Source organism: Hippoglossus hippoglossus, chromosome 6 (assembly GCF_009819705.1).
Source record: "Hippoglossus hippoglossus isolate fHipHip1 chromosome 6, fHipHip1.pri, whole genome shotgun sequence".
Taxonomy (NCBI): Eukaryota; Metazoa; Chordata; class Actinopteri; order Pleuronectiformes; family Pleuronectidae; genus Hippoglossus; species Hippoglossus hippoglossus.
The window spans coordinates 7,169,753-7,742,508 of NC_047156.1; the positions used below are offsets into that span (position 1 = coordinate 7,169,753).

The 572,756-nt window shown below is 43.0% G+C and overlaps 29 protein-coding genes across 59 annotated transcripts; 16 read left to right on the forward strand and 13 right to left on the reverse strand.

The window, feature by feature from the left end:
- Window positions 1–5,577: 5,577 nt before the first annotated feature.
- On the forward strand, window positions 5,578–15,732 carry si:ch73-62b13.1 (uncharacterized protein LOC100002270 homolog). Of its 2 annotated transcripts, none has more exons than XM_034588815.1 (3): window positions 5,578–5,806; window positions 12,469–12,640; window positions 14,244–15,732. In XM_034588815.1, the coding sequence occupies exons 2-3, from the start codon at window positions 12,502–12,504 to the stop codon at window positions 15,368–15,370; spliced, it is 1,266 nt and encodes a 421-aa protein (XP_034444706.1). In that variant the 5' UTR covers window positions 5,578–5,806; window positions 12,469–12,501; the 3' UTR covers window positions 15,371–15,732. The 2 variants fall into 2 exon arrangements, with proteins under 2 accessions (XP_034444706.1, XP_034444705.1); XM_034588814.1 differs by lacking the exon at window positions 5,578–5,806 and adding an exon at window positions 7,359–7,511.
- Window positions 15,733–40,293: 24,561 nt separating this feature from the next.
- Window positions 40,294–43,812, forward strand: etfbkmt (electron transfer flavoprotein subunit beta lysine methyltransferase). The gene is made up of 3 exons (XM_034588906.1): window positions 40,294–40,728; window positions 42,099–42,229; window positions 43,212–43,812. Exons 1-3 carry the CDS (start codon window positions 40,433–40,435, stop codon window positions 43,559–43,561), a joined length of 777 nt encoding a protein of 258 aa, XP_034444797.1. The 5' UTR covers window positions 40,294–40,432; the 3' UTR covers window positions 43,562–43,812.
- A 3,300-nt stretch (window positions 43,813–47,112) lies between these two features.
- Window positions 47,113–60,057, reverse strand: si:ch211-106e7.2. Of its 3 annotated transcripts, none has more exons than XM_034588617.1 (4): window positions 59,835–60,057; window positions 49,929–54,193; window positions 47,633–47,689; window positions 47,113–47,522 (listed from the first exon to the last, which is right to left on the reverse strand). In XM_034588617.1, the coding sequence occupies exons 2-4, from the start codon at window positions 54,145–54,147 to the stop codon at window positions 47,512–47,514; spliced, it is 4,287 nt and encodes a 1,428-aa protein (XP_034444508.1). In that variant the 5' UTR covers window positions 54,148–54,193; window positions 59,835–60,057; the 3' UTR covers window positions 47,113–47,511. The 3 variants fall into 3 exon arrangements, with proteins under 3 accessions (XP_034444508.1, XP_034444507.1, XP_034444506.1); XM_034588616.1 differs by having other exon boundaries at window positions 47,113–47,472; window positions 47,657–47,689; window positions 59,838–60,054; XM_034588615.1 differs by having other exon boundaries at window positions 47,113–47,472; window positions 47,657–47,689; window positions 59,835–60,054.
- A 5,346-nt stretch (window positions 60,058–65,403) lies between these two features.
- On the reverse strand, window positions 65,404–76,994 carry slc41a2a (solute carrier family 41 member 2a). Its single transcript, XM_034588618.1, has 11 exons — window positions 76,967–76,994; window positions 75,492–75,937; window positions 75,146–75,253; window positions 73,857–73,928; window positions 73,569–73,713; window positions 72,875–73,021; window positions 70,399–70,546; window positions 67,986–68,065; window positions 67,258–67,389; window positions 66,418–66,566; window positions 65,404–66,344 (listed from the first exon to the last, which is right to left on the reverse strand). The coding sequence occupies exons 2-11, from the start codon at window positions 75,852–75,854 to the stop codon at window positions 66,120–66,122; spliced, it is 1,569 nt and encodes a 522-aa protein (XP_034444509.1). The 5' UTR covers window positions 75,855–75,937; window positions 76,967–76,994; the 3' UTR covers window positions 65,404–66,119.
- Window positions 76,995–78,234: 1,240 nt separating this feature from the next.
- Window positions 78,235–91,121, forward strand: washc4 (WASH complex subunit 4). 2 transcript variants are annotated; one of them, XM_034588009.1, is made up of 33 exons: window positions 78,235–78,402; window positions 79,579–79,718; window positions 79,826–79,879; window positions 79,978–80,043; window positions 80,762–80,807; window positions 80,923–80,990; window positions 81,074–81,156; window positions 81,352–81,394; window positions 81,484–81,587; window positions 81,889–82,009; window positions 82,591–82,714; window positions 82,808–82,935; window positions 83,112–83,272; window positions 83,652–83,778; window positions 83,985–84,110; window positions 84,197–84,304; window positions 84,415–84,561; window positions 84,670–84,749; window positions 85,185–85,290; window positions 85,423–85,539; window positions 85,761–85,929; window positions 86,162–86,316; window positions 87,267–87,341; window positions 87,429–87,533; window positions 87,632–87,766; window positions 88,081–88,189; window positions 88,300–88,366; window positions 88,544–88,630; window positions 88,871–89,018; window positions 89,369–89,465; window positions 89,550–89,746; window positions 89,912–90,008; window positions 90,168–91,121. In XM_034588009.1, the coding sequence occupies exons 1-33, from the start codon at window positions 78,243–78,245 to the stop codon at window positions 90,230–90,232; spliced, it is 3,615 nt and encodes a 1,204-aa protein (XP_034443900.1). In that variant the 5' UTR covers window positions 78,235–78,242; the 3' UTR covers window positions 90,233–91,121. The 2 variants fall into 2 exon arrangements, with proteins under 2 accessions (XP_034443900.1, XP_034443901.1); XM_034588010.1 differs by having other exon boundaries at window positions 78,260–78,402; window positions 90,171–91,121.
- A 208-nt stretch (window positions 91,122–91,329) lies between these two features.
- Window positions 91,330–98,582, reverse strand: cnot2 (CCR4-NOT transcription complex, subunit 2). Of its 4 annotated transcripts, none has more exons than XM_034588011.1 (15): window positions 98,458–98,582; window positions 96,817–96,945; window positions 96,572–96,704; window positions 96,275–96,422; window positions 95,443–95,625; window positions 95,257–95,336; window positions 94,877–95,002; window positions 94,526–94,650; window positions 94,291–94,408; window positions 93,773–93,929; window positions 93,503–93,564; window positions 93,361–93,410; window positions 93,171–93,271; window positions 92,900–93,044; window positions 91,330–92,798 (listed from the first exon to the last, which is right to left on the reverse strand). In XM_034588011.1, the coding sequence occupies exons 2-15, from the start codon at window positions 96,931–96,933 to the stop codon at window positions 92,712–92,714; spliced, it is 1,632 nt and encodes a 543-aa protein (XP_034443902.1). In that variant the 5' UTR covers window positions 96,934–96,945; window positions 98,458–98,582; the 3' UTR covers window positions 91,330–92,711. The 4 variants fall into 4 exon arrangements, with proteins under 4 accessions (XP_034443902.1, XP_034443905.1, XP_034443903.1 ...); XM_034588014.1 differs by having other exon boundaries at window positions 96,632–96,704; window positions 98,458–98,465; XM_034588012.1 differs by lacking the exon at window positions 98,458–98,582 and adding an exon at window positions 98,145–98,451.
- Window positions 98,583–100,482: 1,900 nt separating this feature from the next.
- Window positions 100,483–102,117, forward strand: lrrc10 (leucine rich repeat containing 10). The gene is made up of 2 exons (XM_034587968.1): window positions 100,483–100,906; window positions 101,136–102,117. Exon 2 carries the CDS (start codon window positions 101,278–101,280, stop codon window positions 102,100–102,102), a length of 825 nt encoding a protein of 274 aa, XP_034443859.1. The 5' UTR covers window positions 100,483–100,906; window positions 101,136–101,277; the 3' UTR covers window positions 102,103–102,117.
- A 2,171-nt stretch (window positions 102,118–104,288) lies between these two features.
- Window positions 104,289–107,139, reverse strand: LOC117762941 (seipin-like). Its single transcript, XM_034587704.1, has one exon. It carries the CDS (start codon window positions 106,822–106,824, stop codon window positions 105,553–105,555), a length of 1,272 nt encoding a protein of 423 aa, XP_034443595.1. The 5' UTR covers window positions 106,825–107,139; the 3' UTR covers window positions 104,289–105,552.
- Window positions 107,113–115,137, forward strand: fnbp4 (formin binding protein 4). Of its 3 annotated transcripts, none has more exons than XM_034587702.1 (17): window positions 107,113–107,237; window positions 107,855–107,932; window positions 108,861–108,994; window positions 109,728–109,899; window positions 110,149–110,296; window positions 110,415–110,511; window positions 110,603–110,959; window positions 111,109–111,301; window positions 111,442–111,635; window positions 111,720–111,824; window positions 112,148–112,281; window positions 113,358–113,527; window positions 113,717–114,009; window positions 114,100–114,214; window positions 114,433–114,632; window positions 114,739–114,896; window positions 115,019–115,137. In XM_034587702.1, the coding sequence occupies exons 1-17, from the start codon at window positions 107,225–107,227 to the stop codon at window positions 115,104–115,106; spliced, it is 2,649 nt and encodes an 882-aa protein (XP_034443593.1). In that variant the 5' UTR covers window positions 107,113–107,224; the 3' UTR covers window positions 115,107–115,137. The 3 variants fall into 3 exon arrangements, with proteins under 3 accessions (XP_034443593.1, XP_034443591.1, XP_034443592.1); XM_034587700.1 differs by having other exon boundaries at window positions 107,141–107,357; XM_034587701.1 differs by having other exon boundaries at window positions 107,141–107,357; window positions 113,358–113,485.
- A 568-nt stretch (window positions 115,138–115,705) lies between these two features.
- On the forward strand, window positions 115,706–125,869 carry agbl2 (ATP/GTP binding protein-like 2). 2 transcript variants are annotated; one of them, XM_034588878.1, is made up of 24 exons: window positions 115,706–115,829; window positions 117,839–117,891; window positions 118,037–118,154; window positions 118,479–118,652; window positions 118,846–118,953; window positions 119,498–119,648; window positions 119,753–120,008; window positions 120,460–120,855; window positions 121,012–121,154; window positions 121,493–121,652; window positions 121,908–122,034; window positions 122,129–122,229; window positions 122,398–122,510; window positions 122,610–122,688; window positions 122,777–122,908; window positions 123,011–123,100; window positions 123,196–123,288; window positions 123,438–123,504; window positions 123,783–123,932; window positions 124,047–124,077; window positions 124,171–124,391; window positions 124,519–124,654; window positions 125,129–125,329; window positions 125,430–125,869. In XM_034588878.1, the coding sequence occupies exons 2-24, from the start codon at window positions 117,856–117,858 to the stop codon at window positions 125,506–125,508; spliced, it is 3,162 nt and encodes a 1,053-aa protein (XP_034444769.1). In that variant the 5' UTR covers window positions 115,706–115,829; window positions 117,839–117,855; the 3' UTR covers window positions 125,509–125,869. The 2 variants fall into 2 exon arrangements, with proteins under 2 accessions (XP_034444769.1, XP_034444767.1); XM_034588876.1 differs by having other exon boundaries at window positions 115,718–115,829; window positions 117,842–117,891; window positions 124,507–124,654.
- tmem17 (transmembrane protein 17) lies at window positions 125,714–128,055 on the reverse strand. Its single transcript, XM_034588879.1, has 5 exons — window positions 127,649–128,055; window positions 127,391–127,494; window positions 126,378–126,491; window positions 126,150–126,293; window positions 125,714–126,048 (listed from the first exon to the last, which is right to left on the reverse strand). The coding sequence occupies exons 1-5, from the start codon at window positions 127,761–127,763 to the stop codon at window positions 125,971–125,973; spliced, it is 555 nt and encodes a 184-aa protein (XP_034444770.1). The 5' UTR covers window positions 127,764–128,055; the 3' UTR covers window positions 125,714–125,970.
- Window positions 128,056–129,095: 1,040 nt separating this feature from the next.
- LOC117762956 (E3 ubiquitin/ISG15 ligase TRIM25-like) lies at window positions 129,096–132,490 on the forward strand. The gene is made up of 6 exons (XM_034587731.1): window positions 129,096–129,800; window positions 130,722–130,817; window positions 130,900–131,133; window positions 131,222–131,378; window positions 131,470–131,508; window positions 131,600–132,490. Exons 1-6 carry the CDS (start codon window positions 129,204–129,206, stop codon window positions 132,118–132,120), a joined length of 1,644 nt encoding a protein of 547 aa, XP_034443622.1. The 5' UTR covers window positions 129,096–129,203; the 3' UTR covers window positions 132,121–132,490.
- Window positions 132,491–133,081: 591 nt separating this feature from the next.
- On the reverse strand, window positions 133,082–137,930 carry slc15a5 (solute carrier family 15 member 5). The gene is made up of 9 exons (XM_034587737.1): window positions 137,579–137,930; window positions 136,640–136,862; window positions 136,085–136,254; window positions 135,765–135,985; window positions 135,503–135,689; window positions 134,093–134,281; window positions 133,818–133,949; window positions 133,595–133,703; window positions 133,082–133,327 (listed from the first exon to the last, which is right to left on the reverse strand). Exons 1-9 carry the CDS (start codon window positions 137,928–137,930, stop codon window positions 133,186–133,188), a joined length of 1,725 nt encoding a protein of 574 aa, XP_034443628.1. The 3' UTR covers window positions 133,082–133,185.
- A 2,083-nt stretch (window positions 137,931–140,013) lies between these two features.
- Window positions 140,014–142,877, forward strand: LOC117762959 (coiled-coil domain-containing protein 34-like). 2 transcript variants are annotated; one of them, XM_034587734.1, is made up of 6 exons: window positions 140,014–140,325; window positions 141,127–141,277; window positions 141,413–141,520; window positions 141,641–141,799; window positions 141,889–142,018; window positions 142,255–142,877. In XM_034587734.1, exons 1-6 carry the CDS (start codon window positions 140,048–140,050, stop codon window positions 142,455–142,457), a joined length of 1,029 nt encoding a protein of 342 aa, XP_034443625.1. In that variant the 5' UTR covers window positions 140,014–140,047; the 3' UTR covers window positions 142,458–142,877. The 2 variants fall into 2 exon arrangements, with proteins under 2 accessions (XP_034443625.1, XP_034443626.1); XM_034587735.1 differs by having other exon boundaries at window positions 140,016–140,325; window positions 141,133–141,277.
- A 178-nt stretch (window positions 142,878–143,055) lies between these two features.
- LOC117762960 (ras-related protein Rab-19) lies at window positions 143,056–146,585 on the forward strand. Its single transcript, XM_034587736.1, has 5 exons — window positions 143,056–143,173; window positions 143,666–143,766; window positions 144,271–144,459; window positions 144,945–145,128; window positions 145,991–146,585. The coding sequence occupies exons 2-5, from the start codon at window positions 143,716–143,718 to the stop codon at window positions 146,263–146,265; spliced, it is 699 nt and encodes a 232-aa protein (XP_034443627.1). The 5' UTR covers window positions 143,056–143,173; window positions 143,666–143,715; the 3' UTR covers window positions 146,266–146,585.
- Window positions 146,586–147,456: 871 nt separating this feature from the next.
- hdhd5 (haloacid dehalogenase like hydrolase domain containing 5) lies at window positions 147,457–150,854 on the reverse strand. The gene is made up of 8 exons (XM_034587733.1): window positions 150,591–150,854; window positions 149,760–149,975; window positions 149,559–149,671; window positions 148,856–148,949; window positions 148,749–148,782; window positions 148,484–148,658; window positions 148,171–148,359; window positions 147,457–148,070 (listed from the first exon to the last, which is right to left on the reverse strand). The coding sequence occupies exons 1-8, from the start codon at window positions 150,699–150,701 to the stop codon at window positions 147,647–147,649; spliced, it is 1,356 nt and encodes a 451-aa protein (XP_034443624.1). The 5' UTR covers window positions 150,702–150,854; the 3' UTR covers window positions 147,457–147,646.
- A 700-nt stretch (window positions 150,855–151,554) lies between these two features.
- ccdc77 (coiled-coil domain containing 77) lies at window positions 151,555–155,978 on the reverse strand. Its single transcript, XM_034587732.1, has 12 exons — window positions 155,884–155,978; window positions 154,923–154,971; window positions 154,339–154,525; window positions 154,109–154,251; window positions 153,834–153,930; window positions 153,634–153,724; window positions 153,324–153,412; window positions 153,063–153,211; window positions 152,674–152,935; window positions 152,382–152,507; window positions 152,137–152,289; window positions 151,555–151,861 (listed from the first exon to the last, which is right to left on the reverse strand). Exons 2-12 carry the CDS (start codon window positions 154,955–154,957, stop codon window positions 151,715–151,717), a joined length of 1,479 nt encoding a protein of 492 aa, XP_034443623.1. The 5' UTR covers window positions 154,958–154,971; window positions 155,884–155,978; the 3' UTR covers window positions 151,555–151,714.
- Window positions 155,979–156,494: 516 nt separating this feature from the next.
- ush1c (Usher syndrome 1C) lies at window positions 156,495–176,343 on the forward strand. 2 transcript variants are annotated; one of them, XM_034589175.1, is made up of 20 exons: window positions 156,495–156,630; window positions 159,197–159,264; window positions 160,506–160,649; window positions 160,779–160,917; window positions 161,983–162,091; window positions 162,191–162,215; window positions 162,318–162,375; window positions 162,721–162,909; window positions 162,999–163,058; window positions 163,330–163,386; window positions 164,492–164,634; window positions 165,109–165,174; window positions 165,265–165,398; window positions 165,541–165,599; window positions 171,783–171,824; window positions 172,297–172,350; window positions 172,435–172,534; window positions 173,321–173,430; window positions 174,338–174,393; window positions 175,614–176,343. In XM_034589175.1, exons 1-20 carry the CDS (start codon window positions 156,595–156,597, stop codon window positions 175,624–175,626), a joined length of 1,662 nt encoding a protein of 553 aa, XP_034445066.1. In that variant the 5' UTR covers window positions 156,495–156,594; the 3' UTR covers window positions 175,627–176,343. The 2 variants fall into 2 exon arrangements, with proteins under 2 accessions (XP_034445066.1, XP_034445065.1); XM_034589174.1 differs by lacking the exon at window positions 156,495–156,630 and adding an exon at window positions 158,711–159,027.
- A 453-nt stretch (window positions 176,344–176,796) lies between these two features.
- abcc8 (ATP-binding cassette, sub-family C (CFTR/MRP), member 8) lies at window positions 176,797–225,510 on the forward strand. Of its 3 annotated transcripts, none has more exons than XM_034589171.1 (40): window positions 176,797–177,167; window positions 180,811–180,973; window positions 183,505–183,646; window positions 184,830–184,951; window positions 187,650–187,816; window positions 189,205–189,447; window positions 192,598–192,786; window positions 193,586–193,750; window positions 193,852–194,007; window positions 196,339–196,473; window positions 197,131–197,293; window positions 198,056–198,096; window positions 198,590–198,735; window positions 200,945–201,059; window positions 201,266–201,442; window positions 202,009–202,081; window positions 202,205–202,310; window positions 207,318–207,350; window positions 207,919–207,957; window positions 208,297–208,395; window positions 210,537–210,621; window positions 210,938–211,018; window positions 211,713–211,850; window positions 212,305–212,430; window positions 212,563–212,659; window positions 213,229–213,285; window positions 214,475–214,719; window positions 217,112–217,278; window positions 217,838–218,065; window positions 218,727–218,819; window positions 219,586–219,688; window positions 219,961–220,065; window positions 220,381–220,501; window positions 221,224–221,354; window positions 221,449–221,527; window positions 221,653–221,761; window positions 222,344–222,447; window positions 223,431–223,564; window positions 224,568–224,630; window positions 225,373–225,510. In XM_034589171.1, exons 1-40 carry the CDS (start codon window positions 177,147–177,149, stop codon window positions 225,508–225,510), a joined length of 4,899 nt encoding a protein of 1,632 aa, XP_034445062.1. In that variant the 5' UTR covers window positions 176,797–177,146. The 3 variants fall into 3 exon arrangements, with proteins under 3 accessions (XP_034445062.1, XP_034445064.1, XP_034445063.1); XM_034589173.1 differs by having other exon boundaries at window positions 176,798–177,167; window positions 201,323–201,442; XM_034589172.1 differs by having other exon boundaries at window positions 177,151–177,167; window positions 180,621–180,973.
- A 723-nt stretch (window positions 225,511–226,233) lies between these two features.
- Window positions 226,234–242,218, forward strand: kcnj11 (potassium inwardly rectifying channel subfamily J member 11). Of its 2 annotated transcripts, XM_034589176.1 has the most exons (3): window positions 226,234–226,347; window positions 226,584–226,763; window positions 227,148–228,975. In XM_034589176.1, exon 3 carries the CDS (start codon window positions 227,564–227,566, stop codon window positions 228,716–228,718), a length of 1,155 nt encoding a protein of 384 aa, XP_034445067.1. In that variant the 5' UTR covers window positions 226,234–226,347; window positions 226,584–226,763; window positions 227,148–227,563; the 3' UTR covers window positions 228,719–228,975. The 2 variants fall into 2 exon arrangements, 1 of the variants encoding a protein (XP_034445067.1); XR_004614214.1 differs by lacking the exons at window positions 226,234–226,347; window positions 226,584–226,763 and adding an exon at window positions 242,206–242,218 and having other exon boundaries at window positions 227,037–228,890.
- On the reverse strand, window positions 230,837–291,015 carry mob2a (MOB kinase activator 2a). 4 transcript variants are annotated; one of them, XM_034589181.1, is made up of 5 exons: window positions 290,457–291,015; window positions 237,848–238,008; window positions 236,043–236,136; window positions 232,455–232,579; window positions 230,837–231,681 (listed from the first exon to the last, which is right to left on the reverse strand). In XM_034589181.1, exons 1-5 carry the CDS (start codon window positions 290,471–290,473, stop codon window positions 231,362–231,364), a joined length of 717 nt encoding a protein of 238 aa, XP_034445072.1. In that variant the 5' UTR covers window positions 290,474–291,015; the 3' UTR covers window positions 230,837–231,361. The 4 variants fall into 4 exon arrangements, with proteins under 4 accessions (XP_034445072.1, XP_034445071.1, XP_034445069.1 ...); XM_034589180.1 differs by lacking the exon at window positions 290,457–291,015 and adding an exon at window positions 265,513–266,277; XM_034589178.1 differs by lacking the exon at window positions 290,457–291,015 and adding an exon at window positions 262,272–262,704.
- Window positions 291,016–302,693: 11,678 nt separating this feature from the next.
- dusp8a (dual specificity phosphatase 8a) lies at window positions 302,694–346,838 on the reverse strand. 6 transcript variants are annotated; one of them, XM_034587074.1, is made up of 7 exons: window positions 346,680–346,838; window positions 339,935–340,331; window positions 329,769–329,907; window positions 307,591–307,757; window positions 307,322–307,481; window positions 306,842–306,965; window positions 302,694–306,472 (listed from the first exon to the last, which is right to left on the reverse strand). In XM_034587074.1, the coding sequence occupies exons 2-7, from the start codon at window positions 340,169–340,171 to the stop codon at window positions 305,239–305,241; spliced, it is 2,061 nt and encodes a 686-aa protein (XP_034442965.1). In that variant the 5' UTR covers window positions 340,172–340,331; window positions 346,680–346,838; the 3' UTR covers window positions 302,694–305,238. The 6 variants fall into 6 exon arrangements, with proteins under 6 accessions (XP_034442965.1, XP_034442968.1, XP_034442967.1 ...); XM_034587077.1 differs by having other exon boundaries at window positions 346,672–346,727; XM_034587076.1 differs by lacking the exon at window positions 346,680–346,838 and adding an exon at window positions 346,354–346,498.
- A 1,998-nt stretch (window positions 346,839–348,836) lies between these two features.
- Window positions 348,837–363,439, reverse strand: ptpn5 (protein tyrosine phosphatase non-receptor type 5). 3 transcript variants are annotated; one of them, XM_034587081.1, is made up of 15 exons: window positions 363,069–363,439; window positions 362,884–362,933; window positions 359,450–359,559; window positions 358,206–358,481; window positions 357,127–357,249; window positions 356,900–356,995; window positions 356,519–356,775; window positions 356,234–356,426; window positions 355,806–355,890; window positions 355,424–355,503; window positions 355,123–355,260; window positions 354,858–354,968; window positions 353,342–353,502; window positions 352,885–352,998; window positions 348,837–351,319 (listed from the first exon to the last, which is right to left on the reverse strand). In XM_034587081.1, exons 4-15 carry the CDS (start codon window positions 358,473–358,475, stop codon window positions 351,226–351,228), a joined length of 1,722 nt encoding a protein of 573 aa, XP_034442972.1. In that variant the 5' UTR covers window positions 358,476–358,481; window positions 359,450–359,559; window positions 362,884–362,933; window positions 363,069–363,439; the 3' UTR covers window positions 348,837–351,225. The 3 variants fall into 3 exon arrangements, with proteins under 3 accessions (XP_034442972.1, XP_034442970.1, XP_034442971.1); XM_034587079.1 differs by lacking the exon at window positions 362,884–362,933; XM_034587080.1 differs by lacking the exon at window positions 363,069–363,439 and having other exon boundaries at window positions 362,884–363,050.
- A 10,053-nt stretch (window positions 363,440–373,492) lies between these two features.
- Window positions 373,493–423,474, forward strand: ptprjb.1 (protein tyrosine phosphatase receptor type Jb, tandem duplicate 1). The gene is made up of 45 exons (XM_034588008.1): window positions 373,493–373,825; window positions 386,116–386,137; window positions 386,626–386,820; window positions 387,098–387,208; window positions 388,565–388,714; window positions 389,857–390,117; window positions 391,258–391,518; window positions 392,705–392,965; window positions 394,114–394,374; window positions 395,508–395,768; window positions 396,912–397,172; window positions 398,313–398,573; window positions 405,266–405,526; window positions 405,703–405,951; window positions 406,790–407,059; window positions 407,197–407,460; window positions 407,891–408,154; window positions 408,401–408,661; window positions 408,753–409,013; window positions 409,341–409,616; window positions 409,851–410,111; window positions 410,203–410,466; window positions 410,926–411,201; window positions 411,436–411,696; window positions 411,788–412,051; window positions 412,511–412,786; window positions 413,021–413,281; window positions 413,373–413,636; window positions 414,096–414,371; window positions 415,905–416,165; window positions 416,447–416,713; window positions 417,649–417,798; window positions 417,987–418,191; window positions 419,119–419,234; window positions 419,343–419,430; window positions 419,529–419,573; window positions 419,674–419,682; window positions 419,819–419,906; window positions 420,201–420,291; window positions 420,505–420,581; window positions 420,759–420,893; window positions 421,207–421,323; window positions 421,435–421,595; window positions 421,758–421,893; window positions 422,010–423,474. Exons 1-45 carry the CDS (start codon window positions 373,757–373,759, stop codon window positions 422,166–422,168), a joined length of 8,988 nt encoding a protein of 2,995 aa, XP_034443899.1. The 5' UTR covers window positions 373,493–373,756; the 3' UTR covers window positions 422,169–423,474.
- Window positions 423,475–426,221: 2,747 nt separating this feature from the next.
- Window positions 426,222–465,260, forward strand: osbpl5 (oxysterol binding protein-like 5). Of its 3 annotated transcripts, XM_034588297.1 has the most exons (23): window positions 426,222–426,473; window positions 436,763–436,824; window positions 450,884–451,039; window positions 451,282–451,355; window positions 452,588–452,668; window positions 453,000–453,101; window positions 453,366–453,569; window positions 454,225–454,309; window positions 454,405–454,567; window positions 457,121–457,334; window positions 457,517–457,701; window positions 457,816–457,897; window positions 458,704–458,802; window positions 458,915–459,011; window positions 459,132–459,230; window positions 459,670–459,767; window positions 459,899–459,988; window positions 460,160–460,296; window positions 460,702–460,881; window positions 461,023–461,152; window positions 461,455–461,569; window positions 463,130–463,232; window positions 463,521–465,260. In XM_034588297.1, exons 3-23 carry the CDS (start codon window positions 450,904–450,906, stop codon window positions 463,654–463,656), a joined length of 2,610 nt encoding a protein of 869 aa, XP_034444188.1. In that variant the 5' UTR covers window positions 426,222–426,473; window positions 436,763–436,824; window positions 450,884–450,903; the 3' UTR covers window positions 463,657–465,260. The 3 variants fall into 3 exon arrangements, with proteins under 3 accessions (XP_034444188.1, XP_034444189.1, XP_034444190.1); XM_034588298.1 differs by lacking the exons at window positions 426,222–426,473; window positions 436,763–436,824 and adding an exon at window positions 440,087–440,104; XM_034588299.1 differs by lacking the exons at window positions 426,222–426,473; window positions 436,763–436,824; window positions 451,282–451,355 and having other exon boundaries at window positions 450,900–451,039.
- Window positions 465,261–484,308: 19,048 nt separating this feature from the next.
- On the reverse strand, window positions 484,309–485,364 carry phlda2 (pleckstrin homology-like domain, family A, member 2). Its single transcript, XM_034588835.1, has 2 exons — window positions 484,792–485,364; window positions 484,309–484,673 (listed from the first exon to the last, which is right to left on the reverse strand). Exon 1 carries the CDS (start codon window positions 485,247–485,249, stop codon window positions 484,833–484,835), a length of 417 nt encoding a protein of 138 aa, XP_034444726.1. The 5' UTR covers window positions 485,250–485,364; the 3' UTR covers window positions 484,309–484,673; window positions 484,792–484,832.
- Window positions 485,365–496,976: 11,612 nt separating this feature from the next.
- On the reverse strand, window positions 496,977–507,508 carry nap1l4a (nucleosome assembly protein 1-like 4a). 3 transcript variants are annotated; one of them, XM_034588078.1, is made up of 15 exons: window positions 507,376–507,508; window positions 506,416–506,453; window positions 505,972–506,044; window positions 505,016–505,160; window positions 504,385–504,471; window positions 503,922–504,056; window positions 503,751–503,822; window positions 503,516–503,655; window positions 503,179–503,324; window positions 500,933–500,952; window positions 500,719–500,838; window positions 500,539–500,574; window positions 500,306–500,359; window positions 499,084–499,118; window positions 496,977–498,706 (listed from the first exon to the last, which is right to left on the reverse strand). In XM_034588078.1, the coding sequence occupies exons 2-14, from the start codon at window positions 506,429–506,431 to the stop codon at window positions 499,113–499,115; spliced, it is 1,050 nt and encodes a 349-aa protein (XP_034443969.1). In that variant the 5' UTR covers window positions 506,432–506,453; window positions 507,376–507,508; the 3' UTR covers window positions 496,977–498,706; window positions 499,084–499,112. The 3 variants fall into 3 exon arrangements, with proteins under 3 accessions (XP_034443969.1, XP_034443967.1, XP_034443966.1); XM_034588076.1 differs by lacking the exon at window positions 499,084–499,118 and having other exon boundaries at window positions 503,922–504,053; XM_034588075.1 differs by lacking the exon at window positions 499,084–499,118.
- Window positions 507,509–521,215: 13,707 nt separating this feature from the next.
- On the forward strand, window positions 521,216–528,720 carry th (tyrosine hydroxylase). Its single transcript, XM_034588887.1, has 13 exons — window positions 521,216–521,400; window positions 521,833–522,036; window positions 522,743–522,917; window positions 523,025–523,113; window positions 523,226–523,293; window positions 523,397–523,447; window positions 524,247–524,392; window positions 524,600–524,735; window positions 525,912–525,981; window positions 526,066–526,122; window positions 526,605–526,700; window positions 526,816–526,949; window positions 527,903–528,720. The coding sequence occupies exons 1-13, from the start codon at window positions 521,317–521,319 to the stop codon at window positions 528,060–528,062; spliced, it is 1,470 nt and encodes a 489-aa protein (XP_034444778.1). The 5' UTR covers window positions 521,216–521,316; the 3' UTR covers window positions 528,063–528,720.
- A 2,222-nt stretch (window positions 528,721–530,942) lies between these two features.
- On the forward strand, window positions 530,943–539,608 carry igf2b (insulin-like growth factor 2b). Of its 2 annotated transcripts, none has more exons than XM_034588028.1 (4): window positions 530,943–531,277; window positions 532,329–532,479; window positions 534,266–534,447; window positions 535,937–539,608. In XM_034588028.1, the coding sequence occupies exons 1-4, from the start codon at window positions 531,203–531,205 to the stop codon at window positions 536,174–536,176; spliced, it is 648 nt and encodes a 215-aa protein (XP_034443919.1). In that variant the 5' UTR covers window positions 530,943–531,202; the 3' UTR covers window positions 536,177–539,608. The 2 variants fall into 2 exon arrangements, with proteins under 2 accessions (XP_034443919.1, XP_034443920.1); XM_034588029.1 differs by lacking the exon at window positions 530,943–531,277 and adding an exon at window positions 531,892–532,048.
- The last annotated feature ends 33,148 nt before the right edge of the window (window positions 539,609–572,756 follow it).

Below are 572,756 nucleotides of genomic sequence, written 5' to 3' on the forward strand. Positions count from 1 at the left end.
TCATAAGGTGTTTCAAATATGTATCCAGCCTTTAGAGTGAGTCACTTGATTCCTATGCTGGTTTGTAAAGGAATAGTGCATTTGGGGAAATGTGCTATTTTGCTTGATTACTCATAGTTAAAAGTAAAAACTTATAATACTCTCATGTCCGTACAGCAAGTATGAAGCTTTGCAGGGAGATTGGAAACAGGAGGGAAAGGATAACCTGGCTCTGTGGAACAAAATTCTAATAACATCTTATGTCGCTTTTGTTTGATCCAGAAAATAATCCAAATGTTAAAAGTATTTTTGGGGGGGTTCCGAGTTAGTGTTGGATGTAGACTGCTAGATGTAGACGTACAATACAACAGTATACATTATACAATACCTTACTGAAAATAAATAACATAACATAAACTCATTTGTGGCATGAGAGTGAATAAATGTCCCAATAGAGACTTTGCCGCTGCCTCCACCATCTTGAATCAACAACACGGCTTCTAATGGTGTTTCTATGGCGCCGCATTACTTCTGACGTGCCAGGTCACAGTCTGCATTCCTGCACATCTTCCACAGAGGCAGCAACAAGCTGCAATATTCATGAGAGGATTGGATTCACTTCTAATGCATATTTACTAAATACAGATTTTTCGGTGCCTTCCGATTTTTGTCCGATCAGTGTCACTGCTTTAAAAAGACGTGTTTACATTTATCATTTTTATTTCCATGGTTGTCGTTGCTCAACATTTTCACACTATGAGCTAAGAAAAAAAAGCAGAAAATACATCTTTAGTGATGTTTGATTCATGCGAGGGCCATTAGGTAGCACCGTGGATTTATGAAGCTATTCCATCATGTAAAACAATCCGGAGATGTTGTGCTTCAGCAGTATTTTCAGCTGCCAGATTCTATTACTCCCACACACTTAACCTTTTGGAGCCCTGATAAATATTTATGTACAGTGCCAGTGCATCCTAAGAGGAAATATGGCTTCCGTTAGGAAATATTTGCTCAGCTGCTACATATAAAACATTAAATCATACTCCATCTTTGTTTTTAAATTGATGCCGAGCCAATATCTGATATGGAAGCTGCTTCCAACGGATGAACCGGAAGACAGAAGATAAAATTCTAAATTGATTGTTTCTCTTTAGCTGATGTTATTGTCATTTTTCTTTTATTTCTTTAAAGCTGATATATAAAAACAAATTGATAATGTAGATGTCCTTTACAAATCATGTCTTTTCCTGATTTCCCCTCTTTGTGTGTTGTCTCCTTTCACAACCCTGAGATGAAGCACTTTTATTAAAAAGGCATTCAAAGTGTTAAAAATCGACCAATTGTATGAATAGCATTACATTTGTGGAGAAGAGATTTGAATTAAATATGAATTTGAGAAAGAATTTCGGTTTTCTGCCCACGATTCATTGGGGCCATAAATACTCTAAGGACGAGGTAACCAATGTGGGGTTAGAATTTTCAATACTAAATCAGGGATATTAACAAATATTTGTTTCTACATGTGAAGCACGCATGAATCAGATGAGTACAAAAGAAGAAAGGGAGGAGGAAGCAAAGAAGGTTTTCCATATTTTCCATTTAGCTCCAAACAGCCTGCTCCTCTTCATTGGTTTGATTGATGGAGACACAGATGTGGAAGAGGAGCAGCTGTTACTCTCAGGTGTAATTAAGAAAGGGCTCGGTCACACCCCGAGTGGCCCCGGGAGGGCCGACACGGCGCCGAACAATCAGAGCGCCTCGGAGAACACCGAGATCCAGCAGCAGGCTTCTTTCGGCTTATTACGGCGAGAGACTTTAAATGGATCTGCTTAATTGTCGAGGCATCTCTCAGACCATCTGTGTTGTGTGGGAGGGCGTGTTTGAGCTGCAAGTGCATGTCTGTGTCGGCCCGAGCTGCATGCGGGTTCAAGTTTAAGCAAACTGAGACGAAGAAAAAGTTACGGAAATAATCAATGAAATCAGGCAGGAAATTGTGTTTCAGACAAGTTGTTCCTCGGAGTCTCCTGTGTTCACTTGGGCTCGCACAACTTCTGCAGAACACACGTGTGACCAGACTTCCAATTTGAAGATTATCTGAAGTTTTCTCTCTCTCTCTCTCTCTCACGCTGACACACGCACACACACAAAGGTCCACTTCTCGCGCCCATGCTACAATCAAAATCCCAGAGAGTGGATGTCAGCACACTCCGTCTTTCTGTGCGATCAGGAGGCCGCGCTCTGTGGAATCAGCTCGTCTGCTGCATGCTCCCTGGCGGCTGCGGGGCTGAGCCTGCCGAGGCCCAATCTGCTGTAATTTGCCAGGCCTATTACTCCCACAAATGTGATGGCTGTGCGCCCTGTGAGTGTGAAGCAGTTGGTGGGGATAAAGAGCTAGAAGGACTGAAAGAGGGAGAGAGAGAGAGAGAGAGAGAGAGAGAGAGAGAGAGAGAGAGAGAGAGAGACTCACTATTGCTGCCGTCTAGCCACAGTGTCTGAGAGCGTGTGATGTGTTCTGCTAATGGCACCAATTATGCACCAGAGAGCACCGCTGATGGTTTTACAGTGAAGGTGCAGGGGGATGAAACAGTAGCAGCAGGAGGCCTCTGGGTAAAAAACAACAGCAACAAACAAAATGTTAGAGACAAGCCACTTGGGGCTTCTTCTTCCCTAATAGCGGTCTGCTCGCTCTATACCCTGACATGTGGAGGTGTCTGGTTGGATCGCAGCCATGCAGGAATTTATGTCTGTTATTTTCAGAGGGCCACTCCAAGCGAGACTGGGACCAATCAAATGCTCCCAATAAAAAAAACGGCTTCCCTCCGGACTTCCCGTCCAGCAGATTTGATTTGAAGTCTACAACGTAGAATCCAGAGGGCGTGAGGCTGAGACGCTGTGATACTCGATAAAACTTCGGCTCCCCTGTGTGATGAAACCGTCGGAGAACAGAAGGAGCATCGCAAATACTCGGTCTGGTTTTTAATCCCCTGCTCATTTTGTGACGTTTACAAGCAGAATTTAGTTTATCCGCCTTTTTATTAGTCGGTGTGATGTATCATAAGGGAAACATTTTGTGAACAGGAGCAACCGGTTGGACCAGAAAATGCATCATTATGTAATTGGTTCTTCTGGTATGTAAGAAGCAGAAAAGGAGTCCTCTGTGGAAGTCCTGATGGAAGCCAGGAGGAAAGTTAAAAACCAGGAAAAAGTTTTAATTTCATTGAAGAGAGACCTGCATGTTTATAGCAGATAATTACAAGTCTTTTTTGTTTTTCTGTAGACGGCACGGATCCCCGACGCAAGCAGAGACGACTTGTTCACTCATGTGCAGAGTCTGATGGATAAAAGCTGAAATAAAAAATCTCAGCCGACAGGAGGATGAAAATGAGACCATCTATATTCAAGAGATCTCTCGTTCAAAAACAATCACGCAGACGTGCGTCGTGAGGCGGCACAGCCACACCCATGTCGCACAGATGGAGTGTGTAAACTTTCTCGCTCCCCCCTCCTCCCCCACACGCTTCCTTCCCCTCATCATCCCACGTGTCACTCAGCGGATCTCTCCCATCCTGCCAGCAGTGAAGCACCTCACTACCAGTCCCGTCCAAATTTAATAAATGGAGCCCTGCGAAATTGGCAAGCCGGGTGGGAACGAGGCGGCAGAGTAAATGTTAGCTGAGAGCTTTGGATTGTGAAAATGGTCGGCTGGAGTTTTCATCGAGAGCCGACTGTGACGGGTGAGACACCAGGCAGCAGAGAGGGTCAGGAGTTCTGTGAGCTTCAGGATAACAAGCAATCAAACCCACTTAGACACTGAGTCTAATTGGGGTCGGAACCACCGAATTCAATGATGACCCCCCCATTAAGAGTCAGAAAATATTAAGGGGACAAAAACATTGGGGAAAGAAGCCTGGTCATTCAGCTAAGCTAACACCATTAGCTCATGTTTCGTTAAATTGTTTTATATTCGATCTGGTTAGCTTTGGTTTCACATTGTAATTCATGGAGCGAACTACAGAAGTTAGTTTGACATACATACGTCCGGTCGTCATCACCTACATGGGCTGCGTCTGCCTATACATGACATTGATTGGTTTGTAGACGAGGCGTGTGTCTGACCTTAGCGTGTTGTCAATTTGTGTGGTGGTTTGACAGGAGAAAATTAATGAACTGTGCTCCAAGCATCTCCAACTTCAGGTGCAGAACTAGTTCGAATGCACCAAATTAACGTCCTTGTCATTCAAGAAGTTATATCATAACAGCTTCTATTTCTTCTTCTATTGTTTAATGCTGTCTCAACTTCCTGCAATTGGTCAGAGATTGAAACAAATAAAAAAGCTTTCAGGCTGCGAACAAACTGAATCATGGTCCAATTTGATCTGGACTGAGAACACCTCTATTGGTCGAACTACGAGGCACCGTTAATGTTATTTTTGTTCAGACAAGATATAAAAGTCCGAAGGTTCTGGACCAAACAACGTAGGTGTGATATTCGGGATCTATGCCCCAATTTGCACCTTGCTTAATTGTCTGTTTAACTCTAAATGCGGCCATCTTGCTTTATCGAAGAAGACTTGAAAATAGAGACTGAGACCATAAACCTTGTATAATAATATAAAGAAGTAGGTCACGTTCTAATAGACTTCTATAGAAACTTAGGTCTTTTTGTAGCCAGTTGAGTCATTTGAGGAATTACAGGTTTCAGGCACTTCCTCGTTGGCTTCACTTTCTGGACCCACAGTCGAAATCTTCCTGGTTTTTGTCACCTTTGGACAGAGCAAGGCTGTTCCCCCTGTTTTCAGTGTTTTTCCTCAGCTAAACGCCTCCTTCCTCTAGCTTCGTATTAAACTGTACGTGAGCGACGTATCAATTTTCTCACCAAACTCTCAACGAGAAAGGAAATGAGTGTATTTTCCAAACTGTCAAACTCTTGCTTTAGATTAAATAACTGCTATTACTGAATGAGCAACAATAACTGCGGAGAAGTTCTCAGAAGTTGCCTGTGCAATACCACTGAGCGATAGACCAAGTGTGTTGGTGTGGTTGTTTGGTGAATTAAATTTAGCTGTCTCTGCTGGCATAGCAGTGGGTGAAATGAGATTTCTTTTCACCTGCTTATTGCACTTATAGCGAGGGAGGGCTGAAAAAAGCCTCTTGCCTTTCTTCCCTCTCACTCCCTCAAATGAGATGTAGTGTATAGAAACAGTGGCTTTCCTCCAAAGGCAAAAATCCCTCCCTTAGATAACTTTTGCGAGACGTGCTTTCCCTCGTGACAAGCTGACTGAAGGATTGCGTCTTTACATGAGAAGTGGAAGGTGTAGAAGTTGCCAAACGAGCCCAGCTACAAAAAAAAGAAAAGCGAGGTATACAGAGACAAGGTTATTCAAAAACAGAAGTGAACGTTTCCATCCGCGTTGTGATAAAAGACTGCTGTCATGTTACGGATCAGATATGGGGAAGAAAGCGTGCGGAATGACGATGCATTTGTTAAGAGCCTGATGGTTCTGGGAAAACAATAAAGGGAGGCACTGAATCCCTCACACGTTTGATTCTGTGCTCTTTGCATTTGTGCGTGGTGGAGGAACAAGTGTGGGTATAGCTAAACAGGGAGGCCCTTGGAGGACTCGGTTTCCGCTCTCTGAAAATTCAACTTTTTCTTATTGCCTGTTTCCAATCTCACCAAGAAGGTGCGGGGGCGTTTGGCTCCCCAGAGCCGGGGAATCGATGCTGTGGGCGGGCGGAGCGAGGGCTCGGCGCAGGGAGGCGTGGAGCACAGGACGCTCTTGTATCACTCACCGGGAGTTCTTGGCACCTTATTGTCGTTTGTGGGGTAAAGCCTTTTGCTGGTATTGTCCCTCGGTGCCTCTGGTGAGACAATTTTTGTCTGCTTTTGAATTTGTGTATTCTGCTGTAGCCAACACTGCCCGAGTTTAAACACAAGTTAAGCCATTCTGTTCAAAAACAATGCTTACGCCCCCTAACTTCTGGCTTTTGTCTTCGCGCAAATTTCTTCTTCATCTTCATTATTTTATCAGTCTAGATGTTGACGCTGCACTTTTTCTCGAAGACGATATTCCACACGTTGAACGTTGAACTACATCTTGGAAAACAAATGCAATTTTTGTTTTGTATCATGCAAGATGCAACATTCACGAGACAGAAGGTGAGAGAGCTTCTCTACCTCTTACACCCAAAATTAGAGAGTATACACAGGTTATTTAAACGTAGGTAAAACTGCTTTAAAAAGGTAAATTAACTGAATTTTCACTGCAGCAGTTTACCTTTCTGTCTTTTTGCCCCAGGTGGATTATGTTCGACATCACGAACGCACCAACATCTGAGGCGCTCTCTCGACCTCGCTATCAAGATGAGCAAGTTCACCTGGGTATCACGTTTCCATCACTGCTCCTTTAAAACCCCCTGTCTGCTGCAGAGTCGCCAATCAAGTCCATTCACATTGCAGACAAAAGCCAGATGTTAGTGGGTGTTCGTGGGGTCAACTGCCTTTTTTAGCGGGTTTACTCCTGAAGGAAAAATCTTGCGTATACCCGCTAATTTTGGTGTGAAAGAGGTTTTAGCTAGCTGGGACGACCAATGCCACACTGGAGCTTTACGGCAGCATCTCAGGTCTCATTTCCGCTGTTGGATGAGCTGCTGCCGCCACATTATTTCACCAATCTCTCATGTGAATCTCAGTGAGGACACACTTTTAGCCGGCGTCACTCTGCCTCAGTGGGTGGGTGGGTGGCTGGGGGGGGGGGGGTAAATTCCGTTCCCATTCCCAGGAGTAATGCAGCTGTCAGTGGGTAAAACTGACCCCACGGTAACCCCCGAGGGGGCAATGATATGGCACACATCCCTCCTCACTGGGGGAGTCATCTGCAAGGAAGGGGTGACAGCAGCCATCCTCGGTGGAATGAGCAGAGGTAGAGGTCAGTGTGTGTGTGTTGCTGTAATCTCAGGGGACAGGTGTGTGGTTGTGTTGTGTTGTGTGTGCGGATCCCCATTTGAAGGTATATGGAGAGACTCCCTGCAGGGACAGTGACAGAGGAGGAGGCTGGTGGCTCGTGGTGGGATGCTGAGATGATTGTTGATGCCTGGATGGAGCTGGTGACACCCGCCCGCATGAATCACGGGGCATCGCTCGGCTCCTCTCCCGCGTCTGCAAGCAAATCAAATAAGTGACGGCAACAGAAATGTAGGTCCTGGTTTTATTTACTGCCCGTGCAGATCACATGCATTACCAAGACGTAAAAAAACACGTACCCCCTGCGGCACGAACGCGTAACGCACGGCGAGCCAATCTCGCATCCAATCTGGAGTGTGGGCTCCAGTAGCCTGTGTGGTCTCAGGAGGGCTGATGCCTCCTCCTCACTCAGCCTCTCGCCTCGCTCCATCCATGGCGCATCTCCAGCCCTGAGAGCACGGATCCCTCCGCCTCGCCGACGCACACACACGCTCGCAAACTTTTACACATGCAGGCTGGAGGAGCGGAGCCGCCGGAGCAACCCTGCAGCTGATGGACAGCGTTGATGGTGAGGCAGGATTTCCCTTTATTATTATTATTATTATTGATTTACGTTTTTTACGCGCAGCGAGTCGCAGCTGAACTGAAGTGAGATCTAACGAAGAGGCGTCTGTCAATATACCAGTTATTTCTCTTTATAGCGACTTATAGAGTCTCTAAACCTGCACGTACTACATGGACTCAGTTTTCTATTAGAGTTTATTTCATCCTTATAACGCATGAATTAAAACCACACAGCAGGTGTTCATTCAATTAGAATCTCATAGAAAAGGGTTGTTTTTATATTAGTATCCAATCATTGCTGCGTTATTATCAATGGTTTTAGTTACACATGTTTTCTCTGTATAACCGTGACCTGCTCAAAAGTTGCAGCTCCCTCACTCATACACCGTCCACAGCCCATATGAACATATTATACCTGAATTTCATCATCACTTCACTTTGCATCATTTTTTCCAATTCATTAATCTTTCATTTTAGACTTAAACAACTGTGTGTCTCTCTCTGTGTGTGTGTGTGTGTGTGTGGTCCAGGTGTTACTCATGTTGTGTGGATCTAAATCTGTTTACATTGTCACATTATGGAGACAAAAAGCAAGTCCCCATAATGTAAATCATTACAGTTTAAGGTGAAGACATGTTTTAAGGTTATGTGTAGGTTTAGATTAGGTTTAGACTTGGTTTAGGTTAAGGGCAAGGGTAGGGGTTAGGGCTGGGGACGGTGATTAAGGCTGTCTCCAGGAAATCAATGTAATGTCCTGATGTCATGGAGACACAACTGTTCGTGTGAGTGTGTGTGTGAGTGTGTGTGTGCTCCGTGTTACTTAACTAAACAGTTAGAACAAAACTCACAGTCGCAATCCTGTAAAAATTAATATATTCTCCAATGGACAAGATCAGATCAGTTAGGGTGAAGCATTGACCCGTCTCTTCATTTTTCCTTCCTCTGCTCTCAGGGCTGTGTGTGTGTGTGTGTGAGTGTGTGTTTGTTTGTGTGTGTTTGTGTGTGTTTGTGTGTGCTGGAGGAATCATGTAGGACAAGATTCATCTTCTCCGCTATCATAGGAGCTCCTCGTGTAGCCCGGGGTCAGATGCAGCTCCTCTGCACGCTGCAGCACTCTGCTGCTCTGCTCTCAGCCTGTGGCACTGTGTGTGTTTGTGTGTGTGTGTGTGTGTGTGTGTGTGTGTGTGTGTGTGTGTGTGTATGTGTGTGTGTGTGTGTGTGTGTCTGTGTGTGTTGGTTTAGAGAGAGAAAGAGAAGCGAGGACAGAAGACTCCTCCCGTTGCTACTGTTGCTCAACTCTTTGTGTTTTTGCAGGATTGATCATCAGACTTTGCCAACAAACAGCTTCCCTCCGAGGATCAGCGAACACGCCGAGGTGTCTTAATAGAAAAATCTTTGGCTCTGTCACATCCCTCAGTCACTTCCATCCCAAATCCCTCAGTCCCTCTCTCATCACTAACTTCTAACTTCATTTGTTGCCTTTCTTTTCCACTGAGGCAATTGCCTTTCCTGCACCCTGCACAAATGTCATTACCTCCAATACTTTTGCTGCTAGCTGTCTTATCTCAGCAGCAGCGATTCCTGTGCTCGCTGAATTTACAACTCAAACCTTCCAGAGGAGCATGCACCGCACAGCGTAATCTTCTCTTGATCCTGTCCCCGAGGCTTTTATCCCCTCTAAGCGCTGTTATTGTTTGAGGGATCCAAAAGCTGAGGCCATCTGAAGCCCGCAGTCCCCTTCCAGCTGTTGACATAGTGTGTTTCACTCCTGCTGTGAGTCCCGGTGCGGGGACGACTTATGAGCCAGAGACAAAGGAGGACTTGCAAATCAAATTGGTTTAATCCATTGAAGCATCTGTTTCCATTCTCCAGAGGGCGGCAGTGTGCACAGCAGAGCTTTCTGATCACGACTGGAAAGGAAAACAAAACCTGTGGCTGAGGAATCATATGATGTGTCTTGGTCAGCCAGCTGTGCGGAGCTACATCAGGCTACATCCTCTGTGATTTTGTTTGGAAACACATCAACACTTCCATGGATTTACGCCTGACGTCTTCACTTCTTGGAAACAGTGCTGGCCCCGTTTTAGTTTGAAAAGGTTCAGGGCTGTATTTTAGTGGACGGGCAGAAACTGAGATATTTTGAGACGAAGACACTTTCATCTGTCTTTTCCGTCACGACATAGCCTTCGCTGATTCATCAGGTTCCCTTTCACATGACCCTCTTCCCGGGAAAAAACACCGGCATCAACCTCGGCTGATCCAACAGAGACAATCAATAACAAGCGACGATGACTCAGGATTTTACTTTACGTCATTGCTGCTTCTTGTTTTTTTTTAGCCCTTTAGCTTTTTCTGCAACTGGCAACCAAATGTCACCTGTGCTCACCGGCAGGCGCATGCCCAGTGTTTGTGAGTGGTCACGTGATATGTATGTATGTATGTCTGCCAATATCAAAAACCGGAATCGTGTGAATGCAACCTCAAGTCGACATAATCCTTTTCACCAGATAATAATTTATGGATCTTGATGAAATAAATCAGGCACATGTAGGGAACTGATATCTATAAGTGTGTGAAAGTGTTGCTGCAGCTTGAGTGAATTGAAGGCGACTGTTGGGCTTTGGCCGGGTTATGTGCTCGACTGAGTGACAGTCTAGTTCTCTGTCGTGATAAGAAGCTCGGTCAGAGTTTATTATTCTCTGCTGTCAGTCACGCTAACATTTCTCTGCCTTTTCCTTTTGTCTCTTGTGTCCTTCAACAGCCGCACATGCAGATCAAGCAGCTTTTAAAGAGTCTCCGAATCGAAACACAAACAGTTCACCGTCCTCGTTTTTGTCATCCTGCCTGAAACCACCAATCTTAACACACAAAGTTTGTGTCCACCACCCCGATGAGTTCATTATGTGATCGGTGTTTCAGCCACACTCAAACAGAATGGCTCATGATGTCAGCCCAACTCCCTCTCCCCTCTCACCCGCGGAGTAAACGTCTTTGGTGTTGTACCGTTAGTGATTAATGGAACATCAAAAGCTGATCTGAGCTCAGTGTGATGCATTCCTGAGGATATGAGTCTGCCAGGGACACATAGACATCATTAATGAACAAGACGCCGACTGGAGCGAGGCAGAGTGACAGAAAGAGGGTGAGGAAGCAAACGGGAAGGCGATATTTATTTTTGTCAGTAACGTGATATATATTTACCTGTGGTTTTGATGGTGATTGCCTCTGTGCAGCCACTTTGAGTGATGGACAGACAGTCTGCGCCCGGGGATCTCATGTGATTACCGTCCATCAGTTTGGCGAATAGGGACAAATGCGTGGCAGCACCTATTTTTTCCCCCTCTAAATCCATTATTACTAGAATCACATTTCCCTCTCATGCCCAGTGGCAAAGAACTCCGAAGTGAACAGAGGAAACTTTGGCGCTCATCTATGTGAAGACATCTATATTTATCTGGGTATGCAGCTCTCTGCTAGAGGCTAATTACCCAGAAGAAAGGAAAGCAAAAATGAAATGCAATTATGCAACTGTGTGCGAGCGGGGTGTCCTGACTAGTGGAGCTACTGTAGATGGGGACATTACTTCTGCCATTCTCTGCCTAAGGTCAGAGCATTGAGTCGTGTTTTACTGCTGGATTCTTTAGGGACAAACATCCCGAACCTTCAAACTCTTTATTCAGAGAATTTAAGCTCCTCATGTTAGGAATATCAAACGGTGTCGTCTGTTTACTCTCCTTGCAAAAAGAGCAACCTTTCCTGGAGTCTGTATTTTGTTATGAAAGAGTGTATATGTTTAAGGAAGAGTCTGACATGTTGCTGTGCTAAATACTAATCCACGTCGCTTATTTTAGCACAAACAGGACAGAACAGATCGCCAATAAATCAATCAATCAACCTTTAAAACTTATATAAAACCTTATTTATATAGCACCTTTCATGTAGGTTATGTAGTTCAAAGTGCTTCAGATATGATTGGTGATATGATAGTAAGATAAAATAAGACTTATTTTTATTTATCCAGAAGGAAATTATTGTGCCTGCTTGCTCCAAGATTACAGTAAAGAACAATATGAAGTAAAATACAAGTGAACATAAAGATAAAAGTAAAAGTACAAGTGTAATGTTAATTTAATGAAATTAAGTGTATACAGAGTAATGCAGAACCAGTGCCTATTCGTAGAAATCAATAGAAATAAGAATAAGATACTAACTAGAGTGGCAGTAAATAGAGATGAAATGATAAAGGAGTAAAGTATTATTGGATATTGCACATGATATTGAATTAATGCGATGATGAACAAAAACTGTAATGTTACACAAATTGCATGTGAAAGGTGCTTTTTGAGTTGTAATATTGCACTATACACTGAGTGCCCTGTAGAAGGCATGGATAATGTGTGATTGACAGGTAGTACCGTCCAATGGGTGCAGGTCGCAGGTGTAGGTGGGCGTGCAGTGTCCTTGAGCTCTCAGTCAGGCTCCTCCCCCGCTCCTCCAAATATGGTTACTTCAGTTTAAAAAAAAAACAAGATGGCGCTGGAAACATGTAGAACTCAAGACTTAAAACAGCAGCTCACCAACCAGTGGGTGACGTCATGTTGAGTTGCCACTTGGATGAGAGTGGCATCATTCTTTTCATCTAACTCTCGGCGATAAAGCAAATTATGAACTATTTCCTTTGTTCTCTCAAATTACTATTTGACTTCACAAGAAAATGCTGCCACACAAATTGAAGGACAAAGTTGTTGAATGTCGATGGAAGAAGTCAACGACAAGTACTTCACTTTCAGCTGTTGACGCAGCCAAGAGCAAAAAATCCTAACGGCTCCAGTAGGAGCCTCTCATTGGATTTCAGTATCGGGCTGCAGGCGTTAGACGATTGGAAGCTGCACTTGTATGAATCTGGGAAAAAAAAGCATTCAAATGAAATCTCATAGTGTGTCTCTGTGCCTTCCTGGCAGCGTGAAGGATGTAGAGCCAGAGGGGGGCGCAGGATGGAGTGTTCCTGGAAGACGGTGCTGCTGCTGGTGTGCGCCTCTCTGGGGGTCCAGTACACGGCCATCCGCACGCTGAGGGACTCGCTGTCTGGACCCTGCCAGGGAGCTTACCGCTGTCAGACCAGACATCTCAGAGGTACACTCCGAACACCGGATTATCCCACACGCTGTACTGCCACAAGAGAGCATGTAGTGCTGCAGCTATGGATATATGGGCACTCATGTTTAATGCAAAGATGATATAAATAATGAAAAATCCACTTGTTTTGTTACAGAATTTAGTTCTTCATGGATTTTCTTAACCTATCTTTATTCAAGAGTGTGCCCCCTCAGTAGTCAGAGCAGGACTTATTGATCTCACCTCAGGATTTGGTAATGCTCTCACTCAAAACCCTGCCCTTGCACTCAAATAACCCCCTGCTTGTGCTCAGCTGCAGCTCTGCTCCTCGTGCTTACTCTGATTCCGTGTGCATTTGAAATGTCTGCACTTGCATTTATCCTCTGCCTTCTGATGTTTCCTTCTGCTGTTGGATGATGAATGAACTTGCCCCGCCCTTGTTTTGGCTACTTTCACCGTTGACGCACTGCAAATTGAGAAAACACATGCAATTTCACATGCTGTTTCATAAGATATAGAGGGAAAGAAACAGGGCAGCATTTATCTTGTTTGTTCCTGTAGCGTAAACAAAATTGAGATCCTTAAGTTTTCCACTCATCGTTTACCAGGGATCTACTGGATTCCTGCTCCATGAAGGTGTCGTCTGTTTTCTTTTCTTCAAGCACATCAAAGGGAAGCCTGTGTTATAATAAAGCTAATAAAGCTGCATGAACCGGCTTAAAGTAACCACACGTACAGGAGTGGACGTTCCAAGTGTGAACAGAAGCAGCGTGAGCGCGAGGACAAGAGCTGAAGGCAGGACATCTAAGCACAAGCAGGGGCTATTTGAGTGCAAGCACAGGGTTTTGAGTGAAAGCATTACCCAATCTGAGGATGAAGTCAATAAGTCCTGCTCTCAAACTGAAAATAACAATTCTCTTTTATAAAAATAGGACAACAAACTATAGCTCTTCAGCCCCGGCAGAGGTCGCACACAGACACACTCAACACTTGATTGGTAATATTAGCTAAGAAAAATCATTACAGACAGAAACACAGTCAAGAATCGAGCGGCGGCACCACGCTGTGGCTGAACAGGGAGAAAAAAGTAAAGCGGAGCATTAAATGAGGGAATTCCCAAGAAGTGGCGAGGACAGAGAAATGAAATATGTGTGATCCGTTTTACAATTACCCTCCAATTTATCTCCATTAATCCCCTCTCATAGCACAGCTGCAGCTTCGCCGGCGCCGGGCTCCCGTGTACAAAAGCAACATCCCCTTTGCAATCAACTCCTCATCAGCAGTAATTACACGTTAGCTATTTGCACTATATTTAGAGATCCTCCATTTCATAAACCCCCCCGATAACCACCAGCAGACAAGCAACTTACTCATGCGTGTTTACCCTCTGAATTATTCAAACCTTATTGGCTTGATTCAGGAGTTTACTTTCTCCTGAAGTCATGACAGAAAACAGGACTTTCTTTCACTTGTATCATATGGAATAACTCGACTTTTAACAGAACTTAAAACTGGAAAACAGGTAAAATGTGTTTTAAAAAGCTGGCTGTGCATGTGCCTTTTGCTTATTGTGAAAAAACTGTTTGAGTCCAACATGTAAACTTTCTTTTCCTTCTTCCAGACTCCAGATGGAGAGCGCTGTGTGACGACAGTTGGATTCCCGTGGCGTTGCCTCGGAAACACATCCTTCTGTTTGCCACCACGCGCAGCGGCTCCTCCTTCACCGGCCAGCTCCTCAACCAGCACCCGGGGGTTTTCTACGTGTTCGAGCCTCTCTACCACGTCCAGCAGGCCTTCACTAATTCCAGCAGCAGGCTGCGTCGCACCCTGGACCGCCGGTCCCTGCTGGGAGCGTACAGGGACCTCCTCCTCAATCTCTACACCTGCGACCTTCACTTCATGGAGAATTACATCCGCCCAGAGCCCCAGGACCACGTCACAAGCCTCTTCTTCCGCCGAAGCTCCAGCCACGCCCTCTGTTCCCCTCCCGTGTGCCTGGAAGCAGGAGATGCGGGGGCCCCTGAGCCGCCTGATGAAACCTGGTGTCCCAAGAAGTGTGGGGCCTTAAACCTCACTTTAGCTTCAATGTCGTGTCTGTCAAGAGGACACGTAGCCATAAAGACTGTGCGGGTCCCTGAGGTGGGGGATCTGCGGACCCTGACTGAAGATCCGCGCCTGGACCTGAAGATAATCCACCTGGTGCGTGACCCCAGAGCCATCCTCGCCTCCCGCATGATGGCGTTTTCAGATCAGTTCCGTGCTTGGAAAATATGGAACGCGACCGGACGGCAACCTCGATACGTGGACCTGTCGCAGATCACCAGCACCTGCAAGGACATGGTTGCCTCTGCAGAAACAGGCCTGCAGAAACCGGCGTGGCTGCGGGGACGCTACTTACTGGTGCGGTACGAGGACCTGGCGTTCAGACCAAAGGACAAGGCCACAGAGATCTACAGGTTCGCGGGGCTGGAGATGGAGGACAGGGTGAACATGTGGATTGCAAGGAACACCAACAGCAACGTGTCCTCCCCGTCCGACTGGAGCTACAGGTACTCCACCGCCAGAGACTCCAGAGCCACAGCGGAGAGCTGGAGGCTGCGGCTCGGCTTCGACATCGTGAGGACCGTGCAGAATCTGTGCAACGACACCCTGGCCCTGCTGGGATACAGGCGGGTTCACTCCTTAGCAGAGCTCAGAAACTTGTCCCACAGTTTAGTGGAGCACAGGACTTTTCACCCAGTCACATGATGGATGTGGTTAAAGGTTTACAAAAATGTTATACGCTCATTTATTTAATTATCATTCCATTTATGTGTTTATTCCTTTATTCTATTTATTTATTTATGTATTTATTTGATTTATTCATTTGACTTATTTATAATTTTTTCTTCTGCACTTTGCCGATAGAATGAAAGTTTTTTCGCTTATTATGGTTTTGCTGAAGATATTAAAAGTGCCAAATTTAAATTGTGTGTGGTGCTGATTCAGAATAAAGTCAACAGTATACTGCTGTATGTTTTGATTGAAAACATTATTAGGATCTCGTTTATATAGTGTGGTTTTTCACACACACACACACACACACACACACACACACACACACACACACACACACACACACACACACACACACACACACACACACACACACACACACACACGAGTCTCTGTACTATTTCAGAGCAAATCTGACCTTTATCCAGACAAAGCGTAATGTTCCTGAAGGTGAGACACACAGGAAGCAAAGGGGGGATTTATTTGTTAATAAAAGAAGAAGAAAGTATAGGGCTCGGCTTCCGAGTGTCTCTAATGCATTCTGGTAGAGGATTCAAATGTCACATGTCGTAGGTAGAATATGTTTCCTGGTGCAATCTCCCTCAGAGCAGCTGTGTTTTCTATGTGAGGATGTTGAAAATATGAGAAAATATCTGTATGAGTTTTTTTTTTTATCCTTTACTGTAAATATTTAAATACTGTAAATACTGTGTAACTGTCAGAATGCAAATGTGCACATGTCAGGTGCTGGATATATTTGGGCATTTTTGTCAGTGTACGGTTCATATTTCTTAGACTTTTTAAAAAATAAATAATTTATAAGTAATATATATCCATCGCGCTGCTGAAGTCGTGTTGCAACCAGTTTTGTTTGATGTGTTCTTTCATTTCTTTAATCCTCAGAGGAAAGTGGATAAGTGAATGAGCTTTAGTGCTGAAAACAGAGGCTCACGGTACAAAATCATTGTCTCTTATGCTTTAAACCGTGCGTGCTCGGTTCAGTCGTTGCTTTTTAAAGCCAGATTTCAGTGGTGCTGATGTTCCTGCAGTAACAGATATGTTTCTGACTCAGGAGAACACGCGCTGCACATGCTGCGTTTCATTCTCCGTTGATTGTGCACCTTCAAAAACACCAGGATCATTCGGCGGCACCAGCTGCGGTGAAGTATAGTCGCAGATTAGACAGCTGCACGTTTTCTGCTATTTCCACCATTTGAAATTGCTCTTTGTGTCTAAACAGAGAAAGGAAGCGTGCCATCTCCAGACACCAGCCCATTTACTTCCACGCGGAGCTGTTCTCTTGAGATAAATGCTGAAAGTAGTTTCTGAGGAAGAGCTCCTCGCATGAATCGCAGCCAAACCTCTGATTGACTGTGATTTTCTTGCTTTTCAACTGCGAGTGTTGCTTCTTCCTATGGAGGCTTCAGCTGGAGTCCACTGGGAGCTGTGAGCTTTCATTCTCACCCCTGCAAAGAAAGCCGGTCCACAGTGAGGGAGAGTGGAACGGTCATGCTGCTCTGGAAGCACTGTTTAATATGAGGGGAAATTGTCCCTATAAAATGTATTTTTAGACACACACAGACACACACACACTCCACCACCACAAAACAACCTTCTTGTAGCTGCCCTATAGCTGCTGACACCAGGGATATCTCAGCACAGCCCAAAGAATTGATCTACACATCCAGCGGAGGAGAAACAGGATTTAAGATGCATGGAGAAAAGAGTGGCCGTCTTTCTTTGAACTTAATCTGCGCGGCTACACAAACTGGCCATAAAGCAAAGCTTTATGACACCCGAGGAGATGTGCTTCATCGGTTTTTCCATCCCCACCCTGACACCCAAAGCTGCGAGTGGCCTGAGTCAGCTGTCGGCTAATTACCCATTTCTCCAGACTCAATACCAGCAACTCCTTTCTGTCTCCTTAACTGTGCTGACAAATTTACAGTAGGTCCTATAAATACTCGTAACAAATATGGGGCGCATGCTGATATTGGAAAATGCAAAATAGAACCGTTAATCTACACCAATGGTTCCCAACCTGCTTTTGTTCAATGTGTTCAACACTCCAGGCAGATGAACTCAAGTACCCCTCCACTGACACCACACATAACTCATTCACTTTTATTTTATTTCAATTTTTTAATATTCAAGCATTCAGCCAGCTCTTTCAACAATTCAACCACTGTGCTTGGTTACATTTGGACTCAGCTTGTTAACCAGCGTTCACATCGTCTGAAGACACTCAGTGAAACCGATGATTCAATATGTGCGTATTTTGATTGTTTATTAGCAGGATGACACCGTGACTAATCCGCCCAGTCACTGTGTCATCCACAGAAACCTGGTGGCCGGGTGCTGCATGGGTCAGGGAGGAACCCTTTACATTTTGGTGAGGATCGGGATCAGGGGGCAGATACAGGAATATTGTTTCACTTTCTTTCACGTTGCAAATTGAGAACGCGTTTTTCAGTATTTTCACTAAGAGAATAATTCATGGATCAAACATTTTGAGGAAGCCGATATTTATGAGTGTGTGAAAATTTGTTGCAGATCCAAATAAAAGTCCAGCTTTAGTGAATTTAAATGTGGTTTCATAAGGGGACTGTTGGGCCTTGGTGGTGGTATATAATCTATTCATGATTTTTATTCCATGAAGACCCATATAACTGCAGATGTACTCCTGGTTTTCCATACTGTTCTGTCCTGACATTCAAATCAGACGGGATGAGAAGAGGAGAGTGAGAGTATCACACACACATGAATGAAACGTCCTCAGCCCGACATGTTAAAAGGTGAAAATAAGCCTTTTTATTCTGCAAATGGTTTGCGGTCATGTGGAGAGTGGACACGCAGACATCTGTCACACTGACAGCTCCTGGGACGTGGCACTGTGACTTTCTCCTTCCTGCTGTGTCTGTGAAAGTGATGACTCCCACTGTATTTCTATGTATTTTTGTCCTGGATTTATATGGATGGATGAATGGATGCAGGGATGATGGATGGTTGAATGGATGCATATCATTTTTATCAATTTATCTGAGTTTAATTATCTTTATATCACCATAAGTGCTTTACAGTACAAATCACATTCACTCATTTACATAAACATTCATACAACACTATTATACACCACTAGGACACTTCAAGCTCAGTGTGTTGCCCAAGGACACTTCGGCAACACTTTCAATTTGAGTGGTGTTGACTGCAACTGTAACCCAAAGATAATACTACTCAGATAAGATGATACAAATAATCCATCCATCCATCCATCTCTGCATCTATCCATCTCTGCATCTATTCATTCATCCCTGAATGTCTGAATCCATCCATCCATCCGTTCATACATCCTGCATCCATCCATCCCTGCATTCATCTATCCCTGAATCTCTGTATCCATCCATTCAATAGCTGAAGAACAAAAATCCACACCTGTTTCCTTTCACCCATGTCACAGACTGTAATTACCTGTTACAGTTTCAGATGCATGTCACAGCTTCGCCGTCACAAACATCAAGCAGCACAGATGTGTCTGAACCAGCTTCCAACAGTATTTTGATAATCACCCTCTTGACCTTCCAATCGTCGGTGTCACTTGAATCAGCTCGGTCACGTCGTGAGCCCTCCCCTCTTCAGCTCGGGCCCCCCGCCGCTCGTCTGTAATCACCAGCTCCAACCAGTCGTTGGTCATAATGAGATGTGGGAGCGAAGGAGGCCGTGAGACGTCCTTGGAGATGCTCCTCCAGCTGCAGGTGTGTCATCCAGGTTCATTATCCCACTGTCGATTCTTTATGGTCCTACTCTGGGCGAGCGGCCAGAAAGTCCGCAAATTATGAGCCTCCTCCGTGTCGTGCTCACACGTAACCACGCGCTTTGAGCAAACTCAATCTCCACCGGTGTACATGTATGCATATATAAGCAAACGTGTGCTTGTATGTTCAGGGTATAATGTACATATGGCTGTTAGAGGCGGGACAAAGGTGACACCCAGCAGCAGAGAAGCAATTTCAGCTCTTGTGTGAGCTCCGCAAAATACCTTCTTTATAGGAAGGCATTGGTTTAAGAAAGGTTAGAGCATGATACACCGACAACTGACCACGTACAATATGTCCGGCCACTGGGGGTCTCTCAATCAAAACAGTAGGATGGATTTCAGGATGCATTGTGGGAAACAATGAGCCGTTATAGAGGGTTTCAAAACTTTCACTAAACATTGAGACAGCACTACAAAATGGCAAACTCACTATTTAGAGGACTACATATGTATAGTGATTAGTGAGTGTTTTTTAATGAATAATTGATATATATTGTATCTTAAATAGTACTTGTTTTTACATAAGTTTATATACATATATATAAAATTTAATTCATTATCTTTTAAAATTGCCTTTTACTTGCTATTTCCTTTATTTGAATTTCACCCATGGAACATTTGATCCTTGTAGCCAGATTATACTTTATATAACTTATTTAAATATATGCTTTCATGTTCCAAAATTCTATGCCTTCCAAGGTTTAATGGATTCATGATTTTATTTGTTCTATTCTTTCTTTGTGCTTAAACTCATATAATCACAGCTCTGACCCTAAAGATAAATATCATGATTTGCTGGTTCTTAGCTTCACGGACAATTTCAATAACGACTTGCTGAAAAGTGCCGTTGATGTCTGAAGACGTTCCTATTTCTATTTGATCAGAATTACAGCAGAGTTTAAAAACAGTTTCTCACATCACACAACATTCATCATTTCTCTCAGCCTCTTGAGTGCAGCGAGGTACAGAGGGCTGTAATTTCCACAAACCCACCACATGCAGTTCACTATATCTTTTATAGAAATGTGTTCAGAATGATGAGAAAATACATCAGACTCTGCCTGACGTAAAAAAGCTCAGCTCATTTTTCTCTATTGACACAACCATTAAAATCCCAGTGGCACTGGCACACACAGGTTTCATTCTTCACTCTCCTTACTGGGAGCCACACGTATCATTTATGCTGAGATGAAGGAGCGTTTAAGACAGAATGAAACCACTTTGAGCCACAGTATCTTTATTATTGGAGCCACTCTGGCCCTGAGCAGACATCAGCCTCTGTCACACTCATCATTCAAATACTGTTATTTCCCTGCGCACACAGAAGACCTCTACGTGCACCCAGGCTCTTCATCGGTCACCTTTTCCTCCTCGTCTTTCTCTGTTCACAGAATCCGAACATTTTTGCCTGTATTCCTTTTTTCTTTTTCAGCTCCTTCGGCATTGGCTGAGATATCTTTTGTAGTGAAAGTTTGCATTTTTATGACAACTCTCCCCAGCGTTTGTTCCAGCGCAAGTTCACTCACAGATTATTTATTGTGTTTTCCACTGATCCTAATAAGGGGCTTTCATGGCGAACATCAAAAGGCCAGCTGGCGGAGCTGCAACTGGGGTACGGCTCCTCGAGGTAAATGCAAGCAGGCCCCCTATCAGACTTAGCATCGTCAGCAGTATCACACACACTCTCTCACACACACACACACACACACACACACACACACACACACACACACACACACACACACACACACACACACACACACACACACACACACTGCAGTTTAAAAGGACACCAGTGAGTCTCAATAATAAGAATATATCAGTGAATAAGCTTCTACTGCAGTGATCCATTTAAAGCACCGTGCAGGGGCGCTGCAATAGGTTGGCATTAACCTGGGGCTCAGAGCTGAGGGGGCCCCCCCTCGGGATTGGCTGATTGTGTTAGTCCACAGTGAAAACCCCCTTAAATTCTTAGATTGTCTATGTACAGGACACTGCAGCGACACCATGATTGGAAACCCCCTAAAAACTATTTATTTATACTATATTTATTTGTGTCATATCATATCTAAATTGCTGATTATTTCTGGGTTTGAACATTGTTGGAAACATTTTAGATAATGTAAGTAAACAAGTGAACAAAATATTCCACAAAGGTCTAGTTTTAAAGAGGAATTGTTCGATATTTTCATCTTCAAATTGCCAGATGCATCAGTACATAAACAGCCTTTTCCTGTTTATATGTTCCGTTACCATTTAGAGTCTGGCTGCTCAAGGTTGGTTTTAATGACATGACGGGATCATTCTGAATGTCGCGATGACACATGATTACCTCCGATATGAAGGTTGTGTTTTTATTGTTGCTGGTCTGTCTGCAACCAGGATTACACAAAAACCACTGATTAGATTTTATTGATTTATTCGGTGGAAAGATAACTGGAGGGTTTTCAACAATTTTGTGAACTTCTCGAGAAATATATTCAGAGATCTTAATGAAAAAAAGCAAGCATGTTTAGAGGACTAATATTTATGAGAGTGTGAAATTTGTTCCAGCTTGATTGAACTTATGTGTGTGGGGGGGGGGGGGGGGGCAGAGGTATGTTCTCTACTGGGGCGGCTGTGGCTCAGGGGAAAGAGCGGTTGTCCTTTAACCAGACAGAAACCCCAAAGTGCCCCAACTCTTAGAGAAAGTGCTGCACATAGATGCACTGTATGACTGTGTGGGTGAATGGCTGAAATTAAAGCTGTACTGTAAAAAGCTCTGAGTGGTCATCAGGACTAGAAAAAGCTCTACTGAGTCACACTAATTAGATGCTGCTACACAATAAGTGGACTATTCATTAATATCTGGTTTTTCAATTGAAACTGTGAAGATAAGAGAGGAAATCACAAGTAGCCAAAGCAAATTCATCACAGTTTCAGTCCAGTAAATGAAGAGGAGCAGAAAGTACAGACCATGTCAACTGTAGGGCAGTATACAATTTAGCAAAAACCCAATTTAGCAAAAACCTCTCACACAAGTATATTAATGTAAAACACACAACCACAACGGAAGTGAGTGACAACAGATATTGACAATGAAATGAGTCGAGTTGGGTCAAGTGAGCTGTCACTTGTGAAAACCCAGTCAAACCAGTTGCAGCTTAACATTTGATTCTTGCTTATTTGAAGTAACGGTACAGGTGCATGGAGCCTGTGTGAAACGTCTCAGCCACCTTGGTTAAAGGTTGAGTGAGTAGAATTTAGTGACATCTAGTGGTGAAGTTGCATGTTGCAGCTGAGGACCCCTCACCTCACCCTCCCCTTCCCAACATGAGAGAGAACCCTGTGGTAGCTTCAGTTGTTATAAAAACTCAAAAGGTGTTAAGTTTGTCCAGTCTGAGCTACTGTAAAAAAACATGGCAGCCTCTGTAGAGGGGACCCCGGTGTAAATATAAAGTGTTTAAATATAAATGGCCCATTCTAGTGTAAAAAAACCAACCATTTGTACAATTTAGATGAAACACACAAGAGAAAAACATCACTAGGATTTATTTTCTACCAATAGATCCATCTCACCTAAATCTTACACACTGAACCTTTAAGCCTAAAATCATACATAAGAACAAGACTTAAGCAAATGCACTTTATTACTTTACCCCACTGATGTGACACAAAGCCTCATGACTTTATTAGATAGATAAATGATGTTTAAAGAAGATAACAGTGAGAGTGAAATCACTGCTTGTGCTGTAGCTTTTGTTTGAGAAGAGCAGTGTGTTCACCCCCCCCCCCCCCCCCCCCCCCCCCCCCCCCCCCCCCCCACCAGCCTGTGAGCTCCTCTGAAGGAACTCACCCCGAGGAGACTCTTTCCTATGGAAGCTTTTTTTTTTTTTCTAAAACCCCAAATCCTCTTTCTTCAAGTGAGCAACACTCAGATGTTTTAGATATGGCTATTGGTCCTCCACCCACTCTCTCCCTCCCACCCCAAAAAAGTCTCCCTCCTCCTCCCCCGTTTGGCTTCTCTTCCCTTCTTTCATTTCCAGCTCCACTTTCAGAAAACAGTAGGCGTGAAAAATGTCTGTGAGACTTTTATTATTTCATTTTTATTTAGTCTTTCAGAGCGGGCGGACTGCAGCGCAGTGTGAGGCGTGGGCCGCAGTATCACACAGGCAGTAGGAACAAGGTGCGATCGCAACCCTGCAGGCTCGTTCTTTTCAGTCCTGCTCTGTGAGCTCGGTTTGGCCGCCGTCGTTCCAGCCCACTCGTCTTAGCTCGCAGCAGCCGAGGGTTCGGTGCAAGTTTGAAGCACAAAGACAAACGCCTTCCCTTTGTTCGGCTTTTACCTAACACACTTTGCATTGAACCACCGTCCCACCTGAACACCCACACACACACACACACACAGACAGTTACAGACACACACACACAACTCTGTCTAGATTAAGGTATACCAACACTGTCAGCAGTTCCTCAGTGAATTCCCAACTGGCTTTAATTTTCAGACTCATCCATAATTCACCAACAGAGGGCACCGAACAGAGCGGCATCCAGCTGGATTAAAGGCCCGAGCACTGTATCTTTTCCTTTTGGTTTAATTTGAATAGATTTCATATTCATTGAAACGGCATATGAGACGTCCAATTTCAATATGTTGAAAAGGAGAAGGAAACCGACGGGGATGGAGAGGAGACGGTGGGGGGGATGGACTCGGACTATAAACACGTCAGCTCCTTCCAAGTGTCATGAGGCTGCTGCAAATATTGTCTGTTTCCCGTCACCATTTTATTTTAGGTATAACTACTTGCAAAATAATTCATCTCAGCGTGAAGTGAATCAGTTGTACTTTGAAAAGTCGGGAGAATTGCAAGAGAGAGACTGTCAAAATCAGGAGTGTGTCAGACGCCAAGATATCCTGACAAGATATTGATATTGAAAAGCGACTCCTTTATCCCTGGCTGTGTTTGGGAGACCCCCGGTGGCATCGTCAATTGCCACAAATTTAACTTAGTAAGATGAAGGTTCCCAGTTCAGAGTAACGTGTTTATTTCAACTTAATTTCAATTTATTCTAAACTCATCTGGATTCCAGCTTTGAGTTTAACACACAGAGATGACATTGCGAAGTCAATGTTAAACCGGGGTCTTCGGATCGACGGTACGTCAGCCTGCGATCACCATTTCTCCTCTTGCCCTCCCTCTCTCTCTCTCTCTCTCTCTCCCTCCCTTCTTTTGTTTCCAGTCACACAGTCGTGCTCCCATCAGTACCTCAGGGCTGACATGTCGGCCTGATGCTAACAAATGACGAGCGTCCCCACTGACAGCAAGTCCATCTGTCTGTGTCAGAGTAATTGAATTTCATAAATATAATCAGAGGGGTCTGTTATGAAGGGACCCGTAGTCTGGTCTCCTCTGCATCATGGCTGCGTAATATTCCACACACAACACACACGGGCTGCAGCCACATCGTCGAGAGGGAGAGAGAGAGAGAGAGAGAGAGAGAGAGAGAGAGAGAGAGAGAGAGAGAGAGAGAGAGAGAGAGAGAGCAAGCATGGCTGCCGCAGAACCCAGATAGACGTTTGGCGCGGTTACCGACGGTTTAATGAACAGAGAATCTGCTGCACCATTTGTCTTGAAATCTAATAGGAAGAGGAAGTTGCCAGTGGTGTGCTGGCTTGATTGATCGGGTAATGGGGGGACAATTGATGCTCGACTCCAGCGTCACCGTGATTTGCTCTGGCTTTAAAAAGAATTGAGCTCAAAAAAACGCACAAGACCATTTGACATCACTCAATTGGACGAATATGCTGCAGGCGATCTGCCGTTATTGATCAAAACTAAAATGAAACAGAAATTACTAAAGTGACTGAAGGCAAAAAAAATACTTGGGGGCCACGGATCGTACTCATTGTCAGCCTAGGCAGGCATGCAGTGTTCCCACTGACCAGCGTGTGCAGATTCAGCGTTAACTGCATGTTGTGCTGAAACAGATGCTTTACAAGAACCATATGCTGAATAGAAAGCATCTAATTAGCTGTTAAATGAGCCGAGCTTTGACCTGAGAAGCTCCCTCTGAGGGGCAGTTAATCCCTGTTGATGCAGTTTGAGGAATCATCGATCCAAAGACCCATCAAGCTTTGCTCCACCAGCGGCGCCTTCGACCGCAGCACCCGGAGAGTTCTATCCCCTCCAACTACAAACTTACTACAGAGATTTAAAAAAAGAAGAAGAGAAAAATAGAGGCTTGGCAGCAAGTAGATGATCACAACAAAGAACAAACTGACGGGGCCTTCAGGGGTTCTCAAAGACAGCGAACTAATTAGTGGCAATAAAGACCTCACAAACTCTTTGATGACAGCGCTCTCGACAGACATTATCTGGCTCCCGAGCCGAGGATATGACTGCAGCAGAGATCAGGACTCTCTTGATGCCACTGAAAGTAGCTTTGGTGAGACACATTGTGCGCAATTACTCCATTCATAAATCAAATTAAAAGAATAAAGAACTTGTACTGATCCGTCAGAAGTTACCTTTGATGCATCTTAAGCCGTCGATTACCACCTTCAACTAAAAACAATCCCCCCCCCTAAACCATTATTTACTGTTTATATTTATTCTGAATGATATTGCAATGCAAATATCAAAGCAACAAATAACAGGACAGACCACATGTCTCCGTTTGGCGAGTGTTCAGATAGAGGAGCGTCTGCCAAGCTGTGAAAACCTATCTGGAAGAGGACGGAGGCAGCGATTGGGTGATTCACTCGCTCTCTCATGTTCAAGTCCTGATAGATTTCATTTCTGACACAACTGATAGTTAGTTGCATCTGCTGTGCCGTGGGAGTCGCGATGTGAGGAGAGCGCCAACATATGGCGGATTTAATTAACGTGAAACATCTCGTCTTCTGCCTCCCTGTGGACCGTTTAGGCCCCGGCTACACCCAGCGGACCTCGTGTGTCGCTGGGATTCGCCGGCGTTTTTTCAGACCAGTTCACTCCGTTGGGTTCACTTCACTGGATTAATTGGTGTGATCTGCGAACCACCTGAGCCGGGGCTGTCATGTGGTCCCAACTCGAAGCTGCCAACCTGGGCTCAACTCTTCAGTTTTGAGGTTTAAACTCGTGTGATGTAACTTCGCCGATTTACAGAAAACAAGTCGAAATTTGATTTGTCTTTTCCAAGTTTCAATCACTGACCTTCAGCTGAGATGCAGAGGCTTATTTCTCAGATCCTTCAAATCAATGAGCGTCTTTCGAGGCTCCGCTCGTACTCAGTCATTTTTTATTTTCCGTCTGTTCTGCTGAGGAGAGTGCTCCTTTAATGGATTTGAACACTAAACTGATGAAGGAGCATTTATTGGCTTATCGGGACAAATTACATTTTTCAGGAGGCTCTCAGAATCAGAGCTCCTGTCTGTAATGGGATAAACAAGATGGCCTCATCTCAAATGGGAGCGTGTGTAAACCCACCGCTGCCAATAGAAAATACATAGTTTAAAAGAGATAGCAAGAAGCGTCGGCATCGTGCACATGGGTTTGTGAAAATTTGATTAGGATGATTGAGCCCTGTGCCTGGTGGGATTACAGATCACTGCATGTTAACCCTTTATTTACACTGTGCTCTGTACACACACACACACACACACACACACACACACACACACACACACACACACACACACACACACACACACACACACACACACACACACACACACACACACAAACACTAGCAGCACACACACATTTGTGACAGAAAATTGGAAGCATCTCACCTCCAGACTTTCCTGATAAGCAAGTCCACGGTCATCTCGAGCAGTTTGAATCGTGCGGCCTTTCCAGATTCCCACTAATGAGCGGTCATTGGGGGCGGGGGGGCTGCGCACCTTTGTTTAGAGGGTTTTAACCTTTTCAAATACACATGAATGTCATGATGTAGAGATGTAAGCATTGGCCCAAGATGGTTTAAAACACTGAGAGGCTAATAAATGTGACATTCAAATGTTTTTTTCTGTTGTGTTTTGTGCGAATTACTTTCTTTTCTTTTCTCTTTTGTCCCCACTGACACATATAAAGCGTCCTTGGGTCTGTTGAAAGGCGCTTTATAAATTCAAGCTATTGTTATTATTGATAGTATTAAAACTAGTATCAATGCTTTTCATTGAAGAACAGTCATATTACTTGATAAATAAACTGAATAAACCACAAAACAAAAAGTGTAGTGAGCTAAAGAAGTTTAAACAAATACCATCACTCATCGTCTGACAACTTGACGACTGTATTTAACGGCACAATTTGATATGCAACATCTTCGAGTTTTTAAATCAGATCGCCCCGAGGAAGTGTGAGAAAAACAGTATCGATCCGGGGGCCGACACGGCGCTCCGTCATTATCGACTGACCCCGCTGTCAGGAAACGACCTGACGAGCTACTCACTGTGGAAACACAAAGAACAAAAGCGGATAATCCAGCCATCAAAGAGGTTTGAGATCATTCACTGGTGATTTATGAAAAGATTACACATATAAAGTTGATGTGCATTCACCTTATATATTCAGATTTAAAGACAGTTCCATCCTGCATAACAGAAACATGAGTGAATGATACAATATGTGTTTCTTTTATCTTTCTTTCATAATGACGTTTATTCTCTTTTTTCATTAAGGACGGTCAAGCAGCCTGTGACCATTTCCATAGAGCAGTATATAATAACGAAAAAAGGTTTTGAGGAAAGATGGAAAGAACCTTAAAAAAGAAATCTATTGTTCCTTGGAGCCGAAAGATGAATTCCCACCGTCTCAGCCATGCAGCACATGAAAGACTTTCCATTATTGCGAAAAACACCACGAACACACCAGAAATTGCCTGAACGGGAGGCTGGTGTGGACTGGAGGAAGTGGGACACAACCATGGTGTGAAATCTCATATAGAATATCACCTTTCTCATGAATAGATGTAGCCTGGTTATAAAGAAGGCATGAAAACTGTGGGAAATGAAGTGATGCAGAAATAATGTGATTGTAATAACAGTGAGAAAAGATCCAGAGGCAGAACAGCACAGACACACATGTATGTCCAAAGAGAAAATACCTTTTTACTTGAATCCATCTTAAATTATAATACTGCAGGCGTCTATTGAAAAGCTGAATTAACTACAACACTGATGTTAGCACCTTTTAACACAAAGAAGGAAATGTGAACAATTTCAATCACATTCTGGGGCTATTGAACAACATTAGTTTCCATTTGGAGAAATAAATGTTAGGAAAAATATTTGATTTATTATATTTTAAGTGTTGGAGTGGAACATTTATTAGTTCTTCACTTTCCCTTTCCTTCTGTTTTGGTCTCCACCCATAGGCTGTATAAAGATGGACAGTGGGTGGAAAGTTTGGCTTCGACAAAACCGAAGCCAAACTTTCGTATACGGGCGTCGCCAATTTGCACCATTGACGTACTTTGGAGCCAGAGTCAGTGCAATAGTTGGACCCATGGTATCGCGGTCCGACCGATACATACTCTCAACCAATCTGTTGTCAATCAAATCATTTAATCCTGTTTGAATAGCATCAAACATCTAATTAATACCATACTTAATGGAAAAATTTACAATTGAACACTGATCGGTGTGATAAGAATGTGTGAAACCATCTTCGGGACAATTTTATTCAGTTTTTTGTTCATGACCTGTACTGCAGCAAGCCACCAGAGGGCTATCAAGGTAGTCTGGCTTCACTTTTCGGGAGCTTTCATGGCATCCATCTTTATTTACAGTCTGGTCTCCACCGACTCTTGAGAGATGTTTAGCTGCCTAATGTTGTGAGACAGATTCATTCATCTGTTTTCGGACATGACCTACGGATAAAGTTTGTCTTTCACACATGTTCTCTGCAAAGGCTCATTCAACACTGCAACAAATCCTGTGTCACCGCTTTTCACCAGGAGATATATGTTTTCTTTTCTTTTTTTCCATTTTTGCATCTATCGCCTGTGAGAAGCGTCTCAGTCTCAGTGTCACATCCAAACACTCGCTGTCTGAGCAGCTTTTCTTCACAGTCGTAGAATAAATAAGTCTAAAACTCCAAATATTCCATTTTCCATCTCTATATTGATCTGTTGCTATGCTACCACGCCGCACTGAGCCTTTTTATCTGGGATCTGAGATCTCTTCACATTCGTGGTTTGCAGGGTCTGATGACATGGCTAATGGGATCCCAACAATCGGCTCACTCAAGAGCTGGACTCCTGTTTACTACCTGGAGGCATTAGTGATGTTCCTAACATTAGACGAGCAGAGGCTTTTTCAGGAAAGACACATAATGCAAGACATGTCGTTGTTTTTGTTTCTGAGGCCTTGTAGGGTTTGAATTTGAGGACAACAGGGATGAACTTTGGAAAAAGGACCAAATGTTCCCTAAAATAAGTAAAATTACAAAAGAAATACTGTGAAATTTATCTGTAAATGACATGTGTTTCCTTGTTTTTTCAGTGTGACATTCAGGATAGTCTGACCATACTAAACCCGAGTTAGTATGAACAGCAACAATGTTTAAAATGTCTGATTTCGATCCACGCCAAAATAATATGGCATTTATGGGTTTCATCGAAATCCATTAAGTACTTTTGGTGTCATCCTGTTAACTAACAGACAGATAAACGCAGACGGAAACATAACCTCCTACCTGTATGTAATACAAATTGTACCAAAACATTACAAAAAGAAAACATATTTCTCGTGCAGTGGAACTGAATTAAACTCCGCCCTTTTTTAAACATTTGATTTATGATCCGATGTTCTTCAACTCAAACGATCAATTGCTTCAGTTCTCGTTGCAGCTTCTACATCCATCACAGTAATGACACCTACTTTAACCTGGTGTGCGTTCGTGTGTGTGTGTGTGTGTGTGTGTGTGTGTGTGTGTGTGTGTGTGTGTGTGTGTGACATTGTGTGTGTCCTAAATAATTTCTGATATAATAGAAAGTCTTTTTTTGACCCAAACAACTGAAGCTGTGATTTAGCTCATGAATGCAGTCAAGGAGACTGAGGGAAAAAATGTGAACTCTCTGAAATCATTGTTCAGAATGAATTTAAGAGGAGTTCTCACAAAACTATCGTTGCTGTGGACTTATGTATTTAACTCTATTTGGGCCCCCCCCCCCCCCCTCCCCCCACTCAACTCGGGGCCCCAGACAATTCTCTGCTTTGCCTACCCTGTTGTAACGCCCCTGCACTTATGGAGTCCACAACCTCTACACATGTTCAAGAGCAACATGTGCGGTTTGCTCAATTCCGACGAGTTTTTCCACATTTCAGACCTGGGGATCTGGATCCTTCCCCTTTTATTTTCTCCCCAACTCTTTCAACATCGACCTCGTTCTGCATATTTGTAATTCCCATCATAATTTAACATAAATTAAATACCTGTGTTTTGCTTCCTAAAGAGAAAACAAATTCAGTCTCTCTACCCTTGGTGATTAAAGGGGCTCCCAGAGTGACTGACACCAGTACCTGAAAAGGAAACCAGGCGGCACTGTCGCCTCACAGCAAGAAGGTTCAGGGTCAGACCTGTGGTGCTTAGGTGGTACCCCGCCTCTCCCCCATTGCAGCCCCTCCACGACCCTCTAAGGATAAGCAGTGTATGCAATGGATGAACTTCTTTATAAATCCCTGCACTGTGTTGTGTGTCTTAAATCAATGAAATGTGTATAAATGACGTCAATCAGAAAACAATGCAGCACCAGATGTCTGAAGGAATTAAACACTATTAACAAACACAAGGAAGAGCGAGTAATGACAGAGATGAGGAGATGAATGATACCGGATTTAGTTTTAATCTGTGGTTGATGAATGAACATTGATGATAATAAGCACTAATCAAACCCACACACGTGCAGGATTCATGTGTTGAAAGACTCAGCGAGCAAATAAATACCTGAGAGCTCAAACAAAACCGAGGGGCTGTGACTCTTAGCGGCTCTATCACCATTTACGACGTTTACACAGAGCTGCCATAAAGCAAATATGTGCAGTGTTACGTACTTGAATGAGATTAGAGGATGATGACGTATGAAAGACGTCCAGAGAATAATTTGTGCAGTGGTAAATATATATGAGTAGTGGAGGCAGGTCCTGAGGAAGGAGATGACACGAGATACATTCTTTAATGATCCATTTTTTTAATTTATTCCTTTGCTGTGTGGACTTTTTCTAATTTACAGAATTTGTTAACATCTCACATATATTTTTGATTTAATATACTTATTTATTATACTAACTAATTGCCTTAATAATTAGATTTAACATTTTCTGAATTAAACTTAAATAAAAAAGGAAAAAGAATAACTGAGTCATACTTCAGTATGAGTGTAAGTCAGGGTTTGGTCTTGACCTGTGCCACAGATCTGTTAAGTGTTTGCTGTGTAGTGGAAAAATAATTAAGTGTGGTTGAAACCTATGTTGTAGTTGAAAAGTAAGTTTTATGACCTATATCTACATACATATACAACCTGTCCAAATACTTTATGATCTGAACTGTTTTATGGTCTGAACTGTGTCTGACCTGAAAACTGTCAGACCCTTTTTATCACTTATTTACTCTCCAAAGAACTGAATGTATGTCTGCTTATCTCCAAAGGAAATATATGTAAATCAGTTGTCTGTGTTTACATTCCTCTCTCAACCTGCGCCTACTGAACCAGTCTGAACTGGCTCAGACAAACAGCCTTAGTCCTCCTATATAAGATGCTTGCATTTGACTGTCCTGCATCTTCACTCTGAGATCCCTGTGACTCTCTGTGTTGATCCTTTCTGCAGAAAGCCCCTATTAAAATACACAAAGACAAATTTGGTGTTCCAGCCTCTTGTATTTCCAGATTTCCATCACAGCTGATAAGTGTCTTATCTCATCTGTTTGTTAAGTGCGATGATAACATTTATTTTGAACTTTGCAGGGGAGAAAAGGTTCTGCTGCGTTGAACAGGTCACAACCCAGTCAGCATGTTGTTTCTGACATACTGTGATTATATATACACCATTCAGCTACGGCTTTAAGGCTGGTAACTGGTTTTAATCATGTGGCACGAGGGTGTGCCTGTCAGAGTATATATACTTTGTTCTGTGGGTACATGCAGTTTGTCCTCTTCCTGAGACGTACAACCAGACTGCCCCCTAAAGGTCATACAGGTGACTTCATGGCCGCTCTTCATTATGTTCAGTGCAGTGGTGTCTGTTCACTCCTGAATCTGACACTTTTATTGAGAGGTGAGAAGTTCACCAGGGGGTTTCTGAAAGGTTTTGCTGTGGGAGGTGAGGCCTTGGCTGGATATATGTCCCGGGACCAGTCACAACAGAAGGATAGTTGTGCTCAGTACACGGCTTAAAGAAGATGGAGAGAATAAAATATACTGGCTGCAGAGGAGGGGAGCAGACTACGACATCGTCTTTCCTCTGTTACATCTACACGTTGCTTTATCGTCTCCTAGGGAGAGAAAACGTACTTTCAGCTCGTGTAAATAAAGGGCCTGTGTGTGTTATTGAGATTAATGGTGTATTTAAGTGTATCATTGGAAAGTGTCGGCTCCCTGTGACAGTAGAAAAAAAGGCTTATTAAAATCACAGAGCAAAACCACTGGAAGGAATTTCCCATGAGAGTGTAATTACGGTGTCAACCCTCGTCAGCTCTTGTCACAACACAACAGAATCCTCTCTGCAGCCGCTCATCTCCGCATGTCGCCTGGGTTCTGCTTTGACCTTGAACTACCTGAGAATGCTCCCCGCCGTGCTCCATCTATCTCCTCGCCCAGAACAAACAAAATCCTCTCATATCAAGCCGAGCGCCGAGCATTGACCCGTTCTCCACATGCTCCCAGGGGGCCTACAACATGGCCGCCCGCTGCTGTTTCAAACTGGTTGACGCGGGGAGTGTTTAGAGAGATGAAATCTGCAGCCAGCGTGTGCACACTTTCTTCTGCTCCAACGCCAAATCCCCTCCCCCTGATCTTCAGTAAGCGGTATCCACCGGGGAGCCCCGCTGCCTCCTCCGGCTTCACATCTCACAGCTGCCTTTGAAACCGTCTTTTCAGGGGAAAACGGCCCATTTTGTTCTGTTTGGTGGTGACATTCTGACGACGGAGCAGCTCTCAGGGGTATTGTGCCAAAATAACTTTCTAATAGAGGTGGGGTTTTCATGTCACAGATGAGAACTAAAGACACACTCTCTCTCTGTCTCTCCATGACTTAAATCACCCTCTTTTCTCTCCCGCCGTCAATCTCTCCTCTGACCGAGACTGTTTATAGTCTCATTTTCTCTCCATCTCCCAGTGAGCTCTCACACACACACACACACACACACACACACACACACACACACACACACACACACACACACACACACACACACACACGCACACACACACACAGTCATGTCTCCGTGACTTCAGAGGACATTACATTGACTTACAGTAAAATTTCCTGGAGACTTACTCTAACCTTAACCATAGTTACCAGTTAAAGTCACTGTAGTTATAGTAACTAACCCTAAACCTTGTCCTTACACTAACCTTAACCTAACCTAATCTAATCTAAATCTAAACCTAAACCTTAACCTGACCTCAACCTAACCCTGAGATAAAACTTCACCTAAACCCAAACCTAACCCTAAAGCTAATCTTAACCTTAACCTAATCTTAAAACACACACACATAAACATGTTTTAGGATTTTCATTCATTGTGTGAAGCCTAATCAAAACCTTATCTCTAACCTTAACCATTATATGACTATATGACACTATATGTTATGTTATATTATAAAGTGTATATTACATTACATCTGTACACCATTAGGAGAAGAGTGCCTGTCTAATTCCACAGATATTCCCTTCTCTCTCCAAGCGGTACCCAAGGACAGGTTATAGATAAAGGACCAACCAACAGCACATTGTAGCGTCTATGCTCAGGGACTTTCATATCGAACTCAGATGCTCCAGACAAAGAGGCTCCAACTTCAACTCTCACCAACTCGATGCATCAAGTCTACATTAAAATATTCAGCTGCTGCCTGAGTTCTCCTTTCACCAGCTTCCAGAAAACTTCCATAACAATGTCCAACTCTATCCTTCACCGAACCACTACCCCCATCTCACCGCTAACCTTAACCAGGACCTTTTGTCGAATTGGAACTGTGCTCAGGTCCTTTGAGGTCAATTGGTGCTGTTTATGCTGGAAAAAAAGGTCATAAAGAGGTGACACAAATGAGAACATTAAACATTAAACTGATATGTGTTTTATCAGTGAAACTTTCCTCTTCTCACTGGGCTTGGTATATTTTTACAGACGAGGACATGGACGAAATGTTGAAGACTCTGCTCCTGTTAGGAAGCAGCTCACCTGTCCTCTCAGCGCTGCTGTCACCTGGTTCAATGATGTTTACATCCCATAATAGCACTCAATGCTGTGATCTGCCCTTCACTTAGTCTGGTAAATCCGTATGCAGCGGCACAAACAAACACGCACTTCACACGCAGCTAAACGTGTGTAAGAATATTGATCATCTTGTGTTGATCCCATGAAAAGAAAAATAATGTGAAGTGTTGACACTTGACATTGACTTCATTTGTTTCTTGGCCTGACTGGTTTTACTATGAAGACTAGAAAGGCACTCAGTGGAGCACATACATCCATCGAGGCCCAACAGTCACCTTGAATCCAATCAAGTTGCATCAAATTTCACACACTTATAGATTCTTTTAATCAAGATCCATGAATCAATAACTGGGAAATGGGTGAAAATATCAAATAAATACCATATCTCACGTGTTAAAGAGAAGGAGATGAGCCGGATATGCACCAAAATGTAATGGATTCGTCCTTGTCGCATATCGCATCCTTCCACCAAGTTTAATGAAAATCCTTTTTGTGAAGAAGTACGTCTGAATTGCAGAAAATGTAGATGTTTTGCTGTTTGACGTGCTTAGTTCACCATATGTCCCTCAGCTTACACTTAGCAACAACATGCATGTAAATGATCTATATACACTTCACAGATGGACAACATCATTTCCCCCGAGGCATCCTCTGCTCGCAAGATGTAATTTCCCGACAACAAAACGTAGCACTTCTCTCTGACTCCACTCGTTGAATTTACAACCAACAGGTGATGCCTGCTTCTTTCCCACCGACTCTGACAGAGTTCACATTTACTGTTTGGATCCCGTACATCAAAACGATTTTAACGTGTTTCTGTGACTCACATTAGGCCTGAAATCACCTATTTATATCAGTGGTTGACCTGAAGTGATGAGATCCTCTGTAGATTGATGAAGCCTGTGTAAGGAAGGTACCGGCCTGTCTGTGTGTTTTAGATAAAGCAAACCTTGAGAGTCTGTGGGGGGGATCGAGGCGACGCAGACTAATATCTTTCTTCCTTCCAGAGGGTATTCTCTGAGCGTTTCGGTCTGATTGTCTGCATGCACGTCTGTTAACAGATCCATATTAAACTCAAATACGCTCATCGAGTACTTCCTTTATTTAGCCACGATCAACATCATCATCATCAGACAACTGTGCAGAGGACATTTCTTCATCACAATGGTACAAGTCATCGTGGCACAAGAAACAAAATAGGGAACGAACGCAGAAAAATAAAAATCTGAGCAAACTGTTCCTTGTTACTGTGAATCTTTGTCAACAAATTCATGAGAGAGAAAACCTCCCCCCTCCCCCCCCCCCCCTCCTTGTTCTTCACTGCCTCATATGACAACCGAAGCACCACTCGTTCCTCAGATGATATTACCGAGCTCACTCTTGCACAAAGCTTTATTCCTCAGAAGCATATTAATGGGTGTATTTGCATAGCTGCAGAAATGATAGCTAGCCATTGTGTTCTCGGCTCTATCAGCGTCTTTTGAACAGTGAAGCGTCGTGCTCTTGTTAACATGATCAGCCCTTTGTCAATGTGAATTAAAGCTGGAGCAAATATTGGATTATTTGACTCCTCCCTCAGTCACACACAGTGGTTATTTAAAAAAGGGGGGAAATTAATTCATGCACAGCTCATTGTTTTTATCTGTAGTGACCAAAGTGTCTGTACGATCTCCGAATAAATCACGCTTTTTAATGGTGTGTATTTCTGCCGGCGGAGACCAACTGAAACCAAGTAGGAAAAACATGTTGTGTGGGTTTAAAACGACCTCATAATTCATCTGTGACATCATTCTAGACAAAAGGTTGTTATTACGACTGTGGATTGCCTGGTGTAAAAAAGCAGCAAATGGCGGGTGCAATAAGTTACTGTCACTTTGTTACAGGGTTTGCCACTTTATAATTTTACCTCTATTTTGAATCCCTTGTATATAGATATTTATATATTTTTTTATATATTTTATCCTGTTTTTACAGTGTCACGACTTAAATGTGTCTGTTGCTCCACACAAAATGTAATTTCATTGTGACAATAAGGGAGGATGCTCATATCTGACCTTTAACCCCCTGCTCTCCTATCATCAGCCTGTTGTCACACACATTGATCTGGTTTGAACGAAACACCAGAGAACTATTTTTCCATTTGTTTAAAATAAGCTGGGTTTTGAGCACCAGGGGGAGCCACAGCATTGGTTTAACATTTATGAGACTGTGCTGGCGCATGTTTCCTCTTGAACTGTGAGGCATCAATAACATGTGTGATTTGTGAGGATCCCTGTAGAGTTCCTGAAGAAATGTGACTGATAATTTTACAACAATCTACTCTATTATTTACATTATTATTTACTCAAAATATGTTTCCTGGCTCTGAGGTTAAAATGTCTTCATTCAGGTGTTTTGTCTCTGTTTTGGGAAGTGGCAGAGGAGGCAGGAGAGAACAAATGTATCCTGGTAACAGGGGGATGTGGTGGGTTGATTTACACCTTTTGACCGGGGGAGCAAATAAATGAGGCGGGGGTCCAGTTGCAGCAGAGCAGAGTTGAGAAGGGGGGGATGTAATGTATGGACGCATGTTGGGTAATATATATGCGGGGAATGTGGCTGAAAAAAACCTTCCCCCAACTTATCCAGCATCAACTCAGCCTTAACAAAAACCTGCTGAGAGAACCTCTGTATACTCACTGTGGAGAAGAGACTAATTCTACCGAATCAGAGTTGTGGGGAAGTTTTCCTCCACTTTGTAAACATCTGTTGTACATTTAAGCAGCAGTGATGTTGAAGATGATGATGAAGGAATCTCCGCGGACACCGTTCTTGCTTGTATAATAAGGTTAAAATGATGTCACACATAGGGGGCCTCTAATTAAAGACATGCTTCGTACATAAAAATGGAAACCCCTCCATCGAACAGGTCAAAGAGCATTCTCCGAGGGAGAGAACTAACGAACTAACATATGGAATAATAATTAGGAAATCTGAGAGTCCAGAAACGAGGGCCCTCTCGCTTTAAACCTGTCATTATGTTTTACACCCATGTCAAAACAATCTACGTTAGCTGAATATACCACACATCCTAACAACTTTACAGAAATGTTCTATTAAGAAAAACGTTACTGTTTGGTTGCAGAATCCCAGAGCTGAGAGACACAGCGCTTTCAGACAACAAATATATAAGGAAATGCAACATGCAAAATAGATATTCTTTGGTATTAAGCTTCTATTGGCTTTATTTATTGACAGCTAAGCATTAAATGGGGAGAGAGAGCGGGGAAGGCATGCAGCTGTGGAAGGACTCGAGCATCTGTACCTGAGCTACTGGGCGGCACAACATGCAAACTTTTAACGTTTTATCATTGACACATAAACTCCTCCAATATGTGTGTGAGAGAAACCTTGCTGGGTGAAGGACGGAAGTTTTTTGGGGACGGACGATGTGTTAAGCAAAATTACATCATGGTGACTAATGAGAAGAGCCATACTAAGGTGTCTAGAAAGGTCATTTGTGTATTTCACAGTATGAGCAGATGTGTGTAAGCAGTTGACCAGATTGCTCATCCAAAAGGTTTAGGTTTACGACTATTGCTAAGAGACTTTAACTTTATGGCCTCATTTTATATGGTAGGGATCTCACAACAGGAGAAGAGAAGGAGGGTAATAAACACCTTTACATACCAAATGGGAGAGGGTCGGGGGAGTTTACTGTGAGTCCATCTGCAGAAGCTGAATTAAACCTACAGAACGTCTTTCAAGTGTTCGACTTTGTGCTTGATTCGATAATAATGGACTTTATTTCTATAGCACTTTTCAAAACCAGACTTACAAGGTTCTCCACATAATAAAATATAAGTGCAAAGAGAGCAAATGGCAGAAAAGCCAGATCATACCTGTGGTTCTTGGTGAGAGAAATTAAATAATAATTCTCAGATCGAACTGTCTTTTGTGAATTTATTGAAGCAGGAAATACAACAGAGAATATAAGAAAAATAAGAAAAGAGTTTATCTAAGAATGTAAACGAGAATCTATCTGAATGTATCAGAGTCTTTATTCAGCTGAATAGGACAGAGTTCTCAACATCACAGCGTGATGCAGAAGTCTGACAAATGTCCCTAAAGACGAGCTGGCTTTTATACACAAGGTTTGAAACACACGTCTGTCCTCAGTCACGTCGCTATCGATCTGTGATCTCGTGTCCTTCAACATTGACCTCTCTTACCTCGGTGTACAGACACTGCATATTTGAGCAAACAGTTTCAATCAAACCAAACCAGCTCATAGAACACAAACAATACGACGTATTACACTTACGCAAAAATTCCCAGTAGAGCATAATGCTGATTCAGGCTATTTTAACTGAACTCACTGAGCATGTTCAGGTCAAACAGTTGGATCTAAAAAAAATCCTTTAAAATACTCAGCAAAACAAATAAAGGAACAACATGAAAAAACTGAAATAAACACATAAAAAAATAATTTCTCTATTGGACAAATATATCTAAACCTTGGCTCGTGTCATCACTCCCTTGCAATGTCTTTTGACTCCAGAAATATGCACGTGAAGATATGTTGTATCTCCTCTGTTTGTTTTCTGCATGGATTCCTAACTCGGCCTTGACTCACTTAGATACTGCAGAAGAGAACAAGCAGTTCTGGACTACAACACAAATATGTGGGAGACAGTGATGTTTTTTTCTTCTGACTACTCTACACTGTGTCATCCTGGGTAAGAGAGGCCTAACTTTAACTGTTTCAACCTTTTAATATCACAGACATAACGGTGGGAAATGAGTGGAAATTGGATAAGAAGTGAAATAAATGAGCAGATTAAACAAATTAGTCTTTTGTATTTTATTAAAGAAAAATAAAGGGTTGTAGTGAAAATCCTGTGCCAGCTGGAGAAGGACAGATTTCTCTCACCAAGAGTGTATCAGCAGGTCTGACCCTGAGCAAACAAAGTTATCATAACATACAGTAATCTGTGCTCTGACACTTACAAGCTTTGTCCCAGTCTCAGAGGGAGGGAACGGACTCTCTTATCTGTTTTCTACAGTTTCTCAGGCTGGTGAAAGACAAAGAACATTCACAGTCGTCCTCTGTTATGCAGCTGGGTGATTCTAGCTTGGGAAGAGGGTGAAATGTGAAATCCCAGGAGACAGGAAACAGGCTGACACATCCTCAGACAGGTGACCATTGCTCATGTTACTCTGTTAAGGTTGATGTCGTTCATCGTCTAGATTCCTTGACGTTAATCAAACATTCAATAAACTCGATCTGCTGCCTCCTGAGTTCTCCTCTCACCAGCAAACGGCCATCATACTTATGCACAAAACTTTTCCACATATTTACTTAATATTTACATAGCTACATAACGTTTTTACGCATTTTCTAAATATTTCTACAGCTACAAAACCTTCATACACATGTTCTAAATATTTCTACAGCAAAAAATGTTTTTTACATATTTACTAAATATTTCTACAGTTACAAAACCTTCATACACATGTTCTAAATATTTCTACAGCTATGAAAACTTTGTCACATATTTATTATTTACATTTCTACAGCTACAAAAATTGAGCGAGCCCAATTAAATCTGTCACATAAAATATTCATAATTTACATCAATTATCTGTATTGCACTCATGTACGGACCAATACAATATTTATCATTTCATAATATAAGAAAATATCATCATCGATTAAAACTCCTCACATTATCCGTAGGAACAATTTTAAGCGGAAACAAGTTGTTGCTTGTTTCTGGAGGTCGATGGACCCTGTTGTCCGACACTTATTATGCGTCCGTGCGGAAACATGCGACGATCATGCTGGGTCTGTTAACGCTAAACTCTAAACGTTCCCGCTACGTTAAAACATTATTGCGCGCGTTGAATCAGACTGATGGAATCCGGAGTCTCTCAAACATCCGCCAGTCCGACCAACACATCCGGGGTTTCATACGAGAGAACACGGAAACATCTGGAGAGCAGAGTCTGACGCCGGAGATCCGACTGAGGCTCTTCACCCCGAGCTGCAGGTTCTGGAGGGAGAGACCCGAGCTGTGGCCCTTCGAGGAGCCGTACTGGGCCATCTACTGGCCCGGGGGCCAGGCAGTCACCCGGTGAGAGGAGCTGGTGGGGCGGTGCGACACAGAGAAGAAACTCACCCTGATACCTGTGGATTTGAACGAGTTGATGCCAACAAACTAAACAGAATAACTGGAATATTAATAGAGAAGCTGCAGATATCAGTTCAAACGTCATGTCAGGTTGCACACACACAGGTTCTCACGGTATTACAGAGTGTGAGGTGTATAATCAGGGCGGAGCACAGTCAGGTGATGTAGATATGGGGTGGGAGTGGCAAGGGAACTTATGATTCACAATACATGGCCCACGATAACGATATCATCACGATATATTGTATATTTTTATCCCACCCCCAATGCAGATAGCACGAGGTAAAACAATGCGAGAGTCACAAAGATAATTGCAGAGAGATAAGTGCTTTCATTTTTTCTATACAACCCATCTGTAAATCCTGTTCATCACATTCTATTATTCAAAGTTCAAAATGGGTATTAAGCTATAAAACACATATTCACATCAGACACAGTGGTGTTGCCTGTAATCGAGGAGACTAATGTGATGCCTGGTCACGCTCTAAACTGTGATTATTCAGTGAGAAACTTTGAAATTTAATTGAATACAAACTTTTACTACTACCAAGAATATAAAGTTTAGGGTGTGGACACGTTTTGACTCTTTGATCCAGATACAAGCAGCTGCAGACGTATATGAACTGTGTAATACAGATATGAGTTTGTGGCAGATGTAGTGTAAATTCATAGTGAATGTATGTCAGCTTGACCGTTCTCACTCTATTCTGTCATGAACGTGACACATCCTGATTGCTCCGGCTGACGTAACCACACCAGGCTGCGACTTCTTATTAACTGAGAACTCACAGCCTTGATTTTCTCCCCCATAGAGATGGAATGTACTTTGATGTTGACTCAGATCCGCACCGTGTTTTTATTAATATCAGCACCACGGCTCAGTCACTCTTTACAACATTATTTTCTCAGAGTGGACACTTTGCAAAAGCTTTAATAAAACTCTCAAAAGACAAACTAGAGCTCATGACCTTTTATTTTTTTAGGTTTCCACCACACAGACGATCACTTTTTCAAGCAGACTGAACCAGTCAAAGGACCCATACTGGTTCATACATGTGAGACATGTGAGCTGGCACAAGCCCATGACGTGCTTTAAAAATAATGTAATCAAATATTGAAACCAATACAGAAACTGACAGCTAGGTCGGTTTTTCTGGTCCTGGTCAGTACTGCAGAGCTCTGAATTCAGCTGTAGCTATTTTTCTTTTTTTGGGGGGGGGGGGGGGGGGGTAGGAAAAATAAAAGCATGCATGAGTATTTCTGTGCCTCAGAGAGAGAAAGGGTCACACTCGTGTTTTGCCTCGTCCCTGCAGGTATCTCTTGGACAACCCTGGAGTGTGTCTGGGTAAGAAGGTCCTGGATGTGGGGAGCGGCTGTGGAGCCTCTTCCATCGCCGCAAAACTCTGTGGTGCTGCTCATGTTGTTGCTAATGACATTGACCCCGGTATGCATCACTATTTATTCAGATTTTGAGACACTTGTTGTTTTTCCAGTCAAGGCCTTTTATTTCTTTTTGTAATGAAGACAAATGAATCATGGCCTGTTTAATAGTTCGGGGAGACAAAGTGTTGCCGTTGGTTCTCTTATTGAATATGATTTATGAACATGATTCATAAATATGCCTCATGTGAGCACAGTGTGAACAGAGTTCAGGTGAACCTCAGGAACAACTTCTGCAATACATGAATAAACAGTGGGTGCACATGCTATATGCATAACGTTTATGTTGAGCTGTACCCTAGATGGAAATATCTGCTATAATCATAAACTAAGTAGTTATTAAATAAAATAAGTAGTTATTAAGTAAATTTCAATTACACTTGTCCCTGATTTTCAAAAAAATGGACAACCTCCCTGGCAGAGATTTAAAAGAAGTTTATAATACAGCCTTATAAAGACAGAAGTAAAGTCAACAGATCCAAAAACAATTGCCATCATTCTTCTGAATATTATTTCTATCTCACAGATTTCTTTTCTTATATTGTTGGAGATAAAAGTTCCAGCACTGGGCCAGATACTAAGTCTAGACTTCTTTTCCAACACGTATACTTTACTATTACTGGAGTCTCAATAGTTGGTCAAAAGAATTCACTGGAGATGATCACACAGTATCAGATGCTTTCAAAGGGTTTTTCTACAACAACTAGTATCTGAGATTTTGGATCATTAAAAATCAAAAAAAGATTGTTGATGTTTATAAAACAAAGCAGATGCAGAGTCCCATGAATTGTGGATGTGATAGTTATAAAAACATTGTTATTTCAAAACATTTCCACATACTATGTTTAAAGAAGAATAAGCTGCACTACATATCCTAAATGTGTAGATTTCAGTTTGTGCAGCCACTTATTCTGTTAATGTGATAATACTTAATACTTGACAAACTGATGTAAATGAACAACTAAATATGTCGGTTTGTGTGACAGTTGCAGCCGTTGCGTTCCACATGAACTGCGAGCTGAACGGCTTGGACCCGCCCATTTGTGCGACAGACAACATGATTGGTTCAGAACCAGAGGGCTTTGACCTGATCCTCCTGGGTGACATGTTCTACGACGAGGCCCTGGCCACCAGCCTTCACAGCTGGTTGAACCGTTGCATCAAAGCCAACGGCACCCAGGTCCTGATCGGAGATCCCGGCAGAGCCCAGTTTGAGGGACACAGCATCCGGCGGCTCCTGCGTCAACTGGCTCAGTTTGAGCTGCCGGAGTCTGTCAGAGAAGAAAACTATGGTCTGACCTGCAGCAGTGTTTGGTGCTACAGTCCTGACGTCTGAGGTCAACAGAGGATCTCCTGCACTCTCTTACATGAATGTAATTAATACTTCAGATATAAGCATCTGCAAAGCACTGTGGACACTTTGTGGTTCTAGTTTTTTAATATCCAGAATACTGTGTTGTATTCATATACACAACATGACTGAGGATAATCTTTATATGTGGATGTTAAAGGTATAATGATAAAAAAAAATAAAAAAAAACTTGTTTAAGTTGTTTATTTGATTTGCACTTTTCCAAATGTAATAAATACTTTTCGGTACTGTTTCTATAAAGGTTTCTTTAGAGGTTATGTTGTGGATTTTTTTTCTGATGAAACAGTTGAGGAATTTAAGAGTGTGTTGGCAGTTTCTGTGAATCAAGCTCTAGCGAGATCGGGACCCTTGGAACGGTTACCAGCCTAGCTATTTTGTAACGGCCTATTTCCGCCTAGCACTTCCAAGGTCCTTAGCGTCCGTAGCCCTATCGTTGATTGCAGAGTGTACAAAGTCAAAGTATTTAGCCCGTTTGCTCAGAGGAGGATTCACGGTTGGAGATGCTTTACAGGCGACAACCAAGAGAGTGATCAATTCTCAGGGTTGTCTAGGCAGAATTCGGTTAGCCTTAGGTTATGACTCTACACCGACAGATAAGCTATCACTCTTAAGGAACGTGGGTTTTACAGGCTTACGGTAGCTGGAGTTGTTATACTGGGCCAGTCCTTGCACAGTCCTAGGCTTGTAAGCGTCTTACTTCCCAGTGTTTCACAATGTTCAATCCGCACCTCGTGGCAGAAGACTCCTAGTGAGTCCTTCCCATACCTCAAAAAGCACAGTTAAGGTGACCACCTACCAGTGGATACTCACCCTTGAGACAGACGTCTCTGGCGTAGACAAGTGTGGGTCCCAAGGAGGCAACTGGCTAGAAAGTTTTGTGACTGTTACTCAATGGGTAACAGCAAATTTATTCAGAAATTTACAAGATACCGATTGTCCTATGCTAACGAACTCTTAAGTCGAGTTCTATTGCTTCCGTCCTCATTGGAGCTCTTCGTAAAGTTATTTCAAGATAAAAATAAAGTCAGTTCCTCGGTGAGGTTCTGATTGTGAGTTCTCTAAGTCTCATAAGATACGAAAGCATATGAGAGGCACCGAGTGTGTGTGCTGAAAATATCACAGTGGTTATATTCTGTCTGTTGCCAGACGTCACGACCTAATATGGTCTAATGACTTTTTCAATGCTTATACAACGTATGCAGGATGGAATGCAGGATGTAAGATAGAGTGCAGAACAAAAGGTAAAATGCTATACTCTAATTCACACAGGATGTAAGATAGCGAGCAAAGCAAGAGGCCAGGACATATTTTGTGGTTAAAGGTACTTTCCAATATGCATCACACAGCTGCTTGTGGTTTTAAGAACACACGTAAATGGAACATAGTTCACACCCAGCTCAGCCGTTTATGCAACACTTCCAAGGTCCTTAGCGTCCGTAGCCCTATCGTTGATTGCAGAGTGTACAAAGTCAAAGTATTTAGCCCGTTTGCTCAGAGGAGGATTCACGGTTGGAGATGCTTTACAGGCGACAACCAAGAGAGTGATCAATTCTCAGGGTTGTCTAGGCAGAATCCGGTTAGCCTTAGGTTATGACTCTACACCGACAGATAAGCTATCACTCTTAAGGAACGCAGGGTTTTACAGGCTTACGGTAGGTGGAATTGTTATACTGCGCCAGTCCTTGCACAGTCCTAGGCTTGTAAGCGTCTTACTTCCCAGTGTTTCACAATGTTCAATCCGCACCTCGTGGCCGAAGACTGCTAGTGAGTCCTTCCCATACCTCAAAAAGCACAGTTAAGGTGACCACCTACCAGTGGATACTCACCCTTGAGACAGACGTCTCTGGCGTAGACAAGTGTGGGTCCCAAGGAGGCAACTGGCTAGAAAGTTTTGTGACTGTTACACAATGGGTAACAGCAAATTTATTCAGAAATTTACAAAATACCAATTGTCCTATGCTAACGAACTCTTAAGTCGAGTTCTATCGCTTCCGTCCTCATTGGGGCACTTTGTAAAGGGATTTCAAGATGAAGTAACGTCAGTTCCTCTGTGAGGTTCTGATTGTGAGTTCTCCAAGTCTCGTAAGATATGAAAGCATATGAGAGGCACCGAGTGCGTGCTGTGTCCTAAATAACACAGGGCTATATACTGTCTGCTGCCGGATGTCATGACCTAATGTGGTCTTGTGACTTCCTCAATGCTATACAATGGTTTTACAGGATGTAAGATAGCGTGCAAAGCAAAAGGCCAGGACACATCCTGTGGTTACATGGTTTTACAGGATGTAAGATGCGTGCAAAGCAAAAGGTCAGGTGAATGGAGCGGCGCTGGCGAGCTAGTTCAGGCAGCCAACTCGAGCTGCGCTGCGCCAATCATGTGACATATATCATGTGACATACCTCACTCTCCACAACCATCTATAATACACACCCACCTTATCAGGTGGTCTATTTAAGCAGAGAGAGATTTTCCATCATCCCCTTTGCTTGCACTGCTGCTGCAGTATTGCTACCAGTTGCTTCAGCCCCTCCACCACCCCAGCATCCACCTGTAGGCTCCAACGGGGGGTTACAAGTATTTACTCATCACTCCCATCATTCCTGTGTGTATATCATATGGGGGAGTGATTACGTTGGTGCCTAGACGCCAAACACTAAACCTGTTCTACTGCTGCAATAAATGTTTGCATGCGAGTTGTCTGACTGAACTTCCTTAATGCTATACAAGGGTGTTACATGTTGTAAGATAGCGTGCAAAGCAAAAGGTCAGGACACATCCTGTGGTTACATGTTTTTGCCAATATGCGTCACACAGCTGCTTGTGATTTTAAGAACGCACATAATGGAACATAGTTTCACACCTAGCTTAGCCGCTTATGCAATGCTCTGTACACAGACACAGTATAAGTACATAAGCATGCAAAGAATAAATGTATACAAAGGGCGTATACGATTAAATGTCTTTATGCTGCATGGTTCTGTCTTGTGAAAGCGTATAGTTGCAATCAGAAATCGATTTTGCCTGGGCTTGACCTGTGCTGTCGGTCTTTGTCATCCCTTAGAAACTCATTACATTTTCCTTCCAATGGAGACTCTCCCTGTGTCGGTTGTTAATTAGACATTCAATGTAAGCATGTCGAGAGGACGCATGTTCAACTGGGGTCTACACAATTCTGGTAGAAAGAATAAAAGCAGGGCTGCACTGGGAGACCTGGCGCTGTCAGTGAGGAACTTCTTGAACTGGGAAGTGTCACAGACCTGCAGATTGGGGTTAGGTTCATTGGAGACTCTAAATTAAACTGCAGGTGTGAATGTGAATTGTTGTTTGTCTCCGTTTGTTGGTCCTGTGATTGGTCCTTCTCCTCTGCACTGATTATAAAACTGCTGATCAGATAGTTTATAACACCACAGAAACACAAAAACTGTCGACAAATGGATTTATTTACACAAATAATACAAACAACTGCAAAACAGAATAAAAAATAATGTTTGTTTAGATAAGATGTACAAAAAAATGATGTAAAAAAATATAAATAACGTAAATGAAATACAGATTTTACAGATACTCAAGTTACGTTTGCATTCATTATTTTTGTAAGGCATTAAAAATTCTACCTCAAATGAAAGACACTTATAATATAAACTATGACTTTTATGTGTGGCATGTGCAGTCGTAACTTGCTTGGTACTGTAAAGCAAATATACGCGTACACAAAATGAAACATTTCTCAAAAAAATTATTTCCCAGAGAAGATATTGAATCTGTCTCTGTAGTACACATAACTATTGCTTGCATATTATTTTTCCTTGGATGCGGCTCCTTCTTCATGTTTTGCTATTGAAACTCCTGGAAGAGGCTGGAGGTCTTGGGAACGTGAGGCGAGCTGAGGACAATACTTCTTCCCAGGACGTTGTCACCGTGTTCCTATTGTGCAATGAAGTCATAATAATTAGGAAAAACTGAAGTTGCTGCCCACATAATATTAAAGAAATAAAAAAGGAAATATTTATGTGTGTTTTGGCTGCATTTGTTACCTCTTGCCCCTGTGATAGCTTTACCAGGGCTGTCTCCTCCAGCGGCATCTGAGTTACCTGGAAGAAAAGAAAAGTCAGAATTAGGTTAACAAAAGGACGCTGGAACATCTTTTATAGAAACAAAAGCATGAGAGGATATATTAATCACACAAATTACATAACAGTGATGGTAAATATTAAGATTTCCTTTCTGGGACGAACAAGCAAGGTGGAACTGTCACTGGCAGAAACATTACACAATGTTTTACACTCATCGCTGGCAGTTGAGTCGTGACTGATAAGAACCAGTCGGTCCTTCTGGGTTATTGAATCGTACGTAACCCTCTACAGCGCAGCCCCAGAGATTTCAACCTAAAATGGGGTTGTCAACAGTTTCCAGACTTGGGAGCTCTGGAGTGGGGTGGGCCGCAGGGGTAAACGTAGCAACAGTGATGCATTTTGAAACTGACAGGGAACAGTGTGAGTAAAGCCTAAGCGACGTGTTCTGTCACTCCTGTTGAGATATCTATGTTTTACCTGTATCCTACGAATAATGTCAGCTGTATGGTCCATATAATCAATAATGCATAATCATTGTAACCTGTGTAATTGAATAACATGTATATGATAGTTGGTTCCTCAAAAATAGGAACTTATAAGCTTATGCAACAACTGTTTGTTTTTTAGACTGAAGTCTAGACTGATGACTCGGACACAGGGTCAGGCACAGGGCACAACCACAGAAAGAGCGGCAAAACAGGAACTAGGCATAGCAACTGCCTAGTAACACAAGCACACGAACATGTGTCAATCTGATAGTAAAATACAGTTTGAGGTAAGTAATCTGCCCAGCTGCAAATTGAGGAAGCAGCATACGTTAGACCAATAACTGAGTCTCCTAAAGATAAAGAAGGACCTCCTCTGTGCCGCACCCTGGGTCTTATTATATATACTGTGGACTTCGGAAGAAACGGGGCTTCTTCTCGACATGATCCAGAGAACCTGGTGACGTGTCCGGCAGAACCCCAGAGACTCTCTGTAAATATTGTTCTTATACAATAAACTTGATACTGTGAAACTTTTGAACATGGATCTTGTCTAAATCATTGCCTTTCCCACTTGAACCTCGAATCTACGAACACGACGCTGTCCGGTCCGGACAGGACCGGGCTCGACACTCCACGTCACAAATGCCCACAGACTTGGCAGCTCTGGTGATTACAGGAATGATATGCAAAAAAATATTTAAAACACCAAAGGCATTCAACCACAGTGCGTCTATTGTGTGTAACTTGAGCTCTAACTGACCAGTGTTCTACGACCAGTTATATAACTTGTGTTGATCCAACTTGGCTGTACTACTGGAAATACCAATCCTCAGTTGTAACCTTATATGCACAAAACACACACAAACAAACAGGGGCGCACACACAGTTGGCACGACAATGAGAAAGTCCCTCACATACACACTGATGAGCAGTTACTGGAAATGTGGCTTGCACATGTCAGTACTGGCAGCAATATTGTTTATCAAAGAGTATAAAAGATGTAAATTCTTCATGAGAATCCTCTTCAACATGTCTCCTGCAGTATGGGACAAATTGTTTGTGTGTTCGTTGTATTTGCATTGGGTGTTTTTGTTGGATAAACATCTGCTTATATCGCCCACACTCATGTCCTATTTGCCTTTCCTCCAAATCATGAGATGGGTTTCTCCACCTCCTTTTTAGTTCAAACTGTTCACCTCATCCTAAAAATAATGGTGCCATACCTTCCCAAATCTGGAGTCTGTCTGTCTCCCACTACTATTCCTTATGAGCCAATTTGAATGGTGTCAGAAGCAGCCATGTTTGGTCTTGCCTCAGACACCATGCGTTCTTGGGGTTCCAGTGTCTATTTTGACTCCATTATGTTATACACACATAATACATGTATACATTTGTAATACGGGGTATATTGTATCTTTAACACAGACTATATTTAGTGAGCGTATACCACGCAGAGTGAATGTTTAACATCAATAAGGGCTTTCCAAACACAGAAAGAAAAGTTTGACTTGGGGTTTTCTACAACACTTTAAAATGTCCTAGAATACTAATAATGATCATAATAACTTTATTTAATTAGCACTTTTCAATACACCTAAAGTACAAAAACCACCAATATGTTGAAATATTCACAATAATAAAGATACAGATAATAAAAGCAATAGACATCACATGATAAAAGCTTATTTATAAAGATGTGTCTTAAGAAGTGATATCTTAACAAATTGCCAACATTGGAGAAACTCAATAGTGTTGATATTATTATTTACCTGACACGTTAGCAGTTGTTTGCTTTCTCCCATTGGGTCCATCTGCAAAGCTGAAAGTGTTGGGTAACACACTGAACTTCAGGACGTATTTCTCTCCAACACGTGTGTGGGTATGACTTCCGTCGTCACTTCTCTCCTTATCAGACGGTTTCAGGGGACCCACATCCATCCTTCTACTCTCCTCTCCAAGTTTGGGTCTGTTAGACAGGAGTCGCCTCTTCTTTCGATTCACGCAGTAGTTGGTATTTCCTTTTCTCTTCATTTCATTGCAAACTGGCAGCTCTTCGGTTTTGGAGGGGCAAGCTGTTTCAGCTTTCTTGAGACTTGTCCGAGGTAAAGTACCCGGAAGTGTTTTCAGTTTTTTTCTGTGACTAATTGTAGTTGGTAGATAACTTGTCCTCCATTTTTCGTGAATCCATCCTTTGACAGAATAATCCGGGGTGGGAACACTTGACTTTCTCTTCGAAGGATTGAGATTCACAGAGACAACGTTTGGAGGCCTGTGTGCTGCATGAGATCCTGTAAATTCACCATCATGACGTTTTGAGCCAAATAGGACCAGTTCTACTGTTTTATCTTTTGAGGCTAAAGGTTTAGTCTCAGCAGCATTAACAGAAACTTTCTTATTTACACGTTTCTTTAAATTCTTCAATAATTGACACATTTTTTCATCATTGTGCAGTGTCTTCCTCTTTCTTTCAACTGTTTCAAGTTTATCACATTGACTGGAGGTGGTCTGGAGGCCAGCCGCTGGTCCGGTTTGAGTTGGTTCTTCCACTTCCAAGGAGGACTCTGCTACATCTGTGGATGTCAGCTGAGCTTGTGGACAGCCAACCTCAGTGTTGATATGGCTCTCAAGATCAATGCTTACGACCTTTATGAATTCTCCCTTGCTGTCGTCTGAAGGGCTTGACTGACCACTTCCTACTGACTTCAGCTGTTCTTGTACACATTTCTCCTCAGAGTCTGACATCCAAATACCATTATCACGGATTTGGTTTGGAATTTCACTTCCACTGCAAGAGACATCTTCAACTTCACTGTCACTTAAGACTAAAGGGCTTAACTGGCTATCATCTATGATTGATAGGGACATGTTCTTTGTTTCCTTAGCAGAATGTGAGCGAAGTCTCTTCTCATCTTCGGCTAAGTCTATAGTTTGACTGATATCATTGCATAGATCAGTCGAACTACATGGTACAACTTGACTGTCAATGTTCTCCTCGGCACTCATTTGATGGTCTGTTTCTATGGCAGAGTGGACATTGTCCAACCTGATCGCAGGTTGATTGTTATTTTGTACTGTCGTCTCCTTATCAAGTGTCTTTTCTGTACAGTCTTTGTGATCTTGTTTTTCCTTGCACGCACATTTCAAAGAAGTGTCTTTCCCAAAAAACTTTTCTATCCACCCTGCAAGGCAGCAAAATTCATCTATTAAAGAGATTTTCTTCTTGCTCTCCAGTTTTGAGTCCTTCAATGTGTCTCCAACGTCAGGGAGCTCATTCTCCACAGAGCTTTTCGTGACACTCTGTCCAAAGTCAGGCAGCTCATCCTCAACAGAGCTTTTCGTGACATTCTCTGGTTGACTCTGAGTGTCCATACTTTGTGGTAGCTTACTTTGCATTTGCCCAAAGATAACTTTAGCTTCTTCTGGGGACAAAACTTGTATCTCAAAAGAGTAATGTTGGTCATTGGAATGAGCACTGTCTGGGTCTGTCTCATTGGGTGAGGAAATTCGACTTGATGTAATTTCAACAGTGGGGGCTTGTTTTCCTTCACCTGGGTCAACAGATCTGAGCTCTGTTTGAGAGAAGGCTTTGTTGGACACATCACTTAAATTGTGTGCAGAAATGCTGCTTGTTTCTCCAAATTCATCTGGTTGGCTGTCACTCCCAAGTGTGCTAACATGAGGCCTTAAAGTCCGGGAGAAGCCAAACTCTTTGTCAATGTCATCTACCTGCTCATTGACATTCAACCATGATGATTGGTAGGGCGGCTCTGAATATTTTTCATTATGTTTGAGGAAATGGTGCTTTTTGAGTTGCCTCGAATAGCTTCCTTTTACTTGTGATAGAATGACAGAGTCGTTAGTCACATGTTCCCTGCAGAATGTCTTAACATCATCCATTAAAGTCCTGTACCAGCCGGACTTGATCTTATTCCTGAAAATGTCAATCTTGTCCCTCCAAAACATTCTCATCACGTCTTGCACAGAATCCAACCCTTTGAAGTCTTGTGACTGGGCTTTGTCAGAATCCATTGTAAAATTAATTAAGTTGACAGTAGTCCACTGAGTTGTTGGGATCGAGGACAGGTCGAAATCACAGGTATTTTGATCAAGTGGCACCTCGGCTTTGTTCATATCACGATGTTGGCCTTCTAGCCCCTCAGAGGTAACAGACTGTTGAACAGCTGGTGCTACACTCCGGTCGCTAGATAGTTCAGATCCTTGTTCATGTGCATATGACTGGTTTTGTGTCTTGTATTGAGGTCCATCTTGTAGGTGTTTCTTCAATCCTTCGCTTAAATTTATAACTTGACTCTTTTTTGCTACAGCTGGAGAAGTACATATTTTTTCAGGGTTGCGTAAAGAGGCATATTTTGCAGTGCACTCTTCTAATTGTTTAATTGTGTTTGAAGAGTTTTGCTTTTTGACAACATTGTAGTTTTTTTGTAACAGTGGTTGCACAACAGCAACAGCTCTCGTGCCTGTGCGACTGGGAGACGATTGGATGGAGTTGTCCTTTTTTCCAACGGAACAGAGCATTTCATGATTGTTTTTTACGGACAATTGGGTCTCGGTTCTCTGTAGCAAAATGGCCTCAGGCAGCTGCATAAACTGAGATACAGCACTTGAAGATTCAACTACATTTCCCGTGGAGATGCTGTTATTTTTTGGAAAAAATGCATTCCTCTCCTTATTTCCATCTGTAATTCCATCTTCTGTTGTGACACAGTAGATATCTGGTGCAGACCTTTGCTGAGGTGATGTAACAATGTGTGGTGGTCTTGACAAAACTCTCTGAGGCAAACATTGTCTAGAAATGAGCTGTAGGCGCTGGGTGGCATTTGAGTTAGATCTGTCAGCAGCTGATGTCCCAAGTTGCATTGTTTGATGACACTCCATCGTTCCGACCTCGCAGACCTGACTTGACGGTCTGATTAGCTGCCATGTGGATGTTGAATTAGTATTCACTGGATGACGACCAACTGCTTCAGCTTGGTACGATTTACGAAGACCCTCAGCAATTCGTGAGATTATCATAGTTTCCTCATTGTGATTGGTCATTTGTTGTTGAGCATCAGCAGTAGCTTTTAGGGGCAGCTCATTACTTTTTATGGAACTGCAAGTTGGCCTGCAAGTGGCCTCTCTTGCATTGTTAGGTGTTGAGTTGAGTTGAGCAGTGTATTGTTGAGTTGTCTGACTCATGCTGGAATAACCCCAAATCTGTCCCCTTGGTGGTGGATTTGTTGTAATGCTGTTGTGTGTGAGAGACTCAGAGATAGCTTCACTGTACTTTGGGAGGATGCTAGTGGGAAATCTATGCCGAGAGACATTTTGTTGGGAATTCTGGTTGTTAGCAGTTGGTCTTGTTACCTGTATTGTGCTGGTACAAACTGTCTGTTTACATGGAACCAAGGTAGCTGCTGTAATGTACGTAAGGCAAGGATTAGTCACCTTGCCATTTACCACTTGATAATTTTTCTGGACCCCATGATTTTGTACATCTTGTGTCCTTATTGATTGGTTACCATGAAATGTAACTGGTTGGATCAAATATGCAGTCGTGTTTTGCTGGGAGTGTGTAGTCTTCATTTTAGGTGGAGTCTGCATCTTTGAATTCTGAGCAGGGTTCTGATAAGGTGTAGAAGGGACTTCACCTAGTATACCTGTCAAGTTGGGGTATTTTTTATATAAAACATAATTTGTATCATTCATCCCAGCTGTTGACTGGGAGGAACTTGCCTGATGAGGAGCTGCTGAGGTTTGCCAATTTGACATCTGTCTGTTAGGCTGAGTTCCATCTCGAAAGGGTACATGGCCATTTTGTGGTGTCTGTATTCTGGGGTCCACTGCCCAGAACGAACAAGAGTTATTTGCTGTCCCAGGTTGCTGATTTCTCATTGTGTCGTAAGTAGGTGGAGTAGCAGCATGTACAGTTTGGGAGGGTTGTCCAACTGGTTGGTATGGTCCATTCATCTGTGTAGAATAATACATTTTTGTCCTCTGCTATGCCTTGTAGTAGGTCCACATGGCAACTTTCCTAAAAGAGGAAGATAAATTAACAGTTGTAAAACATAAATTTGAACAGTTACAAGGCTAGTTACACACTTTTGAAAACAGAAAAAAAAAGAAGAAATTTATTGTCAGCTCATGTCAGCTGTTGGAAGGAACGTTACCGAATAAGGGCATACACACCGTTTGTGGTCGCATGTAATCTGGTAGACAGACAAACATCTGCTGTTGCTACAAATAGAGGAATCGAGTTCAGAAGTCAGGGTCAACACGAGGAGCATTGCCAAATAAGGGCATGAACTTTGAGGTTACATCCTGTCAGGCAGACAGCATCAATCATGACAGTAGTAAGACATTGATCAGTGAAATTTTCCATTGCAACAACATTGCAGACACTTGGATGACACACAATCAGTATGGAGGCCTGTCTGTGGTTTTGTTACGTCAGAAGAAGAGGTCACCTTGGCTGAAAACGCTGTTTACCTCTGCAACTCCTGAGTGTTTCATGGACTCAAACACTTCCTCCCCCCTTCCATCGGCATTGTGGTGAGTAGATCATTTTGATGAATTTTGAATGACAAAACTTAAAGAAGGAGAACCCCATTGAAGCAAGATATGCTTAAACATGTATAAGTAACATTAACGAACCCAGTTAAAATAAAGTTGAAGCCAAATGCGAATCTTCCACGACGTGCTCAATAACATTTAAAGCCTGAAGCAGAGCAAGGCATAAGCAAAACAATCGAAAGGTTGATAAAGGCAGGGGTGCTAATTGAGAACCAAAGTCACTGTAACACTCCCCTGTTGCCCGTGTTAAAAGCAGATAAGTCAAAGTATCGGCTGGTACATGACTTACGCGTCGTGAATGAAGTACTACAGGATTGGCCAGAGGATGTCCCAGACCCTCATACGCTTCTCACTAATGTACCACCTGAAGCTAAGTTTTTTACGGTGATTGACTTGTGTTCTGCCTTCTTTAGCATTTCATTAGCTGAAGGCAGTTGTTTGCATTCACATACAAAAGGTAAACAATACACATACACGAGAATCCCACAGGGGTTCAGACATAGTCCTCACTTGTTTAACCAGGTTTTGAAGCAAGATCTCGACTGATTACCTCTCAACAGCACTCTGATCCAATATTTTGATGATGGTCATCGAGATTCCATTAAATTGCTGCAGAAACTGGCAGAGGGAGGACACAAAGGCCCAATTCCAGTCACCCCTTGGCCCTTCCCCTTCGTTTTGCAAGTTCACGAGTAGGGGTAGGCTGTCCCAATACCTGTTGCGACGGAGGGGTAGGGTTAAGGTGTAGGGCTCTATACCCCTCCAAACGGAGATTTTTCAGACCCACACTTTAAACCTAGGGGTACTCAGAATGCCTTGCGAATCACCAGCCAGCTGGGAGAGAGACCAAAAAGTAGTATTTTCTCCATTAATAAGGATTTTTAAATTACGATAATGATTGTAATATCTTAGTTTAATATCATTTCAATGTATTATGGTCACTTTTTTCACAACAACCTTAAAACAAAAAATTGCGACTGCGCTTGCACTCTTTTCATTTTGCTTGATAGTCACGTATTTTCCCATGATGTCATGTCGCGCCCATGACACCCCCGGCAAAACTGTCTCGTCTGTTTACATCGACGACTACCGACGACGTGTCAGGTTTTCGCGACGACTACTGTTGATGCAATGGCTTCTTGAAGGAGAAAATTTCAACCACTACCCCTTGTGACTCCGTTTCATGATAACCCTCAAAACAAGGGGGGGGTAGGGCCAAGGGGTGAAATAGGATTTGGCCAAAGCCTCCCGGACTAAATTACAGTACTGCCAACCACAAGTTGAGTATCTGGGAAGAGATATCTCTCAAGGTAAAATATCAGTGGTACCTTCACAACTGGAAGGAGTGAGTAGAGCTCCCAAGCCACAGACTGTGGGACAGATGATGACATTTTTAGGGACGACAGGGTTTGATTGAGACTGGATAGAGGACTAGGGAGTGAAAAACGCTCCACTCAGGGAAATCCTGAAAGAAACAGGGACTAAAAATCACGCCACTATCAACCCGTGATCACGCGTCCTGTAACCTGCTGCATGGTAAAGAGGTGGACTTTGATCTCTCTTAACCATTCAGATTATATAGGTGTGCAGATTCTTATCTTATCAAACAGTTAATCAATTCATCCGCTCTCTGTACACAGACATTTCCTCAGTATTACCCTTACACAAGCATTGCTGTAACTGTACCCCCTGAGCATATTCAGGTCGAACAGTTAGATAATGGAAATTTCCATGACAATATTCACTAAGCTGAGACCAGATGTGGAGTCTGCTCCGTTGATAAATGTGGATGTAATCTATTTTGTGGATGGTTCCTGTTTTAAGGCCAGAGTGGGAGCAATTTGGATTGCTATAAGACTACAATTATTTTCCAACACGTGTACTTTGCCATTACTCTCAATAGTTGGTCAAAATAATTTCCTGGAGATGGTCAATATTCAATGCAATTGAGTTTATTCTTTCACAAGATGTAAACCTGAGCTGGTTCCGGAACCCAATTGTCATGGCAATTTTCTGTAAACCAAACACAAAGTCATACAGTTGTCTTTCGGTAGGTTTAATTCTACATCTGTAGATGGACCCACCATACACATCACCTGGTGTGACATGTACAATGAGCAACGAACACAGTAGAATTGGAATACTTATAGCTCATAGTCTCCTCCCACAAGGTAAGAGAGGTTTACTCATTATCTTCTTAGATGTTTTATTAGGGTGCAAGACATCCTGCCTTCATTTCTTGCTTAGACCCCTGGAGTGACCCCTGGAGTGAAATCCCAACACCAGATGTCCGAGACACCATAAGGTTTCAGGTTTCCCGAGGCCATAAAAGTAAAGTCCCTGGAGTGACAATCGTTAACCTAACATTAACTCACAGCTGACTTTTTAGATAAACACATCTGTTTATCCCATCCTCTACATGCATGTCTGTTCATCCATTAATCATTACACAAGAGCAGAATTTCCAGTACACAACTGAAGACTGAGCTTCAAACCTTCTGCTTAACCTTCTGCCGCTATGTAAGCTCTGTTTTGATGCCTTAAATGCGAGTAGCCATCTACCCTCCTATGGTATAAGTAGCCTATTTACCAATGTCTTCGATCTGAGGGCTTCCTTTTCCAAAGGTTTATTGGACTTACTAGCCAATGATTTATCGGAAGGTGTAGCCGCTGAGTCGAAGTTTGATCGGTAAAGCTGTTGAGTGATCAGCATCCACCGCTAGTCGCTTTGAGGTATGCAGAAACCCACGAGCATGTTATTTTTGTAAGACCTCACCTCTAATGCCGGAGCTAAGACTTTGGCATCTCTATTTCGAGAGTCTGTGGCAGACTGCCGCACCCTTCTGAGACAGCTGTATTAATACCGTGCGGAACATCCTTTGTTAAAACTGCAGGTTTTTCCTCTGAGAGGCGCGACCACAGGGTAACGTTAGGGGAGCTCCAGTTAGAGAACTGTTTGGATCTGGCTCAGTATGACAGTAAAATGACAGTATGACAGTAAAAGTGATTTGATAAAATGATAAATGAGATTGTGAAAAATATTAAAAATAAAACATGATAAATGATTAAGCGATTAATCATAAATGGATACTTGTTTTTTATAATAAGGTGGCGTGAAATTAAAAGGAAAAATTATATATGAAAGCTCAATAGAAGTAGTTGATTGCAAATTAATGCATTTCATCATTCCTTGGTCCGACAGTTTCTTGTCGGTGCTGCTTTGGAGAATTTCCTCCTTTAGTTTTAGGTCTAAGGTTTAAGTTACAAATCAAATTAAATAGTTGCATTGAATCCCATTCTTCCAACAATGACCCAAATCAGGTCAAACATTATACTAGCTAATGTACGCTGGCCCAAAAGGAGGCGTTTACAGCAAGAAGAGAAATTCTTGTTCACTTTCGGTTTCCGACCAGCTCTGAAGCAAGGGCTCTCTCTCTCTCTCTCTCTCTCTCTCTCTCTCTCTCTCTCTCTCTCTCTCTCTCTCATTATAAATAGCCAAACGTTACAGACTAAAATCCACAAGACGTAGATATAACCAGGTTAATAATAATTATGTTCTTTAATATGATACTTCCACAAACACATAATATTTATATATCATCTAACTGCAAAACTAAAGGCAGTTTTTTTTTTCGTCTGGCAGGAGAAGAGGTAGTGAAACCGTTCAGAAGACTCAAAGTGCAAAGCCACAACCAAACAACATTTTCAAAATGGTAGAGGAAGATATTTGTTCTCCTTTATCTTTCTGCACTTCAGTTTGAGATCTGTATGGTTTATGTTTTTGTTAATTTATCTAAAGACTGTTGGGTAAAGCTCACAGACAATCCACATATTTAGTACAATGACTTTTTGAATTATCTAAATATAGATTGGGGAAGCCACAGATTTGTTGTTTATATATTTCTCAAATCTGCACTTGTGTGATTTGTAATAGTTTGTGCTTTGTTATGTTGTCATGGTAATTATTGCATGCTTACAAGGCTGGAAGTGAAGCAAATCAGTCAATATACTACTGTGATTGAAGTAGTTAATTAAAAATATGTCATTCAGGTCAATTCATGCATCATCTAATTTAATCATAACATATAAGAGATCTGTTTAACCCATCTAATATTATGTTGGTCATACTATAGAATGTGTTATTGCTTGTGTTTGTTAAAGGAAAGTATAAGGAACTTTGAAAAAAATTTCAGTTACATTATTTTCCCAAATCCTTCAGCCCTAATTAAAAACATGGCCAATTCTATCTATAAGTCAGTGATCGTTCTCTGTGACAGCATCAACAATGGAATCTGTTGCCAATGCAGATAAGAAGTTAATTATATGTTCTTTTACTGCTCAGCTGAAGAAATGCTCAGCTGAAGAAATGGGGGGAAATCAAGGGAACTGTTTATTAGGAGATGTACTAGTCCTGTTGATAGTTTTAAGAAACAAATCAAGACCAATTTCTATGATCTTGCTTTTAATTCTTCCATTCCATTCTTCCAATCTTCCATTTTTTAACCCCGTTGTTTTTATTCTATTTGTTTTGTACTTCTTTTTATTCCTTTTGCTACTTCTATGTTTTTTTACTCCTAAGTCTTTGTTTTATTGCTAACGAGTTCTGGTTGGTGTCTTTGATTTTATTGTAAAGTCCTTTGAGCTCAATTTCATGCATGAAAGCTGCTGTATAAATACAATAATTAAAATGTGTTATTATTCATATTAATTGTCAGACATTCGGCCTCCCGGTGTTTTCTAGTTGAACTACCGGCTCTGCAGACTCGTACTAAAACAGGGCAGAAGCTGGTTGTGTCGTCATGTGAAAAATGTGAAATAACTTATTAACAAACACACGCACGCGCACGCACAGACACACGCACAGACACACACACAGACACACACACACCGTTAACGTTGTCACACTGCACCTTTAAATGTATATAGATTTAGTTTTGTGTTGCATTGGACTTTTGTCTGCCTTGCTTTTATTTTAATTGAATTATTGATCTGCTGCCTCTCGCCCCGCACCTTCCGTTAACACCGGGTTAACACCAGGTTCACTCGTGACAAATCAAACGTGAAAACACATCGCTGTTCTTCGGTTGCTCAAGCTGGCGAACTTACTTTTCTCTCGACGAGCTCCTCCTTCATCCGGAGTCCGCGAACAGTGCCTCTCTGCGTGTTAACGACCCTTCCTCCATGTTTACATCCGCTGTGATTCAGGAGTACCGAGCGGCGGACGAGACGAGAGCCCACTTTCTACATGCTGTTCTGACAAGACGCGGACAAAGAGTAGGTCCCGTTCCACTGTGCAGTCATCGGTCCTCTGTCCTCCTCTCCACTGTGCTCCTCTCCCCTCCTCTTCCCAGTGCTCTTCTCCTTAATCCTTCTCTCCTCTGTCCTCCTCTCGTCAGTGCTCCTCTCCACAGTGCTCCACTCCTTGATCCTTCTCTCCTCTGTCCTCCTCTCCTCAGTCCTCTTCTCCTCTGTCCTCCTCTCCTCAGCCCTCCTCTATTCTGCTCTCTATTCTGCTCTGCTGTCCATCCCGCCACGTGTAATGTGTGACGTCACCTGCAGGAGGAGAATCTGCACGTGAGCGTCCCGCCCACAGGGTCTCACCCAGTCTATGGTCTCACCACATGCTGCTCACCAGGGATCGTGGTGACACTCCCGTTTGATCCTTGAGCAAAGATTCAACCTCTGGTCTCCCTGTGAGTTCAATTCCGCAGCTGCATTACCATGCAACACAGGAGACTGAGTGTCCCACATCAGGTGAGAGTGGTAAACTACAGAGCACACTCGGAAGTGAACTACACAGCATAGGGCTTGTCGTACATTACAGGGATCCACAGGCCTCTCCGTGAACTTCTATCTAAAATTATCATTATGGATATATGCAACGTCATTTTCACTGGTCGTGATTGCGTTGTGTAAGAATTGTTATTCAGGACAAAGTGCTGTGCGTGTTGTCAACGTGCCTGTGCAGCGTGTGGGGCAGCGATTGTAAAGCTGCACTTTTAGATTTACATTTGAATTGAACGTTTAGATTTCACATTGAAATTTAAAGTGTAAAAATTAACATTTCCAATTCCCATTTTATTTCAAATTTAGATTCCACATTTAGATTTACCGTTGACATTTAACATTTAGATTTGGATTAAAGATTTTACATTTAGATTTTAGATTTAGATTTAACATCTAACATTAAATATTTAGTTTGAAATTTGATGTTTAGATTTCACATTGACGTTATCTATAATATATATTTTTTTGTGTGCTGAGCATTTTATATACAGTCCATGGTGCAAAGGGAAGTTACAAAACTTTGCATTCATCCTACTTGGTTTGTCTGCAAGGAGTATTTTAGTCAATGACTTTAATAACATGAAACTGAATTTGCTTTACTACTATTCTTATGTGTGTGGTTTATCTACTAGTTTGAATGATTTACTGAACTGGAGTTTTTCATACATCGCATGTTGGTTATTTTAAGGAAGTGATACCAATTCTTTTTTTTCTAAAACTCGTCACACATCCTTAATGACAATTGCAGATATCTGTAATTCTGTTTTTAACGATTATAAATAATAGCTTACGTCAATATGAGTTGTAATTCGAGGCTTCCCATTGTACTGCCAAAGCACTATTCAGAGGGTTAGATTGCTTCCTGGCATTGATATTTAAATTAACTTTTAAATTGACTTCAAAGGGTTTGGAATTTAACACAACCCTGCCGCCCACACCTCTGTACACCAGTGCAAACCTTTATGACATGGGTTAAGAACTCTGGAATGGGGGGGGGGGGGGGGGGGGGGGTTGTAAGAGAAATGTAACCTTTGACTCATGTACAATACTAATCATGTTCATTTTCCCTATGTATTGATCATGTTGAATCCTGTTCAATGTAACCTTTGTTGACTGAATGAATCTTGGCCTGATGGCTTTAACTAAGGCATTGTTCATCATCAGAAGATCCTGACCTTCGGCTTAAGAAACAACCTCAGGGGGGGAGGAGCGAGCCAACAGCTTCCCATTGGGGTGAATATTACAAACCAGTTTCAGGGGTAAACTTTGTTGCAGCAGAATCCAATACAATTGCAGTCAATGGTGTGTCCTTCTTCAGACGTAATTAAACAACAGAAAAAAAAAAACATGCCTCCATATTGCTCCTGTGGTGTCATCCAAGTGTCCGCAAGCCCCAACATTCAAATTCGTCTCGAAACGACATCATTTACACCACGTTTTTAGCCTAAATGTCCGCTGATATCTTCCTACGAGGTGCGTTCACGGACCCTCGGACACACCATCGTGTGGCTATGGCCGCTAGCTTAGCCACTTCCTGTGGACTTTAGGCATAAAAGTGTTTTGGGAACACTTCACCAACCCCTCCATCGGCATTGTGGTGTGTTGATAATGAGTGAATTATAATTTTTCGGGGGAACTATCCCTTTAAATATCATTTCATATTTCATCCATCTATTTACTGCGATTTTCTGCAAAACATGTTCACTGTGACATTGCTGGACCATAGTTGCTAGTTGCTGGTGATTAAAGATCTTTTCTATACACACAAATCGTTTACTAGCTCTGCTCTGCATCCTGTCGCTGATTCTAGTTCCTCATTTAGAACTGTTTCTCTTTTTCAGAAGAGGGGACTTCCACATCCACCGATTTAGCAGTGTTCGGAAATAATGTTCCAGGACACACATTGTTGACCCAGCCGTGTGTACGGGCTTGTATGTGTGTGTTTTGTGCATATAAGGTTACAACTGAGGCTTGGTATTTCCCCATACTACAGCAAAGTTTGATCAACACAAGTTATATAACTAGTCATAGAACACTGGTCATGTAGAGGTCAAGCCACACACAATAACAATGACCAAAAAACAAGACAACAATACTTTGAACTCAATTGACCTCATCCGTTTAACCTCATTAAAGGGACAGTTCACAGAAAAATGAAAATTCCCTCATTAATTACTCACCACTATGCCGATCGAGGGGTGGGTGAAGTGTTTGAGTCGACAAAACACTTTAGGAGTTTCAGTGGTAAACAGCGTTTAGCCCAGACGACTTCCACTTCAGACGTATTTAAACATCACAAAAAACATAACATGCCTCCATACTGCTCGTGTGGTCTCATCCAAGGGTCGGCAAGCTACGACATTCATAATCGACTCGAAAACAAGGTAATTTACACTGTGATTTAAGCCTAAATGTCGGCTCCTCGAGGTTTCAGAGCTAGCGTACGCAGCCACGCGATGCAATATTTTTTATTGTCTTTGAGTTTGAATAGTAAGCTCTTGAGAGGGTTACACACTCAGAGTGGAATCTCGATCGTTAAAGAAGAAGGTTTTTATACATTGTGGTAAACAGGAAACATAACAGAAAGCAGACAGGAAACGTCTGGCTTTGTTGCTACAGAAAGAGGAACCAACCCCAGCACCCAGTTGCACAGATAAGGGTCAACAGGATGGCATAAAATCTGAGGTTGCATCAGCCACAGTCAGCAACAGTCATAAGACAGTAGTAAGACATTGATCAGTGGAGTTTTCCATTACACCTGAACAAGAGCGATGAAATACAAAGTATTAAGGCACATTGCCGGTGAAAGCTGGATTTGATTAGCAGGGAAAAACTACCAAGTGCAGGCTACAGTGCAACCGATACATCCCACATGTTCCCATCAGCCCTTTTGTCAAAGCTACGTCCCCCAAAAATATGAATGCACACTGACAACGTGTTAGAAGCCGACTTTTAATATGGGCTTTCTGCAGAAAGGATCAACACAGAGAGTCACAGGGATCTCAGAGTGAAGATGGAGGGATCTTATATAGGAGAATCAAGGCTCTTTGTCTGAGCCAGTTCAGACTGGTTGAACAGATTTAGATATAACAGTGAACAGATTTAGATATGGTTCCTTTGGAGATAGTAATAAAACCATCATAAAGGTTTCAGGTCATAAAAGTTCAGATCATAAACAGTTCAGGTCATAAACGTATTTAGACAGGTCTGCAAAAACTTACTTTTCAACTACAAAATAGGTTTCAACCACACTTAGTTATTTTTCCACTACAGGCTCTTATAATGGAAGATCTTTTGTATTCTTCTAAACCCTATCTGGGACACATTCCTTTGACAGTGTGAATGCAAATGTTGCCCAGGAGACATTTGCATTCACACTGTCAAAGGAAAAGCCCTCTCAATCTCAACCCAGACCTCCAGTGATCTGAGAGATGAAAGCGAACAATATCGACTCTCTCTGTTCTTGTTTTACCACCACATGATATCTTGCGTTGTATTTGTTCTTCCTCAGACATCGTCTTGCTTTGAGCTCATACACTGCCTGGGTCACTAATGCACCACAGCATGAGGAAGGTGTGATGGAAATCTAAAAATACAAGAGGCTGGATTACCAAATTGTCATTGTGTATTTTATTAAGAGCTTTCTGCAGAAAGGATCAACACAGAGTCACAAGGATCTCAGAATGTCGATAAAGAACAGTCAAATGCAAACATCCTGTATAAGAGAACTAAGGCTGTTGCCTGAGCCAGTTCAGACTGGTTCTGCATAGGCGCAGTCTTAAAACAGGGTCTGAAAATTAGACGGTTAATAAGTCATCTAAAGGTAAGTCATCTAAAGAGGTTCAGACCACAGAGTTAAAAATTTACTTTTCCACTACAAAATGTACTTTCTTCCACAAAGGCAAGAGCGAGAAGTGAGGTTCCAGCAAGCTGTTAGTGCCTTTCTCCATATGCAAGGACGGAACAGGATGAGATGGCCTGAACGGCTCAAGAACATGTGTAACTTGCGATCCAGGTTATATGTGACTCACCAGCAAATAGAAAACACAGTCATTTGTGCATCTCATGTGTTTGACTGTGCTGTGAGTCCATCTGCAGATGCTCAGCTACACTTACAGAAAGACATGTATGCCCACTATAAAGTAACCTGAGATAAAAAACTGTTTTATATTAACCAAATGGACTGTTTAGGTTCTTGGCATATATTGTGCTTTCAGCTTCCTCTGTTGTATATCTAATATCAATCAATCAATCAATTAAATCTGTATTCACTAATCACAATTTGTCTCATAGGTCTCAAAGATACTCGTGTGGTTGTATGAATATGTTCATGTATACTTATTTCTTAAGGTCACAGTGAATTTGTTTACACAAGCGGTCCTCACTCCATGTGCAGCGACAGGATGAATAGATGTTCCAGGAATGTTTTAGGAATGTGCAATTGGTCCCCAAGAGAAGATCCATTGGCAGGAGGAGAGAGGAGAAGTGTCAGGTTCAAGTTGAGCCAGAATTGAAGAGAACGTTTGGTTATTGTCCAAGGTTGAGGATGATTTCGAGGTCCTCTGACTTCTTGAAAAAGGGAAAACATTTGGTCCATCCAATCCTGAGAGGCCGACAGGAATTTCATCCTCGGATCAAAGAGCTGCAAAATGATCCTGATTGCTTCCAAGTCCATCTCAGGATGTCAGATCCAGTTCGATACGCTACCAGCACTGATACTGAACATTAAAAAGAAGAAGAAAACAAATCTCTCGGAGCCTTTGACAAATGCGGAAAACGCAGCAAATCAAACCTTCTCCAAAATCTTAAAAGACAAAAGTTTCTATGTCAGTGTGTAAACATGCTTGATGCAACATGAGGTCGTATTTACTCTTAAACGTGCAACAATTTTTGGATGAAAAATACAGAGTTAGTGTGCAAAGACTTCAAGTGTGCATGTAACAGTTTGAGCCTTGAGTTGTGTAGTTGTGCGCATCTGTGTTTCTAGCCCCCTTGTGAATTTTCTGTTTGTACTCAGTAGAGCACACACCTCCGACCAGGCCCAACAGTCCCTTTAAATTCAATCAAGTTGCACCAAAATGCACACACTCATAGATATCAGTCCTCCAAGAAAGACTGACATTCTACATCAAGATCTCTACATTTAGTTCTTGAGAGATTCAAAAAAATTTTGCAATGTTAAAAATAGCAAATCCTGATCCGTCCCCTAAATTGAAACTGCTCCAAAAGTTCATGGGTTCTTTCTTGGGAAGTACCTCATCATGTATTTTTTTGTGAAATACTGCTAACATGGTGTTTGGGTTAAAGTTTTCAGCATTTAGGTCTTTGCGTTCGCTTTCGCTTTCGCTTGCTACAGCTGTGACAGAATCAGACATGTGCGTTTTGATTAACTTCCCAAAATCCCAGGAAGGTTTACTGTTATCGTGCAAAGATAAAAGCAGCGGGTGTGTCTTCCATAGTGTCAGGAGGTGAAATTATAGAAACCGAGAAAGAGCAAAAATATTATTAGGACAAACATGATGAGCCAAAGAAATGAAGAAATGGATGATCGTCTTTCATCAATCAATATTTGCTTTCTCTGTCCTTTTTTAAAAAACATTTCACCACCCTGTGTGATTTTTCGTTGTATTTGTTGTTCCTCTTGCTTTGAGCTCACTGCCTGAGTCATCAATGCACCACAGCATGAGGAAGGCAAGAGCGAGGAGCGAGGTCCCGAGAAGGTCTCCCAGGGCTGTGAGGTAGGGTATCGAGTAACTGTCGGGGTCTTTACGCCTCTGCCACAACCAGTGGACCATACAGTCGGCTGTACACAGCAGAGAGAAGACCTACGAGACAAGGAGTATGAGATGTATTGTAGAACAGTCGGCGGAGGGAAACTGAACCCTGCAACTGACTCACCTGAATCAGGGAAGCAGACAAGAAGGCGACAGTCAGGACAGCACCGGGTAACCTGGGGTCTCCTTTCATTAGGTTGATGGTGTATAAGAAGATGAACTGACCAGGGATGACCAAGAGAAGCAGGATCCGGGCAGAGCGATGGTTTGCTCCTGCCACGACAAAGCTGAACATCAGAATTCACAATGCTAAAATGAAAACTCAAAATTTGAAAGGCAACTTACTTCTTGACTCATTTCGCCCTTTTATTAGTCTCATGCTCTTGTGTTTGATTGTTTTGTGTGCTACTGGATGCCTAAATCTCTCTCTGGTCTGGATCAATAAAGTATCCATCTATCTATCTATCTATCTATCTATCTATATGTCTTTTGTGTTGGCTATTTCAGTGAATCAAGCACAAAGTCCAACACTGTTCTTATAACCCATAGCTCCCTCCCATTGGGTATGTGAAAGTATGTATTACCCTCCTGATGTCTGAGGTCCATGAAATTTTAAAAAATTTAAAAGTTATAACTAAAAAATGTAGTAGCACTTAAATGGCACTTACTTATAGCACTTTGTAGTTTGGCTTTTTTGAAGAAAATTGTACTTTCTTGATTCTTGTTGTTCTGGGTTTGTACTTAATGCACTTATTGTAAGTCGCTTTGGATAAAAGCGTCAGCTAAATGAAATGTTATGTAATGTCTTATCAGGGTGGGAGCTATCCTGCCTTCATGTCTCTGTGGAAGACCCCCAGAGTGAGACCCCAGATAGCCAAGAAGTTTTTTTTTCTTTCATTTTTACAGTATGTGTGTATAGTGAAGGAGCAATTCAACAGCTTTAAAGAAATTGACCATTTATCACCTGATCCAAAGAAGGTGCGAAATGGGTTGTAGCAGCCCCTTCGCTCCTCTGGAAGATCTCCAGCTGGGAAGTTCAAATGCAGATAAGTAGACAACCGACTCGACTGTATGGAGACGAGGTTCCCTCCAATACCTGAGAAGAAAAGAAATGTCGGGGGCAGGGGTCACCAGCGATAGGACGTGATATAACCTACTGTTTGACAACAAAGAAGGCCGCATTCTTAAGATCGTAAAATATTTAAATGTGACGACCTCCTTTGAAATCAGACGCGTTGTATGCAAGGCTCAATCTCACCTCTGGTCTAACCCACACAGAAAGACAAACCCTGTGGAGGAACTCAACAACTGCACCGTTCACACATGATGAATGCAGTTGTTCAGAGATTCTCTTCTCATGCAGACGCCTTCGCAAACAGCAGACCTCACAGCTGTAAGGACTGACATCAAATGCTACAATGACCCTGGTGAGGAATCACAAAACACAACATGTACCATCCATCCATCCATCCATCCATCCATCCATCCACCACTGATCCTTTGAGAGGATGACATCACATAGTGTAAATTCAGAGGCGGATTATCATGATCAAATGATTTTAAACCTGTATCATTACACACACACACACACACACACACACACACACACACACACACACACACACACACACACACACACACACACACACACAAAGCAGCCCATTTAATACACATTTTCAGAAGACAACTCACCATTTATGACTGGAGCATAAATTATAAGTCCTGCCATGTTTTGATTTGACATTGACATGTCCAGAATAAGTCCTCCAATACTAAAAGACAAAAACAGAAAGTTTTCAGAAGCTCTTTATGATCAGTACATTATTGGCACTTTAAAAACATCAACACCACGATATTCAGGTTTTTGTCTCTGTTTATAAACACTGATAACTGTTTCATGACAGAACCTCAATCTTTTCAATCAATCAATCAATCATCAAAAGAGAGTGTTGTGATGATTTTAAGTTCATTTAAGTTATAGTTAAAGGTTGCACACACACAAGACAGATTAAAGCTGCAGGGGTTATTAAAGGAAGACGGTGATATTGTGTAGTAATTGGATAATCTGCGCGTGATAAAAAATAGCAAAGTAATAAAATAACAATAATGATTAAAACTTTAAATTTATCAATTTCAAATTAATAAATAGACCAAGCTACGGATATTTTAATAAATAATTAGATATAACAACTGTTGGTAATCAGGATGATTAAAGCCAGAGCACCAATAGCTGGCAACATGTCCATTAAGACTGAGGTTTAAACCTCTTAACAAGCGGAAATGTGGACATGACAACAGAAACAAGGATAAACACTGGGTGTTGTCTTCAGGATGGACAACTACTGAGAAGAGTCTCCCACTGACGCTGAAGTCTGCAGTTTTTAGGAAAGTTTTTAGGAATGTGCAAATGGTTCCCAAGAGAAGGTTCATTGGCAGGAGAGGATATGAAGCTTTTAACTTGCAGGTCAAAGTTGAGTGGTTGGCATGCACAGTGCAAGTCCTATGTGCAGAGCACGGCCTGTGATTGTCCAAGGTTGAGTTGTGATGTTTTGTTTTGTTTTTGTTTTTGGAAGAATAGAATTATATGCAACTATTTAATTTGCTTTGTCATCTTACTTTCATATAGTGGGTTTGTCTCAGGACCTTACGTATTTATCGTATGACAGACGGTTACGTCTTTGCTCATTTGAATAGAAAACAAAGCTAGAAAACTAAAGGAGGAAAATCTCCAAAGCAACACAGACAAGAAATTGTCTGACCAAAGAAGGATGAAATGCATTCATTTGCAATCAACTTCGTATATTGAGCTTTCTTATATCATTATCATATATATCATATAAGTATCCGAAAGTGTGTTTTCATTTATTCTTATTCTTGTGTTAAGATAATATTAGAATGTGTTTTGTTTGAGAATCCTGGAATTGATGAAGGTTTCCATCCTTAAGTGAAGACACCAGTGGTATTATGCTCATAACAAGTATGTGTTAAAATGACAGAACTAAACACAACCAATCATTTCATTCAGATTACCAGGGTGAATGGGATGTATTCTCCTCTGCTGGCTATGGGAGAGGAGTCAGTTGCGTTTTTTAGGGGGGTATAAAACAGGTAAAACCGACCGGGAGAAATGCAGCAGAGATGCAACAGAAATATGTGGAAGAGCGATGGTGCACAATGTAATGGAAATCTGCATTATCTAACAGCTCGACCGGAATATGCTGCGTGGGTACAATTACAGGAAAGCTTGTGTAAGGGTAATACGGAGGAAATGCCAATGAACTGTTTGATAAGATAAGAATCGGCCCACATTTATAATCTGTACACTTAAATATTTACCATGTAGCAGGTTACAGGACGGCACTTTCAGCACTTTTTATGTATAAAAGCTTGTCAGAAGAGACAGTTCAGATCAGATTCTTGATGCCTGCAGTGGCTTTGAGAACTCTGTCTCTATTTGGCCAAATAGTAACACTGTGACTTGGTTTGTGTTCAATATACTCTTTGTAATTTTGCGTCGATCAGCATCAAATGCCTTGAAACTCGCTTGAGCTATGTTTCAATAATTCATTGTAATAGTTTAATTCCTCACCAAGGAATTAGAAAAGAAATTCCCACCACACACAACTTTTCCTGCTGCTGTAGGAAGATTTCCGGCTAGATCAGCAAATATCACCATATAAAAGAGACCTTTCTTCAGACTTGGTCCAGACCACCTCTGGTTTATATGTTATTTGTTTTTTTTCTCTGTTGTACCTTTTTAATAAAACCAAAATCAACATTGTTTTTAAAAGTCTGCCATTGGACTTTTTCTTGTTTTCTTTTAAAGTCATATTTTTACTTTTTTAATCAATTCAGCCTTTTTTTTCAAGCCTTAACTTAGACCCTGATGTCAGTTTAAATGTCAGTTTACTATACACATGTGTAGTGTAGCCCTGTATGTGGATATGTGGATGACAGTGATTGGAGGGATATGATGTTTGTTATCATAAACCTTAAGGCTAACCCTAACTCACAATTTAATGTATTTCTAAACATATTCCTTATAAATAATGTGAATAAATGTCCAAGCTGGGGAAAGAGTCAGGTAGAAGGCTGAGGCAAGTACCTGCTGATGACCATTGCAGTAATGATCGGTTCCCAGCCTGTGCGCAGCAGGATGTGACTGGCTGGGTGTTTGGAGGAGATCACCACCCACAGAGGGATCAGGCACAAAATCAACAGATCCACCAGGTACAGCACGTAGGGCTGCAGCTCTGTCCAGAGAAAGAGTCTTTATTTAGACTTTCATTTTCACACTAATCCATGATGGCTCTGTGATGTTTGTGAAACAAGTGCAACAGGTGTCATCTGCTGGCCAAAAGTGGAAACTGCTTGGGATCATGCTCAGAGAAAGACCAAGTGTTTAAAAATGTTTTCTGATCCCGAGTGTGTGTTACGGAATCAAACTGTCCTTGCTGATCCTCTTCGTTTTCATACTTTACTCAGGTTTTCAATTAGTTTAACTATTTAACAATAATTAGTTTCTGTGCAATCTCAATGTCTTATATGTGCAGTACTGTTACACGTTATACATTCTTTCTTTTATATTCCCTTGTGTTTATATTGTATCTTTACTTATTACCTTAAACAAGGAGGTTATGTTTTCACCCCTGTCTGTCTATTTGTTGGTTTGTCTGTTTGTAAACCAGAGGATGTAAAACTACTGGACGGACCACGTTACTTAGTGAAGGATGCGGTATGGCTCAGAGAAGAAAATGATTTCATTTTGGTATGGATCAGGATCAGGATGAGGATCAGGGGTGGAGCCACAAGTATTTTTTTCAGTCAATTTGAATGGTGTATAGAGTAGTGATTGCCAATTTCTCACACCATTATAAATCTTTTGGAGCATTTAGAGGGCCTCTGTTTCAGTCCTTATTCAGTTTCAAAGGCTCTGTTTCCGGACTCCATTAGAATATACATTTCTTTATGCTGAATTTACGATGCTGTCTTGTGAAAGTGTGGTATATTTAGCTAACGTAAATCATTTTGACATGTGTGTAAAACATAATGACCCTCGTTTCCGGACTCTCAGATTATGTAATTATTCTTCCCGATGTTACTCGTTAGTTCTCTCCCTCGGGGAATGCTCTTTGACCTGTTCAATGGTTAGGGGGCCCTCGTTTCCATCTTTATGTACGAAGCATGTCTTGAATTAGAGGCCCCTATGTATGACGTCATTTTATCTCAAGTCTGGGGCACACACACAGACTCCATCAGGAAGATGGCCAGACAGCAGCTCTTCTTCCTCCGCAGGCTGCGGAGGCTCAACATGGATGCCAGGATTCTCTGCAATTTCTACAGGTGCACCATAGAGAGCATCCTGACTGGCTGCATCACCACCTGGTACCGCAGCTGCACCACCCTGAACCGTAAGGCTTTGCAGAGGGTGGTGAAGTCTGCCCAGCACATCACCAGGACGGAGCTACCATCCATGGAGGACCTCTACACCCAGCGGTGTAGGAAGAAGGCCAACAGGATCATTAAAGATCCCTATCACCCCAGCCATAAACTGTTCTGCCTGCTGCCGTCTGGCCGACGGTACCGCAGCATCCGGGCCCGCACCACCAGGCTCAGAGACAGTTTCATCCCCCAGGCCATAAGACTTTTAAACTCCTCCAATCTGTCATAACTCTGCACCTTAGCATATTTGCACTATTGCATATTTGCACTATTGCACACACTTGCACTATTGTTTTTCTTTTTTTCTTTAGGTGTATATATATATTTTAGATATGTATATTTTATTTTAAATTTTAAATTTTGATTGAGCATTGTTATAAGAGAGCCTGAGACCCAAGCATTTCATTGCAAGCGACTGCTTAATGTTATCGTTGTGCATATGACAATAAACTCTTGAATCTTGAATCTTGAACCACTTCCCTATGAAGGCTTGTCCGACACCGGCGAGACAGACTTCTGCATTGGCTGAGAACATCTCCGGGTATATCTAGTTACCTGTCCTGACCTGTAACTTCTGTGTAATAAACCTTATTATACAAGCAAGAATGGTGTCCGCGGAGATTCCTTCATCATCATCTTCAACATCACTGCTGCTTAAATATACAACAAAAGCATAGAGTTGCAAAAAGAAATCTATATTGCCTGGTCTCGCCCTGTATGGTGGGCCTCTGTCACCCCTTATGCATCCCCCGGTATAAGATATAATCAGTGTTTAACATGCAAGGCAACTAACTACATTTTCCTTTCAAAGGACATTCGTATGTGTCTGTTGTTAATGAGGCAATCGCCTCAGGCTGCTCGGGCTGCACTCGGAGCCTGAAGCCTCTTTGTGCTCTTTGTTAGGCAGCTGCCCCGGGCTGCACATGCTCCTCATGTACAGAGGCCCAGTTCAAAGGTTAACTGCCTGATGCTCCTCACACACTGATGCCCAGGGTAGGCACACAAAGAGTGGCATTCTAGTTTTTTATTTATTATGTATCATTATTTTCATATGAGAAAAGCCCCTTTGTGAATTATATATATATATATATGTCTTATCTTATCTTATCTTATCTTATCTTATCGTCATCCTCCTTTACCTGAGATAGAGTAGAACCACCGACTGCTGAAGGCCAGAAGGGCCAGAGTGATGAGATCCCCGAAGCTGGCGGCCATGGGTGTCGCCACGTTGTCAGGGTTGATCCCCAGTCGCATGGAGCCGAGGATCACTGCCACCATGATGATGCCTGGGCAGGGTTAAAGACAGGGGGAGGTTCTCCATGTATGACGTGACTCTGAAGTCAAAACACGGATAAACTTTACTTTTATCATTTACATCAATTTCAACAATGGAAATAAGACTGTGTCTCATGTCTTTATTCAAGTGTAACTCTAAAGTTTTACTTGTAAACAGAAAACAATGTGATTTGGAGACACAAACTGTTTAAACTCTCCTTTCCAGAATAACTTCTGACACAAGAGGATTCTTAATGTCGTAGAGGGAAAGAAAACTTGGACATTCAAAATGAGGATTTTACATCCACCAAGGCACAGACCATGCCTGACGCCTGCTACTTTACTGACTTTACAAACTTTTTATTTCAAACTCTTACCCATATTTTGCATTTCTATTCATTACAATTGTCTTGGTCTGTATAGTTTTCTTTTCTCTACTGCAGTGAGTGTAACAAAACCTAATTTCCACCCAAGAAATCAATAACATATTTCTGATTCTGCTTCTGATTTTCACACTGACAGAAAGGTCAAGGACAGTTGAACAGTTTGTGTTGTTACCTTGCAGCATTGAAGCCATGAAGGCAGTGGAAACACTGGTTGAACACAAAAGCACAACGTGATTGAAGGTCATCTCCCCTTCAGCCATCCAGCCCAGTAGAGTCGCCATCACAGAGGCCAGCAGACCCAGCACTGTGGCCTGCAGCTGTGAAGTAAGAAAATAGGAAAACGATTTACTGGAGTGGAATTCAATTTTGCAGATAAATAGACAAGGATTCAAAGATGGTTGATTTGAATTAAGATATGTTACAAATAATGATATAAGACAAATGAAAAATAATAATGTACCTGCTTGAGTGCCAGGTTGCCAATGATAATCATCCACTTTTCTCTGGCAGATTCCATTTTCCCTGCATTTACCTGAAAACATCAGATTAAAATACAGTAGAGTATAAATACATCACACTATGTGTGTGTAGATCATCGATTGAGCTGTAAATTGGATTATGAGCTCAGTGTTGTGTCAAATGATGTTCCCAAGGGCAAAAATCGAATTGAACATCAATTGATAACTGATCATAATCATTTGTTTTATTAATGTATATTTTGTTTTAATATATTTTTTATCTTTGCAGATAAACTGTTATTCTATTTTTTTTTTTTATGAAAACTGATCTCGGAATTTCCAAGATAATTATCTCAGAAAAACAGTGAATGCAATACGTTTCCGTACAAAACGAAAATTAAACTGGATTAAACTAAGCAGACGGGACAGTGTTGCTTCCACGAACACCAAAGATCCAACAAATGAGAGCGTCATTCAGAATAACAGTAAAAAATAAAAAGAATTCCATGAAAACGAGTTTCTTATTTTATTTTTTTTTTAAACGAAAACTTATCTCGTAATTTCCCGATTTCTCGATATTATCTCAGAAAAACTGAACTTTTTTTTCAAATTAATGCAATACGCCTCCGTAGAAAGGTGGTGACTATTTTCACTGACTCAAAACAAACCACAGTGTCAATGTTTCCTAGAACTACGGAAGCGTATCGCATTCACTAGAAAAATAAATTAAAAAAGTCTCCGAAATGCCGAGTACGCTACGCCTCCGTGGAAACAGAAGCAAAAGGTGGTGACTATTTTCAGCTGCGGATGATTACACCCTTTAGCCCAACGCTGACTCAAAACAAACCACAGTGTTGATGTTTAACCAGAAAAGAGCTTTAGTAGTTTTTATACAGTGGCGATCTGAAGCACAGAGGAAAAATCGATCTTTGGATAGTTTATGAAGGCTCTTTATGAAAATATTACATGGTTATATTATTTGCTTTTCCAGGAAAACATCATGCCAGGCTATCCGACTTGTGGGACTATTATTAGTAAATTGATTTGCTGCCATGGACTTCACAGGCCTGTGAGGAGTTTCACACCCATGATGCAAAAGAGCAAAATCTAATCCTGAGAGTTGGTGTTTCTTTGTCATTCAGATTTAGTTTTCTTCAACTTTGTCCTTGTTTATATTTTACATTTTTACTGCATAGGGAATTTTATTATGTTATCTGTTCTCTTACACTGAATGCAATATACTGCTTATGTGCTCATGTGCTCATGTGTGAGTGTGTGTGTGCTCACTCACAGCAGTGGAGAGTCTCGAGGCCAGAGTCATTTCTAGGTTCCCCTTCATGCCTAAGACAGCAGTGACCAAGATGAAGATTTCTTTGACGTCCTGGAACACGTCCCAGTCCTGCCAACACAACAGTTCAGAGATAAATGAGCTTCAGTTTACACCAACACCACAAACACACAATACCCACGCAGAAAAACTACACAGATTTCCTTCTTCTCTGTGTTTCTTCTGTACCTGTTTCCTCTCTAAGGAGAATGTTTTTGGTCATGTAGTTTCCTTGATTCAGCAACCAGGCACTGTAAACTAAATGATGACCTCACCGTTGACCTCGTCTTAATGATTTCTGTGTCCTCACCTTAACATAGTCCAGCAGCATCCCGGCCGCGACTGTCCCGAACCCGGCCAAAAGAAACGGCACCAGGATCTGCAGCAACAAGGAACGCGCCGACTCCGCAGGTGCACTCGTAACGACTGCATCCTTTTCTGTCGTGGATTCGCTGACCCTTGAACTTCCGTAGAGTCTAACGGGGAGCAGGTAGTCCATCTCAGTTAACTCCCGAGGCTTGTATTGCAGACTGGTGTCGACCGGTGGAATGTTCTCATTGGAGCTGTATGGTTGTGGACTTCCAGAGTGTTGGGATGAGGAGGGATTTGATCTGGACTGCTGACCGGGGCTTCTTATGGGTTGTTGATCGTCCTGGGACTCCGAGACAACCATGATGTGAAGTGAGGGTTTTGGCAGGATGTTAATCCCGCTGCTCCGGCTCCTGAGAAATCCTTTCACTGGTCAGACACAGTTTGCTAAAACAGGAGATACGTTTTATGTTAAGGGCAAAGATAGAATAAACTAGAATGGCACGAAGTAGAGTTCAGACCTTCACAACAGTCCCCTTATGAAACAGCAATTCAATTCAGTTGATCCATATTTTAATTGGATAAATCCCCTAAAAATGCTTGATTTCTTTCATAAAGATCCATGAATTATTCTCAAAAAAGTATCTTGCAAAGTTAAAGAAATTGAAAAAGAGACCTGGATCCCCCTGATCTGTATCAGTGCCAAAATGTAATGGGTCAGTGCATGGTTTCAGTGTCATCTGATGGTGGAAATTGCCATGATTATCATTCTTCATGCCTGCCTCAGCAACACTAAGGCCATGTTGTCTGACAGAGACAATGCACTTCATTCGGAAAAAATTCCTAAGAGATGATCAGGTACGAAAAAAGCTAAGGTCATCAGGTTTTGAGAGAGGAATTGTACAAAATGTAAAAAAAATTCTAACATAATCGGCAAAAACACTGGAACAAAATGTATTAAAGAAGCCTCATATGTTTAAAAAGCTTTAACTAGAGATGGAACTATAACTTTAATGGAAATAAGCATTTTTGCATAATGTTAAATATTGAGTCTGATGATGATCCAAGCAACAGCTGGATTATCATCAGACTCTGTGTGAGGCAACGACATACGAGGTAATTCAAGGTGTTTACTGTTGTCTGTGTGGAGTCCTGCAGTGATGTCTTTGAGTAAGTCGGCGCTGTTAGATGCTCAAAAAGTACGTCAAAGAAAATCTGGGAACATCAAACTGACGTCAAGTAGACACAGTCGAATGAGAGGATTTCCACCATCAGGCACAAACCTGAGATAGTGTTAATTCGCGTATCAAATTAATTTGCAACACCCTCTGAGAGTGTCTCTCTCTTCCCAGCAACTTTGCAAACACAGATAAAGCACAGTAAAGTAAAGTTTAAAACAAATTTCCATTTAATTTGATAGCAACACTTGGTCTTTGCTTAAGAGTTGAGAAAGTGAAGAGTGAACAAGTGCCTTACCCTTAATGTGAGACCATGGGAGGAGAAGAGGCATCTGCTCTTCTCACAGTCCACTGCTGATGACACGGACTCTTCCTTGTGGCCACTGTCGTCGTCTGATTGGTGTGCTGAGTCTTCACAGTGGAATTACCCAAACCTCCTTCACACACACACACACAACCACAACCACACACACACACACACACACACACACACACACACACACACACACACACACACACACACACACACACACACACACACACACACACACACACATACACATAACTCACACTCTCACCTCATGTATCACATCCTGTGTATAACCTGTATATGACAGACAGCACTAAACACAAAGTTTAGTACTGGCTTCTGACTTTATCATTGTGTGACTGTTTATTTGTTTATAGGAACAAGCACTTATGGCAGCACTGCCAAGCACAACAATTAAATGGCGTAAAACTACATGAATTTACAATATATATCCCTAAATAGGGATGTAACAAGCTCTCTGGTTTGCAATCAGCTGGCACGTCAGATGCAGACACAAACCAAAGATGTGGGATGTAGGATACAAGTAGGGCTTGGTACCAAAGTGTCTCCTTGGACATTAGGCCTCAAGGATGAACTGGTTAGATTTTGATGGTCAAAGGTCGAGTTCGCTGTGACCTCACAATTTTTTTGTTATATCTCAGGAACATCTCCAAGGATTAATTTCCAATGGGGTACAAATTTTCACTTGGACTCAAAGATGATCTCATTAGAATATAGTGCTCAAAGGTCAAGGTCACTGTAGTAACCGTGCAAAACACATGTTCGCTCTTGTGAATGCGACATCTCAGGAACACCTTCAGGGAATTTCTTTAAAGTTGGTACAAACATACACTTGGATTTTATTTTGGTAGTCTAAAGTCGATGTCACTGATCTCGGAAAACATGTTTTTGCCTTTTGACAACAAATAATGAGACAAATAAATAAAATAAATGATGTACTTATTGACAATTTACTTGTTTGTTTATTTTGAAGCACTTTGTAACTACTGTTTTGCAATAGAAATAAAGTTTTCATTGTTGTTATTATTATTATTGTAGTTATTATGTTATTTTTTAATACTAGTCGTAGTAGAAGTAGTAGTAGAATCTATTTATCTATTTATCTATTTATCTATGTATCTATTTATCTATTTGTCTATCTATCTATTTATCTATCTATCTATTTATCTATTTGTCTATTTGTCTATTTATCTATTTATCTATCTATCTATCTATCTATCTCCCTCCGCGGACTCCACTTCCCATGAACCCTAGCGACCATTCACAGAATCATGGGACCCATCATGGGACCGTGCCTCTCCTCAGTGTAGCAGCGGGCTCTCGGGTCTCCTCTCCGGGCAGAATGGCGGTGGAAACCATCGCACCTGACTGGGAGTTTGACCGTTTTGACGACGGCTCACAGAGTAAGTGACGAGCCCTGACATGTAGACACAAACAAGAAAAAACATGGCGACACGCTGCAGTTAGCCACATTAGCCTCCTGTGCTAGCTTGCGCTGCTGGCTAGATGCTTTGCCGCCGGGCTCCGTCTGTTTACTGGATTAATAAAGATATTTCCACTTATCTCACTTGATATTTACTGACAGTGACTTCATCAGCACGGACAGTTTCGCTCACGTTTAAGGTGTAAACTCGTGTAACAACAGGCAGGGACGTGTTAGCTGTCAGTACTAGCCGGCTACCTGTCAAATAAGGCTAATCACAGTGTATGACAGTACACAAACATTTACTTCACTTACGATTAAATCACCTCACGTTACTTCCATTCACATAAACAAAACACAGGGTTAAAGTGCAACAGTTTAAAGTTCAAAGATGAACGTTGGCGTTTGAGGGTTTTCTGTGTTTGTGCTGGTTCCTCTTTCTGACTCGTATGCAAATACAAAGCTGGGTAGTTGTGCAGGAATGAATCCTCACCCAGTTGTTAACCATGACCCTTTACCCTCATTCAAACATATGTAAATACACATGTATGTCAGAGCTGGTAGCAAAGGCTCAGTGTCAGCTTCATGCATCTGCTGTGGATGAAGAAAACATCTGCAAACTTATTTGGGCTCCGCAATAATATATGTATCCCTGTATAATCTTCATCAGTAGCAGTATAACAAAGGTCAAATATACATCAATTAAAGGGTAATGCAGTGATGAGGTATATAACACGTAATTGATCTTCCTCCGATTTGTCGTCCTCTGTCCATAGGGTTAGGGTTGACCTTCACTTTAAATCAGTCTTTAAACGTATAATACATAATGGGACATTTATCGTGGGGATTATTGACATCATCTAATATGATCGTTTTTATCTCAATGTAATTTTTGGCGATGTGGTCCAACTCTAATGTTGAAGGATGCAGTGTTTTTTCTATGTCTTTAACACTGCAAAATACACTATGGTGCAGCTGGGTGGGATTTAAGGGGACTGCTGGGCCTTGGTAGAGTTATGTGCTCTACTGAGTTCCATTAACTTAAGAGAGTAGAAGAAGAAAATAGCCACAGGGTGAAGTAAAGTACAACAACATGAAAATCATGAGTACATCCCCCCTGACAATGTCCTTCATCTAACTCTCTCCCATCATACAGAAATACACACCGAGGTCCAGCTGAAGAACTACAATAAGTTCCTGGAGGAGTACACCTCTCAGCTGAGGGGCATCGAGGAGGCGCTGGATGACTCCATCGGAGACGTGTGGGACTTCACTCTGGACCCCATCGCCCTGAAGGTAAAACCCCGTTGGCCGAACATCAACCTGAGCGTTTACACAGTTGAGTTCACACAGTTGGAACTTGCACAACTTCCTTCCCAATACGTTGTGTTACTCTCTTTCAGCTCATCCCATATGAGCAGTCATCTTTACTGGAGTTAATTAAAACAGACAACAAGGTAAGTCAAGACCAAGAGTCTGGAACAGTTGAAGTCTCATATCCACAAAGTTGTTGTTTTTCTTTTCAATGATCAGTCTTGTTTTCTGTGGTGTTCAGGTTCTAAATAAAGTCATCACAGTTTATGCTGCACTCTGTAGTGAAGTGAAGAAACTCAAGTATGAGGTAAGTACTTTCAAAACAGTGCACTCTTCACTTGTTGGAGATACAAAGTTTAACACTGGGCCAGATTCTATTCTCTCCTCACCTTCTTTCTAGTTCAAAACTTCTGACTCGTCTAATGGTGTCGTATTTCCTTTAGTGAGTTTTGGCATTAGATCACTGGTTTTTAATGGTTTCATTAAATCACTGGTTATCAGTCCAGTTCTGAAACCATTATCAATCTTAGTCATCGAGGCCTTTGAACTGAGCCTCTAGTCGGTATGACTTCTTTCACCATTAGACTTAACTAAGGTCGATTCTTAGTTACATGTCCCATGCTAAATATATGTTTTTCAAAGCAACCATTCCTCACATGTTTACATAAGGCCTTTATCATGATTATATTACTTTTATGCTTGATATACTGTATAGTGCTGTCACCTGAGAGTGTACAACTGCAATTATAACTGCAGCCTCATGCTGAGCTAGTGCCTTTCTTATATCCTCAGTATATCACAGACATTTATAGCCTCATTAGCCTGCCGCTACAACCGTTTGACTTGGATCGCCTGCAGTTCTGAAGCTCCCTGTACACAGACACCTAGTATAAGTACATAAGCTTGCAAAGAATAAATATATACAGAATTTTCTGCCACCACACTCTGTTATTGTTGTGCTTATGAAATGCAAAATCAGATTTTGTGTCCTGACTGACCTGCTTGATATTTATGTTCACCTACAGGCGGAAACCAAGTTCTACAATGGCTTGTTGTATTACGGAGAAGGAGGTAATCAGTCAGCCAGCAGTGCTTCCTCATTTCCCCCTAGGTTTTTCTTACTTTCAACATTCTGCTTTTTAAAGGATTGATGCAAATACGTTGTTTATGTACTTTTGCGTTACAGTGTCTGACACCGGTGTGGTTGAAGGAGAGTCACAGATTCAGATGGGTAGATTCATCTCATTCCTGCAAGTGAGTAATTAGTCTTTTTTTTTATTGATAAGATCATTTACTGGAGAAAATGCTGAGAGCTTCTCTCTTTGCTCTTTGTACAGGAACTGTCGTGCTTTGTGTCCAGATGTTATGAAGTGGTGGTCAACATTGTCCATCAGCTGGCTGCCCTCTACAACAGCAACAAGTGAGACGCATGAACAGAAGCCAGTCAGTGTTGCACAGTGGATATACTGTTTATGGTTGGATTGGTTTAAATACCCTCGTTGTGAAGAGTCTTTACCCACTTAATATGGAGGCAGAAGCAGAATGCGCACACTGCAGTTCTGGTTTAAATAGCCACATAATGCTCTGTTACAACATTTCTCTTTCCGTATCTTAGGGGTGCAACGAAGATCATTGAGTCATCAGGCGTCCATTTCCAGGTTGGTTTATGATGTAATGATTTATTTTTTTTGTGTGTGTCTGTGTCTTGAGTATTAAATATTGTCTATTTTGTGTTTTCCTGCTGCAGACTGTGTACGAACACCTCGGAGAGTTGTTAGTGGTGCTGCTCACACTGGATGAGATTTTGGAGAATCATGGCACACTAAAAGATCACTGGAAGATGTATAAAAGGTGAACACACACACACACACACACACACACACACACACACACACACACACACACACACACACACACACACACACACACACACACACACTCTCTCTTACCCTCTGTCTTCTCCTCTCTCCCTCCCACAGACATACATACACACACACACACCAGTTTGCAACCAGTGAGATAAAATAAAGACAGAAGTGCTGTTTTTGTATTATGTATTATGTTATGTATTCACCTTTTACCCTTAAATTAAATGCATTTTTATGATCATTCATTGTTTGTTGTTGTCTATAACTGCATCATTCTATCACAGGTTATTGAAATCAGTGCACCATAACCCTGGGAAATTTTCCATCCCTGAAGAGAAGCTGAAACCGTTCGAGAAGCTCCTGCTGAAGCTGGAGGGACAGCTGCTGGATGGCATGATACTGCAGGTAACTTCAAAGATGTGTTTTTAGTTTAGTTTCAAGTCTTTTAATCAATATAAGCAGGTTCCACAGGATGATTTTAGTCTTTGAACAGTAAGGAATTTAATCAAATTAACTAAAAGCAATAATAAAAAACAATATTAAACAAACTACAGAAACATTATTCTCACTTTGCTTCAGACCTTCAATAAAATGAGCTGGTTTTCAGTTCAGAATGGAATGTGGTTTTATTGCCTCTGTCTGATCTCACCTGATAGGAAGCAACCCCCCTCTGAGAAGGGAGAGAGAGGAAGCACTTTCTCATGGGGGTTGCTCATGGGTTCTTGGCATCATTATTTGTTGACCTCCTTCAGCCTGTTACATCTGACTAATCCATAGTGTTAGTCATTGCTAATTATCAGGTTAAAAGCAGTTTGTTTGGAAGAACAGCATCCTTTCTTTTTGTTTCCTGCCTGAAATGGAGGTTTTATGATATGAAGGTTCGGTGGAGTTCAACCTCCAGGTCACAGTGATGACTGAGGCCAGGAATGTCCACTACAACCAAATACTTGATCACTGATCTCCTAATGTTTACGCTTGTGTGACAGGCCTGCGTGGAACAGAGATTTGACGACCATGGGGAAGGAGTAGCTGTTGCCAAAAACAGCGTCTTTGCTGAGGAGTTTGCCTTCAACCTTCGCACCATATTCACCAACGTTGAGTCAAAGATTGGTCAGTTTCTTCTCTCAGGAAAACTTAGTTTGCCAGGTGGTATCCTTCGCTTGCAACTTTGAAATATCTTCTTTGTGTTCATGTGGTTTTCAGGTGAACCTTCCGAAATTGACCAGAGAGATAAATATGCTGGCGTCTGTGGTCTCTTTGTGCTTCACTTTCACATCTTCAGGAGTGTCGACAAAAAGCTGTACAAGGCCCTGCTCGATGTCTGTAAAAAGGTAGTTTTGTCTTTCTATCTTTAGTTGTGACACCGTTTCCTGATCCTGGTTTCAAACTGGATCTAGTGAATTTAAATGTGGTTTCATAAGGAAACTCTTCGGACTTGGTGGAGGTGCATACTTCCTGAGAGCCGTTCTAGTTTTCATGTGTGTTTGTGTCTGCCCCCTTCCTCCAGGTTCCCGCTGTCACTTTGATTGCAAACATCATCTGGTTTCCTGACACGTTCCTCATTGCTAAAGTCCCAGCTGCAGCTAAACTGATGGATAAGAAGAGTCTGCATGGCATCAGAGGGCAGAGAGACACCTACCTGCAGCAGAGAGCTCAGACGCTAACAAAGTCAGTAGTGTCCAAACTCAGTCACACTAGTTCTGTTGAAACCAGATTGTTATTCCTCCGCGCCGGCGAGAGCCAGTGGCCGGAGGCATTATGTTTTCAGGTTGTCCGTCCATCCGTCAGTACGGTGTCCTCACAAAGGCTGTTTATGTTTTTCTTGAACATGATATCTGAAGATCAGCTTGTGGGAATGTCTTCAAATTTGGTACAAACGTTCACTTGGACTCAAAGATTAACTGATTAGATTATGAATCTGGAGAAAAAGGTGTGTTTAGATATGTAAACAGAAACTGCACTTGTTGGCAGAGGCGAACAACCGCAAAGCACTAATTCTAGTTAGATTCAAAACAATCTAACAGTTTCTGTTGTCGTTTCTCTTCAGGGATGTTCAGTCCTACTACGTGTTTGTAACCTCATGGATGATGAAGATGGAGTCCATCTTGTCCAAGGACCATAAAGGGGACAAGTTGGCAGACGACCTTAACAGCAGGTGTAATGTGTTTGTACAGGTAAAGACGGCACAATATAAACTACAGTGATGCATACAAACATTTCACGTTTCACATTTTTTCGCTTTTACGTTTTTTAGTCTCCATGAACAGAGAAATACATGTATTATGCTCATTTATTTATTTGTTAACTGACACGCTTTCTGTAAGTGTCCTTTCTTAAAAGAACACTCTGAAAATCCCCTCTTCTTTCCCGTTCCTCACAGGGAATCCTGTATGCGTACGGCATCGGCACTATTATCAAGACCACCATGAACATGTACATGTCAATGCAGCGGCCCATGACCAAGACCTCGGTCAAAGCGCTCTGTCGACTGGTTGAATTGCTCAAGGTGTGTGGGTGTGTGCACGAGAGACTATTTCCATGCTTTATACCTGTACCTTTATTAACATGAGGTTTAATCCTGTTTCCCTTCAGGCTGTGGAGCACACGTTTCACAGGCGTTCTATGGTTGTAGCCGACTCTGTGTCTCACATCACTCAGCAGCTGCAGTCACAGGCCCTGAATGCCATCGGCACAGCCAAGGTAAACACAAGCCCAAAAATATTCATTCAAATGCTAAGTATTTACAGAAGGAGTTCATATAGTTTCTATGTTCATGTCATTTGACACTTAATGTGTTTACCTCCCTGAAGAAAAGGGTGATCTCTGACAAGAAGTACAGTGAGCAGCGACTGGATGTGCTGTCCTCTCTGGTGCTGGCAGAAAATGCCCTCAGTGGACCCAGCACAAAAGAGCGCCGCCTTGTGGTGTCTCTGGCTCTGTGCGTCGGCACTCAGCTGGTACGTCGGGGGAAAACAAATGGTTAATGGGATACAGACACTTCTGTTTCCTTCTTATTTCACTTGACTCTTAGCTTGACACTGAAATCAATCTGTCGCTCCTTCCAGAAAACTTTCAAAGACGAGGATCTGCTCCCGCTGCAGCTTGTGCTGAAGAAGCTGGATCTGATCAGTGAGCTGCGTGAGAGGTGTGGTTTCTTTCTTCTTCTTTTGATTAGCAAGAAAGTTTCCAGTGCTAGATTTATAATTGGTGCATGACGAAATCTGTGTCAGGAAAGAAAACTTGGAGAAGTTTAGATGCTACTTGGTGTGGGGGCAATGTCACGGGCAACTTCGACATCTTTCTGAAGTAGGATCAAAGAGTTTTGTTCTGAACTCACTGGCTCACAGTCAGACGGCTAAAACCAACCACAAAACATCTACATCCAGACATGTCAAATGTCCATTTATCACTTTGACAGCTGACAAACCATTATCTGTCAAACCTAAACTGACATCTGGTCCTTTATGAAGGTTAATGTCTGAGCTTATAAGAAATGTGTTTTCATGATGCCTTTTTTTTTTACACATACTGTAAGAGTCATACCTATGGAATTAAGGAATTTTTATTTTTTGTTCCTCAGGGTCAAGATACAGTGCGACTGTAGTTTCCTTTACTGGCACCGAGCTGTGTTTCCCATCTACTTAGATGATGTGTATGACAATGCGGTGGACGCAGCAAGAATACACGTAGGCTGACGGGCAAAATTATGTTGAAAAATTAAAACATTGTATATGCAAATTCAAGAAAACAGTTTTATCTTTGTTTTAATCGTCACCTCTTCTTCTGTCCCCTTGATGACGTCTGATTGGCCGGAGCAGTACATGTTTAGCGGGCTGAGGGACAGTGTGCCGTCCATGTTACATGCCAAACACATGGAGTCATGTGACCAGCTACTGGAGAGCTATGACAAGGAGATCATGGATGTTTTCAACGAGGTGAGAGCAGATGAAAATGTTGCAGCCAGAATAAGGAGCAGAAAGAGGAAATGTACAGGAATCAAATCATCACAACACAGTGTTGATTTAGAAGATCGTGTTTCAACATGGAGGTTGAGGATGTGATTGTACATATGTGGACTTTGTTGTGTCGTAGCCAAAGTTATGAGGTTTTTGGGTTGTAGTTTTACTGTGGATTTTGTTTTATTTTTCTCGCGCAGCACCTACTGGACAAGCTCTGTAAGGAGATAGAGAAGGACCTGCGTCTCTCCGTTCACACTCACCTGAAGCTGGACGACAGGAACCCTTTCAAAGTTGGCATGAAGGATCTGGCTCACTTCTTCTCCCTTAAACCCGTCCGCTTCTTCAACCGCTTCATTCATATCAAAGGTCCCGGGAAACTCTGTTTATACATGTACACAGATTGTTTGTTCTTGTTAATGGGATATTGAAACAATTTTGCTGTTGATTCAGAAACTTTCTAAAAGATCTCTTCTCATCCATACATCTATAGAGTTGATGTTTTATTAAAAACTGAATCATGTCAGTGAAATAGAGTGGAGTGTGTGTGTTGAGTAATGCTGACCCCTGCTGGTAAACTAACTCGGTGTTGCCATTGCAGCCTACGTGACTCACTACCTGGACAAAACCTTCTACAACCTGACCACCGTGGCTCTGCATGACTGGGCCACCTACAGCGAGATGAGGAACCTCGCCACACAGCGTTACGGACTCACGATGACAGAGGCTCACCTGCCCAGCCAGACACTGGAACAGGTCTGTGTGATGGCACCTTACACATCATTGAAGAGATACTTTACATTTACATGTGGTTTTTGAGATGTAAACTAAATGATGTGACTGTACTGTGATGAAACACATTAATGTCACATTACATGATGCTTATAGTGCCACCGACTGTTTCCAACTGGTGCTGACATAGGCCCTGGTATTAACATCCATCCTGATCCGATCACAAGTGGCCAGAGTTTGTGTGTTCACACCTGACATTAAAATACATCCTGAATGTGTCTCCTGTGACCAGTTGTGATCGGATCTCACTTCCCTGCTCTACATGCAAATTAACATGTGTGTAATTTGTTTTGGTTAAAACCAAATGATGTTGTTTTGACCAGTCGTGTGTGTGTGTGTGTGTGTGTGTGTGTGTGAGTGTGTGAGTGTGTGAGTGTGTGAGTGAGTGAGTGAGTCTTTTTGCAGCTGCAGTGAAGAAAGATTTCACCAATTTAAGAAAAGTGTCATGATGTTGTGGTCAGTGCTGGTATTTTGGCGATGGACACATACAAATCAGCATATGGGCACAGTTGAGAGTTAAAAATAAAGGTTCAGTTCCCAGTGAAACTGTAGCAGGTCAGAGGACATCAGCTGAGTAGGCATTCCTTCATATGTGGCCCTGGACGCATTTGCCATCTCACAGCTAAAGGAATGTAGACATGTTGCCCAGACAGATCGCTATCACACCTCTACGTAGAGCTGTCCATCTAATGCTCGGATCACAAAAACCACATGTTAATACCAGGTGTGTATGGGGCCATAGAGTCAGTCATTCGGCACGTCCCTATGTCAGGAAACTTAAATCTCCAATGTGGGCTGGTTACTTATCAGACTGGGGAAATTGTGAATTTACTCTGTAATAGAAGTGGATGTTTTAATATAGAAGTGTAGCAGATAAATGGATGATTAACTGTTTCCTCTGTGTTCTCCCTCAGGGTTTGGACGTCCTGGAGATAATGAGGAACATTCATGTTTTTGTCTCACGTTACCTTTACAACCTCAACAACCAGGTGAGACTCTGAGCCTCCGTGTTCACCTTCTGTACGTTGAACCAAGTGGATATCAAGTCTTACATTTAATCCATCGCTCTCCAATAGATCTTCATAGAGAAGGCAAGTAACAACAAGCACTTGAACACCATCAACATCCGCCACATTGCCAACTCCATCCGAACCCACGGCACCGGCATCATGAACACCACGGTGAGTTCCCAGGAGACGCAGAGGAGTTTTAGAATTTTTCCACTCAAGTATTTTTTTTTTTCCTCACCTGTTGCACTTCTCCCCCCCGCTTTCATCAGGTGAATTTCACCTACCAGTTCCTGCGTAAGAAGTTTTACATCTTCAGCCAGTTTATGTACGACGAACACATCAAGTCCAGACTCATCAAGGACATCCGCTTCTTCAGAGAGACAAAGGACCAGTCTGATCAGAAGGTGAGAGACGACTCGCTGTCTCCACAAAGCTCATCACTTTATTACACCAGTTACACTAACAAAGCAAAGTGTTTTACTCCAGGCAGAAAGTCGTAACACCAGTTAATGATCATGCATGAGAGCTGCAGACAGAACCAACACTGTGATCAGTGATTAAGACGAAACTAATCAACCATAGAGGAGGTTAATGTGTCAAATCAGTAAATCAATTCTCTGGAACAAGATCTAGATTTTCTGTTCTTGGAACCAGTTGGATTCCAGTAATAACATGATTTCTCTCCCAGCTGCTGTTTAACTGTTTGTTTTTGTCTCAGTATCCGTTTGAGCGAGCAGAGAAGTTCAACCGTGGCATCAGGAAGCTGGGAATCAGTCCTGATGGACAGAGCTACCTGGACCAGTTCCGACAGCTCATCAGCCAGATCGGTGAGAAAATACCATTCAACAGATGAAGGTTAAACCTAAGAAATCATTGGACATGGATCCCGTCTGAGCCAATGTCAGCCAACACCGATTTGACCCTGTTTTTCTCTCAGGTAACGCCATGGGCTACGTTCGCATGATCCGCTCTGGTGGCCTCCACTGTTGCAGCAGTGCTATCAGGTGAGTTGTTGTAGCTGTGTAGTAAACAATGCTCCCTTTGATTGAATATGAAGGAATGAAAAAGTCTTCAAAACCTTGACTATGCTCAAAAACCTGTATGCATTTACAAGAGTTCTCCCTTTTATTCTGACATTTCTCTCTTTGATGTTTAATGTTTTCTGTCTGTGTCGTTTGCAGGTTTGTTCCAGACCTGGAGGACATTGTGAACTTTGAGGAGCTGGTGAAGGAGGAGGGACTTTCAGAGGAGACTCTGAAAGCTGCTAGGTGGGCACAACTTCAAAATATCTTTAAATGTTGTCTGTAGATTATTGTGATTATTGCAGCTCCAGTGGATGTAGACACGATGTACAATCTTCTGAACAGACGGTTTATTATATGATATCTGCGCTGCATTTCAATTTTTAAACCTCAAGGTGGCACCACATTTACAAAAATGTGAATGAAATGTCACCTGCTATTTTGACATCTGTTTATCTGAAACTCTCTCTGTGTTTTTATTCCCAGTGTCTTAGATTCCGTGTTGGGGGATCTGACCAGCAACTCTGCCGAGGGGACGGAATACTTCAAGATGCTGGTGGCGGTGTTTGCAGCTGAGTTTCGCAGTGCCAAGAATATGCACCTGAGGAACTTCTACATGATTGTACCCCCACTGGTCAGTACTGAGTCTTTTTTCATTTGTGTGTCAGCTTTGTTCTTATGCCTCCGCTCCAACAACAGCCAGTGGCCGGTGGCATTATGTTTTCGGGTTGTTCTTCCACCTGTCCCATTTTTGTAAAACAAAATATCTCAACAACCCCCCTGGGCAACTTCTTGTTCACTTGGACTCACGGATGAATTGATTACAATTTGGTGGGACAGGAAGGACACTGTGACCTTTATAAAACATGTCTTTGTCCTCTTGAACATGTCAAGTCTGCCTTTTGGGAATTTCTTCATATTTTGTTTAGTTTTCAGACATGCAGCACTTTTAATAATTGACGCACGAACAAATCTCTCTTGTAGACCGTGAATTTCGTGGAGCACTCGATCAGCTGCAAAGAGAAACTCAACAAGAAAAACAAAAGTGGAGCAGCTTTCACAGACGACGGCTTTGCTATGGGTAATAAATCACATTTCACTGGAACAGCTTCCTGCTTAACTGCCTCTGTCCAGGGTCATGACTGTCTCTGACTCGCTCTCTCAGGTGTGGCGTACATCCTGAAGCTGCTGGACCAGTATCTGGAGTTCGACTCGCTGCACTGGTTCCAGGCCGTCAGAGATAAGTACAAGAAAGAGATGAACGCGGTGGTGAAGGAGCAGAACGTCCAGTCGTCCAGTCAGGATGAAAAACTGCTGCAAACTATGAACCTCACCCAGAAGAGGCTGGACATCTACCTGCAGGTACATTCTTACGTTTTCTGCCTTTTCAGTGTCTCTTCGTTGATTCTGCCGTCTGTCTTTGAAATGCAGAGTTATAAAGCAACAAGGAAATCCGCGAAGTGTTGTGATCATGTGGTCAGGATGTTTCACACTGAACTCTTTGTCTTCCTCTCTCTCTCTCTGCAGGAGTTTGAACTGCTCCACTTCTCCTTGAGCAGCGCCAGGATCTTCTTCAGAGCGGACAAGACCGCGGCCGAAGAGACTCAGGAGAAGAAGGACAGAGGTTGGCTGGTGTTGTGATGATTAATGAAGCCTTAAATTATGCACATCCAACCCTGTTACATGGGCTTTTTGTAGATGATGTTTCCTGATTAATGAATGAGGAGGTCTGTGCCTTCATCCTTTAGACTTCACTAGTAACTTGTAACATTTTCTCCACCAGAAGCAGCTTCCAAAGCAGGAGGCGCTTCAGACGACTCCAACACGACTGAACCAGCCTCAAAGTGAAGCCAGCGGACGATGTCGTGTTGGATTGTAAAGTCTGAGAGGACTGTAAAATAAGCAGAGCGTGCACCTGTCGAGCAGAAGAGTGGAGAGAAGATCTCAGAGATAAGAGACTTGAAACAACAGGCGATGTTTGTCAGACTCTTTGTGTCCCATGACGAAGGGATTATCTTCATCAGAGAATGAATGTTTTTCTTCAAGTGCTACGGCAGCAAGTGTCTGTTTCTTTGTTTCCATTTTACAGAAACAACAGAGTGTCGCCCCCAAATCTGTCGGCTTCTAATCGATTCACTTTGAAATCGTAGCATTTAAACAAGCAAGTGCAGTTTGAAATGCGCGGCGGTGAGACAAGCGTGAGGTGGAGGTGAATCAGTTCCAGTGCTACGCAGCCTTTTGCTACTTTTACATTTCAAGAACTGGATTGTTTTTTTACTACAGTAGAAGCCTCAGCTGCTCTGCGCCCTCCGCTGACCAGAGTTCAATCATCGACTAGTTTGCATGCGATTTCATTTCAGTGCTGTTGTGATTGTTTGTGGCCTTTCATGGCAGCTCTGTGCGCTGCAGCACACGAGCGAGGACTCTTTAGAATGTTTTTCCATTTAAACCCTTTATTGTTAGTGTGCCATATTTCTCAACTACTTCTTTTTGTTAAATTTATACATCGTATCAACTAAGGTGTGTAAGCGCCTTTCTAAACTGTGGATAATCCTAATTAATTACGCCAAACACATCAGGTTCTTGATCTGAGTGTTAATTTCTCTGCAGCGCATTTATATTTTATATGTCAACATGTGGAAATGAGGCCTGTTTGGTCAAAGACTACATTCCATGAATTAACCTGCTTGAAGAGAAAAGTCTCTTAAGACTAATAAAACTTGCACTTTCAATAGACTTCACTGTGTCAGTCTTGACTTTGTACTGAAGGTCTCGCTGCACAGGAAACAAGCTGAATGTCTCCATGTGAACATTTAACCTGTCGTACTAGGTAGAGAAAATAATTCTACATGTGAATGTCTTTCTTACAAAACAAATAAAACAGACCCCAGGAGAATTCATGAGGGATTATTGAGCTGAAAAAACAACACACACAGTGGTTCAAGAAAGCCTTTTCTGCTTTAATACAAAGAAAAGAAGCTTTTCACTTCAGAAAATACAAGATTGGTCTGATTTTTTTTTTTTATCTCCTTAAATTGACGTTTTTTTCCCCCGTTTCTTATGAAATGCTGCTGTTCACCGCTGCTCAAACAGCTTTAATCCAAATACATCCCTTCTTTTTTTTTTGCTTTGGACTTGATCAATGTTTACTTTTCTTGTTTGTTTTTTTTGGTAAGAATCAGGCCTTTCCTTGAATGACATTTAAATTTTGTATCTTTTTTTGTTGTAAGTGCCCACGGTGCCATGTGACACCCTGTCCAGCAGATCCAGAAATGTCCTGTTGCGTCCACATATTGCATCCATGCTCACCTCATAAAAACGAGGTACAAGGCAGGGCAAAATTTCTTCCAAAATAGATGTCATATATATATATATACATACATATATATATATATAGCAATCATATATACACATTCGTACATACATATACTAATTTATGTGATGCAAAGAAACAAAAAATGTACACATTTCTTACAAAATTGTAACAAAGACTGGAAAGTGTTTTGTTTGCTCCGGAGCAACGACGTGTCGCCATTTAGCTTCTGCGAGGTTTCGTCCACGTTTCGCAGACGCCAAAGTCTTCTCCCAGATTTGTGTCCAAGTTCAACTGGCACAGAACTCACAGAGAGAGCGAGAGACGGACAGAGTGTGAGACGGAAACAAATTGGAGTTGCAGAAACGGAGGTTAAAGAAATCAGAGTTAATGGAAGGAAGAAAAAGAGAAACGGTGAAATGAAAAGTGATGCATGTGGAAAAGTTGCATGACCCACCCCACCCCCCCTTGAGCCAAAACAAAGAAATGTAGAAAGGAAAAAAGAGGGAGTGTTCACATAAAAAAGCACAAACAAATTTTGTGTTCTTTTATTACTAAATATAGTGCAACAATAAACATTGCATTTCTTTCACCCTTTCACTTGAGTCTGACGAAGTTAACTTTGCTTTCCCCGCTCTTTTCTCTGTTCTTAACACTTGCTGTAAATATGAGGCGTTAACCCTTGTTCTGTCACTGTCCTGTGCCACAAGGTCAGTCCTCCTCTCCGGGAGAAAAACAGGCTTCAGATTCAGAGACGTAAACATAACACAGACCCTGCTCGAAACAAGACAAAAAAAACAACAGGATGAACATAAAGAATAAAAACAGAACAAGTGTTGGTGTTTTGGGCAGCATGTAAATTTTGGAAAGGCAGGGCAGTTTTGATGGTGGCGATGACCCCCGCAGTCATTTAGCCAAATCCTCGAGGAATAAAAACCAAGCTGTGAGAACCACAGCGCCCCCCCCTGCATCGTTGTGCGCGGGAGCAGCTGCGGCCTTTGGACTGGTCGGGCCTTAGAAGGCCTGCTGGGCTGGGTTGTAGTTGAACGTTGTTGGCACGTGAGGCCTCTCTTCCAGCTTCTCGTACTCCAGATGAAACTCCTTGGAGATGCAGACACAGTTTCAACGATGGGAAATGTTCTCCTCCACAATTAAAGCCAGTAAAAACGTTCTCCAGATGAATTGAGCGGACAGATTCTTACCTTGGCTACTTTTCTCCAGTTAAGACAATCAAAAAAGTAGTAGGTGCCCCTCTCATAGTTGTTGGTCTTCAGTGTAGGCTCCATGCCGGGCGCCCTCGTTATCCAAACCCGCTCTTCTTTGTGGTACCTCCAGTCCCGGTTGAAGCTGGAGAGTGAGGTTGTGAAAGAGGAATAAGAAAAGTGGAGAAAACCTGTGAGCTTCTCTCTAAACAGACAGACACATGGAGACAATATTTCTGCACCAATCCCCACAAAGGGTGAAAATACTCACAGCTCTACTGCTGCCAAAAGCTGTAGCAGGTCTCCACCGTTCATGTAGTACAGGTAGAACAACAGGTCTTCGCCATATCGAGCCAGTTTGATCGCAGCCAACTACAAGCAGAGAACGAGGAGTTAGTTTTCCACTCGTACTGTAGATACATCTTTTAAAAATGAGGCCAATTAATGTGGCTCTGCTTTACCTTGTCCCTTATGTGGATATTGGTTAAATACTCAGAGGGAACATGGAAGTCTGAGAAGCCAAGAACAGACATAAGTGAGCAGATCTCAGAAGAGTCATTGTGACACATGTAGCCTCATATTAACTGAATGTCAATGTCTTACCGATGTCTTGAGGTCGACAAGGTGCTGAGGCCCACGGAGAGGCGAACTTGGGGTATAGGTTTCTGTCAGAGAATAAAGTTGCCGTAAGTTTTTCGTCTCTTATACAAACAGAAAATGCCAACGTAACCATGGTTATCATATCCGTCTGCAGTATTTCCTATAACTATTTAAATAAGCTGGTGATTTTGATTACTGAAGCAGTGATTTACTAATCCTATTTTAATTTTTGTTTCACCATTAAATGTTAATATAATAGGACAGCCCTCTTACTCTGGTGAGTTTAAGTTGAGTCCCAGTGTCGTGAGGTCGCTCCCCAGTGCCAGATGGACCATCCCAGGATCAGTCTCTGCCGCCCGGATAAACGTCAACAGGCCGATCATGCCGAATTGGTCTGTCACCATTCCTGAGGGAATGTTCGTCACCCGACCTGCAGCGGCACGACACACTCAGAGCTCAGCAAAGACACTGAAACTGGGAACTACAGTTAATACTTAGAGTCAATACATTACCTCCATATTTCTAAACCACACTTTGTGCACGCATTGGAGAGCAAACCAAGCCAATTATTTATTTTAATACGTTATGGTCACAGACAAGTGCACGTAAAGATTTAATGATGGTCTGTATCATAGTAAACATAATGTTTTGGTTTCCTCTATGTCCCTTATCCAATAATTATCTAAACCCAAAATACAGGGTAGAGAGCCCAACTGCCTCACCCAAGTTGTGCGATTAAGAAGGGATGTCTCAGTGGAATTGGAGCGATACGATTGGCTGAGAGGTCTCACCATCGGGCAACACCTGGATTCCTTTCTTCTGGTTGTTGTTCTGTGCTGAGGTCGTCTTGTCTCCGGGGAACTTGGGCCCATCTGCATTGGATGTGCTCTTGCTTGTGGAGTTCAAGTTCTAAAACAACAAAAAGCAGTTTTAAAAGGATGTAAATGTGTGATCATATTTTTTCTCTTTGATGTGCAACCTTGATGAAAAACAGCCAGAGTAAAGTCATCAGTCGCTCACACTCACAGTTTTGCTGTCGTCATTGTTCAACGTGGGGTCCTTGTAGTTCGGGCCAGGCAGTGCAGGGAAGTCCTCGTTGTGGATGGAGAAATCCTGTGTCTGTTCTGTCGATGGCTTTGTCACCATGCCAACTTGATGATGACGATCACAGTGAAGTACAGATTACACAGGTTCTAATGTAAGTAACACACTTTCAACGATATCCCGACAATTCTTTCTACGATCTCACACGGTCACTGAAACAAACCTTCGACTATGAAGCCAAGAAGCTAAAGCCACTTCCTCTCCTCTGCGAACCTACTGCCTTTGGCTTAATGTGTGTAAAAATAAGACACTTTACTCCGTCTAATGGCCTACCATAGGGAGCCCTCCCAGCCAGAGGGTTGAGCACCGGTGTTGGGTTTCCAGTCCCTTCTCTTCGACTCCTGTCTGCTAACGCAGGGAAGTCTGACAGATCCAGTCCTGTTAGATTTTCACTCCCATCTGCACCAAGGTTAGGAACAATGTCACATTCGATGAAATGTATTAATATTATTTACTGTCATATATTCATTCATTTAATTCAAGATTTAAAAATTTAAGTATTTATGAAATGCACATCTCACTGTATTTAAATTTTTTTTAATCAGATTGCTTTCTTAATATTCTATATATATACAGATGTGTTTCAGGAGTGTTTCTATAAAACCCACTAATACTGATCACTAGGTTGACCCACCCAGGTTACGGATTCTAACCTGTGCCATTGAAGATGTTGCTTGATAACGAGTTGTTCATCCCAAAACCCTGGTTGCGGTTCATACCGAATCCTGACATGCTGCAGAGAGAGAGAGAAACCAAAACAAAAAGATGACATCAGCTTCAAAACATTCACTTCTAATAAAAATACGTAAAATGAATAACAAGTGTTCAGCTCTGTCTACCTGTTTATGGTGAAGGGCTGACGTGCTGGCTGCTGTTTGGGCATACAGATGATGCTGGGTGAGCTGCGGTTGGGGCTGCCCAGCCCCGAGCTGCCCATGCTGTTGGTCCTGCCGCTCATCCCAATGCTTTGACTGACCTGAGAGTGGTTCAGCATGTTCCTCGTGTTCATTGGCAACGTCCCCCTGTAAACACAAGATCAGATCTGATCAGTTTTTGCTCCTTTCAGGGCAAACTTGTGCAATATGACTAAAATATATACATATACTTCCATCTTCATGACTTTGGCCATATGTCTTGCTGAAGGCAAAAGCCTTTTGCAACAGCTAAGTTTGGAGTTTGTTTTGAGATCAATACTGTTTGACATGATTATTGCGAAGGAAGTTTAAGGGGTTAGAGGTGTTTGAGCCCGTTTCATTCAGACTTAACATCCACAAACCACAACTATGAAGCAGAAGTAGCTTCTCTTTTAGGTCCAGGCTCCTCGTTTTGTCTTGGCTGGCTGGAGTCCATCTTTTCCTCAGAATGACTCTGTTCTGTATCAAATTCACTCTCCTCAGTGTTTGTTTGTGTTGCCTTGATGCACATTTCCTGTCTGCATCAGTGCCATGAGTTACGAAAGGCAAAGTGCCGTCCAAATGACTGTTAATAGTCGTAAAGATTGATTTGCGACACAGTGAAATAAACAATAGTGCATTATTATGAAACAATAGACATTTTTCACCATCACATTATGTAAATGATCACATCCCACAGCCCTTTTAGTCACTGTTATAAACCGGTGTCTGTTCAACCTTTGTCTTCAAACGCACAAATGAGCCCCTTCACACTGACCTGCTTGGTGACGGAGGGGTGTGGAGGGACATGGTGGAGACTCCTGTTGTGGGAGTGATATGACTTGGTAGCTGCGTGCCTTGTGTGAGATTTCGGTTTAACTGAGGTGTGCTGTTCCCCATGCCCCTGACTGAAAAGCCCAGTGCACCTGCAGTAAGACAGAAAGACAAACAGACACTGTCAGGCAACCAAAAATATCTGTCCAACTGTTAGTAACTCTTGTCCTACTTGTTAAAATGCCTCTAAAAATTTTGAAAAATACAAGCATCACGTTTCAACAAGCATAGAATATCTTACCACTCCAGGTTTGTGACATGGGAAAACTGTGGTGATTGTCTGTATTTGAAACAAACTCACTTTGTGGACCATACAGACTTGCACCGAGCTGCGACAGCTGACCCGACGACGATGGTGAGGGGGAGGAGAGCATCTGAAGGAAAAACATTTGAGGAGAGGACCGAGTAAGACGACGGGAAAACAGCTCCTCTGGTGATAACTCAAGAAATTACTAAATAAGTGCAGAGCTGAAGGCAAAAACTCACATCTTTGTCCGATCGATGTGGGAACATCGACGGCTGATTGTAGTACATGCTTTCATCAGAGAAGTCGTTATCGACCACCTCGACGAACTCTACAAATTTCTTTCTAGCACCAAACATGCCTTTTGTCACCTGGAGAGAGAGAGAGAGAGAGAAAAGAGTGGTGATATTAAAGATGCCCTGAAGAAAAAAGTCAGGGAAGTCATTCACTAAACTAATACATATAAGATTTCTAATCTAAATACACTAGACTAGAGATGTCCTGACATCAGCATCGCATGTGCCACAGATACTGTCACAAGTGCCGGGACGGGCATCAGCGAGCAGACAATTCCCTGTACTGATCTGATACCATGTCTTTAAAGTATATTAGTTTCACCCAGATAACACTGCAGTTTCCTTTTCCTGGAAATCACTTCTTCTTCATCGTTTTTAGAGCGGGGAAGAAGTGGTGATTTCCTGTGATGCAGCACGAGCCAGATCTACCTAAAATGTCAGCAATGTTGCACATCCACAAGTAAAAGGGTGATGTGTACTGTATGTATGATAGCGATCATCACTTACATACAGTGCTAGAGACGTGCATCTGTTGAAATACATATATATATATATTGTAATTTTCTAAATGCACTAATATCTGATTTCCTGTATCGTCCAATACACAAAGTCCTGATATCGGAATTATGTCAGGAAGGGAAAAATGATATTGAACATCTCCAACACTGATTTCTTTGAACCTGAATGTTCCCTATACAAACTTTGAAATAGGCAAGTTTCACCATAATAGGTTATATGATTAAAAATCCTCTAATGTTGAACCTCTGTTTTCATTTGACAGATTAATGTGGATCCTTTTGTTTTAGCTCTTCACTGACAACACAAAGACCTAATGTGAAATGTACTTTCCCTGTGTATAACAGGACAGTATTCTCTGTGAGTGCAAGAAAATCCCAGATGCATTTGTTATTCTCGTTTCTGTGTCAATGCACAGCGACATATTTTGGCATCAAATCGCTGCTGAGATAAAGTTTTGAACTGTGTGTGTGTGTGTGTGTGTGTGTGTCTGGTTTCAATGGGAACAAGATGATGAACTTCCATTACAAAGTAAACTGTTGTTTTTTTTACAGCCCAGCTCACAGGCAAGTAGCTTCTTGTAGCTCTTTAATGACTTTTATATTTAATTGATGCACATTTAGCTAATTTGACACAGTTGAGAAAAAGGAGCAGCAGCAATGCTAACAGGCTAGTTAGCCAACAGTAGAGCAGCTAGCGTTAGCATGCTAACTGTAATCACTCTGTGTTAGCATAGCCAGCTAAGCGGCTACCCTCACCGGAGCTAACACACCGACACCTTTCTACAGCAAATCCCCCAGACTTGGTTGCAGAGCCGCGGTCGGAATCGGACGGTGACACGGGCCCTCTCTGGCTCTATGTACCCGGACAGCTGTTCCGTTTTCTCGCTTTACTTTACGCTCCGTCCGCAGCAGCAGCAGCAGCAGCTTCAGCTCTGCTGGAGCTTCAAGCTAACGAGCTGCTTCCGTGTGGAAACTGGAGGAAACCTCGAGGGGACTGGCTCGGGCTGGCCGGTTGAATTTGGTCAAGAGCCTCTTTAATGCGGCGAAAAAAGAAGTAAAGAAGCCTCACCGCATCAATTTCCCTTCGCTTCGTTAGATCCAAGATGGCTGTGTGTATTCTAAATCGAAACAGGGATAGCCTTTACCCTCTGACCTTACAACCGGCTGACCACTTCCGTACACAAAACCGCTCTGCTCTTTTTTTTTATTAAGTTATTTAACCGAGCACAGATATTACGAAGAAGAACACACGTGGCATTTTCCTCACATCTGTAAGGAAAATAATTATAATAATAATCACAATAATGATTGTTGTTGTTGGTATTGTTGTTGTTGTTCTCATTATTGTTGTTATTATCATCGTCAATCACAGAATTCAATCAGGATTTATGTGTATAGTCGATATTCACAAATCACAGTTTGTCTCAGGGCTAAACAAGGTGCAACATCCTCTGTCTTTAAAGGTTCAGTGTGTAGGATTTAGTGACATCTAGTGGTGAAGTTGCATGTGGCAGCTGAAGACCCCTCACCTGATTCTCCCCTTCAATACACGAAGGAGAACCTGTGGTAGCCTTCAGTTGTCATAAAAACTCAAAAGATGTTTAGTTTGTCCAGTCTGGGCTACTGTAAAGAAAAAAACATGGCGGCCTCCGTAAGAGAGGACCCGCTCCAGATGTAAATATAAAGTATTTAAATATAAAGGGCTCATTCTAGGGTAAAGAAAACAAGAATTCATACAATTTAGATGATTACACACTAATGAAAACATCACTAGGATTATTTTATATAAAATTTCTGCTAATAGATTCCTTCCACCTAAATCTCACACACTGAATCTCTAAACCTTCATCAAGAGTAAGAAAACACTACCAAAAAAACCCAATTAACAGGGGAAACAAACATAGAAACCTCAGAGAGCCACATGTGAGGGATCCCTCTCCCAGGACGGAGAGAAGTGCAATAGATGCCGTGAGTATCAGAGCACATCAATAGAATAACAATATTTACAACATTGATGAGAAAATAAGTGTTTTAAGTATTTGTAGAACAGAAATTGTTCGACAGTGATGAAGGGAGCAATCTAGTTAGAAGTACGGTGGAGTTCGTTAGGCTCTAATAAAGTGCTATTTTACCTCATCTGCACACATGCATACAGTTTGCAGCACTAACGATGAAAATCATCATCATCGCATAAATCATCCCTAATGATGTGACCCAGATATTTTACTTTGTTCTCTACATTTAGGACCTGGTCCAACTTAAAAATGAGAGAAAATGTGGCTTTTGATCCTCCCTGGTTTTAACAATCATGACAAAGCTGTTTTAGTGATCAGATTTAGATCTGGTGCTGCATAGACCTTTTTCACCGCAGATGTTTTATTGTTATAGCAGGAAAAGCGCAGCGTATTTAAAAGCCTATGACAGTTCATAGTCCATTAATACATAATGGGACAATCAATTACACTTTAGCTTTTTTGCTATGACATATAACAATCTCTGCGATGAACAGGGTATATTATGCAGTCACGTCTTTCTGTGTGTTCCGTCTGTTGGCTCTTTGAGGCCCCCCAATGCAGTGAGTGGATAAGAAGAGGCACAAGTGCTAAAAACAGTCTGTCAGTGAGTGAAAACAGACAGGGGGGGGCGACCATTGCCCCTTGTGATAAGGAAAATGAAATTCCTCCCCAGTTTTATCTTGTTGGAAAATAGCACTAATGAAGGTATGTAGACAACATGGGCAAATCACACCTCTGGCTGGCATGGATGACCTGTGACTTCCCACAGTTCAGGAGCAAAACTGAACTAAAACTTCAGCTTGAACTTGGATTTGGAGGATTAGAATGTTTATGGCACTGAGGTATCGACGCCACAATGACCCCACATGTCCAAGCAATTCAAAAAGACATGTACAATGTGGCACTGACAAAACACAGACCTAGAGAGCCGCACTCCCTTGATCACACTTCAATAGGCCTCTCGTAGTTTTTGCCCTGTGACTTAATTTCTCTTCCCTGCAGAAACATTTAAAAAATAATGCAATGATTCACTACAACCTAAGTGGGAGTAAAACCTACACGCTCCTTTGACATTATCCCTCTGTGGGGGCCCACTTGTCTGGCCCGGTGGCACAGATCCAGGACAGCATCCGGGCCGATTAAAACAGAATGTAAATGACCTTTGCTGCTCTTTTATCACAGAGCACTTCTCGAGCTTATCCCTGGCACCCTGCTCCTCCCTGTCTCTCTCTCGCTCCACCACCTCTGTCATCTTGGAGAAGAAGAAGGGTGGGTGGGGGGGGAGTCATTAGGCACAAATGGGGAGGAGAGCGCAGCCAGTGGTTGCTATCGCCATGAAAGTCAGGGCAAAGCTCAGAGCCACGAGGAGATAGCGAGAGGAGTGCGCTGGGGAATAACTGTCCAGGGGATACAATAGGTTTTCAGCCCATTAAGTTGCATAAACAAATGGCTTTCTGTTGGAGATGCTGAGAGTCGTGGAAATCAGCAGGACAACACTGGAAAGTAAGTGTTTTTTGTCAAACTTGTAATGATCACCTACATGCTCATTATGTTATCTGTTTTCTTTTTAATGACTAATGATGATATTGTCTTAAATTGTTCACCGTTGTGGCTTTTATCACATGAAAGATTGCAATTCGGCATCATAATCATGTAATTGCTGCTGCATACAGCTTCATTTTCACAAAGATGTATAAAATTGTTATTAACTTTGGTTTTTCATGTTTTCAAGATCAATAACTCCAGAGTGGAGGAGCATTATTTGGACGCCATGCAATTCTCTAAAAGATGCCAACAGCCTGCGTAAGTGCAACCCTTGCCTGGCACTATTGTGGTGTGAAGGACCAGGGGTGTGTCAGAGACCATTTAGGAAGATGGGTAATGTCATGCGAGGTGTCATCGCCTTGATTCCGTCAGAGCGCTGTCAACGCTTCTTAGTGGGGGACCTGAAAGAGATGCCTCTCGATCGGACCCTGGACCTGAGCAGCCGGCAGCTGCGTCGGCTGCCTCTTGCTGTGTGTGTCTTTGATGAGCTGGTGAAGCTCTACCTGAGTGACAACAACCTCAGCACTTTACCTGCTGATCTGCAGGGGCTGAGGAAGCTGCAGCTGCTGGCCCTCGACTTTAACTGCTTCGAAGAGCTGCCAGCAGCTGTCTGCAAACTGCCTCAGCTCAGCATCCTTTACCTAGGTAACAACAGGCTTTACTATCTCCCCAGTGAACTGAGAGTGCTCAAGGAACTCAATACTCTGTGGCTGGAGACTAACTGTTTCACTGTTTTTCCTGAGGTGGTTTGTGAGCTTTCCAATCTCAAGACCCTGCACCTCGGGTATAACCAGATAAAGAGTTTACCACAAGAACTTGGACAGCTGGAAGAGCTAAGAAGCATCTGGCTTGCTGGAAACCAGCTGACAGAGTTCCCGTCAGTGTTGCTGGAAATGCACTTTCTAGCTGTCATTGATGTGGATCGGAACAAAATACGCCGCTTCCCAGCCCTGTCTCACATGCAGGGGTTGAAACTTGTCATTTACGACCACAACCCCTGTTGTAATGCCCCAGTGGTTGGCGAGGAAGTGAGGAGGGTGGGGCGCTGGGCGGATTGTGCAAATGAAGAGCAGGACGAAGAAGGGCCAAAAGCAGCCAGTGAGACCACAGCCGAGGTTGTGGAGCTACAACCGGAAGAGGAGCACAACATTTAGGGTCAAGGAACAAAATGACCTTCAGCCTTGGTGGCGGCTGCCAGCACAGGATGAGATTCAAGTGGAGCACTTAGAGCAGAGAGGTGTGTTGTACATCAGGCTGATGGTCTTTGGTCCATATACGGCAAAGTCAGGCATATGTGTTTTAATGTGAGACACTGATTGATAAGTTGTCTAAAAACGTGGCCTGTGTGAACAGCGACACTTGAACCTTGAAATAAAAACATATCAATATGTTTGCTTACTGATATATATGAAATGTCTCTTATTGGAATTTATACATCTGTAAATACCTTCAAATGATTGGTGTAAACAGCAGTGAAATTGTAATTTGAAAGCAGGCTAGATCATCTAGATCCATGAATTGTTTCCTGGGAAAACTGTGTCTATCGTGCATTGTTAAAAAAATTCCTGGATCCGCCCTCAGTGCTAAATCTACACCAAAACCTAATGAGCTCTTCTGTGACCTACTTCATCCGTCCACCAGGTTTCATGGAAATCCATCCAGTTGGTTTTGCATAAACTTGCTTACAAGCAAACATATAAACTAACCAACAAACAAAAAACATACAGGGATGAAAGCGTAAAATCCTTGGTGGGAGAAACAACATTAGATTGTTTTGTTTGTCACAAAGGTTCTTACCATTTTATCTTATGGTACAAAACACCTAAACTTGGCAATTTAAATATAGTAAAGAGTGTCTTTGTGGGACTGTAATTCCGGCATTCATAGTTTTCCATTAATTTGAATACGCAGTTACTTGTTGCTGAGGCTGCAGATCATCTATGGGTTGCTTAGTTTCAGATATCCCTGATGCATGTACACAATTTAATCTTTAAACAGTGAGATTACACCAAACTCAATGTTTATTTGTAAGTTCGTACTTTATACTGCAGAGACGGAGAAAAAGCTTTTCTTGTTCCAGAGGAGTCTGAGATAATATCTGTACCTGCTGAGGCTTAATGTGAGGTTTTTAATACACGTGATTGATGGTTTGAGTCAATTAGAGCACTTCTTATCCAGACCAATGCATAATTCATCTGACAGATTGGGGCTGTGGCTTTGAATAAAGGCTGCTCCTGGGCCCTAATATCATTGCCATACGGTTCTGGTTAGAGACAGATCATAAAGGCAGCTTTCTAATGCCGCAATGTACCGGGAAAATGTTCTGTAAACAAGATTAAATGTCAATGCACAATTTATCATTTGGAATCCTTTTCAACAAAACGGGGGAAAAAGATGGAATTAAATTGGCTGCATACCAACTAATTTACTGGAAATGTGATTATTTCAAATTGGTTGCACAAACTGAACTATTGTATTCTCAGCTAACACTTAGGCTCATACACGCTTAAGGACAATTTCACTCTTTGTTGGAGTTATTTCACAGGTTCAGTGTATAAAGATGTATTCCTGTTACATTCTCTATGTCAAAGATAAACTACTTGATGTTGTTATAGCACTTCACTTTAGATATTGAAATATCGGTGTCAAAAAACCAAGTTGAAGGAGCTGGTGCAGATCTCAGAGACAGTGGCCTCTGTCATTCTTAAATGGAAATAGTGTGGAATATAAAGATATATTTTCATTTATATACAGTACACGTATCGTATATTATCACCTAGCTTCATTTAACAACCTCCACCCCCTTTATCCCATTCATACACAGATGTAACATGGGTGAACGACAGGTCATGAGTGACAGCAATCACAGGAGCTCCATGAGGACGCCAGGATTCACACAGGGACTGGGTAGGACAAGGGCCGCCAGCTATCCAAGGTGTTCTGACCAAAGGATGCCTTGGTAGAGGTCTCACCTCCAGTCCCTACACATGAAGCAGCTCCAGCGAAACAAGCTGTGGTACCACTGGTCTTACAGATACTGTCACGCTACAACTGATCTGTGACCAGAAATAGCAGCATGCAAACAATAGAGTAACCTGAACAGCAACCTGAGGGATTGACTGATAATCAAGCGATGAAGACGAGTGGGTTTGTGGTGGCAGAGAGTGGATGTGGATGCAGAGTGGTTTTTAAGAAGATAGAATCAGGTGGACTGAGTGTGGCATGCTGACTGATCATATATAATATTGTTATAATAAAGAAATTAAAAGATTTGACACAAACATCACTTAAGAGAGTTATGTCCCAGAAGGAAATCGTAAAGAAAGACAAGACAGAAAAAGATGTGCAGCGCTGCATGTTTATTTGTTTAATTTAGTATCAGTGCATAAATAACATAGACTCATGTAATATCAGAGGCATTGAGCAGAATATTCTGAAGAACATAAAACCAAGATGAACAAGTGATAAGTGGTTCCTATTAATATCTTTGCTACTAACTCCTTAATCGACACAACTTCGAACAACAGTCGCTTCACTTATCCTTCTCACACTGTATGTTCATCAATGATCAATCAACAGACCCATTAACAAACTTCTCTTTCTTAGAAGACCCATTTAAAATTGTTGGTTCTTTGACATAATGAAAACACAATAAATACGATGTTCTTACAACATATAACTGCAGAGTACAGACTCCACTGTAACAGTGTAGCACTGTGTAACCCTGACCCCAGCAGAACACATCAGATCAGATGGAATGAAAAGCAACTCTGTAAAAGCGTTTAAGCGTTAACTTCATCTGTCACGGCAGAGAAAACAGAGACAGAACATCTCTATTAGTATGATGAAAAATATGAACACATACAAACACATTCCTTGTATCCGTCAGGCGGGAACATTTGCACATGTTCCTAGAAGGTTTTTTTTTTAAACAAAGGAACTTTTTTGGGGCAAATTTTCCAAATCGAATTGGTCTGAAAGAGTCTCTGAGAAAGAAAACATCACGAGGCATGTTTATGGGTTTCCTCTAAAAGGGTGTGAAGTTCTGGATGGTCAAATCGCCGCTGCAAGTACACAGCGGCGACATGGAATCAGTAACTGAGAGAGAAACTTTCCAACATCTTCATGGGAGGATTGTCAGAATCTGTACGTCACATATTTTTGGCTAAGCAAAAAAATAAAAAACATAAGCAGGTTCAACAGACTTACAATGAACCAAAGAATTCCTGCTGACAACACTGTTGGACAAGACTGAGTTGGTATGTAGCACCTCATGCTACGGACACACCCAAAACACAAACATACGACTGTTGTATAATGCTGTCTAGGACAGTCTGTCCACTCAGAAGACAATAAGCAGAAATACATTAGCAGAGGTCTAAGTTACAATGAGGTAAACTTTTTTTAAGACAAGGCAATAAACTGTAGTTTGTTAGCTTAAATGACACAGGTAATATATTCTCATGCATCTGTACTTGTGCCAACTGTACCAGGAGGTCTATCAGTAGCATCTGCCAAATAACTTCCCATCTTCTGAAGAGTGATGGGACATTATTTGGCATAAGAACATACTATAGGTACTGTCGCTTTGTGCAATGCATGATTCACAGGCTCATCCAGGGTCCAGGTCTCTGACGGAGTGTTGTCTCAATCTGTGGCTCAGGCAGCAGGCATCCACCCGGCGCGTCCGAGTCTTCTTTCTCCTCGGGCCCCTCAGAGTCATGAGACCCTTCTTCCTTGGTATCAGGCGCATCAGCCTCACAGGCATCTGGGATAGCTGAGGTCTTCTTTGACGGCTCCTTCGCCGCTGTGTCAGTTCCCTGGAAATCAGACGGGTCAGTCACAGAACCGATCACTTTAGGAACATCAAGTTCCTTATTCGAGTTTTCTCGATCCATGCGCTTTCGGGCCTCCTCTCTCCTCTGCTGGATGCGGGTGTTGTCTCCAATCATCACCCGGACCCTCACTTGGTCTGGAGGCCAGAGCCCCCCCCATATGAACTGCAAATAGCTGAAGAGCACGATGACACTGAGGAAGGCAAAGTTGGAGGCCACGCCGACGACTGCGGATGTCAGGGGGAAGTTGTAGAGAAGGTAACGTATGCCAGTGAAGTAGGCATGGATCCGGAGCTGAGAGGAGTAGATCTGCACTTGTTTGGAGTGGACCTCGAGGACGGCACCCACAGTGGGTTGATTGGCATTGGTTATGTAGTCAGAGTAGAGCTCCACTTCTATGAGCTGCTTCTGTTCAGCCATCCCGGTCAGGAGTATGGGCGAGAAGAGGAGGGTGCTCAGGGTCTGCAGCAGGCTGGAGCGGTAATGCAGCATCGTAGATCTCCCCACCGAAGAGACCGTCTTCCCACTCTTGGCATAGGCAGACATCCGGACCATGAACATCCCCAGATGCTCATTCACTGGAGACTCTGGCATCTCCAGCTCCAAAGACACCCTGTAAGGCTGGCCGAACGCCATCACCTGGTCCCTGTTGTTCTTCATGAAGGAGATGTTGGCCATGGGGAACGAGCAGAGCCCTGGCCCCGAGGGGTCACAATCCGAGGAGTAGCTGAAGTGCACCGGGGTGGAGAAGCTCACGGTGGGCATGTAGGAGTAGTAGAAGCTTCCGTAGAGGAAGATGGACACCCAGAGCAGCAGACCCAGGACGCAGAACAGGATGGCCGCCTGAAACAGAGTCCTCCGGGCCTTGAGGAGAGTCACTACCCCCACATCGTGCAGCCAGTGCAGCGCGGGTCCCATCGCCGCCCCCATCGAGTCTGATATGGAAGACACAGGCCTGCTTCTGTTCCCGGTCTGTCCGCTTGTTCCTCCGCCGACTCCCGCTGACTGCTGCCTCTGAGGTGGGTCTTTATGTTCAGACATCAGTGGGTTGTCCCAGTGAGCGTGTGGCGAATTGCTTCTGCTCACTCCTCCATGTCATGTTTGTTCACACTGCACACTAACAGTGTTAGCTTTCACCCACAAGCTCGCTAAACATTAAAAACACAATCTTCCCCGGGTTGTTGAAGGTTTAGTGTCAGCTCCTCTTGTGCGGACGGAGGGTTTTTAAGCTCGTTAACAACTTAACGCTGCTGTCACCATTGAGCCGCTGAAACACAAACAAAACATCGTGTTCTTCCTCTTCCTCCTCCTCCTGCTTCTTCTTCTTCCTCCTCCCCGGTAAACACCGTGACCCGGAAGTCGATGCCTTCTTCTTTTTTTGTGGCAGCTGCGAAAAACCACCGCTACTCCGACGCCAGCGAAGCGCAGGGTGCAGGCCTTCATGCCAGGGATGGGTAAGAAAACTCGCCTCACGGGTGGAACAGTCGGTCGGAGAACGATCCTTCAGCTTTCACCCCCCGGGCTACGCAGTGGGAATGTCGGGGAGAGGGAGGAAGCAGCCTCGGGATCTGATGGTAAAACATCTCGGAGCTTTGTTAGCTTCAGGATAGCTAGCGGCTAAATGCTATAGGTTTTATGGACGATTAATGCTAGCTGTCGGGTTAGTTAATATATTTGATATATATAATATACATATATTTATAACTAAAATGTGTATTAGCGCATTAAACCAAGTAAGAACCGCGTAATTTCTGTTCCATTCAGTGGTAGCAGCTAACAGCTAGTTGGCTAAGCTAGCGGGTAGCAAGCTAGCAGGTTTTGACGGCTTGCCAAAAACAAGCTTATGACAAACGAGTGGGTGAGTTAACTCAAACCTAATTAAACTACGTGACGATTAAACACCGAAGAGTTGTATTGTCTGCATGAAGGAGTGTGAGGACCGTGCGGGCGGTTAACTGCAGCTGTTAGCAGTTAGCCAGGATGTGGGTGCGTGTAGCGGAGCGACCAGTCAGCTCTGTGCAGTTTTAATGTGGAAGATCCGCGTGAACTTCGTGGCTCTTGTGCTTTGCAGATGAGCAGGAGGGCGACGGACACAGATTCACGAGAGAGAACCGCACAATCATGAAGCTGCCCGCAGCGAAGGCCACAGGTAAAGTGTGTGTGTGTGTGTTAATTTTATTGTGTGTATTTGCATGTTTTCCAGTATAAACACTGACATTGTCTCACGGGGTCCAAATTTGGAAAGCTTAATCTCTGGGTTCCTTGTTAAGGTTTTGGGGTAAAATGTGAATTGTGGTTAAAGGGATAGTTCACCCAAAAATGAAAGGTCACTCATCTCCTCACCACTATGCAGATGGAGGTGGTGGGTGAAGTGTTTGAGTCCAAAAAACACTTTTGGAGTTTCAGGGGTAAACAGAGTTGCAGCCAAATCCTCAATGTGGTGTCCTCCAAGTGTACGTAAACCCCCGACAAGATCAATTTGACTTAAACGTTGTCATTTACACCATGTTTTTTGCCTAAATGACTGTTGTTATCCTCCTCCTAACATAACAGCAGACATTTGGGCTGAAAACATGGTGTTAATGATGCCGTTTTGAGTCAAATTTGAACTATCCCTTTAAGCTTGGATAGGTTAAGGTTTGGGATATGGATTTAATAAGGCTGTAAAGTTAGGATAGCTGGGCAATCCTCTATGTTTGTGGACTCGTTTTTCTTACCTTAGCATAAACACTGACCTTGTAATGACCAAAGCCCAGTTCTAATGATGCAAAATTATTATTGGGCTAAGTCTAGGTTTAGGCATTTATTGATTATGGATAAGGTTTTGGTCAGACTGTTGGACCACAAAGAGTGGATGTCAATGCTTAGTCCTAATAGGGTGGGTGGGTGTGTGTGTGTGTGTGTGTGTGTGTGTGTGTGTGTGTGTGTGTGTGTGTGTGTGTGTGTGTGTGTGTGTGTGTGTGTGTGTGTGTGTGTGTGTGTGTGTGTGTGTGTGTGTGTGTGTGTGTGAGAGGCAGTGGTAACAAGAAAAAGACATGCTGTTTGATTGAGCAGAGTTGTTTTGTGTCCACCTGTAGAGGGCTTGTCCCTGCTCGGAACCTACGAGGACAGTGATGATGAGGACGATGCTGGAGACTCTCTACGCTCGAATGCAAATTCTCAACACAACCAGTCAGCTGACATCGACAGTACACTGGCCAATTTCATGGCTGTGAGTATATACTGTTATATATCTTATTCCCTTGGTTTGAAACAGTGTTTATGTTGATCTCATGTTATCGTTTATAAAAAAATACTCGCATTATAGTTAGGGCAGTGTTCAAAACAATTATAGAATAGTTAATTGTATAGCTTAGGCTGTAAGCTACTACATTTGTTTGTATGGTTCACTGTAGGAACAAACATGGCTCTAACCCAGTTCTTATGTGCAGTTGAGGTTCATAATGAACCAACTAATATTTACCTTTATCTGGATTCAGTTTTACGTGATTGATATTAAATAATAGCAGTCAAAGTAGTTCAGTCTAAAAATCACTAAGAGAAAAAAAAGGAGAATTAATTGACTTTCTTTGTCCATCATATCATCGGTTTGAGGGCAACATTTTATGCCAATAAGACTATTCTATAAAGTGTTGTGGAGATTTGAAGGATTCAAGATGAGAAACTGGACAAAATGAGCTCAAACAGCAGCAGAGAGTGTCGTCATGATTTGAAGAAGTAGTTATTAGATCTGTGTTTTTTATTAATTTTGAATCATATGTGAGTAGCAGTTTTTAGTACAACGTAGATGCAGGCTTTGGCTTTTCTGACTTATAATTGATTTTCTCTTGGTATCTAACTCATGAATAAATCACAATATTTATGTAAAGACTAATGATTAGGAAAGTGTTTTTCATTCTTGGAACTCAAAACATTCCTTTTTGTGGGGGTTTTTTTCACCACAGGAAATTGATGCAATCACCACTCAGCCAAGTTCAGAGGAGGCAGCATCTCATCCTTCAGTCCCGACTAACATCCCTCCCAAACCCGAGGCTGATACTCAGCAGCCCTCTGCCGGTGACGGACAGAATCAAAGCACAGCTTTTGAGTACAATACTCAGTATTCACTAGCTGGAGGTAAATGTCTCCGTTCGTTTTAAAATCAAATGTGCAAATGTGTGTTGTCAAGTGTCCTGTGTTAAAATACATAAACAAAGCAATTGTATAGTAATTACTGTTGTCTTCATAACACAAGGAAATACTTTTTTGCCAGCTTTTTAGTATATTGCAGAATTCTGATGACATTTTGGCTCCACTTTCCAAATTGTTCAGGGTATAGAGATATTGTGCAAAATATATATTTATCTCATATATTCTTTTTTGCAGTGGATGTGGAGATGGGAGACTGGCAGGAGGTGTGGGAGGAGAACCCTGGTTGCCATTACTACTGGAACACTGTGACCAACGAGGTGTCCTGGGAGCTACCACACTATCTCGCTGATCAGGTGCAAAGCCTGGGGCAGCATGCCAACAGGTAGGATTCACTAATGACTGATACCTACATTATCTGAAGCACAGTTTTATTTATTTTGTCCCCCATACAGAAATTAAATTGTGTGTTATGTGTTTTGTATATTTCTTTGTAGCTCTAGTGTTAATGGCAACGGTCCAGCCCATGGAGCTTATTATACAGAGAAAGAGAAATCTGCATCTGCTGCAGTTCCGACAGCAGCGAAAGAGAAAGTGAAGGCAAGTTTCATTCATGTCAACACAAATATGAATCGCCTTGATTTTGTGGTGTTTAAGGGTTGTAATTTTGATTTTAATATTTCACTCATGTGTTGTGTCAAAGGAGGTAATCGAGAGTGTTGTAGGACTCACAAGTGAAGAGGAGGAGCGTCATGGAGTAGCTGCGTCTCTGCTTGGTCCACTGATCCCCTCTGAAGTAAAAGAAGCAGAAGAGAAATGGAGAAAAAGACTGATTAAAGGTTTAGATGACACAGAGAACAGTGTGGATTCTGATGGCGAGGGTGTACGTCCAGCAGGATCCCCAGCTATCCCCCCGTGCGAATCAGACTCTGTTCCCACTCCCCATAAAGACACTTGTGCCAAGAAGCAGTCGAGAGACAACTCTGATGCTGAGGAGGAGACAGAGGAAGACACAATGGATCTGGAACTGGCTCTGGAGAGGAAAAAGGTTGGGAATTAATGCTTTTTCAGTGAGAATCTTTGATAACTTGCTTGTAAGTCCTCTTTTAGTGCACAGCAGTGAGATTCCAAAATTCGTGGCAAATGTTAACGTCAATATGGACTAGTTTTGAACTGACTCGAACCTCTTACTTCCAGGCTGAGCTGCGGGCACTGGAGGAGGGTGATGGGAGCACCGGGGCTTCCAGTCCCTGTTCTGAGACGAGCCAAGAAGCCTCTGGAGCTCGTGGTATTCCACTGAAGAAAAACCGGTGGAAGACTGCCTTCCCCTCTGCTTCCAGCCCTGACTCTAACAGCAGAGGCTCAGACCAGCAGGACAACACAGAGACCAGTGAGTTCAAATATTTACACATGTGCTAGTAAAGGGTGCCATTCACGACAAGGGTGTGTAAACAACATAGGCAATCTTACCTGTTAATGTGCTCATCCCAAAATTCGTTCTGATTTGTTTTCCTCTGTTGTGACCTATAGCACTTCCTAAAGTCCTGGAGAATGTTGCAGAAGAAGAGGAAGAAGAAGAGGAGGAGGAGGAAGAAGAAGAAGAGGGAGAAGAAGAAGAAGAAAAAAAGGAAACCGACGATTCTGAAGACAAAGCGGTTTCAAAACCTCTGGTAAAAGAAGAATCAGAAACCCCTGAGCTCAAAGTGGAAACGCCTGAGCTCAAGGTAACAACAATCTTGTTATTATCACTAAACATAAAAATTGTTACAATCTCTTTTAATACATTATTTTTATGCTGAAATATATAGTTTCAGATTGGAGAGCTGGCAAACACCTTAACCAGCAAGATGGAGTTCCTGGGGATAAACAAAAAAGCAATCTCTAACTTCCAGTTGCTTCTTCTACAAACAGAGGTGAGCGCACAGTTGATTATCAAAGCAGTATTACCCTAGTTTTCAGTTTTAGCTGTACCAGTGCGACGTGTAAAATATTTATTGCATAATTCTATTTCATGTAATTTTTGCACAAAGCCACGTGGTGGCATTTAATATTCCCATAATAATCCATCACAATCTGTCATTCTGGAAACTTACTGTAATTACTTTTCTGTGTTTCTCATCTATCTTCTTGCTCCTCTGTCTCTTTCTATCTCTTTATCCCTTTACCTCTGCTCTCTTGATTTTTATCTCACTTTTTATCTCACTCCTGTCTCTTTGCCTTGTCCTTTTTCTTCCAGACACGAATTGCTGACTGGAGGGAGGGCGCTCTGAATGGTGTCTATCTTCGCCGCAGGCTGCAGGAAGCTGCTGAACACATAAAATTTTACGAACTTAACGCCGCCCCTAAAGGCTGGTCCTGCCACTGGGACAGGTACGCGCTCCTTACCTTTCACATCTCTAAACTCCTTCGTCTCCCAAAAATCTTACCGTGTGACTACACCTCCTTCACTGCTGAGGTTACAGACTTTGTAACATGACTTGGGGAGAAGCTTAACCAGTTCGAGTGGATTAAGATACTTACCAGAAACAGACTCTTCAGGTTTCTGTGATGCAGTCCTGGCACTCTGCCTTGCACGCACTGATAAGGGAGCATCCACTCTGGGCCAGCCTGCTTCCTGTAAAATATACCAACCACAGACAGGACTCCCCGTCCCATAACAGACTGATAAGCCCTGTGTTGTCAGGGCAGATGTAGACTGATTATCGGACGAGTCAGTGGAAAATTTAGGGGTGGGATGGCGGGTACGGTAGGAAGGTTGGTTTGCGTGGGAGAGCTTTGAACTTTACAGGACTACAACACCCAGAATGCAATGCAGACAGAGTGATGCCCAGGAAGCGCCGAGTGTCACGCATCAATTAAAAGGTGAAGATGGAGCAATGACGGGAATCCAGCAGGTCAGACCAACTCTATTTCATGTCTTACTGTTTTTTAATTTTCTGCTTTCTGATGTGAAATGCATTGATTGTGTGCTTGTTATTTTCTGAAATATGGTGGTTGATGACGATGATGATGTTGATGTTGATGATGTTGATGATGAAGTTGATGATGAAGTTGATGATGATTATGATGATAAGGATGATGCTTTCTCCCTGGCGTCTACCTGTGTCTGGGTGGGAATGGTTGTCAAAAAAAAAAAAAGAAACTGTTGTGACAACCATGGTGTAAGCTGCTGAATGCTACTTTCGGGACCCTAGAGATGATTTGTTTTGCTTTATTTATCTTTGAGAGCAAGGTGGGTTCCCTGTCCACATCCATAACCACACTCTAATTGGGCCCCTTCCTCTGGACAGCTTAAAGATGCTGTTCTTGCCAACACCCCTGCCCGTCACTGTGGCAATAATGTCCATTCCCTTGCCCCACTCTGCCAGGGTATCATGCCAATCAAGCCAGTTGCTAGACCAGTTGTTGAGACTATTGCCTTCTATCTCTGTTGTCCCACTCTTTAGAGAACACAGGCGGTATTTCTATGTGAAGGACCGGACCGGTGCCTCCCAGTGGGATTTCCCTTCAGAGGAGGACAAGGAAGAGGACCTGAAAGGCAGCGAAGGAGCGGAGACACAGACTTCCAGCCAAGGAGATACAAAAACAGTGTCTGCACCTACTGGTGGGATCACAGGTCAGTCTCCTACGACTTTTGTTTCTGTCTTTAGTGACTTTTGAAATAAAAATGTCATTAATATTCATGTTTCTCCTATTAATCCTGTTCATAGATAATATTCATTAATTTGATTTACTAAAGGAAAACTAATTCAACAATTTACTGTCCCTCACTGACACCCCATGCTTTGTTTTTTTGTTTTTACAGGATCTACTTTTGCTGTTGCCCCACCAGCCCCCCCTCAGCCCAGTGCATTCTGGTCCCCATCCCAACCTCCTCCTCCCGACAGCCCCCCGCCTCCACCTTCCAACTACCCCCCGCCTCCGCCTCTCCCCCCAGGCTCGCCTCCTCCACCGCCTCCTCCTCCTGACAGTGATGGGGAGATCATGGAGGTGGAGATGGAGATGGATGATGACAATGACGGGGAGCCTCCAGCCCCTGGAACTGAGGAGGACGGCAGTGGGAGGCCTCCTTTACCTCCAGGCGCTTCTAGCATGAAGGTGTATATAATATAGTTTACTGTACATGACAATTTTAAATGTGTTAATTCAGAGAGGGCAGCAGTGTTAAACCTTTATTGCATTTTACAGATCGTGGAGTCACCGGGCCCCTTGGTGAAGGGTCAGAAACGTAAGGCTGGTCAGCTGAATAAAGCCATTATTGGCAGCAGTCCCATTCTCTACACTCAGCCTGCTGCCACTGCAGGTAAACACACATCACTACATATCTGCAGTTTGTTACGACCTTTGTTCCTAATTTGATTGTCTGCTGAACCTTCCACTGTTAAATAAGGAACAGATGTGTATACTGGGTAAATGACAGCAGTGTACCAGCTCACTAAGGCAGTGCTTAACGAAGGAGTGCAAATTCAAACAAGCAATAAATCAAATGAAATAAAACCGTAGCTTTACTTTTGTCTGCAGCTCCTCTTATCTCAGCAACGGCCTACTGGGGCATGTCGGCTGTCGCAGTCGCTGCCCCCTTGGCTCCTTGTGAACCTCCGCTCCCACCAGTCCCAGCCTTACCTCCTCTACCGCCTCTGCCACCATCGCAGCCACCTTTGGAGCCTCCTGCCGCCAAAGATCTGCCCTCAGACAAGACCAAGAAAGTCAAAAAGGATAAGGTTCGTACTGGAGTTAGTATTTTACACAAGATGTTTAAAAGTGGGTGAAATCAAGGCATCCATGTAATCCTTTTTTTTCTTTCCTTTTAATACACTCGCTCTATAGTCGAAGAAGAGTAAGACCAAAATGCCTTCTCTGGTGAAGAAATGGCAGAGCATCCAAAAAGAGTTGGACGAGGAAGAGAAAAGCAGCTCCAGTGACGAGGATAGAGACCAGATGAACAAAAAGAACATAGAGGACTGGAGGCAGGCGCAGCTCCAGACGTATGCTACCATTTGATATCCAATCACCTCCTTTGAATGGTTCAGAAGAACTGTTTAACCTCTAGTGTCTTCTGCCTTTCTCTGTCTTAACACTAACTGTTGTATTGTTTTCATCTCTTCAGAGGAAAAGCGTCAAAGAACGCCAACTTCGAGGCCCTTCCTGACGACTGGCGGCAGCGACTGAAGAAACGGAAGTTGAATAGCACGTAACATCTGGCCTCGGTTATACACCACCCATCTATAAATTTTATTTTCCAAATCCACTCCTACTGGCCCCACAAGGTCGTCCTCCCCTGGTTAACGTTTTGCTCAGTGGTCTGTGGACTTTTTTCTACCACTGTTCTTGTTCACATGGAGACTGTACATCTTTGTACATGGAGACATTTAAAGGCTCTAACACAGCCATGTTGTTTTTTGGTTGTTTTTGTAGCTACGTTTGTGCCAAATGTCTTGAGTTCATTACTTTATTGAAGACTTCACCACCAACTAGATGACCACCACAGTTTAAAATGGAGGGATTGTGTATTTTATTGAGCATTTTTACAACTGTGTACATAAGCTGTATTATGGGTCAAGCTGTGTTTTTTTTTTTTTTGAAGAAAAGTGAATGTCACTGAACTTGTATATTTTGTAAAAAGTTATTAAACGTTTTTTTTCCAAAGTCTCGCCTTGATTTGTTTACATCGTAATCAATCTAAAAGTAACATAGTAAGTATATCCGTGCTCCTCATGATTTTATTAAGCACTTCCTGGTTTGGGGGGGCCACGTCAATAGGACGGCATCACCATGGCAACCGCGGTGTTGGCGTCGCCGCCTGTTGCTTGGTGACCTCGTGCACTTCGACAGAGATTGTTGCTCTTGCGGTGGAAGTTGTTTTTAATCGTGATTAGTGTTTTTGTCATGTAAAGCGGTGAAATTAAAACGTGATGGAGGTAAGTGGCTCTCAGACATTACTTATGACTCGTCGTTGTAGGAGTCGCGGACATTGCGTTGGTAGATGATAATGAAGCTAATGACGTTAGCAGCGGGAAAAGGCTTCTTACACCAGTTGTCAGTATGTTGGTGACCGACTTCTCTCAAAACGGTTATTTAAACAGACTGTGTCAGCTTAAACTAACGGAAGAAAAACAGCAGGAAGTTCGTGCTGAAGGTTGAACGTTGTGTTGATGTGGGAACTGTTCAGCTAGCTTAAGTACAGGAGTATATGGGACACCATTAGTGCCAAGAGAAATAAATTAAGATGTTTACACTAAAGTTCAAACCAGAGGATATATTTACATCCTCACATTTAAAGTGTTTTATTTTGTATGTTATTAATTGTTATTAAAAAAAAAACTTTAAATATAATTAAATAAAAAGTGTAAACAATTGTAATTTTGCCTGTTACTTCAGTTTGCAGAATGTGTTGCTTTGATTTCTCCGTCTTCAGTGTTCAGCACAATCTCCTAATAAAACTGTTCATGCACCAAAAGAAATAATTCCCTTGTAGCTCAAACAGATCTGATCGCACCAACTTATCCGCACAAGACGTTTTTTGTAAAGGCAGTCGTGTGTGCTAATGTTAGTAGCTTGTGTAGGAGCTGTTCTATTAGTTTGATATGTTGTGATTATTATTTGCTATTTTTGCATTTATATTTTTAGACACCAGGGGGCCCTAAGCACCAGGCCAGGTAGGATTCACAGTGAAGGAAGCAGGGGTGTTAATAAGGAGAAGCACCACGAAGGGAAATGTTTATTTACTAGAGCACGAGGAGAATTGCATGAATATCTTTGTTTTTGAACGGGAAAATCAATCTACCCAACCATGAAGTCAGCGTGGACACTGGACTTCTTCAATTGCCTGAGTACAACCCAACTAGACTGGGGCCTCAGTGGCTTTTTAATGTCAAGTTTATTTTGACAAACATCTTTTGGACAAATAGCCACATAAAGTACATAAAGTACATACAAAATTCCTTTGAAACATAAAAGTTAAAGAAACTTCCTTTGGAACATTAAAGTAAAAAAAAACACCCTTTGAACAAAGAACTTTGGAACAAGAAAACTGGAAAAGGGAACATTTGTTGGATTCTGTGGATTTCATGTGGATGTGCATTCTTCATATCTACGTTATAAAAGCCAATGTGTCACCGACACGACAAACACTGGAGCAGGACAGCCAAGCCAGAGCAGGAGCGCGCCGCACCAAGCGGAGGGCGCTGAGACATGGTACGTGTAATAGACACAGTGACTGTAAAGCTGTGTTTGGGGAAACGACACAACGATTGGAGTTGACGGTCAACTGTTTCATTTGCTGAGCTTTGTGGCGTTGATTGTGTTGATTGTGTCGGCCCGGTTTGTCGGGTTTGCACTGAGTTGCTGCTGAAAACTGCTAAAGCTGCAAGAAAATCAAAACGCAAGCAAGCAAACATCTGAAAAGGCTTCACGAGCTTATGGACTCCAAGGAAATCATTACTGACGTACAGTGTGAATTGTCCAATTTCATCAAGTGCTATGAGGAAGCAAGAAATGAGAGTGAATCTTATCCTAAACTTACCCACACCCAAGGATGAAGTTGAAAAACAAGAAGCAGTGGTTTCACACCTAAATAACACTGTACTGTGACAACCTAATATTAAGAGTCCTGAACATGTTGATGTCCTAAGTTTGACAGACTCAGTGGAAGCTGGACCTGGGGATAGTGTCTCCAATGTCTCATGCTCGAGATCAAGCCAAGTACAACCCAACTAGACTGGTGCCTTGGTGGCTTTTATTTTGACAGAGACATCTTTTGGACAAATAGCCACTACAGCTTGATATATTCTTAAAAAGTTCAATTTTTTTCTTAATATACAAAATATATATATTTAGACTACATTATTAGTTTTTACGGTTTCTTATACTCTCCTGCAATAACACTATACGAAATGGCAAATAAAATTCTTTGGCATTTCCCTTTTAGCAGAAATACAGCTGAAGATGCCTGAGAGAGACTCCTCCCTTAACATCTCACTTGTGAGTTTAAACCTAACTTGTTTTTTTGTTGTTGTTCCTCTGTCACTCAAAACAATATTTCAGGCTCTCTTTGTTAACAGGGATCAAGCCATTACAACTTGTTGTATTTAATACAACACTGATGAACTATATTTTTTCCAATCAGGCCACCATGGCCGTCTCTGCCATCAGGAACTGGTGGAACACCTTCCAGTTGGACAAGTCGGACACCAACAACTCCAGCACCGAGGAGGATGAGGGGGAGTTGGCAGAGATGAGGCAGTGTAAGATGTTTTCACTCAGGCGGCATTTACTAACATATGCATATCTCACTGTTTCTAAAATGGGAGCGTAACAATGTTTACGTATCAACTGTGTTTAGCCATGATAATGAGTTCCTGTGTTGGAGAGGAGATCTCGTCCTTAATTCCACATCATTATTTATTAAACAAGAGCTCTTTTGTGAATGAAACAATTAGAGCAATCGGGTGCAGCATATACTCTATTAGTTGGTGAGGCAGACCCGATGAAAAATGCATTTATCCAGATTGCTAGAAAAAGAGCTTGAAAGAACAAGTAGTGAATGTGTGGCTCATGTTCTCACCCAGTGTCCACAAACCTAAAAAAGACTCTGCGGACGAGGCAGCTGGAAATAGATTTCAATGGTGGCAGACCAGTTCTGAGTCTAAGGGCACCGCAGGACCTGGTGAGCTTTCCATCAATCTCCCGCCCCCGGTGGCCCATAGAGTGTGAGGTCATCAGCGACATTATCCATCACATAGGTAAGTTTGGATATTATTTAAACCTTTAAAATCACCAGGTATGAATGTTAATCAACGGTGTTTATCGGCCCAAGCAAAGGTAATGAGTTCAATTTGTGAGGTGACGCTTTTCTCTGAAAATATCGATTCTTTTGTTGTACAAAAAAATAATGGATGTTAACGTGTAATGATACAGTGAGAGTGTATTTTGCAGAGTGGGATCCGCCAGAGCCGGAGACTTTTTATCAGCCCACAGGACATGAGAGGACACCGATGCCTGTTGGAGAAGAGAGAGGGAAAGTGGTGTACTGCGTTGACCAAGGTAACATTTAACAAAAGGGCATCTTACTCCATAAATGTATCTATTAATGCACAAAGAAAACAACCATAACTTAAGGTTTGAGCAGGGTTGTATTGGGATATAGGATCCATGATAAACTGAGGAGTGAGACCATCAAGTGCCTTGTAAGCAATTAAAAGAAATCAATTCTAAAATGTACTGGAACCTGAAACCAGGGCAGTGTGGTCCAACCTGTTTACTCTGACACCATCCAGGCACGTGAAATATTGATTAGTAATAATAAATATGTAAACATGTAATATAAATACAAGAAAATGTAAAAGAAATATAAACATTATATTCAACAGACTAAATACATGTCATGAAGATATTGATATAAGAAGATTTTAAAAAGTGAATTCACATCTGAGTGAGTTAGAGAGATTTATGAGATTTCATATTAATGTCACCACCCTCACATGTTCTGTAAGTCCTGCTTTTTGATGAATATGCATCATCAATATTTTAAAACTGCTCCAAGAAACCGTCCTTACAATACAGACTTTTTCCTTCTCCCTCCTTTAAGCCACTAAACGTCCCTTTTTCACCTGCTCTCGTGTGGGAGGGAGCAGGGGGCCCATCAAGGGCGCCACCTCCTGTGACATCGATCAGGCAGACTTCACCCTGGAGTTTGAGTCACGCTTTGAGAGTGGGAACCTCCAGAAAGCTGTGCAAGTGTGAGTCCCTACAGGAAGAATCCACTGATCAGTTGTTACTGCATCTCGGGCATTGTAATTTTTCCCATCACCTTTAAGTTAAGTGACTCTCCCTCTGTTTCCAGGGGGGACTACGAGTATGAGCTCACCCTGTGCACAGACACGTACACGAAGAAGCACACGCAGTGGTTCTACTTCAGGGTCAGGAACATGGAGGCTGGAGTCACCTACCGCTTCACTATAATCAACCTGATGAAAAGGAGCTGCCTGTACTCTGTGGGTTTGAGACCCCTCTTCTACTCTGAGAGGGCGGCCAAGGAGGAAGGTGTTGGATGGCAACGCACCGGCTCCAACATCAGATACTATCGCAACTGCAGTCAGGTCAGTGAACCGTCTGACTCCGGACTGTCTTTAGTCAGTACACTCTGATTTAGGAGCAGCAGCAGCGACCATTCACATTTCTCTACTTTTTATTTATGCTCTGTAGTCGACTACAAGCTTTCAGTAAACTAGTGCAGAGACTGATGTGTTTGTGAAAAGCTCATATTTCTCTGGGAGCCACTTGTCATCACATTTTGCATAAACTTGCGTTCATAAGTTAAAAGTGCAAGTTGATGTTTGTACTTGAGCTCCACAAACTGAACCTTGGTAAAAGGCTGTCAGTAAATCTGAGTCTGAGTTGTAAGTTGATTAAAACGTGCACAAACCTCTGTCGTCTGTCGTGTTGCCAGAATTACAGAAGCACACCACAACAGGATGACTTTATGAAATAGAATTTACAGTCATAGAAGCAGCAACTCTCTTGAAAACCAGTGTCTGTGTCTCTCTGTAGGATTCAAATGAAAACGACACCATCGCCCTGTACTCACTTACCTGGACTCTCCGGTTCCCTCATGACTCAGACACCTGCTACCTGGCCCACTGCTACCCCTACACCTACTCACACCTGCAGCGCTACCTTCAGCGGGTGTCCTCCAACCCAGCAGTGGCGTCATACTGTAAATTGCGGGTGCTGTGCCACAGCCTCGCTGGGAACGCCGTGTACGTGATGAACATAACATCCCAGGGGGATGGAAATGTGAAGGGCAGGACCAAGAAGGCTGTGGTGGTGACGGCCCGAGTGCACCCAGGGGAAACCAACAGCTCCTGGATGATGGAGGGGTTGCTGGACTTTCTGCTCGGGGACTCGTCGGACGCTCAGCTGCTCAGGGACACTTTTGTTTTTAAGGTGAGGGACGTCAAACTTGTTGTGTCACATCTGAATGATTTTCACAATTATTTCTCCAATACATTATCAATTTTTTATGTCTGAAGAGCAATTTAGAGATAGAACGTCATCTGTGTTGCAATGCTATCACACACAGTTTTGCATGATGTGCTGCAGGTGGTGCCGATGCTGAACCCTGATGGTGTGGTGGTGGGGAATTACCGCTGCTCTCTGGCCGGCAGGGACCTCAACAGAAACTACAAGACACTGCTCAGGGACTCTTTTCCCTGTGTGTGGCACATCCGCAACATGGTGGAGAGGTAAAGACACGACGACAATAACAATATGAAATGACAATATTCATATCAAATAACTTGCATTTTAGGCTCATATGCAATGAAACTATGAGAGAAAAAGACCAAACTTAACCAACATGATATAAAGTTAACCCTCGCTGCACGTCTTCTTACAATAAATGCAGACTGTGCAACATTTTTTCCAGAGTTTGCAGGAGCTTCACAAACATGGAACATACTTTATTTGCCTGCTCTGTATTACCCTCCTACATTCTGTCAATTTGGTGAGCTCATAAACAAACCTCAATCTACTCTGCACAAAATCCTTCATTCTGCTCCTTGTTGTGCTGTATCTTCTCCAGGTTAATGGCAGAGACAGATGTCGCTCTTTACTGTGACTTTCATGGCCACAACCGCAAAAATAATGTCTTCATGTACGGCTGCAACAACCGAGGTGAAGGTTCTCCGAAGCTTCACGAAAGAGTTTTTCCCCTAATGATGAGCAAGAACGCCAATAACAAGGTAGAGTCACTTAAAAGCCTTTAATATATTTAAACTGTGAATCAAACAAATACTTTTTTGGAGTTATGGTCCCATTTTATTTATCGTACAAAGTCCTCGTCATCAGGACATAATGCTTTTTCTAAACAGTTACAACCCATCACCACTCTTACACTCTACGGTTTATGTTTCAGAGGCAGTGTCTTTTCTTTGGTATTCATTTGTGTATTGTCAGCATTCAGCTACAAGCTCTAAACTACACTGGCTTCCTCTCAGTTCTCCTTCAAGAGCTGTAAATTCAAGGTGCAGAAGAGCAAAGAGGGAACAGGACGAATCGCCATGTGGAGACTTGGCATCAGAAACAGCTACACGATGGAGGCCACGTTCGGAGGCTCCACTCTGGGTGAGCTCAGGTTTCCTGAATGTGAGCGTTAATGTTCAGTGATGTAAGCTGGTACGCCTGATGTATGAGCAGCTGTCGTCTGTTTGATTGTTAGGTGACAGGGGGGGGACACATTTTACGACTCGAGACCTAAAGTCAATGGGCTATAATTTTTGTGACACCCTGCTGGACTTCTGTGACCCCGATCCAACGAAGGTGAGAGTCTTTTATTTTTATATGAAGAAATGTAGACTCTTTCCATTGTTGAAGCATGGAAATATACCTGGATCCCGATTTTTAAAGCTTGGATTTTGTGACTTTAGTATTTAAATTGAACATTTTGTGTGTGCAACTGGTTTTTATATTTCACATTTATTATTTCAGACAACTTACTGTCTGACGGAGCTGGCGACATTGTTGAGAAAGGAGGCCGGAGAGAGGCTGGGCAAAGATTTAGGCCCTGATTGTAACATCTCTGAGTCTGACCTAGAAACCAGGTGATATAATAATTTATATTATACCTGGGTGATGTGGGATATGTGTAAAATGTGTCCTCGTTCAGCGTGGATGTGAATATTTTCTGTTTCCTTTCACAGCACCAGTGGATCAAACAGTTCAGATTCAGATGGACTCCCGGCTCATTTACTGAACCAGCCTGAAACTGTCCATCTAGAGGTATAAAGACGTCACAGAAATCTGTGTTTACACACTTGTGCCTTTTTTCTAAAGTTCCTATTACATCTGGATCCTTGTGCTTCCTCAGTTTCCCACAAACTGTTGCACTCTTCCAAAGCAAAATCCTGTGAAGAAGAAGAAGAAGAAGAAACGTTTAAAGAGTCGTAAAGAGAGGAACAAGCAAAGGCCGGAGGGAGCGAAGAACGATACACAGCCACAGGTCCTGCAAAGCAGCATCAAGAGTACTGTAAGAGACTAAAAGGTCCATTCATGAAATCACCCCGTCTGATTAACGTATTCGTATTTATTGATTGGTGAACAGACTTTGCAGGAGTCCTGTCTGCCTCATGAGACCACAGTTAAAGAGAGCGTCACAGAGAGGCCTGTCGGGCGACACCGGACTAAATGGCTGGTATGAAGCACAGACAGTGGATGGTTTATGAGACAGAGCAACAATGAAGTGAGATTTCCTGAGAGGTTTCTGTTTATATCTCTTTCTTTGTGAAGGTCAACAGTGTGATGAAAAAAGCAGTGATGCCTCCACCCAACACTGGAGATGTCAGTCAGGTGACTCTGTGGCAGGGCTGCGAACCTGTCAAGGTTAATATGACCCTGATCATTGTCACATTATCGATCAGCCGTGAACATACACAATTTAACAAATGTTTTAATTGATACAAGGTGAAACTTTAGGAAACTGAACTCACTGTAGTTTTGACTCTTATTTGTGGGTCTTTTCTGTGCTTCAGGACGATGGTCTGGAAAACACGAGGGCTGCACACTCACCTCAGAGGGCAAAGGCATCACCTCACACAGGTAGCTTTTATTTTTAGATGTTCAGCCTCTCTAAAAGATTCTCCTGGATCTATTGATCAATACACTGTCAGCCAGCGGATTTACATCGGCGTTTCAATGTAGTTTTAGTCCTGTCCACAGAAACGTCAGCCCTGCACTGAAAACGTTATAAAAAGAGCAGGGATTAAACTAAGATATTCTGCTGGATTAAAATAAGATTTCATGGTTATTTTGCAAGATATCATTGCATCCTTTGAAATGGTATTGTGCAGCACATGTAGTTAGTTTTGTTTTCCCAGGTGACCTGGGGTTGGATACAGGACAGTGGCGATGTTCCTCTCAGCTGCTGCACCTCAGTGCTCTCATACCTGCAGCTAAACTCCTGCATCCCCACCGGCGACAGCATCACTACCCTGGACAATCCCCTGTGTCCTACAAACTCTACGGAGGTTTGTCTACACGTGCACCTCAGCTCCAGATGAAGACTAAGTTTCTTCATCAGTTGATACACGTCTGCTTCCGATTTGAAATCTCCTTGATTAAAACCTATCTCCACTTTTCAGGGCTGCTGCCTCCCATAAAAATAGCACACAGGTAAACCTCAATGTGTAGAATCTTATCAGGCAGACAAGCGATAACTCCTTGCTGAGTAGTGATCAGATTCAACAAGTGTTACGTCTGTTGCAGGTCTCCCTCATCAACGTGTGTCAATATGGTTCCAGATATGATTCAAACAAAGCGCCTGCTGTCAAGTTTCACCAGTGACAACAGACGGTTTATTTTCGGAGCCAGAGGTTCTTTGCGTGTTTCAGCAAGTTACTCTGTGCTGGAGGACGCCTTCCCCTCTCACACAGATGCAACGACCATCAAACGGCAGAACGGGGAACAGGAAGATGACCCCACAGAAGGTTGTCCTTTGATATGAACAGATATTACACTGATACAGTTTATACAGATTTTTGTTTGTGAGGATACCGTTACATAAATGTATCACAAACTTCCCTCTGACCTCTTCTCTACCTGTCATTCATTCAGTGGGGTTGTCTCTGTGGGGATGTAAACCACTTGAGGAGCAGAAGCAGAGAGATATGAGGTCTGACGGCCCGCTGAGAGAAACTGAACCACGCAGCACTTTATCTGGGTTGAGAGCCACAAACCTGAGTGGGAAAAGGTAAATTAGTTTTGATCCTCTCGAGTACTCCCTCTTCCCTTCTTCTGCCATCTTTTCTTGTCTCTAAAATATTTAGGTTAAACCTTTCATTTTAAAGTTTGTGACTTACATGTTAGATGATGTTAGACACTGTCTTTTCTCTCTTTTCTCAGGAATGTTATAAATAGTTAATTTGTTAAATCTATTTCAATTCTGTCCTTCCTGGGAGAGGGAGTGACTTTCCCTCACTAGGGACTTTCTCTGAGGTTTCTGTTCTTTCCCTGTTAAATGTTAAATGTTAAATTAAACTCTCTAAGTGAGTAGTTAAAGTCAGAGGATGTGGCACCTTTAACATATTGTTCAGCCCAATGAGGCAAATTGTAATTAGTGAAAATGGGCTATACGAATAAAAATTGATAACCAGACAATATTTGTGCAGTGACAATAAGACAAACATTGACAAACATTCCTATCCCTTTTTTTCAATTTCCTCAGACTGTGTAAAGATGCTCAGGAGACCAAAAGGCAGTTGGATGTTTCTCGCCCTGTGTCAAAGCCTCCAGACTTTATGAAGGTGAAACATCCGCAGAGGGACACACTCAGTCGGCTTCAGGCTCAGGGCATCACTGGAAGAAAAAGCACGGCTCCACAAGCGGAGATGGTCGCCATCAGAAAACCATCACAGTCCACACCACTGTAGGATACTCGATTCTAAAAATCTGAGAACTACAGATTTTATTAACTTCACAAAAGATGTTGTTTTAATCTGCATTCGTTTGTTTGTTTTTATTTATAGGATTACGCCAAAACGACAGCAATTTCCACAAAAAACTGTGGAAGGGTGTCTAATTCAGGGAAGAACTCATTACATTTAGGTCCAGATCAGGGAGCTGTTCCAGGATTGTTTTTTTTCACTTTCTTCAACATTGTGAGAACAACATTCTGTCCCCTCAACTCAAACTAATCACATTTGGATAGGAGAGAAGTGACACCCCCAAGTAACAGTTACTATCCAACGTCAATCTTTGTTTGATATTTAACTATACCTGCATTGCTAATAAATGATGTACAGGCGACATGTTATATGGATTTTATTTATTGCAACCCTACAAAAAATAACAACATCACAATCCAATGAAATATAATGTGAGTTCAATATAAAAATAAATATGGTACAAAAGTCTTTCTCTTCAGCAAACAGCTGTGCTCAGCAAGTGTCCTATGTAAAATGTCATTTAAAAAAAAGTGACGCATCATTTTTGTTAGACCTTGAGTATCAAAGTCGATGTCATGTCCAGGTGTGTCCAGATGTGGCGGAGACATCGGAGCTTCAGAAATCAGTCAAACTGTCGGAGGTGAAATTGGCTTTCTGTGTGTTTAACCATGTCCCGCAGCGCCACAAAACCAGAGAGGGCCTGGATCATTCAGGAAGAAACAAATGAAGATTAAATAACAGCCTGTATATACATTGCTTAAAAAGTAAAATTGGCACTTTTTGGGGGAAATGTAATCATACCTGTGAGAGTACAAATATAGCAAGAACTATGTGAACTCCTCTCTCCAGGGGCTGTATGAGAATGGCTTCGTTAAAGAGCTGAAACAGGATGAGAGGAGACTGCAGCAGGAGGCTCAGCAGCCAAAATCCAGCCAACTCTGGGACCTTCCGCAAACACAAGCATGACATCAGTTACACTCCTTGTATACGTCAACTGCAGAATTTCTTTATGTTTGCTTGATGCACTACCTTTTCTTGCAGGTTCCCGACATAACCCAGATAAAGTCTAATGGCCTCGATCAGAGTCATCAGGATGAGAACGGTCACGAGGATGAACTTGTAGTAGTCTGGCAAGGCAGGATACTGGAAGGGAGGACAACCACAGCAGTGCAGTTTTAATTAAGTGAGTAGTAAAAATGAACCCCCGTGTAGTAGGAGTCAGGTGTCGTCTGTGTTATTGTTGGTGTCAGTGGCTGAAGCATAATGTTTGTCACCTGTTCACTGTTTAGTTGTGAATGAATGGAGAGGATGTGATGGGGGAAGCCTTATTTTTTGCTGTTAAGAGTGAAATGAAATTTATTAGATAATGGGAGCCACCAGTTTTACAGACTAGTTTTAGGACTTTACACACATTGGATTTCCTTTTGTGATTTATTAACCAGAGCAGGTTAGTCTCCGCTACTCAGCCTCTCGTCGATTAAACGTTTGTTGCAGATAGTCGCCAGTTACCTGATTCAGCCAATCAGGGGGTCAGGTTGAGCCATTTAGATTTGAATACTAAGGATTTAAATTACGTTTCTGGTGACATACAGCAAAGTTTAACTGTTCAACTTCAAATATATTACAATAAAGGCACGTCATAAACAAAATGATACATAAAACAAAACACAAAAAGAAAAACAAACAAGAAAAACCATATAAAGAAAAAGGATAAACACACAATTGGTCAATATGGAATTAAAGTGCATATTTACTCCTTAAGAAATTGTGCTTTTTCAACTTTGCATTTGCTTTTCACATATTTTTTGTATAGTGTTGTATCAAATATGCAGGAAAATACTTTATTAACTTCATTTTCCCCAAACTCTTCTTTGTTGTCCTCCTTTTGAATTCAGTGATCTGACTTAGATTTATTTTCACATCAGTATTTACTCCCTGTTTACAAACAGGATCAGAACCCTGATGTTCATACTATCGCAGTGTTGTAATTATTGATTTTTTTAATATTCACATTCTTTCACATCACTTTCCCTGTTTCTCACCTTGAGTTGCAGCATCACAATTTCACTGATCCACCACCAGGGGAAGAACCACATGTTAAAGTACAGAGACATCTGGAGCTGGAGACTGGACAGAACCCGCTTGTCTGCAAGAGAAATAATAAAAATATATCAATGAACAGATCAGCTTCAGTGGCAGCGGCTGTAAAAAAACACACCTGACACGAACGGGTGCTCCTGTCGCTAGTTAGCCACGTTAGCATGTTAGCAATAGCAGCGGGTTTTCGTGTTGGGACTCACCGGGAAACAAAAACCCGTCGTTCCGCTTCGAGGGCGTCTCCGTTCGACTCCGGTCGAATAAAACGTTCCGGGAGAAATCCTCTAAATGTCTGCGGATCGTCTCCGGCAGCTCCATCGTTCTCTGCGCAACACAAACATCAGCGGAGGAAGTGAAAACCTCTTCCGCTGTCCGAACGCTGTCCTCGTCTCCTTGGCAACCGAAGACATCAGTTCAGGAAGTAGAATTCAACTGCAGCTGTTCACGGTGCGAATGGAGAGAACTGTGTCTTTAAGGTGGTATTTCCTGATCCGGTTTTCTTTCATGGAAAGGTGTAAACTGATGTTATATAAGATATCCAGAAGATTTTTTAATAATTATATTAGTGTGTGAGTTGTGAGTGTCACATTGAAAAAGTAGCCAACTTTGCCTTTGATGTTGCCTTTGATTGACAAATTCTACAGTCAAAATCTTCTGAAACTTGAAGTTCTGACAGTGGGAGTCACCATGGACAAGAGTGAGGGGAAATATATGGGTCACCTCTCTAAGATGTATTTATATTATATTTAATATGAGCAAGTTATGAGCCACAATCAAGGTAGCCAACTTTGCCTTTCATTTTTTTCCACAAATTCTACAGTAAAGTCACTTAAAACTTGGCATATAGACAGTGGGAGTCACCATGAACAAGAGACAGTTGAAATATCTGTGTTACCTCTCAACGATTTAAAAAAAACAAGTTATGAGTGTCAAGGGTTATTTTTAAATTATATTGATAAAATTTTGAATTTGAAGAAGAAGCGATAAACCAGCTGTTTTATGGAAGAGCGTAGATGATTTTGACACACAAACCAACCACTCAACTTAACTGGAAGCTATAGACGTTTTTATATGTTATGCAAATAAAAACTAGAAAACTCATCAAATAACTAAATTCTTGATTTTAATTATATTCCACACACACAAAGCCAAGTCCTCAAAGTATTTCCCAACTTTTGAGTCTTTTAGAATTGATTTTATGAATCATTTTGATTATAAACAATCATGTGACTAGTGTGATAAAATGGTTTTATATAAATGTAATTCATTGCCTACCTCTTTGAAGTTATTTATTATTATTTATTATGTTTCAAGACACTTTCTCATAATGTAGCTGTACTCCTGTATTTTCTTTACGTCATTACTGCTTGTTGTGATCCCCCAAATGATATATGTCTGTAAGCTCTTTATTGTTGAATAAAGTATTTAGTAATAATAATTTATTCGAGTTGTGCCGGTGTCGTTTACGTGAATTTTCCCACTCGTAAAATGAATATTTCCCGATAATTCTGAGACCACGTGAACGCACCAAAGTGAATTCCTTTGGTAAATTCCCCTTTTTCCTTTTAAATTTTTTTAAAAATGTGACACCACATCAAACTAATGAGCTTTAAACAGCGACACATTTGTAAAATACTTCCTGTAATCAGCCCTGTCAGGTTCATTAATGATCTACAGCACAATACAACAACAAATCACTCCCACCTTACAGACAGTTTCACTTTGAGAGAAAACGAAAGTTAGACGGAGCAGCAGAAGATGGCAGAAAGCTGCGAGTCAAACATTTTCCAGTGCTCGATCTGTTTGGATGGACTGATCAACCCTGTGACCCTTCACTGCGGACACAGCTACTGTCAGGAGTGTGTGAACGCCTTCTGGGACCAGGGCGACCAGAGTGGAGTTTACACATGTCCCCAGTGTGTCCACTCCTTCAACCCAAGACCCGTCCTGAGCAAGAGCATAGTGCTGGCGAATGCGATGGGGGAAATGTCCGGGGAAGAAAAAGAAGAAGCCAAAGCTGCTGCTGCTGCTGCTGTGGAGGACGAAGTTGTCCCCGGGGACGTGGAGTGTGATTTCTGCACCGGGAGGAGGCTGAAGGCCGTGAAGACCTGCCTGGTGTGTCTGGCCTCGTACTGCTCCACCCACCTGCAGCCTCACTACCTGTCTGCAGCTTTCAAGAGGCACAAGCTGGTGGAGGTGTCCGCCTCCATGCAGGACAAGATCTGCCCCAAACACAACAAGCTGCTGGAGGTCTTCTGCCGCACCGACGGCCACTGCATCTGTCTGCTGTGTGTGATGGACGAGCACAGAAGTCATGACACCGTCTCGGCTGCAGCGGAGAGGGAAGACAGACAGGTCAGACTGTTTAATGTCGGCCAGCCCTTTAACAAAGGATTAGAGAGAATATCACTTTGACACTTTTACACTTTATCAACAGACTAAATATCAACGGTTCATGTGCAATTCATTCCCTGTACAAATTCTCACACTTTCCTGTCTTTACACTGCATTTATTTGTTTAAATACATTCATATTTTACTATATTACTTTATTTTTTTATAGTCCTTACACTTAACAAGTATTGCATGTTACTTATTTGATGCCTATTTTGACTGTTGCAGCTGTAATACTGCAAATCTCCCTTATTTTATCTTAGTTCTTAATAGTGTTATAAAACTAAAGATTTAAGAGGAGACAGAAATACAGTTTTTACTGCAAGTGTGCAAATATACAAATCTGTCCTAGTAAAGTTTATTTATATCCCCATTAGCCACTTCCGGAGCCCCTGAAGTCCCAAATTGTGCTATTTTTTTGTGGGCATAAGATATTTACACAGTGTGTCAGATGTGCACAGCCACCAGATGCAGATTTTTACCATAGCAGAGAAATCAAGTGTTATTTTCACCTGTAAATGGCCTATAATGAAACTTTTGTTGCTCCTGCACAGAGACACAGGAACGTCAGGAATCAATTGTATCGCATACTGAAGGAAAACAGGCTCAGCAGACGGAAGGACTATATTTCAATCATAAAGTGTTATGTTTTGTGGATCCGAGACAATATTTAATATCTTCTTTTTCGGCCCATGTCCACCAAGTGTCGTATAAATCCGCTCAATAGTTTTCGTGTAATCCTGATGACAAACGAACAAACGGATATTGGTGAAAACATAACATTCTTGGCGTTGTCGTTATTCTATTCTATTCTAATAAAGTGTAAATCTATGTTACTGATCAACAACGAACAAAGGTGTTAACAATATGGTTTTATTTTCAGAAACAATTTGGAAAGAACAAACAAAGGTATCAGCGGGGAATTCACGAGAAAGAGAAGAAGCTGCAGCAACTGAGACAGAAGATTGATTCACTAAAGGTGAATGTTCTTGTTCTTTTAACCTGCAACCATTTCCTGTACAGGAACTGACATTATTCCCAATGTCTTTGCACTATATCAGGGCTCTGGAGATACAGCGGTGCAAGAGGCAGACAGGGTCTACACTGAAATTGTCCGGACGGCGGATATGAGGCTGCGCGCTGTGAAGCAGGGGATCAGAGCCGAGGAGAAGGCTGGGGTGAGCCGAGCCGGGGCCCTGGTGGATCGGCTGGAGAGGGAGATCTCTGAGCTGAGGAAGGGAGAGGACGCACTGAAGCAGCTGTCGCTCACTGAGGATCACATTTATTTCCTGCAGGTACAGCGACACAAAGCAGCTAGGATCCAATTATTTGGTGTTTAGGACTGCAACTTATAACGTGTGTCTGTTTTTTTCACGTGTGTAGAGCCCCCAGTCCATTTTCAACTGTCCAGAACCGGATGAGTCTCCAGATTTCAACATCCACCTGCACACATCGTTTGACTTTATGACAAAGGCCATCTGTACTTTGAGAGATCAAATGGAAAACATCACACAGGGTATTGCAGAAATAACTGAGACAAGTAAGAAAACAAGTTTATTTTTTGGAAGCATATGAGATTGTATAAATATTCTGTTTTCTAAGGATGCTGAGATTATTTGTGTTTGTTTTAGTTCAAGCTGATCCGATGAAAAGAGAAGAGTTCCTCCTGTGTGAGTTGTTCACTGTATCCTGGCAAAAACACATTTGGATTAAGCCCGTCACTTCACACTGAATAATCATTTCTAACATTCTGCATTTCAGATCCCTGCAGCCTCAGTTTGGATCCCAACACAGCATTTAAAAACCTAATGCTTTCTGATGGAAACAGTAAGGTAACCTGGATTAAAAGGGCTCAGCACCGCCCCCACCATCCAGAGAGATTCACTGAATATGATCAAGTGTTGTGCACTGAAGGTTTATCTGGCGTGTGCTACTGGGAGGTCGAGTGGAAGGGGCCCAGGGTTGAGGTCGCTATGTGCTACAAAGGGTCAGAGCTGCAAGAGAGTTGCTTTGGATACACAGACCAGTCCTGGAGCCTTTCCCTCTCAACCTCTAGTTGCACCTTCTGGCACAATGAAGTCAAAACTAGGATATCTGGGCCCTGCTCCGTCACTGTAGGAGTGTATCTGAACCACCAGGTCGGGAGCCTGTCCTTCTACAGCGTCTCTGATTCTGGTCAAATGATACTCCTTCACAGAGTTCAGACCACATTCTCCAAGCCTCTGTACCCTGGGTTCATGGTCTCCAGAGGTTCCTCTGTTAAAATACGCGCACCAAAGTAAAGGGTTGCTTGAGGGAATTATCTTTGAGAGTATTTTCGTTTTGCTTCGTGCATTTTTTTGGTGTCAGAATTGACTGTTCTCATTTTCATTTGCACCTTATTCCTACTTTAAATGTTTCCTCACTGAATATGTGGTTTTAACGGATCTACAGTTCAGCATTACTCTTGAACTTGCTGGACCTGAGTTGATAGTATTTCTTCTACATGCAAGGAAAAGATGATAGAAACGTAACATGTTTATTTTCAAGTTCTTTTGTTAATCATACACATTTCTCTTCAAGTATAACACCTTCATTTCAAATGTAAACCCAATAATAATAGTGGTCAAACGTTACATAGGAACATGTTTACGAATAAAAATAAAATGTGAAAAAGTTCAGTGTTGTTTCTGGACCTCTCCTGCCGCGCCCATCGACGGCTCATATGCCTGATGATGTGTGTGGTGAACACCAAGGTGACGACATGGTGGAAGCTGCAGCAGAGATGTGTGACATGCAGGTAACTCAGTTCAACCTTATGGTGACTGGGTTGTGATGCTCGTGTATGAAAATGTTGTGGTCTAATTTTGATTTGAAAAATTATACCCAACATATGGCCCTCTTCCATGGGCCAACACTAAAATAACAGTCCAAGAAAGGCCCTCAGTTGTCAAGGCAACAGTCAGTCAAGCGGCACCAAACTGCACACACTCATAAATATCAATATTTTTCTACATCAAGATCCATGAATTATACTCGGAGAAATCAGTGAAAATGTCAATGTTTTAAAAAGCGGACTAAAATGTTGTCCTTAAACCAAGTTGTGTGGTAAACAAACAAAACCAACGAACCAACAAACCACCAGGGGTGAACTTCCTTGGCAGAGGGAACACTAAGGATCAGTATACGTTTGATCACATGCAGAAATTCTGCCATCGCTGTATTAAAATATTCGGAAAGCAACAAAAAATGTACATTCCACATATTTAATTCCTTCAGTTCAAGCTACATTTTCCAAAGTGACACATTTTGACACACAGTAGTAACAGCGCCAGCGCCGCTAAGAGTTGAGGTTGTGACAAAGACGGTCATAGAACAGAGTCGATGGAGCTGTTTGTGTAGGAGCGATCCACGGTGTCGTAGAAACGCAGGCAGGCCTTGTAACGCAGCAGCTTCTCGGTCAGAGGGCTGATGGTCAGTGCTTTGCCCTGCACACTCAGGTCTATGTACCTGGGCCGGACAACAGGAAGATGCACAACGTTTTAAAGCAACAAAGAGGAAACAGAAAAATATATTTGACCATTATTTTAACCATAGTCTTATATTCAACTAATTACTAGCTGTTCAAAAGCACCTAAAATGAACTGTAATGGACCTGAACCAGGGTAACTCACAGAAATCAACGCATGACAGTGTTTATTGTGTATAATTAATAAAATACTTGTAACCTTATAGGCAACCACCATATAGACAAGATTGTTGGAAATAATACTGTACCTGTAAGATACTCTCCAAAAGACAAGGGTATTAATAGCCATCAGTGAGGCCAGGAGGAAGAAGTACCTCTCCAGATTCCCATCATGCAGTATGTTTGGGTAGAAGTTACCTGTCGTCAAATATAATCGTGACCGTATCAGCATCAGCTTTCTAATCAAATCAAATCACTGTGCCCATGTCATTTGTTATAGGAAGGATACAAAACATTTCACTTTTTTTTTACCTCCAGAGAGAAAGTACGCTAGCTGGACGATAAAGGCTCCAAGAAAACAGCCCCCTCCGTAGGACAGAGTGAGGAAGTGCAGGGAGATGCCTCTGATATGGCTCGGGGTCAGTTGGAAAGATATGAGGGAACCTGCCAGGGAGGAAGTGACAGCAGAAGCTTCTATTTGTGACATGTCAGCACCGCCCCTGCACCCTCCTTCATGTGTAAATCGGAGTAATCTGATCAGTTCACAAAAGCTTCCAATCCCGGGTGAACTCTAGTCTTTCACTCACATGCAGGGGTGACGAGAGCCTCTGCCAGACCAAGCAGGATGTACTGGGGAGCCAGCTGGAAATACGGCATGGACGACACCTGCAGGACCTTCCCGGACAGCGTCTGCTCCACCAGCGGATGAGTCTTCCTCTGCAGCTCAGTCAAACCTGCCACCAGGACTGACAGAGTGGCACATGCATGGCCCAGAGCTGGAGGGGGGAGGATAGACAGGGTGGGATGATAAGAGAGGGGGCTGCGGAATGGAGGGGGAGCGGGTTGGGGGTTGTGATTACAGGAGAGAAGATGGAGGATGACACAGAGATAGAAGAGCGAGAAAGTCATTCCGATGATTAGGTGAAGACATAAAAAGTGTGAAGTAATGACAGAAGGAAATCTAGAGGGGAGCTCAGAATCTTCAATCTGAAGGGGAAGCAAAAGAGACACACAACCCAACAAGTGTAACGCCACCCAACCACGAAGGCCCTGGCAGGGGGTAGTTGAACCCAAATATACACAGATATCAGTCAACTCACATGATACAGGTCCAAATTATTTATTCTTTATCCATCCACATCTCCCATGTGTGACGATTCTATTGGTTTCCTCATCCTAAACTAATGGTAATGGATATTACTGGTCACTGAAGGCCTTACCATCTCTCTGAGTGTCTGTGCTTGACCTTGGTTGCCATGACAGCTACTAGTGGGAACTGTGAAGATGCAGCCTCACAGCTATGCTTAAGATAAACGATAAACTATGTTCTATTAGTGACGTGAGTGACCTGTTAGGAAACACTGTCTAAATGGGAACTACAACTTCTAGAAGTCCCCTAAAGGCAAACTGGAGATATCATGTTTAAAAGGTCAAAAACATGATTTCTGAGAACACTGTGACCTTTGACCTTCGACCACGCAAACCTGATCAGTTAATACGTGAGTCCTACTTAACATTTTTACCAAATTTAAAGAAATTCGCTTAAGGCATTCTTGAGATTTCATGTTCATAAGGCAAAAATAATTGATTTGCGGGGTCACAATGACCTTGATCTTTGACCTTGAATACCTGAATCTAATCAATTAATCCATGAGTCAAAGTGAACATTGGAACCAAATTTCCTCCTCTAAGGATCCTCTAGAGATGTTCTTAAATGAACACGTTCACAAGGCAAAGAGGGGAACTGTGAGGTCCCAGAAATCTTGGCATTTGAACTTTAACCACCCAAATCTACTCAGTTAATCTATGAGTCCAACTGAACCTTTTTACTGAATCTGATTAAATTCCCTCTGGCTGTTCTTGAGTGATCATGTTCATGTAGAGTAGGACGGATGGACGGACAACCCAAACACATAATAAAATAAAAAACTGACTCAATGAAAGAAAATAGACAGTGAAAACAAATAGTGGAGGAGTATATATTCAGATATACTCACTGATGACTTTCGCAGGGGCCATAGGAGCCTTTTCCATGGAGAGGTAGCAGGTAGAGACGCACTCGATCAGCGGGGCTAAGAGCAGCAGAGGCAGGATGCTGATCACATTCATGGCTCCAATAGGCAACAGCAGGTCGTTCAGGTGAAGGTTGGAGTTCATCGTCTGTATGTAGTAACCTGAGGGAATCTGTGGGAAACACATTCTTTAACATTATGGAAACGATCCCGATGATTTACTAAAGGAATCGTTGCGTTGACCTGCCTGTGTGATGCAGGCTCTGTACAGCAGCTGGAGGCCATAAAGAGGGAAGAGCTTTGCCAGGACTTTAACGTTCTCCACGTGCGTCTCACTGTAGCGACCACCGTTGTTCTCCTTGGCCCGGTCCAACCAAGACACCACATCTCCACTCAGGTGCCGATAGTGGAGGCAGCACATCTTGAGAGAGTTCAGGAAGACGCCCAGTGTGGTCAGCAAGGATCCACCTGTGAAGGAAACACGGAGGAAAAGTGTGAGGTTGTACACGTCATAGACTAGAAGTAGGTGTACTGTGAGCCAGACTAACTCTTTTCTATGTACGTTACCTTTCTTGGGTTTGTAGGTGAGTTTGTTGCGCATCATGTGTATGGCGATGAGCGCCAGCAGCACTGAGGTGAAGGGGATGAGGAAGCCCAGATTTTTGGCCACAGACTGCTGGATGTACGCAATACCCAGAAACACAACAGTGGAATTCAGGTTCACCAACCAGTAGAACCTAAACACAAGGAAATCAATTCTAAATGAAAGTCCTTAATTTCTTTAAACATGAAGTTTTACATGGGTACATAGCGTAGAGTACATTAGCTTTGTGAAACAATTTGATTTGTTGTATCCCCTAAGAATGTTGGCATTGTTTGATTGGTTTGACAAGAAAGTAAGTATATTCAAAGTTTTTCAACAACGGTTTGCATTATTTTCTTTTTGATAAACCTATTGCATCGTTTTTATTTCTCTTTATCTAATACCAGGATCAGACTCTTAAAAGTTTTTTTTATTTATATCTCTCAAATGATCCTAAAACTGATCACAGTAATAACAGCAGTGGATTGTGGAGGATTTGCTAAACTAGTAAATGACGGCTCTCAGATTGCGACACCCACCAGTTGAAGAAGGACAGGAGCTGGTGCTGGTTGTAGCCCTGCAGGCTGTAGGCACCCATGGGGCAGAGGATGGCCCGGATGCCGCCGATGCCCAGAGCGGCAGCCAGCAGGCCGGTGTAGAACAAGATCTGCTGCTCCCGGGGCTCCAGCCGGTGGGTCATGTGATGAGTGTCGATGTAGAAATCCTCAAAGGGAAAAGCCACCACGGGCAGCATGGCTGTACCTAGAATTTTACAAAGACATGTGAAGTCCTCGTCATCAGCTCCATTTCAAACAGGATTTCACAGGAGTGGAACCATGACCAAGCACCTTTACAGAATTAGACTATTGAAATTTGCCCACACTAACAATCTGGTAGATTTATGTACATCAATAATACAGTTCAATAAGAATGAAGGGTGGGATGGTGGTGCAGTGGTTAGCACTGTCGTTTCAAGGAGAGATAGGTTTGAATCCTGGTTTGGCCAGAAGCCCCTCTGTGTGGAGTTGGCATGTTCTGCCTGTATTTAAAGGGTTTTTCTGCATGTACCGTAGTTTCCTGGCACAGTCCAAAGACATGAAGATCTAGGTCAGTTTAATTGGAGAATCTAAATCGACGTGTGAATTGCTGTTTGTCTCTGTATGTCGGCCTCCGAGACACTGTCCAGGTTGTACCCTGCCTCTCAGCCAATGTCAGCTGGGATGAGCTCCCCCCGCTACCCTCAAAGGATAAGAGGTATTGATAATGGATAATGAATGATGGATGGATGGATGGATGAACAGAGGTATAAGAGGAACAATTGAAACTTTTTTCCAGGCTTTGAAAAATATCTAGATATTGTATCATCAAGGAAAAGTGAGAAAAGACTCATCACAGCTTATCTTACATTATTACAGAAACATACTTTCCAATTTCTCACATCAGACAACAGGTATCAAACTGAAATCATTGTGTCTCACCAAAGAAATGAAGAACAGCACACACGTAGAGCACTTTGGCCCTTCCTAAGAAGGTTTCTGCGAACCACCCCACCAGAACCGGGGTCAGGGTGCTGGCTCCTATGAAGCACAGGTTGACTGTCGCAGCTGAGTAGTTGTCATAGCCGAGCTTCACAGTGCAGAAGAGAATCATGTTGCACACAATCCCAAAGAAAGCAAATCTTTCACACAGCTCCACCAGCAGCACGCAGATGATGACTTGGAGCTTCTTGCGGGACTTCTTCGGCCGCCCCGGGTCTGGACGAGGCGTCCGGGAGACTCGTCGCAGTTGGCTCCTGCCCTCTGGCAGTCTCTGAAAGTCTCCTGCCACCATAACACCTGGCCTGTGAGCTGGCTGCCGGGCTGCTCGGTTGAATGGGAACTCTTGCCCGTTCGAGGATGGGACCAGCTGTGGATTGAGCTGGAATCCGTCACGCTGGTGCGACTGTGGAACTGGACCTGAGACACGTAGGATGAGACACACCTTGCATTCTGCACGTGCTAGTGACTGATTTTTCCTCCTGTGTCATGATCTTACTCAGAACTGTGGACGTCTTACGAGGATGTGACACAGATCTGGAGATCGCACCCGTCAGGAGTAATGGACGGAATCTATTTAGAGAGCATCCCAGAAATATTTCTATAATTACCAGTAAGTCATAAACATGATGTTTGTTGTTTTAATTCCCACAATCGTTATTTGGACACTGTTGGCTCTGGATTTTTAAATCTAATTATGTCATTGAAATTCTGCTAAATTGCAATGAATATAGTCTTAGATGAAATGACAACTCAAGAAAGCATGATGTTGCCTAAGCTGTAGGCTTTAGCGTTAAATAACATAAAAGAAAACATAAGAAAATAATTTAGTGCTGCAGGTTATAACAAACACTTACAAAATGTCACATATCCTTGTGAAAGCAGTCTTTCAGTGTACGAGCTCATTTTGGCTCGCCTGCTGATAATTAGACTGTTGATGTTAAGTGAGAGTCATCGGCAGTTTAAAGTCAACTGAGCCCGTGCATTTAGAAAACAACTGCCTGTTGATAGAGGAGACAGTTAGCTGACTTCCCAAAGCACAGCCCAGGCCACGTCCGCCGTGAAGTGAGGTTAACTACAGCTGATTCAGCAGTTTACAAGCTACTTTGAATGGAGGGATCAACAGTTTTGCTAATGATTTGGAACAAGATTGTTTTCTGGAGGCCTCAGTATTCTTTTCTGATGTTTAAAACGTGCATATTTGAATAGAAAGTCCAATTTTTTATACACCTCCTTTTATACACCAGGCTTTTGCCATTGCCACTCGAGGCTCTGCAATTGCTTAAAACATATTTTTATAGGAAAGCCTTAACTGGTTACAACAGATGTTGTTTGTTTTGTAATACGTTCTTTCATGTTATATTTCTTATTATCCCTCTGTTTTATTCTTTTTTGTTTTATCCCCCTGTATTTTAGAAAGCACTTTGTATCCTTCTTTGGATAAATGCTACAGAAAATAAAGTTTTATTATTATTGTTTTATAACAACGTTTTTTTCCAGGCATCTTGGGGCATGTCAGGTATTTGCAGTATAATTAATAGATGGATGGATGGATGGATGGTACTATACATGATACAAGGTCTGTACTTTATTAAATAGAATGTAATAAACATAAAATGTACTAAAAACTGTACATACTCCCTAAGTAAATGATACACAATAAAGTACTAGAATACACAGTATAAGGTAATAAACATAATAGAACAACGATAGATGTGAAAATGTGAGCTGTTTATAGATGTCACAGTCAATATATAAAAGTCTATAATATTTGGAGAGGAGAGTATTTTTGTGAGCTTCCATGTCACTAAACAAGAAAACAATATAACAATAAAATATTTGTACTCAACATGTTCATGCATATATATCTATATGTAGCTTATATATTTATACACAGTCAAATGTCTTGTGACTGAAAACATGATGAAGAGTTTGGCATTTGAGAAGTAGGAGATCTCCATGGTTACGGAGGCAGAGTCCAGTTGAGCGTGGGGGCGTGGCGTATCATGGGAAGCGGAGTTGTTTACAAAGCACTTGGAAGAAAGAAAGAGACGAGAACTACAGCCAAGCTTTTCTTCACACACACACACACAGGTAAACTACTTGTTGTTGTCTGTTGTTTCACACTGAGCCACAGACACTGCGGAGTTAGCCAGCACTTAGCATCAGTCGTTTGGCTGTTTTAGCTAAGTTAGCTCACTAATGCTAACGTTAGCCCCGCTCTGCTAACCGCCGAAACAAGCTGTAAACACGACTGTTTAACGTCAGCGGGTGAGTTGTGTTTGCGTGTTGTTACACGTTGAAAGCTGCGTGTGTTTATTTCACTTCACTTCATAGACAGAAGTTACTCACAACTACATGAAAACCTTCGTTGTGTGTCGACATGTGCTTCTCAGCAGACATCGGCTAGTGATGTCTGGAGCTGGAGGGAAGATGTCGAACTGTCCCTCCTCTGCCTCGCTGGTCTTCAGCTCGACCCCTCTGAAGAGCAGCGGCCGGGGGAAAGATGTCCACGCACCCGGGGGCCTGGAGGACGGAGTCCTGTCCGACGACGAGGACACGTTCTCCCTGCTCTCCCCCATCTACCATGACAGTTTTGAGAGTGAGGAGGAGGATCTGGAGCTCAGTCCGGGTGAGGAGGACTCACCCCGGCAGAGCCTCCAGTCCGGACTCAGCGTCTCTCCAGTCAGGTACAGATCCGTTATTAAAGCTGTTCACACTTTCTGAACCGACTCAAACACCATCAGGATCAAGGCTGGTAACATATCTGTGTATAATAGAATATGTTTTAAAGTTAATGTGTTTGGAGAGTATTTCAAAATCTTATATGTGCAGTGGAAAATGATCTTGTTCCTTCTTATCTTGGCCCTTTAAAGGTTCAGTGTGTAAGATTTAGGTGAAAGGGATCTATTGGCAGAAATAAAATATATAATAATACTAGTGATGTGATAGAATGGGTCTTTTATATGTAGATATTTAATATTTAAATACTTAATATTTAAATACTTATATTTACATCAGGAGCAGGTCCTCTCTACGGAGGCCCCCATTATTTTTTTCAGTAGCCCAGACTGACAAACTAAACACCTTTTGAGTTTTTAGGACAACTGAAGGTTTCCATAGGTTCTCCTTCATGTTTGGAAGGGGAGCGTGAGGTGAGGGGTATTCAACTGCAACAGGCAACTTCACCACTAGATGTCACTAAATCCTACACACTGAACCTTTAAGTGCAAATCACAATCAACTATTCTCAAAACACAACAACAAATAACAAAATACACACAGCATTTCCTTATGTGTCTATGAGTGTGTTCATCCAATCAGTGAAGAGCCTTGTCCATATTTCATTACCTACCTTCACTATTAGAATTTAATGACATTGATTTGGTGATTTGTTGTTGTGGTTTTCCGTGTGTTTTCTTATATTTTTCTCTTTTTTGTCATAGTTTTTTTGCACTTCAGGGCCACCATACTCATCTTGTTTGGTTTAGTTATAGGTGTGAGCTTCCAAAAAGACCCGTTGAGCAGATGTTCAGTTCGGCGGTGCAGCCTTCGGCCTCACCTACCCTGAGTGCATGGGAGATGTGGCTGGTGAACAAAGCCAAAGAGGATCGACTCAAACTGGAAAAGAAAGCAGAGGAGGTCAGCCACTGGTTCACATCATTTCTGTCACTGTAATGGAACAGCAGCGTTTTACTCTTTTTGTTTTAGTTTTTACCATCTTTATTCCTTCACACTATCTGAATGTTTTGAAACCTTTTGTACACTATTAATTAGGAGGGCTTACTCAAAGAAAAACAACAACAAGAAGAAAGGGAGCGTGAACAGAAAAAGATGGTCATTGAAGAGAAGATCCAAGAATGGCTTAAGATCAAAAGTGAACAGGTACAGAGCTGCTTTTTTAAACTCAACAGAATCACAGTTTTTTTTAAAGCTGCTCAACAGTATTGCCACAGTTATCTACGTTTGTCGTTTCTCTAATCTGTTCTCTTCTTACAACTCCAGGAGAAACATGAGCAGCTTGTGAAACAGGGGAAGGAGGAGGAGGAGATGCAGAGGCGGTTGGAAAAACAGAGGGAGATTGAACAGAAAGCTCAGCTGAAGTACAGAGACTGGCTGCAGAAGAAGAACCGAGAAAAAGTAGAAAAAGAAAAGAAGGAGAAAGTAATGCTGAAGCTTTGTAGTCATTTTACTATTTATAAAAGAAAATCTGATGATGTGAGAGATGACTGGATGTTTTTGTCTTTTTACAGGAGGAAGCTGCCCTGAAAGAGGAGCAGGAAAAAGAGCGCCGCAAGAGGGCAGAGGAGAAGTTTAAGGAATGGGTGACGACGACCAATGAAAAAAGCAGAACAGTTCCCAAATCACCTTGCTGCCCAACAAGTAAGATCATTTCAGTCATCAGGGAATACCTAACTGTGATTAATCATTTAAAAATGCTTTGAAACCCTACAACTGATAAAAATCTATCTTTGGGTTTTTCATGCAGTTTATCATCAGCGGCAAAATACATTTTCTATTTTGGTTTCAGACTGTAATTGTGATCCTAGCTTGTCAGTTTCTTTTCCCTTGTGGATCCTTGGTATTTATGAATATGTTATCGGTTTGATTCCCTCCAGGTCCCTATGACAAATCCTACCCATCACCCAGCTACGTCAATCCCATCCCATGGAAGCCGATTCCCACACCACCTCCAGAGACATCGCTGAATGAGACCTCTGGGAATAAACCTCAGAAACAAAGAAAAAACCAGCAAAGCTCCAGGACGACTTGTAGACTTAGAAATGTGGTGAGTGCTGCACAGATGCTGCCGGGGAGATGACACAGCAGAGTCTGTGACTGTGACACTGCAGCTTTGTTTAGGTTCAACCACAGCTCCTGATCTGACACCATGGTGAGTCACAGCAGGATTTCTGTTCTCTAATATGGTAAACGAGACATGGTCCCTCATGTCCTGTTGAAGTTTTCATTATTGTCTTTGATTTATACACCGGAGCAATTTGTTGAACCAATTTAATGTAAACTTTAAGTAATTATATTAATAAATATTCAGGTTTTAGTATGTTTACATGATTTAAACATGATCTAACCTAAAAGATGTAAATAAGTTGTTCTGATACTTTAATCAGCTTTCATATTCTAAGATGGCTACACCCACATCATCCTGTTTTTTTCTTTCTTATTCTCGCACTGTGTAAATTAACTCAGCTTGTTATTGCAATAAATAGTCTATAAACATCTCCCCCGGGCTCGTGTCCTCTTCTTCTTTTGTTCCGTCACTGGGTGGTCAGCAGAACCACATGTCAACCACACCACACAAAGACGCTGGCTCTCGGTCACAGCCACAGATAGATAAACCCGGCGTGGTCAAGAGCCCCTCACACTCACACATTGTTCTGTTGTGCCTTGCTCTTCAGTGGGCTGAGATGACGACAGAAACAAGTGAGGGGGTGGAGGGAGAGAGAAGCAGAGGAGAGAGATTCAGATTCAAAGCAGTACGCTCGCTCTGTGTTTAAGCATCTCACGCTGAAGCCGGAGGTAAAATGATCACCTTATTCCTTAATGACTGTCTTTAACTGCTTCCCTTGTGTTTCCTTTTTGTCTTTTGTGTGATGGACGTTCCTCTGGGTCTCTTGTCTGCTGCTGTGGAATGTGTTGACAGGAGTCAGTGAGTGGGCTCATAATGAGGACGCTGATTATGTTGGACACTTTTTAAATGCACGAAGAAACATTGCGGGGTGCAAAGGACACATTCTAATACAAAGACGTCAGGTGTTTACGTTCTGCCGGCAGTACTTTGACTGTGGGAGTGGTTTAAGATGTTTGCTCAGGAGAGTTTGCACATTGAGTCTTGTGAGCAGAACTGTGCATAAAGAGTTAAGCTTCTGTTCCAACAACGCCTCCAGCATTTTGGCTCTCTGTGTACAATCTAACCAGCTAAACATAACAACAAGTGCAGCTCAATCTTGTCTCCATGTATCTGCCACTCCATGCTTTCAATAAATGATATCTTGTTTCCACCTCTTCCAGGTATTGTGTCCCTTTCCGCAGCCTGAAGAGACAAAAATCCATATCCCAAGATGCAGTGGTGCAGGTGGGCCGGCAGCTGGAGATCACACCTACCAGGACAGGTAGGAGGCGTGGCTTAAACAGTCGCAGAATGAAAGTGAGCGGGGCAGAGTGACAGTCTAAAGGGCAGAAATAGAGATTACACTTGTTAGGACTTGAAGAAGGTGGTGGATAGTGTAACGTAGACATGGAAACGAAGATGCTGGTTCTTACTTGTTTTTTGAATTTGAATCCTCTGTAATGAGATAAGTATGTTCATTTGTTGCTGATTAGAACTGACTTCAGCTGTAGCAGTTTAATTATTCATGATATAGTTTTTTTTTTTATGTCTGACCTGGATACCTTTCACCTGAGAATCACTCATTCAAACCACATGGACTGTTCTGCTCCAGCTGCTTCTTTTTCTAACAAGGATGTGACTGCTGTCTCTGTAAATAGTCTCATTTGTTATTGACACAACTTGGAAGGAACCCGTTCTGTTGCATACAGGCATAGAGGTCCTGGATCCAGAGTTTCAGCCTCAGTTTTGTGTGTGTGTGTGTATATTCCTCCCTTCAACCATGCAGTCTGCAGGACCGGAGATTGAGGATTCCTTTGACTTTCTTTTTAAAATCATCCTCATTGGGGACTCGGATGTGGGGAAGACGTGCGTGGTTCAGAGATTCAAGTCTGGCATTTTCATCGAAAAGCAGCAAAACACCATCGGGGTCGACTTTACTGTTCGTACCTTGGACATCGATGGCAAGAAAATCAAGGTAAGTGGATATGTGTGTCAGTACATATGTTTGCTAACCTGAGTCCAGTTTGCATCAGACATATGCTACTGCACAATCATTTTCACAGGTATAAGGTCATTAAAATGTGCATTTTTTAATATATATATTAACGAAAACATGCATGTGTGATGTACCTGTACTTACTTTAGACTTTAAGTAAATAGTGCGTCTGCTTGTTTCAGTTAATCAGTGTTTTTCCTACGTTAGTAAGAGGAGTGGCTGCTCCTTTAAATGACACCATTTCTGTGTTAGCTTTCTGGGTGTGTTAACTTGTTAACTGCTTGTCATGCTAATGAGGGGTTCTGTTGACATGAGCACTGTTCAAAAAAATGGAATAACTCTACATTTCCTCTAATATAATTATATAATAACTGTATATTAACTATATTTTGTTGCTATTAGACCCACAGTTTGTAGCCACTGTAGTTACACTGGATTGTTGTTTTATTTGTGTGTTATCACAGATGCAGGTGTGGGACACAGCCGGACAGGAGCGTTTCCGCACCATAACTCAGAGCTACTACCGCAGTGCACATGGGGCGATGGTGGCCTACGACATCAGCCGCCGCACCACGTTTGAATCCGTCCCCCACTGGATCAGGGAGGTGGAGCAGTACGGAGCTTCCAGCGTGGTCCTGATACTCATAGGTGAGAAGAAATAAAACTTGTCAGTCAGAGGTTCCCGGAGTTTTTTTCCTCCTCAGCCCTGTCAGGTGAGCTCTAGTGACCCACCCATCATGCTCTATGTGCTCCTTCACTACACAACACACAGGGATCTCAGAACGGACAGTGCCTCGGCTGGGTCTCGTTTGGAAGTTTGCATTTGTACCGAGTGTGCACGTTTAAAGCTTAGCGTCTCATTCACTAACTCACTACTTTTCACTAATGCACCCTGCGCTCCAGCAGGTGGCGGTGTTCAGGTGTTACAGCTGTGGTTGGAAGTTTACAGGCTGTGGTTGCAGTAAATATACAAAAGATCAGACTCTTGTGATGCTAGCGGTTTGTTCATCGTTCTCCCAAACACAACACATTGAGTTGTAGCTATTTTAATAATTGTTTGATTGTTTAGACAAATCTTTCGTACTCTTCTAGGTACACGTGTCCATTGTTGGAATTCCCTGCAATACACCAACAACACATCAATTACACGCATCACTAATATTTTGGAACTTCAGTGTTTTATTTGAAAGTTTTGGTTTGACCTGTGGAGATGTGGTTATATCAGCTGTTGCTCTCCACGATACAGTATCATTTTTCAAGTCAAAATTCTGAACACTGTTTGGTGCCAGTTTCTCAAATGTGAGAATTTGATGCTTTTCTTTGTATATGATAATAAAGTGAACTATAAATTCAATGTTTTGGGGGTTTTGTAAAATTTAATCAGCAGATTCTCTAAAACGTTTTTCTGAAGCTGGGCTTTTTTTTTTAAAAACAGCAATCTCCTACTTGTAACCACAAACTTCTATATCCACTGTGTTTTCAACCTTTCCTGCTCTGTTCACCTCTGCAGGTAACAAGTCCGACCTCCTCGATCAGCGGCAGGTGTTGTTCGAGGACGCCTGCACTCTGGCAGAAAAAAACGGTGTCCTCGCTGCTCTAGAAACCTCAGCCAAGGAGGCCCAGAATGTGGAGACGGCGTTCAACCTCATGGCCCGGGAGCTACTGTCACGCAACGGCATGACGATGGTAGACGAGGCCTCTCAAGACCACCCTGAGTTCATGCTTAGTAACAGCTCTCACCCTGTCTATGGTACCGTGTCTTCAGATAAAAAGTGTGGGTGCTGAGTGGAATGAAGCAGGAATGTGTAGATTAAGACTTGTCTGAAAAAATAGTGACTGCAGCCTGAAAACTAAACGTATGTTTAAAACAAAAAGAGCAGGGAGGTTATTTACATGATTTTTTTAAAGAAATGCATCTGTTGTATTGTGTGTGAATCAATGTAGGTTTTGTTATTATTATTTATATAGCTAAAAAACCTCCATCGCAGGTTTTAAATGGGAAATGTATTTGTAATATTCTCCTGAGGATAACTGCTGCTGAATGTGTTGACTTTACAAACCACACCTCTGCCAGAGGACTCTGTAAACACACTGTTTTCACTTGATGTGCAGTTTTTTGTGCCTTTTTAATTGTCCTCTCACACAGTATGGCTATTACAGTACATTCCCAGTGTTTACCGGTTTCAACCTGTAATTGAAGTCAAATACAAATAAAACATTTTAAACCTGTCACTTACAAATATGACAAACAGCACTATGACATTTTGTACTAGTGCTGGTGATGTAATTAAATATTTTATCCACAAAAAATACAGAAATTCACATAAATCATTCATTCAATTTTCACAACTAAAACTACTTGACAGAAAAATAGCACCTTTTTCATTGCTGTGAACACTCTGGTAATTGCAGATCCTCTATAAAATAAAATAAAACATCAAAATTAAAATACTCCTGATTAAGGCTAAAAATCTAATCTGGTGAGGTACTAAACTGAAACCTGGCAACTTAATCTCATCAGCATTAGTGGTTACATGTTCATCCTAGTTTAAAAACAAATCCAGCTGAAATGTGAGAGCAGTGCAAACAAGCAGCAGGACGGCGCTACATGAGACCTGCTGGGGTCTGTGTATCTGGGAAGGCAAGATGACCTAGTTTGGCAGACTGTTGAGAAAATAACAAAATCTATCTTTATCTGCGACACTGTCGACAGATCTTTCTGGATCAGTCTAGACTTAAGAGATTTCTCAGCTCTGGTCATTGAACATACAGATATTTCACAAGTCTGAGTTTTTGCAAAAAAAAAGAATGTAACTCAGCGCCTACACTATCTGTAAAGGACATCTGATATTATTGTGTACAAAGGCAAGAAAGGGCAGACGTCAGACTATACAGTGCAGTTTGGGCGATTAGAAACAGTGAGGCGTGTATTGTTTGTGAAAAATATATTAATTTAAAAAACATATGACGGATTAAAACGTCTATAGCCTTTATATATTTGGTGTTAAAACTTGTTTTTTGCAGCAGATTCTATGGCACTTGATGAAAATCTTGAAGAATTAGCTACAGTAACAGCTACATCTACCCTGTGGATAAGCTTATATTAAAACGGAACACACACCCTCGAGCTTCTGCTACAATTGGTAAGGAGGTGTTAGAGCTGGTCCTACTCCAGGGGCCAGCCCTCCTGCTGGAACACCAGCTCCACCGCCTCCTTTACATCCTGCACCACGAAGGACGGCTGTGTGAGGCTGGGGTCGAAGCGGAAGTCCCGGTGGCCGTGGAAGATGTGTTGCTCTGTGACGGTCTGCGTTGTGTCCGAGGGCAGCTCCTGCTGGTCTCTGCTGTACACGCCAGTGCACACCAGGATGGAGCTGCACTTGTCCGGAAGATCTTCCTCTGCCCCGTATACACTGGATGCCCCGCCGAGCTCGGCTGATGTCATCTTAGGGCCATGGTCCACAGTTTCTGCCGAGGGCTCGAGACCACCTCCCCCACTCTTAGCCTGCTTCTGGGCCTTGGAAGACCGAGAAGCCTGGAGGTAGCTGTTGTAGAGGTTGGCGCCGTATATGTCTGCCATGGGATTGTCGCTGTAGATGGAGACAATAAAAGGAAAAGTCAAAGTTTTTCTGTGTAAAAGTAAAAGGGAAAAACTAAATGATTCAAAGTCAGGAGATAACAATCTCTCACCCTATAGCATACAGCCTCTTCACCGGTGTGGTCCAGCCGAGTCTCTCCGCCTGCTGTCTGACCAGCAGCTCGGCGTAGTTGTACGTGACAACGCTGGGTTTACCGATCAGAGCCTCGTACTTCAGATCATGGCCTGTGATCTTCTTGTACAGGCTTTCCAAGCACACCAGAAACATACCGTGACCAAACCTGTAACACACGGATAATAACACATTTACTATAATAACTCTGTGGTCCTGCAGATCCTCTAATAGTGTCTTTGAGTTTGATGTACATAATATTGTGTGTATCTTTAAACGCACATGCACCGTACCTGGGATCCTTGGCCTCAGCCATCCACAGCAGGTCCATGTTACAGGCCAGGACCGGGATGTGAGGGTACTGTATGGAACTCCAGGCGTTGTCTGGGTTCCCGTTTGTCAGGAGCACATCAACAATAAGCTGCAGGTTTGTCTCCCATCTGATTGGCTCGCCGAATAAAATCACAGCTGTACAAACAAACGGGTGAGGAGAGAAGTTTTATAAAATACAGTCATAAATGTTAAGAGCTACAGCGGTCACCGTCAGTGGAAACATACCGTCTATCGGCCGTATGCCTTTGGTGGGTGGAATCTGTAAGACATTGGCAACTGGTGAGATACTCATCCACGTCTGAACATATACTGGCTTTAGTGGGAATGCTTACACTGCCTTTGGGCCTTCGGTCTTGATCGACGATATCGAGAAGAGGATATGCGTCTCTGAGCATATCAATGGTAACAACATCCTGAAAGCCCAGACTGAAGTTTGCTGAGTTAAAGTCAAACACAAACATGTGGAGGTAAGAGCCACAAGGCACATGTTAAAAACCCTGATATTACCGTGATTGTTCCTTGGATAATTTGTTCTTCAAGTATAATTTACTTTAAAGCAACACAATGTCGCTTTTACTGAGCAACAGCGCCCTCTGCAGCCACAAGTAGTGATTTATTCTGTTGGGATCCGTGTTTTTAACTGATTTACATTTCAGCTTATTCTTGAACTCACTGGAGTCTGATTCTGGCAGTTTAAGTTCCACACTTCTCACAGGAGATCGTACGCACTGATTTACTCTCAAACTTGATTAGATTAAAAGTAAAACCTTCACACTATGAATCAACTAATAAATAAGAGCTTATTCCAAATGAGAAAAAGAAACAAACCGCCCATCAATTCTCCATTAAGAATAAAATGAGTAAAAGAAATCAGTGACGACTCTCCGGTGCGACAGTCAGGAAGCAAAGGGAACAAAGGGCACAAAGAATAAACACTGATAACAAAGTAGGACATAAGTGCACTGAATAAACAGAACATGTTTTAAAGTCAACATCCAGAGTGACTGCAGGAGCCGCAGAGTTAAGACAGGATACTTGTGAGCGACCTCCTCCACCGGACCCTGCCCAGACACCAGCACGCACATTTTGTGGAACTGGGTGAACATTCGCAAAGGACTGTGGGACAGCATCACCTGGTCGGGAGACACCTGAGATGAACAGAGGAAAAAAAAATGTGAAAAACAGTAAACAAATAAAACTGAGGAAGCTTCAAAAGAAAATCTGACTGTGTTTTACCTCCACCTCCAGCAGATGTGACAGATGTTCGGCTTTCGTCTGCCTCATGCAGTTCCCAGCATTGGTGACAAACACCACGGGCACTTTGTATTTCCCATCGCGGTCCACCAGGTTCTTGAAGCACTCCTTGGCGGCAGGGATGAGCGTCCTGCCCCGCACCAGCACCCCATCGATGTCGAAGAGGAGCCCGAAGGAGCCGGGGCCCTGAGGATGGACCTGTTAAAAGGTCATTGATTGACTGTGATAACACACGCGGAGCATGGCATCTTGATTGCATCAGTTCAGAGAGAGGGAGCCGGGTGGGATTTACTCTCAGGGTGTAAGAATCACACAGCAGAGATTTAATGGAGGGGACAAATCACTGATGAGTGAAGTGGGTGAATGAGATCGTAATAACTGCTGTTGTGAGTGTGTGATGTAATCAACTCTTTGTGTGTGTGTGTACTTGTACAGATAGATGTCTCTGTGAGGACCTCTTGGACCCTAGAACCTATAGAGTGAGGACATTTTGGAAAAGTGGGGACATTTTGGCCAGTGCTCACTTTCTGACTCACTTTCAATGGGCTGGTTTGGAACTTAAGACTTAGGTTAGGGTTAGAATTAGGTCAGGGTGATGGTTGAGGTTAGGGTAAGGGGCTAGGCAATGCCAATGAAGTACAAGGAGTACTCAGAAGTACAAGGTTGGGGGTGTATGTGCTCCCTACATTTCTTATATCTCACACTATTGTGCACAGCAGCCATTAGTGTTGTGTTAAAGGACTAAAAGATCGTGTCATTTGCTTCACCTCGTCTTCTTCATGTGTGTAAAGTCTGAGTGAAGCCTCCACTTACATGGCTGTAGGGTCTTGAGGCGGAGGACGAGCCGGGGACATGTCCGGCTGCTCCCTCGCAGCTGAACTTCAGCAGCTTCAGGACTCTGCTCACTGAGCCGAGTCTCTGCATCGCTCCAGGCAGCGGTGAGTTTAACAACGAGACACGAGGCTCCGCTAAAGCTAAAGCTAACGGTGACCGTCAGTGAACGTGTCTCATGATCCCTCAGACAGAGTCGGTGCTGAACTCTTCTTCTTCACGGTGTCAGTGGAGCTGTCTCCACTCACAACAGCGCTGCTCAATGGAGGCGCATGCGCAGAGGAGCGGGGATCTGCCTACTTCCTAGTCTACTACGTCACGAAATATCCCCCCGGAAGTTTCATCTTTCTTCTTTCTCTTATTTGTGTATTGTTATTCTTGTAATCTCTGTTTTGAATAATCAAGAAAAAAATAATACATCGTTTTTCTTTTTTTTTGTATGCTTATATTCCTTTTTATACTTATGCTTATTCTTTTTCTAAGAATTATATATGTATTATATATATACACCTTTTTTGTAAATGCTTCTAAATATACAAAACTTATATATCGCAGCATAATACAATAACCATGTTGTGCACCTTCTCCTCTGACTGCAGGTTGAGTTGGAGATGCCAAATAGAGGCTTCATTTCTTACCACCCTGCATGTATCATGATTTTATGTAGTTTTTGATTGATTGATTTACTGAAAAAGATTCACGAATTCACTATTAAAAGTGATGCCAGTGTGATATATTAATAGTAGAAAGACAGATAAAAGTATTAGCAGTTAGTACCACGATAAACCGCTGTATCTATCAGGTATTTATATTACCATATAGAGAATTATAAAAAAGACATAGGTGTAAATACTATAATGGCTTATTTCCATCAAGCCATTACATTACAGGGTCCTTGTATTGTGGAAATTGGCTCTCTGTCATGTCTCAGAACTCAAACTCTCAATAACCATGGATGTCCATTTATTTCAAATCATTTTAAAAACATCTTTATTGGTCCAAAACACAGTATAGGAAAATCTATCGTAACAAACACAGTGGCACAAACACACATGACTGGTATAAACCACACAGAGATTCAGGCACTAGACATTACAGTAAATTCTTCAGCTGAATCTCAGCTCATTTTCCAGCCCATAGATTTTAGCTTTCAGCGTCATCAGCTCACCCTGAACCTTTTTTGTTCTGGCATTGGTCTGACGTACTTCATGGAGAATAGCTAGATCCTGGTTGGGCCCAATGTTTAGAGTAACCTTCAAACACAAATAAAGATCTTAGTAGAGAATATATACGTTATACACACATATTTAAGCAGTTTAAATGTTATTTTTTTAAACTCTCAGCAGTATGGAAAGCAGAGGGGAGAAGTCTGCTCAAAGTTTTGCTATTACAACTAAATAATGTATTTGTGATCTCAACAAATCAAGCTCGTTGTCCTCAATCATTTTCTTGTGAAACTTTTGATTAAAAGATTAGATCAAATTAAAAGCAACAATATGATTTCTGCAAAACCCCACAAACTATTTACCTTGAGAAGCTGTTTTTCAACATCTTTGAATTTCTGTCTGAGGTGCTTCAGGTCAGTCTTGAAGCCCTCCACCTCCATGACCCTCCTCTTCTCCAGTGCCTCATAGCGCTGAGTCATCAGCTGAAGTCGCTTGGCCATTTTTTCTGAACGCTCCTGCACACATGAAACCAGTAATTAAGAAAATTAAGAACAATCAATCAGAGGTGTGCATTAATTTTCACCGATTATCATTCCAACTTTAGCACCTTAAATATTTCCCTGCCAACATCTCCCTCCTCTCGGATTTGGGACAGTTCTGTCTCCAGAGTAATACACTGCTCCCTGTACATCTCTGCCAGACGGTGGGCTTGTTTCAGATCCTCCCGCATTGCCTGATAAAAAGCACAAAGTAAAGAACAACAAACCTTCAAAACCAAAGCTACTGACTTTCTTCATCAAGGACAAAAGGTAACAAAATTTATTCTACTATGAAAAAGACAGATAGGCTACTGGGAACTTCTTAAATCTCAGTCAATGTGTACTGATAATTAATGTCACCTTGAGCCCCTCTTTGTTTGTCTGCTGTGACTCGGGCTGAGGCCGTGGGAGGAGCAGAGCCGTGCTGCTGCTGGGCTGCCACGTCCGGCCCGGCTCAGTGCCAGCGAACCCGGCTTTCCTCAGTCGGTTGTGGCAGGAGTCCAAGTCCCTCAACAGCCGGTCCTTCTCCACCATCCAGCTCTTCTCGTGAGACCGTGTGTCAAACTTTAGCTGCAAGAAATCTTTGGTGCTCTCATACAATAGGTTCTGCGTTCGCTGGAGCCTAAGGTGTCAAATTAAAGTCAGTAGGAAAGATTTATTATCATCCAGAGTCAAGAAGACAAATCCCAGGGCCATCTGGACAATTTAGCAGAAAGGTGTTGATAATTCCAGAAATATAAAAGACCCACTTGTCAGTCAGAGCTGTGATTCGCTCCTGGTCTCTCTGCTGTTGTGCATATGCCTCCTCCGTTTTGATCCGTCTATCCTCCATCAGAGACTCTACCTGTTCTTTGGCCAGACGAGTCTGTTCCGCCATCTGAGCCTGCAGTGCCTCCACCTGGAAATGTAAGACACAAAATGACTGCATTAAAAGCAGGTTTCTGTGGCGTGTTTGCATGAGAAAACGTCGCCTACATCCCATTTCATGCATCCATAAAGTGGGCCTGTACCTGCAGTAACAAAGTCTGGTTGTCGTTCTTGTATTGTTCCAGGCTCTCTCCATTCGCCCCGTCAGCGTTTTTTGTTCTCCTGCCACTCTCTAATTGAATAGTGACATAGTCAGGAGGATAAGCAGAAACAGTGATCTGATTTTCTTACTTGAGAAATGAAACATAAAACATTAACCAGATCTTTACTATTATTATTCATCATAACACACACAAATATTGTTATTGACTTGATCAAAGAATGCAAACAAACAATTATATTACATTTTTTAAATTATTAGAAACACTTGAAATAACATTATATGTATCAAACCTTTCCTGTTCACAGAAGGTCTGAACATTGTTGTTCTGAGACTGAGATTTTCCTCCAATCTGGATTCAGGGTTTCTCTGAGTGATAGTCACCTGAAATATATCACACATACAGTTTTGTGTGTCAACCAAGCTGATTCTTTCCCTTCCTTTTTTCCCTAAGTACAACAACTCAAAACCTTTGCTGTGAGGAGGTGTGCACCTTGTGAGGAGGTTCTCGATGGAAATATGTGATCTCTCCTGCGTCAGGACCAACCAGGGCGAGAAGGTGTTGGATTTTCTTCCTGTCCTCTAGCTCTCTGTACAGAAAGTGAACAGGTGATTAGATGTATAAGTAACATTGAAGAATAATGGCAATTCAGTAATAAAGGCAAATATTCAATACCCATGCTCACACTGAACAGTTGCTCTCGCGTACAAGTCAAAACACATGTGTAGATGTACCATGGGTGTGTAGATACTAATGGTTTCCCCCACCTGATCTTTAGTCGATCATTTTCTGCGTAAAGCCGGAGAGACTGCTCCCTCTCTTGAAAAAGATAGACCTGCATGTCACTCAGAGCGTTTTGCAGCTCAGCGATCTCTCCCTCCCGCTGTCGTACCTCCCGCTGTAGCTTATGCTACCAAGACAGAGAGTAGATCAGTTAATACAGGCATAAACTAAATAAAGCAAAAGCACATAAGGTGACTCCCTAGTTCTGTCTCACCTGGTCCTCTGTGATGCCTCTGTACTTCTCCATCATCTGCAGCAGGTCCTCGTGTTCTGTGTCAAACTGGGCGATCTTCTGTCGGTAGAACTCCAGTAGCTCCCTGGATGGTCGCAGGTACGCCAAGCGCTCATGGATGGGGGGTAGTGGGGAGTCAGGTTCCCGACCAGGGGTTTTAATGTTGGTTCTGTGGGAAGAAAATAGACCAGTAGGACAATATGGAAGGGGACGGTTGTGTATACCAGTCCAGTAGCATGTCACATGTCACATGAACACTATCTGCTGACCCTGTGTTTGCTCTAGACCTGCAGTATCAGTTTTACCCTGTACATGTCTGCAGAAAAACAACAAGCAAGGAAAATCAATGATTACCCTGCAGGTTTAAACCTACTTAAAGAGTAACACTAATCTCATCCAGGATTAAGGTTTGTAACAGCGGGAGACCAGACTGACAAAATAAATCCAAGTATCATTTGGGGAGATTTCAGTTAAAAGTATTACGTCCTTCTCACACTGGACTCTGTCAGGGCAACAGCAACATTTCTTCAAAAATGTCTCTCCTCCCATGTGTTAAATAACCTTACCTGTGTGGTGTTGCATCTTTAGTTGGAGATCCCATTCCTGCACAAAACACTGAAAACAAGAGTTAAAGAAATTAGGTTTGTCTCTAAACGTTGATATCGGAAATGAAAACACGAATAGAACCAAATAAATAGAACTACAATTAAGAATATGACATGTTTTCTTTACATAAAATGCACATCTTTTCAGCGTTGTTCCTTCTATAAAAATAGAAGCTTTCATTTCGCTGCATACCGACATAAACCAACGCTGATACCAGTATGTCTGTGAACAGCTCATGTTGATATACTCACACATCCAGACTCTTTAAGTCCCTTTAGAGAACTAATATTAATATAAAGAAGTCTGTTTGAGACTGTTGCCATAATCCAACAAGCAGTAAAAACTTTATGGTTGTTATAAGCACTTATTATAGAATTTCTTTGTCTTACAGAAAAAGCAAATTTAATTAATTAGAATATCAACATTTAAATGATGAATATAATATCAAATCTTTACACGAAATAATAGAAGCAAGTCATTAGAGCTATTGACCCTTAAAATAACGATGACACGTGCTGCTTTGTTTGTAGATCTAATAAAACCAAGTGCATCAAAGAACCAAACAGGAAAGATGAATGAAGATGATTAAAATGTAAACAGTTGGATCAGTACAGTGAGTTACTCTGAATTACGTGGACTGGACGCCAGGGGGAGGGGGACGACTGCAAATAGAAAACTGTGATCATTTAGAAACATTCATGTTTGATCAGTTTCATCTGGACAATGTGGATTAATGTGTGAGAATAACAGAGAGAAACGAGTCTCTCCTGTTTTCCTCTAACGGAAAGAATCAGCATAATCTGTCAGGAATTACACATTGTGAAACTATAGAAGGGGCTACAGTATATATACGTATATAAAAGTAGTATATTCAAGCATCCTTAGCATTTAAACAAACATTTATAAGCATTATTTACTCACCTGACACAGTTTAGAAAACTCGCAGACACACTGGTGTTGTTCGTTGCTACCAAGCTTTTGAAATCCGGAAGTCCACGCCTCTTCGTCTTCTTCGTGGGATTAAGTAACGGAAGCTGTGTTATGTCGCCAACTACCGAGCGTGGTGAAGTATGACGAGTTTTATTAAATAACGTTTCAGATGAATTTGATACATTTTCCTCATTTTATTTAAGTTGTTACATATTTTTTTAAATCATTATTTTAGTTTCCATGTTTGTAAGCTAATCGATGTTGAATGAAGTATTTAAATACAAATCTGAAACAATGGACAAAGATGAAGACCAGTATGATGAAATAACTTTTAGAGAAATTTAATTCAATGTCTAGATCTCTGTTAAGTTATTAAAATTATAATTATAAAATAATTAAGGGCAAAAAAAAGTTTCATTAAGTTATCAAATTAAATAAAATGAAAACTTTGTGTTTTCAGAATGAAGGGTGGAATTTGTCGTGACGGAATAACATGAATATTTGCCCTATGCTTTCTTAAAGGTTCACACGTCAAATGAATCACCAAAACAACTGCTCTTACTTTGTAGTTCTTCCTTTACTATGGAGATCCAAAGCGGAAGCTCTGATTGAACTCGGTCTATCTTGACACGGAGCCTCAGATCCTGTCCAACTCTCTGACTCTGGATCTGTCGTCCTCCTGTTTGTCCCTGTCTCTTCACCATGGAGCGGAAAGTTGCTCGGGAATTTCGACACAAGGTGAGAAAACGACATTTGTCTCTTCGGCCGATGATTATACCTCTAAATGTAAAGAGCTGCTTGTTTACCTGCGGGACAATGAACCGGCTCAGGTGTCTTCACCTGCTGACAGCGGGATGTTCAACAGGCCTCAAGAAACAAGACAACACAGAGAGAGTAGCAGCTCAAAGAATTAGTTTTAAAATTATGATGATGATACTTAAAAAAATATTTCTACTACTACAACTACTACTACTAATAATAATGATAATAACTTTATTTATATAGCACCATTCAAAACAGCCATAATAGTGTATCACTTACTATTACGTCCATGGGAAACATACAGAACCATTAGAGTTGGTAATATAGTGTAATTGTTTTTCAACTTATAAATTAACCTGAATTACTTAACTGCTTTTCTCAATGAACCTTTCCATAAGATGGCACAGAACAACTCTTTTGAGACATATGAGCATTATTTAAGTTACAATTAATCTTCATAGTCTATTTTTTGATATTAAACATATGTCTTTAAGTATTTATATTCTAGGACGTCAATTCTGTATATGTCTGAGGTCACCCACTGATCCATGAAATCCATGAATTTAGATTGAAATGCAGAATGTTTTATTGGTTGGTAAAACATTTCAAGCCCCGAAAAGGTAACTGTGAGTGAACGATATCAGAGGGAACATGATATGTTCAGGGTGTTTTTCAGCCCCGCAGCAGGTACAGGGATCACCACCGACACAGCCATCTGTGATGCAGGCAGGCATGGCGCCATATTGTGGACTCTTCACAAAGGGCATCCTCACATTAGGTAATGTGGGCCGTGCCAGAGATGAGCAGCTGAGCGGAAGAGATGGGACAGTTTACAGGTTTTAATTAGAGGCAGAGGGGAGTTCACGGCACAATCAGGCTTTGTTTCTCTGTGGGGACATGGTAATAGTCATCTCTGGTTGTTTGGCTGAGTGTGTGTCAAAGCAACTGTCCGGATTCAAACTGAAGAACTGAATTATCATGTGTGTCTGCTTTGTTAAATTGCCATTTAAAGGTGGATGTGCTCTCAGTAGGTTTAAGTCTACACTGCAGTCTTAGAACATCATAGTGAAGCGAACTTACACAGGATCTTACTGTGTGAAAACAGTCACACTCTCTAAAAACACATTGTGCTTTTCAAAATCAATATGTGATGAGCTCTTGTTTTATTGGACTATGGTGCCAAAGTCTGCATGTAGTGCAGGGTGACTGTGTGTTACTGCCCTGAGCAGGGGAAATTTACGAGAGTCGTAAACACCATGTCACACACTCCCTCACAATGACCTCACAGCAGGGCCCTCAGAGTGTGAAGTTAACATTTATTAAACCAATGTGCAGCCCAGTTGATCTGCATATGCTTTAATCCCAACATACAATGATACAGATGTGTGTGTTGTCGTGTGTGTTTTGCTCTCTATAAGACTTTTTTAAAGTTTGGAGTTCAGACAGTAAGGCAAAGTGTGTGTGTGTGTGTGTGTGGGTGTGGGTGTGTGGGTGGTCAAGGTATTGGTCATGTTGTGGGGACCTAAGTCTGTCTACACTGTCCCATTATGGAGACTTGTCTTCCTTGTGAGGAAAAAAAGAAAGTCCCCATAATGTAAATCCTTAAACTTTAAGGTGAAGACCTGTTTTAAGGTTAGGATATAGATGTATGAGATGGATAGATATTATTTTCAGAAGTCCGGGTAGCTCATTCACACACAACGCAGCAAAGAAAAAATCCTATTAATATATTATTATTCCTATGAAATGTTTTATAAATACAAATATTACTAAAAGACACGTACATCATATACATTGCAAGACATCACATATATATACAGAATTATTCAATAGAAGTCAATGTAATGTCCTGTGAAATGATGAAGTCGTGTGTGTGTGTGTGTGTGTGTGTGTGTGTGTGTGTGTGTGTGTGTGTGTGTGTGTGTGTGTGTGTGTGTGTGTGTGTGTGTGTGTGTGTGTGTGTGTGTGTGTGTGTGTGTGTGTGTGTGTGTGTGTGTGCTCGCGTGTGCTCGCGTGTGTGTGAACATTGGGTGTGAATGTGGACCTCTGTTTGTGTCTGCTGTAAGAGGACACTGCTGACCTTCCCGCTGCAGCCTCTCCTCAGCTGTTATGCCATTATACCATTATTCCCTCCCTGGGGTTTGATAGTCGGGCAAGGGCAACTCATTAGACCTGCTTAAACTGCAAGGAGCCTCAGCATCTGAAAGCCTGCAGCTTTAACTGAACTTAAAGAAATAAGAAAACCAACTGCTCAGGGTCAGGGGTGAAGCTGAGTTTGGGACAGATTCGATGAGAAAGACAGAAATGTGTTACATCAGTGATTGGCCGAAGCGTTTCCTCAAAACGATCCTGCTGCATCTGAGCCGCCATCAGGTTTGTACGACTCCTACACACACACACACACACACACAGATGCACACACAAGGCTTACCCCCTGTAGCGTTGACGGGACCACAGGAGAGCGGTACAGTGTGTGTCTGACGTTTCCTCTGAATCAGCAGTGAGTCGAACGATGGCGCCTGATGTGCGTCTCTTCTTGCAGGTGGAGTTGCTGATTGAAAATGAAGCGGAGAAGGATTACCTGTACGACGTCCTCCGCATGTATCACCAGTGAGTGCCACTCGTCTCATACACATCTGTATATTCACACCTGTATTTTTCTATTTAAATCACCTGTTGATGGTCATTGAATAAACTGGGCGGGTAAATAATTGCCACTTTGAACCAGTGTTGTAATGTTTCTGTCTATGCAAATATAAAATGTCAGTAAAATCGAGGGTAAAAGCTTCATTTATTCCCATTTGCCTCACATGCAGCTAGAATGTCTTCTTGTCGTACGTTAGCTGCAGGTGAAATGATGCTAAAATGCCTTTTTTCAACTTCTATTGACTCCTCTGCATCTTATTAATGTAAAATCACCAAAATCTCTCAATCCCGCCTCAGTCCGTTCTGATGCACACACGCCTGCAGTTCAAACTGTCTTTATCCATCCTGGTTTCTGGTAACAGCCTGGTCTCAGTGGGCCGGTGGGGGCTACAGGTCCAATTCATTTTTGTACGGAGGCAGAGGCCTGAGACTCCGCTGGTTAAGCCTCTGATCAGTTTCCACTGTGCCCTGACAAGCCTGGCCAGTTATTCACAAAAGCTCTTTTTATGTTCATCCTCCAAACAGAGCTGAGTTTCACCTATTAATAATTCAAGGAGGAGGCCAGGTGGACAAATTTTATACAGTAGCTTTTACTTTGCTGCTTTAATGGATGTTCGAGTTACCTTGTGTCTTTCTTTGAATAGCAACTGACTGAAGACTGGACTCTGCAGGGCATCACAGTTTTGATAATATAGTCATTTGCTGTACGTTTAGATTAGAAATGGAACATTAGGAAGCTCTTTTGGCTGATGAGATCCTCTGCAGGCAGTTATGAGATCTTTGAGCTATTGTAGTCATTTCATATTCAGAAAAAGCATGATTAGATACTTTAAAACAGATAAAATAAAATTGCATATCAGGAAGGGAAAAATCCTATAAAATCATCTCTAATAGTTTACAATGTCTTTGTTTCATATTTTATTGTCTTGTCCCGGCCCAATAAAGTTTCAGTTCTGGAGCTGATGTCAGGAATGTACATCATATTAACATTTGATACTTGAAATATTTTCATTTCCTTATTCTTGTTTTAGTGCAGCTTCAGTACACATTACTATAGTTTATGTTTCTTGTACCGAAGTCCACTAAATACATTCTTGCCTCTCGGTCTTTACCCGAAGAGTCTTCATTATTTTAAATTCTCTCAGAAGGTAGAAATCGTGGTACATTGATGTAAATCTCCAGTTACCCTCCTCTTGCTCTCTCAGGTCGATGGATCTACCGGTGCTGGTTGGGGACCTGAAGCTGGTGATCAACGAGCCAAAGCGTTTGCCCCTGTTCGACGCCATCCGACCTCTCATCCCACTCAAACACCAGGTGGAGTACGACCTCCTCACACCCAAGAGGTCACGGTGAGTACTGCATGACCTTGTGCTAGTTTGTTTTCGTATTGAAACCGTCCTCCTTATCCCTTGCTCACTTTTATGTGGCTCACACATCCTGGTTCTTATCTCTGGTTTATGTCTCTCCTGACTGAGCAGGAAGCTCAAAGAGGTGCGTTTGGACCGGACTCATCGTGACGGACTTGGTCTGAGTGTCCGAGGAGGGCTGGAGTTTGGCAGCGGCCTCTACATATCACAGATCGTCAAAGACGGTCAGGCCGGGAACGTCGGCCTTCAGGTGCTGTATGTACCTACGTATGAGCGCACTGTGATATTTGTATTTATCTTTAATGCCACTAAATGTTAAAACAGTAGATTCTAACTTTTGTTAAAGTACCACCAGAGGTATATGTATGTAAAAAAATAAGTGTTATCATTATCGTAGTGTCATCATTAATATAGTTAGGATACCAACCCTTTTTGCAATCAGTTGCATAGTTTACATGTGTAAATAAAGTAAAATTAGAAATATATTTTAACTCTTGACTTTTTGTGGCCGTTAGTTCTTGTCATAATTGCAGGATCCACTAGGTGGTGTAAAGAAACATGTTTGTTACACTCTAAAGAGCCTGAATGTATGTCACTGATGGTTTACATTCACTCAGATGTCAGTATCTATCTGTGACAGATTTACAACACGCTTTATAACCGCGAGCATGGTCTCTTGTCTAATATCTAGATTTATAAAGCATCAAAGGTAGTAGTACAGTAGGACAGTAGTTTGGTCAGTACCTGTTGGGAAACTGTCATCATCTAAAAAAGTCCCTCCTTTTTCTATGCTTTTAATCTGTTTCTTCTATAGTTCAAGTAATATTGTCAGAATACTATGTGTTTAAACTGCTTTAAAATTTAAGGTTTATTTAAATTTAAAAATGATTTTCCATTGTCTATTAATTATATTGAATCAACTGTTTGGAGATACACAAAAACGGTTTAGGATTCAGTGTATTGCTGGGATCGAACCCTCTGCTTAGTGGACGACCCACTCTGCCTCCTGATTCACAGCTGCCCCTATTATCCTGTATATTGCACAAGCAAACTAAGGTCAGGGAGATTGAGGTGTATAAGCTTACTCAGCGGTTTTCACTCTTTAATTGTAAGTCACTTCCACAGAGTGCATCACGTAGATGGAATCAATTTAAAGAATGTAGATAAATTATGCAGATCAATAGATTATATACTGTCTGGTTTAATTGGCTGGCAGAGTTACATTATAAAATAATCAATGGCTTCGTCTGTGATCTGACGTGATGGATTGACAGAGCGTGTCCATCCTTATATCCCGTCCTGTGTTGGTTTATAGCTCGGTGACGAGATCGTGCGTATAAATGGATACTCCATTTCCTCCTGTATCCACGAGGAGGTCATCAGTCTCATCAAGACCAAGAAGATCGTGTCGCTCAAAGTTCGACGTACGTCAAACACAAACTCATTTTACAACATCAGGAGCGTGATTGATGATAATCAGTGGAATCTTTCATTTTGATATATTTTTTTCCTCATGTTTACAGATGTGGGGATGATCCCAGTGAAAAGGTGAGAGGCAGTATTTTGTGATAACATTATTCATTTGTTTATTTATCACTATCTAAGATTCTGCTCTCCTCTGTTCTCATTTGTTTTTCTCATCTTCTCCAGTTCATCAGATGAGCCGCTGAAGTGGCAGTTCGTTGACCAGTTTGTGTCTGAGTCAGGGGTAAGAACCTGAGTTTATTTTTATGGCTCCACTCCAGCGACAGACAGTTTGTCTTTCCCATCCTTGTCAACACGATATCTCAAAACTGCCTTAATAGAATTTCTGTAAATTTGGTACAAATGTTCACTTTGGCTCAAAGATGAACGGATTAGATTTCAGTGGTCAAAGGTCCCAGTGATCTCAAATGAGCCTGGCAAAAAGAAAATCCATGTTGACAGAAAGTGCACTGGATTGTTGTGACATAAAACTGCAGGACTGTAATTCTACTTATCTCATGACCTTTGTCTTTTTTACACCAGATCTATACAGAATAGCTTTGTTTCTTTTATTCTCTCTTCCTTCCAGGAGAAAAAAAACAGCATTGCCGGCTTGGCATCGATCGGAGGGAAGGAGATCAAGGAGAAGAAGGTTTTCCTCAGTCTTGTGGGCACAAAGGGAATGGGCATCAGCATCTCCAGCGGCCCCACACAGAAACCTGGTATCTACATCAGTAACGTCAAACCTGGCTCTCTCTCTGCAGAAGTTGGACTTCAGGTGACTTCTCAGAAACAACTCCATGAAATACTGACATGTTATTTTCCTGCCTGCTGTGAACTGTATCTATGTCTCATGTCAAAATGTAGATTGGAGACCAGATTGTGGAGGTGAATGGGGTCGATTTTACCATCACGGACCACAAAGAGGTGGGTTTTAACAGACACCCTTCATCCCAAGCAAAGTTTGATCTGTGTGATCAGGACAGTTGCTTATTTGCCAAAGCAGCTGAGGGAAAAGCTCTTGAAGATGTAATTTGTTTGGAGCCGGCGACGATTTCACACTCTGATGAAGCATGTACTTCACACAAGACAAGGAGCAGTGTTAATAGATTTCCCATAATCGTATTCATTAAAGACACTTCTTAAAATGAATGGTTATTTGAAGTGTTATTCAAATTTTCTGTTTTTCTCTTCCCAGGCTGTGAGAGTCTTGAAGAGCAGCAGGAGTCTGACTATTACTGTTCTGACGGGAGCTGTAAGTACACTAACAACTTTAATGTACATATAGTATTCAACACCATAGAAACATTTTCCAGAGTTTTACTTTCACATGTGAAGAATGCAGCAGGAGAATGTCCAGTTCAGACACATGGAGGAAAATGTCTGGAGGTCAGAGCACGTCTGAAACCAGGGCATGTTATTTATTGCAGCTCACCTCATATGTGTTTTTTCGCCCAGTAATCTATTGTGAGCACTTTTGAATAGACTTGACAACACAGCATGTGAGTTGAAGATACACGTGACTGCGTCTGCTCATGAGACCTTTAAAATGAATTCTCCTGGATAACAGTGATTTTGTGATTTTCTATTACATGTTGAGTGTTTCCCAGAGATCCTCAAGCATTAGTTTAATTAGTTTAATCTATTAAATGTGATAACTCACAGAAATTACATCGAACAGATCTTCATGACTTGTAAACTTAAAATCATTTCACAGTTTTAGAGGCAAAACAAAATGGTGTTTATCAAATGTCTAGAATTATTGTTTGTATTGTGATTGATATCATAGGATGATGTGCAGATAATTAAAAACCTGGGAAATGTATTAAATAGCACTTTATTGACTTTTAAATTACTTTAGAAATGTACTAAAGGTAAAAACAGTGCAGCGATCATCTTGTCTGGACGTGCGAACAGACATTTCTGCCTCTTTGCATTCCAGCAGCGCACAGATTGATGTGGCATTTTGTTTGGGAGACGTCTCATTACAAGCCTGTGCCTCAGCCCGGCCGTCTGCAAGGGGAATATGGATCATCAGTCAAGTCACTCGGCAGATTGTTTACCTCAGTACTTATTGACGATGACTGTGTTTTCCTTGCGGCCTGTCTGAGGCACTTATTTACGTTAGTGTGTGTGTTTCATTTTGAATATACATGAAATCCACTATTATAGCTGAGAGGTATTTTTTTCTTCTTCTGTGAGATCGAAGCAGAATTGGTCCTTTTGGACGTTTTGGTCCTCCTGTTCCTCCCATGCAGTTATTTTTTGAAAATGAATTAAACATAAATGAATAACTGTAATCAAAGCTTCAAAGTTTTGACTTGACAAAAACAGACGTCTTTCCCTCATTATCGTCTCAGGGCAGCGAGCTGTTCATGACAGACGAGGAGCGGCTGGCCGTGGAGTCTCGCCGGGAGCTGGATAGGCAGGAGCTGATGCACCAGAAGAGGGTGGCACTGGAGACCAACAAAATCCTTAAAGATCAGCAGGAGAAGGAGAAGCAGTGAGTGAACGGCGGAAAAACTTAGACTCTGCTTTTCTTAGAAATCAAAACTCTTCCGTCATCCTGAATTCTAACACCTGTAATGCCATTCAGGCCATTGCATTGTGTGGCCTGTTTACCGCTGCAGCAGTACAGGCAATACACAGAGTTTTCCACAATTTTGAACAGAGGAATAAATCATTTCAACATATGCTGCTCATTCACACGTCTTCATAAATCCGGTAGATGCAGCAAAGTAAACACGAGCTGCAATGGTTTTCTGTCTAAACCCGGAGCTTTACTTAATTGTTCTGCAGCACCATCGCCAGATAGATTCAGGCTCACTTGCACGTTTGTCTGTGGCGTTTATAAACCGCTTGTTATATCTGAGTACCATGTGCTGGAGGGTTTTCAACAGCAGTCTATTGATTAAATGCAATATATTCTAACCTTTTATAGTCCTGCATTGTAGCATAATGTGTTTATGTTTACCAGGAGGAAGATGGAAATTTCTCAGAAAGCGGCAGAAGAAGAGGAGCGCTATCAGCAGGAGATGGAGAAGTACGTGACTCATTTTCCATAAAGAGCCAAATCAATATTGTTATAATAATAAATCATCATATTCCTTATTTGTTATGTTGTCCTGTGCAGGATTGATGCCGCGGAGAAGAAGCACAGCAGAGAGTGGGAGGAGGACTGGGGCAACAAAAACAGGCCGAAGAGCCCGAAGAGCCCGTCACCTGCCCCACCTGAATTAAAAACCACCGAGAAGACGAAGAGCTCTCGTAAGGCCGCCTGATTGGATCTCCTCCTTTTAAAATGCATGAATCTTCTAGTCACTCTCACCTTATTCCCTCTCTCTGTCTGCACGCTCTCTTTCTGTCACTGTCGTGTGCCGTGCTGCTTTTTATGGCCTCTCCTTCTAAGCTGATGAAGGCAGAGAGGAAGACGAGGAGGATGAGGAGGAGGAGAAGGAGGGCAGACAAGTAAGTCCCGAGCCTCAGCTGTGCATTGTCACGGCTGCTTTCAGAGGATGTTTGTACAAACACGCTGAGACTAGTGCGAGATCTCCTTTGGCAACCAGAATGTAACTATTGGTGATAAGTTTTTTTTTTGCCTCTGAGTCGGTGGCAGCCAGCGGCCGGAGACATCATGTTTTCAGGTCGTCCGTCCATCTGTGTCATTCTTGTGAACACGATATCTCAAGAACGCCTTCAAGGAATTTCTTCAAATTTGGTTCGAACGTTCAGTTTGACTCAAGGATGAAGTGATTTGAATGTGGAGGTCAAAGGTCAAATGTCAAGGTCACAGTGTCCTCTCAAAACATGTTTTTGGCCTCTTGAGCAAATCATCTTGGAGAAAGAGAATTCTTTCAAATTTGACCAGTTGTCACTTAGATTCGATTTCAGTGGTCGAAGATCAATAGAACTGCGGGGCGGTAACTGTAGCTTATATCATTTATTTATTGCTAAATTCACAATGAAAGCCAAAATCAAGCCCAACCTGAAAATTCATCATTTGATTTTACAGAAGAGTTTCCTGAAGAACAGGCCCAAACACAATTTCTCCTTGAATGCTGTGTTGTGGCTCTTCAACGTCTTGTTTTTCAAATGGATACCCTGCTTGGTGTTTGCTGAGATTTAGTTCAAAGTTTGGTTTTGATTTAACGTAACTGTGAGAATGACCTGTGCTCATGTCCATCCTTAGCTTTCGGCTGGTTTTATCGATATGAGGGGAAACTGCCGTCACTCCGCAAGGTACCGTCCGCTGTGTGAGCTCAGTGTGGTGTTCAGGATAACTGTAACTCTCTGTCTTCCTGACAAGGTGCTGGTCACATAACTCAGCTTGTTTCTAAAACTTTAAGTTTGCCTCCTGTGGCTCATTCAAAGTGTTTTTTAGTCAGTAGCTATTTGTCGTGTGGTTTGGAGTGGAACATTTTGTCTGTCACCTGCTGTTTATGCTAACTGATGGCATCTCAGAAGGGAGAAAAGAAGAAGAAAAAGAAGAAGGTGTCCAACACAGACACGCTCCAGGAGCAGAGGAAAAACAAGAAGGAGATGGAGTTTGAGCTGAAACTCGCCAAGGAGAAAGAAGGGATGCACGAACGAGAGAAGCAGCTGAAGATCAATAGGCTGGTGCAGGAGGTATGAAAGTAATGGGGGAGTTTACCCGAGTTAATTGGACTTTTATGATATAATATTTATGATGCACATTCTGGCAAAGTCACCTTCGCTTGTTTTGGCTTTAACTCAAATGCCACCGAGTTGTACATCCTGGTCCTTTGAGACCTGAGCAGGTGTGTTTGCATGTGCGTGAGGGTTTGATGCCTGTTGTCTGATGCTGCCCGGTCGATGCCTCTGCACCAGGTTTCAGAGACGGAGAGAGAAGACCTGGAGGAGTCTGAGAAAGTGCAGCACTGGGTTGAGCGTCTTTGTCAAACTCGGTTGGAGCAGATCTCCTGTGTGGAGAACGAATCCCCAGAGGTACAGAGTGAGACCTCTGTCCAACCCTCTCTTTGTTTAATGATGTTTTGTCTGTACATGTAACTTTATATTTACTGTTACATAGAGATGAGTAAAGCTCTGATACTTTGGCATCGGTAGACATTTCACAAATCAAAAAATCAATAAGAGGCAACTGTTCCCCAGCACGTTTAGCAAATGACTTGCCTCAATTGAATGTTTATCTCAGCCATATCATTTTCCATAGATGGGAAGGGACAGGGGGAACAGGAATGTAAAAATGGGAATTGTTATTTAGGATAAAAGGAGAATCGACATGAGCTGAAATGTTTTCCATGTCACTGTGACTTTAAGCTCTCCCCGCCACGCTCTCCTGCCTCCGAGCCCAAGGTGAGGCGTTTCCCTGGTGGCCTCCATCTGGCCACCACCGACCTGGACGACATCAACCTGGATGAGGTTGATCAGAGCCTGAGGGGCCCACTGAGGAGACTGGCCCCCACGCAGCCCAGCACCAGCCAGCCTCCCCCTCCCTTACCTCTCCCTCCCCCTTCACCCAAACTGAACCCCACCATCCCCAACTACTCTCCTCCTCCCTCTCGAGCACCGGCTCAGCGCAGACCTCCGTCTCCACCTCTTGCCAGGAAACCTCCCATCGGCCCCTCTACCTTGACCAACAAGGGGCGCAGGCCTCACCCCCAGTCCCACCCTCAGTCCCACCCTCAGCCTCACCCTCACCCACAGTCTCACCCTCAGCCTCACCCTCACCCACAGTCTCACCCTCAGCCTCACCCTCACCCACAGTCTCACCCTCAGCCTCACCCTCACCCACAGTCTCACCCTCAGCCTCACCCTCAGCCTCACCCTCCGCAAACCCATCTCGCTAGCCACCCCTCCTCCCACTACCCTCCCCAGTTTCAGTCGTCGTGGCCTCCATCCTCGCCTCAGCCTACTCCCCGGCCTCCTCCTCCTCCGCCGCCACCCCCTCCTCCTCCGCCACCTCCGCCTCCCCCTCCACCACCACCTCCGCAGCACTCTGAAGACAGGATGGGCTCCCTTGGTTTGTACCGCCAGCATCCTCACCATCCTCACCATCACCTCCAACACCCTCCCAGTCCGCCAGAGCACAGGAGTGAGTGGGAGACGGGCGGCTATCTCCCGAGAGGAGGGTTATACTCGTCTAACACCAGTGAAATGTCCTACCCCTCTAGTCCAAAGGTTAGAGATTCTCATTTGAGAGGGGTGGTGTGGCCGAACGGCTTTACCTTGTTGTTGGAGTGTTGGATTTATAGATGGAAAGGATTGTTTTTCCATTTTAATCTATAAAGAAAATTTGAGTCAGCAGTTTCATAGAAATATCTCTATATATTTCTCAGAGTTGATGCATTTTCACTGCTGCAGGATTAAATTTCCTTTTAATGCACAGGTCTGTGCATTAAAGTGTTTTTGTGTATTGGAATGTTTTATGCATGAAGAGAGTGATACACCGTATTAGCACGACTGACTTGGAGAGTCATTAGTTTACAATTTTCTTTAATCCTAAGAAACTACATCCAGAGAAGCCTTTGATATTGATGTTTTCTCGAAGCTGTGTGATTTGTTCGGGTTTCACCTGCTGTGTGGTGTGTACTTGTGATGAAACCATCATAATATAAAGCTCATGAGAGGAACTGATTCAAAGATTAATTCAATGCTTTTGAAACTTTGCCCAGGGTTTGGTGTGTGAGTGGGTGTTTGTTGGCACCAGTGTTCCTGTGGTGTGCTGCATGTGCCAGAGGGCTGAAACATTACTTTTATTTCACTGTGGCTCAGGTAATGAGAAATACATCGCATGCCAGTCACGTTTCCTCCTCCAGCGGTCCCTTGGTGAGTCTCTGAAGGAAGCATGTCATGTTTTGCAAACATCCCCTGCTTTTTGAGTCATGAGCTTGAAAAACTATCAAATGAACCTGTGCTCAGCTGTGGCTTGTAGAAATACGATTTCTTCCCCCAATAGCAACTCGCTCCTAGCCCCCCCAACCAGAGGCGTCAGATGGTCCCTGTCATGTCTAAGCCCGTCATGCTGCCTCAGTCGCAGACGCACCGACCAGATCCACACAAAGCTGCAGTCCGATTGGATGCTCTGGTATGAAACGCACCACATTACAGTAATCTACTTCCCTGTATTAAAACTTTGCTTCATCTTAATAGGGCCATAAAGCATTCAGGCGTCTGACACACTGTGTCATCATCGAGCTGAAGTATTAATCTCTGCCTCTTTCTCAACTCCTGGGGAGTCGGTCCAGACGCCCCCGCTGTTTCACAGAATCCCAGTGTGTGGTTATGAGATCACACCAGGAAGACATTTATCCTTCCTGTCAAATTAGCTCTAATGGAAACGGGTAGATTATTGAAACTGCATTTTCCGTGGACCAGTGAGCCGAGCAACTGTCTTTTCCACAAACTCTCTTCCCCCATTGATAGAGTCACACGTTCACACCTGAGAGTAGAAGAGCACCACTTCTACCAGCAGCCTCTGGAGGAGGCATGCTCTGGTGAAGGGCACCTTGACTGTGGAAGCTCGAGTGGGGGGCACTATAAATCATATTCTACCCCAGATGTCTGAAAGTATGTGCTGGCAAACTGCTGCTGCACACATCTTTATTCTGTTGATGTTTTGAGATACAGTTTTCTGGGTTTTATTTCATGAAATTGAAAATATTAATTTAAAAGAAAATTGCTCCTGAGTACAGTTGTGTTTACTGTCACCTCTTGTTCAGTCCCCAAAGACTGTGGTTGTGTAGTGTTTAAGTCGGATCTTGTTTGTAACTGTGTCTCATCTGCTGTGAGAAATAGGCCAAAGAAAAACGGTATGACTGGAAATTTTGCCATAGACTAAAACTATAGATATACAAATGGAACTGACTCCTAGTCCAGAGAATGAAACCAATGTGGAAGTGCCTTAATCCTGTATTCTTTAGTATGACCAAAATGTTGTTTCTATAGAAATCTATGAGAAAATGACCCTATACTCACTTGATTTATAACGTCAGTAAACATTTACGTACACAGTTTATTATCTCAATCACTAGTTTCACGTCTTCAGTACAGCTTGATGCTCATTTTGTGAATTACGGTCCCATTTAGAGTCAAATAGACGATAAAGCACGATGTGTATTGGAGGCGATGGCTCAACAAAATAAAACATGATGTCGCTGGAGAAAATCACAAACTCATGGGTGATGTCATGCTGGGTGTTATTTTGTGTTTCAGCCTCAAGAAATGCTGAAACGGATGGTGCCTTTCAACTCGTCTTTTAAATCAAAGAACAAACGACAAGTAATCCATATATAACCACCTCTCTCACTCTTTTATCCCTTGAGTGCTGTTGTTCTGTTCTTTGTTCTGTCTCCACGCTCACACATCCGGTTTCCTCACGGTTCACTGGAGACCTAGTGGTGGCTCCTCCTTTTATTTTTTTCATTATGTCCGCTCTCAGTTGGCTGCTTCTCTGCCTTTTAGGTCCAGTTGTGGAGCATCTGCATGACCGCACTTTCATCGATTTGATGGTCGCTGTAGTGCAGCGCTGTGAAAGTGCAGAGTGTGAATGCACATCACAATGATTTTCGTCTTGCTGCAGTGATTAGATTTGATCTTTACCGGCATCAGATGGATTATTTATTAAGGGCCATCCTATAAAGGCTCATAGGAAGTTGTTATCTGTGTACAGCACCTTCACTTTGCACGACAAAGAACACTTTGAGATGAGAGTAGATTCAACTAAGTTAAAGCACAGAGAACTGTTTCTTGAATAACACCACTTGGTGCGACTTGACATCATTGATGAACCGAGGGTTGTAGGGTGTTTCAGGTCTATTCTCTACTGACACCCTCCCCTGGGCGACCCAGCTGGGGGGAGATCATTTAAAGGTTTGTGTCTAAGTTGCGTGCGACCCAGCTTTGGTGACGTTTGTGGTGGCTTTTGTCTCTTGCAGCCCTCTAATGGCAAAGAGACTGAGATCTCGTTGTGAAGACTGTCCCGCTGAGCCCCTGCAGCCGCCTCCATGGGCTCGCAGCGGGCCTTCTATATTCTGCCACCAGCTCTAGATATTTATTTCTTGCGTCTGTGGACCTCCTCTGTCTGGTCTCCACGGGGATGCAGTTTAGCCAGAAGTGTATAAAGTAAAGGTCAGAGGTTGTACCAGGTTGGAGGAAGCACTCAAACGTGCCACATTAACTTTTCCAACCGGGCAAAAGTTACTTAGTACTTGCTTTCAAATATAATGAATGTATTAAAATTTAAAGTTGCATCCCACCACTGCAGGTTAGAGTCGACCTCACGAAGCCAAGGGAGTGACTGTTACCTGATAGTCTCATTAGATTCATCCATTATACCAAATGAGTCATTACAGATAAATGAGCCTTTTCTTTTTAAAGTTTCCTCCGCCCTCCATGAAATTAAATAGCTGTCGTCTTTGTGAGGAATGATTAGAGATGATTTTCCATGTATGTGTGTTGTAAGTAAAGTCTCCGTCTCGCTGTTTCCATTTATTCAGTGTGGAACTTAAACTTAAACACAGAGCTGGTTGCCAAAGGAAATCTGACGTGCACTTGATGCATCGACTTGTTACACAGCTCACATTCACAGAGATTTAATCTGTGGCCTGTCTCTTTGCTTGTTATCGATGCGTTGATCCGTTTTTAATGAGCTGCGTGTTGATTCTCTTTCAGGGATTTCAGAAATACGAGGACGGTTTTGATCCCTACTCAATGGTATCGTATCCCTGATCTTCTGACCACCACAACAAAGCAGAACATTTCATAAATATGCAGCTTTACATTTACAGATCTCTGCTCCTGCTTTTACAGAGACAGAATGTCTCCTTGACTTATTGGGTTATTAAAATCACAGGAACAAAAGACGTACACAAATTTGTTGCTTTGTTTGTAAGAAACGTCTGTTGTTTTTCCTATATACAATATTAATGGCACACGGGTTAGCTTCACTTGGGAGATAGAAGGGAAGTTGGATTGACAACTTAATAAACATACTTTTCGTTACTTCCCCTTGAAACTCTGTAATAACTGAAACCAGCATATCGACTTCAGATTAATGTTTAGTGTATTAAATTCAGATGAATCATTCTTCATGTTCTCTCCTCTGTTTATCATTTTACTACTTTCTATATAACTGCTGTGTCCCTTTCCCTCCACTTTTTTAAATCCTTATCCCGTTTGTCAATAGTTTTCCTCGGAGCAGATAGCCGGACGAGAAGTGAGGCTGCTGAGAATCAAAAAGGTAGCGACTGCATTCACGTAGAAATAACTGAGGTAAGAGTTTCTAAAACGTGACTGATGGTTTTTTTTGGCTGCTGCTCTGAAGACCGGACAGCTGGACCTGGCTCTGGAGGGTGGAGCAGACTCTCCTCTGGGAAAGCTGGCGGTGTGCTCTGTGTATGAAGGTGGAGCTGCAGATAGGCACGGTCAGTTCGGGTTTTTTTAACGTTCATGCTTTAACTTCATGTCAATTTATAATACGTCTAAAAACACTTGGCAGGTTCCAGACACAGACGAGGGTACAGCTCCAATATTTTCTGTTGACCGGAACGTTTTCATGGACAACAGTTGCTACACCGTGTACAGAAGCATTGCTTGGATGTGTGTGTGAATTAGTGAATGTGACTGAAGCGCTATGTAAACACAGTCCATTTGCTGTTTAACACCTCTTTAAAAACACAATCCAGAAACTGAACACTATAACATTGATCCTGGGATTTATGATGGGGCAGTTTTATTAGACTGTATTAATATACTAAAGTAAACACAGGCTGTTAAATGCATCAATAAACTGGGAACTGAGTGTAGATCTCATCAGACAATGTCCCAGTTCAGGCTCTGAAGCAAAATCTCATATTTGAACTGCAAACACATTTAACACTGAACACAAAAGTCCTTTGTGTAAACCAAACCTCGGAGAACAGAACCGTTTTGTATTGTGTGAACACACTGGGCTTATATTCGTACATTATCATCACACTGTCATCACTGTTTCCATGGTGAACTGTAGCGAGGGGCGTGGCACAGCATCAGGAAAATGACACCTGCTCTGTTTCCCACAGGGTTAACACGAGTCAGTTGAGAGAGCCAAGTGCTGGAGAGCCTTTTCATGCTGACTGTATTTATGTCTGCTGCTGGAGCTGGCACGTACTCTGTGTTTGTGTGTCTGTAAATATGTTTGGCAGTTAAATGTCGGATGTCTCTATTCGCAGGGGGCATTGTACCAGGGGATGAGCTCATGGCCGTGAACGGGAAAATCCTGATCGATGCCACATTGACCGAGGGACAAAACTCTCTGGCTCGAGCCTGGAGTAGTGGAGGGGTATGACTCAGACTAGATTCCAATGAAATGCCATGAACCATTAATAAAAATATACGTTACCACAGCAGGGAGTGCTAGTGATTCTAGTTAAACCACATGAACCCACATTGATTGTTTGTACTTTGTGTTGACAGACTCTTTACTTACAGATTCCTTTTTTATTTATATATATAAAAATATATACAGTATATGTTTAATTTTCCTGTGTTTATTCAACAGTGTGGTCTTTCAGGGCAGGACCTATTGATTTTTTCGTTCACCCGGCACTCACACTCAAAAAGCCCCTACCTGTGCTCTGCTTGTGCTCAAGCTGTGCGCTTGCTGTCAGATATTTTGTTGCTTGGACCAAACATCTGCTCTCAGACATCCCCAAAATTCCCCAACCAAAAGAATTGTGGTGTAGAGTTGATAAATGAAAGAATATTCCTTTTGTTGTGGGTGCATTAGCTTTACTTCTTGGAGTGTCCTATAAGGGCGGTTATTTTCACTGGGTTCATGCTCTCCCGCCCTCCATGGCTTTATTATTACATAGTAAGTAAAGCTAATGCACCCAGAACAAGGAGCGAGACGGTTTAATTTGTCAACACTAGACCTGGAATTCTGTTGGTTGGAGAATTTTTGACAGACAGAAAAATCCAAGAGCAGAGCAGAAATCCGAGAGCAGACGTTTCACACGTACGCAGGAGGAGTGTGACTGCGAGGAGAAGAGGTGACGGCGGAGCGCAAGAAATCGGTCCAAGCAACAAATTATCTGAGTGTGAGCAGAGCAAATTTAAGCCCAAGCAGTGGGTGAGTGAAAGCTTCATAAAATCTGAACATGAAATCAATAAGTCTTGCTCTCAAACTGAAAGACCACACTCTTTAATAAGGACAGAAAGAAAGTAATATTTACTGTTGCCTTTCTCAGGACTGGATCGATGTTGTTATCGCTGTTTCTCCTCCAAAAGACTATGAAGACGAAGTGTAAGAGTTCCTTTTGAGTCTTTATCATCTTTTTAGTCTACACATGTATAACCACGATCATCTTTGTTTCTATTTAATTGCAATTATGTGTGTGCACGTGTATGCAGCCCTAAATCAGCATCAGTCAGTCCCACTGTGAACAGAAAGGTGTTTGAAGGCAGTGCAACACTGTACAGACACGGCTACCTGCTTCAGCACTAGCTCAGCCTCGTCCTGGTAATCCTCGTAGTCTTCACACCTCCTCTTCTTCACTGCACGTCTCCGAGAGGATGCTTGGTGTGGCCTTTGTTTTTGTTTGCCCCCGTTTTTTTTTTATGTTCGTGAGCACATGTGACAGTCTCCCTGTCAATCAGAAGAAAGCGGACGCGCAGAGTATTTTGGTATTTGTTTCCCGTCGCTGTTGTCAAACTGTCAGATTTATGTATCTCCTTTAAAGTTCTCATGAAAAGCTAGCGTGAGAGTGAATGTACACACAGTGTGCAGGTTTTCTTCCCTGTTCGAAAACCGCCTCAGGGCGTTGTTTCTTTATTGCTGTAGCATGTGGTGGACAGTGACACAGCCAGGCTATTTAAGTGAAGACATTCATAGCTAATGCGATCAGTGACCCATCCCACCATATATCTGCCAATTCCTGACCCAGTGAGCCGGATATAAACACATTCATACATGTACGGCTCGTGTGGTATTGTCCAGTGTCGTCAGGTCACGGACGCTCATAAAAAGCAGCCTAGGACTCCTGCCAGCCTTCAGCAGTTGTTCTGATTGATGTTGTTCCACGGGACTGTGACATGTTCAGACATACACAGACATAAAGTGACACTGCTCTGGTAGAGTAAGAACGAACATGTTGACAGACTTTTCCTCAAGCAAAAAACAATATTAAGGAAAAACATTTGCACACTCAAATCTGTGCAAATAACTTTGCTAATTCATTTGCATAGATTTGAGCAGGCAGCTGCTCTGTTTCCTCTTTCAGTTTAATTCCTCAGTCAAAAAACGAAAGTTCAGTTTAGCCCTGATTATCTTTTATTTCTTTGTTTGTCACCCGCATGTGTGTTGCTCTGTTGTGCTTAATGTGCAGTGACTAAAGCAAACGGTAAACAGAAGAAACATCCAATGCATACATCACCTAGAGGTCCAGTTAATAAATGACATTACTCAACTCCTCTTATTCACCAGATTAACTCATTATTGATTCTTTCCTGTCTCTTCTCCTGCAGGACGTTCTTCTAGTCTTTAACGACCTGCCAAGAAAACCAGACTGATTGAGAAGAAGATGTTTTTTTTTTTTTTTACTATTGATGATTCCTTCAAGATGCACAGTCTGATTTATCTCAATAAAAATAACTGTTTCTGCTTCATCTTCACACACATCTGTACAAGTCTTATTGTTCTTAACATTACTCAAATCTCTTTGAGAATCAGCCTTGTGTCATATTTTGAGATGTTGACAACAGTCGATGTACATTGTCACTGTCTAGATGTGTCGTCCAACACAAGCTTGATCTCATTAAGAGACAAATGACCATCCGTTTATCTTTCAGGAGGCAAACTGTGATCAATAGCACCTCTGTAATCTGCCTTTTTCCAAAGCCCAATAAAGGACTGCAGCTCCTATAACCAGAAAGAGTTTCTGTATCTGTATTCTCTGCTTTGTGGCTGTGGCTCAGGTGGTAGAGCGGATCGAAGGCTGATGGTTTGATCCCTGTCTCCCCCATTCCTCATGTCGAAGTCTCCTTGAACAAGATACTGAGCCCCAAATTGCATTTTGTATGTCGTTTTAAAACGCAGGACTTTATATTTACCTTTCACACGTTATGGGAACTGTTGGATTTCTCTATAATATTGTACGGTCTCGACTTCACTATGTAAATTGCCTTGAGCTAATGAATGTTGTGATTTGGCGGTATGCAAATAAAAATTGAATTCAATATAAAATTTCTTGAAAAACTTAAATGTCCCCGTTTTGATTATTTTAAATATTAATAAACATCATTCTACATATTTTAAATGAGATTTTATTTAAAGAAAGAAGTTTCTCTCCTGCTGCACACCCTGACCTGTGGGTTTTATTCTGCTGTTCTGCATCGATTTCCTCTAACCATGCACCGGCAGCTGTACCGATTGGTAATTAAACGTTAAACGTCCACAGGGGGCAACAGTGCTCCTTCTTGAATACCAAGCTGCTATGTGAACGAGGGATTCCTCCCTGTGTGAATAATTCTGCCTTTAAATAAACCTACATATTACAATCAGATGACCTATATATGAGACTTCAACTGAGAGTTAATCGTGGTAAATGGAAATTTGAGGTAAAAGAGAACACAGATGTGCATCATGCGATGTTCTTGCTTCGAGCATCATCCCACTTTACTGTTATATAACCGCTGGGTCAGCCTGTCTCGGTTGATCGCATGTACGTGACTACTGTCCGCTGCTGAAACCCGCCGCTCCACGGTTCACGTGGGAAACCAGAGGAGGCCTCGTTAGAACATCAACATCCTTATTCCTCCTTCTCTTTTGTCCACCACCTCCTCCCTTCCTCCTCCTCCTCCTCCTCCTCCTCCTCTGTACCCGGGTTCAGCACCGTGGACAGCTCCTCGCGCTCTGATGGTCAGACTGAAGTTGGGCACAGACGAGTCGGCTGCGACCCGAGCGCACGAGGGACGACGGGTTCCAGTGGTTTCATCAGCCAAGCGACGGATGTGACATTACTGAGTCTCAGAATCTGTCGAGTCCGAGACTGAAACGCGATGATCTCACGGTATAAACCGGTAAGTGCTGCTGCTGCTGCTGCTGCTGCTGCTGCGGCTGCTGCTGCTGCTGCTGCTCGTCTCACCTGTTCCCTCACCTCGATCCATACTTTCACTTTGAATCGTTAGGGCTGCGCTGCTCACTTGCACCAGTGCATATACACAGAGCATTCACTGGCTGCAGATTCAGTCTGTGTAAAGCTGTTGTAAGTCACATTAGGTTATATTTGCTCAATGAGTCCCTGTGTAATGGCCTCATGCATCATTCTCAGATTCATTCTCATTTCTAGAGGCGAGTTATGGAGTGTGAATTATTGGATGTGCTGGTGTCACTGTGGGGAGGGAGGGCTGTTCCATTATGTGTTCACAGCTTTTTGTAAAAGAAGCTTCTTCTTTTTTTTTACATAAGATGTAAGATGAACAAACCACTAGTGAGACGGAGGCCTGCAGAATAGATTCACATAGATGCTAAAATAAAATAATATATCATTCATCATCATCATTCACCTCTTACCCTCAGTTTGATCCCACTGACAAAAAAACATCACTGCTTCTCACACACACACACACACACACACACACACACACACACACACACACGCACACACTTCTAGCCTAGTGAGGAGAGGACCCTCACTGGCAAGTCTCCCTCTAAATGGTCCTCAAAGATATAAATACACACAGAGTCGTGTCTCCATGGCTTCAGACGACATTTCATTGACTTCCATTGTCTTCCTGGAGACTTACTCTAACCTTAACTGTATGGTAACTTAAACCCAAACCCAAACCTAACCTTAAACCAGAATTTACCCCATGGGGACTTCCTGTGTGTTCACATAGGAAAGACAAGGCCCCATAATGTGACTGTAACAGATTTAGGCTCCCACGATATGATTAATAACCTGGAACACACATTCGTACAAACATCTATCCTTATCAGGACTCTGCATTGACTTCCATCCAATTTGGACAGTCTATCCAAACCTCATCCTTAACCTTAACCCAACAACCATTCACATCTCACAACTAACATTAACCAAGACCTCGGAAATTAGTTTTAGCCTCATTCAGACCAGGCTTAGGTCCTGTCAGAGTCAGCATTTGTAATGGATAATGACCTTAAGAGGTAGCAAAAACAAGTAGACACACACACTCACACATCTGTCTGTATTTGTGGTAATCTGACAAAGTAGTGATGGTTTGCACCACAGGACTATAACCCAGACAGTTATCCCCATGCAGCTGGTGGAAAGAATAACAACACAGTCAGTGCGTAGTGCAAGTGTGGTTTCTGTGGTTTGTGAACCTCTCGCCTGACATAACTCCTGGTTAGTCTGTGTTCTGCTGAGACATTTTTAAAAGAATTCAGTTGCTTGTTGAAATATCAGTTCAGCTTCCAACTATCAATCAATTTCCACTCTCCCCATGAGATGGTTGATGTGTGACAGGAAGTGAGAGGGCTGCATGTGCTGTGACCTCTGCATCTCGGTTGTTAAATGATAGACAGCAGGAATATCTTCACTTTGAGCTGCACCCAGTCTGCATGGTGTCCCTTTCCCGTACAGTTCATTGCTTCCCCAAATGCCATTTGACCTTCTGAACATCCCTACGAGCCAAATCTTGTCACAGTTATGTTTTTTGCAGAGAAAAGCCACTGGTGTCTGTTCTGCTGCAGGTCTGCTCGCTCCTTTGTTTATTTGTGTCTGTGAGTCTGCAGGATTTTGTTGAAACTCTTGGATGGATTACTACCAAACTTGTTGGTCAGGATGTGGTGTGGGTCAGGAAAGAACCCAATAAACATTGGTGCAATTATGGATCAGGGAAGCGGATCCAAGGAATTTTTTTCTTTCTGTAAGATTGTGAGATAATCAGGTATGTAAATATATGTGAGTGTATGCAATTTGGTGCAGATCCAAACAGAATTCTGTATCTAGTCATTTAATTGTGGTTTCATAAAGAGACTGTGGTGCCTTGGGTTTGTAATGATTTTTCTTCCAGTTTATAACTGTGACATTTTTATGTTTTCATTTTAACCTTCACTACCAGGTCTAGAGTACAAGAGAATCCCCACAGTAATTGTAAGGAGTAGAAATTGTACGAGACAGAACTCTGACAGCTTGGTAGTTTTTTCCTCTCTCTTGTTGAGGCTTAAGAACAGAGGTCGTCTTGGTTGCTTTATGAGACAAAGTGTAATTTGGGAATATGGGCTGTACCAATAAAATTTGATGTGTCAACACTCATGTAAACTGCTCATTTAAACTCATCTCCTGGCTCTTATGACGTGAAGGTCAGCATGGCATGGATTACACTTACCATAAATCATATTAAAGACTAAGAAAAGGCTAAAAATCCGACCTGGTTGATACACGGATTATCAAAATCTGCTCCCGTGTGGGTCTTTGCTGATCCCTGAGCACGAGACAGCTTCCTGTGGCTGCAGCCTGATCCCTCCCTGCACAATTCATCCGTCCCAGGAATGCATTAATATTTCATAACATTATTTTTCATGTGTGCAGCCTGGTTATTCACGTTCCATGCATTCGCTCCTTCTTGCTTTATTAATTAGTATAGTTATAATACAAACTATGATAGAATAAGTGACAAAGGGATATTTCAGGGAGTTATGCAATTCCTGAAAGAGAAATTCTCTCTCTCTCTCTCTCTCTCTCTCTCTCTCTCTCCTTCGTCTCCCTCTCCCTCACTCTCTCCCTCCCTCTCCCTCACTCTTCTTCCTCTCTCTCTCTCTCTCTCTCTCTCTCTCTCTCTCTCTCTCTCTCTCTCTCTCTCCCTCTCTCTCTCTCTTCATCAGTCACTCTTCCCTCCCGACCTCTCCCTCTCTCCCCCCTCCCTCTCTCTCTCTCTCTCTCTCTCTCTCTCTCTCTCTCTCTCTCTCTCTCTCTCTCTCTCTCACTCTCTCTTTCTTCCTCTCTCTCTCTCTCTCTCTCTCTCTCTCTCTCTCTCTCTCTCTCTCTCTCTCTCTCTTCATCAGTCACTCTTCACTCCCGACCTCTCCCTCCTACCTTCAGAGGCTCTGCCGCTCAGTCCTCCAGCCTGCCTGCACACTGTGCCCCCCTCTGCTCTCGTCTTTCAAGGTCGACTTCGAGCTCTCATTTGCAAAGAGACAGGAATAGCAGGTGCACCGCAGAATGCCGCCGCTGCTCTGAGTGTAGAGCCGGTTTGAGTGTGTGTGTGTATGTGGGAGATGTGTGTTTGATTGCATTCCAGTGAAGCTGTGCAGAGCTGTGTGCAGGTGAAGCTTCAGTTTTAAAGGATGTCTGAGGACTGTGGGCAGAAGGGATGCAGATGTCTCTCACCAGCATGGCTGAGAAAGCTGCTTAGACAGCCAGAGAGGGGAGGAAGCTGCTGCGCTGGACTGTGACTGCCTCTGACCCTCTTTTCCCTCCCCCTCCCTCCCTCCCTCTTCTTCTCTCTTCTGCCGGATCCGATATTTGGAAGCTGGATTTGTGAGGGCAGCAGGAAGGAGGTCACTTTGGGAATTACCAGGATCTACTGAAGACGCCGTCAGTCTTCCCTTTGAAAAGACGAAATGCTCTGAGAGCCTCTGGTTTAAATCTCTCTGTCTCTCCTCTCTCTCTGGTCCCCCTCCTCCTTCCCTCCTCCTCCTCCTCTTCTTCCTCCTCTTGCTCCGGCCGGTTCCCTGCAGAGTCCCGGTTCCACCATGTCCTTGGCATTTTGTGGGAACGAGAATAACTCGGTGGCCTACAACGTGGATGGGGGGGTCCTGAACAACGGCTGTTTCCTGGACGCGCTCAACGTGGTGCCACATGTATTCCTCCTCTTCATCACCTTTCCCATCCTCTTCATCGGTGAGTGTCACTTGGGGGGTGAGATCCCTAACCTCTTCACAACTCACACACAAACAGACACACATCAGATAAGGTGTCAAAACAAGGATCTAAGACTTTGAAAGTTCCATTCTCGGCTTCTTTTTTTACTTCTGCATGTGATGAATGAACTATTACACAATATTTTATGTCAAATAATAAATATTAATTAAAAAAAAAAATTTGCACGTCATTCCCTGAGTGAGGTAGGGCATTTGGAGACATTTATTTTGAGCTGCAAGCATTTTTGCAGCCCAATGTGACTCTTGTGATGAATTGTTACTGTACAGAGGCAAACAGATGCCATCGTGCCAGGATTAGGTTACACCTCCTCTGCTCCCCTTCCTGGCTGCTGGCCATTCCATTAGTGTCATCATCAGCGTGTAACAGACGAGTCGCTGTGCACCTGCCGCTGCCATGGTCACACACATGCTCTGGCTTCATCATGCGCTCTGTCATGTCAGTGTGGTGTGTCTGTTTTGTGCACCATGTGTATGTATCTGTCTGAAAGCACTTCGTCCCTCCATGTGCTGCCTCTGCGTTCCTGTTGTCTCAAGAATATTCAAACTCTCTACATCAAGCGCACACGTTTCTCCTTTTCTTAGTTTCACATTGAACTTTTGTCCTTTGACTTAATTCATCACTATTTCTTTGTGTTTATATTTGGAGGCTTCTGTAAAAAGACAGTCTGATCATTTTCAGCGTCCACAGTTATTTCTGTCACTGTATTACATCATTAGCTTTCAACATTGCGGCGCCTGAGAACAGTCGTTTAGAGCCTGATCGTGGCTGTGATCTGTAAATCTAGTTTTGTCTTAGATTCTTCTCAAAACAATGTTGGCATCCATAAATGTATTTTAATGTAATTATTAACACTTAAAAATCAAATTCCGCTAATGTATGCTAATGAACAAGGGGAAAGAGGGACGACAAAACACAAAAAAGTGGGTAATGATTTTTAAAATATACAGTTTGGTTCAGACCTCAATTTTTGAGCCACACCTCAGTTTTTTATTTGGTTCCAACTTTGATGACTTGAATGAGTGAATAGAATCTCCTATTATCCATCTTGAGCTAATTGAACCAGCCCTCACATCCTAACTTTTACCGTTGGTGTTTTCACGCGATCATTATTGGGCCAAATTATTGGGCCAAACATGCAGTTGAAAGAAAACTTGTGTAATGTGTGATATATACAAAATATAAAACAATTTTAAAGAGCTCTTTGCTCGACCAAGGAATCAATCAAGCTGCACCAATGGACTATGGACGGTCTCAGAATCAGAAGTCACATCCCTAAATGTCACGAGCGTCCATTGTTAGAGGATAACTCATGAACTGCAGTGATTCCTCTCACTCAGCTGCTTTTCTTCCACTAACAACTTTGTCACCAAAGAAAAACCTCAGGGGTGTGAAAGACACATCCTGTTAAGTGAGCTTCCTATTTATGCATCTAACACTGCAGGCCTGCAGATATGTGATTCTTTGGCTGTTTGGAGTCCAGACTTGTGAGTGCACCTTGTCACATCGGGGCAGTGAGAGGACTGTGGATACATGCACCACACCCTTATGAAACAGTCTTCAGTAAACCAGCGATCAGAGATTTCATAAAAATCATAAATTCATCCTTCTGCTGATTCAGCCTTCTGCTGAAATTCAGCCTTCTGCTAAATCATAAATTCAGCCTTCTGCTGAATTTATGATTTGTCTGATCGTGTTTATGATTATCTGCATCTGCAGCCAAAGAAATAAATCTATATACATAGTAATGATTTTAAAAAACGGTTACTATAGGTTTTGTTTTACACATTTTAACAGATGGTTTTAGTCTTATAGTACTTGAGCAGATGATGACTTTGTGTGTTTGCATATGTGAAAACGAGAAGGAGGAAGAATCCATGCAGTGGGTCTGTGATTTGCTGGCTTTCGCCAACACCCCTGAGAAATGAACTATCCGGCGGCTACGGTGCCAACAGCAGAGGAGTCATCATCACAGTTTGATACGCAGAGATGTGTTTTCACGACAGCAGCGTCTCACATTAATGATAAAAATTGCACTTAGAGGACCAGATTATTGTAATTTCCTTGTCTGACCTGAGACGGGGAAAAGCTGTGGCCCCTGTAAAGAGCTTTAATAATTGATTGAAAGGTCTCAGGCCAGCAGCCTTGGATCCACTCTCATAGCTTTGTCTGCCAAACATGAGGCAACGCAGCAGGCACAAAGCCCTTTTACCCAGCAGGTTCGTGTTCTTAGTTTTCCTGCTGCTATCATCCAGCCTTGCTCTGAGGATGAGACTACTTGTCATGTATTGTAGCTCAGGATGTTCAAGGCTGCACGGGGAATAGAAAGCAGCGCATCAAGTCAAGGTTGTGCACGGTTTAATTTTTCATGCGACTCACGTAGAAATTCTTGTGTGGTTCCAGCCTCTGTTTGGCTCGTCTGCATATCTGCAGGAGATTTCATCTGTTTCTGGTCGTTAGTCTAAATTAGAATTTCTTGTCTCCTGTTCCAGGCTGGGGCAGCCAGAGCTCGAAGGTCCACATCCACCACAGCACCTGGCTTCACTTTCCTGGTCACAACCTGCGCTGGCTCCTCACCTTCGTCCTGCTCTTCGTCCTCGTCTGTGAGATCGCAGAGGGCATCGTCTCCGATGGGTATGTCAGATTAACTCGTATAACTTTTTATCCTCATCTCAATTTCAGGTCAGGTGCATGTGGGACTTTTTTTATGTCCTGAACTTCTGAAAATGCTGACAATTCTATCAATTAAAGTTCTCTTTATAACATTTACCATATTGTGTGTGTATTTATAATGAACTCACAATAAACCGACAGTGAGATAATTGTGTTTTGTACTGTGCACCCCACGGTTCATTGTTGTGGTCGCCCCTCGCTGGTTCACACTGTTCATTTGGATTAATTAATTTAATTGAGGTACGCCTTCAAATTGCTGTGTCTAACCTTGCTGTGTCTAGGATGTGTCTAACCTTCAAGTTAGCATTTGTTTGTTATGTAGAGCGCAGTTGAGTAAGTGTTTATGTGACATATCAATTTTTCGTATCAGAAATGTAGCAACACGTCATTTTCTGTTTCTGTGGTTTCGAAAGTCACTGACACCGATGTTAATTATAGGTTCTTAGCATCTGTGTCAGCTGCAGCTTCATTTTGACACGAAAAGCGTCCACAGCCACACAAGCGCTAACCATTTAGCACGCGCTCCAATTAAACTCTGACGTAAGCACAAGTAAACAAACAAACAAAGCTGTGCCAGGTTTTCCATCCTGTGTTTGTGAAAATATGTTGCATTTATTTCTAACGTGCTAATGGGTTTCTTATTTTAGTTTTTGCACCGAGTCAGATAGAATCCAACTCTGCCCTCTCCGTCTCTAAATCTTCTTGTTATCTGTTTCTCTCTGCCGTGGCCTCCATGCATGCATCCCCTCAGGATTACTGTTTATCAGCATTACTGCAGACTGTAGGCGGGTAACCACATTTGTGTGATTGCCACTGAAGTGAATGGAGGAGCTCTCCATCTGCTCCCCCACTTCTCTGATCTCTTTACACTGAATTCAGCGCGGTGCTGAAAATCCCTGGATGGTTGTTTACAACTGTCAAATTTACGTTAACGTGTGTGTGTGTGCACCTGAGAAAATATGGCAAAAGTGATGAGTTGCATCACACGTTCTCCAACCGAATATTCTGGATTATCGAGGGGCAGCTACGTTGGTTTGTGAGTTTAACATTTCCCACCCTGATGTCCCTGGTTGCCTCCTGGATATATATGTGTGTCATTTTGTGCTCTAATCCCTTTTCTCCTCTATCTGACATTCATTTGCAGATTCAGCCAATCTCTCCACCTCCACCTGTACATGCCTGCAGGGCTGGCCTTCATGGCCGGCATCACCTCGATTGTCTACTATCACAACATCGAGACCTCCAACTTTCCCAAACTACTATTAGGTACCGTAGTTTTTAACTGAGCAGAATCTCGTCCCTTCAGTGTTGTTGTTTGTGCAGCTCTGCTGTAAACACCCACAGTTTGATGAGGTCAAATGAAAACATCACTGAATAATGACCAGGGCTTGCAAATCCAGGATTAACCAAACAGTCTAACTGATAACTGACCTTTGTCAACAGCCACGGATTCAAATTGAACGAGCATTTTGGGATGATGTAATTATAATTCACAGCGCCAGGGCCAGTGCAACCATTTGCAGATGAACGGTTCATTACCTTCGGGTTGCAAAAGGACTGAGTGCAATGTCATTTGTGTAACTGTACGGCACTGGGTTAATATTAATTGTCACTTTTCATTAACAAAATTAGATTTACACGATTCTTGGCGTTAATGGTTCGGAATAGTTCTTGCTCGCAATTATATTCATTACATTTCGTTCTGGCCTGGGAGAGTTTATACAATATAACAAAATATCCCAGTGGCAATGATGCAAGATAGGTTTTCTTTAAAGGGGACATATCATGAAAATTCCACTTTGTTAGTGCTTCTACACGTTAATGTGGGTATCTGGCTCATGTCTACCAACCCAAAAACTCTGGGAAAAAAACACTTGCGCGTTTTGTTATGGTTCCTCTAAGTCAGAAACGTCATGCTTGAGTGACTGGAATGAGCTTCCTGTGTACTGTGTCGTCACAATACACTGGAAGTCTCCCTACATGGCCTTGGCCCACCCCCCACCTCATCCCCCCCCGCCCCCCCACACTCGTTACGCCGGGTTTACACCGGACGCGGAAGCGCCGCGCCGCGCAGCGCCGTTCTCAAGCACGCAGCCGCCTGGCTGTTCACACGGGACGCGCATTTCTCCGCGCTGGTCAGCCCCATAGACTGTATATATAAGGTCAGCCCGCGATTCTGCTTTCTCCGCTTGTTGTTGTACCCGTTGAATGTCGGGGTTCGGGGATAAATGATGGTCTTCATAGCCCCCCCCCCCCACCCCTCTCTTTCTCTCTCTGTCTGTCTGCTTGTGTGCTTGTAGTGGATGGGCAGAGGGTGACATTTAATTATGTGATTGGGAAAATTAAAACTCCAGGACAACAGAAGGGGAATACAAAGTATGGGATGCATATTTGATAATTTATATCATATAAAATATGTAATTTATATCGTTTAAAATCATGGGGGGAGAGGGGGAGGGGGAGCTGGCTCACTAGCATTTAAAGGGACAGGCACTCAAAACAGGTCACTCTGTGGAGGGCTGTTTTAGACAATATCAACTTGTGGTAAAATGGGCATACAATGTCCCCTTTAATAAATACAGGAGAACAAACACTGTGGAATCCTCATCTCATCCTTTTATGGGGAAATGCATGAATGTTCACACTATTCTCCTTCGTGCATCTATCACATGACACACATGTCTGCTCTTGTAATGAAAACCCTGTTGCTGCTCTGTGAAGGTTCATACAGTTTTACTCTCTTCACACATCATTGCCTCTTCTGTGTTCGGCTCTGAACGCTTTACTCGCCGCTGGCATCACACTTCTCGGCTTTAGGTCTCCATGTCAGAGGCGGCCTCCTGAGGAGAAGTGACTGAGCGATGCTGGGCTCATCGTTGCATGGAATTATTCGTCTAAATGAAAAAAGCCATTTTGTCTGCTGATATCATTGTCACTTTTATAAATATTCATCATTACGAACAAGTAAACGCTTTAAATGAGTCTGCAGCAGAATGTGAGATAATGACCTTGTTTCCCTGCAGGGTAATTATTCCCCAACAACACTCATCTTTTATCATTATTCACTCCAGTCAACCTGCAGGAAGGACATAATGTGAATCTTTGTGGAGGGAAGACAATTGATTTATCTGCTGTTCACTGGTTAAAGGTTTTGACCTGGACAGCTGATGTTGATGATGATGTCACACATGTTGTTGACATCTGAAGAGAGGAACAGGGTGAAAAGGAGAAAGTGAAAGAGGAAGGATCTGATACAGCTCGTATCTAATATGTCTGTAACGATTCACTTCACTCTCACACAAGAGAAGGTTTAACTGAAGGTGATGCAGATACTAGAAGATTCACCTCTGACCGATGGCTGTGGTGACGAAATATGATTGGATATTGCACTAAGCTTGATTCAGACAAACATACGTACAGTATATTGTTATATCGCCACTCATGTTCATTCATATGAAAGAATGATAAGATGATATCAGTGCACATTCATTTGTACAAAATAATGAAATACGTAATCGAATTAAATGAAAAATGTGCATAAACCAAATAAAAGAGACATAATATAAATCTCTATCTTAGAATGTGACCAGAACATTAATTTCTCATTTGTATTTTCTCCTTTCGTCTTCAGTATCCTGGGATTCGCACTTGTTAACTTATCAGAAAAAATCAGTGTGCGAGGCATGACATGAAAGTTTGCAAATCATATAAAGTTGTGGGAGTTTGCCGCTTATGACGTATCTTATCTGGTTCGATCATGTAGCAGCATTTTGGAGATAGGAACCTTCATTTCCCTCATGACATAGAAAGTAATTATTTTTTGCCTTGTTGAGGCAGTAAGAGAGGAATAGTTGTTGGACTTTGGTGACACCCATGAAATTTAAAATTCAGCTCTAATATAATTCACTTAGGCTTGTCCGGTGAATTGCTATACATCTCTCTGATCCCTTACTTACCCCCCCAGCCCTGCTGATCTACTGGGTGCTGGCCTTCATCATGAAGACCATCAAGTTTGCCAAATACACTGAGCATGGCATCGGCCCCAGGCAGCTGCGCTACTGCATCACCAGTCTGCTGATGCTGCTTTATGGACTACTACTATCTGTGGAGATCAATGTCATCCTGGGCAGGGTGAGTGTGTCTATGTGTGTGTGTGTGTGTGTGTGTGTGTGTGTGTGTGTGTGTGTGTGTGTGTGTGTGTGTGTGTGTGTGTGTGTGTGTGTGTGTTACATTTGTGAAGGCTTTAGTTTTCCCTATGTCCCATCCGCTAACATGGAGGAGGCAGGATTTATGACCTATGCAGCAGCCAGCGATGTTAGAGCGCTAACATGTTTAGTATCTTGGTATATTGTGTTAGCATGCTAACTCCTGCAGATTAGCACTTAACATAAGGCACAGATAAAGCTCTTGGGAATTCTTATCTTTATTATATTTAATTATTTTTTTGCAGGAATTTTCTTATGAACCAAAGTGAAATGTTGATCTGATGATGCTGTAAGATAAGAAGTTACGAATGGCACATGACCGTCTGCACGAAATTTCATAGTAATCCATTCAAACCAATGTCAGAAGTAAAAATAGCAGATTATTACATGAAGGTGAAGGGCAGGTCCTTTCAGCTTTATGACAAATTAAAAGCCTCTGGCTGCCGTCTGGCTTATAGGTGGTTCTAAGGTGTCGCACAAAACACAGACTGAAATGTGGCAAATGACAACTTTATAGAAATTGGGTCTGAAAGTAGAAAAAAAACTTGTTCTTTGTTCCTCTCTTAACGTGTTTCAGTTGTGTTTCACTTGCGAAAAAATTATCATCGTCATTTCATAGTCAAACAGTCTTTTCATCTTTTTCCATTGAACAGCTCAGAGTGGCTTTGTCTCAGTTTACCTCTGAGCTGAGCACACATCTGTTAGTGGATCTGAGTGAACAGCAAAGCAAAGGGATTCTTATGTAACAGTACATTTTATTATAGGAACTATCATAGAAAATTATAGGATCTCATCTGTTCTTGTATTGCCCTGTAGATATTTTCTTTATACAAATCATTATTTTATCTCTTATTCAACTAATCACTCCAATTGTTCAGTCCTATAAAACTAATTAACTAGCAATAAAACACACATTTGAAAGATAATTTTTTTATTTTAATTGTAAAAGCTCCACTTCGATGGTTTTAAAAGAACGAAGAGAGATTCCGAATTGTTAAGCTTTGCCAAGACTCAGCGTTTTCTATTGTGATATCAGACAACCTGGAATTACTGTGAATTAAACAGACAGTTTAGCTTTGAACAGTTTTAATTAAACCCACAAATTAAAGTGTGTTCAGCTTTCGTATCCATTATGTTGCTGCTCTCGCATACAGCACAAAGAAAATCTATAACTCCATCATGTAGTGACGGATGAGTAAATGTCTCAGCCGCAAGCTTTTATATTCACTCTTGGTTTTCAGGTCACTGCAGAAGACACAGTGGGTTTATTGGAAAATCAAACCTGTCCTCCTCTACTTTTCTTTCCCATCACAGCGCTACATGTGTTTTGCCGACCCCACAGAGGTGAAGCCCCCCGAGGACCTTCAGGACTTGGGCGTTCGATTCCTCCAGCCCTTCGTTAACCTGCTGTCCAAAGCCACCTACTGGTGGATGAACACTTTCATCACCTCCGCCCATAGACGACCCATTGACCTCAAGGTCATCGGCAAACTCCCCATCGCCATGAGAGCGCTCACAAACTACATAAAGCTACGCACGGCCTTCGAAGACCAGAAGGTTAGTGCACTGCCTGACCGGGTAATAGTAAATATGCGATCGCTGTCTAGTGCTAGAAAAATGCATAAAGAAAAATCACAGCTCACATGAAACATTAATTGAAGCAACGTGAGGTGTTATGAGTAAATATTACATGAAGTTGCTGTGCTACTTTCCACCACGTGCACTGGCAAAGAAGCTTGTTGGCTCCTGCATGTAATAACAGAAATGTGTGGATTTCTTCCAGATCATGTGGGAAAGCCTCAAGTGTAAATTCTCATTTCACTGCAATTCCATGGGAAAAAAGTCAGCAGCGTCACTTTCTGCTTTGCGTCACTGAATAAATAATCGTGAATGTTTCGGGCGCTGGTGAACATAGCAATGCAAAGTAACAGAGGAAATCTGCAAAAAATGGAGCAATGATAACCAGATGTTTTTTCCATTGAGTCTCAGTCAGAAGCAAAATATTGAAGCGTTTTGTCCACAAACACCAGACAACATGCACGTTGAGGGTCTTTATGTTATTTATAACAAACTACTGTCTTTTTCTGAATGTAATGATTATCATCAATGGATCAACTTCAAACTTATCACAGACACAAGTAAGGTTTAAAGTTTTTAAGTCAGAGCTCAGTGTGCATCTTGCTTTTTTTTATACAGCTGTTGACCTCTGTCCTGTGAAGACTCGGCTCTGGCTGGACTGGGACCGTTAAACTGTATCAGACGTCACAGAGATGATGAGCCAAAATACAGTGTAAACACTGAAATGTCACACTGCTCGTAATAATATAAACATGTAAACAAGCTCAGGCTCTCTCGTAGTACATACAGAAATAGAATTGCATTCAGTAAGAGTGTAATATTCCACCAAGACAGTTTCCTTTTGAAACCATTTCAATTCAATAGATCCGAGTTCTTTTTGCACACACTCATGAAGATCAGTCCCCTAAACATGTCTGATTATTGTTCTTAATCAAGATCCAGAAATTATTGTCATATTTCATTGATCTGCCCCCAGATCCAGATTCACAATGGAAATGTATCAGGTTCTCTCCTGAATGACACAACATCCTTCCACCAATGTTAGTGGTAAACCTGTCTGTATAGTTTTTTGCGTAATCTTGCTAACAGACAAACAGCCGGAGGTAACTAGAAAGGCACATAACTCTGATAAGAGGCAAGATACTGAATTCTGAATGGCCGCTCAAAAGTGCCGCCCATGGATTCACTGTGTGAATGTGTGTGTGAATGTGTGTGTGAATGGGTGTATGGCAAAACTGTACTGTAAAGTTCTTTGAGTGGTCATCAACACTAGAGAATCTTCTATATAAATACAGAACATTTACCATTTTTGCATAATCCAGCCGACAATTTAACAAACACAACCTCTGTGACGGATCACAATAATGAACATGGTTCAGAGACTGAAGTTGCTCAGACTTCTGTTTCGCTGGTGATGTGTTGGACGTGTTTCCAGATAACGTTTTTCTTTTGTAAAGACCAGATTTCATTACAGATAATTCAAACCATGTCCCTGGAAAGTTGAAAGTGTAAAATGAAATAGAAATGTTCCATTTATCAAGATAATGTCATCTGTGTGGTAAAGAATTGAATTGGCTGATGAAATCGAGTTTTGGTCCTTTATGCTTTAAGATCACTGCTGTCACCCTGAGGTCTTCGTCAAAGCTGAGGATATTTCCTCGTTATGCTTCCTCTTCCTCTCTCGTGAGCACATGTCAGGGGTCCGAGGTGAAGGGCCTCCTCTGCAGGGTCGCCGTTTTCCAGTGTTTGGAAGGTCACGCAGATTCGTCATTGGTGCGTGTGCGTCCAGTGTGAACGCAAACTCCACTTCCTTCCGGCAGGAGCGAAGGGATGAGAGAGATTGAGAGATCCCAGTGGAGAGGTGGGGGTGGGGCACTTAGAAGAGGGCCCGGAGGCGCCGGGTCAATCCCATTCTACTGTGAACGAGGCGACATCCCGACCCCTGCGGGGGAGAAAGCACTGCACATCATGGGAAGCTAGTTTCACTCCGTGTGTGTGAGAATGAAACATGAAACATCTCCCTTCCCTGTTGTTTGAACCAACTGTTAGGTAGAAAGAGAGGACACGTCTTTCTGTATATTTATTTATATATGTGTGATGTGCACAGTTTGAATTTGGAGGCTGAGGTTCTTCACAAACTCCAATAGACAGGGATACATGATAATGGTCACGTCTGTTCTCACAGTTCTGAGATTGACTCAGTTGTGTTCACAGATAGACACACACACACACACACACACACACACACACACACACACACACACACACACACACACACACACACACACACACACACACACACACACACACACACACACACACACACACACACACACACACACACACGATGCAGTGTTCTGGGAGTGTTTACTACACAGATGTTTTCCTCTGCTCATTGCTGATGGACTCACTGAACCGAGCTGTTGTGCAGTTTGGGAAGTTGTTGTATTTTATCAATGAATATAAATCACCATGAGCGGCTCCTTTGGTCTGTCCTGGAAATCTATTTAACTCTCAAAGTGATTTTTAACGTCCTTACATCCTCCGACACCTCTAAGGGTCCTTCTTAGCTTCCCTCTCACTGTCGTGGCTCTGTCGTGGCTCTCCAGCATCATTAGTTACAGAGCGGTTACACATGACTGACTGTAGCTTCCCTGTGAAACTCATCATTACTCACCACATCCAACGATGCAGCAGCAGCAGCAGCGGAGAGGGTGGAAAGAGCTTGACCTCATTTTGCTGGTTTCTGTTGCAGTGGTGGACAGAGTCTGAAGTAAATGGTGTCGATTCAGCTTTTATGTTCAACCAATTACCTCCTCTTTTTCTAACCCAGCTTCTTCCTTTTCCTTTGTTGTGCTGCCAGATCCGTTCCGCAGAGAAATAACTGCAGCTCTCAGTGTTATGAGTCATCTTCACGTAGAAGGAACCATCCAATTTACTTTTATCCTCCACAGGAGCTATCTTCATTTCACTTATGGGACGGTGTGAATTTTGTAATTTTATATTTTAAATTAGACAACATTGTTCTTCAGTCTCTGCGGATTAGCTGAATTCAGTAAATGACTGAAGCTGCTCACCTCTGCTCAACGTATTCACTCTGCTGATATTTCTTTCTTATTTTTCCCCCAGCGGACTCAGAGCACAGCCCCCCAGGGACCAAAGTGGATCTGGCGGGCCTTGAGAAGAGCGTTCGGCAGACCTCTCATCCTCAGCATCACATTCCGTTTCATGGCCGACCTGCTGGGCTTCGCCGGTCCGCTGTGCATCTCCGGCATCGTCCACCACATCAGCAAGGACAACCGCACCATTCAACAGCCGGTGAGGGGGTCGACCGCTCTGCCACAGTTACAGCAGAACACAGAAGGACAAGGCTGATTCATGTGTTCAATATATATTTTTTCCTCAGCTGCTGTTTTTTGCTCAATGAAACAGAATAAAACAGCCTCAGCGGACAACTTTTGTCACATGGCTTCGTCCTGACTCTCAACTGTCGCACCTGATCAGTTTATGAAGCCCTTTCTCTCCTGTATGTCTGCCCTGAGGGTGAACTAATTTAAGCCTGGTCAAATATTCATGAGACTTATTGAAGAGCTGTCTCAGTTTCTTAGATTCCTCACAGGACACAGTCCCACATCAGACACTCAGGCATCTCTTCTGTGAGAATAACTGTCAGACTTGTTTGTTTGAAAGTCAAAGAGCCTCTACAGTCCCTTAAAATGATTGTTCTCGACAATGTTTCAGTTTGGAGTGAATACTGAAAATAGGCCTTTTTGTAAAATAGCAGTAAACAAGTCTGTGACAGGATCTGCGTTCACAGAGAGTCAGATATATAAAGTTGGATTAGGATGACGTGAGGTAACTGCTGCAGAATGAATTAATCTCTGAAGGCTCCTCTTCACTCACACTATTGAAGCCTCTGGTATCATGTAGATTAAACATTAAAAAATTGATGCAGTAGCCAATTTCAGCTGAGAATTATTCATTGACAGAAGTCGATTGCAGTCATGCCGAGCTCAGTCCATGTGAGTGACCCTGCCGAGGCTCGTCGCTGACTAACTGTGATAAACCGGTCGATATCTCCCTCTGTGTCTCTCTCCCTACCTGTGTGTGCTTCCAGATGAAGTTGCTCGGTATCTATTTCATTTCGTCCAAGGAGTTTCTGGAGAATGCGTACGTGCTGGCTGTGCTGCTCTTCTTCGCTCTGCTCCTGCAGAGGACCTTCCTCCAGGCCTCCTACTACGTGGCCATTGAAACAGGCATCAACCTGCGTGGGGCCATACAGGTGCGATTCTAGACCAATTCTCCACTTTTAGCCACGAGTTTATACGTTTATTATGGTTCTTTGTGTTCACATGGATCCCGATGTGGTTGTTCTCTCCCCAGACAAAAATCTACAACAAGATCATGCGTCTGTGTACGTCCAACATGTCTATAGGCGAGCTAACCGCTGCTCAGATCTGCAACCTGGTTGCCATAGATACCAACCAGCTCATGTGGTTCTTCTTCCTCTGTCCTAACCTGTGGGCCATGCCAGTACAGGTAGGAAACACGTGTGAGACAATAAGTCAGAGATATAGTGAGTTAACACAGAGGTTCATTTGAATTGTCCTGATACCTACATCTGTGTTTGGATCTATGCGTTGGTTTAGAACTGCAACTCTATCAAATATTCCTCCGCCAAGGCCCGACAATCCCCTTAAATTCAATCCAGCTGCATGACATCACACACAATCATATACATCAGTCTTCTAAATTGGCCTTTTTTTCATCAAGATCCATAAATGATTCCCTCGGAAATTTGTGAAAATGTTACAAAATCCTAAATTAACGACAGTGATAAACAAAATCTTGGAGCCGCCCCCTGATCTGGATCCACGCCAAAATTTATTGAGTTCTTCTTTGGGCCATGTCCCATCGAATCCTTCCACCAAATTACGTGGAAATCGGTTCAGTAGTTTTTGCGTAATCCCGCTGACAAATAAACAGACTGGGGTGAAAACGTAACCACTGGTTTAATCACCAGTATGTCTGTTTAAACCAAATCAAACTGTGACCCCGGAATAAAGGATCGGTACGGTTGTCTCATTGGAGGACTTGTTGATTGTCTCTGTAATGGTTATAGCTCCGATTCACAGTTTACATTCTGCTACAGTTCATAATGTTGTATTACTTTGTGTTATGAACAGGGTTCTCCCTTTGCCATTTGGCCGCTCCTCTGTTATTGGATTGCTTTTTTATTGCATTGTATCTTGTCGCAGTGTTTTCTTGTCATTGAGGTTGTGTTTGTCTTTTCCCATTAGACTCATAGTCAAGAGGGCAAAGCTTTCCTCATTCTAAAGTGGGACATAAATAATCGTATACAGAGATGTACAGGCAGAAAACAGTGTCAGATGTTACAGCCCCTGTGGGATTTAGATTAGATTTACTGCAAATGTGTGCAGTCGATTGTCAGCATGTGACCTTTGTGTGTTGAAGTGTCCTTTAAATGGATCATTTAATTCATGAGATCCACAACAATTAGTTTCCCATGGATATTTAGTATGATGGGAAATCTGCTGGTATAAACGTTTCGGTGTGTGACTCAACATACGATGAAACACAAGCATGATGAAATACAACCTACATGATGTTTTTAACACAAAGTTACAAATACATTACATATGCATGCAGATTTGAATTTGGGTTTTTTTTGTTGACATTTCAGTTCTCCTGAAGTATTATCTTCATGCTAATCTTTGCTCTGTTGTATTTTAAGTGGTATAATTTCTGCAGACCGTTTTAAGGCATAAACACCTCAGGCAGTGCTTCAGCATTTCGATGATACAACACAACGTTGTGTCAGGCTACAGGAAAAACCATCGTCAAACAGTATTTGAAAAAGCCAATAAATAGGGATAGTTTTGAAACAAAGTCTCAGCAAATGACTCTGTTATTTATGGATCAAGAGAACAGAGCAGGTCAGATACCGGCTGCGTTAGATCATTCAGGCTGTAATAGCCTGCTGGCTTGATAGGTCTGAGCCGTATTAGTATTCTCTGTCTGTCTGACAGAGTGACAGAAACTGTGTGGGATCTGGTGGCGCCGCAACTTGAGTCCCACCTCGGGAGACAGCTGTGCTGTTAAAAGGTGCCACTTTTAATATAGATATTACAAAGGCAAGTAGCTCGTATCCTGCTGTTGCTTTACCCGTCACCCACCTCGTCCGCAGTGGCACTTATTATCCGGTGAGGGATGAAGGAGAAGGTGGGAAATGTCACATCCATCTCCATCTGCTTCTGAGTGTCCTGTGGATTTCTGAAGCCGGCATGTGTTCAGTGTGTTGCCAAAGATGGTCGGTGGCTGGAAATGGGCCAAGGAGGGCTGTAAACATGACTCATGCCTGTAGTGAACTAGTGCAGAGAGAGATACTTACAGTATGTGCAGGATGCTGAATGACCCGAGCATTGTGAAGAGAGCTTCATTTTCATAAATATTTCAGCTTGATCATTCTTAATTTATGATGAAATTACAGAGCGATGTTGGATTAAAGAGTTGTGTCTCTGAAAGCCAGAAGCGTGTAGAAATATGCTGCTTTGTTTGTAAGCATGTGCCTATGAATGTCAGTGTAAATGTCTTTTGAAATAATAATGTCATTCATAGTAGGTTTCAGAGTGTTTTGAGCTGTGTGTTACATAATTAACATTTCCTGGCGTTTATGCTGACGTCCTTATGAAGCTCAAGGTCACTGCTTCTCACTAAATGATGTACTGTGTTAATACGTTTTCGTATTCTGTTTTTCTCTTCACAATATATGAATATGAGTATATATGATATAATATAAGAGTATGAATAACGTTTCTTTCTTTCCATCTGTCTATCCTCCGCCCTCAGATTATTGTGGGAGTGATCCTGCTCTACTACCTCTTGGGAATCAGTGCCTTGATTGGAGCGACCGTCATCGCTGTGTTAGCTCCTGTACAATACTTTGTGGCCACAAAGCTGTCCCAGACGCAAAAGAGCACCCTGGTGTGTATTGAGACTCACAATGTTGTTTACACAAGTATCTGAATAACATATGTATAGATTGACAATAACCTTTTTTAAAGACATTCATGGTCCCAAGAAGATAAAGCCTTAATCATCCCTTAACTTTTACTCTTGGGATGGAAAACTGCAATCTTTGTAAGATAAACACACCAACGTCTCTAATATAACGGCTGGAACTGCTTCTCTTTAGTGAGGTGTCTGATGTCACATGGTAGTGATGGTGATGCTATGTCCAGCAGGTTTAAGCCAAAATAACTCATCATGGGCCGGAGAAAAAAACTGATATTGGTATTGAAATAAAATTAGCCCTCAAAACAATAGAAAGACAAGTACACACACACTCACACACACACACACATCACACAGGTGAAAGTCAAATGTCAATCACTCAAAATGAGCTCCTCAAGCCTTTTGTTCAGTTGCTTCAAAGCTGCTATTCAATCAATGTTGTTTTCCCCCTGATGGTGTGAAGGAGGATATTATATTAGAGAAAACATGTTTGCTTTGTTGTCTGAAATGTTTCTGCTGACACTAATACAAGTCAATACGCTTGTGTTGCCCCTCGGCCGTAACCTTTTATAGTCCTCCATGTCCGCAGTGTGTCAAATTATCAACGTCTCCCCTCTCTGCTTTCAGGAATACTCCAGCGAGCGACTGAAGAAAACCAACGAGCTGCTGCGGGGCATCAAGCTGCTGAAGCTGTACGCCTGGGAACACATCTTCAGCGACAGTGTGGAGGAGACCAGGGGCAAGGAGCTCACCAGCCTGAAGGAATTCGCTCTTTACACATCCATATCCAGTGAGGCCCTTTGTTTCCTCTGCACACACTTTCAACTCTGACACTGATGATATTTGAAATAAATGGAATGGGGGGGACAATATTTCTCCCTTAGGCAAACACAGGTACAAGAATTAGGCTTTAAAATTCACCGCTGTGACCACAACTTATGTTTCTATTATAATTCTTATTTGCATTCAAGTGAACATTTTTATTTTAACATATAAGAAACTGGGTGTAAAGATAACTGATGTTTGACCAGCAGGGATTATTATGCTTCCATTCACTTCCCATTTACAAAAGACTATAGGAGTGTTTGCTCTCCTCTTTATCTTCTTCTGCTCACTGGCTGCAGTCCACATGGCTCCGGTCCTGTAATAGATCCTTGACAGTTTTACAAGGAGCTGAACAGAAACTAAGATGTGCTTACCCTCAACACAGTGCCAACACTACTCCACTGCATTAACCACTTTGTGTTTTATCGTGACAAACGTGCATGGTTTGGATAATACAAGCAAATGTCCACACAATACTCAAGCACCTAAAGGGTGTTGTAATTACCTTGGATGCATTTGCAGACCGTAAGACTGTGAAAGGCTCATCTGGAGTTTTTCAGTCGACCAATCCATGAATAAGTCAGGCTCTAAAAACTGGTTTTCTTCCTGCAAACAAACACCACGTAGAAATAGTTTCTCTCTACATTACAGTTTTTATTTTACACTGGGTGAAGTTTTACAGCCTGTCAGTGATTCATATCCTCCTGTCTTTCTTTTCTGCTTTCAGTTTTCATGAATGCAGCTATTCCCATCGCAGCCGTGTTGACGGTGAGTTCCACTTCCTGTATTGTCATTAATTCCAAATTTCCCAATGTTGTGTCTCGTTAGAGCAACAGTTTCACATCGGTGTGAAGGACAGAGCGAGGACACTGCCACAGTGTTGCCAGTAAGATGTCCGGTGACATTTCACACTGTCACACTGGAAGATCTCTGACAGCACCACACTCAATCCCGTCTGTATTTATAGAAGCCCTTCTTTGTTGTTGGTCTGAGTGGTGACACGTTAGAAAAGTCAGACAGATACTAGAGGAGAGGGACGACTCCGGAGGACAAATGTAGACAAGCATTTCCTCTTAGGATCTGATTTGATCTGAGAGCTCCAGTTCGACTGTTCTGTTCGTCTGTAACTGTTGTTTTTACCTTGAACCGGCCATGGCTGACTGTCAGCTCATCAAAACCCCAAAAGCTCCGGGGCTTAAGGGTCTAACGCCAGGCTGTTGAGACTAACCTCTGCTGTTCTGTTCTCCGTCTCATCCCTCAGACTTTTGTGGTTCACGTTCACCTCTCGGAGGACGCGGATCTGTCTCCAGCTGTGGCCTTTGCCTCCTTGTCCCTCTTCCACATCCTGGTCACCCCCCTCTTCCTGCTCTCCAGCGTGGTGCGCTCCACCGTCAAGGCTCTTGTTAGGTGAGAATATAAAAAATACATGGATAACCCAATGTCAAATCTGATCGTCTTCAGATAATCTTCACACAGACGTTATCAATATTTATTTGAAATGTCTGAAAAAAGTTTTTTCAAAGGAGATTTGAGCTGAAACAGCAGAACCACCACTGAGAACGAGCAGAGGAGGAGAAAAGCAAAATGTGATTAAATGAAGCCATTGACCTTTTTCTGCAGTAGATGGATCAGCTGCTTCCCTGGATCAACCTTTGTTCATGTAACAAAGTGCTTAATGTCCCAGTTGCTTTAGTTCTGTGCTCTCCGACACTGATTGCATCTATTTATCTCAGCAATTAGCCTCACAAATTCGTCAGTGGAGAAATCAGGCGCCTGCAGCCACAGATTTCTCTCCCTCAGCTACTAATTCTGCACAACCGTAGAATTATCTGCTCTAGTCATCCTCTCTCCGGTTCTACTGCCTTGTTATTTTCATAGATCTATGCAAATAGGCTGAAAATTATCAACCCATTTTTTCCTTGCACACTCGGATCTCTGATGTCTTGATTTTAGGTGTTAAAAGCCTCACATTGCAAAATAGCAGTTCCACAAGGGAATGATGGATATACAGGGGAGAGTAGATTTACTTAAAGGTTGGCTGTGCAGGAAAACTCACATGAATAATTCTCCCTCCGGTAAGCAAAACAATGAATGGCTCAGCTGAGACGGTATAAATTTAAAAAGTCAATTTGTTCATGTATAATTAACCATTAGGAAAATTATAATGATTAGTCTCTTCTGCAAATGACAAAATCACTTTTATCAGATGTCGTTGATCATCATTATCCCCCGTGTGAATTAATTTACGGATTGATTGACATTAATTCATAGATCTCCTTCCAGGAATGTCAAATGAAGCAAAGAGAGCATGGCAGTTTAAACCCCATCATCTGTGTTTGAACATTTTGGAGATGAGGTGTTTTGTAATGGGTTTGGGGGGGGGGGGCAGCGTTTCTCTCGTGTTTGAACGTCGAAGCTGCCCCCGATCCTTTGAGACTGAGTCTATTTCGGGACCAAGTCGATCTGACACAGTTTGTCAGACGCCAGCAAAAACTGTGGCTTCAGCACCTCAGCTAGTCTTCACTCTTCAACGTGAGAAGATGTTTAGTTGAAGAGGAAAGAATAATCAAACAATATTGTAAATACAACGTCATTGTGCAGCTTTAACTATATTTCATTAGATTTAACTCATTAGAGGCGACATTCGCTTTATAATCATCTGTTTTTCTTCCTGTTGACTGAAATGTTGAGTCATTCTCATTTCATATTGAAACTAGCAGCTCTCACTTATATTAACATGACTACTGCAACTTAGTTTCTTCACCACACAGGGTTCACTGTAGCATGTTACCTGTGTGTGTTTTGATTCATAAAACATATAGATTAAATGGCACAAGATATAATAATGTAAAAAGAAGGAAATCAATCCCAGTTAAGACGATTTCAACCTGTCATGTCTGTTATGAAGCACAAACTGAAGCTGTTTTCAGACGGAACATTCAGGTGACGGTAGAGAACTCAGGAGGCAGAACATTCCGGCGTCGACCTTCATCCCCTAAAGCTCGGGACTGTAATTGGCTTTCCAGGTTGAAGTCTTCGTTGGCATTTTCCTGATGTATTCTCACATGGGCTCATTTTCTGGATTTTTTTATACAAGAGGGTTACAGGAAGAAATCCATAAAAATGTCCAGGACAACCGACTTGGAGATTTACATTCTCACATACAGCCCCACTAGAATTTCTGAAAGCAGCCATGATATAACAGAGGGAAGCATTTGCACTTAGAAATGAAATGTAGGAGATAAATTATTCAATTAAGGTATGTGTGTGTGTGTGTGTGTGTGTGTGTGTGTGTGTGTGTGTGTGTGTGTGTGTGTGTGTGTGTGTGTGTGTGTGTGTGTGTGTGTGTGTGTGTGAGAGAGATAAGATGAAGTTAATTTCTACTGAACCATGTTCCATTGATTTCCAATCTGTTTACTGAATGAAGGATGTGACAGTGAATTAAAGTGATGCTGTTATCTTAGCACGAATGAGAAATTACCTCATTTCAAGTCCATGTTGCTTGTGTAGTTCACTGCAGGAATTTCTGCTGTCGTAGTAAAACACAGAGGATCTGTCATTATTTACTGTGTTTTTATAACTTGGTTGATTTCACATGTTTCTCTCTGCACTGTAGCGTTCAGAAGCTTAGCGAGTTTTTCTCAAGTGACGAGATTGGAGAAGAACAAGAGCCCAAAGAGGTGTTAACCTCCGGCTCCAGTAATCACAACCGAAATAGGTACCAGGCTGTGGTAAGTACAATAAGATACATGTGTCAGAAATACATTAATCTGTTGAGTTTATTTTAACGCAGACATGGTTGTTTCTCACTGACTTGGCTTTGCTGCATCCAGGCTGTCTCACATTGTTGTCTTCCTCCCCCCTTAATGTCTTCCTGTTAAAATCTCCACTTCCCCTTTGAATCCTTTGTGCCGGAAATTATCTTATCCTCCTCTAGTCGTCCTCAAAATCTCTCTCCTCATCGTCCTCCTCCTCTTTGTCCCGGCACCTCCAGCCCCTGAAGGTGGTGAACCGGAAGCACTCTCCGAGGGACGACTGGCACAACTACAGCTCGCAGGGGGACCATGTGGGCGACGGACCGACCCAGGACATGGACCAAGACCTTTGTATCAAGGTGAGAAGAGAGGAGACAAGTAGAGAGAGAGACTGAGAAGTGCAGAAGACGTCTTCAGGCTGCATGTTGGCCCAGTCAGACACATTGCTCCTCATTGTTTGATCTAAATTATAACAACGTTTTTAACATTTTACCTTTGATAAAGGTCAGTCAGAGAGAACTACACTGACCCTCCAGGTCTAGTCTCAATAATCATATTATGACCTTTAGAGAATTCTCCGTTTTATGTCTTGCTGTGAAATAAAAATGAGCTAAAATTGTATCCTCATCAATATTCTGTAACTTTACTTGCAGCTAATTCTTTTCAAATTGATGCTCCAGAAGAAGAGACACAGTTTTCTCATTCAGAGAATTATCAGTTTTGCCAACCGAAATTTTAAAAGTTAAACCAACTGACCTGAGGTTTCATCATGACAAGATGTCAGACACAATATTTTGGACACCACTGATCACATTTCGGCTTAAACTGGCAATGATGATCTGTCTAAATTCTATTATCTGCATCATTTCTGGTTGAAGACATCGTCGCTGTTTACTTTTTAAAGGGTGAATGAATCTCTTTGCAGATAAGCAGCGGTTACTTCACCTGGACCGATGGACCGCCAACACTCACCAACGTGGACATCAATGTTCCTTTTGGTGAGCGTCAGGCAACGTGATGCACATGTCTACCTTCTCATTTCCGCTTCTTTATTCCTCCATCCAGTTTCTGTTCTTTACTCACTGTGCAGTTCTCTCTCTCTTCTTCATGAAATCAATCAGGTAAGCTCACTATGATTGTGGGCCAGGTGGGCTGTGGGAAATCGTCTCTGCTGCTGGCAGCGCTGGGGGAGGTGCAGCGAGTGTCGGGAACAGTCACTTGGAACAGGTCAGTTTCAGCTTCACTCGTTATTTAGTTTTTCCCTGAATCCGTCTGCGCTAATCAATTCTGAACAGTGATGTTCTTCAGAATCACTGCAACGCTGGGAAGTACCACTGAGCTCATAATGACATAATTAGACAAAGAAAACAAGGTCCCAATTGAAAAACAATTGTGATTCTACTCTAAAAATCAAGTTGCAAATAGGTGCAGAATGATTTCTACTGTGACTAATCGTGTGCGTCTAATGAAAAGAAGCTCTCTGTGCTTGGAGCTGCTGGTCTCATTGACATTATATAACAGTATATAAAGGAAAGTCGCAGCAGTATATCAACCATTTCAATTAGAAATGCCCTCAGGGAAACCTGTGTACTTTATGTGGTGTAGTTCATTCTTAAAATGAGATTCAATCCCGAGGTGAAAGATGAATTTGAAGTGAATTGCTTCCCCACAGGGACGCGATCTATATCGAGTTTTACTTCCTCGCCCGCTGCCCAACCTCTCTGGTAATTGGCCTGTTGGGGAGATTGTGTGCTTTTATTTATGTGTGTGTGTGTTGAAATATGTTCTACGTCTCTGACAGGACAATATGACTAATAACCTAATCAACTTCAAGCAACCTGCAAGCTCCCTCTTACTGTGACACGGCAATAAAACTAATTTACAGGTCGGAGGGAGAGTGCTGATATGTCAGTTTGTCTTTTTTATGGCTGAGAGATGGAGTGTGGAGGAAGAGAGGATCCTCTCATGCACCACTGACCCAAAATGAGTTAAATGCAGATGGGGAAACATCCCAACAGACTCGCTGCAGCTTAAGGCTTGGAGCTTACCTTTTCAAATTAGATGTGCATGCTCATTCAGGCTTCTGCTGCTGTGTCATTCCCTTTAGAAACACTCCCACAACATCTAACTCATATTTCTATGGAGGTTGAATGAATTTGCTGATGGTCGCTTTTGACAAATCAATGATATCAGACTTTTTTGGGCCAGAGAGCTTTGAAAGCAAAGCAATGTTTGCTTGCATACATTGAATAAGGTTGTAAATATGTGAGCTGTGAGCTTTCAATGGGGTTTAACCGTATTCCTCTGCAAACTGAATGTGTTGAGTTGTTTACCCATGTATAGAGTCCTATGTGATCACTGAAGAAAAGAGTGGGACAATACTAAAAGCTCTGGAAAGGGTAGTTAGTGGAAAAAGTTTAAAGTTAGCAAAAAGGGTAGCTGGAGCCAATCCTACCTGCCGTTTGGCAAGAGGTGGGGTACATCCTGGACACGTAACATACAGAGACAAACAATTACTTCTAACAATCACACCTAGAGTCTATTTAGAGTCTCCAAAAAAGACAATCCCAATGTTGGACTGTGGGAGGAAGCCAGAGGACTCAACAGAAAACAGGGAGGAGATGTGAATTCCACACAGAAAGGCCCTGGTTGGTACCAGGATTCAAACCTAGAACCTTCTTGCTGTGTGGCAACAGTTCTAACCACTTGTTCTGCAACCTGTTTGGTGGTCCTGACCCCAGATTGGAAACCACCGTCTTCTACGGATGTAACGTGATATCCCTGTTTTTGTTGTAAATAAGATCATTGCTATATTAGCTTTATATTTAGCTTGTGATCTAGTTGTCACGTCCATGAGTCAGACAACACAAGTAGCACAAGAGCATCTGTTTTCATGTCGTGAAGTCCTTAATCCTGCTGCTGAATTAAATGACAAGTTTCAGCAAAAGTCATCCCAGCGGATCTGAAAATCACAGCGCATGTGAAATACAGCTGAATCTGAAACCTAGTGTCGCGACAGATGTATTCTGGAAGCCGTTAGCTCTTATCCCCGTATCTGATCGTCTCATCACCCACCCAGGATAGCACCGCTATCACTTTCTATATGTCAACAAAGTTTAACTCCCCAGATTGTCACAGTTTTTCCTGGCAAACAGTCGTGCTGGCGCTCCCTCTTACTTATTAGGTTGGATTGTGCACCATGCCGGGGGCCAAATCCCAGTACTTATCATGTGTCACAGGGAGAGTGTTGAGTTTGCCCTCCCTGTGTACTGACTGAGACATATTCACACTGACCACACTGAACACGTGAGTCCACCATGTTTGATGCTGTTATTGTTGTGCTGCGTTTCAGTCGGTGGACATTTATAGCTACACATGGGACCAGTGGTGTCTGGGAGGGGTGTCTGGGAGGGGAAGGGTCTGCTTTTTAGGAAAAGCCATAAATGAATCCTGTTCAAACTCAACACAGAAGAGAGGCAGACGAGGATAACTGTGATGTGTTTGGTGAGTCAGCTGTTACTGAACAGCTGATGGTGACTTTACTGTTTGACTTGAGCTCAACGTGCTCCATGTGTTTAAGTAATCAAGTAATAATAACTCTTACTACTTGTAGTCGAGGGACAAGATTCTGGTTTCTGTTTCTAGTTTAACCAATCACGCATGGGCGGACTTTGTTTGCCTGCAGGTGAACAGTCCAAGTGGAGAGTGATATACGGCGAACGAATGCCGGCCTCTTGACATAGATATCTGCTGTCTACACTGGACGCCACAACATATTGGCCATTGCCGCAGAGGCCAATTTGTCATCAGACAACAGATTGCTTGTCAAAACGGATTGCTTGTCAAAACATTCTCACCATAGGAGTCGTACTGTAGCTGCTCCGGATCTTTTCGATCACTTGTCACGATCTTCCTCGGCAGAATGAGTTCCCCAGTTATCAAGGAAGTTTAGAAATGTTTTAATCAGCACTTCAAGTTTTTTTGGACCCTTGGGAATTTAACTGAAAAGTCGACCTTTGGAAACAGCAGCTGAGCAAAACTGTTTCACCACAAAGTCCCTTATTTTGTCAGAGAACTAGAATTGATTTTATTTTTCTTCTGAGCTTTAGGGCAATGCAAGCCAGGAAACAGAAATATCAATCAATATCATTTTTTTAGACTTTTTGGTGGGCATTTCAGACAACGATGGAAGCGATAAAGATTTGTGGTTGAAGGTTTTATGCTGTTAATATCTCTAATCTCTCCTTCAGTTGCTCTGCTTTAAATTGACTCTGGTTAGACTTTGATTTAATAAAATGTTCTAGAGGGTTGAATTACAGGCATCGGAAGGTTTCCTACATGATCGTACTTTCCAAACATCTGTCGTTTCCACTGGTGGGATCTCTCTCCCACCTGCTCCTCCCTGGCTCCTGTTGTCCTCTTCCTTACATTTTCCAGATCCAAATATGGCACCGAGCAAGGTCTGTCTAGGATTTCTCTGCCGTTGAGGCGGAGGACTATTTGTATCCTGATGTCAGCGTCCAGTCAAACTGGTGCTGGTTGGATATCTTATACGTGAGGAAAGCTCCAGAGTCTGGGCTTCGTAGCCAGCTGGAGAGGTTTCAGGTCATAACACTAAAACATACCTGCTGAAGCAATCAACTGCAACACATCCAGGAGTTAGAACCATGTCCCATATTACAGGATTAAAAGAGCCCTTGACTGTAGAGGATCAGTGAAGTGGATAGTTTGTCGCCTGGTTACAGTTATTGACAAAGAAATGTACAAAAGCAAGAGCACATTGTGTGAGAGAATGACTGTTTGCTGACAAATGAGGACGTATTATCAGTCGTTATCAGGCGTGGTCATCACAGTGAACATGCACCATTACTCCCAGTCATCATTACGGTGCTTTTAAGTTTTAACGACGGGTGTTTAGGTTTATTAAAGACAATTAGAAACAGTGGGAGGGTCCTCAGTTGACTTGATGATTACTAAGGTTTGCAAGGTTCTACGTTGCTGATAGAAGCTGTTCTGTCCGACTCCCTTACACGTTCTCCTCCAACACGACCTCGAGTCCTTAGAGGTGCTGAAGGGGAAAATGGTGGCTGGTGGTTCAGCCAGAGATGAAAGCTGAAAGTTGTCACCTACTGAATCATTAGGTGATGAGGTTTGATGAGGTTATCTCCTGAAAGGGAAATCAACCCTGTGACATTATCACCATATTTGTTCAGTGAGGTAAAAGAAAACCAAACACAACCTGAATTCCCTTTCATATGGTGCCCAGATACAGAACAAGGATGATTGGCCACTTCAGCAGCATATTGCATTGACATCCGGTCCCACATCAGATATACAAATGTTTTCTGAAATGTACGAAAATGTCAAAAAATGCCCCATAACATTGTAGCAACAACGATCGGGGGAAAAAAATCTAAAATCTGCCCATTTATATGCATCTGCTCCAAAACCTAATTGGTTCTCACTCAGGTTTTGCTGGTTGGGTAGTTTTTTAATCCTGCTACTAACGGCAATGGAAACAAAACGTCCATGGCAGAGGTTTGAATGACTTGTTTAAAGGGGAAAAAACACAGTACAGTCAGTTTCTAAATCTGTATTTATTGACAAAAATAAAAACACACTTTGATAAATAAGTTGATGTTTGGCTATATCTTAATCTTTTTGCACAAACTCTACATTTCTGACATTCATGGTCTTAGTTTCAACTCCTCCTGAATAGAGCTGCTGACCTTGTTTGCTTCTGTTGCTTTTTCCTGATGTCACGCAGTCAGTGACGGGCGTGTTTACGTGTGTGCGTGCCGTGTGTCACAGCTTCTTAAATGTCAGGCACCGGTTCACTTCCTGACAGCTGTGGTGGACTGTGGTAAGCATTTTCAAGCCGCTGCAGTAAACTGGTGTAAATCAGCTCTTGCTCATCTTCTCAGGACGAGTGACGCAGGTGTCAACTTTTCAAAGCTAAAAATACACGGTAGCCTCAACTGAGCGCGTTCACATGCTACAACCAGCCAATCACATCTTAATTCATTTTAAGGGTGGGAGTCAGCGTGGTTAAAGTTTATGTACTTGTGTGTGCCAAGGCTTTTTTTACAATTATAATAAATAACTGCCAAATGTTGTCCGGGCCCTTGAGAGTTTGAACTTTTACAACTTTCAGTGAGGAGCAGTTATTAGAAGAGTTCTTAAGAATGTCTCGACCTAAAGTTTGTGTTTTCTTTTTTGATCTTTTTTCTGCAGCCTGCCGAACCCGGAGATTGAGAAAGATGAAATGTGAGTAAAGAGGGAAATGGCCTTAAAACGCATAAACCTTAGTTATAAGACCTTGTTTAAACTGAAAATCTCGGACAAACACCTGAGTAGAAGTCAACTATTTGCAGCCTGGATTACAGAGTAGTGCAGTGAACTATCTGTGATGACAGTGTAAAGACATTTGATTCAGCTGTTGCACAGGAAAAATAGTGGTCACTATAAATACATTCATAAAGCTGTGGAAAGTGTACTGTAAATATATCATGTTGTTGATGTACTCACGGGTTGAGGCTGATTTCCATATCAGCAAATTACAGGAAGAAAAACCTGGGAGGGGCCGGGGTGGCAGGGGCATTATTTTTAGGAAGGATAAGATCACAGCTAATGAGAGACGAGGTCATGTAAGGCAGTGATTGGCCTGTTTGGGTTTAGGCCGCCACACAGTTGTCATAGGGATGGAAGGGTATATGGATCTTGTTTGTGTGTGGGCGTCTGTTTTTTCGTTTACCATTACAGGTGAAGGTGAAGTGAGCGATAGTTTTGCTCATCTAATGTTTTTCTGTGTTTGTGTTTGACCTTTTCTCTGCAGTCCCACAGAAAGAGATGCAGCAAGCGATGGAGACATCAGGTGAGCTCAGACAACAGGTCGTCTCCATGGAGATGCATCACCGTTATCAACAGAACAGTAATTCATCCACTGATGGAAACAGAGGACTAGATATTCCCTCCGCTCGCCTATCTGAGCCTCAGTAACATATTGACTTCACAAATACACAACGGTCTCTAATGATCCCTGGAACAGGTTTTTATACACAGGAGTAATTTTAATGCATCATCAGCTTTTGAGGCTGAGGAGTCCCTTTGGTCCAGGGGTTAAACGGTTTCTTCATCTTAACCCATGTGTGAAGCAATAAGAGATGAAATAAGAGATTGAATCTGTTTGTCTGTAATTTAAAACCTCTGGTAGGAAGAGAAGTGCTGTGGCCTATGCTTCCCAGAAGCCCTGGCTGCTGAACGCCACACTGTTGGAGAACATCACCTTTGAGATGCCCATGATAAAACCGAGGTAAGAGCTCAGGTCAGTGGCTGTTTGCTTTGTTAGTGTCCAGAATCACAGACCATTGAATCAACACCTCTCCAAAGCAGTTTAGGAGCGATGCATGTCCTAGTTACATCTACATATCTAACTTTGTGTTTTGCACTAGCTGTGTGCAGTGCTCTACTCCCTGCTGCTGCTGTCACTCACTCTCCAGGAGAAATCCTGCCAGCGTCATTGGCAAGTTAAAACATCCATAAATCTTTTACTGTCCTTGGCAGGCAGGCAGGATTCAGCATAAATTCAGAAGATATTTATTTTACTGTGCACGTACACACGACTTGCATACTGGTCTCAGCAGGAATTACATCAGCTTAACTCTGACCCTCCTCTGTAAGAGTATGAGTATGAGTATCATCTCCGTCTACCCCCTCCAAGACCAATCAGCTCCAAACTTTTATCATCTGGAGACATCCTCCCGGGTAATATTCCCACCAAGTTTGGTGCGATATTGAGTTTCGTACAAACAAGAGCAAGTTGGTAGACTGTACATTTGCATTAGTGACCACTGTGTAGAAGCTTACTTATTAATTATTAAACCTAGTGATTCCCATCATCCCAATGAAGCTCACTGTTTATAGACATTCTCCTTTTAAATGACCCAGAGAGCTGTTAATTAAAACAGACTAATTATCAAGTTGTTAGGCCGAGTCGTTAAGCCAAAATAGAGCCAATAATCGTGCTGCTCCCTGAGGCCACTGTGGTGAATTGGAAGTGTTTATTGCCCGATGAAGTCAACTGTTAAAAAAAGGAAAAAGAATCCAGTTGGTGACTTTCCAAACAAACAGTTTGGATGGAAGCTGTGCAGTTCTGTTTCTCTTATGTCTCTGTGGAGCGTCTACATGTTCACTTACTCCTGCAGTAACAACATTTGTATATGTGTGTGGGCATCATCAAAACATGCATGCTTTCTCGCTCTCACACACACATCCTCACAGCAAAGTGTCCTCCTGAAAGGTCAGTTTAATTTGTACGTCTAATGGACCATTGTGGTTTGTTGCCCTGGTGATGCTCTAAAAAACGGATGTTTGTCCTTGTTGTGCCTCCATCCTCACTGTCTCATCAGTCCTCATCTTTATTCATCTACCTCTATCCTTCCATCCTGTTCCCGCTCATTCAATGAATTAAGTTACTGTCGAGCTGCAGCGACTGAGCTTCACAAAAAATTATGCTTGACTAAGGCCATTATGACCTGATTACTTTGTCCCTCATTTGCTTTTGTGAGCACCATGTCCCCGGTTGCACACAGGTTCAAGTGCACACTACTCTCAGTCTCCTTCTGCCATGATGAATGATGAATGTAGTTTATGAACAAAAACCTGCAAAAAACAACTTTATCCATGCTTAACATAGAGCACGTATGCATAGCACTTTACTTTTTTAAGTTCCCCAGTGCTAAACTTTCAACATTGCACTTAACTTTTAGGACTCATGGGCTATTTTGGCCATTTTGGGTGAGGGTTTAGGGTTAGACTTTTGGTTTTGACTTTATATACCTTTTTGAAAATGTTTGTAATAGTATATCAATAGTATATCAAATTCCTCAACAATCAGAGTCTGATGAAAAGTCTAGAAAAAGACTTATTTAAAGCAGCGTAGTTTGATGTTTTCTGGGCCATGGCCTTGTATTTTGTGGGGTCACGAGGCCCCTGCGGTGACAGAGCTGGTGAAACTGTCATGTGAAACTGAGTGTGTGGAACTTTGGTTTCAGGACTGTGGGGGTTGCCCTAAATTGATGCTATAGAGATGATGATGAGGATTAATGAAGCATGTGCTCACCATTTAGATCTGAACATGAATGAGGGGCTGAATTTGTTCCCTGTGTGTTTCTGGATCTGCCTCCAATCCCTCTATTCTGTCTGCTATTGAAGTGAGTCAGCGCGACGTCTCGGGGGAAAAGTCTTTCAAGTGAAACCACAGAGGCTGTTGAGATGCTTCTGTTAGAGAGGGGTCTGTTTAGAGACTTTCATGTGTAACAGTAGAAATCTATCATTTACATGAATTTAATATCTATATTAGCCAACAGGGTAAGAGCCATGGTTTCCTCCTGGCTACAATCAGCAGCTGCTCTCTGTCCTCATCTGTATTCTGTCTCTGTTTGTGCCTCCCAGGTACAAAGCCGTCATCGACGCCTGCTCTCTGCAGCCTGACATTGACATCCTTCCACAGGGGGACCAGACGGAGATCGGAGAGCGGGTTGGTATCACAATAATAATTAAAAAAATTCCTCTGTGGTCTTAGACCTGACCACAGCCCCTACTGGGTATAACATGATCGTTTGTCATCGTTAATGTGCAGCGAGCTTTTGATGTTTGTGCGTCGGGGAGCTAGTCTGATGTTGTTCAGCCAGAGGGCTGTCATTTTGGATTTCTTCATGCACCAGTAATGCAGGAAGTAAACCACCATCTCCTTTGTTGCTCTGGGGGCAGACTTAATCATGTTGTTGGTTCCTCTTCGTGGGGAAACCCTTCAGTAATGTCTTCCTCACATGCTGCCCTTTCCTCCGGTGCAGGGCGTCATCCTCTCTGGTGGACAGAAGCAGCGGATCAGTGTGGCCAGAGCCTTGTACCAGCAGACCAACGTGGTCTTTCTGGTAAGTCGGGAGTCGGGACACAAACATTTGGAGTCCAGTTGTCGGACTGCACCTTTAATTGACCCCATCAGCAGACAGACGGCATATCAGCATTCACCGTGTGAAGCTTTTCCCTTTAGACTCTGATGTGATTCTATTCCTGACGTGACTAAAATAGCAACATTCTCTTGATCCCAGCTGCTGAAAATGCAACTTTCAAACTCAGCTTGAAAACATGAGCCTCTGATGCATTCGACTGCCTCTCAGTTTATAAACATCACTTTAAATCATGTGTTTGTATTTAGGGCTGAAACTAACAAGAATTTTCATTATTGATTAATCTGCACTTTATTATACAATTCATTGCTTTATTGTTTTGCTTGTATGTTAAAAATAATGAAAAAAAGACACAGTATAATGATTTTAGTTTGCTATTTTATTTTAAAATTTTTATTTACACTGTCTGAGTCTAAAACTTTTACGGATTTTATTTATTAATATAGTAAAGAAATTTTTTTTAAGGACAAATAAGATGTGGTGACTTCAATTAATCATGTTTTAGAGTTATTACCTTGGCTGTATTATAGTAGTTGATGTGGACAATGCAGATTATAATACAAAGTTATATGGGATATTGTCATAGCTCACGTTTTCAAAGCCTTTAAACTTTCTCATTGATTCTTGCATTGAGTCTGTCTACATATTGTTTTTGTAGGACGACCCGTTCTCCGCCTTAGACATCCACCTGAGTGACCACCTGATGCAGGACGGCATCCTGAAGATGCTGAGGGAGGAGAAGAGGACCGTGGTGTTGGTGACACACAAACTTCCGTATCTACTACGTGCAGACTGGGTAAGGGGGGGGGGGGACATTTTAAGCATAGACCCAGAGTGGAAAGTGAGGACTACTTCTTCAAAGGGCTGCTTGAGGGTTAAGACTTGGCTTTAGGGTTATGGTTATGGTTAGGGTTAGGCATTTAGTTTGGATGGTTAGGGTAAGGGGCTAGGGAATGTATTTTGCCAATGAGTGTCCTCACTAAAATAGAATTTCACATGCGTGTGTGTGTGCATGTGTTCAAAAGAGAGATTTACTGTTTTTATCTTTGCCAGCTGGACAGACTGTAAATACACATTTAACTCTTCAGCAGTCACTGATAAGGCCGTCCATTTGCGATGCTGTTATATTATTCATGAAGCAAACACTTTATTGTCTCACGTGTGATGCAGTTTATCTCTGAAAGATCCCAGCACACATTAACATTCATTTTTATTTGCTAATACTGAAGACTGTGTGTGCTTATTTTCAGATTATTGCCATGAAGGACGGCACCATCCAGACTGAGGGAACTCTGAAGGACATCCAGAACACTGAGCCTGAACTCTTTGAGCAGTGGAAGACCCTGATGCACAGGCAGGACCAGGAGTTTGAGACGGTGATTAATGACTGCAGGGCCAATGACGTTTCAAGTCGCACACACTCTAGCACCGCCTGGAATGAACATTTGAATACTTGCGTGTTTCACATACTGATGAGAATCGAATGCTTTTCTCTGCTTCTCATCCAGGAGACGGTGGCAGCGAGTATGACCGACCTGGAGAGGAAAAACCTGCGGCGGGCCATGTACTCCAGAGAGGCCGCCAGGACTGAAGACGACGAGGAAGGTGAGAGGTCACGGGTCTCAGCCAATGCTATGGCAACAGTAAATATCTGCCTGATTACATGGTGATTGCAGTCAGTGCCTTAACAATTTAAGCCTGATTATAATGTGTATGTGTGTGAACTGACTATAATGATATAGACAGGTTGTCATTTCCCGGATTCTGTTTATTAGCAGAGCAGTGGCACTTGCTACATTAAAGCTTAAGCTCTTCAGCTTATATTAATGCTCACACCTTCTTTATTTTCCAATATATTTCATGTTCATCGTTTGTTCTATTCCGTCTGATCAGTGCTAACATTGCATTAAAAACTCTGGACCTTCTCATTCTCTCTGGTTCTGGTGTTTGGTGTCTCGGCTTCTCTTCTGACTTTCTCAGCCACCGGATACGACCCGATCTTCCCTCCAGCCGTGGCTAGACCCTGAATCTGATGCTTTATATGCCTGTCTCTGTGTGTGTGTGTGTTTGTCTTGGCCGTTGAACATGCGACTGTATTGGAAGGGGCTAAGGTGCAGTGGCTGTACTCTTTATCTGTGCTCTGTGTTGTCTCCTGTGTGCTGATGGCTACCCAGGGTGGACTTGTGCGATGGCTCCAGCACCAGGTGTTGCCCTCTTTCTCGATCAAGCAGGTGTGACCAGAAAGCATGCGGTTTGAAAACAACAGCAACAAAATCCCAAACGCCTGAGCTTCTCCCACCATCTCAGAGTCTCATCATCCATTTATAGTCTTTTATTTTGTCTCACTTTATCCCCAAACATTTCTCTCTCCTGCTCCTGAAAAGCTACGTAGCGTCAGCATGACTGTAGATGATGCTCGCAGTAGTCTGTTTAGCTCCTGCCAGTTATTTTGTCCCCCTCCTCTTCTCTCCTGCTTCCCCTCTGGTTTGTCTGAGCCCACCAGTCACCCACATGCAGCCTCATGCTTCAAAGCTTGCCGCACGATGTGATGCAACATATTTACTTCAGGGGTGTGGAGGAGGAGGCGGGAGGTCGTTAACAGTAACTCCTCACCCCCCCAATGAGTGTCTCATGGCTGCTCTGTCGTCCCTGAAAAAAAGAGAAAACCCCATTCGTGGGAATGAGCATCTGCTTGGCATCGTAGAACATAGACACTGTCATTCACTTCTCTCACTGTGGGTTCTCCTCTCTTGTGACCCTTGTCCTCCATTAGATTCTTCTCTTCTCTCCTGTCCTGTGTCAGCAGCGGTTCCTCAGACAGACACGTGGAGAGAAAAAGATGCGCAAATGTGTCCAGAAATGAAAAGAGAAAGAGTTAGAAATTGAAGATAATGAGATTTCTGGTAAGGAGAGTAAGAGGAGAAACATCAGAAATGTCAAGAGAGTGTATGAGCGCCGAGTCACAGCAGAGGAGAACACAGTTAGATATAAGAAATTAAGCAGTTTTCACGAGGCAGTGTTGAAGGGTCACAGTATTTATTTTCCAAAGGATGATTATGTTGTAATTTCTTCCTAAAATAAATGAATTATTCCACCTAAACAAATCCTGTTTAAAAAGATGGACAACACATCTCCACTTCCTGCTGTTGGTTAATAATGAAGCCACATGTTCCTGGATACAGGGGCCACCATCTTGCTTTAACATTTTTTTTTTACACTTAAACAAACATCAGTACGAAGAACATCCTAAAATGACAGAAACCGTCTTTTTGGTTTGGCCCTTGTCCCATCCACTAACATGGAGTTAGATGAATTGGCTTCACTTTATGGGAGCTGCCATGTCGTCCATCTTTATATACAGTCTGTAATCAAATCTCCCAAATCGAGACTTTTCACCTTCGTCTCTCTTTATCCCAGAAGAATCCCTGGAGAGCGACGATGACGATGACATGTCGCAGTCGATGCGTCAGCGAGCCACCATCCCCTGGCGCTCCTGTGGCACCTACCTGTCCTCTGCCGGGCTCCTCCTGCTCACCCTGCTCCTCCTGTCCCAGCTCCTCAAACACTCCCTCATGGTCGCCATAGACTACTGGCTGGCCCACTGGACGTCGCAGGTCATCGCAGCCAAGATAAACGCCACGGCTCGAAACTGTACCATCATTCAGGTGGGACACTGAATGGTTTTTCGTTTTTAATCATTGCTGTAGAGCCCAAAATATCTTTGTTTCTTAATTGATCTGCACTTTTCAGAGTCTTTGGTTTGGTTTCTAAGTCTTATATTGATTCATGGCCGTCATGACTCTGTCAAAGGATAAATTTGAGTTTTAAAACTTTAGTTTCACCTTATTGGTGTGGCGCCCCCTGTATGGAGGCTGGAGTCCGCAGGTTCAGTTCCAGCCCAGTTCTTTGCCGTCATCCCTGCTCGCTCTCCTCCCTTCACATTTAATTCTATCCAACGATTGAAGGCTAAATACCCCAAAATATCGTACATTTTTTCATTAATCTGTATAAAATCAGTTGGAGCCCTTACAGTTACTCTTTAAAAACAACATATTGAAAGGTCGAAAACAATAAAATCATATCTAAATCTCTTTGAGGAACAGACCAAAGAGAAATTACATAACACATTTTTCTCTCTATTGTAGTGAATCTCAACGAAGCAGCGCTGACTGAAAAAACACAAACACAGACGCTGCCGGCTCCAGACGGAGCGCTCACTAACGCTCCCTGAAGCAACTGCAGCTCGGCCTCATCTGCATATTAGAGCAGCACTAATGCATCTGAGAAGCATTAAGTAAAAAGAGGTTTAATCAGGAACACGTTTGACGACATGTCAGTGTTTACAAGATGGTGGAGGGAGTTTCATTTTAACACGTCACAACCGGTTTGACCTGAAGTGAACCTTCATCCCAACGGTAACAGAAGTATGTGCGTAAATGAAAGACAATTTGTCACCTACATATATTGCTTTAACTTTAGTTTAGGTTTAAGCTCTCTATTCCCACGCCACCGTGCCCAATATAGTCTGTAACTGCCGTTTACTAAGAAACACACTGAAAACACACTCACACGCAAGCTCAAAATAATCAATAACCTGCAAATAGCAGCAAAGGTTAAGCTGCATCGTTCACATGTTGAGGCCTCACCAGCTGTTGGCAGGTTATCATGTTCCAGGACCAAAAAAGCAGCTCCATTATCATTGGTTATATTTGTGTGTGTGTGTGTGTGTGTGTGTGTGTGTGTGTGGGTGTGTCTTCTTGAGTTCTGCTTGCGTGAGTGTGCGTGAGTGTGTGTGCGTGCGTGCGTGCGTGCGTGCGTGCGTGTGCGTGCGTGCGTGTGCGTGTGTGTGTGTGTGTGTGTGTCCATCCAGTGAACCAAACATGCCAGGTCACGTTTCACACATTGACGTGGAGACTGAAGACCAAGTCAGCCAAGGATGCGGGAGTCGTTTTAAAGTGCACCTTGTCCTCCTGACTGCCGCGGGCGTCTCTTCCTCAGTTCCCTTCAGACACGTTCACTGATTCCCTGAATGTGCGGTTAAGAGTAGACAGATTGTCGCCTGGATGCCGAGGACATCTTGGCCGGCTGAGCCTCAAAGTGTGTCTCTGCCAGGTTTATCTAATCTTTGCTGTACTCTGCACTAATCCACTCGTGGACGGGGAAGTCCTGATCTGCTGTCCAACGCTGTCTCTGGTACATTAATGCCACTTTATGTGACTGCAGGCAGCTCTCTGGAGTATGTTTTAAAACTGAATATTCACTTCACTGTAAATACACTTAGTGATTCTGTTCATCTATACGCTGGAAGGGAAAGGAAAATTGAGAGGATTACACGAGGAAATTATATCTCTAGTAAGGATTTGTCTGTGTTGAAAGGTGTCTTTTATAATTTAACACTAATGAAATTCCATTGAGAGTCGAGTGCATGCAGACGCAGCTCCACATCCGGATCCGTACTGTGCAGACGTGCAAAAGTGATAGTTCCCATATCTATTTGTACAAGAAAAAGAAGTGGAGACATTATACTTTACATTTAATATGAATTTATTTACATGACTAAAGATTTTCAACTGTGTTTATCAACCAAATAGAGTTCACACTTTTAGCTTATGTGATTTCATGTCCTGATTTTTATTTGACTGTCTGGCAGCATAAAGTGATATTTAATGGGTGAAAAAACGATTTTGTGAAAAACAAAAGCTTGAGATTGAATCAGTCAAACTGTGAAATGAAGTAAAAGATAAACTGAGAAGAACCTGAAGCTCAGGGCAGAAAAGAGCAGCGTCTCTTTCTGAGGCTCCTGTTTGGTGTTGACAGATCCGCTTTGAAAGCTTCACTGCTTTTTGTCTCTGAACGGCTAATTTTTAACCAGCCAGAGTTTAATTATGCTTATAATCACAGAGCAAGCAAACTGAGTGACAGCGACGGCCCTGCTCTCTCTCACTCTCTCTGCACACAGTCACGTCCTTAGTAACCCTCTCCTTCTCTTTCTGTGTGTGTGTGTGTGTGTGTGTGTGTGTGTGTGTGTGTGTGTGTGTGTGTGTGTGTGTGTTGCAGCACTGTGGTTTCAGTCACTCGTGGTATCTGTCGGTGTTCAGCGTGTTGTGCTGCCTCGGCATCATCCTGTGTATGGCCACATCTGTCGCGGTGGAGTGGACCGGACTCAAAGTGGCCAAGGCGCTCCACCACAACCTGCTCAACAAGATCATACTGGCCCCCATGAGGTACAGTGCTCAGTGACTGGTGTGTGTGCTGCAGCTCTACCTCAGGGCGAATGAGAGAGATGTGTACAATGTGTGTGTGTGTCCTCATCTGTGTGTGTGTGTGTGTGTTTGTGTTAAAACAGATCATTTGAAAGAGGAAACGCCGTTAAAAGCACCTTTTTTTCACCCCATTACTCAGCAGAACATCTGCTTTCTTTACACAACACCCAGGAGACATTACTTACATTAGGATGCTCACATGCACATGACACAGCTGCACATACTGTAAATATACACTCACTTAAGACGTCTGAATAATTACATGCAAATCAGATGGAAGAATTTACACTGAACCAGCTGCACAGCATAATATTTCTCAGTATTTAAATCAAAACAATAATAAACATAATAAAATATAATTAAGTGCTTGACGTATTTTGCAGATTAAAAGCACAACCTGTCCCTTTCAATTTAATCAAGCTGTTCCAGATTTCACACATTCATAGATATCAGACCTGGATTTTGTAAGAATCCTCACGAGTTGTTCAGAAACACTTCAGCTCTGTTTTGGCTCCTCCAGGCTGTTTGAGACGACTCCGCTCGGCAGTATCCTCAACAGGTTTTCCACCGACACAAACACCATCGACCAGCACATCCCCACCACCCTGGAATGCCTCTCCCGCTCCACCCTGCTGTGTGTGTCCGCCCTCGGTGTCATCTCCTACGTGACCCCCGTCTTCCTCTTCGCCCTCCTGCCACTCGCCGTCACCTGCTACTTCATCCAAAAATACTTCCGCGTGGCGTCCAGGTGAGTCAGACAGGACAGACCAATGGATCTCAGCCACATGTCTCTAACGTACATTCTCCTCATTTAGATGTTAGAATGTTAAATCTAACATTTTGATAAAGTTTGAGGTATTTACTGTATGTATTTCTCTTTACATTCAACAAAAATATGACTTAACAGATTGAGAAAGATAAAAGTGAAGCAGTTTTCCATCAGTGACAGAAGTTTGAACTTTTTGGTGAACAATCGTCTTGTCTCTGTTTACATCAGGGTTTTCTTACCTGCTTGTAGCTGTTTTTATTTGTTTTAATTTAAATTATTTGTTGCCAATATATTATCCTTCATTTTAAGACGTAAAGTTACAATTGAGAAATAATTTAAGATGCATTTTGGACATGCTTTTATTCTGAAGTGCAACCTAAGTTACCTGGGAGTCTTGTTAGACAGATTTCACATTTGTAGCAAGTGAAGTTATTGTGAATATTAATTTATAAGCTGTTCCACATTTTCAAGTTTCTCTTAAAAGAAAAAAACACGAAAGATGTCGACTTTTGGTTTTGAGTACAGAAATAACACACACACACACACACACACACACACACACACACACACACACACACACACACACTCTTGCTTCAGTTGACAGTTCTCTCTCTCTGCTGTGTTTGTAACATCTGGTCAGGGACCTGCATCAGCTGGAGGACAGCACCCAACTCCCTCTGCTGTCCCACTTCACTGAGACAGTGGAAGGTCTCACCACCATCAGGGCCCTCAGGTCATTACTAACGTACACTATCTCCCACTGTAGCTACTTTACGTCCTGGAGTCCAGTGGCTGAAACAGCCAAGTTGAATGATGTTGATATTGTTGCCTCAGAGTGATACAAACGTATCTGATACTTTTGCTTTACTTTCCACTTGTTATGAAACTTGCTGTTGAAATTTAGCTACTCTGGAGGAGCCAAATCTTACTGAGGGTTTTTGGATCACTAGGGACTAAAAGTTTGAAAAGTTTTCTTAAAAATCTTATCTACAAAGCCTTGAAATTTTACGGAAGCATGATGTTGAATTGCTTGAACACTTATTTCGGCCTCATGCTGTTGGTGCCACTTTTCAATTAACCTAAAGGTGCAAATTCTAAGGAAACTAAAGTCTGCAACAGAGACGCTCAGTCGCTTGTTTGATTTTTCAGAATTAAAAAGCCTCATCTTACAAAGGTATGTGGCTTTCTGACACCCATTTAGTTTCATAATTACACAGGAAAATGATTATACATTTACACAATTCCTTGTAACCTCGTCTCCCGTCATGGTTTTAAATCAAGAGAGGTGGAATAATGGATTTCAATTACAGTCAGTGAAATAATTATTTATTTATATTTAAAGAACAGGTCCTGAACCTAAATTAATTCAATAATTCATCTTTCTCCCTCCCCAATAATCGGCTTTCTGTTTAATTGGTGGATGTAGACACAGAACCAGACAGGATGGAGAACGGTTAATGTGTCTGTAACGTAATGAAATGATTTCTTCCGTCTCACAGGTACGAGCCCAGGTTCAGACAGAGGTTGCTGCAATACACAGACGCCAACAACATCGCCTCGCTGTTCCTCACAGCCGCCAACCGGTGGCTGGAGGTCCGCATGGTAACCACCTCAGATCTTTGGAACATGGATCAGTGCTGGCGACTGTTTTACTGTTTGTCACACAGCCGCTGGTTCACATTGAATATAAAGTTCATGTGATATGTTCAGCTTGAGTGTTTCCCAACTTAAGAGCTTTAAGATATTTACACATTCATGTGCACAGATTGACATGCACAGGGCTTCTTGTTGACAGGTTCTTAATTGACACTAAATTTATGTGTTTTTTTTATTATTTAGTGATGCTCTCTCTCTCTCTCTCTCTCTCTCTGCAGGAGTATATTGGCGCGTGTGTGGTGCTGGTGGCAGCCGTGGCCTCCATCACTAACAACCAGCAGTCCACTGGTCTGGTGGGGCTGGGACTGACGTACGCACTCATGGTGAGAATATGTGTGTATGTGGTGTGTGTTTACTTGGTTTTATATATTGGTCTATTTAAAAAATAATGCATTCTCTGTGTTTATTATCACTATATATATATATATATATATAAAATGAAGTGCCTGCTTAATTATCTGCCTGTTTTAATGTGCTGTGTATTGAAGTGATCCTGTAAACACAGCCGGTTCAGCAACGACAGAGTCTTTAGCCTGAGAGGACTGTGTGTGTGTGTGTGTGTGTGTGTGTGTGTGTGTGTGTGTGTGTGTGCGCGCGTGCGGGGGACATTTACCCACCTCCTCCCCTCCGTGTATCAGGTGTCCAACTACATGAACTGGATGGTTCGAAACCTGGCAGACATGGAGGTGCAGCTTGGCTCAGTCAAGAGAATCAACGGTCTGCTCCACACTGAACCAGAGAATTTCGAGGGACTGCTCAGTGAGTGCAGCAACACACTTTCACTTCTTCTTAAATTAAACTTTCACTAATTCAGCCGCAATAACTCACACCTGTTCTCTGCAGGGGGTTCGAATCTTGATGATTTCTTCGTCTCTCAGGATGAAGTTTAAATTTAGCACGGTCAACTCGAGTAGGGAAACATAATGCCAAGGGGATTAGGACTGGTTTATTATTGATTTATCCTCCTTCAGCTAAAGCAATTACATCCCTTAATAATCTGTCAACCATCCACGTTGCCTCTAAGCCAACAATTATTTTACAAATAGTCCTGACGTCTTTCCTGAATTTCAAAGTGTAAGAAAAACATGACGTCATCTGGAGCCAGAGTCAAAACACGATCGGGGGATGGAGCCACGGTATCGAGTTCCTGCCAATACACACGCTTCAGCTGTCAATCATGACGTTTCACTGTGTTTGTATAACATCAAATAACTTATCAACAAACAACATAGTGCGATAAGAACTAGCTAAAGTGACCTAAAACAATCTTCAAGAAAAATGTACTCGACATGTGCTTGTATTTCTTAGTTTGGTCCCATCTGCTAACATGGAGGAGTCAGGGTTTACGACCACCGCCACCAGGGGGTGATTGCGATAATTTGGCTTCACTTTTGAGGAGCTGTCATGTCGACCATCTTTAATTACAGTCTATGGAAAATTTTGAGATCTTCCCTCCACTGACGTGTCTGTGTCCGTCTCAGCTGTGTCTCAGGTTCCTGACGGCTGGCCCCGGCAGGGAGAGATCAAGATCCAGAACCTGAGCGTCCGATACGACGCCACGCTGAAGCCGGTGCTCAAAAATGTCAACGCAAACATCAGCCCCGGACAGAAGGTAAACAAACAACTGAGCGAACAAAAACAAAGGAAACAGTCTGTAAATTTACGATGTTTATTAGCTGATTGGTTGATTATTGGCTTTTTTTCAGGTGGGGATCTGTGGCAGGACAGGCAGCGGCAAATCCTCCTTCTCCCTGGCCTTCTTCCGCATGGTCGACATGTTTGAGGGTAAAACATTTAAAAGGTTTCTCAATGCAACACAAGCCAGAAACAGCTTTGTACCTAATGTCTTAAATACTGAGAAACCCGATTGATGTGTCTGAGCGTGATGGTTGTTTTTCCTCCTTTCACAGGGAGGATCGTGATCGATGACATCGACATCGCCAAGCTGCCGCTGCAGACCCTCAGGTCTCGCTTGTCCATCATCCTCCAGGACCCCATCCTGTTCAGCGGCACCATCCGGTACAGTGCACCTTCACGTCACCTTCAGTTCCACCAACAGGAAAGACTCCTCACAGCAGTTTAGATGTGGTCACACAGACGGTCTGACTGAGATGGATTCAGGAGGCAGAGGGGAAACAGTTACAGGAGCTGTTGTGCTGAATGTGCTCCACTTCAGGGACACTTATTAGAAGCACAAGTGGAGCAGAGAGGGGGTTTGAGATAAGAGGACATTCCTCTGAAAACGCTTCTGTGAGACAAGTTTATTTTTAGACTCCAGCAGCAGTGACTATAAAAGCTTAGTCATGTCGGAGAAGAGGAGATGAGCAGAGATCTCATGGACCAGTGTGAAAAGTATATTTACAGACAAGTAAAGGTTTACATGTTTGATGATCACGATGAATTTTGATCTTTACTTTAACTTTACTTTAACTTTTATCCTGTCCTCTTATTAAACTGAATATCTTTGAGGTTTGGACTGACCACCATGGGCAGTGGGTTTCACAGTTTTATGATGTTTTATAGATCAAACTGGGAAAACGTTATAAAAAGATTCACTGATCAAAGTGTGTGTGTGTTGTGTGTTGTGTGTTGTGTGTGTAGGTTCAACCTGGATCCAGAGATGAAGGCTACAGATGAGATGCTGTGGGAAGCTCTGGAGATTGCTCAGCTGAAGCCCATCGTTAAATTCCTTCCTGGAGGCCTGGGTGAGGAAATCTGTCTTTGTTCACAAGATCCAGATTCGTTCGTTTGTATCTGCACTGAATTTCAACTTACTCATAAATATATGTAAATCTATGCTGATTGTGTTTTGCTGATGTGTTCGAGGGAAACTATTATTCCTTCTTCTAGTCTATCATCACATCCGTCATCTGCTCGCGTGTCTCCACACAAAGATCCAGCATCTGTATCAGAATACAGGAGCATTAATGTTTTAGCTGAGCTGTATCATGTGTGCTGCTGCTCCGTCCTGCACAGACCCGACAGCTGCACACTGCAGCAGACTCAGGATCAGATCCGATAGAAGCCGAGTGGCCACGTGCCTCATCGACTTGACCTATACTGTACATGATGAATGTTGGGCACGCTGATGCACTTGGCCTCTGGGTTGGTCGTTTGTCATGTGGTCGTCTGCTGCTGCTGCTCAACTCACCTGATGTGTTTCTGCCTCAGGAGACACGGAGCTGCTTTCCCTTGTCCTGTGTGACAGTGACAAATGTCTGTGTTATTGTAGGTGTGTGACATGTTGACACTGAGCTACTCACTGCTTTAATTTATGTTCAGGGGAGCTGCGTGTTTCATAAGATATATTGTTCTGTAATCCAGGAGTTAATGATTCATTAGTTTAGTAACAGCGCTGCGACAACATAGTGTTCTCTGTTGCTGGGAGGCGCCTCGTTGATGCGGCCATGATGAGACAGTTGAAATTAATGATTGTATTTTCAAGGTTTTATTATGTAACAGGAAGAAAATATGAAAAATCCAGTTAAGGATGATTATGTTGTTAGGCCTGATTGATGTTTTCCAAAAAATATGTTGTCATCAAACCCATGACAAAGAAATGTAATTGAGGCTTAATGCTTTACAGTTTACGGTCTAAATATATAGAACTTAGAAGATTAATATTGGCTGTGTTGTGTATTATATTCGATTTAAAGTATTAAAGATACGTCTGTTGTTTGTCTTTCAGATGCCACGGTGACGGAGGGAGGGGAGAACTTCAGTCAGGGTCAGAGGCAGCTGTTCTGTTTGGCCAGAGCCTTCGTCAGGAAGAGCAGCATCCTCATCATGGACGAAGCCACGGCGTCCATCGACATGGCAACGGTCAGTGTGTGCTTTAAGAGAGCTGCATCCCTGAGTCAGGAGAGGTGATGATGGAGGGAGGAGATGAAGAGGGAGGAGGTGGAGGAGATGAAGGAGACACAGTTTAGCAGCTGATTTTCATCTGTAGACATGAAAACAAAAGAAAAGCAGAAATAAAAGAATTTATAGATGGAACTATACTTGTTTAAGGCCCAGTCTTGACCTTTATGACCTTATAAACTCTAAAAGTACATATATTCATTTGTAAAAGTTAAAATTTCTGGGTGAAAAATCTGCACTCTTGTGTTTCTCTATGGAACTTAAATGAAAATATAAGATGTAAATAGAAACAGGAAAAGCAAAACTTTGATATTGTTGTCTCATATCCATCTGTTGGTGATGATCACATGTTCTGATCGGGGGTTAGTATAGTTAAGTTTGTTTATTTCAGTGTAATCCAACAACAATTTATCAAAACAAAACAATACACGTATACTTACACATTCCCACGTATGAAAAAGGAGCAGGGAGAAGAGGAAGGTTTGGATCATGGATTTTACTTTTACCTGATTGTTTTTTTACATAAGAAAAAGGGAAGAGAGAATGATACATTAGAGGAGGATAAAAATGAAAGTCAGAGTGGAGGAGGAGGAGGAAGAGGAAGAGGAGGAGGAGGAGGAGGAGGAGGAGGAAGTGTGTGCGTGAGGCAGAAAGAAAGAGAGACTGAAATGGAGGGAGAATACTGAGTGCAGTGCAGAGCCTGAGGGGAAACTGTGTCCATGAATGATGGCTTCTTACTTAAGACCCGCTGCTGAATGATGGGCCACAATGAGCCGATGTTTCTAGTTTTACATTAACGCAGCCGCTCTGCCCTCGAGGAAACAGTTTGATAAATAAGCTTTAGGAGAATGAGCGACTGTTTAAAACGACTATTTATATTTGACATGTTCTTTTATTCTCAGTTAACGTGAAAGTAAGTGTGATTGTGTCGCCCTCCTCTCTCTCTCCCTCTCTCTCTTCACAGGAGAGCATCCTGCAGAAAGTGGTGATGACTGCATTCGCTGACCGCACAGTGGTAACTATAGCAGTGAGTATCTCCCCCACACTGACGATGCTATTCTTCTAAACTGGTGCAGCGTACACAGAACAGGATGAAGGTGAAAATTTAAAAAAGATTAGACACAAAAGGAGGAAAGGTGAAATCAGAGGAGATGCTGGACTTCCTGGAGGACGTGTGTAAACTGTAACCGTCCATGTTAAAAGACCAAAAGTAATGATTTTCTGTTATTTAAAGCAACATTACGCAACTTTTTTACCTTAGCGGCTTCAAAATGAGTTTGATGGTTTACTGACTTGAAATAAGAAGAATGTTTCCTCTTTCATTCCCACTCCTCACCCTGAACCTTGCATCTTGCTCTATGTAACTTTAGTGAGCAGGTACCATCTTCTGACTGATGGGTGCAGCTTCAACTGTCAGAATCAGATCCAGTAGATCATTTAAAAATGATTAGAAGTCATTAAAAAACAGTGTTCTAAACAGGGTTTGGTGGATTTGTTACAGCAGCAGCTCTTCTGGTTCAGGAAGCCGGGGATCATGGGTAATATCCAATGTTCAGTTGTGTTTCAGTTCAGTGAATTCGCTTAGTTTTTTCCGCTACATGAAAACCAAGCCATCGCTCGGACACATGTGGCAGCAGAGGGCGCTGTCGCTCAGCGAAAGTGACACAGTGTTGCTTTAAAATCTCTTTCAGGACGTTTCACTGTAGATTAGCGCCCGCCGCTCTCTCTGATGTAGTAATTGTTCTCTCCTCCCGCTCTCCACCCTGCAGCATCGTGTCCACACCATCCTGAATGCCGACCTGGTGATTGTGATGAAGAGGGGCATCATCCTGGAGTACGACAAACCCCAGGCCCTGCTGGACGCGCAGGACAGCGTCTTCGCCTCCTTTGTGCGCGCAGACAAATAGCACAAAAAAAAAAGAGACAGGAAGCAGTGAAGGAAGACATTCAAAGTGCAATTGTCCCATGGAATATATTCCTTTTATTTTTAAATCACGTTGTATTATATTTGTACATTAAAAAATATGAAATCTTTGTTAATAAAACATAAATTATCATTCACTTTAGTGTTTTCTCTTGGTTATGATCACAATAGTGAGTGTTTTTTGTGCTTGTGTGTGTGTGTGTGTGTGTGATGTGTAGAGCTGGGCAATATGGCCAAAAACTATATCACGATAAAAGATAATTAGTTTTGGATATCGACAATTATCCAGATAAAAAAATTAACAAAAAAAGACAGATAAATATATTGTCACAACCGTATTAACAGGCCAAACAACCTAATTAGGCAACAAAGGAAAACTAAATAAATTTAAACAATAATTTAAATAAATAGATAAATAAATTGTTTATCTTTTTGGGGATTAAATAAAAGTTTTATTCCAGTTCTCTGCTTTAAAAAAAGTTTGAAGTGCATCATTTCTTTTTGCAACACAAGTTAGGTTACGTTTATCAAAGATTCTAAATTGATAAACATTGAGAGAATCCACGTCCTTCTTTTTCCCAACAAAATGATCAAATTAAAAATGTTACATAATAAAATCTGGTTTGAGACATAATTTCATTGCTTTCCTCAAACCTCCCTCCAAATAGTGACAGTACCAGAAAAGATCCACTGATGAAACAAAAACGTCTTTAATCCGACTCAGGTTTTAAGACTTGATGCTTTTTTGCTTCAGAGTGAAGGTTCTAGTTTCAAACGTCTCTTCAGAGAACGAAAAACACTTGATAAGCAACAAAACATTGTATAAATCTGAAGTCCATCAATTATGTCTCATATCTACTCACTGTCTTTACAAAATAGGAAAATGTATTGATTTATGTAGAACTTTTGTTATATTGCTATTGATAATTATTGCTATTATAATTATTGATATTAGTTTATCGCCTGGCCCTAAATTACCTGTTACCCTGTTGTAATCAAATGAGTCATCAAGGTATAATATAGTTATAAAAATTGAAGCCAAACAATTGGAACCAGTTAAAAAACAGAAACAGATACAAAAAAAAACAGGAAACGTAGGATTAAAATGAAGCTTCCTGGAAACTGCAGCTCACAGATCAGTGATGGTGTCAGTGGGATGAGAGTGTGCAGCTGCTGGAGTCAGGACTGACACGTGACATAGAAAGTTATGTGGATGCCAGAGAAGCCCAATGGTCTGTAAAATAAAATCTGTCATGAGAGGAACAAGGGAGTGAAACCCAGGACTTAAATCTGTCTCATGTGAGTGAACTGCCTGCTTTTCTATTCAGGCTTAAAGCTGCTGGAGATAAAACCAAACAGCCTGAGGGTGAGTTACAGAAAGTGCCCTTTATTTCTTATGTATATTCAGAGTGTGAGCTGCCTGAGGCATTTTACAGCTGCACCACTGAACTGCTTCTAACGCGTAACGGTCCCTCACTGAAGATCACAGGAAGGGTATCAGGAGGGAGGGTCTCTCCACCAGCTCAGGTTACCAGGCTGAAGTCAGCGCTGAGCCAAGTGCGCCACATGAACCTGTCTCCTCATCCAAAGGTGATAAACCCTCCGCTCAGCAGCTCACAGGGCTTCGACATCAACTTTTCACATCTCGCCGAGTTTACTTTGCGCACAGGCTCCGGTGCGTCGGTGCGCAATGGGACGGGGCGGCACGGCGCGGCGCAGCAGCAACGTCCGGACGGTCGATCCGTGCGCTGAGTGACGGCGGCAGCTGCGGAGCTGGAAGAAGAATCTTCTCATGGGACGTCGCCGCGGCTGTGAAGCGCCTGATCTGGAGGCAACGTGAGGAGCGCACATACCTCCAGTGAACGGGCCAAACGGAGACTCTGCCTCCTGCGCACGACAGCGACCGAGGAGCTGACACCGGTGAGAAAAGGCCCGAGAGAGAGAGAGGGGCGAAGAATCCTCTTTTCCAGCCTCCAGCCGGGCAGAGAGAGTTCCCTCAGAGCCACACGGCGGAGGCACCGTAGTATGGGAACGCTATGTTGTCCAGGAAAGGACTCATTCCTGAGGATTACCTGCTGACGCGTCTGGCCGAGGGAGTCGTGCAGCCCAAGTTCAAGGCGAAACCAGGGAAAGCTCGGTTCGTCGCCAAGAATGGCACCTGCAATGTTGCGCACACCAACATCCGAGAGCAGGGCCGCTTCCTGCAGGACGTCTTCACCACTCTAGTTGATTTAAAATGGCTCCACACGCTCGTCATCTTCACCATGTCCTTCCTGTGCAGCTGGCTCCTCTTCGGGATGATCTGGTGGCTCGTCGCCTTTGCGCACGGCGACTTAGACCAAAGGGGAAACGAGTTTGTCCCGTGCGTAACGGGCATCCACTCCTTCTCCTCCGCGTTCCTCTTCTCCATAGAGGTGCAGGTGACCATCGGCTTCGGCGCCCGGATGATCACGGAGGAGTGCGTCTCCGCCATCATCATCCTGATCGTGCAGAACATCGTCGGCCTGGTCATCAACGCCATCATGCTCGGCTGCATCTTCATGAAGACGGCGCAGGCCAACCGGCGCGCGGAGACGCTCATCTTCAGCAAGCACGCTGTCATCTCCGTGCGCAACAACAAACTGTGCTTCATGGTCCGCATCGGCGACCTGAGGAAGAGCATGATCATCAGCGCCAGCGTGCGGATGCAGGTGGTCCGGAGAACCACGACGGAGGAGGGCGAGGTGGTGCCGCTGGACCAGATCGACATCCACATGGACAACCCGGTGGGCACCAACGGCATCTTCCTGGTGTCCCCCCTCATCATCTGCCACGTGATCGACAAGGACAGTCCCCTGTACGAGATGTGCGCCTCCGACCTGCAGCACGACGACCTCGAGGTGGTGGTGGTGCTGGAGGGGGTGGTGGAGACCACCGGCATCACCACGCAGGCCCGGACCTCGTACGTGGCGGATGAGATCCTGTGGGGCCAGCGCTTCGTGCCCACGGTGTCCGCGGAGGACGGCATGTACGCGGTGGACTACTCCAAGTTCGGCAACACGGTGAAGGCCCCGACCCCGTGCTGCAGCGCCAAGAAGCTGGACGCGGCGGGGGGCATAGCCCAGTTCAAGCTGAGCGAGGGCGTCACCTTGCGGCCGTCCGTGAGAAGGCGCCAGGCCTCTTCGATGCGCAGGTCCCGGATGGACGTTTGACAAACTGATGACTCGTGTAAACCAGCATTTTGTGTGAGAACCAATCAAGTATGAAGTTGTTGTTTTTTTCGTCAAATATACGCACATGATTTTATACTCAGGGTCTGTGATGAAGCACAAAGTCGGACTTCGCCGAGATGTGACACCTGTGCATGAAGAGGATGAAGAGGAGGTCCAGTTTGAACGTGTTTGATCTTTTTGTATGATTCAGAGTTGCCTGCATGTATCTATGAGAAATAAAGGAGAAGTGAGATGTGGATACATGTGATTTAAGGGTTTTTGTATTTCCATAGAGTTTAGGACCATTTTTCGAACTCCATGTTGATATTTGAGAGGTTACAAAAATCTATTTAAATGTGGTTGTAAAGTAATAATAATAAAAACAATTATAATAATAAACATCATTAATGCTACCAGTTTAACATCCGATCTAACAAATGATTAGGGATTATGACATTGTCGCCTATAACACAATCAAGTTAAAATAATGTTTTAGTGATTATTCTACTATAAACAAAAATGATGCAATAAATAAACAAAACAAAGTCAGTTGATTTCTAATTCAGCAGAAGGTTGTTTCAACTTTGCTTTATCAAGTCAGAAAGATGATGGAACTATGTGAGATATATTTCCTTCATTTGGGAAATGCAGTGTATGTAGGTGTGATAATCACCTCAATCTACCAATACATTAGAATGATGATGAAACTGGTGGTATTAATGTGTTTTTTATCAGTAAAATCACGTATTTAGTTTATCATTATTTTTTGGTAAACTTTTCCAAAATGTTGAAATCCGAATATCATCAGCTGACTTATCATTGACTTTTCCTTTCAGATTTAATGACCCCAGTTTAATGCAGTCTTATTTTTCCTTTGTTATTAATCTGTTCTCTCCACACTAAAGGTGAGATAAGCCCGATGACATCACTCAGACACCATGTGTTGTTTCCTCAGACATGACACATCGCCTCCAGAGTCACACGAATCAAAACTGCTGAGTGGTAAAATCTGTTCAGTTTCTTTCCTCTCGATTCATTCACACAAACACATTCTTACAAAAAGACACTGAGACACGGCGGCATTTCTCTCTTTTATTAGATTATAATCCGCAGAGCTTAAAATATTAAATTGCTTTTAACTTAGTTAATAATTAAAATACATAAAAACGAGAGCCAGAACTGAAGAACCCTGCAAAAAAAGAATTAAAATAAATAAAAAAGGAGAATTATAAACCCATCCTCCTCCATACAGAGGCTATGTCTGACAGAACCCGCTTGCGATTCTTTGTACAGTAAAGTCCAAGCAGACTGTGCATTTTTCTATACATGTGTAATGACGTCTTTATTGTTATTATTTCTGACCTAATTCTCCTCTGATAATCTTAACAGCAAATTTAAAGGGACAGGTAAAAAAAAGATTTTATTTTTTAAAGTTTTACACCGTGAGCACTGGTGTCTGTTAAACAGCAGAGCAGCTCCACCCCCATCACTCTCACCCCTCTCCCCCTCTGTGGGCCTGCAGACATTACCTCATGTCTTTGTCCTCCTGTGCTGCTGCAGTGTGTGGTAGCAGTGGCGTTTTTAAAGCGGCGGCTGCTGAGCGAAATGCCAGGAAACGGCTCTGACTCAGCTGCAGACGGGCACCAGTCTGTCTCACAAAGCTTTCGCCCCCTGATCAGATTAGAAATCTATCATACAATTTTAAAATTTTCTTCTCCGTTTCCCTGTTTCTGTGGTTTTCTCTATGAGTTTGCTGCCCTCTACAGGTAGGCTCAGGGACACGTTTGTTAGGGGGGGGGGGGGGGGGTGATTGTAAACCAGGTGCTATTATGTGACTGTGGTTAAACATGATTTGTCGTACAGAGGAGTCTGGAGAACGAGGGACAGAGAATGAAAACAAAAAACAACGAAAAAGAGAAAGAGAGCAACTTCTCTCTGGCAGCAGTGACGTATTCTCTCAGGTCCTGAGTAGGAAGCGCTTTAATCATCCCCGGCACAAACAACCCAAACAGTGATTGGCTAGTATCGCCCCATCAGGCAGTAACATGGCTCCCTACCGGCCAGCGCAGTGGCCATGGGCCCGCGGGCCGGCAGCGGCGGAGCGGCCGAGCCCACGGGTGAGCAGAGACACCTCTTCTCCACACATCAGCACTGTACAATAGTAGGTCAAAGCAAAGCAGAGCCCCCTTCCTGTACTGTATGTCAGGCAGAGGACAGAGGGACGTGAAGGGCCAACGGACGCACCTCCCCCTCCACCCTCCCCCACAACACAAAATAAAACTCGATAAAACAAAAAAATAAAATTAAAATGAAATAAAAACCAAAAAAATAAAACATACACATACTTTTTTGTTCCTAGTTTAAATTGCAGAGAAGATGGGAGGGGTTTGCCCCTGGGAGGAACGCTCACGCCAATTCCTGCTGGCGTGACAAACCCCTCCCCGCCACCTCAAACTCCCCCCTCCCCGGAAACCCTCCCCCCCTTCCTTGCGGCTGGTTGGTTGATGTCATAGCGAAATATAAGGGTAGTGGAAGGTCTCTTAAGTCCTGCTGGCACCGAGGAAGGGGGCCAGACTGTCTTTCCTTGTCTCCTCTATCTTCTATCACCCCAGGGCTGTCGTCTCACCGCCACGCCCTCCCTGCTCATCTCTCCGTCACGTGGTTTTGTGAGGAAGGGGAGGGCGTTGAGGTTGGGCTGGAGGGGGCTGGGGCCGGCGCAGGCGGCGGGGCCGGCGCACAGAGGATTTCGGACAGGTCGTCCATGATACAGGTCTCCTTGGGGTCGACCAGGTTGAATTCCCTTACGAAAACGATGAAATGTGCATACAGAGTGTTCAAGTGGCCCTGCAGGTCCAGAGCCACCGTCTCTTTAAAGTGCGCCCAGTAGAGGTGAGCCAGCACGTGGTACAAGTACCGGCAGATCTTCTTCACCAAGGACTCAAAGGAGTTGGGGAACTCTTTGCCTGAAAAGAGAAAAGGAAACAAAACCAGACAGGAGTTGGGATTAAAAACAGGATTCACATTGAGGAAGAAATACTTTATGATTTAAAAGTCAAGGCTGGTGTTGCTCTTTATTATCGAAAAGACTAAAACCAACAACAGTGCAGTGTGACCCCATTTTGACTGAATACCTTTCAGTGTCCTACACTTTCTATAGCTACAGATAATGTAAATATTTGAAAACAAGTGACAAATATAGTTATAATATATAATATCTATTTTGTGCTGCAGGTTCTTAAACAGCTGTTGCACCTGTGAGTATTAAAAGCTGCTGCGTGATGTATTAAAACAAATTTTAAATAAAGTACAGGGTGTGATCCTCGTAATGAAAGAACACAGTGAAACTAGTATGTGGTTCAATCAGTGAACAAACACTCGATCAATTCATTATTGGTTTTTACATGCGAGTTGTTGACAGAAACAAAAACTCAGAATATTAACACCAGATCTAAATGTATTAATCAAATGTCTGGAGATTCATTTCAAATAATTTTGATCTGGATAAATCATTTCAGTCACTTTTCAAGCAACAAAAACTATAAATGACTGATTTTACATTTTTAAGCTGTAAATATTTGCCGGTTTTATTAGTTTTCTATGACATTCTGAGAAATTACAATGAGCACTTGGAGACTTAATTGTTGGACCATCAGTTATTTACAGTATTCTAAATATGCAGCAGGGGGCAGCAGCACCTCACGTGTCACCCAACAGGCCTGTAAACAGAGACACTCACCATATTTCGTAGGAAAGATTTCCTCGTCTGTGACCAGTTTCTGACAAAGACTCATTACGAAGTCAACATATTGTGGAGCAGTGCACTTCGTCTTCTTCCCCCTCTCGTCATACCAGTAGTATATTCTAGAACAGACACAGAGAAAGAAAACACGTCAGTGCCTGTTGTCACTGAGTCATTACAAAATAACAAAAGACAAATTACTGGGGAGTAGGAAGTCATTACATAACTCAAGTGTTTTTTAATGAATCATAACAAATCAAAATAAGTATTTTTAAATGATTAATTGTAGCTAAGGCAGCAGCAGCTCAGACATGAGCAGGAGTATTTCCTGGAATAAAACAGAAAAGGGAAAGCAGATGACGTATGAGACATCACCTGCTTTATTTCCTCATGCAGCAGGAATAAAACCTGTTAAGACCCATTATGGCTCAGTGACACTCCATAGCATCTCAGTTATTATGTTGTCATTTCAGTGAACCTGCTGAACCCTTGTGCCCAGATGCTACAATTTCCTGATTGGGCCAAATTCCCTGCAGTCAAGGGAGTTAACAGGACACCAACCGCCCCCTCAGTCCTCAAGCTTGAACCACCGCTGGTCAAATATTTCCGGAGGCAGATAGATAGCTGACGCAGATAGCTGGAGTGCAGGCACAAGGCAATGGTTAACAAAAAGTCAAACGGCCGATCAGCAGACGATCAAGCAGCGGGCGGGGGGGATGAGACAGGACCGGTGAGGAGGCCACAGACAAAAGAAAGATCTCAGTGACCTGGAGATGAATATAAACGCGGGGTTTTATTAGCGTGGGCGAGCGAGTCAGTGGAGCAGACGTTACGAATCCTGAGGAATGTAAAGCGTCCACAGAAGTGACCCTGCAGGAGGAGACCTACTGACCACAGCACCGGCTGCAGACTCTTACTCACACAGGATTAGCCTTTGTGTTTATGTGTGGGAGAGACACTGGCTGAACTACAAACATGTCTCCTTCACTCCTACACACAGACGAGAGTTATCTACGGACATACATATTATTATATAGTACAAATACTGCTACACAAGGTGGTGTCAGGTTTTTGATTCGCTGGAGGCCTGTCCTGAGTGTGCCCCGCCTCTCGCCCAGTGACAGATGGACATTCATCCCCTGTGATCGTACACAAATCAAAGGGAACGCAGCAAAGGGAACCAAACCTGCGGCCTCTCCAGTATAATTTTGGTAAATATGAGTCTTCACAAATTCCTTGTGACATTAGTGCAGTTCTGCCTTAGTTTGAAGAAACTTTTGAATTTAATTTCCCTTGAGGTTTCAATTGGGTTAATGGCTGACTTAAGCGACAAGTGTTTTGTCTTCTTTTAATCTTATGTTTAAATGTATTTATCATCTAATTTCTCCTGAATATTTTTAGTAGAGAGCCTGAGAGTGCTTTTTACACGATAACACATGTAACAAATGTCTATATATTATCTAATCATTCATTTTACCTCCTTTATTATTTATTCATCTTTATCTTGATGTTCTTCATCAACCTCTGTTTGTTTGTGGACCTGTGCTTTTTGACACGTATAACATTGGATGTTGTTTGTGTGATCGTGAATAGTCCTCTTTGGGATCAATAAAACTGCCTGAATCTGAAGCTTAATGTGCTTGTTTATTTTACCAAGAAATCCAGCTAATAAACAGTGAAAGTGTTTTACCAACTCTGCCTCTCTCTCACTCTCTCACACACACACACACACGCACACACACACATCCACCCACCCATATAAAATGGGTCTAAATAGCTACCAAATGGTTCCGTTCCCTCATAGCTCATGGAAACATTTTCTTCCAAAAATAGTGCTGAGCTCTGCCTTCGGGCCGGGGCACTGTCGCGGCTGTGGCTCAGTCAAGTTTTCACCACAGAGGAGGTGGGGGTGCCAGGTCCTGCCCGGGCAGGAAAGGGTGGGGTTCTGGGTAGTGGGCAGCGGAGTAAGCTACAATCGTAAATGGTGGGCCTTGTCTTAGAAACACAGCTTTGACAGTGAGTTTTAATCAATCTAAAATGAATTAAACATTTTAGTCAAATCTGAGGAGAAGCCTGAGAAAAACTAGTCTAACTCTGTTTTTCCCCTTCATTACCACATTAAGTGTGTTTTCCACAGATCAACAGACAGCGCAAACAAAAAACGTGTTAATCTGCTCTGCTGCCTCCTCTCTTCACATACCGCAGGCAAAGCACCTTTGCTTCTTCCATTTTTCAGGGTGTGGGTTAGTGGCAGTAGCTTAAGGTAACAGCAGTGGAAACATCTTCTGTTGACTAAGAGGTTAATGCGTGACAAGTTTCTTTCTCTCAGCAGATATGTCACATGTCATTTCTCAACGGTTGTGTTGTTTGGCGTGGATGTCACTGACACATTTCTTTCCACGGTGAGCATGTGGGCAAGTGTGGTTGCTTGTTGTATGTGTTAAGAGCTGTGTAGTGAGTGTTGTGGGTAATCAAGTTTTTCCAGCCTCGAGTACACACAGGGGCAATGAAGGGCTCACGTATATAGATGGCACCACACCCCGGGCAAACTAGTTAGATAAACACTTACAGTTAGTCACCTCCCCTCTGTTAACGTGAACTGGCTTCCGTGTCATGATTGTCTTCAAACTATTGCAGAGGTATTATTGCTCAGAGTAGCGTTTAAACACCTTTGGAGAAAAACGCAGCTACAACTTGCTTCTAAAAACATCAGAGACACTTTAATAATAATTTGTCTCATGAGTTCTCTGCTGCAGAGCCAGTTTCAGCCGTGGAACAAAGTCCAAACTTTAAACGTGAACTCTTTTGGTGACATAGGTAGGAACAAGGTAATGACCGATTTATCAGCTGGTAAAGTATATCGGCAGATATTTCACAGCAATATCGTTGTCTGCGTTTTTGTTTGCCGATATGAAAACTTATATTTTACAAAATAAAACAATGCAGATGCTAATATTTTAATTTGTTCAAGCTCTATATATTATATTGTATTGTATTGTGTTTTCTTTTCTTTTCATTTATAGTTAATAATAAAGTTTATGATTAAACTATAAAATATCAAGCTTCAATTACCTGTCTCTGTCATAAGGTTTGGATCTTAGGAATCATTTTTAATATATATATATTGGTAGTCTCACATTAGCTACAGCTGAGCTTTAAACCACCAACTGTGGATTTTGTCCTGCATCACATCCACTGGAATTGCATTTAAACCAGATCACTTTCTAAAACTAAAAGTCAGGAAACTGACAAAGACGTGAACCATCCTTTAACATACAGTAGTAGACGTTGCAAGAATGCAGATGCAGATATGCAGTGTTCGCTGTCCTGCACCTCTTATGTAAATATACAGGTTGCTGCAGTGCATTAAAGCTGCATAATGCACATTCCTAGATGGACTGTGCAGATTGTACAAAGACCTAAATTAATGCAAGTGCACTCTGCGGGTTGTGTGTCGCCCGTCGCTGACCGGGGAAGACGTCCCCTGATTAATTAACCAATGGGACACTGGATTTCTGATGAATAAACCAATGGGGCTGAGCAGGTGAGTGATGAATAAACCAAAATGTGGCAGAGGTAACTTACGTGTTGCAGGCCGTCATGGCTTGACAGGTGTCCCCAGTGCAGAACTCTGAGATGGTGCTGTACTGCAGGTTGATAAGGTTGAAGAAAGTTGTCGCTGTAGAGGAAATGAGAGAGAGAGAGAGAGATCACAGCGTTATTCAGTGTATGTTGTCTGCTGCTCACGTGAATACGTATGTGAGAATGAGGTTAATGAATGACTAAAACCCTGTGAGAATATATCAGTGAACTATTTGTGTCAGGTCACGTTCTATGGATGTCGAGGAAACGCCTACAGTAATGCTTGCTGCCTTCGTGTATTCGTCGCAGTGATCCATGGAACAGTCACAGTCACATGCAATACTCCGTGAAGTCACTACATCCTTCAACGGTGTGTCTGTGTATGTGAACTTCAGAAAAAATACAAATCAGAAAAGTAGGAGGAGGCCAGAGCTTTGGCAAGTTTAAGTTGTTGCTCCAGTCACTTAAGACTTGTACAGGTATTTGTGCCGTGGGGGAAACTCCCTTGCAGCTCGTTTTACTGCAAACAAAGCATTAGGCATTAGCTCTGTTAGATGTATGCCGATATGTGGGAACTTTCTGGTATGGTCGCATTCTGTAAAATGTATGTGTTCGGCAGAAAATGTTAATTTACTTAAAGCTTGCAGCAGCATGTCTGGGGAAACTCCTCTATTGCACCATCCTTTTTATTATATAAATACTTTCTTACGTTGATTAGCTGCTACACCTACAGAACGTTGGGAGGTCTGAACACTGCAGGCAAAACCCTTTAAAAACATTGAACACAATATTGTTTAGGCTTCTGTGCTGAGCATCTCTGAGCAGCAGCTCTGCTGGTCTGGCTCCAATTTGTGAGAACAGGCCTGTGATTTTCTTGACGTCATGTTGAGGAAATAATCATATATCATATTGAAATGGTTGCGGTGCATTCAATGACTTTGATTCCTCCCCACACCAAAGTCTTAGTTTTCCTTAATGGAACAAATCCATCCACAGGACTCATCTGGTCTTTTCCGGCTAGAAAAAATAGGCACGAGAGGAAAAGCCTTCAGTGAAAGTACTGCTGGTTTATACTTATCGCCAGAATTAAATTAAATGACTTCAGTCATAACTGATTTGATTAAAAAATGATTAAATCAAAACATTTTCAGCCCTAGTGGTTGTGTTCCAGTGAGAGGTTGACAGAAACCAGCTTATGTAACTTTACATTTTTGAAAAATGTCCCATCTGTTTTATAACACCATTTCCCAAGCCTGAAATAAAAAAGGAAAGTAGAAAGTTTGTTGTGTTCCTTTTCCCTTAGGAGAACCTGGATGGTTTGGACACGAAATCCAAACAGAGTCAGGGAGACAAAATAAAGACCCTAGTGAGAAGGGACACAGTTAGTTTACCAAACTCCAGAATGGGTCCTCAGAATGACAAATATAAGAGCTGAACCACTGCACCCGGACAAATCTGTCAGTAATCGATGATGTTTAAAGAAGCTGTGTGTGTGTGTGTGTGTGGTGTTATTGGAACAGGCTCAGCGTTGTGCCATGCCTGGATTTTGTTAACGGCTTGGCTCTGCAGCACCACTGGAACATCTCGTTGTCTCCAGATGACATGTGCATACCAACTTGGAAAAACAATTCCTAACTCCTGAGGACAAGTCTAACAGTAACATTAAGGAGTTTTTATGTCTCAAGTATGATGATAAATCCTTCGATTATTCCAAAAAAGGATAAGTTACAAGAACCTTTTCAGGTTAAGTAAAAGCAGAAGTGCCTTGTGTTCATCATCCTCAACTACCACCACTGTCAGTCACTCACTGTTGCTAGCTAGCCATTCGTTGAGGTCTATCTCTCTGGGCAGCACCACCAGCTCCTTGAGGTCAAAGTCCACCACACGGATTTTCGTGAACTCTGGCTCCAAGTACTGCTTCTTCTCCTCTGTCGGAGGCTTCTTTCCATTTGGCTTCGCCTTCGACTTCCTGCAACACAGAAGAAAAGAGGAAAGGTTAAGGAGATGCAAAGGACTCGACAAGGGTAATTATAAAAAGAAAAAGGGAAAAGAGAGGTTTTTAAAAAGCCCCCATGGGCGACGTAAATGCCAGATTTGACCAGTTAATTGGATCCTGTAAAGAATGAAAGACGAGCATAAGAATTTTTCCAGACAGGCTTACATGATGCCACTGTGAAAACATCTTGTATCCAACCAGATACTGACGGAGTGACAAGAAAATGCTGAGCCAACACTGGCCGTGGAGTACGAATGAGCAAAAGTTGGTTGTGCAATAAAATACTTGATGAACAAGAAAGTTAATGCACTGTCAATAGAAAAAGCTTTTTGCAGACAGAATGTTATAAATGTATTTTGGCCTGAGCTCTCAACCCAGATATATCTGTACACCATAGAAAACAGAATCGGCGCAACGAAACACAGATCAAAGCAAACAAAGACTCCTCTGTTGCTGTACCTGACCCCTGAATCTGACCTCTGACCTAACGCTAGGTCTATAGCTTCCACACAGACAGCCGTCCCCAGCGCCTTGTACTTCCACTGCTAGTTTTAGCATAGGGATGTCATATCACACTCCTCCTGCACTTCCAGGGGCTGTAACCTCCCCCCCCCCCCAGCCCCCTGCTCCAAGTCTGTATCAGTGGAGGCAGTGCAATCTGTGGTCAAAAGTCGAAAGGCTTGATACAAGAGGCAAATAAACACCAGACGATTGAGAGTGAGTCGGGAACAAAATATATACTAATGTGATCAGGAGCTTAGACAAGTTAGAGCTATAAAGAGTCAAAGTATTTTGTCAGTCCTCATCCTCATCTTGTAAAGACTCTGTTCCTCTTCACAGCTTGTCCACTACATCTTAATTTAGCTCCTTCTTTCCTCTGCTACTGTTGTTTAAGTTTGCTTAAGGACAGGGGAGTTTCAGTTTTCTCCCTGAATTTATCGTAGCTCTGCTGACCCTAGTTTCCGCTTGTCTCGCACTCACCACCCCCCCCACCCCATCTCCTGTCCTCATGTCTAAACACCAGCTCCAGCTCCTGGACCGAACGAAGCTGTTCTAACAGCAGCAGCCAAGAACCTTCTCATTTTCACTTGGACTTTGCAGCAAGTAACTGACGAATTCCCAGAAAATAGGTTGTTTTTCTGCAGGATGACATGGAGCCAGAGATATTAGAAAGACTAGAGAACAGAGGGGTGAGTGGGGACAGAGGGGGGAGAAAGGAATGAGGAGAGGAGGTAGATTGACACAGGCCCAGCTGATATCCATGGGAACTAATAAACACTTACAAAACATGACAGGACTGTGGAGCACAAGGCCTCTTGGCCAGAACAGTGTTCAAAAGCCCTCTGCAGTTTAATTCCCCTCTCCAGGAAGCGTCGCCCTGCTTTCCTCCTCGGCAAACAAGGGAAGGAGAGTCAACAGGCGGATGCACACAGAGCACACAGCCCTATACTTTGTAAATGTTTAAAACTGCCCCCCCCTCTTTTACATGTCGGCTGTTGTCCTAATTTATCCATCAGGAGAAATGCTGCCTTTGAGCCGCTTATAGAAGTGAAACAATCTGAATAAGACACTCGCAGAATCACACTCACAGACGCACTCGACACGGCTCAGGTTCTCATTTGTTGGGTAATGACTCATCGAGGTATTTGACTCTTCCTATCTTGTTTAGGCCTCATTTAAAAAAAACAAGGACACTGCAGATTGCACTGCTGTCGAATTATTAATGGCCACTTTCTGTTTCACCTCCTGTTGCTCTGCCTTCTTTCTGTCCCTTGCTCAGACATTTCCTTTCCTTCTTTCCTCCTCATGGCAGCTGGCTCACCTGTCCAAACACTATTGTTCAGGGTCAAAACCTCAGGCCTCTCAGTCTCATACTCACCCTCTTCTTTATCTTTCTGCCCTTAACTGTCCCCCTGCCCCCTTAGCTCCTTATTCAACTCCCTCCATGAACTCTACTCACTTATTAATTAGTTTCTTTCATTTCTCCTTATCGGTGTCCGCTTCCTCTCCCCCTCCAAAAAACAAACCCTTCTTCCTGCTCATAAGGGCACAGACAGATTCATGAGGTCTGTGTAGTTTAGCGCTGTGAGCTACATGTTCCATCATGTGAAAGAGCTTTACCCGAGGAAAGCGCCTCATCCACAGACACCATCAGCTCTCACAACTTTTCAAAGGCTTCGCTAAGCACTTCAGAAAACTGTTCCGTTCCCGTGAAAGGTTCAAGTCAGTTCTTTCTCGCCCCCCGCCCACCCCTTCCTTTTGAAAACATTCTGTTGCACTGAGCCATTTCCTGCGACTCTCCCTCCCTCTGTAATTTCATAATTTTCCATAGAAATGCCTTCTCTGCTTCTTGCGAACATTTGTGTGGTAAGGGGAGGTGAAATTCTGGAGCCATTCGTTTATTTTAGGATAAAGAAAACTTCCTCTATGCCAACACTCCTCCCCTCATACGTACATAGTCTGCCTTCACTACAACACACACACACACACACACACACACACACACACACACACACACACACACACACACACACACACACACACACACACACACACACACACACACACACACACACACACACACACACACACACACACACACACACACACACACACACACACGTCTGTTCTTGGTAAAGTTCTCCCAGGCAAGTCTTTGCCATAAAAGGCAACAGATGCTTCTTTCTCCTCACCAGATCAGGGGCAGATCATGGCAGGCCAGAAGGCAGGAGTGTAGGGGAAGTGAGGCCAGGGCCAGGCACATGTCTCTGGGCTGGGGCAGGGGGAGGGGGGGGCTGCTGCCACAGCCTGTCTGGCACCAACAGGAACCAGTCCATGTGATACAGGCTCACAATCCAGAAAACCCTGGTCAGGCTTGGTGGAATAAAACATCACATGTGCAAAACTGATGCCATTTGAACCTCTGAAGCTCACGTGGAGGCTGGGGAGCAGGAAGACACACAGCCTGATGTTTATCTGCAATAAACATAATAAGGAAATGGGGCTGTATAGTTGGGTGACATGGAGGTCAGCGGCGCTGAGTTGAGGAGTGACTTACCTGACAGCTGTTCAACCCTGTCTGTTAGCCACTCTATTACCCCTTTCACTTTTCCCGGCAACACTACCCCCACCACCCCACTGTCAGGCCTTCTTCACTCACTACCACTCCTCTTGTACAATGCCACCAGTATCCCACTTACACACTCTGTCACACACATATACACCTAAACACACATAGCCCCCTCTCCCTTTTCATGGCCAACCCAGCTGGTCCAACAACAGCTGCGTCACGAGCCTGATCCCACCAGAGACCTCGAGAAAATCCAGAAGAAGCGAGTCCTGTCTGGTCAGAGAGAATGTGTGTTTGTGCGAGCACGTGACTTCACCGAGATTTGATTTGAGTGTGTGAAAAACACATCGATTTGGCTTCAAACTGCAGAATACTGAAAGAACACTTGGTTCTAAAATACACGTGTAAAGAGGAGCAGGGCCTCTGGCAGGTACACCACAATACCATCTCATTACCAGAACCTGTTTCCAATTAATCCTGGAATCACTCGGGGCCACATTACAGAGCTCTGCTGGAGAAGAATCTCTAAAATACAATCACTTGCTACTACAGAGCTACCTCTCTCTCTCTCTTGTGCAAACACACACCAATGCTTCTGCAGAGGAAATGATCAAACCACACTGAGTGATTTTTTCCCATAGTTATCACCTAAACACCAAATCATGGACGGATTCCATCAATGTGGGCCTGGACTTTTTTATTGGGTCTTTCTGAGATTTGAACAAAACTCAACAGTGAAACCTTTTCAAATAAAAAACCCATGTAATGACTTTCCCCTTTAGGCTGCAGCTCCTGCCAAGTCACATATTGCACAAGTGGTGCCTTCTGGATCATAAAGGAATCTAACTATTGGCATATGGATGGAGTTAATACGATCTGCAAGGGTGCAAATGAAACCATCCAGCTGCTACTCATGTACAGTCTGCTCTCAGTAAAGTATCTGTACAAAATGAACCATTTAGCTGGTGCTAAATGATCCCAGATCTAAACTCAAACGAGGCAAATACGATCAAGCTACAGACAGAAAGGAGCCTAATTTTCAAGGAATACTGAAAACATCTCTACACTACAGGACATTTTCTCAATCACTCAGGAACAAGAAGAGGAAGTCCAAAGTGCAAAAATATACTCTTCTAGTCCCAACCTGTTTCCAATACAGTGCCAGCGTCTTTGATAAGGATACGAGAGATAAGAAGCACCACAGACAATCAGAGGTCGTCTACTCAGGAACCGCAGAGAAATCAAACACCTTATCCTCAACTGACTTTCAAACAAATAGCTGATAAGTTAGAAAAATAATCAATCGAATGTCAGGAAGTTGCTCGCTCCACTCTAGCATTCATAAAACATCAATAGCAAGAGGATATCTCACCATTCATTAGCCAAAGGATTAGAACTGAGTGACTGAGGCTTCAGCTTCAGTCAGGAGGATCAGTTTTCTCCAAGGCCTGGCCTCCTGATCTATTTCAGGACTCAAATTAAATAGACGCAATGGCTCTTTCCCCCCCAAAAAAACCACAGACGGAGGAGCGCAGGCAGTCTACGCACACCAAAGCTGAACCACAGCAGCCATTACAGGGCTAAAAAGAGACAGAGTTAAGGATGGACTAAACCAGAGGTTCGGCTTTGCAATGCTTTAGTGCACAAAGTAAGTGCTCTGTTGAAGTTGCTCCCTATTTTTATATTTAAAGCACTAAAACACAAATACTCGTCACTTTTAGATCGGGAGAGATAAGAGGGAAAGAAAAACAAAGAACGTCCAGCTGCCACCAGTTAATCAGGAGCATCACCGGGGGCTGCAGCGGAACTGTAAATCAGTAAATGAGAGTCAGGGCACGCACACAAACACACACACCTTAACTACTGACCCTATCCTAGCAGTTCTGGCTACCTCATCTCCTTCTCCCCTTGTCATCCTGTGCTAAACCCCATTGAGTGGCTCTCAGGCCTGCAGAGTACGCAAGGACCCCCTGCCAGCATCATAATGGAGCCTCATCAACATCACAACGCACATGTGACAAGGACAGGAAAAAAAGGAGGAGTGGGGGGATAAGGCCGAGCTACTGGTTTAACACTTGGCAAACGTAACCTTGTTGGAAGTGGGTTGGCTCCTACATTGATTTTGGTTCAAAAGGAAGCGATTGATGTGGATCATATGACTGAGGAGCTGAATGAGATTTCTCCTGAATGGTTACTGGATCAAATAGTAAGCGAGGCGATGTGTGTGTGTGTGTGTGTGTGTGTGTGTGTGTGTGTGTGTGTGTGTGTGTGTGTGTGTGTGTGTGTGTGTGTGTGTGTGTGTGTGTGTGTGTTGGGGGGGGCTTGATCCATAATAGTCAAGCAGCCAATGTGAGCAAAAAGCAGCTTTGGCTAAAAAAAGGATTTAAGATTATATACCCACTCTCAGGGGACTAGGCTGCCGATAGCTATTTCAGCTATCTTTATTTACAGTATAGTCTGTCGTATTAATATCTGCTTCCAAGCTTAAGGAATTCAACCCTTCACTGAAGGAAGAAACAGTTTTAAAGTCGAGCTATAAACAGGTCTCCATCGCCCCCCACGCCCCCATAAAACCCAGAACTATGCATCCTTGTTAACTTTGATGAAGTGATTTTTGTTCAGTGTTTCCTCAGGATGTAAGATTTGTGAAAATCCCCTTTTGTCCCCCCCGCCAGACAAATTAAAAGGTGTATTTCCTTATAACCAGACGATTTCTTAAGTAAGAAAAAAAAAATCAAGGAGCAGCAGGACTTGTCTTTACCTGTCACAGCTCTTGCAACAGACATAACAACATACAATAACACTCTCCTCTTCACATCCTGCTTACAGTCTGTTAAGAGATCCTAAGATGGTGGACATTCTCCCCCACTATCACCCCCCACATCTTCACACACACCACAACAGGTTTTGAAGCATGTGCCCTATAAGCTGCTGCCGCTTGAAAACACACCTGTCCCCAGACTTGAAAGGTAAGAGGAAACTCTGAGCAGAGCATTAACAAGACGCTCTGTCCCCTGGAGGAACACACTCTAAAGCCCTTTTCACACAGGATCTCCGGGTAAAATCCGGAGAATTTGCTAAAGTTTTCCCAGACTTTGCCTTTCACACATGCACAACGCAGCGGGAGGTTTTCTGCACAGACGTGTTCACAACAGCATTGAATCCACTGCGTTATTCAGGCGAGAGGTGGAGCAGCCGGGTGCAGCAGGTAGAGACAGGAAGTGACGTATCAACTCTGCTGCGGAGATCATGTGATCATGTCCATGTCAGCTCCTATCACCACAAACTCTCTTTGTTTGTGTCTTCTATGTGTATGGCAGCGCTTTTTCACCGGGAGATATTTGTCGTCTTTAATTTCATGTTTGCGTCCGACTTGGTCATGGTGAATCCCCTGCTGTGTTTTCACTTCGACTTCACTTCGACTTCTCCAGGATTTCTATGGACTTTATACTAGGAGGCCAGAAGAAACTGCAGAGCGTCTCACTCGGTCTTCGCAGTCCAGTGCATGTCTGAAGGCAGCTATAGTAACTGCACGTCATTTTCACGTGACACAGTTAATACACTATTGCGAAATGCAGATGTATTTTGACTTGCATCACTTCTCCACGCAGGTTAATCACGACTGTTTTTTTTTGTTTGTGACCAATTGTATGACACAAACACACTTAACACTCCTCTTTGGGTCATACATTCTTCAAGTCTGACGTCTGCTCGGTCATAGCAAGGCCTTTGGATAACCGCTTAAATGGTCATTGATCAAATGCCCGCTGATTACTATGCAAAGTGCCTTGAGATAAAGTATGTTAAATTTGATTGAATTAAAAAAAAAAGAGCAAATAGAGAATCACACACATTTTGACTTCGAGTCCTAATGTTGAAATATAGCCTCTGTGTAAAGGGTTTAACCCTGAAAACAACATGCTCTTATTTTAAACTTAAATTATCTTTACTTGGTTATTTATCATATCCCCTTCCATATATTTTCCAACTTTTCTTCTGTTTCTACTAAAACAGCCCAAGTTCTTGTGTACATGTAAATCCCTGTGATTTGTAATAATGCCCTTACAGGCGTCCTGCATGATTTATTAGACTGAGGATGAGAAGTCAGTGTCACATTTCTCTTCCTCTTGTTGAGTCTTGTTACCGAAGAGCTGCAGGAAGGGAGAATGAGGAATTCGGGCGACACGTCCCCATCACCACCGGCTGCTAAATTGCTGTGACCCCGGAACCTGCGGGTCCTCAAGTGGACTCGTGTAATTACCACGACCGAGGAGGAGACAATGACTTAACCCTCGTGTGGCTGCGGAGGTGTGGAACCGCAGGTTTGAACATAAACCAGAGGGTTCAGAAAACAGACGGGACGTGAACGCAGCAACTTATAATTTAAGTGAGCAGACGTTTGTAAAAACTTTAAAATATGGGTCGAGGATCAAATATGACGTCGGGACATCATACAAATACACAGAAGACGAACTTTTAAGTCTATGACATCTTCATAACAGTAAAACACCATTGACTCGGACTGTAGAGTTAGTAATAAAGTTGTTATTGGCTATTTTTTAGTCGCATTTGCAGTACAGGCGAAGTTTTAAGCTGATTTGAGTTATCACTAAGTTAGAAGAACTTTTACCTGAGCACCTTCCCGACCGCCTGAAGAACCATTTTGCAACTTAGTCCGTTTTTGGAGTTTCTCTGAGAGTGCATGTCCGTCTTATCTCCAGAGAAGGAGCAGTAATCTCCCACCATAGTTTAAAACACGAAGACACGACGCCACGTCCGGACGCAGCAGAGGTTCAGAGTCTCTGAGCTCCGCGAGAAGAAAAAAAAGAGACAAACTTAGTGGAGACTTTACCCACAGGCCCGCCCCCATCTGGCCGTTTGGGCCAATCGGAGGAGGGGATGGGGTTGAGTGGGCGGGGCGTGCCGGCGTCACAGCCTGCCCATGTGGACGTGGTTTGTGCTTTTTCACCTCATGTGTTGTTACAATGCAGCAACAGGTGGTCGAGCTCGTGACTGTGCACGACGGTGCATTTGAAAAGGGTTTTACACTTCAGCTGAACCAGAAAAACCTCTCTCACTCACACACACACACACACACACACACACACACACACACACACACACACACACACACACACACACACACACACACACACACACACACACACACACACACACACACACACACACACACACACACGAGCAGAGGAGACAACACCAATAATCTATCAGCCCTCAAAATGGATCAATGTCAATGTTGTAGCAATTTAAGTTTAACCCGAAGTGAGTTTTATATGTCACACTCACACAAGTGTATTAAAATAAAGCAAAATAACCCATAATTTTCATCTATACTCACAATGAATATATACAGTAATTATCAAACTGAGTAAACTTCATCTGGTAAATAAAACAAAGTGAAGAAATTAGTGATAATTATGCCAATATATGCCCCCCCAAAAAACCTGGCAATGATTCCTACCATGTTATTATCAAGCTCTTATGAAAAAGTAATATAATAACTGCTTCATATCTTACAGTTTGACCATAAACTTAAAGAACTATAAATAAAAAGAACGTAACAAACTAAATATGTTAACTTGAATTAAGTACATAAACATGCACATCATGACTGCATATCTTTTCTGCATTGTTAAAACGGATTTAAAAGATTTTATGTTGCTAACTCCAAACATAAAGGCAGCATACGTCTGTGAAAAGCTCATATTGGCAAGTTTTATCATCCAACCAATAAATCTGTGCAAATCTTTATTTTCAATTGTAGATGTAGTTGAACTAGGCATTAAAGCAAATAATTAAAATCAAGAGGGTGAAGGCAAAACCTATATAAAATCGTTCTTATTGTACTATAAGGTCTTGTAAGTCAGCCTCAAAAGCTGGCCTGTGTGTTTCAGCAGGTTTACTACTTCACCACACCTTACACACGACCTGCAGTAAAAAAAAGTTTGCGTAGTGTTGTTTCTTTCAGTTGTGACGGTGCCAGGTGATGGGACCGTGGGGCGACATTCCTGCTGCTGATTCTAAACTTCACCTGCAGTCCAACTATGACAGGCTGGCAGCAGTCAGGCATGTTCAAACACGAGTGTCAGAGCCGGAGAGACGGAGAAAGAATCAAACAAAGCCTGTTTCAGAGTCACTGACAGATTCATTAGAATATCTGGAGATTTCTTTAACGACTCTGTGGGGCAAGGCTTCACCCGGGGAAATTCTTTGAAACAAATCAATTTGTCAAGTTTCATATCGTGGACTTGATTTAAAGCTCCACAATGTTGTAAATTCGAATAAAGTTGTCAACAGAAAGCTGAGCCAGCAACACTTTATACAGAGTGAACAAGAGGAAATGAACAGTGGCTGGTGGGAGTCGTGCAACTCATGAGAAGATTACAGCTGCTGTTAAAAGAGCTCATTCCCTCGCACGTCTGCCCTCTAATTATTGCCTCTTATTCTCTTCTTCACAGGTTTCTCCTGCCTTTCTTGTTTTGTTTTGTTTACTCGTCTCCTCCTCTTGAACAGGTCTGATCTTCCTCTCTGCCTCCTCAGACAAAAACTGGTGGGGCCCAGGCGATGTTGGGAAACACAGGACCACCAGGCTGCTGCAGCGTGGACGCACTGATCTAAGGGGACCCGCGGAGCTACAGTATGTGCACTCTGTGTATATGGGTGGGGGGGAAGCAATCAGGAGACAGAGATAAAAGAGATTGTGAGGGTGTGTGAAGACTGTGTATGGTAGTGTGTAATTTGCGTGTGCAGAGGTATGTGTGTGGAGTCTGCACGCATGTCAGTGGAGCATGTTTACTGTGGGACCTTCTGAGGCGCCGCTTGTTTATGTTTAAAAGCCCCTGTGTGATCTGAGGAAACCATCAAAAAGAATCACAGGGAGAGAGGGTCCGACAGGCGCCTCTCTGCACCCTCACCCAGCGTGACCGACCGCCCCTCTGCCCACCACATGCACTGGGACTGCACACTGGACTCTGGCTAGGTGGAGTCGGGCAATGCAGAGGCCCCTGTGAGTGGCTCCTGCTGTGGTGGCGGTGGTGAGGCGCAGAGGAGAGGGGAGAGACACCAGAACAGAGCACTGACTTTTCCCCCCTCGCGCTAAATATAGCATCAGCCTGCCATAAAGAATAGAGAGTGCAACGGGAGGGGGCATTAGGGGGAACGTGCAGTGTGTGTGTGTGTGTGTGTGTGTGTGTGTGTGTGTGTGTGTGTGTGTGTGTGTGTGGACATGCATAGTTGGCAATGAGTTGGCGACTTAATCAGAGACTGTCTAAGCGGGTGAGAGAATGCTGGGGGGGAGATGAAAGGACCTGTGACCAAATAGAAATGTGCGTGTCATTTTAGTGAGGCATCTAAAAAGCTTATTTTGGTGTTTGGTATTAAATACTCTCATACGGACATTGAATTTTTATGACACTGAAGAAAGCCTGCTTGTATATACTACTGTGCATCATATACACTGTATATAAGCTGATATGTGATATACTACAGTGTAACATTGCCGTAATAGCTGATACATGTTCTCTGCCCGTGCTGCTTGTGACCACTCAAAAGTTGCTGTAATGGAAAACCTGTGCTCAGGGAACTTTCCATTAATTTGTGTCTAACTATTGGATCCGTGCGGTCACCGAAAATAGAAGACATCCATTCAAGATCACTGGGGCTTGGCCTGGACCCGGGCCTCTGCGCTCCCTGCTGTGTTACTGTGGACAAAGTGCTTTAATGAATCGGGCGTGAAAGTTAAAGAGCAGGTGGCGTTCACCATAAAGTGGCCTTCTCCTTGGTCGAACAGGTCATATGCCGGCACGCCTCTAGATTTACGAGCTTCACCCTAACAGAGCAGGTGGAGACAGAGACGATGCCATCCAGCCGCACAAGTTAGACCCCTCTTACGCAACGTCTGACGTGGATGGAAACCAACGGTCGCATTCCATCGTCTGGCGGACAGAGGTTTACTCTTTCTCTTCCCTGCGGACGTCACAGTCACCTTCCCTAACACTGTGCAGACAAGACATCACTCAACCGCCACCTGCTCTCACCAAACCAGATGTTGTTGCAGGGCACAGATTACTGGCAGAACATATACCCGGCGTTTCACAGGGAGCCCAACAAAGACAGGATGTGCGCTGTGTTAAAACAGAGTGAGGCATACTTTGGGTTACAGTAAGGTTTACGTAAAAAATATGGTTTATGTAAAAACACAAACCACAAGTTTTTATCAGGACTGATTCAAGTATGCAAACCTCATCAAAAAACAACCACCCCGGAGATACAACCAGTAAAAGCCCAGATTTAATTCGAAAACACATCACAAGGAGGGAGCAGAAGAACTACAGGCAGTTTATGGAAACTGTGACGTCACAGACCTTGTGACAGATGCGTTACGTCTTAATCAGATAAGTGAAGAAATAAAGAAAGCACAATAACTAAAGCAAACCGACCAGAGAGACAGATAAGACGGCGTTGGGTAAAAATTCATGCTATTCAAACTATTAGCGCGTTGACGTCATAAACGCAAAAGGTAGGAGGCGTTCGATAAAGAAATGTGTTGTATTAATGTGTTAAAACTCAGGAACGAGATACACTGGATTGTTAAACTACAACCGAATTGACATGAAAACATTCAAACTGAGTGGGACATTTTGGCGTGTTCGCCTGCAGAGCTTTCCTCACTGCTCAGAGAGATACATCGCTGGCCCAACAGGTTGGGTCTGAAAGTCCGTCGACATTCCACCTATTTGAGACAAAGAAAACACTGATCCCAGGCCAGCAGTAAATGACTCACAACCACAGCAGATGTGCCTTGGGGCTTGGCAACAGCTCATGCCAGAGTGAAATCTCCAGCCAATCACAGTCGAGATGAAAATGACAGACAGGCCCGGCGTCCAAATGCGTTAAAACCCAAAATGACAGCACGGACATTAAGTTGCTGTGTAAGTCCCTCGGGTTGGGTGTTGCGTTCTGGGTGTGTGGGAGTGTGTAGTGTGTTTAGGTAAGGTCTTAGCCAGTGAAAACAGAGCACACGGTAGGACTTTGGAGCCAGGGGTTTTTCTACTGGCCCGGATAAAGGTCAGCAGGGACAGGAGACACTCGACACACTGAACCCAGCGACCTGCAATACCAACCTCTTCAGACGGACAAAAGAGTCCTGTGTGCTGACACAGCGAGAAAAAAAGTAAATACAACAAAAAATGCATCATCGGTCTAACACGTTCTGCGTTAAACTAACTCCACCCCTCTACCTTCCATTTCTACAACACTGCACAGCATGAAACACTGAGTGTGTAGGGCCTGTGTGAGAGTGTAGAGTGTGTGTCTGTGCATGTGCAGACAAAGTTAGATAGGCAGCATCTAACCTGGCAAAGTAGCAGGACTCTACCTCTGTGTTTACTGACTTTTCAAAAGACCGAGTTTGGTAACATTGTGAAGTAATGTGGGATCATGGGAGGTGATGTCTTCACCACCATCACTGCAGTCAGCTTGTACCCAGTTAGGATTCCTTTAGTGTACATCGTTCAGGAGGTTTTTACAGTGAGCCGAATTAATCACAGAACCTCCTCCTCTCCAAAACAAATGGACCAGTTGTTTAAATCCAGTAAAAACACTGAATGAAGCAGTTTCTATTTAAAAATCAGCATTTTTTCTGATGCTGTTCAGTGGACAAAGTAAGTTTTCAAGGGTCTGTGATCCAACCTGTTTCGCTAAACTGTTCTCATCTTATTTCTCAAATGACGTCCAATGACAAAAATCCTTAATTTGCTTAAATTATAACAATGAAGAACTAAAAAGTGTATTATCAGGCCTAAAACTGGATGAAAAGTAAATTTAGCCTCCGGCACATGCGCCATACGCAGGCGACCAAATGAAACAGATTGTTGCCAAGATCGAAATTTTGGATTTATGCAAGTTTGAACATTTGTGGAAATATTTGCGATAATAATCATAGTTTTCTTAAAAGGCAATATATGACATTTAATATGTCACATTAAAATATCAAGCCTAACTACTTCTTTCCCATCAGTTTATTCTTTCCTTTCCACCTTTAAGGCCTTGAAGTCCTCTTTCTCTCTTTGCGTGCGCTCTCTGTTTCTCCCTGGCTTCATATCTTCTTTGCATTCCTGTAGGGGAAGGGCTGCATGCAAAGACATGCCACTGCTCTCTGTACACACAGCCTGGCTAAACAAAGACGAGAGGAGGAAAGCTGAGGAGGAAGAACAGTAACATGCACAGTGAAACAAAGGAGGTCAAGAGCAGCAGATCTTAGAAGTATCATTTTCAGCTTGGAATGAAGTTGCTTTTCTTGTTTTGCGAGGCAGCGGCGTGAACCTGACGAGCAAACATATTAGGGTTCGTCTACATGCTGCATTTAACAGCAGCAATGGCACAAAGGGAAAATACAGGCCTGCTTGATTTGTCACATCAGTGTTAATCCAATTAGAAGTCAAGTTAGTCTGGATTTGTTTAAAAAACCTTTCAGGCAATGGTTCGCGTGTAGGAAGTTTGGAAGGAAGGAATTATGTTTGCCGTGTTCTGACTAGTCGATGACCGAGGGACGAGAGGGCTTGAGCAAGATGGATGACAGGAGATGAGAACTACCAGACCCGCATCCAGACACTTATAAATCACCATCTCCATGGATACGGCTTAGATTAACCACGTATCGTATTAGAGGGAATAGGCCAGAATGAAAATATGAAGAGAGATAAAATGGGAGAAGATACGGGAAGGGAGGAAGGAAGGAAGTGAGTGCATGGGAGATGAGATTAGTTAATGGAGATGGGTGTGCGGCGGAGGGCAGGGACATGAAAAACAGAGCAGATAAAAAGAAGCAATCGTAATAACAGAACTTTTGGATGAGAAGAGAGAGGAGTGAAAGAGTTTGGCTCGATGTGGGAGGCTGTCTCAGCATGCCCCGGCCGACTGCTACACTCCTCCTCCCAACATTCCTTCACAGAGGAGTCTCCATCCATCCCAACCTGGCCAGCTAAACACCTGTCTCACACACTCACAGATGATAAGAAAGGTATAAGCCCGGGCTCAGGTGCAAGGTCAAGGTTTGATATAGTGCTCAACGAACTAATAAGGCAACAACGTTATGAATTGGTGATCAGGGGGGAGGAGGAGACAGGTGAGCCCGCTGACCTTGGGAATAACCGTTGACATGTTGCTGCATCACAGGTGTTCACACAGCTTGTCCCGGGGCCTGCAGCTAACAGGGGAATGGTAATGAGGTCGGACGACCTCTTAATAACTGCAGCTGAGCGGCAGAGTCACTCCGTCATCAGTGTCACGAGATTAATCACACGACAAAAGCAGTGAGGCACCGACTCAGTGCGAGAGAGTGGATGTTCTGGTCTGTTACAACCAGTGACGGAGGAGCGAGAGATCCCATCACTGAAGGGACAAGAATGCGAGTACAGCGCGTAGCTAACTGCGGTGTTCACGCTTATAGCTCTCATAATAAAAAAGGAGCTGCACTTGCACAGTAAAGGTGTGTGGATGTGTCATGTCTTATGCTACGCTGAAAGATTCCCTGAGGCTACACGTCTTCCCAGAACTCTAATAAACCTCAACTAAAGGAAAAGAATGTGTCTTTTTCTTGGAAGACTGTGATAACCTTGGCACTGAGGCAAGGACGCACACCCACAGACACACACACTTACACAACCTGTTGATCTCCCAACTGCAGATAAAATTCAGAACATTTCTGAACCAAAAACCAAAATTATTACCTAGATTACAGCTCTAGTGGAACAACATTGCGTAGCGTGGTCTGGCTCTAGTTCTTCTGGACATGAGAGAGGAACATTCCTTGTTTTTCACACACTGGGGTAGAAGGTAGGTGTGAATCCAACACTGCCACCTGCTGGCAGAGAAAATGAAGGTGCGCACAGCTTTCACATCAGGTAGGTGAAGTCCCCACAAGATGTTGTTACTGGGGAAAACTTACTTTCTCACTTTACCTACAAATTGATCTACAAAGTTGGGACTCTTATTTACATATACAGCCCCATTTTATGCACTTTACTAATTAATATTCCATTTGCTGTTAGGTTTTTCTGTTTGCTTGTCTTTTTATCTCTTCTCTCACTGTCTGTAAAAAAGTTACCTGGGCTCTGAGCCAAATAATTGGTTTTAACTTAGATACCATAACTTGTTATGATGACAACTGTTATTTAGTTAAAGGGTCGAAGAGTCACCTAATGTGTTTTGTAATCGGAGATAACGCCAAAAAAGGAAAACATTTCCATAATTTCCATAACTGGAGGGCAGCAATGTGACTCCGGAGAGAACGTCAGATACAATTACAGCATTTTTTTGTAATGTCATCAGAGTAAGAAGAAATCGGAGACTGGGCGACATTATGACACAGTCCACACCCTTAGGACACATCTCTGACTGCAGCCATTGTCTGAAACTTACACAAATGTACAGCTGGACAGAGTTTTTCCATCCTACTTCTCCTTTTCAGGTTTTATAGGAAGGGTGTGGATGCTGTGTGGCTGTGTGTGTGTGTGTGACTTGAAAGCGAGCTAGGACTGTGCCAACACTGTAAAAAATAACAGGTTTCTTTCCACTACTTCTGGTGCTGCAGAGTAATATAAAGAACAGAAACTAATATTAAGTGTGAAAAATAAAAAAAGGTTTGGAGGGAAGAAAGGGTGGGGGGGGTTTGTGACGTAAAGACGAGGTGCAAGGAGAAAAGGGGGAGAGCTGTGGTCCAATATATGCTACTGTTTGCTCTGGAGCACAAGAAGCAGCCTGTGTGTTTGTGCGTGTGAGCATGAGTGGTATATAAGGTGGAGGGGGCTGGACAGAGGAGAAAGAGCGTCATGGAATATAGGTAAAGATGGAGGAGACGAAGATGAGGTGGCGGGAAAAGGCTTGGGTTTGTGCCCCGTGTTTACACAGGAGATATATATATATATATATATATATATATATATATATATATATATATATATATATATATATATATATATATATATATATATATATATATATGGGGCAGAGCATGATGGGAGAAGCCCTGGGGCTTCACCGTGAACAGAGATCTCTTTTCATGGTTGGAAGAAAAATAAGTAAATAGAATAAAACAAGACAGCACCGGCAGCATGGACTTTCAGGTCTGCATGATGGAAAGAAGAAGCCCTCAGTTAAAGCAGCAGAGTCAAACTCGGACTGTACACCAGCTCTGACTGGACAGTGAAGCAGGCGCAACCACAAAATGGGCACCAGCACAGTTGAGCCGGGAAGTCTACTGGCAGGCTCTCTGGGAGGTGGGACTGAAGGACGGCTCAAAGGGGATGGTTCAGTCTTAAAAGCAAATGATGCAGAGATAAATAAAGGGTGTGGGGTTCACATACAGAGTTTGGGTGGTTCTCTTTCCTGCTCTGAGTCTGTACATACCTGCTCCAGCTCATTAACTCCTAACTGAGGGCATTTAGTCACCGATTTTCTACCGAGGGGAATGTGGCTGCATATAATGTATATCGCTTTCCCACAACACACACACACACACACACACACACACACAGGCAGACTTAAATGTACAGACTGTTCCTTTAACATGGAAATATAGGCTGGAGTAATTGGTGCCGACGGCCTGACGAACCACTCTGCTGTACGGCAACGAGGAATGAGTGACTGATCAGTGTCGAGCAGCCGCTTCATCACTGCTTGAGTGACTGTGTCAACATATCGTACATATCACCGACTCAAGCAGACCGTGAGAAAAATGTGTAAAGTATGTACGACATAAAGACAGGAATGCATAGAGTCGCGTCAGCAGAAATGATAATGAGGTAAAACCCAGCTGATAAGATCTACAGGGGGGGCACCCCTTTCCCAGGGGAACATGTCTCCATTTCCTGCATCAGCAGTAACCGAGCACAGCTCCACCAGACTGTCTGGCATGTGAGCGAATGGCAACACTGGAGTTTGATTTGTTATTTCGCTCCGGCTGATGCCCCGTTTGCTCTTTAACCCTGAGAACATGGACTTAACTGACAAGGTCTAAACTCGCTGAGCTCAAAGATCTTAGGCTGCGATGTTCTCACTGGAGATTTGAAGAAAAATCTAGCAAATGTACCTATTTTTCATATTAAATCCATTAAAAGGTGTCTTTTTGAAGGTTCATTTAACTTTTGCACATTAGTACCATCCATTTTGAAAATTATTTTTGAATAATGTTTGGGTAGTTTTTATTTATTTTAATATTTAAGTAAAGCTTTGCTCAGTTTTTTTAATTAATTGTTCTGGTTGTATTTACAAAGTTGAAAAGTTATGACATAAAAACAACAAATAGTTATTTTCATACAAAGTCAGTATTCTTTTGTGAACTTTTGCTGCAAGAAAATGGATTTAACTTCTTCTTTCCTTGCCCCTTTGTTAGATTTCCCTTTAATCCTCAGCTCCATTGATGACGTGGGCAGTGACTTTCTGTTTCTTCCGCTGTCCTCCACAGATGTGACAGTACAGGAACATTATGCAGCCATCAGCTCCAGTTTGTTTTGTACAGTAGCCGTTATCTCGGGAGAGAATTGCCAGAGTCGTCACAGCAGGAGCAGCAGCAGAAGGTCTCTGAGAATCTGGCTGGCTTTCAAACAGCCGACTCACATCTGCTCTTCCGCTTATCACAACAACCGCACAGTCAGACACAGCGGACAAGGACATTTTCAAAGAAGAGTACAGCCAGTGCGCCCCCCTCCCACCACACACCACACAAAGACACACAAACCCCAAGTGGTGCATTTTAAAAATACAAAAGTGCTGTTTACATATTCAGTCCAAGTACACAGTTCACAAGGTGCTTCAATGAAAAACTAGCGTTGTCCAAAGAAACAGGATTTACAGAGATCTAACCAGTGCATTGACTTTTGCACCTGACCAATGCATCTCTCTTATTTCCCAAACAGAAACAAAAAGGAGAAACAAAATTCACCCTCCATTGAGCAGATGACAGATCTCGACCATGTGAGAGCAGAGGAAACTCTGGTCCATTGTGTGAGTTTGATTAACAATGGGAGTGGATGAAGGCGGAGGAAGTGGTAACACCCAGGATTGGGCAAAGAGGTGATGAGAGGCATGTGACTGAGGGAGGCCGACAGATTAACAAACCAAAAAGCAAGTCGGTGGAAAATGTGAGCAAATGAGAGCTCCCTGTAGGAAGATCTGGTAAGTGCACCTCGACGCGCTTTTTAACTTCTAATCGGCTTAGAGGTGTCTGTGTGAGAGAGAGAGAGAGAGAGAGAGAGAGAGAGAGAGAGAGAGAGAGAGAGAGAGAGGCAAGAAGCAACAGCTCTCCTGCCCAGGGAGGAAGTCGGATCTCTCCCAGGAAGATACTTGAAAAAGAGGCAGACATGATCTAACCTGAACATCCACCCGTAACAACAACAGCCGCTCAACAACAAGACGGAGTGATGGTTAGCCCACAGCGAGTCCCATAACCCAGAGCTGTGACAGCTGAACTCATATTTTAGACAGAAGACATGTTCCACCCATTGACTTGTTTTCCGGTAATTAGCTACGACAGCAGATCTTGTCGGGATGTCAGCAGATATCAGTCTCTAGGGCCTAATCAGGAGGAAAAACATCCCGTGTGTAGCCTACATGTTTGGTACAGGCCAAAAGCTGTGCAGTGTTGTTAGGCAAGACACAGTAATGTCATGTGTTTCTGTGTTATGGCCACAAACAGAGGAGAGGAAGAGGCAGACTGGGGAGGGGGGGAGCTTGGAGACAAAGAGAAAAGGAAGCAAATGTTATGGAAATTCCTGGAAAAAACCACGGCGTGTTTTGCTTCTTGGGGGAATTGCTAGGATGTCAGTGAACCCACAGCAAAGCCCTGCCCTTTGTCAGCGACTGGCATGGAGGAAATATCACAGCGTGTCTGTGTCAGTCCGCTGAGAGAAACACAGGAGTCACAAAAACACTTAACGCGGGGGAAACAATTACTATTATGTCTACATTTTCCCCCGTTTGGTAACATCCTCACCGACACACATGTGCTACTTAATAAAAAGCGTGCCTGCCGTCTACAGATGGTGCGTCAATGAGTGAGGGAAGGAAGTGGGCGGAGGCAGCTGCTGCCAGAGTCAGAAAATAAAGGAGCGCTGGATAGAAAGGAGACACAAAAGGGGTCAAATCAATAGATGTCCTTGGAGCAGCGAGAGCATGAACGTGCACGCTCCCTCCTCTGCTGCTGTCGCAAAGCGTCACACTTTCCTCCGCCCTCCCCAGATAACATCCTATAGGTAAAGGATGAGCTGTGGTGAAGACACTATAACCTGATCCTTTTATGAGCAGATGAGATCAACGGCGGTTCATACATGTGTCGCCCGGGGATTCAGGTGCAAACAAGTCCGGGATTGGCTGCGGGTAGAGGAGTAACTGGAAGATGAGCTTATGCGGTGACATCATCGCTCCTGGAGGGGGATGGGAGGGTTGCTAATGCAGAGTGCACATCTGTCTGCCACTGCAAAAAACTTAAAAACAAAACAATACTGCTGCTAAAGTACCAGGCTGGCAGAAGGCAGAAGAACGCCCATGATACCAGAGGACATTTAAGGTTAGTTCTGGTTTGGCCCTCAGCCTCTGAGCTCCGGCAGTTTGCGTAATAAATGTTACCGACGTCACTTTAGAACAAACTGGAGTCAGCACTCTGCAGCATCCCACTCACTCCGCTGCAGCCTCTCCTCCACAGCTCCTCACCGATTAAATATAGGTTGCTCAGTGAGCGTGTGCGACTCTGAACATGATGCATGTGCAGTTAGGTCATTTTAAGGTGTGCGAAATCTGTACATATACAATTTTTAAAAAGCTATTTAAAACTTTCCTCGTCTGTTCTTCCCCCGTCTTCCTCTCCACCATGCATGTCAGATGGTAGATAATTGAAACAAATGAGGGGGCACAGCTGCCAAAGGCACTGCAGCACAGAGGCAATTACACAGCTATGCAGGCAAGTGTGTGTGTGTTTCAGCTTGAGATGGAGAGCAAATAAGGAAGTCTAACCTACCACGACCATCTCTGTTCAATTAGACTGCACCAGACCTTCCCTCTCTCACTCTCGCCCGGGACAAACTCGATAAACAGGAAGTGAGGCACCCAAGCACTTCCTGTCTCCCTCCCAAATGGGCTTCTTGTTCCCACAGGCAGCGCAGAGCTTCTGCAACAACTGCTATAACCAATTTGCCACCTTCACAAAGCCTCCAGGGCCGTTTGCTTTTGGTACTGAATTCTGTCTAACCCTTTTCCTGCCACCTGACCACCCTTCAAACTGAGCCAAACACAATGAAGCCATTATCTACTTGCCAATTGGGCCACCAAGCAGCTGTAATGAGTTTTTCCATGCCTACAGGGCACCTGCTGTCACACACTGACAGCTGACACGCTGCAGAGAATATTGGTCTGATCAGCTCAGATTAATGTATTTCCAGCAAGAAGCGTGTTAAAGATCTGGGTTCCTTCTTTACCTTCTTGTAGTTTTACACTTTAAGATCTTAGATTTAAGTTATTTCAGGTGGGGTTGTTTTTCCTTTTAATTAGGCGTGTGCATGACTGTGCACGCGCAAGTGCTGACTGTGTGGATCTAAATGCAGAGGTGAGGTTAGTGCAAGGCCATCTCTTTCTCCTTCTCCTGAGCCAGCAGGACTCATTTGCTCCTGAACACAAAACACACACACACACAGACCCGTGTGTGAGGTCTGCCCTCTGCATTGATTGGAGGGCAGGTGAAAGTTGAGAAGGACAGTCGGTCAAGACTGACAGACTTGTTACTCCCTCAAGGAGGTTATGTTTTAATCTTTTGTCTGTCAACAGGATTACACAACAACTACGGGACAGATTAGCTCAGAACTTGATGGAAGGGGAACATCCAGTACATTTTGGTACAGATCTCGAGATCTTAGATAAAAAATTAAAAAACACGCAAATCCCGGGAACTATCTACGAGTGTGTGAAATTTGTAAACAGCCTAATCGAATTTTAAGGGACTTTGGGACTGGACGTATCCGCTCTACTGAGTGCCATTCTGGTTAGATCGGCACTGAACAGCCAGTGTCACTCCTATCTGAGTGTAACATAACACATGTCCTGCTTAGATTAAGTTAACTCAAGCACCTCTGTATATTTAGCAAATATTGCTACTATCCGCAAGCTCCTTCCTAGAAACACATTTTCGGTCTCGCGGTTTAGTTAGACGTCTGGTATTTTTTCTCCAACCAGAATGACAAAGCAGCTCTATTGTACAGTGCAAGAGCCGCAGGAAATAATCCCATCCAACTCCTCCAAGCAGAACGTTGAATATATAATGATTTCTATGCACTAATTGTAACTTAATCCCACTTTTTCTTAAACTAAACTTTCCGCTAAGACTGATTCAATTCAGCCCCATCTGAGTGACAGGCGGCGGCCGTGCTAGGAGGGAGTCTGGCGGGCTGAGGCGGGGGAAAGAGCGCGGTGGGGTTTGTTGGTGGAGAACGGCGCCCTTGTTGAGCTGCACGTCTCAGCTCTGTGGAAGCAGCCAGGCCTGCCAAAGATGGCGTAATGAGAGACACATGGCAAACAGTATGGCCCGCGCTGCTGATACAACACACCCACACTACGATGATACAATCAAAGCTATTGTTCCACAGCATACATTATAAAAGTTACCACATGATCCACTGGCAACAAACACACACGTGCTTTTGTCATGTGACGGAGACTCCGGGTCTGTGTGTGTCTGCTTTCCTGCAGCACATCAGCAACGATGATCCATCACAGGAGTAGAGGAACAGTTAACCTCATAACAGAGAGGAGAATTGGATTTCATTCATGCTGCAATTGTGTATGATGAAATGATGACCACAACTTAAACCTCTGATGTTATTGTGTGTGTGTGTGTGTGTGTGTGTGTGTGTGTGTGTGTGTTGGGGGAAAGAAAAGACACAAAATTGACTAAAAGCTGAATGAGAACTTGACCTAGGATTCAACTCAAACAACAGTCCTCAGGCACCTACCACAGTTAGAGGAGGCCTTGGAAAACTGATCCTGTGTGTGTGTGTGTGTGTGTGTGTGTGTGTGTGTGTGTGTGTGTGTGTGTGTGTGAGAAAGATGGAGAGAACGCATTCACATGACGATGTACATACGGCACATAGCGATCACAGTTAGGACAAAATTCAATGACGACCAAAAGGTAAAACTTCAAAGCTTCTCTTCTTATTGAGTGTAAAATGGATCAGAATAGCTCTGACTAAAAATAATTACTACTTCCTGCTCTCTTGGTTACAGATTAGTACGGAGAGCTTCTACAAGATTTCCATAATCATGAAACATTTAGTATATTCAAACCACTGAACCTTAAATCCCAACCAGACTGGTTTGAGTGTCAACACAAACAATATTATCCCTACGTCTCTTCTCAAGGTCAAAAGTGGGGTCATGAACTTTGACTATTTAACAGCTGCAATGATCTTCATCATTTCCAGTCTAAAAGGTATATGTATGGTTAAAAATGTTATAATAATCTTGATTCTCAGATGTACTTGGCTTTAGTAGAAGCAGTAGAAGCAACTGAAGTTCACCCGAGTATAAAAAAATCTGGTCTTTGCTTCAGACTGTAGAAAAACTCAAGGTCGATTCCAATCTATTTTACTTTGTGTCATTTGATGAATGACTGTTCAATGGCTCCACTCTACACATTAAACATGGAGTCTGTTTTGGAGCGTGCTGGCAGGCAGTTTCTGCTCCACACAATGCTACTGTTGAAAGCCGAAACACCGGAGCCCAGGGTTAGGAGGGCTAGCCGGGGCTGAGGTCAACGAGGACCTGTTCGGATGGGTGTGCCTCCAAAAACACACATCAATCAAGCCATATAACATCATCACTGAGCCACCTGACTGGCTGATGGCGACGCAGAGGGAGAAGAAACTGCTAAAAATAGACGTGACGGCCCATTTTGGCTTAATGAGCCCATGAGACATCACTGCGTAGGTCCCACCCCTGCCTTGATCATGAAGGCAAGTACCTCTGGCACAAGCCCTGTCTTCATAAGGCTTCTGTGTGTATTTGGCCAGCAGTATATAACATGTGGTGCCTCACAAATACATGAAACACACACAAACGGAAGGCTGTTATTCATACTAAGAGCAGCAGTGAAGTGCAAACAAAGTCCTGAATCGCATCGAGGCCTAATCTAATCCAGCTGTGCGAGTCTGTGTTAAAGCTACAATTTTACCCTCACCATCAAAATGCTCCTTAGAGAACTAGGAAGTTATATTTAGACTTTATACAGCAGTTAGGACAGGCTCTGGCTTGCCAACCCCACAACCACAAGAGAGGGGGACCAGAGCCTTTCTGCTCCAACTGCCAGAGCAAGAGACTTCCCTAAATCAACTTCACCTTCCTCTCAAGCACAACAACCACATGCATGAGGGCCAGCGAGTCATCGGGTCTTATAACTAGCTACACTCCAACAGCTGCTGTACCGCGTCCATCTGAAGGGAACTAAACTAAAAAGTGAATTCAGAAAAAAGTGCAAAGTCTATGAAGTGCAATGCTCTGCAAATAACAGAGCCACACAAAAGGAAAAACACACACCCTTGACCTCTTCGGAGGGAACTGTGTGTCCGAACAAACAGTGCTGCAGAGCCAAAGAGGCAAACGGGAGGATGGGAGCAGAGGCTGCAGGGCAAGCCTGACTGATCATCTGCCTTCTGGCTACACGCCATTTCATTCCAACTAGTCTTGACCTGCCATCCCAGCAAACCCTGTTACCAGGAACATCCAACTCGTCACCATCGCTCAGCTACAGGAGACTGGCTGTATGCCAATGCTGTCCGTCTGTCCTCGGCTCCCTCCCCTCCTCCCACCTCCTCTTCCCCTCCCACAAGTCAAGACAACCCATGCGTTTGACTACAGCACAATCTCTTCCCTGCTACAGCAGCACTGTCCTCAAATGTCTCAGCAAAACCGCAGCAATACAACAGAGAGGTGAATGGGCAGGACAGGGAGAGGGGAGGAGGGAGGGATCAGATGGAGAAGTTAGTGAAAGTCTAAAAAAATACACAGAAGTGCTGAATAGCCAAGTACGATGATGTCAACAGCAGTAAAGAGGAAGGGAGGAAGGGTCATGAGAGGAAATAAGGGTATCGGTGACTCGGTTAACTACCTATAGAAGAAGCAGTCGCAGCACACCAGAACCCCCATCCAGTCGTCGGTGAAGCAGAGCCGGGCTGACGAGGTTCCGAACCACAGCACCCTCTTCCTCCCTTTCACCTCCCCGTCTCTGCTCGGCTATGGGTGCACCAGGACGGCAGTTCCCAGCTCCAGCATAGCACCTTGCGTAATAATATGGCTGCTCAAACGGCCTTTGGCTGTAACGCAGGTGGTGCAGGACGGACGGATGCACACACATGAAGACCTTTTGACGATTCAGCCAAACAAACTAGCACTTTCAAAACAACTTTGTTTTTAAATGATTCACGATGCCAGACTCACTTCTCTGAGCATGTTTCTCTTTCTCGCTCTTGCTTCCAACTACTGCAACTGCCTCACTTTCACACTCTTGTCCTCTCTCTCTCTCTCTCTCCCTCCCCTCTGTCTCTCCCTCTCCCTCCCTCTCTGTCTCTCCCTCCCTCTCTCTCTCCCTCCCTCTCACTTTTTCTAGCTGGCTCCCACTTGAAAGGCGGGAAGATTAGCTTGGCAAACAGAGTCCCATAAACAAACTGCTGACGGCTGGGCAGCATAGGGTGGACTGCAGGGGAGAGGGATGGACGGAGAGATGGCAAGACGTAGAGGGAGACAGAGAGATAGGAAACGATCCCTGGGAGGCACCAATCTCAGCCATCTGTATACATCCTAAACAAGGTCTAAACATCCCATCTCCACCCGTCGCTCAGAGAGACCAGACACACTCGGTTTGTTAAATCCCCCAAATTCCCATCACACCTCTGTGGAAAGTTAATGATTGCAGCAGGTTGACAGCTTTACCACCGTCAGTTATATGTAACCGAGCCATAACAGCAGATTGCTAACTGTCAACTCTTATGTCAACACAGAGGAGGGATCAAATTGTGAATAGGCAGGGGGACGTACATATGCCATTTCGTACACAATGACGTGGACTCTTCATTCACACAAATGATGCAAAGGTACGGGGCGGGAGGGGCTAGCGCAGAGACAAGCCCCCAGGAGGCAAGCCAATCACTGCAGAGCACTGTGGCGATGGTGTGGGGCAAATAAGGCGAAGGACACAAAGTGAAATATGGACCTCGTTACGTCTCTCTCTCTCGATATCTCCCCTTCATCACTCAATACAAGCAATCACTTTGTCTTGCCCTTTGCCTCGTTACAGATCAAAACACAGAGACGGAGACACGAACACACACACACACACACACACACACACACACACACACACACACACACACACACACACACACACACACACACACACACACACACACACACACACACACACACACACACACACACACACACACACACGGGAGGACTGCGGTAGGCAGGTGAAAGTGTGTGTGTGAGAAGCTGTAACTAAAGCCTGCAGGACTCGACAGACACGGACACAGGTATTAACGGACCAGGAAAAAGGCAGCAACTGAATACCCAGGCTTGACGTCAAGCAGGCCAGCTCTGCAGTTCAGAGAGAACAAAACACTGCAGTCGGCCAAGAAAGACAAGAGACAGCCGAGCCAGTCACCTTCAGAGGACAACAGTTACGCAACAACTGCAGGGGGGGGGGGACGCTTCTGCTTGTTCTGTCGCCGACTCATCAAAATGAGTCCCGAACATGGACATGGGTTTAACGATAACAAGTTGATATTTTCACCTATAACACAGCTGCACTGAACGTCCTACACGACAAAACTCAACTCCCTCTCTACTTCGTCTCTTCTTTCTGAAAATAAAGAGATGACAAAGGAGAACTGCAGCAGCGCCGGCGAAGCAGTTTCCTATCCACTGACGTCATCCCTCCTTCTCCACCGCCAATACCAGCTCCTCCTGCGGCTCCCTGGAGACCTGTCACCAGGAGCTGCAGCCAACAGTCCTCCGCTTTAACTGTTTAATTACCTCATCCTGCTTACCTGCACACGCACACACGCACATGTGGGTGGATGCTTTCAACAGAGCAGAGGGGATAGCAACACAAACACATGCTTCCTAAGCTAAATCATAAAGAAGTGGAGAATGGGTAGATGGCAATAGACGTTTCTCACACTTTCAGCTGTGTGGTGAGGTGGGCGTACGGTGCTCATTACCTCCCTTTGTGTTTTCAGTTCCCAAGAGTCAGGATGTGGGTTTTGTGTGTGTCAGTTACAGCAGAACACTGTGTGCCCCTTAACAAGGCAAATGGGAAAAGGAGCAGCAGAGGGAAAATGGAAGAAACGAAACTGGCTCTAAATCATCTGTCACTTTCAACAATATGAGTGTGTGTGTGTGTGTGTGTGTACTTCCTCAGACTTTACGGTCTTATCATGAAATCCAGACAAACAACAAAAGCAAGACATCCGGTGAAACAGGGACACAGGATGAATATGAGAAACACTATTGGTGGAAGACATTTTTTTCAGATACTTTTTTTTCAAACTAACTTGTGACTTGGAGAGATTGCACAACGAGGAGAGAGAGAGACCGAGAGAGAGAGAAAGAGGGAAAGAGACAGATGGAAACCACTGGGCAGGGGACAGACCCAACTCGTGACCGGGTTTAGAAACGCCTGGTTATGAATAGAGGCCGTTGCAATCACGTCAAGCGAAAAGTGGGTTCAGGGGAGAGAGGCAGACGCACTTCATGCACATACAAAGTTGCTAGGTGATGGGACTCAATGATGGGGTATTTCAGTGGAGGGGGGGGTAGAGATCGTTTTTCTTAATGGGAGCGGGAGGACAAAAGAGAGAAAGCCCACCCCCTCCACCCACCTCAAAGCAAGACAGACAGGTTTCTCCTCATGGAGCTGAACAGACTGAAATCCACGTGGGTGAAATCTGAAACGACCACTGCCTAAAAACACACGCCGTCATCAAAACGGAGAAATATATACGGCAATGTGAGTATATATGTGAAGCCTCGACAGACTTTAATATCCATCACAATGAGGAACAAGCCTTCAGGGGTCCAGTTGCAGCTGAATGAGCCTGATGCTGCTACTGTTGCAATAAAAAAAAGTCACTTTAGCAATATTAAGGGTCATTGTGGGAAATTAAAAGAAATGCAATAAAGTGCAATAGAGTGAACTCCACGTGGAAAACACCAGAGAAAGTGATTTATAAGCTGAGGGTGTATTAAAACATGCTCCCTCCTCTTCCTCATCATCTTCATCCTCCTCCTCCATAAGGCTAACACATCAATAACTTCTGCTTTACATCACATAACACCAGTCTCTTTCTTACCTATTCAACGTGTAGGATCCGTTCCGTTTAAACCTCATCCTGGACGAAAGGAAGCGGATAAAGAAATCCAGATTTGACGATCTTTCTTTTTTCTTGTCGCACCTCGAAAGAACCGAACCCCACCGAGAGTGTGTGTGAGGGAGAGAGAGAGTGTGTCTGTGTGTGAGGGAGAGAGCGACAAAGAGAGAGGGAGTGTGTGTTTTAAGAAAAAAACAAACGTGGAACAATAAGGAGTTGCTCCTTGCAGTCCTCCCTCACTCTTCCTACACCCTCTTCCTCTCTGTCTCTCGCTTCCTCCTCCTCCTCGCGTGTTGTAGTTTCCGTGGGGCAGGGTTAACGAGTCTTCACACACACACACTGCAGCCGTTTCGATTAAACCCAAAACACACCTCGTATCGGTGCACATGCACGTGTGTGCGCGCGCGCGGCGTGGTTAAAGTTAAAATGTGTAGAAACGATCATGGAGTCTGGTGGAGGCTGCAGCTCCGCTTTGTTTTCCACAGACTCGCTGACGCAAACCAGCGGTTTTTTCCTCCCAGTCCTCCCTCAGAAAAAAAAAAACCACACACCCGGATGAAACTTGAACCTCTCTCTTTTCAACTTGTCCTCGTTGTCCTTATCTTCCTCTTGCTGTAAAACCCGAGAAATGCGCCACGTTTAAAAACACAAAGAACCGCAAAAAAAGAGAGGAAACGTGCGCGGTCCCTTTATGGAAACGGTGATCGATGCGAGGCAGCGCATCCACGCTCCTGTGGAGACTCTCGTGTTTCAGCCTTTTCCTATCTGAGCCGCTATATATACACACACACACACATACATACACACATTTCTACTCGTCCATAGGCGGAACACAAACCAGACTCCAGCAGCAGAACTCGGCTCCTGTCACCGCCTGAAGGGTGAGACAGATTTAAGGCTAAGAATAGGGCTGAGGATCCATTAATGCCGTTTAAATCCAAGTGTGTCTTTTCTGATGGGGACACACATGCACACGTTAGATTTCATTACACAGGAAGCTGGCCAACATGATGCAAGTGCAGGGGCAGATTCAAGGCTTTTATATTGATCAATTATCAGCATGCATCCCAGGATTTGCAGCTTAATAAAAGAGAAAAGTGATTATCTTTTGTGGCAACTACTCTATAATTATGATAAAACTGAGTATTTGTGTCTTTCTGGTGGACACACACACTCACTTTATATTTCATTACACAGGAAGCGGAAAAAATGATGCAAGTGCACAGGCACATTTAAAGCTTTTATATTGATCAAATATCGGCATGCTTCCCTGAATTTGCAGCTTAATAAAGAAAAAAACAATACGGTTTCATTCCAATTACTTTAGAATGATGATAAAACTGAATATTTGTGTCTTTCTGGTGGACACACACACTCATACTCACTTTATATTTCACTACACCGGAAGCTGAAAACACACTGAAACTGCAGGAGCAAATTCAAAGCTTTTAGATTGATGCATCCCTGGATCTGCAGCTTAATAAAGAGAAAAAATAGATTAGCACTCAGTAGAGCGCATACATCTGCCAAGGCCCAACAGTCCCCTTAAATTCAATCAGGCTGCACCTAATTGCACACACTCATAGATATCAGGCTCTTAAATGTGCCTGATTTTTCATTAAGCCATGAATTGCTCCCTGGGAAATGCCCTACCTCCCAATGTTTAAGAAAAAAAATCCTGACTCCACACCAAAATTAAAAAGCCTTCTTCCTTGACCCCTACCACATCCTTTAACCATGTTTTGTAGAAATCCGTACAGTAGTTTTTGCATAATCTTGCTTATAATCAAACCAACCAACAAACAAAGGTATGAAGAAAACACTGGGTTCAACTCCAGCTCATCGGCTGGTGAATGATATCTATGCTATGCAGATGTTTCAGCATCATCTCTGACAACCACTGCCAGAAGTGACGGTGAGGGGGAAGTTCCAGGAATGTTTAAATGTAGAGCAATGACAGTCTGAGTCGCTCACGGTGACTTTGAACAGACTAAGAGGTGACACTGGAATGACGTCGTCTGATCTTTATCGTTGCACCAGCAGCAGCCGCCTCCCTCCAGCAAGTCTCAAGTGTGTAGGCAAGGAAGGACTGTCCCTAATGGTTGTGTGTGTGTGAGTGAGAGTGTGTGTCAACACCAACTAAAGCTGCAAAGCTGTTGTTTTGTCAACTTTGGATTTAAAGAAACATGGTTCGTATAGTTGGAGACTAAACAAGATGGATGGAGAGAGAGAGAGAGAGAGGAGGAATGTTTTGAGAGGAAGTTTTGACCACAACAAAGTCCTGAAAAATACAAAAGAGCAGAGGTGCTCTTCTCACTGCCAGTTGAGGAAGCTTTGGGAGGTGAAGATGAGAAACGAATAGGGGTCCTATATATTAATCCACTATATTAGACGTGTTTACATGGACACCAATATTCTCATATTAGAGACAAATAGAGACAAATAACGTACTCTGAATACGCAAAAATCGAATTAAGTCGTGATGTATTCTGACCTTAGTTGCATCATGTAGAAGCTATGACTTAATCACAATTACATCCTACACAACAATTTGCAACATTGACATACTTCAGTTACTAACTGCTTGACAAGTAAAAGGATGTAATGTTGAGTCATAATCAGACTCTGCTCTGTCACATGTAAACAGGAATATGAATGATATATTCTATTAGCAACTCAGGTAAACCTTATAATCCAAATAGTGTCTTCAGAATAGGGTCAGCTCATCAAGTCCAGCTCATCTTAGAGCAAACATCCAGTTCAGAGAAGCCCAAGCATCATGCCCCCCCAAACATCTTTAATAGCAAAATGAAATGCCTCATTAACTCAGGTGTTGAGGGACTAAAGCAAGGATAGGCACAAAATGATGAATCCAGGAAAGTCATATCGTTTAAGAGCACTCAGGATTAGTCAGCATCACATCGCGGAAGTGTGGTGCAGTGGATGTGTGAGCGTGAGCATGTGCACGATTCCCCTGCTCCCGCGAAAGGCACTCTGGGTCGGTCTCGACGGCTCTGAGCTCGTTTATTACAACGAGAGCAGCCTGGCAACAGAACTGCTGATCAATTGCACAGCCACTGCCACCGCTGCTGCTGCTGAAGCTCAGGCCGTCACTGCAGCGTTACAACAGCCACAGATATGAGGAGGAAGAAAATGGGAGGAGGAGGGTTAAAAGAAGATGAGAAGACAAGGATATAGGAGGCTTGGAGTAAAAAAAACGAGATGGAGAGGATGGGGGAAAGGAAAGGAGACCACTGCGGACCACAGAGGCACAATTAGTCCGAGCTTTATTGACGAACTTAAAAAACAACCCCCCCCCACTCTCACCCTCCTCCTTTTCAGACTGAATCCATTCCTCCTTCCTGCACTCATTCATCGCCTACACCTTCACCGCCCCTGATTTTATTGCTCCCTTTGCAGCCCCTTCATTAAGCTAATTTGTGCTTCTTTCGCAATCCTTATTTCTATTGAAGCCTCTTTTTTTCCACTCACACACACATTTCCCTCGCATCATGGACGCCCCCTTATTACCCTTTCGACATTCCTCTTCCTGGTGCATGTTGTGTAAGAACAACGTGAACTCAAAGCGTGTGTCAGTGCATACTAATGGTGTCAGTGTGTGATGCCTTCAGAAGAAAGCTGCAGATTTTCTCAGAAGGTGTTGTTGATATTAAAAAGGACAAAATAAAAATAAATGTAAGAACAATAAACTTCTCTTTTCTCTCCTTCGTTCCCAGTGACGTGGGACGCTTCTAGAACACAGTCGCTGCTGGCTGCCGCTGTGGAATCGCCCTGGACCCTGCACTCCTACACAGGCTTTCCAGGAACACATTGCACACACACCACTGTGGCTCCAGCAACTTGAGTGCATGTATGAGAGGAGACGCCAACTAGAAAGACTGTGTCACTACATGTGCCAAGTCACTCACTCACTCACTCACTCACTCACACTCACACACACACACACACACACACACACACACACACACACACCTGCCAACAACAACAAAAAAATTAATCTCATGAAACTGCTCACGTGTATTATGCAATTTAATTCACGAGGTTTTTGCTGCAAAGATCCAAGCACAAACAAGGTTTTCACCCTGAATACTTTTCAGCACACACAAACACACTGAGCACAGTGAGGAGTATATGTGAGCTGGGGCCCAGCCAAAGAGTGCAGTATGAAAGGGCCTATATATACAGGCAGGGCGACGCGAGGAGCCGGTCAGTCTGCCACATACAGTCTGGTGTATAGTGAGAGGACACTACTGTAACTCACACTTTACAGTCTGTCCTATAGGCTCCTGCTACCCGTCTCTATGTCTGACTGTTAGCACCAAGCTGAGGGCCTTTCAGTTTGGGCTGGACGATGGGGGACAAACATTTTATCAAGATATCAGATTTTTGTTTGATTGTTATTGGTGGAAATTATATGATAATTACTGAAAATGTTTTATTGGCTTGCTATCATGTGATAGATAATTGGAGTAAAAATGACAGTGATGTTGGAATTTATCAAATTTAACCTGAATGCCCCGCAAAAGCCAAATGTTATGTCTGAATACTTCTGGACTTCTGCACTCAATCTGTTAGCTTTCTAATTTTGGAGGGCTTCGGTTTCAGTTCAAATTCTACCCGATGGGAGGAAATGAGACGCAGCCTTAACTGTGCGACGATCAAAGCTCAGGCATTTAGAGAACGTGAAGCTCGGACTCAACAATGAAAAACCACATTTTTCAAATTTCTATTAATTATTATGCAGCTGTGAGAAGTCGCGGAACACATTTTTTCGGGCAGGGAACTATTCTGAAAACTGATAATTAAATTAAGTTAACTTCAAGCATAAATTTACTCAATTCAGCATAGAGCAAAAAAGTATAAAAAAAAAAAAGAATAATATCTGATGATGAAAGTAATCATTATCTTTTTTCTACAGATATACATTTTTCTAAGTTTACATGCTGCCGACCTGTCCGGGGGGGGGGGGGGGGGGGGGGAGCACGTCTCTTGCCCAATGTCTGCTGGAATTGACTTCAATCACCAAGCAACCCTCAAATGATAAGCAGTATAGATAATAGATGGATGGGTCGATGGATGAATAAAAAAATAACACATAGCTGAACTAGAGTATTTTCAAACCAAGGTCAGCTAAATAAATAAAGGAATGTTTGATTCCCTGGCAGTGAGGAGAAGCCTTTAAACACTATTCAGACTTTCATGTGTAAAAATAACATTTGTCCAGAATTTGGTTTTCTTTGCCTCCTTGCAAAAGAAAATAATCACATCTAATGATCTGAACAGAGAAAACCATTCACTAGTTAGACTGAGAGTTGCTTCATTTTAATGACTGAAGCGCTGATATGTGGGAGCTGCTGCTGATTGTGGTACTATGATGCCACCTACTGTCGCACACAGAGACAAGCACCTTCACTTGCTCATCCTTTCTCCGAGGCTGCTGTGCTAATAAATGAGCTGTGCTGGGGCTGAGGAGCAGTGATGAGAGAGCGGTGGCAGGCAGGGCAGAGGACCTGCAGCCAGGGCAGAGGACCTGCAGCCAGAGGTGGAGCCAGGCACTGATGACTGGTATGCAGTCAGGCATTACTGGAATGTGAATAAAAGGGGCTCTACACCAGTGATAGGAGGGAGGAGGTGAGGACAGATGATTAAAAAATAAGAAGAAACAGACAAAAGGAAGAAGGAGGGGAGGGCAGCAGCTGATTCCTCAGTGACGTCTGGTATTGCTGGTATGTGGCAAAAACTAAATCTGGCACATTTAGATGACTGGTAGTTATGAGTGTTTGCAATTTGGTGCTGATCAACTTAAAAATCCAGATCGTGTGAATTTAAATAAGGTTTCATAAGGGGACTGCGGGGCCTTGGTGGAGGTTTGCGCTCTCTTAAGTGCCATTTGAGTTGAAAATGTATTAAAATATGTTCCTTGCACATGTAATATATATATATATAAAAAAAAGAAATATTGATATGTTTTACATTTTAAACTTACATAAGACAAAATACATATTTAATGTATAGAATACTAATTAAATATAAGTGCCAGAGTTGGTGATAATTACTCATTGGTCATGTGACAGGACCGGGGAACTCTAGGGGCCAATCACATGTAAACCGCACCTGACCTGGATCCACCCATGCAAAAAATATTTTATCGCTCCTCAGCTTTTTCCTTCGGTGGAGAAACATAAATGCTGACGACAGGTTTCCCACATTGACAAAATCCTTTAACTAAAATGAAACCGTGGGGATGAAGACATAAACCACCAGTGTTTCCCTAACACTGAAAGACTGCAGTGTGCAACCACAAATAAATCACCATTTGGACATCTAAATATTACGACCTGGGTTTTTAAAAAGAAAACTTCCTCTTGGAAATATTTGCTGCATACAAAGAACGGGCCTCAGCTCAGAGAAGAACAGAACTATTGATCTCTGCGTCTGCCTCTGGCTGGTGGCGGACCATCAGCGCTGGTTCAATGCTGCAGCTCCGCTAGATAACGTCATGTGATAGTGGGCTGGAAAGAGCCAACAGAACCCGACACACACTGGGAAGACCTGCGAGCCACGATTATGCAACAAGATATGATTTCATGCTCAATGGACAGATCTCTCCCTCTTTCTCTTCTCCTCTTTCTACTCTCATAGTCTGTCTGCTTTTGTCCTTATGTCACCAGTGTCGTCAACATCTTGTGTCCTTTTGAATTGCTTCCTCTGTCTCAACCCTCACAATACACACACACACACACACACACACACACACACACACACACACACACACACACACACACACACACACACACACACACACACACACACACACACACACACACACACACACACACACACACACACACAACTAATATGACTTGCTTAAATTAATATGTGTGAGCAAACACAAGTCACCTAACTGCTGACAGGTGCTTCTTTTTCACACAGGAGCAACTTCCTACACACTAAACAATCAATTGGACTGGACACGTGCTGCCACCTTGTGGTTTGAAGAGAAACAACAGCCACATTCTGCCTTCAGAGACCAATGAATTGTTCCCTGAAATCAAGCTGGTAATGCTGGTGGAGTTTTGAGTTTTAACCCAGTGATTTGTGTGGGTTTTACACAATGAAGACAGAGTTACTGTGTTGTGGATTCTCTTTTATTGAGGTGATAACGTAAGCAGCTGCAGAGACAAGGAAAGAAAGAGTGAAAGATGGATCAGGCTAAACCCTATAGAGACGGGAAAGATGGGAGAATGATTCCCTCTTTCAATGTCATTACACTATAATTCAAAACAAATAAGGATTTTGAGTTTAAGGACTTTAATGTCATAGTTAAATCTTCTGTCCTTGAGGCTGCATAGAAGTGAGAAAGTGTTTTTTAGTGCTTATTATAGCAAAATTCCACAGTGGTATTATACAAGCTTTTCTTTATGGAGCTAAGCCAAAGACAAAGTCATGAATCACAACAAACTGTGGTGTCAAAACTACAACAGCAGTTTCTAAATCACTGTGACCACAGCCCCACTCTGAATGCTAGATGTAGAATGATATACGGTCTATGAGAATAAACAAACAAGACATCTGCTTGATGAATTATTTCTCTTTTGTTTGCACAGCAGTGTTAACGTGATCCAAATCCAAAGAAAGATACCACCTTCAAAACATTTGCAGTGAAATTCGTCATAATGTATTCAAATCTTTAAATCTCCAGATTCTGGGTTTTGTGTGAACATGCAACAGGAAGTAGTGTCGTGAGTAAATGCAGCTCTGAGCTGAGGATAGAAAAGGCCTTGCCCAGGTATCTAATCTATCTGCACACAGTAAACAGCTCCTTACAAACACAAACACACACACACACACACAAACAGGAGTTAGTACACTCACTGCTTCAGTTTGTACTCCACAGCCGCCAGTGGTTATGTAACAGCTGGTATGAGCAGTGGTGTGTGTGTATGTGTAAACTTGTGTATTATCTCTACGCAGTCTTTTAAGAGACGAGTGACCTCCAACCACTTTGACCACAGATGCTCATCCTCCAGCTAATATGGAGTTTCTTTACTGACTTTATTACCTCTGCCCCTGTCCGTTTGTTTACTGTATTTATTTGTCGCAGGATTATACAGATTTTCACGAAACTTGATGGAGGAAAGAAACCGTTAAATTGTAGTGCAGATCTGGACATCGGGACAGATGCAGGATTTTGTTTCAAGACCTAGTTTGATCATAGTCTTCATCACCATTGACGATGAAAATCTACCTGACTCGACTCAGGCGCAAATCAGGTTCACGGATTGAAATGAAATGTCACGTTACCTTGAATAAAATGGAGGATTTCCCTGGGTTTGAACATTGTTGGAAGCATTTTGGATAATGTAAGATCACAAGTCAACAAAAGGATATAACATAGCGGTTTTCAGACATTTTAATGAAGAATTGTGACATATTTTATCTTTAAGTGGTTGCGTTAAAGTGCGTTTGTGGAGGTATGCACTCTACTAGTGCCATTTTAGGTCTCAAATAGACCCTGCTTTAAACACAGATGTGCTCTGCTCCAGCTCAAACTGTCAGAACTCAGATACAGTCGCTGCACAACTGTCCCGTGTTTCAGTTCGAGTCCTTCCCCTCGCACTCAGGTTGCTTCTGTGCACTCCTAAAACAAGTGCTCACAGTTTTTATGCTAGTAATTTAATTTTGGTGAAATTATCCTCTCAAAATTCCCCCAACCAAGAAGAAGACTCAAACTGAAGCAGACGCACAGTTAGAGCAGGAGCAGAGCAAATCTGCATGCCGGTGCTATTTGAGAGCGAGGGCAGGGTTTTTAGGGAGAGGATTACAAAATCTGAACGTGAAATGAAGCAGTAATGCTCTCAGAATGAAACCCCACGCTCTTGAATAAAGACGGGGAAGAAAATCCATATGAGAGATGCTATCCAGATAGATATCTCTAATATAGTAGCTTCGGTGGAGGTTTCACTGTAATATACGACGAAAGGAAGTAATATAGCGAGGTAAGCTGCTCCGAGCAAGACAGCGAGGAGGCACGATGAATAATTTGTGTCTTAATAACGTTTCTAGGATATAGACGCATACTGACCCACTGAGACGTTTCAATAAAAGTATTAAAGGAGAATTCCACCTTAATCATATTGAATTTTTGTTATTCCTGTTAATAACCACCCAACCTATGAGAGCACATGGCACGACATCACATCTTCTTCCCAGAGTCCACTTCACTACACTGTCAAGTTAATAAATATGACAAAGGCTAATTATGAGCATTCAGAGACATGCAGTGCAGCTGCAGAGAGCGGTTATCGCTGACAGTGGAGGGGACACGTAGACCGAAAGACGAAGAGAGACATTTGCGGTTAGAGACGAAGCTTATGCTGCTGCTTTTTGATAAAAACGAGCACGGTGACATGAAGCCCAGCCGCAGCCAATGAGAGGAAAGCGGCAACTTCCTGTGTTTGTGCATCTCACTGTTTGCTCTCCCTTCAGCGCTACAGTGGCAAAGACTTCCTGTGAGCTTCTGCTCCAGACTCCCTGGCCTGTCGGAGGAGTTGAACAATGAGGCGCAGGGTGCGGCAGGGAAGGAGGTGTAAAGGAGCAATATGCATGGAAACACACAAATTGAGCCAAGCACGCAGCCGTAAGCAAACATGCGGATGCACACCCAGGCTGAACAAGCACACATACTCAGAGATAACAGATAATGTCAAGTACGACATGAAATCAGGGAAAAGAGAAACTGAAAAGAAAAGACAGACACAGGTGGAGAAAAATGTGAAAAAAGTACCCTAGAGAAGCACAAAACAACTTCACTCAGATACACCAAACCTCACTTAAAAATTACGAAAACAACCAGGTGTAACACTTTTTTTCATGAAATAGAAATGGTCCATCTGTGTGTGCACTATCTTTCGTTACCTCCCTCTCTTTATCCCTGAGCTAGCAGAGCGGAACAAACCCCCGGCCCACTGCTCCTCTTTGAGAGGAAACGGATGTGGAGATGAGTGATTCTCACATACACATGAAACAAACGTGCAAACTGACACATCACCCACAGAAATGTCTGACAGAGCAGATATTCAGCACACCACAGCTTGGACGCATATAGCCTCGTCCGGGGCCATAGATTGACCTTTACTATTCGTCTCTCCTGTCAAATGGTTACGTGTGAAGTAGATACCATAATGATAATCAAGGCAGTGGCAATGAAATTAACAAAATGAAAAGGTTCAATCAAACAGAAAGACGGATTTTCAGGTTTGAAATAAGGGTTGTTTGTCGCATTGTGATGGTAAAGGAAAGATCTCTTTAGGCAATTAGACACTTAATCATTTTGTCAAATGAATAAAATGTTTTTTTACGGATTTAATAAATGTTTAAAATGTCCCACAGCTCAAGGTCATGCATTCAAACAGCTTGTTGTATTTGAGGCAAAATTCAATGATATTCAGTTTGTTGCAAAAAAGAGCAGCAAGTCCTCACATTTAAGAAGCTACAGTAAACGATTCATCAAGCAACTGATCGTAGAAGCTCCGTAAAAAATAACCAGAAGAAACACGAGATACTTGTGGGGAAGATACAAAGATAAACGAAAGGCGAGAAGCAGAAGCGCAGGGGAGGGGAGGGATGAGAGTGAGATAAAAAAAGAAAGAGGAAGGAAAAGACAGGAGGTCAGGAGTCTCCTTTTGCTTCACAGATATTCTCGCTCCATCACTCTTTATGTAGGCTAATCTCTTCCATCTCACCTCCCTGAGCTGACCAGCTCACTTAGCCTCATTTAACCAGCTAACGGCCGGTAATAAATCAGCAACACACTCCTCTCCCATCTAATCTGTAGCAGTCTCCGCACACTCCCGCTGATATATGACTTGGTCCACTCCGGTTTCCACAGCGAGGCTGATATTAGATCCTGTAGAAAACCTGTGATGGGAGGATGAGCTAGACATCAACCAAAAAACAAAGCCAGGCAGATTCAATTTAAGGATGACAGTGGAAAGGCAGAACAGACTTAGAACCATTTCCTTGGTCTCCTTAGAAACATATTTTGTAATTACAGAAACCGATTAGAGATAATTATGGCTGAGTAGGAAGTTTCGATATCTGCAAGAATACTGTAGCTACGTCCCAGTAATAATATAAAAATACATCATACTTTATGGACCATACATCTTTGTTAAATAAAGAACTTTCCCTAAGTAAATATTACCTTAACTTGGAAACAACTTTCCCAGTTCAAACAATGAAATCCCAAGTATTATCATTAGTAAATATTAAAATAAACAGACAAAAACATTCATGCCAACTCATGACTTCTACTAGTGAGCTGCTGGCCTCGCTCCCACGCCCGGACTCCTCAAAATACATGCGTGTTAACAGCCAGTCTTTAGCACAGCTAGCTCGCAACCTGGCCCCTAATAACACCAAGCTATTGGCTCAGTGTTCACATTTACCATGAGCCGTCCGGCCCCAGGACCACCAGTGATTAAAAAGGCTTTTAGAAAAGGTCACGTTTAGCAGGTCTACCGCTGGAAGCACACAACAGAGAGGAAAAGGCCAGTGTTGTGACATCATGCCAGACAGCTGTGTGTGCGTGACCTTGACTGTGGTGCAGTGTGTGTGTGTGTGTGTGTGTGTGTGTGTGTGTGTGTGTGTGTGTGTGTGTATAGAGGACAGCACACAGCCAGAGCATGCTCCCCTACGTGCCCCTCTGTAAACCCTCAGTCAGTTGGACTTATCAGTGTTCACACACACACACACACACACACACACACACACACACACACTTCCTCGAGGGGATATCAGAGGCCTTACAGGGGTCAAATACTCAGTTGGGTGTCTTGTGTCCAGCCTCGAGCTCTTTTGCCCAAATCCTGGGAGGCCCAGTCTGCAGCTCCCAAACAGTGACCCTTACCCGGCAGCGTAAACCAGACAACCCAGAGCACCAGCTCCCTCTCTGTTCTCTCCTTTTGCTTTCATTCCAAATTCAAAAAAACATGTCCCTCCTCCTCCACAACCCTTTTTTTTTTTAGAAGTGAAGCACCTTGTTGAGCTGGACTGTAGCACTCTAAAACTCACAGGCTCATGTTTAGCAGACTTGATCATCCTCGAGGGAGCCGGTGTTTGATCTGCAGATGTAGACATGAGAGACAAGAAAACGCTGCTGCAATTTGAACACCTTCTAACACCTCCACCAAGCTCAACAGTCCCTATTCAATTCAATCAAGACGCACCAAATGGCACAAAACCGCAGATATCAATCCAGTAAACATAAAAACATAAAACACAGAAAATTGTGTAATTTCATGTCTAAAGTCTGAAACACTTGCAGTTATTTCCCTTGCTGAGAGGTAGAGTCGTCTTGAAACCTCCTTGCATCAGTTACACCGTTAGTCCATGTCAAAGCTGTACCTCCCCTCCGCTCCCTCCATGTCCCCATGCTGTCGGCTCTGTACCTTCACTGTCACGAAGCTGAGGTACAGGCCATATGGGCAGATCAGAGCCATGATGTGACTGTCAGAGGACACATATGAAACATATGGCCACCACCGCCGCCGGCCTGTCAGCTATTAAGCGACCTCCATCACTGTCTCCCTCTAATCTTTACTGACTGCCTCCCTGCTTTTTAACTTGTCCCACCAACCGCAGCCACATGCACTCCATGAGTGTTAATGCACATGTGCATGTACTAAAACACATCCAAGACAACTCAAGGCTGAACCAGTGAGAGGAAAATGCTGGTTCTCTTGTTTCTCTTCCTGCTCGCTGCTGAACTTTGGTCCCCTCACTTCCTTCATGCCTCATCTTAAGCAACATCAGTCTCTTGCTTAAACCTGTCGCACACACTTCACCACCTCCTGCTCGAGTGTTTCAGAGATCAGTAACACCTGACATCCTTTAGTAAATAATGTCTTCCTTGGCAGAGAAATTAAGGCCATTTGTCACTGTAGCTTTTGTTTTTATTTCATTTCCTGTTTACTGGCAATGTCAACGACATGGGAATTGAGCTTCCCCCTGCTCTTTCACTTACAAAGAGAGTATCAGTTGAATCACACACGAGTGAAAGAGACAAACAAGAAAAAGCCACACGCTGTATCCAGTTCACATTGGAGTTGAAACAAATTAGCAGAACTCATCACAAGCTTTATTCCAGTTCTTGGTAAAGTGAAGGAAGCTTTTCACCAGTTAAGTCTTTGCACACCAATATGCAAGCACATCACCCATTACATCACCATCTTCTTCTTGTCTGAAGCTGCTAAACAGGAAGCTCACAATTGAAAAGGAGGTCAAGAGCAGCTCTCTCACTCCGAGCACATCAAATTCACATTCATCATGTTGAGTATGAGGGCTCACATCATTAACTGCACGTTTTTCCTGCTCTCTTTCTCCAGGGTGTTGTCAGCACGGCCTCCGCTGCAACTCCTGTAATCCCATTTAAAGAGGGTACCATGGTACAGGGCTGATCCAGAAACATGCACATGTGTTCACACACCTACACATACACAACCAAGCTGAGAGGGAAAGGAGGCCGGTCCCTGATTAAATGGGGGATATAGAAAATAGCAGAATGCTGAGGAGTGGAGAAAGTACAGGAATTGAGGCGGCAGGAGGAAGAGAGCCTTACGCGCCGTGGTGAACTTGGTTCTCGAAAGTGTGTGTGCGTATACTTGGCTTCAATTGCCTGATGCAGAGATCTCTAATCCAATTACAGTTCAGACCGGCCAAGTGGCCCAGCCTCAGCCACCAAGGACAAACCTAGCTAGCTTATAGCGATGCCAGCAGCCCACTGGCTCTGCACAGATTTACCAGCTCACTGGAAGCCTTGCCCAGCAGTGCCAGCCACATATAAATAAAATCACCAAGAATTGAAGGTGTCCTCCTCCAAAACAAATTAAGGCCTCTTATCTCAGTGGTTAAATGAGGAGCTAATGATGTGCTGGGCATACAGTCAAATCTTGGTTTAAAGGCTTTGGGAATCAAAACAATGGACGCAGGATCTCAAGAAGGGAATTCCAAGTGTTTTTATTTCTCTATCCTTCAGTTGAATTTTTCTTTTCTGACCAGCACACAGCTCCAAACTCAATCTCCCTCTCTGCCACCAGCGGCCCAGGCCCCTGCTGTTAAACCTCCCTCTCTGTCCTCCGTTGCAGACCTCTGCCGTTTCTAATCTAGCTCTCTGACCCACGCTGCTGCTTCCCATTTATCTCCATATCTCATCCGTCGCCTCTGTGCCACCATCATTTCCCTCCGTCCCTTTATCCTCACCCGCACTTTCTACATTCTCCCGTTGCTCCTCCTCTGTCCCCCTCTTTCTTCTTCTCTGGTGTTTTCAATTTACACTGCTCCAGTTCCTCATCTTCCCATTTATTTTTCTTCTGTACAAGTGAACTGTTCCACCTTTTGCCAAAGTCAGAGACGATTTGGGGTTAGTCACTTATTGTCTGAAGTTAGTTGGGATAATTAAAAAACGTTTAAACAAATTTCAGTGGAGAAAATCAGATGTAATGTGTTGTTTGTGCAACAAATGCTGCCATAGGCCGGCTATGGTCATGGGGGTGACCAGCCTTGCCTGAAATAAAGACAGAGAATAAAGAGAGCCTCTGCTGAAGTCAGGAGGAATTCTTTTTAATTTCTTAAATATATAGATTCAGGAAAAACAAGCTATTAAAATAAAAGTGTTTCACATATTTAAAAACCTGTTTTGGGGGATGTCAGAAGAAATAGATGCATAGCCCATCAGAAGCCAGATAAACATTGTATTAAATTGACATTAGTTCAGGTTTGGATATTGAACAGCTGTACTCCTATCAATAGTTATTAGGTTTGTTTACTCGTGAGAATTATTTGTGTGGTTATCAAAATGTCACATTATTGGATATTAAAGCCACATTTACACTGAAACATTAAGAATGTGCCCCTTTCATGATGAAATAAAATGTCATAAAAATCATAAAATAATAATAAAATACATGAGGAACATAGAAATCTAATGAAAGCAACCATGTAAACCAACAGATTAAACATTCTTTTGTTTTTAAAGCCGAGTGGTACCATTACATGTAATTTGCAGCTTAAACTGAATCTGAAAAAAAAAAAGAATGCAGCCAACTGTTCTGCAGGGCATCCTGTGTGGGTGGATGGCAACAACAACCCTAAATCCCTCTGCAGGGGGTTCCAACTTATTTTAGCTGATCTTAAGACAGCTCTAGCCCACAGCGCTGCATGACTGTGATACTCTCTGACAGAAAAGTACCTGCTCCCGGGCCTGTGGCAGCCAGTCCTGCCACTGGAGAACACAGTGGAGTCCAGGATCAGTGTGGCAACGTTGGGTTGAAATTAAATAACATGTTTTGGGATCAAATATTCTGTTTTGACCCATAACAAGAGACGAGAATTTGAGAGCGGGATAGAGAAAGAGACAGAGAGAAAGAGCAGCTGATTAGTCATGACTGTTCCTGCTCTCTGTCAGTCTTTTCTCTAACCCCCCTCCCCCCCTCATCCTGCTCTCTCCATCCGATGGCAGTGACAGTTGTTTGCAGTGGGCAGGGCTGCCCGGAGCGTTACGAAACAGTAAACACAGTCACAGCATGGTGCCGCTCTCCTGCCATGTGAGAGAGGAAACACACACACACTGACAACCTGGGCCATGCCAGCAGTAACACGACAGTGTGGCCCGGATGAGCAGAACATCTTGTGAAAGGGAGAGCAACAAAATAAATGTGAAGATCAATATATTTTCAACTAGAATGGCCCTAAGTAGAGCAAATAGCTCCACGAAGCCCAACAACCCCATTGAATTCTATAAAGACACTGAATTGTACAAAGTAATAGATATCAGTCACCTAAATATGCCTGATTTGTTTTATTAAGATTCATGCATTGTTTCTTGTTCAATTGGGGAAAATGTCAAAAAAAAAAGTCCTCTACAGAAATTGGAAAGACTTTTCTGAATCTGTACCAAACTAACACATCCCATCCTTCCACCGAGTTTTATGGAAATCAGTTAAGTAGTTTTTGCATAATCCTGCTGACAAACCGAACAACGATCAAACCAACTGAGGCTGAATCATAACCTCCTCGGCAGATAATATTATATGGTCACATAGTATAAAAGGAGATCAACTGCATCTCAGTGATTTCAACATCATGTGTATTCAAAGGCTGTGGGTTAAATGTCAGCAATCTGTGCTGTTGACACACAGCGCAGGCTCTTCAAGCTTTTTGAATGGGTCAAGACCCATTTGAGTGGGCGAGGAAGCTTCATAAGCACAGCCAGCTCCAGGTATTAAGTTTGGTTGCATTTGCAGCCTCTTGATCCACCACAGCATTAGGTTGCACCACACTCAGACAGCATGCACTGTCCGGTGGCGTTTGAAGCCTCATCCTCACTTAAACATGCTGGTTAAAAAGGCACAAAAAAACCCACCACACCTAGCATAAGCTCTCATCTCCAGTGCTGAGGAAAAGTGCTTAATACAGCCACGCGTGCATTTAGGTTTTCCAATTATCCACTTATGCATATTCAGTGAAAGGCAAAATGCTGAGTCACTCTGGTATCACGTTCATTTCTGGGCCTCTCCCTGTCCCTGCCTCGGAGAATGAGACAGGGAAGTAGAGCGGCGTCTCGGGAGACAAACCCGAGAGAACAGCAGTATTTACTCAGGAGTTTGTCTGTGTATGTTCTTGTACCCAGGCTATTTGCCTCCCAAAAAGGTTCTCAATAGAGCCTTTATATCTCCCTGAATGATGCACACTGATGTCCTTGAAACCCTCCATGATACAGTATTGTGACTTCAAGCCCGAGAAAAGCTTTCAAAGCTTTTCTTTAGATGCCAGCAATTTCAAAAGAGGAGTATTGCTGTATGATCTTTCTGTGTCGACTTCTTCGTGCCCTGACAGGGCTGCTGGTCCTGGCTGTTACCAGACCAACTACTCGCTGAAGGTGTCCCCTTCATGTGAAACCCAAACTCATTGATACCTCTGAACTATGACAGCTGAGCTTTCACAGTGTGGCTGTGGCCCTGTCGCTCACTTTCTGCTCTCTTTTGCTTCTGAGGGAGCAGAGGAATCTGCTACTGTTGCTCCACAATGACGACACAGGGGCAGAGGTCAAAGAGGGGAGCTAAGGACATGTTTGTTTAGTCTCAGCTCTGCTTTCCATGGTCCCTAACCCAAAGACATGAGGCCAGTACACAAAAATTGCATGCTTGTGCAATGTTAAGCTACTTTCAGACATTCCGTATTTTCTCTGGAGGTGCATGTGTGGACTTTCTCTGCCTAGCCTCCCAGTATAAAGTCCGTAGAAATCCAGGAGAAGTCGAGGGGGGAACACTGCAGGGGAACCCACGCTGGATTTACTGCGAGATAGTGGGGGGGGTTGATGACGCTTCTAATGCGCAACAGATGCAACACTGACGAAGATGCCAAGAGAGTTTGTGGTGATAAGAGCCGACACCGGTGTCTATGTGTTGTCAAGAAAATCACGTGATCTCCGCAGTTAATACATCACTCCCTGCCTCTGTCTGTTGAACCCGGTTGCTCCACCTCTCACCTGAAAAATGCGGAGGGTTTCATGCTGATGTGAACGCGTTTGTGCAGAGAACCTCCTGCTGCGTTGTACATTACATGTGTAAAAGGCAAACTGTGGGTAAACTCTGTAGCCAATTCTCCGTATTTTACCCGTAGGTCACGTCTGAAAAACCGGCTTTACTCAGCGTAAAGCCGACCCTCCTACATACACAGCTCCTAATATGCAGCTACCACCCGGCTAGAGCCTCTGTTGTTAAACATCTCTCTGAGAGGGCTGAGGCTCAACGGTCCAACTCAGGCAGCAGCCAAGCACGCGAACGTCTCTGCACATCAGCTTCCCATAGGGGGAGAGAGAGAGAGAGAGAGAGAGAGGATGTTTGTGTGTGTGTGTGTGTGTGTGTGTGTGTGTGTGTGTGTGTGTGTGTGTGTGTGTGTGTAGGAGGGGGGCGACACAAACTGAGGAGTCAGGAGGGTGGAAAGTGACTAAAATGCCCTTTTCTGGGGAGTAAACAAACCAACTAGCCTCCTTGTCATCCAGCCAATCCCTCAGCACGGCAGCACATCACGGTAGAATGGCCTGAAGCCTGCCGCTGAAACCCCAGGCCACGGTCCAGCTCCATCAAAGCAGGGCAGAGTTTATCTCAGCTCCAACTGGAAACTGAGGCGTGTAAACCAGTGAGGAGAAATATATGTATATTAATCCCTGTAGAGTTAGAAGTGATGCATTAGAAATGTCCTGCAGCACATGAAGATGTGAACTTTTTATGTTCACATATGAAAACAAAAATCCCAAAAGCTGAGACACTGAAAATATTGTCAGGTTCTCAATGTCAGCAGGTACAGGGCAACCACACTGGTTTACATTCGTCCAGTGCTGGAGTTCATTAAATCATAAATATCTGCCATAAATTGGCAGAAATTTGGGAAAAATACCCTTTACAGTTCCGGGAAACATCTTCCAATTTCTACTTTTAAACAGATCGAACAAATCCTCACCTTTAAGAAGCTAGAGGCAGACATTTTGGGGCATTTTTACATGAAATGATTCTTGTTGCTTCATCGATTATAAAGCAATAAAGGTCTTATCAGCTTTCTGTGTTTTATTAACAGATTAAATCAACTAACACAGCTCTATAGGCTCTACTGAGGACCAAAGCTCAGGCTCACAGAAAGTTGGATTCCAGCTTAATAACGACTTCAGCTCCAGCGCCGACACAGACGTCCTTTTCTGACCAACTGACTGAAAACTTAAACTGTTTATGAATGAGTTATGTACCGAACACCGTCAGTCAAAGGACGTCACTTTTGCAAAACGACTGATGTGAACCATCGAGTCATTTTCCCCGGGGTTGGGTGCCATGTGTGTGTGATGTGTGTCGAGATGCTGGGCTTTCTGCCACTCACAACACGGGGTGAATTTGTGAAAACACGCCACGTTACAGCCCATTGAAGGTTCGGCTCGATTAAATGGCTTTAAAAATCTTGGCCTGTGCTGCATTGAGTGTTTAGTCATAAAGCAACTTTAGTGCCTGATAATAAATTGATCGTTAATAGAGAGGAGATTCTCACCGTCGGCTCTGAAACACAGGAAGCCAACAGAGGCTCTTCTTGCCATCACAGTAATGAGGTAGTTAATGGTTGTTTCCATGCTGATCAGACGGCTGCCCGGCCCTCAGGTCAGGCCCAAAAAACAAACACTGTAGCAGAGACACACTGTGAGGGATTACAAAGCTGATAGCGGCCCCCTCCTAGTCTAGATCTGGTAAACACACTGACAGCGCTGGTTAGTTTCTACTCTGCAGCAGGTGACTGCTTTGAGATGAGGTCTGCTCATGTGTCACAGTCTATTATCAGCCCTGCTTCTGTGGAACGGGCAAAGGAGGCAACCATCTGGGCTGAGACTAAGTGCAGGAGATGGAAATAAGGCACAGGGGTTGTGTGAGGACACGGTTGCAGTGTGCAAAATCCCAATTGGGAATATGTACAAACAAACTACAGCTGCTTTCAGACATGCACTGAACTCCGCAGTTCCTCTGACTTTTCTCCAGAGATACTCTGCAGTTTCTGCAGACTTTCTCCGCCTGACCCTCCTGGTATAATGTCCGTAGAAATCCAGGAGAAGTCAAAGTGTGAAAGTACCAGGGGATCCCCCGCTGGATTCACCACGAGCGAGTGGGGGGGTTGATGACCCTTTTAAGACGCAACAGACCCAAAAGATGAAAGAGCAAAAAGAAAACAAATTTTCCTGTGTGAAAAAGCGGTGACACACACGTAAATGACAGGCGTCATAGACGATGTCAAGAGGGTTTGTGGTGATAAGAGCCAACGTCGGTGTCCGGGTGGTGTAAACATGATCACATGACGGAGTTAATACATCACTTCCTGCCTCTGCACTTGGCTTCACCACCTCTCGCCTGAATAATGTGGAGGATTGGATGCTGTTGTGAACGCGCCTGTGCAGAGAACCTCCTGCTGCATTATGCATGTGTGAAAGGTTAAACTGTCTCTTCAACCATCATCACCTGAGTTTCCCATGTTTGGGTTCAGGCGGCACTTTGTCATCAGTTCATATCTAAAAAGGGTAATAGGACATTTCTAAGAATGACATACTGAAATGTTTGGATATATTTTTAGAGCAGAGTGTTTGAAAGACATCATTATTGGTTGACAGCATTTTTCTTTGGTAGAGGTGTGGTGTTCTTTGTGACAAATAAGAAGAAGCAAAAATATTTTATCCCACAGTAAACTCAAGTGTGAACAGTCCTGACGGATTTATCACAACGTGAGAACACTCACACCTGTAAGACACCAGAACACACTTCTGTTTTAGATATGAGCCCCGGTGGTAACACTGCAAATAGACGTTTCCCACCGAGGAGGAAGTTCAGCCTAGATGCGATTCTTGTGAATTCCCCTTCTCTATCCACCATCAAACCAGTCACCTGACACTGCGGAGAGAGATGAGGGAGAAAAATATATCAGATGTCAACTTTATACTTTGTTTGCAAGCAAGCGGCTCTGACACCACCGACAGCTGAGATATCTGGCACTCCACTTTTTATGGGGACGTCTTCACAAGTTTCGAAGTTACTTCAGACGCGAGGATAGCAAAGTGTCATGTCTGCTTTCTACCAGACCTGAAGCCACATGGTTTAATGTCATCAGACCACAGAATCTTGTTTCTCACGATCTGGGTGCTTAACCTTGACTTCTTCCGTTACCCTCGCCCTTCTGCCCCGGTGGCTCAGATTTGGTCATGCAGGCGGTCAGCTCCATAAAGAGTCCTGGTTGTGCCACACCTCTTAGATTTATGAATTATAGAGGCTACTGTGCTCCTGGGCAGTTTCAATGCGGCACACATATTTGTGTAGCTTTCCCCAGATCTGATCTTACATATGATCATGAGCTGTGCAGGCAGTTCCTTCGACCTCGTGGTTTGGGCTGTATCCTAATGTCCGGACAGCACTAGCAGACTGGTGGACTTCACGGGTGTGTTCCCTTTAAGTCTGCGAATGCCGACAGCTGTCCAAAACCATAAAACAAAACAAGAATCTTCTAATGAAATATAAGAAACTGAAAACCACTCTAATGATCATCCCCAAAAATCAGTTCTCCACGAAATGAGACCACAGAGGGCCCTTCATTACTGGAATCTTCCATACTATTACTAGCATTACTCCAAAGATGCAGGATAATGATACTCTGCCTATATACCATTAAGTCTCAGGTGATGCAGTGCGAGATAAGTGTACATTAGATCTCAGGTTGGGTCGGGCAGACGAAAACAACACTCCACTTAGCTGCTGCAGTTTCCATTCTGTCTCCCTCTCTCGCTTCGTTCAGCATTACCAATCCATCACTCAAAAGCAAAAGGGGATTAAACATCTGTCAAAGCCTGCTCATTTCACCCAGCAGGAAGAAACGCATTTAGGCGTCGCACATCTCCCCAGTGATTTAGCATCCTGTCTGATTCTGAGTCCGGACAGATGAGGTCACTGAGCTCTGAAATAATGCGCTCCATCCAAAATAAACACGCAGGCCGGGCTGTGTGTGGTGCACTAACACATTCTGACTTGCATTGTTTCAGGCAAGCACACAGGTTATACACACAAATGCCGAGAAGTGTTCTTCTGTAGCCTCCTGCAGAAAAGAGATTTCTGTTAAACGCAAACATAAGCTTCCATATCGCTGTCTGCACATCTTCTCTCTCCATTCACCATTAGCAGGTCGTCATGGGCTTCTCATCTGCTATAGACCTCGGGCAACATCCACACTACTACAGTTTTAAAGGTGCTAAAACAGAGAAGTTTCTATAAACTACACCACAATCTTTCCCCCAACCTGTTAATTTCCTCTATTTTCATCTAAAACCAACCATTCCATCAGGAGCATTTATATCTCCTTCCTCTTACCCCTCTTTTCCATCTATTGGTCAAAATCATGTCCCATTCCTCCATCCAATAAGATCGAGATAACCATGCCTCATCTCTCCTCTTTCATTCACCTTCCTCCATCCCATCTCTCACTCTCTCTTTACATCTGCACACTTCTCCCCAAATCAGCTGGTCTCACCACGCCATCTCTCCTTCTTCCATCATCATCATCATCATCAGGCCCTCTCTCTCTCTCTCTCTCACTCTCTCACTCTCTCTTTTCCTCCCTCCATACGTCCCGGCAGCGGCCGTCCTTCAGCGTGGGTCTGTATTCAGTTATTACACGGTTGGTTAACTCATTCATGGCCTCCGCTTTGTCAGTGTGCTCCCAACGCATTTACTTCACATACAAACCACACCCGATACACGGTAAACAACGTGCTCCTTTACGATGCAGGTAAACACAAACTCTCCACACGCACAAGCGCCATCAATGGGTGACAGTTAGATGGACGGACCTGACAGTTGTAATACGCCATACCTTACTGTCCTTGTCATGAGTGAGCACGTTTCCTGTGGGAGCTTTTAGGAAATGACACTGATTTACTTAGAGGGTTTTAGTCCATAAAAAACTGATTTCCTATGGTGGAGATTTGTGACTTAATACCGACTTCATTCACTAACATTAATGGTTATCCTGGCTGTTGTCAAACTCATACTAGGGCCTCCTCTTTTTACTCAGACGTGGTTCCTCACTCTCCTCGGCTCCTTTAATGCCGAGAAGTAACTGGGTGTTGCTCTTGAATTCCAAACAGATCACTGAGCAAACCAGTTTAGATCTGACGCCGCAAACTGTTGGGGCAAAGACATTATTATTTTATGTGGGTGACTCAGTGAAAATGGCAGAGGAGGTGTAGACATACTAATCCCATTTACAACGGAGAGAACAGATGCAACTTGAGACAAGTCAATGCAAGAAGCAGTTACCAAAACCAGGAAAACAAGTGTCAGCATTAGGGGGGAATTAAAAGTAAGGAAGAACAAGGAAGAACTCATAGTGTGACACAAAAAGCTGCAGAAAAATAGGACATGCATAGAAATACCAAAAAGGTTTCATCTTAATATCGTATACAGAGATATAATATTTAGGGTTAAAGGCCATTTTGTAAATATGGTGAAAAATCGGTGTGAGCAAAAACACTGGATAACTCTTATACTTTGCAGATATAGTTAAGAGTTTTCTAATCAAAGTTCTACTTTAGGTTTGTAGAGTAGTTTCTCAGATATCCTGCGAATCAACAGACCAGCCGATGGGGCCAATAACGGCACCTCCTTGGCAGTGGTAACATTTAAGAAACAGTGGTGGCAGCTGGCTCGTAGTCTGGTTGGGGCCCGCTTGGTTATCTCTCAGCCAAAATGTCACGATGTGAAGCAACACCCCCGACGGCAGGCCTCCACCCTTCCTAAACCCTGAGCTGCTTTTAAAAGTGCGACCTGATAAGGAGCCAGGAAAAATAACATAATAATGTCACAGAGACCCACCTGTCTGTGCAAGTCCAAGTCTGTGTCTGAGAATGAAGCATCACAGGGTGTATTAAAGCTTAAAGGGATAGTTCACCCAAAAATGAAAAGTCACTCATTATCTCCTCACATCTATGCCGATGGAGGGGTGGGTGAAGTGTTTGAATCCACGAAACACTGTAGGAGTTTGACATTCAAATTCGACTCGAAACGGCGTCATTTACCCGCTGTTGTCTTCCTCCTAGTTACTGATGTGAATTTGAATGTCTGTGCTTGCAGACACTTGGATGACACCACAGGAGCAGTATGGAGGCATTTTGTGTTTACGCCTGAAACTCCTTAAGTGTTTTGTGGACTCAAACACTTCACCCACCCCCTCCATCAGCATAGTGGTGAGTAGATAGAGTGAATTTTCATTTTTGGGTGAACTATCCCTTTAAAGCACTGATGTGCAAGAAAAAACACTGTGATTCCTTTCATGCAAACTCGAGTTTCGTTCTGACAAGACCATCCAGTGGCTTTAATGTTTGCATAGCAAATGCTTAGATAACTCATGTGAGGTCTACGATTCCAGACTAAGCTGTTGGGAGGTTACTGATGTCACGGCTGCACCCAAAGGCCTCGAACTTTGGCTTCACAGCAGGTGTCATTCTGAGACATGGTCCCCCTCATCCACTGGTGATGGCCACCACACTCCTGACATGGACCACAACAGAATAAAGTGAGGAAACAGCATCATCAGCTTGTGTCACCTGCAACATCAAGGCCAGAATATCACAAAGATTAACCTCTAACCACAGTGCACCCAGAGACTGTGTGTGTGTGTGTGTGTGTGTGTGTGTGTGTGTGTGTGTGTGTGTGTGTGTGGGGGGGGGGGGTCACATAACATCTGTGTAACCTGTGTTCATCCTTCAGGGATGACAGACATGTTCTCCATCAGTGATCTCTCTATGACACAGGAGCCTCTGTCGTCTCCCCAAATGTGGCTCATTGGGAGGTTAGCATGTCGGCTAACGCTAGTTCCAGGACCCCGGCGCACCTTGCACAGGAAATAAACTCAAACCGGGCAGAGCCGCGTTAGCCACAGTGACAGGCGGCTGCCGTCAGCCCATCTGCTGTGTTACCATTCCTATAAATAAGACCCTCAATACATCAATGTTCTCAGGCTGGACAGTTACCCGCGGGCCACACAGGTGCCCCAAAAAGCCGCCTGCTCCGGGGGTAACGTTGGGTCGCTCTGCCGCTGCCCAGCTTCGCTCCCATGCTAGCATCGCATATGCTAAAGCTACGCTAGGCAACACGCTACCCGCTTAAGAGGCGGATTAACGCGTCAAAGTGGGAATCGAACAGTGTCCAACGCGATGGTGCACCCGTCTCACGCTGACCCCGGCGCTGTCAGTCCCGGCGCGGTGGATTGGCGGACTGCGCACTTGGACCTGTCAGACGAGAGCACGCTAGCTCAGCAAGTTAGCCGTGTGTACTCACCCCATCAGCCAGTCCATGGTGCTGTGTGCAGCTAGCTGAGCTAACGTTAGCCGGCAGGGGATAAATCCACCAGGAGCTGGAGGCGAGCCCCGAGTCTATCCAGCCACCACACTCGCTGCCCTGGCCGCCTGGACCCCCCCCGAGTCCCGTCGCTGTCCCCCGGGGCCCGTGTCTCTCTCCCAGATGCTGGATCCCGGGTCGGTCGAATGCGAAACGCCGCTTAAACTTTGAGCGATCGTCCTTGTTTTGATCCGCGGCTAGCGGGGATCACGGAGCGGCAGGAGCACGGTCCGGTCGGCGTGTTAGCTGGCAGCGGGAGCGCAGCATCGGGTGACTTTGAGGCGCGGAAGGGAGCGGAGGGGCGAGCGGTGCGGGTCCGCCCGGAGTCGCGGTGTCCGGTCTGCAGAGGCGCCGAGCGAGGCTGGTCTGTCGGGGGGGAGCCGCCGGTCAACCCTGTAACCTCTGTCATGCAGCCTTGTATGGCTACCGTGCTAGCTGACAGCCTGAACCACCACTGGGGCTGCTGCTCTCTGAGCGGAGTCTAAATCCGAGTCCGGAAGTAAACACAGACCCGACCCACTCGGTCTCTCCCGTGCGTAAAATGCGTGTCACGCAGGGGGGGGGGGGGGGGCAAAAATGTAGTGAGACAAAATCCGAGGAGAGGAGATGAGATCCGGGCTCATGCTTCAAGCAGACATCCACAAGTGAGCACGTTCATGGAGCAGGTTACATCTGCACTTTACATCACATGGAGTTTGGATGTAGATCTCTAATCACATGTCGTGTTCTTCCACTGCAACTGAAGGATCCCACCAAGAAAGATCAGCTGATCATTTAGGGGGAAAAGACAACAAATATGTTTTTTTGTCGTTTTTTCTTGTGAAATCCCACAAACCTTCACCTTCAAATGAGACAAATCCATTAAGGGAAAGAAAAAAGCCCATAGTGAGTTTAGCTGTCACAAATAAATGCTTTATTTGAAGGGAATACAAGAACATTTGTAAACAGTCATAGGAAAATCCTTCTAAAAACCATTTTCATAACTTAATAACAAGGCTTAATAGCTTTTCTGTCATTAACTATTTTTTTCACCTGAACCTTGGAGTTTATATGACTGGACAAACTCCTTCAGTGCAAATATCAACCTCCAGGCACCAAATGACCCGGTTTTACTCTATTTTTAGCAGCTTTCTCTAAATTCAATGATTGCAAATGTTGCAGGGATTCATGCAACAGCGGCTAAACTAGGTCCTACATTGACTTGTAGAGTGCTATGTGCAAAAAAATCTAATTTCAAGAGCTTTATTATTTAAGCTCAACAACTAACTGACACAGAGAAACCTTCGGGCCCTGGTGGAATCATCCGGGCACACGAGTCATTTGATTTCACAGTCTTTGGATGCCATGTGCAGTCTGCTGCAGGCCATTGTACTTAATGGAAACTTAAGAGATGACATACGCAGCGTGCACAATTCACAAAGAGCGGTATAGGTTGGTGGTGGTGGTGATGGGGTCGATGGGGCCAGGGTCCCCCAGTTAATTCAGCCTCCTGTAATTTTCACCACCAGAAGACACGGACCATAAATAAGCCCTCAAACGAAACCCAGAGGGAGACGTCATCGGAGGCCATAGATCTCAACAGGAAAGGCGTTCATGTGCACTGACCCCTCTCTGCGAGGCTGTGCAGGCCCGGCAGTTACAGTAATGAACAATATATCACTGGTGGAATTACAAGACAGTGTCGGCCATTGTTCTACTTCTTAGAAACCCACTGTCCTCAGACAGAAGAAACTGCACTTTACGTTTGGTTATTTGTTTCATTGCATCCGCTCTCAGGTTCACTGATGACCTGACTTCTACTCCACTCCTCCTTCAGTGAGAGAAGACGGCGTTCGATCAGTTAAGGTGATGATTGATTGATTTTTTATTATTGTGTCGTGCACAACACGCTTACGAGACGTCATTATTTAGAAAAAAAACTAGCAGAGCCAATAAGAATTCTAAACAAATTAACCATCCTGATGTTTTTCCACAAGATTTGGATACAAAGTGAGATCACATTTTTATAATCCAGTTGATTGATTAGGAGAAAGTTAATCATCAAGTATTTTGATTTAGATAGATGGATGGAATGATGGATGGATAGATAGATAGATAGATAGACAGACAGACAGACAGACAGACAGACAGACAGACAGACAGACAGACAGATATATACTTTATCAATCCTGAGGGGATTTCAAAATGTTCTGTCTTTTGTATAGACAGAAAAGATATATAAAGATATAGATATTAGTCTAAAAATAGATGATGGGATAACGTATCATGAAAGTAGGTGATAGTCGCAGCCCTAAAGAGAAACGTGTCAAAATATTTCAAAAATAACTGCAAGTAAAAAAAATGCAATGTGTGTTTTTGTGACACGAGTCTGTATCATTTGCCTTCTTTCTAATCTGTGAGTTTTATCTTGGTACAGGACTACACTGAATCATGTAATTCCTGGTGTGTCCTCCTGCTGTCCATTCCCTCTGTACACAGGGACTTTAAATAGCTCTGTCCCTCCTCTCTCTTCAGCCTGTTATAGAAGAGCATCAATCAGGCAGATGCAGTTGGAAAGATGAGATCAATATGAAAAGTGTCCTGAGAAAATGACTGCTCTCCTCTCCTCTCTCTCTCTCTCTCTCTCTCTCTCTCTCTCTCAGCTCCTATCATCCTCCCTCTTCTCTTTCTGTCTCTCTTTAACTCCCCCCTCTCTCTGCTCCCTCCTCCTTGCCCCCCCCCCAGGCTTCTATAAATAGCTGCACCACACAGGGCACGCGGAAGAGGAGCCCTGTTAACAGGAGGCAGAGCCACGCGATTGGCTCGTTGACAACCCTGCCTCCAATCAGCTCACGGAGAGGCGGAGTCACGGTGATGAGTGACAGGAGGCTGGTGGGATCGATTGGAATTGGTCAAAAGTGATGTAATGCCTCTGTCAGCCACCCGGGGGCGGTGTGGGATGCTTGTTGACAGCAGGCCTGTGCAGACACTGCACTGAATGTACTGTGGGCTCAGTTTTACACTCACTACTAATGTTTATGATACTTCTTCATACTTCTGATACTTTATATGTTCCACTTGGTCTTTTCTCATGGATGTTGTTAATATTTTGTACAGATTGTTAAAGAGATAGTTCACCGAAAATGAAAATTCACTCATTATCTACCCGACTCGAAACAGCGTAATTTAAACCATGTTTTAAGCCTAAATGTCCACTGGTATCTGTCTCCGGAGCTGCGTTTGTGTGTGGATCACAGTGTTTAGGCCCAAAACATGGAGCAAATGTTCTCGTTTCGACTCCTGCTGATTCTGAGAGGGATCCCAAGAGCCCACTCTGATTTCGGCCTCCATCCCAAAACCATGAAAGTGAATGAAGTTTTGTTCGTGGTGCTCTTAATATTCAAAAAAGGAAAGAAACCCAAGAATATTCCTGTTACAAACATGATTCCATTCATCTCCATTTGATTGGGGCCTTTTAAAAGACATCTGGATAAGACCACAGCTGAGTCAGTAAATATATGTTTGGGTAGTTGTGTTGATATGTGGATAAGTGGATTGAGAATAAGCTTTTTTCAGTGAAGACAAGTTGGAAACAGCTCCAGAGCAAATATAACAATTAAATGACGACTTAGGTCCATTTATGTGTTTCACTTTCAGGGTCCTTGTACATTGACTCTCCATCTAAAAAACAAAGGGACACTCGAGTTGAACTGTGTCATCGATAACTTCATTAGTGGCACCAGAGCTCTGCCTACAGAGTCAATGTGTGCTGTCAAAAACTCCCCCCCACAGCTAAGGACACACTCCCATTACCAACTTCATGACTGCATTTTAGGGATGACGACAGCGACTTATGATCAGACTGCAGCGACCACAGTTCGGATACAAAGCTGTTGTGTGTTGTCAGAGCTGGTGCCAGAGATGAGCTGTGTGGGAAAACGAGCCGGCCTCAGGTCATGTGCTCGCCTGAGTTAGCCAAGGTCACTTCCTGAAATCCACCCAGTCGTCAATACTGAGCCATCCAGGGGTCGATATGTTCCCATTCCACTTCAGCCCAGCCAGTGCAGTGCACGAGAGAGAGAGAGAGGGAGGGGGGGCAGAGAGAGATCTGCATGACGTCAGTGGCTGAAATAAAAACACAGACAAAAATCCGACTGCCATCTATTAAATACCATCAAAGGCAATAATATAAGGTTTGAATTTAGATGAGACTGCAAAGACGTTTATTAAACTGGACAGTGTTTGATGTGTTGTTATGAATTGCATATTGGAAGCTATATTTCCTAATGGTGAAAACATTATAATATGTGTATTAAAATATCTTTTCTTAGCACACACAGCAGATAATGTCAGAATATCTGCCGTCTCAACAGTGTGTTACTTATTATGTGAACATGCATGATTTGCTGTACACACAAACACACACACTGTGTATGTGTAGTATCGTCACACTTATGATCATCTATCAAGATCTATGTGCACTCCAGTGTTTGATGTTGTTAAGGGTGACTTATAACCTGCTGTGAGACACACAAACACACACACACACACTTTCATACACTTTACATGTGTTGTGTTATCAAGATAAGAACAACAACAAAACAGACCTCAGGCTTTTTTTTATTCTTTAAACCCTTTTAAGTTTCTTTGTGAATTAGAAAGAGATTATAATGTGTAAACGTACACACACACACACACACACACACACACACACACACACACCACATACCTATAGATCAGCTCAGTGCTGCCAGGGTGAGTGAGGTATTGGCTGCAGCATGACTGATATGATTTATTCATAGCTGGCAGCGGTAACTCAAAAAGCCATTAGTAGGCATTAAAATGGAGACACCTCACATTACTCTTGCATAAATAATAAATGCTTAATAAACGCAGTGAGGAGACTACGTTTGTGAATGTCTGTCTGTGTGTGTGTTTTTTTTACATAAACCACACAATAAATACTAATTAAGTGTAGATTATGATTATAAACTTACACTTGAAGATCATTCAAGTTGTTTTTCTGTAGATTTCAGCCGAATTGAAGATTATTCAAAAATAAAACACAACATAATTCAGTTGTTAATGTTCTGCAAAATATAAAAAAGAGAAAACTATGAGTTGTCAACATGCACTTTGTTGCATATTTTAATGTAAAAACCCAACAGGCTCCAGACACAGGCAGATATGTGTGTGTGGGTGTGTGTGTGTGTTGTGTCACAGACCTGTTTACTGTTAACAGTCTGATCTCATCACTGCTGGCTTCATTTTAAGTTTCTCAATAATGATCACACAATATAAGGTGATGATAATGGAAAATTGCATGACTGGGTTTCATATTGTTGGCACCAACAAGTCTGCCTGTGTGTCGATGCAGTATATAACGTGTGTGTATGTGTGTGTGTTTGTTCTTGTGCTTGTGTCATTTCTGGCTCCACACTGACGGCTGATGTCTCGCTGTATGAGTCAGTCTGAGCCACATTACTCATGTCTGCAGACCTACCTGTCTCCAGTGACTCCAGTCATGGGGAGAAGGAGGAGGAGGAGGGAAAATGAATCTGAAACTACAGAGAACGAGTGCACTGTTGTTGTTTATTGGGGTGAAGGAGAGAGAGAGAGAAAGAGATGGGGGGGGGCTGAGGGGAGATGAAACTGATAAAAACAAGACAGGGAAGTGAAACCAGAATGATTGGCTGATCTAAGACCCGGAGAACCATTTGGGATTTCCCCAAAAAACAAAAGGGGAAGTTGGAGACGAGCTGCAGCACAGTCCTGCCCCAGGTGCATCAAACCCCTAAATGGGCCAGTGAGCAGTCAAAGCATGTTGTGTCAATGCAGTGCATGTTCCCTGAATACAAGTGATACAGAGCGCCCTCCCCCCACCCGACTGTTTCAAACAAAATCAGACATGAAGTCATTTTCAGCCAGAAGCAACTGAACAGAAATAGCTTGCATGTGGCTCTGAGGTCATAGACACAGGGAGGAGAAAAGATAACCGAAGAGAGAAGACACTGTGTGTGTGTGTGTGTGTGTGTGTGTGTGTGTGTGTGTGTGTGTGTGTGTGTGTGTGAGTGAGTGTGTGTGAGCGTTAATCTGCTGTGTGACAGATATTTGTCTCTCTTATTTTAAACATAAATCATCATCAAAATGAATGGTTTGATGAGAGGCACCACATTGGCATGGTGTATTACAGATGTGACTTCTGGGGCCCAGCTTAAAAACTGTCTATAATTAAAAATAAAAATAAAGCAAAAAATGAAAAAATGTCATCTATATTAATCAATAATAATAATGTATAATAATTAATCAACAAATATCAGCATTTTAACTTAACCTATCAAATTTTAATAGGTAAAGATAACAAGTTAAAGTCATACCAACCTATCTATCTATCTATCTATCTATCTATCTATCTATCTATCTATCTATCTATATATCTATACTTGCATCCATCTACCTAGCTACCTATATATACTGAGTATTGATATATAAAGACATACATACATACAGTACATAAACTGTATATATATGGCCTTATCTATATATACGTATATACAGATATATTTAGGCTTTATTAAGACAAGCTCAAATAAAATAAATCCCCCAATCCAGACAACAATTGGTCTGCTGCTCTTTAAAGTGTTGATTCAGTCAGGAACACATATCTCACACCTGATAATGTCATCTTATCACTTTAATTTGAAGGCAGCGGGAAAAAAAGGGGAATATTAAACCAGATCAAATATAAAAGTCCGGGCATTGAAATACTGCGAAGCGGCAGCTGTGGTTCTTAATCAAATTTGTCTTTCGATGTTGGTTCAAAAACTCCTGCAGCCTCTGCAACCTGAGGGGAAACTCTTAACACATACGTGTGTGTCACCACCACAGACCAACGATTACGGTCGTCTACCTCTTCCCTCACTCGCCTCCATCATTCAGAGGGATGAGGCAGTGTCTGACCTTGAGTTAGCGGAGCCACATCCACCTGAAGCACTGTCTTCTTCTGTGCTGGTCCGGGATGTGGTTTTTTAGAGGTGCAGACGCTGGGATATGGGATATGTGCTGCTGTGTGTTGCTGACTGTAGCTGCAGGGACAGTGTGTGTGTGTGTGTGTGTGTGTGTGTGTGTGTGTGTGTGTGTGTTGATGCATTGATGGGGTTTTGGACCTGAGCAGAGAGTGCTGATGGGGCTGACGCTGAGAGAGAGGCAGTTTGTTCCACCATTAGAAAGACAGAGACAGATGTCAGCACCAACAGCTGCTTTTGTCAGCACTTTGTGTGAGTACACACACACACACACACACAAACACACTAACACGCACACAGTGACTGACAGTAAAGAGGGTGTGCCTCACTCATACACAGAGAAAAAAGAAGTTAGAACCCCCCCCCCTCTCTCAGTTTTTCTTTTTGTCCATTCATTTAGTTTGATTCCTGAAATGAAACCTGACGACGGACAGACTGATGTGCGTTCACTCTGCTGCCGGCCTGTCTGCTGAATCTAAAGTATCGATCGCCTCTCACCTTCCTGTCGGAGGACAAACCCGAGCTGCTGAGTTTGACTGGGAGCCAGCAGTAGGTGGCAGCAGTCAGTTATGCAGTGAGTTCTCAGGATGACAGCATCTGTTTCCTGGTGCAAACCTCTGTGTGGGGGCTTCATCACCTTCATCCTCGGAAGATATAATAAATCAGCCTTTGTGGTTTTATAGAAATCAACTGGGTGGATCTGTAATTGTTACTATGACCCATTTCTGTGAGCTCTGTTGTTGTTGTTCATGTAAGAGGCCCCAGACCGCACGGTTTGCCTCTCGCAGACTTTCTTTGTTTTCCACTGATTTGCCCGTCTAGACACCCCCTCTTGTCTTGCTGTAACGCTGCAGTGTGTAACACACAGGTGGCCATGACAACGCTAACTGCATTAAGCTGGATTACCTGAGGCCTGGTGAGCCCCAGAGTCAGGCAGGGATTCCTCTTCACCACACGCACACACTCTACAGCCTGTTGCTGCACAGAATGCACTAATTATCTCCCTGCGTTCGTTTCAACATGAGTTACAACTCAGTCGGACTTATGAATGCACTGATGAGTGCACGAGGGCAGCAGGAGGAGGAGAATATTGGACCCATGTGTTTGTACCAAGGCTCCTCTTGGCCTTACCGTGGAGGAGAGAGGAGCTACCACAGGCCCTCAGCCCGCAGAGCTCGACTTTTCGACCGCTTGCGTGAGAGATGGATAGGGATGCGAGAAAGGGAGACAGACAGAGACAAATACTAGAACGAGCAGGCTGCCAGACAACAGGGTTATATAAGGACAAGCGTTTTCCATGGAAAAAAAAGGGCAAGAAATGCTGTTTGGAGTCAGCCATCCTTGGTGACGCGTGGAAAAGAGTGGAATGCTGCGCTGACGCAACTTTCGAGCAGCGTTGGTGTGTAATGAGTGTGCGTTTGAGATGAAAGTGTGTGAAAAAACGGGGGCAACACAGAGAGAAGAAAGAGAGAAAGAGAAAACGGGCATGTTCTGTGAAAAATATGTGCATGTAGCGTGTGTGAGTGCACTTTAGATGTGTTTGTGTGTGAGTGGAAAAGTGGAGAGAGAGAGAGTGCCGCAGCCTGCTGACGTAACGGCTCCTAACTGTTTCCATATAGAAGGCCTGGGAGCAGGCGCCAGGCAGCCCCTCAGCATGTGTCTGGTACCCATCAGCCACCAGGAGGAGGAGGAGGATACACAGTCGTGCATTTACACACATGCAACCGACATTCATGCAACACACTGCATGTGTGTATGCATGAGCTCGGTTCCACGTAGGAACAGAAACATACACTTACATAAATGCCACATGCATGCACGAATGCAGATGCCAAGCATTCATGCAAACATGCACATAGAGTTCATACAGACAGGAGATATATCAAAGGAAAAATCTGAATAAATGAGTCGAGAAACAAAACAAATGCAGACATTCAGCTCTCCACCACCATCATCAAAATCATCTATAAGTTATGTAAATTACATTTACATGTGCACTAATGTCCCATGTGGTTTGAGAAGGTATGTTCATGTTCTCATTATGTCCAATAAAATCATTGGAACTTAGTGTGCGGTCATCATGTCTTCAAAATACTTCACTGCAATAAGCAGCATTTAAGTTTTTCTGTGTATTTTCCAGACAACTCATGCTGACTTGAGCAGTCTGTGCCAAGCCATACATAAAACATTCATTCATATACACACACGCACATACACTAACATCATAAACATGTGCAAGTAAATATATGATGTCAGTGAAATGCACACATCCGATATCTGCACACACAAACACACACACACAAACACACACACACACACACACACACACACACACACACACACACACACACACACACACTTTTTTGTATCCAAAAGCAAACATTTACTTTCTTGCAGGCTGACTGTTTGACCTTGACTCTCCCATATATTTGTTTTAATGAAAAAAACACGCCAAGCAAAGTAGCATTCAGGAACTTCATTCAAAAAGAACCGGAGGAAATTTATGAAATATTGCATCGGAAAGGTATTTGAGGAGGGAGAACAGAACAATGGCAACAGGAAACCTGCAGAGAAGTGCAGACTTCAGCACAGCGGAGGGGAGACTGCAGACGGACAGGTTACCCGAGATACAGATCCGTATAATACAAGCTGAGGGCACCTTGAAACACACACACACACACACAGACACACACACATATATATATAGTGTATACACTGAGGGAGCATATTGTGATGGGATTATCCGTTATGATCCAGGTGATAAATACACACAACATGCCGAGCAGGCCGGTCATTACAGGGACAATGAAAGTGAGAAGGTGGGATTTGCTATGTATTCCATTACCGTGGTGGTCTTGTCAGGGAGAATTCCCTTGATGACCATAAAATAAACACACACACACTCACACACATGTATGCATGCACATGAAAAGCAGGGGGACTCAGCTGGAGATGCTGGTAATGCCATTACCTCCGCCGGTGTCCTATTGGATTCAGTGAAACGCTCATTAAGACAGTATTGTGCTCACTGAAAAAGGCCAAGGGCCATCTGGTTTTGCATGTGTATATGTGAGTGTGTGTATATGTGAGTGTGTGTGTGTATGTGTGTGCATGTGTCTGTTGAAAGGATTTGCTCCATCCTCCTCCTTACCTCACTCGTCAGACCCAGAACAACACACTGGTTCTCCTGGCTACATTGAACCAAATAGAGGGGCTTTGGGAGTGATGCTTTGTTTGTGGAGTTGTGGATGTACTTTGATTGCACGAGGTGAAATTCCACCATGACATCATGAAACCAAAACTGCCTTTGTTGTCAAGCCCCCATTGAGAGGAGTCGATGAATTGGCCCCCCGCTGGATTTGGACGCTGTTTTTTTGTAACATCGGTGTACACTGTGTTCTCTGGGGGGGCAAATACCTCTCTTTGTCTTTCTCCTTCTCACACACACACACACACACACACACACACACACACACAACGTCATCTCATTCTCTCATACCCTGGAGGTAAGCACTGTTCAAACACATCACATCATCGGCAAACACCACACCCTCACCAACCGCCCTCCTACGCCTGTGCCCACAGACACAGTCGGATAAGGAAGAGGTGGAGCGGGTGAGACGGAGGGTAAAGACCAGAAAACCCGTGGTGTGTGTGTGTGTGTGTGTTGGCACAGAGAAGAGGAAGCAGACGGATAATGTGTCAGTCTGACAGAAGACAGGGAACAACTGCCTGACGCTCCTTTGAGGCGTGGTTGTACACGTCCTTTTCCTATTGTCACACATACACACACACACACAGTCATATTCTTCCATAACCAAGGCTGAAAGCAACAATTTTGTGAGAAACCACGTAAATTCTACGATTGGCCTTGACACCATGTTTGGAAACCCCCTACCAAGGCCCCATGCCGCTAGCTGTCAGCCAAAAGCTTAGTAATTTTAGAGGTTGAGTTGAAGACTAGCACGTCCACATGTGCCTGAGACGACTGTGGGGGTTCTCTATGCACTTTGTGTGGAATTTTGTTGAAAATTAGTTTGAAGCCTGGAATGATGTGGTTTGGAGTCAGTGCAGTTTGATGTAGGCCCTCCCCCCCCCAGGTTCCTCTTGCCTTAGGCCCTTTAAAGTCCTTTGGAACGCTCCTGTCCATCATGTCTCGCAGGTCCTCCTCTTTGTCCTTCATGGTGCTTTACAACCACCCACCTCTCCTCACCATTTTTCTCCGCTCACTCCAACCGGTCGAGGCAGATGGTCGACCACACGGACTCTTGTTCCGCTGGAGGTTTCTTCCAGTTCAGACAAAGTGCTGCTCATTGTGGGAACTGTTGGGTTTCGCCATCATTTTTTTAAGGTCTTAACCTTACTATGTAAAGTGCCTTAAGATAAGGTTTGTTATGATTTGATGCTATATAACAAAAATTTTATTGAATTGATGGAGGCACAGAAAATTCACGAACCCATGTGTGTACTGGCATATCTTCAGCAGTAGCTAGCATGCTAACAATGTCAGAAGCCTTTGTACTACTCGTTTGAAGTTGTTGCTAAGCTGACCCTCTAACCAATGCAAAAAGGTAATAATTATACCAATTAAATGTTGTGTATTTATATAGTACTGTAAGCATTATACACTTGTTTCATTTCAGTTTCTGCTACACGTTCATATACTCCACAGCTTCCCACAAACTTACTGTATTTTAGTTACTATTTAGATTTTACTATAATGTATCTATGCTACATATGAAGCTACAGCTAGCAATATTTAAATTGCTACCTTTAATTCCTATCTTTTTTTCCCCCCACTGTTAATATTTACGTTGATTTGTCGTCATCATTTGCAATATTTTGTTGTTGATTTCATAACAAGGTGGGCGTGTGTTTCTAGGAAGTTTTTGAATGCATCTTCTCTGCTAAATAATTCACCAACCATCAGCGTAGGGAAGCATGTGGCATTGCCAGTGTCTGGAAGAGAAAAATCAATAAAGCTGTGTTGTGTGGTCAGAGTGGACTTTGTTTAACACAAAATCAATAGCAAGACTCCAGGACTCGGGGATGTTGTAATGTTGTTGTTCATCTGTTGGGTGGATTTCCCTTCCCGGGCCCTGTTCACCCCGCATGCATGCACACAAGAAGAAGAAGATGAAGAAGAAGAAGACGAAGAAGAAGAAGCAGAGAGGAGTTTGTATTTTGTCATGTCTGTATTTTTGTCTCATTTTCACAAAACATGTACAGGGGAAGGAAAAGCCTTTCAATAGAACCTGAGGTATTTTTGCGTCAAGCAGCCTAAGGTATCAGGATTTTCTTTTAAAAACTCATCTAAATTCATCAGTGTTCTTAGATGCGTTGCTATTTACACTTAATAATAATAATAATAATAATAATAATAATAATTCAATAACAGCAATTTTAGCAAATGGGACAGCCTGCATCATCTTTGTTACATGTCATAAATAATTCTAACAACATTTCTTAAAAATATAGGGACGAGGGGTGAGGAGCGGAGAGGTTGCTCGAGCCTCATGGGAACACAGGAATCTATCCGAACTTACTGTAGCTGCAGCAGCACAAGGTCAAAGGTCAAAGATCGCCAGAGAGAACGGGGTCAAAGGAAAAACTAAACACATTTTACATTATAAATAAATAACCATCTCTCACCAGAAGCGCAAAGTTTTCATTTCTTCCCCCTCAGGATGTGAACATCCTCTTTTTTTCCCCCCCTTTTCTATTTGTTACGCTGTTGTTGTTTTTTTAATCAAAGCTTTGGAAAATAGGAAATAAGAATAAAAAAGAAAAAGAAAGAGAAAGCGAGGGAGCTTTACGGACATGCATTGTGCTGATGTACCAGCAGCTATGTGCCCTGTGTCGGGCTTGGCTCACTGAAAGATCCCCTGAGAATGAAAAAAGGGCGTGTGTGTAGGGCCTATGCTTTATATGTGTGAATATAAGTGCATACTGTATGTGTGTGTGTGTGTGTGTGGGTGTTGGTTTCAGCTTTGGTGGGACACACTGCGATGATGACTGATGAACTGGTGCTTGCTGGGAGAGGTGCGAGTGTTTAAATCGTATACCTGTGAAAGAGCATGTGTCTGTTTGCATATAGTTGTTGTAATGCCAGACTTCCTGGAAGTGGCAGAAAAGGATTGGCTGTGTAAGAGCGATCGTTGCGTGTTTGGCTACTCTGTCGTTCTCTGCACGATCAAAAAAAGGTGTTTTTAATCAACGCCTGAGCCCTCCATCGTGACAAATGGATGAATTCCCACTGCAGACGAGCCAAAAACAGAAACGCCCGCTCTTACAGATCAGATCTCACCAGAAGGACGTCTGCACCATCCTCCATCAAAATAGGATCGTGCACTGTCGAACACTTGGCTTTCTGAGTATCTTGTTGCTTGGGTGTCAATGAAAATCAAAGTTGTTCATCAGAAACCAGAAAAGTGCATTTCAAAGGTCATACATCACTCTCCCCAAAGAAGGAACAAAACATATTGCTTTCTTGAATTTGTTGAATGTGTGTATTTGTATGAGTGTGTGTTCATAAATACCATACAGCAAATAATAATAATAATAATAATAATAATAATTCAACAAAAGAAAAAAAAAGGAAATAAATCCACAAAACATTATATTATTTCTCATTACCAGAATGAACCAGTACAATAAATTAAAACGATAACAACAAAAAAAGTCCATTAGAAGTCCATTAAAATTGCTATATATATATATCCGTATTGTATATATAGTATTTTGTCTGTCAGCCTTTCTGGTGCATGCTCAGTGGTGACCAAAGGGGGCGGGGTGGGGTCTGAAGAGGAGCTGAAGGGCCTTTAAACTGAACCCTTGTCACCGTCCCGAAAAATCTCAGTCCCAACACACCGTTAACACTGGAAACAAGGGAGCCAAAGTCAGGAAAGACACACTGTGCTTTGTAGGGTGGGGGGGGAGACATGACACCGCCTGTCACTACTTAAAAGTCTTTTCTTTAATAAAAAAGTTGAGGATCCTTCATTGTTTGGATGCAGTACCGCCTGTCCATCAAGTCCCTGGGATCTCTCTCTGCCTTGTGCTGTGAGCGATGTGATGAGACGGTGCCGTTAAGGAGTCTGTTATCATCGTAATGCAGAGGCTGCAGCGGGCAGAGCCACTGGGGAGGAGGGGGGTGTGGATGCTGCCGTGCGAAGGTTTCGAGGCGTTACGACATTGGGGTGAAGCTTTTGGGAGGAAACACGGGGCTTGGTTTCAAATCACAAGCTATACACCCACTGAAGCACACAACATTTGACCACAGGCAAGCAGTTTGTGTGTGAACTCTGTCAAAACAGGGGTTTTCTATATAATAAGGATGCAAATGTCACTTTCCCCAGAGTCTGGGACAGAGCTCAGAAACGTTAAGATTTTCAGTACCTAGAGTATAGTCAGCCCCCCCTTTACCCGAGCTTTCTTCAGATCTGTACGAGAGTTCAGGATGGTTATGGTCAGCTAAGCACCACATCTTAGGCTCTGTCTGTCCAGGTGCAAATGCTAGTTAGCTTGCTAACCTTTTCACATTAACTCTCTGCTTGTGTATCTACTTGTCCTTCTCTCAGTTGGAGTCTTTAACACTGTCTGAGAGGGGAGCACAAAAACATCTCTTCTGCTCCTCCTCATTTGTCCTCTTCTTGAACTCCTTCTAACCAGGTCCATTTTTGTCCCCAGGGGACAGCTCTGCTCATGCCCATTATCTGTCAGGATACCTCGATGATCTCCATGCTTCCAGAGAAGCTTGACTGCTTCCCAATCTTCCCCAGCTCTTCTCTGGACCGTGTCTCAGAGATGCCCTCCTCGAACTCCATCTGACAGCTGCGTCGCTTGAACTGCTTCTCTGACGCAGCTCCGCTGTTGTTCGAGCTGTTGGACATGGACACCGTGGACGACGACGTGGACTCCCGGTGGTCTCTCTGTGTCTGTGGCGGTGAGGGCTTCTCCCTCTGGGATTTGTCTCGTAATCGCACACCTTCGCTACACCCAAACGCCACATACGCCGAGCTGCTCCCAAACCTCACCGACGAATCCTCTCCTCCTCCATCTCCGCCACCTCCCAGCTCCATCTCTCGCTCACCGCCCACCTCTACCCCAAAATGCCAGGGAGCATCTGTGGTGGGGGTGACAGGCGTGACAGGAGTGGTGGCCTGGACAGTGTCTCTGTGTTTGGTCCACATGGCCCCAGACCCCACGGTGGGCAGGGATGGTAGTGAGAGGAGCAGGGAGCCCTTTAGGTTCTCGTCCAGGGTGGAGTTCTTGTGGTCCAGCGACAAGCTGAGGGACTGAGGAGGTTGGTGTGGTTGGGAGTGGACTGGTGAACTGCTGGAGCTGTGCTTAGCTTTTCTTCTGGGTCTGGATGAGGAAGAACTCGACCGATGGACTTCACTTCCTCCGAACCCCAAACCTCCGATGCTGCCCCCGCAGCCTGGTGAGGGGAATGGTGAATCAGAGGAGCTGGGGCTGTCTAGGACGGGCGACTGGGAGCAGACACCGTTGGAAGTGCCTGTTCCTGGGCTGTCAAGCTTACACAGCTTAGGGACGTCTTCAGAGTGTGTGGGGGCCAGGCTAGGGCAGCGGGGACTGTTGGGGGAGTAGACAGATTTAATGTCCAGGGAGAAGGAGCGTTTGAGCCGGTTAGTGTCCATGATCCTCTCTGCAGAGAGGTGCAGGCCGTTGAAGCCTTGCTGGAGGGAGGTGGGTGACGGTAGCTTGGGCTCTGCTGGGATGTGTGGCTCTGCCACCGATGAATCATATTTGCTGTGGTGACCGTTCATTTCAAAACCTGTATCAACTCCATTAACCTCTGAGTTTCCAGAGATTTGGTCGTCAGGGGTGGAAGTTAAAGCTTGGAGTATTTGCAGGCCCTTCTCAAACTCCAGCAGCTGACCAAGGAAGTTGAAGTTGGGGGATATTGACGGCCTCCGGTCCTTTACAAACCTGTTAGGAGGAAAAAAGTTGAAAAATATTAGTGACAACAAACGATTTTTAAGGCAACTGTTGTGTGATAAGTGCACTATGTCTAATGAACTGTATGAATTCATGACTGTTTGAACTGTTTCAAGGGGAGAATTACCTTCGATGCATTAGACATAGTGTGTGAACAGTTTTACTGATGCACAATACCTAATCCTGTGCTAGTGTTGTTCAGACAAGGCAACTCAAAGCCTTTTGTACACTCTCTGTTCCCTAGCAGCCATCTAACAATTTCATTTCTCACGACTGGAGGGGTGGGGGTGGAGAAAATTGTCTTTTTACTGAGGCTGACACCTTAGCTCAGCTGGTGGTGGATGGGAGGAGCGAGCGTACCTGTAGGCGTCGTCTGATGACAAGCCCATTGTCTTCATGATGTATGCGATGGCGATGGTTGCTGAACGCGAGATTCCAGCCAGGCAGTGCACAATGACTCTGCAGTTTGACACCTTAGCTTTGTCTGTTGAGGGGAGGAGAAACGAAAAAGATATGAATACACACAATCGTACACAAATGTGCACAACACTGCATATCCCTGACAGGTCTCATCTTTAGCACAAAGTCTCTATTGAAAGCAAACTGACATTTCCTGGAAGAGCACAGGGGGTCATCGGATGTGTTATACCTGACGCTATTGTTGCTTAAGCTGCACGTGAGCGTTTTGTAACCGTGACAATGAGCGGATGTGTCGTGTTGAGTATCGTGCATTCTTTTACACATAACTTGAGCTGAATTTACTTTGTTGAAAAGATAGTCGTCTTAGAGGCTATTGTGCTAAACTTCACCAACACATTATGTTATTTTCTATCCTCTTACCTATGAATTCATTAGTTTTGTCCAGCCAGGGAAGCAGTTTCTCACAGTAGTTGTCATTGACCGGGATTCGCATGAAGTGGCTCTCACTGATGAAGTCCGGCTTGGGGCAGGTGTTGCTGGCATTCAGCACATAGGTGATACCATTCTGAGCCATCAGATCCTGCAGAAGAAGATACAAGGGTTTATATATATATATATATATATTTTTTTTTTATGTCAGTTATGTTTCCTTGATGGCAATAAAACTAATAAATAAATCGTAAACCTACCTTGTTGAGGACGTCCTTCTGTGAGCCCAGGTAGAGGTGTGGCAGGATTTGAGTGGGCCCTACATTAGCCACAGGCAAGCAGGGCTGGGACAAGCTCATAGGCAGAGCGGTGGCAGGCTTCACTTCACACAGGCCGGGGAAACAGGAGGAGAAAGCAGCAAAACCTCCTGCAGAGAGAGAGAGAGCGAGTAGAGAGGGGTTTAGGTCCACTAATGGTTTTCCACACAGCAGTTACAAAACAAACTGGGAACTCTGCAAACACTCCCATGAGCTCACCAAGAGCACTGAAAAAAAAACATTGCACCACCATTAGCAGAGCATACAGACGCTCTTTTGACTTTCAGAGGTGAATCTGGGCTACAGCGTCTGGGTCCTGCTTAGTGCAACAGGAACAAAAAAAGAGGCTCTCTGGGCTTCTGTGTGCGAGTTAGGTTAAATGTTGGGCGGCTAGGAATGCGTGTCTGGCCCTTTAAGAGGCGGGCGGCTCCACTTTTGGCATATGTGTACATGAGTGTGTGTGTGTGTGTGTGTGTGTGTGTGTGTGTGTGTGTGTGTGTGTGTGTGTGTGTGTGTGTGTGTGTGTGTGTGTGTATGGGGCTCTGTTTCCTGCATGAGCTCATGTCCTGTAGCAGAGCATTGCGTCAGGCTGAGGGAATGAAAGAGGCCACAGGTGCAGGGCCAGGACAGAGGCCCAGTAACATCCCCCCGTCAACAGCATAGTGCACGCACGCGCACGCGCACACGCACACACACACTAACAAGATGATACACTCCAAAAAGACTCAATCTGATGACATGATCACATAATCTTGCAGTCAACATAAGCTCAATATTCACTCTCACTAACTATAACTCTCATGCACATTGACACACCATATGAGCACGGCACTGCTCGTGCACACACATACACACACACAAATAGCCAAACTCATCATTACATCTGTAGTACAGCGGTTGTATAACTAGAGTGGGGGCCGATGAGGGGAGGTGGGGGTGAGTGTGTGTGTGTTGAGGAGGGTAATGACCTCGCTCAGGAGCAGCGAGGAAGGAGGGAAGTGCTTCAAGGAAACACTGAGCCCCAGAAAGGAGATTAGAACCTAATCTACGTTCAGCCCTGCCTGACCCAACATGGGACGTAGTGCACGCACACGCACACGCGCACACGCACACACGCGCACACACACTGGGCGATCACAGAGTGAGAGTAAGTGAGACATGACATCACTGTTCCAAAGTAGCACACACAGCACAGTGCAGGACATTGCCTTCCGTTGTAACACACACCCAGCTGCACTGATCATGTAGCAACGGCTGGCCAACACACACACACACAGACACACACAAAATGTCAGCAGAATATACTGCAGTGTGTCTTCTACAGATAAGAGATCTGGGACAAATAATGAGAAGCTGCAAAATAAAAGATATGCAAGTAGTCAGAGGAGAGCAGCTCTGGCGTTGGGAGCTATTTGTGAACAACGCAGCTTCTGAAGCTGGATGCATCCTCATGACCCAGTGCTATTCTGGGTGCACTGCCCCTTTAAGAGCAAAGCGAAGAAGGCCCGTCTGTTTCCAGCTATTAATGGCTACCAGCGGAGCGATGACATCAGCGCTCCACATGGGGGGTGGAGTGGAGGGAAGGATAGATGGATAGATGCAGGGAGAGCGATCAGATAACTTACAAGGTACAAGAGGGAAAGCTTAACGCAAAGAGCGAGACGTTGAGGGATCGCTGCTGTGCGAGCGTGACTCTGTGATCTAACCTTTTAGGCCTCTAATAGAGTAGACTAAACACACATTTGCAGTTTTGGCTTTAGACGGCACTGGCACTGTAAATCTCCACCAGAGCCTCTTTCTAGTGATCCTCTGGGCGGTGCTACAGTGTCACTGATTGATAAAACAGAGGGAGGCAGGGTAGTTCTTGAAGGTTTTCTTCCTGGTTCCCAAGCTGCTGGTATGGAGCCTGCACGCACCACACACACACACACACACACATGCAGAGAAAATAAATGGTGCTACATATATACTGTATCTCTGCGAGGAGGAAGCTGTTAAATCAACAGGAAAAGCCTCACGTCACACTTCAACCATTTCCCTGTCGATGCAAGGACATTGTTAGAGAGATGTTAGAAGGGCCGAAGACAGGATGTTCCACTGTAGAGTCGCTGTTTGTGTATTTAACGCTGAGGAGAAAGTGCGTTTGTGTGTACGAGGGGGAAGTGAACACATGAATGAAAATAATCTCCTAAAGATATTCTCGCCCTTTTAATCTTGTGTGCGTCTGTATTAATAATTATAGACGTGATTACTGTAGCTTATCTTGTGTTAAATAAATAGTGAAATGGCAGGAAGGCTGTGGAGCCAGTGTGCGACTGGGAGGGAGTAAGGGGTTACTGGCATAAATGGAGACTGGAGTCAGAGATAAGAGTGTGTGTCTGCCTGCCTGTTTTTTAAGGGCCATTTACATTACAGTCACATTACGTCAATGCAATTACAAACACCTACTGTGAAGTCAGAGGTTTGCACAGCAACCGCTAATGGACGTCAGTCACAGAGGAGATAGCATGTTATTGTCACCTTGTCAACTGACCCCGCTCTACTTAGGGTTGTCACGATGACGAGGAAAGGCAGTGATGTTGATGACAGTTGGCTCATCGCGTCCCCGAGTGATGTCAAGAGTGAATAAAACACAAATACTGAGCGTCCAAAGGGCAGATGAACACACAGACATACAGTGAGCACTAAATAACCCATAGCCTCACATTCTCAAAAGGAAAAACGATGACACATCTGTCCATTCCAATCTAGGCGCACAAAGAGCACACATAAACTAACACAGTGTGTACATTCACACTGAGGTCACTGAAAATACCCTGTGACACACACGCCAGCCCAGCTGTCCGCAAAGATGACATCAGAGAGTCAACTGGGAGAGATGAGTTCACCTTCAGCGCGGCGTGATAATCAGCGGAGACTTAACACGCCGCTACATTAAACTAAAGATATAAACAGAACCACTTGGAAAAAGTGGCTACGAAGCTGAAGCCTCCACTGCGGTGTGATTCGAAAATGAACTTGTGCAGAAATAAGAGCTCCTGTGGGGAAAAACCGTCGCGCCGAAGTCATGAGTTTGCGCCGCATAACTTTAACTTCTGGGCAACTGCATCCCCTCTCTTGCACTTCGCGACGTCATGTATCTCCAACTTCTGGAAAATGTACTTGGACAGGATGTGACTAACCCAATTTTGAACACATGCTCTTGAAAAAAAAAAAAAAAAAAAGTACCTCGGGTTGAAAGAAAACACACAACCGGGAAGGAGGGCACTGTGTCGCCAGCAGCAAAATGCTCGCCAGCGGTGACTTCCTTTTTCCGTTTTCCTCTGCCCACTTCATCACTTATACAACTGCTTATTTTCCTCTCTCGCCCCATCACAGCCGAGCACTCAGGCCTCCTTTGTTTGCTGCTACAGCGAGCCGGTGGTCTCTCTCTCTCTCTCCTCATCAATCATTTCCTTCCACTAATCTAATATTCACGTTTCAGTGTAGGACGTTTTGCAGGTTATTATTCTAACACACATGAAACACAGGCGCGTGTTTAGCAGAAGACGTTTGAATCAAATTCTGCTCTTTTCTTGGAGCCGTGCCCGCCAAGCAGATCGATGTGGGGAGCTGGAAGATGAATGGAAGTGGGATCCCGGAGATATTGACCAGATGGACGGAGACACACAACACCTGCCTGGCTGTTGTGGTTAATGGGAGCTGTGCTGTTACATCACTGCTGTTGCTACAATTGACTGCCTCATCAATACGAGCTCACCCCCCCATCCATCCCACCTCTGTGTGGCTTTCAGTTGGCCTCTTTAACTCGTCTGTTAATGGCGAGGACTCACACACACACACACGCACACACACACACACAAAGACACACACACATAAAGGCAGGCAGGCAGGCATGTACAACCGTCCACAGCCTGGGGGCATTGATCTGCTTGAATAACTACCCCGCACCCCTCAATCGCTCCCTCTCTGTGGTTCATATCAGGGGAGACATGACGCCATCCTCTCTGCCCCTCCAGCTGTCCCCCTATACTATGAGGGGGACATTAGCATTTCAATGTGAACCCCCCACCCCCACCGCCCACCACCTCCCAACATGACATCATTGCACACATGTCCCCACTCAGCCTCACAAAGGCCGCGCTGCAGCCTGGAGAGACGATAGGAGAGGGTCTGTTTTAGGGCAGCGTCTGTCAGGAACACGCAGATTGACAGGCTAGTGGGATGAGGTCATTGCTTTTCAATGGCCGTGAACAACTGTAATGTGTCATCCTGGCTGATGGTTAAACCGTTTATTGTTCCCCCTATCTCGCAGAGGCAGATAGCAGGAATATGTCACTTTGATCAGATGCTGTTTCAGCAGTGTCACGTTACTGCAACATGGGACTATAAACCCTCCTGTAATTTAGCCTGCGTTCACACATCTATTTCAAAATAACATGTGACAGACGCTGTTCTATTTTCATCTGCTGAAGGCAAATGTGTGATTTTTCGTTCTTTTGGTTGTTGCTAGCTTTCTCTTCACTTCAAGCAGCAAAACCTGGCTGTGTGGAAAGGAACTGCACACACACACACGTGCGCGCGCACACACGCACACACGCACACACACACACACACACACACACACACACACACACCTAACAGTGTGAAGGGTGGCAGGTGTGGAGATCTGCTCTGCTAACTGCTTTGAAGAGGCTCTGATGTGCCTGGTGTGTGCATATAGCATCTTAAATTACATGCAAACTTCACTCTCACATCCTTACACATTTATGACCCCCGAGGATTCAACTATAAAACCAGATAATTAAAATTTGAATGAATGAATGCATGAGTAGATATTTTGTGCAGGTATGTGCGCTGGTGCATTTTGCTTCGCATTGCCTCATCGCTCTGTGTGAAGAGGTGTTGCGCTCAACACCTGCAGTGCACGCTGCACACATATTGATAACAGAGTCTCCACAAGACGCCATTCTGCAGAGAGAAAGTGTGCAGGGGCGAGAGAGAAAAGCCAAGAGCAGAGGAAGAGAAAGAGAGAGAGAGAAAGCGCCTTTGTGATGGTTTTACATCTCAATGACCACAGGCTGAGAGAGCATGAACACTATGTCATACGGCTCTCATGCCCCCCCCCCTCATCCCGAGCTCTTTCTCTTTCCTCTTCATCGCTTCTTGTCTTCATGATGTCATCCTCTTAATCCCCCTTCTTGCTATTCTGCGTCTCTAAACACATCAATTGCACAAAACAAAAAGGTGGGAGAACAATTAATGGCTCTGGCCCTGTGATGTTTTCTTCTATAGTGCGCTGTGGTCGTAAATAATATTGATCCAGTGCACGTCCTTAAAATTCACTTCACATCTATCCCTCATCTGCAGCGTGCCTGGACTGGAATACCTCAATACCTGTGTGGCCGCTGAGCCTTTGTACTCATCTGCAGTGCACAAACCGTTATCAGGGGCTTCCCCACCTTCTCATCTTCTACACCTGCATTTAACAACGGTGCATTTTACAGTTTAATCCCCTGCAAGCACACTTTCATGTTTTTACACCCCGACAATTTCATAATGAATCATCTTTTCCCTCCTCACTATGTATGATAGCTCTCTAGCCCCAATCCACCAAGGCCTACATCCTCAACATGTTACTCTCCAGAAAGGAATGTTCTCATGAACTTGCCCGCACGCACGCACACATGCACACGCACACGCACACACACACACCACTTCTTCTCCTTTGTGTCCAGGTGGATACACACCTCGTAGTTCTCTTCCCTCTTTCATTCGGCGGACCCTGATCTTCAGCCTCATGTCTGTGTCCTGGAGGTCCGGCCAAAAGCAGTCCTCTGCTTGGGCAATCACCACATCCAGCGGCATCCCCCAGAACACACGCTCGTCTCACCCAAATGCACACAGATGGAAATGCTCTGGTGCTCTTTTTCTTCAGGGATGGAGCTATCAAAGCCCCCTCCCCTCACTTGGCTGCACAAAAAATGTCAGAGCAAACAAACAGAAGTTCTCCTCAAAGGGCTGACGGAGGTGAACCCACAGTTGACAAAACTCCCACTGGCGCCCAAGTGCACGTCAGCTGTTCCAATGTCCAGGCGGTGACCCTCAGAGAATTCACCCAAGCACAACAAAAACTAGTCCAAATATGTCTCTGGACACGCTCCTCAAGTCCAACTGAGGCCAAAATCCCATGCAATCACCACAAAAATCCGCAAAATGCTCCCGCGACAATATTTAGCAATTCTGTGGTTTTTGCAGAAGAATGGCTGCCGCAGAGCGAGCCAGCAGAAAAAACAAAAGTGAGTATCCTGTGTCGCTTGTATGCCACCGCCAGCTGTAATCTGCCTGCAGCTGGTTTACGGAGCGTCTGTGTGTCTCTCTGAGCCCTCTATCTGTCTCTGAGTGCACAGCCAGAAGAGCAGCCCACTATTGTTGTGCTGCTTCTCTCTCCTCGTCTCTCATTCGCTCAGTTGCTGGTTTACACTCCTCCCTCTCCCTCCCTCCCTCCCACCCTCTCTCTCTCTCTCTCTCTCTCTCTCTCTCTCTGTGTGTGCAAAGAGGATGACGGAGCTGCACTCTCTCTCCTCAAGCTCTGGGGGTGAATGAGCTCACTTGCCGTGAGCTCAGACTCAGCCCTCCCTCCCTCCTGCTCCTCTGCTTCCACCCTTGCACCCTCCCTCTCTTGCGGAGCCAGCACTCCGTCATAGCTAATGTCTAAGGCATGTAACCACATTCCTTACTCACCCAACAAATATGCGGCCACCTCAGGGGCCTAGCTGCAAAGCAGGGATCTATCAGCAGCTATCGTTATACATAACACTGCTGCAGGACGGATTAGTCTCCGTTTTCTGTTTCTTACAGAGAAGTAAAATGCTTAGCTTGATAAACAGAGACTAGTGTTGACATTATGCTCCTCAGCATGAACGAGGGTTTGCATGTTTGGGAACTGGATTTCTCGAAGCAACACGAGACACAGAATCTTGTTTTTCAGATAGGTATCAGTGAGCAGATCCATGGGTGGATTGCCGTTGCTGTGAAGCACATCATATTTCCGGTTGGATTAAGACTGTGCCAGTGTGTTGAAAGCTTACTTGTCTCTTAAGATGAAGGAACGTGAGCGACCTCAACACGCTTCCTGCACTGGTTCATGTCTAACGCGCCTGTGTTTGGACACTGTGTTCTCATTGTTGAGGATGAAAAGGTCGCGAGGAGAGGAGAGGAGAAGAGGAGCTAAAGAAAGTGAAGCTGTGGAAGAGGGAGGAGATGGGGAAAGAAACAAAAAGCAGACAAAGGGAAGACTAGAGATGATGAGAAGACCAAACAAGCTTGTGGTTGGCAGCCATCATCCATTTGACAGGCCACAGACTCCTGGTACTTTACTATGGAATGACAAACATGTCGGCCACAAGTCCGGCTATGGGAACAAAGCAGCACTCAACTTAACATAACCGCTGGGGGAGACTCAATGGTAACTGAATGTTAACTAGTTTTAATGCAAATGCAGAGGCTATAAAAAGAGTTTAAAGACGCAAATGCAATAATAACCTTGAAAACAAAAGAGAAATTCATTTAATTTGATCAACTTTTTATGCATTAAGCACAAAAAGGCCGAAACATATCCATAAGACTCGTATAATTTATGTAGTGAAGAAAAGATTGAATTGAATTTATTGTGTCTATTTTATTATAATTAGTCCATGAATGCTTTAGTTACAGCCAAAGTTTTGTGAGGTCACAGTGACCTTGACCTTTGTCCACCCCCGAGTCCAAGAGAACATTTGCTCCAAATTTAAAGAACTTTCCTCAAAGATTTCCTGAAATATCACAAGGTCCGTGACAGGGGGGCAAACATATAATGTCCCTGTTCACGGCTGTCACTGGACTAGAAAGTGAAAAGGTACCGTTAGTAGGTCAAACGTCCCGTCTGACCGTCTGCTCAGTCTAAGGTTGAGAGATCACAGTACGCTGATTACATTCAAACCAGGTCAGATGAGCTGCGAGTAAATCAAGTCATCGTGCAGCCGGCCCCTGCATGCTCCAAAAAAGGCAAATAAGCTTACACAAGATGTCTAGTTAGGGGGCCAGCTGCATGCTGACAGACTGACCTCATCTCATCGCCACAGACCCCTGGATGATCACACACGGGTGAGAACAGCCTTACGTCACCCTTCTGTTTGACTACGGGTCACTGAGAGCGGCAGCGAGAGGAAATAAGATGGGCTTTGTAGAAAAAAAAAATACAAATCCAGACTTTGGTTTTGGGAGCGAGTCATGACTGTGAGCAAACACACACACGCACACGCACACACACACAGACACAAACATACACATTGTTCCTCCTCTGCAGCTGGTTGCAGCAGGTGTGGCACTCCATAGTGGTCAACTTGGGTTATTGCGCTTCAAAAACACAAATAGTCGCCCTGGTTTGTGTCCACACTTTGTTTGCTCTATGTGTGTGTCAGTGTGTGTGTGTGTGTGTGTGTGTGTGTGTGTGTGTGTGTGTGTGTGTGTGTGTGTGTGTGTGTGTGTGTGTGTGTGTGTGTGCGGCCCTGAAGCAGGTTTGAAACGCAGGACTTCCTCACACCTGCCAACAGCAACAGAACAAAGTAGCTGTTGGTTGATGTTTTAATGGTCAAACTCCAAAAGTAAATACCCCGCCCCCCCAGTCTCTTTCTACCCCTCTCCTCCTCCTCTAATCCTCAGCAGGGTAACAAGGCTCAGAATAGTAGGTGTGTTAATTAGAGGATTACAGCCAAGACGCTATAAATGACAGCCAGGCCTTCTTTATTGACGGCACATGTGTGCCCCGCTGTGACAGAAATAGGTGGGACAGTCACTCTGGACACCCCCCACTTCTGACATCTCTTAGATTTAGAGCGTGCTTTTATGGTAGAGGGCTTGTTACTGGGACGACGGGGAGTTTACACACACACACATACACATGGTGACCAGCCAAAACAGACAGGGAGATGAGCATGAGATAGAGGAGCAAGATAGAAAGGGAAAAGATGCCTGAGGGGCCTTAGAGACCAGAAAAACATGGAGCAGTGCTCCGAACAAGGTGTGTTTTAAATGGTGCAAACAGGGTCTGGACGTGGCTCGTGCACAAGGCAATGAAAGTTAAAGCTTTTAGATGTTAGAAAGTCCGTCTCTCTTTCAAAGTCAGTGTTAATCTCTGCACCAGACAACTGCTGGGTTCAAAGAGCATCTACTTATGTGTGGTTATTAAATCATGGTGCAAGTATCATGAATGTAAATCTTCTATATACTGAAATAGCAGGTGAGTTATGGAAACTGTATGATTTATTTCTCTGTATACACCTTATAAGTATCTGTATGTACTTACAGGTATTTAATATTATGTTTTGTACATTAGTAACACAATAATAACCCTATTTTATTTAATTTGATGTTTATATTATTACTCTGCAATGGCAAAAAATACAATTATTGACTTATTCAAGTTTTTTTTCCAATGTTATTTTCCAAGAATTGAAGTTATACAGCAAATGTGATGAATAAATATCTTAAACACCTTCTCAATAGTAGAGTGAGAAGAGCGACTCCAATCATTGTAAAGAGCCATCTGTGTTTGACAGTGGACTTTACTGTATCTAATCTAACACGGAAATCACATGTTATTGTATTGAGGACTATAATTAAATGAATATCTTTACTATAGATTAATCTGCTGAGTATATATGCATATAACATCTACTCTCTACGCCAACACTAGTGACACACTATTAGTTCTGATTTAATGTTCCAGATCAAATGAAGCTAATCCGACCAATGCAAATAATTATTACTAACAAAAACCCTGTACAGATATTTATTAGAAGTCAAATGTGCCAGGTTTGTTTGCACTAGTGTCATAAAATAATTCAAACATTTTAATCAGGGCAGTTCCCCACTTCCTTCCCGAGTGAGACAGGCAGCGACAGGAGCGCCATCCTACACCACAGATCATCTGTCAGGATACCATGGGAAAGAGAGACGTCATTCTCCGGATAGGTCAGGTCAGAGTGATGAAGACTGAGTTAATGTGTGTGTGGGTTCATCTTGTGTGTGTGTTGCAACCATGTGTGAGGAGGATGATCCCTACAAGGTGAGATGAAGACACAGAGGACATTGCTGCAGGGGTTAGGGACCTGGCAGACCGTTATCTGCACTAATATACATAAACACAAGCATATGTGCCCGCGCACAAGTGTGTGTCTGTCTCTGTAGGTACATGCATATTGGTGGTCTGTGTGTTGATAATGCTGGTTGTCAGGGGATCAGTAACAAGGCTGCTCTTGCAGTGATGTAATGCCCACAGGCGAACACAGCTGCCATGCCTGGGGGGTGAGGTAGTCACCAGGGGAGAGAGAGTAGAGGATGGATGGAGGGGATGGAGCAAATCAGTGTGGGGGAGGCACAGAGGAGGGTGAGATGGTGGGTGATGGGTGCTGGAGGGGAGAGGGGGTTGATTGAATCCATGGGGAAACTGTAGCTGAAATGATGTGGGTCATTTCTCAAGGGGACATTAGTCGGGAAGTGGCACGTGCACATACACTACATACAAGATCAATAGTTAATTTATTGTTGGATTTGATATTTATTGATCTAAAACAGAAAACCTTTGCAACACAAAGGTTATAAAATGCACCAAAATGAAGTATTGCACTGACATCTAACTGACGGAGGCAAGTGTTAATATTTTGTCCGACTTCCCTCTCCCCCCTACAGAGCAACCTTACTCCCCTTTCACCACATTTTCAGACACATAACAGGAGCTCTGATTGAGAGATAAGGTCAAAGAGAAAGGTCAAGGAGGTGTAGACAAGGAAGAAATCTGAGGAAAGAGCTTTTTAGATCTAAAGATTATACCGGAGGGAGGTTTAATGCGATTTAAGGCAGCAACTACTTGGTGATGTGGATGTGTGTGTGTGTGTGTGTGTGTGTGTGTGTGTGTGTGTGTGTGTGTGTGTGTGTGTGTGCTCATGCAGGAGATAGTTTCATCTCTCTCTGTGCAGCCTGGAGGGAGGCTTGCTTGCATCAGTAATGCAGTAGACCCCCTGCCCTCCACGCAACTTAACCCCCCGGAGGAGCTCAGCACTCGGGGCTACTGCACCAGTAAATCTGCCTCACTGGCAAGAAATTGGTTTACACTCACAAAAATATATACACTCAGTCGAGCAGACCCACACACACACACACTGAGAGGAAAGAAGAGGGTGAGCTATCAAACACACCAAGGGGGGTTTTCAGGACCAGACGGGCCTTCATAAACCAGATGAACTACTTAAAAATCCCAGTTGGATATGTTCAGTAGTGTGTGTGTGTGTGTGTGTGTGTGTGTGTGTGTGTGTGTGTGTGTGTGTACTGTAGGGGCACTGTAAAGACAAATATGAAATGCTGCTGGTTACCTCAGGCATGTATATAAGGCCTTTTCATTGCCGATGAGCATATGGAGTGAATGTTCATTATCACCCACAACAGAGGTTGTGTATACTCTGTATATATATACACTGATATTGTAATACATTGTGTTTCTGTATTGCGATGTGCAGGAACCATGTGTATTAGCGTGCAGAAATGATCACTCTGCTCTCGTCTGATTTCCCCAGAGGAGAGTTTGTCTGCACAGGTTCACTTGAGCAGAATGGATGAACGGTTGTTTCAATCTGAATGCTAATCGCTCAAATTGGCTTGCACAGGGTTTCCTTGCAGCACTCGAATGCAGTGACACACTAGAAACACATCGAGCATCTCTCATTGTTTCTCGCATGTTGGAAACTCTGACACACACACACACACACACACACACACACACACACACAGTAGCTGTGCGACAACCATGATGCTCTGAGAGAGAGGAGCTGACTGCAGATCAGTTTGTGTTTAATGAGCTTGTGCCGCTGCGACACACGGAACAACAGGCAGGTCTCAGATCAGTACAGTGTTAATTAGCTCCTATCAGCGCAGCAGGCAGGCTGACAGACACGCTGCCCGCGCAACAGTGCTGGAGGCCGAGCCATCTGGTCCGCTGTTAGTTACACACACACAAACACACTCCTCAGTGTCTACCAGCGTCCTGTCTACCTGTCTCACAATTAGCTCAGCCTGTCTCAGACAGTACCAGGGTGTTTCTCTGTCCTCTGTAGGGCGGCTGTCTGTGGCTGTGGCTGAGCATTACCATGAGTTTCCCCAAATATTCTTTTACACAACACGTATTATCGCATCGGGAGAAGGAAATATGACTCAGAAGTGACGGACTCAGTTTTTCCACTTCCCTCTACTGGATATTAATACTATTATTTTATTTTTATTTTTTCCTTGAAAACGGAAGATTAATTATAAGATTTGTGCTCATTTTCCAGCAAGATCAAATTTAAAATTTATACAAAAAGATTTTGGTGAAAAACACAATTAAAAAAATCTATTTAAAGAATTTTACAACATTATAACAACACATTACTGAACTCGTAGTCATTCAGCAGCGTCCTCTCACACAATCTGCAGATGAAAGGCGTTACACCCGGAGGGCCAGCATTTAGGCATACAAGACATGGTGACAGCGGCTATCGCTACACTGGATCAGCTTTCCTGCCATTACAGGCCCTTGGGACCGAGTATGTGTGTGTGTGTATGTGTGCATGTTTGTGTGTGTGTGAATGTGTCACATCCACAACCCGACAGTGACATCACTCCGACAGCTACAGAAGAACAATAGAGAAGGAATTACGTGATGCCATGAGAGGAACTGGACAAGCTGCTGCTGTGTGCGCCTTGCCAACTCCTTCGTGATGATTTAATATGATTTTTAAAGCCTTTTGAAATATAAAGAAACAAACACATGCTTGTACACATGCTGAAATCCCTGGGCATCTGCTCCGTTCAACCCAGGGAGCCCTGATGTCACTTTTATCAGAAACAGGAAATGATTGCACAACACGAGGGGAAGTGGCCTGTCTCTGCGCTGCCTTCATCTGTGTATCTGTTTGTGTTTGAGAGACTCTTCAGTGTGTGTTAATGTGTGTGCAGAGGGGGAGGACATCAGAAATTACCGGGAACGATCACAAACTGTTACGATCCTTAATTTGGGTCCTTGGGCCTGCCTGGAATGCCAAAATTAGCCTGTTGCCATGGCGATGGAAAGATCTCCCGCCTTTATCAGGAAGTGGCAGCAGCCCCTGAGGTTCAGTCCAAAAGTCTGTGTGTGGTCAGCACGTATTTACGGTAATAGGGCCTCGGTTACAAGTCTGTGTACATACCAGGAAAAGTGTTAAAACTGGCGAAGATTAGAACTTTTCGCTCTGCTACAGGAAACTAGTCCACCCCTCTACCAGCGAGCCTGGAAAAGAAAATCCCCTCCTTTTTTTGGGGAAAATAATTAGTAAACTGCACATTTAAATAGATTTTCTCAGACTGTAACACACTTCAAATGGCTGCCAAGACACACAACTTCATCCACATGGCGGTGGTGGAGTCTATATCAGATGAAAAAGAAGAAAAAAACATGGCAACCAAGGAGGTAACTAAGGAAGCAGCGCTGCGGCATACCAGAGATAAAGTGCATCAAAGACGACACAGCGATAAACAGGAATCCACCATTGTTCCCGGGAATGACGGTATGACAGGAGTGGCAGTGGGCAGTCCGAGCATTAATGGAATCTGGTGGATGCGGGCCAGCTCCGAGTAGGATAAACGAGCATAATTGTGAGCTGCTCCTATTCCCCTTTCTTCTGCCTTTGGAAATTTCCACTCCACATGTGTGTCAGAGACATCAGGAGAAAATGCCTCCGTTGTAAACTGTCGGCACTGCAACCAAACTACCGTGCCCTTGGCCCAAATTCATGGTGAGGTTCGAGTTATGAGGTGCTGATGGGGGTGTAGCACAGAGAGGGGTGGGGGTGGGGGGGAAACGGCCTGGGTTAGCACGCTGTTCAGCTTCAGCTCCTGTTGACCCGATGTGTTGACACTGCCTAGGTAACAGTTTAAACAAACTATTTTTATTCCATCCTGCATGAATGCATGACAGGGGTGGGTTGGGATCTTCAAAAGGTCTCTAGATAGATTTCGAATGCAGCAGGAGCCCGGAGGTATGCACTGTGAATGCACTGTATACACAAAGCAGCTTAAACAACTGTGGATTTAGGGCAGTGTGGAACAAGCACCGTCCCACAGGATTTTTCAACCACATTCACTCTCGATAAAACTGGATCTCGAATGAAAGGAGATGAAAGGTTGTTGTGCATGTTCTGGATTAAAGCCTAAGGTCTATATTTAATGTTTCTCCCAATGCACCATGTATGTTTGTATCCAACAACAAACAAATACTTCACATTTTATGGATTATTTTATGAGCCTGAGCCTCATAGTTATATATATATATCAACCAAATTTGTAAATGCTATATAAAAAGTGTCACTTGACAGCTTTTTCCGGGAACTACACCCTCTTACTGAAATTGTATTTTCTTCACCAGAGACTTAATTTCACTTTCATTATGTTGCAAGTTTACATTTGACGTGTTTGATGGCATAAATGTGCATGTTCTTTATTCTGTCTGCATTCAATACGTTTAAAAATGAAAAATATGGTGCGCACTTTGCCTTTAAGTACATCTAAGCTTAAATTTCAAGTGTGTTTGTCTGTGCTGACGTCTCGAGCCCTCGTCTCCGTCCGCACTACTTACTTGTGCACATATCACATATGCATGGTCCTGGGAGAACATTTTATCCTGCTTATAAATACTATGTTTCACTGTGTGTGTGTGTGTGTGTGTGTGTGTGTGTGTGTGTGTGTGTGTGTGTGTGTGTGTGTGTGTGTGTGCATGTGTCTGTCTGTGTGTGTATATTACCCATGTTGTTGGGACCTTAAGGTGTTTGGTTTACACTGTCACATTATGGGGACAAAAAGCAAGTCCACATCATTAAAAATCATACAATTTTAAGCTGAAGCATGTATTAAGGTTAGGTTAAGGATAGTTTTAGATTTACATTTAGTTTAAGGTTAGAGTGTGTGTGTGTGTGTGTGTGTGTGTGTGTGTGTGTGTGTGTGTGTGTGTGTGTGTGTGTGTGTGGGCCCTCATATTCAGCAAGGGATCCTTAGTGATGGAGGAGAAGGGAAAGAGGAGCAGGAGCAGTGAGATCACATCATGCTGGAAACATTTGGCAACGGCTCACATAAACACACACGCACGCACAAGCATGCACGCACACAGATGCACGCATGCACATACACACGCACACACACAATCGCTGGCCTGTTTTTGTTCTCCGGTTTTGAGGGAAAGAAGGGGAAAATGACATCAAGCTCATCATGTGAGGCCAGTGAGACAGACGGAGGGGGTGAGAACACTGGCAAAAACAGAACATTGTTACATAAAAAATCATCTGCGTCTGGGCCCCGTTACTTTATTTCGTGTGTGTGTATGTGTGACTGAGTGAGTCTGTCCGTATGGGCATGCATTTCCTCGCTTGCTGGACTGTGCGTGTGCAAGTTAAGCATTTACACACCACCTCATCAAGGTGTGCGGAGAAAATCAGAGCTCGTTAAATACTTGCAGAGTGACTGTTTGCAGAAAACAGAGCATTAAGTCACCGTGCGTCTCCGTGGCTTCTTAAAGTCTGCAGCACTTTTCAGAGCACGGAGGTGATGTCATAGATATTTTTGTGGGGCCATTTTCTTTGACCTTTGTCCTCCCTCAGTGCTGGCTGGGGTGGGGTGGGGTGGGGTGGGCCTGGTGTGAGTGTGTATGTGTGTGTGTTTGTGTATCTACAAGTCAGGGTGAGAGCACCGAGGCCACTGGCGCCAGATGTGACGACCGCAGGAGTCTGGGCCTAAAAATAGAGCTCTGTTCTCAGCACCGTGAAACAGAAGAGGAGAGAGGAGAGAGGGAGGAGGAGGAGGAAAGAAGGGGAAATGGAGGAATAAGGAGGGTGGGGGTTAAAAGAGGCTGAAGGAGAAGTGGAAGGAGGGATGGACAGGAAGGCGAGGTCATTGAGAATAATGTGTCAGATCTCCCCTGGGAAGGTGAGCTCACCTCCTAATGGCACCACTGGCTCCTTCTCAATGAAATCATTGATCTGCTGGACCTCCCCACAGCATAATGGAGAGAGGTCAGATGGAAGGTAACAGGGGAGGAGGGAGGGAGGGGGGGCAAGGAGGTGCAGAAAGGGCAGGCTGGGAGGTTAACAGACGCAGGAGGAAAGAGGAAAGGCAACGAATGGAGGAGGGGCTGTGCGTGGACCTCAGGCACGCACGTCCATTATTATTGTGCAACCTCTCTGACCTGCACTGAGGCTAAACACAACACACCTGGAGGAAGTAATATGCTAAATAATCACTCGCAAATTATTTACAGCTCAATTGATAACTTCAAACCTGATCACAAGGCAGAGACTCAAGATGCAGATGCACAGGCAGCACATCTGGGCGTCGAGTCAATGCAGGAGACTGAAAAATTCAGGAAAAGCAACAAAATCATACTTTCTACAAGTACGGCAGCTATAACAGTGATGTGTGTATGTGTGTTGTGTGGACCAATATGCAGGTGTGTGTGTTTGTCATGGTAGAGTTGTGTCTCTCCTGTCGGACTGGTTCAGAGGATGTGGAGACGTTCAGCTCCGATGAGGCTGACAAACACTGCACAGGTCAGCATGACCGTCTGTCTCACTGAAAAACCTGCCTCAGTCAAGAAAAACCTCTTCGACCACACACAACTCCGACTGACACACACACAAGTGGACGTGAATATGCAGCCAACTGAACGCCTCCATACAAACACAAGTGAGTGTGTTACCTCATCTCAAAAGCTCTCCTCCGGCTATTTTGTCTTCGTTTGTTTCCTCCTCCATGCACTTTAAAACTTTGCCTCATGCACGCGCTACTTCATATGCACATATTCATGCAGACATGCGCATGCACACAAAAACATGAATACACACAAACGCACACTGACACAAAAAGACCTCCTCATGCAGCACATTGGAATGTGTCTGTGAACGGCTGCATTGTGAGATTCGGTCTCCCACCATTACCTCACCTCCTCAGCTTCTCTCTGATGCACGCGCACGCACACACGCACACGCACGCACACACACAGTCTCCCTGTTGTATAACGGCACAGAAAAATGACACATAACTAAATTGACCTTTGTACCTCTGTCTGTGCAGTCACACCCTAACCTGATCTCATCAAAGCCCCAGGGTACACAGCAGCTCCTGTGTGTTTTGAGTGTGAGTATGTGTGTGTGTAGGTGAGAGAGAACTAGAGGCACCTTTCATCTCCTAATATCTCTCATCAGTGTGTCATCGCCATGTCTCGTCCTGTGTTCTTATGATTGAGCTGGCGGCCTGACAGCTTGAGAGTGAACATGCTGAGGCGTAAAATAACAAAACAGTGTCCCGGTTACGTTCAGCATACAAACACTGCAGTAAATACGATTTACTGCTCCTCATAATGTACTTGGACAAGAAATGATACAACTATTAAACTGAATCTTCTCCCTCTTCATCACCCTTGTCCATAAAGTCTGTCCAGATGTTTGCATCTGGAAAAACATTACATCAACACCATGAATCTAATATGCACAATGACCTATACTTATTTTTGCCACTCTTTAGCATGAAGCACACCTGTATTTAAATCCGATTAGTCGTCGGCACTATGTAGTATGGAATGTGGAACTGCTCAATTCTCACTGAACCTGTTTAAGTTATGCATGACAGGTGGAGGTCAGAAGTCACAACTACGCACCTATCTGTCTATCTGGATTACACATTGTGGACATATAGTTTGGTTGATTGCTAACTAGTTTTACTGTTAATTATTCTAATGGTTTATTGTGATAATTGATTCATCATATGGTCTTTAAATGTCAGGAAAGAGTGAAGGAAGTTCTGCATACTTCCTTGTTTTTTTTCAACAATAAATCATTTCAAAATAAATCTGTGGATCAAATGCTCGTTTCAGCTCTAATAATTAAAGATAATGCTGGAGCGTATGTGAAGTCACATGAGTTCATGCTGCCTTCCAACTCTGCCAAGCGGAGACTCATCCGGCTCGTGCCTTCATCACTGCATCCCTCATCTCTATCTCATTTCCTTGTGTGTCGCCTTTTTTCCCCACTCGCTGCGTCTCTGTGACCCACTGCTGTGACACTTTGGTGGTAATCCTGCGAAAAGCACTGGCAGATGGTGCTAGAGAAGATTGGGTGCAGTGTTGCACATCTGCAAACACACACACACACACACACACACACACACACACACACGCACACACAAACACACAAACACACAAGAACCTTTTATACTTGTTTTTCATTAGTTTTTTTTTAATTCTCGGCTGTCAGCTTACAGCACTTTGACAAAAATATGTGCGCTATGAATAAAATGGTATTTTTATCACCACCTCCCGTCCTCTTGAAACTATTATCCAACTTTCTCTTCATCTGAAGTCACAACATTTTCCACTCTTTCTCCTTCTCTCTTTTCTCTGATTATTATACTTTCTTTTTGGTCACCGCAGCTTCCTCTGCTACACGAGTTTCGGATGCCAGCATCAAAAAGTTTCGTCTTGGAAGGAACGCATCAGAGCTGATGTGACGCATTGCAAAGCTAGACAGTTGGCACCAGCTAACATACCACCTAGCTACAGACGAGCACACAGTGTCGTCTTTTTTTGTGGGACTGTGTGCTGCAGATTGGTGGGAAACACGCAAACTTTAGAGCCACTGGGGAGGCAGCTGGCTCCAACCAAGAGATGATGTTCTCCTCCTCTACAACACACACACACACACACACACACACACACACACACACACACACACACACACACACACACACACACACACACACACACACACACACACACACACACACACACACAAAGTCAGAGCTCTGAAAAAGGCAAGACACATCAGCCTGAGCTCCAACTGGGTGAGATCATTGCTGTGGTAAAAAATAAAAACCTCCTTCATGTCCTTAGAGAACCATGTTTCTCACAAACACTTTCACACAGTTCATGAAGAAGTAACACAAACACATGCAAACACGCATGATCCCAGCGTGCACGTGATTTCATGTGCACATAAATTATTTCCAACAGCCCTCACTGCCACATCCGGTGTGAATATATATATATATATATTTTTAAACTAAACACAGAGGGAGAGTCATTGGTCACACACATTACTTGAGTCATTCACAAAACAACAATGGCTCTATTGGGACACAGCTCCATGACATCATCTACATGTCGGAGGTGGCGTGCTCTCAGAGCCTGACTTATTGATTATCTGTGAATGGAGAGAAATCTTAGAGGAGCCAGTGATTGTTTTTTGGATCAATACATTCCCAGTACATGCACTTAGGTTGTGTAACATGCTACTCAAGCAGCTTATCTGCCAATCTCCACTTGATTAACTGTCCCAGTTTACACTGGTTGAATTCATTAAAAATTGCTGTAAAACAGATGAAAAACAAAAATCCACATTAGAAATGTTTTTCTCTGCGAAACTCAACTCTCTTTGGAAATCCTCTTCCCCTCAGACAGCAAACTTAGTAATAATTGTTTTATTCACCCTATCCGTCCCATTTATGGATTCTTTTCTTTTCTCCACTCTATCTGACCCGCTCCCCTTCCCCGTCCCCACTGTGTTATCCCTTGCATGATTTGCAGTGTGAGTGTACTGTGTGTCTGAGTGTGTGTGTGGTCTGCATGTGTGAGGCTGAAAATAAGTCGTCAGTCAGATATGAAGTCATCACAGGAATTATTAGCATCATAAATCAGAGGCTCGGTAGAGGGGGGGAGAGGGGGGTGGAAAAGAGGGCGGTAGGGGAAGAGGGGGAAGAGGGAGGGTAAAGAAAAGAGAGATATTTTATGGTACCTTGAAACTTTAACAACGTGAGAGGAGGAATAAAAACCAAATTAAGCCAGGGATGAAGAGAAAGAGACAAAAAGGAAGGATGGAAAAAAGGAGAGCCTCAATAAGTGATGTTTTTTAATCAGTTAATCTATCTGTTTTTTTGTTGCCAATTAAATGTCATAAAATAGTGAAATATGACCATTAAAAATTCTTGTTTATAAAAATATTCTCCCTGCATGTTTGAGCGTTGAGGTCGGAACACAACCCCGGACCTCAACGCTTGCTCGTTTCAGGAACCTGACATGTGTGGACTTTTACACTGAACCATCAGGGAACTGTTACCCTGAACCATCAGGGAACGCTTCATTGGAAACTGATTGGAAAAGTGCTTTCAATAAATATCTGGTAGGTGACTGGATGGAGTGCCATCGTCTACCACAGTTGCTGAAAGCAGTCGGGGGGGAAGAGCGAGAAGCGTTCACCTGTCGTCACATAGGACCTGCCCGTGGCTGCCAGTATTTCTCTCACATAGGACGCAAATTGGTCCGAGTCACTGTGTGCCTGCTCCCTTGCAAAACAAATTCTTGGTTGCAAGAAATCCAGACTGGGCAAAGAACTTAAAGTCATGTCATGTTAAATAGTGTATCTCAAGCATTTTCTAATAAGGATCACGAGGCAACTGTTCAAAATCCCTCATAAATAATTTGCCCTTTCCATAACTTACATCATCCCGTGAAAACTCTGCATTGCCTTTGACACACAAGCAGATCCTGCAGCACTCATCCACATGACGTCATGATGCACAAACGCATGCATGCAAGCAAGCAAGCGTGCAGACGTGTACACGCAACGCCCTCCATCTGCCCACCCGCACACACGCATACACAAATAAAGTATCACGTCTGCACAGACACTGGCTGCTAGCTCCACTGACCCCAATATTACAACAACCCAAACAACAGCCAACGCCATTGGCTGAGTCCTCTAAGGGAATATTCTCTGCCACTGTTGTCGTGGAAACAGCAGAAAAGCGGGGACAGAAATGGAAGGAAAAAAAAATCTCTTTTTTTCCCTGACAAGAAAAATGTAGCATGAGTGAGCGGAGGAGACTGATGAAGAGGAGGAGGAGGTAATCGCTGACAAGGGGTCTTTCATTAAGAAGGGAATGATATCCGATAAAAAAAAAATCCAGGATTTCAGAGACAATCAGAGTAGTTGTGTGTGTGCGTGTGTGTGACACTGAACATGGTTGTGTGTGTGCATACAGTATGTGTGGGTGTGCCCCAGCCAAAGCATGTGCTTAGTACATCTCTGTGACTGCGACTAATTGTGGAGCCTGGGTGCTTTGAGGCAATCCTCCTCAGCATCTATGAATGACTCATGAAAAACGCGCTAATCTCCCAGCAGAGGGAGAGGGCTGAGAGGAGCGGCAGAAGAATGGGGATGTGGGGGATGCGGAGAAGAGAGCAGAGATTTGCCCGAGCGGCATTACCCCTGCGTCTTATTTCCAATCTTGACTGAGGCAGATTACGCTCTTTCTGCGCTGACACATTTGCGGTGGATTCATAAGCCTCCGCTGGTGACTGTGTGTGTAATGTCATCCCTCAAAAAGCTGCAGCCACCGAAATCGAGATGTTATTAACTCAACGAGGCTATTAACAAGTCTTGCTGGGGCTCAATTATAAGTCTTAGAGTGCTTAGTGGACGTTATGACAGGATAATATCTGTGGTAAATAAGTCCAGAGGATTGAAGTTAAGCTTCAGCTTCATTTCAGTGACGCTGTGTAAGAGAAAGACTCCGGGGAAGCTTAAACATCAAAGAGTCATCAGAGAGGCTTTGTATCCATGCAGCGTGATTTCATACTTGCTCCTCTTCCTCCTGTCTCAACATATACCTGTAAACCTGTGAAAGTCTGACGTCTGCCGATTAAAGAAACGAGAAACAACAATAATGTGACTGAGGAGAGGAATGCTTTGTCGTGCTCATCAGTGACATCTGCTGACCAAACTATGCCACGACAAACAACTCCATTCAAACCAGCACAGGGATGAAGGGGACACACACACACACACACACACACACACACACACACACACACACACACACACACACACACACACACACACACACACACACACACACACACACACACACACACACACACACACACACACACACACACACACACACACACACACACACACACACACACAACTTCTGCTCACACCACCATCATCATCCACACACACACACTCTCGTACCAGTGAGCAGGGAGACTTTGTGGAAGGTGCCCTCCAGCTTCCCCATGAGAATGTGCACAAAGCCGTCTTTGGACAGATGCCCCGCCTCTTTGGAACTCTGGTCATAAACCACCACTTCCTGCTTCCTGCCCAGCTCCACCTGCACAAAAGGATAAACAACAAGGAAGAGAATCACGTTGATTATTCATAAGTGGAAAACATGTCATGCATCCTGCACCAACAGGGATCTAACATCTATGTGGCATTTATGTTATTGTAGTGCATCATAGGAACTGGAAATGTCTTGTCTTGGCTGAGTGAGGCAGTGAAATTGTTACAAGACGTTCTGGCAATAAACACAATTGAGCTGCTGCGGGGATCACACCTACAGTTTTCTAACCCTGGGAAAGTTTCTCTTAACATGTGACCAGTTTGCTGCATTAGTACACGGATGCAGCAACAAGGAAAAGAAAATGAACTTATAAACACACCTATGGGAGTTTTGAGAAAAAACACCGGCTCTGTTGATGTTGGTGATTACAACCGTCAGCATGAGGAAGTAGAGGTGTTTTTTTGAGTCAGATAGATTCATGAATAATCCATGAGCGCTGTGTATTGCACCATGCTGCTGTGACTCTAATGTTTAAGGTGGCGATACTGCAAAGAGAATTGTTTGTTGTAACAGTAAAATCATAAAAAGTGGCTTCACTGTACATTTGTCCATCGCTGCATCAGTGTGATGCTGTTTGTATCAGCTTCTGAGAGAAATGAGAGGATAAGAGCATGCGCCGTTGTGATGAATGTGTGTGTGTGTTTGCAAGAAACAGTGCGTGCATGTGCTAGTGCACATAAGCCAGCCATCCAGGCTTGTGTGTGTGCTTGTGTGTGTGTGTGTGTGTGTGTGTGTGTGTGTGTGTGTGTTGTTCCCCCATGTTGTCAGGCAGGCTTTGGTCACATGACCATGAGGCAGCGCCTACTGCAGCTATGAATCACTGCATCATTGAACCGCCACTGGACAGGAGAGGAGAGGGGAGGGCGAGCAGGAGGGTGGGAGGGATGGATCGAGAGGGTGGGGGGGTAGTGGAGTAGTGGGGCAGGGGAAGATGGAGATGAGATGGAGAAAGAGACAAGAGGGAATTGAAGAAAAGGATAAAGAAAAACCTGAGGTGGGGAAAAGGGGCAGGTGGAGGAGGGGAGACATGATGAGACAGGACGACCCACTGTCTTTGTTTACCTCAACAACCACCCTCCACTAAAAAACAGCCATTAGCTTAGAGGCAAAAATCGAAACACTTCCCAGCCCGTTCCTCACCCTCTGTGTGATGAAAGACACATCGGGGATGAGAGCTCTTGGTATACACGGCGACGCGGTATGCATGGAGTGCGACTGATTACGTTTTCTGCTTATAGAGCAGCAGTAGCAGAGCGCCTTGGCAGACAGCCATGCAGGTAATTCAGACATTCAGCCTCTAAAGTCTGAATGGAAGCAACTCAGGTCCAACTTAACCCGACTTATCTGCCCGTGTCAAACACCAAATCTGACAAGAGAACATCAAAAGCAGAGGTGGAAACTCTGGTCTGCAGCATCAGGCACCATGTACGTACAAGATATGGATATATAGGTGTGTATTTATCAGTGAAAGGTATCAATGCTGAGTTAATTTAAAATACAAAAAGTTTACCCTTTGTTTTCTTATTTTAAATCTCTATAGCACTCATTTATTTGTTATTAAATATTCATCTTGGTGTCTTTGTTTTAAGTCCCATCCATCTTTACTAACCCTGGATAATTTTGGCTAATAATCCTAATGGGATCAGAACTACTTTGGGAGCTTGATCTCAAAGTGTGAGGATAACAGGCTGCACATGCAAATGCACACACCACATACTCATGTAAAAATAGAAAAGTGAATCACTCTGTTACTCACTGTCAAACAAGTGATGGGTGACGTGTTCAGGTTCAACAGTGAGTCTTTCTTTCCTGCTTTACATTTTCAAAACGTATGTTAAGTATATGTTATGTATCACTTCTCCTTTGTCTCTCCTCAACAGCAGTTGCGCTGTACTGCGACCAGCGAGTAGAAATGGGAAGAAGTGATTTCCGGCAGTGTGGCATTAGACAGATCTCGTCAAAATGTCAGCAATTTAGCAATATTTCATGCTGGAAAGTCCCACAAGTGAAACATTGAAGTTTACCATGTGGAAGGCTTCAGTTTCAAAAGGAGAGATCTACATCTAATTCTCTGCAAAGGGTTTAACCTGAGCCAGGCCTCACAACAATGATAGCAATCGTCACTTTTGAAATACATATCTTTACTTTTGTTTTTTTTTTAAATACACCAGTATTGGATCAGTGCTTGGTATCGGCCGATAACGGAAAGTCTAGGTATCGAAATTGTTATATGGAAGGGGTAGTATTTTTTCTCGTTATGTACTTACTAACTAGCATTGTATTTAGGTTTATGATGATAATAATAATATTAAAAATCAGCCCTAAGAGGTTAAAATAATGTATATTTAAAACTCCTTTGCGAACCTTGGAAGATTATTTCTGGCAGAATTAAATTACAACTTCTCTCATCCTCTTTGAATACAAAAGAATAGCAGCCTATAAATAGCAGTCTATATTTAAATGTGTGTATGAATACAGATAGTAGAAGATGAGCTACACATAAGATTTTGTGTGAATGCTGCTGGGCTAAAGCTAAGACTATGATGCAGTGTTAGAGGTCAATGACCCAGGGGAGCATGGGACTGGCTGTCAGACTGCAGCAGCGCCTCCCTGCAGTGCTGCAGCATCACCACTGTTACTACTGCACTGGCCCGACCGCTCTGATGCATGCACATTGCAGGTAAAACAAGGAATGCCCCATGGCAAAGAGAGAGAGGGAGAGGCGATGGAGAGAAACAGAGGTGAACAAATGGGGGAGAAGGGGATCATGGAGGAAGGTTGAGGATCAGCTCTGGAGGGAGGGGTAACGAGGAGGAGGAGGAGGGTGCAGAGAGGGACAGAAGGTGGCACTGCAAGACCAACTGCGACAATCCCACTGCAGCCAAGATTTACTTTTAACAATGTGAAGGCTGGCATCTCAGCGGGTCATTAACAAGGAGCGGTCAGTGGAGGGAGAGGTTATTTTTCTCCTGTCATTTGCAAAGGGAGTCAACAAGAAACTGCAAGGAACGCAGGAGACAGAGCAGATGAGATACTGGAGGAAAAGTGCCTTTCGGTTTTGTGTTGATTATGTGAAATTAGAAGAAGAGAAAATATGAAAAAATGGACGTGTTGCACAAGAAACAGTGAGAAGTCCCTGCAGCTTTCTCACTGACCCCGTGTCATAAAATATAAAAGTCAAGGCTCTTCTGTAGGGACACACATACACACTCCATGACAGGCACACTGAAGGATGACTGAACAAAGAACACATACTTCTGGTCTTGATAGTAAATGATGGTTAGCCTGGCAACAAAAGCTATCTGTGGAATTGTGGTAAGCCCGCAGCTTCCGCATACAGTAAGTGCTTGTGTAAGAGGGAGAAACATGGTTTCCCCTGACCCCAGCAATGCTACTGACCAGTGACAAGGTCATGTGCTGAGCAGGACAGTGTGTGTGTGTGTTTGTGATCTGTGACACAATATCAGCACAAACAATCTAAAAATGGCCCAGCACATTCATTAAGTGCAGCCTGGGACCTCTCAGTGCGTCCTCTCCGGGAAGTCCCGCTGAAAACGAGTCGAGTGCAGTTTGAACTCTCGTTGACCAACGGCGTTTCCAGCTCAAACTATGCATATAAAACTGTGCGGAGCCGGATAATAAACACGAGAGGAAAATACCGTGCATTTTGTTGTCACAATCGTTTTTTAACAGGGTCACAAGGTGCCACACCTCCCGCTACATACAGTACATTGCATACTGATAGAGGACCTGCTGCAACAGGCAGTGACCTCTCCGAGCAGTTCATGTTTCGGTTTAAGACGGAGTGCGACATATACGACTCGCCACTGTAAAGATACCACCTCGGGGCCAGATGATGTCATTGACTGGCACTGGCAGCTGCCACTTCCATGCATGCTTCAGTAGGTGTGATGTGTGTCATGGAGCTCCTGTACTCCTACCCTTATGAGGACCAACTACAAAATGAGAGTTAGGTTACAGGTTTAGCAGCAAGTTGAGGATTTGGATGAACGGGTAAAGGAATGAAGGCCATCGGTGGGAAGTACAGTATTACAATCGTGAGTGTGTGTATGTGTGGGGGGGTTTCAGACAAGGATGTGAAGATGTGGCAGGGTGGTGAAAGTCCCCGATGTGTGTGCAGTGTGAGGTCACCACGGATCATTTAGGAGACGTGGTCACCTGATCTGGTCACACCCTCTCACCGCTGAATGTCAGAGGACCTTTAACACACACATGTACACACCAGGTCCCACACAGGTTACACACTCAGACGCAAGTAACGCCTCCATACATTTACATAGAAGTATTAAATATCTCGGTGATTCTCAGTCGTTCTGTCCCGGGCTCACACACACAGTCTGAAGTAAAAGGGCACATGCATGCTGCAGATCCGGTTCTACCGCGCTAATCCTCCTCGTTTTGAATGTAATCAAAACCACATTTTATATCTGCAAATCATCTGTGACTCTTTTTCTGTTTTTCCTCAACATCCTAAAATGTTTTTATATACATGTCAGTCCCGCTTCACGGTGCCGTACGTTATGTCTGAAACTATACACACTGCATGAGCATGTGTCTATATCAAACAGGCGGATCTTTAAAACAAACAATGATTCATGTCATGACCTCATCAGAGCAAACACATGACATATCCGGCTCTGGAGAAAAATCACCAGCAGCTACAGTGTTTTTGTTTGAACTTGGCAAAAGGAAAAAATGTGAATGAAACACACACACAAAAAAAAAGGACAAAAAAAATTTCCCTTGAGTTTGCCCTCCGGGTAATCTGGCAAACAATCCACGCAGTGAGTCATCAAGTTCCCAGTTCTGCAGCTACTGTCAAGGCCAATGACACATGAAACACTTGTGTGCTGTCCTTTATTTTGAAATACTGTACTGCAATTACTGGAAACTTCTGTATTCAGAACAATACTATTGTGGAAACTGCTTCGTGTTTTCCCAAACACATGACCAGTGTCTATACCGTGTCTGACAGACATTTCATCATTGTTTCCTTCAACATAGTCGCAGCAGGAACACTCACACTCGATTCTTCAAAGCCATCTGTGAATTTCCCAACGTGAAACTTATCATTACAGAAAGTCTGATGGAGGATAAACACAACACATGGTGCATCATCATTGCATAAATGCTCCAGTTGGTCAAATGGAGTTTCCTCCTGTGCTCGTTCAATCCTGACAGTTAATATCACAGTCGACATCACACGCCCGTCTTCTGGCTCTCTTTATTTATAAGTGGCCATTAAACCAGACAATGGCTGCACTTTATTATCATGACAATTAAGTTGTATCACAACACTTGAAGACAAAGTACAGTGTAATTACGAGTGCGAGACTTTAAGACTTGAAAAGCACAAAAATTAAATGTGCAAGTATATATAATATATTATAGTTTCAATATAAATCTAGAATGGCACTCAAAGCACGTATATCCACCAAGAAACACACAGATATCAGTCCCCTAAATATACCAGATTTTTTTCAATCTAGATCCATAAAATATTTTCTGAGTGAAAATGTCAATAAATTAATAAATAAAATTAAATGGGTTTCACTCAGACTGCATCCTTACACCAAGTTTCATGCTAATCTGTCCTGTAGCTTGTGTGAAATCATATCTTCCTCGGTGGAGGTAAAAACAGCAGAAAAATGTGAAAACAGCTGTTTTTTTCCATGTTACCAGATTGATTTTTGTCTTTTTTTTAAACTGCTCTCGATCCATTTCCCTGTCAGTCAGATTATTGATTTGTTGAGTACTGTTCTCTGCTAAATAAGTGGAATTGATTCAGGACTTTTAATTCATGTTTTTTGTCAATTACCACAAAAACAAAATAAACCGATTAAACTTCTTCTTTCTTGATGATGATTTCAGCATCAGACTGATTCCAGATCAGAACACATGTTCTTTTTTCCCCAAATTTAATGGTAAATAAACAGTGTTGCGTCACATCTGGATGATACCCAGTCCATTTAATTAGGTCAGTATGCTCATCAAGTGCGTTTTTGAGTTTAGGGCCAAACAATTTGTGTCCTCTAAGTAGGTTGATGTATTCTCTCTACTCTTCTGGGTCATCATTCATCACACGCTTGCCTCCATGTCTTCATACAGGAGGAAGGGGGCTTCCCCGGGCTGACTGCTTGTAGTAAAAACCTCTGGTCCATCTGTCAGGGCCTGCCTGGCCCACTGTCCCCGTCACAGCAGCAGGGATTAGCCGGGCTTAAGCCAAGAAACCAGCCACCTGCCCTGCAGCCTGTCAGAAGAGGCATAAGGAAGCCCGGCTAAGCCTGCTCCATCCCACTCCCATCAGAGATCCACTACCACCTCACCTACTGTATCCAGCTGCCTCTGACCTACATGAATACACAGCATTAATAAAGACATTATGAAGGGGATGGGAATGAAAGGGGAGAAGAAAGACGCCACCAATTTGATCGCCGCTGTGCTGGTCATGGATGTTCATTCAGCTCGGTTAACTGAAGCGTTGGGAGCTTCTATGAAAGGGTGAGTGCAGCGCCTTGGGGGATGCAGGCTATTAGTGCTCAATGGGAAGTGAGGCGGGAGGCAGCAGGGGAGGAGGGAGGCAGCAGCCCATCCATGAATACCCTCAGTGCTGCTCTCCCGCTTCCTGCATTCACTTCCCCAACAAAGAGCCACAATGGTGTCCTTTGCTGTCTTGGCTGGCTGAAGCTTCTCCTGGCGATGCTTAGAGCCATGTGGGGGGTAAAGTGTGTGTGGTGTGTGTGTGTGTGTGTGTGTGCGCGCGCGCGAGGGGTTAGCTGGGAGTCGGCTTTAACACCACGCAGCCTGTCTGCACGTGCCCAGCCCGCAGCCTGCCAGTGGCCGCACAAAAGGGATGATGTCATGCTTAGCCAATAACAAAAGAGTCTGGCTCCGCTGGGCCCTCCTCTTTCACCCAGCTAGTTCCAGCTTTATCCAGCCTAGCATTAATCGCACGCCTTATCCTCTTTACTGGGGGTGGGAAATGGATAATAACAAACCAGCCATGGGGCAACAGAGAGGAAGAGGAGAGGAATAAATGATGGAGAAGGGGCCAGTGCAGGAAGGCTTTAGGCTATGCATGTGGGAGATAGACAGACACGCAGACAGAGCTGTCATGAGACTGAAAGCGAGATAAGTCAGAAGGAAGCAGGGCTCTACAGGGTGCCGCAGTGTGAGATCTGCCAACCACAGGGCCCCCACATTGAGATTTACCCAATAGACACAGTATAGAAACACACTGGAGCTTGCTGCACTGACAGAAGTAATGAAACGCTCACACTTCACAGCTCCCCCAGCTCCAACTTCTTCAGCTTCTCCAGCTTTTCTTTTGTTGTTGTTTTGTTGCTGTCTAATTCTGCAGACGGCGAGAGGAGGTCACGCACCATCACAAGCCAACATGAAACCATTATCTGAGCTGAGCTGCATCGTTTGGTCGGGGTCAATCACACAGTCGCTACAGGACGTCCCGTGTGGCCTTCAGGCTCAGCAGCTTCTTTTGTATCCAGGTACATGCAGCAATACAAGAGGCTTTTACACAAGATCCTTGTCCAGCGAACAGTGGTAAACTTTAGGTGAGAAGAAAGGCATGTGGGGACGACTGCCAGAAGTCCTCGCAGTAAAGCAGAATTAAAACTAATTGGAATAACAGAGTCTGTGAGAAACAGCAGGCGCATTGGAACTCTCAGCCAACGTAGCAATTATACAGACGCTATTAGCCGAGCTGAAGGTCGTTTGACTTGAGAAAGTAACAATAATCCACAGTTCTCATCCATTTTACCATCTGACCATGTGGAAAGTGTCCGTCACCTACAAGCGTTAACTGTAATCCAACAGGAGTGGCAAAGCAATAATCTGCAGCAATAATGTATAATTATTTGCCATTTGATGGGCAGGGCGTGTTTTTGGGTTGATTAAAGTTCTCTCGCCGCGCAACCAGATGGAAACACAGACTCAGTTTGTCAGCTACTCAACTCCAGAGCTGATATTTCAGTATATAAATACACGCAGCAGCTCATAATTCAGTCTCATAAGTAGGTTTAACAGAATAAGATGCGAGGCATGTCAGACTCTCCGACCTGCTCCTGGCAACAAGGAAGTGAAACAACAAAAACAAAAGCAATGGTTTTTATAGACGATGCTATTCAAACCCAGTGTGTCACACCTCAGGGAAGAATTTCAGTCAACTTTTATGTGTCATCGGCTTCTGGGGGGGGTCCGTGTTTTACTGCATTGGGTGTGTCGTGGTTAAAAGTAAGAGGTTAAACAAATACCTAAATATAACATCTGGAGAAAGAGTGCAGACAGGAAGAGGAATCTCATCTGCAACAGCTGCAGTTTGTCTGCTGTTGTGTTTCTGTGCATTCACGAGCTGCTCGGAAAGTCTCTGTGAAGTCGTCGTTCCGACTTTGGTGCGCTCAGTGTGTTTTGATGTCGGAATGTGGAAAAACACGGACGCTGTCAACAAAATGTGTTGCATTCATGTGTTTAAACGTTTAAACAACAACTTGACACCTCTTTCCAATATTTGCACAATATCAAAGAGCAAAGAAAAAGGACAGACATGATAATAAAACATGTGCATGTTAATCATGAAAACGTCTGTATTTGCTATAAAGTTTGGTGTTGCTTGTGAGAGCTTGATATACAGTGACATTTGACAAGTTCACATTAAAAGCTACAATTTAGAGCTGATTGTAAAATCATGTTACAACTTCGCAACGATTCTCCGGAGATATTGTTCCTGAACTTTTCCAGTGGGGAACTTTCCGATTATTCCGACACCACATAAAACGCACAATTTGTCCAGTCATGTAAATCTGTTGCGTGATGAGGGCCCAGAACACATCGCATACATAGTCCCATACACCCCCACACACACCGCCCTCCGCTTAGGTTTCCCCTCCCCGAGTTCCTTCAGTTTCACACAGCGACTAAAAATACAGGAGTCAGCATGCCACAGGTGGACGGGCCATGGAAAAAATGGCTGTCATATTCAGAGGAGAAGTCATGGAAAACGGGAGGATCCGATTTCAGGGCCACTGATAAACAACAAACCTACAGTAAGCCGCTCCGTCTGCCAAATATAGCGCCCGCTAATGTTGTGCAGGCATGGGCTATAGCGCAAAAAGAGATCGATCCAGGACCACATCAGTGCACGGATCCGACTGTGGGAAAGAGATGGAGATGTTGGGGAGATGCAGGGTGAGAACACCTGCTGACGTGGGAACTGGAATCTGAGACGTCTGGTGCAAGGAAAATCTTACTGTGACAAATTGCTGCATCTGCTGAAAAATACTGAACATGCATGATATAGAAAGCATTGCTATACTCCAGTGGTACCTATTGAATTTTTAAAAAAGTGGCTCCATGTCCTTTTAAAGAAAGAATTAGTCAACAAGATATTTTGTCACAGCGGTTTTTCTGCAGTCATTTTTTTTTGTGCTCCAGCGCTGATTCTGCTGAAACAAGCACGATTATGCTCACTTGTCCTAACGCACTGCACTGTAAATGCACCAGTTTTAATTTCCCACCCTCATCTGCAAAAGGACTCACTCTAGTTTCTCTTCATATGTCAAATTTTACTTGGCACAAATGTACATTTTAAGTCAAACAATCAGCTTTTTAACTTATGTTTTGTTGGTCTGTGGAATCAGGGAACAGAATGAACGGGATCAAATTTTGATGATGAAAGTGGATTAAAAAGATCAATATTATATATATATATATATATATATATCAATATGAAGATCAATATTCCCTTGATCCCTTAATGGATGTTGATAATTCATCTATCCCTCTCACAAGACGGAGAGAGATACAAAACTAGCTCTGAAGCTCCAGCCGCTGTTTTGCTTTTATCAGCGAGGTGGACGTTTACTACACACACGCTCTGAATCCAGTCATGCACTTAGATAAAGAGGCTCTTTAATCACTTGCCTCACATCTTATCGCCCTGAAGAGCGTCACCCCTCAGGTACTCTGAGCTTTAACTCACCTTCACCTTGCCGTTGAGTTGCAGCAGCTCGGTAACAGACACCTTGTCCTGCTGCAGCCGCCTCTTCACCAGCTTGGAGCAGCAAACATTGACCGCCCCTTGCACGTGTGACGCGTTGTACTCAGAGAAGGTTCGGCTGTCGATCACCAGCAGGCGGCCCGTCCCTCTCTGGATGAGGCTCGCCAGGCGCTTGATGTCCATGGCGCTGCGCTTTGTCGGCCCTTTCTCTCCCGCCATGATGATGTAGGAGAGGCGGAGTGGTAACCCTGGGTCACAGACGTGGGGGTGTTAAGGGTTGGGTTGAGGACGACGAGGGGTAGATGAAAGAGGCGGAGGAGGAGGCGAGGTCAGCGGAGGAGGGATACCACCGGAGCAGGCGCTGAGAGATCCATGGTGCCTGCAAAGAGGAGGAGGAGGAAGAAAACGAGTTAAAACACTGTCACGTTGCAACTACAGTCTTCTTCATGGCATTTGTTGGATTATTGGAATGACATTACAGCTGCGATATTCATAACTAGCACTGTCAGTTGCTGATCATGAGACATCGAGGGCATGATCACCTCTCGTCCTCTGCTTCAGTCCAATCATTCCACAACTTTCCAGCAACTAAAACAATTCAAACCCCACTGCTAAGCGACAGTGATGGAGTAGGTGCATAAATTTCCAAACCGAGGCTGCGTGCGCGGTGTATTTTGGGACATTTGTATTATCTTTTATTGACAGACCTTGGATATTAAAATAGCTACGATGCTAAACATGAAAAGAAAAGTTATTTAAAGACTGAAAAGCCAACTGGGATTCATCAGTACAAAGATCTGACGGAATATCACACGTCCAAATACAAAGCCAAAGACTTAACTTAGACATGCGTGACTATTAAACAGTGGTGTGTGTGTGTGTGTGTGTGTGTGTGTGTGTGTGTGTGTGTGTGTGTGTGTGTGTGTGTGTGTGTGTGTGTCTGTAGAAGTGTGTGTGCGAAGGTTGGTTGTTGTTGATCGAGGGGGTCTCTTGCGCGGCAGCTCTTGAAACAGGAAACTGAGGGCGTGAGATAAATTAAGCCGGGGGAATTCAGAGAGCAGGTCTGGACAGAGGCGACCGGCCTGTGTGATATCCTGTGTATGTGTGTGTGAATGTATGAATGTGTGTGTTGCGGAGAGCTGTCCATAAACTTGATGAACTGCCTCCTCCCATCTATCACCAGTAATCACTCTGATCTTCCTGGTGCTCATGTTCTCCAAAGCACTTGTACATTTAACATGAGACACACACAATTGTTTATCAGGTTTAGAGGATCAATGACAGCATGTGTGTGTGTGTGTGGGAGACACAGCACCGGTTGTTTGTGAGAATGTGAAAAAAACAAACACATGTAGGTTGACGAGCACTTTCTTAGTCAACCAGGTGTCAAGCGACAAGTGAGAAGGTCAGAATGTGAACGCAGTCATGTTGTTTTATTCATCTCCAGGCACATGGTGTCATGAAAAATGAATGGGCCTCTTCTCATTTACCCCGAAGCCTAAACGGAGGTTTAAACCTCGGTTGAAAAGGGAGAGTACAAGATGGATGGATAGTGGAGAGGGGTTTAAGTTTAAAAATCACAAAAACTTTGAATGTCTAATGTGTCATAATAAGAAGTTATGAAGGCAGAGAAATGTCTATATGCAGCTGAACAAGAAAAACATTTTGCACACCAGAAAAGTGGTGAGCAGGTGGGGAAGAAACCCGAGACAGAAAGGGAGAGGTGGAGAGACTGGTGTCTTCTGATCTGATCGTGTCGTCCAGGTAGCCCTGCACCTCTGCTTTTCTCCTCTGTTCTGACACAGGAGAGAGGAGAGAAGATGGAGCAGGGGGGGGGGAGGCGATGGATGTTATTCAACCAGGATCTCTCCAGCCTAGCAACTCAGCCAGTTCAAGGCAAGGGAGGGCACAGTTGTGAAGATGGAGCAGGGAGGACAAGAGATGAAGAGAACATCACTGTTTGCAAGAATGAGGGAGGAGTGGAGTGGCCGAGGAAAAAGGGAATGATAAAATCGCTTTAAGTCCTCATATAAAATTGGCTGATCACAAAAACTTGCAGACAAAAGCATCACTTTTGAGACACAGATGCGGAGTCGATGATGTGGAATGAAATGTGACAAACAGCGTCATTCCGCCACAGATTCTCAAAATAGTCATGTTCTGTCACATACACTGAGTCCTCCAGGCTGCTGGCCAAACCTGAACATACACGTACACATGCTCCTGCTGCCTGGCAACGTGCCTGATGCAAGGGAAGCAGCACAGAAACATGGAGGGAAGTCTGGATGGAGAGGAGCAACTAACTAGCAAATGTAAACATAGCCACACTGCTGCTGCATCAGAAAAACACAGGTGTGTGCAAGACACGAGTAAGCAGACAAAAAAAAACAAATTCTTGTTTACATAAATACAGAATTATATAAAAAATCAATGATAACTGAAGGACTTGTGTATGTCTCTTAAATTCCATCTTAAAAAAGATACACAGACAAATAAATTTAAAAAAAACACATCACACTAACTTGGTGACATTCCTTCACTTTTCCCATCATGCACACCCCAGCAGCCATTCTGCACAAGTACTAAGCCTTGCTGCAATGTCAGCGCTCCCCCAACACAAACAGCGGCTGCCACATTACGACCTGCCCCATCACCTGTTATACCATACCTTATATGGTGCCGAGCCCTTTAGCCGAGTGGCTAACAACACAGCTTCCAGGGGTCTGAATCTTTCTCTCCCTCTTATATTTTGCCCCTTTCCTTGGTGCCGAGCACAACATCTGACACTGCAAATGTCTAATGGCGACTGCTCCGCCACTCGCCCTGCCTCTCGCACGTTTTCTCTCTGAATCCTTCCCCTCTCTATCACTCTCTTTCTTTGCAGTGAGCAGGGATGGGAAGGGGAGGAGTGTGCAGGTTTACATGTGTGGCGGTGGTGGTGGTAGTGAGAAGGGGGGTGGGTGCTGGTGCTCTGCATCGTTCTGTGCCGCCAGACAATAATAATCCTACGGTAACCTCGCTCGGTGGAACCTGTTTGTGCGCAGAAGAGGGGGATATGGAAGAGCGGCGACAGGGGGAGAGCGGCATGATGGATAGGAGACACAGGCAGCAGCAGCCACAGAGAGTTTACTCAGCACAAACCGTCCCCTTACACAAAACCATCCGTCTTCCTCCATCTTGCATCCAGGCAGGAACAATAAGGAGCAAAAACAAACAACTAGAACAGGCAGCAGCCAGGAGCTCGCTGTGAGGCTCCGGCTGCACGGAGGAAAAACAAGGCGAGAAGGAGAGAAAGCAGAGAGACAGAGACAGCGTGAACAGGCCCGGAGCAGATTCTGTTGTTACCATAGAAACAGCACTGTTGGGGCGATCAGGGGGCACGGGGAGGGTGATGAGATGCTACTGGTGCTGATGCTGGATGGAGGATGAAAGAGTGGCGAGAGCTAAAACTGACAATGGTGCAGACACATGAACAATAGATTGTGACAACTTGAGCTGAGTGACTGGGCTGAAGTTATCATGTTCCCCTCAGGAGATTCCTTTGTTTAAGTTATGTAAAAGATAAAATACTGATTTGTTCTGCTGTCTCAGTTTGGCCCATTTTTCTCTCTCGTCTGAGACAGAAAATTGAGCATCACTTTTTCCGTCTATGTCCTGAGATGGTTGGAAAACTACATCCTTCTGATCTCCATTCCAAAAATACAGTGCTAACATACAGGTTCAAAGATGTAGCCAAACAAGGTTGGGCGCCTCTTTCAAGTCGAAAAAAATGCAGTTACACCTTGACTCCTGGAAGAAGGCAGAAGAACCAGATTGACTGGTCAATTTTAAAGGATATTTTTATCATCTCGTTTGGGAAAGCTACTGCAAAATTAATTTGTGTGTCATTAAAACCATAAGAACCATGTATGCAAAGGCACCTGGTGAATAAACCCCCATTTATACAGATTGTAAAAGCAGATGAAATCAAAGAAAAAGTATAAATTATGTGTTTTATTATTTCATGTCTACTCTGCCCATAACTACAAAAAAAGCAGGTTTAAACACTAGCTGATTAGATGATTGTTATCTTATTATACGATGAGCAAAATGATTCCACAGATAAATTAATAATCAACATGAATACCATTAATGTAGGGATATAGAGGCGCGTTGAAACATGACCTCAGCACTGGGCTTCCTAGGAAAGAGGAAATCCCAGAGCTACGTAAATTTACCCCTGCAGGGAGTGTCGAGTAAAATACAGACACCTTAATCATCTACAGACTTTACTCTCTTTTCAGCTGATAACAAACATTCTAATAATAAAAAGACTTCTTTGTACTGCATCACTAATATAAATCTGAAGAAGTAACTACTTTGTTATCCATAGAACAGATAATCCACACAGACACGTTCATGAGCCCATTCATATAAAACCAGGAGCAAAGCATGATGGGCCAGCTCAATAACGCCATATCAGGCAAACACAAAGGGAGCAACTGGAGGGCGACCAACGCTGATGTAATACCATACAGGTTATTCATTAACTCTGTGCATAACGTCACCTGTGGCCACAGCCTCGACTGGGCCGACACAAAAAAACGGCTCTTAGTTCCATACAATGAGAGGCAGGGGAGGTTTTGTTTAGACCACAAACAATGACATCATCGGAGCGTCTCACAGCCGCTCGTCTGTCCCACAAGCTCCGTCACAAGCGGTTATCATCTGCTCCGTCGGCCTCTTCAGAGAGTTCATGTGTCATTTACACTTTAAGACACAACAGAAAGGTTCAGCGCTGGGGGAGGACAGCGTCGCTGATTCCTGAATATTAGATAACAAGTCGGATTCAATTATGTCTAACCCACTTCCCTCACACTTCCCTTCATTTCAAGACAAATTATGTCACTAGTTGTAACTAGGTCTGGGCAATAAAATTATATAAATAATAATCATTATATTGTAAGTATGTCAACATACATCGCTAATGCATTGTACAACCAAAGCGGTTAGATATAGAACATAATTGATATTTTGCTGCACATAAAGAGTTTTAAACCACAACTGTCACCAAGGAGCAAGAATCAGTCTTTAAATAAATAAAATAATAATATGCTAATTTTTTTCATTGACTGATATGAATTTTTTGGCCTCATCTTCCAGACCTATTTACTAATAATAATTTTAATTTGCAGATTATGTTCTATTGTCTATCTATACGTCTTTTTCATGACTATGTTATTTGAATTGTTGCTTCCTATTAATTCCTATTAATTGGTTATTGCCATTGGTCTCCACTTAGTTTTGTACACATATACATAAATTCTATAGTCTGTTAAAAGAAAAACTCAATAAGCATAATGCTTAATATTTTTAAGCATAAAGATATTAACTTAAAGCTTTGAAAAGCAAGTTGGAAGCTGGAACAAGAAAATTCTTTCCAATTTGTGTTTAAAAAAAAGTTAAATAAACAACATCGAGAGTGGCCCAACCCAACAGATCTGCTCACATGTCTCATCACTTACTGGTATCATTACAGTTTAGGTCTCCAGATAATAACACCTTCACCCAGTGTTTACCGGACTCAAGCTCATGCATTACCCTTAAAAACAACTGTTTATGGATTCTAGTGAATATGTGAATGTGTCACCCAATGTGTGTATAAATGTGTTTGTACTTTGTAGACAAGCCTGGTGTTTCTTGCAAAACTGGCAGACAGTGAACCCCAGTGTGCATACGAAAATAAACAGTGCAACGTGAGTGGTGATGGCGTAATTTTGAAAATAAAATCAATTCCTGATTGGCCCTGGTGGAGCAGAAGCATAATCACACTGTAAATAACATTACCAGGTATAAAGCCTTGTGTTGTCCTCTGCATGATCAATACTCTGCTGCACACTCTGGGGTCATATAACAACACGGGACTACCCCATAACAACAATGACTGACACCAACAATACAAATACTTGCATACTTAACACAATAATAATAATAAAATATAAATGTGTATTAAGTGAACACAAATCGTTCCTCAGGAGCTGAACATGGCCGGTGAAGCGATGCTGCACACAAAGAGATAGACGTGACACCGCGGCCTGTTTGATAACGTTAATAACAATGATGGAGGCTGAGCGGCCGCAGCGCACTAGAACAAACCGACCTGGATTAGAAATAAGAACAGAACGCGCTGAACACGAGATCAGCATCGAGCAACGTTAAAGCACAAAGTCACCGGGGCTGGAGGGGGGATAGGGGGGTCGCGTTGTTTTAGTGGGAAACCTGCCCCCGTGTTGTTGTGACGCGTGGATGTGACCGCATGCGAAAATGAAAACTCTCCATTGATCGCGATGGTTATTATAAAAAAAGAAAAAAGAGCGCAGCGACGCAAAGGGACGAAGAGGAACGCGTTTTTCTGTACGTACCTTTAAAATGGCTGGACGGACACAGGAGGGGTGTTTGCACAGAAATCAAATAAAAAAAAGAAATAAAAAAAAAAAGGATGGATGAGTTCAGCTCGGACGGGTTTAATTCCCATAAGACGAGCGCGCACCACGGAGAGAGGGGGAGGGGGGGGGGGGGGTGCGCGCCTGACAAGTCTCTCTGCCGCAGCGGGGCACGAGGAGGGGGGGGGGGGGGGCGCTAAAGTGAGCTAGCTCCGTGGATAGCAACGCACTTGATTAAAAGGCAAATCTACGAATCGATACGTACACACACTCACACACACACACACGCACACCCACCCACTCACCTACGGCTCCACGCGGCTGCTGCGTGTTATTCAGCGGGCCTCCATGAGTGTGTGGAGAGGGGGGGGCGGGGGGGTCTTCATGAGCCCGGTGTTTACCTGGGGTCCAGGAGGAGGAGGAGGGGGGCGGTGCAGCTGACGGACGGTGACAGCGCGAGGGGAACCGAACACACACACACACGACACATGAACGCGCGGCAACAAACACACACACACCGGCTCCTCTTTGGTTTGGCTCGTGCAGGGTTGAGTTAGCTCGTGCTAAGTTAAAGTTAAAGTTAAACCGGGGTAGTTTGTCTGAAGGAAGAGGAGCGGGGGGGGGGGCTACAGAAGGTGCACTTTGATGAACTGAAGCGATGAGGTCATAGCGAGAGAGAGAGAGAGGGCGAGAGAGAGAGAGCGAGGGGTTGACGTCACCTCCAGCCAATCAGCGCACACGGCTCAGGGGCTGGGTGACGTCAGCGCTCTGATCCTGCAGATTAAAGGGACAGTTTTTTTTTTTTCTTTTTTTAAAGGAGACGCACTTGGAATTGAAAATGGCCCAGATAACTCTTCTGATAATAATATGATATATTATTATTATACAACCTATCTATCTATCTATCTATCTATCTATCTATCTATCTATCTATCTATCCCTCTATTTGTTGTCATGATCACTTAGTAGAACAATGCTTTGGATTTTTACCCGTTTCACAAAGATTGCTTTAAAGACATCAGAAATCAGATTTTCTCACCAATATCGCAACAAAGCCTTTGCAGTCCAGCAACTTGGTGATTGAAATAAAATTAAAGGTTCAGTGTGTAAGATTTAGTGACATCTAGTGGTGATATTGCATGTTGCAGCTGAATACCCCTCACTTCAGTCCATTCTAGAGTAAAGAAAATAATATCTTACAATTTAGATGATCACAAACTAGTGAAAACATATAGGATTATTTTATATTTTATCTCTGCCAATAGATCCCTTTCGCCTTAATCTTACACAATGAACCTTTAGGTTAAGCTTCTTTTATTTGAATGACATGCATTTATTATTTAAATTTTGAGTATGTTGTATATGAAAATCTATGATGTTTTCTACCCCAAATCACCATATGGCTAAAATAGCCACATGACAAACATAAACCATAAAAATGATATTTTTCAAAAGTAGTAAGATTCTATATTGCGATTGCAGCTGCTGCACAGTTTAAATACAAAAGGTAAGAAAGAAATAATAAATAAAAACAACAATATCAAAACGAGACCCACTGCTTGTTTCAGACTGAATTTGCAAGCTGGGGCAGACATGCTGACAATGATTGATATTTTTGATAATTATTATTATGAATTAAAGGCTCTGCACGCCCACACAGTATTTTCAGTTAGCCTGGCTAATTAGGTATAAATTGGGGAAAGCCGTCACCGAAGAAGAAAGACAAATACATATAATTTCAAACAACAGGGCCAACAGGGGGGCAAGAAAGATGCCAGTCAAGCCTCGTCTGTGCAGCTCACACAGTCCTGAGAGCAAAACATAAGTGAAAACACAGTGTGAGGCTGGACTATAGAGGTTTCAAAAGAAATAGATGTTTCAAGACATACAGTGGAAAACATTGATTCATCACTATCCCATTCTTACCATCCACTGAATAATAAAAGCTGTAGTAAGTAGGTGTTTGACTTCAGCATCATCAGTTGTCTTTTGTTTGATTGAAAGCCTTTGTTCTGCTGCTGTGCATCAGTGCGATAGTGTGTGTGGGCAGATGAATGCAGGGTGATGGAGCTGTGTGTGATAAGGTCGTATATACTGACACCTAGTGGTACAGATGTTGAACTGCACTCTGTGCTGCAAAATGATAATTTTTTTTACAGCAGGGTGATTATGGGGTAGATGTCATTCATACTAATCATGTGTGTGTGTTCATAGATGGTTAACGGCTGTATTTGGACACTTTTCCAGTAATATCCATCACTCAAAGTGCTTTACTGTACAAGTCGTATTCATCCATTCACACTCCCATTGCTTCTGTACGCAGCACTTGTTCTACTCCACACCATTCACTCCGCAGGCAATTTGGGGTTCAGTATCTTGCCCAAAGGCAGGGAATCGAACCACTGACCCTCTGGATAGCGGGAGAACAGCCGCCCGAGAATAAGTTGAGACAACAACACAGATTCATGAAAATCTACCTTTATTTGGATGCAAAAACTCACAACGTAAAGCAATACTGTAGCAGAGGAGAGGAATACTGATTGCTGGTTGGTTGTATGTCTGCCTGTTTGTCGTGTGTCGTCGCCCCCAGTTCGAGTGTCAGAGGAGGACCAGGTAAGCGCTGAAAACAAGCACTCAAAGTAAAAGCTTCACAGTCAAAGTACACTGGACATTATCAGAGGATTACGTCAAATATCTGACAATAGTCTGCAGCTTTTCGTCTTGATCTCAGTCCTGGAAAAGGTTATTTTGGCAGTTTAATTTGCTAGTTGATTTGATGTTTGTAAATTGGTCCGAGCCCACACAATTAATTCCATCCTCTGATAATGTCCACAACTGTTGTATCTGATGCATTTTAAAGTCTAAGACAGAAGTTGTTCGATTTGTGTTACATAGAAAACTGTTTTCACTGTTTTAGCTGCCTTACACATAGCAATTATTTCTTGTGTCGTCAACTGAGAGTGGCCTACAGTCACAGGTGGACTCGAGTGGGGACTGCGTAGAAACTCAGTCTGAGGTAAAATTCTCCAAGAAAAACGATAAAAACATACACAGAAAGCAAAGCATATTAAAGCAAAGCCTGACGGCGAAAAATAAATAATACTGAGGACTGAACGTAACCTACTTATTCTCCGTACTGTAAGGTAACTTAGGTAGTCGTCACATTTTGTTCTGTCAAATGTTGCAATAGAAACCAATGGTTTGATCCACAGTATGAGCTACATTCCATCATGGTGTAAACGGAAATATACACAAGGCATCTACTCGAAAGGATTGTATCAAAATGTTCTAAAAATATCTCTGGTTGGTTTCACAAAAGCAAACTGTATCAAAAGCATTGGCCGAGAGCAAGCAATAATAATAATATTAGGCAATTAAACCCTTTTACACAACGAAAAGCAGGACAACCAATCACGTCGCTTTGATTGTGGACCTATGGAGTCCCATACAGCACATGCAATCCATTAAAACCCAACACAACCGAAAACACGACACAGATAAAAAGAACTTTTACAGCTGAACATCAGAGAGACAACCTTAGTTGGTCTATTGTGCTTCATACAGAGGAGGCCTGGCCTGTCTATACAACAATCATGGGCTTCGTACGTCACGGATGTGTTCAAGCTACTGTTGGAAGCAGAGGTGTCACAGAGCGTGGTTACTTAGAGGATGGGAAGCGTCTTGATAGTCATGGAAAATGTACAAGAAAGTTAAATTGTATATGAAAATCCATTTGTTGTGCCTATTTTTAATGCACCGTTTTGCTTTATTCTCCTGTTTGTGTGTGTGTGTGTGTGTGTGTGAGAGAGTCTCCAGAGGTCTGCATTGATTTTTCTGATGGCCTGATTCTATTCCTGGCCTCCCCCCCCCCCCCTTGGTGTCGCCGGCTCTGTGACGCCTCTGGATGTACATCTATGTGGCCGTAATGCAGGAGTTGTTGACTGTAAACATCATGGGCCGTGAGGACTGCACAGGCAGAATGGAAAAAACTGTAATATCTTAGATTGCACAGATATCCTGATTAGTTAATCAATAACCTAATTGTTATACATTCCTATGTTCCATAACATTGCACATGCCTTTAATGAACACTTAGCACCATGCAACCTTAAGATGAGGCGGCTCCTGAATGCATCAAAAGTGGAAACGGGCCTTGTGTGATGATTTTTTACATTAAAATTCAATGAGTCGTGAAGTCGAGTCCGTGAAGAGAAAGCCAGATGTCACATAACCTATATCTAAAATGAATTTTTTGAATCTATATAGAGATAAATATAGGGCTGGCATTTGATAATTTCCCTATATCTCGTTTATGCTGGCACTTGTACAGTGAAGGGCCCTTTTTACTGACTTCGGGGACTGAAACTTGAATTTACGCCACTGCAGGTGATCTTCAGCTCCAGTTGAACCGTGATGATATCTGTACATACAGTGTGTGAGGGGCTAAGTCACACAAATAACTAAACAAGGCCTTGATGTCTGAGTGATATGATTAATACATTTTAAAAAACCTTAGCAGTGCAGATGAAATGATGTCATGAGCACAGGCTTTGATTATGGGCCTGACTGCTGTGACTCTCCAGGACTGTGTGGATCAATAACACTGAAGTGTGTGATTAGAATTTTTGGAGGACTGTCTGAAATCCCACCTTCCTAATGTCTGTCCTGCTCAAAGACACACAACACGATTTCCTGTCAGCCTTTCAGTCCTGTGTGGGGTGAAGAGATTACCATGGTTTGGACTTGTTAAAGGGTGAGATTGAGATGACGCTATAGGTACAGTGGTGCATACCACCAGAGGCGGTACAGTGTACAGTGGTGTGTCTCGGTCTGGCTGTAGCGCTCACTCTACTACTCCTCAGCAGTGTGAGACAGCTGCTTCTCGTACAGGCTGAGGACATGATGCACGAACTGGTACTGCTCACCCGTCTGGATCATCCCGCCCCTGTTACGGAAAGACAAATACAATCATTCAGATAGAAAGAGAGTCCACCAATTTAGTCCAGGCTGAAATATCTTATCAACTAATGAATGCAATACCAGTAAATTTTGCACAGACATTCATGTCCCCCCCAAGAATGAATTAACCTTCATGATCCTCTGACTTTTCCTTTAATGTGATCCTGGGGTTGATTTTCACGGTTTCGATTAAATGTGTAAACATTTGGCTGGATTTCAAATTAAAGGTCAATTAAGGTCGCAGATCCTGGATTTATTTTTTATTTTTCACCTTTACACAACAGTTGAATGTGCTGAACCATTCTGATTGTAACTAGCTGCTTATCTTAATTGTAGTCAAATCTACACCTATGCATCATGCACTGAATTTGCTCTTAAAATATTTTGTACCTATATAGAAATAAAACTGGGTCACCAGCCGCAGGGAAGAATAAAGTGTTCATCACGTGTTCTCAAACAGGTCATGCAACACAATAGACGTTGTGACTCAGCAAACACGCATGTTACTAACATTAGTAATGGCTGCTCTCCACGTAGATGTGCACGTGTCAGGGGAAAGCTACTGTGCATGATGGCCCACTGGAGTAATATCCTCACATTATGCTATTGAGGTGAACCTCTGCTTTTCCAACTATGACAAATCAAATAGTAATATGAATGATGGTGAGTTTAGGGTTCTACAGCCTAAATATGAAATATTTGCATCATTAACACTCTTGTGAAAACTGTTCTTAATATACAGAGAACATGAACTTTGTCACTCTAAATCTATTAACATTTTCAACAGAAATATTAAGACCATTCTGACATGTTTTTATCCAATGGTTGTCTTTGTCTTCTGCTGCTGTCTTAAATCTGTTTTATTTATTTGATATGCTGCTTTTTCCTGAAGTGTTTTACCTGGTATCTGTTTTATCCTGATTGATTTTGTCTTAACCAACTGTTTATATTCGATTTCATTTTATCTCTATTGTTTTATCATAAATGCTTTTAACTGCTGTTCTGTGAAGCACTTTGCAACAGGTGGTTATTTTTTCATCTATGATTTATCTGGTTGTTTGTTTGTTGTTTAGCAGGATTACGCAATTAACATGGACAGATTACCATGAAAATTGGTGACAGGGTGCGGTGTGGGTCAGAGAAGAACCCATTACATTTTGGTGTGGATCTGAAACTGATATTTATGAGTGTGTGGTGTAGTGCAGATCCAAATAGAAATCCAGATATAGCTCATGTAAATGTCGTTTCATAAGGTGAGTGTTGGTGGTGACATTGAATGTCATTCTAGTTCATGAATTGAACCTTACAAATAAAGTTATAAAAGTATTAGTTTATTGTTATCACACCAGCTGTTATTAGATTCCACCTTGACTTGTTACGGATGTTGACAGTTGTTCATATATATTAATTTTCACTAACTTTTAATTTTGTGGTAAAGCCCACAGAGAACTATCTTGTAATTTGGAAGAAAATAATCTCAAACAACGTCACTTGGGCTTTTACGCCAAGAGCTATAGACGTGAGAATGGAAACAGTCTATCATTATCTCACCTGTCCAGACGGAGCTGGCAGGTGGTTCTCAGGATGTCGACCACACCCTCGGTCCTCAGCTGCTTGCACAGGATGGAGGTGGCGATGAAGCAGCCGGTTCGACCAATTCCAGCACTGTTGGGGGGGGGAACGTTGGAGGGGTGACGGGATGGAGGAGGGTGGAGTAAAGAAGAAGAAAATAGATGGATCAATGTATTGATTAGCACTGATACCACCAATCAGATTGGTGCCAAATCCTCCCTGAGGAAATCAGACAGCGGAGGATTGGAAGTGGGCAAATGCTTTGCTTGCAGACAGACTGCCAAGTGGTTTCTATCGTGAAAACAGCAGCAATTTCCCCTTATGTACTCATATTATCAACAAGGGTTTATTAGAGGCCTTTTGATTCGAGCCACATATCGAATGTATTTAACATGAACTATTGCACCTTATATCACATTATGAGCCACTTTCATACCTGCAGTGGACAATTATAGGGCCACTGGAGGGCGGGGCTTCCTCTCTGGCTCTTTCCACCTCTTGTACCAGTTCCAGCAGCGGTGGAGCCTTGTCCGGGGTCTTCTGATCAGGCCACGACGTGTACCAGTACTGCCGCAGGCTGCGCTCCTCCCCGCCACACTGGTGCAAACACACAGACAGGCATGAAACGTAGACGCCATCATGTTGTGCACACATGACACAAACAGGCCGAGGGTGCGTTTTGATCATCAGCCCGTTGCTCTGCGTTTACATCTAAATCGTTACCTTGGTGTTTGTTGCTACGACAACTATGAATGCAGAGCAAGACAAAAGAGAGAGTGTTTAAAGAAAAAGCTGATGTCTCTTTTTCACTTGTCTATACTGGACATAACCGAATCCATCATCTGCCTCCGTTCCCCGAGAGTCCGTCTGACAATAATCATTAATGCTACCGATAAACAACATAAACCAGTGGAGTTGAATAAACAACAAGCTTTTAACTCACAGCACAGTAATGTAATGATCCCCTGGTGCTTAGTAATCAGTCGCAGGCTGCATTTACTGAATTATCATGTTTGGCTCGCTGAGTGCCAATGTCACCATGAACCCAAATTAAATATGAAGCAGCCATCATGAACACATGAATGGAACTGGAAAGTGGAGCCGGATCCGAACATTGAGTCAACATCACGGTGAGACTGTCAATGTGCCTCGACAGTCTGATGAAAAAGTCTCGTCAAAACATTTACTTTGGCAATAAAAACCCAGTTGTGTTTACTTTGTATCTTGAGAACCTAAGATCACAATCTTGTGTGATGGCAGACAAATCTTCCCGTCATGTTTTTGTTATGTGGTTTCATATTTGTGTTGAGCTCAGTTGTGTGGACAGTGTCTTGACACAGGCTCAGGCCGACGTTGTGAACAGATAAACTGCAGATGACAGCAGCTGATCCAATGTGTGTTAAAGGTTTGGTTCACACACGTTCTTGAGAGGTGTGAAGTGCTTTCACATACTTCAACCAAATACAATGGAAGTTAATGGAATAAAAAAAATTAAAGACATATTTATATAGGCCTATTGTATAAACTACATTTATATATAAAATGACTGTTAATCTCATGTCTTTCTCTCCATCACCAACTGTAGGTTCATGTTTGTGGTTTTGAGAAAAATGTCTGAACAATTATTGGATGGATTCACATGAACTTTGGTGACACATACCAGTTCCTGTCAGAACTTTTCTTCTAGCGCCATCACCAGGTCACATTTAAATATTTATTTGTGCAGTACTTTGATTTATGACCAAAACTACTGACAGTGTTTTGAACAAATGTACTTTATGTTTAGGGCAGTATGATAAAACACAAGTGGAAATGTCAACAAGGTAAATATTACACCTGCTAAATATCAGTATATTGCCATATGTTAACATGTTGATTTTGTCTTTAACTTATTGATTTGAGCAATAAATAAACATTCATTGTGTGACACACTAACTGATTTCATGTTTTACCTTCAGCGTGAACACCCTCAGACTGTAGTCATCCTCCTGGGTTACCGTGACGACAGTGATCTCGATGCCCTCATGGCTCACAGTCTCCTCGGGCCAGTACTCTGCACATTTCTGCAGGACAATGGACCCACAGGTGGATGCTTTTACTAATTACCATTATCTTTATTAGCATATCTGTACATTTATTCAATAATGCATCATCATCATCATCATCATCATCATCATCATCATCATCATCATCATCATTGCTTTTCAACACACTGACCTCATTCTTCTCCTCCAGGTTGGTGATCATCACTATGATCGGGGTTCTCTCTTGCCACACCATCCGCCAGAAATCCCCCACTGTGTTCACGGTGGGACCCTGGGTGGCGATGTATGCACGCTCCTCACCCCCATATCCCTGCACACACACACACACACATGAGCTTATGATATACAGTTATGCTTTATGTCTCCAGTGTGTGTGAACAGGAGAAACGGAGCACATGAGGTCAGAGCCATTGAGAACAAATAGAGTGATAGCGGCTGCAGAGCTGGGGCAAGATACACATGGTTTCACTTACGTTGAGATAATTAGCATTTATGTAGGTTGTGAGGAAATCCTCTTCATCCATTGAATTCAGTTTCACTCTGCTGTGTGTATCTGCAGATGGAGAGTACGAGATTACCATGAGAAATGGAGATGGATTGTAATTTTATAAGGAGAATGGAATAATTATGCCTACATATTGTATTACAGCTTTGTTTTATAACAATGTATTTTTGTGTGAATGTCAAATATCTGGTGCACATACACCGACCATTCCCAAACACATCTGGGATAAATAGAAGATGAGTGTGTGAAATTATTAAAGAGTAGCAGCATAAAAAAAGCTTCTTACAAAATTCATAGCGTCATGATCTCTTTTTAGTGATTGGTGGTGGTGCTGCTGCAGCTTTACTCACTGGGTAAGATGGTTTTGTAGCGATTCTTTCTCACCAGCCCTGGGTAGTTGTACTCCTTTGGGTCCACAAAGTTCATGGGAGTTTCCTGCCGATGGACACAGAACAATGGGTGCAACAACAATCAGTCCTTGCAGAAATGGAGGGGAACTCCTCGCCAAGGCAACGGAACATTATGAAATTATATCCAAAGACATGAAGTCACCGCTGCCCTTCACTCTAAACAGCAGACACTGGTATTCTCTGTAGGTTTATGTATGCAAATATGACTGCACCTTCCCTTCCTTCGCCCACTGACATGCAGGCTTAAAGGATTGTGCAGAGTTCTACTGGGTGTTTGTGTGCCTGTGCATTTGTGGCCGTGTCTATGTGTGTCAGAGTTTATCTTCTCTGGTGAGTAGGCGTGATATAACTTTTGTTGCTGCGCTCACATAAAACTCAGCCTGCAGGTTCTGGTCATCCATGGCCCGTGTGTGGAGCATGGCGGGGGTCAGGGTGTGCGTTCCCTGTCGCAGATACTCCTGGGCCGACTGGTCTCTCGGGGACAGCTGGGCTCCGTAGCCGTAGGGCTCGGTGCAGCCTGGCGTACACATGTCCAAGGTCAGGGAGACGTTGGAGCCCCTCCTGTATGATACATGCAGAATCAGACAAGATGAATAGGGATACCTGGAGATACAGAATTAAAATGTGAATGTTAACATGTTCTCTTTACTTACCTCTCTTGAAGCCCCACAGGCGTGACAGTGAGGGTGGTGGCGTCCCCCTCCATCCTGGTGTCAGTGCCGATGTCAAAGACCGGCGTCTGGGGGATAAGGTCGAGGTCCAGCAGATCCTCCTGAGCGTCCGTCCACTCAGACAGGGTGAAGGAGGGCTGGCGGCTCACCGACTGACGCCGATCACCAATGTCCCTCGATACCGTACCCGATGACCACAAGCTGGTGCCATAACGCCACTTACACACCATGTGGATGACCTGAGGATATGAACAGACATCAAATCAAGTAAATAAACAAGCAAGTAGCCAATCTGCAAGTTAAGATTTGAATGATCCAGACTGAGAGCCTTCAATCCAACTTTAACATAAAAAGGAGTTTTACCATGATAACACAGATGGCCACACCGACGCCGGCAGTGCCCTGGATGATCCAGTTGTGCTGTTGGGCGTTCACCACCTCACTCACCAGCACCATGGACTGGCCACAGAGAGACACAGAGAGGAAAAGGTAAATAGACGGAGACAACACCAGATGCATCACATCTTCGGGATTATTTTCTTTGGGGTCATCCTTTGAAAACAAACTGAAAGTCAAGTAGTGACACTTACATCCATCCCAAAGATCGGGTGACAGGGCAAGATGAAGCCAAGGTAGAAGTCAATGACCTGCAGGGCTTTGTAGATGGAGGAGAGTGGCCCGTTTCCCTCCAGCACAAAAAAAACCCAGTACCCCTGGGAGGAGAGTGGAAGGCAGATTGTCACAGACGGTCACCCAGTCACTTCTGCAATGGTAATCAGGCAGCGCTGCAGCTGCTCTCAGGTGAAAAGCAAACAGAAGACGAAGAAAAAAAAAGATGGCCTACTGCGCTCGCATAGAAAGATATGTAAATTGGCCAAACGCAGTCTGTTGTCATAATCATGGCTGCATTTATGGCGCTGTATTATTTTTTACATATGGTAATACTGCACCTGTTCTTTTTCTCTAGAATGAATCATACATGAAGTCAACAGAGACAGTGAAGAAAAGAGCTTGGGAATTCTAACGATGTGTCCAACTTAGCCCCAAAACAATGTAATGACGCACATTTAAAAAGACTATCTATGTAAGAATAAGGGAGATGGTGGCCTAAAAGTCTAAAACTGTCATTTGAATGGCTAATTTTGCACTGTGGATTTTTAGTTATAGTCATCAAGCTGAGCTGGAAACCAAAGCAGGTGCAAGGCAAAAAAAACAAAACACACATAGTCGAATTTAAAGGTTCAGTGTGTAGAATTTAGTGACATCTAGTGGTGAAGTTGCATGTTGCAGTTGAACACCCCTCACCTCACCCTCCCCTTCCAAACATGAAAGTGAACCTGTGGTAGCTTCAGTTGTCATAAAAACTCAAAAGGTGTTTAGTTTGTCCAGTTTGGGCTACTGTAAAAAAAACACGGCGGCCTCCGCAGAGAGGACCCGCTCCTGATGTAAATATAAAGTATTTAAATATAAAGGTCCCATTCTAGGGTAAAGAAAACAACTGTTCGTACAATTTAAATGAAACACACTAGTGAAAACATCACTAGGAATATTTTATATTCAATTTCTGCCAATAGACCTCTTTCGCCTAAATCTTACACACTGAACCTTTAAAGCAGATTTCCACAAATGAGTTTTTACTTCACACCTTAGTTTACGTCCATTCACATACCGTGACTTGGGAGACCACAAACAGTGCAGCCCAGCAGTGGATCTCAATCAGGAGTGCGTACACCTTGTGCATGAACACTTCCTGTCCCTGTGGGCTTTGGCCCCCCGCAGGTCCATCTCTGCGCCCTGGGAGTCTCTCTCTTTTTGGAGCTCTGTCGCCTATTTTCTCAGTCTTGGTGGGCTCATCCAGCCATACCGGGTCCTCGTCGGGCCTCAGGAAGATGGAGTCCTCGGTGTGGGAACGGGTGGAGCTGCTCAGCCGGCGGGTCATGATCCCCTGTTAAACAAGACTCCTTTTTAACAAAGGTAATTCACATGTCGTCTCTTTGTCATCACAAGGTTTTCACAGCTATTTCTGATTCTGCTTTTTGTTATTTTTTAAATAATTGTACATTTGCCATTAGGGATAGTTTGAGGTGGTCTTGCTCAAGGAAACTTCACCATGTGGAATGGAGGAGCCGGGATAGAACCACCAACCTTCTGGGTTAGTGGACGAACCGCTCTGTCTTCTGAGCCACAGCTGCCCTCGTGACCATATTGATCGGCAGTTCATGATGTGCTACTTGTGTTTGACAGAGAGTTATGTTTATTCCACAGGTCTATTCAGATGTATGGCTAAGCGGCTTGAAGTGGCTCTCATCTCCGGATACTCTTGTCTCTCTCAGATTGGAGTCTGTTGTGTGAATGCATGTGTGTGTGTGTGTGTGCGCGTGTGTGTTTGACAGAGTGCAAGAGAGAGAGAGAGAGAGAGAGAGAGAGAGCGAGAGCCTCTATTGTAGGGAGATGAGTCAGGGGTAGCTTGTTTACAGCCCTGTCCGTCGCCTTGGCAACAGAGTGGCTCTCATCCCTCTCATCCGTCCTGAGCATTATCATCTAACAACACACACACACACACACACACACACACACTCCCTCTCTGTATCAGTCAGCAGTGTATTCAAAGCCCTTTTCCTCCCCGCTCTTTTGTCCTTCAACCATTAATAAAGGTGTTTTGTACATTGGCTGATTACGGCCACATGGTTTGTGCGGATGTGTGAATGCGGGGTCTTATGTGAGTGGTGCTGTGCTGCTTACTCACATATCTCTTTTTGTCTGAATGTGATGCCGATTGCTAAAATTGTGGCAGCTGACTTTGGCTTGAGTTTTCATCAATGACTTCCAACCAACACGGCACAAGAGAGTGATTTCCCAGTTGGCTTACTGGTATGTCAAAAAGAACTATATACGTTGGATCACATGACTCACCTATGATAGATGGCAGGGAACTGGGGGAAACAGTCAGATCACATGATCAAGTTAAATCCAACATCGTGAGGCAACCAGCCGTTTTCAGCCATTGTGCCGCAGAGTCGAATCTGAAGGACAAGAAACAAACACATCTCATGTGTTTAGGAGTAAAACCAGGAGCTACAGGTAATTCAAACACCAAGTCTGTCCCCAAATGCTCCATCAGTGACACTTTGTGACCAAAATTCAACTGGTCACGCTAAGACAATGTTAGTAAACCAGCGTCATCTAATGATGGATCAGAGTAGCACCCTAGCCAGCTCCCAGCTGTGCTCTCATGAGAGGAGGATGGAGATTTGAGGTGACACAGTAAACTGTCAATATTTTCTCCCCCTCTCTCTCCCTCCCTCGGAGGCAGAGCATGATTTGAGCCAGACTAAGCAGACACCCTCAGAAACACATTCAGATTGCCTCAGTCGAATCAGTATGCATGAAGTCAAGCGTTAGATGCTCTCTTCTCCCTCGCGTCTCCTCTCGTCTCCTCTCCTCCTCTTCCACTGGACCCTGTTGAACGAGTGGGGTGAGCTCAGAGGAATATGAGACCACACCAGTAGCCTCTGTGTGTGTGTGTGTGTGTGTGTGTGTGTGTGTGTGTGTGTGTGTGTGTGTGTGTGTGGGTGTGTGTGTGTGTGTGTGTGTGTGTGTGTGTGTGTGTGTGTGTGTGTGTGTGTGTGTGTGTGTGTGTGCGCGTGTGTGTGCGCGTGTGTGTGTGTGTGAGTGCAGGTGTTGAACAGAGGGGAGCTGCTTTGACTCCTTTTCTATCTCTCTTTGCTCGCTGCGAAGGTGGTTTTGAAGTGATGACGCCAGTTAGCCTGGCCCATAGCCATGGCAACGTGCATACATACAATGTACACACACACACACACACACACACACACACACACACACACACACACTGTTGTATAAGACAAAACAGTAAAAAGTTCAACGTACTTCCTCTTTTTCAATGTTTGATGGACATGCAGGTAGATGAGTGGATGGAGGGATGAATGGGAGGAAAAGCAGCTCTTTTTTGTGTGAAGGTTGTCTGAAGCAATGACGCAGTGAGGTCGGCGTTTTGGTTGCTGTGGCAACGAACATACTGTAGTGTGCGCAGGCACACACACACACACACACACACACATACACACACAGCATGAAAAAGGAAATACACAAACATACATCTGCACTGGGAGAGCAGTGACAATATTCACCTTTGTCTAAAAAAAATCTGCCTCTCTTTGCTTTTCTTCTTTGAAGCAAATAAGTTTGTTTGTCAGTCACTTCCCTCTGCAGCTTAGTGCTTGTTGGCGAACTCTCTTACATGTACCCAGGGCTAAAGCTCAGGTTTTAAAAAATACTAAGGTCATGTGTCCTGACAGAGTCAGGAAATACTGACCAGACACAAGAAATACATATTTTTCCAAATGTATATTTGATTTATTAATAAAATGTTCAGGCCTAAAGGTTGCACAGGTTATAAATAAGGGATAAAAGATAACACTGGAATCCGAATATAAAATACAACATACCCATTGACATTCAACATAGCCAGAAAAATATTGAGGACATGACCTTAGTGTCCTTAGTTGTGACGGCAGTTTTCCCCTTTGAGCACTGAGATTGTTAACATTTTATTATGTAACACCTTCACTGTGTTACAGATTCATATTTATTCAGCCTGAGCTCCTCATTCAAGCTTTATGATGTTAACGTTGTCAAAATTAAACCAACACTTTCCTTTTCGTGGACATGCAGTTCCATTTAATTGAATATCTTTGTTTGTTTGGCACATTATTATAAAAAAATCACTCACAGTTTAGCTTCATATGACAAACTTGGCATCTCTGGATACTCGAGGATCTCCCATAACATTTGGCTGAAAGCTGAATGCTAATGGTTGGAATGATGGAATACATAGTAAGTGGTGAAAAGCTGCCCATTCACAATTAGAATGATTGACAAGAACAGAAGAAAATCAAGGATCAATAGCGGTTTCGATTTGAACACGGTGTTTTCAGAAGCACAACCAGGCCTGATGGTAAATAAGTCAAACCTGACAGCTGATTCAGCCACATTTCACACTGAAGGTCTATTCTACTGTCTTTGGTTCTTTACAAGCACCGCCCCCTCAGTCTTCAAATGGAGTACGTGTGTATCGTTTACATTGATCTGCGTCCATTCAAAGCATCCGACGTCCAGCTGAGTTTAAACAGACGACAAACCTGTGGCCTCTGTCCCAGGACCACGAATGGCTGTTATCACTGGCAGTTGTGGAAAAGCTCTCAGTTATAGGGACAAGGGGGAATTAACGTGTTTTGTTCTTTTTGGCAACAGCTGGCTGCCAAGTTAATGGGTATTCCTAATGCCTCCAGTGTCCAGTCTGGAGAGATAATGTGTCCAAATCTGCTCTTCCATACTCTGACTCTATATTCTCAGCATTTGTTTTGCATTTCCTGTTTCCAGGTGAACAGAAGTGCACGAGGAGTGAGGTATCGAGCGTGCTGCTGCTGCAAGAGCTCATGTGGCAGGGAGACGAGGGAAGAGGAAGCTCTTACTGAAAGTGATGATGGGACGGTAACGTGAGATAAAGTCACGGGGGCCGAGACCTGCCTCATCAGCCGTCCTCTCCAACACACACACACATATGAGATAAAACCTTGACATTAATACACACATAGGCTCAAAATGACCTTAAAATGAAACACCCAGCGAGCCTGCAGCCTCCTCCAGTATATCACACAGACAGATAATCAATCAGCTCCATTGTTTACATACACTCATACAATCTCTAGCAGCACCTCCAGGGCCATTTCAGAGAGAAATCTCATTAACACACGTATAAACCTACAATTCAGCCTAAGTTGTGCTGTGTAAATAATTGAAATATGCTGCAGAGCGAATTGATTTACAGGCTGCTGGAGATAAATCTGGATTCCCTGTGACAAAGGCTTGTGTTACACGATTGCACTGCATCAAAAACACCAGTGCAGGAATGGCACTCTCTGGCAGTCATTCATGCTATAAGACAAAATACCATTCATATCACGTACATGGCTACGGTGAGCTAGAGGGACCACACAGTGCAGAGCTGGACGGATTAGTAATGAATCACCCAGGGAGGTGGACTGTTGCATCTCTCTCTGGTAACTCCCACACTGTCACACAGGCATGATACAACGCTGAGGAAATCAAGCTTGGAATAATAATAGATGAAAGTGTTATTACCAGCATCAAAGGACCAACCTGTTGGAAAATGATCTGTTTTCATATTCTGAGGAAAAACCACACACACACACACACACACACACACACACACACACACACACACACACACACACACACACACACACACACACACACACACACACACACACACACACACATACAGAGCCTACATCACACATCCCTACCTTTTTACAGCCAGAGAAGCGCAGCAGCCATATGAACCGTGGGTGCTTTGCTGAGGAATTGGTATTCACCTCATGTCGCACAGCCGCGGAGGGGGGAGACGAGGGAGAGACATGAGGGAGGAGAGGGAGGCTGGAACAGTCACTCGCCCATGAGCCTTAAGTCTGGTTAGGATAAGTCCTCTTACCTGGCTGAGCCCGTCTTCACACCGCCATCTGCTGCTCTGCACCCTCGGAGCCAAAAACCCAGGAGCCAAGCGCCAAGCACCACGCCAATCCCTTTACTGCTCCTCTGTCTGGGAGCGTGTTTGCATGGGCGAAGGAGGCAGACTGACAGTGAGGGACAACGACGAGCAAAAGGATGGTGCGAGGTTTGGAAAGGCAGGATCTAAATGTGTGTGTTTAAAATGTGTGTGTGGAAGAGAGGTAAAGGTATAAAAGTCTGATGTTTTTTTTTTTCTTTTGTTAGTATCCTGGAGGAGAGAGACCGAGATCCACAGGCGGCAGCTTCGTCTATATATGCAGCAAGAGGCTGTACGGTAGCCTTGGCAACAGAGCCAGGATGAGGGAGAGCGAGCAAGGGACCTGGAGAGAGAGAGAGAGAGAGAGAGAGAGAGAGAGAGAGAGAGAGAGAGAGACTCTGCGTGTGTATTAATCACATTGTGGGGATATAAATCTATTCTTACAGCCACATTGGGGACTCAGCTCCAAAAGATGCTTTTCACAATGTAAACCATTATGTTTTAGGGATTTAAGGTTAAGGATGGTGATATTCTATTTTGTAATAATTGTCAACAAACCCTGAAAATGCAAAAATCAGCGACAAATGTATCACTGAACAATTACTTTGTCGCCAATAGGTTAATATAGCAAATTCAACGATGTGCCCAAAAGCTAATAAAAACACCAATGAATCACATTTTCCCGTATCACAATCAACACAGGCACTTTAGTTTGTTTTCAGTCAATCTCTCATATAGGCTCCTGTCCTGCAGCCATGAATACTCATCAATGTGTATTCAGCCATACATACAACCACACAATTTACACCTGTGTGTGAAACATTTGCTTGAAAGTCTTTTTTCAAAATCAAAACAATGTATTCTAGTTTTTAAAGATTGATTTCTGCACCATAAACCAATGTGTGTTGGCCCAAGGTCTCGGTAAAGATGTGGAAAAGTACGTCTGTTGTCTGTATTATGAAAAAATACAGAATAGAACATTCCCAACTTTGTGAGTCTCCAAGTAAGAAATACAAGTCAAAGCAGTGTCCTCCTAAGTGACACAAATATATTTGTGTGTGTTTGTGGAGTCGGATCATAACACATCACTGAGCAGTGAACACCCCCCCCCCCCCCCCCCCCCCCCCCCCCCCCCCCGCGCTGTCACCTCCTCTGCCTCTCACCCTCATTCTCACTCATCTCAGTCACCCCCCCTTCGCCCGCCTCACCCACCCTTGTAACTCATCATCACCCAGGTCTACACTCCTGTTTCCGTTCAGGATTGTTTTTGTCATCCCCATGTTCTCACTGCTCCTGATTATTCTCTCGCGTTCTCCCTCTCACGTCCTACGTTCTCTTCCCTCCCACTCTCTCTCTCGTTCTCTCTCTCTCTCTCTCTTACAACCGCCTCATTTCTTGTCTCTCTCCCCTTTAGTGTGTCCCGTTCTCTCTCTCTCTCCCTCCTTCCTGTCTTGCCATATGGTAGCCTTTCCCTGTCAGCTCTCTGAACTGACCAGCAGAAAACAGCCCAATCTGATCAACACAAATACTGGGAGGCGGGTTGGGGGGGGGGCACAAACACTATGTCACATTCATATGTTCATGGTCATGCAGCATTGCCGAAGCAGATTGCGTAAGCTTCATAATGTAGTTTAAGTATAATAATTCTGATGGTAAAAAAAAGGGGGAATGAATGGAATGCACAGTACTACACTATACAACACACTTTCTTAGCCACTTGGGGGCAGCAGAAACAACCTGCAAACACCACAAACACACGTCATCACTTTTTAAGTTAAGCTTAGTTTTTTAGCAGCAATTTACTTATTTACACCTCCCGCAGACACAAAGCAACGTGATCAATCATCTGGAGGTAGGTTTTTGTGTCCACCTGAAGAGAGTAAGCCACATATTCTGCCTCCTTTTACCTCTGGGTTTGGCCCCCACCAACTCCTGATGGAAATATCTGACTCAGCTGCTGAACGTTAGAGGTCCTGGTAGGGGGATTTCGTTTACTTTGAAAACAAGATGTTTCTATCATCCAGTCTTCATGCTGAATTATGCTTGAGTCTAATGGTGCTAGCTTCCTATTTAACACCGATTTTAAAGAGATCACACCAGTCGATGCCACGTGTGAATGCTCACATCCGTGAGTACTCACTAGTCATCACTATATTATTAGCACTCAGAAATCATTATTACATGAGTACTCAGTAGTCTAGCTATTATTAGCACCCAGTAGTCATTTTTACATAAGTACTTAGTAGTCATCGTTACATAAGTAATCAGTAGTCATTACTTTATTATTATGATCAATAGTCATTATTGCATAAGTACTCAGTAGACGTTATTACATAATTACTCAGTAGTCATTACTTCATTATTACATGAGTACTCAGTAGTCATTACTACATTATTACATGACTACTTTGTAGTTATCGGTTTACACATCCATCTTTTAATCTCCACTACAACTGTAACCTGTTATGACTTCATCATGCACAGTTGATGCCATCATGGTGATAAAGTTTGTCCAGACACACAGAAACATAAGCTCCTGTACACCTACATGTAAAACCGCACATGCGCACACCTATCTGAATATAACTGGAAAAAAAATACTGACACAGATGTAACAAGAGCACGTTGCTGTGTGAGTATATTTCCATAAAAGCCAAGGGACAAATTACATCTCCTCTAACTGTACACTCGTTTTCTCTCTCCCTCTCTCCCCCATCTTTCTTCACTATTTATGACCCACTTCAGGGTCCAATCCTCTCTGCTTATATATCTCTCCCACACATCCTCGCCTTCCCCACCGCACTCCAATCAACTAAATGAACTCCTCTGTACTTCCTTATCTTCTCCTCCTCGTCCCTTTTAAAAGATGATCTCACCTCTGCACACACACACACACACACACACACACACACACACACACACACACACACACACACACACACACACACACACACACACACACACACACACACACACACACACATACACACACAAGGTCATTATCACTCAGTATGAACGGTGAGAGTGAAAGCATCATGTAACCCAATTAATGATACAAGCCAGTGGCCTTGAGCTGTCTGTTTCACTGACAGCTACACTGGGAACGTTAAACTGTTACATCACTTCCTCATATTCTGCGAGACTCACTCACAGCGCATTTTTCTAAAAACATTTTGCTCTGATGTGATATTGGAATTTGAACATTCATTAAGTATGGGACTGTAAATGAATAGAAGTGTAATAGCATTTCTTTTCTTTTTAGTTAGAGTGACTAAGATACAGTAAAAATCACCAACACTGTAAATTGAGAATTTATACACAGGAGCAACATTCCCCTGGTAACAAATGGAGGCCTCTAGTGGTACTGATGGCTCACTGCGGGCAACTTTGTGAATGACTAGTGGCCGGTTGAGTCTGTCTCATTGATACACGCTTATGGATACACACCTCTGAAGTGATATTTAGTGCAGAGACTTCTAACTTGAAGCCTTCCTGTCTGTTACCGAACCGATGCCGATCTCAGATTTGACTGTGACTCATCTCGCCACATCCAGATGCCGACGGCAGCTCCGTTCCAAGCCCGGCTATCAGGATCCATGACACACAGTCTAACACAGATAGGCAGCTGATCCTGCTGAGCACCGGGGGGGGGGGGGGGGGGGGGGGGGGGGGCTGTAAAGTGTAAAGTGCTCATCTGATGTCCGCTGGCTGCAGCAGTCAGCTGGTTTCCATGTGATGTTACATATAGCATTAGGTCTGAAGAGAGGGACACTATCTCCTGGAATGATAAATGAAACAAGTGTTCAGGTGTCAGGAATCACAATGAAAAGGAAAATGATAACTTGGCACTGATACCATGGTAACCAGTTATGTGCACAAAAGAAACAAATTAGGCACTAGTTAAAGAGGAACTCTACAACTGATTTACACATAACACACAGAGGGAACTTGTGGTCGTGGAAAAACATGTATTTCTATCAGGGAGCGAGCGCCGAGGGAAGGTCTGGATTTTTTAAAGCTTGATCCACGCTATAGGGACTAATCCAATCTTGGTATTTAATGTGTAGTTTAAATCTATCTTGTGTGACCCCCTCTGACCTCATGTTGGCGATATGCTGAATTGCTGGAGGAGGCTTCTCTTAATGAATAGCTGACAAGCACTTCCTGAATAAGTAATGATTCGTCTCATTCCCAGTAGTGGCTGCTGCTCAGTTTGGTTGAATGACCTCCACTTTACTTGAGCGGGCCGAAAATATCAAGTAATATGTGATATGATCCTGATTATTATTAATTGATTATAAGCCGTGTTAAAGTGACAGTTTCATTCGTACAGTATCAAGACATCAGCTGTTAAACTCATCACTATCTAATAGTCGACTCTATGCAGGTATTGATTCAGTTATTTAGTAACTCTGGTGCTTGTTGGGTATTCATTACCTTCTGATTAACTGTCTCTAACCACTCAGACTTCTGTGTCCCTGATGTTAAAATGTTATCAATAAAACCAGATTAGATGTCGCATGTGGACCAGATATGTGACTGTGGTGGGAAACAGTCATTTATTAACCTGGTGTAATATGTTATTTGTGGGAGTGAAAGTAAGCTGCTCTCTTTACTGTAACCAAGTTGTTTTTGTGTAGCCTACTTGTATGGCCTACTTGTATGGTACTTCAAAAAAAGAAGAAAAAATGGTATAAGTGTTTTTTCTTTGCTATGTTTATAGTTGAAATCTATACAGAGTAAAAGCAAAAGTCACACATTGAAGTAAAATCGCAACAAATGAAAAGAGGAAAATGTTCAGCTGCAGCAGGGAAGATGCTACCGGACTGCTTTTATTTTATAATGAACGAGCAGAGACTTGAGTATTTTTGCATATTTTAACTAAATGACATTAACTAGAGGGTCTGTGTAGAAAGATGGACGACTGACAGCTCCCCTAAAGTGAATCCAAAATTTCTTGATTGCCCCCTGGTGGCTGCCGTGTAGTATAGGTCATAAGCCATGCCTTTCCATGTTAGTGGATGGGACACGAGCCAAAACAAAAAGTCAAAACATGTGAAATTAATTTTTCTCAAATATGGTTTCTGTCATTTGGGGTTAGGTTTGTTCAAGTTTCTATAAGTTTGGTTAAAATGATTTCTTCATCCATAAAAAAAGCTATTGGTCAAGTGTGTGTATCAGCAGGACCTCAATACCACGACTCCATCCTCTGATCGTTACTGCGCAGAAACTGGCTCCAGATTGCTCCATCTTCGGCACAAAATGGCAGCATTAGTATCCAGGATATTTTGTCTCCATTTCTGCACAGTGGGAGGAAGTGGAGACATATCATCCATCTTTATATTCAGACTATGGTTATAACTGTTGTATAAATGTATGCTTGTGTGAGATTGCTAGGCCAGACAAAGGACACTACGTGGGCCAGATTTAGACTCTACCACAATTTAATCTGGGAAGCATAAAATACTGAGGAATCTGATGTTTTTAAAAGAGTTTGTAAAGGAGTGTGTAAAGATAAAGTCTTTCCATTGCATTTCCGCCCTTCGCTGCAGGGCTCTGTCACAGCGACCTCGCCACGCCAGCGCTGTTACCAACCTCTTTTCAGCATTGTACGACCCCCGCGAGAGACTTCGGACTGGACAGTTTCAAATGCTAGATTAGAAATCCCTGTTTACTCCAGTGTCCAACTCTAAACAACAAGCTCTGACAGTGAAGATGTATCAACATGTTCATGGGTCACAGCGGCGATTATGGTCATTTACCCAGAATAAACAACGAAATGAGAGTCATGAAGATGAAGAGATGAGAGCAGAGTTACAGAGGGAGGATCCTGATCTGATAAGTGGCTGTGACCATCATTTGTTGTTTTTTTGGCTTATACATCATCAGAAACTTTCTGTTCAGACCAAAAGTACACAGACATGTAAAGGGGGACATCTCAGTTCACACAGACAAACAGAGAGTGTGGTTCGTGCTCCTGTGATGTGTAAAGGCTCTGCATGTTCTCTAGAGTTAATAGTTAGAGTGAGCGTGTTTCGCTTGTGGAAGCAGCGAGAAGAAGAGAGAATTAAAGCGAGAGAGCGGATGGTGGTGGAGGGGGAAGTGCAAAAGTAGGCCTACAGCTGTAAGAGGCGTTGGGTCACTGGTGGGGCAGGAGCAATATGGAAGTTACCGTTCTGTACATCAGCTGTTACCAACCTTTTATTTTTTAAAGAGCAATATAATGTTTATATTCAAGCCCCTACGAAGAGTTTTTACCTGGTTTTGAAACAGTCTCATTTTAATATCGCTGCCTCATTATGACCTACAGCAGCAGGTCAGAGCAACTATTTACTGCAGTCTTCTTCTCCTTCGTCTTGTCTGACGGCGGTTGGCATCCTGCCTAAGGTGCATTAGCGCCACCTACTGCACCAGAATGTACGACAGTCAGGCCGTAAACGTCTGTGTTTTTGACCATTTTTTCTTCCTAGGAAATTCATATAAAAATAGCCTTTTTGGAAGGATTCCCCACAAGCTAAGGCTCAGGTAGCGCTTGAAAAGCTGCATGACATCAACAAACAGGGGTATTTAATCATGCAGATCTCAAATGGTGGAAACATGCTTTTGTCCACAGAGGTGCTAAAATCAACCAAAATGAAAAGTTCCTTGTAGGAGCTTTAAATTGACCTGCTCAGATGACATGATTAATTGTGTTAATATCTGTGCTGTAGCGTCTCAGTGTTGTAAAACAGGTCTTTCCTGCACAAAGGGAATAACACTAAGCTTTTTATTTGGAGCATTCTGCACCCAGCGACTGAATCTCCATGGAAGCTCCATCACAACTCTCCATAAACTCCCAGCGTGAATCCCGTCAGACTGTCGCTCATGATTCGTGATCAATTTACAATCAGAGTGACGCTCCCTCCTCCCACTCTGGCTGCTACTTAGAGCCAGTCAGAGCTGAAATATGGTTGAATATACGCGTATATGTCATGGTCAACCACAGCCTAGAGCAGAAGAAAAACAATACAATGCATTAGACATACAAAACGTAACTTTGGCCAATAGGGGCCTCTCAATCAAAACAACAGCAAAACACTTAGTTTGATCATGAAAAGCAGTGTGGAATCATTGGGAGCCGTTGTCTTCACCATCATTGAGCATCATGCAAATCTACCTGACGTGACTCATGCTCATGGATGAGGTATTGTGTTGAAGTTTTACTCCCATTGTGCAGCACTGAATAATTGTTATCCATTACGAGTGACTGATACAAACTGTGGTAGAAAATTAACCATATGCAGTTTGCCCCCGAGGTTAAAGCTGAGACGGTTAAAACGAATATGACGCAAATTAAAAGTTCATCAAAATGAAACATCCTCCATTTAGGTTTAATAAATTAATTCTTTGACACTTTCATCAACTGAAATCTCAGACAAACACCTACAGTTTGTGGCTGCTGGCCAATATGTATATATTTTATCCTGATTATAGGAAACTTCTCCATTGTCTTCATGATTTGGTCTGGAACTTTGGTTTTCCTGCTTCTAACTTCTTTCAGGCAGAACAAACACCGAGAGGAACACCTTTTCAGATTGATGTTTGAACTTGAACCAGGTCTATTTGTGTCTGCTTGCTCTCGTCTTTGAAGCCGGGTCCAGCTACACAGAGAAGATATGTAATCACATAACACAGTCAATCATCACAGGGACAGGACACAGTTTTATTTTCCTTTTCTCTTTCCATTCCCTCTGTTTGTTCTTCAAATATTACAGGTTCTAATGTGGCAAATCTTCAGATGAAAAAAAAAGACACTGTTCACTATAATGTGACTGGCTGTGACTTTATGTCTCCTGCACTTTACGAATACACCGGGTACTAGAATCTCTGTAGAAATGTAATGACTCTGTGACTGATTTCTATCATAACTTGCTTGACACGTGAAAAAGTTTGCACTCAGGCCTTCATCGAGACTCAGGCACGTCTAATACAGGAAACAATTAAATCAGTCGTTTGCATTTGATTTGCATTGCATGTGAGTAAACAACATTCCTTTTATGTTGGTGTTAGCACTTCTACTTTTAGGGCTGTAGGTAAATGAAATACATCCCCTATATCCATGACACAAGCTTTTAAATAGTCCAAATAAAACCTTTATATCTTTACGATGAACAATAAAATTACACTTCAGCATGGAAGGAAAAGTATACTTATTTTCTTGTTTAGGTGAAGGGGAGCTAGGCTAGCAGCTACATCTGTTTTTTGGCCAAAATGCCACAGTTCACAGGTTGGTTTGCGGCACTTTATAGAACAATATAATACAAACCAGCTGCGTGTGAGTGGCACATGTATCACAGCACCTTTAACTTGACTTTAGTCAGGCTTCGAAGTTTAGGTCTCATGTTTAAATCTGTGTAGATGTTTATGACTTCATACAGATAAGATAAAATCCCCTCTGCCTGCACAGTATCAGCATCATCTCTATTCACTCTTGAGCCGGACTGCATCCGACAAACATTAGCAGTAGATATACTTGTCTAAATAAATATAAACTGTGTACAGCAACAAAAGCCCTAATGTACAGAGCAGGCCTGGGGAAAAAAAGGGAAAAAAGCGACAAACACGCTGCAACATTCCTCAGAGGATTACATAACATTTCCTTGGGAATGGTTAGTCATAGTGACCAGTTCAAATCATCTCTATCTCCATTAGCCATCATCAGCAGGCCTCTGTTAACAGCCATTATGAAACTGTCCGTCACAAAGCCGTGGCAGCTTCGGCGTCCTGTGCTCTATTTGAAGGTCGAGGAATCAGCCGCTTAACACAGCACATCTTCAGCAAAGCAACACGAGTATTCAGAGGTGTTAATGCTGCGTGAGCACACCAGCACCATTCTCAGCCAGATAATAATCCATGCTGTACTGAAGAACTGGTTTGTGAAAAACCAAAAAACATGGGTGGAATTCTTCCTTTGAGACCAGAAAGGCAATTGTTAACAACCTGTTACCATATATGGATTTGGGCTGATTGTTTTAAGACAGGATTGACAAATTGTGAACTTTAAGATCTATATCTATCATGCAGAGACAAAGACTGTATATAAAGATGGATGACTGCTCCCCCAAAATGAAACATTGGGGGCTCAATCACCCCCTGGTGGCTGGCTGCAATGTAGGTCATAGACCCTGCCTCCTCCATATTAGTGGATGGGACATAGGCCTAACTAAAAAGTCAAAATAATTGTTTCTAAAAGATGGTTTATCTCATTTTAGGTTGTTCTTATCACACGGATGTAAGTGGTGATGTGGACACATTTAAAGCTTTAACATGGACTCATACAGTGTATTAAATGAATAAACAAACAAACAAAAAACCTGAAGGTATCAGGGCAAACAGGAATCAAACATGGGAGATAAAGGGAAGGAGACAAATCAGGATAATGGTGCCTCAGTCCAATTTATTTAGAAATATCTGCACATATTTATTATTATTTTAAGACATTGTACCACGATTCCTAAACAGCGCTCTGTGACAAAGCTGATAAAAAATGTTCTATAAATACATTTTACATGGCTAGCCTTTTTCATGCACACTCACATATTGTAGTTGTTTTCCTGATTCAACCATTTAACTACACTGAAATGTCCTTTGATATGTTTTGTGGACTCGACCATTAGTCCCTCTTGACTTGTAACTCAAACATGTTTGTCAACAGACTCTACTGTATCCTTGACGTACCTTTATTTGGATTTGCATACCACAAACATGTGTCTTTTTATATCATATGTGTTATTTGAATATGTTTGCCTGGGGGGGTCGGAAAACATGTGACGACCATTTTGCCATTGAAACAACTAGTGGAGTGCTCGTTCTAATCCTGCCTGTTTGGAATGGGCAGTTTGTTTGTCCTGTGGTGATGCGGACAGACAGACAGATAGAAATACAGATGGACTGAAGGACACACAGACAGACAGACACACAGACACGGACGAACAGACGGTCGGACAGACATACAAATGGACAGACAGATAGACAGACACATTTCTGGAATAGAGATAAACCTATAAATTGAAAAAGTGATTATGAATCACTCAATGATGACAATAATCATCAGCCAAACTCAGCCACTGAACTTCACGGAAGTTTCCTAAAAAAACATTACAACTTATTAGCTGCTCGTCTTTGCGTGGAGTTGCTACACAGACAGATGAATTCCTTCACCCTGATTGGCCAAGTTATGTCAAGAATGTGGGATGACTCCTTTCTCTTTTTTAATTTCTGCTTGACCGGACAGCCCTCTCCTCCTCCTCCTCCTCCTCCTCATAGTCCCCCCCTGATCGGGCTGGGTCCCTCGGGCTGAAGCTGGGACTCTTCGGGTGCTGATAACTGAGACAGAGCTGCTGGGCTGAAGAGGAGGAGGAGGAGTGGCACACTTCACCAAAACTTCCCCGAACTTGCCGCCGCTCCTCCCCGTTAACCGCGCGTAAAGCTCATCGTTCTCAACTTTCTCCCCACTGAGTTCTCGTGAAGTAGCGACAGTTTACCACAGAAGTGAGACTTTTGCATTTTGTTTGAAGCAGGAACTAAGTTTGGACAATGACAGGACTCAGCGGATAGAACACAACGCGCTTCAGTCGTCTCCCGGACCGCGCGTCATGATGCAGCCACTGCGGCGCTTCGGCGTCTCTCTGTGGACTCTGCTGCTCCTCTGCGCGCTCCCCGAGGTGAGAAAAACCTCCATTCACATGCACTGTGATCAGAATTTAAACCAAGTGTTGCTGAGGCTTCTTTCGGGCGAACAGGCCGCTTCGCTTGGATGGTGATGGTCAGTGTGGGACTGCACCTGTTGCGCAGGTTGCTGCTGCTGAAGCAAAGTGAACAACCTCTGTGAAGACTGGGAGATAGAGTTGGTCTTTGCTTATTATATAATTAATACAATTGAATGTATGTCAGCAAGAACTTAAAACAACAATTTCCTGTTGCTTTACAATCGTGGCCTATTTAGAGGAAGATGTGGGAATTAAAATGTACTTTTTTTTGCACATTTTCCTACCTAAAGAAAATAGTCAGTGGAGATTCTTAACATTTCAAATTGGTTTATTGGTTATTTATTATATCTGGATTGCACCGCTCATCGTCCAGTGTGTGAAAAGTGTGTGCTGCTCATCCATCAGAGCAACAGGTCACATACAGTCACAGACACTCTGAACCACCTGTCCTTGTCCCACTGGTCTTTCTCGTCTGTCTTGAGAGAGAGAGAGAGAGAGAGAGAGAGAGAGAGAGAGAGAGAGAGAGAGAGAGAGAGAGAGAGAGAGAGAGAGAGAGAGTGGCTGAGGGAGGTTGAGAATGGCATGTGAGGATGTGTGTGGCCAACACAAAGGGGTCAGGAATGGAATGAGGTGCAGCCCAGTGTCCCTGTCCGTCCTGCAGCCACAAGGGACGACCTCAAACACAGTGACTTAGTTGTACCTTAGAGGGTTAGTTTGTCATGTGCAGGTTCTTTAGTCCAGATAGATTGACTGGCGGTAGGAACATTCAGGACAGAACCCTCACCTCTAAACAGACACTAAACAGACCCATTGAATTTGACGGGCAAATTCAATGGGTCTGTTTAGTGTCTGTGTGACGTTTTTGTACCTTGAAGTCTGTAAATGTCTCGGTGGATATTTACGGTTCAGAATGTGAAATGTGCAATTTTGACACCAAACAGTATTTAGTAAATAAAATGAGGACACATTCATTCTACATTAGGTAAATGGTCGAATATCTTTCTTAATGATTTATGTACAGGCGGCTCACTTCTAACCTGGTACCCACAACCTTTCAGATATCAGATTATAATTCACTTAAAACGCCATAAAGTAGTTATAACTCAAATAAAATCATCTGCATCGCTAATACCTCACATCATATCTGATATTGAAAACATTTTGTGGATGGGAGAGGATTTTAATTTACTTGAACTGAAGAGCAAAAACTTCCAAAAATTGCTACAGATTTTCAAAAGCACGTTCTTGACGGATGATCCTATGTTGGTTTGTTCTGTCGAAATCAAACGGTAAAAGCTGTGAACTGTGATGACCTTATTTATCAAGTAGGGAAGTTCATTCTTGACCTTTAAGAATAGGATATACAATGGAGTGCTCCATGAAGTGAGCTAAGAGTCGGCCCCTGGTTTTAATACTGTGGCGGACGGCAGGTTCACAGACTGATGAGAACTCACATCACAAGCTGTCTATTATTGAACGATTAGGTCTTGAAGATTAAAATTGTGTTGAACACATTTTTAAGGCAAAAATGAAAGAATCTCATGTTGTTTTCCTTTAAATTTGAGATAATTTGATTTAGACTTTTGATTCGAAGAGAAGTCAGACGAGACAGTCAGATACCGATCTCAGGACTTTCTTGTTCCAAACCTGCTGCACTTCAAGCATCTTGTGATGGAGTGAAAGATTAGACGTCTGATTGCTGACCCCTGTTTTAGGGAACTTTTTTTAATGAACTGGTAGAAAACAAGCGCATGCATTCACACCTTTGAAACTGTTTATTTTCACACTTCTGTGAGCTGGCACAGGGCAACAGAAAACACCCGAAATAAGAGGAACAAAACATAGCTGGGATTTTTTTTTATTTCTTCTTTCTTTCTTCTCCTCCTTGTTTTCTTTTCCTGTCCTTTCGAGCAGCGTCATTGAAGTTGTTTTAGGCCACATCAAATACTGCTAGTTTTCATTTGAAACTAAAATGATCTCTGTCCATACTAACACACCTGAAAACATATATCATGTGACCACACACATACACTGGACATGCACTTGCTGGTGTACATAGAATTTGCCCCCAAAAATAGCTTGTCTCACTCATGTTTTTCACTGGTAGCCGAAGCTACCGCCGGTTGTTTTCTTCTGGAAAGGGGTGATAGGAGACTGAGGAACCAGCGAAGGCCCAAAAAAGACCCAATCAGCAAGCAGTTGTGCCTGCATCATCGTAAACAACCATCCCTGTCTCTGCTAGTCCAGACTGAAACACGAACCCTGAACTAAAGTAGAAGCGTTTTCAACCTTAAACTCCGGAGAAGTGTGGACGCCATGTGTATCCGAAGGAGAGTTGATGTGTTTTGAAAATGAAACGTAGTAGTACGGATGTAGCGTTACCCATTGAAACATTTCTCTGTCTCATCACTCTCCCTTTTCCTCACAGCTGTCATTTTAACATACATCACTGAGTCTGGGTGTCTCTCGCGCACTGACAGGAAGCTGATGAGGCTCAGGTGTCACACCATTGTTCTCCTCTTTACTGATGGAAACAAGTCAGAGAGTTGTATATTAAAAATATCTAGAATAAATGACAGAAATTTTGGATCTTTCTTTTCCTTCAGGACCAGCACTTAGATCAGGGTTGTCATATAGATTTGAGTCTTCAGGGTACATCAGATGTAAAATGTTTACATCCAACGTTGAGATTTTCAAAGAAAAAACATGGTTCGACTAAAATCACAAAGGAAGTTAAAGTAGAAGAAGAGGAAATACTTCACTTCCCTGAAATGAAACTTTTTTACATGTTGACAAGTACTATTTCTAGTGTTTTCCCTTAATTACACATCAGAGTCAGGGTGTTAACTACTGGTCTATAGTGCTTATATCAAGTAAAGGCGCTCTGTTTTCATCAGTTCAAATTTCAGTTCCTCTTTAAAAGGGCTGTGGCTGATCAGGCCGACTGAACAATAGAGAACAAGGAGAAAGAGAACAGCTTACACAACCACACTGATGTTTTCCACACGTTCAGGATCAACCCACCTCTGATCAGGTTGTAATCGAGTGGATCTGTGAGGGAATAACGGGACGTCATCAAACCCCATAAACCACCAGGATCTCTGAAAAGGTCTCGGACAAAATATTTCACCAGTAAGTCATAAAGTAATTTTGATGTGGTCTGCAGCACATCAGAGAACCACAGTTATTAATTAGATTGAATTGATTTGCTGGTTCAGTTAAATTGTCTGGAACCAGTTTGGTTACATAGAAAATATTGTTCCGTATAATTTTTATGTGACTACCTGTTGGGACCATTAAAGTTTTTTTTTTGTCTTAATAAATATATAACACAAATTAAACATAGATGTCTTAACTATAGATCCATTCAGTTGTTCTAATTTGATTGATAGTTGATATAATGTGTATTGTGTTACAAAACGTTGCACATCACTTTGACATGGGATTGAAACAAGTTGCCAGTTCAGAAGGAGTGCATGCAAAGTTACGGCAGAACTGTCCCATATTAATGAACAAGGAAAAGTACAACACTTTGCATGTGTTTATCATTGTATGCAGCCCTTCTCTCTCTCCATTCATCCGTACATTTCTCTTTCTGTCCGTGGCGGCCTCACAGAAAGGAGAGCATGGTGACGTGGCTATCAGTCGGAAACATCACGGAACAAGGAAATGTGACGTTTTAAAATAAATGGCCCGTCTGTGGCTGCGGACAGTAACTTTTCGACTAGCTGCCGTTTTTAATGCCTGGCGCTAGTATAAAATGTGGATGACGTGCGATACTCGTCAGAACACAAGTGCCTCTCTCCAAAATGTATTTGTCTCACACTGTTTTCACATTTGAAAGCGTAAGACTCCTTGTTTTGCATCCCATTATTGGTGCAAAAGCCGCAAATCAAGTCCTCCTCTGTGGAAGAATGCACCTTCCACCCACTCGCAATCCCCCCCACCCCCCCACCCCCATTCAACCATATCAAGACCATTCAAATTAACATCCCCAAACACGCTGCCCTCAGCCAGGGCTGCAGCTGGAAGTTCAGCGTGCACAAGCTGAATCACAAAGAGTCACAGTTCCCCAGTCCATGTAAATGAGACACAGGCTCCTCTCTCAGCCTCAAAGGCCTTATTGTCAGCAGACAGCTATCGTTTTATCAGTGGGATCTGAGCAAATCATGGCCAGGCAAGGCTTTAGCGGGGATGCGAGTTATTAATTTTTCTCTTACTTGTCTCTCTATCGCCCGCTCTTACAGCCTTTCCTAATGGAGTGCTGCTGGAATTCTTCTTTTAAATGGCCCATTGGTACAAAATGACCATAATATACAGACGGGTATTAGTGGCAGTTTCACAGGGTTGTTGTTGGTCAGTGAGCTGCTGACAACCAGGTGCTGAGGTATCTGGTTTGAAAAAACTCACCGGCCCAGATGTACTCGGTTTTTAGCCACTCAACCATAGACTGTATATAAAGATGGATGAGGCGTCTCTGAAAATTCCTCAGATCCGGTCCTGTCATCTTTTATTTAATGTCATTTGGAGCCAGAGTTTACACAGTTGTGATCATGGAGTGGAGATGTGGTATCAAGGTCACTTTGATACACGCACTTGACCAATCACGAGTCAATGTCAGCTGTCAATCATGACTAAAACCAAATTTATCCGAAATCTAAATCCTTAGACATACAAACAGAGTGATGATAACTAAATATAATGACAGAAACCTTTGAGAAAAATATTTTTAAATGGTACTTTGACTTCTTAGTTTGACCCATGTCCCATAACATGGATGTGAGGTGCATGACCTATACTGCAGTCAACCACCAGGTAATTTGGCTTCACTTTTAGGAGCAGTCATGTTGATTTACAGTCTATGGACACAACACGTAATGCTGGCCCAGGCTGAAATAATAATTCAATGTGATATTGAGACCTAACGTCTTTAATGACGTAATTACTAATAAATAGGTTTCATGTTTGCTGTTGTTGATAGTGATTAATAAAGTGAAGGATTTAATGTCTAGTTAAGGACAAAATCTATGCCGTCAATACATCAGTGTATATGTTTGCATTGTAAATATGAGAGAGGCACAGACTATGAACTGCTGCAGCGAGGAGACTCAAATAGAACCTTATAAATAAAAGGTGGGGATTGTTAAAAGGCCTAAAATATAGTTTGCAGACGGCCACACGTCACACCCCACGCTCCACTTCAACACACACATCAAGAGGAAGCTCTAATGGCAAGTGTGATGTGTATCAGCAGCTCGGCGCTCTGAACAGCGCCGGAGACAGTGAGTACAGCGTCACTCATTTCCATAGCCTCAGATGTGGCCCACGATAGCAGCAGCAGGACTGTGGTGTGGGAGGCTGATACCTGGAGACAAACCACTGAAGCTGTCATGCGCAGCTTTTGGAGCCGGTGGATATTTTTAGATGTGGCTTTTGGCATTGATTCATGATTCATGTTCCATATAGCATTCAACAGAAGGACTCTCGTGGAGAGTTGTGCCATTTGTATTCCCACATACTATGACATCCAAATGCTGTATAGCTTCTATATGGAATACAAATATATAAAGGGATCATTGACATGTAGAACAAAATGATTTTTCTTTTTAGACTATAGCTTTGTCAAACAGTTGGAGTTCCTTCAGTGGTAATTAGGGATTTGAATAACACTAATATATAGTGTATTAATTGACTTGAAATGATGTACTGCAGAGTAAGTAAATCAAATCTTAAATCTATAGTTATATATTGAGTAGTAATCACTGAGTAGAGTAATATAAAAACTCAAGTGTAGGTTCATTATAAGGTATTATTTAATATAGCAGCAAAATAAATAATGTCACAATAATGTCTCACTCTAAAAATCTGGGCAAAGAGAAGTATTTTATTTTAGTACTTCATTTTTTCAACTAATGTGAACTGACCCTTTAGGATAAATCCTGCATACACTGCAGGCTCTCTTAAAGGGATAGTTCACCCAAAAATAAAACATCACTCATGACCTACTCACCACTATGCGGATGGGAGGTTGGGTGTAAGTGTTTGAGTCCACAAAAAGTTCAGTGCATGTCTGAAAGCAGCTTTATATTGCACCTCCTGGAAAAGAGATGTGAGTGTTGCTTGGCAGAATCACTCCGTCACAGTTAGAAACAAACTTCAATACATCACCAGTTGTAGTTTGGTTTAGTGAAGTTCACATCACATATGCACGGGTCCAAATATCAACAAGAAAAGATAGAGGAAGAGAAGAACCTGGTGGCTTTAGGTAGAGTAACGTCCATATACGTTAGAAGAGGACTGCTTTGTGTGTTTAATGGCTATTAGCTGCTAGCTGCTGAGCTAGTGCTACCTCGCTGGTTTGGAAGTCAAGCACGATCATGTATTTCTGTCCATGTAGCTGTTGCGTGTGGATTGACAAGGAACTGCATTCACACTGGTGTTAAATGTGGTCACAATGCCTCCCCCGACATCGGTCCCTGACCAGCTCCAGAGGTGGTTCGGCCTGTTACATCACAATCCAAAGTACAGGTGTAAATACATCATCTACACCTGTAGGTTTATGTGGTCAAATGGCATCCAATAACAATCTGATCCCCTGAAAGACTAAGGTTCAAATGGGGAACAAGTTAACCTGAGCCTGGCCCTGTCGTGTGGCTCTTGTCTTCCTGAGTGAAGTGCAACAAATGAACCGCAGTGAGTGAACTTAAAAGTCCTTTATGTTTTTTTCTGATGTGTTATCAGGGGTCTGTGGGTGGGCTCAGCAAGAGCCAGGAAGTTATGTTAGAGCAGGAACAATGAGCAGGTCGCCCATGAGAAACCCCGGAGGTAATGACCTTTAAATAAAGAACAAGCCGTTGATTTATCAGAGGCTTAGAGGAGAGTCAGTGAGAGTTACAACCCTGACAAATCTCATCACACAGAACATCCATGTTAGTAATGTTCTTTTGTGAAAATAGTTTGATCTATTATACACCAAGAGAAATTAAATATGATTGATCAAACACGATTGTCACACACACACATACACACACACAGACACTGAATTGACTGTGTATTTTAAGGTATTATCACATTGATCAGTATTAAGACCTTGTTATGTCATTTGTTTTCATACACGAACAAATGCACACATTTTAAATGTTTAGTTTTTATTAAGAAGGGTTTTCTCAGCCACTGTACGGTAACTAAATGGCCTACAAACCTGTAACCACCAGCGATAAGATAATAAGATTATTAAAATCATATTAAAATGAACATACCAAATGTGGCATAAATATCACTGTCACTAATATCAATGTCATATTCTAGCTCACTGATATTTGCAGCAACAGACTGGCACAAAAACATGTTTTTCACGCCGTTAGGACCAGGAGATGTTAACACACAAATGATAACAAGTAGGAAAAAGTAAATACATGAGGAATAAAGAGAAGAGTCATCAGCACTGAAAAACTTGATGACTGGAATAAAGCTGCAAAAAAAGAAGTGCAGGAAAAATCAATAAAGGAAAGGTGACGACTGCCAACAGTATGCATTCTCAAATTCTTCCACACACACACACACACACACACACACACACACACACACACACACACACACACACACACACACAAACACACACACACACACACACACACACACACACACACACACACACACACACACACACACACACACACACACACACACACTGGTTTGAGTCAGATAACTCAGTTTTTGCAGACTTTACAGCTGCAGAGGAATCCACTTTCTCCACTCAGCAAAGTCGACGCGGTCACCAGCACAAGCCCCTCAACCCTTGTGCAACTTTGCGTAATTCAAGGAGCAGAAATTCTGTATTGTGCAACTTTCTTCCTCCGGTTTTTGTTCCAAGTTTATCAGATTTTCAGACGCTGTGAGGTTAAGTAGACTGATCTGTGAGCTAACGGCTTTTAAGGTGATTTTTTATTTTTTTTTGATTGTCTTTGGGTTTGAGTGTTATTATTGAGGAAGGAACTGGGTGCGTTATCAGGTGATGAGGGAATGAGGTGGAATCATGGAGTGGCAGGCGGCCGGCCTTTAGAGTTGATGTAATGTTTATGTAGCGGTCAGTACACCCATTTCCTCCTCCTCCTCCTGCAGACAGGCTCAGTCAAAGGGCACAGATACAGTACACAGGGCATGAAGGTCATTGGCTGAATCACAGCTCCAAGTATATTTAAAAAAACTTAACTAGTGCTGCTCCTCCTGAAAGTCTAATGGCTGTATTTTCAGACTTTGAGCTGAAAACAGCAAAAACATTGTTTCTCTTTTTCTTTCAGTGGCTTATTATAATAATATATAATGTCCCTGTTGAGATGAATCAAACCCCAACTCAAAAGCAGATCTAAGACAAGAGATCCTAAAGGCCTTGGAGGGCAGAGTTTTGGAGAGTAGAGCCAGTGGAGCAGCCGGTGGAGCAGGGCAGCTAGAGAGAGTTGGGATATCGGCTCAGAACGAGGCAACGAGACTGGAATACAGCCGGGATTGACAAACCTGTGGCTCTGTGGCTCAGGGGTTAGAGTGGTCGTCCTCTAACCAGAATGTCGGCAGCTCGATCCCTGTCTTCCCTAGGCAGCATGCCGAAGTGTCCTCACGCAGGCAGCCACCAGGGGGCGATCAAGACACTTTGGCAAGACACATGTCGTCCATCTTTATGTGTGAAGTTAACAGTTTGGCAAAGAAACATATGGAGCTGGGGTCAATATACTGTAGGTGCAGCAGAAGGGAACTGCATTACCAGGTCCCGACAAACTCCAACAAATCATGTCATTTACACGAAAACAACATATATGCATCAAATTCCAGGTAAAAAAAGAAGATGAATAGGAGGCGTAATGAGCTGGAGTAGGAATTCAGGGATAAAAAGCAGGGAGGGAGGACGTTAAGATGGATGGAGCAGATTAATCAGTGTATTTCTGGGGCAGTATTTCCCAGATGGGACTTTGGGACTTTGGGTTGTTGCTGCTTTCTGAGGCCGTGCCAAAGCATAATGGCTCGAGATGTTGTTTTGTTTATTTAGTCAAGAAGAAATAAGTGATTCTTAGGACGAGGGCCAACGGAAATAAAACATTTGGGAGTCATGGCTCAGAGAAGTCGTATCCCCAGAGGTCAGTTCAACATTTTTGTAAATTTGTATGAAAACACGAGGTTTGTCATAGTCAAGAGGCAGCTTTCACATACTGGTATTTGACCTTTAGCATATTTTTTTCTTTGAGCCGGAAAATATTGATTGATTATGATTCTGTCCGGACACAAGCAGTTTAGTTTTATGAAAGATTCTAAATTAAGAACATCTTCTTTTGAGGTTCAAAGGTCATTGTTGTGCTTTGGGACACCAGTTAAGAAACAGTCTCACCACAGGGTCCATTTAGTATCCGACATGATCTTCATCAGCATCATGCATCTTTTCAGAATTTTTTTAGGTGTCGTGACCAAAAGAAAAACTTCTCTGATCCAGCAACATAATGTCTCATAATGTTTTAACTAAATCCAATTAAACTCACCCACTGAATCAATATTTCAGGACACCCTCATGCAAACCATTCACTTTAATGAATAGTGAAAAATAGTAAAATGTTTAGAATACTACAAAAAACAATGAAAAAGTGTCTTTTTAACATTGCACATTGACAAAGCATGACTTTAAACACCCACAAAAATAAATCCACTTCCCTAACTTAAAAATTACTTTCAACAAGTGACAGATATACATTTATTTTCTGGAGCTAATTCTTAATAAAGCTTTTGATTCTGATCGATTTGTTGTACTAGGATCTTGACTAGTAATAATCTATTAAAGTGAGCCCCTGATAGCGTAGACCGTTACCACTGCTCTGTCATCGCCTAAAAAACATTTACTATTTGGGGAAAAGTGTGTGAATAAATTTGAGATATAGTGAGAAAGTCTCAAGCAGCAATTCACACTTGCTCTAACAGGGTGTTAGTGTGAAGCTGAGCTTTGCCAACGTGTTGCACAACCGGCAGAAGAATAGTCATCCAGATGTACACTTCCTCATACAAGCTGTTCCTCCTGTTAATGTGGAGAGGAGGGTTGTTTCTACCAGTGACAATTCATAAGAGATAATGTACGAGCCTTTAAAAAATGTAAAAGATACATATATTCAACTATTTTTCACAATATGACTCTTAAAAATGCTTCTTAAAGGAGACATATGATGCTTTATCAGTTTTCACCTTTCCTCCAGAGTGTATTTTTTGTGTAAGTAACACTGACAGGCGATATTACTCCTCCTCAAAAGTGAAGCCAAAGCCTCTCGATCACCCCCTGGTGGCTGTCTGCGGTGTAGGTCACAAACCCTACCTCCTCCTGTTAGTGGACGGGGCATGGACTAATAAATGAAAATACACATCTAATACTCAAAGAGGGTTTCAGTCATTTTAGGTATAGCTCTTATCACACTGATGTTTGTTTGTGTGTTGTTTTTTTCTGGTAAATTTGGTTTTAATTCGATACTTGATAATATAAAAACACGGTGAAAGCTGAGACTGACTCAAAATATACGGGACCTCGGTGCTGTGGCTCACAGCATTTGACCAATCACAACAGAGTGGGCTAGCTGGCCAATCAGAGCACAGTGGGCTTAGCTGAAGGAGGACCTTAAAGAGACAGTTGCTAAAACCAAGTGTTTCAGACAGAGGCTGAGAAGAGGAGCTGCAGCAATGGACAGTCTGAGGGAAGTGACCTGTTTTCTGAAAATAAGAGCATGTAAACCTTTTCAAGTTATAACACAAAGTAAAATTATGAACCAGAACATGAGCAGAAATGTCTCATTTAACACACAGTATATACTGTACTGACATTTTCAAACACTATGTAAACATTTTTCAAAGAAGACTGTGTGTCACCTTTGTGCCTCAGAAACAAGAAAGGACCCTCAGAGGATTTGGAGGAAGGGCAGGGTCACTGCTCTGAATAGAAAAGATAAAATTAAGATGAGGAATCCCGTCTCCAGGGGATAAGTGGGTGTGTGGGGCAGCGTAAAATACAGAATGGACGAACCCTGGTCTCATGATTTCTGAGTTGTGAGGTCCGTGTCTTTTCTGCTCTATTTCATATTAAATTACAAACTAAAACAATATTACAATTGACACAAATAAGTACAGTTTTGCAAAAGCATGTTGGACAATCCCTAACATTTTAAGAATTAGAGCCGAATATCTATTGCACAATAATCAATGAATGTGAAGTCTGGTTTGTCATTGTTGGGAGTTAATGGCTGATCGTGTGTGTGATCTTTGTGTGAGGGGGACAATTTTGCAGGTTTAAGCAATGATGTCATGTATTTAATGTTTAGCTTGTGTGGTAAACAGAGTGAAAACCGACATGCCAGCGAGGGGCTCTGGGCTGTTTAAGTTTGGGCTAATAAGTAATGTGGAGCTGTGTGTTTAGTCCCGAAACCAGAACACAAGTAAACCTCAGGAGTACGTTGATTTAGTTTGAGTCATATGGACGTGAGGTTGTGTGTTAAGTGCATGCGTGTGTGATATTGTTGTTTTGCTTTAATCAGAATTTTTTGAGAGGTGAGATATTCAGGATGCAGTTATATTCCCAACATCCCAGTTTAGGTCACACAATGATTACCCACATGAGGAAATTACCAGTTTCTGCTTCCTACTCTGTAACTGTCACACAAACATGATCTTTTCTTCAGGTGAATTAGGATTTTTATTGAGCTTTTGTATTTATATTTGCACAATTGACAAAGATTTGTTTTAATGAAAGAACAAAACATTTTCTCAGAAAAGTTTTCCTCTCTGAAGTTGTGGATTTTCGAAACCTGGTGTGTTTTTTTCTATTAGAAGTGTTTAACAGACTTTAAAATCCTGTAGGTTAAGATGCTTCAAATTCGACAATGGACCAATAAAAAAGGTCTGGATATCTGTGCCTATAAGTACTGACAAAATATACTAAACTATTTAATACATTGATGTTAAACTAAATGTAATCAAGGATTTTACACTGAGTATACAATAGGTTTGTTTAGTTAATATTTGAACAGTGACAGAATAAATGAATAACTTGTGACCAAAGTCTTTTTCAAATCTAGCTTAATGATCCTGCATTATCACAACAGATCCAAAGACATTGACGTCCAGTGACACTGAACCTGTGTCAGATACTTTAATGCTGTTCACAACTCACTGCTGACCTCTGCTGGTGCAAAAATGATTTATTTTGCTTTTCTCTGTCTTCATCTCCTCAGAACTCGAGTACAGCATGTGTTGGTGAGTACGGACTTACTGTGTCTTTAATGTTCTCACATAATCCTGTGTTTAATATAAACCGTTGTTATTGTTTGTCTTTTAAACAGACAAGGTAATTGCATTAACGTTCATACAAATGCAAATGTGCCAAGTTAGCTAAAAGGCTAAAGTTCATGGGTGTTAATGTTGTTAGGCATCCAGTAATGATAACAGTAATGCAATGTGTACTATAGCCAAAACACACTGTTGTGATAAAACTATGTAATGCAGTGTACCACTGCAATGTAATGCAATGTACCACTGTTGACATTGTTGTGACTCAATACAAATAAAGTTGCTTGTTAATTATCACAATTGTCTATTAAAATATTTATTCTGAATAGTAACACAATTAAAATAATAAATCTGTTTTCTTCACATAAATTTAGATTTTTTGAATCTATGTGAGCTTATGTTTGTTCTTGTTTTTCTTCTTGTTATTATTTTTTTCTTGTTGTTCTGTGTCTTAGGCCGGCCATGTGACGACAATGGAACAGAAACCTTTACAATAACGACAACAACAGTCAGCCTTGTATCAAGACCAAACTGTACTTTATCCACTGGGGATAATATCCATGGAAACGGTTCACTGACTGGTCTGACGTCTGGAGCTGTCTATCAAATCGTCATGAATTGTTTCAACTGCTGTAAAGAGATCACAACAAGTAAGTCTGTTTACTTGGTTGAATCTGAATTTTTACTTTTATTCTGCACGTGAACGGAACATCTACAGCAATGACTTTAGACGGCATAACACCTTCAGCTTTGCTAGAGATCCAGCATGTCTGACGGTTGTTTTTATGGCTGTGGATAAAGTGTGCTTTGTATTAATACACCGCAGATACAGTATCTAACACAGAGACACACTGTATTATACTGATGACGAGTAACGAGAGTCTGAATCCTGAATTCTTCCCCCCAACGCTGCTCACTCACTAACAGAGCCTGAAGTAGTCAGAAACCTCAGAGTCATGAACGTCACCACGTCCACTGTGACTCTGACCTGGACTGAACCAGTGGGAAACAGCTCCCTCTACAGAGTACACTGGACAGATGGACGTTTAAGTGTGACTGAAACATATGTTAACATTACTGACCTGACTGCTGGTGTCCAGTATGAAATAAGTGTCACTGCAGTGGCAGATGACGGCCACACTGGCGGACAGAGCTTCACCGTTTTCCGATACACAAGTAAGTTAGCGTTTATGAGACGTTTGCTGAAGACACGTGGTGGAGAAGACTTTGCAGTGATCACAAGCAGGATTAAAGGGATAGTTCACCTGAAAATGAAAATTCACTCATTATCCACTCCCCACTATTCCGATGGAGGGGTGGGTGAAGAGTTTGAGTCCACAAAACACTTTTGGAGTTTCAGGGGTAAACAGCTTTGCAGCCAAATCAAATACAATTGAAGTAAATGGTGACCACTTCTTCAAATGGAGAAAAACTGAATAAAAACACGACATGCCTCCATACTGCTCCTGTGGTGTCATCCAAGTGTCCGTAAGCCCCGACATTCAAATTTGACTGATACGGCGTCATTTACATCCAATTTTTTGCTGAAAGTCCTCTGATATCCTCCAGTGCAGCTGTTTTCACGTACGCACACACAAACTGGAAACACACACACACACAAGGGCACGCCCAAGGGCAAGCAAGGGGTGCACGTTAGCATCGCTACATACTCTAGCATCACCACTTCCGCCAGCGGACTTTTAGGCTTAAAACACGGTCTAAATGACCTTGTTTCGAGTCGGGGCTTACGGACACTTGGGATGTTGGGAATATTACTACGTCCTGGATATCTCACCTCTCACAAATGCTGATCAGTATGGAGGCATGTTGTGTTTTTTTCTGTTGTTTTATTGCGTCTGAAGAAGTGTTCACCAGCTACTTCAATTATATTGGTTTTGGCTGCAACGCTGTTTACCTCTGAAACTCCAAAAGTGTTTTGTGGACTCAAACACTTCACCCACCCCTCCATCTGCAGAGTGGTGAGTGGATAATGAGTGAGTTTAAATTTTTCTGTGAACTTTGCCTTTAAATTCAGAAGCTGATATGTTTACTTGGTTGAATCTGAATTTTTACTTTTATTCTGCACGTGAACGGAACATCTACAGCTTTGCTAGAGATCCAGCATGTCTGACTGTTGTTTTTATAACTGTGGATAAGTATGCTTGGTATTAATACACTGCAGATACAGTATCTAACACAAAGACACACTGTATTTTACTGATGACGAGTAACGAGAGTCTAAATCCTGAATTCTTCCCCCCAACGCTGCTCACTCACTAACAGAGCCTGAAGTAGTCAGAAACCTCAGAGTCATGAACGTCACCACGTCCACTGTGACTCTGACCTGGACTGAACCAGTGGGAAACAGCTCCCTCTACAGAGTAGACTGGACAGATGGACGTTTAAGTGGGACTTTAAATGTGACTGAAACATATGTTAACATTACTGACCTGACTGCTGGTGTCCAGCATGAAATAAGTGTCACTGCAGTGGCAGATGACGGCCACACTGGTGGACAGAGCTTCACCGTTTTCCGATACACAAGTAAGTAAGCGTTTATGAGACGTTTGCTGAGGACACGTGGTGGAGAAGACTTTGCAGTGATCACAAGCAGGATTAAAGGGATAGTTCACCCAAAATTGAAAATTCACTCATTATCCACTCCCAACTGTGCTGATGGAGGGGTGGGTGAAGAGTTTGAGTCCACAAAACACTTTTGGAGTTTCAGGCGTAAACAGCATTGCAGCCAAATCAAATACAATTGAAGTAAAGGGTGACCACTTCTTCAAATGGAGAAAAACTGAATAAAAACACAACATGCCTCCATACTGCTCCTGTGGTGTCATCCAAGTGTCCGTAAACCCCGACATTCAAATTTGACTGATACGGCGTCATTTACACCCAATTTTTAGCCTAAAGTCCTCTGATATCCACCACTGCAGCCATGTTCACGTTCGCACACACACACACTGGAAACACACACACACTGGAAACGGGCACGCCCAAGGTCAGGCAAGGGGTGCGCATTAGCATCGCTACATACTCTAGCATCACTACTTCCGCTAGCTGACTTTTAGGCTTAAAACACGGTCTAAATGACCTCGTTTCGAGTCGGGGTTTGCGGACACTTGGGATGTTGGGAATATTACTACGTCCTGGATATCTCACCTCTCACAAATGCTGATCAGTATGGAGGCATGTTATGTTTTTTTCTGTTGTGTTATTGCGTCTGAAGAAGTGTTCACCAGCTACTTCAATTATATTGGTTTTGGCTGCAATGCTGTTTACCTCTGAAACTCCAAAAGTGTTTTGTGGACTCAAACACTTCACCCACCCCTCCATCTGCAGAGTGGTGAGTGGATAACAAGTGAGTTTTCATTTTTCGGGGAACTTTGCCTTTAAATTCAGAAGCTGATATGTTTACTTGGTTGAATCTGAATTCTTACTTTTATTCTGCACGTGAACGTAACATCTACAGCAATGACCTTAGACGGCATAACACCTACAGCTTTGCTAGAGATCCAGCGTGTCTGACTGTTGTTTTTATAACTGTGGATAAGTATGCTTGGTATTAATACACTGTAGATACAGTATCTAACACAAAGACACATTGTGTTATACTGATCATGAGTAACGAGAGTCTAAATCCTGAATTCTTCCCCCCAACGCTGCTCACTCACTAACAGAGCCTGAAGTAGTCAGAAACCTCAGAGTCATGAACTTCACCACGTCCACTGTGACTCTGACCTGGACTGAACCAGTGGGAAACAGCTCCCTCTACAGAGTACACTGGACAGATGGACGTTTAAGTGGGACTTTAAATGTGACTGAAACATATGTTAACATTACTGACCTGACTGCTGGTGTCCAGCATGAAATAAGTGTCACTGCAGTGGCAGATGACGGCCACACTGGCGGACAGAGCTTCACCGTTTTCCAATACACAAGTAAGTTAGCGTTTATGAGCTGTTTGCTGAGGACACATGGTGGAGAAGACTTTGCAGTGATCACAAGCAGGATTAAAGGGATAGTTCACCCGAAAATGAAAATTCACTCATTATCCACTCCCCACTATGCCGATGGAGGGGTGGGTGAATAGTTTGAGTCCACAAAACACTTTTGGAGTTTCAGGCGTAAACAGCATTGCAGCCAAATCAAATACAATTGAAGTAAATGGTGACCACTTCTTCAAATGGAGAAAAACTGAGTAAAAACACAACATGCCTCCATACTGCTCCTGTGGTGTCATCCAAGTGTCCGTAAGCCCCGACATTCAAATTTGACTAATACGGCGTCATGTACACCCAATTTTTAGCCTAAAGTCCTCTGATATCCTCCAGTGCAGCCGTTTTCACGTACACACGCACAAACTGGAAACACACACACACACACAAGGGCACGCCCAAGGGCAAGCAAGGGGTGCGCTATAGCATCGCTACATACTCTAGCATCACCACTTTCGCTAGCGGACCTTTAGGCTTAAAACACGGTCTAAATGACCTTGTTTCGAGTCGGGGCTTACGGACACTTGGGATGTTGGGAATATTACTACATCCTGGATATCTCACCTCTCACAAATGCTGATCAGTATGGAGGCATGTTATGTTTTTTTCTGTTGTGTTATTGCGTCTGAAGAAGTTGTTCACCAGCTACTTCAATTATATTGGTTTTGGCTGCAATGCTGTTTACCCCTGAAACTCCAAAAGTGTTTTGTGGACTCAAACACTTCACCCACCCCTCCATCTGCAGAGTGGTGAGTGGATAACAAGTGAGTTTTCATTTTTCTGGGAACTTTGCCTTTAAATTCAGAAGCTGATATGTTTACTTGGTTGAATCTGAATTCTTACTTTTATTCTGCACATGAACGGAACATCTACAGCAATGACTTTAGACGGCATAACACCTACAGCTTTGCTAGAGATCCAGCGTGTCTGACTGTTGTTTTTATAACTGTGGATAAGTATGCTTGGTATTAATACACTGTAGATACAGTATCTAACACAAAGACACATTGTGTTATACTGATGATGAGGAACGAGAGTCTAAATCCTGAATTCTTCCCTCCCACGCTGCTCACTCACTAACAGAGCCTGAAGTAGTCAGAAACCTCAGAGTCATGAACTTCACCACGTCCACTGTGACTCTGACCTGGACTGAACCAGTGGGAAACAGCTCCCTCTACAGAGTACACTGGACAGATGGACGTTTAAGTGGGACTTTAAATGTGACTGAAACATATGTTAACATTACTGACCTGACTGCTGGTGTCCAGCATGAAATAAGTGTCACTGCAGTGGCAGATGACGGCCACACTGGTGGACAGAGCTTCACCGTTTTCCGATACACAAGTAAGTAAGCGTTTATGAGCCGTTTGCTGAGGACACATGGTGGAGAAGACTTTGCAGTGATCACAAGCAGGATTAAAGGGATAGTTCACCCGAAAATGAAAATTCACTCATTATCCACTCCCCACTATTCCGATAGAGGGGTTGGTGAAGAGTTTGAGTCCACAAAACACTTTTGGAGTTTCAGGCGTAAACAGCATTGCAGCCAAATCAAATTCAATTGAAGTAAATGGTGACCACTTCCTCAAATGAAGAAAAACTGAATAAAAACACGACATGCCTCCATACTGCTCCTGTGGTGTCATCCAAGTGTCCGTAAGCCCCGACATTCAAATTTGACTGATACGGCGTCATTTACACCCAATTTTTAGCCTAAAGTCCTCTGATATCCACCACTGCAGCCATGTTCACGTTCGCACGCACACACTGGAAACACACACACACAAGGGCACACACAATGGCTAGCAAAGGGTGCGTATTAGCATCGCTACATCAGCTAGCATCGCTACATCAGCTAGCATCGCTACATCAGCTAGCATCGCTACATCACCTAGCATCACCAATTCCACTAGTGGACCTTTAGGCTTAAACGCGGTGTATATATTGTTTCGAGTCGGGGCTTACGGACACTTGGGATGTTGGGAATATTACTACGTCCTGGAAATCTCACCTCTCACAAATGCTGATCAGTATGGAGGCATGTTATGTTTTTTCTGTTGTTTTATTGCGTCTGAAGAAGTGGTCACCAGCTACTTCAATTAATTTGGTTTTGACTGCATAGCTGTTCACCTCTGAAACTCCAAACATTTTTTTGGGACTCAAACATTTCACCCACCCCTCCATCTGCAGAGTGGTGAGTGGATAATGAGTGAGTTTTCATTTTTCTGTGATCTATCCCTTTAAACTCAGAGGCTGATATATTTACTTGGTTGAATCTGAATTTTTACTTTTATTCTGCACATGAACGGAACATCTACAGCAATTACTTTAGACGGCATAACACCTTCAGCTTTGCTAGAGATCCAGCATGTCTGACTGTTGTTTTTATGGCTGTGGATAAAGTGTGCTTTGTATTAATACACCGCAGATACAGTATCTAACACAAAGACACACTGTATTTTACTGATGACGAGTAACGAGAGTCTAAATCTTGAATTCTTCCCCCCCAACGCTGCTCACTCACTAACAGAGCCTGAAGTAGTCAGAAACCTCAGAGTCATGAACTTCACCACGTCCACTGTGACTCTGACCTGGACTGAACCAGTGGGAAACAGCTCCCTCTACAGAGTACACTGGACAGATGGACGTCTAAGTGGGACTTTAAATGTGACTGAAACATATGTTAACATTACTGACCTGACTGCTGGTGTCCAATATGAAATAAGTGTCACTGCAGTGGCAGATGACGGCCACACTGGCGGACAGAGCTTCACCGTTGTCGGATACACAAGTAAGTTAGCGTTTATGAGCCGTTTGCTGAGGACACGTGGTGGAGAAGACTTTGCAGTGATCACAAGCAGGATTAAAGGGATAGTTCACCCGAAAATGAAAATTCCCTCATTATCCACTCCCCACTATTCCGATGGAGGGGTTGGTGAAGAGTTTGAGTCCACAAAACACTTTTGGAGTTCCAGGCGTAAACAGCTTTGCAGCCAAATCAAATACAATTGAAATAAAGGGTGACCACTTCTTCAAATGAAGAAAAACTGAATAAAAACACAACATGCCTCCATACTGCTCCTGTGGTGTCATCCAAGTGTCCGTAAACCCCGACATTCAAATTTGACTGATTCGGCGTCATTTACACCCAATTTTTAGCCGAAAGTCCTCTGATATCCACCACTGCAGCCATGTTCACGTTCGCACGCACACACTGGAAACACACACACACTGGAAACACACACACACAAGGGCACACACAATGGCTAGCAAAGGGTGCGTGTTAGCATCGCTACATCACCTAGCATCACCAATTCCACTAGTGGACTTTTAGGCTTAAACGTGGTGTATATATCGTTTCGAGTCGGGGTTTACGGACACTTGGGATGTTGGGAATATTACTACGTCCTGGAAATCTCACCTCTCACAAATGCTGATCAGTATGGAGGCATGTTATGTTTTTTCTGTTGTTTTATTGCGTCTGAAGAAGTGGTCACCAGCTACTTCAATTAATTTGGTTTTGACTGCATAGCTGTTTACCTCTGAAACTCCAAACATTTTTTTTGGACTCAAACACTTCACCCACCCCTCCATCTGCATAGTGGTGAGTGGATAATGAGTGAGTTTTCATTTTTCTGTGATCTATCCCTTTAAATTCAGAGGCTGATATATTTACTTGGTTGAATCTGAATTCTTACTTTTATTCTGCACATGAACGGAACATCTACAGCAATTACTTTAGACGGCATAACACCTTCAGCTTTGCTAGAGATCCAGCATGTCTGACTGTTGTTTTTATGGCTGTGGATAAAGTGTGCTTTGTATTAATACACCGCAGATACAGTATCTAACACAAAGACACACTGTATTTTACTGATGACGAGTAACGAGAGTCTAAATCCTGAATTCTTCCCCCCAACGCTGCTCACTCACTAACAGAGCCTGAAGTAGTCAGAAACCTCAGAGTCATGAACTTCACCACGTCCACTGTGTCTCTGACCTGGACTGAACCAGTGGGAAACAGCTCCCTCTACAGAGTACACTGGACAGATGGACGTCTAAGTGGGACTTTAAATGTGACTGAAACATATGTTAACATTACTGACCTGACTGCTGGTGTCCAGTATGAAATAAGTGTCACTGCAGTGGCAGATGACGGCCACACTGGCGGACAGAGCTTCACCGTTGTCGGATACACAAGTAAGTTAGCGTTTATGAGCCGTTTGCTGAGGACACGTGGTGGAGAAGACTTTGCAGTGATCACAAGCAGGATTAAAGGGATAGTTCACCCGAAAATGAAAATTCCCTCATTATCCACTCCCCACTATTCCGATGGAGGGGTTGGTGAAGAGTTTGAGTCCACAAAACACTTTTGGAGTTTCAGGCGTAAACAGCTTTGCAGCCAAATCAAATACAATTGAAATAAAGGGTGACCACTTCTTCAAATGAAGAAAAACTGAATAAAAACACAACATGCCTCCATACTGCTCCTGTGGTGTCATCCAAGTGTCCGTAAACCCCGACATTCAAATTTGACTGATTCGGCGTCATTTACAACCAATTTTTAGCCGAAAGTCCTCTGATATCCACCACTGCAGCCATGTTCACGTTCGCACACACACACACTGGAAACACACACACACAAGGGCACACACAATGGCTAGCAAAGGGTGCGTGTTAGCATCGCTACATCACCTAGCATCACCAATTCCACTAGTGGACTTTTAGGCTTAAACGTGGTGTATATATCGTTTCGAGTCGGGGTTTACGGACACTTGGGATGTTGGGAATATTACTACGTCCTGGAAATCTCACCTCTCACAAATGCTGATCAGTATGGAGGCATGTTATGTTTTTTCTGTTGTTTTATTGCGTCTGAAGAAGTGGTCACCAGCTACTTCAATTAATTTGGTTTTGACTGCATAGCTGTTTACCTCTGAAACTCCAAACATTTTTTTTGGACTCAAACACTTCACCCACCCCTCCATCTGCATAGTGGTGAGTGGATAATGAGTGAGTTTTAATTTTTCTGTGATCTATCCCTTTAAATTCAGAGGCTGATATATTTACTTGGTTGAATCTGAATTCTTACTTTTATTTTGCACGTGAACGGAACATCTACAGCAATGACTTTAGACGGCATAACACCTTCAGCTTTGCTAGAGATCCAGCATGTCTGACTGTTGTTTTTATGGCTGTGGATAAAGTGTGCTTTGTATTAATACACCGCAGATACAGTATCTAACACAAAGACACACTGTATTTTACTGATGACGAGTAACGAGAGTCTAAATCCTGAATTCTTCCCCCCAACGCTGCTCACTCACTAACAGAGCCTGAAGTAGTCAGAAACCTCAGAGTCATGAACTTCACCACGTCCACTGTGACTCTGACCTGGACTGAACCAGTGGGAAACAGCTCCCTCTACAGAGTACACTGGACAGATGGACGTCTAAGTGGGACTTTAAATGTGACTGAAACATATGTTAACATTACTGACCTGACTGCTGGTGTCCAATATGAAATAAGTGTCACTGCAGTGGCAGATGACGGCCACACTGGCGGACAGAGCTTCACCGTTTTCCGATACACAAGTAAGTTAGCGTTTATGAGCCGTTTGCTGAGGACACGTGGTGGAGAAGACTTTGCAGTGATCACAAGCAGGATTAAAGGGATAGTTCACCCGAAAATGAAAATTCCCTCATTATCCACTCCCCACTATGCCGATGGAGGGATGGGTGAATAGTTTGAGTCCACAAAACACTTTTGGAGTTTCAGGGGTAAACAGCTTTGCAGCCAAATCAAATACAATTGAAGTAAATGGTGACCACTTCTTCAAATGAAGAAAAACTGAATGAAAACACAACATGCCTCCATACTGCTCCTGTGGTGTCATCCAAGTGTCCGTAAGCCCCGACATTCAAATTTGACTGATACGGCGTCATTTACACCCAATTTTTTGCCTAAAAGTCCTCTGATATCCACCACTGCAGCCATGTTCACGTTCGCACACACACACACTGGAAACACACACACACTGGAAACGGGCACGCCCAAGGTCAGGCAAGGGGTGCGCATTAGCATCGCTACATACTCTAGCATCACTACTTCCGCTAGCTGACTTTTAGGCTTAAAACACGGTCTAAATGACCTCGTTTCGAGTCGGGGTTTACGGACACTTGGGATGTTGGGAATATTACTACGTCCTGGATATCTCACCTCTCACAAATGCTGATCAGTATGGAGGCATGTTATGTTTTTTTCTGTTGTGTTATTGCGTCTGAAGAAGTGTTCACCAGCTACTTCAATTATATTGGTTTTGGCTGCAATGCTGTTTACCTCTGAAACTCCAAAAGTGTTTTGTGGACTCAAACACTTCACCCACCCCTCCATCTGCAGAGTGGTGAGTGGATAACAAGTGAGTTTTCATTTTTCTGGGAACTTTGCCTTTAAATTCAGAAGCTGATATGTTTACTTGGTTGAATCTGAATTCTTACTTTTATTCTGCACGTGAACGTAACATCTACAGCAATGACCTTAGACGGCATAACACCTACAGCTTTGCTAGAGATCCAGCGTGTCTGACTGTTGTTTTTATAACTGTGGATAAGTATGCTTGGTATTAATACACTGTAGATACAGTATCTAACACAAAGACACATTGTGTTATACTGATCATGAGTAACGAGAGTCTAAATCCTGAATTCTTCCCCCCAACGCTGCTCACTCACTAACAGAGCCTGAAGTAGTCAGAAACCTCAGAGTCATGAACTTCACCACGTCCACTGTGTCTCTGACCTGGACTGAACCAGTGGGAAACAGCTCCCTCTACAGAGTACACTGGACAGATGGACGTTTAAGTGGGACTTTAAATGTGACTGAAACATATGTTAACATTACTGACCTGACTGCTGGTGTCCAGCATGAAATAAGTGTCACTGCAGTGGCAGATGACGGCCACACTGGCGGACAGAGCTTCACCGTTTTCCAATACACAAGTAAGTTAGCGTTTATGAGCTGTTTGCTGAGGACACATGGTGGAGAAGACTTTGCAGTGATCACAAGCAGGATTAAAGGGATAGTTCACCCGAAAATGAAAATTCACTCATTATCCACTCCCCACTATGCCGATGGAGGGGTGGGTGAATAGTTTGAGTCCACAAAACACTTTTGGAGTTTCAGGCGTAAACAGCATTGCAGCCAAATCAAATACAATTGAAGTAAATGGTGACCACTTCTTCAAATGGAGAAAAACTGAGTAAAAACACAACATGCCTCCATACTGCTCCTGTGGTGTCATCCAAGTGTCCGTAAGCCCCGACATTCAAATTTGACTAATACGGCGTCATGTACACCCAATTTTTAGCCTAAAGTCCTCTGATATCCTCCAGTGCAGCCGTTTTCACGTACACACGCACAAACTGGAAACACACTCACACACACAAGGGCACGCCCAAGGGCAAGCAAGGGGTGCGCTATAGCATCGCTACATACTCTAGCATCACCACTTCCGCTAGCGGACCTTTAGGCTTAAAACACGGTCTAAATGACCTTGTTTCGAGTCGGGGCTTACGGACACTTGGGATGTTGGGAATATTACTACATCCTGGATATCTCACCTCTCACAAATGCTGATCAGTATGGAGGCATGTTATGTTTTTTTCTGTTGTTTTATTGCGTCTGAAGAAGTTGTTCACCAGCTACTTCAATTATATTGGTTTTGGCTGCAATGCTGTTTACCCCTGAAACTCCAAAAGTGTTTTGTGGACTCAAACACTTCACCCACCCCTCCATCTGCAGAGTGGTGAGTGGATAACAAGTGAGTTTTCATTTTTCTGGGAACTTTGCCTTTAAATTCAGAAGCTGATATGTTTACTTGGTTGAATCTGAATTCTTACTTTTATTCTGCACGTGAACGGAACATCTACAGCAATGACTTTAGACGGCATAACACCTACAGCTTTGCTAGAGATCCAGCGTGTCTGACTGTTGTTTTTATAACTGTGGATAAGTATGCTTGGTATTAATACACTGTAGATACAGTATCTAACACAAAGACACATTGTGTTATACTGATCATGAGTAACGAGAGTCTAAATCCTGAATTCTTCCCCCCAACGCTGCTCACTCACTAACAGAGCCTGAAGTAGTCAGAAACCTCAGAGTCATGAACTTCACCACGTCCACTGTGACTCTGACCTGGACTGAACCAGTGGGAAACAGCTCCCTCTACAGAGTACACTGGACAGATGGACGTTTAAGTGGGACTTTAAATGTGACTGAAACATATGTTAACATTACTGACCTGACTGCTGGTGTCCAATATGAAATAAGTGTCACTGCAGTGGCAGATGACGGCCACACTGGTGGACAGAGCTTCACCGTTTTCCGATACACAAGTAAGTTAGCGTTTATGAGCCGTTTGCTGAGGACACGTGGTGGAGAAGACTTTGCAGTGATCACAAGCAGGATTAAAGGGATAGTTCACCCGAAAATGAAAATTCACTCATTATCCACTCCCCACTATTCCGATAGAGGGGTTGGTGAAGAGTTTGAGTCCACAAAACACTTTTGGAGTTTCAGGCGTAAACAGCATTGCAGCCAAATCAAATTCAATTGAAGTAAATGGTGACCACTTCTTCAAATGAAGAAAAACTGAATAAAAACACGACATGCCTCCATACTGCTCCTGTGGTGTCATCCAAGTGTCCGTAAGCCCCGACATTCAAATTTGACTGATACGGCGTCATTTACACCCAATTTTTAGCCTAAAGTCCTCTGATATCCACCACTGCAGCCATGTTCACGTTCGCACGCACACACTGGAAACACACACACACAAGGGCACACACAATGGCTAGCAAAGGGTGCGTATTAGCATCGCTACATCAGCTAGCATCGCTACATCAGCTAGCATCGCTACATCAGCTAGCATCGCTACATCACCTAGCATCACCAATTCCACTAGTGGACTTTTAGGCTTAAACGCGGTGTATATATTGTTTCGAGTCGGGGTTTACGGACACTTGGGATGTTGGGAATATTACTACGTCCTGGAAATCTCACCTCTCACAAATGCTGATCAGTATGGAGGCATGTTATGTTTTTTCTGTTGTTTTATTGCGTCTGAAGAAGTGGTCACCAGCTACTTCAATTAATTTGGTTTTGACTGCATAGCTGTTCACCTCTGAAACTCCAAACATTTTTTTGGGACTCAAACATTTCACCCACCCCTCCATCTGCAGAGTGGTGAGTGGATAATGAGTGAGTTTTCATTTTTCTGTGATCTATCCCTTTAAACTCAGAGGCTGATATATTTACTTGGTTGAATCTGAATTTTTACTTTTATTCTGCACATGAACGGAACATCTACAGCAATTACTTTAGACGGCATAACACCTTCAGCTTTGCTAGAGATCCAGCATGTCTGACTGTTGTTTTTATGGCTGTGGATAAAGTGTGCTTTGTATTAATACACCGCAGATACAGTATCTAACACAAAGACACACTGTATTTTACTGATGACGAGTAACGAGAGTCTAAATCTTGAATTCTTCCCCCCCAACGCTGCTCACTCACTAACAGAGCCTGAAGTAGTCAGAAACCTCAGAGTCATGAACTTCACCACGTCCACTGTGTCTCTGACCTGGACTGAACCAGTGGGAAACAGCTCCCTCTACAGAGTACACTGGACAGATGGACGTCTAAGTGGGACTTTAAATGTGACTGAAACATATGTTAACATTACTGACCTGACTGCTGGTGTCCAGTATGAAATAAGTGTCACTGCAGTGGCAGATGACGGCCACACTTGCGGACAGAGCTTCACCGTTTTCCGATACACAAGTAAGTTAGCGTTTATGAGCCGTTTGCTGAGGACACGTGGTGGAGAAGACTTTGCAGTGATCACAAGCAGGATTAAAGGGATAGTTCACCCGAAAATGAAAATTCACTCATTATCCACTCCCCACTATTCCGATGGAGGGGTTGGTGAAGAGTTTGAGTCCACAAAACACTTTTGGAGTTTCAGGCGTAAACAGCTTTGCAGCCAAATCAAATACAATTGAAATAAAGGGTGACCACTTCTTCAAATGAAGAAAAACTGAATAAAAACACAACATGCCTCCATACTGCTCCTGTGGTGTCATCCAAGTGTCCGTAAACCCCGACATTCAAATTTGACTGATTCGGCGTCATTTACACCCAATTTTTAGCCGAAAGTCCTCTGATATCCACCACTGCAGCCATGTTCACGTTCGCACGCACACACTGGAAACACACACACACTGGAAACACACACACACAAGGGCACACACAATGGCTAGCAAAGGGTGCGTGTTAGCATCGCTACATCACCTAGCATCACCAATTCCACTAGTGGACTTTTAGGCTTAAACGTGGTGTATATATCGTTTCGAGACGGGGTTTACGGACACTTGGGATGTTGGGAATATTACTACGTCCTGGAAATCTCACCTCTCACAAATGCTGATCAGTATGGAGGCATGTTATGTTTTTCTGTTGTTTTATTGCGTCTGAAGAAGTGGTCACCAGCTACTTCAATTAATTTGGTTTTGACTGCATAGCTGTTTACCTCTGAAACTCCAAACATTTTTTTTGGACTCAAACACTTCACCCACCCCTCCATCTGCAGAGTGGTGAGTGGATAATGAGTGAGTTTTCATTTTTCTGTGATCTATCCCTTTAAATTCAGAGGCTGATATATTTACTTGGTTGAATCTGAATTCTTACTTTTATTCTGCACGTGAACGGAACATCTACAGCAATGACTTTAGACGGCATAACACCTTCAGCTTTGCTAGAGATCCAGCATGTCTGACTGTTGTTTTTATGGCTGTGGATAAAGTGTGCTTTGTATTAATACACCGCAGATACAGTATCTAACACAAAGACACACTGTATTTTACTGATGACGAGTAACGAGAGTCTATATCCTGAATTCTTCCCCCAAACGCTGCTCACTCACTAACAGAGCCTGAAGTAGTCAGAAACCTCAGAGTCATGAACTTCACCACGTCCACTGTGACTCTGACCTGGACTGAACCAGTGGGAAACAGCTCCCTCTACAGAGTACACTGGACAGATGGACGTTTAAGTGGGACTTTAAATGTGACTGAAACATATGTTAACATTACTGACCTGACTGCTGGTGTCCAATATGAAATAAGTGTCACTGCAGTGGCAGATGACAGCCACACTGGCGGACAGAGCTTCACCGTTTTCCAATACACAAGTAAGTTAGCGTTTATGAGCCGTTTGCTGAAGACAAGTGGTAGAGAAGACTTTGCAGTGATCACAAGCAGGATTAAAGGGATAGTTCACCCGAAAATGAAAATTCACTCATTATCCACTCCCCACTATTCCGATGGAGGGGTTGGTGAAGAGTTTGAGTCCACAAAACACTTTTGGAGTTTCAGGGGTAAACAGCTTTGCAGCCAAATCAAATACAATTGAAGTAAATGGTGACCACTTCTTCAAATGGAGAAAAACTGAATAAAAACACGACATGCCTCCATACTGCTCCTGTGGTGTCATCCAAGTGTCCGTAAACCCCGACATTCAAATTTGACTGATACGGCGTCATTTACACCCAATTTTTTGCTGAAAGTCCTCTGATATCCTCCAGTGCAGCTGTTTTCACGTACGCACGCACAAACTGGAAACACACACACACACACACACACACACAAGGGCACGCCCAAGGGCAAACAAGGGGTGCGCTATAGCATCGCTACATACTCTAGCATCACCACTTCCGCTAGCGGACCTTTAGGCTTAAAACACGGTCTAAATGACCTCGTTTCGAGTCGGGGTTTACGGACACTTGGGATGTTGGGAATATTACTACATCCTGGATATCTCACCTCTCACAAATGCTGATCAGTATGGAGGCATGTTATGTTTTTTTCTGTTGTGTTATTGCGTCTGAAGAAGTGGTCACCAGCTACTTCAATTAATTTGGTTTTGACTGCATAGCTGTTTACCTCTGAAACTCCAAACATTTTTTTGGGACTCAAACACTTCACCCACCCCTCCATCTGCAGAGTGGTGAGTGGATAACAAGTGAGTTTTCATTTTTCTGGGAACTTTGCCTTTAAACTCAGAGGCTGATATGTTTACTTGGTTGAATCTGAATTCTTACTTTTATTCTGCACGTGAACGGAACATCTACAGCAATGACTTTAGACGGCATAACACCTTTAGCTTTGCTACAGATCCAGCATGTCTGACTGTTGTTTTTATAACTGTGGATAAGTATGCTTGGTATTAATACACTGTAGATACAGTATCTAACACAAAGACACATTGTGTTATACTGATGATGAGTAACGAGAGTCTAAATCCTGAATTCTTCCCCCCAACGCTGCTCACTCACTAACAGAGCCTGAAGTAGTCAGAAACCTCAGAGTCATGAACTTCACCACGTCCACTGTGACTCTGACCTGGACTGAACCAGTGGGAAACAGCTCCCTCTACAGAGTACACTGGACAGATGGACGTTTAAGTGGGACTTTAAATGTGACTGAAACATATGTTAACATTACTGACCTGACTGCTGGTGTCCAGTATGAAATAAGTGTCACTGCAGTGGCAGATGACGGCCACACTGGCGGACAGAGCTTCACCGTTTTCCAATACACAAGTAAGTTAGCGTTTATGAGACGTTTGCTGAGGACACGTGGTGGAGAAGACTTTGCAGTGATCACAAGCAGGATTAAAGGGATAGTTCACCCGAAAATGAAAATTCACTCATTATCCACTCCCCACTATTCCGATAGAGGGGTTGGTGAAGAGTTTGAGTCCACAAAACACTTTTGGAGTTTCAGGGGTAAACAGCTTTGCAGCCAAATCAAATACAATTGAAGTAAATGGTGACCACTTCTTCAAATGGAGAAAAACTGAATAAAAACACAACATGCCTCCATACTGCTCCTGTGGTGTCATCCAAGTGTCCGTAAACCCCGACATTCAAATTTGACTGATACGGCGTCATTTACACCCAATTTTTAGCCTAAAGTCCTCTGATATCCACCACTGCAGCCATGTTCACGTTCGCACACACACACACTGGAAACACACACACACAAGGGCACACACAATGGCTAGCAAAGGGTGCGTGTTAGCATCGCTACATCAGCTAGCATCGCTACATCACCTAGCATCACCAATTCCACTAGCTGACTTTTAGGCTTAAACGTGGTGTATATATCGTTTTGAGTCGGGGTTTACGGACACTTGGGATGTTGGGAATATTACTACGTCCTGGAAATCTCACCTCTCACAAATGCTGATCAGTATGGAGGCATGTTATGTTTTTTCTGTTGTTTTATTGCGTCTGAAGAAGTGGTCACCAGCTACTTCAATTAATTTGGTTTTGACTGCATAGCTGTTTACCTCTGAAACTCCAAACATTTTTTTTGGACTCAAACACTTCACCCACCCCTCCATCTGCAGAGTGGTGAGTGGATAATGAGTGAGTTTTCATTTTTCTGTTAACTTTGCCTTCAAATTCAGAAGCTGATATGTTTACTTGGTTGAATCTGAATTCTTACTTTTATTCTGCATGTGAACGGAACATTTACAGCAATTACTTTAGACGGCATAACACCTTCAGCTTGTCTAGAGATCCAGCATGTCTGACGGTTGTTTTTAGGGCTGTGGATAAAGTGTGCTTTGTATTAATACACCGCAGATACAGTATCTAACACAAAGACACACTGTATTATACTGATGACGAGTAACGAGAGTCTAAATCCTGAATTCTTCCCCCCAACGCTGCTCACTCACTAACAGAGCCTGAAGTAGTCAGAAACCTCAGAGTCATGAACTTCACCACGTCCACTGTGACTCTGACCTGGACTGAACCAGTGGGAAACAGCTCCCTCTACAGAGTACACTGGACAGATGGACGTCTAAGTTGGACTTTAAATGTGACTGAAACATATGTTAACATTACTGACCTGACTGCTGGTGTCCAGTATGAAATAAGTGTCACTGCAGTGGCAGATGACGGCCACACTGGCGGACAGAGCTTCACCGTTTTCCGATACACAAGTAAGTTAGCGTTTATGAGCCGTTTGCTGAGGACTCGTAGTGGAGAAGACTTTGCAGTGATCACAAGCAGGATTAAAGGGATAGTTCACCCGAAAATGAAAATTCACTCATTATCCACTCCCCACTATTCCGATGGAGGGGTTGGTGAATAGTTTGAGTCCACAAAACACTTTTGGAGTTTCAGGCGTAAACAGCATTGCAGCCAAATCAAATACAATTGAAGTAAATGGTGACCACTTCTTCAAATGAAGAAAAACTGAAAAAAAACCCACATGTCTCCATACTGCTCCTGTGGTAACATCCAAGTGTCCGTAAGCCCCGACATTCAAATTTGACTGATACGGCGTCATTTACACCCAATTTTTTGCCTAAAAGTCCTCTGATATCCTCCACTACAGCCGTTTTCACGTTCACACGCACACACTCGAAATACACACACAAGGGCACGCATAATGGCAAGCAAGGGTTGCGCATTAGCATCGCTACATCTGCTAGCATCGCTACATCCGCTAGCATCACCACTTCCGCTAGCGGACTTTGTAAATGTGTAAATGACATCGTTTCGAGTCCGGTTTTACTGACAATTGGGATGTAAGAATATTTCTACGTCCTGGATATTCACCTCTCACAAATGCTGGGGGACAGCATTTCCAACTAAAAGTGCAGCAGGAAAGCAGTTGATGGCAACATGTGTCTTGTTTGCACTGTTGCTATCATTTCATTTTACACAGATTCATTGTGTGAGATTTAGCTGAAAGGGATCTATTGGCTGAAATTGAATATAAAATAATCCTAGTGATGTTTTCACTCGTGTGTGATCATCTAAACTGAAGACTATCACAGGTTCTCTTTCATGTTTGGAAGGTGAGGGTGGGGTGAGTGTTCAGTGTTCAGCTTCAACTTCACCTCTAGATGTGGTTGAATTCTACACACTGAACCTTTAATAGATTTTCAAAACAGATGAGAGATAAAATCATCCCTTCATTCGCCCATTTAACCCATTTTCCCCTCACAGAGCCTGAAGTAGTCTGGTTCCTCAATGTAACTGACATCACAACATCCTCCATGCATGTGATGTGGAGTAAACCAATGGGAGAACACTCCTTTTACAGAGTCCATTGGACTGACAGGACATTGACCGGGACAGTCAATGTGACTGACACAAAAATAAATGTCACTGGGCTGACTGCTGGGTTGAGGTACAGTTTTACTGTCGTAGCAGTGGCTGGAGATAACGAAACAGAAAGTGACACAGCAGAGATTTCTCATTACACAAGTAAGATGATGAACATGATTTTTCCACATCATGCTTCTGTTTTCTTTCGCTTTATGTTTTATGTTTTATGTTGATGGTTTTTGTGTGTTGATACATTTTAAATTGTTTCCTCTCTCTCCTCTCTCTCCTCTCCTCTCCTCTCCTCTCCTCTCCTCTCCTCTCCTCTCCTCCATTAGAGCCAGGTATAATCGGGCAACCTAATGTGTCCTCAAACACGTCCTCCATCTCTCTAACCTGGGCCCCGCCTCCTGGTCAGGTGTTCATGTACAGGTTGAGGTGGCACGATGGTGGAGAGAAGACGACGACCGACAACTTTACTGTGTTGTCAGAGCTGATCTCTGGTACTAACCACACCATCACCGTCGTCGCTGTAGCTGGAGACAATAAGACACAAGGAGACCCTTACACTTTCACTTCATTCACAAGTAAGCTCCACTTCCTGTCGTCAACATCTACCGATGAAACATACACAGTTGCGGTTTCCTGATTCATTTTGAGAAAATTCATGTTTGTAGCAGTTAAAGTTATTCCAGCAAACAAAAAGTAAATCATTGATAACATCTAAAACTAAAAAGTTGCATCTATCAGCAGTACATGTAAATATAGTTTATAACGCACCTAAATATAAGAATCAAGACATTTTTAAGAGGTTATGAATGTACAGTATTTGTCTGGTATTTTAATGTCAGTAAATGTGTCTTTATTTCCATTAATTATCCGTGTATAGAGACCACTCTCCAGTTATTGTCCTGTTTAATACTAATTCATATCAATAAACCCCTAAATGTCCTTACAATATATATAAACCTTTTATTAATTGTTTATATACCCATATAAATTAAAGTCTTACCAAATTTATTTTCATTACTTTAATAACTTTATTGACAAACATCTGACCATTACTACTGTCAAACTAGCCACCATATTATCTACCTGCCTGAGGACAGTGAAGTACAATAAAAAAAAAAAAATCCTCATGTCCCTCAATATAACTGTCGTCCCCAAAGTTTGGGGGTGCAGGGTCACTAATTCTCCTTTTACTTGGGGCGCCACAAAAGGACAAACAAGGTCTCTTTCTCTTGGAGTGATTTACTTTTTAAATTTTGTATTTTTTGCGTAATATATGACTTTGTCTGCTGAGCACCGACAAAAACTGCATATCATATAACATATACATGATGTATCATTAAGAATGTGATGGACATCTCTTACTCTCTCGCTTTCACTACCATTTCCATCATCTTCTCCACGACATCACCCTAGAGCCCAATCCTGTGCTGAACGTTGCAGCCAGCCCTCGATCCACCACCTCAGTCGCAGTGCAATGGTCGTACCCAGTTGGAGCCCGGCTATATTACGAATATGTGATTAAAACCTTCAAAACCACAGGGGAGCTTGTTAACACAACAAAAGTGTACAGTAACAGCACTGACGTCCTTGACCTTGAGCCAGGAAATAAATATAGGATCAGTGTCAGAACAATAGCAGCGTCAGGAAGTGAATCTACGGAGGAGCAGACATTGAGTTACACAAGTAAGACCTTCCATTTTTACACGCAGACAAACTCAATGGTTTCTGTGCAACAATTTAGTAAAACTCAAAATTGTGAGACACCGTTTTCTACTGTGGCATTTCTTTTATTACATAACCCTTTGCTGTATTTGCTGCAGTGCCCAAAGCAGTGACTAACCTCAGCGTGAGTGATATGAACACCACCGCGATCCAACTTACGTGGCTCAGACAAAGTGATTATAAGCCTTCCTACTCCTACCTGGTGAAGGCGCTCCAGAATGCCACAGAGGTTCAGCAGAATCGAACAGGGACAGAGACTTACACCTTCTCCCACCTGAGGCCTGGAAATCTGTACACCTTTTCTGTGTTTACATATGTGGAAGAGGTGATGTCTACAGGGGAAAACACATCAAATTATACAAGTATGTCTTCAAGGTTTCTGATATGTGTCAATATACATATGTGAATGCATTTGCTCTTCCATAAAGTTCGAGGACCCATATGAAAAAAGCTAAAAATCCAAAGGCGGCCGATGGATTTGAATCACCAAAAACACAGGATCCTACAATTTTCCACAAAGATGGACGATGCCTTTCTATTTCCACCTGCTGTACAAACATTAAGCCAAAATATCCCTGATTCAGGCGCTGACACCTTGTGTTTTATCATATCATATCAAAGCTATGAAGCACAAAGTCACATATTGAGCACAAAACGAATAATGACAGCATATTGACACCCATGTGCTTATTTGTTTACCCCTTATGTGTGGAAGATGTCATTCAGACAATTTCACATGAAAACAGACTTATTTTGCATATCCTCAGTGTCTCATCTGTTTTATTTTCTCAGGACCGGACTCTGTGACCATGCTGAGACAGGCAGGAATCACCACAAACGCAGTGACCTTGGTGTGGGAGCAGCTGAACAGCAAAAATGGCCAATCATATGTGGTGCTTGTGACCCAAAACTCCTCCTCTTTTCCTGAAGTTCGAGTTTTCAACACCACATTCACAAGCACCAGACTTTCATCTGGGACCAACACCAGCTTCACTGTCACGACTCAGACAACAGATCACACTCCAGCAGCTCCTGTGACAGTTTACTACTTCACACGTGTGTACTGTGTATTAGTACTCTCTCACAGATACTGTCTATGACTGGAAATGTACAATATTCTGCCTAGGAAGGAAAATAAGAAAATAACAATTAATTAAAACTTATTTAGTTAAACATTATTCCTTAAGCTTTTTGTCTCTTTAGCTGGCACAGAAAGAAGCACAGCTAATTTGAGAGAATATGAACTTAGAGGTGATATAAGTTGCTGTTTTCAAATGCTCTCTTTCTATTTTCTGTTTTTAGGGCCTTATAGCATTACTGGGTTGAAGGTTGAAACCTTAAACACAACCACTGGACGTCTGGTTTGGAGTGAACCTCCGGAGTACAAGAATGGATATACGTATCGTGTTCAGACGACAGGCTGCGGCTCCCAAAACCAAACCGTTACAGTAAAAGCTGCAGAGATCTCAGCGCTCACCCCTGGGACAAACTGCACCTTCTGTGTTTTCGTCATTGCAGCGGATGGCACTGAAGGAGAGGAAAACTGCACCTCACAGTACACTAGTAAGAATCTCACCTGTAACTTCTCGTTCTTTATTTCACATTGTCAAAGTGTTTAGTTATCTTAAATCTCTCCTTCTCTGTATATGAACAGAACCTGAGACAGTACAAGTCAGTCTCTCCAGTCAAGGCTCCAATAGTTCAGTGCTGGTGTCGTGGACCAAACCTCCTGGGAAGGTGGATAATTTTAAGGTTCATCTAAACAGCACGTCAAATTTAACGGAAAGAGTGCTGAGCTCTACCAGCAACTCCTCTCTGTTTGAGGGCCTGTCTGCAGGGACACTTTACAGTGCCAGAGTCTTCACATGTAGTGGACCCTTCAATGCATCATCTGAATACATCCCTAATGCAACTTGTGAGTATGATATATATTTAAGATTTGTTCGACAGTAATGTGATGTATCAAAGAGAAGGTTTTGTATAATTCCCTCACAATTGAATTCACACAAATCTTATTAATGTTAATCTTTTTGCAAGAATGCCATTTTAGTTTTCAGGTTTTTGTTAGTTTAAATATACTAGCTCAAAATCTTGATGGTGCATTTAAGGACATGATGCACAATGGCATGATGATGTGCACAAGAACTCGTGTGGAGAGGCAATATAAAACATGTTTCAGTTTGATGAATGAGAACATGACTCTCCGTGTTGAAGTTAACATGCTTCACCTCCACCCCCACAGTCCCAAACCCCCCCGGGTCAGTTGAGGTCCTGACAAGAACAACCAGCTCCATTGAAGTCAGGTGGGGGGAAGCTCCTCTGATGACAGCTCCATCGTTCTTCTACAAACTGACTCACACTCCATCTCAGGGAGGAGGATACAAACCCTCCAACACCTCCAACACCAACCACACTCTTGTCTCCCTTCTTTCTGGGACGTCCTACAACATCTCCATCGCCACCGTGGGTCCCATGGATTTTGAGAGTGAGAAGGTTCACATCTACATGGTTACTACAAGTAAGGATTTTATTTCTGTACCCAAGCACTGTCACCTTTCACCTTCACTATCTGGAGAAAAGTTTACATCTCTCACATATTTTTCAAACAATCAGGACCCCAAACTAAAACTCAATATACAAAACAACCAAAACCTTTGACGGAAGGGAAGCCGAGCAAATTTGACAGTATATGAAATCAAAGTTGCTCTAATGTTGCTGTTTTCTAATGAACTCTCCATTTTTCTGTTTTTAGGGCCTCATAGCATTACTGGGTTGAAGGTTGAAACCTTAAACACAACCACTGGACGTCTGGTTTGGAGTGAACCTCCGGAGTACAAGAATGGATCTAAGTATCGTGTTCAGACGACAGGCTGCGGCTCCCAAAACCAAACCGTTACAGGAGAAGCTGCAGAGATCTCAGCGCTCACCCCTGGGACAAACTGCACCTTCTGTGTTTTCGTCATTGCAGCGGATGGCACTGAAGGAGAGGAAAACTGCACCTCACAGTACACTAGTAAGAATCTCACCTGTAACTTCTCGTTCTTTATTTCACATTGTCAAAGTGGTTAATTATCTTAAATCTCTCCTTCTCTGTATATAAACAGAACCTGAGACAGTACAAGTCAGTCTCTCCAGTCAAGGCTCCAATAGTTCAGTGCTGGTGTCGTGGACCAAACCTCCTGGGAAGGTGGATAATTTTGAGGTTCATCTAAACAGCACGTCTTCAAATTTAATGGAAGAAGTGCGGAACTCTACCAGCACCTCCTTTCTGTTTCGAGGCCTGTCTGCAGGGACACTTTACAGTGCCAGAGTCTTCACATTTAGTGGACCCTTCAATGCATCATCTGAATACATCCCTAATGCAACTTGTGAGTATGATATATATTTAAGATTTGACCATGCAAAGCGCTTTATTGTACAGTTTTGCCTTCACCCATCACAATTCAGTATTAGGAATGGGGGAGACTGGGTTCGAACCTCGGACCTACTGTTTAGTGGACAAGCCTCTATCTCCGGAGCCACAGGCGCCACATTTACTTCACAATAGGAACGACAGAGACATATTCTTGGACTTTTGTTATTCGTCACTTTTACATGTGTGATATAAACGTGTCATCTTGTAGCAATACATGATGTCACAAGTATTGATGGTGCATTTAAGGACATGATGCACAAGGACATGCGTCACTTCTCTAGCATAACACAGGCTCTTCAGCGTGACAGCACTTGTGTTTGGAAGGACAATAATATAAAACATGTTTCAGTTTGATGAATGAGAACATGACTCTCCGTGTTGAAGTTAACATGCTTCACCTCCACCCCCACAGTCCCAAACCCCCCCGGGTCAGTTGAGGTCCTGAGAAGAACTACCAGCTCCATTGAAGTCAGGTGGGGGGAAGCTCCTCTGATGACAGCTTCACCGTTCTTCTACAAACTGACTCACACTCCATCTCAGGGAGGAGGATCCACCACATCCAACACCTCCAACAACAACCACACTCTTGTCTCCCTTCTTTCTGGGACGTCCTACAACATCTCCATCGCCACCGTGGGTCCCATGGATTTTGAGAGTGAGAAGGTTCACATCTACATGGTTACTACAAGTAAGGATTTTATTTCTGTACCCAAGCACTGTCACCTTTCACCTTTACTATCTGGAGAAAAGTTTACATCTCTCACATATTTTTCAAACAATCAGGACCCCAAACTAAAACTCATTATGCAAAAACACCAAAACCTTTGACGTAAGAGAGGCACATCTAATTTGACAGGATATGAAATCAAAGTTGCTCTAATGTTGCTGTTTTCTAATGAACTCTCAATTTTTCTGTTTTTAGGGCCTTATAGCATTACTGGGTTGAAGGTTGAAACCTTAAACACAACCACTGGACGTCTGGTTTGGAGTGAACCTCTGGAGTACAAGAATGGATCTAAGTATCGTGTTCAGACGACAGGCTGCGGCTCCCAAAACCAAACCGTTACAGGAGAAGCTGCAGAGATCTCAGCGCTCACCCCTGGGACAAACTGCACCTTCTGTGTTTTCGTCATTGCAGCGGATGGCACTGAAGGAGAGGAAAACTGCACCTCACAGTACACTAGTAAGAATCTCACCTGTAACTTCTCGTTCTTTATTTCACATTGTCAAAGTGGTTAATTATCTTAAATCTCTCCTTCTCTGTATATAAACAGAACCTGAGACAGTACAAGTCAGTCTCTCCAGTCAAGGCTCCAATAGTTCAGTGCTGGTGTCGTGGACCAAACCTCCTGGGAAGGTGGAACATTTTAAGGTTCATCTAAACAGCACGTCTTCAAATTTAACGGAAGAAGTGCGGAACTCTACCAGCACCTCCTTTCTGTTTCGAGGCCTGTCTGCAGGGACACTTTACAGTGCCAGAGTCTTCACATTTAGTGGACCCTTCAATGCATCATCTGAATACATCCCTAATGCAACTTGTGAGTATGATATATATTTAAGATTTGACCATGCAAAGCGCTTTATTGTACAGTTTTGCCTTCACCCATCACAATTCAGTATTAGGAATGGGGGGGACTGGGTTCGAACCTCGGACCTACTGTTTAGTGGACAAGCCTCTATCTCCGGAGCCACAGGCGCCACATTTACTTCACAATAGGAACGACAGAGACATATTCTTGGACTTTTGTTATTCGTCACTTTTACATGTGTGATATAAACGTGTCATCTTGTAGCAATACATGATGTCACAAGTATTGATGGTGCATTTAAGGACATGATGCACAAGGACATGCGTCACTTCTCTAGCATAACACAGGCTCTTCAGCGTGACAGCACTTGTGTTTGGAAGGACAATAATATAAAACATGTTTCAGTTTGATGAATGAGAACATGACTCTCCGTGTTGAAGTTAACATGCTTCACCTCCACCCCCACAGTCCCAAACCCCCCCGGGTCAGTTGAGGTCTTGACAAGAACTACCAGCTCCATTGAAGTCAGGTGGGGGGAAGCTCCTCTGATGACAGCTTCACCGTTCTTCTACAAACTGACTCACACTCCATCTCAGGGAGGAGGATCCACCACATCCAACACCTCCAACAACAACCACACTCTTGTCTCCCTTCTTTCTGGGACGTCCTACAACATCTCCATCGCCACCGTGGGTCCCATGGATTTTGAGAGTGAGAAGGTTCACATCTACATGGTTACTACAAGTAAGGATTTTATTTCTGTACCCAAGCACTGTCACCTTTCACCTTTACTATCTGGAGAAAAGTTTACATCTCTCACATATTTTTCAAACAATCAGGACCCCAAACTAAAACTCAAAATGCAAAACAACCAAAACCTTTGACGTAAGAGAGGCACATCTAATTTGACAGGATATGAAATCAAAGTTGCTCTAATGTTGCTGTTTTCTAATGAACTCTCAATTTTTCTGTTTTTAGGGCCTTATAGCATTACTGGGTTGAAGGTTGAAACCTTAAACACAACCACTGGACGTCTGGTTTGGAGTGAACCTCCGGAGTACAAGAATGGATCTAAGTATCGTGTTCAGACGACAGGCTGCGGCTCCCAAAACCAAACCGTTACAGTAAAAGCTGCAGAGATCTCAGCGCTCACCCCTGGGACAAACTGCACCTTCTGTGTTTTCGTCATTGCAGCAAATGGCACTGAAGGAGAGGAAAACTGCACCTCACAGTACACTAGTAAGAATCTCACCTGTAACTTCTCGTTCTTTATTTCACATTGTCAAAGTGTTTAGTTATCTTAAATCTCTCCTTCTCTGTATATAAACAGAACCTGAGACAGTACAAGTCAGTCTCTCCAGTCAAGGCTCCAATAGTTCAGTGCTGGTGTCGTGGACCAAACCTCATGGGAAGGTGGATCATTTTAAGGTTCATCTAAACAACATGTCTTCAAATTTAACGGAAAAAGTGCTGAACTCTACCAGCACCTCCTTTCTGTTTCGAGGCCTGTCTGCAGGGACACTTTACAGTGCCAGAGTCTTCACATTTAGTGGACCCTTCAATGCATCATCTGAATACATCCCTAACGCAACTTGTGAGTATGATATATATTTAAGATTTGACCATGCAAAGCGCTTTATTGTACAGTTTTGCCTTCACCCATCACAATTCAGTATTAGGAATGGGGGAGACTGGGTTCAAACCTCGGACCTACTGTTTAGTGGACAAGCCTCTATCTCCTGAGCCACAGGTGCCACATTTACTTCACAGTAGGAACGACAGAGACATATTCTTGGACTTTTGTTATTCGTCACTTTTACATGTGTGATATAAACGTGTCATCTTGTAGCAATACATGATGTCACAAGTATTGATGGTGCATTTAAGGACATGATGCACAAGGACATGCATCACTTCTCTAGCATAACACAGGCTCTTCAGCGAGACAGCACTTGTGTTTGGAAGGACAATAATATAATACCTGTTTCAGTTTGATGAATGAGAACATGACTCTCCGTGTTGAAGTTAACATGCTTCACCTCCACCCCCACAGTCCCAAACCCCCCCGGGTCAGTTGAGGTCCTGACAAGAACAACCAGCTCCATTGAAGTCAGGTGGGGGGAAGCTCCTCTGATGACAGCTTCACCGTTCTTCTACAAACTGACTCACACTCCATCTCAGGGAGGAGGATCCACCACATCCAACACCTCCAACAACAACCACAATCTTGTCTCCCTTCATTCTGGGACGTCCTACAACATCTCCATCGCCACCGTGGGTCCCATGGATTTTGAGAGTGAGAAGGTTCACATCTACATGGTTACTACAAGTAAGGATTTTATTTCTGTACCCAAGCACTGTCACCTTTCACCTTTACTATCTGGACAAAAGTTTACATCTCTCACATATTTTTCAAACAATCAGGACCCCAAACTAAAACTCATTATGCAAAAAGACCAAAACCTTTGACGTAAGAGAGGCACATCTAATTTGACAGGATATGAAATCAAAGTTGCTCTAATGTTGCTGTTTTCTAATGAACTCTCAATTTTTCTGTTTTTAGGGCCTCATAGCATTACTGGGTTGAAGGTTGAAACCTTAAACACAACCACTGGACGTCTGGTTTGGAGTGAACCTCCGGAGTACAAGAATGGATATACGTATCGTGTTCAGACGACAGGCTGCGGCTCCCAAAACCAAACCGTTACAGGAGAAGCTGCAGAGATCTCAGCGCTCACCCCTGGGACAAACTGCACCTTCTGTGTTTTCGTCATTGCAGCGGATGGCACTGAAGGAGAGGAAAACTGCACCTCACAGTACACTAGTAAGAATCCCACCTGTAACTTCTCATTCTTTATTTCACATTGTCAAAGTGTTTAGTTATCTTAAATCTCTCCTTCTCTGTATATGAACAGAACCTGATACAGTACAAGTCAGTCTCTCCAGTCAAGGCTCCAATAGTTCAGTGCTGGTGTCGTGGACCAAACCTCATGGGAAGGTGGATAATTTTAAGGTTCATCTAAACAGCACGTCTTCAAATTTAACGGAAAGAGTGCTGAGCTCTACCAGCACCTCCTCTCTGTTTGAGGGCCTGTCTGCAGGGACACTTTACAGTGCCAGAGTCTTCACATTTAGTGGACCCTTCAATGCATCATCTGAATACATCCCTAATGCAACTTGTGAGTATGATATATATTTAAGATTTGTTCAACAGTAATGTGATGTATCAAAGAGAAGGTTGTGTATAATTCCCTCACAATTGAATTTACACAAATCATATTAATGTTGATGTTTTTGAAAAAATGCCGTTTTAGTTTTCAGGTCTTTGTTAGTTTAAATATACTAGCTCAAAATCTTGATGGTGCATTTAAGGACATGATGCACAATGGCATGATGATGTGCACAAGGACTTGTGTGGAGAGGCAATATAAAACATTTTGATGAATGAGAACATGACTCTCCGTGTTGAAGTTAACATGCTTCACCTCCACCCCCACAGTCCCAAACCCCCCCGGGTCAGTTGAGGTCCTGACAACAACAACCAGCTCGATTGAAGTCAGGTGGGGGGAAGCTCCTCTGATGACAGCTCCATCGTTCTTCTACAAACTGACTCACACTCCATCTCAGGGAGGAGGATACAAACCCTCCAACACCTCCAACACCAACCACACATTTGACTCCCTGCTTCCTGGGACGTCCTACAACATCTCCATCGCCACCGTGGGTCCCATGGATTTTGAGAGTGAGAAGATTCACATCTACATGGTTACTACAAGTAAGTTATATTTCTGTACCCAAGCACTGTCACCTTTCACCTTTACTGTCTGGAGTAACATCTACCAAATATCTTTAACACCATCAGCCGAGTTGCATGTGGAGTCTGTCGTGGCTCGTACGACGCAAGAGGACAACATCACAGTCGCATGGGAACCTGTTGAATACACAGGAAGCTTTCATTACCGTTTGAAGTGGACAAACCGACATGGGCTCCAAAATATCACAACGCAGGAAACAACGTATACGATATCCGACCTGGATCCTGGCAGCCGACATAACTTTAGTGTCACCCCAGAGATCTCTGAAGGGAAGCCGGGCAACACAACAATGAATTCCAGCTGCACAAGTAGGGTCATAACTGCTTTTTTTCCTGAAACAGTTTTAAATAATTATGTATTTCATCAGTGCATGTATGAAAAATGTAAGTAGTAGGTTTTTTTTAGGTGTGATGATGGTTAGAAAGTGTTTCATTCTCTTTTTAAGCTTATGTTGCTGGCAGTGATCTCTGATGCAGAGATATATTTTGTTAACATAGAATAATATACTTTCATATAATTGTCTGTTTAACTAAGGAATTATTGGTGCTACATTTCCCTAACATACACACATTTCTGTTTGATGCTGCAGATGCAAGCCCGGTGAACAACTTAAGATGTGAAGGTCCAAACGAACCCAAGGCACAAATCATCCTTTCCTGGAACAAACCCAGGGGCCAGCACTCCGGCTTATGGGTCACTGCCGATGACAAAAGCTTCAACATCTCAACAAACACCTCATATAATTATACTGTGTTCTACCCTCATCACAATACTAAATACAGGCAGACTGTGCAGACGCTGAGCTGTGGACTGCCCAGCTCTCCTGTGTCGTGTGAGACCTTCACAGGCATTACAGGTAGGACGTTATGCATTATGAGAGCATAGCTTTAGGATACAAATGCTAATGCAAGGTTTTTTAAGAATTTGTGACACATACAACAAACCTTTTTATGACCCTGCGCCTCTGTGACAGCCGTGGACGCGGGCAATATGTTTTTGTGTTGTCCTACCGTCCCATTGTTAACACGTTGGCTCAAGAACTCCTTGAGGGAATTTCTTCAAATTTGGTACAAACATTCAGTCGGGCTGGACTTATGAACTGATTAGATTTTAGTATCCAAAGGTCAAGTTCACTTTAACCTCACAGAAACACCCCAGGGGAATCCTCACAAATTTTGTTTAAACATTCACATTGATCTCACACATGAGCTTGACCTGAATTTGGTGGTCAAAGGTCAAGGTCACTGTGACCTTGTGAGTGCGAGTTTTTAGCAATATTCCAAGTGAATTTCTTCCAATTTGTTACAAACGTTCACTTGAACTCGAACATGAACTGATTTGATTCAAGGTGACGGTGCCCTCACAATACCCCTTTTTTCCTTGTGAACGCGTTATCTTAAGAGCCCCTCAAGAGAATCCTTCCAAATTTGGCCCAAATGTTCACTTGGACTCACAGATTAACTGATGAGCTTTATGTGGTGAAAGTTGCCTTCCACATTAGCCTCACAGAACATGTGTTTGGCCTCTTGAACGTGATTTCTCAAGTCTGTCTTCAGGGAATCTCTTAAAACTTTAACCAGTTGTCACTGGTCTCAAATTTCACTGAGTAGATTTCAGAGGTTAAAGGTCAAAGATCACAGTGACCTCATATGAGTCTGGAAAAAATGTATGTAGACTGACAATAAAATGATATGGTTAGCATACCATTTTTTTTTAAAATTGCTGTATTCTCTTCGCAGTTTTTTAAAAATATTTTTACGTGATATTTTCTCTTTTTTAAATTTTCAAAAGATCCTCCCATCCCACCCAACTATAAGGAAATGTTGGAAGTGACTGGAGTGGTATACAACAAGTTCTCCCTTCAGATCAAGAGAGAATTGCTGAATAACACCAAAGGGCCAGTCAAATATGTTGGGGTGCTGGTGACAAATAACCTGGCTGGTGAGTTTCTCTTTTTTTTACTTTAATGTCAGGATATTCAATTTGAATTGCTTCTGACTTGTATCCTGGAGATCAATTTGTTAAAGTGTTTCTCACTGTTGTATTTTTTTCTTCTTCATATATTTAAGACAACAACTTTCAAAAGCCAGTTACTGTATTTGGTCATTTCTTAATTTCTGTCCTTTCAGGTGTTGACACTTCAAATTTGAAGAAGTACATGGGGAAAACTTATGATCAGTGGAGGGCGGCGGACACTCCAATGTACTTGGCAACAGTCAAAGAGACCAACCCCCAGTCACGCAGCGGAGGGAACCCTCTGAATATAGAAGTAGGAGATGAAACTATATGGAAGAACTACACTAATGGTGCTCTGGAAGCCACTGGAGAATACCAGTAAGGACTAAATATGACACTGTGTACAATACCGTAACTTCTTAACTATTGCTGTGAGACTTTTGCATCAAAGTGTAAAATTGTAAAATGACACAGTGCTGAATGAGCAACACATAAATCCATTATTATTATATATTACTATGCATCTGGTGTCTGTGGTGACACTCCTGCACCAACCAACCAGAAGCAGTGTTTTACCCAGCAGTGATTGGTTTGCCAGAGCTGAAGAGGGAGCAACTGGTGAAAAAAATAACTTAGGAAAGTTTGTGATGCTCCAGTCTAAAGCAGCATGGCACTCAGCAGAGCATATACCTCCACCAAGGCCCCTACTTCACAATGCTTCAGAAAGTGATAGTAAAAATTCCTGGATCTGTCCCTTTACCCGGCTTGCCAAAATTCATTACCGCACTTCCCCTGTTAACCATATTTCAGTCCAGTAGATGAAGATTTTTATTTGGAATTGCACACACTCATAGATCAGTCCCCTAAATAGGTCCGATTTTTTTTCATGAAGATCCGTGTAGTGCCTGCTCAACCAGATGAGCTAGCAGGCAACCCATATACGGAGTCCTGAGGGCTCCTGCAGTGCAGGTTCTTTTCCGACATGGCCTGTTGCTGCATTTTCCCCACTCTCTCCCCATTTCCTGCTTAAACTGTCCTTTCAATAAAGGCAAAAAGAAAATGCCAATGTTGAAGAAAATCCCTTTGTCCGAATCCTTGACACATTTCATTGGGTCATTCTTGGCTCATGTCCCATTATTCCAAGTTTCTTCAAAATCAAGTTAATAAGTTTTTAAACTGTAATTCAGTTTGAACACAATCCGGTTATTTGTGTTTTGTGTAGATTCGGCATTTGAGAGTCAAAGTGTCAAAGTTTCAGTGTTAAGATAAATGTTAAAGTTCGATTTTAAATCTCTTATCCTGCAGATATGCCATCGTGTTGTTCACCGATGTGACTCTGCAGGATGGTTTTGTGAACGTTGAGAAGTCTCTGGCCTCAGTAACAATGGTCTTCACTGTTGTTAAACTCCCACAAAACCCAGGTACAATCATACAACCTTGTTTTGTGTCTTAGTTTTTTATTCTCCATGAAACTGTCTTTTTCTCACATGAAATTTCCGTTGTCTCTCTGTCGTAACCTTTGATTCCAGCTGTCATTGGCGTTGCTGTCGGAGCAACGCTGGGAATTTTTTGCATTCTTTTCATCATCCTCATTGGCTTCATAATCTACTGGAAAAGGTTGGCAGTTGCCATCACTGATAGACATTATGTATAATATCACTATTATGTCCGTGTGAATAAAAATCAATTCTAAACTCACTGTTTATGTTCTGTAGGTTTTCCAGAAAAGAACCGTCAGACATCCAGATTCACTCCATGAGGTAAGGGGTTTCATCATTGCCAGTTTACTTCAAGTTTAAAGTAAATTGACAAGTGTAGTGGCTGTCAGTCAATGTTTCTTTTTCCTCTTTCTTTTTGCAGAGCCAAAGTGTAAGTAAAAAATCCTATAAATAACAAAAGTGATCATATTTATCAAGTGTCCCACACAACGTCTGGAACAGCATGAACTGTGCTGAAGTGGTTTTCAGAACGTTTCTCCCCTCATCTCTGGTGTCCGTTTGAGCAGGAGTGTGGCTGTGAGGATCGAGGACTACGAGCAGTACTTCAAGAAGCAGAAGGCAGACTCCAACTGTGGCTTCGCTGAAGAGTTTGAGGTGAAACATAAATTCAGTAATCCAGGGCTCCTGATATATGCAGCTATTCAAAGCAGACACACAAATATTTAGTCAGTTAGCAATTCTCTTTTTTTTTAAAACATCTGTTAATTGATTTTGAACAGTTTTATAGCCTTTATAGTTTCATAGCCAACAAATACACAATACAGCAACCAACTGCAAAGAAAATAGAAATAAAGAGGGAAAGAAAAAACAAAAAAAACAAAGCCAGCAGATTTTGAATCGTGCATCCATCCAATCATTAACCATTCATTTCTCCCTTTCTTTCTAAAGGACCTGAAGGCCGTTGGTACAGGTCAGTCGAGGACGAGCGCTCTGACCTTAGAGAACAAGTCCAAGAACCGCTACAACAACGTGCTTCCATGTGAGTCACCTTAACAGCTCCACCTCCGCTGCTTTCAACAGTAACACTGCTTAAATCATCGCCCGACATAGGTGTATCTGCTGCTATAATCCTGTTTTTGTTTGGACATTTAATAACTGTTATCATGCATCTTGTAGTTCAGAGTTTATAGGGAAATACTCTGAAATCATTTCTATTGATTTCCATTCATTAACCTCCTTTGTCGCCTCCTAGACGACTTTTCTCGGGTGAAACTCTCTATCATCCATGGAAATCCATACGATGACTACATCAATGCTAACTACATGCCGGTGCGTACTGACACTCTCTGCTTCAGTCATCGCTTCAGAATTTAACAACATAACTGCTCATTCTTTTGCTTCATGCCGTGATGTTCAAACTATTCCACCTTCATCCACATTGAATCTGAGAGAAAGCTGAATGGGACAGATGTGTTGTGTTCTGTGATGATGTTTTTTGTTCGGCAGGGTTACAACTCCAGGAAGGAGTTTATTGCATCTCAGGGTCCTTTGCCCATCACAGTCAGCGATTTCTGGAGGATGATATGGGAGAAGAATGTACAGACCCTGGTGATGCTGACACGCTGTAACGAACAGGGACGAGTGAGTACAGACACAAACTTATACATACATACCTGTGCAGAGGCCCAACAGTGCCCTTGAATTCAATCACCAAATTGCACACCCTCATAGATATCAGTTATCAGATCCCTCAATATGCCTGGAAATGCACTATCTCACGATACTAAATAGGGTTAAGAAAAAATCCTAGATCTAAAATCGAAAATGTTGTTTGAAACAGACTAGAATGAGCTCATACCTCCACCAAGGCCTTTTTATGTACGGTCCATGGCCAAAGCCCAACAGTCCCCTGACATTAAATGCACGCACATGAGGGACTGTTTTCTCCTTACAGGTAAAATGTGAGCAGTACTGGGGTTTTGACACCAAGCACTGTGAAAACATCACTGTGACAACAACCTCTGACATACCACTGGAAGACTGGACCATCAGGGACTTTGACATTAAAAATGTAAGTGGCGACATGTTATACTGTATATATGCCAAGAAAAACACCTTTTTATCCATCTCCTACCAGTGCTTATTTGGGATCTGTTTTGAGTTTGTGTTGTTTCTTCCTCAGCTGAAAACTGCAGAGACACGCGCTGTGCGTCAGTTCCACTTCACGGCCTGGCCGGATCACGGGGTGCCAGAAACCACTGAGCTCCTCATCGACTTCAGACATCTGGTCAGAGAGCATATGGACCAGTACTCCAGACATTCTCCTACTGTGGTCCATTGCAGGTCTGACTGAACACACACACACAAACACACACACACACACACACACACACACACAAACACACACACACACACTTCTGCCTTCAATCCTATGGAACTGTCTTAGAAACATGAATCTGATGTTCTCCTTCTCTGTCCTGTGTTGTCTACCTTGTCTACTCCCAGTGCTGGTGTTGGTCGTACAGGTACCTTCATAGCCATTGACCGTCTGATCTTCCAGATTGAAAGGGACAATTGCGTGGACGTTTATGGCATCGTCCATGATCAGCGCATGCACCGGACCCTTATGGTGCAGACCGAGGTAGGACACGCTCATGTTCACTGTGGTTTTGATTGCATGTGTCTTCTTGTGCATGTTGGTTGGAATGATCCATGTGCTGCAGCTCAGAAAACATTTTGTATTTGTCGTTCCTGCAGGATCAGTATGTGTTCTTAAACCAGTGCGCCATGGACATCATCAGGTCAAGAACTGGAACCAATGTCGATCTAATCTACCAAAACCTCGCTGCGATGTCTGTTTACGAGAACATAAAACCCAAAAAAGGTGGTCAGAAAAACGGATACAGCAATGCATAGGTCAGAGAAGCTGCTCAGGTCTCTCTTCATTCTCTTAGCAATGAACTGAGCAGACATTGGTAAAAGGGAAGGCTCTAAATAGATTGTGCTGTATTTATTTTTATACCCGTGTCGTTCTCGTTAAGGAACTTGTAACTTTTCTGGATTTAAATGTGTTTCTTCTGGTATTTATTTGTTAAAAAATGTTGAATGTCTGACAATAGGGAAGAATGTTTATTGAGATTTGATGGTCACATAATCACAACATTTTTCAGACCGTGTGTAAACATCTGTCTTGGATTAGTTTGTATAAGTGATTGATTTTTTCTGCTTGCTTACTACTGTATATGACTTACTGTTGATTTCATTTTCAGCTCAGGTTATTTGTTGGATGCGTGTCAAGGCATTTTACATTCATGTTTGAAAAATTCTGAATGAGAAAAACATGGACTGTTGAGATTTTAACTTGTCATAGGAAACATGATGTTTTCTGCATCATATTTTTTGGAAGATTGTCTGATGCTTTTTGCACCTCTTTGACCAATTTAAACAATGTCTTTGAATAAAGTTGTGTTGTTGTTTGTTGTAGAATACGTTGTATTTGTATGCCCTGTAGTAAATGCACTGGATGCACTAGATTTTCTATACTTTCCACATTTTTACGTTTGTACGATTTTTTTGTTGTCAGTGTCTTTGATTATATTTATGCCTGTGCTTTGTGAAACTGTTCGGAACATTTTGCTGTTCGTCCTGCATCTGACTGTTGCAGGTCATTTTTTTAAGATTATGGGTCACATCATTAAACAAAAACTCAGGAATTCAAACAATGAAAAATGATGTTTTAGTGGTTAATGTGCTGTTTAGAAAATCCCTACTGCAACAGTGGGTGCTTTGCATTGTTTTGTCCGTCTTTTCTACATTGTTAATTCCTTATAGAAGCAACAGGGTTACATCACTTCCTGCTGCATATCTGCTCTCTCAGGGGAAACTTCCTGTGATGTTGAAACCACCAGAGGAGCAGAAGCTTTATTTTTTTCCTTCTAAAGGGCAGAATTTTCCACAAGGCGGGTTTTAATTTTTTTCTTCTAAAGATAAATGATGTGTGCAGTTACCCAGCAGTTTATTTTACAACCACCTTATAGAAATTGTTCTTAAAATGATTGAACGCACATTTTGAATAAAATACAACTGTAGCAAATAGTCGTTAGGATGTTTTTGAGATGCTTTATGAAATGCTTGCTGGTACAATGCAAAATTAAAATGTTATTATTAAGGTTTAAATATGTGTATACTGTTCAATTTGTGGAATAAAATGGTATTAAAAGATGTTACTACATTTTTCCTCAACATATGTTCATGTGTGTGGCTTGAATCTGTGTAAGTTTGGCATCGATCTCCTCTTGATAAGAATTCAGTCGCTTCAATATATATGCATTAAATGTAATAATATCATTTTCCCCCTCTTCAAAACTCATGTCGCAGAATACAGCCAGTTATGGTTCTGGATAAAATTGTACAACCCGACGATTCCTCCACCGAGAAGGTTATGTTTTCACCTCTGTCCATTTGTTTGTATGATGAAGACTACGCAAAACCGACATTACACTGTAGGGTTACACATTAACCCTAACCCTAACCCTAACTGATGAATTCATTCTGCAAATAGTTTCTGAGTTGTTTCAGTCAAATGGAAAATATCAGACGGATTCTGTGCTGCGTGCTGCAGAGGAGGATCGAGAGGTGGTGGTTGCACCTCTGCATTATTCAGAGCTCCATTAAGTTTGCAGGTAGCTAAGTGCACCCCCAGAGGATGAATAAATGATGCCATTTCTGTTTTCTATTTCATGAGGAAAAACACAGAGCGTCTTACGCACGTTTCAAAAAGTTCTTGTTCCACAGCTCTATCCTCCCATCAGACCTACACTATGAACAATATGATGGTGTTTTCACAGCAATCATTGTCACACGGTTCAGCAGATGATCCTCACAAGGGGGTAATGTGAGATTTGTCAACATGTTGTTTTCATTAAAAGCCTGATGTTTCCCAGATGCTCCACCCCCCCACTCCTCATCCTTGCTTCATGTCCGTGATCCACAAGTTGAAAATAGATTTGGCATTTGACCGCCTCTGTCTCGTTTCCTAGTAGTACACTGAGAGTTGAGGCCATTATGACGGGAACCTAACCTGCAAGTGGAAAATTTTAATAGGACTGGTGAAATTAAATGTGCCTGTAAATCCACGGTAATGGATTAGCTTCTGATTGAAGTGGTAATAGTTTTTTTTAGCTGTTTCAGGAAATACAAATTATAAATAAATGAGGGTTTGTGCTCATAGATGGATTTCCTGAGTGTTCTGTCAATGTGGCTGTTTGTGTTTGGCCTGTAGCAGAATATTAGCATTGGTTGTGTCACTTTATCTCACTTGACTAAAGTATGTTGAGGTCGGTAAAGCAGAGATGGACATTCAGTTTGAAGGAAGACACAGTGCAGTCACAATGGTCCCGCAATTCAAGGTAAGAAGACATGAACAACAGAGGAATCAGAGAAGAAGCTGTGAAACTTTGGTGTGGATGCAGATCAGATGTTCTCATTTTCATTAACATGGCGAGACAACATTTTTGTGAATTCCCGAAGAAATAAAACAGAGATCTTGATGAAAAAAATCTGGCATATTTTGGGGATGATATTTATTTACATAGAAACTTTTCATGTTGTATTAACAAAAATTTCTGTCTGTAAACACACGGAATTACAATATAAAGTAGTGAGAAAAGAAAAAGTCTGAATGATACAATAAAGAGTCCAGAGATCAACAAACAAACAAGACAATAACACTTTCAGGGATAAACAACAAACAAACTAATCAGTTCAAATCATTGTCTTTCTCAGACTATGAGCAGAGTGAACCCTCTTTCGAATACAAAACAATACAAACACCAAAAAAAATAAACATGCTTTTCCCCCACTAGTGAAACATCTTCTCAAACAAGTACCTAGAGGCACAAGAAGTAAAGTGACTGTTGGACTCATCGAATTTTCACAGGAGACAAAAGTCAAAGATCAGCTGCTTGTTTGGAGACAGAGCTGCTACTGGACCAGATGCTGTGCGGCCATCTCTCCACAGTGAGGCGCCATCATGCCTTCCAGTCTTCCGTATTTAAAGGCGGAAAGGCGGGATCAATGATTCACACATCGATTAAAAAGTGTTAAAAGAAAAGATGGAAGACTTTCTGTCTTTGATATTATTTTTACAATATTTATTATCCATTTAATACTCCCCCCCCCCCCGAGCTGTGGAATTCAATGGCTAATGTGCAATGCATTCCACTGTATATATTCTGTTTCAATTGTACATACAATTTCTAGAATATTTCTATTTTATACTTCCATGCTCTTATATTGCATGTTAACTTATTTATTACTTTTACCGATGTCTATTTTTGACTATCCCTATTATTACTGCACCACAGCAAATCTCCCCATTGTGGGATGAAGAGAGGATCATTTGATCTTTTCTTAGTAGCAGTAATTGATTATCAAAATCATTGCTGCCGATGATATCTTAAAGTATATAATGTAGGATGAATATGAAAAGGAAGGTGCAAAAGGGCGTGAATTGAACTTGTTTTTTGTAAAAAGAAAACATTAGGGCCACTATCTCTCTCTCTCTCTCTCTCTCTCTCTCTCTCTCTCTCTCTCTCTCTCTCTCTCTCTCTCTACAGCCTGTATTCACATTGTTTATACAGTGTTTATAAGATAGTGTCTGTTACTAAATATGATTTAATTTGTAATTCAAATAATTGGAGACTTTTAAAAGACTTGATGAATCAACTTTATATTGGCAGATTTAAAAAAAAAAACTGCAAGTCATAATTATGAGATACGAAGTCATTATTTTGAGTTTGTCATTAAAATGGATCTTAATTTGTTCTCATCCCAGTGGCGGAAATGGGTTTTTCCATAATGTACGTCACACAAACAACTGGATCTCGACGCTCGGTGTCTCCAGCGGCGAGGCGCCATTCAAGCAGCAGCAGCAGGTGCAGCGCGCTGCTGCGGCCACAGGTGTCGCCAGAATCCCCCGGTGTGGCGGCCACACAGACGGGCAGCGGGGCAGATGAGCCGCAGCAGCAGCAGCAGCAGCGGGAGGATCCAGTCAGTCCAGCCTCCACACTCTCCATGTTGAAACACAGCAACTTCTCCTCCAGCCGACTCTGATCCGTCCAGCACAGCCACTGCCCCCGCCGGCTAACAGTCCCGTGCTATGCCCGCTGGACTCGGGAGGAAGCCCGGAAACCACCGCAGGAGCGCCGCTGCCGACGCCGAGTGAGTTGGGTGTTGTAGCCGCTGTCTTTCCTCCGCCGCCCGCCGCCGAAAGATAACTTGCTCTTATTCGAGCCACTTCAACTAAAGTCTGCTCTATGTGCTAACTCGCGCTAACTAGCTTATATAGCATGGACTTGTAGAAAAGGGGAGGATGTGTTTTGTGTCGTATTTCAGAGTCTTTGTGGACATTTTTAACGACGCGCTGTTCGGAGGAATGTCTTCAGCCGTCGTAGTAACGTTATCTGTGTGTGTGTTAGCCGTCTGCCCCCGGTTAGTGGCTAGCGGTACTAGCTAGCTACATAAAGTAAAAAGCCCATCTCCACGTTAGCGGGGCACGCATGCGACTGCAGCCGGGCTGTCACTTGTTTTCATGGCAACCGCGAACCTAAACGATGTATAGGAGCGAGGTTTCACTTTCATTTCCTCATATTTAGTCCGCTCCTGCCGCGAGTGTACCGGCGAACCGATGTGGGGAAAACGGACCGGGGCTACCCCTAAATAACGGGGCATGTGGTGGAGCAGCAATCGCAGGGAATCACCACACACGCATTGCTGTCAGCGGTGCAACAAAACAACCCCCCATTACTCATAACACTCAGTTGTTGTGTCACGCAACGCACGACGTGTTGCATACTGTGTGCATGTGTAACGTGAAGACACAATGCGGTGTGAAAGGTGGTTTACAGGAGAGCAGGGAGGTGGGCAGACATTTAAAGGTCAAATAGCATATGCGGTGCAGGCCAAGACATCTTGAGGTTCAACTCGTTGCTGGTTCGATGCCAAAGCGGCAACCTTTTGTCATGTTCACCACCAGCACCAGCGTTATGACTGTCAACAGGCAGACACCTCTCTCTGCAGAGACCTCCCTCCTTAGGGCACTAGGGGATGTTGAGGGTTGTTAATAATGGATTGTAAGATTATACACGGGATGTGTTTGTCCAAAGTTCAGCTTCAAGAATGAACTTGATAGACAAGCTGCCAATATTGGCTTGTAGCTGTGTGTCTGCGTACATTTTAGCCAGGGAGAAGAAGAAATTACAGTACATTCATTGCCTAATGAGTGGCAAACAGAAAACGAGCTGTAAATACTCACAACACTACCAAATACTCACAGCATGACCAAATACTTGCAACACGATTAAATACTCGCAACACAACCAAATACTCAAAACACAACCAAATGCTCACAATACAGTCAAATGCTCAAAACACAAACAAATGCGCAAAACACAACCAAATACATACAACCCTACCAAATACTCAACACTTCTAAACACTAACAACACTGTCAAATACTCACAACACTTGTAAACACTAACAATAGTACTAAATACTCACAACACAACATATGCCACTTCACCTCATTTACCTCGGCCTATTCTCAGTGCAGACAAATATAGAAGAGCTCATCATCTTTAACGGTGTGGCATTGTGTGGAGTTGTGCTTTGCAAGACTTGAGAGTAACACAGATGTGCACTATAGTTAATAGTTAAAAAAGCTTACTGGAACGTGTCCCTCGAGAGAAGGCAATCCAAGCACAAGAGGAAATGATTACCAGACTGCTGGAAGTGAAGTGTGAGGTGATATTCGGGAAATTGCTGCAGAATGAGAAAAGACGGTTTAACAGGCCATCTCTTGTTCCTGACTTTCTCTTTTTCTCTCAAAGCTCTGCAAAGTCCTAATTTGCTATTGCTTTAGCCTCTCTGTGACCTGTATGCACCTTTAGTCGACCCAATCTTTCAGATTAGGTTATACGGAACAATAATGGGCTAATATCCAGTATTAGGATTCTCTGTCAGACTCACATTGGAGGACAAAAATTGATCTGATATTGAATGACCGCAAAATGCCCGACTGCAAGTGGTGCCAATAGCACAGATGATAACATATTAGACATTTGAAGGTCATTGATGCTGAGTGGCAATCGGAAGTGGGTCATAAGATCAATAATGACTGACACTACTTGCATTTGCCTCTGGTTTTGATAAAGTCTGCTTCAAAGAGTCAACATCTAATGTCCTTTGTTAGGAGGGACTCTTACAGGTTATGTGTGTAACATTTAAACAACCCTGGTTATTAATGACACTGGTGGCCGATAAGTGAACTGTACTCAGCATCCTGTTGCTTGTGCATGTGCTTGAACTCTGCAAGTGAGCAACCAAGCAGTGCTGTGACATACCTGAGACTCAATGTCATTGACCGGTACGTGTTGATTGATGAGGTAACTAAATATATATACAGTTTTTATAGTTATTATAGTTGGACTATAAACAATATCGGACTATAGACTATGCAGATGACTCTTCAGCAGCGTTATGGAAAAGCGGTAAAATGAAATGTGGAGGTCTGACTATTCTAGACTATTATAGTTTGACTAACATGGAGTTTATGTTGTGCTGGCAACTAGTCATGTGTTGACGGTTTGCAAGACAGCCACTATGTTATGGTACAACTTCTTTCCACATATTTGCAATAGAAAAGCATTCTCACACACTGTACCTTTTAATCCTTTGTAACCAAAACAAATAATCATATACTCATATATTATAATATACATATTCTTTATAATGATGGGAGGTTTTCAGTGATGATGTGTCAACACCCACGCATGTCTGGTCATACCACGTGACAGTCTACCTTGGACTAATCAGGCGGGGATATTTAATGGCATTGGTCCCTAAGCCTATCAACTTGAACTGTGGCTTTGCCCTGCCATGACTGACGAATGGAGAGAGAGCGTTTGTCAGTGAAGAGATGAAAGCATGGTGAGAATGTGAAGTGCTGTTTGACTCACATGCTGTGGGTTGTTAGTGCAGTTTCATCCTTGCTTTTTCTAGCAGGGAAGACACAGCAACAGATGTCCCAACTTCCATGCTGTGCTGTGAGGAATTCTCAGAAAATGTCCAACCACATACTGTACGTGTGGCTCTACAGAAGAAGACACTCAGGGGGGTCCTGGTAGTGTAGAGGATAAAGACACTGATTGTGTAGCGAAGGTCGTCCTCCCCTCTCTCTCTTATTTACATTAAAATCTCTAATATCCATTATAAGAACACAAGGATAAAAAAGAAAAAATGTTTATGAAAAGTACCCGCCCTGTGTCAGGATGTCAAAACTGGGGGAGGGGTGATCTTAATTTTTCTAAATTCAGTTGAGCAGTGTTAGGATTGTTTGTTATTAGAAATGATTAGCTGGATCTTTCTTTCAGCTTTTATTTGAACCTGTGATGCTATGGAAAGATAGGACATGTGAGGGAGAGTTGTCTATTGTTATTCTGTTCTATTTTAAGCTGCATTTTGCATGTGAAGTGCTTTATTTTACTTGTTGCTTCATGCTGAAAATGGATCTATGCATTGTTGGAAAAATACAAACTCAAATGCATTGTCTGAAGGGTAGACCATGCATTGGAAGGGCCTTATGCAAACTGTTCTCTGTGAACCTTTAAAATGAAGGAGAAAACTGTATTTAAGCAACGATGCATGATGTTCAGATGATGTATCTTCCTTTGAGACAGCACACAAGGGTTGGTATTCAAGTTTATTTATTTATTTAATTTATTTTCTTGGTATCAGTTGAATTGAAACTCTGGGCAAATTTTTTTCCGGTGTATCAAAAGTCTTAATAAGTAATTTTCCTAATTTCATTAGATCTATGACCTGTGAGTTTGGATCTGACTGCTCTTAACAGGGGAAAGTGTCCTACTCCGGGTGGCTAAGCACCGTTCCAGTTCCCCTGAGATGGAAATGCTTTCCCCGACATCTAGTGGGGGAATCTAGGTTAATACTGCCCCATATTGAATCCGTCTCTCTGCCCCCAGAGAGCAAATGCACTTTTAGCAGCTTCTATTGTGCCAAGATTCCCCTCCCTTGGTCCTGCAAAATGTTTTCGCCTGAGTTACTTTACAGCTGTAAGTTGCCCTTTATGTCTAAAAACAGGTTCCTCTCTCTCAGAATGTCACTTTGCCAGTGCCAACATTTTCATTTTATGACTGTATCATTAAATGGAGAAAAAGGCACATAAAGTGACATATGCTGTATGCTCCCATATAAAGTATCCAAATGCAAACATTGTTTACACAGACATCACACTTTACAAGCAACATTACATCACTGTGAATTTTGTCATGCCTGTTTGTGAGATGCAAACCCACTCTGGACCAAATATAGCTGTTTTAATATTAGCTATTCCTTATGCTAATGCCAGGGCTGTAACACCCTGTAATGTATGGAGACAGCCGTCCTTTTGTGACGGTCCCACGTTAATCTTGGGAAGCAGCTTCTTCTTTTCTCATTACAGCTGTGAGACAAAGACAAGCAGTTACTTTTTAAAGGCCTCGGAAACTGGAAACTCCTTTTCTATTATTAGATTTCATGTTGGTTGCAGTGTGATTATAATGCTACCTATGTAATGTATCTTGGTTGATCAGCGACAAGCGAATTCAAGTCTACATCTGCTACGTAAAGGTCATGAGGTCTATGTTTTTCCTTCAAAAAACAGTGGATAACAGAACAATAACAATGATGCTGTACCAAAATCACAATATTTTAGGTCGACAGCCGGCTGATCTCAAACTGAGCAAAATAGCCTTCTCTTAATAGCCGCTGGATCTCAATGGACTAAGGAGCCTTTTTACTACTGTATAATAAAGGTGTTGTTTATACCTTTTCTACCTTTTTTACTCTCCAGTGAAGCATCCATAGAGAGCCAGTCTAAACTAGATTGTGTGACTATGAAATGTTATTTGGACGCAGCAGTAAGTGACTTTGAGTTCAGATACATTAAGACATGTTGGTAATAAGCATTAACAGATCATTTGAGACAACATTCATCTGCAGCTCCTCGGGTTTAGCTCAGTGTTGCTGTCGCCCTTTAAATTAATAAACATTTCCAGCGGTTCGCTATATCAGCTTTTACTAATTAAACTTAGTCCCCTGTTGGTTGTGTACTCTCTGCACACTGTTGTCAGTGTCGTCAAAGATTGTTTGTGAGAGAAGAACTGCCACTCTGTCACCATTGTACAAGCAGGAGGGATTTGAGTGATTACAACAATTCCAACATTTGATTGAGACATCTTTTTTATTGAGGATCATATCACTGTCAGGGATTTCATTCTCCCAACTAAACTTTCATTAATATTTATGATATTTTATTTGCTATATAAATCCATGAGGCTGACACGTATTCATATTTGAACTTAAACACAGAATTTCCTGCCACAACCTTTGTCACATCTATTCTTAAGGTCGATAACATATATATTTTGTGTTTTCCTCACCTCATCCTGCCTCTTACTTACATACCCATGTCACACACACAAATTTAGGGTTTGCTATTCACCCCGTGACCCCTTGACGTTTGTTCTTAGTCTGCTGGGTATGGTGTGTGTATTTATAGAGCAGGTTTAACACCATAGATCCACTGCTCTTCTTTTCACAGAGGCAGTTACTGCCGGAGCATTCTCACGGTAGCTAGTGCCTCTGCAATCGATATCCACCTCTCACTCATCTCAAGCTAAATGTATGGAGCTGCTGCTTGTGTAAAAGCTTCCAATTTTACTCTGGACCCTGTGTTTTTACTTTGTGGGTATAGTTTTCTAAAGACCCCCAAACAGGGATCAAATATTCTACAAATTACCTTTTGCGAGGCCTCAACGCACATGTCGTTCTTCATATCCTCATTTGTTTCATATCCGTATCTGCCCGGCCGACCTTGCAGAGAGATTTTGTAATGTACACAGTCCCAGAAAATGATTGGCACCATGAGGCACACACCACACATCAAATGCCTATAATCTTCAGTTTCAAGGGATAAGCTGCAGTGTCTGTTTTGCGTTTACAGCAGGTTTGTTGTAGGTTTATGACATTCTTTTATCAGAGTTTTTATTATGAAAGAGGTGATACTGAGAGGCTTGATTACGTCATGGTTTTAACATCATCCTGTTAAAGCCCTCGTTGGAGGGTCATCTTGGTGCTCTGTGCAGACTGAATCAGCTTGGCTCTAATTTTTGGTATCTGGCGACTGATGTTTTCTTGTCATGACATTTTATTGGCTTCAAACAAATCAGTTAATTACTATTAATATAGTGAAACAATGCTTTTGATTTAGATACTGAGCACTCAAGTTTCAGCGTTATATTTGTGTGTCTCTCCGTGGAGTAGTCAGGTGAGGGGTAGACACTGCGTTGAATTACACGCAAAGGAAACTTTTGCTCAAATGTAGCCGTCCTTGCCAAGCAGCTTTAAGAAACCAAGCATCATCTTAACCTTTAAGAAAGACCTTGAATTTCACAGCATGGACGGTTTCCATGAAATGGGATCATTGTCTCACTTCAGTTTTAAATTTATACTCCGCAAATCTATAAGGCTCACCGCGTGTATGTGAAAGGTGGCTTTAAAAGGGTTGCAGTGGCCATAAACAGTTTGAATTATGTTTTTACAATGATTTTCTCATGGTATCACTCAGGAAAACATTCATTGAAACTCAGCTTTTATCTGTCCACTCTCCATCTCTCTCGTATTCATCTCCTTTCTTCCAGCCATCTGCTTTTGCTCTTTTGTACTCAGACAGACACGGCCAGGTCTGATCTTTCTGCCGAACTCACACAGATAAAATTAATATTGATCCTCTAATCTTTCTCCCAGTATGTGAGCAAACAAGTGGATTTTTGTAAAATGTCAGAGAATTCCTTTAAGTGCCAGGTTATGTTGCTTTTGTTGATGCAGCGCTTCCATATCTACTCCATCCAGATCGACGCAGTGAAGTGGACTGATGGTCGATCTGATTGGATTCACAGTCTTTTTCCTGTCCTGGGTTGATATTACTCTGCTTTAGTGAACAGACATCTCTGTCAGGGGGATGGAAACTTAATTGAATGCTATTGATGTTTAAGTCTTCGATTAACTCCCATGAGGGAGTGACAGAGAATAGAGGGTGAGCATAAAAGTGAATGGAGCAAACAGAAACTTATGTAATGTTTAGTAGAACCACACCATAGTATTGGCGTGTTAAGACACATTGTTCTCCCTCTCCTGGCACCGAACTCTAATAAAAGCTGCTTTGCTATTATTCTTCAGTAACATTTGATGATAAACCTGGTGATCACATCCTTATTTAAAAACTTTATCCACCCACAACCACAGTTCACTTATGAACCCCATCATATAGTTAATATATGCACAATTGTGGGCATTAAGTTGAGTAGAATGTAGAATTGTGGGCTCTAAGTTGAGAAAAAGACAAATGTAAATGGTCATTATATAATTTTTTTTTTTCCACAGTGAAAATGGCTGAGCCAGTGCTTTAAAAAAGGCTGCTGATATAATTAGTGTACAGCAGTACATTATCTAGAGTAAAGGCCAGTGTGACATTTACTTACAGTATGTGACTCCTCAGGCTGCGCAGGGCAAACTTGTCCCGGTAAACGTAAATGACATTGTCGTTGATCACTTGAAGTTACAGTATAACTATTTTTCTTCCTTTACTTCAACTTGCGACTTAAACTTCATAAATATCTGTCATAATGTGTTTTTGTCTATATTATGTCCCATCATTCTTGTCCAGAACAAAGTATTGGGACGTCGGGCCTTGTTGTCGTTTACTGTTGGGCTCATTTAGCTGGATCCCGTTCAACAGTTGTTGTTAGTTTTATTGTATTAACTCAGAGTTAAACCTAATTTGAAAGACAACAGGACAGCAAAGTGGGAGGGCATTTGGGTGTACTTAATAGTGGGTGCCCAAGACCCAGTGCCATTCCTGTAAAGTCTGTGTCTCAAGCGTCTAATTTTTCTGCATTCATGCAGGGAGAGTGATTAGGTTTATGGTCTGTTTTGTCTTGGATTGGAGTAGGGGTGGGGAGCTTTCCTCTATAAAGGGCCATTTCATTTTATAACGTCTTGGGCCATGTTGAATTACTGAACACATATATCACACTCACCTCTCTAATGCTATGGCTGGAACTGCTGTTCTCTTTGGTGAGGCGTCTGATGTCAGATGGAATGATGATGCTACTCACGGCTGGTTTCAGCCAAAACAAGGTGCTCAGAAGACCTCCCAGTTTTGGTAGTGCCATGTGAGGCTAACAAATACAGTAATTCATCCCTAGTATCAAACTCGGTGCTAACTTTGGTCAGTTGGTTGGTATATATGACTGCTATTTATTTATCTGATATTTCTTACACACAACATAACATTGGACAATGAGATGTGATGAAAATATTTATGTAGCTCAAAACCACATTAACAATAAATGCATCCTGACAAAGTACAAGTATATCTGCAACTCATAGCAAAGATCTGTAGCCCAAAGATTTGCCAAAAGATTATTAGTCATTAGTTAGTATCCGTTTTGCCTGAGTTTCTCACCACTACAATTGTCTCAGTTGAAGCACATGGCCTTCGTATTGTTTTCCCTAATTGAGCCAGAGACACAACTGTAAATCAGTGGGAAAGGATCTGGCCTGGACTCCTGTGAGTCAGTCTTGGCTCTCTGCAGGGAAAGTTGGCGAGTTGACGGTTCTCTGATGTAAATGTGACTTGGTTGTATGCTTGGAGAGAAGCTCGCAGAGCACTGGTTATGCAATATGCATGTGGCAGTGTTTCACCCTGTATAGATTTCAATTTGCAGAGCCAGTGTGGCTAATTGTTCCCTTTCTGAGTTCAATTTGGCTCCTTTGCTAGAAGCTACAAGAAAAAATTTAAAAGTAAAAGACAGCACCACAGGTCTCTAAACCAAATTATAGTTTTGAACACTGGCTCTCTTGAGCCAATGCTGTGCTCTTTTCCTCCGGTCTTTGGTCCTGTATTGAATGAAGGGTTTCTACGTGGCATGTGGTTCATCTCTTATGAACAGTTACTTAAACATCTGGTCTCAGTGAGGAAATGTAGGGCAGTGTGTGTATGAGCATTTGGACGGAGTTCTTTCCTCCGATTCATGCCACACTCTGGGTCATCGTGTCTTCCTTCAGTTTTCTCTCTTTTTACCTGCACACATTGTACATTTTGTCATTCTTGTATGTGTGTCAGGTCATACAAATCTGTCTTCTCTTATTTTGATAATGCCATGCCCTCTGAGACCATCCTCACTTACCCTTTCCCCCTCTCTTCTCCATGTCTTTATGTTTTCCTCTCGTTGCTGTCTCCGTTTGGCTCCGTCTCCCCTGCACCGCCTCTCCCCTTTGTCTTTGTCCCTCAAACGCCGTCAGCTCTGGGACTCTCTCTCAGTTCACTTCTGATTTAGGTTAGACATACTCGAGTGTTATGGCTTCCTCCTTTTCTTAGCGATAGGATTTAAAGGCACAGATTCCTCCGTGATACCCAACCAATTTAACACTTGTTGGCTTCCTGTTAGGTCATCAGCTGAGGTGTTTTCCACAGAGATACAAGTTTTTATATTTCATTTCATATTGGTATATGACTGAAATATAGTTACGGCATCTGTTGTGACTATTTAATGTGTATGTTGTGTATTAGGGGTATATGTGTTTGTGTGCTTACTGTTGTATGATTTGATGTGCTTTTTGTTTTTGGATTTGTTGATTATCTCACACCCCAGCTGTTGGAGAATGCATTGTTCTCTCTCTCTTAAGAGGCATTTTAAGGAAAACAAAAGGCCACAATGGGATGTTGAATTCACAATTATTAAACATTACAAGATATGTCAAGTACCGATTAGAACGAGAGACCATGTTTAAATAAAAATAACAATTATGATCTTTTAATATGAACATTATACTGTCACACAGGAGTCAGATACCTCCAGTTACTCTGGATACATATTGCACCAAGGTGTGTATCTGTTTAGTGTTAGCGTTGCAGTAATGCTCTGTAAATGTGGTGCTTTGTCTTAGTGTCTCATTGTTTGGATATGGTTATTTGTAACCGTTGGTGTGTTTCTGTTGACTTAATAAACACACAATGAATAGAATCCTGTTTCTTACCACGTAATATCATTTCACATGCTACCAGCTAATCTGTTACTTCCTCAGAGTTTTTTTTTCATTTATTTGGATCCATGATCGTTCAAGTCGTTCTTTTGCCCCAAATCTCCAGTAGCTGGTGACTAGCTGCTACTATCCGAGGGTGGGGTGTGTGTGCAGGTGGCAAACAGATTATGCACTTGGCCCAGGGTGACGTCAGCGGCTCCCTTAGGGCTGGGAATGGGTGGGGTCCTGCTCTCCTTAGCATAGTGGTGTGAACAGGAGGAGCATGGGAAGAGGAGACACTGGGAGTAAGGCGGTTTGTACTGTGTCAGTAAAAGTGAAACCTTTCTCCTACTTTTGTACCTCTGCAGGTGAGACAGGCTGCACCCACAAAGGATCCTGGATGCGGTGTCTCCTGCGGCTCAGGTGAAAGGTAAGCTGAGCTTTCACCTGTTGGCCCCCTCTTTAATGTCTTAATAATACATATGCTTAATTAAATGGGTTAGCTGTCTGCAAGCTTCAATTAATTAAAAAGGCTTGTGCCACTCATATGCTAGAGTTAGAGGTTAAGGTTTGATTTGAAGACCTGTTTTCTTTCACGTGTCAGTCTAATTTCAAACTGACATAAATATGAGCACATTTTCACCTAGGGCTGCCAGGAGGCATAACTTACTTTCGGAGCAGAAGAGAGAATTAGAGCACGTCTCTTAAGGTGTGGAATAGATGTACTCTGTGTTTATGCCAGGTTTTTATTACATTTTAACATAGCTGCTTAGAGCTGTTTGATTTAGTGTCGCACCACAAGGCTGTTTTAGTGTCTTCTGTGTGTCCTTGTGAGCAGTTGTGTGCTGATGTTCAGAGTACAGTGCAGCATTAAAAGGAGGGGAACGGTCTGACAGAGCTCTGCAGCTTACAGGGTGTGTCAGGTTCATTTGGGTTAGAAGGGAGTAAATGTTTGAGGTTGCACAAGGACAGTTGGCTACAGAGTTATACTTCAGAGAGATCCTCAAAGCTGCATAGCCGGCAGTTTGCCTGGACTACGTGTTGATCTTTTATACAGTGGCAGAAAAAGGGTAATGACTAGTTGCTGTTCCTTTTTTCAGCCCACCATCCTTATTACGCTGTGCGTTTTTGGTCTCTACTGGAAGGATAAGTGGACCAGTCTTTTTTTGTATGTCGGCCAGTACTAGACAGTCAGCTGTTCAGCACATCTGTCCATTGGGCATAAAGATGGAAACTTAGTCAGATGGATTTATCCTTCTTACTGTTGGTGTGGAGGAATCAGAGTGACACAGTTATCAAACAGTCTGTTCTTTTGGTATAACCTTGTGCTAACGTCAGTACTTCACTTTTCCTTCCAACCCTGAGATGGTAGCAGGCTGTACTGTGGCAGTTATGAAAAAAAAGAAACACTTGCCTGCTTATATCAGTCAGGAAGTGTTTGAAAACAGCCTTGCTCAAGCTGTTTATCTTGGCATGTGGGCGTAGGATGAAGACGAATTAGGTTTAACAGCAAATTACTCATTAACCAGGTAAAACGTCTCAACCTGCAGCGAGTAGATCACACCCAGGCTACTCTCATCAGGTTATTCAAACTCTGTTTTACTACGATAGTAAAATAATGGACATAAATACCTGACAGTTTATCTCCTTGTCGACCGGTTACATAGCTCCCTTATCTTTTTTTACATTCCATGAATAAGCCTCCACATTGTCCACACAATGTTGTGTCCAGTCACTAGGAATAGAATTTAAAAAAAGTATATCCTCTGGCTCAGCATGGGTCTTATATTCTCTCGTGTCCACTCTCCCACATCAGCAGTGAATCACTCTGGCTTGGCTTTGTTTGTGTCAGCTATTCAACCCTAAGTGTTGCTGCTAGGTACACAGACACCAACCATCACCTGTATGTCTGTTCCTTTGTCTCGCACTTCTGCTTGACTTCAGCAGTTTTAACTAGTTTTTCTTCTGCACTGAAATGTTAAAACTGTAGTAGCCAAATAAAGGAAACTCATAGTTTAAAGCTTGATTTCCTTCATCTTTAGTTGGCTGTACAAAGGGATAACAATATAAATAGACATATAGAAATTGTGTTTAATAGCAGGACGGCTCTGCCTTCCGTGTTTCGTCTTTTCTGTGTCTAATACTTATCATTTGATCAATGAGATATGATAATAGAAGAATCTTTACTCGCTCTTCAACAAGGACATTTTCCTTCTTGCAGCAGCAAAGAGGATACTATAAGAAGTAATAAACAAGTAAACATCATGAAATATGAAATAGCAACACTGTAAACACGAGGAATTATAAAAATAGCAATAAACGATATAATACATTACTCAATGTAAGATGGAATAATGAGATCTATGGGTCATACCCTATATTAGCTGAGGTCCATATGGTCTTACACAATCGAGCCACTTCATGAAATAGTATTCATACATTCAGAGCCTGAACAGTAATCCAAATTGGTTGTCAGGCAGAATACATTATGGGGAATGTTAGTGATGCTGAATATCACCTATAATGACTAAAGTAGAACTCCATTCACAGAAAGCAGAGTACCCAGCCTCCTCTTTTGATCAGAAAAGCAAATTGCAATTTTATGAGGTCAATTCTGAGGGAGCCAGAGATATATTTATGTTTCTTTATGTGTTCCTGATGGTCGGAGAGTGACTTTATCTCTGAGACTCTCGCTGTCTATTAGTGAAAGGTGAAAACCAATCAGGTATGACAATTCTTTCTAAAACAGCCAACACAGCTCGCCACGGTGGAGATTTAGCTTTCCATTTTATTAAGAGGGCAGTGGAAGTGGTGGAGAACTGTCTGCAGGGTTAGGTATCAATTGGGAAAGGTGAATAAACATAACGCCAGTGAGTTGTGTGTATGATTACCACTCTGATTAGGACAAGTCGAGGTATCTGTCAGTGAAAACCCTGGGAGCTGCTGTCGGCTTCTATAAAAGTCCCTGTCAAAGTGGGGTTGATGAAGGGACACAGAGAGGGCAGGTGGCAGACAGGGGGGGATGGACAGGCTGTGGGACATGTTGATCTGTTGACCAAAACTTTGAATTATCATTACTTGCAGACAGACAGTGCCACAAATTTCCCATTTCCTGCTGTTAAAAACATGTAAAGCACTTGTGCTAACAGACTCCTGGTGTTGACAGGCGGTACAACTTAACCCTCATACAACTAATTCCATTAAATAGTTCACACTTCTCTGTGCATTTTTATTTATGGTATAAATGCCTGCTGTTTGTTTTAATGAATATAAAATGCTGGAGAACAATCAGAACAGTTCAGTCATTAGATCTTCAGAAGATGTCTAGCCACATTACATTAAGTTCATTTAGCTCCTTTAGCCGGCTTGTGACAAGACTATCAAGTGGCTGCTGGGACAAAGAGCAGAACTTGCACTCCTAGCAGGTTGACCCAATTACCTTCCATTAAATGCTTTACACATCGAGTCTCGCTGTGGCAGTATCAATTCATGCCGGGTATGAGAGCACCCAGCAGTCCAATGCAGAGCCAACTTTTAGTTTTTAAAGAGTTTCTTTATCCAGGATAAGTGAGGCAGGCAGGCAGGCAGTGGAGCTGGTGTGGAGCTAAATTTGTTCCCTCTTTCACCGTCCCTCACTGGGAAGGAGACCCATGCTGAGATCGCAGGTGGGAGGAGGTTGTCAACTTGTGGATGACACCAGTTTTCTCGAGGTGATTCTAGTCAATGCAGTTAAAGTTTGGGTAAATTGCATCTGTCTGCTCGTGCTGCATTGACAAGGTGCAGTCTCTTTTGCTGTATTTTTCTTAATAATGGCATGCATTTTCCACAATTTCTTTCCATTTAAAATGTGTCTGACTGTAAGCTTTATGTTTTTTTTGTTCAGGGGAGACATGTTTTGCCTGTTACACGGACTTGAAAGGGGAAAAAAACATTATCTTTTAGTAATTTATTTTAAATTAACACCTTTTTTTTTGCTATCCAAATTTATTTTCTAGAACCTAAACTGAAAATGCAACGGAAAATATACAGTAGATGTTATCTCTATCTCGCCGCCAACATCCACCAACCTTGTGTGAAAATTCATGTATGTTTGTATAATAGCTAATACTTGGATACAATTCAAAACTTACAAGGAACTCTAGTCTTTTGCATATTTTCCTCTTGATCTTGTTTTTTCCCTAGATTGTTAATTCATAAGGTTGTATAGCTTCAGTGTAGGCCACGTTTTTTGCTCAAGATTAATACTTCTCTTAGATATAGGGCTGCATGATTTCTATTCCAATTTGAACGGTGTGCAGGACGAATGACAGACAGGAAATTGATGTCACATCATAGAAGTCATAATTTGTAAATATCTGGCAGCTGGTCATTGATTAAATGGGATATCACAGCCTGAAGAGTCTGTAATGGGCATCAACCCCCTGCCTCCCACTTGGCTGCTCTTTGTTTTAGCATCGTTAATTAAAATCATTTATCCGACACCTTGTCATCTATTATCCTTTGCTTAATGACCCTCTGTCTGTCCAGTCAGGACAGGCAGCCTCTCGGCCTCTGCTGGCAGACCTCTTCCTCACACCGCCTGTCTCTCTAGCAGACAGAGGAGCCCCTGTCCTGTCCTCACTCAGTACCCTAAGGACCACATTTTATCCATTCTCTAACCTGTGTTGGTCTAATCAGACAAAAGCTAATTTTCTCTTCCTTTCTTCTATATCTGTTGCTCTTCCTCTGCAAACACTGCAGCTTATTATTTCCCTCTCTGCCACAGAGCTTTTCAGCTCTATAAAAAGGCCTTGTCAGGGTGGAACAGGGCCTTTAAATCACTGCTGCTGCTTGAAGTGGAGCAGTGAATCCAATTTGCATAGCCCTTATGTATAATTCAAAGTGCAATATGATGAGTAAAATTGGCTGATACGTTGCTCTTTTGCCTTGACTTTTTCAGCTTTGGGAGTGGACATGCAGTTGTGGCATTTAGAGCTGACGGTGAGGTAGACGAGGCACTGGGCACTGCTTGAGCATTAAATCTCTTAGATTAGTAGGTTTTTCTTTTTCAGCAACATACTGCCATGTTCTCAAACATACACAGTAAATGAAAACTGACAGTAAATCACTGTTGACCCTGTAGGGTTGGGCAGTCTGTGACGATGTGGACAGTGAAACATCCCAATGGACCATGACAGTTGGGATTGCTATGGTGGGGTTATATTTTTAATAAAAATCCCATACTAATAATCTTTAGCAAAAATAATTAGCATTGTTGGTCTAAGTGGACACGAGCTCATTTTTTTTTCTTCCTTTCTTCCATTAATTAGTATAAGTAAAGCAGTGCAGAAAGTATTCAGCCGCAGCCTCACGTTTTTATCTGGTCTTCGGCACCGTCTCTTGAAATAACAAACAGGCTAGTTTGTTGTTTCAGCGACAACTAATTAACTTGATGGCGCGTCTGAATCAAACATGACTTGTCAGTTTGTGGCCTCACTGCTTGCCGTTGTTCATAAAGATAGTTTTCAGAAAAGAACTGGAACTGCAAAACTACGGGTAAACAGAGCGTGTTTGCAATTAACTGTCATTCATTTCATTATTTGTGTTAGTTTACCTAGTCTATGACCTTGTTATTAATTTGTTAGATACATGTGCTTTTTTTAATCAGCATTAGGTCATGCAAATTAAGTTTGGGGTTGGACTTGGTATTGGCAGATACCCAATATGAAAAGATTCCAAAAAAACCTTGATCAGGACTATGTCTATGTTATATGATGTGCTCAACATCTTACCCTGCGGCCCTTATGGCCGGAATGATATTACTGCAGGACCGGCTGTGTGTCTGTGTGTCAATGCATCGCAGTCCATGAATGTGCTGTACTTGGAAATCACTGTGAAGATGCTGACATTTGAACATCAAGAGCTTTAAGATCTGTTTCTGTTCAGGTTCACTCCACTGACACTGAGAGTATCCTTAAGTGTGTTAAAGTGATGCCGTACTTTGTGTCCTTGATGCTCCAAGAAACAACATGAAAAAAAGAAACCAAGAGAGGATGTGTCAGTGCAAGTGAAAGTCATGGCTACAGCCTCTCAAAGTACAGAACTGAGGTCCTCTGATGTTTAGTTATCCTCTCTCTCTGTGTGTATATATAAATGTGTCAATGTGTCCTTGTCTGTTGTTACATTTGGATGTAAACAAAGAGGGCATGCTTGGCACCACTTCTCGGCCAACAGCTCAGCCCAGCTAGGCTTGCCTAAGGCTGGTTCTCACACATAGCTACCCCTGGCCTGGATCCAGCCATATAGACAGCCAGCTGGCTTGATCTGTCAGGTCAAACTCCACTCCAGTGTGTGGCTGGGGACTTACTCTCTAATTCAAAGGTTTTCTGTGAAAGCAAATGTGAACAAATCATTCATGAGGTTTATAATAACAAATCTGAAGTCTGTCAAAAGAAATAAGCGCTGCATTCGTCATTTTTAGACTTTTCTTTAGATAGTGTGGCTGCGTTTGTAGAGTGTTTTTTTTCTTGAGTTAAAGAAGGTCCATGTATAAAAGAGGTAGAGGCAATAAGCTGCCTCAATGGGTGGTCATTTAAAAAAAACGATGTTGCAGTCTTTTTATCAAAAAGGGTGACATGTCTGCTTCATCAAAACAGTAATGAAAACATCTGAACTTGGTTGTTTTTGGTCTGACTAGCTTGATTCTCCATCAGGGATTTGTCTGTGGCTTTGTGAGGATTAGATATGAAAACAGATATAGATAGATAGATGTATTTTATTGATCCCAATTTGGGAAATTATGGAATGTAAATTAGATAAATGTCACGTGGAAGAATATAAAAATGATACTGTTACATTTGAAATGACAACTGCTGCGAATTGAGCAGTGAGTTTGATGTATTTTGTGGTTGGTTTGTATTTTAGGCACATATTTTAGCGTGTGTGCATGGTCAACATTTGTTTATTTGGATTATTTGTAGCAGAAAGCGAAGGCCTTAATGTAGGAACATGAACAGGTCACATGGACACATGCATTAGAGCCTAAGGTGGACAGTGAGAGATCCAAGAAGGGAATCCTGTTTGGTATTTGCATAATAACATACATAAGCTGCTTTCAAACATGCACTGGACTCTGCAGTTCCTTCTTATTTTTGCACGTGTGAACGCGAACATCCAAGCGAGATGCTCCATAGTTTCTGCAGACTTAATCCGCCTGACCTCCTAGTGTAAAGTCCGTAGAAATCCGGTCAATGTGAGAACACAGCAGGGAATCCCCTGCTGTGTTCGAGCGAGTGGGGGGTTGAAGGCGCTTCTAACACGCGACAGACACAAAAATGAAAATACAGTATCTTCTGGTGAAAAAGCGGTGTAACACACATCGAAGACACCGATGAGGATGTCAAGAGAGTTTGTGAAGATAAGAGCCGATGACGGTGTTCGGGTGCTGTAAACACGATCACATGATTTCTGCAGCAGAGTTAATACGTCACGTCCGTCTGCCGCACCCAGCTCCTTCACCTCTGGCCTGAATAATGCAATTTTATGCTGTTTCGAGCACGTCTGTGAACACGGCTATAGTGTTTTGATGTAGTTGTTTCTCTGGCTCAGTTTTCAGATACAATTTGAAAAATCTTTGCAATCTTCTTTTCACCCTCTGCCCTAAACCAGGATCTCTTCCACCCCTTGTAGGGAACCCACTGTCTCATTTACAGCAATTTACATTGCTCCTTCCTTCTCCCTGGCAGAAGTCTCTGTGTACAGAGGGAGGTTGTGTCTCCTCAAGCTAAAAGTATAGTGAAGTCACTCGGCTTAATTGACAAAGCTCTGGCCCATCATGCTCGGGTTGCAGTTGGGCAAGAACTTGGGATAACCTCTCGAAATGTTCGTGGACTACTTAGAAGCTGAAGTGCTCCACTGGGTGAGTAAAAACTTGAGGGCAGGACAAAAATATGGACATATAATAGCAGCATGCAGGGCAGTTGCATTAATTACTCCAGCCTTATGCAGGGGCTCTCTAGTTGTAACAGGGTGGATGTTGACCACCGCAGCTCAAACAGAACAAAGGGGTTTCCTATTTAAAGGAAGATCAAATGGGATGTCTGGCTGGAAGGCATTTTCTCCATCTGAGGTCCTTAAAATACATATGCACCCCTCCACATGACTCAGAATAGAACTAAACCACACGTCCTCCCACAGAGTCACAGAATTAGACCACGTGTCTCAATTTTTTAAAACAGTAACAGCAGACCTAGTTCTGTCTTCTGCATGTCCTCGCATTAGTTTTGGTCTTTTCATTTGTTTCTTTGAAGATTTTTAGATCTTATCCATATCAAACATCTTCGAAATAGTAGTCAGTAACAGTTTTCAAGGCCACCTCTCCCATTTTTTTATAGGTTGTAACACATGTTGATATGTAACCGTTGTGATTTTTTTATTGCTTCAGTTTAGTCAAAGTAGTTGTATATATTTGCTGGAACTGACCTTTGGCCAGTGTTATAACAGTTTTATGATCTAAAGTGAGGTGAATGAACACACTTGCACTGAGTGACTGTGCCATCGGTTGACCCAAATTCTTAATGTAATGCTTTTATCCTTACACATAATGCTTGAATGTGCTATACGTACGTTTTCTCTGCTGCTAAACATGGTTTATTGCTGGAGTGGATGATGGTGACGGTCGCAGACCAAGAGCTTTAGACATTGTTGAGTCTACAAAGCAAGAAGTTATACATTCACTGAACAGGGCTACTTGGAATGTGATTTGATAGGTCGCCGGGGCTAGCTGGTTAGCTTGCTCAGTAGAAGAAAAGAAGTAATTTCCATCGCTGGAGACAGTTCTTGGCATAAAGGATTAAACTTTGATGCTGAAACCACAAGGTTTCTGGCTGGATTGATAAATTAACAACCGTTAATTCTAATGTTGGCTCTGTAGCAATAGCAAAAACTCACATAGCCTCTTAAAACATTGCACATACAATGGCAACCCCAGGGTCAACTTGTGTTAAAGGATGAAATTTAAATACATTTTCACAGTGATTTTATACTTTAGGTTAATTGATTTGGCACCAAAATTTATAATTGTCTTTCTGACTTTTCTGTGATGATTCATTTACACTGACCATAATTTCCAACTACCTTGTTTGGGCTTTGGTCAAAATGTGCTAGTGTATGAGGAATTCATTTTAAAGGGAAATTGTACCAGCAAACAGAAGAGGTGAACATTGTGATGATAAAAACGTTGTCTGGAAATAACCTGCCTCAGCAGCAGCGTAGGCAGAGTTTGAAATGCACTGGACTTGAGCGAATGGAAGAATAAATGTCTGCACGTCTTGCTTGTTTTCATGCAGATACCCACTGTCCCCATTGAACTGTTTTTTTAAGTAGTCTTCTCACTACAGCAGGTTGCTTCCTTCATCACTGATTTACACACTGTACATGGCAACAGCCTATTGGTGTAAATCTAGGTCATATGGCAGTCCATTAGTCCTGTCGTCACTGGAGACAGGGGGCTAACAGGGTTGGGGGTGCTGAAGGGAGGATAGAGGGAGCGATGGAAAGATGCAGGGAGTGTCTGGACTTAATCTGTGTCATCATATTAGCAACAGCTGGCTTGATGCTGCAAGGCTCTTACACTCTCACACATAAGCCAAACACATACTGCTGCATGTACATGAAGATAAACACGTACACACGTCGGGGAGTTTTCTTTTAGTCAGAGCCACATTCAAGCCCAGCTGTCACTTACTGTATTTGTCAGGTGTGTGTCAGAGCGGCATTGTGTAATTCTTGTTGATTTTATCATTCAGCTCGTGTGAACTGTCACAAGTTACAATGAAAAAGTGAGGTGGTGTAAAGAATGTTAATTTTCAAATTTTAATCAGATGCCTTCACATCAATTTTTAAAGCTAAATATCCAGATTTTACTCATTATAAATAGATCCATAGTCTGGAAGATAACAGCCAACCATGAGCACTGAGCAGTTGTCCACATTCTTTATATACAAAAAATAGTGTTTGGTCTTTTATATTTTCTTTCTTTCTTTTTTTAAAGAAAGTGTTTCACTATGATGTCACTAATGCAGAATACCACACTAGTTAAAGAGACACTGAACATGGGAAACAGGTAAAGCAACATTTGCTCTATAATTAGACTGTACGTTGTGTTGACTAATAAGGCAGCACTCATGTCAGTGTGAGTTTTATGAGGAGAAAAGTTTGTCCACACCAGGTCAATCTGAAAGGATCCTCTTTTCCTCTTTGGGGCTGTGTCGGTGCAGAAACGGGGTCATGGAGTTAAGGGCTACTGCCAAAACCATATTTCCCCAAGGCTCCAATGTCACGTGTATGTGTACTCAATCAATTAAGTAAACTGTGTCTCAGCCAGAGTCTCATACAGTGGTTGACTGTTTGTGGAAATGTTTATGTGAAGCCAGACCTTGTATCCCAGAGAGACTTGATCAAGTTAGATCAGTCAAGCATGTCACCAATGTACAGGTTAGAACATGTTTATTTCCAGACACGTCCTCTGTTTTCCCTCCCTCTTCCTCTCGTCTTTTAGAGAATACTAAGAACAAGTGTGTGCCATGTGACAGCAGGTCACATGGTGTTATTGTTGTTGTTCTATCTGTCCTTCATTCGGCAGATCAAGGTTAATGTTTGACACAGGAATGCGTGTTGTTGACCGCTCTGATGCTGCTACCTCACTGTTATCTTTTCCACAAGATGTTCCTATCACAGGGTAAATATTAGCCTAGCACCTGTGTAGCACGGATGAAGTTAATGTTGGCGTAGCTGGGCAAACTTAATGTGCTGTGTGCACGTAGGTCTGAAAGTTAAAGGTGTAAAAAGATTGCATGCTGTGTTTCCATGTTGAAATAAGGTCGAGCAAGGTTAATGACTTTAAGCAAAATCATGCTTTATTTCTCCTAAGATTCCCATTAGATTCTCACATTTTCTTCTTAATTTATATTGTGGCCTTACAAACCTTATATTCTTGCTCACAGAGAAAAGAACAGAGGTTCCTTTTGTTTCAGTTTTCCTCCCAAACACGTCACAAAAAGTTATTCTATTATTTCCATTTTATTATTTGAATTCAATATTTCCCAAATAATTCATTCAATTTATTGCGGTTTCGGGGTTTAACATTCAGGATTGTCTCTCGGTAACAACTTTTTGGACGTGCGAGCATTCTGCAAATAGCGCTGCTCACAGCTATACAATGGAGCAATGGAGCAAAACACTAAGTCACAGATCTCTTACGTGAAAAACATTTCCTGTGGATCATAATGAAACTGTGGCAAGAAAAATTTGAATATGGTAGTCCGCCACAGTCTAGATAATTAATGGGAAACACTGGTACTTATTAGAGCCACACTAATATGGTTCCCACTGATCTATCTCTGTGGATTTTTGCTGTTGATATCAAAGATATGTTTCCTTTCCCAATGATTCCTTCCCCTTTAAACACACTGCATCTCTGACTTCATGGCAGCCAAAGATTTATATCTGGACATGAAAACCACTCAGTGTGTCCTCATTTAACTTTGATCATGCCGTGTTAATATTTTAACTGTTGGTCTCCTGTAAGAAGAACATCGTGTTCATGCACCCAGCATGTATTTAGCATCACAAACAGATTCATGTATTGCAGATTGTTACTTGAGTGAACGACTTGAAAAGAGTGTTGCTGTGGCTGTTGCAGAGTGTGGGAATTACACAGCACTGAACACTTTTCAGTCAGGCAGTGTTTTGCAGTGAGAGGAAGACTGTTACGCACACATTTACACCCCCACATATGTGAATGAATGTGATGCTTTCTCTCTCACACACTTAACTATTTTGGTGCGGTCTCTAATTCAAGCACAACTTCTAATGTGTGTGTGTGTGTGTGTGCGCGTGCGCGTGTGTGCGCGTGCGTGCGTGCGTTCTGTGCATTTATCCACATGTGTTTGTGTCTAATGCGCAATGAAGGTGGCCTGCTCCACCGCTGTTGCAGGGATTGGCTATTTGGAGAGGAGCATTTTTTCTCTCCTCCTTGGTGCTACATCATGTGCATGTGTAATCCTCCTGGTTTGCAGCAACACGAGAGGCACACATGGTCACGTATGCACAGAACACACACACACACACCCAAACACTACTGCTATGTCCTCTATATCCTTAACTGACAGGCCCACACACAACACAAGTCGGCAATGGATGCCACACCCGTGCTCAGTCTAGACTGCGTAACGTGCTCATCCCATACACACAGTCTTTCTCCCTGCAGCTGTGAGAACCAGCTGTGGTTGGTTTGTCCTGTCAGTTTGTGTGTCTGCCCACATTTTGACCAGCCTGTATTGTAACTGATATATTGATTCTGTGTGTACGTGTGCGTCCGTCTGCACAGTTTGGCGGTCCATTGTGCTCACCGTTGTGTAATGCTAATGCCTCAAGCTCTTTTCCATGCAGCCTGCACCCCACTCAGGGTTCAGCACTGTGCTACACATACACGCATGCACTGCAGCAATAGAAGGCTATTTATAGACCTGCTCCTCAAGGACAAATAAGGCTCCTTTTTTCGGAGAGAAATAAATTTACCTTTTCACTCATATCTTGGTTTTCCATTGCTGGAGCTCTTTGAAAGGACAAAAGAGCAGAGGGCAAGAAGAAGAAATGCACAGAGGAGATTGCAAGATCAGAAATGAGAGGAGACTGTGGCGGTTGAGAGAATGAGTCACAGAGGGAAGTAGGGAGTGGTGTGACGAGTACACGGATGTGAGTGTTCCTGTGTATTTTTAATATGAACATGTATATACTTCTAGAGGGAGGGTACCATTTTCTAACCACCGCAGCTCCTGCAGCACCACATGCGGTTTCCAATTTCAGTTTCAAGCCATTGTCAACCCACAGGTTTCATCTCTATCACTTACTGGCATAAACACTGCACTTGCACCTTTGTAATCACAGTTGAAAAATGCGGGAGAGTTAAAAAAGATGAATCAGTCTGTGAAAACTCCTTCTATGAATGAATTTTATGTAACACGCTGTTCCCTGATGTTGTAATTGAGGACTTGTAGGCAAGACTGGTCTGTAGGCTGCGAATCAGAGGGTTTCTACTGCTGTGTGTGTTTGTTTGTGCACTGAGAGAAAATGAACAGGATTATATTGATCAGAGCAGAGCACATTGTGTCCGTCCAGGCAGTCCCAGGTGGTAACAGCTACGCTCCATTAAACTCAGTGTTTGACCGTCAGCTCTGATTTTCAATGATCAGCTCACCACCTGTTTGAAGAAGCATAATCATCCGTCTGGAAAAAGCTGTGATGCAGTTTGTATGGATAGTTAAAAAGTTGTTAGTAGCTAAAAACTGGAACAGAGGGGCGAAGTGTACCTCAGGTAGAAAAGAGAAAAAAATAAACACGTTAACAACACATCCTTACAGAAGACTTGTCTTGGCACAGCTCTGACTGTGCGTGCAGTCTTGTGTAAAGTCTGTGTATTCCTGATTGGGTTCTGTGTTTACACAGCTGAAAAGAGGGATTGGTCTAAGCTGCACTATGATGGTCAAAAAGGGCGAAGGTCATTTGCAGCTGGACAAACGCTTGACCTTTTGTGGAAGCTTCGATTCATCTATGTGATGATTTCCTGTGAAGTTTTTCCCAGTTGGTAGATCAGTTTTGATGATGTCAATTTACTCTCTGTTGCCTGATGTTGAAGACATTTAGACTGGTCTGTAGGCTGCAAGTCAGAGGGTCGTGCGAGCGTGCGTGCGTGCGTGCGTGCGAGCGTGCGAGCGTGCGTGCGAGCGTGCGTGCGTGCGTGCGTGCGAGCGTGCGCGCGTGAACTTGTTTTTGTCCACTTGATGTGGGCAGGGTGACCTGAAAATATGACTCATCCACTCACCTCTGCAAATTGACCACAGCACAGTGACATGAAGCTGCAGAGCCACAGCTTCATCATGCACACGTCTGCAGTAGCTGCATTTCCTCCTTTTGTTGAGTGCTTTATTTGTGGACTGGCTCCTCGTCGAGCGAAGACGAACATTATTTGTCTTTTGAGTGAAGTCATTTTGCAGACGATGTGGAGGATGGAGGAGTAGTGGTAAAGGCGGTGGGTGTCGTCTTGGACAGTGAGTCTCTGTGGACACTGGGACTTGGTGGGGCCTCTGTCTGTCATATACTCTAACAATGTGCAGTCTGAACCGCCTGTCACTGCCACGCACAGTGCCATTATGTTGACAGGCTGACATGTCCTCATACAGTGGGGGTCTTTGTTAGTGTAGGAGTGAAGAGAGAAGGTGGGGGTCCAGATACACGGATCTAGGATGGCATTTGAGAGCTCAGAGTCTGAGATAGAAAACAACAACGATCAGATTCAGGAGAAAAAACACGATTAGAGGATAAATTACATCATTGAAATGTTTGTAAAATCTAATATTTGAACATATCAGAATTATATTTGAAATCTTTTTGTTTTTAATCTGAATTTTCTTCTTCCCTCCTCTCTTCCCCTTGTGCTTCTCCTGCTGCAGAGGACGAGCAGGTTGTCAAGATGAAGGAGGAGAATTTGTTCCATCGGAGGTTTTCTCTGTGCCCCAACGCCACCTCCCCACCCAAAATTGACCCCCGCACCCTCACCCGGAACTTGTCTTATGGAGGAGACAACGATCTTTATGACCTCAGCCCAGGTAAATGACCCAAGAGGTCAAAGCAGACATGTGGGATGTGAATATGACAAAATCAGATATTTCAATGACATATGCTGGTGGATCCCAACAGACTTTGCTGCACTGTACTAATTCTATAAAAATCCACCAACCTCAGCTGCTGCTTATTAGGTGCTTTTGGGGCTGCCATGCTTTAACTGTCTGTCAGCAGGTTGATTCACTGAGTTCATTTGTATGTGATGTGTGTTGTGGGTTCCCACCAGGCAGTGAGACAGACAGGAACGGCCTCTCCATGCTGAGTAATGAACTTAGTCCTGTCCAATCACCAGGCAGCACGGTAAGAACACAGTACCTGGTTGGTTGGCTCCTTAACACTTCTCTGTAGCACGGAGCCTTCGCCTTTGTATTCTGTGATCATTCCTTTTCTTCTCATCAACCACAGTATGACAGTATAAAACACAAACAAGACTTTTAAATGGACTGACCTACAATTGTTGATGCATTGTTTTTAGAGGAAGTCATTTAACATCAGGGCAATATATTTCTTTGTTTTGGTAAAAATAAAACTCTTACGAAAATAGTAATAACTAACATTTTTGACACAACAATGGGGTAAATCCACATTTAAAACACATTGTTATGTGTTAGGGCCATGGTGGGAACTGTGTCTGTAGCACCACAAGCCATTTATTTGGCAGCTCAGGCATTTATTGTCCCAGCGCTGCCTATCTTGCTTATGCTGTATTAGTCCTAACAATCTGTTTCCATTCTTTAGTCATACTAATTACGACTGGTCAATAAATGTTTCCACTGGCAACCTGTGTAATCTCATTTTGTCTCGTCTCTTCTCCTCTTGTCCCTTTGTCTGGCTCCGTCTCGCAGTATTGCCTATTCACACGTGGAACAATTCAAATAATTCACATGTGCAGCTGCATCCGTGGCCTTTTGCCCTCTTTTCCATCATGGAAGCCCTAATAGGACAAAAGGAGACTGAGATCACAGTTGTTTACTATGCTTAAAGAATGGCGTCTATTAACACAAACAGATCAGCCTAACTGCCTATGTGGGCTCACCAAATAATATTGAGTCATTTTGTTTATGGGCACACAGGTGGTTATGTAAATTCATATTAGACAGTGAAAACACATGATAACAAGTGAGATTCTGATCTGTAATCACTGATCAGTGGAGACCCTCAAACAGTCATTTTACTTTGCTGTCTAACCAAGGAAGTCGGTGGGTTTGTGGTCACAACAGCAGAACTGACTGTCGGCTAAGTTGCTTTACTGAGGGGCCGCCCACCTGCTTCACTCAAAGTTGTGTAATAACAAATGTGCTCTGTGGCAAAGGAAACAATTAAATAATGTGCTTTCTTATAATGCAAGCAAATCAAACAAGTTAAGTCTTATTGCAGGACATTATTAATTTATCATAATCATCATTAACCTAGATTTGATATAAGACTAAACTACTTTTAACTAAAATGTATACAGCAACTGTTTCTTTATTTTATATCCTATCTCCCTCCTCTTCATCCCCTCTGATCGTCCTCTCTGCTCTCTCCTTAAGTCTGAGTCCAGGATGTTTAATGGTGTTGAGAAGGACTGTCCCTCCCCCACAGAGAAGCTGGCTCGGAAGGAGTCTCTCAAGGTACATGACACATCCCTTCCTTGCTTGGTGTGACTGTGAGAACTGTTGTTTAGTTTAGCTCAGTATCTCTGTCACTCTGCGCTCAGTGGGTCGAATGTACACAAACCATTTGGGATCTTTTTTTTAAACATGTCCATGAATAATGTTTTTACTGTGTACCCCTTTATACAGCATAAAATAATGAATCATGTTACTGAAAACCAGAGGCAACAGGATGTCTGTATGAATGCAAGTATTGTGTTTGACTCTGCCTCCACCTAGTGGCCCTTTCACACCAGTCCTCTGACCAGTGAGACTGATGACTCATTCATGTGTGTCTTTTGTCTCTCAGGTCCAAAAGCAGAATTACAGGCAAGAGAAGAAACGGGCAGCTAAAGAACTGTTCACTGCACTGAAGGACCCCAGTGTTGTCATCATGGCAAACTGGCTAAAGGTGCGTGGATTTTGTTTCAGTTTTACACGGACAAACAAACTGTTACGACTTTTATCTATCATCTGTCATTTAGATATTTATCATCACAACTGTATTTGTTACAAATACTGCTGCAACACTTGAACAGTTCTGCTGCTTAGAAGATTTTTTTTTTCCATTTAACATTTTATTCCCATTGTGTTTTGTAAGATGCATCATATTTCTTGGGTTTCCTACGTGTTATTATCCTAAAATGATCTCTTCTCATCCCTCATCGTTCTTTAGATCCGAGGCTCTTTAAAGAGTTGGACCAAGTTGTGGTGTGCCCTGAAGCCTGGAGTTCTTTTGATTTATAAGACCCCCAAAACAGACCACTGGGTGGGCACCATCCTCCTCAGTGCATGCAAGCTGATCGAGAGACCTTCAAAGAAGGACGGTTTCTGTTTCAAGCTCTTTCATCCGCTGGACAAATCTATCTGGGCTATTAAGGTCAGACATGGCTGCAGGCTCACTGACCTACTGTGAACACAGTGGTGGCAAATGATCTAGAGAACCACATTACTAAGACTACATACTGAGACAGACTAAGATATAAATTGATTCTACAATGTTTAGATGTTAGTATCAATCAAATCAGTTTTTGTTATGCTTATACTAATACTGATAATGCCTCTACATCCGAGATTGGGAAAATTCTTGAGTGCCTCCTAGTGGGAGTATCAAAAAGAGACATGGCTGATAGCAAGGTAGCTAAGAAATGAATGTACTGTTACTAATTAGGAGTTTATAGCTGCTCATGAAATTGTTTTGCACTGAAGCTATACAAAATTATTTTCATGACTGGAGCTTTTAGTTAAAATATACTAACGTAATACAAAAGGAAAATACAGGTTTTTATCTGCATTGAAAGATGAAAACAAGAGCAATTGCGTTTTGTTCTGTTTTGTTGGCAGTTTTTTTACTCACATTTTTCTTTTCTAAGTAATAATTCTCTTGTTCAGTTCTCTACAAGTGATATTCCCGATACTGTCCTATTTTCTACTATATTCTGAAATATGGCCCTTAAGAGAGGCATTTAGTTCTGTTGGTAAAACAAAGCTGAAACAGCGTGAAGCATGAGTCACCATTTTATCCATATGCTCAGGGTCCCAAAGGAGAGACCGTTGGCTCCATCACGCAGCCTCTACCCAGCAACTACCTAATCTTCAGAGCTGCCTCAGAGTCGGATGGTGAGTCTCGTGTGTTGTTGTTTCGGTTGGACGCGTTCGCTCGTGCATTACTTGAGGTACTCCTTCCCCTCTCTAAAATATGTCCGTCTCTCCAGGCCGATGCTGGATGGATGCCCTGGAGCTGGCTCTCAGCTGCTCCAGTCTCTACAAGCTGACAGCCAAAGCAGGGAGAGAAGGAGATATCAGCACGTCTTCAGAGTCCTCCCATATACTCCAGCTGCTGCAGTCTACCGCACTCACTGAGACAGAGTTGCTACAGTGAGTAAAATACATTCAGATACAGCTGCGTACTGTAAACCTGTCTAATATAATTTAAAACAATTTTTATATGTATTACTTGTTATTGGAGGATCTATATTTCCTGTAATCACTATCAAGTTGTTGTGTTTGCCAATTCATGCACTTGAATGTTGGCATTGCTGGCAAACATATTAATGGTGTCCAGATGGTCCCCAATTCAGCAGACAACATTAGGTGTGTTAGGTGTGTTAGCTATGTAATGCGTAGCACTCTAGTCAAATATAGATCTACCTGTGTAATTATTGTATTTGGAAGTCGGCGTATGAAACCTAATCTCCGCATTTTTTAAATGGATCATTTAAACACAGCAACACATTGAATATAGACAAACTCTTTTCCAGTTGGTCTCTGGAAATTACAACTGCAAATCACGTCTGCATTATTCCATGTCTGGTTCAGTTGAGATTGTAATCATTGAGCCAGGTATGCATATTTTAAAACATAATTTTAGCATAATTGTCTGCTGTGCTGTGATATCAACAAAGACACGAAGGAAAAACAGATCATCCTGTAATAACTAGCTGCCCAGTTGCCCCAGGCAACCAGCTCTGCATCATAGGTAAAGAATTCATTCAGTCTAATGGTCAATTTTAAAAACCACGTGTCCTTTCTTAAAATATTATATTATATAATATTATATTATATTTTATTAGCAGACTTTTAAATGTAAATAAATGTATTAGATACTGAATTAGTAGTATCACAATGTTGACTGGGAAAGTGAATTAGTGAATCAGTAGTTTTCCCTCATCAACTACTTTAAATGTGGTGGTGAACAAGGCCATCAACCCCATACTGACCTCTGAATGTGAAATTAATTATTTGTTGTGTTTCAAAAAGCACCAAATTCAAAACACAATGTACAACCTGCCCACGTTGTGTATGTAGTTTCTCTTACTGGCCCTATTTATAGAAAGTCATACCCTGTTTGCTTTTGTGGTGATTGCATTATTTGTCTGATATACAGCACATGATTGTTTGGGTTTTTGAATTCATGTGCAATGTCAGCATTGCTGTCATACATTACACGTCCATTTCCTCTCCTCTACTCCTCCTTTTATTCCCTCCTCCATAGCTCAACCGCCCTCTGGCCGTCTATCATAGCTCTCCCTCCTCTCCTGCTCCTCTCTCAGCCAATCATAGCAGCCTGTATGATCACATGACTGACAGAGGAGCAGGAAGATGGAGTAGAATGTGAAACATACACCACCCAGAAAGGGACGGCAGCAACACAGCCGTTGCCAGCCTTAACAGACACACACTCACACACACACGCACACACAAACCGACACGGACAGAAAACTGCACACGCACATTCAGGAAGCAGGTGTGTCGGTGTCAAGGAAGCGACACAGCACCTTTTTAGTCTGTAGATTAAAAAACCTTTCCAGCGGAGAGCAGAGGAGATAAGGAGCGGCTTCGTCTGTGTTTGGATTTACTGCTGACATCACTGGTGGTGTTTTGATTCCTGGGAAAGAGTTTGTCCGTGTGCTCTATGTCTCTGAGGTAAGGAAAGCTGTTACTGTTCCAAGGCGTGTTTGGGTTAATAAATAACCTTACTGGTCGGTTGGTAATTCACACCGCGTGCAGGAATGTGACTCTTCAGGTCTGTCGAGCCCTCGGGCATTTTGACAAATTAACTCTCTGCCGTTGTTGTTTGGATAAACAGGCTCATTCCTTGTTTTCTGTGATTACAATCTCAATCTCATTGATTGTGGTTTTGCAAACATTTGACACACACTACACGTCCTAAACTGTCATAATGTTTGACTGTATTCGTTTGGACTGAAACTATGGCGCAATTGGGAAATATTTGAGTTAAAACCTTTGAGTAAAACATAGGACGAAGACCTGTTTTTCATTTCTTCTTGTTTGCCCTTCTCTGAATGTCCCTGAGTGCGTTTTGTGATGTGCGCTGTGCACCCAGGTGTCCATTTTCTGGCCTTGTATAATGGCTGTAGGATTTGAATCATCATTGTTCCTTTTTAGCAATCACATGCATCTTCCTGTCTTCCTCTCCCCTCTCATTTTCACTTCTCTTTTCTTTGACCATTTAGAGTCTGTTTTTATCACTATTTCTCTTTTTGTAAACTTTGTTCTCTTTGTCAAATCGCTGACACGTCTGTGATCTGGGTTTGTGTTCGTATGCATGATTTGAAAATGATAACTTGTGTGTTTGGCACAAATCTATGAAAGGATGCGTGTGAGCGTGTATGTGAACAAAATAAAATACTGTAAATCCTGCCTGTGTATCAGTCTCATTCAGACCAGGTAAGTGGGAGATGTGAAAGGAGGGAGGATGAGGTTGTGTGGTTGTCCTGGCAACCAGAAGGGTCATATTTATTACATTCAGACCCTCCAGGTCAACCAGGTTTTTATTGTGGATGGTGTCTAATGCAGTGAACTTGCTCATCACGAGGAGGCGGATACAAGATAACATCACAGATTCAATATCAGGATTGCTTGACACGGTTCTAACCTTTCTGTTCACCTGTCCTCTCTTACTATTAGGTTGAATGACGCCGTGCTGCTGGGCAATCACCACATGGAGCATGACGGCTTTTCGGACAAATCAGAGCGCGAGGCTCACGACGACTGGGACACCACGCCCAATGAGAACGGTGGTAGGCTGACAGAGGAGAGTGACATGGACCAATCGGATGAGCTGTCCCCCGGGCCACAGGCCACAGCCTATGTAGAGCAGAGCACAGAGGAGATGGCTGAGGTGAAGCACCAAGATTATTGTGACATATGTAGAGCTCTACCTTAGTTCAGCACACTTTACCCCAGTAAGCATATATTAGTATTACATATAATTGCTTGAACCCTGGTTTCTGAGCAGAGAACCACCAATGCCACCACAAGGCTTTTATGCAACCCTCCCTCCATCTGTATGTGTTACCTCAGGCTGGGGAGGCGTCCCAGGTTGAAACTGTATCCGAGGAGAACAAGGGTCTGATCTGGACCCTGCTCAAGCAGCTGCGGCCGGGAATGGACCTGTCCAAGGTGGTGCTGCCCACCTTCATCCTGGAGCCACGTTCCTTCCTGGACAAGCTGTCTGACTACTACTACCACGCTGATCTGCTCTCACAGTCAGTAACTGTATACTGTGTGTGTGTGTGTGTGTGCACATTTAGTATTTTCATCAAAGACAGATGGAAGAATCTTTTTATAATCGTGTCTGACGTCTCTGCTCGTCCCCACAGAGCTGTGCTGGAGGAGAGTGCATATGGTCGGATCAAGCAGGTGTTGCGATGGTACTTGTCTGGTTTCTACAAGAAGCCTAAGGTAAGATTTGTTCTTTGGCTTGTTAGTTTAATCATAATGGCTTTTAAATATGCCAACCCTGTTCACAAGATGAGCCCTCGTTTTGCAACAGCTGTTTTGGGATAATGATGATAAACAAGTTGGCCATCTTTGTAGTATTTAACATCTTCTTGGTGCTTCCCATTACTCTGTGTCTGGCTGGATCTGACAGAAAGGTTACTCTGATAACTACAGTTTGTAGCTAGAAATAAATCCATGTCCAGTACACAGCTTTACAGCATTTAGCATCTTTTAAGTGTTTCCCATACGTTGATTTATCTCGAGTGGTCCGCCACAGTATCAACATCGAACGCCACATATTGGTAAAATCTCACCTCATTATTGAGCCGTGTGCAGCACATTGATTCGCTCAGCTCCACCTGTTTGCCCATGACAGCATGCTGCGTGCGTGTGGGCTCACCGGCCAATCACAGTATGTCTTCAACCCCCACAGCAAAACACCCCACATGTACCTATTACAACTAATGATGTTGTCTGACTACTGCTAACGGACCCACTGTAGAGGGATGGGTAGAATATTGATAACCTCTCATTAGAGCAAGCTTAATCAATACTGTGGTTTACCTACTGAATTATTGAGTCCAATGAATGAGTCATAATTTCCATAGTGAGGCTTATTTGATTTAACTGTTAAAGTGTCATCAGTGAAGCCTATTTGGTCCCGTGATTACCTGCAATGTAATTGGTCCTCAGCATCGTTTGACTTGAGACAGAAAACAGTTTGTGGCAGATGATTCTCACATCGGTCTGTGTTTTTGATTTTCCAGGGTTTGAAGAAGCCTTACAACCCAATCCTGGGGGAGACCTTCCGCTGCTGCTGGCTTCACCCTGACACCGACAGCTGCACTTTCTACATAGCTGAACAGGTGAAACCACATTCTTAGCTGGAACACGTGAATACACCTACCAAATGCAGCAAGTGTAAAATGTAGTACATGCCAGTGGGTATCTGACACCTCTCTCCCTTTTCTCTGCCAGGTGTCCCACCATCCGCCCATCTCTGCTTTTTACATCTGCAATAGGAAAGATGGTTTTTCTATTAGTGGAAGCATCCTGGCCAAGTCCAAGTTCTATGGTACGTAGCTAATAAAAGATCCAAGCGTTCCTTCAGAGGCACAGTAACTGTCTGTCAGTGGAAGCTTTTTAAGGAGGATCTTTTCTTGAACTGTGATTTTTTTCTGTCCCTCTGCTGTAGGAAACTCTCTGTCTGCTATTCTCGATGGAAAAGCGAAGCTGCTGTTCCTCAGCAGAGATGAGGAGTATGTCATCACAATGCCCTATGCTCACTGCAAAGGTAACGGGTCTACAGTAAATATTTACGCGATTTCTATCACAAAATCGGTTCATATTCTTGTTGCTGAACCACAGGGCTTCAGTTTCCATGACTAACATGATCTCCTTCATACAGCCTCATCTCTTTAGATATAATAATCATGTAGAGGTTTGTGTGCCTTAGACATTAAACAATCCTCACTGTCACACTTACATTACCAAACATAGCTTCAGTACAGTGAGAACAGGAGGTCAATCTACAAACTCATCTACCGCAGATTCAATGAAATCGGTCTACTCTAGACATGGATGATCGGTGGAATCTAAGTCAGGTCCAATGTCTTTATTCACTGAGTGTGGACTCTGAGGATGTTGTAAATTATCTTGTTTTTCGATCCAATCAACGAACTCGCTCACATATCAACATGGTTGATCTGATGCTGTGATTCTGCCATCTGCAGGTATCCTGTACGGCACCATGACACTGGAGCTGGGCGGGAAGGTCACCATCGAGTGTGAGAAAACCAAATGTTTCACAGAGCTGGAGTTCAAACTAAAGGTACAATTTTTATTCCTTAACCAAATTGACTTTGACTAGTTGTTTTTCTTACATCATAATAGTTGGTTGACTATTTAGCAGCTGATGCTTCACAGTAATTTGAATAAAAGTATTGATCACTTTGACCGCAGCCTTTCCTTGGAGGCTCCTGCTCCGTGAATCAGATCAGCGGGAAGATCGTTGTCGGAGAGGAGCTGCTGGCCACTGTCGATGGACATTGGGTGAGAGCTTTAAACTCTGTTCTTACCTGCAGCAGCAGAAGGGAGACTCATGAACTACAGGAGCCTCACAGGGAGCCTGTAACCTGTAACATTGATAGGCACGTTTAAGTAGTGATGAACTGATTTGTGTAACAAGGCTGAGATTTTTTTTTTCATCTTTGTTATAATCAGGACAGTGAGGTGTTCATTCATGAAAAGCGCTCCGGCCAGCAGGAGTCGCTGTGGAACCCGAGTGCAGACATCCGCAACAGCCGGCTCAAAAGACAAGTGGTACAGATCGACCAGCAGGGAGAGTTCGAGTCTGAAAGGTAAACCACATATTTTATCATCCATGTATTGAATTAATACTCAGTTTGAACTCGACAGACATGAAAACAGCATTAAAGACATTTTGATTTGTCATTGCAGGGTTAAGCACAGTTGTATCTACTACCATTAATACTGGCTTTTATTCAGGTGTGTCAGGTTAGACAATACCAGAGTTCTGACTCACCTAAAAGAAATGCTGTTATTCTTAATGTTAATTACACATGTGTTTGACAAGGTAAATGTACTCTCTGGTCTATAATCAGTCTATTCAGAGATTAATTAGTTAATTCTTCTCAAGAAAAACTATAAATTTTTTTCCATAATGTCATGTAAACAGTTACAAATATATTGCTAAATTACAACCTTTGGATCTAATGTCACTGTGTGTGTGTGTGTGTTGATAGACTGTGGCAGCATGTGACCAGTGCCATCATGGATCGGGACCAGATGAGGGCCACCCAGGAAAAGTTTGTGCTGGAGGAGGCTCAGCGGCAAGAGGCCAGGGAGAGAGGAGACAAAGCCTATACCTCACGACTTTTCAATCAGGACCCCATCACCTCCGACTGGACCTACAGTCACATGGAGTAAGAACACACACACTCACCAAGCACATAAAACACAGGCAATCTCACATATGTAGTTAACATTTCATGTCACCAAAACGAGGGATGAGCTGTCAAGTAGTGAGAGGAGACGTGGAGATAATATAATGTCTTGTTTGGCAGCATGCGGCCGTGGGACCCTGAGCGCTGCCTGGTTCAGTTCGAGAAGGACGGAGTGATTCAGACGCACAAGAAACGCCAGAGACAACACAGTGAACTGTCGTACAGCCACAGCTGGACCATCCAACAGAAGGTCAGTCAGCCCAATCACACACTCCTCAGCTGGAGCTGAACTACTGTTTTATTGATCCTGAGTCATAGACACTTAATCAAAATGAAGGCTGCTTCACTTCCTGTCATACCAAACTGTCCCTGATATTTAGATGCTCTAAAAATACAGGACAAGTATGAGTAGCCATTTTTTTCTCACTTTCTCATATACAGTATTTGCTTGAGTGATATTCAGAGAGTGTTGAACCAGCAGTTCACTATCGATTTGTCAGCTATGAAGTTTGAACAAGTTAACGATGTTGAGCCTCCTCCTCGTCTCCTCAGGCCGAGGTGAACGGGAAGCACAGGAAGGCGAGCAGCCAACCGTCCAGCTGCAGCCAGAACACAGAGAGCAGCAGCACCACACCTGAACCCACACAAGAGTCCTCAGACAATGAAGGTGGGTACACACTCACACATTTGTACTTAGAGGGCATTCATTGATATAATGAATCCTCTACTGCAGAGGTAGCCAACACGGTGCCCGTGGGCACCTGGTCGCCCGCAGGGACCCCGCGAGTCGCCCGCAAGGCATGCTCTAAATTAAAAAAAAATTTTAAAAAGAAAAAAATTAAGAAAAAAAAGAAAAACTGAAATTTGAAAAAAAATAAAAAGTCAAACCGCCATCTCACTCTATGCTGAGACAAGCTAGCGGGAGCAGCAACGATGGCGAGCTCGATGTGGTTTTTACCCCCCAAACTAAAGAAAACATGGCAGAAAAGCGAAAGAAAACATACTATTTTCATAATGATTGGGAGGAAGAGTTATTTTTTACGACAGTGAAAGAAAAATGTGTGTGTCTCATTTGCGGGGCAACTTTTGCGACGGCAAAGCGGCACAATGTGGAGCAGTGGTCGCCAACCCGTCGATCTGCCAGTCTTCACTGTCGATCCCCCAACTCTCTGGACTCACTGTCTGTCGTCGCGCCGCAGATCAGCTGTGTGTCGGTTGTCTGTTTTTCACACGCGCTGTGTGTCCGCTACTGCTGACTGCTGAAATGAGTGGATTCAGAAAGTGAAACGCTGGAGTGCTTTTACTTTGAAACGTGTTCGGAAAGTGTTGTAAATACATTTGTGTCATAGTCAGATAAACATTTTGGTTCACAGCAGAATAAACAGAGAAAATGATCTTTCACCTGAGTTTTAATGCTTATCTGATGAATTTATGTCACAAACAAATGGTTGCAACACTTTCTGTAAGCCTTTTCAAAAATAAAAGCACTCGAGCGTTTCTGTTGATGGAATCCATTCCCTTGTTCAAAAAGGTAATGTTTTTTTATTGTGAAATATTTGCTGGAGCAGAAGATGCACGGCTTCATACTGTGTAGTACTGGTATTTATTTGAGTACAAGGGACTTCTTTCATACAGGGCAATTATCATATTTGTGGCCATATTCAAATCAAAGCCTATATGTAAAACATTGTGCTGCAGTAGCAGCTCCTCTGCAGAACATGATGTGGAACTGAGAAGCTACATATTTTGCATTGTAAATATGAATTGATATTAATTTGAATATTGTCATTGAATAGAAAAAGTTGCACAACTGCCTCTCTTTGTGTATATTTATTTCTTGTACATTCAGCCTTTAACAGAAATTGCTAAAAATAATAAATATGACCCTCCTAAGTGGGTTTTTTGGAAGATATCAGGGTGGTAGCTCTCGGCTTACGTTTGGAATTAAAAAGTGCTCTTGGGCTCGAAAAGGTTGGTGACCACTGCTCTACTGCTTTACCGTAACCTTAACCATCCCACCTAAATGACTAACCTCAACTCTACCTCTAAACTTAATTCTAACCCTAACCATAAAACAAAGTCTTAACCCTCAAACAGCCAGTTGAAGTTGTGACGACGAACCAAATTATCCCCACGTTCCCAAAATGTAATCAATGCACTTTAATTTGTGTTTTTTTTTTTTTACTGCTTGACCCTAATTGCATTTTCCCACACGTCTTGTGTCCAGGATTTTCAAACCAGTGTGCACGGTGCAGTAAAGACATAAAGGACATGGCCCTGATGGAAGCCTCCATCACATCCATACAGAAGACGCAGCAGGATATTCAGAGGTGAAAGCAACACACACACACACATCGTGTTTTCTACTGGGCTGATTTTGATAGATTTTTTTATTGTGGTGATTTTACTGCAGGTTCTAGACTTGTTGCCAATGTTTTTGCTTCACGATTCTTAAAACATTAAACAGTTTACTTGATACTCTTCATCTGAGTGCACAGCTGTAGATCACTGTAATAAAATAACCTCATCTTGAGAGTTTAATCCTGGGGCTCCTCGAGGATTGCCGTCCCCCAGGTTGTGAACACTTGAGTCTGACCCTTCTCTCTCTCTCCCTGCAGGAACCTGGTGGTCCTGAGTCGTCAGCTGGCTCGTCAGAGGGAGACAGAGGACGGCGTGTCGTTAACAGGCCGTCACTGTCTCATCCTCTGTGTTCTGCTCCTCTCTCAGCTCCTCCTCAACTACGTCTTCACCTGAGCCTGCTCCTCAGGGAGGGAGTTTCCTTCCAGCACTGATTTGACAAGAGATCCTTCCAGAAAGCACAGACTCTAATCAGCAGTGGGGGCAAAGACCTCAGATCAGTGTCAGGAGGGCAACTTTGTCCCGTTTGTTTCCTCCACGATGGGAGGAGCACAGACATTATAGCAATAAACACAGCCACCGCCTGTCAGTCATCTGCTGAGAGAAACGGCACCCCCTAGTGTAGCCAGACTGAAACAGCACCGGCACCCACGCACTTTGGACAGGAAAGGAGGGATGAGAGACAAGCACGGCTAAAAAGATTTAGAATATGAAGATGAAATGTATGATGAAGAATGATTTCACAAAAAGAAATGACAGAGAGGATGTTTCACCATTCCTTAGTGTCTTTTTATATCGCCCTGTAATACTGTTTATCTGTGAGTGTGCTTGTATGTGTGTTGTACGTGTCCACAGTAGGGCCCTATGGGCGCAGGCAGACCACCGCTTGGACTTCTCCTTCTCCCCTTCCACTCCAGATTTTTGGGCCTTAACGCTGAAGCCAAAAAAGAAGAAGACGAAGAAGAAGTAAAACGCAACCTATAGAAACGAGGAAGGAAAATCTTCCAACAGTGCAATTCTTTGTGTTTTGTATCGATATGCGCTCAAATACACTCTGTCTCGTCTTTTAATGATGATGATGATTTTACCAAAACAGTATTTATAATCTGACAGAACAAAGAGTACTTGTTTACAGGGAGCACTGTGTGCGTTCGTTGCGACACGCGAGAAGGAAGGATCATGGGAGCGAGGCGGGGCATAGAGCCAAACAGTGTCTTTGAATTTGTGTGCCTGTAGTGCCGTAGCTGAAGGGATAGTAGTAACGCAAAAGGCTTTGGTCTCGACCACGACACTCGTGTGTACAATCAGTTACGTAAAGAAGCAGAATGTGGCGGAAGAGAGGGAGAGAACGAGTGGAGACAATTAAATTGGATACTTGGGCCTAATAGAAGGAGATTGTGTGTGTGTGCATCTCGGTCCACACCATGTTCATGTTCACTGTTTTATGATGTAAACACTTAGTAATGAGTTACTTTTATCTTTTAATCACTTTGTATATATTTGTCAAGCGGTCTGTGTTAAAAAAATGAGATTTCAGAATGTATTTATTGGGTGATTAACCTAGACTTTCCTAATCTAATTCAGTTTGGAGGACTGAGACCAGGGGTGACAATCGCTCTCCCATGGATGGATGTGTGTGTCTGTGTGTGTGTATGTGTCAGTGTGAGGGAGCACATGAGTGCGAGTAAGCCATTATAAGTTGTGCTAAAAGAGGCCAGGTCTGTGCGCTTGCTTCTCTAACGCTGAATTGCCAGTAGAATCAGAGAGCACATGAAGAATCTCGACTCTTTGAATGCTTTTATTTACACCTTTTATTTGTATATTCTTTTTGTTTTTTTTTCATTTCCCTGTTTTCTACTCTACTGCCATGCCGTGGGGATTCTACCTGCCAGATACTTTTGTTATATGGAATGAAACTACAGAGAACATGACGTCGCCCGATGTTTTCATGCATACCTGTTGCGTACTGTAGCACTACAGTAAAAATACTTTAAGCCTGACACTGACTGGACTCATTAATGTCTTTTAATAAAAAAAATCTGCTGGTCTTCAAAGCATCGAGAAATCTTTCAGTGTACAGATGGAATGTATTGTCATTCACCACTAGAGGGAGACACTAATGTGGTTAAGGTAAGGTCTTGTTATACTGGGACTGTCAACCAAGGTATTTATCTTATAACTAGATAACATACCACCATCAAGGCCCAACAGTCCCCTTCAATTCAATCAAGCTGCACCCAATTTCGCTTCCTTATAGATATTACAACCCTAAAAATACCAGATGTCTTTCATCAATTTCCCTGAATTATTCTCTTGAGAAATAAAGGAACGTCTAGAAAAATGCTCACAATATTATAGAGTGAAAGAAATCCAGGATCTGCCCCATGAGCCAGTTCATCTGCACCTTAAAGTTAATGGGTTCAATTCTAACCAATACCACATTGTTGTAACAAGTTTCAATCCATCGGGCTGTTTTTGTTTAATCTTGCTTACAAACAAACTCAGTAGTGTGTGAACCTCTGCCAAGGCTCAACCGTCCTTTTAGATTTAATCAAGCTGTTCATCAGTTCCCTAAATCTACCAGATTTTCTTTATCAAGATCCATGAATTATTTCTTGGGAAAACTTTGAAAATGTTGATGTGATTCAGATCCGCTCCCTCCTTGACCCACAACACATCCTTCCAAGTTTCATGGAAATTTGCTCATTTATTTTAGTGTTATTTTAATAATTCATGACATGGAAGAAATGTTGGATTAGACTAAACAAAAAAAGCTACTGAGTCTGTAGAAGCAGCAAAGATCAACACAGCAGCTGAGACTCGATGTTGTGAACAACTACATGAAGTGTGTTGTGTTTTGTCTGACACCGAAACTGTGTGGAGCCCCGAGCCCTGCAGGGTTAAACCTGAGCAGGTGAAAATCTCTCGGTAGACACGGGGATCAACATATCTGCCACACACAGATTTAATCCCCAGTGTAGTGTTCCGGAGCCCCCCCCCCCACACACACACACACACACACACACACACACACACACACACACAGTGTCGGGGGCCTGCATACTGCCTCAAGTACTGTCAACAAACAACTCTGAGCTACTCTAATAAGTTGGGGCTTAGAAAAGAGCAACAATCAAATTAAAGTCAGTAGCTGGACATTGTACAAAACTTAATACTGGACTTAACTGGAAACAGCTGCCGGGTTTATGATGCTTAATGGGAAGCTGACAACACTTTTGGAAATGTGTCTCTATGATTGAAGTGAACTTAACTTATACATTTGAAAGATTATCGATGCAGGTTTGTGAATATTAATATGGCCAGCAAATTACTGCTTTCTATGGAAAGATATAGTGGATACATAACTAGTGCTTTGGGCCCAGCATGCATGTGAGTGTATGTGCGTCCCACCCTGTGAAACCAATGTCCCTACCCATGTTTATAAAACCATCCATAAATCTAGAGCTCACCAACACTGTAAACACACCTGTCACCTGCCCAGCACATTGAAACCAACAGGAGCTTCACCTACACTTGGATGACACCACAGGAGCAGTATGGAGGCAAGAAGGACTCACCAGTTACTTCAATGGTTTTGGATTTGGCTGCAACACTGTTTAACCCTTAGACTCCAAAAGTGTTTTATGGACCTGTTTGGCTTCACGCACAGGTTTTGGATCCGATGTGTGTTATGTGGCACATTTCTCACTTCCTCTTGCTTCTGCATGTGGGGATTTGATGGTGATTACACATCAGACATTGATTGAGTTCTTTTTGTCTTTGAAGTGGGATCAGGTTAATACCTGGCATGTCAAAGTGTCAGGTCGATCCAACCAGAGATTAATGTGCTGCAGAGGGACGGGTTTGTGGTTTAGTAATGACACTGTTGCTGCATGAAGCCTGTGGTGTGGCGTGGCTCGACCTGATCTGAATTTCCCTTTTTTCACTTCACACAGTTAAGTGTTAGAAGTTGCTCACGCTGCATTAAAGGATTTAATGATATTCCAGATATGCAGCCTGTAGCAATGCTGCTTTTTATTTTGAAGGCCTCCATTTTTGGCTCTGATTCATAGAACCCTCGTAGATTCTTAGTTTTTTCTTTCTCCACTTTGATTGAAAGGTCTATGGAGGCAACAGACATGTATATATAACGACAGGCGACGTGACAGCTCCCCGAAAAGTGAAGCCAGCTGCAGTATACGTCATAAATCCCTGTCTCCTTCATGTTGACAGATGGGACTTGGACCAAACTAAAAAGTCAAAGCACACACGTCAAATAGATTTTTCTCAAACATGGTTTTCTGTCATTTAAGGTAGTTCTGATTGCATGTCAGTTATTTGATGCTATAAAACCATTGCGAAATGTCATGTTTGATAACTGAGACTGACCCCTGATTGGTCGAACATGTACTGCAGCTCCATCCCCTGATTGCTTCTGCTCAGACTCTGGCTCCAAATGCACAAGATGTTCATATCGTATTTTGGCTTCATTTCTGGATAGTGGGAGGAATTGGAGACGTGTCGTTCATTTTTATTTTACAGTCTATGGTCTATTTTACTAAACCACTGAACCAAAGCTGGTGAGATTCAACTGGGCACCAATGTTTCTACCTCAAGCCACGTTTTGTCGTCTTTCTAAAACAAACGAGGGGCTAAACAGCCGATTGGGCAGTTTTAGTTGCAGGGTAAAGATCAAGAGGGGGATCTCCTCCTCCGTAGCTTGTTTCTACTCTCTGGAGTTAGCTGGATGTTTGGAGTGGGTGCACACTGGACCATTGTGTTGTCAAACAGTGTGTTCGGGGCTGACGGAAGGACTGACACTCCAAATTAGGTCAGTGGAGAATGTGTGTGTTTATTTTCCAGGCAGTAAGTAACTGAATCAAAGGCGGCTCCTTTCAGCTTGTGTGTGACATCTTGAGTTTGTAACACTTTCCTTACCCTTTGTGTGTGTGTGTGTGTGTGTGTGTGTGTGTGTGTGTGTGTGTGTGTGTGTGTGTGTGTGTGTGTGTGTGTGTGTGTGTTGGAATCTGTTTACGTCTCCTGGCACTGGATGAACGAAGGGTGTTAACTACTCTCTGGCAAAATGCACCATCCCACTCACAGCCGGCATCAACGGACACAGTGAGGGAACGTCCAGACATCATTAAGTCAGATGGAAATAAAGGAATAAAGGACCTCAACCTACATGCATTTCTTTTTTTATTCTTTCTGTTACATGTTCATGGAGCTGGTCTTGACCTCCCTGGATCCCTGTCCCATGCACGACCCATTTAATCCCATGTTTTAAGGGTTATTTGGTTATTTGACTGTTTTCTTAGCCAGGACTAACTGTCAGGAAACCCGGTGAGATTCCAGGAAGATACTGCCCCTGGCCAAGAAGTAGACAGGGCACCTCACCTAAAACCACAAATTGATTAAAGTTAATTAGGAAAACATGATGTAATACATATATTATAGTGAATGTATTTATAGAGCACTTTACAGTTCTGCCATTCACTGATTCACACACACATTCATATAGAACATCTATGTGCAGCACAGCTGTCAGAGGCAATTTGCTCGGGTATGTGAAATGTGGAATACTGGGATCGAACCACTGACCTTCTGGTGAGTGGACGACCCGCTCTATCTCCTGAGCCACATCGACTCTTTGCAGGAGTATTTCAATTGTTGAGCTAATGCATTGAATTTGAAACAAACCCGATATGTAATGTACATTAATTTAAGGCAGAAAGATGTCTAATGTCTTTTTTAATTATTAGACATTTTTAGCTCTTAATCCTTCACCTGTCTTTTCCCTCAGCCATACTTTGACCCGTCCTCCTCTGTAGTTTCTCAGCAGGTAAACGTCCAGCTGCTCCTGGGTGTGTCCTGCTTGTTTTGGCTGAAGAGCAGCAGCAGCAGGAGTGAGGTTGGGTGTTTCCTGTGTGGTGTCGCTGCTCTGCTGCAGCTCAGGCCTGGTCCTCGTGCTGAGCGGCAGGAGGGAGCCAGACACAGTGAGAGAACGTGTCTGGACCTGCCTTCCTGAGGGCAGACGAGAGGAGGCAGAGGGAATGTGTGTGTGTGTGTGTGTGTGTGTGTGTGTGTGTGTGTGTGTGTGTGTGTGTGTGTGTGTGGCGTGTCTATTTGTTTGTCTTTGCTGCACATGGTGCTGAGTTAGTCCTGTAATGTGAGTGAACAAGTTTATTTTGTGTGGCAGTGGTTAATGGTAACTTTAAAGCATAGTAACTAAATGAAGTATTGGAATGTTCGAGTACTTTACTTGACCACAACATCTGGTTATCATCAGATGAAGTTTGATCCGTTGCCATGGAAACACAGATGTTCAAACTTAACATTATTCAGAGCAAGTTGACTCAAATGTTAAAGTTCAAGCTTCCAGACAAAATCTCTCCACTCACAGGCTCTTGTTCTGGAGCTTTCGACAGTGACGATGATGATGATGATGACGATGATGAAGACTGTGATGATGCTGTTTGAACTTTATTCTCATGCATCAGCTTCGACCGTAATCCAAGAAATATTTCTCCCATGGGAGACAAAAACGGAACCTCACCCATTATTTTGCAGAACAATATTTCTTCATATGGGATTAACAATTTCAATCAATGCTCAGACTAAATATTGAAGTAATCATGCTGTGATTTTACAATCTGCCTGATGGTAGAAAGATTGTAATCCAGTTTATAGCTTTAAAGCTTATATGAAATAAATGTGGTCCATTAACCATTTTATTTACCACTACTAGATTTTAAGTTTGTGATCTTCGAGGAAAGTCTGTTTAAACAATGGGTAACTCATGTGGATTATTAAGTGTAACAACAACTAGGCCATTGATGTATGCATCTACCAGGTAACTACAGAATTTAATTAAGAGTTAAGAGTGTAAAGAATGGCCTCGAAGTGAGTGAGTTTCTGTGACTTTGCTCAAAACTGTACGAGACCTTCAGAAAGTGATTTGTTCTTTTCACCGAATCGTTCTTCAACGACTAATTTGGATCCCGGTGATCTGAGCCTATATTGGATTGACCCTGATGTTGGATCATGTGATTCTGAGTATTTACTCACCAGCTTCGTTTCCTTGGAGGAGATAACGAAACCAAAATGTGTCTCCACGTAAATAGACTCATCGAACTTGACTATAAATTATTGGGAGGATGAATCATGACGTCTCAATTTAAAAGGGAAACTCAGGCGAGTACCGATTTGTTGGGATGGTTGTAGCTATGCCCTGCCTTTCTGTTGCCGTGCCAATCACTCACATCACGTGATGTAGTTTCAAGGAAAAAGGTTCGTGGGTGATCCTCTTGTGCCGACAGGTACACATGACCTGCTTCGTTTCCATAGTAGAAACTGTTTCTTTCACAGTGGAGGAGACAACAATCAAACATATTGAGGTGTTATAATTAGTCTCTCACTAAGTTATAATGTCGGTAAATCAGTCATTACACAAACCGCACAGCTATTACCAGTGTCATTCTTTGGTTTGTTGTCATGGTAGTGGAGCTGCCTTCCTGTGAGGCTTCCGTGTTGAACTGCTGCTCTTGTCGAGTCTTGTCCCTGAGCACTCAGCCCGCCTGCCCGCCTGCCCGCCTGCCCGCCAGCCACCCGCCCGCCTGCTCGCCTGCCCGCCTGCCCGCCTGCCCGCCTGCCCCACAGTTTAACGAGAAAATATGTAGGCCATCATGTTCTGTCTGTTCAAACTCAAAATGATGATATATATGATATATCATATATATCATATATATACTCAAAGTGGAAAAAGTAATGAGAATTGTGTATCATGTCTGTTAATTATTTTATGAACATCACCAGTGTCACCATGAAGTGTGACCTTCGACCTCTACAGCGTGCATGAGGTTCTGCAGCCGCATGAGGTTTAATGATGTCTAAAAAAAAGTCTCCTCTCCTGGCTCAGGAGGTAGAGCGGGTCATCCACTCATCAGAAAGTTATCAGTTCGATCCTATTCTGTAAAGAGCTTTGAGTGGTCATCTAGGCTAGACATATAAATACACATTTCTCTCCTCTTCTTCCTCCCTTCTCATTTCCGTCTGTCAGTCAAACAGTTGCTTGTGATCTAATAAACAGGGGAGTGAAAGCTGTGACATGAGGTCACAGCTGGTGCATTTATGTGTGTGTGTGTGTGTGTGTGTGTGTGTGTGTGTGTGTGTGTTTGAAATCCTATACAGACGTCACACTTGCTACCGGGCTCATCGTCAGCATTAACACAAAGATGTGACACATGGGAGTTTGTTGCCAGCAGGTTGTTGTTGTTTTTTCGCACAAACACACTTGTGTCTCTGGGTCAAATTTGAAGGTCATTACATGCCAGGGTGTGTGTGTGTGTGTTTGTGCGTGTGTGTGTGTGTGTGTGTGTGTGTGTGTGTGTGTGTGTGTGTGTGTGTGTGTGTGTGTGTGTGCGTACAGGATGTAAATGAATTAAGCCGAAGAAAATTACATTAGCAACTTACAGATGCACAAAAACGCCAAGTATCTTACGTCTTTTCATCCATCCACACACACACACACACACAGTCTCAGATTGTGTACACCAGCTCACTATGGAAAGATAATAAATTGCATTGCACTTACACTTAGTACAGACAGCCTCACACTGTATATGCTCCCCTCGCATTTTCTACAGTAGGAACCTTTGTTACAGAGGCCGCATCCTCTGTGGCGAGATTCTGACCCTAGTTAGAGACAAGGAGTGAGTGTGTGTGTGTGTGTGTGTGTGTGTGCGTGTATGTATGTGTGTGTGTGTGTGTGTGTGTGTGTGTGTGTGTGTGTGTGTGTGTGTGTGTGTGTGTGTGTGTGTGTGTGTGTGTGTGTGTGTGAGTGAGTGAGAGTGTGAGAGCGAGTGTGTGTGTGCATGCTGCTGTCATCCATGTGTGTGCGCACTGTATTTGGCCTGCCCACTCAGCTCTTCCACACTCAGGGCCCAGATTCCAGCGGACCTCCCTGCTCGGGTGTTGGAGGGCGGGTGGTGCCGGGCTGGGAGAGCTGAGGCTTTGAAGGAGGCTCCAGTGACTCATTACCCAATAATCCACCCACTCTCCGAGTCCTCTATACCCCCCAAACATCTCCATCCCCGTCCCTGCCCCTTGTCCTCTGGCTCGGATAGCTGACACACAGTCATAACCCCCCCCCCCCCACACACACACACACACACATGAACACACAGTCGGTGATAACTGAGTGAAGAAAAGAGATTCTGTTTCAGTGGAACAGGGATTGTGTGGATCAAACTGCTGTGAAAGAGTCTTTGTGTGTGTGTATGTGTACATGTGTGTGTGTGTGTAGATGTGGTACTGCATGTCTCATACATGCACAGCCACTGCACTCGGTCATCCCATATTTCTCAGCATGTGGAGCCAGTTTTTTTTGCCAGGATCTCATCTTTCATATTTAATGATCCAACATTTCATGTAAAAACCTGAATTTCTGGCTCCGTCTCTCCTGCTGGAGTCATTTCTCCACGTTTCCTTGGGGGTTGTGTAAACCTACACCTCATTCTCCTGTTCCCACAGCTCACATGGGTCCCACACTCATCTTTAACTGGTGTGAGCACAAATCTGTGCACCTCATGGGGACAGGACGAGACATCTGCGCCCCGTGTTTTAACAATCGGTCCGGGGGTTGTGTGTGTTTTTGACATATACGGCCGGGTGTCGGTCTCCGGAGTGCTCACTGAATATGACATCCATAGGAGATGACATCATTCAGAACTCTGTCTGGAGCACAAGGAGCAAAAATTAAATTTTCAAACACAAACTGACTCACACACCATTAGAAGCGTTTTTTTCTGCCGTCATGGGAAAAGTTTTTCCAGTAAACTCTAATGGATTTTGAAACGAGTATGAGGAGTAACACACAGGTTGCAGCCTGTGCCCAGTTTATACACTGATCCGATGTGAAATGTGAAACAGGGTGGAGAAGCGGAGGAGGCTGCTGGCACAGAGACGGGAACGGCATGGAAACAGCGTCACCGTGACTCGCAGGACTTTTAAAACTCTATTGCATGTTTTTCCTTCTTGAATACTATCACTGCAGCTCATAATTATAATAACAAAGAAATAAATTATAAGATATAAATAAACTTTATTTGAAAAATTACAAGATTAAACACATCCCACTATTCGTGATGAAAAATCTGTAATTTTTTTGCTTGTAAATTATACAACTGTGTGAGAAAAACATGAATCTTACAAGTGATGTCCCATATTTAGCATTTGAACGTTTCCCTTACGAAACCACATTTAAACTCAGATTTATATTTGGATCTGCACAAAATTACTCATATTCATAAATATCAGTCCCCTTAACAAGCCTGATTTTTTTCATCAGGACCTACGGAAGTTGAAAAACGATCTGTTAAAAAAACAAACAAACGCAGATGAAATCACGACCTCCTCTGCAGAAGTAATCTCCATCCTCACAGACTCACACAGGTATAAAATGTATGTTTACATTAGTGAAGTGTGCTTGTGCTGCATTTTAAATGTGCTGTCCGATTTGATTAATGTTAACCTCCACTACAGCCGCAGTCTATTTGGCAAAAGGTTGCCACTGTGCTCAGTCGGAGGCCCGGTCTGGACAGAGAGGACCATTGTGAAACCCCCCCTGCTTCTCGGGAAAGACCCTTGAGCCATGACAAACAGGATTTCCTCTTATTTTACGCCTCAGTCTTCACATACCCGTCTTCTATAGGGGATTTATACAAGCAGCCAGTCTCAGCTTTGTAATGTCAGTGACATCCAGCCTCTGGCCGGTTTGATGAGGCCACAGTGTCAATGTATCATGTGATTAACCAGACTGAGCTTTTATTAGAAATGTCATAAAACGTTTTAGGTTTTTAAAAGTATAACAGACATTGTGAAATGAAATGATTCCACCTGTGCATTTCCTGCTGTGATGTACATCATGAAATAGGCTGTTTCATTTATTGAATCCCATTTATTTTATTCTATTTTATTCTATTCTATTTTATTTGTTTTACTTGTTCTATTTTTGCACGTGGAGAATCATCGCAAAAAGTTATATTCAGCTCTATGGACTATTTTATCATCTTTGAGGACATTGTTTTGCTCTTACAGTTTTCCCTTTAGAGTGATTTTTAGCTTTTTGTCAAAAAGCCACCGGGTTTGAGTGCAGCCTGGGTTTGGTGAGCAATGTCCCTCTGGTGCTCTTCAGTTTGAGGATTACAAAAGGTTGAAGGAGCCTGAGGCACTGGAGAAGGTGGTAAGTTAAATATCTCAATGAATCATATCAACTGTAACAAACAGCATCTTCTGTTTGGATCAACCTGTCGTTCAAGAAAGACAAATATTTCTTGTTGCCCAGATGTTGACTTTCAGATTTAAAGTTTAAACATTAAATATCTCTGGATGTCTAGTTTGGGTTCAGACTACATTCCTTGTTTGACACCAGTCTTAGTTTGAAACTATATTTTCCAATCATTTTCCTGCATTTTCAGATTTCTTTATTGGCACAGTTTTCTTTCCACGGAATTCAAAATAATTGGAAAAACACAACTGAAACTTCTGTGTCTTCCTGTCTGCTTCCTGCGTGTCAGACGAGAGCCTCCACCCTCCCTCCATCCCTCCCTCCATCCCTCCCTCCATCCATCCATCCATCCGTCTACAGATCCACCCACACAGCAGGCATCCTGGGTGGCTGCTGAGAGGTCCCCGCCCCACACAGCCAAGGTATGCAGACACGGAAACACAAGCCTACACCCTGATCAGCGCTGATTAAAGTCCCTCCGCTGTGTCTTTGAACAATACACCTCCGCTGTGTTCTGCTAAGATTGATGGAGACATTTGTTGCCGGGTCAATACCACACTGCTGAAGTGATCAGGGAGCTGGAGCCAAGCGCTGAAACAATATGTCGGACCTGGGACTGCAGGAATGCATTGTGTGAGAACCTGTTCTCTTATAAAGGGACTTTCCAGCTTCCCCAGCCGGTTCTCTGCTCTCTGTCATTCTACCACGTTAAGAGACGTCTGCAGAGGAGCAGCTTTGATTTCCCTGTTGCACAGCACTAAATATCATGTAAAATATAATTGTGTTTTTAATCATGTGTGTTTCAAATGTTACTGTTACTAAACAAACCTGCTCTGGAAACAATTACCATTGTGTAACCAGGATTACACAAAAACGACTTAACTGATTCCCAGGAAAGGGTGGGGCATGACCCAAAATATTTTTTGGGCCTTTTTCAACATTTCCGTTGATTTCTCAGAGAACAAGGATGACGCTCAGTAGAGCTGCATAAAATCCCACACACGCATTGATATCAGTTGTCTGAATGTGCCTGATTTCTTTCATCAAGATCCATTAATTTTTCCCGGTGAAATTCAGTGAGAATGAAACAAAAAGAAAAACACCCTCTGTCCCAATGTTACAGAAAGTGAAAAAAAAAAAAAATCCCGGATGACTCAGATCCACACAAAGATTAAATGGATCCTTTCCTGATTCACATCCTTCCACCAAGTGTTGTGTTAATCTGTCCAGTAGTTTTTTGCGTAATCAATCAAACAAAACCAACCCACAAACAAACAGACCGGGGTGAAAACATAACCTCCTGGATGACGGTAACGATTTCACGGATCTTGATAAAAAAATCTGTTATGTTGACTGATATATGTCATAAAAACTCAAAAGGTGTTAGTTTGTCCAGTTTGGGCTACTGTAAAAAACATGGCGTCCTCCGTAGAGAGGACCTGCAACTGATGTAAATATAAAGTATTTAAATAGGGTAAAGAAAACAAGAATGTACAGTTTTGATGAAACACACTAGAGAAAAGATCACAAGGATTATTTTATATTCACTTTCTGCCAATAGATCCCTTTCACCTAAATCGTACACACTGAACCTTTAAATGCAAATGGAATGGTTTATCTTTTTCCATTATAGGCGTCGTGTTTGCTCACGTCGAACCATTTCCTAAAAGTGAAAAGATGGAGAGAAAGATTGATAGAAAAGCCTCCAGCAGACTGTGTGTGCAGGGCGTTATATCCCCGTGGAAACAGCAGTTGATTAGCTCGGACCTGGTATGTTGTTGGCTTTGGTGCGGCACAGGGGAATTCCTGCATCCATTTCTTTCCCTCTTGGCAAATCACGTGGTACATGTAATATTCTCTTTGCTGAAAATGCCCCCCTCCCTTTCTCTTTATGCGCTCATTTATCTTTCTTTCTCTTGCACTCTCGTTCCTCTTGTGTAATATCTGCGCTGAGCTAATTCCTCAGCTCTGGACCCAGGGTCATGATTACAGGTTATTACAAGCATTCATTTCACCTTCAGTTTCACGTCAGACGCGGCTGCTCACGTGGCTGCACCGACAGCAGGTGTAACTTACTGTAACTCATGTGAGTGACGATCAGCTGCTGGTATTTAGTGGCACCTTAAAGAATCGCACGGCGTCACCTGAACTTTGCCCTCAGGTTTCCTTTTGAGTCCCTGCTCCGCTTTCCTCATCTGCTTGTTTTTCACTGCTCATGAGTTCTCCCTGTTCGTTACCTCCTCCAAGGACCTGGTACTTTCCTTGTCGTTTGTCCGGATTACTCAAAAAGTACTAAATCAATCTCTATTAAATTGTGTGGAGGCGTGGGGGGGTGGGGTGTGATCCAAGGCAAGAACCCATTACATTTTGGAGCAGATCTAGATAAATGTGCAGATCCAGGGCTTTTTCTTCACTTTCTTTAACATGGCGAGATTGGCCCGTTAGCCATTAGCAGAGGCCTGCGCCCTCTGAATACTCTTAGCTGCAGTAATTGTTTGTCACACCACAGAGAGGTGTGTTATTAACCACCTCAAAAAAGTTAATTATATTACATTAGGTTTCAAAATCGTAATAAAGACTTAATATTCTCTTATGGGGAGCGTGTCTGCTGGAGGCTCTGAAAGCGGCTGGCTTTTGATTAACAGTTTTCACATCAGGCAAAGTGAATGGTTCTGTCTGAAGAAAGTTCATTTCTACCAAATTAATTGAGATTTATATTTCTTATAAAGCCACTGCAGCGATCCGGGTTCAAACCCCCCCCCCCACACACACACACACTCTCTCTCTGTCCCGCTTTCACATCTTACTCTGTCCTTAAAGCCCCAAAATATACCCCAAACAAAGAATGAACTTAAGAAAGCTAAATGCATTGAGATACGATCAGGTTCTGTGAGTAAAATGTTACTTCTGATGAATAAAGATGTGAGTAATCTTCATGAACAGCAGGTTTTCCCTTCTGGCTCTGTAACTACATCTGTCATTCGGATTGTTTGAATTTAAAGGATAAACATATTTTCTCCATCTCATCCTGTGATTTGGGTTCATCAGCCATTTGCTAACATAACAATGTTTTGACTGAATGAATGTCTCACATGAGACTTCCTGGGAAATGTAATGTTATTCTAATCTGTTCTTGCTCATCTCCTCACACACCCACTCAGGCAGGTGCTGGAAACTGAAGCTCCCCCTCTGGAGCCCAGTTAGAGCCACAACCAGACTCCTGAACCCCAGCTGCTCCGCTCCTCCGCTCACAGGACCCGTTAAAGGAGCAGTCCCATTAACACCACTTACATCTGGTTGTATCCAGCTGCACTGATAGTTTAACAAGACAAGACCCCATAGACTGTAAATAAAGACGGACGACACATCTGCACTTAATATCCAAAATGAAGCCAGTACATCCTGGATGTGAACGCGGCCATCTTGCACATTTGGAGTCAGAGTCTGCGCCGTAGTGATGAAGGATCGAGGTCCCACCGATGATACATGTGCTGGACCAATCAGTGTCAGCTGTCAATCATGATGTTTCAAAATGTATTTGAGGTGTTCTTAGTTTGGTCCATGTCCCATCCATTAACATGAAGGAGGCAGGATTTATGACCTACACTGCAGCCATCCACCAGGGGGCAACCAAGATGCTTTGGCTTCACTTTTTGGAAAGCTGTCATGTCTTCCATCTTTATGCACAGTTAATGGAGGTTGGAATTTCAGATGAAACATTCTGTACTCTGGATAATTGTCAGAACTAAGTGTCAGAACTGTTCAGGAGGACAATTATCTTTATGGTTAAAAGTAATTAAAGATTAGAGGTGGTGTGATGGAGTTCCTAGCCATCGCTAATCACTCTCCACTTAAAATGTCTCACAAATTATTGAACCAATTACTGTGAAACAAACATTCATGGTATCCAGGGGTTGTATTTCAATGACTTTGGTGATCTCAAAGGATCCCGTGTTTATAAAGTTTGACAACGCGTCTCCACTTCTTCCAATTTGACAAAAAAAGGAGCTAAACTATCTCCATCATACGGCCGCTGCCATCTCACACTTTTTACGTTTTGGTGCCAGTGTCTGTGCAGAAGTGATTGTGGAGGAGAGCCAAGGTTCCAGGTTCCATCGATACACACACTGCGCCATTCACAAGTCATTCTCAGGTGTCAATCATGATGTAAATAAATTATTAAAACCAAACTTACCAGAAAAAATAATACTTGAACAAATATCATTGTAATAAAAACTACCGCAAATTTAATCAACGTGTACTTTGAGTTTTTTATTTCGGCCCATGTCCCATCTACTACCATGTTACATACATAAAGTCAAAGCGTGATCTCTTGTCTTTTCCTCCATCGTCACCTTGCAGCAGGGAGATGTTTTTACTTATCCTGTAAGATATTTCCACATATATCAGATGGAGACATTCATGGTTCCCACATGATACATCCTACGCAATATAGTGATCCTGATCTTCCTCTATCATAACCCACCGTGAGGTTCATATGTATAGTTTGGGGTTAAATTTCAACTGGAATGATCATCTGTAGATTTGCTCTGACTTTTTCATCCATCCGTCTTATAGCAGGTTTAATATGTCCAGCAGGCTACTTGAGTTTATCATAAACCTCGGCTGTATAAGTTGTGTAAGTTCCTAATTAGCAAATGTTATACCATATGGGGCCTATAATGAAAAAGTCAGAACCAGAGACCTGACTGATGATTCAGTGACGAATCCGAGCTCAGTTTCCGTTTGACCAAAGTCTAAAGTTCTAAGTCACCGTCTGATACTAATCTTTTTGTTGCCATGTGTGTGGAGCTCTCTCTCGCCCTCGGATGTCCGCCCCCTCACCGACTTGTAGACATTCCTGACAGCGTCTCCTCTCTCTGTCTGAAGCTTCTCTGCGGACAGCTGGGTCTTAAGCAACATGATCCCTGCTGGAGCTCTGCAGGCCCTGACGACACTGTGTGTGGATATATACAGCATATGTCTGTGTGTGTGTGTGTGTGTGTGTGTGTGTGTGTGTGTGTGTGTGTGTGTGTGTGTGTGTGTGTGTGTGTGTGTGTGTGTGTGTGTGTGTGTGTGGTTTTGTACATCCAATACACACGCATGTCTTCCCTATGAGAGGTGCCACATTCATGAGATTCTCGGTGAAAAACAGGCGTAAACCAAGAGATGAACTCGGCCTATTCGGGAAAATATCAGCTTACTGGGACGTATTTAGAGTTTGCTGGTTGTTGTGGCCTTTTTTTTTTCCTTCTATATTTACAGCAGAGCGGATGTGGTCTGGACATCGGCGGCTATTAGGTTGCTATTAGGGAACGTGTCACAAACAGACAACAACAAATCATCGTTCAAGTGTCGTTATTTCCGACGGGTCCCGGTGGTTTCCAACAGGAGGGTTTGAAACTCCTGTATTCCGCAACGTACTTTTAGTTAATGGCCATGTTGTTGCCTGTATTTATTGTTGTTTCCCTGCCTGAGATTATTTGTGTCTTTGAATTGAATTGAATTACAGCAAGCGGGCAGATCGAGCCCAAGATCTGCTGAGTTCTTTCCCCGTGACTCAGCAGACAGAAATGGATGTTTGATAAAAAAATAAAAAATAAGCGGTCGTCATGGCTTCAGACGATTAGGAGAATGACGCCTTTGTGGATTGGATGGTGGGGTGGGGGGGGGGGGGGGGGGGGGGGGGACAGGAGTTTGGTCCAATCTATCCAGACTCCCAGATCTGGGAAGCAGATGACCTTTATTCGGATGGAGGCATGATTAATGGCGAGCAGCGGTGAACCATGGAGATCTGGATTCAGGTCAAACACTCTTTTTCCAGCCCAACTTTAACTTTCACTGAAGTTCAGTCTGTCACAGATACCTGGCGACTCTGCATCACCTGAGCCGTGACCTGAGGGTGTGTGTGTCTGCTGAGGTATGTTGGGTATTCACTCACCTGCGCCATGCGTCACAAAGTGAAATACCTTCTCTGTGAATGAGCTAATCCCATTCCAATGCTTGAAAAGAATAATTACACAGTGCACTATATTCACAGAGAAACCTTAAGTCACTGTGATATTATAGACGACACAGATCTCAGAGATTGTTAGTCACCAAACTGGATCACTGGGCCCTTGCTTAACATCCTGCCTCTGCTGTTTGGGTTTTAGGAGGTTTTTTATTTACACGAAGCGTAGTGTTGTGTCCCGCTGGCGTCAGATCGCACTCTGACGGGAAGAGCGAGCGGGGAAATGACACAACAGGTTGAAGTGGAACAAAGGATCGAGCTTCCGACTGGCTTACAGGAAGTAGAGAGACGCCCGCGTCCAGCATGGGGACCTGCACTGAGTCATGAGGCATACCTGAGCAAACCCGTAAGTTACGCTGGGATGTGAAGTGGTTTTCAGGCCGGGCTCTCAGACTTGAGAGGCTCAGAGAGGCTCAGGATCAGGTCGAACAAGGTTAAGATTTTAAAAGAAAACAGAATTGGAACCACTTCTATTCAGCAGCTGAGCCTCCATCTGTAACTAATCTTGTTTCAAACTTTCACTACAAATAAAATTGATCACATTCAGCTGAATAATCTAACCCCCCTTTCAAAGAGATTTATCTTCTTCAGCAAATGGACCTGGCACAGTAAACTGAAAGTGTTTCATTTAACCGTGGATGTTTATCCAAAACCTTCGGGAACAACACTTGAAACTAGATATTCTAAGACCAAAGGTCCACTTACTGCTTTCAGAGCTTTCAGCCACGTCTCATCAGCCTTCTTCACTCTCCACAGTCGTGTTATCGTCTTACTGAAGTTACATTCAGAAGAGCTAGACAAGGATTTTCTGAAATGATCAAGTGTTCAATGTGTTCATTTGTTTATTGGCAAGATTAAGCAAGAAACAAAAATTGGGGGTGGGGCATGACCAAGGGGAGAATCAATTAAATTGTGGCTCAGAGGTCAAGGATTTTATTCCCACTTTCTTTAACATTTCGAGAGCGATTTAAAGTATTTTTTGTTGATTTCTAAGATGATTCATAGATTCATTCATTTATTCATTCATGAGTTTGTGCAATTTGGGTCCACCTCTATTTAAAAGTCAAGATAGAATGAATTCATATTTGGTTTCAATAGGTTTGTTTATAATGTTTTTTAATTAAATCTCTGAATGCTTTTTCCAAACCTCCCTCTCCAAACTGTCTGGGGAGAATCTGGGGGAAAGAAACTATTAATCGCTTCATTATTCTTTCCTCTAAAAGTATAATTAAATCACTAGTGCAGTTTTAAACACATTCCAAATACAAATTGATCATAATGTAAATAGAATGTAAACTTGACCCCAGTGACCTCAGTTTTATCTGTGGCCCTGCCTGTGGAGGAAATGAATCACGTTCACCAAAATGAATGTTGTTTGTGTTTAATTGCATCAAATTGTCTCAAATTTGATCTAATCTTCATTCTGTCCCATCATTTCTTTCATGTCCTCGGTTGTTTTTCATGTTGAGGCAAACTTCTACTTTAAGGGGATGATATGAATCGTAACCATCTGTAAAGTGTGCGTGGGAGGGCTGTGATCATGAAGCAGACTCAGACTTGTTTCTTCTGGCCACCGAGCTTCACCTGACAGCACCCCGCTTAGCCGTGACTCCACACGCTGCGTCTCGTGTTTACCATTAACGCCTCTGCGTTTTTCCTGCTCACTCCACGATATGGAGACAAACTGAAGATGTGTGTACAGGTCACGGCGCTGCACACACTTGTCTTATATCCTCCCCCGTTTAATGCTTTTTTCCCCCCTTGAAGATCTAACAATGAACTCACTGTTGCGCAGCTCTGCTCCGTCCACATAATGACGGCCTATGGAGCGATGACGCCAAGGCTGCGAGTTTGGCCTGAGTGTGTGCCAGTGCTGCGTCAGAGGATGTTTATGCAGCCCGGGATCCGAGAGGAAGAGATAGTGTGTGTGTGTGTCCTTCTGGTTGATCCTGAGCGTCGTGAGGAAGTCAAGAAGATGACTTTACACTCTGCAGCCAGATGCACAGAAGACTATGACGCCGGCTGACGACCTCTGAAACCACCGCCGCAGTTTCTCATGAGTAGCTTAAACATTTAATGTCCTATAAACGTTCTCATGGTAGCAGTGGTGACAAAAAAATCCCCCATGTGGCCTTTGGCTCAGAGACCAAAGGTGTGTGTGTGTGTGTGTGTGTGTGTGTGTGTGTGTGTGTGTGTGTGTGTGTGTGTGTCTGTGTGTCTGTGTGAGATTTAACTGTTGCCAATTTGTGAAGCAGTATTTTTAGAGAGGAGGCCCATCCGCTCCGGTAATACTCCTCAGATCAGTCGAGCCCTTTGATGCGTTCATTGTAGTGTGATCCCACTTCAAAGCCGCACACAGGGACAGGATGGGACGACCACAGACTCTGCATTCTGTCACCTCTGACCTTTGGCCACTTGTGCTCGCCACACTTACAATCCACCAGACCCACGGCCGCAGTGAGCGGGAGTGAACACTCGGCTTTGTTTGTTTGTTGCAGCCCCAACATTATCAGTTTCATTCCCCCTTGTTGATTTTAAATCTTTAGCTGATGTTTGTCATTGTATTAATCAAGTCCTTGTCGTGTTTCTTTTGTTTTTTAAATCCTTATTGTGTTGGAGTTATACACTGATTGTTTTTCTGTCCAGATTTAATAAAATATTTAAAAACGTTGTACATGTGCACCTTTAATCCAGCTGGTAACTTCTTTTTTTAAAGATGCCAAAGAAATAAAGTTTACTTTTCTAAAGAAAGATTTGTCAGGGGGCTCCTTACAAACACATGTGTGTCTTCGTCACAACTGGATGTAATGTGTGGTGTTCTGTCTTCGCCATATAGGCTGATTTCTATAAATGCATTATACGTAACAAGTTTTAAAGTCCGTCAATGGCAAATAAATGTAAAAGACAACTACATAGGAAGTATATGAGAAGTATAAGAAATCCTAAAACACGCTGCAGTGTATTTACACACAAAACGTCTGACTTATTAAATGTGCCTATAACCAACATTTATCCAAAATGAATATCTACATCAACTTTATAAGCTGCGTGTTTTTACAATCTCCCTTCTGAAGTTCTTACGCTGTTTTTTCGGAATATGACTCAAGCTTTGCTCTCTTGGTTTATAACAGTAATTAAATGGGCGTGTGCCCACAGTTTCACATTTGATCCACTGACAGCCCTTATTTCATGATAACAGGGCAGCAAAACACACATCCTGTGTAATCAGTGTCTGATAAGGAGAACCCAAGAGTTTGTCATGAGAACACATAGTTAGAAAGCTGCTTAAATATCATTTAAAATCTAATCTCTCAGGTATCGAGCCACATGTATGGGTGACTAACTTAAACTGAATGCCTCTGTGTAACCTTTGAGTGTTTCCGTTCCACTTCTACAACCCGACCACACCTCAGAGGCAGTTAGGTGTGTTCAAAGGCACCGGATTCTTTCAAGTGTCCCGAGCTTCCGACTCAATCTGCTTCCATATCAGTCATGACCTCAGCCTGCAACACTCCAGTGACAATTATGAGTCACATTCCACCTGACAGCAGAGAGGAAAGGGACTTTCCTGCCCCCCCCCCCCCTCCCCCTCCCTTCTCACTCACACATGTGGCCACACCAGTCTTTTCAATTAAAAAGTGTCACCAACTGTCAAATATGTCACACTGTTGTAATAGTAAATACACAGACCTTGACAGCAAGTGGAAAATACACTTTAAAAAGTAAAAAAATCGAGGACAGTATGAGGTTATGTCAAAAATGCATGAATATTTATTCAAATAAATACAATGACACACTCAGCACACTTTGAAAAAGTAAATAATTTAAACAACACAAGCTGTTCGCCAGTAACACCATATCCTGGAAACAAATAAATTAACGTCATGTAATTTTGGGAGTCATTCCTCCCGGGAGAGCAAACTTGAAATAGTTTTGACAATTCAAGGGTTCAGTCCTGCGTGTGGAGCTTTTCAAACTCTGTCTGTCTCTGGGTTTAGTTCAGTTGTCCCCTCTCTCTCTCAAAGCTCAGTCCGGGACAATCCTTCATCTCTGGACCGGATACCTCGTCTTCCTTTTGGTCCGCGTATTATTTCTTTATGGTCCACATTGACGCTGGAAGACAGAAGAAAAAAACCATGTGATTAGTTTTGAGATTCTCCCACATAATGATTATTCTTACAGGTTTTCATTCATACACCATTTGAGCTGTGCGTCACGGTGCGTCGCTCACCATATTAGGAGTGGTTAAGTGCCAGAGTTCCCCTCAGCGGCTCAGGGAGCCCTCGCCATGCGTCTCTCCTGCTGTCCGGGGGACGCGCTCTCGTTGTCCTGCAGCGTTTTAAAGTCCTGGATGGCCTTTCTGTTCTGGAAATCGATCAGTGCCATCGTGATCACCGCGTTCCAGCAGTTCTCCTCGCCGGGGCACCGGAAATCGATCTCCTTATTGTCCGTGGTCACGATGGTGAAATAGACGAACTTGCCGGTGCGCTCCACGCAGTCCACCTTCTTGATGGCCTGCAGCTTGAGCTCCTTGCCCTTGGTGCGCTTCTGCGTGTCCGCGTAAATGTTGAGGCTGTCCGTGGTCAGGACGCACGTCTTCCTCTTCCAGAACTGGAGCAGGCTGTCGCTCCTCTTCTCCAGCTCTCCCTCCTTGAGGACCTCGCTGATCTCCGCCGCTGACATTTTCATTTTATGGTCTCGAGTTGGGCAGGTCTGCTGAAGCCCCGCTGTGTCGTTCCGAGGAGCCCGAGGAAGGAGCTTCTCCACAAAGTCTTTGATAATCCAGAGTGGCGTTGTGTCTGAGCGAAGGTGGCACAAGAGCTTTATAGTCTCCTCTGGCCCGGGCCCGTCCCACTTGACGTCAGATGCTTTGGGAATGCATCAACAGTTGCCAGTGGAGTAATTCAAGGCTGCGCGTGGGCGGAAGCTGCGGCGCGGGAGGGGGCGAGGGCAAAGGAAGTCCTAACGTGGACCTAATTACACAGGCAACATGTTAATTAGTAATCCACATCCTACTGCGGAGATTAGTCCAAATATTTGCCCACTCTGCACTAAGTGAGTCTGTCTAATATGGTTAATTACGCACATGGCCGAGGGCGTGCGTAAAAGTCAGTCTGGGCCTATAAACCATTAATATCAGATGTGAAATCAGAGGGATTTTTGAATTCCCTGGAAAACCTTTTATCCTCCATAGTCCCCCCCCTACCCCCCTACCCCCCTTCCCCCCTATGCCTGGTAATCCATTCCTTTTAAAACCTTCATCTGTGCCACCCTGCTCTCCTCTGGTTCTTTTAAAGAATAACCTTTTTTTCAGACTAAACAGGCTTCACATCAGTGCTGTTTTAAATAATGCTCTGCTATTCCTGTCTGTGGATGTCAAACCACTGAGTTTCACCCAGACACACAAAGCTGCAGTTTCCATTCAGTGAGCAGAGGATTCATCAGACAGCTCCAGAAAGAGACTGGGTCACAATGTCTGGAAAGCACAGGTAGTTATGAAGCTCAGCAGTTACACAGTCCAAAACATTTTCCGGCTCAGCATAAATACACATAAACACTCTGCTGCCTTAAAGGAATTAAGTGGAATTAGTTCAAAGTCGTCTCATGGGTTGTGAAATTGTAAATCCATATCGTTTACAAAGAGGGTCGGAACTGGAGTGGGTGTGAAATGTCATTGGGTTTGTCTCATTTTCATTATTATTACAAAACCCAGACTTTTTTTCAATGAGGAGAAAGAACCACAACATTACTAACATGTAAAAACAGCACATTCCAGTCAAGTCTATTCTCTTCTGACTAAAAGTATCTCATGAGCTGAGTGAACTCTCGGCAGCCCATTTGAACACATCATCATCATCATCATCATCATCATCATCATCATCATCATCCGTAGTTTAAACTCTGAAGACTTCATGTCTGGTAAACATTTTTGTCTGCAAACATAGAAGTTACGCTGTGATTAAAAGATGACACATAAAACGGATAGTTCACCAAAAGATGAAAAGTCACTCATTATCCACTCACCACTCTGCCGATGGAGGAGGTGGGTGAAATGTTTGAGTCAACAAAACCCTTTTGGAGTCTCAGGGGTAAACAGCATTGGAGCCAAAACCAATACAATTGAAGTCACTGGTGACTCCTTCTTCAGACGTAGTAAAACAACAGCAGAAAACATAAAAGGCCTCCATGCTGCTCCTGTGCTGTCCACAAGCCCCGACATTTAAATTTCACTCCAAACAAGGTCATTTACACCGTGCTTTACCCCCTGGTTACCTCTGAAGCTCCAACAGTGTTTTGTGGACTCAGCCACTTCACCCACCTCCTCCATCAGCATAGTGGTGAGGAGATAATGAGTGAATTTTCATTTTTCTGTGAACTATCCCTTTAATATTGATAATAATAATTACCTTTATTTAAATTGCACTTTTCATCCCATAAAATGCTGCTCAAGGTGCTTTACATTAAATATAGATTTTATTATAAATAGAACATCAGAAGCTTAAAAACAGAACAAATATAATAAAGGATTTTAAAGTCGAGCTGTATCAAATTTCACACACTCATAGAAATCAGTCCCTTGTATTTGTGTGTTTTTTTTCCATCAAGAACCGAATGATTCTCTGGGAAATCAGTGAAAATGTCAAAAGACAAACATACCCCATAACGTCCTTGGTAATAGATAATAAAGCAATAACAATGGTTAAAACAAGATTGTGATGAAAGAAAAAACTGGTTTGAATTAGTTTATCCACTATAACAATCTGTTGATAACATGTTGATGATAATGAAAGAAGAAACATAATCTGTGTAATGATGTTTTACAGCCGTCACATGATTGGGGCTCAGCTCACGGTGACTTCAAATGAAAGCTGCACATTGAGTGGCTCAGACGATCTTTGATATCAGTCTACAGGTGTGTTCAGTGTGTTTCATCCTCACGTCCGCCACGCCCAGAGGCTGAGCCCCTTCACACACAGCCGACCACAGAGTCCGGCTCACCCAGGCCTGGTTACTCATTACACACTGACAGCAGACGCTCGCATGTGTTCCACTGAGCTCCTGGAGCCGCTGTGAATCCGCAGGAGGAGGTTGTAAGGAGGCAGATGTCATCGAGTCTTTACTCTGCAGCCTGTCCCACCCTGTCCCGCCCTGTCCCGTCCTGTCCCGTCCTGTCCTGGCCTGTCCTGGCCTGTCCTGGCCTGCTGCCGGCGGCCAATCAGACACCACGCTGACCGCGGTGTCCAGTTCAAATACACACATCACATGAGAGCTAACAGTGGCGGACGTGTATGAAGGACCCACTTCAGACTGTCCTGTCTGCTTCTATATCAGTCTGCACTCACAGACGTTTAGGAAACATCTGCCCCCAGTTTCCCTCAGGAAGTGACCCCCCCCCCCCCCACACACACACACACACACACACACACACACCCACACACACACACACACACACCCACACACACTGTTCTCCAGCAATTATCCAAATTACCAGGTGACCTTGAGGGACTAAAATTACCCTGTGTCCCATGGACCACCCATCAAAGTTCACACATCAACACCCCGGTGATCCCACGGGCACAGACAGCACCCAAGGTTGCGGTGAATCGGCTCGATAACCAGTCTGCAAAGTAGCCACCTGCACGGGGGGGGGGGGGGGGGGGGGGGGGAGTGGGATGTGGTGCCTTGTTAATCCTCTGGGCTCAAAGAAAAAGGAAACCACATGTGTGCACTGAGTCAAATCAGCTTCCGGCGCTCACTTCCTTACCCTTTTTTTTGCACGAGGGGCTTTTCTTTCTGTTGTCTGGCAGCGTGTGTGACGCGCCTGTGATGTGTACATGTGCACATATGTGGGTTTTTGTTTGAATGGTATTGTGGCGGCGCCTCGACGCAGATTTTCCCGCAGGCGGTGGCTGAACATGTGGTGAGGCGCCTTGCTGTGGAGGAGTGTGCTTGCCAAAGGAGGGCCAGGTGTGTGAGTCAGAGGGTTGTGCATGTGTGTGTGTGTTCACTGGTTCAATATGTTGTGGTCTGTTTGTGTGTGTATAAGGATGATCGTTTATTTTAATGGAGAATAGTGTTGGGGAATAATTTATAAATGCAGATATATTACTGTACAGCAGGTTATGTTTTCACTCGTCTTTTAGTTTGTTTGTTTGTTTGTTTGTTTGTTTGTAAGCATAATTACACAAAAACAACCAAATGGATTTCCCCCCAACTTGGTGATATGATGCAGTATGAGTCAGGGAAGAGTTTTTACTGCGAACACAGGAATTTTCACGGATTTCTCAGAAAATAATTCATGGATCTTGACTGATTTCTGTGAAATTTGGTGCAGGTTGATTGAATTTAAGGGACTGTTGGGCCTTGGTGGAGGGACAGTGTGCGCTCGACTCAGTGCCGTTCTAGTTTTAAATGCATTTCGGTGTTTCTGTGCCGTGTTGTGCATCTTTAGTAATCGCTCCACTTTATAGGCGGCAGACAGTCCCAGTGGTGGCTGAGCTGACGTGCTCAAAACATCACAAGCCGCATATCGTGACCACATAGTTACAGTTGCAGTAAAACTTGCCACTGTTTTTCCTCATTTCTCAGGCTTGTGGGAAAGTACATGTATTTCCGGAGGGGGAATCAAACTGTGTGATGGATCTGTGGAGGTGCGTGACAACCCTGGCTTCATATCAGCGGCCCTGCTGTTTTCACTGTCAGACAAAACAACAGCTCCAGAGAGGAAATAACACAACGTATCAGCGACAGCAGCAGAGGAGTGTTTTTGATCTGTGAAAAGAACAGATAAACTGTGAGGAACTGAACACAAAGAGAGTCACATCTGCTCTTCTCTTTTACCTTGTTTACTTTGGTGTGAAGGAGCCTCGCGGCCATGGGGCACGAAGGTGTGACAGGGAAACAGCAGGTGGAAGGACCAGAAAGACCCGGAGGTTGGCGGGCAAGTCGAGGCACGAAGCCGCCGAGTGTTTACTCTGAGTCACAGCAGACTGAAAAACAGGAGATGTCAACTCACGGAACAGAATTATTTAGTTTTATTCTGGAAGTAAATAAGAGATTAGAGGTGTTTTATTACAGGACATTAGGACTCAGATAATACAAAGGAACTATATGGTCAGTAGAAAGAGCTCACACCTCTGCCACGGCCCAACAGTCTCTCTTAATTAAATCAAGCTGCATTAAATTATAGATATCTTTACGAAAAATAAATGTATATTGTACAAAATGTACAAAACAAGACTGGGAGCAAGAAAACAGCAATAAATTCACTCCATGATGGTGGAGATTACATTATGTTAAAATAAGATTTAAGAAATAAATGAGGTACCAACAACTGGGTGGAACAAATGGAAAGAGGTGAAAACGTTACCTCCTTGGCGAAGGTAATAAGTTTAATAAGTTACAGGAACAGACAGTTGAGTAAGACAGTTTGTGAACGGTAACTGGTAAAGGTTATTATCGTTCATTTTAATTAACCCATTAAATAAATGACTGTCATAAAGGATTAAAATCTGTGAAGAGGGTGAGACCGGGCCAGGACGGCAGTAATTAAATATGATAAACGTGTGGACTTTGTCACACCCAGCTGTTGCACATGCAGAATGAACTCTGATATCCTGCACACAAATGTTTGCAATAACCTCAAATTGCTAAAAAAAGTTAAATATAAATTGCTTTGTATACAGGATAAATGGAAAACTTTTGTTATCCTGGCTTTGACATTTATGTGTTTATCAGGTAAAGGTTTGTGTGTGTGTGTGTGTGTGTGTGTGTCTGTGTGTGAGAGCCGGTGAAAGCCCCCCTCAGACACTGAACTATACATAGTCCCCCTAACAATGAGGAGCAGTATGGATGAGCTGCTGTGATGTGCCGCTGACAAGTACAGCAGAGCCTGCAGGTAACAGCTGCGCACTGTGACACGTTTACGACTTTGGCCTGTGTCTCTCTCTCTCTCTCTCTCTCTCTCTCTATCACACACACACACACACACACACACACACACACACACACACACACACACACACACACACACACACACACACACACACACACACACACACACACTCGCAGTCATCCTCTTCGGCCCTTCTGCTCTTTGGTGACATGCCCTTGTGATGAGACTCCGGAGCTATTTGAGGCATTGTTCTGATAAGCCCCGTGTGTGTGTGTCTGTGGCCACGCTGGCATTCAGCAGCGTGGGAAAAAGAACAAATGGCTGATGAGGGCAGCGTGCACAGTCCAACGCAGCGCTGCAGGAAGAACCATTGGAGAACAATGAAAACATCCAGTCCTGAACGATGGCAGAGATGAAGATGGCAGAGAGTCCACAAGGCATTCTTCACAATCAATCAAGCAAATGTTTCCTTGTTATGTTACAGAAATACACGTGTGTTCTTTACCCCTTGTTTGTTGGTTTGTTTGTGTGTTGGTTGGTTTACACAAAAACTACTGAACGGATTTCCATGAAACTTGAACGAATGAATCAATAAAGTTTTTTGTCCTATTCATTCATTCCTTCATTCACTGGAACATATCTTGCTGTGATAAAGAAAGTAATAAATAAAATATCTTAATCAATCCCTGTATGTGCTCCACTGAGTGACATTCTAGTTTACAGATGGAATAACTTTTTTAACTGAAATAAAAGTTACGACAGAAATATAAATTTACACATAAAAGTCCTTATTATAAATCATAAAATTATTGCTTTTGCGATGATATATTCATTGTAAGTACTTAATTTATTTGTGGATTGGTTCATCTATAGACTAAAATGCATCATAATTTACGAGATGGTCATATTTCCATCCATCCATCAAGTATCTATTCCACTTGTCTTCTTGAGGGTCACTGGGAGCTGGGGCCAATCCCAGCTGACACTGGGTGAGAGGCCTGGTTACAACCTGGACAGATCACCAGCGTATATCACAACATACAGAGACCAACAAACATGGATCCTCACATTTACACACAGAGGGAGGAAGCCGGACCACCAAGAGAAAATCACGTAAATTCTTTAGTGGAGTGGAGTAAGAAGTGAAATATGTCTCTAACAGGGAAGTAGAACCAAAGAATTGCACAAACTAGAAAAGTACCTAAAATTGTACTGTGAACAAAAGTACTTTCTTTCCTTCCCTCATTAGTTTGTAGTAGTTCTGGCCGGATGAAACAATCTAATAAATAGATGTCATTGTTCCACTAACACGTGTACTCCAACACAAAGGTGTGTGAACCATGCAGTCTGCGATAACCACACTTCTTTCTCACGCCCCCGCGAGTTATGAGATGTGACCCAGCGAGTTGCTCCGAGAGTCCGGCTCCTCATTCCTGCCAATTGACTCTGAAGAAGAATGGCAGGTATGCAGGTCTGCAATTCTTCTCCCTGCCGGGAATGCAGCGTTCACTTTGCTGTCTCCATAGCTTCACCGCGGCTTAAATGATAAACCGAGACTCTTTCCATGGAACTAAAAACTAATCTGTGGTGGGCCCGGAGCCATGGGGAAAAAGAAAAAGTAAATTTAAATGATGGTTTATCTATTATTATATCCACTTGAACACTAAGACAAGGCCTCACTGTCAGATATTCTGCATAAAGGGAAAAAGATGATGAACTAGTCGGTAAATTCTCCTGAATATTTGCTCATTTTTGCAGCAGCAGTGTTTGAACAGGTCCAAATTTGACTGGAGGTCATCAATCAAACTCACATCATTCACACTCAAATACATTTTAACCACAAAAATGTGGTGCAACAATTTGGAGTCCGCGACTCGTTCAAATCCATGAAGTGACTCATCTTGTCAAAACCATTTATCTTTAAATATAGCAGAGAATTGGGCAATGTGTGAACCTGACCTTTATTTACAGCAGCTTTTTTATATAAGCTGATAAATGTTCCTGTCGTCCAGGTTCTGACTGATTTATCCGTGTCCGCAAGTCAAGCAGCGTGATTCAGGTTAAACCTGCCACACCCGGCTCCCCGTTCATTCACCGATCCATTCATTAATCCAGACAGAGGCGTGCGGCCCTGTGATTGGGCGTGAAGCTCGCTTTCCCACACATACCAGGCAGAAAGGAAGCCGGTGATAATACAGCAGGGCAAATAAGATTAGCTCGGTTATAGTGGCCGTTGTCTATTATCATAAAAGCTCACACAGATAAAGTTAAAAGAACAAAGTGTGCCTGGTTCACAACTGTAACGACAGCAGGACTTTCTGATAACTCCGGTACGTTCATTTTTTCCTTCGTCTCTACAGAAACTGTATGTTTCCTCAAATGTAGTTTTAGTTAAACAGTGACTTACTGGTCAACTTCAATTTGATACAAACAGTTTTAACCTTCTCCTTGTTCTGTTTTTCCTCCCACATGCAGTCAGGGAGGCTTGACATGCCCAGTGCATGCTGGGATAGAGTCCAGCCCAAAATAAACACATACATATAATTAGAAAATAATAATAATAATGCATGATTGTGTTTTGGCCAACGTTGGTCAAAGCCTTTCCATATTTCCATCATCTGACGCCCACGTCAAAACCCTCAGAACAAGAGGTCAGCAGGGATTCGAAGGAGCACGTTGGCCTGAGACGATGGAAAAGGTTTGTTGTGGAACTCGGTGTTAGTCACAGCCATGTTTGGTCTCACTCTTGGAGGAAATCGTGCCCTCGCTCTCCCCAAGGACGCTGTCCTGCCTCAAACAGGGTTTCCCATGAGCCCCTTGAACTGCCCACATCATTCCTCCTCAAGGTTCGTCTGTTTTCTTTTTATGGTGCGACTGAAACAACGCCGCTACATACGCAAGTGTGCGTGAGTGAGTGAGTGAGTGAGTGAGAGAGTGACTGAGAGCGTGAGTGGTTAAATCATAAGGCCATCACTAGGCAACAGCAACACAATATTAATATTAACATTACTTTTGCCTATAGTCTTTGGAAATGAACCTGTAAGGAATCTTAGCAAACCTGCTCTGCACCATATACGTAGGCAAGGAGTAAGGAGCACCAAACATAAATAGCACTAACCATCTCTTTAATGACTGAGTCAGCAGGGTTGACCTTTTATTTTCAAAAGGCAAATTACAATAGAATAGAATGCAATACAAATTTGCTAACTCTACTAACTTCAACAGGGGCGTTTTACATAAATGCAAAGAAAGAAAGAAATATATCAAACACAAACTTTCATGTATCCCGAGGACAACATCATGAGATCAGCAAAGATCAGGATTCATCATCTAGGGATAATTAATAAAAAAAACTATTAATGTAAATTCCCATATAGTTGTTGACCACAGTGTTTCAATCAGGCTGTTACATAAAAGATAAGAACTGCAGCTTTATACTTCAAGCAGCAGCTGATAAACTCAGAGAAATATTCAGAATTTGAGATATCCATAATCAGTCTGAGGTCGTTGTGTGCGAAGCTGAGAGTCCTTGTGTCAACGCCACCAGTAACATTATCAGATCTGAGAGGTAATGGGCTCTTTATCACGCTGCCAGTTCAGCTCATTCAGCCCCGAGCACCAACCCGGCGTCAGCTGCATAAAGCAGCTCTCTATTCCCTCCTTTCTCTGGAACTTAATCTGGCTCGCATCACTTCCGACCGGGAGGGGACGACACAAAAGACCCCACACAGACACGCTCATTCACACACACTCACGTAGAGGAGCTGCCAAACGCACCTTGGGGCCAAGAGTGGGATGGTGGGTGCAGCTGCGCTTGGGAGGAAGGTCTGACGAAGACTGCGCCCTTCACTCTGCTGCTGGATGAAGATGAGACGACGGCACACAGCATCATTCAGGGATGATCCGGCAGTTTGAATACGTTCCTTTGTTCCGCTGCTCTGGCCGTGTGCACGTGGCATTCATCTCCTAACTGCTTTCTTCTAAATGTGATGCTGATACAGTCGAACATCTCCTCTGCACACTCACACGTGTCAAAACATCAAGCAGCCGAGGACAGAACATCAGAGACGATAAAGACTCTATTCACTCTTTTCATTCTCTTGTTCTTTAACTGGATCAAATGATTTTTATTATGAGTCGACTTCTGACTGTCTCTTCTCCCTGTAATGTGGTTTAAATTTCTAAATTACACAGCTTCAGGAGGAAAGTCACTTGTGTGTTAGTCAGATTAAAGTTGCCCATCGATCAACACTAGAAAGAACTTTATAGGAGTTTATTAAGAATCACTTGATTTGACATGAACACAGTACATGTCAGGACATAAACTAAGAGGTTAAGTCCAAAGACCTGTGCCATAGCCAGACCAAACTAAGAAAGCAACAGTCACAGAGCTTCAGAAATCCTCTGCAGATTTGATAAGAACCTGCCGGAAGAATGACAATGTCAGCAGCTCTCCATCAATCAGGCCTTCACGGAAGCGTGGCTACACACAGGCCTCCTTGGTTAAGAGTCATGATTGCCTGGTTGGAGTTTACCAAACAGCATTTCACTAGCATGGACCAAAACCTCGACGAGGTATCGTTTGAATCTTTTAATGGAAATTCAGGCTGTAAGAAGGTATAAGAAGGGTTGATGGGGAAATTAGGTTATGAACTTCATTTAAAAGACTCTGAGAGCATCTATCTAGCTACTAATTCCAGAAATCAAAACTAATTGGGCTTCACACTCGAGATGTGTATTGTTACGGGCCCAAGGACGTCCAGTGTTGAATTTGATGTGATTTTTGACAAATGATAGTCAATATTAATGAATAATCAGGCTACGAGCACTCAGCGACGGCTGGGACTCAACGTGTTCATGACAACCGATTCTCCAGTTTCGAGGCTCCTGAGCTTCACTGAACTTTACATAAACAGGAGAACGTCTCTTTTTGAGAGTTCTGTGGGACAAGATCAAAAAATCAAATGAGCAAAAAGTGAAGGGGACTGAAAAGCCGTTGTATGAAGGTCACACAGCAAAATTTAGACTGGAATTTTCAGTGCAAACCAGAAGCAAGTCGGTGCAATGCTCCATTTCCCTGGCCTTTACGCTAATAGCACAGAGATGAGAGCTCGGACACAATCGGCCTCCTTGTTACAGTGAGGCAACCCCCCCCCCACACAGCAGCCTCTGCATGAATAACGTCTTGTTTACAGCAAAATCCCCAAAATTACAGAAAGAGAGAGAGATTTCAGTCTGCGTGGTACAATGGGATCAGAATTCACTACTGCCAGCTCCTTCTGTTTGGTTGTGATTTTATGAATATTAAAAGCAGTATTTTTTTAAATTAGTGTCGACAGTGAGTATGTGTCATGATCTTGACTTGTGTTTTTGTCACAGAGCCACATGTTGTCACCTCTGCTCCCATGACGATAGAGGTACAGACACACACGCAGATGTGAAGTGTCACTGGACAAGGTGACAGGATAAGAAAGCACCCGTCTTTCAGCACTCAGCAGGAAACCTTGGTTGCCGGGCTGCAGCGTCGCCTTCCTCCTCCAGAAACTTGAGTACGCTGAGCTATTATCTCCCACAATGCAATACAAGGGTCTCACAGAGAAGCATACACGTGCTTTTTTTTATCTGCAAGACAGGATTCCAGACATTCTGGTCGCCTTTCCTGATGCTGGGCCGACCGTAAGCGAATTCCTCCGGCCTGGATTCCACCAGGAGGGTCCTCTGCTCTCAGGTCAGCACACTGAGGCTGCTCTTGTTAAATGTTGGCGAATCGTCACCTGATGTTTAATAGGAAAGTCAGTGCATGTAGCTGTTCAGCATCCTGTCACATTGGGCCGTCAGCAGCATGTGCATCAAACCGAGGAAAGTGACAGGCATGCAATCTCTCAGCAGCAACAGAAATACTGTTGGTCTGTTGATGAAGTCAGTTTCTTGCAGCTCTACTAGGGCAGCTCAGGACTAAGTGCCTTGCTCAATAGGTCTATTTCATAGTAGACATGTTGAAATGTCACAGGAGGGAAAAATATAAGTGAAAACAATAAAACTAATCATAACTGAGTTTTATTCCTCTGCTTCAGTTTCTGGATCGTGGTTTGTGTGGTTTCTCAAATACAAGAGAACTAATGTTATTGTTCGTCAAACGTGGCTTTATTGTTTTGTCTGTAGGTCATTCAAAGAAAAAATTTAATTCATTTCCCAGACTTTTCTCTAATCTTTTTTATATTTGAGGAAATCAAACAGGCCAGATTCTGCTTATCATGAAACGATCAGCCCAATCTTTAACCAAAAGCAAACGAAAGTTCAAACCAGATAGTTACATCACGAGAAATGTTTTCGGAGGTGATGAACTGATTTACATCAATACTGATTATCATCAAAACAGGCTTAGATTAAGGTTCAAGTTAGTTTATTTATTTACTTTAAAAATAAAAACCTTGATTGATTTAAAGTGGTCAAGTCCCAAAACGGTTGAGAACAGCTCCACACTACGGGCAAACCCACAGACGAGAAACACACACGAGACATTTCCATGTCGCACAACTTTAATAGAATATTTTAACTAACTCTGTACAAATTGAAAAGAAATATTGCGCAAGTAACAAATTGTGAATAAGAACCAGTTAAGGCCATTGCTAGCACACGGTCGGATGTGGTAGATTTGAAGATGTCAACCGTGGCCGAGAGATCTGTTCAACAAGATCTACAATCGTTCTTTGTAAAAAGAGAGAGGGTGGGTGGGTTTTTATTTTGCTGTTGCTATCGACGACCAGCCACCAGGCGAAGGGGTCCAACCAAACGACCGAAATCCAAGAGCAGGTATATAAAATACATTGGCAACCTTTGCTATTTGTTTTCCACAGACATTCTACTGAATCATCAGACAAGAACAGAAATATTTATATATTCTTAAACAACTTTAAAATGCTGATTAAACTTTGTTAATGACAATTGGCAAACATTTGAATAAAAGTTGGGGTTTTGTCTTTTTTGGCAAAAGAATTTATATTTAATCCAAACCTCCCGCACCCTGTCCCATCACCTGCGCTCAAAGATATGTGTGAAGAACCTCTTTCACACAGTGGGAGCCTTTTGGACACTGCATCTTATTTAAGGTTGAGTGTCAACCAGTGTGTCTGCTTGAATTTAATCTGAGGAAAATATCCACCCGACTACATGCGATGCTGAAGTTTGGGAAATCGTTATCTTAATTAAATTCCTTCTATCCTTGTTAGATAAGTTAAAAGAGCATTTGGGGCAAACAGAGAAGTAGTAATATAGTTGGTTATAGTTGAGGTATAACCACACGCACCCGTCACGTGATATTAGTGTTTACGTGGCCACTCGGGTGCTCAGTTTAAATGCTTGTTAAACCCACCTGGGCAGAGGTGAGCAGTATTAATGCAGATCAAAACTCCTCAATGTTTGAAATGCACGATTTGATCATTAAAAAAAACGATAAACATGTACTTGGCAGTATTCACATTGCGTTGACCTGCTAAGCCCAAAATAATGAGAAGGAGCCTATTGAATTGTGGCTGGGTCTTAAAGAGATCCCAGAATGCACCACTTCATACAGCTGCATGACACCAGAATAAATAATCCAATGACATGATAATGAACATAAAAAAACGTAAATTAAATTCAAAATGATACATTTTATGTCTCTTTAAAAAAAACAAAAAAACACCATAAAATAAAAAATAACCCTTCAGACACCCCAGTGAAAGATTAAGTCAAACTTGTTCAGCAGTTTCCTGGTTAACTATCACTTCTCTTGTTGGCGTTAAAAAACCCTGAGTAACTGATTTATTTCCATTAAGCTAAAGTTGGGATCCCGTTCCATTTCCCCATCTATTTTTTTTTTCCTTTTACACATGATGATGTTCTGAGTTTTTTTGGCAGTAGTAACTTACTCCACTTAACCAAAGAAGAAGAAGACTGTCTCTGTGTGACGCCATTGTATTTAAATTTTGAGTCAAGTCACTTCCTGCTTTGAGTTAGAATGACGCCAAATAAAAAAGGGGGTGAGATGGGCGCAAGACAAAAGAAAAGGAAGTCATGCACAGAGTAAAAACGCAGTATGGTGTGCGTTCTATTGCGTTCAGGTGAGAGTTCATAAAAAGGGCGGAGCCTGTAAGAGTAGTAGGACTCTTCGATTGGAAAGGATCTGAATTGACTGACAGCAGGTCTCCACCTCCTCCTCCGATCACCGCGGTTACTGCTGTTTGCATTCGGCCGGCTGGGGCTGTTCTTTCTGCGAGGAGACCAGAGGGAGAAACCAGATTAGGAAATATGACGACAGAGAGCTAATGAAGCCACTGGGCATTAACTGGCAAGTAGAAGGAGGAGCTCAAAAATGAAAGTAGACACTAGAGGATGAAAGCACCTGGTTTGGTACAGCAAAGGGAACAATGTTAGAAACCTGGGGTGGGACTACAGGAGGAAAAACAAATCGATGGAAAGAGGAAAAGAACAAAAGTCTTTGTCTACTCAAGATGTGAGTTAAGTGTCTTTAACACCTTGGACTACTGGAGAGTGAGGGATGTAGAGAAAAAGAGAGGCAGCCAGAGTAATAAACCACAGCCAACAGTGTACAGTGTATGTGGGACGCCGTCCTTATTTCTCCCTTACCTAGAAATGCATGGGGTGAGAATGATTGATTATGCCTGTAATGGAGGGGAGTCCAGGGGAGGGAGAGACAACAGTACACACAAGTTTAATAATAGTCACACAGAAACATGGAAGTGAGCACAGAGAAACATCGGTGAAGTGGAGGAATTAGCTAAATGAATTCCAAAGGCAGAATGAAAAACTGACGGCAGGTACCACGAGAATAAAACTTGAAGGAAACTCATCCACAGACACAGCAGCATTGTTGTTGACTCCCGAGAAACTGCTTACAGGACGTGTTGTGAACACTTACTCACTATCAGACTAGAATGCCTCGTAATGGAGGCTTGTCATTAAATAAAAATTGTGTCCTGAGAAAGTGACAATAGAAAACACCAACACCATTTTATAAAGATTCTACATGTAAGAATGTGAAGCCTTTTTACGTCTATGAAACCATGTTTTATTGACCATGTTTGAATGGATTGTGACATAACCTAAAAATGTCTTTCCCCAGCAGAGTGTGGACTGATTAATGACCTATGTGAAAAGACTTGGGACAAATTTTCTGGGAAAATCCAAAAGATGTGACGTTTATGCTCGCTCCACTTTAAGTCCCTCTTCCACTCTTCCAACGTAAACAAACAACTGGCTCCCAGCAAAACACAAAATACAGTTTCTCATAACCAAACCTCCAATCTTTAGTTTAGCGCTGTGCCAGCTCTGGAGGGTCAAATATAACCTATAACCCCAAATATACTTAAACTATAATAATAGTATAACTTGAGGTACGTCGTATATCAACATCAGTTTTGGCCGATGCTCACTGAGCACCATCTACAGAGTCCAGGCATGTGAGCAAGCAACAGGAAGCTGCCTGCAGTTCACTTCATGGCCACAAGGGTTTTATGAATGTGACACAGAACTATCATGGAACGGTTTGCGTGTCTGAGCTGGAAATTGAATGAAAATGTGAAGGAACACACACATTCTCAACATCAGGTCTACTCTGACAGGAAGTACTGCAAGTTTAACTAAATTAAACTGTAATTTGAGTTTAACACAGTTCTCGATACAAGTGTCTTGTAATGTAGAGGGGATTTTGGGGGGGGGGTGTCACTTAAAGATTATGTTTATATGTTCACAACTGTATTTCATGATAGTTGTATAAATGTGGTTTTAGAGAAAACGTCAAAGATATATATATATTTTTTAAATGTTTAAGTAGTGGATGCAAACTGACCTTGGGGTCGTCTCCCTCATCATCATCATCATCGTCGCCTTCATCGTCTTGCTCCTGAGACACAAAAACAAGATCATTCTAAGATACGCAAACAGCCCTCGACTATGAAAAACAAAACACATATAAGAGAGTCTGGTGTAAGTTCACAGTTAAGCAGTGATAACAGTGATGTCCAAATGTCTGGTATTTCAGATCAAATGCAGTGTTTGTGAGTGTAGAGTTGTCCCACTAACCTCTTCATCTCCCTCTTCCAACTCCTCCTCTTCAAACTGCAACGACAATAATATGAAAACAGAACTGTCATGACAAGTTCAGCTTAAAAACCCTCAAACGAGTCACTTTAAAAACATGCCATCTTGTTACTAAAACACAGGAGTGAGTGTGTGTGAGTGTTTTGGAGGAAAATCTCTTACGCTCTCGTCATCTTCCAGGGCCTCTCCAGTGAAATACAGCACAGCTCTGGGAACTATTCTCTCACGGAAGAAATGACCGATCTCAAAGTCTGTGGCTAGAGTGAACTCAGAGTCTTCATCCTGTAGAAAAGAACACGGAGACCTTTTAAAACACAATATCCAGTGGAATAACCTGGGTGATGGTTGTATGAAGAACAAGGTACTTTTTACTCACCATTTCTCCACCTGGTGAAGCTACAGGGGAAAACATACAGAGAAATTAGCACCGAAACACTACATATGGTGTGTAAAGTGGAACATTGGGATTTCAATTAGTACAATCATTTTTAATTACAGCTAACCCTATAGTCACAGTCTGACAGTTGTTTTATTACTGAGTCATCTTGTGCATTAGCTGTAACAACATGTGAAACCCTTTTACGGCAAAGACTCTGCTTATTATAAGTGATGTCAGAGCACGGAGGCAGTGACGGGCTCTTAGCAAACAGCTGTCACTGAACTGACTGAAGGTGACATCATCCCGTCCTTCCTCCACTACATCAGGATCATTAGCATCAGTGTAAGGATCCATATGAGATTAGCTTTCAGGGTTTGGTGACTGCCTGTGAAAATGAATTAAAATTACAGGCTGAGAGACGGATGAACATTGCCTCAGAGAATTTGTGAAAAATCAACTACTACACCACCAAGTTGATTTTCACGACTTCTTTGATTTCTTTAATGAGTAACAGTAAAATCTTATCCTGAAAGATCTACTTTACCACCACTACTCATTGGTCTTCATTTATTTATTAAGTAATCTAACTTTTGGCTTGGAGTTTGTTCATCAGTGTAATTTGAAAATACATTTCCCTAAATCTGAAACAACTTTTGAACAAACAGATTCAAATAACTTCACTTGTATTCATGTAAAATTAATCCAAACAAATACACATCAGTCAAAAACATTGTGTTTTTAGTGGCAAGTAAAATTACCACCCTAAAAATAAGATTTTTGAGGCTGAGATTAAACTATTTCCTCAGAAGGTAGACATGGATATAAAAAGTTGTGTTAGTGACGTTTGGCTGGAGTTGCCATGGTGAAAATAAAAACGACCTTTTACTTCAATAATTCTGTGGTGACTCATCAAAACCAGTATTTGCGGTGACATTTTCAAGTTCTTATCTGATTTTGAATCTCTGCCCAATTAAGAAATACACAATAAATATTGTTGACACATCTGTATATATTATAATTCGAACATTCATTTGATATATTTGAACATATATTAGGTTAAAATTATAAGCAAGTGACGGCTCATTCTCTTAAGGACACCTCAGCCCTGGAGCTCCACACCTTAAAACACTCGACAAAGAGTTATTTATATTCACCAGTCATAGGCCAAGACTATGACAGAACCAGTAAGTCAAACATTTGCTCAACCAATCAGTGTTTAGGTCAACTTCTCAAAGTCAGTATAAGCCCGGGCATGTCTGATCGGTATGTTGACTGTACAGGAAAGACAATATAGTCATTAAAAAGGTGTATCTTGTCTAACATACTGATCCTATAATAAAACATCACTCATTTGATGATACTTTTCTATTTAATGGATCAGTCACTGTATTATTCATATACTATTAGTAGATATTACAATACAATCTACTACAAATGAACAAAGGCAATCAAAGTGAAGGAAAACCCTGACCTTACTCACATGTAAGGAAGGTAACTCAAGCATGGGAGTATTAAACTGAGACCTTTTGGGATTTCCTCCACCATTTTCCAGTCAGTAACTTAAACTCTGCTATAATTACTTCATTTATCTCAACTTTTGAAGATCTTTGAGATGGTTAATCTTGAAAGATGAGCAATTCATTTATAGGCTGATCAGTAATTTGCACAATGTTTAAGGTTTTGACCAGAAAGGCTGATTCCTGCAACTTTGCCTAATATCTTAAGTCCGTCACATATCCCAGTTATCACTACTTTAACTGTCCAAGCTGGAAAATAATAGTAAAACTCAAGTTGATGTGAACACAGCTTTATGTGCATAGTCCAACATCAGTTTCAAACGAACATGCTGCTTATTCCGTCGACTGCAGAGTGACTCTGCAATCTGACACAGTAGGAGTGTGGCGCCACCTGCTGCTGAGGTAAGTTCAATGCAGTGATGGTGAAACCACATTGTTTGCATGTTAACATTTTACCACAGTGCCTGCAGGTTTAACTGAAACATGTTGACTGTCAGTGTCAGTGTGTGGCCTAGTTGTGATGTATGTGTGCAACTCTCCCTCTCAGAAATCTCAATACATCAGAGTTTGCTCAAGGCCTCTGTAAACGTCTACACACCGAACAAAGCTTTAAATATTAAATGGATACTCGTATGCAAGACACATGCAGAAATTGATGAAAAGAAATTGGTGTAATTGACATTTAAACCTGCAGCAAAATCCTCTGCATCTCATGTGTGTTCTCACCTTTAACTGGATTAAAGAAGTTGAAGAAAGAGTCGTTGGGGACCTGTTTGGTAACAGTGCGAACGGTGCCACGGCCTTTATGCTTCTGCTTCTTCTTTATAGTTTTCACTGTCACATCCTTGCCCTTATGCCAATCTATCTGACAGCTAGAGCGAGGAGGTGTTAAGAGAAGAGACCGCAGGAAGCAAGAGAACAAAAAGCTAAAGTTAGAATCAATGTCAAGAGGAGGCTGATACATGTGGGATGTAAATACAGAAAGATAGAAATGTTTTTCAAACCACGCAACAGCCATTTTTTTAAACTTTACAACTTAATATTCATGTGCTCTGGAACTTACCCTTCACAGTCAATGATCTCTGGGCCCTCAAATGAGAAAGGGTCTGGTGCATCGGGCTCTGACTTCATCTTGTAGACTTTAGTGAGGACTGCATTGTTGAAGTAACCATTGGACTCAAAGTGGAACTCTAATGTGAAACTCTGAGGGTAAGAACAAGACAGATTAAGTTCCTCAGCACTTTAACACTAGTTAGTTAATATACCCATTCATTATATGACATGATGTCGACACTGACCATCGGCTGTCCAGGTTCAGAAAACTTGACTTGAATATCTTTCAGGTGCTTTAGGATGGGCTCATCGTGCTCCTGGTGGGACATGAACAGGACAGGTCAGAGACTTAAGGACACTGTTCAGAAAAGTAAAGTCTATGAGGCACAAATGAGAGATAAACCATTTAAATGTACCTGTAGCATGTCACTGAGCATGTCCACACTCTTGAATATGGTGAGCCAGAACTCGGGAATGCCTTTGGGGTCTTCCTCTGGCTTGGCTTCCTCTTTCTTTGCATCCTCAATGGCAGCTTTTTCCTTTACTTCCTCCTGCAGGCAGCGAACAGAGGAACGAATCAAAATCCACTGTATACAATCTAAACAATTTAGTTTATTACATATTAAGTAACAGGGATAGTGTGTACAAAGAAAGCAAATACACACAAGGTTGCAGCAGAATTGGTCAGTCACACAAAACAGTCATAAGTTTCTTAGTCCATGTTATTCTCATTAAAAGCACATTTCCCACAACCATCTTTGTGTCTGTTGAATATTAACCAATTTGCCGATATTTTTTAATGTGTTCATTTTCTTATTGCTTTGGAAAACCCCAAGAAGACAGTTTTGGAAAGAAAAACTAAATCAAATGTGTACTTACAGCTAGCTCTTCCTCTTCCTCTCTGTCACTGTGCCACTCACACTCCTCTTCTGTGGGTTCCACTGTTCCTGTGACAATATCTCGTCTCTGTGAAGCACACATGTAGTAACAACGTTAATCAATTTCAGAGAGGGCTTTGATAGGGTGAAATATCTGAATATGACCAAGTATTCATTTGACAAGGCTGAAATATTTTAGCTAGCAAGCATGCTGAAATCAACACCACTTGAGACACACGCACACACGCGCAAGCACCCACAGTGAAACAGGTGCAGCAGGATTACAGCTGTCAGTCTTCAGGGTAACTAAGAATGGCTGTCACTGTCTCTGGAAATAGCCTTAACTGACAAAAGAACAGTTGACTACTCGTAGTGGCAGTTTTCAATTTAGCACCAAGGTTTCGTACTCACTGACCTCAAGTCTGACCAGAGAGACATACCACCCATTCGTGCAGGGAATGACAGAAATGATTCTTAAATATTGTTTCTACTAATACATTTTCTTTTTTTAAGTGCTTGCTCTTTTTGCATGAACATCAGAGAAGAAGATTCTATACGTCAAGTGCTACAGTCAGAGTTCGGTAAAATATGGTGAAGAAAAGTAAAAGTTCTGTTAAAAACATTAACAGTACCTTGTCAAACAGTGGTTGGTAGAGGGCAGCGTACTTCCTCTCTAGCTCGTGGACTTCCTCGTAGAATTTGGCCTCTATGTTGGCGCACTGCACCTGTAGCCTTTTCAAGGCATGCACTCGCCGCTTCACTGCTTTGGGAAGCATGCTATGAGAGATACATGAGAACCCATCTTAATTTAAACCATTTATAAAAGTAAGATTATGAACTATACTGCTTTCTTTTTTCTAAACCAGTTTATTTCACAATCTTTTAAAATGTAACATAATGTCCTCAGCGGTTGGGAATCACCAAACGATCTCAGTTGATTAAAACAATTTAAAGATGATTGTTTGTGTCTGAGGCATCTGCAGTGATTCAGATTCATTCATCTACACTAAATCAAATGTTTCACTCATCAACTTTCTCAGATAACATCAAAGTCAAAAACCTTTAATGCAAGTTTTGTTTTACATGTGAGAAGTTGTATCTCATTTGATGTAGTTCACTGTACTGAACCTCACTTGTATAATATCATTTCTGATTTTGCATCCGTCTGATCACATGTACACCTCACAACAATCACCACATTGAGTCAAACAGTGCAGTTTTCATATTGTGTGGAAGTTGCTGCAATTACAGATGTTTGGTTGGTAGCTGGCAATGCTATCAATATTGCAACTTGCAAGACCATAAAGTTCTCATTATATCCAATCTACCCACACTGGCAGGAAATATTATCAAAGCTTCCAGGGAAGAACATCAACACTTTACATATCAACTTCAGAAATTAATTCACTCTAAATTGAAAAAAAAAGTCCCACACGTGAATAGGACGAGAGGCTAAAGCCGTCACTCCGTTGAACTATAGCCATCTTAGGTAACTAACGTGCGTATCAGCATGTTGAAACATGTCAACCTGTCCACCTTTACCCTTTTATCAGCCATAGTAAAAACAGTGAAAACCATCTGCACTGACCTTTCCAAGAAGTGGAAGCTGACAGGTCTGTCCAACTGTCCGGCGGGATTTTGCATCCCTTGCTCCCCTTTACCTGCCAAACCAACAAAGAACATAGATTTGCATTTATTAAATGTTTATTTGATAAATTACATATACAAATTACAAACACTGTGGATTTCCCCCATTCTTATCAATGGAGGATAGAGTTGAAAACCCTTGCAGTGCTGTTTCAGTCGTGTCCCAACATACAAGATATAGACAATTACAATGTTGAGTTTAAGTTTAGAGTCAGAGTTGCTGGCAATTGGTAATTTTTTTAGATGATATTAAACAAAACACGTTAGTCTTTCTACTTATCTTTTTAATTACATGGATGTAAACATGAATATATATCAGTTAGAGCTGTGGATTGAGTTAAATCACATTTCTTACATTCATTAGCTACATAAATTGAGTCTTTACCTTTACTGGCGTCCATTACCGACTGGCAACTCCTTCCTCTGTTAGAAGCAGATCAATTACATTAGTCACATAGTTATTATTGGCCACGAAAGACATTGAGTTACTGCTGATATGGAGGAAGACATCTAACAACGTGAATGTCGAGTGCATTTTCGTTGAGTGCTATTATTGTTAAAGGTCTTTCGCCACGACTTTACCATAGATCTTCAGTGATTCATTCTTTAAATGTAAAGGTACAAGCTGAGACAAGTGTCAGAACAACACCGACAGCGGTGTTGAGCAAGCGCAGGCCGATGACGCACTGACATGCTAATGGCAGCTGAGCTAGTAAAGGTAGCATCAGCTCCCCGGTAATACAGAGTGAAAAGCGGCCGTCCCACCCGGTGACAGTAACCAGGGACCACGCACAACACAGCAGCTCGTGAACCGACTCGCTAACTTCGTCTTACCGACACGCTCGTCCGGATTCCCACCCAGTATGGGCGGTACCAGCGATCTGACAGCGGCTAGCCGGGCTAGCTAGCCGAGCTAGCAAGAAAAATACGAGACAACGTGCTATGAACAAAGCTCAAGCTAACAGCGAGAAAGAAGGTATGACGTTTAACACCGACCGCCCCCCCCCACACCCCGCTGCGCACAGAAGACATTTGAAATAAACGCGTCAAGTCAGCGACGAAAGCATCGACGCTGCGCTCTCAGGTTTTGTGGATAAAAACAAGCCGTTAGCGTCACGGCTGTTAGCCCGCCGCTAGCCGCATTGACAAGCTAGTGTGGTGGGGGGCTAGCTGCCGTTAGCTCGCGCGTTGACAGCGAGTGCAGGCAGAGTGTCGGGGAGACAGCTCGGCGGCGGCCGGGCGGGACACGCGGACGGGTCGTAAGGTGCGTGGTTCCTGCCCCGTTAGGAGCAGAAGCGCTCAGATTAGCGGGTTCGCTGCGGTTTGTCTCAGGCGGAGCTCTCACCTCTGCTAAGCGGAACTCTGCTGCTCACGCGTCTCCGCTTCACACACCACGCGCGACACACACACACGCGCGCCGCAGCATCCCGGCCTCCGATTGGTCGGCCGCTGAAGGAGGGCACGGTGCTGCGTTCAAGTGCCGCGTTGAAAAGAAAAAAACACCAAGAACACAAACACAGTGTTGCTCAATCACCTCTATCTGTCAAAGAAACCCTAATAACGACAATCATAATCATAACAATCATAAACATAACAATCATAATCCGAGCCAAATGAACATTAATAATAACCATAACTATAACCATAGTCAAATAAACAACATCAATAACAATCATAAACATAAGCATACCAATCACAATCAAAACCAAATAAACATTCATAATAACCATAACTATAACCATAGTCAAATAAACAACAACAATAACAATCATAAGCATTAGCATACGAAAAATCATAGTCAAATAAATACTAATCATAAACATAATATCAATAGTAATAATAAGAATAATAACAATCATGACCATGGTCAAATGAATGATAATAATAGTAATAATAACCATAATCATAATAATAACAATCATAATAATAAAGTATGAAAGCCTGAATTTCTACAAATAAAATATAAGTATTATCTCAAAACCACTGTTCCCTTTGTCATCACATCTAGACCAGAGGTTCTTAATTTCTTCTCAGCAAAGCCTCCCCTACTAGATTTAAATATTCTGGGGACCCCTCATGTATGACCCTTGGAATAGTTTGAGTTTAAACAGCCTATCTTTTTACATAGCCGTGTGAAGAACAGCATAAAAGAAATGTCTTTGAAAAATTATACAATAAAATATTTTCACCATATCAAAACAGAATAAACCCACATATCATAAAATTTAAAGGGATGAATCTGGAAACTTTTCAGCGACCCCTGGCAGCGTGCTACGGACCTCCAAGGCTGCACGGACCCACATTTTAAAGTTTGTTTTAATTGAAGGTATCCCATAAACGTAAACTCCCATACAACATTGTTTCTGTCTTGTCCAATTTGCTCTGACTGCCCAGTAGGTCAACCTAAGAGGTACTCAAGCGCCAGTGTAGTTCGCCCAAGTGGCCTTCCAGTCGGCGAATGTATTTGGTAAGCTCCAGTGCCTTTGTGTGCCCAGTTGGGGTCTGATTGAAATTGAATGTACACATGACCCCATCTTGTCCCCCGCCTACACATTCTGCATATTGACAGAATCTGTTAAAGTGAGATCACCAAACACACGTAGGAATGACATCAGCAGGCAGCACTTTGAAAGGTGCCCATTTAATTGTACCTGCTGTCTTGTATACACCTCTACTGGTGTCTTCATCTTACCATCTCTAAATGGTAACTATCACATTTCAGATCACATCAAAAAATTGTATTTGATTTATGATACTATAATTAAAGCCTGCACCAAAAGAGTTGAGTCATATTTCTAATTTTTGAGCCATATTGGATGTTGTTTGTTTGGCCCTGATTCTGTTTTACTATTTTTTTTTTAAAGCTTTGTTAGATTTAGGGTGGGTGAGTTGCAATAAAATATATATTTAGTCTAATTGTTTGGGATTCAAGCAAAAACTTGAAGCAGAATTACAGTCTTTTGAAGCATGTTGTGAGTACTGACTGTTTAGACCACAAGAGGGCTTCATATACCTGTGCTTCATAAGAGACTGACTATCTGTGCAAGGAAAGAGCTTCTCAGACATTGTTTTAGAAATGTAAATAATTCAATATCTGATTGACTTGCTTTCTAACAAATCTGTCCTCGCAGGTCTGTGATTTAAGAGCGAGGAATATAATTTATGCACAGCTGATTAAACCTATACCCCTTTAGCTGAGCAGTGTCTTGGGATCATTTTATCAGGATTTGGGAATTGCTTTATTAACAGTCCTATGCCACTGTGTAGGAATAATGTCACTACCAAAACAAAACTGAAATAATTCAAACCACACCTTAATCAACATCTGTGACTTCAAGACTTCATTGGAAATTTAATCTTTTTTTTACAGAAAAAATAAAATTTACAGCTTTCATTCAACATTCATTTCAGCTTCCATAACATATTTAAAACAAGTTATTTTCTTCCAGAAAAACACCATCAAATGAATTGTCGCACCCAGAAAATAAAACACAGAAGTCAATTACCCATATTTTTAACACTTTCAAAACAATACACACACCTAATACCTGTAGATTTGCCTTCATTGGTATTTCCCTTTATTTACTGGTGCCCGCAGTTTACTCATTTAATTCCAAAATTGTTAATTGAGTTTGCAATTAATCAATTGCAGATTTCCAATACAAATATATTGGACGTTATATTGGTATTAGAAATTTATATACATCATTATCAAACAATTATGACAAAGAAATGTAATTGAGGCTTGATAGTTTGCAGTTTGACAATTAACTGCAACAAATAAAAAGAAAACCTCTACATGAAGGCTTGCTGACCCCCTTAAGTAATGTAAGGCATATTAATGTGGCTTTAAGGAATGGTCGGATGAGCTACTTTATAGTTGGTGTGAGTAAAACTCAAACCCCTTTAAATACAGGAAACAATAAGAGAAAAATAATTTGTGGGTTACCCAGTCAATAACTGATTATGAATGACTTTGCTTACATGACGTCAAGATGATGATAATTAATACAGATCACCAGGAAATAGCAAAACATTTTCTGTATTATAAAACAACATGTAATTATTAAACAAAAAGCCATATTTGAAGCGAGGCATCAGCGAGCACTGGCAGTGAGCATTTGCATCAATTAGACAGAAGGACAGAGCTATCATTTACCTGCTTTGTCACATAACATCACTGTTTCCATTGGATCCGAGAGACGTCGCAGAGTGAGATGTGTGTGACAGAAATGTTTCAAAATGGAAAGTAGTGATAGCTTTGAGTAATTTTCTGTCACCATCCACAAATGGACACACTCATTTGCTTTTCTACTCCTGTCATTAGGAATCACATATCAAATAAGAGAATCCACAGCCTTTGGAAATCACATTTATTTAGAAATACAGTTTTCACTTTATTCCTATTTTTACTCTGTCCTGAGGACACAGAGCGTATCACAAGATTAAATCAGTAATGATCTGTGCCACCATTTATACTGATCCACCATTTTCCTGTTGGAAATGTGCTTTTTGCAGAAACAGTACATGGAGTACCAGATGTATAAAACGCTAAAATTGTGTTTGCTATCAACCATGATGTAGTCTACACACTTGAGAGGAAGTGACAGCACCGGGGCCCCTCGGGGTCTGATTGTGGTGACCAGGCTTTGTGGCTGTCACAGTGTGACATTTACCAGAAGGGTCTGTACTCACAGAGGAAATCAATTGTGATTGTGTAGCATTTGGGATGATCCAGAGACCTAGAAACAAGTGTGTGGTAAACGCAGATTTACGAAATGAAACGTAGAGCTGGCGTCATTTGAATGGTAAATGGTAAATGTTCTGTATTTCTACAGCATTTTTCTAGTCTTGATGACCACTCAAAACGCTTCATATTTTAATTTTGCAATTCACTCATTCACACACACATTCATACAGCTCATCTATGTGCAGCACCCACACTCACACACTGTCGGCATGGCCAGCAGAGGCAATTTGGGATTCAGTATCTTGCCCAAGGACACTTCAGCATGAAGAATGGGGGAGACTGGGATTAAATCCCAGACACTCTGGTTAGTGGACAACCCGTTCCATCTCCTTAACCACAGCCGCTCCATTTGAACCTGTGGCTAAATGAGCAGAGAAGCTCATGTGCACATTTATCTCAATGTACCATTGAAGTTTGAGTTAAAACACACACATTCATACAGTCCATCGACGTACGACACATTCTACATCACTCATACAATGTTGGTACTGTTGACATGCAGAATGGGGTGAAGGGGAGACAGGAATTGAACTCCCAACCTTCTGGTTAGTGGACAACACGCCCCACCTCCTGAGATAGAGCCAGGAGGTATCTGGCCACAGTGTCTAAATGTGCAGAGAAGAGCTCATCACCTCGATCTAACATGGACCTTTGAGTCTAAACAAATACATCGAAGAATATAAATGACTTCTAATTTGGGTGTTTGACTTTTTTATAGCTTTGCGACCCTCCATCGATGAAGAGTCTTTGTTGAAAGTGACTCTGATGTTGCTAAGACAATAGCTACACCTGCAGCCCTCACACAAAGCTCTACTTTACAGCCTCAGCCCACCGGCAAGTCAACTCCAAAATAACAACCTCCTGTTGCATGATAGCGCAAGTGTTTGCTCCGTACACATAAAGGACACAAGATCAATTCCTATCACACGTCTGTCAGATTGGCTGATAGCGAGCAGACCTTCAAACACCCTGTGTCTCTCTGTACAACAAATATCATGTCTGCGAGTCACTGAAGAAGCAATACAGACAGAGCGAGGGCTCAGAAGTGAAATGCATTGATTCACGTGTTCAATAATACATCATTGGTTGTCTTGAAAACCAGGTTGTTAGAGCTGGAGAAATCAGAAAGAACATCGCACAGAATTTTGCCGTATTCTAGTTTTTTAATCTAGTTATTGCTCGTTTTTTCACAGACTTTTTTTTCTTCTCAGTTGCCGCCGGATGCTGACGTTCACTTGTGAATCTTAAAATTAGAAAGAGAAACATACATTTAGTCAGTGCTCACTCTACACAGCCTTAATTCATTCAAAGACCTGACTTCTGGCTGCACTGGTTTGTTTTCCAAACTTATGAGGGTGTGTTTGGTTTGTCAGTTTCGGTCTTGGCTGTGTAACCAGGTTGTCTTCTTGCCTTGTGCCAGATACATGCTCGTACAGGTACCTCGTGGCGGTGAATAGAAATCCCTTTGGAACTAATTGTCTTCACATTTTCACACATTGATTAGTCAGTTACTCTGCATTGATTGCTTGAATGTGGAAATGGGTGGCACAGACAGATGTTGAGACTCTGTCTATCATTTAAAAGACCTTTAATCAATATTTTGTTGGCTTTTGAAAGAAAAACACACATTTCCTTGCCTTTATTGGGCTTAATCTGGAATCAGGAAGGCTTAGATTCTGCCAAGATGCTGTTGTCATGTTGTAATTTATTATCTTTGTCTTCTGTGTCCTTGTTTCTCACTTTTTTCACTTGTACAAACACATGCACAAACAGAAAAAAAAGGGTGAAGAAAAGAATTGACCTCCTCCTGAAAGCGGATGTCATGATAGCTCTTGTCTCTCCGTTGATTGGACACGTGGCAGCAGGGTCTCCGCTGGCACTTCTCATCCCAGTGGGGTATTGGTTTTGTGAATGAAGTGGCCAAACTCCCCAGATGGCAGTATTGATATGTCCGGGACGTCAGGGCCGGTGTTTACAAGCCACCCTGCCCCTGCATCCTCTGTCGTCCATTAAGCCCCTCTCCCCCTAACGCACGGGTAATGGCCTATCTGTACACCATAATCAGACAGACACACACATTGACTGTAAAAAGCCATCAAAATAAGACACACAAACAAGCGCACAAACACACGAGGCTAGCCGCCGAATTGACACAGCTGCAGTCATTATTCACAGGAGGAGGTCTCAGGTTTTGGGGGGGTGGGGGTGGGGGGGGGGGTTGAAGAATGGCAAGCGGAACTGCCAAATCTCGTCTGAGGTGGCTGCGACAGACGGCCCCTGCATGCGTAACAAATTCAGCAGAGCCATCCGTCCAATTTGCGGCAGGCCCGGGTTCTGTGTTCATGCTTTATGCGATCTGAGCGCAATTTGCCTTCATCTGCACCAATAAGCAATTTCAATCATGCCATCTCGGTTGTTATTTGTGCGTTTGTCGTCTTCCGAGGTCACTCAGTCATTTTTGATTCTGCAACGACAGCTAAACCTTTTAGCCACCAGCTAAAACAAACCGTAACACAGACTATCACACACACACACACAAAAGGCAAGGTTTTTTGTGCGTTGACAATATGTAAATAACCGGTGACTGTTGTTTTTCCCAATAATTTCAGTATCAAAATTTGACATTGACAACAAAAAAGTAAAAGGATTTCCTGCCAAGGTCAGACTCACTTTCATGCTTGATTATTTTTTAGAATTTGCAAATGTACCGTTTATTATTTAAAAGAAGTTATGTTTCATTTGTTTTAGTATTCGTCCTCTTCAGTGGTTCAGTTACTTTATCCAACAGCGGTGGGTCATTCTCTGACCTTCTGAAAAATGACACCCTTTTCTTATCACGGGCTAACAAGATCTGTATATTGGTTGCAAAGTCGTTATCTTAAGATAATTGAATATAATTTGATATGTTTCTCTATCCTGCAGCTTACCCACTTCCCATGCACACACTCGCCCCATATTGGAGAGTTAATCAAGTTTTCCCTGTCGTATGATTCAGTTCTTTCTGCTCTGGCTTATTAACACAGGATTGTTCTCAATAGAAATCATGTACTGTGTATTTTGTGGGATAATAGACTTAGCCTTTAGAAGGACTACATTGATTTTGAAACTGCCATACTTGGTGAACTGGGTCCTGAAGATTAAACAAAGACAGCTACAACTTCACCAGAGACAGAACCAAAGCATATCTGCATATGAAGACACAATCCTTTGGTGTGTTGATTAAAGTTTTGACAGCTTATGACTGTCCCCAACTTCTGGAGTCTTCATTTCTGACTCTTTAAAGTAAATAAAATGGGAGAAAACTCCACTTAATATCAAATATTCTGTTCAGGTTCCTTACATAGACTTGAATAAAGACAACGTCAAACATTTGGTCTTTTGTGCCGGCAGAGATCTCCTACACCTGAGGACAGTGGAGTTCGGCCTTCCTCAGTGCTGGCTGCATGTTGCAGGGATGATCACAATATGTGAATCACTAGTCAAGGAAGCAATAACCAATTTGTGTTTTGACTGTGATGTCACACACAATTTCCATTTGGGGTGTTGCAGTAAGTCTTGAACTCAACCAGTCATAAGCTTTCTGCAGAGATTAAGTCAGACAACATCCATTTACTGTTTCTTTTCCAGACCTTTTAACTGCATTTAATGGTCTTCAAATTGTAAAATCCATCCTGAAACTGCATGAGCAAACCCTGCATTTTAAAAAGCCAATAAGTAGATTTTGAATCGAGATAAATTAGTCAGTGTAGAATGCTTTCTTTTGTCTTTATCACTTATTTGATGGTCTATGTAAACCATCCATGTGTAGACCATAGACTACAACATCAGTAGGGCCTTTAATTTAGTGTTGGCTTGAAGACTCTTTTGCTGTGCTATGACATATTGTTCATTTTGACCATTTGGCATTTTGAGTCCTGTGCAAAGGTGCAGAGGTGATGTATTAATACTGTACTTTGGTGAAAACAGGGTTTTGTACAGTGTGTTTAGAACTAATGTCAAACATCAGATCAGGTCTACAGAGGGCAGCATGAGATACGACCAGTAACCTTCGGCAAAACAACAACACACATTACACACAAAACAAACTGGTTTGACAATTTAATTGATAATGTACCCACTGCAATCAATCTTGGTATGTAGAAGATGGCTCACAAAAACCCTTAAAAAAGACGAGCTACATCTCTCTCTAGACAATCGTGTGAATATGATTACTACGAACAAATAAACAAGCAAATATAGTTAGCATACATTTGTTTGAACATGCAGTGACACCTTAGGTGGGGTTTATCTGAGGCTCCAGCTTGATGTCTGTCATGACCTGCAATAGCTTGGCCCTGCAGGCTTCTGGATGACAAGGGCCCATTAAGGAAAGGTAAATCTAATTTGGAGTCTTTCCAGCCTCAATGCTGTGTGTCACTGCCGGAGGGCGAATGGGCAGCGTTATAGCGTCATTATGCTGTTTCTGTGACTCCAACATGGGGACAACGATTGGATGAGAGTTAAACATGGGGCTTCGACTACTGATCTACAAACAGGTTTGTGGGCACACGGGAGGTCAGAGATGAGAAGCGCTGAATCGTTGCTGGATTGTGTGGTAGACACAAGGAAATGCATTGAGAAGAGAGTGTATCCTGTTTTCAAAGCAAACGGAAAAAGTGACACAAAACATGTATTTTTCTGTGACTCTCTCTTGCCCAAGAGTCAGAGAAAAACTTATCTGTGCTATTTGTGACCAGTTAGTTCCCAGACCACTTAAGGTGATTGATGGAAATCGCTGTTGAACAATAACTCATGTGAGTTTTTAACCTATTGGGCAAATTCAACATGACACACACACAGTAGATATGTGGGAGCATCCGGACCACAATCAAGAGTTATCAGATATGACATTTAGAAAAGCACAAGCTGCTGGAGAACCAAAGAGCAAGAGAGAGAGAGAGAGGTGCAGCACGTGTAGCCTGCAGCGCTGAGGATGTGTGGCAGACACGCTTCAAAGAAATCGCTTAGAAAACGCTAAAGACGCTGCCTCTCTTTGACTGCCGTTGAAATGGACTGGTGGGGATTTTTAAATACACAATTACATCTGAATTTGATGTGTCAAATTCTTTCCTAGACGGTTCTGATGAGCAACACTTGAAAGGAAGGATTTTGTCAAGAGGAAACAATTTAGAAATCAATCAACTCTCCCTGATATCGTGCCAGTCATATTGGCACGACTTTAAATGGCCATTTTTTTCACACGGTGTGGATGTTTGTTCCTTTGGGTGTGAGGGTATACTCACACACACCGAAACTAAAAACAAGTTGTTTGAAAAAAGAATGAATGGGAGAACTGCCAGACTTTTGGCTCGTTTCGTGTTGGTGACGTGGTCGTGTCACACAGCTGTACTCAGCGGATGCCATGGCACCGGCGTGATGACGGCAGTTGACATTGACCACTGAGCATCGAGTCCCTCGGCCACTCGCCCGCCCCAGCGGCACTTTATGCCACCGTGCGCTGTCAAATTACACGAGGGAGAAGCACTGGAGGAGCACTCTGTGTGATTAGTCATTCCGCTTGGCAGCTGTATTTTGACACATGCAAAAACAATCACAGTCATCGCCAGTCACAGATGCTCGGGAGGGAGGGAGAGAGAGAGAGAGAGAGAGAGAGAGAGAGAGAGAGAGAGAGAGAGAGACCTGGAAACAATAAAGTTAAATTCTGTTTGAGATTCATATCTGACTAAAATTGTTTTGTCTCACAATTCACATGTTTGTAGTTGAGCGTATTTAAAAAAAATCCTTTTTATTTTGCATTAATATGGTTGTGACTCAACCTGATCACCTTCGTCACAGGGGCAGCTGTGGCTGAGGGGGTAGAGCGGTCATCCTCCAACCAGAAGGTTCGATCCCAGTCTTACCCATCTGCATGCCGAAGTGTCCTTGGGCAAGATACTGAACCCCGAACTGCCCCTCATAGAATAAGTGCTGCCGATAGAAGCACTGTATGAATCTGTGTAGGAATGGGTGAATGGCAATTACCTATACTGTAAAGCTTTGAGTGGCTAGAAAATAAAGACCATTGACCTTGTGCTTGTTGAACCACGAACCAGTTACGGGTACATAAAAAAACACCATCATGAATAATGATAGTGAAGTGTCAGGACATCGCAAATCTATGCCTGTTCTCAAAATTCTAAAACTGCTGACAGGATGAACACAGTTCTTCCAAAATGGTATACCCTTACTTGTGTGTGTGTTGATGTATGATGTCAAACATGAAAGTCTAATATTCCCACTAGATTGATGCTGAACTTGGGGGGGGGGGCTATACTGTATGATTCATAGTATATCAATTACTGTGAGCACTCAGGTATGGAGGCGTCTGTAGCAATTTTATCAAAGGTTGATATATTGTTCATTTCTACAGCATTCAAATGCATTCGTTTTCCAAAGCCTGGAATTCATGTCCATTCATAAATACATTCAATGGCAGAAACAATAAGTATAGGTCCATTAGCAAAGGTGATGAAAACCATGCAGGTATTAGAAACTGGCTTCATGTTTTATTAGAATAGAAACACAATATGATTTTGCTGCTTGTCATTCCGAGTGTTAATAATATATATTTTATTATATTATATACATTATGTGGACGTACAGTATACGTATGCACAAGCTGAGGTGCATATCTAAGAGTAGTCACAATTAATCAGACATCGTATAGACAGGCTGGCTGAAGCATCACCGCTGCAGTTTCCTTTCCTGATGCATGAGACCCCTGAATTTAATTTTTCTGATAAAGTTTGTATCCATCATCAAAGCAAGAGTTGTGTGCAGGTTGCTGGATGAAGAATTTGTGACAAGCAGACAGTTTAGCCTATTTATGCATATGTCTGCATTCACACACATACACACACATACACACATACAGTTTGTAAGGGTATGGCTAATCATGTGCTACAAGCTGATATGTTCATTTCGAGTCTGTTTACACAACATTATTGCAATTAATAAGACATTTATTTTGTGTTTCCTCTCCTCTTCATCAAATGGATGAGTCTAATGACCCCCACAAAGGTGAGCGGCATTGTGCCTCGGCGAGAGGGAGAAAAGAAATGAGGGGGATGATGGATAATGGCCCAGCTGGTCGCGTTAGCTGCAATTAGCCCATCTGAAGTCCCACAATCATGCAGGGAAAAGCTGACGCTCACAAAGCCACAGTGCTGCCGCTGAATCAATACATAATTGTAATAATTATCATCCCGGTGTCATTTGTGGACACGTCCGACTCTTCCAGAAAAGAGGATGGAATTGGATAAACATTGGCTGAATGGCGGAGAGATATCGCCTCTTCAAGTGCAACATTTCTAACAAAAGGTAGCCTTGATAGCTGGTATGAGCAATGGTGGGAGTGGGCTCAGTGGTGATGAGTCAGCCTAACTGCATACGGACGTAATGGACTCCGCAGCTGAGCTACAGTGATTGGAGTAGGACAGGGCGTATATGTTAGCGGATGGGACATGGACCAAAATAAAAAGTTGAAGCACACGTCAAAAGATTTTTCTCAGAGATGGTTTCTGTCTTTTTAGCTTGTTCTTATCACACTGATTTATAGTCAAATGTTCATTTTTCTGGTGAGTCCATCCAGCCATCAATCCATCAATCTATCCATCCATCCTTCCATCCTTCCATCCTTCCATCCTTCCATCCTTCCATCCTTCCATCCATCCATCCTTCCATCCATTTTCTTCCGCTTATCCGAGCCAGGGTCACAGAGGTGGCTTGCCAAGTAGGGTATTCCAGACATCCCTCTCCCTAGTCACGCTTTCCCTCTCCTCCTGTTGGATCCCAAGGTGTTACCAGGCCAGATGGGATTTGTAGTCCCTTCAGCGAGGTCTGGGTCTGCCCCTGGTTCTCACTCCAGCTTGGGCATGCCGAGTAAACCTCCAACAGAAGGTGCCCAAGAGGCAGACTACCTCAACTGGTCCCTTTGACATGAAGAAGCAGCGGTTCTACTCCAAGGTCCCTCTGGATGTTTGAGCTCCTCACCCTGTCTCCATGTGTGAGCTCTCTCCACCTCATGGAGAAAAAACGTATTCACACTGCTTGTATTTGTTCGTTCTTTCGTTAACTACCAAGAGCTTGTGACCATAGAAGAGAGCTGGAACATAGATTGACTGGTAAATTGAAAGCTTTGCCTTGCGGCTCAGCTCCTTCTTCGCAAATGTCCGTTACAATGCCTGCATTACTGCTGACATCATGATTGACAGCTCCATCCCCCAATCTCTACTGTGCAGACTCCAAATGAGAAAGATGGCAGCGTTTTTTGTGTCCTGGATATTTTGACTTCACTTCTGGATAGTTTGAGGAAGTAGAGATGCATCATCTATCTTTAAGGTCTATGCTTAAAACGATTAAAACACTTTTTAACTGGTCCCAGACCTGAAGCATCCCAGATTGTGGCAGTTTCCAGAACTTCACGTGTTGAATCATCTATTACACCTGTTAGTGGTGACAATCTTTTAGTGTAGTTGGATTCTCATTTGCCAGAAAAACAGTCTTATCAAGCTACCCGGTTCACTGGATCTCACTGGTGTGTGGGCTCCGGTCTTCAGGTGTCAGGCCCCCAATTCTCTACCTTCTTTGACAGGGAGATTGAGACCGATGTCCTCTCGTGATCCTCCCAACAAAACCAAAAGTAAAGAGATGAGAAGATCAAGCTTTTTCTGCTGTGATTTCAAATAACCACTAATAGACTATAGTCTTGACAAACTGGGCTGAAACAGGAAAGCAGACACTTGGACAGAGAAGGAGGGACAGTAGTTTATCTTGATTCAGATTCAGCCTGTAGCTCCCCAGACTAAATCTGCTGGGCTGCTGTACAATTACTTGGTCTCTTGTGGTTCGGAATACAATTATTTTTTTTATCAGTATTCTTTTTTCCTGGAATCACTTTTGAGGGATAATTATCTCAAATGGATGTTGTATTTAGTCACAGAGGTATTTTTTAAAAGGCAAATGGCTTTATCTGCTAAACCTCAATAACTTCAAGAAATCAGACCTTCTGTCTCTTATCATCTACTTTGAAAAGTATCGGTCTTTTGAAAAACATCGACTTTAAAAACCCTTAGAAGATGTGGAGAGAACCAACCATAAAATTGATAATTGTTCCACTTTCTGAATAAATGTCAAACCTCTGCCTGTTGCTCAGTTTTTTTTAATGTTTTGCCACTTTCAAGTAAGGTCAAACTAAAGAGGAAAAACAAGAATAACGCTTCATTTCTAAAGATAAACTGATTTATTCCGTGTCCATGTGGAGAAAAGGCCTGAACAAGGTGGAAGAGGTTCTATCTTATTGTCTGCTTGTTTTATCTTTGTTTTCATCCTACTCACTCTATCAACCCCCCTCTTATAAAAGAGGGACCTGCAGTTCTCTGTGCCTCAGGCTACATCAGTGCTCTTTAGCATTTTCATCTCATGTGTTCAGGTTGGAGGACGAGTCACACTGGGGCCCATTTGTCGTCTCTGCAACCCTCGCGAGGTTGCTGCTGTGGCAGCGTGTGGCCAGAGGTCCGCAGATAATCCTTTTACCTCAGCTCGCCCGCGGGCACCATACATCACTCCACCATCATGTGATTGTGGATGATAACCACCTACGTCCCAAAAGTGGTACACATTCAGTTAATGTGGTTGTAGCAGAGGTAAGAAACAGACACGGTGGGCCAAACAAGAAAACAATGTGATGTTCTCTTTTACCTCATTGCGCGCGTGTGCGTACCTGTGTGTGCGTGTGTGTGTGTGTGTGTGTGTGTGTGTGTGTGTGTGTGTGTGTGTGTGTTTCCACAATCAAATTTAATGTTGTGAGGATCCGTGGAGATTGGATTGAACTGATAAAGTGACTTAATTTTCCACAGTTGACTTTTCTCAGGTCTAACCTTTATGTAAAGCCCTGGGGTCAAAGCTGTGATTATTGTCTAAAGATGCACTAGTGAGTCCAGCTGCTGCTTCTAACCAAAGAACACTAACTGGGAAAATGTATATATTAATTAAGTTTACATTCAATAATTGTAGAGAATGTTTAGACAGAGATTACAGAGTAGCCTACCAGAACTTCCCTTAAGAAAAAAATATATAAATCGTAACCAATACATTTAAATTAATTCAAAAAATGTCATTATGTTGTAAGTTCAAGAAACATTTACATTTTTTATGAAATGTAAACCTTTTGAAATTTAAATAATCAGTTTGTCTAGGCTGCAAATAATAGAAAAAACATGTAATAAATATTTATTGATATCCTCTAAATATGCTGCTCCAAGTTGAGATGTGACTGATAGATTCTGCGCATTGATCGATCGGAGCGACATTAGCGTGCTTGACGTCAGGAAGTGCAAATAAATGACCCCATAAAAAGAGGGAACCTGTCTGAAAAAAACCGCAAAGGTCTGGTCGCACAGCAGCTGGAGAGGTCTGAGCGCGCCACCGCTTCTCTGTCACTCCAGTCTCACTTTGACACGCGGACGCAGCGCAGGAGACTTGTGACAATTAGTAAATATGCCGCTTTCCAGCAGCTCCACGTCCTCCACGAAGAGCATCCGCCGAGCAGCTTCCGAGCTGGAGCGGTCTGACTCCATCACGGTGAGAGATGTCAAGTTTATACTGGCCAAATCTTTTATATAGTTCAGTGTGTGGTGGTGTTCCAAGTGGTATGTGTGAATTGTATTTAGAGGATCACTGAATACTGCTGTGTTGCGCGTAAAGAGCTTGGCGAGGTGCCCATTACGCACCGGCTCTGCCTGATACGCACACGATTATTACATGAAAGAAAAAGCAATTTAAAGCTAAAACCATTTGAAGTGGGAGCTGTGGGAGCTACTCGGTCTTATCGAGTGCATTACTTTTATTTTCCTTCATTTGGAGATGTAAGGCGTCCCCCCTCCATCTCTATATCCAAGAGGTAAGAGAAGCCCAGTTACCACCTTCTGTTGCGTGTTGATGCTCGGTCACAGAGTTGAATCTTTAATATTTGCTGCACATGAGACTTAACTATAATTTCTCTTATTTCAACAGTCTCCAAGATTCCTCGGAAGAAGGCAAAGCTTGATCGAGGACGCGCGCAAGGAGCGTGAAGCTGCGGTTGCAGCGGCGGAGGCTGCAGAGGTCACTGAGCAAATCGTGTTTGAGGAAGATGATGGAAAAGCGCTGCTCAACATCTTCTTCACGCTGAGGAACTCCAAGACACCTGCGCTGTCCCGGGCACTGAAGGTTTTCGAGGTATCACGATAGATGCGTTAAGAAAGTTTTCAACAATGTCTGTAAAAAAATATATATATATATATTTAAAACTCGATGTATTTGAAACTGAAATTGTGTCTTAAAAACGTTTTACATATTTTTTTATAACGTTGTAACACATTTGTAAGAATTTAGTGTTAAGAATCAGGTATAAGCCATTAACGAGGATAAATGTAGGGTTGCCACGTCGTTAAAATTCCCTCGTATAGGTGTTTATTCTTTATTATGGTAATAATGCAGTTATAACTGTTTGTGATTCATTATCTTGCTGGATACGCACCTTCAGATAAAATAAGTCTATATTTGTAGTCAATAAATTGAATTCGTCCAGATCATCAACCTGGCAACACAAAACATGTTCTGTCAATGGTTTATAACTTTTCTGGAATTAATTTGTAAATAATGAATCGACTCAGTTAAAACATTGGGACTTTTTATAAATGTTTCATTGGTACCAATAAGGTTTTAGAAGATGAATATGTGAAATCATGTCTTTTGATCATCAAATTATATCCCATGTACTGGGTCACTAAATAAACACGCACCTATGATGAGCTTAATTAGATTTAATGTGGGAAGTGATCTGTTTTACAAATATACAAAACCCACACTATCCACCTCTCCACATCCAATACTGTGCAACATAACTGCTCCAGCACATTTCAGCGTGTTGATCGTATTTCAGACGTTCGAAGCTAAGATTCGTCACTTGGAGACGCGACCAAAGAGAAAGCCCAGGGACAGCGTGGAGGGCCTGGAGTACTTAGTCCGCTGTGAGGTGCACCTCTCGGACGTCAGCACTCTCATCAGCTCCATCAAGAGGAACGCAGAGGATGTGAAAACCACCAAAGAAGTCAAATGTAACTCCTTTCCACTGCTTTCACGTTTGTACATTTGAAATTTTGCAGATAAACAAAAAAACAGCTCAACTGATTTTGAACCATCTACTGTTTCTTTACTCTGTTAGTTCATTGGTTCCCAAAGAGAATAGCAGATTTGGACAGGTGTCATCATCTGGTCACTAAATTTGATCCGGACTTGGATCAGGACCATCCTGTGAGTAGCAACTCCACCAGCAAACAACTGTTGTCATTACACAAGTCTGTTGTGTGTTTGTCTGATATGTCGCAGAAATGTGATCAGTGTTTTATATATTGGATTTGAACAGGGCTACACAGACCCGGTCTACAGACAGAGGAGGAAGATGATTGGTGACATTGCCTACAGATACAGACAGTGAGATAAAGTCTTTCCCTTAATGTGGCCCAGCACTGCAGCCATTAAAAGACAAAGTATAAATCTGATTATTCCTGATGCACTTGTTTATGCTTATCCTCAGCGGGGAGTCGATTCCCAAAGTGGAATACACAGAGGAGGAGATCGGCACATGGTAAGAGCTGCTGCTCCACGCTCATGTATGATGATGCTAACACATGTCTCATGCATGTGGGGGCTGAAGATTTAACATTAAATCAAAATGAACTCCGAATACAAAGAGTTTGTTGAGTCCTTTCAGCAGCCACTAAGTCAGATTCTTCTCACTGCTGAGTTTGATTTGTCTTTCATGGCTATTTTGGCAAGTTATTCACAGATGAGGGGGGTTGTCAAAGCATTTGTGGCAGGTTCAGCTCATCGGAGCAGGAAATACATCAGTGGGCTGCAGGAACACATGATTTGACAGGAAGAGATAAGACAATGGATTTTCACTTGAAGCCTTAATTTCAGTTGGACAGTTTCCGTGAAAAGAAAAAAACATATCTTAAGATTCGTGATTCCACCAAACACCAGTTACTGAAGATCCTTGTCTGATGGTTTGTCCCGGCTTATACAGATTTACACTGTAGATTTATTTGCACAGCAATTTCTAATATGAGTTTAATTCAAAGTGTCGTCAAATATATAAGAAAAAAAGTCTCAAATATGTGTATGGGGGATTTTATGTTCATTTATTGTTCAGTATTTTTTATGCTCTTGTGTATATCATTAATATATTCTCTGCATATTTATTTTTATTTTATTGCCTTTTTGAATTTCCCAGGCATGGGATCAATAAAGTTCATCTTATCTTATCTTATCTTATCTTATCTTATCTTATCTTATCTTATCTTATCTTATCTTATCTTAAGAAGAACACAAGATAATTAGTTTGTAAAAATAAATACATTTTATTGAATTATATCCCTGATCAGGCGAGAAGTCTACTCGACCTTGAGGGACTTGTACAGCACCCACGCCTGCGGTGAATACCTGGACGCCTTCCGCCTGCTGGAGAGGCATTGTGGGTACAGTCCTGACAACATCCCCCAGCTGGAAGAAGTGTCACGCTTCCTTAAAGGTAAACGATGGGAAAAGACACTAAAAGAGGCGTGAGACGTGAACACCAACATTCATTTTCCCTCTCTGACTCTTTATCTCCCTTTTTCTGAACACACACACACACACACACACACACACACACACACACACACACACACACACACACACACACACACACACACACACACACACACACACACACACACACACACACACACACACACAGAGCGCACAGGCTTCCAGCTGCGTCCAGTGGCAGGTCTGCTCTCAGCCAGAGATTTCTTGGCCAGTTTGGCGTTCCGGGTGTTCCAGTGCACCCAGTACATCCGACACGCCTCCTCTCCCATGCACTCACCAGAACCGTAAGTACAACTGTGACATCTTCTGCTTTCCTCCTCACATAACTCCACTGCACGTGCCGACAGTGTCTCTGCAGTCACGTTGATTAAATCTCTCTCACTCTGAACTTTGTAAAGGATTTCTTAGACTCGAATTCAGTTCATTTCATTGGTATGTCATTTACATCAAAATCATGAAGCTGAAACACAAAGAGACAGTACAAAAGATGGATAGTAAATATATTAAAAGCAAAAACACAGAGAACACAGGTACTCCGTTCAGGAAAATGTGCAATAACTTACACACACCTATTCCTGATATACACTTATTTATATTATATATATATATACTTAGCTTTCATATATTGAGGTCTTTTCACTTTATTTTATTTAAATTTAATTATTGCTGTCATTGCATTGCTGAGCGGACCTGTCCTTCTTGTCCAACACATTTTATTGTACTTTTGCATGTGTTAACTTACATATGTCGAAGAAAACTTGAAACTAAAAACAACTAGTTACCGACAAGAAATGAAGATCAAATGAGACTGTTGAATTAGAAAAAGAATTCAATATGATTATTTATTGTATTAAAATATAGCAATGCAATATACCTTTAATATATAGACTAATGCAATTTAAATGATGTATTAAATACATCATTTTAAATTGCATTAAGTGTCGTGTGTCATAAATAGCATATTAGTCATTTTCGGCCAGGTTTTGTGAGATCACTTTAACATTTGACCTTTGAACTAATAATTAATCCTTGAGTCCAAGTTACTGTTTTTGCCAAATTTGAAGAAATTCCCTCAAGTTGTCCTTGAGAAATCGTTTTCACAGGAAGAGGGCGGACGAAAAACACAATGCCTCCGGCCACAGCTGTCGAAGGCACAGAGGCATAAACAGGGATGAAAAATTAAACTGAAGAAGTCGTCCTATATACAAGCGTTCTCAGTTTCTCTTTCTTTCTTTCTTTCGTTCTTTCTTTCTTTCGTCAGTCTGTATGGAATTGAACTTCTGTCTTCACTTTTCCTGCCTCACACTGGGCACAGAATTGCTCTGTGACCGCAGCTTTGTGATTCAGCCATGCTGAGCTGCCAGTTTGTGATAACAGTCTGTATTTGGTTAAATTGATCTGGGTTGGGATTCAGTTCGGATCAAACCCGGTCACAGCTGACGTTCTCTCTTTCTCCTCAGTGACTGCGTCCATGAGCTCCTGGGCCACGTCCCCATGCTGGCCGACCGCACTTTTGCCCAGTTTTCACAGGTTAATGACAGATGATCCTTCAGATATATAGATTATAAGTTCCCGATTACATTTTGATAACAATTTGTTGATTGTTTGTTGCAGAACCTCGGTCTGGCATCAGTCGGGGCTTCCGATGAAGACATTGAGAAACTGTCCACAGTAAGAATCAAGTCCTTCAACTCCAGCAAATACACACACAAATCATCGAGGTGGAGAGAGGGGCTGAACCTTGCGTTTGACTTTAAAAATGCTAGACCCCTCTGGGCTTGTTGAATTGTGCTTGAACTCATGGTGTTTGCTTTGTAGAGAAAATATCATTTCTCAGAACCGCACCAAAAACACTGTTTGGTCTGTGGCACACACAAAAGTCATTTTCTGGAATAAATATTTTGACTGAACTTTTTGTTTTTCGGTTAATTTCTCTAAATGAAGGAGGAAAAAAACATAGATCTGGAGCAAGAAAAAAAACTAGACTCTCCCCCGCTCTCGCAAAACAATCAGAATACCCTCCCCCTTTTTTCTGAGCCCACCTCCCCTCCCCAAGCACCATATCCAAAATGTGACATATAAACAAATGGTTTGTCTGACCTGTTATTGTTCCTTTTCTCAGTCACTCTCTGTATTTGTTTTTGTCCCATCAGCTCTACTGGTTCACCGTCGAGTATGGTTTATGTAAACAGAATGGTGAGGTGAAGGCTTACGGTGCCGGGCTGCTCTCCTCTTATGGAGAACTTGTGGTGCGTTCCCCCATGTTTACTCTGCTCTGTGCTCAATGTCAATATCATCCACTGGATAATAAAGGTGCATCCATCACAGCTAATTCACCCTCTTTTAATTTTACCGTCAACGCAGCACTCTCTGTCTGACGAGCCAGAGACGAGGGAGTTCGAACCTGAGGCTGCGGCGGTGCAACCTTATCAAGACCAGACGTACCAGCCCGTCTACTTTGTCTCTGAGAGCTTTTCAGATGCCAAGGAGAAATTCAGGTACTTTCTTTTTCGGGACAAACAAAAACAAAGAGAGAGAGAAAAAAAAAAAGAAGAAGAAAAAAAGGAGAGGGGGTTATGTTAGGACAAGGTCAGAGAACAGCCAGCCAGCCCCTAAGGCCACAAATGTTTGTGGGTCAGCCATAGCAGCCAGAAGACAGCTGTTACTAATGTAGTGTTTCTTACCAAGGCAAACCTCTGGAGCTTTATTTGGCAAACACATCAAATGGTGCTCTGCAAAACAAGTAGCTTTAGTGGGTGTTTTGACAGTATTTGGTCTCTGGTAGAATATAGCACATGACATCCCCCCCGACACACTGGATGAGAGGGTATCAGCATGGGAATGTTTGTGCAGCCCCGGCGTTGTAAATATGAAATATGAAAATGAAAGATTATGAAACTCACACTCGTATAAGCAGGATATCCCCGACTCTGTAAAGAGCCACAACCGGAGGGAGGAAATATTTGGGTTAGCAAATCTCAGACAGGGAAGCATCATGAAGTGCTCGTGGAAGACCTCACCTTTAGGTATAACTTTATTACCTCCACCGAGAAGGTTGTGTTCTCACCATTTGTGCTTTTGTTTATTGGTTTGTTTGTAAGATAGATTACACATAAACAACTCGACAGATGTGCTCTGAACTTGGTTTAAGGATGTGGTATGAGTCAGGGAGGAACCCTTTCAAATACTGCAGATCCTGATCAGGGGAGAGATTCATGAGGTCTGTTATCACTTTCTTAAACATTGTGAAATAAGGTGTTTTTCAACACTTTGCCAGCTAGTAATTCATGGAACATTGAACATTTTGGGAACTATTATCTATGAGTGTGTAGGATTCTGGTGCAGCTTGATTGAATTTAAGGGGCCTGGTAATTGGGCCTTGGCGGGGGTGTGCGCTCCAGTGAGTGCCAGTCTAGTTTTGTTTTCTAACATCTTCATCATCTTCCACCAGGACTTACGTGGCCGGTATCAAGCGTCCCTTCTCGGTGAGGTTCGACCCCTTCACCAGCAGCATCGAGGTCCTGGACAACCCGCTGAAGATCCAGGGAGGCCTGGAGGGAGTGAAGGACGAGCTGAAGATGCTGACAGACGCCCTCAGTGTCTTGTCATGATGACGCCCCACTGTGTGACCATCCCACTGCTGTTTGCTTCCTCTCCGCTGTGCTCTGCGACGTCCGATGTGTAAACGAGACCAATGTGTTCATCTCTCTCTCTTTCTCTGTGCTGTACCTCCAGTCTGATGCTGTCTCTGATGGGTTGTTGCTTGTTGTGGGACACTGTTCGGCCGATAAAGGTTGCAACCGTTAAAAACCTCAACACGGCGAAGGTGAAGTTTCCAAAGGTGTGTGACGCCTCGCTGGGTGTGGATCTTGTGAAATGACGCGGCTTTACCCACTTGGCCATTCCTGCTTTTAAAGCAAGTTTGTGTTGTTTAAGAATTATGTCAAAATTTGAACCAAATTCATAGGGAACTGTGATCATGAATGTATCAAAATAAAACTAAATGGAAATGGTATAATTATTTTAGAAATATAATCCTATAATAAAGTGTATATTGACATCATGTTTGTTTTGTTTAGAAAAAAATATGTCTGCTGTAATACAGGCTTTATTTTCCATATGTGAATCCAGTATCAATATTTGCAGATTTATTTGGTTTTATGTTGTCTGTGCAAATACATTTAAAAAATGAATAATGAAATATGCTTCCCATGTTATAAATTGTTGACTAATGCTTCAGTAAAAAAAAAGCCAAATAATAAATAAATGCAAATCAAAATTACCCTTTTGTTGTCATGTTTACAAGGTTTAGTTCCACAACTAATTATTAAAGTACGTATCATTTTGTGATAATCTTTTTCTCTCAGGTCTAAACATGAATCACATAAGACTCATAATTTAATTAGATTTGTCAGATTTAAAGATTAGATATAAATCTGCTGTGATAAATTCTTTATTTTCAACACACGGATTATTTGAGTATTAACTCCGCATTTGCAGATTAGTTCGGTTTGGAGTTGTTTTTGTTTTGCAGTGTTTTAGGAATATTCCACCCATGATATGAAAAGTTAATTTATGCTTCAGTAAAAAGGTCTGTACAGTATTAAATAACTACAAATTAAAATCACCCTTTGCTGTCATGATTGGATGACGTTTTTAGTTCCATGACATTTGAGAAATATTGTAGTATGTATTTCCTCATGATAATCCTTTCCTCTCAGGTCTAAACAGGAATCACTCGAATCATATTTAAAGTAATATTTGTTTTATTTAGAAAAGTATCGTGTGTGTTAAAGGCTTTATTTTCCATATTTGAATTCATTATTTATTTTTGTCATGACGTGCTATATAATGAATAATGAATAATGTAAAATAATACATAGTCATGACTTATCATTACATTTTTGTGGTCATGTTAACAAGTTTCAGTTCCAAAACTCAAAATATTTTTAAAACACATATAACACTATCAGATTCGTTAAGTTTATAGTTTCCTCTCAGGTCTGACCACAGAAGTAAAAATCACTCAGTCATCCTAATCATAATTTAATGATGCTCGACTACAGTTCACACGTGTCTGCCACAAGAGGGGGCACTGCTGCACTTTGTGTTCCTCCTGATGTTCAAATCACAGCGGATTCTTATTGAGCTTATTAAAGGACTTAACCTTCTTAATTCTCTCCTCCTGCATTTAATCACAGTGGGATGTTTTTTGCAATGTGACTGGATGATAAAAACAAGCTTATAGTGACAAATCGAGCTCATGGACAAGTGGAGAGGGGGATAAAGCTTAAAAATACTGACATTTAAATCAAATACAGTAAAGTTTTTATTATAAAAACAAATTAATAAGTATTTTATCTTCCACGTGCACATGGGACTATATTTTAATAAACTCAAATTCACAAAATTAATAAAGATGCCATGTTTGATTGCATATGAAAGATGAAAACTGGGGAGTTTGCCCGTGCAGATCCCCAGCTGCTCAGCCAGGAGGTTGTGAATCAGATCCTGGACCAGCAGTTCAACACAAACCAGTGAACCTTCCTCCCAACCTGCAGAGAGCCGAGACAAACAAATGGAGGTGCGGCACCACTAGGTGTCAGTGTGAGTCTGAAGACGTGCTCAGCTCCTCACCTTCTGCAGGAGCACTCACTTATATAAAGGAGCAGTTTTATAGCGAAACAAAAAGTGAATGGGCTTATATATCAAATATGTTCTAGCTCTATGTATTTTTTTGTCTAATACAGCTGTGCATGCAACATCTGGACGGGGCTTTGTTGAGAGAAACATCTGCAATGCTTGACTAATGCATGTTTTTTTGGGGGGGGTGGGGGGGAGTTGCATCCATCCTGACCTGCACCAGCGGTGACTTCACTCCGTGCACATCAGTCACTGCTGCATCATCTTTCCGCCTCCGCCTCAGCCCCACCGCTCCACGCCGCCTCCCCTCAGGTAGGACCACAGCCTCACTAATCAACCCTCCACCCTCCTCCTCCTCCTCCTCCTCCTCATCCTCCACCCTCCTCCTCCTCCTTGCTCTGTCACTCACTGTTTGACCCCGGTGACTTCATCTGCACCTGAGTCAGAGGGAGAAAAGCCGCAGACCTCGGGCCACGCACGCTGCTGCTGCTGCCGCTGCTGCTGCCTCATCTCCTCCTCTCCTCCTCCTCTGAAGCGTTCATCTTAATTACAGCAGGGCGGAGACATTGACATTTTTTCTTTTTTGGAGTCTGAGGAATTGCGTCTATTCTTGCTCCCAGTCGGCGCACTGTGTGTAAACACTGTGATTGCAGGTTTGCGCCGCGCGTAAACGTGGAAAATACCTATGGAACCGGTCTACGCGGTGGTGACTCTCTCTCTCCCCCTCTCTCCTTTTCTCTTTCTTTGGCTTTTTCTCCGTTTAAGCACTTTTCCATAAAACGTCTGTGGACCTTTTTCTTTTCCTTTTTTTTTTTTTACCAGCCGTGAGGAGGAGGAGCGAGGGGGGGGGTGTGGGTGCAAGGGGCGTGTTTTGGTATATAACACTTCTCACTGAGAAGTTTTGCCTGTCGCCTTGTCTTTGGGACAGCCTGTCACACATCATCCCTATAGCCTCACCAACTGGGAAACTAACTCACCTGCAATCCCTGCAACCAAATACCCCTCCACCGCCACCATCACCACCACCGCCACCACCACCACCACCACAACGCTGTCTTCCTCTTTTTCTTTATTTTTCTTTTTTTTCTTTTGACTACTGCCATCTGACATGGAGACCCAGCAAAGACACGGACAGCACTCACTTTGCCACACCTGCCGGAGAGCGGAGAGCAGCCGAATGAAGGTAACCAGAGGGGGGGACCTGTGCATGTATTCTAACAGACCTCTGGCACTGAGCTGGAGCTGCGGCTTCTTGAGCTCATGCATTGCTCGCTTTTTCTTTAATTTTTTTTTCTTTTGTGCACTGTGAGCAATGTGGCATATTCATTTGCATGCAAAGGGGAGAAACTTCAGCATGGAGACCTGCCTTGGATGAAGCCCCTTCTTGAGGGGGGGGGGCTTTGCAACAGGTTATGTGATAAGGAGGATGAGGGGGAAAAAGGAGTTGAAGGGTGTTTTTTATTCTCCTTGTGTCTCTGCTCTTGGTCTGGATGTTGCGAGGGGGGGTTTGGGGGGGGGGGGGGGACTCGCAGCAAACAGCTGGTCCTCTCGCCGGCGATAGGGGGCGGTGCAAGCAGGTCTGCAGGGTCAGTGTGCTCGCTACAGGGTTGGGCAAGGGGGGGGGGGGGGGGGGGGGGGGGGGGGGGGGGGGGGGGGGGGGGGGGGGGGGGGGGGGGGGGGGTGGGGGGGGGGGGGGGGGGGGGGGGGGGGGGGGGGTGAGAGAATATATGCTGAGTCTGGTTTTTTCAGATAGTAACTATCGAGCAGCCGGTCTTGCAACTTCTGGTGGGTGGGGGGAGTTGTGTAAGAGAGTGAAGCGCAGAGATACCGTCTCCTTCAGGTTTTTTTTTTTTTCCTGCAGAATAAGCACTTCTCTCAGGAGCCACATGGTGACAAAAGATAACTGTGGAGGTGGAGGTGAAAACTGCACATTTGGCACCTTGTGTTTCGTGCGGTGAGGCTGTTTTACTCCTGAGTTAGTGGGTCAATGCATGAGCAAGAGCCTTAAACCCCTGGAAGTCGCACATCTTGCGCGCAAATGTGAGCGCGCAAAAGAGTGGATCCTCTTACAGCTGTATCACTCCCAACATCTGGCTGTCATCTGAGAATTTCCTCACAGGCTTTCATGTGCACGACTCGTGGAAGCGGGCTGGTTGCATTTGTTTGAGCCGTTTGTTTTTTGTCACGCTGAAAATGTTTGATTTATCTTATTTTCTTGTGTTCCTTGTGTGCAGGTCAAGAAGATGTCTTCGTCCAGTCGTGCGCTGCTGTTTGCACTGGCCCTGACGCTCTACGCTGTGGAAATGGCCTCGGCGGAGACGCTGTGTGGGGGAGAGCTGGTGGATGCGCTGCAGTTTGTCTGTGAAGACCGAGGCTTCTATTTCAGTAGGTTTCAAAAGCATTACACCATTTCCTTTTTTTACAACACGAGCTGCACGAATGTTGATTCTTTTGGTTTTTTTTTTGTCCTCCTCTCTGTGGAGTCTTTCTGTTGTTCGTTAGCGCACATCTGTTTGGATAGCTGAGACTATCTCGCTCTTGTCTGTGGCTGTGTGGTATGCGTGTATGGTGTTTTTCTTTCTCTCTCTCTCTCCCTCACACACACACACACACACACACACACACACACACACACACACACACACACACACACACACACACACACACACACACTGAGTGGGAGACAGAAAGGAGAGTGAGAGGGAGATTATAGCCAGCTGTGAGTCTCCAAGACCTCGTCCAGGCCGCTCCTCTGCTGAGCGTGCGCATTCTGCCCCGCAGCCCGCACCTCTCATTGCATATGAAAGGCCGGCGAGCTGTGTGAAGGCACACACGACCCAGCGCGACACAATGGGCCGCTTGTTTACCAGTAAAGTAATAGCACCCCAAGAGGCATACCAGTCACCTCAGCACCAGTGTTCCCAGGCCAGGCGACCACACTGATGAGTAGCAGAGAGGGGGAGGAGGAGGGGAGAGAGGGAGAGAGAGAGAGAGAGAGAGAGAGAGAGAGAGAGAGAGAGAGAGAGAGAGAGAGAGAAGGGGAGGGGGGGGGGGGGGTGTTTTTGATGTCAGGTTAAGAGGAAAGATCATTAACATCAATTCTGATCATTGCTTCCATTGTGGCAATGATGGGAATAGCTGTAAAGCATTGTGTGAACGCATTGTGGTGGCTGCTAATCCTCCCAGTGGATAAGCTGCTGTTTGCACAGAGTGCAGAGTTTGCCACAAACACAACTTCACCTCTGGTGTCGTCCTCTGCAGCAGAGGAGACACTTTTTTCCCCTTCTCTTTCCTCTTTTTTCTTCAAAATGATATTAGCCCACGTCCCACCCTCGGCTGTCTCGCCTTTGTGAGACAGGCAGGCTTCTTTGTGCGCCACTTGCCACAGAAGCTTCTCTCCCAATCAGAAAGATCATTATCCAATTTGGGCCAACATAGATGTGCCTCCCCCTTCCTCCACCTCCTCTCTTTGCCTTCTCCTCCCCCTGGGTCACCCTCTCTTTTCTCTCTCATGTTCCTCTTCCTTCAATCAAATCTAGCCTCCCCTCTCATGAGATTTCCCCAACATTGTGTGTGGGGAGCAGGACTTCAAACAAGGCCTGTTTTGATTGCGGAGAGTGTTCCCCTGTGCAACATGCTAACCATCCGCCCCTCACCTTGTTCTCTACCTTTTACTCTCATGCCTCTTCTGTCCCTCTTTTGTTTTGTATTCTTCCCCTCTGTTTTGACCCTCTCTCTATGCTGATCCCTGTTTTCTCTCTACCTCGCTGCCCCTCCTCTCCTCACTCCCTCCTCATCCTCTTTATCTCTGCTGACTTGATAAAGGACAAGGTCACAGAAGAGTTTCCATTTTACGTGTTTGCTCACCCAAAGGTCTGTCTGAGAGCGGGCTCTGTCACACTCTCTCAGTGTCCACAGCGCAGGGTGTTTACTTGTGTATTCACTCATTAAAGGACTTCCAGATAGCCTTAATCAGATTATCCTCTACAAACAAAAAGATTTGTTGCTGTTGGTCATAGATTTCCTTTTATCCTCTTTGCCCCGTGGACTGCTATGATTGTTGAAGTAATCCCGCAAAAACAACCTAGATTCATTACTGATGCCAGTGTTGTGTGCTCAGGCCTTAACCTCACCCTCCTCACCGCCTGTCTCTATCTGCGTTTCTCCTCAGGTAGGCCAACCAGCAGGGGTAGCAACCGGCGCCCCCAGAACCGTGGGATCGTAGAGGAATGTTGTTTCCGTAGCTGTGACCTCAAACTGCTGGAGCAGTACTGTGCCAAACCCGCCAAGTCCGAAAGGGATGTGTCGGCCACCTCTCTACAGGTCATTCCCGTGATGCCCGCACTAAAACAGGTACATCTCAACAACAACAGCAACACACCATTATGGGAAACAATGCTAATCCTTGTCCATATCTGTCCTCCCATCTCCTGTGCCTCTATTCACCTCTGAGCCTTGCCCCCATGTCCCTGACACCGAGTACAGACTGAAACCCACGCAAAGACAGGTTTATCTCGTTAAATGGTCACTGGTAAGCAGTTACCTTCCATGCAAAGTGCTGATCATCGTGGAAAAACAGTCCCAGAGACAGTCACAGCACATTAGAGACAGGAAAGGCAGAGTCATTCTCAGAGACCGGAGTGTGTGCGCGCGTGTGTGCGTGCATGTGTGAGAGAAAGAGAAAAACCTGTTAGATGGTGAAGCCTGTTGGTCCGGAACATAACAGTGTGTTCTGTGAGTGTGTGATTATTAGTCACGGAACAGCAAGCTCCCGAAAACTGGTGTGCGTTTTGATCCTTGCGGTCAAAAACACCTGAGCTGGCCAGCAGAGGTCGTTCTGAAATATGTCACAAACATGAAGGTGATCGTCAAAGCGTTTCAGGGCCCTTTCACAAGACTGAGCCGAGGCTGGTCACAAGACTGAGCTGTGGCTGCTTTCCAGACCTCTTAAAAATCCCTTCAGCCTTTCTCTCGGACCAGAAGAGAAGGACGTTTGTAGTGTTTCTGCTTCGACTTTTTAGAAAATCAGTATCCGTGGCGTGAGATTGCTTGTGATGTAAATAAATTAAAAAAACTGGATGAATATGACAAATGGAGAAGGGAAGCAATGGACCTTCTGTCTGAAATGCGATAAAGAGGCTGCGAGGGAATTAGTTGGGACATGTCCCTAGTTTGTCTGGGCAGGGAGAGTTGATGGGTACAGGCTGCTCCAAGGGCCAGCTGTGTTTAGCCTATTGAGCAGGCCTGAAGTGAATGAAGGGGGATAAACACTCTTCAAGTGGCAGGACCAAAACAAGCCATTCACATGGAGCACTTGCTACTCGCGCATAAATTCTAGCTGCGCTGCCGCCACTCCCACTGTGTCTCCGTCTGCGGTGGCCAGCACAACACCTCGTGTTGTTCAGACGACTTTCCTGTGCACGAATAGAGGTTTTGAGATGACAATGTGTCGTTTGGTTTGGTCCCGCGGAGGTTAGTCAGTTCAGCGGGTCGTTGGGTGAAACGACGACGTGCTCCTCATATGTATATTAGGCGAGTGACCGCCCTTCCTTTTGACAGTATGTTAAAGAGGCTGAACTAAGCACTTGTTGACAGCTTCTCTCAGTCAAGGAACCAAAACAAGGGCAAGTCAGAGGCGAGGCGAGTCTGTTATGACGCTCGGCGCTATAAGAATGACATTTGATTTCCATTCGAGCGGCCCAACAATGACTGAATCTTTTCAGAAAGTAAACAAAGCTTTCCTCCATTGTAATAACTTCTCGCACCGTATCTTATCAACCCTAATGAACTGACATCCTCTTTTCCCCTTTTTCCTCTATTTTCGCCCGGCACGCCACAATAGGAAGTCCCGAGGAAGCAGCATGTGACCGTGAAGTATTCCAAATACGAGGTGTGGCAGAGGAAGGCGGCCCAGCGGCTCCGGAGGGGTGTCCCCGCCATCCTGAGGGCCAAAAAGTTTCGGAGGCAGGCGGACAAGATCAAAGCACAGGAGCAGGCAATCTTCCACCGGCCCCTGATCAGCCTGCCCAGCAAACTGCCGCCCGTCTTGCTCGCCACGGACAACTATGTCAACCACAAATGAGCCCGCTGCCAGCCCTTTGCACAGACAAGAGTTTGGAGGGAGAAAAAAAAGACTAGGGGATTATAGCTTTGTCTCTGACGTCATTTCTGTGGCAGTCCTCTCTGACCTCCCCTGCCCTGTCCGAGCCCACCAATCCCTCCCCTGCTCTCATCCACTACTTCTTGACCCTCTGGCCCTTTTCTATTGCCCCCGTCAAACCCACCCACCCACCCTCCTCCGGCACACAAACATGCCTTCACATTCTTCCTGTCTGAAGTCTTTCGCTCCCCTCTCTTTCAGTCACTGACACAAAAGGCACAAACACAATGATGAACAAAAAGTTAACAATTCGGCTGAATGCAATTCAGGTGGATCCTTAAGCAAAAGAGAAAAGGGAAAGGAGAAAAGAAGATGAAAGAGATCCGTGGTTCGCAAGTGTCAAGAGGACACCCAGCGGAATGTTTTTTTGTCCTTGCGGAAGACAACTGAAAGTGAAGAGCAGCTTGCATGAAAGAATCCATTCCACATCATTTTTCCTGAGGCAAAAAGAAAATCTCTGTTAGTTCTTTTTCTTATTAGTTTGCACCTCTACCTATAAAGGGACTTCCACACTGTAAGGAATTATTTGTAAAATTAGATTCCTGTTCCAGCACCTTTTGATCACAAACAAAAAGCAGAAAAGAGTCTGCAAAATTGCACATTGCCACGGATTACGTCAAAGTAAAGAAAAAAATGGCACTATTTTTTTATTGAACAATGAACGTGTAGCTTAAAAAATGTCATGGTGCTAGCTTTGGGGAATGGACTCAAAGAAGAGGTTGAAAAGCACGTTTTTTTTTTTTCTTTGAATGAATATTAAAACTTTCCGTTTTTAAGGAAAGTGTGACTTTTAAAAAAACGGAAAATAAAGGATCTGGGGGCGCTCCTGGCAGTGGCAATGTCAAGGGGGAAGTGTCACTGAGAAAAGATATGGGCTGTGTTGGCGTCTGGGCTCACAGCGAGTGCTAGCGGCTGCTCATCACTAGCTTGCCAGCATAAGCGGCAAGAGGGACCTGAGACCCAGTCCCCGTTTCCTCCCGTCCCTCTGAGGCTGCCGGACACAGGGAGCAGTGTGGGGACACATATGGGACACCGTGGACCGCCTGGATTGGGACAGTACTTCAGTTCTGGGACAGTACTTCCTGTTCGCCGTGGCTTTGCAGACTGCTCTGACAGGAAGTATCATGGCATGGACAAAGAGCGAGTGGGATAATGATGATTATATTTTATTTTGTCTTTTTTTTTTTTTCTGTTTTCTTTTCACATCAATGTTTGAATGAAAAAAAGGAAAACCCCGTCAGTTTCTGGTACCGTGACATTCCTGTTTTTGCAAGTTAGGCATTTTTTTTTTTCTGTTTCCATGGTAATTATTATGATGTTATTTTACAGTTCTAAAGAAAGGCACAAAATTTCAATTCAAAGGGAAAAAAACAGCAATAATGTCAACTAACATTTTTATTTTTTATTGTATATCAGTAGTATTCACATGCTTTTGCCTGAAAACAAATACTTGAATATATATATATATATATATACATCTATATATATATGTATATATACATACTGTATATATACATATATATAAATATAGATATATAATAGTTTCCAGGGACGTTGTGTTATTTTCCTTTAGTCTGAGCTGTATCTTGCGTAATGAGCCGCCAAGCTTTTTTGTTTGTTTGTTGAAATACAAATAAGGGCACTGTATAAAGGCATTATTTATTTTATTATAAAATATATTTTGAAAAATTGGTCCAAATAATATACGTAGCACTGATGCTCAACTGACGGATTTATTTTGTATGATCTCTGTTTTCCAATTGGAGTTGTAAGGCTTTTTTGTAGATGCTTTGTACCAAAAATAATGTCTCTTTTTTTTTTTCCTTTTTTTTGTTTTCCATAGTTACTATAAATTAATATTTTAACAGCAGCATAGCCTGGATTGCTTAGGCATCTTATGTCACAGAAATAGGCACATACTCTGAATACGTTGGGTCTGCATGGATTTCCAGAAGCCTGTCAGGGTTGTCTGTGAAAAAGGAAAGCATCAATGAGTGATTTTATCATTGGAAAAAAAAATAACTGTTCAACATTGATTGTACTCAAACCCACTATGTTTTTTTTTAATTTTTAAAGCCACTTTAGTATTGATGGCGGGGAGAATGATCAGTCCTTCATTAAATCATGTCTTTGTAATTATGCATGGTGTCCTATGGTCTTCTAAGGAGCATCTTGCGTGTGTGCCAGTGCCACGGCCGCGTGTTGGTTTGGGTCATGGGGCCGTAAACGTCCAGTCAGCTGTAGAGTAGAGTTAGGGGTTCAGCTTACATGTGACTCGCACGTGTCGATGCCCTAATTGGGGGTAATGATGTCGTTAGCGTGACGTTAGCAACCATCAGAGGTCAACTAAAGGTCATTGTCTAATCAGGAGATCTTATCATCTATCTGTCCCTCTTTCTATCTATCTATCTATCTATCTATCTATCTTCTGTCTACCTGTCTGTGTGTCTGTCTATCTCTTATCTATCTGTCTTTTACCTATCTTATATATGTCTTTTACAAATCTTACATCTATCCTTTCTCCTCTCCTCTGTTTGTAGAAGACAATGTCCCCGATCGTACACCATCAGTATGTATGTGTATTTGCGGTGGTGGAGCCGTCGTGCGTTTCGATGAAGGGCTAACATGCTGAACCATTTGTGAAGCACTCAGGAACAAAAAACACAATCTACGCTCTCCGAGGGAGAAGTGGAGTTAGTCTCCGAGTGTCTAAGTAATATCGAGTTGTGGAAGGGCAGCTGAGGTTGTCACCTGTTACCTGGCCACAATGATACAGCTCTCTGCAACTAACCACTGAAGCCCATGTCAGAAACAAGGTCATCCTGTGCCACATCATAGTCTCCTCCTCCATTGTGTCATGCGTCACCCCATGAAATGGAGACTTAATGGATACTCGCCATACTGCGGTGAAGAGTCAACCCAATACTTTCTATCTTCTTTCTGTCAGAGAGATCTCAATTATCAAGGCTACGTCCTGTCTCTAATTATATTCTACTTCAGTTGTGCAACAAAGCAGGCAGTGCAATTATTATTATTATTGTTATTATTATTGATATTATTATTATATTTTCTATTTTTATTCTATATTTTCCTGCTAGGACTGCATTCATTCACTATTGTAATGTTCAAACAGGCTACTCTAGTGTTCTTATGAATGGCGTGAAAGACAACCACTTCTTTTTCGCTGAATATGAAGAGATACATTGCCGAGCAATGGCAACTTTTTCTGTGTCAGTAGCTCACTCAGCCTGTGTGTATTTTATTGATTAACCTCTGCACGCTAGAACGTCCGAAATGCACAATTCATGTACTTTCATTTTTAATATCAATAAAAAAAACATTTTATCAAACGTACAACGTCTAAAAGATTTACTGCTTTGTTCAGTGTATCTGCCCTGTCCTGGATGTGTGTTAACACTGTTCAGTGTTGTGTTGAGCTCCGGGGGCCATTTTTGAAATCTTTTTATATAAATTAAACCGTATGTACCCTGTAAATGATTTATTACATCTTAAGGCCTTGCAAAGAATCTCCAGCTGCTTTTAGCACCCTCTCTCTTCCTCTCAACCACCCACCATCCCCCTCGCTCCCTCCCTCCCCTCTCCTTTTCTCTCCCTATCTCTCCGCCTGCCTCCACGTCTGTCGGTCTGTCTGTCTCTCTCTCCTGCTCCATGATTGTGCAAAGTGTGCCAAAGTGGAAATCAGTACTCACAGAGTGGCAAGCTGGTTGGCCGCAACTCTCCTTCCTCTGCTGCATGCCACACTAAACCTGACCTGTTCTCACTGCCTCCGACACACCCATCCGAACATCCATCCCTCCATCCTCCAGCGGCTTGCTAACTACTGGAGCAGGCTGCACTTCAGCGGCTAAGTATAGTAACCAACATGTCTCAAATTATCACATGCATGTAGCTGAAAATGGCACGACCTTTCATTGTTGACATGCATACACATACCCACCCATGGGATGTCTGTTGAGGGGCAGATTTAGAGTATATTTGTTCCCAGAAGGGAACTGTTTTAGACACTGAGGTTATCTTGGTGCAGCACAGTATGAGAGAGTTGGAACTGTACAGCCGGGAGAGGCAGAAATCTCCTTTTCTCTGGCTGCAGTGTAAAGTCCTGCCTCGCAGTGATGTGTTACCCATGTGTTGCTTCTGGGAAAAGTGCAGGATCTGCTCAGCTATCTTTGCAGAGGAGCTTGTGTTCTGTGTTTTATGGTCATAAATCACTCAATTAAATCCCCTCTGCCTGTTCTCATGAAACCTCATTGCCCCACTGAGGAGTTCACCTTCCTGCGAAAAGGGGAAAAAACACTCAGCTGGAAGTGCACGCTGTCAAAAATAGTTCATTTCTGAAAGATGGCTAGAGGCTGCACAAGTTCACACACAATCATGCACATACTGAACTTGCATGCAAACACATGCAGATGTTCACATATTTTCTCTCTCAGCAAGTGAGTCCTGCAGCATTACTCAATTCCCTGTATTGATACATGCATTATGAGTGCAGTGTTACTCATTCCCATTAAAACACTTTATTCTCACACTTTCGACAGGTGTGTGTGCGTGTGTGTGTGCGTGCGTGTGTGGGGTGTGTGTGTGTTGTGTACCCGCCCTGGGACTCATCGTGTTCCCTGCAGGTATTTATACAGAGTGGGAGTCTTTCGAGCTCGGAGATGAGAACAGGGACTCTCAGGTCCTCAGGGCTCGTCACGTCACCGCTGTGCCTGGCAGGGCAGCATCTGGCACAGCATAAGTCAACCAAAACAAGCTAAACTGGGCCAGGAGTGAGCCAAGGACACATACTTGTTTTCATGACTGTTGAGTTTGATGGTTGTGTTGGTTTGAACTTATTAAGATCATTAAAGCTGATACTTCAGTGGTGTGGGAGTTTAGTGTAGATAGACTGAGGGAAATTACAGTGTCATTTATTATATTAACGATTTATTTCTGCCAAAACATCCACAGAGCTGAACGGTTGTAAAAGGCTGGGAGGGATTTGTCTCGTGTCCAAGGTATGCATGTAATTGGGAAGGTGCATCTTAAGTTGTTGTCCAATTTAAATTTACGCGTGCCGTCTAAATCCGGAGCCGAGACTTGAAATCCCTGTAACATTATCCTAAATAAGTAAACAATAGAAGGAACGCAAGAAATGCCACCTCAACCTAAACTGGTGTAGCCAAATAAACCATAAACCCAAAGCCGTGCATCCATCCCCATCAGAGAGGCCTCCTGAACTGTGGAGCGGAGTGTAGATGTGGGTGGCACAACTCTCCCAGGCCTGACATTGGAAACTGCCAAAGAGCACACTAGAGTTAGTTGTGGTTGGCCGGATGCACGGGATGCATGTAAGGCCAGGCCAACTATTGAGGCACAGGGTTTGGCAAGCCCAGACCATCACAGCCCAGCGTGGCCACACAGGCCAATTAAGACAGGCCTTCTCCTCTCCTTCTTCTCCTCCCCTCTTCTGTCTCTCTTTCATCTCTCGCTCTCTCTTTATCTCTCACTTTCTCTCTTGTACTCCCTCTCTCTTTCTCCCGATCCTCACAAAGCGTGCTCACACATTCCTCCTCTCCCACTTTTCCTCCCTAATTGCCATGGACTGAAAAGAGGGATGGAGAGAGGGGAATGAGATTGAGAGAAAGAGACAGAGAGAGGGAGAATCGGAGGGAAAGGGGGTCATACCACAGAACATCTATGGCCAGAACAAACTGTACTGGCCACTTGAAATAGTCAAAACTCTTATGTGTGGTGTGTATGGCCTCGAGCATCCACCACCCTCTCTCCGTCTCTCGTTAATTACACAGAAACACAACTATTTGGCTAATTTCCCCCAAAGAGCTAAATTCCATAATGTAAAACATAATTCAATCTACATCCTTGCATGGGCTCTGAGGTGGTTACGGCAGAGCCAGAGTATAAAGAGGTGATTGTGTTTCTTCAGCGCCCCACAAAACTATCTAATTGTTGATTCCTAATCAACCAGGAGCTGCGAGGAGGCTTTCCTAATTATGTAACCGTAGGTTCTGACATATGAACAATGAAGCGAAAGTGTTAGTGGCTTTTCTGCAGAGTAAACTATGCGTTGGAGAGGAAAAGAGGGTCAGATGTATTGAATTTTGCTCCTGAACAAGTCGGTTTGCTTACGTTGCTTACATGTTGTCATAATCATTATTCTTGGATATTATTCTCTTTAAAAAACAATATGAAATCATTTCTAATGTGTCAAATACAGCGTTTGAATTCAAGAGTATGTGGATGAGACAAAAACAAACTATTTCTGCGCACAAAAACAACTGCACAATGTCGGTGTTTGTTTTTGGTCTATGCCTGACCGTCTCCCTGCAGCCCACTCACGCCCTAAACATAGAGCGCTTCGGACGCTACGTTTGTAAAGGATCGCAATTTTGAGGATTCTGGTGCCTTTGTCAACACAGCAGTGGAAAGGTCAGAGAAACAGCAGGAGAAATGAGGATGTGACAAAATGTGTGGGGTAGACTCATTTTCTGCAGGACCAGAACATGGGAAATGAGGTGGTTAAGCCATACAAAATCATAACAAAGGGGGAAGTGGTTTCCAGTGTGGTCACTGGGTCATTGCATGACAATTTCCTCTTACTGGAAAACAAGGGGGTCACAGCTTCACACTGAAATATACTCTGTGTGTGGTGCACAGACCGCCGGGGCTATACTTACTCACAGGGGTCAAAAGTTACGCTCTGTCGTCGCTCACTTTTAACGTTTAAAACTATTTGTGTCTTTCGTACAAGCAACCGATTAAAACATCAGTGCTCTCCGTCTCCATTTTATCTGCAGCGGTGACCTCCATCACTTTCGGCATTTCTGAAAGACTCGTGGATTTGTTAAAGGCTAAATTTAATTGGAGGTGTTGCAGGAAGAGTGAAGTGGGTGGCAGTAAATGTTTAAAAGCAAAACGCTGCACTTAATTAAACAAGGAGGTCAGCATCTTGTAACGTTTAAGGTTTCGGAGTTTTTAACTTTAACATTATCCAGGTGGCTCCTTACTTCACTCTCTCAGGGAATTCATCATTGTTGCACGTCAGTGTCACTATGTGGAGGTCACTGGGGCACTACCTGGTACCACACACACGCACACACACACACACACACACACACACTCACACACACACGTACGCACTGCCTTTCTGCCATGATCCATTAGGCTTTGGAGGCAAGAAAAGCAAAGGATGCAAACGTGCCGCAGTTAAACTAATTCCGCTGCAAACACACACTTTATTGTTTGGGAAAAACTAAAAAAAGAATTGAAACTTTAAAGATCAAGGCAGACAATCAGTTATGCCGGCACTTGTGGTGGTGCAGGCAGAATAAAGCCGGCTGCACAATAACCAGGGACACTCCCCTCTATGTTTGAACAACATATAATTACAGATCAGGATAGGAGAGCCCATTCTAAGGGGAAAATAGCAATCTCTCTTAATTACAAGGCAGGCCATGATCCATACCTATCCGTCACTTCAAATAACTCTGTTGGATGACTCTGTTGGAGTGGCTGGCAATATTTCGGTATAAGTGGAGATAAACAACACATGCAGTGCTGAGAGAACTACCAGCCGAACTGAAGTCAGCACTAAAATCAGCTGGCACATTTCTATCCACAACAGGATTTCTATGATTTTTTTTTTTTTTGTGCAAGCTTTTAAATCTCACACTCTCACAAAATGAACACTTGATTGATTTAGGAGAGAAAAGAAGGAGCCGTGTGGGAGCAATCACCTGCACCAACTTCTGCACGTCGCTCCATTTTTGGAAAACCATACACACATCCCTGTGGATGTTATTATGTGCCTTTGACTGACAAGTGTTGAGTTAGACTTTTATGCAACAGTTGAGTTAGTGCCAGCGTGTGTGTCCAGCTGTCATGATCCCACACACACATAAACAGGCCCCAGTCTCCAGTGAACAGTGTTGAGCATGTGCAGCTTTGTCGGAGGTTCCTCGCTCCCTGGCTGCAGGAGCATTCTGGTTATCTTCCCCACATTAACCAGATAAGCTCCATGTCTTTGGCCCATGCCAGGGCCCAAGGGTTACAGGGTTTATTCCTGCTATTGCTCTGGGTCTCCTCCTCCCCTTGACCTTTTTCCTCCTTGTTATTCTGCAACTGCTGTTTTTCTGCATTGTAAAGATTTCTGCCAGATTCAGAAGCTGGTATTGTGTGCAAACCCCCACGGCTCATTAAACAATTAATATCTGGTAATGAATGAATAAAATCCTCTTGACATTTCCCCTGTGAAAAAAAATGCATATCAGCTCCCCCCCCCCCCCCCCCCCCCCCCCCTGAAAACGTGCACTTCTCCTAAGAATGACAGACATTTCAGATATTGCCGTAGCCCATGCACAGACACTAGCAGACAAAAAAACCCACACGCAGACAGAAAAAGTGTGAATATTTGTGAGGAAATTGCTTGAGAAGGACGTTGCGACTGTGCCATTTGGCCGCTCCAAACTATTGTCCGTTGAGACCATGGAAGCTGGCATCGGCTGTTTGTGTCTACTGTGCCATCCTTCTGCCCAAGACTGTCAATTTCATTCTCATGCTTCAGTAATGCGGATGGGAAGACGTCCAAAAATGCCACAACTGAAAGACTATGTATGTAGTATGTGTGTGTGTGTGAGCGTGTGTGTGTGTGTGTGTGTGTGTGTGTGTGGGTGTGGGTGTGAGCGCGCACTTTAACATAATGGGTGCCACACACAAGTGACGACAACGTTTTCTCTGTGAAAACCGCACACAGATAATCAGATGTACACAAACATAAACAAACAAGCATGCTCAAACAAACATATATGAAAGCGCATTTGCGTACATTGACGTGCGCGTTTCACACCCACGCGCATTCATGAACACATGCACACACTTATATCAAAACACACACATTTGCGCTCACGGAGCCCTGCTAATGATGGGTGGCAGTATGATGTTTGTGTGTGTTCCAAAAGAATTGGCATTACTACTTGGGCTAAATCAGCAGCCAACAGCAGCAGGCTATTAACAAAACTGTTTCTTTGTTTGCTTTTTTTCCTGTTTTTTTTCTTGAGAGGCGCCAAGCAATTAATGGTCTGCCTATGGGAGACCAGTAAACTGTGCCACAGTGGGGAACATATGCACAGTGATGCAAGACATGATGGAAAAGAAAAGATGATATTATGACTGGAGTGAATTCATCGTTCGGATCTTCGAGACGAGATGGATCAAAGAAAAATGTTCTGTGGCCGGACGCACTTTTAACCATCCTGGCCTGTGTTACCGAGTTCAAAGCCTACAGGCAAGTTCAGGGATGAGATGTGTGTGTGTGTGTGTGTGTGTGTGTGTGTGTGTGTGTGTGTGTGTGTGTGTGTGTGTGTGTGTGTGTGTGTGTGTGTGTGTGTGTGTGTGGTGTGAGGAAGGTTAACCATGTTGAATTAATTCCCCCTCAACCCATGGTAGAAAAAGAGACGACTTGTGGAGCAAACAGTTTGTTGCTTCTTGTCTCCACCAGGTCTTTCTATAGGAAAAGACCTTATTTTTTTCTTCTCACCGGTGCAACACAATTTTTACAAAAGTGAAATGACAGGAAGGAAAACGTGGACGACCCGCGAGGTGGTAAAACCTCAGCGTTCAAATGTAAACAACTTCTGTTGAGGAGCGTTTATCTGCTGTTATATTGTACCACTTAAACAAAGCTGATAAGCAGTATAGATTAACCAGGGGGGGAAGGAAAGAACAATTCTTTATGGAAAAAGCTCTTTGAATAAACACTTCCTGTTACGTTTAAAATTTTGAATAGAATCATTTGAATGCTATTGTTAACCTGAATAAGTCAAATGCATTAAACTAGTTGTGCTGCTTCCTTTGAGAATTTCCTCTTGTTTCACTTTTCGTTTAGATTTTGTTCCTCTTCTGTCTGTGAGTGTTGTTTCTCTGCTTGTGTGCAGCCTGCCCTCCTTGGAGCAGTGAGTGCTAAAGGTGATCGGCAGCTGCCAGCGACCTCACTGGACACCGGTCCACAGTTCGATATTCACCCCCCGCTCTACCCAGTGGTACAGAAATCACGTCTGCCCGCTGCCAGGTATCGTCTAAGATAAATTGGGGCAATTTACCAACAGTCCTGATTAATGTTCAGCCAGATAATGTTAAATTATTGGATAAGACAGAGCCATAAAAATTTAAAAAGTGAGATAATGATGTGGATTTATGGCCCGAGGTGGTTCTGAGGAAACTGGCTCATGTGATTATTAGATAACCTTCCATGATTTGACACTGACATTGACACTGACATTGACACTTGACAGTGATCTCCATACAGTGCGTGTAGTGTTCGGCCAACCCGAGGAAAGAAACGTGTGAGAATTCAAACAGATACCACATCAAACCATATACTCTCAGTGTCCTGTCACAACCCTATTATCTCTGCAGTGTCAGCTTCTCATTAACCAAGGAAAACAGGCATGGGTGTGCCAGGGACTGAGCGGTCACAGGCAGAGATGTGTCATAAAGGAGAAATAATGCTGGAAACAAATTGCCATTGTTTTTTATTGTCTATTAACACCGAGCGTTGTCAGTATTGTTTCCTGTTACTCAATAAAAGCAGATACTTTCTGGGGTTTTAAATGACCCTGAGAGATGAGGTAACAGCTGTGGTTTAACCATAACAAGACGTTTTTTCGACTTGAAAATTAGCTGCTAATCCACGGGTTTGGCTCCCGGTTACATCTTCGTCTAATTCCCATGTGCAATGTTTGCATATTCTTGAAAAGCAGGTCTGTGCATATGTGTTCACGACCAAAGTTTTTTTTTTTCTTCTATTTGTGTGTTAAGTGTGTTTGTGAGAGGTGGTTGTGACAGGTAACCAGGAATTATCCGGTGGCTTGCTCCCCAGACAGACTGTGTGCGTACGCAGTGTGCCAGGCCAGTAATTGTGGGCTCAGAGGGAGAGAGGCTACATGTTAGCCGTATCATTACAATTAAAGCGAGAGTTAGCTCGCCGTCTGAGGCCAGGTCAAACAGGGAGATGCTCCTCCAGACAAACTGCTGCTTGCAAACCTCCTGTTTGTCCCACGTGTGCTTGTGTGAATCAACTGCTGCCTGGTAGCAATTACCGCCGGTCCATCACTGCAAATAACAATTTGTCTTCATTTGACCGCCACGGTTGAAACTAATTTTGTTTTTCTTACATTTTTAAAATGAAAGGTTGTGCTGATTCGCTCAGACCTGCCTCCCTCTCTCCCTCTCTCTCTCTCTCTCTCTCTCTCGCTCTCTCTCTCTCTCTCTCTCTCTCTCTCTCTCTCTCTCTCTCTCTCTCTCTCTCTCTCTCTCTCGTGCAGCACTGTGCTGTGTGTTAATTAATAATGTCGGTTATTAGCCCTGTAGGTTTGACCACCTGCAGCCCCTCGGTCCAACAGAAAGAGCCGCTCAGCTCCGAGCGCTCGCAGCCAACTACGGGTTTCAGTGTGCGCCTGTACCTGAACATGAAGTCGGGATAAACACCTGTTTCTGCTCCGACAGCTGCTCGGCTGTGACTGTAGCACTGAGAGAGATGGATGTTTTTTCATTTCATGTTTTCACAAGATTTTTGTTTTCTTTGTTTATTAGCCGGCAGTAATACAATAACAACACAAATTTCCTGGAAAGTTTCTAGGGGGCTGGGGCACGACCTGAGGAAGAACTTAATTCATTTTGATGAAGACCGGGATCAGGGGGTGGATCCAGGAGTTCCCCCCCCCCCCCCCTTTTTAAACATTGTGAGATTGTGAGCCTCATATTTATGAGTGTGTGCAATTTGGTGCAGATCCAAATAAAAATCTGGATCCAGTGAATTTTAAATGCGGTTCCATAAGGGACCAATGGGCCTTGTTTATCCTCTGACTTAAGCCCCAATGAGATCACATACCCCTTTTGTAAGGGAGGTTTTTCCAAGATGACAGCATTAAAGAATAGACAAAGACAATATGAAATAGGACAAATGATTTATTTAATACTTTATTACTTTCTACTGATGTTTAGTGCTGCTGTAACACTGCAAATTCCCCAGACTCATAAAGGATGAACTTATCTAATTCACAATAGAGTTTGTGATTCTACCTGAAATAACAGATTTACAAATTCACACTAATTACATTTTTTGTTTCAGGAGATTTTAGTGAAAGTCTTTCTTTCCCATCTTTCCTTTTATTCAGCAACAAACATAAAGTTAAAAGGGGGCAGATCAAGTTCCTCAAAATATGTCAAAAATTCGCATTTCACAACCAAATCTCTGTTGCCTCACGTAGTATTTCTTTCTTTTGTTGTTTCTAATAATTGCACAGTTCATTCTAGCTGTTTGTGTGTTCTTCACAAGTCAGGAGGGGGACAGGGTTCTCGCCATGCGCTGGCAAAACCAAACAACAGAGCCGGACAACAGACACGAGTTTTATCAATAAAGATGTTCTTTCTGTGAAAATAGTTGCAGTTGCCAACAAAACACCGTTCTGGATCCAGAGTTGTGTCGGAGGTTTGCCAGCAGATGCTCTTGAAGGAAATTGTGCTGCAGAGAGGACAGGGATGACGCCACGGTGCCTGTTTTCCCCTTAAAGGCCGCCCACCCCTCCCTCCCCACCTGTCCCAGTCCACATTCCAGGGGTCTCACCTGCACATCGGAGTCCACCCCCCCCCCCCCCACAGGGGAAGGACCCCCGGAGGGTCCCGGGTTTCCTGGGCTTTCAGCAGTCTGATAATAAGGGATTGATGTGTCTGCCAGCTCAAACTCTACATGAAGGTTTTCTGTGGAGTTGGGGGGAAGGGGTGAGGCGGACAGCAGCAGAAAAACATTGAGATTAAAGAGCACAATAACACTTTTTTAATCACTTACTAGGTTCACGTGTGAAAACGAGCCTGGCGAGACCCAAAGACTCACAGAAACAACACTTAAACACCTAAAACACAAAGGGGTGGGGGGGGGGATTGTGTAGTGTTTCTTGTCCGACTGTTTGCCTGATTGTGCCTCCTCCTCCTCTTCCTCTTCACAAGTGAGAAATATAAAGGAAATCATGACTTTATTCATCATAATTAATAAAAGATACAGTGTGAGCTTAGTAGCTAAAATTCCAATAACAAAGACGAGTAGTGACATCGGACGTATAGAATCAACAGACATGAAAGAGGCCATCAGAGAGGAATGGAAAGAATTTTTGATTCATTTTTGACTTTATTAATAGCACATGGCAAAGAAGTAGTGTACGGGACTGTGTGTGATTGTGTGTGTGTGTGTGTGTGTGTGTGTATGTGTGCATGTTGAGCCGACAACAGGTGCCAAACATAACAGAGGAAACGAGAAAAACACGATGGGGTTAGCTCACAGCCGGGCTTCCCGCTAACGCAGAGTCACAAACAAAAAATGGGGCGGTGCGTACGTCTGACCGAGACTGTGCGATTTTGTGACTATGTGTGATATTATGTGTGTGTGTTTGTTTGATAGATAGCGTGTCTGAGAGGATGCACATGTGGGTGTGTGTGTGTGTCTGCAGCTGTACGTGTACAATGAGCAAAAACAGTATGGGGAAATGAATGAGGTATGTGTAATGGCTCGCTGCTCTGCTATGTTCATTAGGCTACAAAGTGTGTTGATGTGTGTGTGTGTGTGTGTGTGTGTGTGTGTGTGTGTGTGTGTGTGTGTGTGTGCTGGGGTGTGTTTGCTTTGCTCAAACCCAAATTCCTGGGAAACAGTAGGAGGTATATGGAGAGTGTTCCCTGCGCAGCTTTTGAGGTTGGGTTGTCAACATTGCCGGCGCAACATCACCGACAGTAACACGGGAGACAGATGCTGACAGTGGAGCAGGATTACCCTACATTTGTTTGGCTGCATCCACCGATAGATCATATTTCTTATTTCCCTGCTGCCTCAGTGGAGAGTGACATAAATTTTTTTGTTTCATTGTTTCATGTTTTGTGGTGAAATGTTTTTTCAGAGAGGTAAACATCCACTTGGCCACAAATCACATGCATGTTAGTTTTAAACTGTATTTTTAACATGTGTATCACCCGTCACTCGTTAAATACACGCGTACAAGCACATGTTGCAGATAACCACCTGCTGTATAAAGTCCCTCACTGCACCGCCCACTTAACGTTTATTTATTTCACTCATTGCAGTCTCCCAACACCTCTTTCTCATTGTATGTAGACATTTTATATTGAGTCACTGGATTGTACATAATGTTTCATTTTTATTTATCCCTGCTCCGTTTCTTCCTTTTTTGGCTCTATGTCCACATGTGTCTCTCTGCATACACCTCCATTAAACTTGGTGGAAGGATGGGACATGGGCCGAGAGAGAACCGGTTAACTCTTGGCAAAGGGATGGATCCAGGAATATTATACTTTCCTTAACATTACCATTTTTGACATTTTTACTGATTTACCAGGGAATAATGCTTGAATCTTGATGGGGAAAAACAGTCTGACATATTAAGGGGACCAAATAAAAATCTGTATCTGGTGAATTTAAATTCATAGAGGGGCTGTTGGTAGAGGTGTAGACTCTACTGAGTGCCAAGCCAATTGGTACCATGTACAATGAGAGTGGAGATCCTGTTTGCACAAACATACTTTGACAATAAAGCTGAACATATCCCTTCAAGGAATACAGTGACATGTTAGAACACCATATTCTGCACATCATGTCTGCAGCACAGTGGGATTTACAGTACACTGGTGCGGTACAGTACGCTGCAGTGGTTAAGTAACTCCAGAAGGTACCGATCTGCTCTTTTGGACCCGGAAAGCTTTGCGCAAACTGATTTTCTAGCTCCTCATATATCATTTCTCTCCCATCCTATTATCTGTTCGTTTGTTTAATCACCCAGTTATGTTTTTCTCTGGGTTGCTGTGGTAACCGACACACACCGTCCATATGCTCTGTACAGCTCAGGAGAGCAGGGAAACATTGGGGCAGAACAATGCATAAAATATAATTCATAACAGAGTGAGATTTTTCCCACAGGATTAAGTGGATATAAATAAGACCCTAATGGTCTGTGACACATTTGGCAAGCTCAGTTACATACACAGTACATGCATTTCAATAGAATATGCTGAGACACACTCTTTGAATTACCCCAAAAGAAAAACTCATCATGTGTGCCAGATCATATAATAAACACCGGTTTTACAGCCTCAAAGCCAGCTTGTCCCAATATCATTAAATGTATGGTCCTTGTTAGAGAAGCCATTACGCTGAAGTTGTTTTCCATATGAGGCTGTACATTTCCCCAATGTACCCTTCGCTGTCCTCATATGGCAGGGCCGAGCTGGCTGACCCCCAGCACAGTTTACTGGGAGTTTCACTTCTACAGCGGTTCCCAAAAAGCTCCCCGACACAGACAGCGGCACAGCTGGCCGTCCGATAGCTGACATTTACAACAGGCTCTCATCTGACAGTGATTCACTGCACACACACCGAAGATGTGTATCAGGCCGGCGGAGCTGCGCAACAACAACAACTGAGACATCAATGGTGATGAACTGTTTTTGTGTTTTGCTCCACGTTTAGGCTGACAGCTTGCTCAAAACAAAATCTAAAACGGGGTCTTTTCCAAAGTGACGTTGACGGGTAAATGCCAAAGTATTCACTGAGAATTGAGCTCTGTTTGTTTAATGTCATCCGTGTTGGTTGAGCTTACAAGTCACAGCAGGAGAAGATACAATCTTGAAGTTCTGCAGAAAAATATTTCAATGCAATTAACACTGAAAGTCATGTAACTGTGATGAGGAGCACGGAATGAGCTGCAACTCATCAGCGTGTTTAAGGAAAGATAAATGATGCTGCAAGTTACGGCCTGCAGCCAGATCTACATGTCCAGCGTCTTCTCTGGTCTCTGAGAGGTTCTGCCTGTGCAGACACAGGAGAATTGATCTCTCTCAGAGTCAACTGCCAGCGTCAGTCTTCAGCCTTCAGGCAGCGCTATCAGTGGATTCTGAAAAGCCACATTTTTCACATTTTCCGTTTCTTGCGATCTGACCCTTGGCACCATCATTTGCATGAAAGAACTTGCTCATCTTTATCTGATTGTGCTGTATCAGTTTGTGTGATTGGCGTCAGAAGTTGTTGCTGGCAGCAAATTCTTTTTGTCCCACCATAGCATATGAGTAAATACCTCAGTTACAGAAGCTATTTCTCTCCCCTGGCCTGTAGATAATCTGTGTGTGTGTGTGTGTGTGTGTGTGTGTGTGTGTGTGTGTGTGTGTGTGTGTGTGTGTGTGTGTGTGTGTGTGTTGTTTGTGTGTGTTTTGGGGAATAGTGTAAGGTGGGATTGCAAATAAAAGTCTTGACCCCGGGCTGTGGAATTCCAGGGTCGGCATTCAAGGAACATGCCCAGCCCTAAGAGCAGGCGAGCCCAAACCCCCCCTCTGGGCAACTTCAGCCTTACTCTGCAACACACACACACACACATACACACATGCACTCGCACACAATACACATACACATACACACAACAAGCAGACAGTCCCCCCTACCCCCCTTCCTTTTGTTGTTGTTGTTTTTCTCTTCTCCCCCCCCTCACAATGGAAAGGCATCTCCACTCTCTTAGAGGCCACAGCAAGAGATCGGCTCAGTAGCGGAACAATAAACAGAATCTATTACCGGCTACGCTTCTGCGTCTACCTTGGACTTAGCCGGCCACCTGATTCTTCCTTACAAGGCCTAGATAAGAAACAGGCCTGCATGCTGCTGGAGGAGCAGCAGAAACACACACAATCGCTCCCTTTCTGCTGTGGTAATAAGCCACTCGGAGGCGCATTCAAAGAGCGACAACCTCTTGGGACAGGGACCTTCTGTGGCTGAGGCCCCGGTGGCATCGAGACACTCGGTGAGTCGCTGTCAATACAAAGCTCCTTTGAGCATGAGCATTGTCTCCCCCCTGGCTCGTTCTCTATGATTAGTCAGCAATCTGCTATCATAGAGGGCCCTGGCCTACTTCTGCACAGGAATTCGACCTATGACATCAGTCTGTTACAAAGAGGCCAAAGTCTGTCTGGCGCGGGCCTTATAAAGTCCAGGTGGAACAATTTGAAGACTCGGGCCGTTATTAAATCTCCCGTTCGAGCGATCGGCCCTCGTTCATTGTCACAGTGATAAAAAGCATCTACTCAAATGTTAATAGATAAGCACAAAAGAGAGGGAATGAAAGAAAAGATGACATAACAGGAACGTAACCAGAAACAGGCACAAGGTGGACATGAAACATGTTTTTGTGGTAAGTGTATCTTATTTAACCATGACCAGAGGCTTTCAAACACAAACCACAAGCATAAACCTAAAACACACACTCAAACTGTTTGAGTTTCTCCACCTCAACCGAACCTTTGACTGCCTAAACTTCACGTTAACCTTCACCGCCGGCTAACCTTCCCGTGTGATGCACGCCGGACGTCAAAGCTGCGCCGCCACGTGACCTAACTTGCGGTGGAGGAATACACCACATCTGCAACGTGTAATTTGGATTTCAGTGTAATTTTCCAGATTTTTACGAGGTTGTTTTAATGATGCAAACACACACACACACACACATATACTGAGAATTGTGGATTCACACATGGAGACACACATGTGCGGATGAAAAAGACACTGATGGAGGGGCGGGCTGGAGGGAAAGAAAACAAAAAAACGTGAGAACAGAAACTGGGGAAGAAAGACGGATTAATCCCTTTGGCGGGTGCTCTCAAGATGTTTGAATCAGCCGCGCGACCCCCCTCCCTCAACCTGTCTCCTCCTCTGTGAGGTGGTTTGATGTTTCATTCTTTCTTATCAATAGCACCTTTACATCAATTACCCAACAAAAACATCCTTCAGAGGGAAGGGGATGGGGTGAGCCAAGGGGGAGGGGGATTTCTTTTTTTTTTTTCAGAGGGGAGTGTGAGAGACAGCCTCCTTGTAGCGCATTCCAAGCTTTTGTCATCCCTGGGAATTTGTTTCCTGTCAACATCTTAAGCCAATAGATAATATGTTATCAGGGATGAGAGGAGCCTCTAACCCCCCCACCACCAGCACCCACCCACCACTACGATGAGAGAAGAAAATACCTTTTAAGTGAGACATCTCCTTCAGTGATAAATGTCTGCTGGCTTACGTCCACGGCAGTAATCATTACAACAGACCGGGGAGACGCAATCGGAGGAGTCGTGATCTGAGGCATGGGAGAGCAGAAGAGGAAAGACCGAGCAGTCTTCTTTGGGACAACCTCCCCTCCCCCCCCCCCCCCCCCCCCCCCTAACCACAAAAGAATTATCAGGAGAGCTGATAATGACGGGACGCTGCCAGGTTCTTACTCGAAGTGGCGTAAAAGATGTTTACAGATTTCTCTCTAATGTGGATGTTTTGGGGTATTATTTCATGACTTTTTGGCTTAATTTATGAGGTGCTCCACACATGAGCTCGTTCCCTTTTACGGCCCTGTGTTTCCCAGTGTCTGCAAAGAGATGTGTTTGCCCTCTAGACAGCCAGCCTGGGGCCAGTAAACCTCTCTGTGTAGAGGCAACCGCAACCATTCTCTCTAAATTACATCACCTTTCCAGATCCCACCAGTGAAACCCACGCTCAGCTGCTGCCGGGTTCACCTCACGTTTTGTGCCATTACGAGTATAACGAGTGCAGCGCGCGCTTCTAAACCTGCCCGTTTGGAATGGGCTGTTTGTTTGGCCTGTGGTGATGCTGGATGCAGCTTTCTTCATGAATCTGTAAAAGTGAGCTGCAGAAATTGAGTCGCAGCAAAAGAACACCGTCAGAGACAAAACTCTGAGCTGTTCACTTGTTTATTCAAAGTTCTGTAACGCTCATCTAAGTTTGCAGAACCCCGAACTGGGGAATCACTTGTTGTTGTATTTCTCCTTTATTGCTACAGTTTGTTCTGGTGTCCAATATCATCTTCTGTTTTTTTCTCCCTTCTCTCATCCCTCTGCATCTCTGGGACCGACTTGGAAGGAAGTGACTGTGGGTCAGTGGTATGTCTGCAGAGTAAACAGTGGTTATAACAGAGCCCTGGACCAGGCTTATCAGGTCGCGTCTGTGTGATTGACCCTCCACTCCCTCTTTGTTTAGACGTCCTGACAGGCGGGTCAGCACTCCACATCCTCCTTCACCTCTGCTGCGCCATTCCCACAATTTCATGTTGTAAAAGTGAAAGGCCATGTTTTACTTCTTTACGTGAAGGGCAAACAAGTAGCCGGAGGTGCTTTTGGGGAAACCAAACACTGCAATAAAGGGACCGGGGGCCACCACCTGAGACACTGCAGGTCATGATGCTCAGACAAGCATTCTCTGATATGTGGCTCGCTCTACAGAAACAGTAGGGAACGGCAAAGCCGTGTTGGTGGCTGTTGACAAATATTTACAGCTCACTTGGACAACAGGAGGAATGTAGGGGGAACGTCTCTATCCGAGGTTACCACCCCCCACCACTTTCCTCCTTCCCCTCTGTGTGTGGTACCGCTGTGTTTTTCAGCTGTTCCCCGGGTCTGTCTGAGGCCACTGTGGCCTGTCAGCCTGTCAGATTAAAGCCTCGGTCTCCCAGCTTTTCCTTAAATGCCACACGCTTTGTTTTCATTGAGGAGGGGTGCAGAATGCGTGTGATCTCTTGTCGGCCTCCTTCTCATCCATCTCTGCCAGAAGCCGAGGGGGCAGAGGGGGTAAAAGGGGGTTCAGGCGGGGGCAAGGGGCAGGGTCACACAGGGGGAAGAGCAGGGTCAGAGGTTAAGCTAGGTTACCCACAGCCTTTGCACTCGGAGTGGTGAGGACCTGAAGGGAGGCCTACCAGACACACACACACACACACACACACTCACACACACACACACGCTCCTCTGCCCACCACTAATAAAGCCTTCCACTGACATTTCACTCATGTCTGCAACACTGCCGTTATTCATGGAGAGTGTGGCTGTTATTGAGTGCAGATGTGCGGCTATAATGAGCAGTAGCTTTTGCACTGACTACCCGGTGATGAACAGAGGGCTGCGCTGTGCCCAAACGAGGAAGAGAGAGGAAGAGATGGATGAAGAGACTAAAATGGATGAGGTGAATGAGATGAGTCTGTTGTCGTGGGAAGAGTATAGGGGAGAGTCGTGAGGAGTTTCAGGGCCTTGTGCAGGTGCAGGTTGTTCACGGTCACCTGTGAGCGCTCAGTGCAGCTGTGTTACTGCAGCGTCTGCTCTAATGCCTGCTTTAAAGTGATTGTGTTGCTGGGAGCCCATTAGAAGAGATGTCCCCAGTTCACATCCAGGTGGGGACCTTCGTTGCATGTTGTTTGCCATCTATCTCTAGATTGTGCAAGTTTGGCTTGAACAGTCGATGTGGAAATGAACTGTCTGAATGTGTGAATGTACAGTATAAACATTGTATTATTATGTTTTCCCTGTTAGAGCCAGGGAAGGATTTGTCATGAGCTTTAGTCAGCAACAATAAACTTGCCTTAAAAAAGGTCTAATCTTTGTCAGTGAAAGCTTAAAACAAATAAAATGGATAAAAGAAGGAGAAAAGTGCAGAAATCAATAATCTGAGTGTTTGTTGTAACTATGTACTTTTCACACGAGAGCTTTGAGTGAACTTTGGTCCACTGGTCTTACCTAATCTGCTGGTATCAAGTTGTGGGGTTTGAAGACCATTTCACATATGGTTTAAATATATAAATATATAAATATATATATTTATTTATTTATTTATTGCACACACGCACAGACAAACACACACACACACACAGAGGTCTGCACAGCTGTCTTTATTAGGACTTTGCATTGACTTCCATTCATTCTGTCAACCTAACCAAAGCCTTATCGCTAACCTTAACCATAGCCAATTCATGCCTAACTCTAACCTTTAATTTTAACCAGGACATCAGAAATGCCATTTGCCTCCTAAGGACGGAGCTATGGTCCCCATGAGGTCCACTGGTCCTGACAAGGTCAGTGTTTATGCTGGAAAGGGTCCTAAAGCGTTAACTAAAAGAGTATACACACACACACACACACACACACACACACACACACACACACACACACACACACACACACACACACACACACACACACACATGATTTACTGGAAGCACATGAGACATGACATATTTTCGTCATAAATCCACTTCACTGTGCAGCTGCTCTTTTAAATTGTGAGTTCAGCAAAGTTGTTTGTGAATTTCTTCAGCGGAGTGAAACTATTGAGAAACGAGTGACCATCAGAAAATGTTTTCACTTCCTAAAAGTGGTGAACTCAGTGGCTCACTGGTGCAAGTGACAGAGCTAAAGATAGCTTGCATCACGCACTGACTAATCATCCGCGAGACCGACATTTAACACTCGCTTGAAACCAAATCCTACTGTGCAAAACAACAATCTGTGGATTCATTTTTTATTTAGATTTTTTTTTTTAAAAGTAAACTTTTCAGGCAAGTGTCAGTTAAGGCAAATGTAAACAGTTTGGGTCACAAACCTTGGCTCGGTGTGGTGCTGATCAAACAGAACGCAGGGACACACTGGGGCCCCGAGCATAGATCTTATTTAGGTCTGATCCAATTTTAAACTGTCTGTCTGACTGACTGACTGACTGTCTGAGAAAATGTGAACTTTATGCTCCCTGTTGCCATGACACACACACACACACACACACACACACACACACACACACACACACACACACACACACACACACACACACACACACACACACACACACACACACACACTTCCATCAGAAAGCAAAGGACTCAGGTTATACTCGGTCCTATGTGATCACATAGATCTCGATGTATGAGACTTTTTACAACACATTATACAAGAGATTTTGAACTCAAAACTTTTGTAAAAGAAAGTTTGTCTCTCGTGTGTACGGCATCATTTCTAGATAAAGCTGCTCTTGTAGTTGATATACTAATCACCTGTTATGGCTTTAGTGATGATGACGATGATGATAAGAGGAAGAGGGAGGCTACAGAAGCAGAACATCCAATACATGACTGTGCACTTGTCTGAGCCTCTGTCCATGGTCCTGAAGCACTCATCTACTCCCATAGACCTAGAGCAAGTAGAACAGACTGACCAGGTTTTTATCAATAGGAAACCCAAGCAGACGTTATGTCCAAGAAAGAAATCTGCAGCAAAACTGATAAACATATGTTTATATATTTCTTTTTGGCTCCAGTAAAATTTTAGTCATATAGCATTAGTTTGTCAGAACTAGTACGTTAAAGAATATCTGATATACAGACCATCCATATTACGCCGCTGTGCAAAAACTGTGTCACTTACAGTGTTTACGTCTGACAATTTAAAGTGAGCAGGAAATATTTGCTGAGCCACGGCCGCTCTGCCTAAGAGCAGCCCTCAGTACAAAGTTGTTCAGATTCACTTCAAATCTCATGAAAAATTTAAAAGCTATTAAAAGTTTTAAAAGTTAAAAGTCTAATGTAAACAGAGCAAGCTATCCGCTAGACAACTTCCCACCGTCGTCTGTCCTCTTCCCCTCGCCTGAGCATGCCATCTTCCTTTGTTTTCACCCCCTCTCGCTCTCTCCTGAGGAGTCAAATAAGTAAGTGTGCCGGGAAGAACAGAGCACTCTCCTCAAATGGCGCACATAATGCATGAGGAGACGTCCTCGGTAAACATCACAACAGGAAGTGTTTGAATCCACGAAACATCCTGCTTTCTGAAAGTTAAATGACGTGTTGTAAATAAAAGTTGTCTGGCTGGTTAGTTGCTCTCTCCGTATGTTTGTGTGTGTGTGTGTGGTGTGGTGTGTGTGTGTGTCTGTCTGTGACTAATACTGTAAAGTCACTAATTCTGTACAGCTAAAGACCAAAAAGTCACCCTGGATCTGTTAATTAGACAAATTTTCACAGTTTTTAAAGAGTGTGGATGTTAACAGGGTGCCTGTGACTCGCTGCGGATGTGCGTATGTGTCTTACTCACCTCGAGCAACAGACCATAAACCCACAGGGATCCCGCTGTGAGCTGCTGACCTTCCACCCTAATAATGTCCACCTCACTCAAACTCACTCCTCATGTCCAACACACACAGACACACACACGCTTCAACATCATTTTATCTACTTTGTAAAAAACATATAACTATCGTAGATCCAACATTTAATAAAACATTTTAATCTGCATGTAGGGGAGAGTAGAAATATATTTTCATGTTATCGTATGCAGGTGGAACGGTGGTAAAGTGGTTTGCACTGTGGAATCACAGCAATGGGGTTTGTGTGTTCTCCCCGTGGTTGTTTGTCTCTGTGTGTTGGCCGTGTGACACATTGGCGACCTGACTGGGTGTACCACGCCTCTCACCCTATGGGTCTGTCTCAACTCAGGGGTCACATCCTTCTGAGCCTGCAGCTGAAGACCGATTGCGTCACAGCGTCTTTTCGAAGGCTCTGACAAATGTGTCCTAGGATTTCTGAGAAACGAAGGCTCCAAAGGGGCGATCCTTCCAAACCCAACCTAACCACAGATTCATTGCACTTTGGTGACAAATTGTGGCGGCAAATGGACGAGATGTCCGATGCTTGAGTATCACGCAATCCAACAGCTATAGGGGTACACACAAACTTTCTCATTGTGTCCAACTGGAGTTCTGTTGCTAGGTGACAGCAGTAAAGGCGGGACAACCAAAGAAATCCTCTGTGGACCAGACTGTCTTATTTCAGTTTGCCTTCCTTTGTGACCGCCTGCATTGGGACACAGCTAATACCAGCTGGGATTGGCTCCAGACCCTTAGAGGATAAGTGGTAAAGATAATGGATGGATGGATATTGTATGCACAAGAGAAAAAGTTAAAAAGATTCATGTTGAAATCTCCAAGTACAATGAGAGAATCTGTAATTTCACCAAGTGTCCCTGGCTATCCTAGTTACTATGACACTTCCCCCCCAAATATTTTTCAACATTATAAAATAGTGACGTGAGTGATACTCTAAATCTAAAGTGTTTGGAGGGTGGTGTCATTTAAAAAAAATCGGCTATATAATAGGAAATTATGAAACAGTTTGTTTATCTGCTCTAAGCTAAGCTGCCAACATTAGCGGCCCGGCTATCTAGCTTAAGTCTGAAAGTGGCTTACGTGCCAGGATATCAGAGTTTACATGCAGCCAACATGTGCCTATTTAAGCCTCTTTTCCAGACTTCTCCTTTAAATCCAATCAGCTGCAAACATTCAAAAGTCAGCTGGAGACAGTTTCGTCCAACTCATTCATCACTTCAGCCAAAGGAACTCGTAGGTCACTGGTCAGAAATGAGACGTCTGTCTTTGTTTACTTCTGCGTGACATTTAAGATCCATTATTAAAAAAAACATTCTGGGGGGATTCAGGGATAAATGGGCCCTTTTTTGTGCCATTCAACAGATCAGGGTTCTTCTGATGTTCCACTCTATTTCTGATAAGATAATCCATTACAATAGCTCTAGAGATCCAGCATGTGATGATGTGTAATGTGGATACATTATGTTTGGAGGACAGGAAGCGACAAGACGTCCCTAAAATCTTCAACTGAGGTTTTCCATCCATCTTTTCATGTCTCTGCCCTCCTCTTGCTCTTTTAGCGTTCTTGTCTGTTGCCTCCCTTTTCTCTAAATTGCTATAAATAGTGTAAATGCACACACAAGTGCACATTTATGCACAATGTTGGAAACATGAAGAAGGGAGAAGAGTTTTTTTCAGCTGAAGCCCAGTCAGTGTTTGGGCTCTCCTGCCAAGTAAGCTCTCAGCTCAGACCGAGGGCCCATGCTGTACACACACTCACAGGATTTTCTCAGGAACAACCAAACATTTCCTCTAAACCTGAACGATGGGGAGCCCTCTCTGAATTTTTCTCCTTTCACGAACAGAGCGACAGGGGATACAGACGCTCAGCATTGACCCTTCCTGTATCACCAGCTCCAGCTTGCTGCATGGTCACTCATTGACCAGAGTCTTGATAAGATCTGTTGGCTGAGTTGATAAGGCCTCTCGTCTCAAACACAGGGGGAGATCATTGACACTCGCGCAGCATTATGAAACACCGATGCTTCGGCAGCGACCTGTCTTTTCCTAGAAGTTGGAGGTTGATTGATGGATTTCTGCTCGCCCTTTCCGTGAGATGTTCTTCCCTGACCATTGCTCTTCTCGTGCAACCCTTTACCAGAATATGGCTGGTGGCTGGTCTCATGTGAAAACTCTGCTAAATAAATAAGTGCAGGGTGCGCAAACAAGATTTTTCAACAGATAAACGAGCTGCATGGTTGACAGTGGACGAAGTGCAGCTGAAGATTAAGTGGAACCAATTCATGTTTGCTTTTAATCAAAAGAAGCAAAAGCAGCAGGAAAGAAATAAAGTCGTCACGGTGTCCATGTTGTCCATGTGTTATTGCCAAAGTACGTGTTAATATTATAACACAACAATATCACCATAGTGAACCTTTGTGTAAACTAAAGCAGTGCTCCTCTGAATCTCACTTTAATATGAATGTGGAGAGTCTTATAATAATAATAAAACGGTTGAAGGAAAGGTTCACATGAATTCTGAAGAGTCCTAATTTGCCAATAGTTGTGCAATTAGTGTTGCATTGATGCCCCTTAAAGTTAAATAAACAAATAACTGTCAAAGTAACCACAACATTCCCATTGTGTTTCTGTGCAGACACTGAACACAAAGAGTGAATTGAATTATCTAAAAAGATGTTTGGAAGAAACCTTTTAATGAGCATATTCAAATGTGGGTATTGCTTCAGACTAACTTCAAAGACATGTGTACTCATCCTTTAGATCTCATGATAACTACATAGTTAAATTACCACTCATCCTTGTGATTATGATTATGTGTGCAACCACAAAAAATCGAATCGGTCCACACCTATTTGAAACTCATTTTGAATCTAATGAGAAGATATCTGCTGCAATTTAACCAGTTTCAACTTGCTGAAGATTACACATTTCATCTCTGTACCTATTACTGTGCAGGTCCCCTCTGGCTCTGTGTTCAACACTGTGTTCGCCTGCCCCTGCAGCTCGTGGCGAACATTTCCAGATCTATATCTAACCCTCTGAGGTTGACACCAGAAGCCTGGCTGTTATTCCTGGGAACAGGACGTGTGGCGGGACAGGAAGTTCAAACACCAAGATGCTGTCTGTGGGAGCTGATGATTAACAGTGAGCCAACCATTAGAGGGAAAGCCAAACTCCACCCTGACTGGGATTGGTGCAGAGGGTGGAGGACATGGTCATAAACTCCACGAACTCATTCTGCCAACATCCAACCTGCCCACAGCGAAACCAGCTCCAACCACTCACATGCCACCGTCCAACTTTCACCTCCTTCACAGGGACAGACTTTGATGTTTGATCAGATCTTTAAGCCTTCATTCATAAATTCTATACGTGTTCATTGATACAAAAAGAAGGAATTAAATTATCTTATATATGTTTGTAGAGTTATGTATTTATCCAAAATCATGTTTTAATACATGGAAAACAGATTTGAACATATTTAAACACAGAAGCATCTCAACACAAAAGCATAATAACTATTTAGACAATCATTTAAAATGACCATGACAATTTCTGCAAAATTGATAATTGCACTTGATTTAACAGTCAGTATATTTGTGCTGATTTGATCACAAACTCAAGTTACATGTAGAATAAAATTCAGCTCAAACTTATTTGATTAGATATTATTATTAGGGCATATTGAAGAAAAACTAAATTCTGAGATTTCAAGAGTAAAGTTGTAACATTACAAGAATAAAGTTTTAAACATTACGAAAACAAAAATCCTAATTCAGAAAAAAGCTCTTTATATTCATATTTGACTTTATCCTCGCAGTATTACATGTTTATTCTCATAATATATGACTTTATTCTCAAAATCTCTTTTTTTCTTCAACATGGGCCCAAATACTCTGCTGTAGAATTAATGTTTAAATGAATAGTCTGTAACTTTGTATTCATATTTCATAGTTTCCATCTCGTTCTTTAGGTTCTTTCAGACCAAAACGTTGTGTATTTGCACCGATCTATAATACTCATTTAAAAAAAATTGGTATAGTTAAAGGATGTTTGTGACAACAGGCGTCCTTCAGGTCAAATTCATACTGATCCATTCGTTAAAGTCTTTATTCAGTTCAGTGTAACATAGGTGAGTGTGTCAGAGTTTGTTTCTTTTGCCCTCATTCTTTAAATCATTCATGAATCGGGTCCCACCTCCTTTGCACCTCCACCTGCCTCCTTCCTTCAAGTGTCTTGATCTAACAGCTCACTTTCACGCACAGCACAAATTCACGCACTCCGACAAAAACGCCTGAAATACCTGCACACGGCCAACTCGCACATATGCACAAACATACAGCTGCTGCACATGTTTCCACTGCAAACAGTGGTTTTCATGTGAATCCTACTTCCAGGCAGGGAGCAAAAACCTTTGCTTAGCACAGGCTGCCCTTGAGCAGATAAGTCTGTTTTGATTTGCCAGATTTTGGACTTTAGGTTCAGAGTTGCCTGGGAAAGGAATGTTCACAAATCACGTGGATCAACATACTAATTTCATCATGATGTCATGTAGGGCTGTTCGAAAATTGACCAAAAAACACTTAGGCTCGAACAATTTGAATATCTATTTTTGTGCATTGTGTCTATGACCCTGCAAACGGATACGAGAGACTTAACTGCTCGTATAGGTTGATTTATTTCACGTAAACACGTCTGTTAAAAGATGTTCATACCTTCTCATTACTGTGTAAAATATGAGTCAATACGTGGATTGAGTTCTGGACATCGGCCATGCTTTTCAAACGTGCTGGTGCTGGAATAGTCGGCTCATTGTATCTCACAAAGCTTAACTTCATCTCAACGGTCCAGAGATGCACCGTCTACTAATGAACAGCGTTTCCAACAGGAGGTATTAGAATGCTCCGGGTACAAAGTTGTGTTATGAACTCTCTGCCATCATTACCACACAGTTGTTGTTGAATTATTCACTCATTTTGGCTTGACCTACATTTCACTTTCAGTCATGAAAGTGACATTGTGTGACTCGTCATGAGAGATTTCGGGAGGCGGACAACAGCAGCAGAATCGCTCCTTTTTTTAGGAACAATCGAAAATCTGGTTTTTTCCCTATTTGCATTATAACCAGATGTTGATCCCTTGAGAAAACTAAATGGATTTCAAAGTTTAAAGTTATTGTTAAATTTTAAAGGGGACATATTGTGCTATTTTTTTTAACTTTTGGACTCCACAAGAGTAAATCTGCATGATCCCACAGTTAGAAAAATATCTCCAACTGCCTGTGATCCAGCCCCTGAAGTTGAGCCTCTGACTGAAATATTTACTGAGGCCCCCTTAAAAGCCCACTTTCTTATTATTAGCTAAACATCCAGAAGCCGGCTCGGGGACAGGAAACCCTGCACTGGTGATCACTGCCTCATCTTCCTCCTACTGGCAGGATGTTTTAAAAGAAAAGAGGAAAACTTCTCAAATCCATCCAATCCGAATCCAATCTGAAATATGTAAGTGGACAGTGGCTGTGTTGAGGATGATTCTTACATGTGAACGGACGCAAAACTGGAGGAATACGAACATCTCAGGATGAAAAAGGCCATTCCATCAGCTGGATGTTCTTGTTCATGCCTGAAAACACGTTATGGTTAATCTGCTCTGTAGGTTATTTGTGTGCTAGAGTACATTAACTGCCTATAATGCTACTCAAGTACAATATTTTGGGATTTCCCCCCAAAAAATTACAAGATTACTTTAGAAAAATCAGTTGAAACCTCTCGTTCAGAACAGTCTCATACTTTTGTCTCACAGGAATTACTCATGGCCTCTTCATCTGGAACCTTGGTCATGTTTCTATGGAAATTCAACAATATAACAACAATTAAAAATAGGGCAGACAATAAGGGAAATGATGGGTCCTCCTCTAAATGAAATCATGGAGACTGTTTACTGCGGATTCAAAGGAGTTGCAGTTCTGCAAATAACAGGAACCGTCCACAGACTGGAAGAACGGAGGAAAAAGCCAGAGGGTCACCTGTGGTTTTGTGGTATTCACAGTCCATTGATGGCCTGGTTCTTTATGGAGTGTATTACAACAATATTTAGAGATGAAGTCATCCTTTCCCCCCAATAATACTTGAGGATATTTGTTCAGTGAAGGGATCATAATATCATGATGTCAAACAGGATGTGACCTCAAGTGGCTCAGATGACATAATTGCTATCACCTGATAGCAATTCCCGAGGCCAGTCAACCGTTGAGACGACGATAATCACCACCATCATCAAAACAAAAATTGCATGATACAAAGATGTTTTCGTAAGCACTGGAGACTGGATTTCATCTTACTATGAAGTGTGACAGAGTTTCCTACCACCAGAGCTTTCAACGCCGCTGCCAAAGGATTTTCATGCAGGACTGTGTCTTCTTTGGCTGCCTCTGGGGATATTGTCTGGGTCACGGTGACCTCGAGTCTTGTGGGAGCTGAACAAGCAGCAGCAGTGAAATGAGTAGTAGGGGTTTTACTTGTAACAGCGGCAGTTAGAGACCTCAAGCTTCAACTGTGAGGAGACGTTTATTCTGTGTCAGCAGAGTCATTGATGGCATTCCTGTTGATGCATGCTTACAGACTTTTGGAGAGATGCCGCCTCGATTTCAAAGGACGCAGTGGTATGCTGCCATCTGCAGTTGCCCACATGGGACAAAGCTCTCTCTCTCTTCTCTCTCTCTCTCTCTCTCTCTCTCTATCTCTCTCTCTCTCTCTCATCTCTCTCTCGTCTCTCTCTCTCTCTCTCTCTCTCTCTCTCTCTCCTGCCTGTTAGCTGAACCACCTGACTGGTCACTCTTCTGTGTCAACAGCAGTACAGTTAATCATGATCAGACATTATAATCGCATTGATATCAGACAAGAAATTCGAATGAAATTGACAAATAACATGTGAACTGGCCTAAAGGAATTTAAAAACTTTCTTATTCCTTGAGTTTCGATACCATCATGCCAGAGTTGACCGACGCTGTTTTGTGGGAGTGAATGCGGCTAGACGTTCAACAGTCAGAAGAATCTGGGAGAAATTTGGCCACGTTTTGGTCCCTATGGAACCGTAAAATGTACATTCTGAAACAGACGGTGTGAGCTTTTCTAAAACGTTGTTTGCATGTGCTGAGGGATTTATGGCCGTTTGTCTTGACAGATAAAATATACATGTTAAAAACAAAAAAAAAAACCTGTCTGAGACCTGAGCCAAAATATTTCTTCCTCTTCAGGTCATTAGTATTGTGTTGCTGAATGTTAGCCTGACCTCACATAGAGCAACTTGAAGATTTATTGTCTCGCTGAAATCACCCTCTCTGTCTCCGCTCCGCCGAACGCTGTAAACTTTGACCCAAAGACAGTGAACAGTTATCTTTTCTTTCTGTTCGGTCATGATTCAAACGCTGTGTCGACATTTCATTTAACTGGAAACCATGAGAGCGCTTCGCTGATTTTTTGCCTAATGAGGAGATGCTTTCGAGACGTTCACGATTAACCACAGGCCACATACAGAGTGTGTGTAATAGGTCAATAAGATGATTAAAAGAGGGATGTGTCTTTCTGTTTAATGTATGAAACTGTGGCCAAACTAGCAAGGAAATCAGTGACTGACCAGTTAAATCACACATAAACATCAATTTAAGCGATACTGAAAACGCTCTCCGTACTTTACTGGTATTACCCCAGAGATGCCCATTATCACACAATATGTCCCTTTGCTGTCTTCAATTCCTCCACTTGAAATTACCTTAGGGACTTTGGATCCCTTTCAGGTCATCATTATCAGCTACATTTTAAGAAAGTGAATATTTCCTTATCGATGCTTAGACTGAAAAACTCCAACAGCCCTCAATACCTTTTTGTTTGTCTAAGCCAGGTTTTAAATATCTGGATATCAAGATCAATCTCCCTTTTTTGTTCCACCAGTGCATTAAGACAAACTTATCCATGTTTCTCTATGTTTTTCAATGCACCTCTTTTCTTAACAGGACTTGTTTTTGCTCACTACATTAATAATGTTGTTCACCTCTGCTGCAGCTCATCAGAACTCAAAATAAGCTCCAATGTCTCCTGAAGCTTTATGGTCACAGTTCGGACGAGAAAGCCATTAAAGGTTAAAAATGCTGAGGCAGGGAAATACAACATTCTTCTTTTGACACTTTGACATTGTCAGTTAATGGTCAGGTCATTTCCTGAACCTTACCATAGAAGTGTTTTTATTTAGTTCGTTTTCCTGAACACCATGACAAGCAGGGAGAGCGGTGCTGGTTAAAAATAGACATCAATTATAGAACAATACCAAAGTGGAAGCAATACCTCTTCCTCCTTTTGGCAGAAGTAGGATGTTTTCTCTGGAAACTGGGTTCACGACCAGCCATTGTATCAATTGTTTTTGTCCTATAATAGATGAATAGAATACTACTACTGCTCACATGCAAAGGTATGTTGTAATCTGGTCCGTATTTTATTTTGGGTGGGCGGGTAGTTGATTGTTTTGCTCTGTACAAGTGAATTCACTCCACTGGGATGAAATTCATTCAGCCAGTTTTCCGAAAACATTTTAGAAGCAGAACTCCTTCTCCTTAGTTGTAGACTTGAGAGAGGCCCACACAGAAAGTGGAAAAAAACTAAAATGCCGACATGCCCTGGAACAATAAGAAGAAACACCAAACACACCCGGGAGTGGTCACGTATACCCCCCCTCATGGCCTCCACAAAGGTCAAGTGTAGGTTACATGGAACTGGCTAACCACAGTTATCCTGCCCTTATAAGTCAGACAGATTTATTAGGTCAGAGCAGAGGGCCACAGCCCACAAAAAGTGAAGCAGCATTCATTGAGTGAAAACAAAAAAATGCGGGAACGTTCTGTTTCTCTCTATTTTGGAGTTCCGAGCCATCGTTTGTGTTGATAAGGAGAATGTTTTACTCTCCAGAGAAATTTGCTGAGATATGGGTTTGCCCGAAAGGAAACTGTCGAGTACGACCGAGTTCACGGGGACATTGTGTCCGTGGAAAAGTCAGGCAGGTTTCAGCAAGCCCCGTTCAAACAAAGATGAACAAAACAGACTGAACGTAAACAAACACGTTGTGTCCGAAGTCACCGTGAACCAGAGCAGAAGTCGAGATCACCCCACAATGTCTCCCAAGCCTTCACCAAGTGAGGACAACCATAAAAAGTTCAATCAGGCTGCACTCACTAGCTGGGCTCCTTAAATGATGGGTTCACTGCTATTCTTACATCATCCCAAATGCTGTTTGCTGTGAATGACAGTAACCGATGGTTTTACAATAGCATAATAGCACAATAGCTCAGTCCACACAAGAATCAGTAGTAGACGTGTCTAAGCATGTGCCATCTAATCCATGTAATGGGATGATGGTGAACGGGGGGAGAGCACTCAGATGTTTTTATGGGACACGCAGCATTAGCATACGAAAGCCCATTTGCAGATGGAACAACTAAATTCAGCTGTGCACAAGTATTTCCTGAATGTCTCTATGAATAAAATCGTCCACCACATTACAATTGCAGCAGACTTGCAAGCAGTGGAATTCTGGCCACATGAAGTTACCATTATAGAGCGGAGGACCTCTCTCATCCTCGCTGGATGGAGAGAAATAACATGAGCCATTAGCCACAATGCCACAGCAGACGGGCTACTGTAGGCTGCGTGTGTCAGTCTTCATTTCACAGTTGCACGACTGCAGCCCCTTTCTATCACTCACGCTGGCTGCGATCATTAAAGCGGCAGCTCGCAGGCTGAAAACTACCTGCACTGTAAAAGAAAAAAATCCTCAAAGAATGACTCAAACATTCCTCCCACTTTCCTCCTCACACGTAATCGAAACGTGCTAAAAAAAAATGTCCAAATCGGACTTTTCAAAAAAGCCACGTGCTTTATAAGCACTAAAAGTCGAGTGTTGGACCGTGTCAACGAGTTGTGACCTAACATGATGACATCATCTTATTTTGACAGTTGCCCCATTTAATGTGGAAACGATTAAAGAAGAAGACAAAGAGGGATTTCACCCATTACCCATTAAAGTTAACCACCAAATTACATGGGATTTTATAGGCCATAAATAAGAACATACTGCTGAATTTTGCCCTCCTCGAGCCACTGTAGAGCCTGCAGTGTGTGTGTGTGTGTGTGTGTGTGTGTGTGTGTGTGTGTGTGTGTGTGTGTGTGTGTGTGTGTGTGTGTGTGTGTGTGTGTGTGTGTGGGTGTGTGCCAAGCTCAGGGGTGAGACTTCTCCATGGGACTCACCCAACTCCCCGCTGTAGATAAAGTGCACCAGCATTGTTAGTAGAGACTGGGACAGTAGGCACAGGATATAACACAAACACACACACACGCACACACAAGCAAACACACACATTCACTCTGCTCATTCACTTTCAACATATTGAACTAAATTCAAACCTATCGAATTACAGTCCTTTCTTAGCCAGCCACCCGTGACAGGCATCATGTTAACAGCACCGACTGCTGAATGCCATAATTCCTGGAAAGCGACGGGCAAGCTTTTTACAGTTTATTATCTCACACAGCTCCCTCTCATTCATCCATGCAGCCATCACAGCGAAGGATCTCTCAGCACTTTCACCGTTGCGCCGCTCACTCTCTGGGCCATTTGGTTGCGATTTACTACCAAAGGAGTTTACAGCAAATTGTTCCTTCCTCTGCCTTTTTTCTTCATCTCTTCTTTCCCCCTGTATTCCCTTCCCCATTCTGATCTGTATTATGGCATTTCATTGTGTTTTGTTTGTTTCCCCATGGCTCCTTTCATCTCCCGTCTGTCTGGCCTCATATCATTTTTAAAGTGGACCCAAATGCTTTCCCTGGCACTTGCCGGCGTGCGCTTCCAGTAAGTCTGAGACATAAATCGAATATTTGAAAAAAGACAAATAAATACAAGTGTAAATACCCTTTTGGAAATGGCCTTAGCAACTTCTGTGTATAATTACGCTGTCGTCTGTGAGTGTGCGCACATGTGTCCACTTGTGTGTGTGTGTGTGTGTGTGTGTGTGTGTGTGTGTGTGTGTGTGTGTGTGTGTGTGTGTGTGTGTGTTTGTGTGTGTGTGTGTGCCTGTAGGTCTGCGTGTGTGAGGAGAGGGAGGGGCAGCAAGATGCAAGATGTTAGCAACTGTGTAACCATTAGTGTGCGAGTGAGTAAATGCCCTTTTTAACCAACGTGTAAAATGTTCCTCTTGGGCTGGAAATGACTTAGAGCCCCCGAGGTGATGGTAAAAAGGTCTTTTCCGTGCTGGCAGACATCAGAGCGATGACCCCGACACCCCCCCCCCCACACACACACACACACACACACACACACACACACACACACTCCTCCAGCTACCAGCAACATTTGACCAGCTGAAACACCACTATGTGTTGGCATTTATCTTACGGCTTAAGAGTCTCACTGATTCACTGTTGTCTGGCTGTTGGCTTCCAGGAACACAAGACAGAGAGCAAAGACAAAGAGAAGGAATGTCACAGTTGGTATTGTGGAGGGTGATTCAGAGAAACCGATACATGTCTGGCATGTGTGAATGTCATAATCATGATGAGATGATGGGGCAACCCCTCTGTTTTTCCTTCTGTTGTTTGTTTGTGCATACATAAATGTGTGTGTGTGTGTGTGAGTGAGTGTGTTTCATGCCAGTGTCGCCAGTGAGTTGGCGTATTTTGCCATGTTTATGTGTGGGTATTGTGTCTGCACTGAGTGGTTATTGTATTCCAGACGTGTGGTATATGCCGTGCTGTGTGATTCACTCCTACCAGCATCTGTTGTCTACCTTTGCCGTCTCCGAGAGGTCTGATTAACACCGCCACCACTGACCCACCCGGAACTGACCGGACCTGACCAGATCTGACCGCACCTCCAGAAAAACACCCAGAGACAAAAGGGGCGAAACCAAGACAGAGGAAGCAATGATCCCGTGCTACAAATGACAAACATCCACAAACACAGGGAAAATGTCATGTTTACTGGTGTCGCTCCTGGAAAGAACCATGATTCTGACCTTACCAGTGTGCCAAACCTTGACGCCAAAACCTAATTACCAGGATGTCATTGTCGCCATTGTTTGGAGGAATGTTGTTACAATGTGTTTTGCTTGAGATTACGGGTTATGAGCCCTTAAATGTCATTTGAAGGCATTACTTCATAATCAAAAACATATTTTAGATTAGAAAATTTAGTTTAGACTTTTTAATACTTGGATTACCTCAACATTGTCTTGCTTTAGTATTATTACTGCACATAACACGAGAATAAATGTGGCATTGAGACAATACCACTACCGACAGTAGACTGAACCCTGGAGTCACTCAGATGATGATGTTCACACTCAAATGGACGAAGGCCCAGTTTGACCTTGACACAGCATCATGTTAGAATGAAAACCAGCAAACAAGATGAAAGTACAACGATGTTTATTTACAGTTTTGTAGAATATTTAGTTTTCACTTTGTTGCCTGAGAAAGGCAGTTTTTAACCTCCCCCCCTGTTTTCTCATGGCATAAAATGGGTGAAAAAGGGGTTAGATAACAATAATATAGATCTGCAATGATGAGCAGGCAAGCTAGAAAGTGTAATGGGATTTCCACCATCTGATTTAACTTTAAACAGTCACTCAAAGTTGTAATCCATTACACCCAAACACTACTGAGACAGATCTATAGTCAGAAGTGAGAGGAAGTTGAGTCATTAAACTCATCGCAATCAAAAGATATATATACAATACATAACGCACGTTTTTAAACTTACATTTTCAGTAGAAACATTATTGTTTTGAGTAAATGGGGATACATGTACAAATCCAAAGCCTGTATTGTGCAATCCTTTAGTTTTGGTATCGCAGTTGCATTTCCTATTTCCACTTCCCACAATGCCACTCTAAGAGGGAAATGAGAAACAACCTTCCTCTATTGGTGTAAGCATCCTTTTTACTGAAATCAACAAATCATTTTATTCATCACACAAGAGTCTCTTAAACCCACGCTCACCTCACACAGAGGTTGTGTTGTCAGGTACACGGAGGTGAGAGAGCGAGGCCGGGTTCGAATCTCTCTCTCGAGCTCATCCTTCTCTTTCCGTGCTCCGTGCTTTCACTTCCATCATTTTGTTGTGGGTACATAAAGTTCCACATTATGAAGGACTTCAAGAAGAGACATTGCATCAAAAACATGTGAGACCCACAATGTGATGCAGCCAGGAGGAGGTTATGACATTAACAGGCATAAACACTTTTGCTTTGATGACATGTCATGCAAAATAGTTTGTTCCAAGCACACTGTACCCTTTGTAGTACATCAACTACGGAGAGGACCAGACTATTTTCAGAAGGAGACCATTAATAACATCCCATGTCTTTTGTGTCTTTGTAAGAATCCCTCTCCCTGTTTTCTGACTTTTTCCCATTTGCTATGTTACTTTGAATTACTTTGAATT

What these genes read in the sequence shown, in the direction of transcription:
- si:ch73-62b13.1 (XM_034588814.1), top strand. An exon ending in TCAGACCAGACATCTCAGAG is followed by an intron (nt 12,641 to 14,243) that starts GTACACTCCGAA and finishes TCCTTCTTCCAG; the next exon opens with ACTCCAGATGGAGAGCGCTG.
- etfbkmt (XM_034588906.1), top strand. Translation starts at nt 40,433, where the DNA reads ATGCTGGGTCTGTTAACGCTAAACTCTAAACGTTCCCGCTACGTTAAA. An exon ending in GGGGGCCAGGCAGTCACCCG is followed by an intron (nt 40,729 to 42,098) that starts GTGAGAGGAGCT and finishes TCGTCCCTGCAG; the next exon opens with GTATCTCTTGGACAACCCTG. An exon ending in TGCTAATGACATTGACCCCG is followed by an intron (nt 42,230 to 43,211) that starts GTATGCATCACT and finishes TTTGTGTGACAG; the next exon opens with TTGCAGCCGTTGCGTTCCAC.
- si:ch211-106e7.2 (XM_034588616.1), bottom strand. Translation starts at nt 54,147, where the DNA reads ATGTATTATTCTACACAGATGAATGGACCATACCAACCAGTTGGACAA. An exon ending in AACAACTGCTAACGTGTCAG is followed by an intron (nt 47,690 to 49,928) that starts GTAAATAATAAT and finishes CTTTTCTTCCAG; the next exon opens with GTAACTCAGATGCCGCTGGA. An exon ending in CGCTGGAGGAGACAGCCCTG is followed by an intron (nt 47,473 to 47,656) that starts GTAAAGCTATCA and finishes CAGCTCGCCTCA; the next exon opens with CGTTCCCAAGACCTCCAGCC.
- slc41a2a (XM_034588618.1), bottom strand. Translation starts at nt 75,854, where the DNA reads ATGGTTGTCTCGGAGTCCCAGGACGATCAACAACCCATAAGAAGCCCC. An exon ending in TGCTGCTGGACTATGTTAAG is followed by an intron (nt 75,254 to 75,491) that starts GTGAGGACACAG and finishes TTGTGTTGGCAG; the next exon opens with GACTGGGACGTGTTCCAGGA. An exon ending in TTATGCTCCAGTCATAAATG is followed by an intron (nt 67,390 to 67,985) that starts GTGAGTTGTCTT and finishes TTTTCTTCTCAG; the next exon opens with GTATTGGAGGGAACCTCGTC.
- washc4 (XM_034588009.1), top strand. Translation starts at nt 78,243, where the DNA reads ATGAACCCTAGCGACCATTCACAGAATCATGGGACCCATCATGGGACC. An exon ending in TTTACAACCTCAACAACCAG is followed by an intron (nt 87,342 to 87,428) that starts GTGAGACTCTGA and finishes GCTCTCCAATAG; the next exon opens with ATCTTCATAGAGAAGGCAAG. An exon ending in AGGACCAGTCTGATCAGAAG is followed by an intron (nt 87,767 to 88,080) that starts GTGAGAGACGAC and finishes TTTTTGTCTCAG; the next exon opens with TATCCGTTTGAGCGAGCAGA.
- cnot2 (XM_034588011.1), bottom strand. Translation starts at nt 96,933, where the DNA reads ATGTTTGGTGCTAGAAAGAAATTTGTAGAGTTCGTCGAGGTGGTCGAT. An exon ending in AATCCAGGTGTTGCCCGATG is followed by an intron (nt 93,930 to 94,290) that starts GTGAGACCTCTC and finishes GTGCCGCTGCAG; the next exon opens with GTCGGGTGACGAACATTCCC. An exon ending in CTCAACTTAAACTCACCAGA is followed by an intron (nt 93,565 to 93,772) that starts GTAAGAGGGCTG and finishes ATTCTCTGACAG; the next exon opens with AAACCTATACCCCAAGTTCG.
- lrrc10 (XM_034587968.1), top strand. Translation starts at nt 101,278, where the DNA reads ATGGGTAATGTCATGCGAGGTGTCATCGCCTTGATTCCGTCAGAGCGC.
- LOC117762941 (XM_034587704.1), bottom strand. Translation starts at nt 106,824, where the DNA reads ATGTCTGAACATAAAGACCCACCTCAGAGGCAGCAGTCAGCGGGAGTC.
- fnbp4 (XM_034587700.1), top strand. Translation starts at nt 107,225, where the DNA reads ATGCCAGGGATGGGTAAGAAAACTCGCCTCACGGGTGGAACAGTCGGT. An exon ending in AGCAGCCTCGGGATCTGATG is followed by an intron (nt 107,358 to 107,854) that starts GTAAAACATCTC and finishes TGTGCTTTGCAG; the next exon opens with ATGAGCAGGAGGGCGACGGA. An exon ending in GCAGGACAACACAGAGACCA is followed by an intron (nt 111,302 to 111,441) that starts GTGAGTTCAAAT and finishes TGTGACCTATAG; the next exon opens with CACTTCCTAAAGTCCTGGAG.
- agbl2 (XM_034588876.1), top strand. Translation starts at nt 117,856, where the DNA reads ATGCCTGAGAGAGACTCCTCCCTTAACATCTCACTT. An exon ending in CTCCAGAAAGCTGTGCAAGT is followed by an intron (nt 119,649 to 119,752) that starts GTGAGTCCCTAC and finishes CTCTGTTTCCAG; the next exon opens with GGGGGACTACGAGTATGAGC. An exon ending in CCATCACAGTCCACACCACT is followed by an intron (nt 125,330 to 125,429) that starts GTAGGATACTCG and finishes TTTTATTTATAG; the next exon opens with GATTACGCCAAAACGACAGC.
- tmem17 (XM_034588879.1), bottom strand. Translation starts at nt 127,763, where the DNA reads ATGGAGCTGCCGGAGACGATCCGCAGACATTTAGAGGATTTCTCCCGG. An exon ending in CGACGGGTTTTTGTTTCCCG is followed by an intron (nt 127,495 to 127,648) that starts GTGAGTCCCAAC and finishes TTTCTCTTGCAG; the next exon opens with ACAAGCGGGTTCTGTCCAGT. An exon ending in TCGGGAACCTGCAAGAAAAG is followed by an intron (nt 126,294 to 126,377) that starts GTAGTGCATCAA and finishes TGTTTGCGGAAG; the next exon opens with GTCCCAGAGTTGGCTGGATT.
- LOC117762956 (XM_034587731.1), top strand. Translation starts at nt 129,204, where the DNA reads ATGGCAGAAAGCTGCGAGTCAAACATTTTCCAGTGCTCGATCTGTTTG. An exon ending in AGAAGATTGATTCACTAAAG is followed by an intron (nt 130,818 to 130,899) that starts GTGAATGTTCTT and finishes GCACTATATCAG; the next exon opens with GGCTCTGGAGATACAGCGGT. An exon ending in TGCAGAAATAACTGAGACAA is followed by an intron (nt 131,379 to 131,469) that starts GTAAGAAAACAA and finishes TGTTTGTTTTAG; the next exon opens with TTCAAGCTGATCCGATGAAA.
- slc15a5 (XM_034587737.1), bottom strand. Translation starts at nt 137,930, where the DNA reads ATGGTGGCAGGAGACTTTCAGAGACTGCCAGAGGGCAGGAGCCAACTG. An exon ending in AGCGTACTTTCTCTCTGGAG is followed by an intron (nt 133,704 to 133,817) that starts GTAAAAAAAAAG and finishes ATTTGACGACAG; the next exon opens with GTAACTTCTACCCAAACATA. An exon ending in TTTTGGAGAGTATCTTACAG is followed by an intron (nt 133,328 to 133,594) that starts GTACAGTATTAT and finishes TGTCCGGCCCAG; the next exon opens with GTACATAGACCTGAGTGTGC.
- LOC117762959 (XM_034587734.1), top strand. Translation starts at nt 140,048, where the DNA reads ATGTCTGGAGCTGGAGGGAAGATGTCGAACTGTCCCTCCTCTGCCTCG. An exon ending in TTAAGATCAAAAGTGAACAG is followed by an intron (nt 141,521 to 141,640) that starts GTACAGAGCTGC and finishes TTACAACTCCAG; the next exon opens with GAGAAACATGAGCAGCTTGT. An exon ending in AAAAAGAAAAGAAGGAGAAA is followed by an intron (nt 141,800 to 141,888) that starts GTAATGCTGAAG and finishes GTCTTTTTACAG; the next exon opens with GAGGAAGCTGCCCTGAAAGA.
- LOC117762960 (XM_034587736.1), top strand. Translation starts at nt 143,716, where the DNA reads ATGCAGTGGTGCAGGTGGGCCGGCAGCTGGAGATCACACCTACCAGGA. An exon ending in TCGATGGCAAGAAAATCAAG is followed by an intron (nt 144,460 to 144,944) that starts GTAAGTGGATAT and finishes GTGTTATCACAG; the next exon opens with ATGCAGGTGTGGGACACAGC. An exon ending in CGTGGTCCTGATACTCATAG is followed by an intron (nt 145,129 to 145,990) that starts GTGAGAAGAAAT and finishes TCACCTCTGCAG; the next exon opens with GTAACAAGTCCGACCTCCTC.
- hdhd5 (XM_034587733.1), bottom strand. Translation starts at nt 150,701, where the DNA reads ATGCAGAGACTCGGCTCAGTGAGCAGAGTCCTGAAGCTGCTGAAGTTC. An exon ending in GTGGAGGAGGTCGCTCACAA is followed by an intron (nt 148,950 to 149,558) that starts GTATCCTGTCTT and finishes AGCAAACTTCAG; the next exon opens with TCTGGGCTTTCAGGATGTTG. An exon ending in AGGCATACGGCCGATAGACG is followed by an intron (nt 148,659 to 148,748) that starts GTATGTTTCCAC and finishes TTGTTTGTACAG; the next exon opens with CTGTGATTTTATTCGGCGAG.
- ccdc77 (XM_034587732.1), bottom strand. Translation starts at nt 154,957, where the DNA reads ATGGGATCTCCAACTAAAGATGCAACACCACACAG. An exon ending in GAGGCATCACAGAGGACCAG is followed by an intron (nt 154,252 to 154,338) that starts GTGAGACAGAAC and finishes CTGTCTTGGTAG; the next exon opens with CATAAGCTACAGCGGGAGGT. An exon ending in ATCGAGAACCTCCTCACAAG is followed by an intron (nt 153,725 to 153,833) that starts GTGCACACCTCC and finishes GATATATTTCAG; the next exon opens with GTGACTATCACTCAGAGAAA.
- ush1c (XM_034589174.1), top strand. Translation starts at nt 158,944, where the DNA reads ATGAGAAAGACAGAAATGTGTTACATCAGTGATTGGCCGAAGCGTTTC. An exon ending in CTGCAGAAGTTGGACTTCAG is followed by an intron (nt 162,910 to 162,998) that starts GTGACTTCTCAG and finishes GTCAAAATGTAG; the next exon opens with ATTGGAGACCAGATTGTGGA. An exon ending in TGGAGCTGCAGATAGGCACG is followed by an intron (nt 172,535 to 173,320) that starts GTCAGTTCGGGT and finishes CTCTATTCGCAG; the next exon opens with GGGGCATTGTACCAGGGGAT.
- abcc8 (XM_034589171.1), top strand. Translation starts at nt 177,147, where the DNA reads ATGATCTCACGGTATAAACCG. An exon ending in ATGCCCATGATAAAACCGAG is followed by an intron (nt 208,396 to 210,536) that starts GTAAGAGCTCAG and finishes TGTGCCTCCCAG; the next exon opens with GTACAAAGCCGTCATCGACG. An exon ending in CTGTTCAGCGGCACCATCCG is followed by an intron (nt 221,762 to 222,343) that starts GTACAGTGCACC and finishes TTGTGTGTGTAG; the next exon opens with GTTCAACCTGGATCCAGAGA.
- kcnj11 (XM_034589176.1), top strand. Translation starts at nt 227,564, where the DNA reads ATGTTGTCCAGGAAAGGACTCATTCCTGAGGATTACCTGCTGACGCGT.
- mob2a (XM_034589177.1), bottom strand. Translation starts at nt 245,851, where the DNA reads ATGGTGGGAGATTACTGCTCCTTCTCTGGAGATAAGACGGACATGCAC. An exon ending in GCGGTCGGGAAGGTGCTCAG is followed by an intron (nt 238,009 to 245,735) that starts GTAAAAGTTCTT and finishes TCTGTGTTGCAG; the next exon opens with GAAGTCGAAGGCGAAGCCAA. An exon ending in AATCTTTCCTACGAAATATG is followed by an intron (nt 231,682 to 232,454) that starts GTGAGTGTCTCT and finishes TTCTCTTTTCAG; the next exon opens with GCAAAGAGTTCCCCAACTCC.
- dusp8a (XM_034587074.1), bottom strand. Translation starts at nt 340,171, where the DNA reads ATGGCGGGAGAGAAAGGGCCGACAAAGCGCAGCGCCATGGACATCAAG. An exon ending in CAAAGTCTCCCTGCTCACTG is followed by an intron (nt 307,758 to 329,768) that starts GTACGAGAGTGT and finishes CTCTCTCTGCAG; the next exon opens with GAGGTTTTGCTGCTTTCTCC. An exon ending in CAAAACTAATGAATTCATAG is followed by an intron (nt 306,966 to 307,321) that starts GTAAGAGGATAG and finishes TCCCCTCAACAG; the next exon opens with ACAAAGCTAAGGTGTCAAAC.
- ptpn5 (XM_034587079.1), bottom strand. Translation starts at nt 358,475, where the DNA reads ATGACCCGCCGGCTGAGCAGCTCCACCCGTTCCCACACCGAGGACTCC. An exon ending in TGAGGGTGTTCACGCTGAAG is followed by an intron (nt 353,503 to 354,857) that starts GTAAAACATGAA and finishes TGTTTGCACCAG; the next exon opens with TGTGGCGGGGAGGAGCGCAG. An exon ending in TGCCAGCTCCGTCTGGACAG is followed by an intron (nt 351,320 to 352,884) that starts GTGAGATAATGA and finishes TTTCCGTAACAG; the next exon opens with GGGCGGGATGATCCAGACGG.
- ptprjb.1 (XM_034588008.1), top strand. Translation starts at nt 373,757, where the DNA reads ATGATGCAGCCACTGCGGCGCTTCGGCGTCTCTCTGTGGACTCTGCTG. An exon ending in CACTTTCACTTCATTCACAA is followed by an intron (nt 405,952 to 406,789) that starts GTAAGCTCCACT and finishes ACATCACCCTAG; the next exon opens with AGCCCAATCCTGTGCTGAAC. An exon ending in GAAGCCACTGGAGAATACCA is followed by an intron (nt 418,192 to 419,118) that starts GTAAGGACTAAA and finishes CTTATCCTGCAG; the next exon opens with ATATGCCATCGTGTTGTTCA.
- osbpl5 (XM_034588297.1), top strand. Translation starts at nt 450,904, where the DNA reads ATGAAGGAGGAGAATTTGTTCCATCGGAGGTTTTCTCTGTGCCCCAAC. An exon ending in AGCTGGAGTTCAAACTAAAG is followed by an intron (nt 459,768 to 459,898) that starts GTACAATTTTTA and finishes CTTTGACCGCAG; the next exon opens with CCTTTCCTTGGAGGCTCCTG. An exon ending in ACGCAGCAGGATATTCAGAG is followed by an intron (nt 463,233 to 463,520) that starts GTGAAAGCAACA and finishes CTCTCCCTGCAG; the next exon opens with GAACCTGGTGGTCCTGAGTC.
- phlda2 (XM_034588835.1), bottom strand. Translation starts at nt 485,249, where the DNA reads ATGAAAATGTCAGCGGCGGAGATCAGCGAGGTCCTCAAGGAGGGAGAG.
- nap1l4a (XM_034588075.1), bottom strand. An exon ending in AGCTTCCACTTCTTGGAAAG is followed by an intron (nt 505,161 to 505,971) that starts GTCAGTGCAGAT and finishes TATCTCTCATAG; the next exon opens with CATGCTTCCCAAAGCAGTGA. An exon ending in AGGAAGAGGAAGAGCTAGCT is followed by an intron (nt 504,057 to 504,384) that starts GTAAGTACACAT and finishes CGCTGCCTGCAG; the next exon opens with GAGGAAGTAAAGGAAAAAGC.
- th (XM_034588887.1), top strand. Translation starts at nt 521,317, where the DNA reads ATGCCGCTTTCCAGCAGCTCCACGTCCTCCACGAAGAGCATCCGCCGA. An exon ending in AGCGGTCTGACTCCATCACG is followed by an intron (nt 521,401 to 521,832) that starts GTGAGAGATGTC and finishes TTATTTCAACAG; the next exon opens with TCTCCAAGATTCCTCGGAAG. An exon ending in ATTGCCTACAGATACAGACA is followed by an intron (nt 523,294 to 523,396) that starts GTGAGATAAAGT and finishes GCTTATCCTCAG; the next exon opens with CGGGGAGTCGATTCCCAAAG.
- igf2b (XM_034588028.1), top strand. Translation starts at nt 531,203, where the DNA reads ATGGAGACCCAGCAAAGACACGGACAGCACTCACTTTGCCACACCTGC. An exon ending in AGACCGAGGCTTCTATTTCA is followed by an intron (nt 532,480 to 534,265) that starts GTAGGTTTCAAA and finishes GTTTCTCCTCAG; the next exon opens with GTAGGCCAACCAGCAGGGGT. An exon ending in TGATGCCCGCACTAAAACAG is followed by an intron (nt 534,448 to 535,936) that starts GTACATCTCAAC and finishes ACGCCACAATAG; the next exon opens with GAAGTCCCGAGGAAGCAGCA.